This window comes from Pseudopipra pipra, chromosome Z (assembly GCF_036250125.1).
Source record: "Pseudopipra pipra isolate bDixPip1 chromosome Z, bDixPip1.hap1, whole genome shotgun sequence".
Taxonomy (NCBI): Eukaryota; Metazoa; Chordata; class Aves; order Passeriformes; family Pipridae; genus Pseudopipra; species Pseudopipra pipra.
The window spans coordinates 52,229,110-52,647,710 of NC_087581.1; the positions used below are offsets into that span (position 1 = coordinate 52,229,110).

Here is a 418,601-nt window from a genome sequence, read left to right on the forward strand (position 1 = left end):
CAAACAGACCAAAATGAGAACCTTGGAAAAAGTTAATAAAGTTTAGATAGATTATAGAAAATATTATATTACAAAGATGTAAAGTATGCATTTTATTTGAGAATTGTCTTGCTGAAGAAACATGCTATTCGGAGTTTCCTGGAAAACCAGTCTCAATTTGATTGAATATTGACCTAGTGAAATTTTGTAAATACAGAAAACCACATTGCATATATATTCAGAACTATGCAATTTGGCAGTCAACATTTTCCTGATAAAACTTTTCTTACATAACATATGAGGAACAAGAGAAGAGTATAATTTCAAAGGAAAATAATTTGTTCCTGCAGAGTTCAAAGACACTGAAGCAAAAGAAATCCACTATCTTCTGTCTGTTTACTAGGATTTTTTTCACTGGAGATAGTATGAATATGTCAATTACAGGATCATCTCTCAGTCTTACATTGAAAGAAGCTGTTTGTTACAAGACCTGACAACATACAATCCATTTTTTTTCTGGTTGCACAGATTTCTGAATATTGAGGACCACCCTTGAAAGGGACACACAGGAATTACCATAATAGTAATAACAATAATAACCTTTTACTGGTTTACTTTTCCCAAACGTTTCTAGAAAATTCTGTCCCCAAACAGTGTTGAAGATACATTTTGCACAGTAAATACAAAAAAAAAACCAAACAAACAAACAACAAAAATTAAAATCAGCAAATAGCAACATCTGAACTACCTCAATTCAGCAACCTTAACATGGCCCCCCATGGGGCACCATATTGTAACAAGCAATTACAACAGTTTGTAATGCAATTTCTCAAACTAGTAGGAAATACAACGTCTTCTGTACTACTATTCATAAAACAAATTTTAAATGATTCTATGTGTGCCAGAAAAGGCCCATCAAATACAGCATCTAACGACTAAAACTACTGATTAGTTCTTAAAGAGGAACTCACATTTCTACCTTTTTTCCATTATGTTATATCTAACATCCAGTGTTATTTAAACTGCAAGAGACTGGAGAAAAAACATATTCCTCCTTCCCCTACCCCTTTTTTCTAATAGGTTTTCTTTGTGGTTTTGACATCTCCCTGTGTTATGCATAATTCTTTTCTCTGACTCCCTTCATAAATGTTCAAGTATGTACAAATGTAACAGGTATGTAGGCAAATGTATAACTTTATACACAAAACCACGTGCAGAGAAATCATACCGCATTCATATGTTTGCGTGACCAGATTCACTGAGATTTTGAAGAGAGGGAAAAAAATCACATTTATTAGAAAATATGACTACAAAGCCACTAAAACTAGTGAGCAGAGTCTGCCGATTTCTACAAGCATCTAAACATTTTTTTGTAAATCAACAATAGTCCAAGCTGGCACTCTCCCTTTAAATAAAACAAGAGTGAAAATTACACTAGCCACTTACATGTGCAGCTTCATTAACTTCATAGCTACCTTAGTTACCTGTCCCTTTCCCCAAATTACACCTAAGAAAAACTGCACTGCACATCCGTGCAGTTAAATTAACTTCAGAATCAGCTATTGCATCTTCCAAAATGCCCTAAAGGAATATTGTTCCAGCTGGAAAAAATGCCTGCATACTGCATGTTCTCAATCCCCCTGTTGAAATTGTCGTGGTTTTTTTTTTTTTTTAATCTTCAGCAATATAAATCACAAAGTTATGAGACATAAATTCCTTTTTAATTATTTGCCTCCTTTTTTAGTCCAGGATTTAACAAACTTGTTTCCCCTTTACTCCTCCTGCAGCATAGTTAAAATCATCTATTTTACCCAGATAGAATTGCAAGAAGCTATTCGGCATATAAAGGCTTCATTTGCTATGTTACTACTACTAGTTAGGTACTAACTCGAAAATAGGTGTAAATGTTAGATACTTTTTTTCTGCCTACAGCAAACTCCAGCTGTGGCGCAGCCTCACAGGCTGCAAGCACACTAAACTGTGCAAGGACACCAGCTCAAGCTCTGGTATATCGCCACATCCTCTACCTCACCATCAACCCATGCTCTCCTAACAGGGCGAAGGCATCCACAGCAGGATCTCAGACCATTCCCAGCAGGCAGCACAGAGAAGGCAGCATCTCTTTATTATGGAGAACAGTAGAGAGAAGGACCAAGTTTACCTGCATGCATGAGATTCATAGCATGTCATTTGCCCTCAGAGTCAGAGAATATGCTCTGGCTGCCTTTACTTTAAGCGTATAGAGTATGTCAAAGAACATCAAGCTCAGAGAAAGCCAGGAGCACGACTCACACAGGCAGACTGCTTCGTGAAACACAGACTGGTCATGCATTGTCCGAGCAGTTGTGCGAAGGAAAGCCTGGACCTGTTTTAGGGTGCTACACCCAAAAGTTGGGTATCTCAGAGGAGGTTTCTTCCTCCACCACTGTAGCTGTACATGTGCTTGCCTGCAAGCACAGGAAAGTAGAAGCTAGTCTGATGCAGACTCATACCAGTGCCTGACAGATGACACAAGCTTACCCTGAAACTGTACTTTTGAGACATTACTTAGAAAAACAGAAGGCAAACTGTCGCTGACCAAAGACCTGACTAGCTTTGGCCTCAGTATTTTCTCAAGCACACAGAAGACTGAAATGTCCCGTTCCTCTTTATGTAAAAGGTCATGGTTTTAAGATAGTGTACTGTTAAAATCTGGTTTGGAGTTCTGTAACAGTAAGTTCATGGCAACACCAACATGAGCGCAGCAAGCATAACGATCAGGCCATGTGGAAAAGATGGGTAGTTCTCCCCAAGAAGAGATAATCAGCAAAAATCGTAATAGTGGAGAAATATTTAAATACTGTGCTCTCACTCCTAAAGTTGCTATGAAAATTCAGAAACTTTCCTTGGATTCCTTCAGGAAATCTGCATTTTTGCCATGTGAAACATTAATGCATTTATGTTATCAATGAAGAGTTTCAATACTTTCAACAACACATTTATTATGAGGCTCTATGCTGCTGGTTTGCAATAAAAAAAGTAAATTGAAAAGGAAAACTAAGACAGGGAGAAGATATTAAATGCAGCATATGTTCTCCTTCAGTTTATGTACAAGTTTAATACAATATTCTTCTACACTGCAATTTTAACTGTATCAAGAATTATAAATTTTGTTAAGAAATAACTAATAGGCTGGTAACTACATTTGAAATTTATCATTTTTGAGCTCTCCTTAAAGATACCGTAATTGCAGTTCTGAACTGAACTTTTAGCATAGCAAGAACAGTAACTTTACCAGATTTGCTACACAAATGTTTTAGTAATTTCCTGCTTGGCAATCTATATTCCACACCACTAATAATAGTAGATAATCTCTGATTTTTTTGCCTTTCATCACTGACTCCTTTTACTGATAAATACAACTTTTTTTAAAATGTTCTTCCAGAGCCTGCTCTGGCATTTACAGATATCTGTATCTACTTTAGCACAGCTATGTCCACTTCTTGCCAGGTGAGATTCAATGAAGTCGACAAAGCTAACAAACCACAGACACACCACAGAACTAGTTATGTGAAGAGGGTTCTCGTCAGCCAGTTGACAGTAGCAACTAGCACAGTTTAATGCCAGGGCTTTGTAGAGCAAAACTGACGATGCTGAGGATATAACATCCACCATGCTACACAAATTCAAGTGAATTGTACCTTCTGGCTAGGTTTCATATGCAAGAAATCCACTTTGTACCCTTAGGCTGTTCTGAGATGATAGTGAAAGGATGGTGAGGACAGCTGGGAGATTCTCTCCTGAAGCACGCTACTGAACCAACTTAAAACACCCATTAGGTGCACTTATCAGCTTTGCCTCTCAAGATATAATTCAGATCCCAAAGAGCTAATGCCCTAAACAGATTTCCACAAACTGATGAGAACCATTAGAATAAATGAAAATGCTGGAGACGATTATTTGACCTCGCTATCAAGGTCATGGATGCTATTTGCCCTTGGATGCCCAGGGCTCTGCAGTGACGAAGAAGGGAGACAAATAGGGATGTAAAAAACACCCCAAGCTGGACAACATGGAACAGCAAGAGATGAAAAAGGCAAGGCATAAAGTAATCAAAAAGGACAGAGATAAGGAAGAACAGACAGTGAACATCAAGTTCAAGAGAGAAATAAACAACAACAACGCTGCAGAACATGTTTTTGAAGATTCGAAAATAAAAAAAGCCTTCACGTACTCATTCATAAGTGAATTTTGCTGTTCCTTTTAAAGAAATGTTCAGCTCAGGACAGTCTGGATTTGATTCTCTTTCAAACTATGAAGAAAACAATTCTAAATTATTTTGAAAGGATTTGTGAACACTCTACACCTATCAAAAACAGACCCAACGTACAAATACCAGCATTCTCAAACACAGAACCTCTGAACCAACAGCGACTTTGATAAAATTTTACCTTTACCTGTGTACCAGAGGTCAGAGCCTCTAAAAACCAAGGTAATATTTTACTACACAATAAAAGAATCGCGTGAATAACTGTACTGAAACTTGCAACGATAGCTGTGATATATATATACTTTGGCACTGAGGACAGTCAGCAGGTCAAGAGTAAAAGCAATAATAATTATGCACTGGCATTGCAGCACAATGCTTACAGGTCATTGCATGCTGTTTTCAACCTCATGAAGACAATGATCAGCTAAAGGCAGCACCCTGATGCTTTCATTTCAAAAAATCAACTAAACTTACACTTCTTACAGAAATCCTACCTTGCTGACATGCAATCAACAGACAGAAAAAAGCAATATAATTTACACTTTTCTGTTACTCCATGAAATCGCAATCATGTAAACGTTTCATTATTTAAGATAATATTTATGAACTGATAAATAAAGTTGGAGGTACATTTTAAGGTAAAAAACAAAAATAATTCCTGTTTGAATTAAATTTACAAACCAACAGCTATTACAAAACTAAAGCATGCAGAGAAAGGGTTTTACTGAGGAATACCTTAACTTCTCCATACCTTATTGTAAAAGATTTGCATTTTTCCTTCCCACCATTCTGAATCAAGTTAGGCAGCAAAAAGAGATATATAACGATCAATAGTCTTGAAAATGTGGATTATTGCATGCTTTGAATTTTTGGTAAATTATGTATAGAAATATCAAAGAACACTTTAGATGCAAGGAAACTTACTATCTGAGAATAGAGACACCCAGAATAAGTAATGTGAAAACATGCCTGAAAAGTCTTTTTAGTGTGGGCACACTTCATTTTAGAGATCTTTAACTGCTGGCAAGTATTCACCAGAAGATAATCCTTTGTGAAGGATGGGCACTACTTCCTCGGGAACCTGTGTTCTCTGACGGAGACCAAGATTTGAGGAAATGAAGTCAGGATGAACTCTATTTAGAGTTCAGGTATCTCAGCACCACCAAGGTACCATACCACAAACCTGTGGTGAACCATTTTCAACACAACTCTGCAGGTTCAAGCTGGTGGAGAAGTACAGGAGATATTAGAATCATAATAAAATATGGAGTAGAATTATGAAAAATAACAAACAAATAAATAAACACAATAAATACAGGGAAAAATTCTCAGCTGAATTTCAGTATAGACAACATCTTATAATACCATACTGTAAAAAATAAATTTGTTGACAAAGTCATGATTTAACATTGTTACGACCTGAAAGAGGGTAAATCACCACGGTAAATCACTGTTTGATTCATTAACAGAATCAAAGATGGAAAATCCTGAACTGACCTTAGATGTAAATACTGAAGAGAATAGAATAATAGTACAAAAGAATCTACAGGGCTTTCAGATTCCGATCTCTATACAGAAAAATGTAAAAAAAAGAAGATATTATCATCATAAAAATGACACTGGATGAAACAGGGAAAATAGTTCAAAGATCATACATTTAATAAGAGAAACAAATGTAAAAGGCAATAAGTGACCTTGAAATCATATCAGTTGCTGAAAGTATATCAGTTGCTAAAATTATATTAAGTTTGTTGAATAATAGCATATATTTGCAGAATAACAATGTTAGAAGTGGTGCAGAAAAAAAGCTTGGGAAATCACAGGTTATAGACCCTTTTTATATTTAGGTCTGCAATTTTCCCTATAATTTTCAATATCAAGATACTGAAATAACAAAGGATTAGAAGAAAAACACACAAAAAAATTTTAAATGCTGATTACCAACATAACTTAGTCTCAGCTAAGGTACTACTCAGCAGGTAGCCATGCAGGAAAGCTTATAAAATCTAAGTACACAGTAAGAAAGAGAAATATTGGAATCATAGGAAAATATGACTACAAATAGTCAGATTAAATGAAAAAAGGGAAATTGCATGCTGCATATCAGGAAAATCTTCCTGACAGTGAAACTGTGGAATAATTTCTCAACAAGCTAGAAGAAACACTCAGTGGCATAATGAAGGGAACAATGCTGGACTAGCAGGGGGGCAGACCAAAAGATCTGAAATGTATTTTCTTTATCTAATTCTAACGGACTATTAAAGGAGACAATCAATAGTCAGGGAGGTAAGTTATTTTGATAAGATCCATGGTTTTCATTCTTTCAGAGGAAAGACCATGGTTGAAGTTGGGAGGGGAAAAAAAAAAGGAAAAACCAAGCTGTGTGCTTTCTTACAGCTACTGTTTCCCATTGTGGATGTTACCATTATCTTTACATATGAAGAGAGATTGAAATAATCTAGAGAGATCTCCCACACTACAACACTGAGATAAAGAAGAACTTAAAAGAAACACCACACGGTCTGGCATCAAATTAAATGGGGAAGAACAGAGTCATGTTTCCCGGGGGAAACAGACAGAACATTATAGGGTTAGTCACACTATTAGTGAGGCCAATAATGCCACTTAGAAGAAAACTAAGTGTGATATACACCTAAAGTTTTCATATCATTTCAGTTTGGCAGAGAGACATACTGCTGTACTGAAGTTATACAGCAACAGCACAATTCTAACAGATAAAAACAGTGAAAAAGGAATTCAGCCATTTGGGCAGCTTTTTTCCACAATTCAGCAAAACAGCTGAATATGAAATTTGAGCCTGAAACGTAACTGTTGTAATTAAAATTATATGCAAACTCAGTATGTGATACTTATTTTAAAGTACAACATAATGTCAGAATATACTTATATTTGAATATTGTCATATTCCCATTATATTCCACTCATTTTTACCCACAGTCAGAGCACTAACAATTTAGAGAGAATGGCTCAGAAAACAGCAGGTTTTTAATTACAGATGCTCCTAGTGCAGTTAATATAATCAGCTGCCTCAGGAACAGTGTTAAGGTGCAAGAGCTACTGGTAAATTGCTTAGAAATAAACTGGTTTAAAATATTGCCTACCGAAAGATACAGGAAAACAAGCGTGGTCAAATGGCTTATTCACATAAAAAACTCCTAAATTGTAAACCAGCTGTGCTGCTGAATTAACATCTGTTTTTCAGTCAGGTCACAAGTCTGTTGTGTCTCAATATCTGGAGCTGTGAAACGAAAATAAATAATATTTATCTTTTTACTTTATGAAGGTTTGGCTGCAAACCCTTTGGGGCAGGTAATGGGTCTCTCATCCTACTCTTCTAAAGACTGAGCAAGTGACAACACAAAAATATACTACTATTTAGGATGACGCAAGAAGAAAAAAATATTTGGGCAATACATTAAGTTTTAGTTACATGTCATCTAACACTAATACATTGTATTGTCCGATTTCCTCTATTGTTTTTTTACAATTTACCAGACCAGAAATTAATGAAAGAACATACCGGGTTCCTGAACTTTTCTAAATTCTTTATAATGGCTAAGTTTGTTCTATGTAGACTAATAAAGAGCGGGAGGCTGAATATTAAGTGAGCAGACAGACTTAAGAAGTATTTTCTTAAAAATCAGCAATGAAATGAGTCTGGGGGACAGGAAGGGCAGTACAGTTTTCAATGAGTCTGCAGAAGGGGGAAAAGCAAAACAAAACAAATAAAACAGAATGAAACAAAACAAACAAAAAAAAATGGAGGGAGGGAGGCACTGCGAAACAGCTTCACAGTTCACACAGGAAATTGTCCTCTTCCTTCCTTCCTTCCTTCCTTCCTGATAAATAAACTGATAAATAAAGTTGGAGGTACGTTTTAAGGTAAAAAACCGAAATAATTCCTATCTGAATTAAATTTACAAATCAACATACATTACAAAATTAAAGCACGCAGAGAAAGGTTTTTACTGAGGGTACTTTAACTTCCCCGTACCTTATTGTAAAAGATTTGCATTTTTCCTTCGAAGGAGGGAGGGAGGGAGGAAGGGAGAGAGGGAGAGAAGAAGGGAGGAAGGAAGGAAGGAAGCAAGCAAGCAAGCAATGAAGCAAGGAAGGAAGGAAGAAAGCAAGGAAGAAAGGAAGGAAGGAAGCAAGGAAGCACAGAAGCAAGGAAGGAAGGAAGGAAGGAAGCGAGGAAGGAAGGAAGGAAGCAAGCAAGCAAGGAAGGAAGGAAGGAAGGAAGGGGACAATTTCCCGTGTGAACTGTGAAGCTGTTTCACAATGCCTTCCAAATCACCTCAGCTAGGATGAATTTTGCTCTATGTCTGAATGGACTACAGGTCCAGTACCCTTGAAATGGTGGCACATATCACAGTCATACAGATGCTTAAGGCCTCCTTGTCCTCCCCTGTAATGGTAGGAAAGGAAATATCCCTCTCTTGATTCCTTGTTGAACTGCTTTACAGTTCAACACTAGTTTTGGAAAGGCACAGGAGAAGGGCTGTTTTGCAGACTGCAGTCCCTTTAAAGTCTTTAAGACCACAGTTGCAGCATGCAACTTTCTACTCTGTGCACAGATTAAACAAATTCCACTTGGTAAGTGCCCCTGGGCAACATCTGTATTTTTCACACAATTAGATCCTAGCCTGAACTTGGAATCAGAAGCAGCCCTCCTATCACAGGCGCAACATTTCATAAAAGTCTGAAGCTTGCTTTTTGTGCTTCACAGACTTCCTATTTTGGCATGTTTCTGAAGAAAGCCAAAGACAATGCATTTTGGAATATACCTTGATGTTTGGATGGAAAGGTTCACCTTCAAATTCATAACAAATGGAGACATAATCCATAACCCACTCCATGATTCATTTAAAGACTCTCTCTTACTAGGCAACTTAGCATTTCAACAATCAAACTAGACTCTCAGAGAGCTGGGGAGGGTATGAAGGGTTGGCTCCTTCCTACATAACAGTGTCAGAGTCCACAAACAAGGTCAGCAAATTGGAAAGAATACCAATAAGTTAATTAACTGATTCAGATAAAACTCTGAGCTCATCCTAGGAATGAACTTAAGCTGCCAAGCATCAAGAAGGAAAAACACTCTGATGTGTTTTGTGTTTAGCTACCATTCCCAAGAACCTCCAGAACTCAAAAGATCTACCACTGTTTCGACAGAATGCTTGGATGAAGTGTACATAAGACATCAACTATAAAGCCACACACAAATTTTGACAAATGATATCACACACATGCACAACATTTACATAGCAGCTGTAGACACATGTACACCACTGATACTGGGTTCAGGTCTTTGTCAATAACTGAAGGTAGCAAAGTCTGTCTTTTGGCAGGCAGGGGCTGATCAAAGTTTCTAGGAGCGCTGCCATCTGATATGCTGTTAGAGATAACTTCTTTGCCCATAAGAAATTCAAACTGAGAGGGAAAGGAGTGGGTAGTCCACAGAAAGACAGACTGACAAATACTTCCTTTGTTGGTACACACTTTACCAGTAGTATCCTCAATTTTGTGAATATTCCCAGTGATGCAGGAGTGCTGAAAGGTCATAACCTGTATAAGCAGGACTGTATTGCAACTTCTCCAGTACTTCTTGTGGGTTAGACATATTCAAATGTTAAGTCAAAACCAAAGAAATAGCTGAGTACATGGAATGGTGGAGGCAAACACAGTAATCTCAATGGGTTAGATATTGCAGAATTCAGGTCTAGGACACAATGAAGATTTGCTTTTGTCTAAATAGTCTAAACAAAGCAACAAGGCCAGTTCTCTAGTAAAAGGCTCTCATAAGTGTCCTTCAAGAGGAAGACAGGTGGATTAGGGGTAAAAACTGGATTTACATAGTGTAACAATGGATAATGAACATTAACGACATCAAATAAATGGGGAGATGTGCCTTTGAAGGCTGTGCCTTTCTCCAGAAAATCTCATGAAAAAGCACATGTGTGTCACTCAAGGAGGAAGAAAGCCGGTAACTTCTGTTGTACTTTGGCTTTTCTGAAGCAATTTACCTGGAGACACAATAACATTCTCTACTTCAGCTGGAGTCTTACTTCTCGATCTGTAGGTACCCCTTTGTTTATATCACAAACAAGCCTCTGTAATCCCTCACGGTTCTCAAAGCCTGACCATGGCATCCACTTCCCTGGGGATGTCATTATGTCATATGCACAACCAGCTAGCAACCTGAAAGCAGTGAAAGCATCTGAAAGTGGTGGTCTCCCTTGCCAGTTCTATGACCATCTTCACTACCAACTGTTCCCCTTCATTTCCCAATGTTTCTCCCTGATGCCACAAAAAATCCAACAGCAAAGTGCCACTTAGTCCCAGACTAAAAAGGAGAATTTGGCAGAGAAATTGCCTAAGAAAAGGAAAGGAATACAACTTCTTTGAAAGTATCTCCAGCTCTGTATGGTTTCTGCAGTTTAGATACTGCAGAATGTTTTCTCCCGTTCTCTTATCTGCTACGCAGCCTTCAACCTGATACTGAGATAGAAAACTGATCTTGGCACTTGTGAAAAATTATAGCTTCAATGACAGAAAATAAATTCTTATACACATATAGATGCATCTGAATTACACACTCAGAGAAACTATGTGGCTGGAGATATTAATCCAACTGTATTTGTCTCTTACTTTTTTACAAAATATAAAAATTTTTCAGTTATGGATTTGAGCTTTACAAGCCTACATCTTCCCAAAAATAGACACATTTCAAATTCTACTAATAAACTTAGAGGAAAATACCTATAACTACATTATTATTGCAGTCTAAGATGAACCTTAATGCACAGTTAAGAAGTGACATAGGATAAAAACTGTTATACTTGTTGCTTGTCTAGTCAGAAATCCCACCATCTTTATCTCTTTAAAAAGATATACTTTCATGTAAAAAGACATATACCTCTTTAATAAAGAAGAGATGTTATTAAAAGTAAGCCCTTGTCAGCAGAGCTTATAGTCTATGTGATAAACCTTAAATGCAGTAGTAACTCTTTCAGAAAGAATACAAAAGCCAGATCAAAATAATACAAGACTGAGACTCACAAACCTAAGGAAATTATTTCCAACTGCCCACAGAATATGAAATTATCTTTCTATACAACTCACTACATTTTACCTAGGTAATGTGGTCCACATGGCAAAGTACAGTTCTAAAATAATTCATTGTTCAAAGATCCTTATCAGCTGCAAAGCCAAAGCTGGAGCAGGGCCATATCAGCTGCAGAGCCGACACGACACGTAACAGAGTGAAGAGTAGAAAGGACAGATTGCAGTGTCTCCCCATTCTACTGCTGCTGTTGCAAAATACCAACCTCTGAATTTCCATCCTGTTTGTTATGTGAAAGTTTATTATTCAAAGGGAACTACTGCATTTTAGTATGAAAAAGAGCGATACAGAAAACAAATTTTAGATATTCTGCTGCAGATTTTTTTATCCTTTTTGGAAAGTTCATTTTTGAACAATTCAAAGTCACCTTGCACATAAGATTTCTAATATTACACAAAGACAGGAGAACACAGTCTTCAAATCTGCAGAGCCTGATGAGATTCATCCAAGAAGCCTCAAAGAGCTGGCTGATGCCATCGCAAAACCTCTGTTATACGTCAGAAATCCGAGAGGGGGAATTTTTTTCTTCCCCCTGCCCCCCACTGTAGGAAAGATAGAGTTTGAATGGAAAGGGGGAAGGGAGTCAATTAGCCTTACAAAAGAACTAGCTGGCCAGGCCGCATTCCTATCTGATGGCCCGCCAGAGGCTGGGGGGAGAGGGGAGGAGTTTTGGGAGGGGGTGGCTGGCTCTGCTCGGAGGGGAGAGAGCTGACTGCGGAGTTTGCTCTCTAGAACAGAGACAGAGTCTGTGTGCGGGCAGTCTGGGAGAGGGGAGCCTTGAGTCAGTTTTCTTTCGCTGGCCTCGACTTCCTCGTAGGCTGCCTTTGCCTCCGGGCCGAGTTTTGGTGTGTTTTCATCGGAGAGGTCTTTGTGCTCACTGGGAGAAAAAGGAGGAGCCGTGAGACACCGCCATCTGAGGACAACACACCCCCTGCAGGGCAACACCGAGCACTGCAGGCTCTGCACCTCCAGTGACCCAACAGCGCCCCTGCCGGCCGGGATTAGAACTGCGCTAAAGACAGAGAAGTGTTCAGACCTTTTCTTTTGTTTGAAGGGAACTTCTGGGTACAGGACTATTGTTTAGTTTTTATGTTCTGTTACTGTTCTTGCCAACATACATATATCTTTTAATAAAGGGTTGTTATTTCTTTTTTTTTTTCACACTTCCTCGATTAAAGTGCCCTTAATATTTGAATTTCCAGTTGCTGAGACAGAGGAGTATGGTCTGTCTCATAACTCATCCTCTTTAGCAAACATTCCAGTCTCTTCAAACTGAGACAACCTCTCTCAATGATTTTTGAGTGGTCTTGGGAATCCCACAAGGTCTCAGCTGACTGGAAGCTGGTCAATGTTGTCTCGATTTTCAAGAAGGGCAAGAAGGAGGAGCCTAGAAACTACAGGCCTGTCAGTCTCACTTCAGTGCATGGCAAAGTTATGGAGAAGATTATTCTGGGAAGCATTGAAAAATACCTGGAAGACAACACTGTCATTGTTCACAGCCAGCACAGATTCAGGAGACAAAAGTCCTGCTAATCAAACCTGATTTTCTTCTGTGACAAGGCAACCCATCTAGCTGATCAAGAGAAGCCAGTAGATGTAATCTTTTTGGACTTCAGTAAAGCTTTTGATACTGTCTCTCACAGGATCCTTCTGGACAAACTGTCCAGCACACAGCTGGATAAACACATCATGTGATGGGTGAGCATTGGCTCATGGGTCAAGCACAGAGGGTTACAGCGAATGGGGTAACATCAGACTGGTGAGCTGTCACTAGTGGGGTTCCACAGGGCTCCATCTCAGGCCCTGTGCTCTTCAACATCTTCATAAACAAGGACACAGAACTGGAAGCGATACTATGCAAGTCCGCAGACAATACGAAACTGGGAAGAGCTGTCAGCTCCCTCAAAGGTGCAGAGACCCTGCAGAGAGATCTTGACAAATAAGAGGACTGGGCAATCACCAACCATATGAAGGTCAACAAGGGAAAGTGGCATATTCTGCATCTGGGTTGAGGCAACCCTGGATGTATATACAGAGTGGGGAATGAGATGCTGGTAAGCAGTGCCATGGAAAGGGACCTGGGGGTCCTGGTCAATGGCCAGCTGAATATGAGTCAGCAGTGCCCTGGCAGCCAGGAGGATCAACCATGTCCTGGGGGGCATCAGGCAAAGCATGGGCAGCCCGTGCGAGGGAGGGGATTGTCCCGCTCTGCTCTGCACTGGTGCGGCCTCACCTTGAATATTGTGGCAGTTTTCGGCATCACAATATAAGAAAGATATTAAACCATTAGAGAGTGTCCAAAGGAGGGCAGCGAAGATGGTGAAGGGCCTTGAGGGGAAACCGTATGAGGAGTGGCTGATGTCATTTGGTGTGTTCAGCCTGCAGAAGACTGAGGGGAGACCTCATTGCAGTCTACAATGAGGTGAGGGGAAGAAGAGGGGTAGACACCCATTTCTTCTCTGTGGTGACCAGTGACAGACCTTAGGGAATGGCCTGAAGCTGTGTCAGGGGAAGTTTAGATTGGATATTAGAAAAAGGTTCTTCACCCAGAGGGTGGTTGGGCACTGGAACAGGCTCCCCAGGGAAGTGGTCACAGCATTAAGCCTGACAGAGTTCAAGAAGCATTTGGATGATACTCTCAGGCACATGGTGTGGCTCTTGGGGATGTCCTGTGCAGGGCTAAGATTTGGAGTAGATGATCCTTGTGGGTTCCTTCCAACTCAGCATATTCTGTGATTCTGAGAAGAATGGTTCTCCTGTAAGGAGATCCTTATTATCTGCTGCTCTTTTTTGAAGTTTATGAGATTTAAGGAAGTAATGTATTAATGTGGATTTGGTGTCTAAGTTCACCATATGCATCTGAAAATGCTGATGTAATTATATACAATGAGGTATTAAAAAACACTGCCTAAAAAAATCCACTAGGTCATTCTGCATTTATTTCACTCATCTAAATTATAATTCAAGCTGCATATAGTAAAAAGCAGATATGTGCATGACTGGCAAATTCCAGTATATTTATTTTTAAATAATAGGCTTTAAATGTAGAACTTGCTAAAAGCAGAAAATAAAAACATTGAGAATCACTAAGTTGCTTCAGATGTTCAGTGTGTCTCAGACATGCATTTTCAGAGGAGCTTATGTCAAAAGGCAGCTACAACTCCACTACAAAATGGGGAATCCAGAAAACACTGGCAACCTCCTGGCAAAAGCAGAGCTTTTAACATGAAGTGTCTCCTCTGCTGTGGGATCCAGCTCTCCTTCCTCAGCACCACTGCCAAACAGGACTGCCACCTGCTGACCACCTTCCTTGCTAGGTCTGCAACTGCAGCAGTAATTAATACGCCAGATGATTTAGATGCACTTTGGACTAGATGCAGTTTGGAAACAATGTATAAGGTTCCTGTTCAAAGAAGAAAACTTTCAAAATGTGTTTCAAAGAACAGGGAAAATTAGGAATTTTACTCTGTCCCAATGCATCATGCCTGAATAATGGCTCTGTTATTGGTACTGAGCAATCTTGCGAATTTACCTGTAGATGACTGTAAGATATAAACCTAAGTTATGAGGAAATTTATATATTAAGGAGGAAAAAAGTAATCCTCCTTACATTAAAATTTTTTATAAGCATTAAAATAATCCACAAATCAAAATATCCTATAAATGCACCCTCAAAAGACAAAGCACATTACTTTATTATTTTACCAAATTAATGTTAACCTGAATTAAAAAAAAAATTCTGATTTGTAGAAATGGCCATAGTACATTTCAGCCCCATATTCAGAAATAATGCACACAAGAATTCACTATAAAATTTAAAATATACATTACCAATATGATCTAAACCACAAAGGTAAATCCAAATAAACATTATAAAAATAAATTATTGAAGCATATTCTGAAATATATACACACTCTCTACTTTTAAGTTACTCTTTATTACTCACTCTCTGTAACAGTACATTTCCCACAGGGATCGATTATGTAAATCTGTAACATATAAAAAAAATGTATGAAGTACAGCTGAAACAAAAGACCAGAATTCAGACTCAACTTTAATACAACTGAAAGTATGTTATACCAACTACCATTTTCCCTGCTAACTTTCTTCAGTCTCTAATTACATGACAACAGCAAAACCTACGAATATAATTTTTGAAACTGTCTACACTTTAAGACTCTTAATAGAATTGTAAATTGAAAGAGCAAACAAATTCTCCTGCAATGAGTCATACTTTGCAGTAATATTTTAGGAAGAAATATTTCATGGTAACAGATATAGATTCTGATATTCTCTTTGGAGTCTCATTCATCACATACCTCTGAATATTTAATATGCTGACAAGCAGTCATGACAACTTCCTTGTTCCTATCACATAAAATTTTTGAAGACAATGGTCTTAGCATTCAACTAAGAAAGTGAAAATAATAAACACTATCTCACAGCTTGTGTTCTTACCAAAATTCTCTCTAGTTTTATGACTGAGGAAATATCAATCAAGTACTCCTAAAGTGTGTTTCCACCCTCCGCATATCTCGAACTTGATAAATATGCTAATATTGATCTGCACTGTGAATACACACATTCAAAAAGACCCATCAGAAGTTAATACATCTGCTATTTGATTATTTTTTTGTGTAGTACAGTGTATCCATTTTCGACTCTTTAACATCATTTAGGTTCTTTGGAGCCTGAATATCATTTTTATATATGGGATGGAAGCAGGGACTCACTGCTGGAGGTGATATAAAGAACAAAAAATTACTTCTTTCACTCAAAAGATTTTATCTCCTTCACAGGGCATTCAGAAGCAAGAACTTATTCAGTAAGTTGCTATCACTGTTTCTTACTCTGGAGGTAAGGTTGCTTAAAGTATTAATCCGATGATCTGAGGAGTAAAATCCATAAGCTTATACACATAATGCAGGAACTAGGCTACTTTTCTTTTATACCTCAAATAAAAAGCAACTTCTGTTTGTCTTGAGAGATCTGATAGATTTTCTTGTCTGGAATATCTCCTGTGTACCTTATGCGTTTTGATATATAAGCTGGTACAAAAATATTTCCCAGCATCAATCTGATCTCAAATGAAGCAACATCAAAACATATACAAACTGATGCTTTTAACTTCTCATCAGATTAACTTCTCATCCCTCTTTTTAGGGAAGACCTCTCATCATTTCAATATATATTACACACCCTGAAGTGGATTCTATAAGGAAAGAAAGAGATAGCAACGCACTAGCCACATGCACGTGGAATCTGCTGCAATTTTCCTTTTCATTGAAAAGGCAGTATGAATTACAAGCAGAAGATCTGACAAATTATTATCTCATTTTCTGCTGCTGAGATTTTGTTATGATCCTTGTGAAGCAGCTTGCCTCAGCCTCACAATTTACTGATTTGGCTGTAGCACCAGTGTTCCCCCATCAAGACTGTTTCCATACTCCCACTTCACTGCTCTTCCCTACCATTGATCCTGACTGGTATGCATCTGACTCTGACTACCCTGGGTGGTCTTATGTCAGATCCCAGCGATCAGTGTCTTTCTCTACCCATTGCCTTCTGGGGGGACTCCTATCAGCTGTGCTCTTACATTCATCTGACAACTTTATTAGCTGGCTCTGATAGCACTTCAGAACATCTTCATGGTGCGCACAACCTTCCTCAAACAATCCCACCTTTTAGTTGACTTAAAACAAATAATTCTATGAACATGTCAGCTTTTATACTCAATAATAAGGTTGAAACAAAGAGAAATTTCACATTATGTGCAAGCCGAGGGTTACTTTTCATGTTTGGGCTCAAAAAATCAATCCAGGATTGATTTTTGTGTATATATTGTTATTGTCAGAGGATTAATTGATGAATTTTTCATTTGATGAGTCAAGTGAAACAGGTTCCAAGACATACAGTGAGGAGAATTTTAATTTACTGTCCTTCTTTGTGCTAAGCAGCAACATTATCAATACTTTCTTAGATTTTTCCTACTCAAAACCAATGTTTAGAGTATGTTTGAGTGCAAAGCTGAATTTCTGAGTATATGCACATCCCACATTAAAACTTGCCTAAATTAGAAGTTTCTGAATAGATTTGCATTTTGGGTTTTTTTGGAAGCACCCTTTAGTTTCAGAAGTGCTATGCAGATTTTTCTACTTACTATCATTACAACATATTTGAAATTCAGACTTTGGAAAAAAAAATCTAGATTAACACAAGAAATCCCAATTCAATTGAAAGTATAACCTCACATTTCACTAATCCTATACTAGATTTTTTTTTTTACCACAGCTTTCAAATACAAAAAATGCAAACCCTCATATTTTAAGTTTACCTTTTTTTTCCCTAAACTCTACATTAGAAGTCCATCTTTTAATCTCTGATGCACTGTGGTGTTTTGGTATATAAACACGGAAATGATGAAACTGTTTACGCTTGGAGTCCCTCCAGCTTATCTGCTGAACACAACAGGGCAGAAGTGTTGTGTACAGGTAAAAACCCATAGTTTCTGCTTGTAAATTGGTGCAAAGGTGTCACTATACATTAAACTCCCCCAGTCCTGGTTGGCTCCACGTGAAATACTGGTTTTGAAGCAGCAGAAGGGCTCACTGCTTGCTCTGGTTTCCAGACAAGTCTGCAAGGCTTTATTCAATACCCTGGCATGTCTGGAGTATAGGAGGTGAAACTGCCTTTTCCCAGGCCCGGAAAGGACGGATATAAAATAGCAAAGCAGGGTCCCTTATAACCCAGCATAAGCCTCCTGCAAAGTTTAGGTAGGTTTCCTTGAGCATTAGAAAGCAAATCCAGTGCAGGACAGGCTGCAATCACAGACAAACACCAGCAAGACAAGGGTGTTCAGTTATGTGGACGAAATGATAACCAGAAGCAAGGATTATCTCATAGCTAAGACAGAAAGCACATAAATATACAGATTTTTCCTAAACCATCACAAATTGTCCTGGACTGTGTTCTTCCAGCAGCCTTCTACAGAAAGATCTACATACCTTAGGGACAGCAGATAGCAATTCTTGATTGCTATTTAATTTGAGTATTTCAGTAACATTCGGGAAGCCCCACAAGAAACAATGTGGCTCTGTATACAGTGCTGTAGAAACACATCAGAAGTTTTCTCTCCCACAAAATCAACATCCAAATTTGTGCTGAGATCCACCAAGAAAGTATCACTAAATAAGACAAAATAAGAATGAGGCAACAAAAGAAGAAAAAAAAGAGGCATCAAACACAAAAGAGATGCTCTAAAAGTACAGAGTTTAAAGATAAGCCAAGAGACTGCAAGTCAGTATAACCACTCTCTGTGGTATTTGAAAAGTCATGGCAGTCAGGGTAAGTTCCAGGTGACTGGAAAATGGGAAACATTGTACCCATTGTTAAAAAGGGTAGAAAGGAGGACCCTGGGAACTACAAACCTGTCAGCTTCACCTCTGTGCCTGGGAAGATCACAGAACAGATCCTCCTAGAAGCAATGCTAAGGCACATGCAGGACAGGGAGGTGATTCAGGACAGACACTATGGCTTTACCAAGGGAAAGTCCTGCCGGACCAACCCAGTGGCCTTACATGATGGGGTGGCTACATCAGTGGACAAGGGAAGGGCTACAGATGTCACCTATCTGGACTTCCGTAAAGCCTTTTGCCTGGTCCCCCCCCATGCAGTTTAGTCCCTAAACTACAGAGAGAGTGATTTGATGAGTGAACTGTTGGACAGATGGAGAAAGCAGTTGGACAGTCACATCCACAGGATAGTGGTCAATGGCTCAGAGTCCCAATGGACATCAGTAACAAGTGGTGTTCCTCAGGGGTCTGTATTCAAACCAGTGTTATTTAATATCTTCATTATAAGACAGATGAGGGGATCAAGTGCACCCTCAGCAAATCTGCAGATGACACTGAGCTGAGTGGTGCTGTTGACATATCTGAAGGACAGGATGCCATCCAGAGGGACCTGGACAAGCTCAAGAAGCAGACCCAAGAGAATCTCATGAGGTTTAATATGACCAAGTGCAAGGTGCTGCATCTGGGTTGAGGCAGATACCAGTATCAATGCAGGCTGGAGGATGAACAGATTGAGAGCAGCCTTGCCAAAAACAGCTTGGGGCTGCTGGTGGATAAGAAGCTGGACATGAGCCATCAATGTGCACTCACAGCCCAGAAAGACAAACACGTCCTGGGCTGCATCAAAAGCAGCGTGGCCAGGAGGTAAAAGGAAGTGATTCTGCCCCTCTACTCTGTGCTGGTGACACCCCACCTGGAGCTCTACATCCAGTTCTGGGGTCCCCAGCAGAGGAAGGACATCAACATGTTGGAGTGAGTCCAGAGGAGGCCAGTAAGATGACCAGAGGGATGGAGCACCTCTCCTATGAAGAAAGGTTCCTCTGAGAGAATTGGGATTGTTCAGCATGAAAAAGAGAAGGCTGACTGTGGCCTTCAAGTACCTGAAGGCAGCTGACAAGAAGGATGGAGATGGGCTTTTTACAACAGCATGTACTGACAGAACAAGGGAAAATGGATTCAAACTGACAGAGTAGGTTTGGTTTAGATTAGATATTAGGAAAAAATTCTTTACTGTGAGGGTGGTGAGATACCTGGAACAGGTTGTCTAGAGAAGTTGTGGATGCCCTAACTGGAGGTTATTCAACGCCAAGCTCTGAGCAACCTGGTCTAGTGAAAGGTGTCCCTACCCATGGCAGGGATGAAGGAACAAGATGATTTTTAAGGTCCCTTTCAAACCAACCCATTCTATGATTCGGTGGAGAGAAAGCCATTAATGGAGATGACAAAAAAACCAAAGTACTTGGTGCCTTCTTTCACTGATTACTGACAAGGCTTTTTCCACAGCATTTCACCTCTGCAACACATTTAAATAATCACTCATTTCCCTCCAACAAAAATGTGCTCATCTCAGTCCTGCTGTTACTCCTCATACATGTTGAATATGAAACTGATGCTAATGTGGAATCTCTGAGTGCTCTTTTTGACCATTTTACTATCTGGCTTCTTTTCTTCCACTGAAATTCAACTTCTCACTGAACTGTTTTCTCACTAAAGTTACTCAAACAATAACATATTGCCATGGCAAATCTCAGCCCTTGTCTGTACTTCTGCTGTGCATGACAGTCATGAAATGAGACACTACTCTTACAGTTCTTCTTTCACACCCCTAGCAACCACCTTCATGGCCACTTTTTGGGTTATAATCCCCTCCTCTGCAATGTCTCACTATTTGATTGGGTTTATCATCCTCACCCACCATCACCCAGCCCCACTCATTCTCATATTACTACTACACTCAACACTGATGACACTCACCTCTGTTTTCCTTGACCTCAGTGTCACACAATACAAGAATTTATGACTACTCTGGTAAAAACTCCACCAAGGATTCACACTACAGTACCTAAATGGAATAGCCTAAGTTCTTCCCAAAATCTAAAGGAATTTTCAGAAACAAGTTTAAATCCAAAAAGTTATAAAGTGAAAAATCTTACCCTATGTCCTAATTCATACTCCAATGATTTATTGTCCAGATGCCACCTTTATTGGTATAAGCCAAGCTTAAAAAGTAATGCGTACCTTAGTTTTGGCTTCTGGCATAGTCTGGTTTAAGCATTATCATAACCAGTTGATTAGTTAATGCACTCTTCAAGAACAAATGAAGACAAAATCACTAAATTTGCAGCATCGGCTTCAGATGATGATGACAATGTGTTCAGTCCTTTTATCTACCCTCTGAAAGACTTTGACTACCTACAAGCTCCTATTTTAGGCCATCCCATCAATCCAAAATACCATTCTTCTATCTCTCTATCGCCATAGAAATCAACCTGACACAATTCACTCCTGCTTTTAATACCTGAATAACAGCTTCCCATTTTCTAACTTCTCTCTTCCAAGGTCTCCTACAATACTGTCCTCATGTTGCTTATTTTGAAGCCTCCCCTCACTGCACTCTGACACCCAGGTTATTTTACCGTTTTCATATACTCCTAATTACAACAAACTTCTGTCATATGTCCACTTCAGTAAGAAAATCACATAATATATCACAATCAAATAATGAACATACTAGCTAATCAGATCTATGTATGAAGCCAACACACATTCTTCTAATCCTTTCCATTACTTCCCACGCCCAAAATCACTTCTCTAGACTGTTCCCATTGCACAGGACATTCCCACCACATAGAGATACTGCCCAGATCCAGGATTTAGTAGTAAAATATTCACTGATAACATGTTCCTTATTTCCTCACTTTCTTCTAATCCTTCACAAGAGAATTTTCAAATGTCACCTAGCTGATCTCATTTACTATTTATTGCCTATCAAAATAGGTGAGAAAAGGTGTAACTATTCCTATTGGCTATAGGTATATCTTCCCGTTAACAGGGTTTATTAAAATACTGTAAAGGCTTGTTTTTTAACTATATTTATAGAATCATAAAATCACTTAGGTTGGAAAAGACCCCTAAGATTATCAAGTCCAACTGTTAACCAAACACTGCCAAGCCCACCACTAAATTATGTCCCAAAATGCCACATCTATATATCTTTTATCTCCCTCCAGGGATGATGACTCCACTGCTGCCCTGGGCAGCTTGTGCTGGGGCTTGATAACATTTTTGGTCAAGACTTTTTTTCCCAATATCCAAACTAAACCTACCTGGGCACAACTTGAGGCTATTTTGTTTCGTCTTATCGCTTATTACCTGGGAGAAGAGAACAACCCCCACCTGGTTACAACCTCCTTTCAGGCGGTTGTAGAGAGTGATAAAGTCCCCTGTGAGCCTCCTTTTCACCAGGTTGAACACCCCAGCTCCATCAGCCACTCTTCATCAGATTTGTGCTCCGGACCCTTCCCTAGCTCTGCTGCCCTTCTCTGGACTTGCCCCAGCACCTCACCTTTCTTGTCATGAGGGGTCCTCCAAAACTAAACACAGGATTTGAGGTACGGCCTCATCAGTGTGCACTGATTCTGCTGGCCACACTATTTTTGCTGAAGGCCAGAATGCCACTGGCCTTTTGGCCACCTGCTCACACTGCTGGCTTATGTTCAGTCCCTGTTGACCTGCACTCCCACGTCCTTTTCTGCTTTGTTCCCAGCCTGCAGCACTGCATAGGATTTTTGTGACCTGAGTGCAGGACCCAGCACTTCACCTTATTGAACCTCATACTGTTGGCCTCAGTTCACTGATCCAGATGTGAATTTACTTCCTTACTCACTGCCTTTTCAAAAAGCTGGTTTCTCCCACCTCTTTCTTGTCTTTGTAATGGCCAATGAAAAAATATTTTACTGCTATTATAGATTTAGTTTTCCTTTCTTTGCTATTTAATACACTGCTTTAACAGAGTTGTTTTAATTTACTAGTAAGAAGCTAGGTCCCTTCCCTCCCATAGGCTTCTGGAAAAATATATTTGAATATGATGTGTGATTATAATCATTGTTCACTTATGCATTACATCATATTCATACTCAATAGCTAATCTGAAGCCCAAACATACACAATTCCAAACACACTGTAGCTAATCAGTTAAAAGTTTCGTTTACATCCTGGAATAAGCTTTTTTCTCCTCAAACTTGCATCCACTCCTTCTCTCCAAAAGTGAGAACAGTGAGAAAATCCATGGCCATCAAAGCAGAAATGTTTTGCCAAATTATTTCTCTTGACTTCCTATACAATCCCTTGAAAATTGTTTAGGACATCTCCTCAGTGCAAAGTCTACACAGGCAGTTTTCTCCTAAGACTGCCATAATAACTTTCAAAATTGCTAGCAGGTACCTTTTTCCTTTCTCATCTACTACATCTCCAAGTCAAAACATTTTTACATACAATCAATATTATTTTATTATATAACTAAACATCCAGTAAATAACAGGGAATAGAGGAGAGATGAAAAACAGAATTTTCTTCCTTGGGTTTGGGTTCTCTCTCATTTCTGCTCATGCCTTGCACAAACTCCTACAAAATTTGCAGATTTGGGCTTTTCATTTTCTTGCAGAAGCTGCACTAAACTATTCTTTAAATTCAGTTTGGAATTTCTTATAAATAGTTGCAGAAAAGCAAAATAGGCTTTTTAAGCTGTAAGAATAAAGCTCCTAATCATCCGAATTTTTTACTAGTCTTTGTTTACCTGGACTTTCAACAAAATATAACTTCCTTTACTCACTGTGAGCAGTATCTTTCTATGAAAATGGCTGCTGATTACATCATTTCTTAAACAACATTTGGTATGAGGTTTGAGATTGATGTCCAGGAACAGAATATAGCAGCAATTTTTGCAGTAATTTTTAAACCATAGAAGCATACAGCACCAAGTCAGTGAAATGCAAACAATGGCAACTGCTGATCTAGCTTGTCATCTACACAGAACACAAAAACTGAATTACAGTCCTGTACTAAACAGAACTTAAAGGGATACTGTACATTTGATTTCAATGATCCCTGTAGTCTGGTTATAGATTTGTAAGAGATATAGCTACAGTCCAAATTATTATAAGTTTTTTGCTCTAAAAATATTATTAAATGTTTATAGGGACTACAAACATATATATCTTCTAATTGTTTTTTAAAAACCCATTTTTTATAATTACTAGAAATAATCACAGCTCAAAAAGAAAACTCAGAACTTTATGGGAAGGAAACATAAAATACATGGATTAAGAAAAAAAACAGACAACAAGCACATATATTTTTAATGATTTTTTTAGGTTAGAGGCACAATACATTGAAAATGTGAAAACAAATTCTATCTGAATTTTGCTAAATTTATAAGACAAATTGGACTTAGTAATTTAAAAAGCAAAATACTTGAATCCTATATAAAATGTTAAAAAAGGAAAATGATGGATGCAAAAGGTGAGACTCTTCTCTCAACTGCAACAAGATACAAATAGCAGCATTGTGTGAACAGTCTTTTGTCTGTTTGACTTTCCAGCATTTTTGACAAACTTTACTGAACTTTCGAGCTGTTTTGGCTCTGCCGACAGCAATATCAAGCAAACTAGCTCCATTCCATTTCACACAGAGAATCCATACAACTGTCTAGAACTAATTTTAGCTACTAAATGCAACAATATTAAAAAAAAGATAATAAAATGAAGTGACTCCCAAATAGCTATTGAAGAATGGAATTTGATGAACAATGGTCCAGTGTTCACTTGTTAACAGGATGAATATTCCAAAATTCATTTATTTAGTTTAAATATACATATGTATACAAGTAGTTGCACTGCAGGGGTGGGCTAATATTTGGGAAAAAATTATACACAAATGTTACCTCACCAACAATGATGAGATTTTAAAAGAAAGAACACTTTACACTTCACAGTTAAAATGGAAAAAGCACAGTATTATGATTAATTTAGTACAATGAACTGCCGACATGCATTGCAAGTCGGCATTGGATGGATAACTTCCAATAACTGGAAACATTATCACCAGTATGCAAAATCAGAAAATCCTCAGGCCAGATATGCAATCACCTACATTTATGATGAAGTATCACTGCCACAGTCAAGTCAGCCACACTGAGACCTCTATGACTAGAGCACGCATAAGAGCAGTCTAAGAGCATCATGCCTGACACAGTACTACTTTTGAGAAGAATTTTCAAAGTTCCATTTCAAGCCTGTTTCTCAGCACTGAATGCTCTCTTCTAGCTATGGGTTCCAAAGGGGAAAGATGCAGAAAAGGCAGGGTCCATACAAAATCTTTAGCTACTTCTATAAATACTACATTGTAACAGTGAAAAATTTTAAGACACAAAGAAAGACAAATGTTCAAAACAAAGTGGTAAAGTGCTTATACAAGAATTAGAACAATAAATAATAATAATATGATTTTAACCCTCACCTGATTCCTTAAACTGCAAGAAAATTATTTTGGTACAGCAAGAATTTGAGCACTCTTTCTCATCCTTTTTACTGCCAGTACTTTTTCCGTTTGTTGTTTGTTTTTTTTTTACTGGTACATTTGTACTAGGAGAAATCATCTATATCTATTTTCAGACAAATCTGATGTTGCTGTCTAAGGTTCTAAGTGAAGTATCAAAAGCTAACATTTGTAAAAGAAGTTAATTTTACCACACTTGGTGGTAAACAACAAACAAACAAACAAACAAAACCAACAATAACAAAAAGTAAGCAAAAAGAGTAGTGGTACAAAGCATTCTGGGAATCCTAACAAGACAAAAGCTGCCTCTGTAATTGGAAAGCAACAGCCCTACAACCCTTCAAGGTGACATGTTGTAGAGGGAAAGGGGAAGCACCATATCTGTGGCAGGTGCAGAATGTTTAATCTAATGTTAAAAGGCCACCATTCCCAGCACATGGCAATTGGGCTAACAGGATTGACACTGGGGAACTCGCTCAGCAAGTACACCAACCTCTGAATGGTGGGGGTTTCTTCCAGCAGCTGTCTGAATGTCAATCAGTTGAAGGGGAATGTTATAGGGGTCACAGTTTGGGGCTGGTTCTCTATGCCTGACATTTCTATCCCTTAGTCAGAAAGACAATGAGAAAGACACAAAGCCCAAGCATTACCATAGTCCCATTCAGTGGTACAACAAAATTGAGTGGAGTGGGAAAGGCCTCCAAACACAAAATGATCAACAGAACAACTCAACCTACCCTCCTCAAGGGAAGAACGAGGAGAGTGCCACAGCACTGAGCAGTCCGAGGCTATGGGGACAGCGACAGTTTCACAAGGGAAGATTAATCTCACACAAAGACATTATTTTTCAGTTCAGCACGAAAGTTTAGTACAGCTTCTTTCTAAGCAAAACTGAACATCCATGTTTGCCCTCGTGAGCAATGCCCTTTCAGTGCAAAAAGCCCAGATTTTAAAAACTCTAATAGGATATTGCAAGTCACAGGAACAGTGGTAGAACATTATAAATTAAGAGATTCATAATTTGGTTATAAAAATAATTAATGTGATTAGAATATCTATTAACCTGTAAATCCATGAGATAGAGGCTAATCTAGGAAATAAACTCTAATAATCAGGGAATAAGTTTCTGAAAAAACCACAGCTAGAGCAGCCTTACCACATAGGTTGACAGTCTTCACCATTGTACAGCAGGTAAGTTAAAAACAGTGAAATTTTGCCAACAAACAAAATATGCAAGATATCAGCATTTAGATGGGGAACTTGGTTTAAGTAAGCTAAACAGAGCAAAATGACTTGAAATCTATCTTTGGCTTTGATACTTCTTCAGGGTCAAACAAATTGCTTAACTTACTTTGCCTCTACATTTTACCTTCAAGAAAGGATTTGTAATTTCTACTAAAATACTCTTTGATACAAAAAGATGAAGCATCATGCATGGTACATGTTAGCATAAACCCCATGGTTAATACAGGCTAACTAAATATAACTATAACTATAAATATAAATAAAATTTCATGCTGAATAACTCAGCATGAAAAAAACTGAGTACAAATTGACATCACAAGTTTAATAACCTACAGAGATAGGCAATCAGGATCTAAAAATAATGAGGAGATACTCAAGAGAAATTGAACACTGTATGGCAATATAGTTTGTCAGGAGTTGGAATTCCAGTAACAACTCCAGCCCTTTCCTTAAAGGAAAACGGGACCATGCAGGTCAGTGCCACTTGAGAATATTCATCACCAGGTCTTCACACATAAACAAGCTGCAAACTAACAAAACTGCACATTCACCTGAAAGAACTGAGTCTCGAGATCCACGTCTCCTTGAAAAAAATGAATATAGCATACACTTGTAAACAATGGTTTATTTCTGTAACTACGCTTTATAGGTTTTGTTCAACACTGTCCCTCACTAGTGATCTCTACCCTTCAACCTCTCTTTGCATTACAAAAGGGCACTGAAACTCATGGTACACCAACAGGTTTTCAGCCAGTCTGGAAGTTCAATTAAGCAAAAATGTTCATAAACCAAACACAAGAGATGCTACATGCCAGAGTGTGAACATTCTGTGGGAACATTTCTCACAGAAACTAAAATTGGATTTCTCAACCTTTTAATCTAACTCAGAACAAATAGCTTACAACTCAAATAGGTGAAAGAAAAATCTCTTTCATTTCTACACAGTTCATCGACACAAACTAACACAAATAGCAAATTCTGGCTGAACAAACGTGAGAAAAAAACCCAGAGCTGTTCAGTTGCTGCAAATTTATCCCTCTGAAAGATTTCTGCCTGTGCAATGGCAAACAAACCTTTAAAGGTCTGTGTGCATGGCACAAGTGACATGCTAGAAAAGCAGTATCTTCACAGGATTTGAAAGGTGGAGAATACCACGCTTGGTTGCGTGGTCAGATCTTTTTTCCAGGAGGGAATATTTTTCTAGTTTTTCAAGAAATGTAAGGAAAGCAGATGTTTGCATACCCCCATAAGTCAGGGCTATGGACTTTGAAGGTCAAAAAAGTTTCCTCAAAACTTTCAATATTTTGTATTAGTATCCACCATATATTAATTAATGCTAAGTTTTATACATGTTAGAAGGTGTTTTTTCATCTGTGATATAGGAGGAGAAAAGTCAAAGAGTTAAAATAAAACACTGAAGTGAAGGAAATAAAACCAAGGCTTATATTACACATATTTGGTGCACCACACATTTACAAGAATATATACAAGTTCCATTTGTGTACCCCTATAGTCTGTAACCATTCAGTACTTAGAAATATGGTTAAAAAAAAGAGGGAGAGATCCAGTTATATTGTAATGAATCTCATCTCTGAATGCTATAAATGTTACTCAGAACTGGTATATTAGTTATTATTAATACCTATCATTCACTAGGAATTTTCAAGCAGTAACTTAAAATGATGCAGGTCAAACAGCAATGCAAAAGTAAGCACTATAAATGCATACCTTCCTAGTGCATGAAGTGAATAGCCTGGATATGAAAGAAAGTAGGACTAGACTCTTCCTTTGCACAGTTCATTTTTTACAGCTGATCTAACAGTTTGCTCAAATATATAACATCACCATAGTCTATTCATTTCCCTGTAAAGCAGATTTCTCAAGAACAAGATATTATATCTCTAAGAAAAAGTAAATCTTCTTTAACTAAGTACCAGGCAATGGAAAAAAAAATATTTAAGAATCACTCATAAGGGATGAAATGAAAGCATGAAAAAATGAATGGCTACAAACTAAAGCAAATCTGTATCCAGAAACTGTGCATATAAAAATGTACTGAAGAAATCAGAACTTCAGTCCTCGTCTTTGGTAACTTTTGAATAGTATGGCTGTTTCCCTGACCCTCTTTCACAAAACTGGTCACAGCAAATCTTCAAGCCATTTCAGAGCTACCCTATTTCACCAAAATGGCAGATAGTCAATGGCACAAAGATTGTTCCACTTTCACTGCTGACCCATTTCAGTGTCCCTTGAATGTTTAGGGCTACCTAGACAAAAAGATGGATGTTGTTCTTCGGGGATGGAAAGCTGTTTTCAAAGTTTTATCCAAAGAAACTCAAAAAAGTATATTATTTCTAAACAATCCTGTCTCTTTATAAGATTAATATCCCACGACACATGACTTCCCACTGGAAATTTTTTTTTTTCAGATTCTGCATAACAAAAAATATATTTTCATAATGGACTCTAGAAACTTCAGCTTCTGCTTTAATATGAGTAGAAGAAATAAAAAAGAGAAACAGACCTTTTCAGATATCATTAGTATTCAGTGTTCTTTTCCATGGGACAAAGCAAACTGCGTAACACTACAGATGGGTGAACTACAGATTCCTGAGAGGAAAATGAAAAAAAAAACCAACAACAAAAAGTGCATGTTTTCCTGTTAACACCTACAGTTTTTGTTTAACTAAATTGGTATACTGAAAATATTATAACCATTGAGACACTGGCCAGGGTGTTAGGAGAAAGGACTATAATTTTTGGGCTTGTCACAGATTTTTTTGAATAGCTGGTGTAAGAGGATTAAATTCCCTGCACCTGTTACTACATCTCAGTGACCATTACATGTGAAATGTGTTTAATTCCTTTTTTCTTCCCTTTGAGAGTCTTCTCAGAAGTGCACTGAGCACAGTGAATTGTCCCACCTTGGCTGTAATCTCCCCAAAAACGTTAACATCATGCAGGAAAATAATTTTAAAAATGCACTTTGAAATAAGAATCTGATTCAGTTTCAGATTCACAATCATTATATCAAAATGGTCGAAGCACTGTCATTTTTCAGAGCTAGTCAGAAAGACAGACTCTAGCCAAAGAACATTTCTCTTTCATCTCAACATTTTAAAAGATTTTTCTGCAGTCAAAAATTCAAAAATCTAAACAGCCTTGCCAAAAGTCAAAGTATTTTGATTCAGAAACAATGACCATGGGAAGAGCAGGTTACCTAGATGGCAGCATCCTAACAATAGAAAACTTTGTCTTTACAGACTATGACCCCTGCTAGTTTCAACATCTACAGTTTGGATGCCATCCATAAAAGACACTACCAAGCACAGCAAAGGCTTTCTAAATGTAATCCCTTGCTGGGTCTGCAGGAGTCTGAAGGGTCTGTTGATGTAACCCAGCCAAGTGGCCACAGCTCTCTTAGCTCCCATTTTGTCTCTCCAGAGCTCTGTCTTTCTTCCTGCTCCTTCCAATAAGCAATGCCAGCGATTGGGCAGCAACACCCAAAGTCACCTGAGAAGACAGCACAGCTTTCAACGCTGTTTATTTTGGTCAATCAAGGACCATACTTCTTAACTCTATTTCTGTCTGCATTGACAGGTTACAACTGCATCCGGACAGGTTGCATTAAATTCCCCCTGAAATGTAAGGATTTCTTGGTTTCCCACAGTGATCTTTCCCTAGGCTCTGCTGTTCTATCACCCTTCATCATCATTTCCTCTTTCTTCTGGTTTTATATTGCTATCACCTGACAAAGTGAGTTCCTATCTTTTCCACGTACAAGGGATAGAAGCCATGCCCATTCATGAACTCTCTCATGAGCGAAAAATATACTCTTTAGTTCCAAACTTTTTAAACTTGCCCTTTATTTGAGCAACCTGATATTTATAACCTCTGGAGAAGCAACTTTATTCACAATCTGATTCCTTATGTCTCCTTGTATCCCACAATTGCTACGAGGTATTACATGAGGCTGTCTGCTTTCCTACTAATCTTTATTACAATATCCTCACTATCCTTCTCTGTGAGTACTCATTCAGCACCTTGCATGTGATAGCTAGTGAAGTTTGTAAATCCCATTATTCTTGAGAGGTTCAGAGGCATGTACTGCCCTCCCGTTAGCACACCACAATCACTTAATGTAATAGCTATAATTGCCCCTCAAACAAGAGACTTGCTTTTTTTTAAGTTCTTTCCTTAAAAGTCATTCCTATGAATCTTTTGGTTTTACAGAATTATTACCCATTCCTAAGGAGTTCTTTACTTTGAAGTCATTCACCAGGGATGTCCAGAGGAAAAAAAAGCAACGCACAACAAGCTACTGCAAGTTAAATCACAACGCAAGTCCACCTGTATAACATTGGAAGTATTATTATCTTTGAGAAATAGTCAATAGTCCTTTTTAATATCTCATAAATTATCAGGTTAAAAGAAAACAGGAACATGAAACAGTACTTTTTCAGTGCTGAAAAACATAATCAGCATTTCCAAAAAATGAAAAGTCACATGCAGCTTCCAAACCCAAAAGACATAAGAAATTAACTATGATTTTACCCGGATGCCCCACATCTTATATTAACATTTAAAAAATTGAAAAGTTACAACCAACTAGACAATTAAGATGCACTAACCTTTATCTACATGCACATGTATATACCTGCATACCTATACACACACAGAGACACTTCAGACAGCAACAGTTTTAAACTGAAAAATGTAAACTAGAAAAAAAAGGCTAAAAAGGAAGCTGCAAATGTAAAATGATCACACTATGAAAATATTAGCAAAAGAAGTAGAAATAAGGTAAAAATATTGCTGGTTACATTTTCAATTAACCTCTCAAAGAGGAAAAAAAAGGACTTGAGACAGGAATAACATTTTCAAAATCTTACAAGATGAAACTGGCAAGAAGTCAAAGTAGCAAATACTTATTTTGAATGTCTTACAGATGATTTCATATTGGAGTTCTTGTCAAATCCTAATAAACTCCCCCCCCAACTGATACATATAAGGCTAGAAGTAAGCCCTTCATTTTCGCCAGAAAAACACTAAAGTACTTATTTATTTGAGATGGAAAGTATTTGAACAGCTCAGTCAATTGTACGTACATTTTATTTAAAGCTCCCACTACTCTCCTGTCCTGAAACGTTTCATACCTGTAGGAAACTACATTTAGAAAAATAAATTAAATGTACAGAAAATTTCACAGGACAACATAGGTAGAGAAGGTCGACACGTGGTATGGGATGGGGGGGATTAATCTGAACCAAAAATAGCTGGATTGTGTTATTTTAAGATCTGTTTCAAAATGAGGCAAAAAGAAATACTGATCTAACACAGTGAATATAAATACCATGAATAAAATATGAAAAATGTCAATATTAATTAAAAAATCAGATTAATGACACTCTTTTGACACTGCTTATATAATCAAAGCCAGTAAATATTTGATTCAATATGAGGTCTTAATTAATAAATGTTATTTTAATCAGTTGTTAGAAATAACTGTTTTCAGTATTTGACAATAACAACATTGTATCATTAGAATGGACTCTCAGAATCACTTATTTTTATCATCAGCTGGTATCAGTTGAATATTAGCACTACGACAGTCCTAAATTCAGTAAAAATATCACTGTCCATGAACCAGGCTGTCAAGTCTCAAAAATACTGTATCTGATCTCAACCATGCGTGATGTGGAAGGTGCATATTCCACATGAGTAGTTTTTGTACTTCATGGAAAAGCCTCCTGTTATCAGCATTCAGGAACTCATTCCAGAAGACTCACTCACATTACTCCCAATGCTGGAGGAACAGCTGGGATTCAAAACACAGGCTCAGCTACCGAGGGTCAGCAGAAACTCAATCACCTGTGCACTGGAGCACCATGAATGTTTTCTGCCTATACTTTTCAAATGATTTTTAGGGTAAAAAGAACTTTTACTTATTAGCTAAGTATATCTGCTCTCAAGAAAAGCTTGTATTTGCAGTGGGTAACTCCTAGGAAGAAAACTTTACAATAAATGATAATATTCAATAAAGTCACATTTCTTTGGATTAAGCATTCAGAAGCAAGAAATGGTCTAAGACCATGGCACTATTAAGTATGACTTTGTCTTTCACAGCTAAAAGAAACAATTAAAATTAATCACTACCAAAAAAAAGAAAAAAAAAAAGGAACAAATATAAAGTTGTTTTTCTTCATGTACCAGCAATTATTTACACCCAAGTTTCATTATCTGTTCTACCCTCCAAAGCAATCTGAAATCTCACTGCCTTTGGCACAACAGAGATGGAGGCTGCATGTAGTACACAATATAACAAGCTAAGATATCTTTTCCAATCTCTCCTTTTCCTAAGAGGATTAGCACTGCAATATGCTACAACAAATGGTTGTGAATAAGCAAGTTGGTACACCTGGCCTTCCCCAGAAATAATCATCCAGCTAAATAGCCTCAAAACAGGTTTACTCCTTAAGTGTTGCTGAGATGAAAGGAAACTGAATTCATAAGCCCAGAATTATAAAAAAACATACATAAAAATCACCTATACTTTCAAAAGCTTAAAAATTCTTAATAACTTCTAGGTTTGAAAAGGTTAAATCAACATAAGGTATTTTCACCATTCCATTTTTTTTCTCTAAAGAAATCACCGAAAATTGAAAAATTCCATTTTCCTAATGACATATTTCCCCATATTATGTGTAATTTGACTGTTTAATTCTACACAAAAACGTAATTTTTTTAAAATAAACATATTCTGTGCAACTCAGCTCTTCTGAAGAGGGAACACAAAGTGAATTGCCTGGGATGGGTGATAAAAAGAAAAGTAACACCATTTATTAATTTTGTATATGTTATCTACCACCCTACAGATTCCTTGGAGGAGAAGAACGTCTGAATTTAACCACAGAGCGCCACAGGCACGAAGTGAGAGAAACTAAACAAGCACATCCTGAAGGGAGAGAAAATGCCTGCAGCAGCAAATGACCTACTACATACCTCACTCTCAGGTTTTTTGATGTTATAATTTGTTAATTTCCGGGGGAAAAAAGACAATCACCCACAGTTTCAACTTGTTCTAACAGAATTATTAAACTTTTAAAAGTTTTTGATCAAAAGGGACATATATCATTCTAAAGATCAATGTATTTTCAGAAGGTTACCATCCTGAGCAAATCTGCATAATGAAGTCTTTGTCATACCCATTTTCTTATTACCTGAAGCAGCAATGTGCATTTTTAGAACACTACTAAACTACTCAAGGATGAAGCATATTAATTTTCCTTTGAATTCCTATGGATTAAAGTTAATATTTTCCAGCTCAATACACAGTAAGCGAAGGATAATTTCATTTGAATATGCATTTCATGGTATGAATAAGGAAGTGTTTATCTCCCCATTGAATTTTAAGTATTCTAAGTACTGATTCATTTGAAAAATCAACAGGGTATTGGCAATTCAGTGTAATACTGAACACATACATATTCCATACCTATACTGACACACATGTAACACTGTTTCTATGACATATATTATAAAGAATAAAATTTACACATTACCATGCATAGGCAATAATTTAACCACTGGTACATACAATAAATAAGACAAAGGTCAATTTTAATATTTTTCAATAGGCATTAAATATTTTTAAATTATAGTGACTAAATTTCTTTAAAGAATATAAAAACCAGGCATCCTGAATTAATGTGCTCCTGAAAGAACAGAACAAAGGTGCTGGCCACTGATACTTTTCATAAGTGAAATTAAGCTAATGACTTAATATTAATATGTCAACCAGTAAAAATTAACAGGTCATTCTGTACTATATGAAAGTAATTTTAATAAGTAAAGATTATTCCTCTTAAAATTGCATTTCACAAAAGTTCAGGTGCATAGTGCCCAAACAAGGGCAACAGAGCTTGGGAAGGGTCTGGAGCACAAATCTTATGAGCAACTGAGGGAGGTAGGGGTGTTTAACCTGGAGAAAAAGGAGGCTCAGGGGACACCATATCACCCTCTACAACTACCTGAAAGGAGGCTGTAGTCAGGTGGGGGGTCAGCCTCTTCTCCCAGGCAACAAACGATTAGATGAGAGTAAATGGCCTCAAGTTGTGCCAGGGACAGCTTAGATTGGATATTGTGAAAAATTTCTTCATAGGAAGGGTTGTCAAACCCTGGTACAGGCTGCCCAGGACAGTGGTGGTGTCACCATCAGTGGAGGCATTTAAAGGACATGGAGATGTGGCACTTAGGAACATGGTTCAGCAGCAAACTTGGCAGTGCTGGGTTAACAGTTGGACTCGATGATCTTAGAGGTCTTTCCCAACCTTAATGATTCTATGATTTGACTTAGCTTGGTGCCACTCTCAAAAATCTGTATTCACACAATCATTGACAATATCACCGAAACAGGAAATGTTGCCAGAAAGAACTATGAAAGGTATTTTAAAACCTTTATTCTGCGATCACATAAGTACACTTATATGCATAATTTCTTATACACGAAAATAAAACCCAGCAAAGTTTCCATCCTGTGGAATGTGCATTGTTTGAGCTCAGGTACTACCCTACCACAACTTTACTGGATGATGCCACATTGAAATGAGAAATACAATTGCTTTAGGAAATCAGCCAAAATAAAATGTTACTCGTAGGTACTGTACTCAGGGATAAATAATCACAAAGCTATGACACTTTCACAAACCCAAATTCTCTGAATAATAACAAGATTACAACTTTCTTTTCTTCTAAACAAGATTCTTGTAGAGCAGCCTGTATAGAGCAAAATCCAAGCCACAAATATTTGTATTTCCAACTACATTCATTCTAGTATGTATTTACCCATTGATCTTACAAATACTACATATATCACGAATTTAAAATAAACAATAAATTGAAGACACATACCACAACAGAAGAAGTCTCATTACAATTTCTGAGCAATTAAAAAGTCATGGTTCCACAACCAACTTGCATAGGCAGATCCACAAAACTCCACACAGAAACAGTAGTAGGTTGCTAGGACCTGAGAGTACTGTATACTTTCTTGCTATAGTCTGGTAACTGTATGTACTTATGCAGAATGCTCCTGACCAAATAAACTCGGCTATGCCATTCATATGTGCTGGTTAAAAAGTAAACTGGTTAGAGAAATGAACCTAACTCAAAAGAGATTATAAGTCAAAGTTACAATTTACTAAAAAGATCACAGTAAATACAATGATACAGAAAAAAACTGGTTTTAACCCCTCCAAAGATAGATGTATATGCTAGCACCCTGGAACAAGAACAGAACTGCATTTGTTAGCCCCTGTGCTGAGCACCACGATGTACTGAATGTTCACATAACTCTTCAGACCTAAATTTTAAAATTACTTAATGTATACTACCATTTAACCTTATTTAGTAAGGTTCAGTTGCAAGTGTCTTCTGTCAGCTAAAATGACTATTTGCAGAATAAATCTCTGAGAAGGAAATGAGAAAGCTAGTAAATCTAAAGTTATATTTTTATGTAGAATTTAATCTCTATTCTTACAATTACTGGACCACAAGGACAACAAGATTCAAAATTGAAGCACTGTTTTAAGCAAATGACATTCTTTTTGAAGCAGATCGATTTTGTAATACCGCACGCATTTAAACAAAAGCTCACAGTTTAAAAAACAAAAGGGAGGGAAATACAATAGAAGTGCAAACCTGACTTATCTCTAATATTTTCTTTTCAAACCTACGCTACTCGAGTATCTTCAACTAATTATTCCATTTTATTGATAGCATTTTTCCCAAGAGAAGTTATTTAAAAAGTTTAACCCCTGAGCAAGTCATGGTTTCTCCTGCCTTTGAAAGTGTCAAGTGCATTGATTATAACTGCAGGAAGTGTTACCTTCTACCCAGAGAATCTCACCCTGCACAATCTTAAACACTGTCTCTCTCCCAAAACGGCTTTGATTCAGCAATTCAGACTGCTTCAGCTGATATTAAAGGCAGAAGCACCACAGAAAAGGGATCAGCAGTTAAAATGAAATACAAAGAGGAAAAAGCCCAGATCTTGGATATAGTACCACAAAGCCTGAGAAAAGCAGATTTGAAAAAGACATCAGAGTGACTAAAAAAAGAACAACATGACAGAAATTAAATAAGATTTTTATGTTCTCCTTCTATGCATTTAAACTCATCTCAACCTCTATTGAAATTCTGATCATACCCAAACCCCAAGGCTTTTGACATACTTTCAAAAATCCACACCCCTTCTTACTCTTTTTTAAGTCTCAAGAATCTCTGTTGGGTATCCAACAAGTTGAACGGGGGAGAAAGGGTGGTAGTGGTGGAAAGGGAGAATATCCATATACACATGATAAAAAGGCTATTTAAACTCATATTAAACTTTTTTCTTAAAATGATGGTGACTATTTCAAATAGTCACTGTGTGTTCTTAACCCCATACTTAGCCAATTAAAAACTGCTGAAATAGTCTGGGGGGAGAAAAAAGTATTTTCCAGCCATATTTATCCAAATACCTGTATCCTGAACAGTGATTTTCTTAGGTCAGTGACAAAGTAAGAATAAACTAACACAAGGTGCTACAAGGCTCTAAAACATGACAGCCAGGACAATAAAGGAAGACAAAGCTATCTGTAAGTATCTCTACATTATCAAATTATGTAGCACAGAAAACTGTAAGAATGTAATACACACAATTAATACAACAATGGTAACATGTATCTTTGCACTAATTCCAAAGGGATTTTCAGAACTGCAAGTGGGGTTTTTTTCCAGTTCAGTCATGACAGGGCCAGAAGGTAATGATACATCTGCCATGATGCAACAAGCAGACCTGTCTTCTGTCAAGAGTTGAAATCATAAAGGAATAAGCTGTCGTTAGCAACCCCTCTCCAAACAGTAGAGCTGTCATCTCATTGTTTTCCTCTGCTGGTATGGGGGCTGGTGTGGGCTTATATACCCTGTCAGTTCAGTATTAGTCTAAGCTTTTAACCTTTTCTTGAATTTCTGACAATATTTTAACTCCTACACATCTTATCACATATTGCTATGTATTTTGTGATCAATTAATATTGTTTTCAACTATGTAAATTTTCCTTCTATCTGCTTGGTGATTAGTATGTTAGAGATTATCAATTCCTCATAAAATGCTATTGAAGGAATCAAATATACTGCTTTTAAAATTTTCTGTCTGGAGTATGGTGGATTTTAAGCCAATTATATGAGACAAATTATTTATAATACACTGTAATTTGTGTTTATGTTTTTAGAAAGATCTCAAAAGGTCATCCAATCACTTATAACTTTTCTTAGTATAATCACCACAAAAGTAGGACTTCTAAATACAAGTTTCCCCTGCTAAGAAGGACTTTACAAGCAGTGTTAGTTCTGTGGTTTAACAGAATGAATAAAACCAAATACATATACCAGAGTCAGAAAAGCAGTATTTGAAAACATACAATATACAATAAAACAATATAGCAAATTATTGCCCATTTCAGTGAAAGTCCATGGTTCAGTAATATATTAGAATACCCAAATAAGATTGTGATTGCTCTGGCACTGTAGTTGACTATTAATAAATAAATGAGGTATTTTAACATCTTTCTGCAACAATATACTTACAAGACATAAAAGGTGTATAAATAGTAGTATTCTATGGCAGAACAGTAATTGCAGTGAAATGTCAGCTATTCTTTTTTTTCCAGAAAGCGTCACTTACCCATCTTATTGAAACTATGCTAAGTATGTGCAAACTATAAGAGAGAACAAAGAGGATGCTTGTCTAACAAGATATTCTGTGAGTAAAAGTGAGATTGAAAAGTTTTTTAGCAAGAATTTTTGTTAGTGTAGTTTAAACAAAGCATAATTTCTGGGCAATGATATGTAAATATCCACTGTTGAAACTGACTGATTTTTACAAAATAGAAAGACAAAATACATAATAGTATGTGTACTATTTTGACTACTAAAGTAGTAGTCTACTAAGACTACTAAATTACACAAAAGTTATTACTTTTGTGTAATTTAAGACTACTAAATCACACAGAAGTTATGGTGGGGAAATTTACTGCTGTTACACTGAATGACTTTGTTGTTTCATTCAACTGGCTAACACAACTAATGACATCTTACTGTATGCTGAGGAAAGTAATAACCCTCACCAACTCTTAGTAAATATTGCCAACCTGACAGTTTTGTACAAATTAATAATATCAAGTGTTTAAATCCAATATTATCATCAAAAATCTTTTTAAGAACAGAAATTGTAAAAAAAAAATTAAGAGTAAGATAAACACAACAGAAAACTGAAGCCGAAAATCATATTTTATCAGTCATTAAAGAAATATTCCACAGCAAATATCCATCTAATGCAAACCTTCTGTTTGTTTGTTTGTTCATGCAAAGCCAGGTTTTCAGGTGCTGCTGAATTCCTTCTGAAAAACTAGCCCAGGTTCTTTGAAGAACCTATTTGCCTGGCCTGTGTCAAATATTAATTCTCCTTTAAATAATAATAAAAATATCTAAGACACCTTAATATTCTTGGAAGGTTTTTAAAATTTTATTGTTTTTTAAATCAATAAGTGACAGTTGCTGTGGTTGAATTTTATTAGCATCCCTGGGACCACAGCTGTCTTAGGTAACAAATGTACTGTATTTACAAAGACACAGAAAACATCCAACAGTTTCTTTTTAGTCGTGCAGTAAGTTGATGTCTTCTTTAATCCCTAGAGGAGAGGTATCAAAGATAAAAGTACTCCACAATTCTTCACAATGTCCAAACCAAGATAAGCTCAGCTCCTGTTTCCCCAAGGAACAAATTTCCTCTATAAGTACATCAACTCCAACTTATCCTTCTCCAACACAGGGAACATGGCAGCCCCTCAACTGCCACTATGAAACCAGGAATGTAAATCCTTAATTCTCAACTCCTCAAGTAAATGTCCTCATCACTGAATTGAAGAATTTACCTCTGTCTCACCATATTCTCCTGGTGCTGCTTCTGTTATTGGATGTATGAGTGATCTGATAAGAGTCTGATTGTACCGACAGTGGACAAACCATTTAGGCAAAATATAAAAGAGACAGACTAAAATTACTCTTCCAATCTACACTTTATTTATTCATTTGTTTACTTCATTTACTTTTTAAATAATAAAAAAAGAAGTGCAATGTCTTCAGTGCAGAATTCTCATCATCAGTGGAATACTCCCTCATTCCCAGAGGAGGGACTTGAAGTGCAGTCTCTCACACATCAGACTAGTGCTTCTGTCAAAAATCAGTATTTTCCACCGCAGAAAGTTTCAGCAGAAAATTTCTATTTTAACACAATAACAAATCTATGCAATTGTTTTGTACTGTATTATAGGAAATTGCCAGCTTTTCAGCTTAAAAACATCTTTATAATAAGTATTTATTTTATTTTAATTAAGCTTTTGTTAGTCTTACTGCTTTATTATTAGATTTGTCTTTTTCATACTTGTTTTTCTAAAATAGGCTTTGTCTTACAATGTTTTAATGTAGTTACACAGATCTGCTTCTCAATTGTATACACTTTTCTCCCTCCGCCATTTCCTACAATCTGTTCTCTGTCTAGTTGTTTATTTGTTCTCTTCTTTCATATTTCAACAGCTCTTCTACACTACCAAGTTTGAATATTCAGATTAACACAATAACATTACGTCTTCAGATGAACCCTTGTCAACTTCTCCCAACACCTCTTTCATAAAAGATCGAATCTACACGACAGAGCTTGATGTAAAACACGGAAGCAGAAGCACTACCCACAGGAAACACAGAGATTAAAATCAGAAGTACATTTCTAGCTACTTGAATTTTCACCAGGATATTTCTCCTTGAATCTTTTCTTTACAATTTGTAACAGCCCCAAAATAATAGAAGCATGATAAATTTTAAGCCTGTACATTGCTCCCTTATTCCATACATGCTCTAAGAGAAAAGCAGGATTTCTTCATTCTTTTTTCCTCAAGCATTGTATCATAGAGAAATAGTTTCTACTCCTTCCTTAACTTCCTGCTTAGAAGTATCAGTTCATCCTGCTCAATCCACTGCTCATTGATTACTTCAGCTGTTGCATCTCTGTTTTCAGTTTTTCCAAGAAATTGACTGAAAAGAGAAGTGAGAGAAAAGCAGTAGAGAAAAAGATATGGTTTTGGCCTTCTTAAAGGTTTTTTTTTTTGTTTGTCTGTTTGGTTCATTTTAAGAAAAGCAGATATTTCTGAACTAGTTCCTGCACAAAAGACATTTAAACACTACTTTTCCGATTTTTAATTTTCATTTCTCAAACTAAAACCTAGTCTTCAGCAAACGTTTTAAGATGCCTAAAAGGCTGCATGTATTTAAAACTCACAACAGATCAGTGGAATTTTCAAATCCTAGATACCATTATCCACTTGAAATTCACATAATTCTATTAGAAAAAAAATTCCAATGTTCTCTTGTCATCAGCACTGTAATCTTATGCTTTGATAAGGTCTGCTGGTTTCATCCAAGGATGAGACCTCTCCTTAGAAGAAACACAGAAAGATCAAGGAAATTAATTCCTTACTTCAAACTGGCTATGTTGCATGAGGAGTTACCACAGTTTTTATTCAGGCTGTTTATCGTCTAGGCTACCTAATTTCATTTCATTAGAGACAGAAATTGACATGATATCAGCATGTATATCTGTATTCTCTTTTTAGTCATAACCTAATGATTCTATATACCCTCAGTGAGATCCAACTTCCATAAAATAGCCTTATCTTGTCAGAAATACAACCGATTCCCACTACAGTGATTACAGGATACAAAAAAATAGCAACACACTTAATGGTGTAATTGATCAAAACACAATTGAATACAATTTAATCTTCATTTTGCATGAAAAAAAATCATTGCAAATAGTATGTGTTCTAAACATGTAGTATATTTACCAGAATTTTAAGATGCACAAAAAGAGAGAGTGTGTTTTATAGCACAGCTGAAATTACTGAACTAAAGAAAGTTAATAATTTAAAAACCATATTAAGAGAAAAAACTCAAAGATAAGAACACAAAGTTGGATGCCCCAATGTGATCTAGTGACTACATTTCTTTAAAGATACTTTCTCATAAAATGTTTGTGGCTTTCTTCCAGTGTTTTTCTTAAGAAGCATTAAAAATGCAGAAATAAATAATCTGGTTTTAAGTATAATAACCATTTGAGAGAACAGAGGTCTGGTATCTGTCACCCTAGCACAATCACTGCACAAAATAAATAAAAATACAAAAACAGCAAAAGGAAGTATAACTCTCCTGTACTAGAAATACCCTTAAAAGTTAGCTGTTAATTTAGGGTTAGGATCTCAGTTTTAAATACTCAGTCTCTCGAGTTACCCAAGACAGTAACAATCTCTAGGAAAGAACAAAAATGCAAGCATGTAAGCTCTGCTACAAAAATTTAAGTAGCTATAGCTATTTGGATTTTTTGGGAAAGGTTTTGGAACCTATACTGGACCTACCATAGACTTATACTCTCCTTAGTAATCTTAAACTACTTTTTGTTCTGTCTCTGAGTCTTGATTTAAAATTAATAAAAACCTTTATGTTAGAAGAAGGTAAGCCTCACTTCCACAAGTCTACATTTCTTTTTCACACAGTGTCCTCTGGTACTTTGATAATGGGTAATACAAACAAAAAATAACGTAGTGGCCCCTAATATTTTATACGTTTTCTTCCTTCCCGTCATTGAAAAAAAAGAAAAAAAAAAAGAGCCATTTTCTAGACTGTATACTTTAAAGACAGCTGCAAAAAAATTAAACTTCATTTAGCAAAATGTGAAACAATTACAGTGACAACACTGATATTTAGAGTAGTACATTAGCTTAACTTGGTAAATATAATAGAAATAATGAGTCTTAAATAGGCTCTTCTAACGTTTACTACAGGAAATATCACTTAGGTGGGAGGGTGTAAGTGATGAATCACATCTACAAAGTTCCAATGTTAAAAACATAACACTAATTGTCCATTGTCTCTCAAACCGATGTAAATGTAACAAAATACTGTCCATAAAACATGTAAATGTTTTCTACTGTCAAGTATTGATAAGTAGTACTGAATCAGAATGAAACAGCATTCAGAACAAAACTGAAGATTGTGCCTCTAATAAATTCAGTACGAGCCTAGCAAAAAAACCTGCTGTTATCATGAAAGCTCATGTTATCATGAGATTACAACAGACATTAAGTGAGAATATGTAGAAACTTAATGAATTATGAAAGAAAACACTTCATAAATTTCTGTAGTGCCTCCTATTGCATCTCATCAACTGCTAAGGGCTCTTGTCACATTATCTGCCATATTAAACTATATGGCAGTGCCACCAGTGTAAGACAGAAACTTGGTTCCACTAGAAAACACTTCCAATAAAAACCAAACAAGTATTCCCATCAAAAATAAAATTATCAGATAGTAAAATACAAAATACTGATTAAAAAGTTGAAACGTCACAGATTTACAGTTCTTCATACACAGGTATGCAGACACATCCACATGCACACACAACCTTACATATACATTCACTTTTACTTACCCCAATAGCTCTCTTTATATACGGTATCTGTGTGCCACTGTCCAGATCTTCATTAATTATAAGTCTCCTAGCCCACTGACCGGCTCTGACAACACCATTACCATGAATTAGGACCAGGAGCTTGTCAGGATTTATTAGTGCATCTTCACTCATAAAGATAAAGCTCTTTGGTTCACTCTCAGTTGCATCAACCTGCAAATACAGACAATAAGAATTTTAATGCATTAACAAAAAATCTTTAAAAGGACATCTGCAGTTATAAAGTTATCTAACACATTGATATAAAAACATTCACAGTTTAACAACTATTTGAATGCATGTTACAAGGACTAATGTCTGCCCAGTACTAAATAAAAATAAAGCAACAGCTAGTATTTGTGCAATATAACTTTGAAACATAAAAACATACAGCATTTTAGAACAGCAACCCAAGATAAAATTAAAACAAAAACAGGGTAAAAAGTGTGCTGAAGTTTTGAAACATCAGTTGTGTACAGAAATTTACTGGAAAGAAAGGAAGTTCGTAAATGAACAATTGAGAGTGGGTAGGGGAAGGGATCAAGTAATTTCTCACTTCTGATATGCCTGAAGCAACAATAAAATTCTTACATAATAATAAAAAAAAAAATCCCAGAGAGTTCCAAATCAGCCACCTCAATATAAATACCCAATCACCCAAGTAGGACCCAGTATTGTAAATTTGTCTACTATAAATCTAATAGGATAGGCCTAATAAAATATAGAAATCCAATTTGGGTCTAATAATAGCTTCATTAAGAGTCCTGCACCTGGGTCAATGCTTAGCTACTTTGCCATAGGAACAGACCAACAATCAGCTTCGATATTCAGTAAATCATAACCTAATACCACATTTTGTCTTTAAGAGAGTAAAGCAACCTTTTGTTCAATAAATACTGAAGTTTTTACACTTAGTTTAGCAAGCCTGTCTCAAGACAAAAGAACTGTGTTGGTGTGAATATCATAAGGGCAAAAAAAATCTCATGTCTACTCATTCTTCCCTTTCTACCATAAGAATACATGGAAAAGGAAGAACAAAACAGGCAAATCTCCCCATCCTACTGTACTCCACACCCCTCCACCCCTAACTGTACAGCTAACTGTACATCTGCTAGAACCATGCTCCGCCAAAGTGAAGTAAGGTAGATCAGGATATGATCTTTATGTTGAGAAAGAAGGAATGGCTAATTGGATTATGTTAATTTTTTCTCATACATGGGTACATACTCCTAACCACCCTGAACATCAGAAAAATTAATTCTGCATGAATCTCCAGACTTTTTTTTAAAGCAAGTCCTACCAAATACTTTTTTAATGAAGTCAATGAGTCTTCTTGAACAAAAGGAATTTCCAAGAAGAATATCTCTCTTCAGTAGCTGCCATACCACCGAAGACCTTATTCCCCGCTCAAAAATGAAGTAACATCTCACGTGCGTCAGTTTGCACTTTCTGCACTGGGAAATAAGACTCACTTTCTCTCACACGTTGTGTGAACACAGAAAATATGGTAAAGAATATGTTCTATTGAAAAACGTTTAGAATATGTAAGTACAACAAGTGCTATACTTGGGGCCACAGTCAGATCATGCTCCTGCTTCTGAAATAGCAGTACTGATATCCTAAAAGGTAACACGGATTAGGTAAAAAATCAGCCAACACAATCTCAGACAGTACTTGGCAAGGTGTAATTGACTTTTACACATAAACTCAATACTTGCAACACCATAATTAGGGAAAAACACTGTGAATTTGCATTTCAGACAAACGTATAACTAGGGTGTATGTTTTAGTATTTATAAAATAAATTCTTGTGCAGTATATAGGAAATACTAGCACTTAGTAATCATATGCATATGACTGCATATATAGATATATAGACATATATAGATGATATAACTAGTTCACACTTCTGCAAGTAAGTTAATTTTAACAGCTAAGAATATCTACCAAGCTCATAAAAAAATAACTCTTCATTATTTTCCCCAAATTAATCACATTTGGAAACTTTTTGTCAAGCTAATTTATGTTCAAACACTACTAATTTAGTAGATCCAGCTTTCAGTAAACAATGCACATAATGGTCACTCCTGTGCACCATCTTATTTTATTAACAAATCAACACAGAATACCATTTAAAGCTGAACATACTGAGACCGCATAAAATAATTTCTATTTATTAGCCACTTGCTCTTCCAGACCTACTCAAGGACACTGATTTCCAGTTCTTTATTTAAATTCAAATTGAATAAATCCAATAAAATGTTTTTTTAGTTTAATTTAACAATTTCTTTCAACTGTTATTCACATGTAAGAACAATCTTCCAATAATCTGTACCTAGGCATGTCAAACCAAAGTTATGCTGATAATTTACTGCTTGAAATGACTGTTTAAAGTTTAATTTTCTTCTTCTTGGATTTTTTTACCAATGCACAACACTACCTTAAGGTTCATGAACGTAGTGTGAGCTCTCTACAGATATTATGACATTCTTAAGATTTTCAAACACTAAATTTCTTTTTCCATATGACTTCTGTCTCAAATGAATTATCACCTAATAAAGAAGTACCAGTCTAGAGAGTATTTCAGAAGCATACCAGTTAGTATTTTGCACAGCTGCTTTCAATATATAGAGTAAAAACAAACTACACTTGAAGTCTAATCTTATTGACATCCTCAATAATACACTGACATTGACTCAGTTTTTCAGTTCTTAGCCATTACTAACCCAAGACGTATGAGACCTGATTAGGCTCTAGGAGTCTTTTATTTTGTATACTGAAAGTTTTTAAGATTGAACACTAAAAAGGAAAAAAAAAATCTACTAATATTTTTCTTATTCCAGTTAAGAAACACAATAAAAATTACAAGCCTACAGCCTATAAAGAAGTGAAATAGGTATAAACTGTAACTGGAGGAAACAACATGGCAAATAAATGGAATTGAAACCGAAAAGACTCAGTAAGATTGTGAGAATTGTGAGCAGCTGTTGGAGAGAGAAAACTGCTCATTTGCTTCACAAGATGAGAAAGTCTTCTGTTGTGTGTTTCTACATAAAGCTGGTTAACTCACTTCTGTTACAGTCTTCATAATACTGAAAATCCTGATTTAGTATTTTTCAAAACTATAAAACGGAGTTGATAAATATTACAGGCAGCTAATTAACACATGACCATTACCCGCTAACTTTACAAACCCAAAATCAGTGGAAATTTTATAAACAAGTACCGACTTTACTTGGGTAACAAAACTGACAAAAGGAATAGTTCTTGGCTGTCAAGTAGATGGAGAGAACTACTGAATGAAGTTTTACCTATTGAAGTGAAAGAAGAAAGCATTGATGACTTAGAATATTCTGCGAAGTGAGACCTTTCAGTGCCCTTGTCAATAAAATGTGTCCTGGTTTCAGCTATGATAGAGTTAATTTCTTCTCAGTAGCTGTTACAGTGCTGTGCTTTGGATTCAGAATTCATATTGTTGTTGATAACACACTGATGTTTCGTTTTTTGCTAAGTCATGTTTACCCTATGTCAAGGACTTCTTTTCTTGTCTCATGCTCTGCCAAGGAGGAGGTTCTGAAAAGAAACTGGGAGGGAGAACAGCTGGGTCAGGTGACCCAAACTGGCCAAAGGGATATTCCACACCATATAAAGTCATGCCCAGTATATAAATAGGGGGGGAGTTACCCAGAAGGGGGGCTGATCTGGGTTTGGGAAGGGGGGGAGGTGTGTCAGAGGGTGGTGAGCAATGGTATTGCGCATCACTTGTTTTTTTCTTTTTATTATCATTATTATAATTTACCATTATGAATGTATTTTACCTTTTTTCCAATTATTGAACTGTTCTTATCTCAACCTGGATTCTCCTCCCCATTCCACCATGATGGGGGGGAAAAAGGGAGGCTGAGCGAGCAGCTGTGTGGGGCCTAATTTCTAGCTGGGCTTAAACGAAGACAACATGTTAGTAATTATTTAAACTTCCATCTCAGGCTTTTCCAGAAGCCATTAGAGGTGCATTTAGTTCAGAAGCACACTCTATTTGTCATCGATAGCTGAAGAAGAGTAAAGATCAATCACTTGATGCCATTAAAACTAAAGAAATACAAATACTTCATCTGGATAAAAAAACTGCAGTCTTCTTTATAATCTTAACATAACCTTCAATGGAGCACAAAATGAAAAATTTAAAAGTAGTAGCTGAATGGCTTCTCTCTGAACATGCGACTCTTCGTTAAAATTTTCAAGTCCAGTAGTATATGTTGAACAATAACAGAAGTATAATATTTTACAGTAACAATAATGCAATACGGATCTCAGCCTTCCTGTGTAGGAAAAAATATTCAGAATCATGTTTTGTCAAAGATGCTGGAATAATAAAATAACAGGCAAGCTTTCCTGACTTGCCAACTGGTCTGATTTTCATATCTGAACAGAATTTATTAATTTTTTGTATCCAAAACTTCAAGTGCCACCTGAGAGAGCAAAATAAAGACAGTAAGTTGGACTTTGCACACAAGGTTGAAATTTAGAAAGATGAGAGAACATGAAATGCCATCATGCGAAATCTTTGAAGCATAGTGTTTGCACTCCCTATTAGAATCATACTGAAAAAAGGGCACTGCCCCTAACACAGTCCTGAAACACATTTCAAACATTCAAACATCATTACATTACCAAATTCATTATCAATTGGCAAAAAAAGGAAAGCCAATACACCAACTTACTGATGACGAGGTTAAAGAAGAAAATGTTTTTGTATTCACCTTTAAAATATTCATATAATAAGGTCATATATGTAAGAGCCATCTTGATCAGATCAAGGGTCCTGTTTCTGACAACTGTGTCCTAGTTAGAACAGCTGGGACCAGTCCATCACTGGATTGGTGTAACCCAAAACTGTGCATTCTATAGCCTTCCATGCCATTTCCCAGACACTGTTGTCAATAGACCATTTACACCCTCTGCCCAGAGCAGCCTGACTCCTCAGGCTACAAACTGGGTGTTAAGAGGCCTGTGAGATAGGAGGGTGTTCCTGTCCCCATATCCATTGTGGAACCCCCCGCCCTGAGGGAGGTACTGAGCATTCCTGCCTGAACTGGAGGATAGATAATCTTGGAGTCTTGGGACTTTTTTTAATCACTCGTGGGATCCAGAGGAAGACTGCAGATCACCGCTCTCAACCAGACTGCAACCACCACTCTCGACTGGACTGCAACAGCACTCTCACCAACAGGTTTTTCCCTCTCCTTTTACTTTGGACTCAGGGGGCCCAAACAGCGGCCCACTCTGTTCATGCCCCAGGGTGCTGGGTTATACATTTGGGTTTTGTGGGTTAAAACCAATTGTTTGTCTGTATGATCGTACTTACTGTATTATTTTATTAAATTGTTCTTCTGATTTATAATCTCTCTTTTGAGTTGGGTTCATTTCCCCTGCCGGTTTACCTTTAAACCAGCACAAACTGGCAGATTGCTTAGGGGAACAGTAAGACAACAAGGTGGTTACAGAGTGATTCTTCCCTGGTTTTGATAACCAGTAACTCTGGGATCTTGCGAGACAGAGTTTATATAACTGGACAAGTATGTACAATACTTCAAGGCACTTATCCCACCTTAATATTTTCAAATGGGTTTTTTTAATGCATTTATACTTTTCTCCATGATAGTATTCCATGACAGTGAGTTCCTCAATATAATGGGACATGTATGAAATAGTACTGTCTTTCTTTCTGCAGAGATCTCCTGCCTGATAATTTAAACTTGATGCCCCTTAGGTTCTCTATTATGAAAAAAAGCAAAAACCCATTCCCTATTCACCATCTCTATACCTTCCACAATTTTATAGATTTGTCATCTTCTTTCCTTGGTCATCTATTCTGCAAGCTGAAGAATCTTTATTTAATCTTTCTTTGCCCGAAAAGTATTTCATGCCTGTGATCAGCCTTGCAACCCTCCTCTGTATTTTTCTTTTTAATTCTTCATATCCTTTTTCATATGGTGTCCAGACCCCATGCAGTGTTCAAGATGAAGGCCCACGTAACAAGTGGAATGACTATGTTTTTCTGTTTTGTTCTTGATACCTCATAATTTCTAACATTCTATTTGCTTTGAGAGTTTTTGCCATTGACTGCCATTGAGCACTAACTGATGTTCTCAGAGAACTATTCACAATAAATCCAAGCTCTTTCCTGAGTTGTAATAGCTCATTTAGAGGTCAATGTTGTGTTTACAGAGTGAGTTATCTTTCCCATAATTTCACATCTACCAGAATTGAATCTCATGTCGTTTAATCATCTATTTATTTTGCATCATGAAATAATTCCCTAACTCATCATACTCAGCTTTAGTTTTAACTATCTCAAATAATTTTAGAAAAAAAATAGAAAAGTTTGTTAGCTTGTGTTAATTCCTTTTTTGCCCTTTTATTTACAACTATGTCAGACCTATGTCAGTAACAGATTAATTCATCTGTAAAATATGAACATTTTTTCCTCTTTTAACCAATTATTAACTCATAAGGGGACTCCCTTCACATATCCTTTTTTAAAAGCATTTGGTAAGTTTGTTGAAAGCTCATTGGTAATACATGTACTCTTTTATTGACAAGATTTTTCTTCTTCATGTGATCTCCAACTCCTTCAATGAATTCCAGTAGTTCTTTTAAAAAGAAACCTGTACTCGTTTTCCCCAATATATTATCATCATCATCATTATTATTATTACTATTATCTGATTTCAGCAGTAAGTTAAATACAAGTTGGTTATTCTGCAGCTTTATTTTTTGACTATTTGTAGAACTCTGGGCCAAAAAAAACCCCCTCATCCTGGAATTTCATTATTGTATGATATATTAATTTGTCCTAAGGTCTCCTCTATCGATATATCAAATTTTAGACAGTTGCTCAGAACTGTTTTAAAAAAAAAAAAAAAAAAGTTAAGTGTGGAAATTGGACACAGAATATTGGAAATAATCATGTTCATTTTTCTTGTTTGAGCTGAGCTTTCATTCTACCTGCAGTTCATTAGTATCAGCCTTATCATCTCTTTTTTATTATTAGCCTTTACAACTGTAACAAGCTCCTCAAATTTGGGTTTTGGTGAGCTTACTGTGATTTTATATGTAACTTGCCAACATTTTTAAACTCATCTATTTTCATGCTAAAAGTTGTCTTATTACTTCTATTAGTCTCCTTTATTAGTTTAAACTACGGGATTGTGTTGTTATTTGGAAACGTGTCAGTAGGGACTTAAAGCTAGCCTTTAGAGAGCTTTAATTTTTCAGCTTCTATACACATTGTCTAATTTTTCTCATTTTTGTACGTGTTGTCACAACTTGGTTTTGACTGTGTTGAGGGCTCACTATGCCATTAGTGAGGACCGGTGCTCACACCTTGTGCCAATTTTTCCACAATGCTCATAATCAGACATCTGAGATCTTACTTTGCTCCAAAATGCACTTAAACTATGACGCTTAACAGAAGTTAGAACTAATACACTTGAGAATAGCTTAAATGTACTACTGACAAGCTGTATCAGTGCTTACTACATAATTTATGAATATGAGTAAATTACAGATTAATTTGACAGCGGGAGCTAGACAGGGCCATTCCTCTCCCAAGACAAGAGGCAGATCTCCCAAGGCAGAGCCAGAGAGATGAGTCCCCACATATGTGACAAAGGTAATCGAAGTGTTGTAATACTTATTCCAAGTTTCTTCATCTTTATTTTCTGTAGCTAGTTGATCAGCCTTAGTACTGCATTACTTATACGCATATTCCTTATAATCCTTTTTAAAAAACAAAGGAAGTCCTATGGCCACAAAATTTAGGTACTTTTAAGCTTAGAAATGATAGCTTCCTGGTTTCACAGACAGAGTGTGACACGGCTTGAGGAAGTCTTTGGATACATTACCTGTCTGGTACATGGAAGTACTCCTTGAACCAAAACTTCCCCAACGACGAAAAGTACTTGTGCAAGGAAGCTGGAGATCATGACTAGCAGTGCACCAGGCAGACTGCCATGATGAACACAATCCTCTTGTCTGTCTACAGGGAAATGCTTTCTCAGACAGTCTTGGGTCTTGAGGCAGTCATGCAACGAGCAGGCTGCTTCCTCTTCAACTGCTACGCAAACCTCTTAGCTCGGCTCCTTCTGCCATGACCAGAAGACACTGAAAAAGCCCTTCTGGGTTTGGGCAGGTTACCAAAACGTTCCCTAAACAACACTTAGGGAATGGAAATGGGAATGGTGAAATGTTACTGAACTGCTGAAGCAAAGGACCTTTTCCTTTCTTTGCCTAAGTGGGTTTTCCTTGTCTGAATATGAAGGACTGGCGGAGAACAGTAATGCAAGAGGTTGTCAAGAGCATAAGAATCCTTTATGATGATGGAAAACTTACATAGTGTTGTCACACTACAGTCTCCCCTCTGCACTCTCCAGTACAGAATATAAAAATACCTGAACATCATAATATTGCTTCACATGTATTTACAAACACTCTGATATGCGGGGGAACAACACTTCATCTCTTCCAGGGATTGATCAAATATTTTTATTAAACAACATAATCATTTTATATTACATACTACAAGTTACTGAAAAAGTGTGTTTTAAATAACAACTTTGAGTAGTTTACTGAAATTAGTGTGAGTGTATTCCTGTGAAAAGACACGTTTGCTCTCTACATCCAGCTGCAGAGGTCTCAAAACATGCGCAAATACTTTTCAGAAAGCTTATGGCTCCCCTATCAAAACGACAATTTGAAAATTCTGGTATCCGGTAAGGCAAGGAAGGCTCAGCTGGAGAAATCAAACACATGAGAAGTGAGATGGAACCGTATCTCCAGATGCATGCACATGCAGAATGCGAAGGCAGTATCCTGAGACAATGCACTGCACAGAGCCCTGGCACAGCCTGTCTTTATCCGAATGCAGGGATTGCAGGCTATGCTGTGTACAAATCCAAACAAACAATGCCTTTGGAAAAATAAATTATACTTACTGGGAGAGTTACTTTCTTCAAGTGGCATTCCTTCTGCAGTAGTTCATAAACATATTTAGTAATGATCTGGAAGAAAAAAAAAGTGCCAAGAGATACTAAACCACTTACAATAATGACACATCCAAGCAGACAACTTAAAGGCTAGTTGGTTAAACTTCTAAGCACTTGTATATGTTTTGCCACTTTTCTGAATCCTTTATTTTATAACTAATTATAGAACTTGAAACTTTAGACAAAAAAATTCTCTCTGTCTCTCAGAAAAGGCTGCTCGCTAGTACAATGGAATTGTAACTCTACCTGTGAATCCATCACGGCTGTATGAATAATTAGGTGCCTCAAAACTAAGGTTTATAACCAATTAATATACATTCAGTAGTATAAGAAAGGCTCTCTTTTGTAAAGAAATACTTTTAAAGAATATTTTTCCATAAGCAGACTCTTGAAACCCTCTCCCCTGCAGGTTCACTTCATGAGTTATGTGGAGAGCAGATCTGTAGCCACCCTCAGCATAAATTACCTTGCCATTTGTACCCAGTGAACAGGGGAGGGATGGGTCAAAGGTTTCTAAACAGAAGAAAAACCCTGACTGATTCCCCACCATGGGAGAGTTTAAGTCTCTTGTCTCTGTGTAGGAATAAAATTGAAATTTAAGACCTGAAACATAAGAAATCTTTTCAAAGAGCAACCACTAAAAAAAAAGAAAAAATCAACCTAGTTGCAACAAAAGACTTGCCATCTCAAATATAACAAAGTTGTCCACAGTTCAATGTCTTGCCTAGAATCCAGGGAATTTTTTTTCTGTCTTTATGTAGTCCAAGAAAAATGGAGTTCCAGATGTAAGAACTTTCCAATTATTATTAATTTGGGAATTAAACCGAGGAACAAGCTAAAGTGCCTTGTCCATATGGGGCTGTAAAAATGGTTTGTAAGTAACTGCCTGGATTCTATTGGCTAAAAGAGTTTAAAAAAAAAAAAGAAAAAAAAAGGCAAATGAAAGAAGAAAAAAAAGGACTCATTAAGAGGGTCAAATGGTGCTTGCCTTCTCTTTAAAGCTTGGGAAACTGTATTTAAATTCCAGACAAGACAAGATCTAAGCCTCAAAATATTAATCTAGGAATATCTGGGTACAAACTCAGATGGTATTCTTTAGTCTAATCCCTCAAGGCCATCCATCTGAACCCATAGTACATTAGGCCCCAACAGAAACATCACTGTAACAAAGCTCTTAAGTGATGGCATCTTAAAAACACACTATGAACTAAGCAAGTAGGAGCCAAGGTACTATAAACTTCAATTTTAATTTTCCAAATGCACAATTACCAAAAAAAGTTTCAATGAAGTCCAAAAGTTTTTAGTCTGTAAATGTGAGCAAACACAGTGTGCAAACGTTCGGAACACGTTTGAACAAATCAGAGGTACTGATGAAAGCTAATTAAAAATGTTGGTATATGCCCCTACCTTCCTTTCACTAAACCCCAAAATCGATTATGATTATATGAATTCTTTGCCACCCTGCTCAAATATGTTTATTGATAAAATTATGTTCAAAAAACTTTATGGTTTTAAAGAACATCAGTCTTTCTGAACATTTTTATCTACAAGGAAACTACATTTGGAGAAGGAATTTAGCTGTGAGCGATGAGTTGATTTAAGACATGTTTATCCCCAAAGCAGTATGCTAGGATCATGCATAGAGTGTAATTTCACCTTCAGGGGCAAATTTTTTATGGTTCACCGAAATCAACTTCAGTGTAACGCCAACAAGTAAAGCAGTTAAGTTCCTGCAGTCTCAGATGCTGATGTTGTACAGACTTTAAAATGAGTATAATGAAAATATGGCCTCAAACATAGAAATTTTATTTTTTACTCCTAATTCAGGCATCTACTAACCCTTTGAATCACTAAAAGAACATTTGGAAGAGGAAAAAGTTGCTATGGAGAAAACATATTTTAGACACCTCTTGCCAAAATCTACCCTTTTTGCAGCTAAATGTATCTGTTTCTTCTCTCTCATCTATTTACACTGAGTGTCTTCAGGGCATAAGTAAACCTTTACTTGTTTTTTCCCACCGCCTGTCTCCATGGGGCTCTGATACTAACTGACTCTTTATGCACTACTCTAATATAATAAATAGTAATATCAGCCTTAAAAATGGGACTGTTAAATCAGCATAGCACCCTGGTGTAGCAAAGACTTGACCTAATGAATGTTTTAAATAGAAGCAAACATGAAGTAAGTAAAATATAGTAGGTTGGAGGCTCAAATACTAAGTCTGAGATTATAATCCTCAGGCAGCTCAGCACCTGCATGGCCTCCGTGGCCCAGATAAATGTGAGGAAAAACTGCCATGAAAAAAAAACCTCAAACAAAAAGATCTTTGTGTTCAGGAACTTAAAACAAGTAAGTCTTCTGATTTATGTTAGATATAACTAAGTAAATACCTCCAGAGGTACCTTTTCAAAGTGCTACTGGACCCAAATAAGTCATCTGCAAAGTTCAACAGCTTTATGTCATGACTAGTGATCCTTCATATGGATCCAGAAAATAGCCTATTTTAATCACTGAGAAATTAAATTAAATTACTTGGACAGAAAGCAAAAAGGATACAGAAAATCATAGAAAGAAAAAGGAAGTACATTATCTTACAACAGAGCTAAGGTTTTACCCTTGCATTGCTAAATATTCTGCTCAATGGTGGCAAGACAATAATGTGGCATGAAGATTGAAGAACAAAACTGAAACTCCAGGTGGAAACCTAGTTCTGGTACACAAAACTGCAGGACACATTACACAGTAAGGTCCTGGCTTCATACAACATGTGTTCCTTTAAGACTGTATTGTTCATTGTGGTAGTTTGGCCTAGGCCTTCCTTGGTGACCAGTTTGTAAACAAGGAAGTGCCCAGATTTACCCAGTATTCCCTACGATTTTTACGTAAGCCAGACTATAAGAAGAAAGGAGGAGAGGCCTTCGCTCTCTTTCCTTCCGGCAGCTTGGAGGTGCAGGTTCCCTGCTGTTGGGTCTGTCGTGTTGGGGAGCCAGGCCTGGTAAGGCCTTGCTGACCTTGGGAGACAGAGGTTGCCGGCGATCGGTCCAGAGCAACTCTCGGTTGTCCCAAGGAGAGTAGTGAGATATTTCTTTGCTAAATTAGGATATATATATATATATTTATTTTATTTTGCTAATTGGGATATAGATACATATATATTTTATTTTTTGGTTTTGTTCCTTTTCCCTTCCCCCTTCCCTTTCCCTTGTGAAATTGTATATATTTCAATTGTATATAACTGTAACATAAGTATAAATATATTTATATATATTTATATATATCACTTTAGCTGTCTCTCTCTCATTTCGGGTTTTTTTGGTTGTTTTTTCTCCCTCTTCTCCCTGAGGTTGGGGGGGGGGGGGGGAACACTTCCTTGTGGTAAGGTTTGGAGACTTGGCAGGGAGCCAGCTTCAAACCATATCATTCATATAGAGGGCTTTCTTCAGGATTATTTTCAATTACCAAAAAGCATTGAAAAATTCTGTTAGCAGCACACTTTGTGAAATCTTTGCAATACAACATCCTGAAGGTATATGATCAAGAGATCAATAACTGCATAGAAGTATGTGAAAAGAGAAATTAAAGGCTAAGAGCCAGCAACACCAACATGTTTAAAATTACAAAGATCACAAAAGTACTGAAGCCTAAACATGATTGCAAGTGGAGACAAATACCAAAGAGACTCTTTAATATACAAAGTATTGGAGTCTTTAAATAGAGTCTGGAGAAGAGTAGAGTGCTAAAAAAACGCATATCCGCAAAGCAAAAAGGCAATTCCAGAATAACTCAGTTTAAAATAATATCCCTCCATTTTAAGTGTGTAAGAAACTGAAGGAAGCCTTGTACCACATACCACAAACATCAAGAACCAGCCTGGCGCACATGAGGAAGAGTAATTGCAGCTGACCCACTGGTGAACTTTTTCATAACAGAGATAGCCAGTTATACAGACAACAGATCAGAATTTGATGACTTGATTCATAACACCTACATCCTAAACTTGATGACTTGATTCATAACACCTACATCCTAATCCACAGGAGCTGCTTCAGCACATACCACACCAAAACCCATGCTGGGATGCAGCGAAGTGCACTAAGCCTTGCACATCAAGTTCCCCTCCCCTGCTGTGCTTTACAACCCAAGTCTTCTGAATTCTCTTTTCTCCCCTTCGATGTGTTTCCACTTTCAAAATGAACCATGGATAACTCCACCCACCATCAGATTATATATACAAACAGCAAGCTGCTGCAGAGGGAAAAAAAAATTGACAACGTAAATTGCTCAAACATTCAAAATGTTTTCTTGAGTGAATTCTCAGAAACATACTAAACAATGATAGCCTGTGTGATTTGCGGCCTTTGACTCCTAACCTGGCACCTATCAGGAGTCACTGGAAATCATCACCATGCAACAAACATTCATGGATTGACGACAGATGTGAGGAACCCTTAGGTCAGTGCAAACCTCGAAGTCTCTTTGAAGACAATCAAATGCCACATATCCCTCTCTTCTCCCATATGTGCATCCCCCATAACCAAAATGCCAACAACCCTGACAAATGGTTGGTGTATGGCTAACACATGATAAAGAATAAAGCGCACGTGACATGACAAAGGATAAAGTGCATGCGAGCAGTTGACATTACAACCACTCGCATGATAGACGACAGATCACAAGCCCTTGGAGCACAAAGCTGCCCACACCATTGCCTGCTCCTACACACTTGCGGCAGATTTCTGGGAAAAAAGGAAATGGAGAAAACTACGGATTAAATGTATTCTTCTGGTGGACCAGATCCAGTCACTCCTGCATCATCTTCCTCATTTACAAATACTCAAAACACAAGCAGAACTCCACCATCACCATTACTACTCTTGCTATGACTTTTCACTACTCCAGAAGTTAAAAGAGGCTACTTCCCTTTATGATTGAGGTGTGCTGGCAATGATACACTCATTCAGTGGATAGGAGGCATGTGCCTCTAAAGATGTTAGCTTCTGAAAAAACACTCCTTAAACACTTTATCAGATGACTTTTCATTAATTTCTAAACACAACTCTCAAAATACATGAAAGTATAGAGAGTAAGAGAATCTACTGGCAATAATTTTCATTGCACGTTTTTATGAGTGGCCAGACTTTTTACAATAATATAGATAGTACATTTAAGTAGACTTTAAAGTCTACATTAAGTAGACTTTAGCTAATAAAACATAGCTGAAATGCCATTTTACTTCTTGATTGACTTCTTGGATTTTCTTAAGTCATACCATAAAAAGGATTAGTACATTATTAGTGTCATTAGTAGTTTATTATTCCTTCATTAACCTTATGAGTTAACCATATTTTAACCTCAGTTTAATCTCCTACATGAACATATATTACAGGGAAAAAAAAGAGAAAAAAAGGGAAAAAACTAGAATTGAAATCAATTAGCTCAGAAACCACTGTAGTCTGACCATCTCTACCCTCTACAATAAGTCACTCTGGCACAACTTGCTATATTTTGAGCTGAAGTGAAGAAAAATGCAAAGTTTTTCATTTTTCTTTAGAGATGCAAAACCAAATTAACCTTAGGTTTACTTGTCCCATTCTGTGACAGCTGAATGTTACTACTTCACCTGAGAAATTCACATATAGATCAAAATCAACCTCATTTGCCTATGTGTTCTTTTTATCGTAAAGTAGTATGTTTGACCTGACTTCACAAAGTACAGCAAGAGATTCACGTCAGCTCATCAGACCCCTAAAATTACTTCAACTATTAACTGACATAACAAGTTACAATCTCTTGAACCTAAGTTTCTCAAAAAATGGACCTTTCATGGCAATAGAAAGGATACTATTTTCAAATTATTTATATTCAGCCTAAGAGATTAGGCCACTCAGCACTACTATTTTCTAAGAACATAAAGGCAGAGTGCACAGGTTGGATGTTTTGTAACTTATCTTAAAAATCAACAAGTACAAACACTAGAAGTGATGTCATTACGAGTAATGGATTTTTGTGTTTTATAGGATTTGTCTCTTCATTGGTAATATGCGCTTTAATGCAAAAAGAGAAAATAAGCACAAGAGGGAAACAATCCTTATAACATATATATAGTAGTCTACCAATAACATTTTCCTCTTTGCAGTGTAAGAGCAATAATGTTCAGTGAAATAAATGCAAAATGAATTCCAAATGACTACCCTGCAGCAAATCTCAAGTGGTGGGACTGACTTGAGGCTTGCTACTGTGGCTACCATAGCGTTGGTTGAATGAGATTTATTTTGACCCTTAGGTGACAAACCTGCCAATGTGTACCAATAAGAGATGCAAGGAACTTTGTGACATACTGCTCTTGGACACAGACTTAGCTAAGAACTGGAACAAACAAACAAACGAACCAAAAAAAACCCCACCATCACCATTCTAGAAGAAATAATCCTAAAAGCTGAGTGGACTTTCTAAAGGCTCAGGTCAATGCAAGCTAAAAAAAAAAAAAGAGAGAGAGAAAGAAAAACAAAATCAATGGCATTTTAAAACAATCCACAAAAGAGCTCACTTGGATTATAGTGTGGGAGAACAGCTCATTCAGATGGAATTGACATTATCTCTACAGGATTTCTTGTGTTTTCTACTGAAAGAAATTCAACTGAACCTTAATACACAGTTTTGATATTCTGGATTTTGGGTTGACGTATCACGATTAGCTTCTCAAGATCATTTGAGAGAATTAAATGATAGACAGCAAGGATTTGTTATGAATGCAGCATATACTGTTGACGTGATTTGACCCAATGTTTTGTTACATGGTCTTTGCTGACACCTGTTGGTTTATTTTTTGTTTTCCTTTTCTTTCCTTTTTAAGAAAACTATCTCTAATTTCAGAAATCACTTGACAACTATTTGGCTTTAGAAATGGCTTAATTACAAAGTTCATCTTATGGAAATTCTCAACTCTTTTTAAATATACATACATATACATATATATGTGTCCTAGTTAGGACAGCTAAGACCAGTCCATCACTGGATGGGTGTAACCCAAAACTGTGTATTCTATAGCCTTCCATGCCATTTCCCAGAAACTGTTTTCAATAGACTATTTACAAATTTAAGTGAGGCTTATAAATACATTTTAATATTCTGATTCAAGAACTATCATCCCTAAATTTCATAGTAGAGATGAGATATGAAAAAGGATCTAGAAGTAAGAGCAGCAGCAGTTTTGATTATTCCAACTATTAAGGAAAAAAATGTTGTTAGGTGGTGAGGTAGTGCTATTAGTTTTGAAAGGTTAAAAATCCATGTCAAACCTAACTGACATATAGATTAACATAGTTAAAGCATACCAGCTTTTGTGGTCACACACAAAAAAATCAGTGATGTGTTAAGCATCTAATTTTTCCACCTTTGATCCCTCAGCAGAAATGACCAGACAAATATTCACAGATGGACTAAAGGCTTAATTTTATGTAAACTCCAGAGTAGAATTCAAATTAACATCTTCTTTACAGAGCAAGATGACTTCACCCTTTTGCCACCGTGTTCCAGAACACTAGTGGGTCCAAATAATTAGGATTTACTTAATTTTACCTGAAAAGGACCCTGGTGCTGACCATTAGCAGCATTTCATTTTTCTTTTACTGGCACAAACAGTAGTTGATAACCTCCGAAGACAAATCACAGAAATGTTTACAGTTTTGTTATAAAATAATACCTGCACCTCTTTTCATTTGGTCAAGTAAACCAAATAGACCATTAGGTGAGTTAATAGGTCATTAACACCGCACACTTAAGCAGTAGGAGCCTCGCTTGCTTTGGGTAACTGACAAAAACCAGCAGTTAATTTCTAAGAGAAATGGCTAGCTTGCTTCCTGCTTTTCCAGTCTACAGTTATGATACTTAGTACTCTGAAAGAAACTTCCCCTTAAGGAGAAAAAAATCTGTCCTGAAGACACTGTCCCTTCCAGGGTTGTCAAGGTGAAGTTAAATAAAACACCTTGGACACTGATGAACTTGATTTTTCTTCTACCTCACTGCTTCTCAAGAAAAGATTTCCTTTTCCTATTCCATACACTTGAGACCACCTAACCCACCTAACCCAACCTTGTGTTCTGTTGGCTGGCAAACCCAAAGACCTGGCAAATGCTGGGAGAACTTTTGGACCAAGAGGTAAGTAAGACTGCTTCATATGTGGCAAGTAAGCTTTTGTATAAAATACAGGAAACCATGTAATCATTTTATTTACCAATGAAATAAATTATTATTTAAAATGTCATCATTAAATAAATTTTTGAAAGGCTAATTCATGTGGTTGTTTCTACTTTATTTTGAAAATAATCTTATGAGAAAGAAATATTCTTGGTAACAGGTTTATAAAATAAATTTCATAGCCTTCTACTTCACTTAGAGTAAGGGAACAGTGTGTAAGAATATTGTCAGTTGCTCAAGAATATTTATGCTGATCCTATGAAAAAATCACAGCAGATCCTTTCTTCCTATGAAATTATGACTGAAAAACTAATGTAACTAATCATGCAGCACTCACATGTTCAAAGAAGCACATCAGTGCAGTAGTTCTCATTATGGTGTGTGGGCACAAGTAGTAGAACAGCTAATAATGAAGCTCTGTACACTAGAATGTACTGCATTTAAATGAATTTTACCTATATACTTTGTTTGGGAAGGAATCACATTTTTCTCAGTCCAACCATCAACTCTCATCCTGTCGCTACTTGCCTGGGAGAAGAGGCCAACCCCCTCCTCGCTACAACCTCCTTTCAGGCAGCTATAGAGAGCAATAGTCTCCTGCAGTCTTCTCCAGGCTAAACAAACCCAGCTCCCTCACAGGACATTCCAGCCACTTCCCCAGCTTCATTTACCTTCTCTGGACTCACTCCAGCACCTCAATGTCTTTCCTGAATTGAAGGACTCAGAACTGGACACAGTACTCAAGATGTGACCTCACCAGCGCTGAGTACAGGGGAAGAATCACGGCTCTAGTCCTGATGGCCACAATACTTTTGATGCAAGCCAGGATGCCACTGGCCTTCTTAGGCACCTGGGCACACTGCCAGCTCACACTAAGTTGACCAGCTTGCACCCCCAGCTGTTAACACCTTGCACCTCCAGGGTCTTTTCTGCTGAGCCACTTTCTAGCCAGTTTTCCCCCAGCCTGTAGTGCTGTATGGGGTTATTGTGGCCAAAGTGCAGAACTCGGCACTTGGTCTTGTTGAACATCATACTGTTGGTCTCAGCCCATCTAACCCACCTGGTCCAGGTCCCTCTGCAGAGCTCTCCTACTCTCCAGCAGATTGAGACTTCAACCCAACTTGGTGTCATCCACAAATTTACTAATGGTAAACTCCAGCCCCTCATCCAGATCATCAATAAAGATATTAAACATGACTGGGCCCAACACTGATCCCTGGGGGACACCACTAGTGCCCGGCCGCCAACTGGATGCAGCCCCGTCCACCCCAACTCTCTGGGCCCGGCCCTCCAGCCAGTTCTTAACCATCAGAGAGTGTCCCTGTCCAAGCTGTGGGCTGCCAGTTTTTTCAGGGGAATGCTACGGGAGATGGTGTCAAAGGCTTTGCTGAAGTCCAGGTAGACAATATCCACAGTTTTTCCCTTATCCACTAGGCAGGTCTTAAAAGGAGATTAGGCAGGATCTGCCTTTCCTAAACTGCGTCTGAACCCTTGGCCATCCTGTATGAGCCACGTGATCACATTCAAGATGATCTGCTCCACAACCCTGCCTGACACCAAGGTTAGGCTGACAGGACTGTAGTTCCCCAGATCCTCCTTCATGCCCTTCTTGTGGATGGGCATCACATTGTCCAACCTCCAGTCATTTGGGACCCCCCAGTTAGCCAGGACTGATGATAAATGATGGAGAGTGGATTGGTGAGTTCATCTGCAAGATCCCTCATCACTTGAGGATGAATCCATCTGGTCCCATAGACTTGTGAGTATCTAAGTGGCACAACAGGTCACTAAATTCTTCCTCTAGGATTAAAGGGGGGTCCATTCTTCTCCCCATCCCTGTCTACCAGCTTAGGAGACCAGTTGTCCTGAGGATAACCAGTCCTACTGGTTGAAGACTGAGGCAAAGAAAGAGTTAAAGTACATCAGCCTTTCCTCATCTTTGGTGACTATACTTCCCCCTGCATCTGATAAAGAATAGAGGTTTTCTTTGGCCCTCCTTTCGTTATTAAAGTATTTATAAAAACACTATTTATTATCCTTTGCAAAAGTGGAAATTTTCAATTCTAACTGAGCTTTTGCCTCTCTAATTTTCTTTCTGCGTGACCTAACAACACCCTTAAACACTTCCTGAGTTGCCCACCCCTATTTCCGACTCTCTTTTTTTTCCCTGAGTTCCTACAAAAGCTCCCTGTTCAGCCAGGCGGGTCTTCTTCCCTGCTGGTTCATCTTTCAGCACACACGGACAGCCTGCTCCTGCACCTTCAAGATTTCCTTCTTACAGTATGTCCAGCCTTCCTGGGCCCCTTTGTTTTTAAGGGCTGCTTCCCATGGGACTTCCTGAATCAGCGTCCTGAACAGACCCAAGTCCACCCTCCAGAAGTCCAGGGTAGAGGCTTTGTTGACCACTGGCTTGTTGCCACCCCTAGGCGCATCTCTAGAGAGGCTGGTGTCATACCCTTCCCCCTTCAAACCTAGTTTAAAGCCCTCTCAATCAAACCTGCCAACTCTTAGCCTAGAATCCTTTTCCTCCTTTTAGACAGGTGAACCACATCTGCTGCCAGTAAGCTGGGTGCCGTATAAACTGCCCCATGATCAAAAATGCCAAAATTCTACTGATGACACCAATCTTTTAGCTACTTACTGATCATGAGTTTTCCTGTTCCTTTCACCATTCATCTCTGCTACCGAAGGAATCCAGAACAGTATCTGTTCTCACGTCCTTCCAACCAGATAATCCAGTGCCTTGAAGTCCTTTTTGATTACCCCGGTACTTCTCTCCACAGCCTCATTGCTGCCAACCTGGACAACCAGCAGTGGGTAGTAATCAGCAGGCCAAATTAGTCCAGGGAGTCTCCTGGTAATACCCCTTAGCCAGGTCCCAGGGAGGCAGCAGACTTCCCTGTGAGATAGGTGCAGTTGCCATCAGAAGTGAGTCACCCAATACAACTACCCTTCTTTTTTTAATAATACTAGAAGTTGTGATACATCTGGTTGACTGTGTTGATTTGGGGGACCCCCCCAAGAAAGACCTTCTCCACTGTCATCTGCCTGACCCTCAAGATCCAGGGCCTTACACCTATTTTGTAAGGGCATCTAGGAAGGCTAGGGAAGGGATCCTTCTACCTCCCTGAGCAGGGGTCTGTTTCCATCCTCCCTCATCCCTAGGTCCTCTCCTGCCTGATGGAGAGGGTGGGGCTTCTTCAACTCTTGCTGAGCTTCCAGCATTTCTCAGGAATGGAAGGGTGTGACTTCACCAGTCTATTTCTCTCTCACACTCCCTGATACTCTCCAGCCTCTCCACATACTGTTTAAGCTCTACCACCAAGCCGAGCAAATCATCCACCTGTTCACCCTGCACACAGGTGTCTTTTCCATTGTCCTCCGGTACTAACACTTGTGTCTTTGACCTTCTGCTGAATTCAAATGTGGTGAGAAGAAAAACCTTTTTTTCATTAAATGGGACATTTCACAAGCCGTAATGGAAATTTTGCACTAAACCAGTAAAATATTTAGCATGCATTAAGCAGCTATTTCCAAAAAGTCTGTGAAGTTATGGAACAGCCCTAAGGCAGTGAAAGTATGTCCTGGTGCCCATTTATAATCCATGTGACCAAGACTGGTTCAAATTGGTGTTTGTTAATTCCCCAAAAAGAAGTTTGCATGATGGGATCTTTTGTCCTTTTGGAGAGGTGGGACATGCAGAAAAATGGCCATGTTTCACTAAATAGTTAAATACAGCAGTTGTCAATAACAAATATATTAGTATGAAATAATGACAATTTCTACTGAACAAGATACCAATATAATGTCTGAAAAGGAAACTTTTCCAAACATCCAGTTTCTGTAATTTTTATACCATTTCATGGAAAAATGAAGTGGGCAATATTACTACCCAGATTTAGATTAAAAAAAATTGGATACCAACAACAGTGAGCAGCATGCTTGTATGCAATTTAAAATTATACTACAACTGCTAGCCTGCAAAGTCCTGTGTTTGGTGAAGAGTATTATATAATAGACACATGAAAGACATTTCAAATCCATCATTTTTCAGACAAAGTAAAATGAACACAAGTAACAGTCAGGAGAATAAAATGAAAATGTGAGAATAGGAATCAAAACAGATTTTTGCCTACAAGCAACTTGTTCTATGACAATTTGGTACAATGAGAAGGAGAGAACCTGCACTGAGGATGGCCTGCCCTCCATCAAAGACAAAACTGTATTTACTGCTCTATATGACATGCAGTGCTGTGATCACATACTAACAGGGCATCTTTACCGCCACTGTCAGTCAATAATCTGGGCAATGGGGACAAAGGCCAATGGGTGCTCCCACTTTGCTCTGCTCAAGGCCTGATACACACAGAAGAGGCAGGAGGAGACCAGTACATCACCACAATTTGGCAGCAAGCAGGTTGACAAATGGCAAGTTATTGCATTAACATCAACAGTTTGCCTATAACCCTGTTTTCCATGCTTCTTCTTTTCCATTTTTCTCTGCTGCAAACTGAGACTGAGTTGCAAACCTGGGCTACCTGTTGGTCACTGTTCACAAGGTGGTTCTATTTTGACTGAGCTTCTTCTTCACCATATACAACAGCAAGCCCTACCACATTCATGACCCAGGCTTGGGAAGATGCTCTTGTTGACTGCATCCAGGTGAAGTGGCACCTGCAGAAGACAAGCAGTTGCTACACAGGCAGTAGAAGCTCCCAGCAGCACCTGCAGCAACTCACGGGCAACAGCAAGGCAGAAGCAGGCAGCAATCTACAACTTCCCATGAGAATCCCATTTTTGTCCCCTGACTGATGCCAGAGACCATGCCTTGAGTTAATGAAACAGAAGCTTTGGATTTTTTAAATGTCAAAATGCCTCCAACTGATACTGGAAATAATTACTGCTGCTCCTTTTCACAGTCAGCCAAATAATCTGGATTTTGCTGGGTTGAGAAGTGAACATTATGGCTTCTTCTGCCATTTGTGCTGCTGGCTAATGTGCCTTATTTTCCTAGCACAGTATCTTAAAATTACGAGTTGTAATGAGGAATCAAGAACATTTGCATTCCTGAATATTGCAAATTATCCCAAAAATATGTTCCTATGATCTAAGTTAGGACTTTTACTGAATGTAGCCTGTCCAACAAAATCTTTATTAAAAGGTACTAAAAACATTCATCAACCTCCATTTCCCATTTGTATTCACCTCATGATTTACTTCATTTCTGTTCATTTTACCCATATTATCTCTAGGGTTATGGACTATTTTATGTCAGAAATTATTAGTAGGTGTCATGGGTTGAGATGGCTCGGTTTTTTGGTAGCGGAGGGGGCTACATAGGGTGGCTTCAGTTAGAAGCTGCTAGAAGTTTCCCCCCCAGTGAAGCCAATGATAGCTGGCTATAGGAGGGACTTCCTGCTGCTGGCCAAGGGAGAGCCAATAATTATGCCTCTGTGATAACATATTAAGAACAAGCTTGTTGTGCAGAAGAATTCCAGCCAGAGGAGAGCTGACCGAAGCTCCCAGGCCCCAGCCTGGGCCTCTTGGCACCTAGCCCAGAGCAGGCAGCAACACCCTGGCCGAGCCGCCCGTGCTGCTCTTGGCAGTGCCGGCCGAGTCGAGTGGCGGCCCCTGCGAAGGAGTCGCCAGGGCCGGGACATGCGGCCCCATGGAGAGCAGCCCCACAGCCCCTGTGCCCACCCTGCGAGCAGCCTGTGCTGGAGCCCGTCCTGCCCGAGGAGCCGAACAGCACCGCGAGCACCAAAGCCCCCAAGGTGAACTGTGAGGAGGGGTGGAGTGGGTGCCCTGCAGGCTAGGCCAGGGTGGCAGAGTGGCCCCTGCCGGCGGGCATTGCCCTCCCTTTCCCTCCCCAGGTGAGTCGAGCTGGACTGGGCTGGGGTGGCCTGCCGCAGTGCAGCCAAGCCCAAGCGAGAGCAGATGGATGCATGGAAGAAGGCTGTTTTACCCCCCGTGGAAGGCCCAGGATGGAGCAGAGTCCTTCAAGAGACTTGTGGCCCATGGAGAGGAAAATCCATGCTGAAGCAGGTTATTCCTGGGTAGGACTCGTAGCCCTGTGGGGGATCTACAACAGTACAGCACATCCTATGAAGGACTGCATCCTATGAAGGACCATGGGGATGCAGAGACCCTCCCCTGCATCCCATGGAGAAGTGACCCTCGGGACAGTAGATGCGGAAGAACTACTGCCTGAGGGATGGACCCACGTTGGAGAGGTCCATCAAGGACTGTTACCTGTGGGAGGGACCCCACGGAGCAGGGGAAGGACTCAGAGCTGTGGCCCCTCCCTGTAACCTGTGGTGAGGACCATGGTGAAACAGGCTGTCCCCCTGCAGCCCATGGAAGACTGACCTACGGGACAGCAGATTTGGAAGACTTGTTGCCCGAGGAGTGGACTTGTCTCCCCGCCCCGCTGCAGGGGGAGGAGGGAGAACATGGAAGGAAGGAGGGGTAGATGGAAAGTGCGTTTAAGACTGTTTTATTTCTCACTTTTTAGATCTTATCCTGTTAGTAATAAATTTTAGTATTAACCCCACACTGAGTCTGTTTTGCCTGTGTGACCTCTCCCAGCTCAGAGTGACTTTAGTGGGTGCCTAGAATCTGGCCAAGGTCAACCCACAACAGCCAAATTAATTCTGCTTTCTCATCTATCTGGCAATATCCTCAATTGATTTCCTGTGAAGGTGGAAAGGTAAACCCAAGAAAATTAAAAACATAAGATTATATTGAGCATTTCACCAAAGAGACTAACTTTCTAAAAGAAAATTGAAGAAAAAATATTTTTTAATTCTTAGGCAGACTGTGAACCAAAATCAGATTTGTCTTACAGAACAGTCAATGAGCACTATCTTACAGATTTACTTGGAAATTATCCAATTATACAGCACCTGTATAAAAAAAGTTTTGTTCCAGTAGGAAATATTAATGATATATTTTATTAATTTGCAGTTTTACTGCATTTTACTGATGTAGAACCGTAAAACCTGGAACCATATACTTACAACTCAATACGCACCTTGATAATCTTCACAAGCCGAATTCCATGTATCTCCTCTGAAAATAATTTGAATTTTATCTACCTACAACCATCTACCTTTCCATATATATCTGGAAATATTTTTTGCATACTAGACACCACTGTGACCAAGAGCACTGAATTATGCTGGTATCTGGAAGAACTTATCAGATATCTCACTTCATGTTTAATCCTTGCCTAGTCATGGCAAAGTAGCATCCAATGGTCTCTGAGATTCCTAAAATACTTCAGTGAGAAGAGATATGACACCGTAAGCTAAACAGTAGATCAGAAACCAAGACAAACAAGAGCTCTGTTCCTGGCTGGTAGCTTTGGGTATACGCTTATGGTATCAAACAAGCTGTTTCCTCTTCTACTATAAATTGTTCTCAAGGCACACACCCTCTTAAAGTGCACTTTTGCTAAACACAATGAAGTTGAATAGGGGTATACATACTACGAGGTAATACCATTTCGAGTGCATCATGACATGTCTTGAAAAATCAGTTGGTGGAAGGCAACATGCATTCTGAAACTGAAATCTTCACAGAATCACAGAATATGCTGAGTTGGAAGGAACCCACAAGGATCATCAAGTCCAATTCCTGGTCCTGCACAGGACACCCCAAGAATCACACCACGTGCCTGAGAGCGTTGTCCAAATGTTTCTTCAATGCAGACAGGCTTAGTGATGTGACCGCTTCCCTGGGGAGCCTGTTCCAATGCTCAATCACCTTCTGGGCAAAGAATCTTTTCCTGATATCCAACCTAAACCTCCCCTGATTCAGCTTCATGACATTTCTTTGAGTCCTGTCACTGGTCACAAGAGTGAAGAGATCTCTGCCTGCCCCTCTGCTTTCCCTTGTGAGGATGTTGAAGACTGCAGTAAGGTCTCCCCTCAGGCTTCTCTTCTCCTGAACACTCGAAGTGACCTCAGCCATTCCTCAAAAGGCTTCCCCTCCAGACCCTTCACTAGCCTCATGGCCCTCCTTTGGATGCTCCCTAATAACTTTATGTGTTTTTTATATTGTGGTACCCAAAACTGCCACAATATTTAAGGTGAGGCTGCACCAGTGCAGAGCAGAGCAGGACAATCCCCTCCCTCGACCGGCTGCCGATGCTTTGCCTGATGCCCCCCAGGACATGGTTGGCCCTCCTGGCTGCCAGGGCACTGCTGACTCATATTCAACTTGCCATCAAGCAGAACCCCCAGGTCCCTTTCCACAGTGATGCTTTCCAGTGTCTTGTTCCCCAGTCTGTAAACCCAATCAGCATGGTCCCGTCAACCTTGAATAATAGAGGAAACTGGGAGCAAGTGACAGGACCCATACTAGCAGCAGCACCTGAAAGAACTACAGCTTTGATATTTAAAGTAGATATACTTTTAATGAAACAAGCTCTCAATGAAGGATGAGCTTACTCTGATTTTTTAAAGATCTGTATTTCTGAACCTAAAGTGTGCAGACCTTTACACATTTTTCTGGTAAAGACATGGTGCTAAGTAGTGGTGGATTTGCTTTTCTAGATGCTTTCTCTGGTGTGCTTACCCTCAGGTTAGAAACCACTATTCTAATGGACATATACTGAAAGCTTGATAAGAAGACTAGTCCTAGTCAAACTTACAAATTCCCTATAGAGTTTTAGAGATAGGTGTTGAGACATCCAGTTTTAAGTCCTTCTTAATGTTTACTTCACTCAGAGCAGGAGCTTGAAACTACTTCTCCCATAGTATGGCTAAGATGAAAACCTGACAGAGTGCAGCTGTTTTGGTACCAAAGCTATTTGGTACCAAAAATGGAAAGGAGAAGACAGTCACATATGAAGAGCTTGCAAGCTTTTCCCAGCATCTAAATATTATCCTGAACTGGCATAAACATAGGCAAACATTGCACAAGCAATTAATTCTTTCGGATTTAAGTATGCAGCAAGAAACTAAAGCACCTGTTCTTTCCTCTCTATGTCACATTCCTACTGTAACAGTCTTGACATTCAGGACAGTTTCTGAACAATTGGTTAACAGCTGCATAAGATTTGTGGTTCTGCTTCTGAAGTTTTCATACATAACTTCACAAAACTTCAGTGAATCATTACATCTGACCACCTTACAAAACTTGGAAACCAGCAAATTTTCTCCCTCAGAAGTGAGGTTCTATAAGCCTAGTATGAGCCTAACTCCATCTACTATGGTCAGTTTTCTCACACCCCACAGGAGTAAGCTTCATCTAGGGTCTCCGGTTTACCAGGAAGCTCTGCCACAGGAATATATGCAGACAGATCTGTAGCAATCATTCACGGTTGGGATGTTCCTGCTTAAAGGCATTCTGCATGTTTTTAACTGATCAGCCAGATATAACTTTGAAGCTGTCCATGCTTACAGCAAGGGAGCTGGTTGCAAAATCCCATGCAGCACCAAGGCCTTTTCTGCTCCTCAGCAGAGGAGCTTTTCTGACCCACTAGCAAGTACACTGGAAGCGCACACGAAGCTGGGAGGGAGCACAGTTTGGACAGTTGAACACAACTGACTAAAGGGACATTCACAGAATCACAGAATCATCAAGGTTGGAAGAGACCTTCAAGACTGAGTCCAACTATCAACCTAGCACCACCATAATCACTCCTAAACCATATCCTCAAGTGCCACATCCAGATGCTTCTTGAACACTTCTGGACACTGACTCCACCACCCCCACAGGCAACTTACTCCAATGCTTAACCACTCTTCCAGTGAAAAAAACATGTTTGTAATATCTAATCTAAACCTGCCCTGGCGCAACTTAAGGCCATTTCCTCTCATCCTCTCATTTGAGACATAGCAGAAGAGACCGACCCTCACCTCATTAGAATCTCCTTTCAAAGAGCAATGACATCTCCCTTTATCCTCCAGCTCCTCAGGCTATAAAGCAACCCCAGTTCCCTCAGCTGCTTCTAATAGGACATGTTTTCTAGACTTTTCACTAGCTTCGTTGCCCTTCTTTGGACACAAGGCCTATATATATTAAAAGTACATCCTATGCCATATGGTGCCACGCTTAGCAATAAAAGCTGAGAGAAGATGGAGGAAGGGGAGACATTTGGAAGTATCTTTTGATAAGGCATTTGTTTTCCAAAGTCACCATTACATGTGATAGAGCCCTGCTTTCCTGCAGGTATATCTAATTGTCCTGAACTTTAATTTTTGACTGCTGGGGAGACAGTGCCTAAAGATGAACCAAGTAGGTTTCTCCATTCTTCACAAAGATCTCTCTCATAAAACATATCAATATATAAATGGAAAAAAAATTGTTCCTTTCCACACTAACAGGCTTAGCTACAAGGTAAATTCTTGTAGCCCTTTGTTGGGAAAACAACAAGAAAGTGTTATACCCACATGGATACCTAGAAGAGAAAACACAGTCCTCAGCCATTTCTATAATAGTGTATGCTAGCATGAGTTTCGTGAGTACAAGTGAGTTTGGATCACAATGATCCACCCTGCCAATACACTTTATACATATGACATAGACTTGCTTCTGTTCTTCTGCATTTGATTAGAGTAGGCAATATATGTGATATTAACTGTATTTATATTTTAGTCATGCATGTGACAGTTATCAGACATTTGCTGGCAGAACCCCCCAAAAGGTGCATTCACTACACTGACCACTTAATCCTCAACTTATCATCAAACATAATGACAAGTTGCTGTAATACTGGAAAAGGATTCATGAGTTCTGCTGGGACTCGACCACTTATTTAAATGATATTTTGGTCATTCACATCTTTTAGGTGTTTTGAATTTGAAAGTAGCTGCTTTAACAGAAATAGCAAAATTTGCCCACCTGGGTATTTATTTATTTATGGACAAACACATGCTGAAGGAGCTCGGTTTGCACCTCTTGAGTTTTGGCTATGCTGGGTACATTATTTTCCAGTGAAAAGTTTGACTTATGTGAAAAGCACATCCTTTTTGCAAAAAAAAAGGTAAAAAAAAAGCCAAATCCCTCCTTCAATGAAAGACCTGTGAAATTTTAAGCAAAAGAAAAACCACTAAGTGCAACTTTTACAACTATCAGCATTGTGTCCTGACATCTTTGACACTTCACTCTGCCTCAACAAGAACAATTCCTATCCTAGAGTTTCTATTTTGCTGACAGCTATTTCAGCATTCCTCCCCATCTCCCCTGCTACCTGCAGTTGCATACAGGTTTTTACCTCATACATGGAGCAACATTTGTTTTAGAACTTGGAAGTTAAAAGCTTCCATATAAGTCAGCAGTAGCAGAAAACTACAATTAAAAAATCTAATGTGAATTTTCAAAGTATAAAACAAAGAAAGATTAAAAAGATGTTTCAACAAAAACTATAAAAAACCCCACATTTTTTTAAAAGTAGAGATCAACTATATAACAATCAATCTCCATTTATTTAATGCCATAGAGGAAATTTAGTATTAAGCCCTGTGTGATCAGACAGTAAGAATGCTCAGTACTTTCCAAGTACTTCCATTAAAAAAATTCTTCTGGTTACCTGTCCTAATTTTTCTTCTTTTTCTTGAATCTTCTGTCTTCCTAGAATCATCATAAACTATGAGTAATTTATGTTTCTACCTTCAGATGGTGCAACCAACTACAGTAACACTTCCTTTGTGCCTGTTGTATCAATATCATAAGAAAGTAAAATATTTAGCTTCCACTTACATTTTCTTGTATTTTTCTAACCAACTTAACATAAACAGAAGTACATACAACATCGAAAAAGGTATCTCACCTAGAATTGCAGCTTACATGGAACAACCACCCCTCTTCTCATGTTTAGTATTTTCCCCTCTTGCTTCAATATCAGCTTTAAGGTCTACTGTTCATATCAGCATGTGACGAAGGTACATGTCTAAAGCACGAAAACAGTGTTGTGTCTAAAAACAAGGTCAAGTTAAAAGACTTAACAAACCCACTTTTAAATATATTTCACACATTTATTTGTACTTTTATGTGAAACTCTCAAAAGAATTCTGACTGGGATGGTCACATTTTACCTTATAAAATCCACTTAGAGCCATACATAGTGGAAAAGAGGACAGAAAATGAATTCCTGAATCTAGAAGTTAAAAACATTTTTACATACTTCTACATACTTTTTCCATCCTATGTGTCAGATCTACAGTGAAATAAGACAAAGTTACCATAATATCTACATAATTTACACTGCTGGAATGAAGGCAAAAACATATGCACACCTGCCTCCCACCCCAAGTTAATTTAATAAAGAAAGAAAAATTCTTTGTTTTTCTCCTCAAAGATCTTTCATATCTTATTACCAACAACATACTTAGGGTATCAATCAAGAGAGGAAGTAAATAATCTGGCAGAGATATTGAAAAGAGCTAGGAGGTGGAACTATCCAAAAAGCACAAGAGGCAAATCTGGAAACCCTGAAGGCAAGGAACTGACACTATCTGTGGAGGAGCATGATGCTTTCCCGAATCTTTACCGACAGGACAGTGCAAGAGTTAAGATAAATAATCTCAAAGTCCTAAGTAGCCAACCCATCACACTGATCTTCTTTCTTTAACAGTCATAACTGCATCTAACAGATTCAGGCACACTAACTCAGTATTTCTGCTGTAGTGATCAACAGAAGATAAGAGATACCAAAATTCAGTTGTCATTGAGTTAATGAATTGAGCAGCTGGAGCATCTTAAAATAATTTTAGGCTGTTTGCACATACAGAAATACAATACTCTATTGATTTATAATTGAATTTACTTCCTTTCAAATTATTCCTATAAAGGACTGACACAGCTGATACAACTTCATTAAAAAATATCACTATTCTGTTAAATTTAATTAAAAGTATTCCCAGAAAACTGAAATGTATAGGTCTCTTGTTGAAAACACAGAAAATGTTAAATTCTTCCTCATGGAAAAGCTGAAAACCCTGTGAAAGAGAACAAACTCCTCTGAAGTTCTGCAACTGAGGTAAACTAAACATATTTTAAAAGAGCTGGTTTACGAAAGCAGTAATCTACGTATCTGTTTGTCAAAATACTCATGCTGAAATGGTAGGAAAATACTTTGCCTTTCATGGAAACTTTTAACATCACTGATGGAAACAAGACCTGAACATTCCCAAGACAAAGGTGCACCAACTGGTTTCACTGCATATACTGATTCGCATTCTGCCTAAGCACTACTTAAAATATATCTTTATTCTAGACACCCAGTTGGCAAAAAAGGGTTCTTTCATCACTCCTTTAACAAAAAGTAAGTCAGCTATCTCCCATTTTATTTCCTTGCTGCAAACTCAGAGGATTTTGGAGTTCACTCCTATGTTCATTGTTTTTTTCCTAAAAGGAAAGAAAGGAATGGATACATACAGGTAGATTAGTTCCATTAGTTCCATTAGCTACATGAAAATGGTTGGTACAAAAGTTTATTAAGAACTGAGAGTCTCAACTTCTGCATGCAAACCAAGAATGGCAAGAATGGTTCTAATTGAACTAAAGCTGCTGAAGGTTTTATTTTTAAAAAGCTCATGATTAACTCATTGAAACATTCCCCCTACTCCAATTTTTGTCTTCTTTTTAACAATTAGTACCATTCTTTGAATTGCAGCAACTTGCAACTGCTTTATAAACAACCATCTGCCTTATTGTATCTTCTCTGCCTTTCACTGTTTATCAATTTAAAAATGTAAAACACATTTATCAACACATTTATCAACAATGTAACAAATTCCCATCTGGGCTTATGAGATGCTCATCATTTCTTTCAAGAATTATGCTAACAATAATTATGAAACTATCTCTGAACCTTTCGAGTACTGTCATGTTACTGTGATGAACCAACCTACTGCCAATTGCTGCTGCCTGCAGACTAGAAGAGTTCACTGAAGCACATCTGACATAATCATTCCAGTAAAAAGTCTTCACAAACACCAGATTTTGAAGGCCGATTAAGCATATGCAAATGAATATATTGCATGCAATAAAGATTCATATTTAAATTTCCTTAGGTACCATTAAGTAGTCTTCAGTCCTCACTGTCTGTCCATCTACTTCACTCAGCAAAAAGAAATGCTGACAATAAATAGATTGTTAAAAGCTGAAATATTTCTAAAATTCTAAAGACAGTACACATATACATTAAATTTTTTTTTGTGCTCCCTCCACTGGCTTTCTTGCTATTACCAAAGGCATTGGTTCAAAAATGAGAAAAGTAAAAGAACTGTAACTTTCTGGAAATCTATAACTTACAGCTTAGGAAGTACTATTAGAGAGAAATTCAATATCATGCCCCATTTTCAGCTGCTTTATTTATTTTGCTTAAAGTCTTGTGTGTCAGTTTCATATTTCACACTTACCTAACAAAAGCTGAAAATAATCAAGGCAGTAAAAAAAAAATCCTGTAACAAATAAGGGACAGATCTCTGAAGAACTGCATTTATGATTGAACTTGCTGTCCATAAAGTGATAGGTGTCATTCAAGCTCTTTCTTCAACTGGTACACTCAAAAATCTCTATTCCACATAGATTCTCCTTCTTAATAAGAAATAAGATCACACTTTCATAAGATTCTGGCTAATCTCTCTCTTCTGCCTGTCTATTTTTGTCCAAATCCTGCAACTCTAAATATTTTTTGTGACATTTACGCCATGGAAAGATTTTGCTAAAGCAAAAAACCTTCTGCAACGTTCATTAGTAGATGGGTGCTCTGGTTCCAGCCAGGACAGGGTTAGTTTTTGCAGTACCCAGGAGGGTGCATGGCTAGGACACAACGGTTATTCTAACATCATTGCTGGGGGCAGGGGGAAGGAAGTCTCTTCCAGGGAGAAGAGGTCTCTTCCAGTTGGGGTGCTGTGGCTGCTGTGGGATTGGGTTGGGCTCTGAGGTGAGCATTTTGCATGCAAATCACTCTCTCTGTTTTGTACACTTGTGTTATTAATATTGTTGCTGATATTGTTTGTTTTCTTATCTCATTGCTCTTTTCAGTAAATTGTTATTATCTCAACCCATGATTCTTACCCTTTGTGCCTCCAATTCTCCTCCCCAGAACATCACAGGGGTAGAGAAGAGGAAATGGAAGGGAGCAAACGAACAGCACACGGTTTGGAGAGTCTCAGTAGGAGCAATAAGCTGGGGAACACCATTCCTAAACCACAACAGCCTTATTTGACACTTAGTGTCGGGCACAAAGGGTTGAGATAAGGATTTGTTGTATTAGGTACAGAGCCACTTGCCATGGTCCGAGGGGGAAGGGGAATGGGGCTGTGACACAGCACGGATGGGTTCGGGGACAAGGTAGAGGTGCAAAATGGATGCTTTATTGAAGTGTGTTGGGGTTTTACAAGTTTTAGGTGGGGAAAGGGCCAGGACATGGGGTGGAGCATGAGACAGACAAACGGGGGAGCAAATCAGGGTAGGGACACAGGCAAAAGGGGAGGAAAAGGGCAAACGGCAACTGTCTCCTGTCTGCATCTTCTTCAGCCTATCAGAGAAGGGAGCAGTGGAGCAGGGAGCAGGCAAACTCCTGGGGAGCCAGAGCATGCCCAGGCTGTGCCCTTTGTAGTGTGGATACAATGAAACCACATAATAACAGTAAAGCCTATATATTAACTGTAAGGTCCATATAATAAAGTCCTGCCAATTGCTGTATGCTTTTCTCCATGCCTGTAACTGTTCCCATCCTGAATCTTCCTCCTTCACATCCACTGGTCACAATATTTCTTGGTCTGTTCATGTAGGATACCTACTTCGATATATATTCATTTACGTGCAATATGTGCTGCTCACGATGATATTTTTCGGAGTAGGGAGAGGTATTAGGATTGCTTATTGATGTACTGTGTGGTGCCAGCTTATGACATGACAATATCAAGGGCAATGAGGGTCATTTGGGATGTGTATTCAGTGCTGCTCTCCTGCCTCTACCTCGGGCACTACCTTTGGGAGTCCATTAATAACTGTACCCAGTCTGCGGGGGGAACAGGGAAGGATGATTTTCTCCAGCTCTTCATCCCCTTTTCCTCCTCCAGGCCTGTTACAGCTTTTGAGAATTCTGAATTTCCCTTGGATGTTAACGAAAGTGTGCTCTTGTTGCTAAGTCTGCCAGGTCTCCTCAGTGCAGACCACATCACATTTAGAGTCAAGAAAGCTATTTCTAGGATCATCTTCTAAAGATCTGCCCCAAGGGTGGATAGTTGTGAGTGGCATATAAGATGGGACAAAATGGGCCAACTTTTGAGGAAACTCTCTGCTCCAATGGTTTGGAAATTCATTCCTGAACAACTATAGGACCCTGACAAAGTGACAGAATATTTGCAAGGAGAATACTATGGCAACTCCAGAGAGGAGCAACTCCAGAGTGTTGGGCCCTGGCTACTCCTTACTGGACACAGTTAAATACTAGACAGCACCTTCAGCGAGAGGAGGAGAAAAGCAGACCAACAGACACAGTGGTCACTTAAGCTGCAGCTGAACCAGAGGAACTGCTCAGTAGCAGTCACTCCTGTACAGAAGAAGAAATCCAAGACCAAATCAGTTCACTTAGGGAGGGATGAAGAGGAAGTAGGGCACTCACAACAGGAGGAAGAGGCAGGGCCAGAGACAATCACCCAATGCCTATCTCCGGGAGAACTGCAAAATACGTGAAAAGATTTCAGCTGCCAGTCGGGAGACCCCCTGGTGACCTGGGTTGCTTCAATGCTGAGATAGTGCACCCCACAATATGAAACTAGATGGTAGTGAAGCCAAACAACTGGGATGTCTGTCCCAGGACACAGGCATTGACAGGGGGATTGGAAAGAGGACAGAAACTCTCAGCCTCCTGCCAAGTGCGAGGGAAAGGTACCTTTTCAAGGGTGACCTAGTAGTTCGCCCACACAGATAGAACACCATGGAGAAAGGTATCCAGTACCTGAGAGAACTAGCTGTGCTGAAGGTAATATATAAGAAGGGACAATTGGATCTACTGGACTGTGTGGATCCAATGGCCTGGCACATCAGACCCACAGGAATATAAGGCTGGCACACAATGTCCCCTGATGCCATCAAGATCCATAGGGGTAGAATCTATCTCTATTTCTGGGGTGCAGCTGACTGTACTGGAAGCTGAAGTGAGTCTGATCATGCACGAACTGCAAAAACACCCCATTGTGACAGGCCCAGAAGCCCCATGTATGCTTGGCACAGATCACCTGTGGAGAGGGTACTGTAAGGACCCAAAAGGGCATCTTTGGGCTTTTTGGGATAACTGCTGTGGAGACAGAGGAAATTAGACAGCTGAATACCTTGCTTGGTCTCTCAGAGGACCCTTCTGCTGAGGCACTGCTGAGGGCCAAAGAACGACAGATAGCGATCGCTACCACAGCAGGGCACTGTCGACAACACTGCACCAACCACGACTCCATGACCCCCATCCATGAGATGATTGGTGAATTGGAGAGCCAGGGAGAGGTCAGCAAGACTTGCTCACCCTTTAATAGTCCCATATGCCCAGTACATAAGTCCAGTGAAGAGTGGAGACTAACAGTAGACTATCGTGGCCTGAAGGAAGTCACATCACCACTCAGTGCTGCCATGCCGGACATGGTAGAACTTCAGCAGGAACTGGAGTCCAAGGCAGCAAAGTGGTGCCACCATCAACATTGCTAATGCATTTTTCTCCATTCCTTTAGCAGCAGAGTGCAGGCCACAGTTTGCCTTCACCTGCAGGGGTGTCCAGTACACCTGGAACTGACTGCCCCAGGGATGGAAACATAGCTCCATCATCTGCTATTGACTGATCCAGACCGCACTGGAAAAGGGTGAAGCTCCAGAACACTTGCAATACATTGATGACATCATCATGTGGGGCAACACTGCAGAGGAAATTTTTTAGAAAGGGGAGAAGATAATTCAGATGCTCCTGAAGGTTGGTTTTGCCATAAAGCAAAGTAAGGTCACGGGACCTGCCCAGGAAATTCAGTTTTCAGGAGTAAAATGGCAAGATGGATGTCATCAGATTCCAATGGATGTGGTCAACCAAAGAGCAGCTACATTCCAATCAACCAGCAAGAAGGACACAGGCTTTTCTAGGCACTATATATATTTGGGAGTATGAATATTTCAGATTACAGTCAGAGATTGTAAATCCTCTCTATCACGTGACATGGAAGAAGAGCTATTCCAAGTGGGGTGGTTCCTGAACAACAACAAGCTTTTAAACAAATCAGAAGTTGTTCATGCAGTTGCCCTTGGGTCAGTCAGGACAGGATAAAGTGAAAAATGTGCTCTACGTTGCAGCCAGAGAGAATTGCCCTTCCTGAAGCCTCTGGCAAAATTACCTGGGAGACTCTAGATGACCCCTGGGGTTCTGGAGGTGGGGATGCAAAGGATCTGAGGCCTGTTACACTCCAACTGAAAAAGAGATACTGGAAGCTTATGAAGGGATTCGAGCTGCTTCAGAAATGATTAGCACTGAAGCACAGCTCCTCCTGGCATCCCACCTGCCAGTGCTAGGCTGGATGTTCAAAGGGAAATTCCCTTCCATACAACACGCCACTGATGCTACGTGGAATAAGTGGGTCATGCTGATCACAAAGCAAGCTCAGATAGGAAACCTCAATCACTCAGGGATCTTGGAAGTCACCACAAACTGGCCTGAAGGTGAAAATTTTGGATTATTATCATCAGGAAAGGAGAAGGAGGAGAAGGAGAAGGTGACACGTGCTGAGAAGGCACCACCACATAATCAGCTACCAGAAAATGGAAAGTAATATGGTTTCTTTACTGATGGTTCCTGCTATATCATAGGGATACACTGAAAAGGGAAAGCTGCTGTATGGCATCCTACGTGGTGAGCTGCAGAGGGTACTGAGGGACAAGACAGATCAAGTCAGGTTGCAGAGCTGAAAGCCATCCAGCTGGCTTTAGATATTGTTGAATGAGAGAAATGGCCAGTGCTCTACCTCTACACTGACTCATGGATGGTAGAAAATGCCCTGGGAGGATGGCTGGACTGATGGAGAAAGACCAGTTGGCAGCACAGAGTGAAACACAGCTGGGCTGCTGAACTGTGGCAAGACATCACTGCCAGAGTAGAGAAGTTGGCTGCAAAAGTACGTCGTGTAGATGCACACGTACTGAAGAGTCAGGCTACTGAAGAACATCACAACAATGGACAGGTGGATTGGCTGCCAAGATTAAAGTGTCTCAGGTGGATCTGGACTGGCAACATAAGGGTGAATTATTTCTGGCTCAGTGGGCCCATGATGCCTTCACATCATCAGGGAAGAGATGCAAGAGACAGTTGGGCTCATGATCGAGGGGAGGACACTATCTCCAAAGTTATCTGTAACTGTGAAATATGCGTCAAGCAGGCCAAGCACCTCTGTGGAATGGTAGACGATATGACTGAAATATAAATATGGGGAGGCCTGGCAGACTGATTACATCACACTCCTGCAAACCCTCCAAGGCAAGTGCTACCTGCTGGCAATGGTGGAAACAACCACTGGATGGGTGGAGATGTACCCTGTGCGTCACACCACTGCCCAGAACACCTTCTTGGGCTTTAGAAAGCAAGTTCTGTGGTGACATGACACCTCAGAAAGAACTGTGTCAGACAACGGACTCATTTCAAAAACAGCCTCATAGACACCTGGGCCAGAGGGCATGGGATTGAGTGGGTATATCATACTACCTACCATGCACCAGTCTCTGGGAAAATTTAATGCTACAATGGACTGTTAAAAACAACTTTGAAAGCAATGGGTGGGGAAACCTCCAAATATTGTAATCTACGTTTAGCAAAGGGCATCTGCTTAGGTAACACTGGAGGCTCTATCAGTCAAGCTGGCCTTGCCCAGTCAAAACTTCCCCATACTGTGGAAGAGGATAAAGTTCCTGTGGTGTGTAATGAGGGACCTGTTAGAGACGACAGTTTGGATTAGTCCTGCCTCAAGCAAAGGCAGACCCGTGTGTGGGACTGCTTTTGCTCAAGGACCTGGGTGTACTTGGTAAGTAATGCAGAGGGGCAGGGAAACACATCGTGGGGGAATTTGATCTTTTGGTGAGAACAGTCTGTAATTTTGAATTCTATACTATTGGTTGTTGAATGACACTTCCACTGTATGCCATAACTACCATGTACAAGGAGGATGGATTGCTCCAGATTTACCAGTTGTAAGCTCCTGATGCAGCTTGCAAACAGCCAACAGTACACCAGCTGCCCTGAAGGCATTGAGGACGGAGAGAACCCATTTAGTTCTGGACTAAATAAACTCAGCATACATCTTGGAGGGACAGCCACTGACTATGGAAATGATACCTGTGCTTGTCTATATATATATACATATGTATACAGTCAGAAGGTGTAGGATTTTGCATGACACAGATCTACAGAATAAGGAGTGTATAATGTTTTGGTTCAGGACAGAGTTAATTTTTTCTCAGTAGCCAGGAGGAGGCAGGGCTAGGACACAGAAGTTATTCTATACCACCTCACCTCATTTTCCTGGGAATAGAGAAAGTGCTCGTTTCCAGGGTCAGAGGAGCATGGCTGGGGTGGGGTCAAGTACCACAGCAAGCATTTTGTGGGTGAACCACTCTCCCTCTTTTGTATACTTTTGTTATCAACATTGTTGTGTTACTGTTCGTTTTATCTCACTGCTGTTTCCAATAAATCGTTCTTATCTCAAACCCTGATCTTTACCTTTTTTGCCCCCAATTCTTGCCACAGTGGAAGAAGGAGGAGGATGGGGAAGCAAGTGAGCAGCACATGGTTTGGAAAGTTTCAGCAGGAGCATATAAGTGGCAAGTAACATCACTAAACCACAACCTACCCAGAAATGGCTTTATAAAAGGAGACCACACAAAATGGCATTTAATCACTTTCAAAAATAAGGATAGGGGAGATACTTCAATTCACTTTCACTTCACCTCTGAAACAGGAGCTAGGAAAAATTTGTTAGGTTTTCAAGTGAGAGTTTTTGCTATCTCCATCAAAGTTCACCTTTATTTGACTATAATACAAGACACTGAAAAAATTCAATTCACACATGCACATATTAAGTATTTGGCATCTCATCTCTGAACAGAACAACCTCTTCAATAGTCCAAGCAAGCAGGCATTCCATGAAAAGAAATGCCAATGAATCTGCCTATACATTACATCACTATGAATTTATTTTGTCCACTCAGTAAGACAAATTTTTCCAATCACTAAATAACTAACAGCAAATACGTTATAATAAGTCACGGTACACAAACATAATTCTGCTTAATCCACAGTATGCAGCATGTACTTTATTATAATAAAGTCTCACTAGCCAGAGAAAATCTGGAATGTTCAATGATAAACTGCAAAGAAACTGAAACTAGAGTGTAAGGATTTCAACTAATCATCTGCAAATTTTATTTGAAACTTGATCCTGCAGCCCTTATTCATAAGATCAGACCTATTGAGTTTATTCACATGAGCTTTGGCTGCAAGATTGGACCTTAAGTACTATCAGGTGCGCTTGTAGCCTATCATCAGATTTTGGGTTATTCATGCAAGAAGCTACCCTTTCAAATGCAGACTACTTAATGCTTCCTTCTTCATTAACTTACATGTCCTCTTCTGCTTCTCTATGCTTTCATTTGTGCTATGTAAATAGCCTCTCTCTTCTCAGTCATCGAAACAAATAATGCTCTTTGCAACCAAGGAGGAAATTAGTAGCAGGTGAACGCTTATTTTTTAAATTATGTTGAGACCAAGCTGTTCTTTAACTTAAAGGAGATCTGGAAAAAAAAATTCCCATTTTGCTACTTAGCCATCTTAATTATGGGTTGTCACTGTCATAATTCTACATACTTATCCCCCTCAGCCCCCTCAAATATCAAACTTGATGCTTAATCTACTTTATGATGAGCTGGACCTAACATTGTACACATACTTTAAAGTAGTTTATTTAACAGGACTTCTCTGATGACATAAAATTAACTGTATCTTATCATACATGAAACATGAAAGAAATTTCTGACTTAAATGTTCTATTTCTTTGGTTTACATACGTGTTCTACATAAATACAAGGTATTGTGCCATGGGGTGACTGTAGAAAACAAGAACAATTCTTCTGCTACCTGCTTATAGACTTCTGCAGGTCAGATAGGCTACAATTATAGTAAACAGCATAAACTTGAACAGGATCACAGCAGAGACATTTACGTCATGGTCCATATTATAATCTACATATTTACAAATCCTCTCTGAGTTTTGCAAGATATGGGTAGACAAGCAAATTGTCATTACAGTAAAAGTCTCTTGATTAGTAATAGAACTCTCGAAAATATTAATGCCAATATTAAATGGCCTCCAAGTAATCAACAAATTATAACAATATCTGCCTTCTGATGCTAGGGATACTGTGGTACTATACGACTGAGGAAGAAGAAAGTCAACATGCACTTTTTCGTACAAAATCTCATTATCAGCACAACCTATGTAACTGGCAAAATTTAAATGAAATCCCAGCAACAGATATTTTCTTTATAATTCCAGCTAATTTCAATGTAATGATCAGCCAGGGGCTGAAGCTGACTGCTGGCAATTTCAGTAGTTATGCTATCAACCAAAACTGCAGTACAAATAATAAGCACACATATCTACTTAAAATGCAAGAAAGCATACATCATATCAGTCTAATCTGGAGCTTAACCTTGAATCCAAATCTCCATAACTTGAAGCTAGAAAAAAATCTAAAAATTCAGCCTTGAACTGAAGTGGTATGTCTGCAACAACTGTACTGTTGTCACAAAATTGTTCTCAGTCGTACTTCAAACTTGCCACACGGATTAATCGGCAGTTCGAAGCAGCTGCAACACTATGTTCTATGCACTTCTGTTGCCATTTTAATTTTTAAAAAGCAAATGGAGAGGCTCTCCACAAAATTCAATGCTGCAATACCAATGACTGAACCAGAATCACAAAATTATGAACAGTTCACTAAATTGTCTATTAGCAACACATATCAAGAAGCCACAATACAAACTGTGTGCCTGAAATAACCGATCAGTGAATGACGAATAAAGAGATGTAAGGAGTGGAGACGTTGATGAATCATTTTAATTTTTGAAGAATCAATTTCCATACAGCCAGAAAAACGGCAGAACATCACAGATAGTGTATTTACGACTTCTAACAGCAAATAAAGCATGGAAACCAAATGGAAATTAATGCTCCAAGAAAGACAGAATTAGGCCAGTAACATAAGGCCAGAGAGCACACTCACTTCTTAAAAACAGTAAAACACAGTAAAAGCAGCCCATAGCACATATATGTACAGTAAAACAAGGTTCCTTGTGCATAATGTATATAACTTTTAAAAATTACAAAATCAGTATGCAACAACTGAGTTAACAATGGAAACACTTAATACATAAAACACTTCTGTTCAATAGTACCAATCTAGCTACTTCATCATCACATCGTATGTCCAGCTACATAAATCTTGAGCCAAAAATGTACACAGAGAACTCCTAAAGCGAAAGGATGATGTTTCAAAGCAAAGGCCTAAGGCAAGATTTTACTACATCACCTTACAAATCATATGAGTTGCTGCTTCTTAAGCTATCACAGTTTGCTAAACATGTCTTTCCCCTAGACTACAAAATGGCTAATCAGAGGGTAATATACTACTTCTGTACGATTCAACCACTGCATCACTGATCCCCTAATTTATTGCACAAAAGAAGGTTTTACATATGTGAATAAATGCCAGGGATCATCGTCCTCTGTGCTCTCAGGTAACTGTGCCAGAAATAGACAACGAAGCACTTATAAATTTGTGTTGGAAGAACAGTGTAGTACCTAGCACCGAACAGACAATGGACTGAAAGACAAATTACTTTCTTTTCTCCTAAAAACACAAAACAAACAACTTAGAACAATTCTCTCTGTCAATAGCTGACCTCAAGCCTTCCTTGTCTTTTACCTACCAATATAAACAAAACAAATTTCCAAAGATCATTCAAACCTTCAAAATGCACAGGACAGATCACAGATGTAAGACACCCACTCCATGAACACATATACCTACTGGTTAGCCAAAAATCACAAAAAGTCCTTCATACTACTAATTGAAACTGTGCACACACCATTGATATACAGAGAAACAGAAATTTGATTAAGTTTCAAAACACACATAGGAAGGTGTGGTGGCATAGGAACATACATGGAAACATACTAATCTTTATAGCTATGTCTTGTCCAACTTACTTATTCGCAAAATAGGGATATTTGAACAATGCAGTCATAAACATAGACCATGGAAGCGTGTTTCCTCTTGGAAGAAATGTGTAGGCAATGTAACAGACAATGCAACAGAACAATCCCTTTTTGGGAAAAATATACAAATTGAAAAGATGTGAGAAGCAGCTGCAGCAGCCCCATCCACTGTCTCCTTCCACAATCAAATGGGATTCCTGCCACAGTTCCTGCAGGAATGAGGAGGAGGAGGTAAAAAGCAAGCCAATCCTTGGTAACAAAGTTCTGGTAGGACAAAACCATGCTGAACAGCTGGGCAGCTCCAGCACATTCAGCAGAGTGCCCAGGCTGACATATAAATAAAACAGAGGGGCTGAGCAAGCAAGTATAGAGCACCAGATCCCCAGAGGGCTGAAACACCTCTCCTGTGAAGACAGGCTGAGAGAGCTGGGGTTGTTCATGCTGGAGAAGAGAAGGCTCTGGGGAAACCTTAGAGTACCTTCCAGAGTAATGGGCTACAAGGGAGCTGGAGAGGGACTTTTGGCAAGAACATGGAGTAATAGGATGAGAGACAATAACTTTAAACCAAAAGGGAGTAGGTTTAGACTAGATGCTAGAAAAAAACTCTTGATTGTAAAGGTGAGGAGGCGCTGGAACAGTTTGCTCAGAGAAGCTGGGGATGCCCCATCCCTGAAAGTGTCTAAGGTCAGATTGGACAAGGCTTTAAGTAACCTGGTGTAGTATAAAGTGTCGCTGTCCATGGCGGGGGGTTGGAAGTACATGATCTCTAAGGTGCCTTCTGTAACAACCAGGTAATACAGACATGCCAAAAATAATATTTCACCATTGTTTCTGCATGTCAAAACTTCCTACCAAAAGTTCTCTGTCAGCTTTCCTGCCAGAAGTCCTCACCAGAGTTTCTTGCTGGAGTTTTCCTGCCAAAAGATCCTGCTATTGTTTACGGTTTTCATAAATCTTCTAACATCTGAACAGGGCTATGTGCCAAGAAACCACATACAATCTCCTTTGAACACTATAAGAGTTGAGGAAAAATTTTGGAAAATCAGGGAGAGGAGAGAGAGAGAGAGAATTGGTTACCCTAGCCAAGAATCTCTCCCCACCTCCCCCTCACCTTTTCTCTGCCACCACATGCTGCCTGCCTGCCACTGCAGACTAAAACTCTGCCAGCCGGAGAAGAACTGATATCCACCGTGCCACATGTGTGAGTTACACCTTATCCTTCTACCCTCACTGAGGGCCGAAAGGTGCCGCTGATCAAGGATCAGAACCCTGCACAGCCTGGGGCATGGTCAAAGGTAAGCGGCCAAGCCACAAATCCCAGCTGCATTCCAGAGAATTAAGCTGCTAAGACACCCCAAACGATTCCAGGATTCTATGAATAAGGCATTTTTCTTCCCAAGGCACCATTATACGTGAACAAGCCTTGCTTTACTGGAGATGGCTAAACATCTGCTATTCATGGAAAGAAGCGAATTGATTTCTTATTTTGCTTGTACACACAGCTTTTGCTTTACCTATTAAACTCTAACTCAGCTTGCGAATTTTTTCACTTTTAGCCTTCGGACTCTCTCCCTCATCCCACAGTGCGGAGCGAGCAAGCAGCTGTGTGGGGCTGAACTGCCCACAAGGGTAAGCTATGAAAACTAGAAAATCTAAAAGACAAAATGGCTAAACATGCATAATCAAGTATATCTTTAAGTAGTCTGAATTACTGCAACAGAAAGACTAAGAGGGAAATAAGTGTGTTTAATTCTTACTGAAACAATAGCACTAATGAAAGTAGACAAGTGTGAGGCAAAGGCAGTTCTTGAGTGATAATTCTAGCAGAAATCAGTGGGCAATATCACATAGTCTCTAAGAAAAAGACTCCAGTTTGTGAACAGAACTCTGTACCTTCTTTCTCCAAAAGCCACTCTGACATAAGCAGCATTATTACCTCAAGGTCAGTGTGCTGAGACTGTTCTTTCTGTAAGGCGGGGAGGTTGTGACAGTGCAAGAAAGATCTCAGCACACAGTTCTGCATCCACTGAGATTAGCTGCCTTTTTTAACAAGTCAGTGCCCTGACTTCTAAAGCAATACAAAAAGCTTAGCATTGAAAAAGTACATTTCACATAGAAAAGTAACTATGGTCAGTTGCTTTTACACCTCCAAAAAGCCAGGAAATACTAGTAGCATCCAAATATCTAATTCACCAACAAATATTTAATCAATTAATCATTAGATATCTACTTAATCTATCTAGTGGTTCCTGGTACCTCCTAGCAACATGAGAAAATCAACCAACACATTTATCTTCACCTAGAAAGTAAAATGCCACTGTTTTGTACTCCGTTCTTCACCCTGAGGGGACTAAAGTTAAATACTGCACCGTATAATATTATCTAATTTATGTAATCTAGATGATATTCTATTCTGAAGATATACTGAAGCCAAGTAGTCTAAATCACATATTAAGCTCTATAACAAACAACAGAAATTACTGTTAAAGCATTAATATTCAATAATCCTGAAATACCTTTCTGTTAAATGACTGAAGCCTCACTAAATCTTCATTAACATAAAAGAATCACTCCTACAGGGAAAAAAAACAAAGCCCACAGCACACACACACACACACATACACACACACACACACACACACACATACATACACACACAAATTATATACCTCCCCAAGAGCTTCATAGCGCTTTTGGTTCCATCTATGCAAATCTTCCCGATAATTAAACACGAATGGCTCCCCAGTTTTTATGTGTCTTAATTGTCCTTCTGTAAAAGAAACAAAACCATTACATTTAGGATACGTCTTCATTAAAAGTAGGACACATTTCATTGCTGAAAATTTTAAAAGAAGTCTACATCTAAAAATTGGGCTATTATGAATTTATCCACATTTTTGGTTATAGGATTTTTGAAGGAAAACAATTGTATCCTAAAAACAAAATGCATTTCCCTTGTATGGTATATATTGCTAGATAAAGCTAAACAGAAATTATGACAGTGAAATGACACGCATATATCAAATGCAAAACTGCTTTCCAAGAAATATTTATGTCTCAACTGCTACGGATTAACAGTGAAATGTAAACATTAGCAGTTAATATTTGATCTGCAGTACTAATTAGGTGATCAAATTGCAGCTACAAATACACTATTTCAAAACCAACTCCATTATGACAAAATTTGAGTACAAAAGGGCTAGAAGCTGAAAGAAAAGGAAACGTTTACTTTCAAGCTTAACAACTTTCTAAAGTAAACTGAAAAAAAAACATGTCCACAGTTAGGGTAAACATCTTAACTCCTAGGCATAGTGAAATCAAGTAAGAGCTTCTAGATTCAGGGTACACTGAGACTACAACAGCAGAATGAAGCAGAGTGCTTGATCAGAGCAAAACCCCATGCTATTCTTACATTCCAGTGTAACTTCCCAGAGTTGGCCTTTTTTATAGTCAAAGTTAATAGCTCACACAACCACTGATGAAGACATAGACTGCGTTAAAACAACAATAAAATGGCAACCATGAGGCAGCAAACTGAGGAAAAGAGATATCTTACCAGTAATGTTTCACCTTATCAGACAAAACACAGATTATGATCTCAGATCATCATAAAATTGCAGTTCATCAGAGAAATATTAAAAACAGGGATAGGTACAAGTAAACTCCTTCGAACACTGAAATGTCTGCATGATGAAACTAAGGTTTCTCAGCAATGTTTCCTCTTGAATAGAGAAAAGTTGCTTAGTTCACATCCTTTCAGAACGTTTACACTTTGATTTTGATGTTTTGAGTAAAATATTTAAGATCTGATATCTATAATAGTTATGCTTGTCTGCTGATCTAACTTTTTTCCCAGATCTGCCTTACCTCACGTACTAGACACCGAGTAAGTATTTCTTCACAGCTTCCTGTCCCTGTGTCAGGTCCAAATATCCTCCTTCTCATATTTTCATCATAACTTTACTTTCAGCTGTTCCTTCTCAGCTAGTTACTCTTCAAATACGCCATTCAATAGTACACGAATTGCCTCTCTCAGCAAGTAAAGTGGAACAACTATCTGGCATATTTTTTCTTTGGCTTTCTGGAACCCTGGTCTTCTTCAGATTTAAATAATCTGATAAAAATCTTCTGTACTTTTCCATCATAAAAAGAAGCATGATTATGACATAAGAGTACATGACTGAATATTTGAATTAAACGTATAAAGGCAAAATTAAGACCTTTTTGCTTTGCTGACCTGTAGCATATATAATAGGTTTTCCTCCATTCTATGGAAATCACTCAGGCTGTGAGGTTAGTGATGAAATATTCAGTAACATAATTCATTCCCCAAAATTCAAATTTCAGCCCTTTTTATCAACCACATATGAACCACTAATTCTGAAGTCAGTAAGAAAGACAGTAGACACTGTGCAGATCTAAAAATAAGGAGCTGAAAAGTGACAGAGCTGAACCTCTTCCATCAAAGAAAGAGCATCACTTTCATGACACTTTTAGTCTCTAAGTACGTTCCTGTGAAAGCCATCAGGGTATTAAAAAGCTAAGTGTTGCATAAATGACTATCATTTAAAGGAAAGCTCTTTTTTTTTTTTCTTTGAAAGTGGAAGATGTAAGGCAGATTTAGAAACTAAAGTTCCTCTGTTCACAGAACAGGCACTGAAAAGAAGTAGAATTGTAAACATTCCCACTTGTCCTACGGGTTTTAAACAATCTTGAAAGAGCCATTTTCCGGAGTCTAGTTTTACTTTAGCTTAGGATTTTAAAATGCGTACACCAATTTATAAATACTAGTAATTCATTTAACATACAGACTGAGCTAGCTGGAAGTACTTGTAGTCATCACACACTTGGCTGCAATGCAAAATCATGACCACACCAGAAGAGATAGTCTATCACATTACTCATCCTTCCATCAATATAAATAGGCATTTTTCTATCGATATTAATGAAACAGCCAGGACAAATTATTGTCTTAATAGCAACTTCGCATCCATAAAAATAAATAAAACATTTCTTAAATGAGTGACCATTCTTTAATTTTGCTTTTCAAATGCTGATGCTACGTGAATTACTTTCAGAATTTTTGTATCAACACTTCTGTAACAGAATACAGAAACTCATAAAGTAGGCACAGTACAAATCTACAACACTGTATAAAATGATGGATTTTTGTGATAATTTTATGAATTAAAAATTTAGTACTTAGCTAGATTTACAAGTCTATCAGCCCTAAAGTTTAAAATTTTATTCTTAACAGAAAAGTGTGAAATTCTAATAGAGACTTATAAGGTAAAATTCAAGTTCTGATAACCTCTCAACATTATTCTAAGTATAATCTTTACAAAGTATATATGACTTACTTTCATTAAAAATGTACTCAAATCCTTCCAGAGTATCAGGGAATTCAAGTGGTGGCTCATCTTTTTTCATCAGTTCATCCAAGTCTATTCTAGACAATAAATCTAAAAAAGGAAAAAAATTATATAATGCATGCTATGCTTTTTTTGTTTCACTATTAACACAGACAAAACGTGTTTGTTCAGATTTGTAGAAGGGCAGAACAATATTCCAATATTACTTAACATAGGACACTGTTATGAGAAATCCTGCTCCAGATTCAGAAGCTGAACCTCATTGGCAGTATATGCCATTATTTATTTATTTATTTACCCACCTATCTATTTGTGATGTTGATCAAAAATGTTTAGAGACATAAAAGTCACCAAAGATATAGTGATTTGTTTCAATGATTCATTACCTCAATGTTAGAAATCTCTGGTATGCATGTACATAAATTCATAAAACCATATAATCATAAAATCATACCTCATTTATGTTTTAACCTAAACTTATCTAGCTTCAATATCAAACCATTGATAAAGTTCTGTTTGCCTTCTTGAGGAGGTCAGATTATCTGATGTACACCATCTCATGGGCATTTACCAGCTGTGTGACCATACCAGTTCTTACCCTTTCCTCTGATACCCAAATAGACTATTATATCTGAATCCTTCTCTCAACCACCCTCCTTAAATAGCTCTCAAGGTAGAGAAAACTCTCATCCATGTCATTGCAAACCATGACATACACATCCTTTTCAGATCAGGATTGTATAATCTAGTTCAGCCTGCAGTCACTAATGCAAGAACACTAAAGTAATCATAATCTACATTCTTTACCCTAGAATTAAGGATTTTCATTTAACCACAGGTAAGCATATTGGGACATGTTTTGCTCATGTCACTACCAAACAATTACTGCATACACACATAATAGTGTACAATCATCTCTCTTCTCATCGCTTATCACCCACACAGCCCAGCACTACCCTATCTCACTTTCTGATTAATAATCAAAAAATCATTAAGAAACAATTCTGCAGGATCCCACCAAAATATAGTTTCCTACTTCCTCGTAGATGAATTTGAAGACCACACACATTCTGTTCAGGAGTGCTACACTGGCTTTGAACCATTACTGTTTCATAAATCAAGATACCATGTATTACCAAGAAAATGCATTAAGTATTTTAAGTATACTGAGCTATTATCTTTACCATCCAAAGCTGTAGCTAAAAGAAAAGAAAACAGTTTGAAAAGGTTCATTTTCTTTAAGCTTGGTTTGGCATTAACTGTTTCCACCCTTTCATTAATTAAAATAATTATTTTTGTAGGTTAGTACCATTATTTTTGCTTACTCTTATTGTTTGTAGGTTACCCACATTATCTAAGCTTAATATTGATACGTTTAGCCCTTTGAAATTTCTATTGTTCAAAATGTTTGAAGTGTACTGAAAATTGTCTTCAATATTCTTGAAGTTCCTTGACCTTCTCTTTTTATAACTCTTCAGTTCACCTGACAGTCATTCCAGTGTCTATATGATTGTCTCCAGCTCTTTCTTCTGCAAGTGATTTCAGTGGGCAAAGCTGGAGGACCAAAGGCCATCTGGTATGGTCGCTGGAATTCAACATCTCTCCAAAAAATATTATGCTGTCTGAGCATCTCTGTGGTATCTAAATGTCCATATAACATCAGATGTTGACTGGATGATTTCTGAATCTGTCTTTCTCCACCACAGCTCACTTTTACATCACATCTATTTAACAGCAAGTCCCATGAAATTCAATTTACATAACCAATCACAGGTTTGTTCTCATGCATTGTCCTTTGAAAGTTCTGTGGGAACTGCTCTGGTTCTCAACCAAATGATAGGAGAAAGAAAATAATTTTGTCAAAGAAGTCTTTCACAACAGGATGTAAAAAGCATGCCCTTTCTTCTTCTGTACTTTCACAATACCAAGGCAGCAAATAGTCTTTCTCTCCTTGGTGAAGAGAATCCTGTCACACCACACCTCTAGAATTTAGTTTCACTGAAGTTTTCATGTCTTCTTACTGTGACTTTATTTGGAAATGTGTTTACACAGAAGTGTCACTTACTATATAATAAAATAGCCATCTCCTGAGTAGCAAGGACAATAGTATATGAAAGCTTATCTGCAGTATGCACAGCTTGTCATGATTTACAGCTTCCATCAGAGTCACTGAGGAAGACTGCACTTGGTCTGTCCCACAACCACTGACACAGTCACTTTCTTCCTATGCAACTTTTCAATTAGCTAAAGTGTTCTAACAACTTCGAGATTCTTTCAAGACCTGATCCATCACTCTCACTTAAGATCTTAGACTTTACAACTCAATTTGAGACAGTTCAACAGAGCTGAAAATTGAGTGATCTGCAGGAGACCTTCACAGCCCAATGGGAGATCACTGGATCACATCAATGACACTAATCCTTAATGAAGATCAAATCAATGACAAGTATAAGATGGGAGTTTTACTTTTCCAAATATGAACTATAACTTCCTCAAAATATACTAATCTGACAGAATTAGTACAAGGTTTTATAAAAGTACTACATAGGTTTTCATCAAACATTTCACAAAAACGCAGTAACTGAAGAAACATCATCTATCATCACACAGAATATAAATTTCTAACAATGCTTTGGCAGAAATCCAGGATGAACACTGGAGTTGCAAACTATATTCTTTTTTCTCCTTTGAAAGACAATTTAGAGTCCAAATGTGTGATGCAAGCACTTCAAACCCAATGTTTGGTTAGCTTACTTGAAGGTCTAACCAACTCCATGGTACTTCCGAAATTGAAAACCACTATTTAAATTATCATTTATGTAAGTTTTTTTTCCCCTAAGTCACTTAGGTCCATTCATTTTTTAAAACATAAAATACAAAGGGAAGTGTATAAAACCAATATGGAAATCAATGTCCTGAGAACCTTTTTGCTGTTAACATTCCAGTCCAAAAGACTTTTAAAAGCTGTAATATGATTGTATAACTATAAAACAAAAGCGTCATATAAATTAAACGAAAACTCCCAAAAACTAAGAACACAAAAGCACTAGACAACTTTCTCAAAGGATGATTATGTAAATTTAAAAAATTAATGGATATTGTATTCTGTTAACTCCTTACCACAGATAATTACATTTTATATCATATGAAAATACTGATAATGGACATACCATTAGATAATAAGCATTAGCACACGTGGACTAATAGTCTCTTCCAGTACTGTAATTCCCAAGCTCTAACCCATACCTATAACAAATTATTTTCCTTTCCTTAATAATCATTTCTGAAATGTCAATATATGTAAAAAAGAGATTCATACCCTTTAATGCAGTGGTCTTCTCTTTTTCATCTGGGCCTCCTTGCTGGAGCTGAGCCATCACTACCCAAAATGTCAACAGATTTAAAATACTGAAGTAAATGCAGCTAATCCTCAAAAGACAATCTGAAAAAAAACAAGATTTGGATATTAAATTTACTGAGTCCTCCTTTAACAGATCTCATCCTCTACTGTTTACATCACAAAAACCCCCAGAATTTGCTCTGAAAGCAAAATCTGTCAGAGTATTATAAATATTATAAACCCTAGGTTTGGTCAAAGATTCAAGTTCACAAGAATGAACAATAACCTCTCCCTAATCCTAAAGGTACTTCTACCTAACCTATCTTTCTTCTTGATTCTAATGTAGCGTCAGTGAAGGAGAAGTCTCTAGAAAAGCACAACACTTTTAAGTCCAAAGTAGAAGATACAAGAAAAACCACAACATAATCAATAGAACTTTCACAATCTTTACAGATTTTCTTCATCAATTAACTCCACTTTGATGTTCTTATTGTACTATAGTTTTGTTTAAAACTGACACAGTTTTAAACCACTGCAATTTCTACAATACTTCATTGGCATTGGTATCGAAAATCAGGACTGAAATGTATAGAGCTGTAGAACAAACTTCAGTGTATTCAAGATAAGAATTTACATACAAAATCCGATTCTAAATTTCTCCTGTCGCACAGAGGGCAACGCAGACATTCAAGTCCATAGTCTCTTTCATCTCGAAACTGACACCAAGGGAGTGAACTACCACATCACAATTACTGCTTTTTCCTTCTCAATAAAAAGACCTCTGTGCACTGAATTCTTTTTCCCTTCATCTTTTTTTGGTTCTTTATCTGTCAGTCATTACCAATTTGTTTTATTCTTCTTCCCCATATTCTTTTCATAGATGAGCTTGCATGAACTCTATCTCTGTAGCAATTTGCCAAAAAAAAGAGTAATAGCATTCACCAACTCTGCTACTGGCTTCCTAATACCCATAAGAAAGAACCTCAAAATGGTTTCTTTAAAGTAACAGCAGTTCATTGTAAGGAGAGTAGAAAAAAAAATAAATTTAGCATAATAAAGACTATTTTTCTACCATCTTTAGAGAAAACCTGTTACATTAAAAATTTTATTGTAGATTAAGGAATAATATAGCAATTTAAGAGGGGGATATATATTAACTAAGGAGACAGTTTGAGGGGTTCTTTTGGTTTGGTTTTTTTTTTTTTTTTAAACTTGGGGGCCTAGAAAGTCCAATAATCAATTGATTTTACAAGTCAGAACTATGGCAGACTTTGACATCTTCCTTTGTAGAAGGCTGTTCAGACTAATACGATGGGAAATGGTAGTATATTACTAAAGCCTTTTAAAGACACAAGTCTATAAGGAAAGATCTGTTTAGATTGCGTACTTTGCAAATTATGACAGCACTTAACATGATTTAGTTAAAATGTTCATCTTTTGGCTAAGGCTTTAATCATGTTAGCACTCATTACAAAGGCAATCACAAAAATAACAGCAAAACCACTGAGATTTTATTGTACATTTTCTAACATATAATGTTGTCAATATAAATAGTAAAATGACTCGAATGTTAATTCACAGTGGATGGTATTGAACACTCTTCTCAGATGCTTCCAAACAGTCCACTGACAAAAGATTACCAAACACAAAATCTTGTCCATCGTGTTTGTACATTTGCAGCACAAACCCCTGTACGTTCCAGTAAATCATACAGAAAAGAAACTGACTTCAGTTAAAATTACTAGAAGTGCTAGAAAATGGTGACAGTGTTTTGTGACAGTCTAGATTACAATTATTCTAGTCATAGAAATTGTGCGGTTCTCCCCACACAAGATTTGAAAATTCATTATTTGGAATACGTAACTTAATGCAGTTAACAAAATACATACAGGTGCTCAAAGATTTGATGTTACCCAAGGGAAGAAACATAAAATCTATCTGAACAGATTTACCTTGGAAAATTAGACCCCAGATAAATCAGATAAATCAATGCAGAGACCAGGAATCCTTGGCATTCTTGTCTCTACCATGATACCCTTCTTCTTCCTTTAACAGACGAAGACCCTGCCACTGAGTAGATAACTGAACAGGTTTAGTTGCCAAGCTAGAAGCACCAAAATAAATAAATCTGATTTTAGCTTTGAGAGGGAGAATTTACAGTTCTTTTTGACAAAGTAAAAAAACTGTTACTTAGTATCATAATGAGGATGGAATTAGCATACAGTATGTTATGCATAGTTTCTGTGAACACAGCGTTTTTTTTAATCCCTCACTGATATTTGTTTAAATGAAAAACAGAAGAAATTAGATGAGAGGGTTGGACTTTTATTCTTTGACAGAGAGATGCCAAATCCTCTATAGTCTGACGGTACAAAAACTAACAGTAGGAAAATCACAAAGCTCTCTGAATGGCTGCATACAGGCAAATGCAGGAACAGTAGTTTATTCTAGGCATCAATTTCTACCCCCAGTGATCTTCAACTGCATATATTGACCATTCTGCGTAATTCCCAAATTCCATCATCAAGTTTCTTATAATAAATACTGACTTTAAATGTGTTATTCTGTACAATTACTTAGATAATTCTTTTAAAAAGATGATTTATTTTGCATTAGCTACACATAGCAAGCATACTTCCTCAAACACAAATTACTATTTCACCTGAAGAAATACTTACAGTAAATAAGTTCCCATATCTTGTTAGATCTTTGCATTCTACTAAATGGTGGTGGAAGTGGCTGATTAAGTACATGACTGCAGTCTACACTAAAGGTTGTTTTATTTACACAGCAACTACCTTCCACTGTTATCTACCCCATAAGTTCAAATAGCAGAGGAGTTATATGCATTAGCAATATGTGCCAGCGACTCAGTTATTTACATAAGGCAGAGTCAACATAATTCCACACAGTGAAATTTTAATTGTTTCAGTTTAACTTCCTTGAAATGCTGGAAATGACCTTCATAAACCTACTCACGTATACACAAGCAAAAAAAAATTTCAAAATAATAGAAAAAGAGGCAGCAGAACCTCAACACAGCCTCTGTGAAGTTTAAAATATGACATATCAACCAAACACAAGGTTCAAAATGGTCATCAAGAATTCTTCTGCAGTAGCTACAGCTTTGAATATTCCTACTGTTCTTCTCTGGGATAGAATTAGTTTTCTTCATAGTAGCTTGTATGGGGCTAGGGTTTGGATTTGTACTGAAAACAGCATCAATAACACTGCTGAACAGCATTCACACAGCATCAAGGCTTTTTGTGTTTCACATACTGCCCTGCCAGCCAGCAGGCTGGGGAAGCACAAGAAGGTGGGAAGGGACACATCCAGGACAGCTGAACCATATGACATCACACTCAGTAATAAAAACTTGGAAAAGAAGAAACGGGGGACGTGCAAATTGGTGGTTTTTGTCTTCCCAAGTTGCTGTTACACATGATGAAGCTGTGCTTTCATGGAGATGGCTGAATATCTGCAATTCCTTATTTTGCTTTGCTTGTGTGCACAGCTTTTGCTTTTCTTATAAAGCTGTCTTTATCTCAAACCACAAGCTTTCTCACTTTTACCCTCTAGTTCTTTCTCCGATCCCACTGTGTGGAGAGTGAGATAAGTGGCTGGGGGAAGGACCTGACTGCCTACATTGGCTAATCAACAACAACACATAATACAATACTTCCTTAAATATGTATGGAGGACCCTACTTCTGCTGAGGCAGATGGATAGTTATCTAACGAATCAGGCCATCAACTCTGGGGACACAAAAAGACATCCTGCAATGAAGGCAGGAGAATGCTGCCCAGAGAATTCTGTTCAGAGAAGGAATTTGCAGGTGAATATTACCCAACCCCTAAAAAATAAAATGTTTTCAGATAACCTCTTTTTGTGTATTTCTCATTTTCTGGGCATTCAGCTCAACTGATTTCCTTCAATGCTCAGAACTACGGACTGGTTTCCTGTTTTAAGAACTCTGAAGAAATTCCCTAGCTTTCCCAATCTCAGCATCCAATGTATGTACACTGAAGAGTAGGACATTTATTTCAAGATGCCTTCACCTCTAAAAGGTCAAAAAGAATCCTTCATAAACAGAAGATACTAGGGAAAATACAAGGAATTAATGTTTATGGAGAACTAACACCCTGCAATTGAAGCCTCAGGAAAAACCCATCTAACATGTAATAGTGCTATATTCAGTGGACGATTTACTTTCCATTAGTGCATGGTGTTATATCTCAGCTAACGAGCACAAAAAGAAATGTCGAAGCAATAAAATCATTCAGAAAACAGTGGTGTGAAATGCTCTTTAATTACAGAGTCAGATTTTCCTGTCAGTCTACATTACAAGGATAAGTCACGAGGACTTGGTACAATATTACTTCTTAACATAAGTGAAATTTCCCTGTGACAGTTTATAAGAAAACTTGATTTGGATGAAACGAAGATGGTTGCAATAGACTGCTGGTTTCAATAGGATTTTGACTTGAAAGATGGAGTGGAAAAGACCTACTCTCACTGACCTCATCTGTGTACATATTAAGCAGTTACAGGATAAAGACGGAATTTCTACTCTTTTTTAACATCATCTTCTCTTAAGCAAACCCTGAGTCAGCTGTGAGAGAAAAATGCCTCTGAACACAGAAAAACCAGAAGACTATTTAAAAGAGTCTTCTCTTAGGAGAAACACCAAAGTAATTTTCCAGAGAGTCACGAGACAGAGAGAGAGAGAGAGAGAGAGGGAGAGAGAGATTGAGAGAGAGACAGAACCGTCTGCTTAATTGAAGATTCCTGGAAAGAACACACACATATCAGCTGGAAATGTAGCAAACCCAGGTCTGTAGCCTAGATGCTCACACACAGCGAGGTATTTCTGATTCTACTCAGACCCCATGCTGAGTAGGTGCACAAAAAGAGACTAAAGAAAGGTAAGAGGTGCACTCAAGTTTCTACAACACACCTGTTTCCTCCAACACCTTCCAGAATGTGCACATGCAAATAAATATCACCACCCCACTTGACTACTCTGCATCTAATGCAGATAACTGCAGATGACACAAAAATATATAGAACAGATGGATGCTATGAAAAATTGAATCACACACAACTGAAAAGAGCATCCAGAGCTACCAGTTCATCATCTAGATACCTTATTTCAGAATCAGACTAAAATACCCCAAATTCCCATAGTATACATACCTCTTCTTTGCAGTCATGTCTGCCTCAAGAAATCCCCTCACAGCTCTGCCCACAGCTTTTCTTGGTGTAGAACACCTGCTTCGTCAATTTTTGTAATTCCTCACAGCTTTACTAATATAGTATCTCAAGGTCTTTGCTCTGCCCTCTGCCTGAGGCAGAACCTGCTATCTGGCCAGCTGAACCGAGCACTGCTTCATTTCAGCTATCTGGCAAGCAAAGCAAATAGCCCTGTGAAACACATGCAATCCACAGATTTGCTTCTGCTTCATCGTCATAAAGCAGTACAACATTATAATATATATATAAAAACAATGTGAATAATATAAACATATTATTCATTTTAGCTCTGTATTTAAATAAACCTGATATTAAAATTCTGAGTGCATCACACTTGCATTTTTAATTTTTTTTCCACATAAGTAGATATTTTATTCTCTTTTACAAAACAATAAAAAGAACAAAGATAAAAAAGCAACACAAGTAAATTTCATTTTCCTTACTGGTTCCGCTTTAAAAACTGAAAATCCAATATTTATCTAAAAATATTCCATTAAGTGCCTGCCAGTAATTGTAATCACACTGCTTCACACAGTTTTGCTACTGCCAAATCTACAACCTTGCTATCTCTGCCCAGAGCCAACACTGCCAAGCAGCTCTAACCACACCAGCCCAGGCTGAAAAAGAGCTCTAGAAATTATCTTGTCTCCAACCTCCCCTTGGATCCTATTTCATTAGGTTTTAACAGGGCCTTACATCAGGTAAGCTAAGGTGCTGCCAAGATGAGCCTTCAATATATTTCAGTGAGGAAGATTCTAGTATGCTTTTGAAGAACTTACTCCAATGTTTAGTTCCTTTTTCTAATACTGAAATGAAATTTCTTCTCTCACTATGCATCCTTCTGAACAGAAAACAACTACTTCTTCATAGCTACCTTCTACGTATTGGATGTTTAATTTCTCCAAGCCTTCTCTCCTTTGAGGTGCTGGAGCATGTCCAAAGAAAGGCAATGAAGCTGGTGAAGGGCCTGGAGCACAAGTCTTATGAGGATTAGCTGAGGGAGCTGAGAGTGCTTAGCTTGAAGAAAAGGCTCATGGGGGATCTTATTGTTGTCTGTAGCAGGGTGGGGGTTGGTCTTTTCTCCCAAATAACATGAGAAAATTACCTCAAGTTGCACAACGGGAGGTTTAGATTGGATATCAGAAAAATTTCTTCACTGAAAGGGTTGTCAAGCATTGGAACAGGGTGCCCACGGCAGTGTTGGAATCACCATCCCTGGAGGTATGTAAAGGATGTGTAGATGTGGCATTTAGGAACATGGTTTAGAGGTAGACTTGGCAATGCTGGGTAAGCAGTTGACCTCTATTACCTTGAGAGGTCTTTTCTAACCTAAACAATTCTATGATTCCAACACAAACTTCCCTGAATCTTTTTCCAGATATTGTTAGTTAGTTGTATGTTAGTTCTCTAACATACTGATCATCCTTCTAACATACAAATCATCCTGGTGGCCACCTTTTCCAATTTTTAAATCTCTCTCTTCAAATCAGGGGACAAATCAGATCTACCGTCCTAGGTAGGCTCTTACAAAATAGGACTCAGTTTGCCTTCATTGCCACAAGGGCACAGTGCTGGCACTGTTAAGCTTGACACCCAACAGCTCCCCCAGCTCCTTTTTAGCAGAGCTACATCCCAGTCAGGCATACCCCAGTGTGCACTGCTGTTTGGCAATGATACCATGTCAGTGCACAACTTTACACATCTTCGTTAAGCCTTAGGTACTTCCTCCTGGCCTAGTCTTCCACCCTTCATGACAGATTACCACTGTGCACAAATACAGATGATAATTATGACAATGAATCTGGCAGTTTAATTTGCACCTGTGATTTGAACTCCAGAAGAAAAAACTGTGGAGCAACTGTTCTCTTTTTATTCTCAAGCCTTTTGCCATATGCAGTTCCAGCTTTTTTTTTTTTTTGCCATGCTTATTAAGCAAAGTCCTTGGAAAAAAATTAAATTCTACCTGTTTCATGAACTACTTCAACAAGGCTGAATAGATGTTTCTATGGGGTTCATTTAGCCTCAAGCCTAAACACTCTGTCCTAGCAGTAACCACTCAAAGGCAGGGGCTAAGGAAACTTCAATCATTCTAAACCAATCTTGTAAAATTCTTTGTCCATTTTGTTGAAAATATCGAATTTCCTACCAGTTTGAAGGAATCCCTACTAAAGAGGAGAACTGTCTTAAATTTTTGTAGGTGCAGAATGTGTGATTGAGATCAGCCAACTAACACTAAACTCAAAGGTGCAGATAAAAGCAGGAGGAGGAGGAGATTGGAGATGCAACCTAGTTTAACAAAAAACAAAACCAACAAAAAAACAACAACCCACTGTAAATTCCTGATTTTTCCTTGAAAGGTTCACCATTTCAGGGTAGACAGGCTCACAAAATCAGAATTATGTCCCCTTAAACAGAGGCCTTTTATTTCCTTCAGCTTCCAACCTCTAAGACCACTAACTTGTGTTTAACCTCAACAGTTCTTCCAGAAAGGCATCCACACCAAAATTCAAGTTATTAAGAGCTAAAGAGTCCATCACTTGCTGTGACAGTCTGAAGGCTAGTCACTGCCCTTTGTACTTTATGTCCAGTTTGAACTACTTTGGCTTCAGTCACTAGTTATTAGTTATTACTACACTTTTGCATGTTAAGTTTTGACTCTCTATTTCCCTTACGTAGATACCACAGTTAAGCCCTATCTCTTTCTTCTGTAAACTGTTATTGTTGGGATTGAATCACTCTCTTGTACTGAGACATCATCAGCAATTTTCTCATTTTCTAGGACTTGGCTTATCATTCCAAATATTATTTAAAATGAGTAAAAAAAGGACTTCCCTTAAAGCCTCTTTTTATCATTCTTTGGGTTGATGTTTATAAATAATCACTCTCAGAAATGATGATTAACCATTAAGTCACAGGAACTAGTGGACTCTTCATACATTCTTCAGACTGTGATTAGATGCCCTCTAGGAGAGAACTTTGCTGTTAAAAACAACTTACTGATTTGAATATTGTGGTAGCTACGAAAGAGTAACAGCTACAACAGAGTTTATAGATAAATGAACTGTAATTACAGGAAAAAGGTACATAATCCATTGAATTATTTTACCTTTACATCATCTTATGATCAGATAGATGTTTAACCATGAAAAGTCATGTAAACAAGACACATATGTACTAGGGACTATCTATCTTAAAATTCTTACTTTATGACAACCTCTACAGCAGCTGATCATATTGCTTCCCAACACAAAAATTAATACAAGAAAAGAAGGGATATATTATACAGCGTGCTGCATGGGAAAAATATGAACCAGCATCAGCCCCACTCAGGGTAACAGACTCCTGAAAAACACCTTATAGGCAATACAAACATTTTCTCACAAAACTGACAATTTTCAACAAAATATGCACTAAAACATCATCTCTGAAGTATTATTATGTATACGAGAATTCTTTTTCTCTGTAATTAAATGAATGCTGTACTGAGCATTATATGGTCACATAAGCAGTACAAAAATGAATCTGCAAAGTACTAAATCAACTACCAAAACCAGCTACAACAAGCAAAAAAATGTTGCAAGCATCTACACAATAATGTAGCTAGTCCTCCAATTCTTTACATTTTTAACCTACTCCCAGATAAAAGCAGAAGAAACATTTCAGTTTCAGGAGCTTAAAGATGTGACATAATCCAAAATAGCAAAAATCTTTTGTGCTGGAGAAGGATGAAAAGGTCTTAGATAAAAAGTCTTAGAAAAAAAGTCTTAGAAAAAGCAAAACTTTCAGACTCACCATGTTTTGTTACTAAGTTCTACTGTACATATGAAGGTGGAAAGCAGATGGAAAGTAATTTCACAAAAAAAAAAAAAAAAAAAAAACAAAAAACCCACACAAAACAACAACAAAAATCCAAACCTTGTTAGTAAAAGATCAGCAGTGCTAGACAAAATATATGCTTCCTTGACGTAAATGAAGTTTAGCAGACTTTGTACAAATTTCGAAGGTGGCACAAAAAATCTGAAAAGACCTAAAAAAATAAAATAATGGGAAAAAGACAGGAGATAGAACACTGTCCTTGGAGACAAAACTAAAAGAACCCAAAATCTTAAGCAGCATGAACTCAACATGGAAAGTTATTCGAAATTAGGACTCAAGTGCTTTAAAACCAAGACTACTACAGCAGAGAAATACCACTTTTAACCACTTTTGGGTTTTTTAACTACTATGAGAATGGGAAACTACTATGAGAAATGGAAAGCAAATACCAAATTAAATTGATACCTAAAAATTACTCAGCCTCAAAATATTCCTTAATCTAGCAAGAATCAGCTGAAGCAAATATCTCCATTTCAATGAATATACCTTTTCTATCACTGTTTCTGAAATGTCACAAAATATAATTAATATTATATCAAGCTAATATAGCTTGGAAATGGAAAAATCCAGAATTTAGAACAAAGCAGGAAATATTTCCCAGACTATATATCTAATATAGTGAAATCAGTGAAGAGGATCCTTTCAATTACATCCTGGGCTGCTTTAGGAAAGGTATTGCCTGCAGATTGAGGGACACGATCCTTCTCTACTCTGCACTGCTGAAACACATCTGAAATGCTGCACTAGTTCCACACTCCCCCGTACAACACAGACACACTGGAGTGAGACCAGCAAAGTGCTGCAAAGACATTTAAGGGCTTGGAGCATCTGACATCTGAGCAGAGGCTGAGAGAGCTGGGACTATTGATCATGGAGAAGACTCAGGGTATGGTGGCAGGAGTCTTATCATTATATTAAATGCCTGAGGGGAAGAAAGACATTGAGCCAGTCTTCCCACTTCTGTCCAGTGATAAGATAACATACAACAGGCACAAACTGGACATCTGAACTTAAGGAAAAACTTCCTTACTCCAATGGGGGGGTCAAACACTGGAACAGGTCCCAGAGAGGATACTGTATCTCCAAGTCTCTGTCCTTGGAGATACTCAAAACTTACTGAACATTGCCACAAAGTAATCTGCTGTAGGTAATACTGAGCACTGGTGTTGGACACTTCTAGAGGTCCCCGCCAATCTCAACCACCCCGCCATTTTGTGAAGATAAATCAAAAGTACACAACAAATGAATATGCAGAAAGTGTATGTGTATATATTTACACGTTAGTTACCTCCCACAATAGCAATGAACAGCTTATAACACGAGATGTGAGAAATCACTATGAGCAGCGTGTGGTTGAGCAAGAATTAAGAGCTCATGGTCTCAGGGGGTTCAGTTTTGTGTTCTTAGGAATTCCTTTCTGATTCAATTTGCATGAAACAGCCAAAATTTATCATCATGAAACTGTCAAAACCATCAGGGCCACAGCCATGACAAATTTGTGAAGGCTGACAACACACGATATTACTCATTCTATTGACAACCACTCAAAATTTTGAGCACACTTCAACACCTTCAAGCTGGTTAAAATCCCCCTGCAGATGAATAAAATCTTATATGTTTCCATTCATGATCGCATACACTTAATATGTGGCCTTCCTTATGCAAAGACACAACACTAAAACAATGTCAAATCAACAGGTATCAGAAAATATATCACTTGTGCACCAAACTCTAGTCTCATATAAAACCCAATGTGGAGAAAATAAAGAGGAAACAGGTTACCTTACTCTCTCCTACTTCTCCAAGGTAGTGTCATCTATATCTAAGTTTCTGTCCAGTGTTGTCTTGGCTAAATTCTTAAAAAAAACAAAAACAAAAAACCCACGATGAATACTTCACAACCTTCCTAAAGATAAATGCAATTTATTAGCAAAATTGACCCCTGAACCTCATTTAGTGTCCTAGTGGACATCCACACTGTCAGACCTCCTGCCTTTTGCTCAGCTTCCCCCAGCTGCGGTTGATAGCCCTGAGGAATGGAAGGCAAGGAAGGGGAAGTCTCCCACATCAAAGCTGATGTTCTCCTCTCTGTGCAAGGGAACCCATTAGAGCACTCTCTCCAGCAACTACAGAGAAACCACATCCCCCAGTATTACTGACAACAAAACAACCCTGGTTGCCATTATGAGTATTTTGGCCATAAACAGAAATCAAATCCAATGTCAAACTACCCCTCCCAGAAGTTCTGCCACAGCCCTTTACTTTCCAACACAATACAAAGTTTATGCCCTTTCATTCTGTGACATCTCTTCCCACACCCAGAGACTGCTTCCACATCTTTCCTGGTCTGTTCTAGTCTGAGCAAACTACTTTTTCCACCTGTCCACACTGACACATTTTCTTCCAGACTTCTGAACATTCTTCTGTTATTTTGCCCTGGAAGATTTTCCCATGCGCTCAAACCATTTCTTACATCTAATGCACAAAATAGATGAAGACCAAATAAACTGGAGTGGAATTATTATGTGACAGGTGAAATATGTCTCTTCTAACCATATACCCCAGGAGAATGATTATCCTTATTGCAACTGCGCAGCACTACTGACGCATGTTCAGGTTAAGATTCACCTAAAAATTTGGGATTCTTTTTTCTGTAATTATTGCTATTTTGTATTTATATAGAGAAGGATTTAATCAAAGCACAATACTTTTCATTTTTCATCCTAAATGGCATTATCCCTTTTACGTTATTTCTTTAATTTTTCTAAGCCATTTTAAATTGTAAATTTATTCTTCACAGAACATAAATCACCCCCCAGCCTGGTACTCTCTGTAAAATTAATAAATGTACTTTCTATGCCACTGGTATCATCCTTGACCTTAACAAAACAAAGATGTGGTGAGCTGACCCTGGGCGGATCCCAGGTACTCACCACAACTACTGTATCGCTACCATTCTCGAATGGACAAAGGAGAGGAAATATAATTAAAGACTCGACACTAAAGTACAGGGAGAAATCACTCAGCAATTACAGTCATGGGCAAAAGAGACTCAATCTGGGGAGATTAATTTAATATATTGCCAATCAGAAGTCAGAGTAGGATATTTAGAAATACAACGAAATCTTAAAACACTTTCCCTCAACCCTTCCGTTCTCCCCAGGTTCAACTTCTCTCCCAAATTCCCTACCTCCTTCTCCCAGCAGTGCAGGGAAATGGGGAACGGGGCCTGTGGTTAGTTCAAGATTCGCTGCTTCTGCCACTCCTTTCTGCTCTGGGAAAGGACTTCTCACCTTCTTGCACTAGCATGGGGTGATCCCCACGGGAGACAGTGCTTCACAAACTTCCCAAACACAGGTCCTTCCCACAGACTGCAGTTCTTCATGAACTGCTCCAGCATGGGTCCCTTCAATGGGATGCACTCCTTCACAAACAGACTGCTTCCCTGTGGGTCCCCCACAGGGTCACAAGTCCTGCCAGCAAACCTGCTCCAGCATGGGCTTCTCTCTCCACAGGTGCTGCCAGAAGCCTCTTTCAGTGCAGGCTTCCCTCAGTATCACAGCCTCCTTTGGGCACTCTCCTGCTCCACTGTGAACCTTCATGGGTTATAAGGGTACATACAGCCTTGGACAGCAGCAAGTCAACCTTGGAGCTGGCTGGCATTGGCTCTACTGGACACATAGGAAGCTTCTGCCAGATTCTCACAGAAGCCACACCTGCAGCCCCCAAAACCTTGACACAAAAACCCAATATAGAAGGTATAATCACATCTGGGTTTCTTTGAATGCACTTCTGCCTTTGTCAATGCATTGAATGACGGTGCTCACTTAAGGAGCAGATCAGTATTTTGTCTAACCTTCCTCCCTTGAGCTTTAAGTATTACCCCAAAGTTTCTCCCAGTCTCAGTTCTCCTCCCCCATACTTTAGTGCCTCTCAATCATCCTCTCCTATTTCCTTCACAAGCTTCCAGTTTCACCTGACCTCATTTGACCCTGAGAGCTTCTAGTGCCATTCCACTCCCTCCCCAAGCTGTCCTCATTCATCCCTTCATTCCAAGAGCTTTCGCAGAGACGCTGCCAACTCAACTCCTTGTTCTCAACTTCCTCTTGTCCACACTGCCCCAGTCCTCTGGTTTCATCCATCCTGCCATTATAGAACAAGTATGGAAATAACAAAGCCCTTGAGCGCCTTCCTTAGACCACACCCCCTGCTGTCCACTGCCACTGGTCATTCTAACCACAGTCCTGTGGTGGAACAAGCAGAGTTAGCTGTTCTGTGGTGCTGGCAGGCGTGTCCAAACAACAAAAAGAGCACAGCATGTCTTGTACAGGTAGAATCACTTGAGATTCTTACATACTAAAACTGAAGTTGATACCTGACCCAAAAGTAGACTTTACGAACTATCCTGTTTCTTATCCAAAACACAGAGACATCATATCATATGTGTACGAGACAATATAGATCTATCTATACCTTTGGAGAACAACTGAAAAAGGTGTTACCAGAACGAGCTGCTTTGGCACTTGTCAAATTTTGAAGATGTGCAACAAGGGTTATTCCACAATTTCTGTAGGCCCCACTCTCACATTTGACCACCTCCACTAAATTTCTCACGGGGAGGTATATCTACCACCATTTGCCATAAAGTAAAACTTAAAATTTATTTATCTCGTGTCCTAGAACAGCAAATAAATGCAATTAAGAACAATCAAAGAAAAAATACTATATTATCTGCACCATGCCTCTTTTCTAGAAAGCTAGATTGCTTTATCTGTGTGGGAATGGTAAACCTTCTTGGTATTCCTGTCAGTAGCAATCTCTAAAAATCATGATTCTCTGCAATTTTCTGAACTTTGTTCTTAAAAATGTTTCCTCTGGACATCACTAGGTAGGCAAAATCTCAGCTTCTCAAAAGGAATGCACTACTAGCTTTGAAAAATTCAGCGTCTGTCTGAAACAAACCAGGTAATAGTTTTATCTTTCATCACAAGAAAATGCAGGTATAGGTTGATATCCTTAAGGAACTGGACTTCCCATCTCAACATATTTCTATTCCTCCCCTCCTCCTTCAACCAATTACCTCATATAGGTAAAAATTCAAGTTTCTGGTTATTTTGGTGTAGTCCTCTCACAGTTATTCCTTAGGGAGATATCCTAATTTTTATGACTACTTAAACACTCATCAGAAAGAAAGACAAGGAAAATAGAACTAATAGAATAAAGAATGAAAAGACAAAAATTTAAAAAAAATCTTTAATTGCCCAGAGAATTATGTTGGGAAGATAATGAAGAACTTACAGCCCTTCTGCAGGAATGTACATTCAAACTATTTGATATTACTGAAGTTGGTGGGATGATTCACTTGAATGTAATGCTAGAATTCAAGAGATATAACCTATTTAGAAATAGAAACAATGGAGAAACAATGAAGAACAAATGGTACTGTGTGCCAAAAAAGTCACTGTCTGTTTCTGACTCATTGACAACACAAAATCATGTCTTAATAAAGAAAGTACAAGTCAGGATACTAGCCGGGGTTTGCTACAGATACAAAATCTCACACAGCAAGGTGGTTAAGCATCTATTGCTTCTTTTTGGAAATAAAGGTTTCATTATCACAGTGGACAAAACACGAAGTGAAATAACCTGGAGCTTTCATGCTGCCATTATCAAAACTTGCTCAAAGTTTCTAAAAATTGAGGACAATTTCTAACACTGAGAAATGTTAAATCCAAGCGAAGGGAATGCTATATTCGACTTCATCCAGACAGATAACAAGTATCCCACTGTTTCATAGAGAACTAACACAGAACAAATACCATTCCTGCCCCCAGGTCTTAGAATCAAAGGACATATTCCCAAACACATCTTTGCAAAACAACTTTAGCAGTCCCACCCCCTACCCAGGCTGTCCCTTCAGCTAACAGAACTGTTTGTCACAATGCATGGCGAACCAGTTCAGGGAATCATATCTGAGTTAAACCAAAATGGGGACCTAATCTGAGTTAAAATTACCTTCCTTTCTTTCTTTCCCCTCACCACCCCATTTGTTTTTGTTTTTTTGTTAAAAGTATACTTTTAACTTATCAATTCTCATATCTGGTTCATTACCTGGTACAACCAAGGTGACAGAACAGGGACTCTTAAGTCCTGGCTGCTCTTAAGTAGTGCTCACTCTAAGCCCAGAGCTTTCCTGTATCTGATGCTCTGTTAGCAAGGAGCTGCACAAAAAGGTGGAAGGGAGCATGGTCAGGAAAGCTGACCCAAACTGGCCTAAGTGACATTCCATACTACAGAATGTCATGTCCAGCATATGTCCTCTTTTGGGGGAGCTACCAGGAGGAGGAGTCAATGGCTGTTAAAGCACAGGCTGGGTATTGGTAGCAGGTGGTAAGCAGTTGTACTGAGCATCGCTTCTCTCTTCATTAAAATTATTATTATCATTAGTATTATTATATTTTGCTTTCTTTCAATTATCAAACTGTTCTTACGTCAACCCACAAGTTGGACATTTTTTTTTCTGATTCACTCCCCATCCCACTGAGGCAGGGGGAAAGTGGAAGGGAATGAGCAATCAGCTGCATGGTACTTAGCTGCCAACCAGTGTTAAACCATGACACTGAGAATAAACTCTGTCTGCTGACAGAAGAGTTTCCTAAATTAACCACACACTAAATATTATTCAGCTAATACTAGGTTGCTAAGACAATACTTATTTCACCTAAGTATTAAAAATCAATACCTAGAATACTCAAATGTTGTATACAGCAGACTTGGCACAGAATTGGTCCCCTTCAATTTCTGCTGGCCAATGGGAACCTGGAAATGTACAGAAACTACAGTAGCAGAAACACCTAAAATTAGCCTGATGAGCTGTGCAGAGTTTATCTTTCTCCTTGGGATACACACTCAATAGAATACAAACTGCAGTACCAGAGAGGTTTCACCAAGCTGGAGGCAGATACCCTCCAGGACAGTGTAACAAGAATAAAAGCAGTTATACGAAGACTTCACTAAACCACAGAGCAGGACACCATACTCACCAGCAGTATCATTATTAATTAACTCATTAACGGTGCAGATTTCTCAGGAGACTGGTAGAGAGGTTTCATCAGTCAGTTCAAGTACAGGGTGACTCAGGCTGCAGATTTGCTGAAGTCCATATGATACAACACTTTCAGCCCTTCTCCTGTTTCTAGATTCTCCACTAACCCCCTCCAGTCCCACATCATTTCTTACAGAACCATTTGGGTTTTGAAGGAGGTTAAAGTTCATCTAGTCCAATGCCCCTGCCATGGACAGCAACACCTTCCACTACACCAGTCTGCCCAAAACACCATCCAGCCTAGCCTTCCACTTCCAGGGATGGAGCACTCATAGCTTCTCTGATCAACCTGATCTCATGTCTTAGCATCTCCACTGTAAAAAATTTTTTTCCTAATATCTAATCTAAACATGTCTTCTTTCAGTTTAGAACTATTACTCTTTGTCCTATCACTACTACTCACGATGGCACTCCTGACAGTGAGTCTGTAGTTGGAAGCAACTTGTGGTCCCAGTCTAATTCCTACAATTGGTCAGCTATCAAACAAAAATCATTACCAAAACTGGTACTAATAAGTATCTGATGGTAAGCTCCGTCTTTTCACCCTCCAATGAAACTCAGTCACATTACAAGAACAGTGTAAGGAATGCTGTGAGTAGTTAAACATTAAGTTCTTAAAGTCCTCACTCCAGAGCCTTCCTTTCAAAAGCATTCCTTTCAATGCACATTCTACCTACAGCACATAACACACTGAAAAATAACCATGAAAAATAACCATTTTTAATCCATTAAATTATAAAGTGGAATTGTGGAATTCCACTCAGTGCAAATCTCTGAAACTGATCTATAGGCTAAGTAGATATCTGTACAATTAGACTTATAGAGAGAAAAAAAAATTCCTTCTGAGGCACCAAAAAATTAATAGGGCAGCCTTAAATTTTTTAAGAGGATGTTTTCATGCCCACTGTTAAGCAACTTGTTTCAGTAAGCGAGTGGAAAAAAATTTAAAAAAAGATATCCATTCATTCTTTGAATGGATGCTTTACTTCAAAGAATTCCAGCAATCTATTGTAAATCTAAAAAACTCCTCAGTCACAACAGCACATTGCTCCCCAAAGGAACAGTGGGTCAAATTCAAAGTACCAGCAACAGAGTTGTATTCAGAACTTTTTCTATAGAGCCTGGAATGGGCAAAACCTCCAAAGTCAGTGCTGAGTCTTCAGGGGGAAAAAAAATAAGGTTGTGAACTTAAAAGAAGAGAGATTAAAAGATAAATCCCCACTGAGTAATTATAAGGAGAAGCTCTCCCAAACGTTTGCTAACTAGAACATAAAAGGCAATTCAGTAAAGACCATGGTCAAGTCAACTTGCAGATTTAAATATAGCCATAATTGGCTACAATCACTGAGAAGACCATCTCAAGAAAACAGACAAAATCCAGGCACTGGTGAGAAAACTCCAATAATTAAAGGTATTTCACTAAGGCAGAAAGCACTCTGTGCGCTGTGCTTCTGAAATGATGATGCCCTTGTCCACCTCCAGCTGCTCTGTACTATTGGCCTGCTGGAAGTTTTCATCTTATTCCTACGCCTACCCACATCTGCTAACCTATTTCAGACAAAAAGTCAGGTCAACTTGAACACAATAAATATTACATCTGTCTTAACCCACCATGTTTTGACAGAGGTGGGCTGGGGAGTGCCCAGACTGACATCAAGGGTGGCAGGCATATCAGACCTCCAGCAGACAGGCAGGCAGTAAGTACTGGTAGTGGCTTCAGCCACAGAAACAGCCATCACCTGGAGGCTCTATCTGGAGCTTTCCATGTGAAGATCACTACTCTTGCGAGCAAAGAATCTTTTTTTTTTTTTTGAAAGAAAGTGTAATAATACCTGAAACGCTCAGAAGACCAAATCTGTTCAATTCCAAACCCAGAGGACCATACAAAAAGACGTGATGTATTTTAACACTAGTAGCATTCTATGACACACCCCAAGCTGCTGACTATCTCCAATTGTTAAGATTTTAGTTTTCCCTACACAAGAGCTCTTTTACTTTTTCCTACATTTAACCAACATGCTATCATAAGGCTGCTTTGCCACTGGTAGCATAACATGCTGCCACTCTCTTTAACCCACAGTCTCAATTAAGGATTCCAAGAAAATACAAGCGATTACTAAAAGAACACCTTTTTGCTGTACTACTGGTATTATGTTTCTTTAAAGGCAAATATTGTCAACACCCCACTCTTTACTGTCACCAAATCACTGCACTGTTAAGATCAAAGACATCCAGTTAGCTTTATAATTGCTGTCGATTTTATAATACTTCTTTTGCCAATTATGGTATTGTCCTGTGACCTGCTCACTCAAGCTTACTGCCCTAGCAAAAACTTCACGCAGAATTAGTGTAAAGTGGAAGACACAATTCGTGAAGACTTGACAAGCTGGCTTACATGGTTCTGAGCAGTTTGGGTCATGTAACAACACAGTTAAAAGTTAGCTATCTGGGAAAAAAAGTGGTTCATTCTCTCTCAAAAGAAGGTAACAATTCATTAAAAAGCAAAATGAGCCGGTTCTGAAAAGGAACTATAGATGCCTAGCATCTCCTGTTTTAGAACTACAGATTTTGAGTTATCTCATTGCAAACCAAAAACATATAAAAGTAACAATTTAAACTGGAAAATTATTTGCCTGTATCTGGACAACTCAGAAATGACAAATATTTCATGCAGCTTTTTAAACTGCCAGGACAACTACAAGAAACTTAAGTCAAAAAAAGTTTTCAATCTCATCTGATTAGGAGAGCAAAATTAGGAGACAAAATTACTACTCAAACCGAGATATAAAAAGTCAGGAGTCAAGTAGTGACCTTTTCACATTTATGACTGTACAGGAAGCTCGGGTTAGGTACCAGAGAAAACTGCCAAGTCTTGTTTCGCAAAAGCAGCTGAAAGCACCAAAAACTGCAGCAAGGACTGTTTGAGAATACATTCCGAAGAACAAAAGCTTTAGATTCTTTAGAAAACTAGAAATGCTAACTGCTATTCCCTGTTTCTGGTTCATGCGACACCCGTGACACTGGGAAGCAGTTGAGAAGGTGCCAACACGTGGAGCAACGGCGGGCAGAGCGCGGTGACAGCCGGAGCCTGTAGGGCCCGTCCTGGGCGGTGACACTGCGGCCGTGTTGCCCCTGCGCTGATATGGGCACCCGGATGCTCCTCACTCCCGGCTACTTACTCCTCACACCCGCTCCTGCGGCTCTCCGGAGCCCGGCCACAGGCAGCCGCCACCGCCCCGCTCCGGCCCGGCCGCCGCTCCGGGCTTGACGCCGCGCACACCGGAGGCCCGCGGGCCTGGCGTCTCCATCCCTGGGCAGGGCTGCGAGAGGCGACCGGGCGCCACCGCCCCAACTCCCCCGCCACGGCGCCGCTGGCGGCTCGAAGGCCGGGCGGCCGCCCCCTCCCGCCGCCGCCCGTCCCGGCGCTGGGGGCCCGCACGTACCTGCGCCCGTGGCCGGCGGGAGGGGCGCGCGCGGCCGCTCCGGGCCCAGCGCCGCGCGCGGCGCCGCCCGCCCCCCGCTGCCGCTACTTCCGGGGTCCGCGCGCGGTGACGTCACGCCCGCGGGCGCGGCGGGGAACCCGGAAGCGGAGTGGTCCCGCCGCCCCCGGCCCGGGCCCCAACCGCGTCGAGCCGACCGAGCTCGTCGGGGCGCTGCCCACACAACGGGGCTCTCCTGGGAAGTGTTTTTGAGTAGTTCTGTTGGAATAAAGCCTCGGGAGAAGCGGCGAGCTCCTGGCAGCGCCGACACAGACCGGGCGGGTGCCGGCATCGAGATCTGGGCCGGTTGCTTGGGGCTGGTGGATCTCGCGGGGAAAGTGGCGCTTCCACTCCGAGCTCTCCGTTTTGATCACTCAGGAATGTGGAAATAGAAAAGACTTTCAATATAATTTTTCATGTCGGATGTTTCAATCTTCTTCAGAAATAGATGAGAACTGTCTTGCACTGGCCCACAGTAAAACACCGACCACCACAAGCAGTCCCAACACCCTTGCACTGTCACAGAAAGAAACACCTTGAGTTTCATTTCAAGGATGCAGCACCTTGCTCCCTTGAAGACCTTTCCAGATTTCTCATGGTTTGGTCTGCACAGGATGGCTGTGAGATGTTCCTGTCCCAAGGATAACTGAAATATGCCACATACCATGTGTGCAACTGAAACGTCTCATCCCCTCTTAGTTCCCAGTCATGACTAATGGCCAAATCCAGTAAACTAGAGCCATGGACAGGCCTACATGGGAGAAACATTTTTCATCATTGTTGCTGTCAGCTGTTCACTATGACCCAAAGCAGCAATCATGTACTTTTGCTCTCAATGGATTTCATGGAATAGTTTGGGTAGGAAGGGACCTTTAAAGGCCTGCAACAAGCAGGGACATCTTCCAACAGATCAAGTTGCTCAGAGACCCATTCAACCTGACCTTGAATGTTTTCAGGGATGGGACATCTACCACCTCTGGGCAACTTGTTCAGTGTTTTCTGCAAAACCTAAGGAAGAAATAAGTGAAATAGTTTTATTCTTCAATGCAGAAGGTGAGAGAGAACTAGTCTGTTTACATTTTAGAACTTATGTTTGATTGTTTTAAGCCTCTTTTCCCTGTATTTCCCATGTTAGAAAAAAGTAGCACTTAGATGTCTGTCTTTTGATGAGACATTTGGGATGCCATATAACAATGCTATGATTATGGTCTAGCCTATCAGCTCTATTATCTGTAGCAGAGAAGTCAGGGTTAGGAATCATTTTATGAACATTTTTTGATACTGTATTGACGTAAGCAGTCCTATCCTCTTATTTCAAAGTCATGCCATCTCTCTTTGCAAGTACTGTTAAGTTGCAAAGTGAACCTGGTTAGGACTGACTTATGTTAAAAGTAGTCAGTGTTTTTTGTTGGGGTCTTCATTTGGTTCACTATCATTCTTCATATCTTGCAGTATCCACCAAACTCCCTACCCAAAAAAAAACCCCAAACCAAACAACAACAAAAATAAATCAGTAGAATGTGGGAGCCTGAAAAAGTTTAATGACAGCTTGTGTGAGCAGTACAGCTAAAAAGTGCTGTGTCTGTGATCTTGATACAGCCCTTTGTAATTACAGGTCCATAGAAGGATTCAAGGAGGGAGAGTTTATCAAAACAAGGGGTGAGGATATAGTGGTTTCGGAGATGCTTGACCCACAAAGAATTACTGACTATAGATTTGAAGCTCTTCCTGTTACCTTACAAAGGTAGCAGTTTGAAAGGGTAAGTCTCTAAGTCTCATTAGAGAACTGACCCCAAAATTCCAAATATCAGCAGTGAAGAGGAACCAGAGGTAGTGTGTGGTAAATGGCCTTTTGGTGGAAGTTGGGCTTTTATCTTCTGTTTGCATGCAGAACTGTGGAGTTCTGTTGTCTTTAAAGGCTTCTGTGATCTACAATAATGCCAATAATAGGCTAATACTTGCAAAAATACTCATATGCATGCTTGTTGAATGGCCAGATTGGACAAGGCTTTGAGCAGCCTGGTCTAGTGGAAGGTTCCCTTCCCATGGCAGAGGGATTGAAATGAGATCATCTTTAAGATCCCTTCCAACCCAAACCATGTTATGATTCTATGACTCTATGAATGTCCAGCAAAGTTCTTCAATTCAGTTTTCAGAAATATGAAGTGTGAATAGTTACATCTGAAATAGATGGAAACTTTGCCTTCACAAGGTGCTGAAGAATGTCAGATGTGTTAAAAGGCAGGTCTTTATTATTTTCAATTGTGCATCCAAGATTACTAAAACTGCTTTCACTTAATTTCAGTTCACAATTTAGGCAAAAACATTATTTACTTACGTGTGTTAAGTGAAGCCAAGTTTGAAAGACTTGCAGTAGAAATTAGTTTCATAAAATATCTTCAAAAACTAGGACTTTACCCATGTCTGGTAAATGGAGCTGCATTTGTAGAGAAAAGAATGTGGTTTATGAAATAACACTCCTCTGCAAAAAGAGTACATGGTCATGTAACTAAAACTGTCTTGGACTGCATGTTGTTAATGACAGCCAATGTGTCAGAGTCTGTAAGAGGGTACAGACCAAGTGATGGGTGGATTCAGCATTTGTTACACTGTCCTTCAAATCTAGGTGGCCTCTGAGACTGTAAAGGAAGGGTAGGAATGTCCTACTCATAGGAAAATGAGGTGGAGTTTAGCATTAGGTGGTTGCAACCAATTATGTATCTATCCCGTTTCCTCATTTTTAATGGCCTGTCTCTTTAAGCACAGGAGGCAGAACTGTTTTTTCCTTGCTGGAGTTGTAGAAGGGAATCAGAGATCACAGAATCACAGAATCAACTAGGCTGGAGAAGACCTCTGAGATCATTGAGTCCAACCTGTGACACACCCACCTTGTCAACTAGACCATGGCACTAAGTACCTCATCCAGTCTTTTCTTAAACACTTTGGGGGACAGTGACTTCACCATCTCCCTGTGGAGCCCATTCCAATGCCCAATTACTCTTTCTGTGTAGAACTTCCTAATTCCAATCCAAAGCTCCCCTGGAGCAGTTTAAGACTGTGCCCTCTCATCCTGTCAGTAGTTGCCTGGGAGAAAAATCTGACCCCCACCTCGCTACACCCTCCTTTCAGGTAGTTGTAAAGAGTGATAAGGTCTCCCCTGAGCCTCCTCCAGGCTAAACAACCCCAGCTCCATCAGCTGTTTTTCATAGGACTTGTGCTCCAGATCCTTCAACAGCCTCATTGTCCTTCTTTAGACACATCCTAACACCTCAATGTCCTTCCTAAACTGAGGGGCCCAGAACTGGACACAGTGCTCGAGATGTAGCCTAACTAGTGCCAAGTACAGGGGAAGAATCACCTCCCTGGTCCTGATGGCCACACTGTTCCTGATCCAGGCCAGGATGCCATTGGCCTTCTTGGCCACTTGGGCACACTGCCGGCTCATGTTCAGCCACTGGCAGACAGTACCCTCAGGTCCCTTTTTACCTGGCCACTGTCCAGGCACTCTGTCCCCAGCCTGTAGTTCTGCAGGGAGTTGTTGTGGCCGGAGTGCAGGACCTAGAATAGGTGGGCCCCCTTTTAAAGCCACAGGGCAGAAGCGGAAGTGCCACCATTGCCGTTTCTCCGGCCCTCGGGAGACGCGGCTGTGTCCAGGACTGCACCTTGTCACGGGAGGCGACAGAGACTGCTGACACCACCGCCGCTGCTGCCACAGCAGAGTGAAAGCCCTGCTCGGGACCCCCCGCCTCAGCCGCTGTCAGGGGCAGGAGTCGCTGCTCAACCATCACTAGTCACTGCCACTGTCACTGTCACTGCCACTGTCGCTGTCACTGCCACTGTCACTACCACTGCCACTGTCACTGTCACTGCCACTGTCACTGTCACTGCCACTGCACTGTCACTGCCACTGTCACTGCCACTGTCACTGCACTGCCACTGTCACTGCACTGCCACTGCCACTGTCACTGTCACTGTCACTGCCACTGTCACTGCCACTGTCACTGCCACTGCACTGCCACTGCCACTGCCACTGTCACTGTCACTGTCACTGTCACTGCCACTGCACTGCCTCTGCTGCTGCCGCCGACCAAGAGAGTGGAGGGGCCGCCCCAGCCGCAGCCATTTCAGGGGTTTCGCAATTCCCCCCCCGCCGCCCCCCGCCACAAGCCGCTTTGAGGTGTTTTTTCTTGCTAAGCACTTTTTACCAGCCGCTGTCGTGTATCGGCACCGTTACCTTTTGCCCTTTGCTGCCCGAGCGAGAGGCTGTAATCTGGTACCGTTTTGCTGTTCTCCTTAGGACAAGCGTTTGCCACGTTGTTTTTCTTTGCTTTTTCCTGACGACGTGGTCTGGGGGGGAGGGAATGGAGAACTTTCTCTGCCGTTTTGTCTTTGTCCTGGGGGCGGGGGGGAGGGACAGGTAACACTTTTTCCCTTTTTTTTCGTTTAAACTGTTTTCCTCTGTGTCTTTGCAGTTACGGCTATTTCCTTTAGTAAATTGTTATTTTTAGTTATATTTCTCCATATTGCCCCTTCATTATTGGAGGAGTCAGGGGGAGGAAAAATCAAAAGGGGAGTGACTTCATTTGGAGTTCTAGTTCTCCAGTGGTTGTCCAAAACCACCACAAGGGAACATGACAAGGTTAAATCTCAATAAAACATCCTTTTTGTATAAATTCTTTCTGTGTTTTGGATGTAATATGAGAATAATGTGGGTAACACACTGGTGTTTTAGTTATTGCTCAGTAGTTCTCACCCTAAGTCTGGGACTTTTGAGTTTCTCATGCTCTACCAGCAAGGACGTGCACAAGAAACCAGGAGGGAGCATGGCCAGGACATAATTTTCGTATCGACTAGACATCTATCATTTGTTCACCTGGACTTGTTCCCTAAGGCCCTTTCTGTTACCATGCCTTTGTTTCTTAATTCCCAAAATAAAAGTACTAAAACAAAGGCCAGAGACTGTGTTCCTTTCCCACAATCAGAAAATTGAATTTGAAAGAGAAGGGGTTTCAAAGAGAAAAATTGTTAACTGCCAGTCACGTGAAATAGTGGCAACACTGCACTGAAAACAGCACAGAGGGAAAAAAAAATCAAACTCAGAAACAAGATCCAGAGATTGTCAAGAAAGCCACTAAACTAATAATACCTTGAAAGAAGGGTCATGGGATGCACTGGGAAAGTGATATAGGCAAGCCAGCCAACTGATGAAGGAGGTACTGACCTGGCTGGGGTTCTGCCAGTGTCTGTCTGCATCATGGACGTAAGAACAGCTGTTTACTGAGAGTTGCAGTCTGTGTGACAGAGCATGCAGTTTTCAGTGCTGTCAGAATTAAAGTATTTTTTTGTAGTTTAGAGGAAAAAATGTAACTCAAATCATATCAAAGATGGGAGAAGTTATTTTAGGACTTGATCATCATATCTAAAGAGAAGCACACCAAGGGACCCAGATATTAGTCATGTCGATGACAAGTGATCATGGTCTGTAGACAGTCCTTACAGTAACAAATACTGCTTTAACAAGGATTATTTCAAATGGCTGAAAAAAATGTCGTCTAATCAACTCAAAAGAAATGAACAGAAAAGCTAAATGAAAATGTTATGAATTAAACCATTTTTAACCCCAAAATGTGAGCTTCTGATGTTTAATACTGCAGTTTTGCGGAAACAGGGAAGAAGATCTTAAGGTCATAAATATATGCAGGATAAACAGAGAAACAGGGAATTTGGTAATGGACACTAAGAAAACTAGGAATTATTTGAAACTTAGGTGAGTTAAGAGTCAAAGCATAAAAGGGAAAAAGCTGCAATATGCAGTATTTTTTATTCCCATTCTGCAATGCACTTTATGGTGTGCTCTTTCTTGTCCTAGATTTTATTTGTTTCAATTGATTTTATTTATATTTTTTGTCTTCTTAAAAACTATCTGAAGAACTTCAAGTTCCACAAAAACACTGAAACAGAAAGCAAGATCAAATGAAAAATTTGGAATGATAGAAGGTGCCTTTCCTTTTTTTTTTTTTTTCTCTTACACCACCTGCTCACAATTAAAACTTTATCTCCTCCAGATCACACAGCAAAGGTAGGCAGGATCTTAGAAGCACCTAGTACATGATTATAACAAGTAGGATGTCTGAATTTAACTGCTATCCTGCAATGCAACTTTCATAAACAATTGTTAAATCCTCCTGTAGTTCAGTGCTGGTAGAACACCATGGTCCTTTCCTCAGAAGTACCAATGTTTCTGCTTTCAGCACCTGGCACTGTTAGTTATTAACATCTTTAGTTCTCAGTCAGATTACTGCTGGTAAAGGACACACTGAACCTGGCAAACTGTTCTCAACAGGGTGTACTGAAAGTGGTCAGTTTTGGTTTACATGGGTTGGATTTATATTTGCAATAAATGTGGTCTGTTCATTCGACTTTGCTCTGCATCCTAAAATTGAAGGATGTGATCCACTTTAGGAATACTTTTTGTGACAAAAGGATGCAAAGGGTATCAGGCTAGAGCAGAATCACATGAATCATATGAAGAACTGCATTGTCTTTTGATGACCATGTTATGTCACCTACTTCATGAAAATCACAAGATACTATTTAAAGCTGAGCAATGTGTTTGTACAATATAGGTCTCCCTACTGAGCAATTTCAACACAGCTCTTGTCAAACCCAGGTCTGGAAAACAAATAAATTTGTTTTAGTCTTAATTTTGTTCTTGTTGTTAATGACAGCTATTTCTAGAGATTAATTAAAAAAAAAAAAAACAACAAAAAAACGAAAGAAGGAAAAAAAAGGCATAGTCTTGTCATCAACCAGTTGCAACTAGAATAGTAACCTTTAGGATGTGTGATTCTTGGCAAAAGTTATCCTCTGTCTTTTGGGACAAAAAGTTCCTTCTGAGGCTAAGCCCAAAAGAAAAGAGAATGGGAAAAAAAAACAATTCTCTTTAGAATTTCCTTTGCAGTTTCTTTTCATTTGCTCTTTTGGCTTGACACCGATGGAGTAGGCTTTTTGTGCACTACTTATAGTGCATAAATAGAGAGAATGTATTTAATGAAAAATAAAAATAGGTTAGCTTTTCTGACAAAGATGATGTATTAACTTTTGAGAAACACTTTTCCTTAAATTAGGTACTTTAAAAAAAAGTGAAATACTGAAAACTCATGAAAAAAACAACACTGTTCTTAAGTGCTCTTGCAGGGCTGAAAAACCTCTCTTTTGGCTTGAAAGGTTTTTCTTTAATTCAGAATTCTTATTTGGCTTGTTATTTACTCCCTGAATCTGTTTCTTATGTCTCATTCATGGATAATTTATTTTGGTTCCTGCTATTGTGCCAAAAGTATGATACACAAATATTCTCAAATTCGTCTTCAGCACTTTTTGCTGAAACTTGAACATACATAGATCTGTCGCGACATTCATTCTTATGCTTCATTGTATGTTCTCAAGAGTTCTTACAGTCTTTTATGTCTTTGTTTTTTCACTTACTGGTTTTGCATTTGTTTTAAAGATTAAATATATATGATCTATATTTCAAGTTTCCACTCCTAATTCTTTGGTCCTGTATATAGTTGTTCAAAAAATGCCAGACTGATATGAAAAGTTTTGGTGGAATAAAACAAAAATTTAAAGCAACAGTATTGACAGAACGTCATGGTCCATGTTCTACTATTTACTCTGTAGATATATGGGTTTACAACATAAACCGTGCAAAGTTATTTCACTGCTGTTACGTGTGCAAAGAATTTAACTGTACTTTGAATTTTGAAATATTGCATCTCAATACATGATTATATGATTTATTTTTGCAAGAATGTACTTAGCATACCTACAATTTTTCCATTGCAAACTATCAATCCCTCAGCTCCACAAATGATTTTTTAATAAATTATGCACGTTAGAGCAGATGACTGTTTCAGAGTATTATATAACTTCCAAAAAAAATAAATCTAAACAATTCGTACCTTTTCTGTTATGTAGTTAAATGCACCTTTTGGTGGAGATATCTGATACCAAAATCTGGTGGAGGTACAGTCAGTAATGACAAGGACCTTGCATAGCTTTTGGAAATAAAGAACAGCCTGCCATGTTCTGGTTAATTATTTATCTGGAGAGGAGGCAGATGATTAACATTACACATTTGCATTGCATTAATGCAACAACCTCTATCGGTCTGTTCATTTATAAAGTGGAAGGACATATGTGAAATTAGAGAGCCTTAACTAGAATAGAAACTGTAGCTGTTTGAGGACACCTAATCCATTTGTCTCTGAAAAAAGTCTTCATAGCACTTGTTCAGCCATCAATTTCCTGAATTTAATCCATCCCTGCAGGTAGGATTCCTGCCAACATAATTTCTTTCCCAAAGCCACATCTGGCTTATCCTAGAAAGTAATCTGTTTACTACTCATATGCCAGAACAAAACCCACCAGCCATTTCAACCTCTTACGAGCTCAATGTTTTTTCCATTATCTAGAGGGGAAGGATAACCTTTATCTAAGTAATAAAATCCACTTAAGACATGTTTATTATATAGAATATATACATATTTACATACCAATAAAGTTTCCTGTACATTAGCAAACAACTCCTTAAACATCAAATTTCTGGATTTTACAGAGAGGTGAAAATTCAAGTGAAAACAACTACTGCACTTCTTGAATTACAACCTTGCAAGTGGTTGGTTTGAATTTTACATTTATTGAATTCTTGGTTCTCTAAGACTCTCTATCAGGTTTGAGAAGGCATAGGCTTTACTGATAAGTGTTTAGGTGTTTGTAGGTTGTCAAAACAGATGTGCTATGGATTTCCAAGTGTAAATTAAAAGTTCAGAGAAATCAAAGAAAATAAAACCTGGGGCAAAATACATCCGTTTATGTAAAAAACATAACTCACTAGCAGCATAGCTTCCACTATGCCAGGTAACAAAGGTACCTTAGAACAATGGAAGAACATAGATACTACGGAATTCATGTGGAACATTAGGAACAGAAGTGTTCAGATCCTAAACCTGAAATTATTGCCCATAGGACCTACACTGCTTTAAGTCTGTGTAACAGTTACTCTAGAAGATTAATTATTTACCCATGTATAACTGAGAGGAATAGTATCACATTCTAAATTACAGCAAATATTAATAAAACAGTAAGTTTGTCAAGGATGCCTGAAAGGCATTCCTGAGGTGGAAAACAAATCAGAGTCACCTGACCCATGAAGAACTATATGACCCTACTTCTTTATGGACACCAAATACTCAAAAGTTATCAGATTTTTTTACATCAAAACAACAAATTATGGGAAAAAAAGGATAAAATAGTTGAATATCAGGCAATTACAAATTTACCAAAGTTGCTTATATAACCACATTTCCATCCTCTGGTGAATTAAACTTGGGACAGAATGTACATAACAATGTCATTCACAGTTACCGACTGTAAGGAACACTCATGGATGCATTGCTAATTATTCGTCAGGCTTTTTAATGACTGTTTTATGGAAGTGATTTTAGTCAATGTATTTATTTATTGGGAGAACTGAAAATATATTATTTTTCTAAAAGGTTGTCCTAAAAAGAAAAAGTTACGTGCTATTGCAGCAAACCTCCACCATTAATGAAGTTTGAAACCTGAGTTTGGCAAGGCAAGACATAGCATTCTGTTTGACCTAGTAAATGGAAAAGATCAAACCTGTTGAATATGATCCTGGTTATATAGTTCTTTGCCTCATTTTTAGATAGAGTACGGATGTGACTCAGGGCAGCGCAGACACTTTGGCTGTTGTCTGTTGGAGCCTGGATCGCTTTACTGCAGAAACTGTATAATGGTGGTGGAGTCACCATCCCTAGATGGTTTGAAAAGATGCCTTCCTCCTATTTAAGTGATCTGAGTTATATCCATAATAACATCTGTGTGAAAATGTGCTGGGAACAGGAATAGCTGCTGCACAGGTTGCAGCCTTAGCAAGATCTTGTGAGGGTGCTTCATCAAGCAGATAAAATAGTTCCATTTGAATTCCAGTGCAAGAAACAAACTGAAAAATTATGGATTATTTCTGTACAGATAAAGAAATACTAACCACAACATCTGTATAAAAAATATTGTCACGCTGATAGTTTTTACAAGTGTATAGGAAAAAGATTTAATATTTAGAAAAATTTTAATATCAAATCTGGATTATTTTGAAAATAAAATTTTACTGTATTTATCAGAAATAGATATTATTTATAATTCTCTCAGTTCACTGCTAAGATAATCCTCTGAGCAGTGCCTGTGAATAATTCTTTTAAATAAAAAGATGCTTCTCAAAACTTCTAGTTGCTCTATAATGTGTCTTTTAAACCATAACATACACTGGATGTTCAGTTAGGATCTGTGAGGGTAATAAGGCTGATGCATTTTTGATTGGGAATAATGGCCAAGTGCACCCATTCTAGAGCAACTCACAAAGGACTGCAGATTTATGGTCTATAACTGTCCCTTTTCATGTGTTTTAGGGGATCTAATAAACAAGGAGAGAAAAGGTCCTTGAGTGACACTAGCTGGGGACAGTCTCTGGGGACAGAGACTCCAACTCCAAAGTGGTGGATGGAAGCCAGGAGTATTTGCTTAGCATGTGTCTAAATTTGCATTATTTTCAGAGTGAGTTTTATACTTTTAAAACAATTCTTGATTTGTCACTCAGGTGTATTCTGCAGAGTATTGAGTTACACTCTCCTTGTTTTGTGACATTAACATTGTCATATATTGTTGCTTGCCTTACGCATGAATGAACAGTTGCTGCCTGGATGGGGTGACTATACAATAACAGGGGAATACTCTTTACTTTAAAACTCCTATTATCTCCTACAGGAAATACATATTCCTGAGCTTTCTAGTCCTGTCAATTATAACTAAGCCATTAAATTAATCATGTTGAATTCAGAAAAAAGCTGCTACCCAAAATCTGTCAAGGTAATTGTTCTTCTTTATTCTCTGAGATAGGAATGCTCGGTATCAAATAAACATTTTTTAAATGTTCCACCATAACTTTCTCCTCATCTTCAAGATCTGCATCTTCTTTCATCTCCCATCTGAAAGAAAAATAACTTTTTATTAATTTTTTATGTGTTTTAAACCAGTCTTTAGAATAAGCAAATAAATACAGAACTTGTTACTATCAATTCACTGCCCTCCCTAGCAGTGGGTTACACCAGTTGAAATTACTGAATCATTCAAAATACAACCCCCAAAAATCTTGCTACACGGACCTTGTCATGGCCACGTGGATATTGACACAAATTGTCAAAGCTACCACATAATCTTACTTATATTCATTGAAATAGTGCTCTTTTTTTTTCTGTTTTATATCAAACATGCAGGTAGAGGTGGAAGCCTAGTCAAACTAGGAGAGAATTAGTGGAAAAGCTAACATATGCTTTGGAAGTTAAGCAGATGCTCTCAATACTCTCTAAGTTTGCAGTGAAAGGTGACCACGTGATGTCCAACCAAATATTTAACGTGATTGTCATAATTCTCTGGCAGTGATGGTACCATATTACAAAATACCACAAAAGTGACAGGCTCTTTGTTTCTTAAACCATCAGGTACACCTATCACAACCAGAAATAAATGACATCAGATTCTTCTTTCCCCATGTGAATACTCATTTCTAGTTTAGGATTAAGTCCTAATACCATTACAACTGAAAAAGTGAAAGAATATAAATTTTTTCCTTTTTTTCAGTAATTAAATATAGAACCTTAAAAATAATGCAGTGTTCCCTTGAAGAAAATCAGGATAATAAACTCAGAATTAGTGCTGCTATGTAGTCAGTTGAAGAGGTCAATAACTAACGATCCCAGGTTTGAGGGTGAAAACTGGAATCTTTATTGAACATGTGAAAAGCAATATAAGGGTCTTGGTGGCAGGACATGTTAATGAGGAGGATGGGTTATGCTAACTAGGGGATGGATTATGCCAACTAAAAGATTACACAATTTTCTGCTAGTTACACAGTTGGTTAATATTTTCCCTTCGCTAGGACCGCATGGCGGGAAAAGAACAAAGGGGTTTCTACATGTTCTGATAACATCATCACAAAGTCTTTCCATATCTTGCTGCAGGAGACAGGCCAATCAACATAGTTAAATATCAATAGGTCTTGTGAGGAAGGTCCTCAGAGTAAGGAGTTTCTCCCAGCTCCTGCTGTCCTTGGCCTGCTACATAATCTCATCAGCTCCTTTTCTGCTGATAGCTGAGCCCCAGATCCCAACAGTCAGCTAAACTTTGTAACACTCAAATTATGCCTACACAATGCTCAGTTATGTGGCTCTATCTCTTCTACAAGTTTTGTGGAAATTTAAGAATTTGACATCCCTTTAATATTAATCTCTTTCTGTTCTAAGTAGACAATGAAGTGTAGCCTCACGGTTCAGACCAGCTAAAGACAAAAGGTAAAGCATGAATACTAGATACAGAAATCAGATTTTCAAGTATTAAATACAATAGGTTATGAATGAGCCATAAGATACTGCTGAAAAGTAGGAGACACGGAGAGAAGCAGCAGAACAAAGACTACTTTTAGGAAACTATTGTCAGGAGCAATACTTTAATTCTGTCCTCACAATTCTTAGGTTCTCATTCAGACTGCAAAAACCAGAACCTAAACTATACAAGTTTAGATTGGTGAATAAATGAAATATAATACAGAATGGTGGGAAAACGGCATTCCTCATATTTGCAAGAGGAGAACAGTCATTATTGGCAGTAGAGCATGGTGTACACTTTTTGTAACTATGTGACCAATACATCTGTTCTAGAGCAAGCAGCAGTCACAAGTATTGAGGCCATGTTGCTGAGAACACAGCTGCACTGGGCAGGACACGTCTCCAGGATGAAGGACCACCACCTCCCTAAGATCTTGCTTTATGGTGAACTTGCCACTGGCTGCCGCAAGAGAGGAGCCCCGAAGAAAAGATACAAGGACTCCCTGAAACAACATCTCGGCCTTGGCCATATTGATCAACATAACTGGTCTACTCTGGCCTCCAATCAGGAGGCCTGGAGACACACCATCTATAACACAGCTGTCTCCTTTGAGAACACACGCAGGGTCACTCTTGAGGAGAAAAGACAACACAGAAAGAATCGTGTCTTGCAGAATTTACCACCTAAGGAGTCTTTCTGCTGTGCCTTTTGCAATCGGACATGTCTATCTCGTATTGGCCTTATTAGCCACCAGCGTGCTTGTGACAAATGTGGGTAGAGACCTTTCCCTAATCTTAGTTCGCGAAGCCTAGCCATGATGAAAAGCTTACTAAAGCGAGAAAGAGAACAAGTGCTCTGTAGTGCAATCTCATTGTTAAAAAACAGCTGGGAAAAAATATGTTCAATGAACATGTATAAATTAACATATATACATCACACCTTTACCTTAAAAATTGAATCTGATAACCCATATTACTGCCTGAAGTGAAGAAGTATCAGAACAAGCAAAGCATACTATGAATAAAATTGAAGCAATGAATGCTTCAATTATTGCAAAGTTTTGCAATAATTAACTTCCTATTACTCCACTCATATGTAACTCCTACTGTATTTAACCTTATGTGAATATTAAAATTACGTACAATTAATTGCTATGTCTGTCTGCTTCAGTCTCCAGTTTATGATATATTTATAGAATGAACAAACCTTCAGTTCAGTTAGTTTTGCAAGCATCCCCAGTGAATGCTGTTTAAAAGGGTGACTAGTTTACTTTTCTACTTTTGCTAATGTACCTCGTCTTCAAACCTAGGAAGAAGTTCTGCAAGCCTTAGTCTGAATTTGTGGTCATCAGAGTCATTCAGAAACACCACTATACCAATAGAATTGATTAATTTTAATTTATTTGATTTGTTGCGTAGTTTTTTGTAGAGGAGCTATTTGCTTAAAAGGACAATATCTGAAAATGCTAGATGGAAAAAATTCTAAACAGTTAATGCTGGAGATACAACACAGAAATCTAGAAGTTTTGGCTAATGGAAGCTTAACAGTAAATCAGCAGATTACTTTTAAAGATAGTGACTTCATACTTGTCAGCACATTTAATTGAACCTTAAACATTAGTGTTGGTAAAAATCTTCAGTGTCATCCAGTTTGACCTTTCTTTAGTGTTAACTTTATAGCATGTTATTCTAATACATTACATTATCATTTTGTCCAAAAGTAGTCTATTTTTAAAGCATTTAAGCGGGTCCAATGAAGATAGACTGTTATGCATTTGCTTAACAGTATCCATGAATTAAAGAACTGTGAAATCAGCTTGACAAACACCTGGTCCCTCATCTAATTTAGAACCTTTTTCTTCACTTTCATGCTTAAAGTCTGGGGACAATATAGTTTTTTAAAAGACTACTGGACAGTAAGGAAGAAGGCCACAACACATCTTTATTATTCCAAACGGGATGAGAAATTAACTGTTAGTTTTGTGTTTAAGTGGAAAAAGCCAGCATTTACTAGTCAAAAATTTCCAAAATAGATGTTTTTACTAGCATATCAAAAATGTGTCACAATTGTTTTGGCAATAGTAATTGGCATAAATCCAACTAGCCAGTTCAAGTAATGTGAATATGAATAAAATTACCATCATGAATTACTTTCAAAATGCCAGATTCATCAGTTTAACAGCCAACTTCTGTCGTTTCAAATCATTAGCTCATTTCAAACATAGCTCTTAGAAAAAATTCCCAAATTCATAGGTAACATATGTTTTCTTTCAGTCTGGCTATATCTTGGAACATCAAATAAAATCAGCATTTCAAAAGGATACTGGAGATATTTGAACAAATCCATCATATCATCACCTCCCTTTTGCTTAGATTTCATATAAACATAAAGAGATGAGTTCAAGTGTCCAGAAAGCCCAACTTTCAGTATGTTCTTCATATTTTAAAGAAAGCATGTTAAGAAGAAAATGCCATCACCTTTGTAATCTTTAGGGTAGCACCAAAAGCTTTCAAGCCAATAATACTCGTGTACTTAGGAGAATTAAAAATTTTAAATGTTTTCAAAATATGCTGAAATATGAAATAATGCAGATGACACACTGTATGCACCTGATGTGAATCACTGAAACACTTTGCTGTTCTTTTCTGTGTTGCATGTGGCTAATCAAGGGGGGATGGAGGGGGAAGTAGTATATTTTTTTCAGACAGATACAGCAAAACACATTGGCACAGATAAGTACAGGAATTACTGAAGTTTTCTGCTGGTCAGCTTAGACCTTAGACTATGAGGTCAAAGAGTATGACTAGCACTGGGAGGGCTTTTGTTTCTCCTGATAAATAAGAAGCAAGAGAGGAAGAAGTCTTGACTGGCACATTTATAAGCTAACAAAATAGTGCACTGGGTAACTGTTCAGTAACCCAGGAAGATCCAGTGATACCAGCTCAGGTTTATTTAGCGATGTATCCATGTGCTATCCTTGCATATAAATAGCATCAATGTATCTATTTATATAAATGGCTATCCAGGACTATATTTTGTGATACTTTTGTTTCTCCACTTAGTAAATGATAGGAAATAAAGAAACAGTAAATACATTTGCAGAGATGCAGAGGAAAATCTTCTGTGCACCTGTTAGGCATGCTGGACATTGCAGTAGGGCTGGACACATGGTGATATATTTGCTGCTTTGATTTTCTGTTGCAATATTGCATATATTTTGTAAATTGTAGATATATTCCTATGAAGGCACTTTATAAAAACCATAACAGGGACTATATATTACATTTAGGTGCTTGTTACAGATCAAGACTACATACATGCAGTTGATAGCAAAGCAGTAGTATATGAAATCAGAAATAAAACATATGAAGTAGTATGCAACAGGGATTACCAAAGGTGACAGAGATTTTACCCGCAGTAAATTGCAACATTTGAAGAAGTTGTGCTACAAATTTTACATTAATAAATACTCTTTGATTAGTTCCGAGGTTTGTTTATAGCAGTTGATTAGTTATAACAAGTGTGTAAATATTAGAGGGAAAATATGTAAAATGTTAAAAACGAGAATAAACATGAACAAAATTTAAATGAAACGTAAGAATACTTTTCAGCAGAGATGTATTTTCAACTTTGAAAAATGTCCTTATTTGTATCAGAGTATATAACCATGTTATTTTCTAAAGCTTATACAAGCCAATGGCTAAAAAATGAACAATTTATAGAAAGGGTCACATTAATATAAATTTATAGTGGCATTTTATGCATTGCTAACAAGACTTATCTAGTATTTTGCTATCTACTGCATTTCTTAACATCTTGGAAAATGTTACATCACATAATTCTACAGAAGGAATTATAATTAAAAAAAAACCACCAACCAACACTGTTATTTCCTATGCAAAACCTAATATCTCCTCTTGTAGGGAATTGTTGGCAAATGTAGAAACACTAAATAGCTGAAAATACGGATCTCTATATTAAATAATAGCTATGCCTAATAGTTACTATGTATCAAAAAAGAGAAATGAGCTAAAAATATTACATAATTGACATCTAATCTAAATCAGACACAAACGGTGCCACGCAAGCATCCTAACATGAGTAAATATTCAGACTTCAAGCACCACAAGCTCTTAAGCTTATCTTTTGTTAATGTCGTGGATTACAAATAGAATCAGGGAGCACAAGTAGAGAAGGTCTTTTTGTGCCAAGTACTATGTAAGAAGGCAAGAGTGGAGAGCAAAAAAACCAAACCAAAAAATATGCCTAAAGTTAACTTACATTCCCTTTTATCTTTGTGATATAAGAGTAATTCCATGTAATCCACGTGAAAATATTTTCCACATATTCACCTTCAATTTCTTCAACAAGCTGTTTTGCTGTAATTTTCAGACTTTTGTCTAAATGCATTTATTTACAAATAACACTATAAATGGAAGGAGGCAAAAGAAAGCAATAGTTTGTCCATAAACATCTAATTGATGCAATTTTGTGAAATTGATATGAAGCTCTTCTTATTGTTTAAAAGGTGCAGATTTTCTGCAAGTGACTTAGCCTTATGATGCTGCCAGCTGTGGCAAATTCTCTTACATCGTGTGCATGCAGCTGTGGAGCCTTCCCAGTTCAGTTGGTCCTCTGGTCCTTTTCTGTTTAAAGAATATTTTTCATGTGCAAGTACTCCTGTAGCCTTTTAAACTTGAACAGATGTGAAATGATTAATTGTATTTTCTCCAAAAGGGATTTTCATAATTGTCCTTACACTTATTCCTTATAAAATATAATTATGATAGATATTATTAGCAGCTTGCTGAAGATGAGACTGACCATTTTTTTTGTCAGCTGTTGACAAAGAAGGAGGAAAGTGACAAAGCAGGCATGAAGCAGAGACAGGTGTTTTGGTGTTTTGTTTTGCCTTTTACAATTTCCATACTACTTATAAGCCATCACCACATATCCTACTCTTATAGCTGTGCAGGACCTTTACTGAATTCAATCACCTTTCATTGAAACAATCATTTATCCCTTTGTACCTTATTATACTGGTGAAGTCATACCTGACATGGAAAGTATCTGGCATTTTTGTACAATTCATGAGATTTCTTACGACAAATCAAGACATTTAAATTTAAATTGTTTATTTTAATCAAAAAAAAAGTATATATTTAAATTTGTTAGAATACTGCCAGTATTCTAAAATTCAGTAGTGTTCTCTACATTGAGCTGGAATGGGTAGAAAAATTCTACACTTAGTTAAAATATAAAGACTTGCTACCAGCTCATGGAGCATTTTAATGAATAACCCTTTTGCTTCCTGAAGTTTGTAAGAGGCACGGCTGTGGATTAAGTTTTTGTAGGCTGTGAAACAATTGTTTTATCAGTCTCTAGCATGTTATACCTCACCACAAGATAAGAAATTTTAGCAGATGGTATACTGTTTGCCATTTTTAAGTAATAGAAGAATATAAATCTCTGTAAGTTTCTTTTCAGTATTTCACCTGTAAACATCCTTTTTGTAACATGAGAAATCATAGACCATGAAATACATTTTACATCAATTTAGCAGCCAACTAAATCCAGTGAATGTTCATAATCTCAGTTCCTGAAAAGTCTTTCAGTTTCCATGTGGTTCAATGTTTTATTTTTCTAATGGTAGTATTAAATTAAAAGGGAAGCCTCTGGATTGCATTTAGTTAAAATAATTTATTTAAGACTGTTACTAACATTTAAATTCCTAAACATTACCCATTCAAAAAAATGTCTGCTTTGTTTCAGCCATTTATGTAGTACTTTTCTCATATTTCTCAATATCAGGGGAGGGGAGGGGAGGAGCTTTGATGAAGCTGTCACCATCTTATTCTGAAAATATATATTCTGTTTGTTAGATTTCTGTGGCAGCAGAATGTCTTTTTATTTTCTGTTTTTTGAGATTTCCCTTTTTATACACAATGTTTTAGAAATAAATTATTTAAGTTTTTATTTAAAAAGAATATTTCAATATGGTTTGGGGTTTTAATTTCAAATATTTATTTTTTTTAGCCCAAACTGTTATTTTCAGCTTTTCAGGTAACCAAGTATAGAATCACAGAATGATAGGATGGTTTGGGTTGGAAGGGACCTTGGAGATCATCTTGTTCTAAGCCCTCTGCCATGGGCACCTTCCACTAGACCAGGCTGTTAAAAGCTCCATTCAGCCTGGCCTTGAAATACTTGTAAAGTACTTTATATTTAAAACAAAGCACTTTGGTTTTTTTGCTGTTTCTTTTAAAATAAGTTCAATTAAAAGAAAATAAACCAAAAAAATGAAACAACTCTAATAATAGCAATTTACACAGCTTCAGTTTGCTGGATTTGTGCCTTACGCAGGCTTGGACCAAAACACATTCTCTCACTGCTTAGAATCTTAAGCAAAGTTTATTCACTAAGGATGATTTCTTATAATGACATTACAGAAATAATTGTGCTATGATCACATGTGCTTATTGCTTGCAGGTTGTATCATGTCCCCATTATTTTATTTCTTCTATAGACTATTCCCAAAACCTCTAGAGCATGCATGAAGTTGCTTATCTGAATCTCTAAACTAAGAACACTGTGTGCTTGTGTAAATGCATATAGTTCGAATATGTATGTATAGAGCATACCTTTGTATATATACATACAGGTACTCATGCAAGTAACAGAGTAATGATACAAGCATTCAAGAGGGCCAATTTTATGGAAGAATGTGATCAATAACACTATGTCTAAGCTAAGTGCTTGGAGATGACTACTCAAAAGATTATATATTTTAAATAATTTAAAATAATTTCGCAATCATCACATGAAATGAATTGAAGTATTTTTAGCATTACTATAAATTTTTAAGAAAATCAAGAGGCCCAAGGAAGTATCTTATGATCACAGTGCTAGCAATATTTTCATTCAGCAAATACATATGATTTACCTGCATATAATTACATGATAGAAATGCATCTAGTAAAATTATCTTGCTCTTCACATCATGTTCTGCTTGTTCCCTCTCTTCACCCTCCCTTTTTAAATTTCAATTTAAAAAGGCTTTCCATAATGAATGCTGAAAACCCAATGTAAATACTTTAAAGGATCAAACTTTGAAATGTGGTTACTGTGGCATATGTGTGTTCTGTAAATACAAACACAAGATATATCTGCTGAGAAATTATATTTGATAATTTGACAGCTTTGTGCCTTAAGAGTATAAAAAATTCATATTTTGTCAACAAGAAACTTCTTCCATTTGGTAAGAAGGGGCTACTATGATAGCATAAAAAGATTAATATTTTGAAAACATAAGATTATTATGGCAGTAGTATAATCCCCTTCTTAATGCATTGAAATTGTTAAAAATACTCATTTTTTTTCTTTTACAAGAATTCCACTCAGTTCATAACTTGAAATATAAGCTTAGGGGAACCGGGAAGCTGACTTTTATTGGCAGGTTTTCTTCAAATTTAAGCAAACAATGATCTGCTAAAAAATCTTGTTGATTCATGTTCATAACAAATTAAAACCACTGCTCTCTGGCCTGTAGCTAGAATACCCCAGTTTTCTGTGAGGACCAAAGAAAAAGTGAATTCAACAATCCCAGAAGCCTAGCACCTGCTTCATATTCTATTTTCAAAAGTTGGTACCTGGTTGTTTAACCTGGTCTCCTGGTAATCCCTGAGGATTACGAGGAACAGACTGAAAATGGAACAACCAATCGGAGCAGAGATACCATCTGAAAGAAGAACAAAATAATCTGTATATAAAAATTTCTATGACCCAACAAATCAATTTCAGACTAGCAAAGAGGTGAATAAAAAAACAGAGAGGGGATAAAGACACATGTACAGGATCTCTGTTAACAGTATGCTTCATTGTTAGTCATTCAGGTCTTTCACTGCTGTATTGCAACTCTGTACAGAAAGGTTAGTGTGAAATAAATAAATAAATAATTTGTTTATGCTTGGAACAGAAAAACTAGTAATTTGCCCTCATTCATTCCAAACAAGGTAATATTACCTACAGCAGTGTAACTAATATTTATATCCAGAAATGATAAAGCCACAAATACTGAGACAGGTAAGTGAAATGAGGACTGAGAATACTGGAAATCAGTCATGCAGCCCAACATCTTGCAGCCAAGGTTAAGAGGTAAAAGAAATTCCCTGATAGCACTCCTGAATAAATTGGAAAAAGCTTTACTCTCTCTGCTTAGCTCAAATTCACTCTTTAAACTGTTAGCTGAAAAAAGATAATAAACAAAGGCAAATTTCGTCTGGTTTTGGCCCACTACAAAGACTGGTGGCTCTACAGAACAGCTTGCTGAGCTCTGGAATGTAAAACTGAAGGAAATATCTATAAAAAGTTAACTTCAAAAAGCTGTGCATTAAATACATTTTAAAATTTATTAATTTACTCAACATGCATACACATGGAAAACTGTAAACTGTATTTCAAGATACATTATTAGAGTAGTTTCTAAATAGGGGGTTGATTAAGCAGAAATATGACATGATGAAATGTCTTAATATACCTCATATTTATGGTAGATTTTTTCCACTCCTTTTTGCTTTGGGAAGTTAAATTCTACAGTGCAAATATTGTTTTAAAAATTATGAGGCTTTAGTTTTCAAACTAACTCAGTAGAATAATGTAAATTGTAATTTATGTAATGCAAGGAAAGAATTGAGGAATTTTCTTCTACATAGTATATTTACAAAAGGAATTGGCCTATTACATTATTTTTCATTAATCTGTTAGTCTGGCAATAGACAAAAGCTTATGGTATGGAAAGAAAAAAACAAACAGACACAAAAGCTGTGTGAAAAAACTTACATGATCTGAGCACAATCTATATAGTATCAACTTTGTGGATCCTCCAGTGATAATTTAGTCAAATCCTTAGCAGGCTAGTGAAAATAATATTTGGCAAATTATTTGCCCAACTTCCTGCTGACATTGTTTTGTAGGGTACATAAGCTAAGGATGGCACTAATCAAGAGATAAAGCAAAAAGACCGCTATAAAGCTTGTTGTGTACACATGATGTCTGAAGTGGAAGTAACAAAGCAGGGAGGATATGGATGCAAAAAAAGACATGTAAGAAAACAGTAACACATGGAAATACTTGGCTGTGACATGTATATTCAACTGAACTGCACATTTTTGTTGCTGCTGTAATCTAAACAGTATTTATTCGTACTGGGAACTTCCTTGGGATTATGCGCATATATATCTGCAACCAGGAAACTCATGAAGACGTGTTCACAACTTTTAGTGGAATAGAAAACACCAATTTTGTGAACACTTTTTATGCATGTATACCTGCTCTTACTAATTTTCAAAAGCAAAACACATTTCAAAGCTAAAAATCAAGAAAATGCCTTCAGAAAGTTTAACTGGTTGGCCTTTGCCAGTCATGACCAAGTCCTACATTGTAGCTTTGGTCAGAGATGTGAGGAGGACAAGGGAAGATGTACAGCACTCTGTGATGCTGCAATACAGTGATTCAGGGAGGATTTGATTAATTCCTTAAGACAGGAGAAAAAAAGTGTCACTGTAGGATGGTCTGTATCTTTCTAATTCAAATGACTCACAGAAGACATAAGAGTGACAGAGGAAGGTTCTCCCATGTAATGATGAAATTCACACCTGCCAGACTTGTGACTTTGTGTCTCTGCATGATGAACTTCAAAAGTTTCGATTTCATCTTGGTCCAGGTTGGGAGAATTTTTCTTAATCTCAGAATTCTCATGACAGAAATATAATTTATCTGGCAAGTATATAAAAATCATAGAATCACTGAGGTTGGAAAAGACTTCCTAGATCATAGAGTCCAATCTTTGACCGAACTCTAAGTGCCATGTCCAGTCCTTCCTTGAACTCTTCCAGGGATGATGACTCCACCGCTTCCCTGAGCAGCCTGTTCCAATGCCTGACCACCCTTTCAGTGAAGAAATTCCTCCTCATGTCCAACCTGAAGTTACCCTGGTGCAACTTGAGGCTCTTTCCTCTTGTTTTGTCACTAGCTGCCTTGGAGAAGAGATCCCCACCTTGCTATAACCTTCTTTCAGGTAGTTACAGAGAGCAATGGGGTCTCCCATGAGCCTCCTTTTCTCCAGGCTAAACAGTTCCAGCTCCTTCAGCTGCTCCTCATAGGACATGCAATCCAGACCCTTCCCCAGCTCCACTGCTCTTCTCTAGACTTGCTCTGGCACCTCAAGTCTTTCTTGAAGTGAAGGGCCCAGAACTGGACACAGGGTTTGAGGTGCAGCCAGTGCCGAGTACAAGGGGAATAGTCACTGCCCTGATCCTGCCCCACCATTTTGATGCAGGCCAAGATTCATACTGCTGGCTCATGTTCACCTGGCTGTCAACCACCACACCCAGGTCCTCTTCTGCTGGGCTGCCTTCCAGCCACTCTTCCCCAGCCTGTAGCACTGCAATGGGGTTGATGGGATCCAAGTGCAGGAACAAGCACTTTGTCTTACTGAATCTCATACAGCTGACCTTGGCCCAGTGATCTAACCTGTCCAAGTGCCTCTACAGAGGCATCTGCTTCCGACATCCAGCAGATCAACACTCTGCCCAATTTAGTGCTGTCTGCAAACTTACGGAGGGTAGACTTGATCCCCTTGTCCACACCATCAATAAAGATATTAAACAGGATTGGGGCCCACAACCGAGCCTTGGGGAATCCTGCTAGCAACCAGCTGCCAACTGGATGCAACATATTTGCTACCACTCTCTGGGCCCGGCCATCCAGCCAGTTTTCAATCCAGTGGAGAGTGCACCTGTCCAAGCTGGGGGCTGCCAGCTTCTCCAGCAGAATGTCACAGGAGACAGTGTCAAAGGCTTTGCTGAAATCCAGGTAGACACATCCACAGCCTTTCCCTCATTTACCAGGTAGGTCATAAAAGGCGATCAGCTTGGTCAAGCAGGACCTGCCTTTTCTAAAATCCATACTGGCTGGGCCTGATTCCCTGGTCGTCCTTTATGTGCTGCGTGACGACACTCAAGATGATCTTTCCATAACCTTGCCAGACACTGAGGTCAGGCTGAGAGGCCTGTAGTTCCACAGATCCTGCTTCCGCCTCTTCTTGTGGATATCACCTTGTCCAACCTCCACTCATCTGGGACCTCCCCAGTTAGCCAGGACGGATGATAAACGATGGAGAATGGCTTGGAGTCCACTCTCTGGAAGCCCAAAGTAGAGGTTTTGCTGACCATCCAAATGCTACATACGAAATTTTGGAAGATGCCCAAAAAAACATAGATACAGTGGAGCCTACAGTATCTGGAAAATTACTATTACTCAATACCATTTTCAGCATTTGAAACAGGAATCTGTAGGCTATTAACTTCTTTGCAGCTGCTTGCACATTTCAGAGAACATGCTGCTATGCAACAGCATTAGATCAATGCTGATTAGGACAGATCTGAGAGAGATAAAAAATGTAAAAATTCATTGCTATATTTGAACTTCTGAACTTCATATTTCTAAAGATCAGAAATCAGCACAAAGTTCAGGGCTTTCAGAAAAAGCTTAATTCCTTCACAAACAGCCACCAAATAAATAAATAAACAAATGAGACCATGAAGCTAAAGTTAGTGCAATGTTTCTCTTTTTTTTTTTTAAATTCTAATTTTCTCTATATTTCTCCTCAAGGTAAAGAGCATTCTTACTACATAATTGTGGAGCATCATGTGGATAAAAATATTAAAAGAATAAACTGTCAAAAATGTATTGAAATTGTTTGAATTATTCAGTATTTAACAAGCATGACAAATTCAGAAATGACAGAGAGCCTTAGGATCATAAAACCTAATGTATCTGCTGCAGCTGGCACTTGCAATGTCTATTTCATCATAAACAGCAGTTTTTCTGATTCTGAAGTATCTGAAACAGCCACAGATATGGCTGAAACCATGAAGATAGAAGTGGGCACTGTGTAAAAGTATTATTTTTTGTCTACTTACACCATTTTTTAGTGACTGGGTCACTTCACAGGAAGAGATGAAGTGCTTGTAATGGCTAAATAAAGATTCTTATGAGCATAAGAACCTTTGATAGGTGGCAGGATCCCAGAAGATAAGAGGCTCAAGTACTAATAGCCGGATGGCCGTGGAGCCAACCAAGGACTGTTGGTCATAACATGCCATGAGAAAGAATAAGATATGGCTGGAGATGGGTCCATGCAAAGAGTCTTTATCTTGAAGGAATATATTAAATCCATGGAAATATAAGTAAATTGAAAAAGTAAGTTATGCAATTATTTCAAAGATGAAAATATTTTTAAGACTAAAGGCATTTTGCTTCATGAAACCAGCTGAAATAAAAAAAAAGAAGGCATGAGGATAAAAGGAACAAGACATATGTGCACAGAAAGTTGGATGAAACAAAAACATAAAAAGAGTAAATGAGTTCCCAGGAAAGTTTAAGAAGGTGTTAAGGCTGTTTAAAAGCTTGTTTTGTCAGTAATAAAAAAACCCTCAAACATATGAAAGAAAATAAAGGATGGAATTATCAGTTTCTGATAATCCAATTTTAAGTATATTCATAGAAGCTTTGTAGCAATGATATTAATCAGCACAGATTTATTTGTTTATGGCAGAAGAAAATTATGTGCTATTTCTAGATTAGTATTCTCAGTATCCATAAATGGTATTGCAGATCATAAAGCTGTTAAGTATGTAAAAATCAGTGTTTACTAGACAGACATATCAACTGTGGAAATTATTAAACTCAACAATTTTTCACAAAGGGAATATTAAGTACAAGAGAGCCATAATTAAAAAGGTTTGTGGAAATATCATATTAAAATATTTAAGTGTGCCTCAATGTAAAGAAAACAAATTAAAAAAAAACCAAACACCAGAAAAAGTTGTAGGAACACAGCTAGAACTCTATTTGGTACTATTAAGTTACACATCGGTGCATGGCAAAATGGAACTGGCACCCGCTGGAAAGTTGTGTAGAAATCTGAGGCTACTTGACTTTGTAATAAATTATGTTCAAAATAAGAGGTTAAATATTTAGAAGAAAAGTTCAATAGACATATTCTATGACAGAAATTAAAATAACTTGAGCCTTCCCATATGACAGTACACATGTAAGATATGAAGAAGACAGTACATCTATGCTATTATACAAGTATCTACTTGCAAAGCACATAGATACACTTAAAGGTGGACAATGAATGACATAAAAGTAATTTAATAGAACAGAATAAATTTTCATATTCTTTTGCCAAGAGGAGGAGGGAAATTTCTGAGCCTATCATTGCTGATACAAAAGAGGGTTTGTATTAACTGCTGGTGAATGCTGCAAGGTGGAAATACATGCACAGATCCATACAAAGCTTGGAACTATGACCTCAATTTGCTGGATGTAGGCCAATATTTCAAGCAAGCATCATTTTTACCCTTCTTTTATATTCTTTCCTGGGTAAAATTCTAAAACATTTTGCTGATGGGGAACGGCTACCTCATGGCCAGCAATTTGCATGCCAAATGAGATCAAATCAGAGCATGGGAATTGTTGACACATGTTGTGCTATAACCAAGTATTTTTTACCTGAAGTACTCATTCAGTTAGCAAATATAAAGATCTGTGGACCATGGGGAAAGGTGAACCTCCTGCAGCATTTCAGGAGAATTTGACATTGGTCCTGAGAAATAATATTCTTGTTCACTGTTTTCTTTAGGCTCGTTGTACTAATTTTAGTTTATCTATTCTGTATTCAAGACTCAACTTACTATGAGCTCAGTTTTCATTAACAAAAAACTTACCTAAACACATGCAAAAAGAAAAATATCAAAGTAACAATTAACTAGGAGCCAATGTGTACTGCTTCTGAACAACAAATTGTAAGGCTCAGCATGTGACAGTTAATGGTCTTCATGTAGGTTGTGTGATACAGCATACAATGCAACGACAAGCCCAGTTTTTCCCTTTTAACTGCTATTTCTATAACATCCTTATCTGTCTAAATTTGCTGAGTCTCTCTTTCTTTATGTTGTGGTAGTGAAGCAGATTGCTGATATTACGAGAAATAAAATACGGTTTTTATTATAAAACAAAATTATAGGCGCATCGTGAAGTTGTAAGGTATGCAGTTCCAAACTGGACTGGGTACCAGGGTTCTTTTGTGGCCAGGATAAGGGAAATATAAAGTTCCTAAAAATGAAAATCTTTCTGGGCCATTTGGCAAATTTTGTACACAGGGGTTTCTTTTCTCTCTTTGGGCTAAGAACAAGGGAAGATCCATCATTTTTGACAGAGGATGCCTCGCAGCTAATTGGAAGGAAGGGAAAGCCCCTTTTCAGAGAAAAGAAACCTTTTTAGGCAAAAATGAATATATTAAACTTATCTGAAAAAGGGTGGGATTTTGTAAAACTATAAAATGCATGAAATTAAACTCAAGGGGTCTTTCTTCCCGGAAACTTGGTGTGAGGAAGACCCAGTGCACTGAATAAATTCTTCCTTGTTGATATTTGTTTCATGAGTTTATGCCATCTTTCTAAATTCAAAGGAGGAATTTTTTCCCACAGTAGCGTAGTACCTAGTGCAACGTCTTCTGCAGAAATTTTGCAGGTAATTTCAAGCACAACAGAGGCAACACATATAGGACAGAGCTACTCTGTAATTTACTTCTGGATAACAAATCATCAATTTTGTCACTTCTCTAACAAAATCAAAATAATTTTCATCTCCTGGATAGATTTTTAACTGTGCTATTACAATATTATCCAATAATACTAGTATCATGCATATTTAATTTTATTTCAGAGATAAAACATTTTCTGGAAGGAAGAGGAAGATAAACTGACACAAAATGAAACAATTCTTCATGTTAAAAATACCCAGCATGAAAACTCAGTTGTGAGGAAGGTAAATTAAAACGTATGCATTTATCCAATCATTTTAAATACCATAATTACACTGACTGCTCATCAAAAGACTTTTAAGACTCATTAAAACTGTAAAACATTTCTCATTAAATATATATTTAAATGAAGATTCTGTAATGTATCTACATGGTACTTTAAATCATACAAAAAAAATTCTGGTGAAAAATCTAGTTGAAGTTTAGGTAAGAATTACAGCTTAATGATGGGGGCACAGTGGTTGCCTTTTAGTTAAAATTGAATATTACCATGATGTATCCATCTTTAGCCTGAACTTGTGCATAAAATAGTCAATCTTCATGAAATTACACGTGCCAAATATTCTTTCGGATCACACAGTCTCAAGTTCTCCAGGATTTACATTAGTCCCTATATTCTGATCTGGCTTTAATGTTTCTCAGTTTTACTAGCCGCATTGCTTTTCTCAATCTTACTAATAAAATTGCTCCTTTTATTCTTCCAAGTGGTGTCACTCTGGTGTGAGGTTAACTCATTTTGAGCACTGGACCAATAGACTTTCACAAGTCTCCCAACCTGGTCTTCAACCAGGTTCCATAGGTTAAAGCTGCTCAATACCGTATGCAAACATTCTCCATTAGAATCTGAACACATTCACTGCTATTCATCATTAAAGTTGGAAGGGATCTCTAGAAGTCATCTAGCCCAACCCTGCACTAAAACCAAGCGTAACTATATCAGTTTGCTCAGGTCCATGTCCAGTGAAGTCTTGACTTTCTAAGGACAGAAAGTCCGCAGCATCTTTGGGCAACTGCTCCAGTGTTTGATGTCCCCCAAATCCAGCATAAATATATGTAGCTATCTGCAGCCTTTGTTGGACTGTATATCATTGCTAACTATATATAGATTTGTTAAGTATTTTTTTCAGACTGTAGATCTAGTTCTAGCAAACTAGGCAATATGAAGCTATGGAAGAGCTTTCTATGAGTAAAAAAGAAAGACATATCAAAGTCTGGCTTTTTTTAATATATTTTTGATGAACACGAGCAATTAAATCTGTAGCTTTGTTTAAGGATGCAGAAATCCAGTGTGGAAGTCTTCACTGGCATTTGACTCCCTCCTGCGATCTGATGAAACAAGGGAAGACCCAGGAAGCAAATATAAACAAGGAGAAGCTTCCTTGCTGTGTCTCACTTGCAGGAAAGTAAGGGAACACCACCTACAGGACAGGTAAGGATATCCTTTTGCGAAAAGAACCTATTCAAAAGAGGCTGAAACTTCTAGAGTTTCAGGGATATAGGAATAAACCATGTGGATATGATGGTAAAAGAAGACAGACATGCCAACATGGAAAAGGAAGAAAGTTTGTACATAGGTAGAGGCAACACTACATTGATCTGTGACAATGGGATGAGGAAACATATGTCTTTCTGTCTTTGAGGTGCTCAGAAGAAGGAGATATGGTTAAAGGACTTCTAACTGCCTCTTTATAAGAGAATTGGCAATGCAGTTCTTCAGCTTTCTGTATGGAGATTTCCAGTGGCACAATAAATGCATACATTTGATTTTTTAATATAATCTTCTCAAAACAGCAACATAGGGAAATGTATCTCTATTTAATAGATTGCAAAAACAAGATAGAGAAAGATTACTGAGGCCCAGAGTTCATAGTCTTCTTAACTGGTGCACTCTAGTTTTCACTGAAGAAGCAAAGGAACAAAATAATCTTTCAGCTCAGTTTTTTTCCCTGTGCTCTACCTGTTCTCTTTGCTGCAAGTGATTTCATTAGAAATACACAGACATTAAATTAATAAAGATCACTGTGGACAGTTCTACTTTGTTTTAAAAGGGGTGACTAACAAGATTTTTCCTCTGGCTTCCCCATCCTTCCTGGTCATAGTCTCAGGTGAGCTTCTCTAAAACTGCACAATACCGGAGGGGAAGCTGGTGTGGCAGAGATTAATTTCCAGAACTCAATTTCAAAAGAAGGATTTTCAATGAGGAGTCTCAGCACATGGATACTGTGAGAGGCCAGAAGTTTTTTCCACCTTTCCTGGCTCTTGAGTGCCTGTATTCCAGCAGTAAGAGCTCTCCATCCAGCCTGAACAAAAGGAGGGATACCACCAAACATATCTCACTAAATGGGCACTGTTAGAAGCTTCTGACATTTTTGACAAAATAAGATAGCCATACAAGGTAAGTCTTGAACTATTTTGTAGGATTTTCACTCCACACTGTTTGCCAACTATGTGATTCTCAGTTTCACATGGGGTGTTTGTTATTTTCCTCTCCTCAATGATCTATGTTTGAAATTCACAGACTCATAGAGTGGTTTGGGTTGGAAGGGACCTTAAAGATCATCTCACTCCAACCTCCCATCATGGGCAGGGACACTTTCCACTAGACTAGGTTGCTCAAAGCCCCAGCCATCAAACTGCTGCCCTTGACACTCCTTTTTTTCTTCTCTTCCCTCTCTTTCTCATCAGTCTTTTCTCCAAATGCTCAAGGAGCAAGCAAGTTAGACCTGTCTCCCTCTATATACACCTTCTGTGTGTCCTTCCAAACAGAAGGGTAAAAATGGTACAAAAAGAGCTACAGATCTGAAGAAATAAAAATGAGCTGGAGTTTTAGCAATCAGCACTTGTAATAGACTACATAAATTCTAATGTTCACAGAAATAACAAAACCTTCTTGAACACCACCAATGATTAATTAGAAAGTCTGTCTCACAGATTTTTCTCTCAGGTGTAGCAATCTTGCGGACCTTATCATTAAGGCTTAGTTAAGCTCCAATGGGTTGATAGGCAGTGAAAAAGAGTGATGATCTTGGGTTTTATGCAAGACAGTTATCCTGTCATGTTACCTTAGAGTACAAAACAATGCCAAATAAAAGTAAATTTTTCAAGTGCCAGTATAATGAATTATTTTTAAAAATTCATTACTATATTTTCAATATTAGTGCAACTTCCAGGAAGTATAGAGCTGCATACTCTATACTTCATACAGGGTACCCTGTTTTCACACTATTTTTGGATTAGCTGCACTAAAAATCTGAAACATAAACATACAGAAAATCTACAGAAACTATTACCTAGTGTAAATAAACCACATATATTTTGTCATAATATGTCTGTATATTGAAAGATAATGTTATTTTTTTGCCTTTCAACCATTGTATTTTCAGTGTGCTTCTAAGGACCACTGTGTGATACCTTAAAGAAGTAGGAATGGCATATGTCCCTTTAGAAGAAGCTCAGCAAAATATAAAATTTACTGAGATAATTATTGCTTCTCACAGATTCCCTGGCACATTAAATGTTATTTACTTGCCTCTGTATTGCACACAATATGATAATAAACCATCATAAAACTTAACTTTTTTGTACACAAACCGGGAAGCCAAAATTACCTAAAAGACATAATAACTCTAGTTCTGCTCCCTTTGTTTTATATTTTCTCAAATAAGTTATAATTTAACATGATTAGAAGACAAACAAATACAATGTGTAGATAGTTACACTGTCAAATATGTATTTGCTCATTACATTTGAGATCACTTAAACCGTATTACCAGATGAGAGCCTTTGACTAGTTCTGAGTAAATAAAAAGATGGTCTTAATAGTTTAAATAGAACAATTTTCTAGAAGTGTAGCACAGTAAACCATAATTCTGACATTTACATGTCTTGCCATATACAATCCTTGCTTGTATAAGCACAAATTATTTCTTCTATATTTAGGCAAAGGATGGGGCTACCACGAAAGATGTTGTTCCAGCACAAGCCAGACAGGAGAGACGCTTACTCTATAGCTTTTCGGAAGGTAAAAGAAACTTTGCCCCTCTGGTTGTTTCTTCCCTCCAAGGCAATGGGCAATATGAAAAGAAAGTGCAAACCCCCACAACATGTGAAGCAATGCTTAGCTTCCATTCAGAGGATTCAAGGATCTCTCCTTAAGAGAATATCTGACTTCAAGTAACAACAGCAGAATTTTCTAGGAACAAAAATCATACTTAAAAAGAAAAGTATGCAAACCCCTTAGAGCCAGACCTCTAAATAAAGTACTGAATAGTACTTTAATTTTTTTCTATAGAGATAAAAAAAAATATAGTTGATAAATTAACAGGGCAGGCTTTTCATATTCATCTGCATTCTGAAACAGCATGAGATGTCAGATGATAAGCACATCAGAGGACCTTGGCAAAAGTAAGTTTAAATAAGATATGTATTGTGTTATGCACTGGTAGGAAGCATATAAATAAATTTGACCTGTCAGCTGAAAGTTGGAGGGGGTGTGCCGAAGCTTAAATAAAACCTCACTCTGCTCTTATTAGCTAAAATATGTACTGACCTACTCCTACTGAAAGCACCCTTAATATTTCACTTAATTCTTCTTCCAATCTCTTTTCTATACCTGGATTCATGTGATGGAAATTTTATCCTTTATTTTCTCACGTGACTGCATTTTAATCCTTTTTGTGTTCCAATCCACATTTTGACAGCGCACAAATTTTGTGGGAAAATGCCTGGGCTGGTACTTTGAACCGATTCATCACCCACGTGGGCTAAATGAGCTGTGAAGAGCCTCCTCTAGGGCCATCACCATCTTCAGTCATGTAGCCCCACAGTAGGCAGCCACGGCTCCAAAAAGTGATATGTCACCACCCATCAATAGAAAATAAATTATTGCCATTCTCACTTGTCATTGGGCTTGTCTTCACTTTGGCTAACCTACTGATTGGCAGCTCAAGGGGAACATCTCCAGCCTTTGTGGAGCATGATTATGACTGAGCACACTACTCCCCTATGCATCCTGGCCAGGAAAAACATGCAGGGAAAGCAAATTATTTCAATGTTTTGCACCAGTGATTAGAGCATTAGCCATGAATGCTAGAGAAGCTTACAGTTGACAGTCAAGACTTGTTCAGTTCTGACATTTATTCACTCATTTTAATGCCATAAGTAAGTGGCATTGAAGGTACAGCATTCATGTATGTGCAAAGAATGAATCATAGAGTGCAACAAGATGAATGAGGAGAATGACCTTGGAAAGATTACAAATCTTAAAGGTAAAGAGGCAAACTATATGTAAAACTGAAAAAGTTAATTTAAAATTGTTTTCATGGTTATTATTTTCTCAGACATGGAAATATATCTGAATGAATATAGCTGCAAAATTGTTCAAATGGCATCTTATTTAGAATATTTCTGCCAAATTTTAACAAGAAGATGTAGCTGACCTCTTTGAATGAATATTGTAGCAATGCATCAGCTTTTAAAAATCATTTTGTTTTCCTTAGGCCATAGAAAAGAGAATTAAATAGCTTAAACAGATGGTATTAATTTGGATTTTGAAATGCAAAGACACTGTAGGTCACAAGGTAACTGCTCTAGGATGTAGGCAACAGCATAGATAGCATGTTCTCCATAATGGATACATCTGGATCAGAGTGGCAAAAAGCCCAAAATGGTCTGTTCTAATCTGTAGTACATAAATAATGAGACCATACTCAATATTATTTTACATTCAGAATATTTTTTGTAAGAGATTGACTGTTAGCAGTATGAAGAAGAGCAGGAAAATTTTTTCCAGTTAATTTTAAAAAGGACACTCAAGTACATTCAATAAGGATGAATTAGACAAAACAATTCTAAAAAAAAAATTGTAAGTGTATTTTCAGCAATGAGCACCTAACCTGTAGTTTAAAAAAGGGTGAGCATTCAATGGTCAGTTAAGGGATCAACCTTTCCTAATCCAGAATTTGGAACTGTTAAGGGGAAATCGTTGTGTAAATTAACGCACTTAATTGTTACTCGGGGTATTTCAAAAAATGGATGGGGTTTTGTTTCTTCTAAAGGAAGCAATTCAGCTGAATGTTATCTCTTGACAGTACAATCACAAAATATTTACTATTTTTGTTAAAACAATGGTGCCAGCCTACCACCCATCAGCCAACAAGTACCATAGAAGTAGAGCACAGAGCGGATGCAAGGCTTGTCAAATGACTTGATCTTTAACAAGGTATATGCACCTCCCTAGCCCTTGCAACACCTGAGATATACTGGATCAGAGTCATGACTGTCATCCACAACAAACCACATTAACTACCTGTTGTAGTTTAGGAATGGCATTCCCCACTTTACTGTTCCCACTGAAACACTCCAAATCAAGCACCAGTTGCTCACTTCCCTGTCCTCCTCTCCTTCCTGCTGCAGTAGGATGGAGAGGAAAATTGGAGGCACAAAAGGTAAAGATTACATGTTGAAATAAAAACAATTAAATGGAAACATCAATGAAATAAGAAAATGAACAGTGACAGCAACAATATTAATAGCACAGTGTATAAGAGAAGCGAATTATTCACATGTGAGCATCCTGTTTTCAGTTCATCCTACAAAAGGCTAACTCATTTACAAGTGCTTTCTCCCCTTATCTCTTATGATAATGCTACAGCATAAACAGACGTAAAAATTCTCTCACAGATAGAAAAATTTTCTTAAAATTTTTAAAGCTAAGTATGTAAGAAGTTCAAAACCACTGGTATTAATATTAACAATGAATTTTAACTATTAAGCTTCATATACCATTTTTCAACCTCCCTGTCTTTTTGGGGTACAGAATAGAGATAAACCTCTTATTTCAATATTGTATCTATTACTGGATGACCTTATATCTAACTTACAACACACTTCAAATCTTGTATTATTGCTTCACAAACATTAAGACAATATTTTAAATGTTATTTAAATAATTTAAATACTTAAAACAATATTAAAACACTTTAAATACTTAAAACATTTTAGAAAATATTTAGCTGACATACTTTGATGAATAGATACTACCCTATTTAATGTATCATCAAACCGGGACAGGGATTAAAAACAAATTTGAGTTCCCAGTTTGAAATGCCTTTAATACACTATTGCAGAATACGTACCACCACACAGTCATTTCTCCCTTCTGAAAGAACCTCTCCCAGTGATTCAATCTACTGATGAATGCTCACATATCAATGCTCGTGTCTACTCCAAGTAGTACATCATATTCTCTGCTTCCAGTAACCTAATCTGCACCCTGCACAAACTCCATCCAAGAGTGGAAGAATTCACCACACCGTTCAAGTGCTAGAATACCATCTCCTTCTGCAGCAGCCTAACCCTTCACGCATTCCAACCCCACTAGTAAGGAAGCAGAGATAATTCGTATAGACCTCTGTTCATTGTACAATTACAGTCCGGCATAACCCAAGCTCTTCACAGAGTGAAGGTGTAGTTATATGAATAGAAGGAGAAAGTACTGAACCCTGTAATTACAGCTTTGCTGTACTGTAAGCAGAAAATGCTCAGGTGTCAGAGTAACAGCTTTGCAATACTCTGGACAGACGTGTGCATCTGAGGACAATACATTTTTCTTATGAGGATATCAAGGATATACCAAATATCTAATTGTATAGTCAAGGGAGCATTTAACTTTAGAAGGTAATCAGATGAAGCTGAATTGAAAATTTATGGCTTCATATAGCAGAAATTTGTAAAACTTATCCAATACAATAGTTCTTACGTCTCTTGACATAACAAAACGTTAGATATCCTCTTCCCATTATAGATTCTTAATACCTGCTATTGTCATCAGAAGCATAATAGAAAGACTTTACTGTGCACACATTATTTTCTTTTTATTAAACAGGTGCACCGGAATTTAAATAATTTTAAATCGTAATTAAATGCCCCATTTTTTCGTTGCTTTTTATAAGCACATTTTGGCAATTAAATTCTGAAAGGAGACTTTTTTCCTCCTTCTTTTTTAAAGTTAGATTTCTAAACAATGAGAATAGACAGACTTATTCATTCTGGAAAGTTGGAAGACCTTACCCAGAGTGATCTGGTTGCATTGTTCCTAAAGGGAATTACTCTTCTACATTATCCTTAGTTTTACTTTACTCCCTCACAATACTTTTGAATTGCTTAAAGTTACTCATAATTTATAGGCATCTAGATCAAATAAGAATGAAATTTCTAAAACACTGAGGTGAAATGACAGCAGATCAGACTAATTAATATTAGCATTATAAGGAAAGGTTTTTCATGATAATAATGTGAGGAAAAAACTGATAAAGCATGGCTAAATACTATTCAGGTAAGAAGTTGCTACAGTAGTTTAAAACAATTTAATATGAGAACAACCCAACATCCTGTATATTTAGAATGTATTGCAGATTTTAGAAATTCTAAATGATCTTCCAGAAGGTCTACATTCTGTAGTTAGATGCTCCACATCATTTTTCCACAGGTTCAAGGTCAAGCCTTTTAGAAACATCTGGAAGGTAACACCAAAAAAAATCAACAGAAAGTATTATTCACATTTAAAGGACAGGCCAACGCGACAGTAGTTAACCACAAACAAAAGATGGGAGCACTCTCACTTTTTGCATTAGGATAATACACATTGGCTCTACAGTGAGTTAATGCAACTAATGCTCAGATACTGTGTTCATAGGGATGCAGAGTTTAAACACTTGAACAGTCTCTGGCTGGCTTTTTAGTGCTCCAACTTGTGCTATAAAAAGATAAGAAGTTAAAAATGTAATAAATACCATTGAAGAAGTACATATCATAGTCTCATTGCAATTGTTTCAGTTAATAATAAATATCTTATATTTTATCACAAAAAATATGATCCACCTCCACCAAGAAATAGTTTTGGCTTTGAACTTTAGAGGAAGGCCATCATCTTAGCTTCTCTGACAGCAAATGTTACTATTTCTGTGTGTCTGACTACATGTCACAAGTTTCATTCACCTGCCTTTGGGCAGAAGTCACTACTACCTTTTTCTAAAGCCCACTAGTTAGGCAAAAATGAAAGAGAAGATTAAACTGGAAAAAAACGGAATTACTTGTACTGGCAACAAAACAAAACAACAGGGTTTTTTGTAGAACTGGCATGACAATTATAACAGGGATAAATACTCAAGTGAACTTTTCCTCCTATAACCAGCCTTCAACAACACATTATAGGCTAGTAATGTGCATAAGCAATATCATATGATGAATATATGCCAATAAAATTAATTGGAAAGAAAGTACAGCAGGTTATTTAGGCATGAAAAAATCACATTGAGAATGGCATTTACAGAAGCACCAAAAATCATCAATTCACTGTAAGATTTAAGTCTTTTGTTGAAAATTTCAAGTTATGAAAGGTACAAGCACGTGTCCATGCAACAAAAACCTAAATTGTGAGTAAGTAGTTAAAAAAAATTACATTGCAAGGATTTCTTCTTGCAGTATTCAGGTGATTTTCAAATAAATGAGTCCTTGAAAAACAGTACACAACCTTAGACTATTCAGCCTATCTGTGTTTTCCTAAGTATGATTTTTAAAAAGAAACTGTTAAAATATTCTTTTCAATTTAATGGTATATGGATGCCAAATTCCTTACACCTTAAACAGAAGACAACTATGTTGCCTAGTTATACATCTCTTTACATGTAATACAAACATATGTTTGAAACTACACTATATAATATTTACCTGGGAGAATACCTTGAGCAAGCAAGATCAACGATTTTATGATTTGAAAAGGTATCTATAGTGTTCTCATTAGTTCCGAGCAAAAGCTCAGATATTAAGACAAGACTTAATCACAAGTCTCTTTTAAAAGATAAAACTACCTTCTTTAATTATTACACTGAGGAATTAGTAATTCAACAATATAGTTCAACTAATAATTCTGTCTAGAAGAAATTTGCATGTTTGAAATTGGAGACATTTTAAAACACCACAGTTAAATTCTGACTGTAAGAGAAAGTTCTTTTTTAGATTTATTTCAGCTTCTATCAGGTGGCATTATTTTTTCAATAGTCACTAACTCCATATATCTCATTTGAAGCAGCTATGTCCAACCTATAATTATTTTCTTCATAGTAGAGTAATTCATGGTTAATTATTTGAAATGATTCTTCTTCAAAATCAAAGCCATTTCTTGCCATGGCAATTTTAAAATGCATATTACAAATAAAATATTCCTCAATGCAAATTTTTGCAATAAGGAGTGTCTATTTTGCCTTCTTAAAATAGCATTAAGATCTCTGTACAGAAGTAAGGACTCCGAGAACACCAAAATCATAGACAAAATTATTTGCTGCCACATAAGAACATATATTCCATGCATACAGGGTCCTGCACAGGATCAGTGTCACCTGTAGTGACCAGGACAGAGTGTTTTTCTGTGCATAAGACAGCTCCAACAGTGGAAAGGAATATCCTGAGACCTCAAAAGCACTGCAAGAACCCAGACTTTCCTACAGTCTTATGTAAGATTTAATCAAATCTCACTTAACTATAGCTTTGCTTATTCATAGTTCGTGTAAACTTAATGCTATGTAATACAGCCACACCTCACATGTTTCAGGCTTGAGAGAGACGTTATTGAACATTAATGAAATATTGAAAGGGGACTTATAAGAATGATGGAGAGTTTTTATCACCATCTATAGTAACAGGACAAGGAGCAATGGCTTGAAACTGACAAAAAATAGATTTAGATTAGATACTAGGAAGAAATTCTTCACTGTGAGGGTGGTGAGGCACTGGAACAAGTTGCCCAGAGAAGCTGTGGATGCCCCATCCCTGGAAGTGTTCAAGGCCAGGCTGGACGGGGCTCTGAGTAACCTCTCTAGTGGAGGTGCCCCTTCCCATGGAAGGGGGGTTGGAATGAGACGAACCTTAAGGTCCCTTCCAACACAGACTGTTCTATGACTCTGATTCTCTGTTTGCATTTTGAAGTGTTACTGGAAGATCCAAATAGTTATTCACTGTCTATATAAGGATTCTCTTCTGACCACCCTTAAGAATGAATTGGTGAATGCGCTGGTGAATGCACTGAAATTATTCCTTCATTTGGCTGTCCCAGTTGGTGAGTGATGCTTGTCCTCCTCGCTTGATGTGCAAAATGAATACTCCTGTTTTTCATGGCTAAGTCCACCAGATGAATTTGATTAAAACTAGCCAAGAGCTTTGGGAGCTCTGTCCTGCAGGTTTTGGTAATTAAATTATCGGCTCAAATTTTTTACTGTACCCCAGTGCATAGTCATATCTAAATTTACAAGGATCTCACCACTTATATCAAAAGATAAAATTAAGCACTGATTTAATAATCATGCTTTGAAAACCAATTGCATGCTACATTTCTGCAAATTACTTTTGGACTGTGTGTTGCAAAACAGTGTAATCTGCATGACCAAGGCTAAATTTGTTGAACACAGTTTAAAAAATGGATTACATGAAGCAGAAGATAAAAACTGCAAAACTATATCATGTTGCATTTAGTAAAATAACTTTTCTAACTGATTTTTTCTCAGACTGAATTTTTTATCACCAGTTCCAAAATCCAGAAGCAGCATGCTCTGAGGCCCTTTTGATATTGCATTTCTGCTTGTTTTACATTTCATTTCAGCTACATCTCTCAAAAGAGATCAAATTAGACATCAAGATGGAAGATCCAAATTTCAGTGCATTATTACATGGATGTATTTCTAAAGGGACTCAGTAATTTAGATAGAAAATAAGATTATTTTTATCTTTTCAGCTTTTCCTCTGTAAAGAGAATGCTACAGAAAAACTACTTGTAGTAACTTGTTAGTGCAGTGACAACTGAGCATAAAGAGCCATGGCTTGGTTTTTCTGAAAATGTTAATGGTGTTTATAGTCTCACTGACCAAACCTAATATAATCACATAAAACTCCACACTCACAAGCACATACAACAAACCAAAGCACTACATTAACAAAAGATATGTAAGAAAAACAGTGTGTATTATTATCTAGTCAGAAAGCTCCTGAATTTTCTGAGTTTATTTAAGGCTGCACAATAAAGCACTGTGATAAAGCAGTTCCACACATTTTCAAGAAAAACAGTCAACTTCTTGTCCCAGAATTCAGGTAAACTTGTGCTGGTGTGTTTTTTTTTTTTAACATGCATGTGAGTTATCTGGCATATAAAAATATTACTAAGTCCCATAAGAACCTGCTGCAGAACAGAGTTCACTGTATCTTTTTTGTTGGAGAAAACAGTAATTTTAACACTCTTAGTGGCAAAAATACAGTTAATTTCGAGACACCAGACACACTGCAGCACACCATTTTAAACTTCAACTTGACACAAGAAATTATTTCTTGGCCCATTCGAGAACCTACCCAAAAATAAGAGCAAAACATACAGAAAGCTGTCAGAAATTACCACAGTAATTACACTGGTAATCAGTATAATGTTTTCCTCACAATGATGAAGCACAGAAAAAACAGGGCTTGTAAGTCCCATATCCTATCTTAAAAATATTTCTTCTTAATTGTGCACACACAAATGATACATGCACCTGCCTTCAAATCTGGCCCTAAATCCCTAGAAAAACCTAGTATACTTTTAGTAGCTGTTGTAGAGTAGCTATTTAGTTTACCCAAATAAGAGGACTTGCTAGTGTCTGCCACTTCTTTCTGTGAGTTGCAGAGCCTCACAGTTTTCTTCCAGCCCCCAAAATGCTTGTCTTAGGCTTTTTCCAGTAAAAGATTCACAGTAACATAGCTTTTCCACAAAGATGGCCTTACATAAGCAGCATATTTTAAATGAAGTTGTTTGACTTTTTGTTACTACGGATCAACTACTGTGGGAAAATAAAAATCACTTTGTAGAGTTTGTTTGCTTTCACCTCATGGCCCAATTCTTATCTATGTAACATATGAAACCCTTTCACTACTATGCTGTATATGTCATTGTTTCACATTTAGACTCTCTGAGCAACACCTGTGGCCCCCATCCAGCTGGCTAGACCCCTTCAGGAGCTCTAGACTGGGTCAGCCTTTAGAAATGTCTATGATCTTTATCCAAATAACATACTATGATACTAAAATGAAGGAAATTACCTGTGTCACTGATGAATCAAAATAAAGAAGCAACACCAGGTATTTTCAAGGACAAGACACCAAGAGAAAATCTCCCAGAACTGTTGCTGTCAGATCATATTAAATCCTGCCTGGAAAGAAAGCTCTGCAACCAAACACCTGGCCATGTTCTGTACTGCTGGAGACTAGGCAATCGTTTCAACTAGTGAGCTAACAAAATCCAGGTATACAAGAGCTGGTTATTTTCTGGTACTCATCATGGCATGAGGTTGAAGTAGCATTTCTGTTTAACAAAATGTCCCTTTACTTCCACTGATCGACCCAAAGTTCTGTCCTAATCAGTCTTTCTCCAGTCCTGAAATCTTCTTCTCCCACTGTAGCACATATGACCAGGGATATCCTGCTTTACACTGGCCTCTGATAAAAATTTTCTATCTTATCTTTCTGTTTAATATGCCCTTTGGCTTCTCCAGCCTCCTCAGTTTTGACTTTCACATTGGCACCCCAGTGGTGGTCTCCTTAGTGAAAGAAATATCAGTAGAATCATATGTTCAGGCCTGCAATGAATCATTATATGTAATTAGTAATATTCACAGACTCACAAGAGCGCTTTCAGCCTTGCTTTGTGCCACTAATTGTCAAGAGCACTGATGTTACAGGTTTGGTAGTCAAAGGTGGTCAGGAAGACAACCCAGATGACTTCTGTCTTCTTTGCTATGAGTTAATCATTACTTCTCACACTCTCTTTCATATCCACAGGTAGAAATGTTATTTATCATTTTCAGCTACCTGAAAATATCTCTGCAAAGATGTTTTGTAAGGCTTAGACTAGTCATTTGAAAAGAGGCAAACGCATACTGATGAAATAGAATCATAGGATCGCTATGATTGGAAAAGATCTCTAAGATCATCAAGCCCAACTGTTACCCAGCTCCACTGTGTTCAGTACTAAACCATGTCTCCAAGTGCTACATCCATACACCTTTTGAACACTTTTGGGGATTATGATTACACTATTTCCCTGGGCAACATGTTCCATTGCTTTTATTCCATATTAGAGAGTTTGGTATATGAGTTTATCAGCAAAATGGAAAAATCATGGCAAAAGGTTTTGGTTACAAACCAAGAAAAAGCACAGATGCCTGAAAGGGAGTGGGCACAAGTTTGTCCCTTGCAGAATATAACAAGCCATACTCCATATTTAGAGATTGTTGACTACAAAAGCAGTTTTAAAGAGAGCTGGAGTTTAAAATTGGACCTTCAACAGTTTAAATATAAAATAAGGGAGAGATTAACATAACACAACACAGGCATATATATCACAAAATGTATGTTTTATAAGTATACTGAATATTTTCTAGGACCTCCTAATTTAAGATTTATATTGCTGGATATAAAATTTCAGTCCTTCTCAAACTACCATCACTTTGTATTTGCTACAACAATCCTTGATGGTGTGTCCAAATTTTACAACCAACCATAACAAACATCATCACTAGATTTATATTTAAATCTACCAAATCAGTTGGCTGCTAGCAGTCAGGGTAGAAAGTTTTGACTAGAAAAGTTGACAAATAAGGAAATACACACTGACTTTGCAACACAGCAGCTTCTGGAAAATCGCACATTTCAGCAACATGGTTTTCATCTACCTCATATTCCATTGGCATGGGTAATCCCACTAGTCCTGAATTATTGCTTGTCTTTGCTTAGCTGAACAAATCCAGAAGCTGTGGTTCATCAAATAAATTTACTCTGCACTTCTTCCCACTCCAACTTAGCCACAAAGGTGAAGGAAACATGGAGCCAAACCCATCTGCCTATCTGCCATCCTAAGGCACATCCATGACTGCTGCATTCATCAATGAGACCAATAACACCTCCCAGAACACCTGTAGGGTTTGGTAAGTATCTTTCACTGCATCATGGGAAAAAATCACTGGCAATACTGTTAAGGAAAGAAATGCTGCAGCAGGAACTATCTGCTCTCTATAGTACTAGATGGCTAATAATGCAATTGCTCACCTGATGGATCCAATGATTAATTGATACAATTTTGCTTATACAATAAAGTGGAATGGAAACAGTTCTCTTTGAAATGCTGCATTTTAAGCAAAAAAAATCCCAACAGATGAATGATAACATGAGCTCAGCTCCACATAGGTGACAAATGGTGGTCTCTTATGTATTTGAGATTTTGTCCAGCTATAAATCTGAAACACAGCTTTACTTGGTTCTGAAAGACGAATAGGAATCAACAAAATCTGCATAAAATTCTCAGTATCTTATTTTCACTGTCTATGTACCTAAATTGATGGACTATGACTTTTAGTAATACTTGAAATCCTTGTGTTACTCCATTGTATTACTCCTATACCTGTAAAGTTAGATGGTACATAACACATCTGGAAGAAACAAAAATCTCAGTCTAAATCAAGCTGCTCTTCTGTTTTCACAGCACCTGGTAATGCTATACTGTGGTCATTAGAAGCAGAGAGGCTCTGCACTCTCCATGCCAAGGGGTTTTCAGGACCGGATTGGATAAAGCCCTGGTCTGACCCCACAGTTAACCTCCAGAGCTCCCTTCCATCCTGAATTATTCCACCAGTCTATGAGCACTCCAAGTGCATCATTAATTATTGATGGCTTATACTAAATATATAGCTTGCTTTTTGGCATTGCTTATTTTTCCTCTTCCCAGAAGTCTATATTTGACTCATTCTTGCCTTGGTAAGTACTTTTACCAAACAGAAGACGTTTTTCTATGTTAGCAACATTCATTGTCAAGTATTTGACAATCATTTGACAATGATCTTAAAATTTCTTCTATGCTAATTAGCCCACATAATCCAGATCCCAATTCCATGTGGTGGGCGTGGGAGATAATGGAATCACCATCAAAGGTTAAGACTATTTTCTCAGATAATTTGGCTTGCTCCTTTTAAAAGAAAGTTAATGCACAACTATAATGTAGTCTCCAAATTGAATTTTAGGCTAGCAATAAACTACTGAAGAAAGATGTATTATTCAATAGAGTGTTGTGTCCAAAAATTTATTGCTTTTTCATGTCATGGTCCATGTTCAACTATTGCTTACTGGAACAGATTATGTCCAACAATAGGTAATTCTAGAGATTCTGCCTATTTTGGTGAATTCATATGTTAGGCACCTTTTAAATTTCTCAACTGAAATGGATAGCCAGTCAATTTACACCTTTAGTTTCTCTCTTAAAAATAATGTGTACCACTGAGGTGGAATTTACTGTAAGTTTAGTTTTATATTTAAACAAAATTAAAGCATCAACAGGCTGTATTATGTGTCACTTTTAAAACACTATGTCATTTTAGCTGTTTCAGCAATACTAGAATAAGGTTCTCAGGTTTGTAAAGGTATGATATTTTAACATGTATTTTGACCATTATGACTGTTTTGACCATTATGACCATTTGACCAAAGACTATTAGTGTTTCAAACACAGTTCCAAATCCTGCAAATTTTTAGAAAGCTACTGCAATTTCTGTTTCTTACTGAAAATCACTCTGTATGAACTAATTTCACATATTGGTTTAGAGAAAGAAAACAAAGAGGCAGACATATCCCCCCTTCCTTTTTATGAAAGATAGTAATATAGATAACTGGTACAATTTCTATGACTTTCTAATCAATAGAATCAATATACCTATATCTTAAGAATATAACTTAAATTGCTCTTTATATTTACCACTACTTAATTATTTCACTTTGCTAAGAATAAAGGTCATAAAAATCATCTTGAATCTTGACCTGCATTTCATGACTAACCTGTACATTGTAAAACCTTTAACTATGTTCCATTTAATGCACTTAATAGATGTAAAAGCTCACAAGTAGTGATATGAAGGATAATTTACGCTTGCAATGCATTTTTGTCCAATTAATAGATTGCCTGTGTGTTGCACACTTTGCATGACAAAAGAGCAGAATATTAAACTGCCATTTATGAATGCATGAAAATGCACTTTGCAAATTAGAAGTGCCGAAACAGAAATTTTTCACCCTGTTTAGGAAATAAACAGTCCTTAACCAATTAAACTGCATTGTAATAATTCTATGATTTATTGCAAGTTGTTTAACTTTCAAAACTTGGCTAGCCCATATTAAGGTCACAATCCATCATGTCTTGCTTGGAAAGTCAGCAAATAATGGCTGTTGTATTAGCTGCTTTTGATGACAGTATGAAAGAAGTATTAGCACTTGTCAACAAAACTGCTTACAACTTAACATTAGCATGCATAGGCTGCTGTACCTATTTATTATTCTGGCAGCTTCACACATATTGTTACAAGCTTATAAAACATTTTGTCGGGTGGAAACTGAATGTACACTGTTTGGTTTTCTGATAGCCTGGCAGCATAAATGTCTGGGCTGACTTAGTTTAGTTTAAGTGTAAATAGAGACAAAATTCTTCAGCCTGCTCTCTTATTGATACTGAAAAGTACTGAATTATTCAGCATCCAACTCTTCTGTTTGTGTCTATCTCAGTTATCAATTACCCATCAGTCTTCTTGTCAAAACAGAATAGATTAATCTGGCTGAAAACAAGACAAGTAAGTGGATACTATAACAGAGATGCAGGGTTGCCAAACTGTAACAGGGAAATCCAGGCAGTGCCATTTGCCATCAAAAGTCAGATATCTGGCCTAACTGAGGAAATTATTTCCCTTTATGAGCAAAGAATGCACTTAGCTTACTATAAGTAAAATAAGTTGCCTATTTTGACTACTAATGCATTATCGACATTGACAATCACAGTGATTTTGTACTTACTGCTCAGATGCCTTTATAGGCCAATGCTTTGTGCAGAAGTTGATAAGTGAATATGAATATACACTAAATATTTTTTTAAAAATTAAAAGAGAATTACTTGAATATGTGAACATTTTAGTGTGGTTAGTTGTGTTAGTTTGATCCACTGTACACATCAGTCTTTAAAAGACCAAGTAAATCTTTGAACAGTAAGCCTGTGGAATACACTCCACTTCTATCAAGTCTAACCTTTCAATTTCCTCCCAAGCTTTAAACTTAGATATCGTACTTGGCAAACTCTTTAGGCCCATCTATTACTCTTGAAAAAGCATGCAGATGCATGGCACGTGTTTTCATTTGCACTATTAAGGTAAAATGTTAGTAAAACAGCACCCGATTTGGAACAAAGGTTTGGCACCCACTGAGTCATGTCTGGGATTCATAGCAGAGGTTTCTGGTTTGTTTGCCCTCTTTTTTCCCCCCACTCTGCTTTGATACTATGAGAAAAGACTCTTCTAAACTATTTTAGTAATCATCATTCATGTCTGGAGCCTTGCAATCACGGCAGCAGACATCAAGAACTTTCTGTAAGCCAAAATTCTCTACTGTATACTGCATTAAAAGCTTTTGTATTTAATATATTTTACACTTATTTTGGAGACTTATCTGTTACCCAATTTTAATTCTTACATAGACATGTATCTTCAAGTATTATGTTCCGGGTTTTTAAATGCACATTATAAGTTGCCAGTATTTCCCCTATGTACAAAATTATACCAAGAAAGCAGATTATTCATAAAATCTTGGGACAAAACCTGCACTGTCAGTTAAACAGTTTGACAGACCAAATAATTTACATCCATACATTTCTACATCAATCATTGTAATTCCTTAAAAGTCAAAATATGGTCAAGAGTACCATAAGGTTAATAAATTTGCAAAAAAAACCCCAAACCAAAACCAAACGAAAAAATCCCCAAAACAACAACAAAAACCACCAATAAAACTCCATACAAATAAACAAAACAAAACCACAAAAACCCCAAAACACCCAAAAAGCAACACCAAACAGACACAATCAATCACCCAACAACAAACTAACAAAAAAACCCCAATACAACAAACCCACAGAAATTAGCAAGGGTATTTGGTAATCAGTTCTCCAACAGGCTTGACCCACTGTGGATCTCTCTGAATATTCACTTTAAATACAATTAAAACCAATATATGTCACATTATTTCAGTAAAGCAGTGAAATTTAGTTGTTATATGTTAATCTTCAATTTTTTTTCATTTCTATTAAGCATGAACAGTACACAGCTGGCTCTGTTAATCACTCGATATTAAGCATAAGGATTTACTGACAGACATTTAACAGTCAAAAAAAGATTGCACTGGATCTGCTAGTTATTCAGACTATATAATACAGCACTGCTAGACATCTGCTCAGTTCTTGTGACTTTTAATAACTCAACGACTATACTGTCAGAATTGATAAATAATATATATATTCTAATATTTCTTGTTCTTCTTTCAGACATGTGCTCATTGTGATCTGTGAAATATTTTCTGAAATTAGTGTCTGGTCCACATCTGATTTAACTCTTTTGATCAGTTCTAAATGAAACAGTCTGAACAGACCTCAGGGCATCTTTCGGAAAGACCTAACCAGTTCCAACAAGGAAACAAAATAAACTTATTTGTTACTTAATTCTTGACAAAACTATTCTGTTCTCTAGCAAATTAAGAAAATGTTTTTTCCCTGTAACTAGCGAGAGCAACTATTATTATTATAAAAGATACAAAATAATTTAAACAGAAGAAATTGGTTGCTTCATGTCAGAAGTTTTAAAAACTAGTGACAGAGATCAATCACTACAATGGAAAGAAAATTAAATCAGAAACACTGCTTCTCCACTTTGGATATGTCAGAGAAGAATTTTCATTTTAATATAAGTTTCTCTGTCTTGATTTTAAGATCTGTGTATTTGTTTGCCCCAAAAGTTATTAATTATGGCTATTAGATCTATCTGAATCCTTGAAACATGCCTAATTTTTTTCATACGATGCCCACTGGACTTCAAGCTAAAAGAACACAAAAGTTTCATTACCATCTGTCATATGAGAAAGTAACGAGAACAATAATGCTCACTTTATCAATCTATTGAAACACCAGCCAAGATTTAACATTCTTTTAATGCAAAATGGCATTAGTTGACATCGCTCTGATAACTTCCAAAGATTGTTCTCTATGGTAAACATCTTTCAATTCTAATTTCAATCTGTTTTTCTCCAAAGAAAGGCACATATCTTATGACTAAAAGGGTTAATTTTTTCTTCTAATACCTAATTATATGAAGATTGCTGCTCGTGGGGCATTATCTAGCTGTGAGTATGAGGCAACAAAATGGCTGCATCTGTTTAGCTTTTATTCTGCAATTCAGAAAAAATAGTTAAAACTAAAAGTAAGGGCTGAATGTCTGTCACTATTGTGCTTCTGCTATGGAAGCAGAAAATGCAGAATCAAGAGGTCCCTTCAGTGGCAGGGACTTCTGGACAACAAGGCTGTCAGAATTTCCTTTGAGACAGTCAATAAACATGGCCTTAGCATCTAAACTGAGGATGAAGAGACCTGACCAACTCTGAATACCACCATGAAAACACGCAAGTGGTAAATATGTATCAGAGCAGTTGATGGCATATTAACATGCAATAAAGCACATCTCACTTGATGGTTTCTTCCATGGATTGTCAAAACGTAGGGTGAATTAAAGCACACTTCATACTAGCTACAAAAGTAAAATCTAGCATATGTGTTATCAAACAGCATTTGAGATCATCAAACTTTTTATATAGACACTGCAAAATCATATTTTGACAGTTTAAGTAAGATTTTGCAAAAATAAAGAAGAGCATTTGTACTGTTCATCATGAGGTTTCAGAGGAATTTTCTGAGCGTGAAAGACAAAACAAAACAGGAAACTAAGGTAATCCCAAACCTACCTACATAACTAAAAAGGCTAAGATGCTGGTAAAGAATATTTTCAGAATTCTTAGGAACTTTTTTAATCCCATTTTCAAAAACTAGGCAAAATGCAATTTTGGCAAATTGTATTATCTTTCCACAGCTTGAAGTTTCAGTTAAGGGCGAGCTTCTCCAAAGAATTAAATTAAGTAGTGGTTGTAATGTTAAGAAAAATTCTACAATGATGATAATTCCCCAATATGAAAGATGTCACGGTGCATAGACTTTATACTATTACTTGATACTATTGCTACTTCAGATGTAGTGGGTTAAGAAAGTGTTGGATTTACTCAACTGCCAATCATACCTGGTCCTGTTACTAACCTGCTTGTTTCAATGTGGTAGAATCTGTCTTGTTTAAAGCATTATGCTAAACAGAGTTAGTATCAACTAGTTGGCATTTGACAACATTTATGGACTGCCAAGGCCAGAAGACTTTTGAAAAAATTTTTAAAGTACTTTACAGTTGTCTAATGTGTCACTTCAAGTGATGCATTTATATGCAACTATATGCATTTTCTGAGGAAAAAAAAAATCAGTAAGTTAAAGAAAATAGAAAATAAATTATCATGGATTGGTACATTTCAATGGTGCTTTACTGAAATGTAGTCTGTGTACTTCAGCCAAACCTTCAGACAGGTGATTTCCATTCTGAACCATCCATAAAAAGAGGACAAGGATGGGAACTCTCTGAGCATAGTTTATTCCAATTTTCATCCTAAAACACTCATCTCTCACTCTTCAAAGTTTGTATGACAGATAATTGCAAGGGTGGTCTAAAGAACCCCTTCCCAGATATACAACCTGTTATAAATGACAAAACCAAGATCCTGGCTAAGAAAGTGACATTCATAATTGCAGTAATAATGACATACATGAACTAAAGCAACTTCTGAAAAATCAAACTGATTAACTGATCACAGCACTTTTATTTCAAGTCAAGGTATGCTTTAAGGAAATGGTGGTAAGGAAAATTTCTCCTTCAACCCATAACAATATCTACTCAAAGAATAACTTTTCTGCTGGGTATTGGAACTTTTGATTTCTTTTTATCAGGAGCCCACATGGCTGTTAATAGTGTGGGTTGCATTGAGTCCGTCACTAGTCTTTGGAACCACATCTTTCTCAAACTCAATAGGAAGGTATGTTTTCTCCTACTCATTCTTTTGACTTTAAATGTTTTATTTTGAGATGTTTTCTTGGCCAAGAGGGGAAACAAACACCAGTCCTTCTAGTTAGCTCTAACTCTTTGAAACTGAAGTGTCTGAGATAACATCATCATTATGAGTAACTTGCTTACAGAACACACATATGGGTACTCAGTAGTACAAGACGTCTACTTTTGCTAACATAGTTACGAGTAAATGTTCCATTTACTCACAGAAATATGCCAAATTTCTCTCAAAATGTCACAAAGAGCTGCTTAGAAAAATATCACTGAAATTAATAACAAGCTAAAAATTACAATCATTTATCAAAATAAAAAACACTGATAAAATTAACCATAATTAATGAGCAGAGCTGACATGAAACTTCATATATTGATGGAAAATGTTGTTTAAGCAAAAGCTAAGTCCTCTACAGAAAATGTTTTTCACTGAAATTTCTTATTTTTAAAGCGAAGAACAGAACAAGAAAAAGCCCATCCTATTTCTGTCCATAATTTTGATTAAATCAAACTTTCATCTTACATCAGCTCAGCAATAATGTAAGCTTATTTGAACTGCTCCTACACCTTAGATGGACTGTATATTTATTGAATGCCTCCTATCTCTCATTATTTCTTATGGGGTTGATTTTAATGCTGAATGTGAATCTTTGCATCAGTGAGCAGGAGATTGAAATGCAATACAGCTAAAATGAACCAAATGAAACATTTCTATTTAATTCAAAATAGAACAGGAGCCATGCAAAGGTCAGCTCGGAGATGTTCCATACTAAATTGTGCTTGAAAATACTTCAAAATCCTCTGGTTTGGAAAAATGAGTTTTATTTCTCATTGTTGATAAAAATTGTCTAAATATAGACTATCGCAGATCAGAAAGATTAAGCAGGCACTTAAAAAAAAGTATAAAAACTCAAATTTTTTTGCCCTATGTGAACTGAACTTTTTTCTCAATAGCTCATAGGCTGATAAAAACAGTCACATTGAATTTAGTAATATTATTACATTTATGACTATATATTAAAATTTTGAAGTCTAATAGAGCTTTTCATTTGTTCTATTTACTTAGCATTTAACAACTGTTTTTTCTTATCTTAAGTTTGTTCTTATGAAGGAGAGACTATCAGGCAACAGCTAAAACCTATTACTTAGATAAACTAGGGTAGGGTTATTCTGAATCGAAGCAGTATCATGATAGATTAGTCATAGGTGAACTAGATTTCAAACAGTAAGTATCAATAAAAACACAGTTATATCATTCTGGGCCCTAGCAAGAAAGAAAAAAACAACTAGGAGAACATCAACAAGGACAACAACCCTGGTCACAGTCTGCTGCTAGTTTAAAATGGCTTAGAGTATGGATGGTATGCAAAATATTTTGGGAGTAAAAAGTAAAATTAACAAAATTATATGTATGAAATATATATGATCATTTGCATAAAAACCAAATGCTTTTCAGTTTTGGAGAGGAGAAGAAAACAGATAGCAAGAGGTATGGAGAGAGCACTGGACTAATCAGCCACAGGCAACAGGCATGGTACAAAGTTCTGCTTGGCAGGAACATATTTTAGAAGTTACAAGAAAGAGGAGGTTTTTTTGCAAAAAGTTTTTTGAAAACATTTTAAGAAGGAAAATTTAGAAAGTGGGCACACAAAACCAAATGTAGGATATTGGCATCCCTTTCCACAAAATACTTTTCCCAGTCATTCCTACGTAAAGAATGGTGCAAGGCTACTTTTTATTTGGCCCAGTTTGTGTCTTCCTTAACAGTACCTATTAAAATGCATAGTTCTGAAGAAGAAACTTTCTCTCCTTACAAGACTTAACTTGCTTACTAGAAGCATTCTGTGGCAATTACCTTCAGGCTACTTTTATGTTGTATGATAATATATTTTATACCTTTTAAGAATTTGCTATCTTTCCATTTACCTTGTGTTCTTTTCTAATAGGAAAACAGAAGCTCTGTGTATGACCTACACATTAGCTGCACACACATTTCACTGTTTTCAGGTGTAATATAAACTTTCTAACTTTGCACTACTCCTTCTGAGCTCTTCCCAGCCTGCCACATCCATCATGAGAGGGGTATCCAACCATGGGAAATATCATTCAAAATGAAACAGAGCTTCTGTAATGATACTTCTGTATTATTCTCTGGTCTATTCTTTTCACATACCCTAATTTCTTTTCAACAGTAACCTCACTTTAAACAGAAAATTCCATTCTTCTTCTAAATTAATATCACTAATACAGTAAGAATTAAAGAAAGTATATAAATGCTTCAAATTTTTCTCCTCCTTTACTCTGCACGTAATCTGGTACTGTTCCTACCATTCATTTAACTTGGTCATGATTCTTCTCTAGACTTGATTAACTCGGAAAAAAACCCCAAAAAATCTCCCACAAGACTAGTTCCTCACAAACAAAACAAGACAAAAGCAAGATCATCAATATCAGGTTTAAAACTTATCATCCAAGATCTGAATAACAGGTTTATTTGAAAGTGTCAGCTGAACTATTTTGTGATCACACGTTCTTCTACAGTTGGAGATGCACGACATAGGAAACAGCTGTTAATATCTAGTTTAGGAGTAAGCTGCAATACTGTACCACTTCAGTAGTGCATAACTCATACATAGGCACAACAGGACTAATCCTGCTCTTGTGATATCATCACTGGAACTGGGCCAGGCCCACCATCAGTGCAAATCATTAGAATAGCTGCCCAAACTTCAAGGTACGATTTAGGCAACAATCCCTTTGGATTATCTCTTTCTCAAGTCCCCTGCTCAACAAGTAGCACTCTCTATTTAACATGACATAAAAGCCTGAAATCTCATTCTTAACTTAAAAACAAGACCTTCTTTATTCCCAAAGGCAGCACACACATATGTATATGTATATGTATATGTATATGTATATGTATATGTATATGTATATGTATATGTATATGTATATGTATATGTATATGTATATGTATATGTATATGTATATGTATATGTATATGTATATGTATATGTATATGTATATGTATATGTATATGTATATGTATATGTATATGTATATGTATATGTATATGTATATGTATATGTATATGTATATGTATATGTATATGTATATGTATATGTATATGTATATGTATATGTATATCTATATGTATATGTATATGTATATGTATATGTATATCTATATGTATATGTATATGTATATGTATATGTATATCTATATGTATATGTATATGTATATGTATATGTATATGTATATGTATATGTATATTTAAAAAGCAATAGGATCTAGTGCCAAGACCACTTCATCTGCTGCGAATTGGCACTAGGTATCTTTAAATACCTAGTTTTAAAATAATGAAAAATCATACAGGTGGATATTTCCTGCCATTATTTCATGTAGTATAATTCAAGTTATAATCTTCCTCACCACGCTAGAATTAACACTGATGTAGAATCTGATTCATCACAGTTGTTGCTCTGTACGAATTATGAAGTGTAACTGATAAAAGAAAAATTGCAAGTTTTATTTGAGAACACACAGTTCTTTTCATATTGTAATAATCTGCTTAATCTGAGATACGATGTGCATCAGCTTTGACTAATTAAATAACGCAAAATTAAAATAATCATAGAATGGCAGAAAAGGTAAGAGATCTGCTCCCCACTGCCACTACAAAGGTGATAGTGTTTAATTGTGAATTAACTTATGGATCATTTCAATACATAAAATCCTTTTCAATTTAAAAAATTGTTGCAGAAAATGAACATCTTCCCTTCAGTTCTTTCAAACTCTCATATTCTGACTGTTTCAATAGTTTATTTATACCAACTCTAAGCCAATGAGTTCCCAGGTCCATTTAATAACTGGAATTAACAAGATAAACATAAACACCAACTGCACGAAGAAAGTCAAGATACCAAATATGATATTCTATGTGAACTAAACAGGAATGTATTTGCAATTTAAAATATAACTCATCATAATGAAAATGTAAAGCAGTAGTTCTGCTTTATTTGGTATGGCAGGCTAGGGATCCCTGTGAAGCTACATTGAAGCAAAGAGTGGATTAATAATTTAATTTGGTTCAGAACTGTGCAAGTGGGGCACTGCAAGCCATTATTCTGTAACCAGCTGCTGACCCTAATATGGATCAACCAATTAGACATCTCTATTTAATTGTTGAGTGACCCATCTGAAACTGACTAGAAATTTTCATTACAAACAAAACTCAGTGGCTTATAAGAATCTCACCTATCCCCCTGGTGGAGAGCGTGGGTTTGATAGAGGCACACAAAGGAGCTAGCAAATGAAAAAAATTGCTAGATCATTTTAGGCTGTGTTCTGTGAAATAACATCTTAATATAATGAACCTTGGTGAAGCAATCTATCCCTTGGCGAAGCAACAGCCCTCTCAGATAACACCACACAAAGCAAATACCACTCATCTAAAGTTACATTTGCTCCTTGTTATCACAACTTATGCCACTTAATTCATTATTCAATGAATTCACTTTCTTGTTTATTAGATGCAAGGTAGTCACTCATCCCTAAAGGCCATGTATGCAAAAGACTGCTTGTAATGCTGTCACTTCAAACCTCTCCAGGCTTTCACGTTGCTTCAAGAATTAGGAATAAAGAAGCAAACAATTTAGATTTATTCATGATGATATTAAATCTGTATATGGTAAAGGAAATGAAAGAAATGTTACACAGCTAACTTAAAATCTATTGATACACATGAACAGAATATGTTATTCTCTGTATTTGTGAAAGCTGGCACATTGACACCTGCAGTATAAAACCCCCTAGACTGTATCTTATGTCTTTAAAAGATCTGATTAAAAAATAAAAAAGTAATTGTTTGTCACATTCCTCCCTCCCATTGAAAGGCATCTCAGTCTCGTTCTTCAAGTGCATTTGATATATTCAGTCCACCATCACTACCAGAATTATCTACTCAAGTGCATAATCCCTGTAGTGAACACACTAAAATCAGCAATCAAATGCCACAGGTATCCAAATCCAAAACACTTAAAATATCCTTTTGTTATATAATGAACTTCTGTTATATAATGGACTTTAAGATATACAGCAGCTGATTTTTGTAACTCACAAATGTGTGTTCTCTGATGTTTTTAAATGCGAATTTTGCTAATTACATATTTAATAGATTTTACAAGCGCAAAATAAGAGCTTCGACTCTTTTCACACTGCAGTAGCACTCAACGAGATGTTTCAATTTTACTCTGTAACCTTATGCTGTTAGAATCATTAAAATGCAAATGAATTACTGAATTAAACAGACTTTCAGTACACTCTTAGCACAATTAATATTGTATAAAATTATCTGCGTAATTATACATACCAACATTTATATAAGGCATTGTAAAAAGTCACAAATTAGAAACTGAATGTAAAACTGGTAAGTACTGGAGAACAGGCTTCTACATGAAAACATAATTGGTATTTTACAGTTATTACTCTATGTGACTACAATTAGACAGTACATTTCACATTTCAGTCATTGAATCATTTTAAAAATAATTATTTTTTTAGGACATTGATCTAATGATGCACAATAACACACTACTCACCAAAGTTCAGAGCAATTACTATCCTGATATTAATTTTACTTTTAAAATTGTAATTAGTGACCTGTTAAGTAGTTAAAACCAGAAGAAAAAAAACCACCACCAAATAATAATTGCAGGTATACACCTCAAGAAGTGATTGAATGACTCAGAATAAAATAACATTTTAATTATAGTAATTTATAGCTAAAGTTGCTACATAAAAATTGCTTTTTAAGACACTATTTTATACTTTCTAAAATCTGATTTATATAGATTTTACCTTTTAAAAAATATGTATGATTCTCAGTAATCTTGCTGTTATAACAGCAGTTACACTTTGACCATCACAATTCAGGAACTTACTCATCTGAATAATTAACCTTTCACTCCTGCAATATGCAAGTACAAGATGTATGCCTTTCATTGAACTAAAGGCAAGTTGAATAAGGCAAGTATAGAAACTGTCTTCATAAAATATAATGCAAAACCCAACTGTTTTCTCTATATCATCTAACAGTGTCAGTAGCTGGGTTGTGTGGAGATCAGCATTCACATTTATGTGATGTTCTGAAATAATTCTGAAAAATTAGGAGGGAATAATAATGAATGAAAACTTTTCTGTTAATATACAGAGAGTCCTAACTTTACCCTTTATTGTGCAATGTTTGCATTTTTGCACGTGGGAGATTTTAAAAGTCACACAGCGATTTTTGTAGTGCAACCGTATGCTAGATAAAGACATTTAAACTGTCAGTATAAACTGCTTCTGTTTTCATTTTGCATTTAATTTCAATGCCAGACTCAAGGCATAAATTTTTCATTACCTGCAATGCTATGAATAAAAGATTAAAAAAAGAACTGAGAAGAAATTCTAACACATGCAGTGCATGCAGCACATTGTGCAGACACACTGCGCATAACTAGATGTTTAATTTCCACCACTTTTTCCTGTGTCAGAAACACTATTATTTAGTTCATACATCATGCAGCTAATTTCCAGCATTTCAGCTCTGGGGAATTCAAATTTATCTAGCTCTGGACAATAATCCATTCAACACTCTCAAAATCTGAAGATGACACACATATTGGTAAATTCACATGGTACTTTCTTAACATTAGATAGAGTATGTCTCTTGCCATCTAGTGTTGGTAAGTTAAGCACTATTAAAGTATTTCAACAGCATATATTTTTGCCTTACTTCTTGAACTAGCAAATGAGTAACTTTTTTCCTAGGTTCAAAGAAGTAAGAATTACTAAAAATTTCCAAGCTAATTTCAATTTCTCATTAAGCCTCACTTCATAATTTAAGCCGAAGGATGTTATCAATCCCAAGAGGTGAAGTCATGGGCTTACTCTGACAGAATTTTTTATTTAGCACTTGAGTGTTTCCAGTAGCACTATACATCTTTGGTTTTACTGTATAAACACTCAGAGGGCCTTGGATGAAATTCTGTTTATCTCTCTTCAACAGCCTCTGCTGGACAAAGAAAAGCGCTGTGGAATACATCTTGTTTAGCATTAATAGTAGCCTTTTATTTATTAGAAAATATCTCAGATTCCTACTTTGACTTCTGCCTAGCAGCAAGCTCTCAGGCACACTATATATTCAGTCCAGTCTAAAGTAAAAAAATCTTTTACTTTTACAGTATGTCTAACAACGTACATCTGTACAGTAATCTCCAAACACTGAAAGTAATTTAAGGGGGGAAAAATGACATGCACAATACTTAATTTTAATATAGTAATGTGTCAATTTTTTCCCCAAAACTTTTGAAAATAACTTCGAACTGTGGTTTTTAGTGCTTTACCACTAAGAAGGACTGAAATATCTCTGCAAAGGCAATATGGTACTACTCTAGTTCCTGGTCTTTTCAGTCTGGGATGAGCATTTTTAACTGGAAAGATTTACTTAATGGAAGGCAGCTGGATTAATGTGATTTATAGCTGCCAGGACAGGTAGGGGTATAGCATTTTACTAGTTGCTTCTGTGACTTGTAGCAAAGCTGGTTCAAGTCACCGCCACTGATGAACTTCTGGAAGGATTGTGTATAAGTTGTCATAAACTATTTGTAATGCTTCTACTAAGAGTTCAAGCACATAAAAAGAGGTAGAATGTGAAAAATTGACTATTTTCACATTCACCGAAAAGCTGTCAATTCGTAATGGACTGTAGTACACTGCTGGAGCTGCATGACACCTGCACCTGCACTCACTGCACTCATTTGCACTCACTCTAAACAAACAAAATTACTTTCAGCATTTCAAATTGTCAAGGCACAAAAGCAAAATTATGTATTTGTTTTTAATGGAGCAACACCAATGGCAGCAACGTACTTATTGCCAAATTGCTTGTCAGTCCCTGGCATCAGCTCTGCAAGGTGATAAGTACTTTAGCCTTGATCCAGCCCAGACCTTTACTTTACATTACACTGGATGAGAAGCCATTTCCTTTGAGGATCTGAGCTCTCTTTTAATCAAATTTAACAAATTACAGTCTGCAGTGACCTTACCACACAAGTAAGCAAGTAAAGACCAAATGTGAAAATTTGGTCACTGGCAATAGCTGTTTGAGTTTGGAGAGTTCCATACATTTTACTTGTTTTGATTTAATATGTGATGATGACAAGATACATGAAAATCTCATTTTATAACTCTGTCGAAGTGTATGTGTAACCTGGGCATCTGGGCATGGTGGTTGTGAGCTTATATACATACATACAACTATATGTATACACAGATATAAAAAAAAAATGCAAACACAGAAGTGTTGAACTTTAAACATCCTTAGGAGTGTAGGTTTCAAGGAATTAAAGTGAGAGTGGAAAGAAGAATACCAAAATATCCAGTAAAGAATATCTAAAACTATCTTTAGTTATTTACACCAATGTTTTAAATCAATAGTGAAAATTGAAAATTATTTGGCAGTTAGGAGGTAATGGTTTTTCCATGCTACACGCATAGAAAAAACAACTTCAACACATACTTTTGGACTGTACGTTCTTTCATAAATTCACAGAAAATACTGCAATTTGAAAATGGGAGGGAGAAGAGAAAGGCATTATGAAATGTTTAGGAAGAGGGATGTGAGCAGTCAAACAAAAGAGCCCATTAGACTCAAGGTACTTTCTGTTTCTTGTAATTTTTTCCACCAACATGACATTATTTTTCCCAAACCAAGAAAATGTGGTGTAATTTTTATAGCTGTATCTATGGATGAAGTCACTGCAGGTAGTGCTGCACAAGATAGAGTGATGTAGAAGTTTGTCTTATTTTCTGTTTTGGATGGGGAGATTATCTTAATCTTGCTTAAACTATATTCAGTTCTAAATTTTCTAAAATATAAAATTGGGGAAGTTCGAAATTTTAGCCATCTTCTGAGTCATACTGTGTAAGGATTCATTTTAGATTTAGATATTACAGATTTATCTGACTATAACTTTGGAATGATACTGAATTTTAGTGTGCATATAATTACGTTATCGTTTAATTACAACATGAGCTCTTAATTCCAGAACTGCAAAACAGAGAAAGTCCTTTGCTGAATTTGTATTACATCAGCTGGGTACTCATTTTAAAATAACTGGCGAATATCTGTCTTAAAGTTTCTAGGGTAATTGGTATGAATTTAGGAGCTAATTGGTAATCTCATTACGAAGTACAGCCACAGAACTTCACGGCTTCTGTCATTTTGAAATTATTGTTTATGGAGTTTCCTTTAGTTTACATTTCTTTTTGTTATTTTATTTATTCTTGACATAAGTTCAGGAGACTTCCAAGCTTTGTCTAGTAGTAATTTCAGAAGAACAATTTCATTTCTAAAGCTCCACTCTATCTCATTGTTAAGTTTTACTTAAAACCACTATATAGTGACAGTTTATCATACACTTTAATATATAATACTAATTTAATTTGATGACATGAAAGTGCAACACGAAGTGCTAAGAAGTTGATAAAAATCATTTTACAGTATTCTAAATCTGCTTACCTACCTACAACCCAAGGATTTTCTTCTTTTCATAATACACCATAATATGGTTACAAGTGCATTGAAATTCATCTTGTTAGAATGGTAGTAATATATCCCACCAGGACTACTGTTCCTAGTAGCAATTTAAAATAATTATTGTGAGACTTGATGCTAGACATCAGGTTTGCAATAGAATTACAATGAGGGAAGTGTATTAGAGACAAAACATTGCTGGAAGAAAACTTCATAATGGTGCAATTTGGAACTAAGCCTCAATTTTACAGTAATAGATTCTCTTTATGATGGCACAAAGGAGTAAATGCACTTAGCAAATTTAAATCTATTATTAATCACACTTTGTGGATTGCAGTGCAGAAAGGAGAAAAGAAATTAGCTTTTTAGGTATATTTCTTATATAAAACAAGTTCTGAAATGAAGAACACTTTACAAAAATCTCCTTGTTATAGCTCAGAAATACAGCAAGTCTTCAAAACTGCAGATAATTAGAGAGGTTCAAAATCTTTCTCAAATAGTTTTGCATGTCTTCATTTCAGGTTAGAAGTTACTAGACGGTGTTCTCTATGTCATCAAAACACTTTCACTTCTAGAAACAAAATATCCAACAAGAAAGTTGAGTTAAATCTCATATTCACACTTGTTTTCTCTAACCACTCTTCTTAAATTGGGGGAGGTTTGCACTACTATTGCTTTAATTATGACACAGTTATAGCAAAATGAAGTATACTCATTTAAGTATATATACACTGGTTTGCCCTTTAACAGACCACTGTATACTTTTAAAAAGATATTTCAAAGAAAATAACAGAAAGTGACTCAATATGGATTTTAGGAAGTTGTCATACAGCAGTGCAAAACAACATTTCTTATGCCATCATTGTGAAAAACTCCGATTTTTATGGCCTACATTGTAATTTTACATCTAAAATTAAAATAACACATAGATTTGGTGCCTCTTTTATTTAAGGAATTGCATTTTTTAATAAAAATTGATATAGTAATATATTAGGCTGGCAGATGCAGAGTTGTCTGTGCTTTGGGTTTTCTTTTTTTTTTTTCTATCACTGATCCTTTCAATAAACAGAAGTCTGGCATAGACAGTTCAGATGAAAATAAAACTTCTAATTCCAGCACAAACCACCAGCATATGAAAGCAAATAGTTACTGTAAATGCATGTTTTAAACAATATATTTCAAATTAATTGGACATTTATGTCATGGTTACTAAATAAACATGTAAATATCTCATCTTTGAGAGGGGGGATTATATTCATCTACATTTTATCTTGGTCATTCAAACTGTGTCTAAAATTACTGACAGGCAGAGGATCTTCTGATCTTTAACTGTTTCTGTTCCACACATGCCCCAGCCATCATCAGATAATAAATGTATGCCCACACTGCAGTTTGCAAAGAATAGAGAATTTCCAAACCTATTCTTAGATGAACAAACTTGGATACCAGAAGCACTCTAAGCAGCACAAGCTCGTGTGGGCTAATTTACTCTGCTTCAGCAAAGAAAATTAGCCTGTGAGGAGCTCCAGACTGCTTAAGTTTTTTGTACCTGAAGTACCTCGTGTATAATATCCCTACACTATTTTTGCTGTCTTGCAGTCTGTAGCATAGGCAAGGCTGGAGGAATACACTCAGTGGGTCTGATACAAAAATCAAGAAATGGTTCCATGTCAATGGCTTAATGTGAATGAACATGTGTTACCCCATACTTCTCACATCGTTTTCTTGGCGATGCTGCACATTCATAGAACCAGATGATCACAGTAAGGTCGGCAGAAAATCACATGCTATGACATTACAACCCAAAAGTTCAATTACTCAAAACAGTTTTCTAAAAGAGAAGAGCTGAAGACAAGCAAGCCTATTCTTTTTCTACTTCCTTCTGAAGAAGACATCACTTAAAGGAAAAAGGGGACAGATGGAACTACCCAATCTTTATGCAACACCTAGAACACCTTCTTCCATAACTACTTGTCAAGTGTCCAGATAGTTCATTCTAACAAAGCGAGGAAGAGCAACTTTCATTTTTCTTAAAAATAAAATTTTAAACTAACAGGAAAATGTGACTCATGCACATTCACACAGTTAAAACTAATCATACAAACAAAAGGAGGAAAAAACCTCCATACATTAACATTTTCCTTAGATAAATACAGGACTTTGTAGAGTCTGACTCAAACTGTGAATGCTTTTTTATTGTCCTTACAACTTTCCAGAGCACAACTTAGTTTAAAACAAACTATACAGCCAAAATTTTGGAGGAGTGTTAGAAATTCCAAGTTGTATCTTCACTGTCTTTTCCCTTTTTAGGTGTCATGGTTTCAGCTGCCCTTCCCCCCTATCTCAGGTTCATAGGGGCCCTGAGTTAAAGTTGATTGGTCCCGGGACAGTCTTCCCTCAGGAACCAGTCAGCGCTGGTTTTGTTCGCTCCTGTGAAAATTAGATATACACAACAACTGGAAATTGTTGGCAGAGTTGGCAGAGTTGGGAGTCAGTCTGCTGTTCTGTCTGAGTATGTGTGTGTGAGGGCCCAGGGGTGGCAGGGTTCCCTTCCCCCCAGGGAAAGAGGGGCCCTGGGCCCCATAGCTCTGGCTAAGCCAGGGCTGGAGGCAGCATTGGAGTGTGTATGTGTTGTGAGGGAAGAGACTCACAACCACTGAGGTAAGAGGAAGAGAGGCAGGCTTTCAGCCAAGCCCTCTTGCCCCTCCTTCGCAGCGAGGCTGTGGGCAGCTCGGGACAGTTATAACCGAACCAAACACCTGTAGCGAAAGCTGAGTGGGGGCTTTTCCCCCTCACTGTAGCTGGGAGTGGATGTAAGGCTTAGTATCTTGAAGCTGAGCCAGAGAGGACGGGCTGAGAAGGCAGCTTGGTGCCAGGAGAAAAAACTCCAGGCGAAATTGGAGACGGGCCAGAGAGAGGCTTGGAGGGTGCCCTGCAGAAGTTTGGCTGGGGACAGCCGAAAACTGATGGAGGAGGAATGATTCCCAGGACACATGCATGTGACAAGCCGAGCTGAACTTCAGCAGCTACAGAATAGAGGGAGAGAGAGAGTCACATAGCAGAGATTGGCACAGAACCAAGGAGGATGGACTCAGAGTTATCTTCTTGGACTTCCTGAGGAAGAAAAGACCTCAGCAAAGAGCTGGAGGTTGGTGGGGGGTGATCAGTGAAACCCTTTTCCCTGACACCCCAACGAAAGAAAGACTGTTTACCTATCAGCCTGAGGGTTTCTCCTGAACTGATTGAGGGAGGGGCTCGAAGGGATGATAGAAGTGTGTTAATATTGTATATATATAGTTGCTTTTAGTTTTACAGTATTTATTTTGTATAGGAATAAATGTATATACTTCCCTTCCCCCATACAGAGGTGTGCCTGCCTGAAAATTTCTCTTTGGTGTTGAGGTAAATTGTGGGAAGGTGGGGGAAGCTGGGAGACTGGATTTTTCTGGGGGTTCAAACCACCACATTAGGCAAGCATGTCAATGTCAAACGACCATTTTCTTAACAGAAACAAACACTTCTTATAAGTAACTGTTTAACATTCTTAAAAAAAACCAAAAACAAAACAAAACAAAAACAAAAACAAAAACAAAACAACAAAAAACCAACCAAACAAAAACAACCAACCAAACAAAAAACCTGAAAATTTCCTAAAACCTTACAATACAAAACTATACACAGCAAATCTTCATGATAGTGAGATATAATGCATCTGATACAGCTTGCTCAAAAAGACTCATAGTTCTGTAAAAGTAAATAAAAAACAGTTTCAGGTTTCTATTTTCAGGGATTCCATAAGAATACTGCTACAATCCTATAATAATAATTCATTTTCTTTGACTGGTCCATATACAGTCATCAGTACAGTTTTACAGCACAGGTGATGATTATAAAGCCACGCCTTATGGATACTAAATAGAATTTAAGAAGGTCCACATCTTGCAATAGTCTTTACATCATTAAAAAGTCCAGCCCCAAAGCACCATTAAAAATGAAGGGCTGACCACAGCTGAGTTATGATATTTTAAAGTCAGCCTGTAGTCAAGGATTAAACCCCTACTGTGTTTCATACTAACTGCATGAAGCATCCCTTCATCACAGACATGGCATTTTTTACAGACTTTCATTCTTATCTCCTCTGAAATATTCTGCCCAGTGATCAGAGGTCACCAAACTAAAATACTTATTAGAGAGAAAACAAAAGCATGTCAGTTTTTCAAGATAGTTTATAAATTACAGAATGCTATGCTAAAGAAAAGAAAAATAAAAATAGAAACCGAAAATAAAATATACTGCAGTAGCAGTTCTCAAGAGTGATGAAAAAAATTCTGATAGCATGCAATGCTTTTAAAGCCCGACAGCACAATCTTGCATAACACAACAGAAGAATGCTCCAATAGTGTTCACCTGACAAAATCTATTAAAACCTGGGTATATCCTTAGAAGACCATCTTACACAAGATTAAGGGTACTGGTGCACTCACATACTTTTAGTAGGTGGTTCAGAAATCATATTTTCTGTCTTCTGACTCTGTATTATTTTCAAAACAAGTAAATAAAAATTATTTCTATTTATAGAATAGCTACTCCAGGACAGGAGCAGTTGCTCTGACTATATGTTCTAGACTAGACATGTAGTCATCCACAATGTCTAAAAGGGAAAATTTAGGTTAAGTCTGATTTAATAATTTATGTAAACTTAGCAATTGTTGGTTTCACTTGAAACCTCTGGTGTTAGTTCAATGACAGCACAAATTTCTTTTCCATAATTAAATAATCTCGGGGCAAGTCTAAACTATGTGAAGCAGAGAACCCCATAGAGCAATTTCTGCAGCAAATGTCAGAGGTATTAGACTCTATATCACCTAGACAAAGGGATGAAATACATACAGATTATTAATTTCTAACTGGGCTAAGAGCAAGACATTTTTTGTCTCACATTATCATAGTTTTCTATTCTTAATGTGAAAGTGGATATACATATAAATACACACACACACACACATATATATATATGAAAGTTGCAAGCATCAAAAACAGGCACTAAAATTAGTTTTACTTTCAGGTGAACCAGAGTATAAAGCTTGTTTAAACAAACTTTATATTTGCAAGGTTGCAATGAAGAAAGATGAGAGTTTTGCCCCTAAATGAACAAGACTGAAGAATGGATCCATGAAGAATTATTGGCTACCTATTCAATATTAGCAGACAACTTCATTTCTTATAATTCAAAAACATGTACATCGCAAAATAAGTAATCCCAAACTTTGCAAGTCTGTAATAGAGTAACGGTTGTAAATGCAGATTATTTTATCATCCTGAATAGATGAATGAAAAGGCACACAATGACTCCAACTGGCAATCACTTTAAAACTTTAAAAGGAAAATCACTGAGTAGTTACCTTAAAGCTCAAGATCATAAGATAACTGACAGTAATAGATCAGTAAAATTTAAAAACAATAGATATTGCATGAATAAAACACCTGTAATTTAAAATCAAAAATATTCTACACAGGGCTATTGTGCTGTGGGTCTAAATGAACCACACTCTTTATACACAGAAAGATACTTCCTATAAAATCAGATTGTCTTTCAATGTCTCTCTTCAATGAGGTAAAAACCCACATCGCATTTGCTTTTGCTAAACACAGGCTCTTTGCCATGGCAGATCACTAACCTCTTCCCTTTGCACTGTTAAAAAATTTCTAAAATATTCCCATTATGTGTTCCTGCATCTCTTAGGCTATATAACATAACAACATCCCTAAATATATCCACTGTATTCCTCCTACTCTCATCTTCAGTACTGTGATCTGCTTATTCTTCTTCAGCACCTTTCTCACCTCCGCTGCCGTGACTATCTCACATGTCCCTTCTACTATCGAATGATCTTCTCTGGTATCTATATCTGTAACCTCTTGTCTCTTCATGTCTTCTACTTATTTCTTTCACAGTTGCACCTCTAATTTAGAATTTTATTACTCTCAGCATCATTCCCCTGTTCCTCCTCTCAGTCCTAGCACTGAATTTTGCTCACTGCCTCAAAAAAAACCCAACCCATCCCTATTTTGTTTTGTGTCTCTTCTCCATTTGTCCCTTTACTACATTCTCTGGAATGTCATCTTATTATCTTAATATTTAGGTTAAAAATCTTTCTAATCCCTGAAAAAAATCTCTTTCTACTTTCAAACCCACCATTCTGTCAGTTGAGGGACTGCCCAACACACTCTAAATGACACTTAGCATTTTGCTAATTTTCATCCACACAGTTTCTGACATATACCATTTGTATAATCACAAAAAACCTTTCTTTTTCACGGCCACAACTGAAAAAAAGCACAGATTTTAGTGCACAACTCTCCGTAAGAGGACATGAAGTGATGCGTCCACTGACCACTTTCTTGCAGACAGGGATGATCCTTTTTCACTCCAATGGCACCTTCCAAATTAGTGTGTTGCTGGTTCTCCTAGCCAGAAAGGCCACTCTTTCAGCTTTGGATCCAAAAAATGGTGTCTCCTTCCATCCAGCTACCTTTGTTTGATCCTTATTCATCTGCTATAAAGAGGCATCTCAACAAAATAATAGCATCAGTAGTGTATTAATCCCTTGGCTAATCCCTTTCTTGCCATGTCCATAAGAAGGCCACATTTAAACCTTTTTAATGCATTTTTAAATGCATTTTAAAACACAGTTATTTGTAAGGCATTTACTGAATTTTACTGAAAGTCTATTCTTGTCTTGTAAAGTGTCATGTACTCTGCAAACAAGCAGTAAGAGGTCAAGCTTCAGAACAACTTCATATTGTAATGATGTTGCTGACTGCCTGACCAGAACTGGTGACACTCCTGTGATATGCCAAGGGAGAGCAGACGCTGTGAGACGCAGTGGTAATAAGAGACATGGGTCATTATCTCACATGTGGATTGGAAAAATATCATTTTGTGACCTGATATGGCTACATTTATAGACTTTGTCAGTAACTGAGTGATGGAGCACAGACTGTTTTGCAGTCTGTGAGAGACCTTTGCTTTGGTTTTGAGCAGAACAACAGATTTAATTTGAAATGTCAAAAATCTACTTTGTAACAGCAGCTACAATACACTGGATTTTAATGTTGGGCAAACTCCCTAAATACCACACAACTGTGCCTTTCCTCAAAAAACTGCACTCAACTTCAGCAAAACTGTAGCTCTCTACATATGAAGATGGAAAGCTTTACACACTGAAGAGAGGTAGCATTTAATCCTTAGAGGCAGTGTAAAGACAATGGGCATCTTGCAGGAGGCAGAGAGCAAATCATCATTTCAGGGAACAGATATGCCAAGAAGAACTCAAAGTAAAACAACAGGAGGGGAAACGAAGTTATTAAAAGCAAGAAGGTATCATTCTCAAAGTTGAAAGCAGTATCATAAACTGTGGCAAGTTGGTTATAAAACCACAGCAAGGCAGTCCAGAAGAGAGTTTGAGTAAAAATCCATGTTGACATTAAAAGTTTACAATAGAATAATGTGTTTTCAAACATATCAGGAGCAGGGAATCTGCTTGAATGTTCACCTGGCTAGAAGACCATCACTGTGCCAGTGTTACAAGCTCTTTGTTGGTTTTTTTGTTAGTTTTTCTTTCTTCTGCTGAGTAAACTGTGGGAAACATGAGAAAGTTCCTACTCTTGAAGCTTTCTTAATAAAGCTCTATTAAGAAGGTCTCAGCAGAAAATCTATGTCAAAATGAATGTCAGTAGAAAACGTTATGTGAGAAATAGAGAGGGGAAAAAAGAGGAGTAGCAAACTGCCAGGACCAAACAGTATCTGTGTTTCAAAGGAATGTAATAGCTGAACCACTAATTGTAGTGTCATCATGGCTAGGTTTTGCAAACGAAGATTTGGGAAGGGCTCTACCCACGTTTGTTATAAGCGCATTGGTGGCTAAAAAGGCCAATACAAGATAGGCATGTCCGATTGCAAAAGGCACAGCAGAAAGACTCCTTAGGTGGTATATTCTGCAAGGCACGATTCTTTCTGTGTTGTCTTTTCTCCTCAAGAGTGATCCTGCGTGCTTTCTCAAAAGCATCAGCAGTGTTAAAGATAGTGTGTCTCCAGACCTCCTGATTGGAGGACAGAGTAGACCAGTTATGTTGATCAATATGGCCAAGGCTGAGATGTTGTTTCAGGGAGTCCTTGTATCTTCTCTTTGGGGCTCCTCTTATGCAGCAGCCGGTGGCAAGTTCACCATAAAGCAAGATCTTAGGGAGGTGGTGGTCCTTCATCCTGGAGACGTGTCCTGCCCAGTGCAGCTGTGTTCTCAGCAACATGGCCTCAATGCTTGTGACTGCTGCTTGTTCTAGAACAGATGTATTTGTCACATAATCTGACCAGTGGATGTTTAGGATTGTACGGAGGCAGCGTTGATGGAAGCGTTCTAAGCGTTGCAAGTGGTGACGGTAGATGACCCATGATTCAGAACCATATAAAAGAGTAGACAGCACAATGGCTCTGTAAACACTGATCGTAGTACTTTTCTTCAAGTGTTTATTTCGCCAAACTCTTTTATGAAGCTTTCCAAAAGCACTGTATATGCCTTTGCTAACCTGTTGTCTGTCTCCCCATCAATCTTACCATCCGAGGAGATGAGGCTACCTAGGTAATTAAACTGCTGGACTGATTTGAGTTCTGATTGGCCAATGGTGATATAGGGATGATGGGGGACTTCCTGAGGTGTGGGTTGATAGAGAACCTCTGTCTTCTTTAAGCTGACTTCCAACCCAAAGAGCTCAGCAGCCTCTGCAAAGCAGGATGTTAAATGCTGCAGAGCTGCTTCTGTGTGGGCGACAAGGGCAGCGTCATCAGCATAAAGCAGCTCCCAGACAAGATAATCACTAGCCTTCTGGCAATCATCCTAGGAGAAGGACAACTCTAATTCCAAACCTGAGCAGATGGAGCTCACTTAGCCCTGTAAGGCCATCCATCTAAGAGAAGGACACTCTAATTAAACCTGCGTCCTGAGGACCTCGCTGCCACCGTCCAATTGCAGTGTGCAACCTACTACTTAAACCCACTTAGTTAAGGACTGGAGAGTGGTAAATGTACCATCCACCTTTGAAACGTGTTCCAGAGAGTACCTGCAAACTGGTAAGCCTCTAGAGTGTACCAGGCCAGTTAGTGGATACTACAACAAAGAACAGAACTTGTAAACAGATTGATAAATTGCTTATACCAGGTAAGAGTCAGCCCATCCCTGCTAAAGGGAAGTAGTTTGTGAAAAACTTATCAACAATTCAGTTTGTAAAGGAGATCTGCTCAGTATAGTCTGCTCAGATTTTCAAAGCTTCTAACAAAGTCTTTCACCAAAGCCTTGCAAAGAAACTAAGTAGTCATGGTGGAAAAGAAGGGGTCATGACATGGATAAATCTAGATAAAGCACGGGAGTCAGCTAGCATGGTGCATGCCAGAGAAATTCCACAAGGACCCGCACTGTTTAACTTACTCATAAATGATGAAAAAAGGGTGAGTCAAATGCGAAATGACAAATTTTGCTGATCATACAACAAGTGGTAAAGCCAAGAACGGATGATGCAAACTTCCTGAAAGGCCGCATGAGTGATCTCCTGGGTGTTAGGATGGTAAGTGAAACTGAAAATACAAAAGTGAAGTTATGTACTCAGGAATTTCAGTCCTAATTGTATTGGTAAAATGATGGGCTCTGAGCTCATTATTGCCAATCATGCATGAAATCTTGAGGACTTAAAAAGTTCTGGGAAAATGTAAGTTCAATGAGGAGTAGAAATGTGGAAAAAAGAAAAACAAAACCAAAGCAAAAAAAACCCCAAACCTTGGCATTTAAGGATTTGTATTTAGCAGGAAAATAAGAGTAACATACTAAGCAATGGATATAAATTCATGACTCATTCACATGAGTGCATTTCTTGTTTCACCATTCCTCCAGCTTAAGAGAAAAAAAGGTATAATAAAATTGAACAAGGTACAAAAAAAGGTGGGATTAGCAAAGGCTGGGAGATGGCAGAGCAGGATAAAAAGAAGTCCAAAAAACCTGAAGCAGCACAGGATTAGAGACAAGGAACCCACTCTACACCACCTTTTCCAACTTAAGAGTTGGTGGGCCTCAAGCACACAAAACAGCATCACATTAAAACCAAAAAAAATTGCTTCATGTAATGTGCAGTAGAGTTAGGCATTGCAGGAGATGCTTAGAGTTTATGGGGATTCAGGTGGAGAATGGACAAGTTCATGGAAGAAAAATCCTTCATTATCTATTAAATGTAAGGACCGTTCCTCCGTTTAAAGGAAGCACGTGCCAAAAGTTGTTGGAAACTGAGTGAATACCCAGGAATATTTTGATATTTCAATTGGCTTTTGTAAAGCATGCTATATCTGAACATTTTTCATTGTAGTAATCAAGGACAAAGTTGAATAAACAGACTCAGTTTTTAAAAAGTCTGTTCATACGGTAAACTACATATGAGATACTTTATGTAATCAGATTTCACAATAGAAATGTATCACTGAAGTTTATTATGCAATATTCAGGACGGCATCTATGAATGTCTTCATTATTTTAATACCTGGAGAGGTATTAGTACCATCTACTTTGTCTGCTTGAGGTATCTAATTGAGACTGAGTCAGAATACCTAAAATTAGTGCTACATACATAAAAAGGAGCAGAAGTGTTTCCAGATGGACCTAAATTAAACACATGAAGACAAAATCCATAAATATTCCTTCAAGTGTTACTTCTGCTTTACCTAGTATTTGCCAGATACAATCGTGGTCACAGAGAATAAAAAAGATTTGACTGCTTCCCACATACACACCTACTCAATTACTAATAAAAAAATCTTAGGATCAAGCACTGGCATTTTTTAATGCTTTCTGTTGACATTTCCATTACAGATCTATCTCAAGGCTAAATGGATTCTGACAATGGCATTTTATGAGAGAAACAAATTGCACTTCTGTAATGCTTTGACTTCCAATATATTTTCTCATAAGCGAACTAAATTATCAGAGTACTTAAAACATCAGTTTAAACAAAATCTTTACTTCAAAAATACACTCCCCCACACGTTTTACATAGTCTTTTCTTTTTCAATAATTTCACAAATAGAATAATCTACACCCTTCAAATTGTTCTGAAGCATATCAATGGCATTGTTTACATGGGAGGTAGTACATGAAATTACAGGAATGATGCTCTTGGCATCTCCCATAATTTCAGTTTAAAACACAGTGCAGCTTCTTCCACATAGCATCCTGATTAAACAAATTAACTATGGCGCTGACTGCAAATGTACACACCAGAGTGTAAAAAATTAACAGATACAATGGCCAAGTCTGTATTTAATTTTAATTAAATTTCATTCTGTAGCTCAATTAATCCACAACTCCAAATGTCAGCAGGACTTAGGCAAATGGAATGACATCTGCTGCACTGCACACTGACTATAAAACCTTCACTGCGTGCTAGAGCTCTGGAAATGTACCAGCACAAAAAAATAAATTAATTTTTAAAATTCTTATTAAATATATATATCAATTTATAGTAGTCTAATTTCAAAGAACATAGGAGAGGTATTTGATACAAAACTTGAAAACTTGGGAAAATTTCTTTATTTCACAACTCTGCCTAATAATACTGCCTATCTGAAACAGTGGTGTGCATTAGTAACAACATATTTACAATGGGATTGTGTTATTTTTAAGTAATCTGTTAAGAGATAACTTGTGACATATAGTGTAACTTAAAAAAAAATCATATTGTAACCACTCTACATTATTATTAATACAACTATGTATCTGCATAGAAGTATTATCCAGAAGTTTCTGCTCATGCTTGAAAGCTGTAGGAAGACATTATTCTGTCACAGAGAAACTTATCCACACTTTTAACAGCATTAAGGTATTTCAGTGGTAATCTGACATCTAAATATGTTTACATTGCCAGCCACATGACAGGTGGATCAGAAGAGGAGCTGAGGAATTTGAGGAAGGGGAATAAAAAGACACTAACAGTGAAAGGAAGTTCACAGATTTTCTGAGTCACATTGCCATACCGATAGTTGTGTTACTCCTTAATTTCTTTAATCTTTTTTATTCTAAAAGAATGGCCCCATCTTAGCCATTATTTTTATTGACTTTTTTGACAAATGACAGACAAAGCAGGTATAGCTAAGGAAGCTGGGAATGAGGCCTGTGCATCTGAGATTAGGGAGAGGTTTCCATAGTAAGGGTTGTGAGGTAAACAACTGAATTTTTAATAAAATATTAATACCCATTTCAAATGGTTATTACCTTTTTTAAAATACACGACCAAGGCAAAAACCAAAAATGAAAGGAAAAGCCTGTATGTATTTCACAGTCCTTTACACATAAAAATGTACTAAGATGTCTCAATTTTCCAAATACTGTCTGTAGCTTTGATCAAAAAGTATAAAATAATGCTGAACTGAAGGATAATGGATGTTCTGTCATAAGATCTTGATTTTCCAAATACTTGAGTCAGTCAGATACTGTGTTTACAGGACAGAGGCTGTCATTTATCTTTCAGTTTAATGATCTTTATAATTGTTTCTTTCCCATATTGGTAACCAAGTCACTGAAAATGAAAAAAGTGAAATAGAAGCTTCCACGTTTTTCCAAATTATCACTACAAGTCCTTCCAGCACTACTAACTGTATTTTGTGCAGCTCTTGCGCATTTTGGATGGTTGTAAAATTATCAATTGAAGCAAGGAATATTTAAAATCATGTATTGAAAACTGAACTCCATTCTTCAAACACCTATTTTTTATTCAGGTGGATAGATTATATTTAATAAAAGTATTTAATAAAAGTGCTTACCTATAATAAGAATAAAAATTAAAGCAGAAGATACAGACAGTTTCCAGGACTACATTTCTATCAAAGAATACAACTATTTCTATTCCTCCCCTCACCCCCCTTAATTTGGAGCTTATTTTATGCCACATGCATTCAACATTTATATTTAAATTATATTTAAATTTCAATCATTAAACTAAGTAAATCTAAATATGATTATACTTAATTATTATTATCACAATTATATAATTAACTAAAGCATTGTCTAAAGTTCCTTAATTTATTTTTTCTTTCCTTTATCATTGCTTTCTCAAAGGCTGCTCTCATGTTTAGAGAAAGCATTTCACTGCACTACACTATGCATAAATAAACATGTTCAGTCATTCAGCCTCCTCTATGACAGTCAGCACAGATTGCTGATTAGTACTACACACCAAGTACAACCTTCAGATGTGTGCCTAGTTGTTCTCTTAGGTACAAAAATTGCAAGCTATCTGAATGACGGAAAAACCTGGATGATACCACCCACATTGATCCAGCCATCCGCAGTCAAGAAGGAAGATCCTATTAAAGGTTACAAGAACTGCAGTGTCTATTCAAGTGAATACTCCCAGAGCTTCTACTTTTGATATCCAAAAAGCTGCTCCACCACATCCCCTGCTGTTGGTGTCACTGTAAAATTTCAGGTAATGAGGTAAGGGGCACACTTGGGTTCTTTATATGCAAAGATGAGGAAAATTAATTTTAATGCTAAAAGGATGGGAGTACTGGTACAGACAGTCACTAAATATTTCCAGCTGCTCTGCTGTACTGGAATCTGGATTAGGAATCCTGTTATAAACACCACAAGTACAGAGAAGTTTCTTATATTCCATTGGTGCAAAAGGGGCATGGGGTACAGCATAAAGATGGATAGAGGAACAATAAAATATAAATGAAAACAAGATATTTCTCTGTAATAGCTGCAACAAATAAAATGGCTTAGGGGGAAAAAAGTGAAATAAAAATGTTTCTGAAAGAAGTGTGGTAGGTTCAATATCATCATCATTATGATATACTGTGCTATCAAGGTCAAACCCTCAGAGTTTTCTAGTTTTACAGTATAACTCTACTTTCTAGTTCATAGTTGATTGAGAAGATGCAATTTGTGAAAAAATACTAATGCTTAATTGTTCTTTTTGTTCACCCATTGACTAGTACGTGGGGACAGTGGACCTCACTTAAAACTAGACAATAAAAACTATTTCAAAATTATTGAATCCATTAAAAAACCTTCAGAAAGGCTGGGACATATATGTTCATGAATTCAAGCTTTAAAAATTGTAATAATGAAAATGTAAAGATCTTTTCAGAATCACGCTGCTATTAAGTTTTATAATTTTGGAAGGTAATTATTAAAAGAAAGGTCTTACACCACACCTCTCTAGATTTGTTCTTCTAGAGAACACTTCTCTAGATGTAAAAAACAACTGATCTGTAAAACAAAAGCATATATTTTTCAAGTACTAATACTAACATATCCGGACTGGTTAAAAGTCACCATATCTACAGTCTAAAAACTACACACTAAAAAGCTGTTATTTGCCTTTTCTCCAGTTCCATCCTTGTCAGTAGTAAAATTATTAATACAATTGTAGCATCTAAAATTTAGCAGGAAAGATACAAATCTTGACACAATGTAAAAAAAAAAAAAAAGGTATAAATCTAAGAAAATTTGGATTTTTGTTTTTTAGATACAATTTTCTCCAAAGTTCAACGGAGAGAGGAGTGGTTTGGATTTTACTCTATGAGTCACGCTCTAACACAACGAACTGTGCATATTTCTAAACAGACAACAGCACTTTACTGATCTGCCTGCCATTGACTGTCAAGCTTCTGCCACTCTCACTGCGCAACTCACAAGGAATATCACAGACTGATGCGCAGACAGATAAAATAAACACCCAATTTCAGTTTCAAACTCACCATGTAGCTGCCATTATGCATTTTCTCAAACAAATTTTTACACTAAATGTACATATTTAAAAAAAAAAGGAAAAACTATTTCAATGCACTATGTGAAAACTGAACCTATTCATAATAGGACAAAAACATACAACTCTCGTTTTGACTCCTCAAATCATCAACTCTTAACTCAGGACACTATTTTATTATAGTAAGACCTCTAAAAGATACTGGGAAAGGCAAAAAAAAACAAAAACAAAAGGGAAAGTTTGAAAGTATCTGTGCTCTGGAGACAAAAACGTTCATTGCTGTTTTAAGGTCAAATATTACCCTTCATTGGTCCAATCTCCATATCTTGTAGATTCTGCTAATTTTACTCTTTTCTCCCCATCCAGAATTAATGTTTCTTCTTGATTTTTGAAAAGAATATCAGATTCAAGTGAATTTTCACACTGGAATCATGTAAAGAGATGCAGTTTTAAAGCAGCACATTTGGTCTTTGAATAACATAACTTTTACAACAGCTGTCCTTCTTCAAATATATATGTGTGTATATATGTGTGTATTCATATACATATATACATACATATATATGTGTGTATTCACACATATATATAGTTTGAAGTCAGTAGAAAGGTATTAAGTCTGAAGATACTAGTAAAATGAGACTGTAAAGCACAGTGCTGCAAGAAGATTGTCAGTCTGAAGGAAACTGAAACTGACAGAACTCAGGGCAGAGTGAACTGATACCAAAAAAGGCTTCAAATTCTGTTTCCCTCTATGACTTCTATGACTTTCTTAGTTTTTATTGCTACTATCCACTTTCATATTTTTGCTCTGATTTTAAGCAAGCTCCTTATCATTAAAAAATCTGGTTAATTTTATACCCTGGATGTGTACTGGAACAGTTACCTATTTCTACTCATGGTAGATCATTATGCAGTTTATCCCAATAACTGAATGTGAAGATGTTAAATGTTGTCGTGTCATAATTGTTCTACTCACAAGAAATTCTTATTCTCACCTAAGTGAGTGTAACAACATTAGTGGAAATGGTATCTACAGACTGTTAGGAGAAGTTAGTTATACAGAGCTCAAACTGAGGTGAAACTAGTAAAACAATGCAAAAGCAAGGAATGGTCACACTAGCATTTTGGTCTGATATTACAGACTTCTAAGTAAAATATTTCCCCAGCATGTTAGAGCTGTGGCCTATACAAAAAAACCTGCCATAATAAGACCACCAGTTCAACTCTAGCAAAGCTTTTTTTTCTGTGAAGAAGGCAATATAAGGGAATTTATGAAACAATCCATTTTTATGCACATGTTCTGACGATGAAGAACTTACCAAAACCCCTGTGACCCAAAATTTGCTATCAAAACTACGCAATCAGACCTGTCCTGTCCACATATGGAATTTGTTTGGTTATGAGGATGCTCTACATGCAGGAAATGGTCAGTGTGAATATAGCTAACAGATAAAGAGTTCTTTCCAGTATTAAGACTCATATACTGGACTACTATGCCTTTTTTTCACCTGTTTCTTCTTAATAGCTGTAAATAACACTTAAATTTTAAACTTGAAACTGTTGTATAACTATATAGAGGAAGCACAAGAGATTGCACTCCTGTGCAACTTCTGCGCAACTTCATTGCACTTTTGTGTAACTGGAGTGACCTCAGAAGAAAACATTTTATACGGAACAGTTATCTTGCTTTACAGATGCTATCGCTTGTCCTTATCCCTAGTTGTGATAATAAAAAATTGTTCTGTTTCCAGAGGTGAATTGTCTAAAGAACCTTTCCAACAAAACCAGATCCAAACAAAAGGTTGGATACAATTAAATGCAAATGTATGTCTTGTAATATAGTCCTTGAGTTGGGCATGCTATGTAGCATTCACATGCTCTTCTACATCAGAAAGCAAGACCCGCTTAAAGACTTACTAAGGTCTTCTTAGAACTACCTCAAGTTCTTCCTATTGAGGATCAAATATGAATCATACACCATCAATACTTCTTGTTGGACAATAACTGAAAAGTAAAATACTAATGTTTCTTGAAATATATTTTTTAATTATACTAAAAGCAAAATATACAGAAATACAGACTTCTTGAGGGCTCTTCTAGAGATTTAGTTCTTTGTGCCATTGCAGATAAGGACATCATCAAAAAAAATTCCCCTCAAGTTAATAAATAGCCTATGAAGGTGAACCTTGAATTCAAGAACAAAAATATACTACATTAATAAAAATTATGCAAGGAAAAATTAGTTCTAATTGCATTCTCAATGTGACAAAGAATGTCTTAACTGTAAAATTTTTATTAAAACAATGAAGTAAAATTAAATAAATTTTAAAGTACATTCAAACCTTGTTTATATTATTTGATAGTACCATGAAAATAATACCATTAAACACTGCATTTTCTAAAACACATTTAAATGTCTGAGGTATAGAAGTTATTCCACATTTATACCTTATTAGATGCTTCCTTTTTTCCATAACAGTGTTCATCTGGCTTACGCTTCATGCTCAAGTCATGCAGATTGGAGCTGACTCTCAATTACACAAAGTCCTTCTCCAAAAATGACAGACCAAATACAGTAGAGATAAAATACATCAAGGTTTAAAATAGGTCCGTTCAGCCCCACTGCCACTTCATCATGAAGTGATATAATTCACTGATGCCTCTGCCCAGCCTAACATATGTTCTAGTCACAGCCTGCGTCACTCTTCATTTGTAATTATTTCCCTTTTTTCCCCCTTATCTTGTAATACTTTGCTTGGTTGAAGACAAATACTGAAAGAAAAAAAGAGTATTATCATATGATGACCTGTTCCAGGGTGTTAAGTCCCTGTCAAGGTTTGATTTTAACATGGGGTATTGATGACAGTACATCAAATCAGGCATCATGTTCGGAATTAGACTATATTAATTATCACTTGAGTGCAGTATGCATGAAAGTGCTGTTTCACTGACTAAAAGGATTTGACGGAATAAAAATCCATTTCTCATCTGGTTGCTTATGGATAAAGACGTTTTTCTCTTTGCTGTGGATTTTTCTTTATTAAATATGATATTTATAAGATTGAACAGACTGTCTCATTCAACAACAAATATGAATATTTTTAAACAAAAATATTGATGACATGATCTCATGCTTAACAATGTTTCAAAGTTTACTGCTTAGTCATTACATAGAAATATATAAAATGTATATACAAGATGTACATATATGTAATATTATTTTAAAACACAAAGTTATGAAAAATTATTATATTATGTAAAAAAAGTTTCTTATAATGACATGCAGGTGAAAAATATAATTTCATTTTCTCTTAGTAAGAAAGTGTATTTTTATGCTGAGAATTGCTTCTTGTTTTTCATTTAATAAAAAACTGAAATTCAAATCACTGAAAAAACTGTCATTTACACAGAAAAATTCCACTTTATAGCCTGTACAATGACTTAGCTGCAGAGCAACTGAGAGGAGATTTGAACTTTCAACTGAAAATATCCACAGAGATAATTAAACCAGCATAGGGTAATATAATTACTGCAAAAAAATCTACCAACATAATTTTTTAAAATTTATCATTTTCAATTACTATCCAGAAATATGAGTCTCTCACTTTATGTTAGGTGTTAGCTGTCTCATACATTTGCATTGATATAGTGAAGTGCCAGAAAACATCACCACATTAGGGCCATTGCACAGATGTTGCTCCTGGTATATGAATTTTATGTAGCATACCAGAGATTCTTCCACGCTCTTTTTACCATCCAGCTGTGCTAGGAGATGATGCTGGGACAAACAGAAGCTAAAAGAGTTGGACTTACTGGTGAACATTGTACTTAACTGCTAACACCAGCTATGGATATGTAACATAATTAGAATTATGAATATTTTTATTAGTTATGTCCAATTAGTCACGCACCTTGTATCTATCTACTGATCTTTCTATACCTGTACTTAAGAGTTTTCCTTAGAAACTCTTAACTGAAGAGAATCATATCATCCTGTTAATTTGTAAATCCCATGGTATAAGATTAGAGATCTGAGGAAATGGAAGAAACTAATTCTTAGATTAGTAGGTACCAATGCTGTATGGGTAGACCCACCAATTGACAGCATAATAAATATCTTGAAAATAAACAACATACATTCCCAACATTTTAAATCCTGCTTAATCACAGTACTCAACTACAATCAGAGATCAGCTTTAGCTAGTTCTAAAGAATCATAAGGATTAAAAATTATAGACCATTGAAAGAAGTACACTAAATTATACCTTATCAGATGTTTCTATGAGCAATAAGTCGATGACTTTCACTAAAGGGATAAGTTAGAAGATGATGCTGATCATTAAGGTGGCATCAGAAAAGGCATTCATGAATCACAATGATTTTCCCATCAGATAAGAGATAGTAACTTGTTCTGCCATAGCAGAAGATGGAGAGATTTTTGCTTGTAAATTAGGTAAATTTTATGGACCATATTAAAACTTCAAACAAAGACCCCGTGGGATCAACACTTAGTGTTCTTCTGTGTTTGGCAGGAAGGAGGAATCAGCCCATTTCACACTCTTCTCCTTTCTAGTACTTAATTCCCCTTCCCTTTCCAGGCCACAAATACCAGCATGCAGAAATTCTTTGCTTAATCTTCACTAGTGCTTGTGATTAGTCCCTCTGGTCCCACAATCCTTTCCTAGAAGCCCTGGTCCTCTATCACTCTTACTTCCTTTACCTGAGGAAGTAAGGTAATGCCTTGCCCTAAAGGAATTCTAGACTGTGACTGTACCTGAGCTATGCTGAGCATGGCATACAGCAGCTGATAACAGCTGATAACAGCTGATAACAGCTGTAGCAAGGATAACAGTATCCAAGAATTAAAAAAAATTACTAGAGGTAAAAACTTAAATCTTAGTCTCCTTCAGAAGAATGCAAAAAAAATGAAACATGTAAATGTGTAGGGCAATGTTTTCATAACTTCTGAATACCTGAAAGACAAAACAGTCAAGACTGTTCTCCTTGATAGAGAAGCATGACAAGTAGCAGATCAGTACGATTACACTTACTTTGATTTCTCCATTGCATGCTCCTGACTAAAAATTTTATTGTCTCCTCCCTTCTTCACCTCCACTTACTTGGCTTGCATGCATACTAAATTGTTTGTCTTACAGTTCTTGTGCATGAGAAGCCAACTCCTTGATCCTTGCTTTAGAACAGTATCCACATAAAAGTATGATGTGAATGAATGGCACTATTCACTCAAGTAAAAGGAAAGCTGGAGAGTGTGCTGTACAAAATGGAGGTTGATTGACAACAGAATGCTGCACAGGTTATGCAAAATCAAGGAGGCTACAAAGTGGGAACAAATGAATGGGAGCTGCGTGCTGAATGAGTGATTCAACAAAACTACACCCTGAAGTGAGGTGCTTGCAAATATCTTAAGAACAGCCTCAGTTAAACATCATTATGCCAATGCTTAAGCTCCATCAAACTCCAGGAAACTACAGAGATTATTTTAATACCTTAAAGTGTTATTATGGGCATTATTTTTAAATACTTCTCTTTAAATACCAGCTGCAATCTGCTACCTCAGAAAAACCGCCAATAGAAGCTCCATGCTTATTTGGATGACTCAGTGATCAAATTAAATCACATTATCTTTGATCTTTTTTTTACAGTGATGTAATTAAAAAACTTATGACTTGGGAACAATATCTTCTAGCTTGCAGCTGTCTTCTATGAATATTTGCTATATATCCATCTTTGTATGGATAATATAGTTATTGCTTCCTGACCAGAAGTAACACATTTTCATATCTTGCATGGCTTAAAAGACATATGGTATTCCAACAGTTCTACAGAGGCTTGGTTTGGGTTAAGAAACAAAAGAAAGTATCCACCAAGGCTAAGAGGAAACATACTCTGACTGCTTCAAAATCCCTGAACCCTGCACCATTACAGTTGTAGAAACATTGGAGAAAAAAGAAACATCAAACCAGGAATAAACAAGACAGCTCACAATTCCTCCTCACAGGACCTGCCCTGACCTAGAAATAAATCTGGATATGGTATGTAAACACATCAGAACTTTAGGGCTCACACAAGATCATGCACTTGAGATGTTAATAACCTAGACTGTATTAAATATACTAATGTTGTTATTAATATTGCTATTAAATAAACAATATAAACCCAAAGGACTGCTTACCAGACATATAATGAAAGGGAAAACATGCCACCACTGTCACACCTGCAGCACAGACCATAGGACACTTCTATTTGCAAGGAAAAGTGTAGCACAGCCCACATAATTAAATTTTCTTCTGATTTGTTCTCCTTGATTCAAAAGATATTGCCGCTTATGTTCCAACATTTTACACTATAGGTGAACATTTGAAATTAATGAACCCATAACTGTGTAGAAAGGTTTGTGGGAGGGTCACCACAGAACAATTTAAGACATTGACTACCACACTCAAACAAAAACTGCTGTGTATACAGGTCTTTTGTCCACAGTATATTACACATTTCATGTGTAGTATGCAAGATAGAGAAGTGTTATGCTTTTATGAAATTCAGGTTCATGGCATGTTTCCTCTCTCATACTAAAATTACGCTTATTTAAAGCTGCTAACTTCTGTAGAGGCTGTTTGAACTTTTTATTATGATTCAAGACAGTCTCATCCACTTGAAAATACTTCTGCAGCGTGCAGGCAGGTGCATAATGGCAGTTTGCAGGCAACTGTTCCTCTGATACTTCTGACTTGATTAGTATAACAACATAAAACTTGACGAACAATTAAATTATCTGAAACCTGCTCCATAAGGCATTAGGACAGTATTAATTACTTTACTGGTTAATGACAGGAATGTGGGGATTATTCTTAAAACAAGATTGACTGGTAACATTGTGGGTAGAAAAAGATTATTATTTCTGGACCTGACATACTTACATCTGTAGTGAAGAGGCAACATCACAAGTCTTAACAGAAATCTGGATACGTATGGAGCCTACATTAGCAACGTTTCAAATTCCAAAACATAATCTGAGATTCTATGAAATGTGTGTGTTAACCATTTCACAATCCCAACCAAAATATTTGTCCTAATTGAAATTTCTATGACAAAATTATTTGCAAGTTGATACAATTACTCTAACTTTTCCTTAGGTAGTTCTAACAAAAATACACTATTTTACTGCTTCGCTACTAAGACCTTCAAAGTTTCTTCAGTTAAAGCAAAAAAAATGGTTGAAACCACAACAATTCTTCAGTAAGTGTGAAGACAGAGCAATCGTATAGGAAAAGCAAGCACAAAAATTGGTCTGGTTATTCAAGTACTTATTGCATGCCTTTGCACGGTTAGGACTTGCAAACCTGGGAAATAACTGACCTCACACTGAGACAACCAAGGTAAAATTGCTACATCAAGATCAGGTTGATGCATCAGATACTTTTACCTAAACTATTCCTATGAAGATTTTAAAAAACAAACAAACAAACAAACAAATATACAAACAAAAACAAAGAGGGATTTCTAACATGCTCTATACAGTTCAAATACTTCCACACTTTGTTATTTACATGACAGCATGCACCCTATATATTCAAATTCTTTATATTAAATTATTGATCAAATCACATATACCTTTAGCTCATGCTAATGAGCTATCTGATTTTGCAAACAAACAGTACTTCTCAAGAAGTTTATGCAGTTGCCTTCTTAGTTCCATGCTTGGCACCCTACAATTTACACTAACTTCTGACTCAAACCAAGCAGACAGCTGAATCTAGATAAAATGCTAATTCTAGAGATCAAGATTCAGAAAAGTCCAGTTCAGCCTATCTTTTAAAGAGATTATTTTCATATTAAAATAATGGCCAATGATTATTCTCCATTATAAGAAAATCAATTAGTGATTCAGGCTTGACCAGAAATCTTATTCCAATACATTCATTTGCTTGCTAAACAGTATTAAGGACATAAACTAAGGAGCAAGAACCTACTGAGCTCTTGTACACTGGCCTCAACCATGACTCTAATAGTAATTTTGTAAACACTCTGTATATTGTGGCATTTCATAAGCAGATTTTTTTTTATTTATTGCTATTCTACATTGAAGAGAAATTGTGACAAATTTGTGCATAAACAGGAGAATGTTAAAGCAAGGATTTTCTCAAAGGCTACACTAAAACTTTATTACAGGGCAAGATTACTTTTTATCAGCCTACGTTGCATCTAGGAAGGTCTACATCAAGGAGCCATTAATAATTTTTTTTTTTAATTAATCCTGACAACTTTCAGCTTACACCATAGACAAACATTCACCATTATGTGAAACTGCCATTCTGTTCTAGGTAAAACAGTAAAAGAGTATTAAGGAAATTGAAATTGAGTATTTTCACTAACATTTTCACAGTTCCTTACGTTCCCTCTTCAGGCAGTATTGTGCTATTGTGCAACAAAACTGTTTCAGTCCAATATTTGTCTCTCTCACTAGTGTCTTTCTGCTTTACATATGGGTAGTAAGTAATATTTGTAAGTACTGAATGGAATAGTGAACATATCACTTCAGGGAAAAAAGCTTTCCTTTCTGTTTCAAAAATGAAGGAATGACAAAATGAAAGTTCGGCAAAAATGCACTGAGAATATGTTAATTCAAGCGAACTGTGACTCACCATTTACCTTCCCCTTTTCAAACAAACTCCTGAAAAGCTTATTGAAAAGCCAAAAGAAAGGGATGTAATGAATAACGTTACAGGCTCAGTGCAAATGGGACAGGCCAGTGGCACTGCCATGTAATTTTCTCTACCTGTGGAAAGGGGTTGACATTCATATTAATCGTTGCATGTTTCCACAGAATTGGTGCTATTGTCATAATCCATAATTGGCTATACTATTGACTATAAGTAATAGCTATCCTTCTTAAGAGAGATGCATGAATTTCCAGTTAACTTACTAAAACAGAGTAAGTAATTTCTCAATGTGCCTCCTCTATTACCAGACAATACAGTAAGTTCCAGAACTTTCTATGCCTTCTCATTTCTGCATGTACCCACTGAATGACTTGGAAAAAATATCACAGAAGGAAGGATCAGCAGCATATTGATGATGGTGCAGTGCTACGTATCCTTCACCACCTATATCTATGTCAATGTCACCTACCAGTCAATGGATGAAATCAGATCAGAAATAGAGAGAAAGCAATCTGCATGAAGGGAAATGAAGAGCCTGACAGATGTGCAGAGAAAAAACATTTCAAAGGATTCACACTGAATGTACAGTTTCCTTTCCTTTAAGAGAGACATACATAGTATTGGTCAAATCAATTCACAGATTAGAACTCCTGAATTTTTTCCTGACACTAAGTTTCATCCATTACCGATGCCTTCAGTTGCTTGTTGCTAAGAAACTTCTTCCAATTCTGGTGGACGATCATAAGATCACAGGAAAATTCAGGTTGGAAGGGACTTTAGGAGGTCTTTAGCTCAACCTCCTGCTTAAAGCAGGGTCAGCCACAAGGTCAGACCACGGTTATCCAAAAATGGCTGAATGAGTGATGTCCTAGCCTCATTACATCCACAACTTGGCTAGGCTATATGCAGTAATTGGACACATTTTCATTCTAAAAACTGGCTAGTATAGTGCATTTTTCCTTAACAAGATGTGCATTCTTATCATTAGGGCTCTTAGCTGGTGTATTTTTAAATCTGAGCATCTCCATGGGCCACAGTGGTTTCCCCTAGAGTTTAAGTGATGTTCAAAGTCTGTTAAAATATTAAAACTGTGTAATCCGCTTACCTAAAAGACTGACTAAAGCAAGACAGTAGTCCTCTGACCAAAAGAAATCCTCAAAAAAGGGGAAAAAAGTCTTTCTTGCGGTTAGTCTGAGACTGCAAAATGTCTTCCCACAGGAGCTACAGATCATCAGAAATCCCATCCTCCAAGTATAAAGTTCTATTCTGTGATACCATATTAATTTAATTAATATGTATACTTATATTTATTTCTATATGTAACCAACAGTATCTATATTTATTGGTACATACATCTTGCTCCATAAATCTGCAGAATTTATAATCTTTTTAAACAAAAAATCCCAAGAACATTAATTTAGGTATTCCATTCAATACACATTTACATTTGTAAAAGAGTGAGTGAAGAAGCACACTTACTAGCTTCATAGACTAATACAGTACTAAAATGCTTTGTTTTGGGTTTCAAAGCCATGACTTTCATCATATAACTTGACTCGAACTTCCAGATGAAAGCCCATATTTATTGGGAAATAAAGATTTCATAACAAACTTAGAAATACCTTGGCAGAAATGAGGCAAATTTCCAAAGATAAGCATCAGATAATAAGGATATTTAGAAATAGCATAACTGAAACAGAAATGCTGACTTAAATACTAGCTTTGTCCAACACTAGAATCACTCAGAGAAAGAAAAAACTGTTACTATGAAGAACCAAACTGTAGTGGCTTAACTTTTCTTTACATATTTCATTTCTGCAGTCATGTGTTCCAGATAAGGAACAAAATAATGTGAAAAATTAATTTAATCCTTAAGTACTGAGAATACACGTACTATGAAACTGAGAGTCAAATTAACCTAAATGTTATCTGTACAGCTGGTTTATTCACATATTGATTTAAACTATCAGTAAAACATCTTTGATGCAACTAGCTGTCAAACCCAATACACAATGATGGTGAATTTTTCTTCATATTTAATTTCTTTGTATTTTCATGTGTCTAATAACACCACAGAGACTGGGTAATAAGTAAATTCACTTCCACCACTATTAAACATTTCTGTTATCTCCTCCTTGTGACCTTCTTCATTCAGGAAAACTTTATTTCAACATCTGCAATTTATTACTGAAGTTTCTCACATGTTAAATTCATTGTCTAGTGCCATTCTATTGTAAGAGAGTTATTGTCTACTCACATAATTTTTACTTCCAATTATGACAATTAATCACCAAGGAAAATTTAATTTAATTTGTGGATTATAAAGACTGAAAATAACACAAATATTTGCAAAGGGCTTTTCATGTTAGCATGCAGAGAGAACTCAGAATAAGTTAAAATGGATTTTATGTCATCCATGGCTTTTTAACGTGCTATGTATCATAACAGGACAAGTAACATAAAAAACACATAACACATCCCTTAAATTTTTATTTCTCTTCATTATCATAAAGCCCCAAAACTGATATTGATCTAATTACAAGATTCTGATTATTTTCCAGGGATGCAATGATTCTTATTTATAAAGATATGATGAGCATCTCAGAACCTTTTTCAGGATGAGAGATTATATGGTCACAGACTATAAATATTCTGTATGCTTTTTCTGGAAATCTACAACAATTTAACTCTGAATTGTTTTCAAATACTATGGTTACACTAGTGGTTCCTCCACTTGTCTAATTTTTATCAATTGTTTATATCTGTTGTCTCTTCTGAGTGAGAACACATACGAACTGTATGTCAGTTTATTTAACTTCTTACAGATTTCACTCTGATTTTAGATACGACATCACATTTCGTGTTGTCAATAACTATGCTGTTTTAAAGAAATTATGGATTAAAAATTTTACTACTAGATTATTTAAATTCATACATTTCTACAGAGCTCATGAATTCTCACTTTCAGGAAGCATTCTGTTATGGGACTTTTATGTTTGTTTAAGTCAAGAAAAAAAACAGCCTAGGACTCTTGTGAAGAAACAGTTTGAACTGTGAATACCTACACTGGGTCACTACTTGGTTTTGCAAAGGAAATGGACTGGACTGCTTTAATTGGTAGCTAGAAAGCATGATGCTAGAATATTAAAAAAAGTCCTTGTTTGAGGTACTGTGGGGAAAACTGCATTCTTGTTTCTCAGTTAATAACAAATTCTCCTTCTATCTTCCACCTCTTCATTATCAGTTTAGGTAAAACTACTGGAAAGGCATCTTCTACTAACTGATGATGGTAATACTACACAACATTTACAGGCCTCCTTCAGAATTGTGACGTTATTGTTCCATCTCAAGAGAATAAACTCCTAGTAAAATTTTACCTTGTTAGCGCAGCCACATTTACAGCAGCACATCAGCTACCAATCGGGATCAATTTTATCCTGGTCTAAAAAATCATATTTTACTGAAGACTAACCAAATTGCGGTGACGTAGCAGAATGGGAAAAAAAAGACAACATTTTCCTTATACTGCTTGCATACTGACAGTTACAGGTTATGGATTACAAGTTTTAAATAAAGTCATTTTGTTGTACTCTTGAGGTCTCTGCTACAACTCCAGGTTTCTTCTACTTTCTAGCTCCTGGCTAAGTGTGTTGACGGGGGCTGGGCACATTATTTTCCTGAGTTACTTCAGACTATTCTGTCCTTGTCGTTCTGTCCAGCAGTGATGTTTTTTCCTCCTGGATACTAGTGGCTCCAGGATTCCAGGTATGTATTTGAGACTTGAAGCTCACTTCTCAGGAAGGATTCAGATTTGCTACTCAGGAAAGTGGTTCAGCGACCATTCCTAGTGATACCTAGAAGATGTGTAGGGACATGGTTTAGTGATGGACTTGGCAATGCTGGTTTAAGGGTTGAACCTAATAATCTTAAACCTGAACAATTCTCTGATTCTGTGACTCTTAATACATAAGCTAGATCTTTAGAGTTTAGCACTGCTATCCATAAGCAACAAGATTAAATAAGTAGTAAAACACTACCTTAATTTGTCAGAGAAAAGTGCTGTGATGAGAAAACACAATTCAAACTTTTAAATAATTGTTTCAGAAACTGTAAGACACAGGACCATACACCAGAAATTGCATTTTGGCAAGTGACGTAAGAAAAACAGTTTGAAATACACAGTAGTGGGTAACGGGTATCGGGAAGGCCTTTACTGCTATAATAATTACCCAATATATGGGGAAATTCGTGTTCTGCACTCCTGTGTAGATTTTTAGACAGCATGGTTTAAAGTAACGGTTTCAACTTTTGCAAATAAAGAGCAAATCAATATTTTGGGTGGACTTTGATCCCTTGGCATGCTTTTCTCTATGTGGCCTTCCAAGTGATGATCCCATCTAGGATTCACCCAGTAGTAAGAGCACAAAACTGGGATAGTCATCTCCTAGAGACGTCCCTTCACACAGACTTTTATGGGTTTGGATGTGACAAACGAACAGTGAATATTTTGTTTCTGGCTAACCCTTCCAGAAATCCAGGAAAAGTTGGTAGAGACTATAGTCTGTTCTCTCTGAGACTTAAAAACCCTGGAGAGGAATGGTGCTACACAGCACTCAGAGGAGCCATCACACTATAGGCATTGGGGGAGCTACTAAATTGCTAGGGTAGGAAAGAGCATTTAATTCTTTAAATGCATCCAGTCAAATCTGATATTTTGGGGGAATGCAAGGCAACAGTGTCTTCTAACAATGAAACCAAAACTTAGATGATTTTATTTAAAAATCACAAGATTTTCCAGTAAAGTGTATTTCCCAGTATTAACTAGCAATACATTTGCAAAATATCTTTTATTATGACAATAATTTTTCCCTGAAAAATTAATTCTAGGTATGAAAAAGAACTTGGAGAGCCACAGATGGCTTCCTGAACATGAACAGGCCAGTAAACTTCAAAACTTGCATCGTAATCTTGAACATCACAATGGTTAAATCACAATTAGCTTATTAGAAAGTATATCACAGCTTCCTCTGAAGTCACTGGAATGAGCTTTTGTTAAAGATACTGGTACCAGGTAGACAAATTCTGATTCAGTAAATCAGCTGCTATGTTGTATGGCCAGGCAAGTTTCCCATCTTGTACTATATATTTACTTTCAGCTAACAGGTTGCAAAGTCAGATTGTGAAGGAATCTGACTACGTCTTAGCCCAAATTTGGGCACCTCTCTTTCTAAAGTGCCACATAATACTGAATAATTTCACAGAGTTTTACAGGATTATGTGAATTAATACTTGTTAAGTGTTGTATCTCCTCTAATGGAACATACTACTCAATGTTTTAGCAGGAAATATTTGTATTAGATTTGCTAGAAATGAGTAAGATGGACTTCCAATGATTTTAGATTTTTCTGTGAGAAACCTCTCATATGACTGAAAAAAGAGAATATTTTGCCTTTTTTTTTTTTTTCTTTTTGGTTCAACTCCAGTACAATGTAGATTCTTAGCTTAAGACCTTGCCTTTCTGCAGACTGAAGAACATGCCAATTGCATCCTGATCTATCAGAAGGATTTCTGACATGGAAAAGACTGAAAATATAAGGACACTGACTTAATTTTAAACTTCTCCTTTGAGATTCCTACGTCTTGTCCTAGTTAGAACAGCTGGGACCAGCTCATCACTGTGTGGGTGTAACCCAAACTGTGTATTCTATACCCTTCCATGCCATTTTCCAGAAACTGTTATCAATAGGCCATTTGCAGTAGCTGCCCAGAGCACACCTGACCCCTCAGGCTATAAGCTGGGTGTTAAGAGGCCTGTAAGATAGGAGGGTGTTCCTGTCCTCACACCCTTTGTAGAACTCCCCGCCCTGGGCATTCCTGCCTGAACCTGAGGATGTGTAATCTTGGGGTCTTGGGACTTCTGGTACCTCTCGTGGGATCCAGAGAAGGACCAGAACTTGGACTGGATTGCGACCACCACTCTCAACCAGGCTGAGACCACCACTCTCAACTGGACTGCGACCACCACTCTCAACCAGACAGCAATCACCACTCTCGATCAGACTGCACCAGCACTCCCAACAGGACCGTGATCACCACCCTCGACAGGACTACAGCCAGCACTCTCACCAACAGGTTTTCCCTCTCCTTTTACATTTTGGACTCGGGGGACCACGTGGGGCGCAGCACGGGGAGGGGGACCCAACAAACACCACTCTGTTCATGCCCCAGGGTGCTGGATTATACATCTGGTTTTTGTGGGTTAAAAACAATTGTTTGTCTGTGTAATTGTATTTATTGTATTATTTTTATTAAATTGTTATTCTGACTCATAATCTTTTTTGAGTTGGGTTCATTTCCCCTCCCAATTTACCTTTAAACCAGCACACAGCTGCAGTGGACAGATTTTCACAAGACCTTCCGGCTCTGTTCTTATGCTAATCAACAGTAAAACTTACATGGTTGCTCATCAGCTGAATAGAACATTTAATTGTACTTATCTAAGGGCATAACAGTTATTTTGATGGTAATACAATACTTCTATACAGCTGTGGATCGGTCCTCAAGGTAATCTAGCAAGGTAATCACAGTTTAGGTAGCTGTGCTAGAACCAGCTTCTAAACAAACCCTGAACTAACTTTCCTGGAGAGCGATAAAAGAAGTTGCTTGCAGCAGAGGTTGCAATGCAGACTATAGAATCCTCACAAGACTTTAGACAAACACACACCCCAAAAAGTTTTTGCAAAGATCTATACATATACTACCTACTGCTTAAACAATTAAAGAGCTAACACAATAATGAACGTGTACTTGCTTTATTGCTTTTATTGCTGGAACTATTTTGAAAAGCTTAGCATGCATATTAAAAGATACACACGCTGCTTGCTTTTTTTTTGTTGTTGTGGTTAGAAAAATATTAAAAAATTTGGAGTATCAAGGGTGACCTCCAGTGTGCACAAATTAAGTTTCTGTCATTACATCTTAGGTGTAACAAAATATTTTCTTGGCCTACTATTAATTTCAATCATCCTACACCAACTTTTTTTCTTGTGCACAACACAGAAATTCAAAACACTGCCTTCTGCTTTGAACTGTGATTTTCTGAAAACATTCTGAGCTTCTCCATATTATAGGGAACAGTATAAAAAATAAATGGCTAAACAGAAAAACTAGAAAATTTGTTTCTTGCTCCTGTCCAAATGCAGATTATCAGTCTAAATTTTTCTTCTAGAATAAGAGTAATAATTAATAATTAATGTATTACAGAAGCTTTTGTATTTTAATAATACAAGAGCATTACAGAATAATAGTGCTACAACTGAGTGTACTAAATACCTCAGCTCATAGTTCAACTTACATGTTTCACCCCAAAAATCCAATTTCTAAGCTCCCCCACAATTTGCCTCAATGTAGAAAAGAAGTTTTCAGACAGGCACAACTTGACATGGGGAAATTATATCAAAATTTATTACTAACACAATAAATACTATAGAAACTAAAAAGCAAATAAATACACAGTATTAATACAATCTCTATCACCCCTGGGGTCCTTCCATATCAATCCAGAAGAAAATCCTTCAGGATGATAGCTAAAGTCTCTCTCTCATTGGGGTATCAAGGAAGGGGTCTTTGCACCCCCACCAGCTCCTCGGCCTCTGCTGAGATCTCTTCCTGGACTGCAAAGGAACATTTGCTTTACCAGGTCTCCATCATGATTTTACAGGGAGTCAGCTTTTGAGTTCTTTCTCTCTGTTTCGTGAAGGTTCCTCCCAGAGAGTAAGATGTTCACTCTTCCTCTCCAGGTTGCAGGGTTTCTGGATTTTGCTCAGTTTTTATACCCCAATAATTTTCATCAAAAGTCCTTACCCAGAAAAAGCCTGCTTGGTTTGGCTTCTCTCTATGCCAGCTGCTGCATCACCTCAGCTTCCACGTGTTACAGGGAAGGCATTCCTCCCCCTGCATTCCTCATCCATCAGTTTTCGGCTGCCCTTGTCCAAACCCACGTAGGGCCCCTCTGAGCCTCTCGGCCCGTCTCCCATTTTGCTTCAGCCTCAGCTCAGAGTCGCTCCCTCCCCCGCCATTGTGGTCTCCCTCCTCTGTCTGGAATTCTTCCAGCTCTGCACGATCTCCACTGCTTCTGCAGCTCCCGGGCCACCCCTCGGCCCGTCTCTGGCTCGGCTCCAACGCTGTGCCTGCCTGCCGGGGGGGAGCTAGCTCCAACCCCCTGGCTGGCCTCTCAAGTCCACGCCACCACCTCTCCTGAGCAGTGGGGGGGAATAACCCCCCTAGCTTTTGGCCACGCACCCAGTCCAGTCATAATACTGTTCTGGGCTCCCCGCAGCCCGGCCGGGGGTGGGAAGAGGGCCTGACCCCCCACCAGGGGCCCACAGGCCTCTCTCCTCTCACCTCATGGCTTCCATTCTCTCTCTGTCACTGCCAACAACTTCCTTCCGGCTGTTGTAATATCCTAATTTCACAGGGGTGAAACACAGCTCTGATTGGCCCCTGATTGGAAACTCACCTGGGACCAACCCCTTCCAGCACCCCCGGGGCGGGGGGCAGCTCAAACCACAACAATGCCCTTCATGCAAACCTGAGCAAATCTGAAAATATTCAGAAATTTCTGGTTTCTTTACTTTAACAGTGGCCATACATATACATACGTTCACAACACGAAAAAGAAAAGAACTTCATTCAGTATGTCACGTAATACTAAAAAAATACATAATACAGAAAATAATACTGAAATAATACATAATACAGATAAAATCAAGGATTGGTTCAAGTCATGAATTGGAGTAGAGTAATAGTTATAAGACTAGGGAGTTTTACTTTAATTACATTGTAATTACAATTACATTAGAAAATGCAGATTTCTTACTGCATTATAATTAACACATGCAAAAATTAATGAAAATCATAAGGTTGCTCAAAAAATTTAGTTAGAGTGGTAGAAAAAAAAGTCCTATCAACTTTAAACTATCACATTAAATTTAGCCATATTAAGTACTCATGTTATCAGCATATAAATACGCACAGCAATTTTTGTGCATCCATTTTTCAGACACAAAATATTTTTTTTTCTGAAGTAAGTTTATGTCTACTCATTGACTTTAACACAAGGTTTTAGCAATCTGCAGGTTTTTGTAAGTCAAGACCTTTTCCCATCCTCTATCTGTGTATTAGGAGACCATTTTAATTCACTTACCAAGAAATTCCCAAAGGGGCTGATATATATGGTACCATAGGAGCCAATACTGCAGCTATCAGTTTTCATACAGACTGGCTAGACCTTTACATTACTGCTGCCCCACATTTATTGTTCTTTCATTGCAGCTGTCAGCATTGCATGACAGCATATTATGGAGCACATGGCTACAAAGTCAGTATCAATCAGGCCATGATCATGCAGATAAAAGTAGCAGACTATTTATAATAGACCTTAAATCAAATCTTCCTGGCGTAAGTATGAGATTCTTAAAAGCAGTAGCCTTGTGGGACTTCCTGCTTACTTCAATCTGCTATAAAACTAACTTATGTAACACCTAAAAACTTCATAGGAACGTGTAAATAGCAACACTAAAAATAAGTAACAAAGCTCTATTACTTTCTGCAAGTCAAGATGAGAATTAGCAGAGGTTTTCTTTAACTGTCTTTTAAATTATGTATGGCAGAAATAGTACACAATACCTGCCATTACACTAACGCTCTTTTACTCTCTGTTGGAAATAGCAGTTTTGTTGTGCTTTGAAACTCACTCACTACAAAAGCACTTCAACTTGATATGGCCATTTAACAAGGAGAATTGGAGAATGTGTATAGTTTAGTGGCACTCTTCACCAAACTGAAAGCACCCTGTTAAAAACAAAAGCATCTAATTTGTCCTAGACATAAATAATAAAACAAAACATGAGTTGCATGCAAATTCAATAACAAAATTCTAGGTGATAAACAGAATGAAGCCTGGCTTCTTGTTTAGTATTCCTTAGTTATCACCATAATTGCTGCATGTCTGTCATCACTAGGAAAAGAAAAAAGTGTCTCTCTCAGCTGCTCCCCTGCTTGTTTTGTTCACTACATTCTTGTAAAGTGGGAGAAAATAAGTGTCATTTAATGAATAGTGCTATTCTTTGTCTGACAGCTTCATATCTGTTAGGTGTAGGAGGCCTAGTACTTTCCTTTCTGGTAATGTTTTTGACAGTGTGCTAAATTCCTCCCCAAAAAGGCCAGTGTATATATTCTGCTAAAAGAGGCTTCATCTATGCTGAATGACTGCCCTCTTTTAACCCCCTTCAGCTTCTGTTCTTACATTAATTGAGCTGATCAGATTGAGCATATGAATTTGTCTTTGATGTATTCGTATGTTTAGTTGACGCTGCTCGCACTCCCATTGGCAATCGGGCAGAGCTCTCAGACAAATAGGGCCGTTTCCATAGTAACAAACGATAGCTAGGGATCTCTTGAAAAATATTTTTATTTTAAAATTCAAACTGGAAAATTCTCACTGGATATGGTTCTCAGTTCTAAACGTGTCATATCTAATGATGGATGCAATTAGGAATCCCACCAGTGTTTTAAATAATAAATTAGACTAATTTTCTAGGCCTAGCATTATGACATACAAATACTAAAAAGGAATCTCTATTTTTTTATCCATGACAAAAGATTTACTAATGATTTTTGTTTTTAGGATTTCAAAACTAATTGAATGGTGAAATAGTGATAAAGCTGTCTATGTGCTAGAGATGAGAAGCCTAGAGGTGAACTTTTTTTGAAAAATACTTCAAGCTGCTTCGGTATTTGGTTATTCCACGAAAAGCAGGTGAAGAAATCATTCTACAAATGCTATAGCAGTTGGTAAACCTCAAAGGGTGAAAAATGCCCACAGCCATTTTTAATTACTGAGCACAAAAAAAGGAGAGATGTTGAACATAAGTTTTGTAGGCCCTTACAATCTGAGAATGCCATGATTTTAGCTCTAACTATAAAACCTCATTTGAAATACAAGGAAACAAAAAAAAAATACCAGTTAGGGAAAAAAAAAGAGAAAGGGAAAAAAAAAGAGAAAGGGAAAAAAAAAGGAGGTTGACGGTTAGACTATGATGGCTTGTAATTAAAATACATATTTCGTACTAATCTGTCTACTATTATTTTCCCTGGAAATTAGGTTCCTGACTTTGGCTTTTACGATTCTGCCTGTCAATGTGCAGTAATAGAGTTCCAGGGTTCTGCTTCAACATATAATTATACTACATTGAAATCCATTGATATTATCATCTTTTATGCTACTTCCAATTAGACATGTTCCATCTTGAGAGGTCAGTCCTTTATATCTCAGCGTTCAGGAAAATTCAGTTAAATGATAGAATTTAACAATTCCCTGAAAAACAAGATTATGTTCTAAGTACTTCACTTGAAATCTACAGTATATCTGCAGTTGTCATACGGGAAAGATAGTTTTAAGGAGTCTAAGGGTCATAATCACATAGAACTAGTCACAATGTGGTGAAAAAAACTTAAAATCCTCTTGCACTATATTAATTCTGTGAGTTTTGTGTATGGATTTGCATTCTTAAGATGCTCCTTATGAGAAAGAAAAAGAAGCAAAAAACCCACTTCCATTATTTTCTAAATTGTCACTCTTCTCTCCTCTGCTAATTTACAAGTAAGGAATTTTGTACATTTTAAACGTGTACTACATTTTCAAATACAATTTCTACACTACTTCAAATGTTAAGAAGAAAAAAACCATCTCAGTCATATCTAGTCACCCAAGAGCAAATCAGAGCCCTACTGAAATTTGATCATTGTCTTCATTAGACTCACACTTTCAGTCTGGGAATGTCTCAAATTAAATGAAGGGAAAACAAAGTCCGAGGCCATTGTGAAAGTCCATTTAAGAGCAAAGCATACTGCTTCAACAGTTTGTTGCCTTCTAATGGTGAGATTACAAAATTGGGCTCTGGATTTACTTCAGATAATGCATTTTCAGTTCTTAAGACAGATTTCTAATGTAGCTATTTTTTATTTTATTCCCTTAAAAAGAGACACAAATGACACGATAAATCACTTTGTTCAATTTAATAAAGTGGTGCCTGCATTAGAAATTCCAAGCATTATACTTTTGAGCATGGTCAATTTAATCTTTTTAACTTTTATACACAGAAATACCTAGTCTGTTGATAGTTTTCATCTATAGAGTCTACATTTTTTATAAAGTAGGGCTTGCTTTATCTCAGCAAAAAATGTTTTGCACAAGATAGTGCACAGTGCACTGTGAGGCAACAGCTCATGAGCTTGTGATCTTTCCAAGCATCACTTATCAGAGAGAATCCAGTAAGACAACTAATTTTTGGTTAATGTATACATTAATAATAGTTAACAAAATAGAAGAGAAAATGTAATTTATTTCATCATTAATAGCATTCATCAAACTGCAGGTATAGTCACCCGACTGGATAATGATCAGAGCCATTACTAGGCTGGAGGCAGCCTTGATTTTGACTATAGAGATGTGCAGACCTGTGTGTCATCGGACTGGGGCACACATCCCACCAGGTAAACCCAAGGGGTCCACATTACCCCCCAAGCCTCGTTCTAAACATGTCGTGGTTAAGGAACGGTAGTCCCCAATTCAGTGTCCCCACCCAGACTCTCCAAACCACACTGGTCTCTTGTTTTCCCCTTCACATCACTGCTGTGGCAGGATGGAGAGGAGAATTGGAGGCATATTAGGTAAAGATCATGGGTTTAGATAAGAACAATTTACTGGAAACAGCAATGAGATAAGAAAACAAACAGTAACAGCAACAGTACTAATGATGGAGGGTACAAGAAAAGAAAGGATTCACACTGAAAAAAACTCCTCGATAATAAACAATAGCCATGTTTTCTCCACCAGAAGGAACCCCTGCAATGATGTGAGGTGGTACAGAATAACCTCCGTGTCCTAGCCATGCTGCCTCCCAGCTACTGCAAAAATTAATCTGGTCCTGGCCAGAACCAGGACATCATAGCATCACTGTCCTTAACAATCTTAGTTTGAAATCAGGTAAATTTATCTTGTCATGTTACAAAACAGTAACATTGCTATCACATGAGATTGGATCTGAAAAGGCACAGAAAGCCATAAGTTATTTCATGAATATAGGACTGCATATGTATTTAGTAAGTCTGAGTCAGATACTCCTCAGTTAGAAGAAAATGCATCTCTCAGTAGGGGAAGAGATACCTTACAGCAGTCAAAAAGAACTGTTCAAAAATATAGCTATGTTAACTATTAACAGCAACAGTTCATTATAATTGAAAGATACTTTAAATAGGATGGAAGATTAGGGATTGATTCTGTATCAATGAAATCAACGTGTATCCAACCAAAAATATGTGGATGCTAAATTAAATAAGGCTATTCAGAAACCAAAAACATTTGGTTTAATTTTGTGGATATAGATATTTAAATCATAGTAAAAGTCAAAATAAAGTCAATATGTACAGAACACTGGATCAGATGTTTTGAAAAAAATATTAGGCACCAGATAGATAGAGAAATTTAGATTTATAGATAGTAAAAGATTATGAGACGTGTGGTGATGATTCTGTTTTCTGGATTTAATTTCTCTAGTTTTATATTGGTTCTGTTTTAAATCAGTTCCTTTTTGAACTTTCCAACTGAAAATATCCATAAGTATTAAAAATAGTAGAACATATTGATGTAACTATTCATCATGAAATCCAACTACATAATTAAGATAAAAGCACTGCAATTTACTTATTTCCAAGATGATTTTGTGAAGACTAGAATGTATTTTAAAAGCTGCTGTAACTTTTGCCTTAAACATGACCTTGTACTAACACTACATAGACCATCCTATTTTCAGAAAAATCATCTAATCCAGAGATAAATGGCTTTAGTGAGAGGGACTTTGGACTAGAGAAGGGGTGATAATCTTGTTACAATGGAATAAAAGATCCATTCACTATTAAAATGAATCTAAATCAATATTCAGTACTATAATCAAAACGAATTGAAAGAATTACTCTTCACAAAGAGTGATCAGTGGAGAACTTAAATCCATAACTTAATTTCACTTAAACAACCTTCCAGAATTCACACAATTAGGAAAGAAATAAAATGACATTGAGTGCAGATTGCTGACAACACAGTCTGTTTAAGGCCCTTTTAAACAGCATAGGTTTTAAAAAGTAAAAATTAAAGTTCATGGGTAAAACAGTATAGTACAAGGCTGAAGGTACCCCAGTAAGCCACGGATTTCTGATGACGCATAGTGAAAATAATCAATTAATTAATTCTTTGATGTCATATTAAAGAGATACTAAATTGCAATATTTATTGGAAGACCACAGAAGTACAGGAGATACCATACTGAGATGGCAACTCTGTAAACTGCTAATCTGGGGAGAATAACAGTGAGGTTTTTTCAGGACACAATTACACTCAATTATTACGTTTCAAAATAGGAAAAAGTACTCAAAAGTGCATTCCAACTCTTCTTAACCTACACTGAAACTTGGACATTGCTGCGTATTCCAAGCATAGTTAAAATTTGTTGGAATGAAGAAACAAAAGGGATGGACATCACAGAAAATTCTTGGAAAATATAAAAATATACTTTGTTGCATGGTATTTTCAGTTCACTGTAATTACACTTTCCCACAACTTACTTTACCTTTTTATGATAATCTTAATTTTCTTGGGGTAAAAAGTTTGTGTAAGCCAGTCAGCTAGCTCTAGATATCTCTCTTAAACAATGACACAGAGTTAAACACAGTGAAGTTACATGCCTGAACTCTAATCCAGAAAATATATCAACGTAATTAAATACATATTTTAGGCTAACTATCTGCTTATAGCTTTTTGGAATTCTCTTGCTCAAGCCCTCAGCACAGGGGTCACTAAGTTTTTCCCTACTTTTCTTGAACTTTCATCCATTTTATAACATAAATTCATATAAATTACAATGTAGCATTTTAAAATCTTAGCCTATAAATTAGTCAAGATGTGTTCAATATTTTAAAAATACACCATGTAGCAAATGTATGTCTTTATCTTTACATCAAATATTTACTTCCTTGGAAATATTTAAAGACAACGGTAATTTTCATTCTAGTACACTATGCAATAACCTCTAGAGTGTATAGGCATACTTTGCACTACAGCTGTAGCAGTAAAATTACTGAAACTATTATTGTCTTAATATTTAAGTAATACATTAAAATTTAATTTTCAGCACCTGGAAGAATCTGCTTGTGTGCCAACAATTGAGGTAGTCGGGCCTGAAGCTGCTATACATATGAGACTCAAAAACAACCTATCACAAGTAATTACTAAGGGCAGCTGTACTCACTACACTAGCCATTAAAAATCAGGTCAAAGTTGCCTCAATTCTATTTCCATTTTCAGGGATTTCTGCAAAAAAGTTCTATGATCTTTATATTTTTTTTCCTTTTTGTTTTTTACATGTTAAAATTATTTTAATCGTTGATTAATCCAAGGGAAATATCAGATTTCTTGATATTCCAGACATTAAACAGTTGTAGATTTTATGACAGATATTAAAAAATGCAATGTTCATTTTCCAGTAAATCTTTCAAAATTTTAATAAGACTAAAATCAAATACTGTAATGTGAAAATGCATTTTCTGCTTTATAACATACATACATTACACGCATATGCACATGGTACTACAGTACAATTCAACACACAGGGTGAAAATACATATATATATTTTTTTTAAGAACAAGACATGTCATGTGGCTTGTACAGGCTTTCCTTTATTTTTAAGTTGGCAGTTTTCAGGTGGAAAGTATTTCTTCTAAAAGCATTTTCCAAATTATCTGCTTTCAGACACACTTTCAACCGATTTCCAGAAGTTGCTTTCTAGCAACCACTATCAACTTTATTATCATTTGTGAAGAAGAGGCCTATGTACCATCTTTTTTATCTCATACCTTTTCAAAATTTATTTAGAATAACATAATATGGGATCACATTTTTCACCTCTTACATAGAATTTATAATGTTTGCACTGAATCTCAAAATCTTAAAAAGTTCAAAAAGATTCAGCTAGAAGTCTTTCTTTTATGATTTTAAAATATTCCAACCTGCATTCCTATACATAGAAATAAAAAGACTCATAATGAAAACCATGTATTTTATAATGACATACATAGAAATAAAACTCCATTAAACTCCAGAGGGAGAGAACCAAGCATTTATACACTACTACCTTCAATCACTTGAATGCAAGTCATTCATACCACCACTATTGCTAACAAGGCATCCAATTTACAAAACAATGAATATTGAAATTACGTTAAAAGGTACAAATGACTGTCCAAAGAAAAATATTAAGTAACAGCTCTACCTCAAGATAAGCCTCACAATTAAAGAGTTTTAATGAAGAGAGCCTTCAAAGGCTAAATCAGGAGGCATTGATTAGATTGCCTCTAACTTTTGTGTTTTGACACCTTCGTCTTTCATGGCATTATATTGTCTCTGTGCATCTTACAAAGGAAGCATTTTACTAAGCCCACACATGAACAGGAGACAGCAGTGCTTATAATAGAGACTGTCAAGGGTGTGAGCCAAAATGGGTCTCATTTGGATTTCAAGTGAAGAAAACTCCTAATGCATTTCATTACAATGTATGTGAACCTCTGAAAAGAAGGATGGATTGGTATTCTCATCCCTATTAATTTATTGAAATGGATTCAGTTTTTTCTTGTATATCAAGAGGGACCATGTGTTTCAAGTAAGGTAACAATATTATAGTGCCAAATAACCAAATATGCCATGATGCAGTATACTCTTCCGCAAGACAAAACGGATGCAATTTTCTTGATAATTAGGATCTAAGCCCAGGAATAAAACCTACAATAGCTTGGCAACAAATAAACATTCTTTGTCACTATCAGGTTTAAAGATATGATCAGGAAGCTATACAACATAGGGATGGATTCCATCTTTGTTACGACTGCAGGTTTTTACCATTTGAAATTCCATGCACTGAGTTTTCCCCGCCAAACTGCCATTCAAGTATTGACTTTTTATTTCATTGAGGAATAGCGTGTGTGATTTAATTAGGATAACACCTACATAAGTCATATTTTACTAAAAGATAGCATAACAGGATGCAAAAACGTAAAAAATTTCCAAAAAATTCTAATACATTCCAGATCAACTTAGCTTTAGAAAGATGGCACAGCTACCACATAACTGATTATCTTACTCATAGTAAAAAAAATTTATATAATTACTTATTTGTCTTTTTCCCCCTTCAAATTTGCTAACAAAACCTATAAACTGCTATTTGAAAACTGTAAATACTGATTTAATACAGAGAACAGGGTACAAATTCCTTATCTATGCTAAATGATTTTATTAATATAACTATTAAAAATAAGACATATGTCTTGGTTTTAACCCCATAAATCTTAGAAGTGATCAATTGAGCTACAGCAATAACATTCAGTGAGTTCAAAGTTCATCTACCTTTTATGGAAATCTTACAACTTGCTAGTTAAATTAAAGGTTAAATATACATAAAGTTTTAAAAAAGACACAAAGTATTCCATATGTATGTAGCTCATAAGCAGAATATACAAACACAAACATACATAAATCTGTTCGTGTTTAAAAGCCCAGGACCTTAAGAAACCCTCCATTGTCATACAAAGACTTCAAAGGTAAAGTTAAAGAGTTTGATATCTATGGAATATTAAGCAACTATGCCTATTAAGTTAGGAATTGCCTATTAAGTTCAGAACTCCACTGGCATCAGAATTACAAAAGAAAAATATCATAAAAATCATAATCAGAGATAAAGATCTGCTTGCTTTCATACATCAGTTCTCAACAAGTATTTTATTTGAAGGAATAGTTCATGGAAATTGGACTTTAATTCAAGTTTATTTGAGAAAAGTTCAGGGCCTAAATTTAATTTAATAAAAATTAGGGAAATGCATATATGCATAACTATATTACTAATTCATCTTTTTATGTATAACATGTAAAAGCAAAAATGTATGTTACATATACATATATGCACTCAGTATAAATTAAATTGACATTCTGAACATCTTCAACATTTGAATCAACACAATTTTTATACTTATATGTTATGTTTATTTGGTGTAGCACATATGCCCAACCAACAGAGAAATCAGCAAAAATCATACAAAAAAACCCCAAATTCAATCTTAGTAATAAAGATAGCACATTCCTACATACAACACAACACCTCATGGACACAATTTCATTTTATTTTTTAAGAATAATCATAATTAAATTAGAATGATGCATGTTCTATATTTTCTCTTGACAGTTTCTGTACACTCAGGCAGAGCCCATTAAACACAAGCATACAGCAGCTTACTTGTTGAATAATGTATTTCAAGTACTTAAAATTACTAGGGATTTGACTAAGATCTGCACATGAATACATATCTTGGACCTAATTTTCTGCACTGGCATTTCTTCTGCTGAAAATAATTTAAATTCTACAATGAACTCACTTAACATTAGGCTTTTCCAGGACATAACAAAGGTAATAACACTATCCTTTAAATATAAACTTTATGACATTATGAATAAAACTGACAAGTGTAAAATTTGATCCACAAACTAAGTGATATACTTATGTTAATTTACCTTTTAAAAGACATTATGTGTTACTCATTTTTTTTGACAGGGCTTCCATTCATACTGAAGACATGTTGAAAAACGCTATATTTTCTCTCAATAAGGAGAATAGCTTTATCCATTATCATTCTCATTCTGTCTCAATAAAAAATCAATCATGAAATACTTGTTTCCAAGTTCAACTTGTTTTACTCCCAATTATGCATGCTGTTCAACCCAGTTCAAATTCTTTCAATTCTACTTGTTATTCTTGGTAATATATTTAATGGTATTTGACATTTTAGAAGAATAAGCAGAAAATAAAACTATATCTATTATAATAATTTTACACTTATAAGTTTGTGATCTGGTGATATTCAGAACTTTAATTTTTTTACAAGAAAAAAACCCACCAAAATTAATTCTGTCATGGGTTTGAAAGTAATAAAGATCTGATTGAGCCCACCGACTAAGGCAATTGCATCGGTTATCTAAATGGTAGCAATGTCAACGTCAGATATGTGTCTATCTTTTCATCTTGGCCTATTCTTAAGTGTAAAAATCAAATGATTGAAGGACATTTCACTGACCTGTTATGGCCTCTGCAACTCTCCAACACAATACTTCTGTTCCTCATATAAGTGCCACATTTTGGATAAAAAAACACTCCATCAATGATGCCTTTGCGACATCTGGCGGTCCTTATTATACATAAACTTTAGGTTTGTTTCTTTGTTTGGTGTTTTCAGTCACTCTTCAGTACTTTTAGTATATTAATTTTATTCTATTTATTTATTTATTTGCAAACCTACCAGTAAAATTTTAGTCCAAAAGGCTTTGATACCCCCTAGTAGAGGGACAAAAGCAATCTAGTTTGCAAAAATACAACAAGGTCTACCATGAATCCATATGGAACAAAAGGTCACAGATGTTGAAATGTAGTGACATCATGACAGTAAGACACTTTTGAGACAGAAGCTAATTTTGAATATAAAAAGGACACTGATCAAATTCTCCCATGTATTTAAAACTATGGAGAAGAATAAGCATGTGAGACCCTGATACAGACGTGTAATTGAGGAGAGTTAAACTACGCCCCTTAGTTTTCACAATTATAAGATGCCACTGAGAACCTGACATGTCTGTTTTGGAAGATTTAAAAGTATTATTTTTATGCCATTATCAGATGCTGAGAAAGTGTCATTAAAGAAAAAACCACTCAGTTCACAAGGTTTGCACTCCTTGTAACAACCCAGCTCTTTTAAAATTAATTCAGTTATACCAAAGCTTGTTCTACATCTTTCAGTGTGATTATTTATCATTTCAATAAACTATGAAAAAAGTATTATAAGAAACAGAAAAATTATCTTTCTTTCTTCATCCTTCTTCCTAAGCTATTTCATCGCAGTAGGAAAAACTCATTCTAATTTTTTTATTACATTAACTGCAGGAATATTTGACATCAACTTCGTGAAACCATGACTTTGCCATTTGTTAGCCCAGCAGGAGGAACTAGTATGTTGTTTATACTATTTTTCACTTGTTCTAACAATTACCATTACAAACCAATAAATGATAAAATAACCAAAGTTCAACTACATATTACTTGAGATATAAGGCTTCTCTTCTTTAAATTCTACTTTGCTGCATCATGGTAAATATTCATTTAAACATTTTATTGTTTTGAAATGCATAATACAGTGTATTGTTTGGACATTGGTTTGTCCTCATATGGGCAGATACTTAGCACATGTTACTGACCTTCAAGGAATATTCCTAATAAATCATAACCGAAACAAGTTGAAAAAAAATCTCTCAAAACAGCTCTTGGCACAGAATAGATTTAATGGACAATATAATGGTATAGTTCACTATTGTCTTATTTTACAGAACAAAAGATTTCTGCATCCTCAGAATACCTAGAAGGCCCCCATAACAGCTACCATTCGAATTTTAATTAAAATTTCAATGGTGTGTTATTTTCAACGTACTTACATGGAAAAGATACAAACACTGTACTGTGGGGGAAGCACATCATTGTTTGCAGACCACAGATACATAACCAAACATATGACAAATAGATGGCCAAAGAAACACTGCTATTTCTAAGTAGGCTTCTCCTTACACCCCAGAACGGCAAATATTTAATCTAGTCTAACATGTTGAGTTCATGTTATTGTACTGAATTCACAGAGACAAGTCATTAGAATAAGGACACAAATAAGCAGATTCAGGATTATGTTTTAGGATGGGATAAAAATATTAATTACCATGTAGAAAAATTCAGCATGTGATAGCACAGATAGATTAAAACAAGAAAACAAAATTTAACAAAGTTAAGAAAACACATTAGGAAATGTCAAAAATTGGTAGAAGAATTAAAATATCATGGTATAAGATGCATAGTTGCTGCAAAGGAAACTCAAGCCTTACTGATCTAAATGCCAGTAAGTAAACAACAAACTGACAGCACATACTTCTAAAAGTATTAGAGCAACTCCTTTATGTTGCTGTAAAGGAAACTAAAAGATGGTCTCTACCTTCAGACTGTTAACTTTCTACCAAAAATGTTTACCAATAGTGAAGACACTATGAAAGCCTCATCACACAAACCTTGCTCTAGGCTCACTACCTCTCCTGGTGGAAAAGTAACAGAGCAAAGGAGCACTCTTTGCCAGATGAGCATCTCCGAACCTTTCTTGCTCAGAAAGTTATAGACTGAACTATAACGCAGAGCAGTTAGCATCAAAACATTCTGGTTTGGGCATGATGGTGGAGAATGATCTGTGAATCTAACCTCATAATATCAGAATGCACAGGTCCCTTTGATCGATGACAATTTGGTGGTGAAGTTTAGATAGACAGAGATCAATGATCTCTTTCAAACACACAGAGAAGTGTTCAGAGAATTGCTGCTCTATCTGCAACCTATGTCTCACTCCTCATTTGTTAGGTTGTTTGGCAAAAGCGAATAGAATTGTTTTCTATAAGACTAACAGATTCAATTTTTAGAGTATGTTTAATATTTCATTGTCTGATAGCAATTGTAATTACTTCTTTCCTGGAAAGGTCTCATGTTTGGAATCCCATAAAATGCCATTCTGTCATTGCTACTTTTCAAGGCACACATGGAAATTTTTAGGAGGTTATTGGAAAGAGGAGAAAGACGTTTGCTGTTGGCACTGGCTGTTTATATTTGAAACACATATGATCACATGTCTCTTGCTTGTCTTTGCTTAATATAGGTTGATGCTTCAACTAATCTTGAGTAGAGTTGGGGCTGGATCTAAAAAAATGAGTCTGACCTTAGCCTGAGTTATCTGTATGATTTATTCTGAACAGAGAGCTTCTGCTTGTTTCTCTGAGACCACATTCAGGAGTTGTGGAAAGAGGTGGCAAACACATTTCAGCTTGTGGAACTTGTGTCTATAATATAAAACAACAAAAAATGACACTTGCAGCAAGCTTCAATTGACTTAATGAAAAGAGAATACGCTTATCAAATGTTCTCCGATCATCATCAAAGCCCATTGGTCTCTGGATGAGTTTAAGGTGCTTATTACGACCTAATAAACGTAACAAATAACCCGTGCCTGGCCTACTGGAGAACTACATTTCTCTCTATGGATTGCAGTTGCATCAGTGCAGCACAGACATGCCAGAGAAGAATCACTTTCCCCACAAAAAAGGAAAAAAGAATAAAAAAAAAATCAAGGACCATCTCCCAGATTAGACTAATTTCTGTACATAAGGCAAACACAGCATCTGATTGGCAGCATGCAAGGAGTCAACAAGGTACCATAGATCTGCAATACCATAAAAGCATATTAATGGAAAGTCAGCTCACATTTGAAATTGTGGCTTACTTCTTTTGATACCGAATGTCTATAAGGTCACTGTTATATATTTCTTCTCCAAATTCATGTATTTACAATTCAAACACCATTAATTTTTATTTCTAAAATTCTGAAACTATGGTATCAAAATTTCTTATTCAACAACCATCTTTCCACTGAACTATATAAGAGAACACCCAATTGTCTATGTATTCATTTTGAGACTAGTAAGTCCACTAGCTATTTCTATAGCATGATCTGACAGTGACTCCTGTTTCACCTATGAAACAATAAATAATGCAATACTGAAAACAAGAGAAAAATGAAAGATAAAGTTACTTTTAAAGAGTTACTGCTTCACATTTTTAATAAGAAACCCTTTTATTTTCTACATATAATTTACAGAGGTTTAACTGTATACCACATAAATGCTCTCAGATTCTATCCAAATGTGCTGTTAAATTACCCATGTAATTATCCCAAGTGAAATCATTATACTTACTTTATTGATAATTTCATTAACACTTTCGTGGGAAGAGTTTGGTGGTATTTAAATTCAGCTATCACAGTCTTTACTAGTAGAATCAAAGGGATCATTTATATATTATTCTAGAGGGTGGGTCTTTTTGCAGAGGTGTTTAATTACTGAGTTAAAGTAACAACAGAAACTGAACAAGAAAAAATATAGGCATTAATCTATGTTCAAACTTGAAACAAAAATAAAATTCTCCCTCATCCCAATAGTGAAATCTATTTAAAATACAAATAACTGTTGTTAAAGTGAAAATACAACAGTTCTTTCTAAGATCGGTGACACAACATGACAGCTGTATATGCCTCAGAAAACCCTCCAATAACAAGTACTAGCACTACACTGAGTAAACAGATAAAATCTGTTACAAATATATCTTAAAGACAGGTATATTCAAATATCTGCTTACAGAGCCTTGCAAGGACAAAGCAGATATCACTTTTCATATATGACTATATAAGACCTTATTACTGCAATAAATGCAGCACCATTGCTTCCTTCTCTTTTGCGTGCATTACAGTGCTGCTGAGCCAGCAGGCATTGTAATTACATACAGTTTGATTGACTTAAATTGAATAAGAGCAAAATAACTTTGCAACTGGCAATCCAGGCAGAAAACAGTGAAAATATGGATTGCAAATTAAAATTAATTTCTAGATATGCAGATCAAACCTGATACAGATGTTCTAAAGAGGGAAACATAAGATCAGACTATGACTATTAAGAAATTCCTCACCCCAGATGAAGGTGGGAGATTATTCTCATCCGCTTAAGATTTTAAAAAAATTTTATTATATTGACCATCCATATTTGGAAAAATATGAGAATTAGGGAGACCAAGGAATTAGCAAATACAAAAATTCTAGCAAATTCATACTCATTGCTCTTTGACAGAGCAAAATTAATTTTGATCTACAGGGAGTACATCAATTTAAGGATAATCTGGGGGAAAAAATTAGTGAGAGGTATAAGACTCTCCTTCATTTCAGGGGATCCACAGAGTTTAAGGAAGAATTATGTGGAAAAATTGTATGGAGATTTCATTTGGCTTCTTATATGGGTTTTTCCCATCAGTGCAGGTGAAAAATTCAGTGCAGGTTGATTAAATAATAAAATCTTCTAAGTCATTTCACTTTAAACATTTTATGACTGTCTACATTGTAGCATGACAACATAATTGAATCTTTGATCCAGGTAATTTTTGTACTAAGGGAAAGTACTGGAAAATCATGAAGAAAATAGCCAGCCATTTACATGCAGAAAAACCTTGTAATAATTTTTTTCTGTCAAAGCTTCTGTGCACATTTTCTGCACACAAAAATTTATAATATTAAAACTATTTACTTTGATAACTGCAATTGAAACTGTGTGTCCGTTCAAGTGAATCTGTTAACATATTAAAATGAACAAAAGTTGAAAACAGTATCTGCTTTTTCTTTTGTTTCCTAAACTGAATAGTATTCCTTGGAAAACAAACAAATACTTTTCTTTTAAAAGAAGGAAGTCAAAAATGAAAACATGCAAGGGTTGTGTTTTTCAACTAAAATAGAAACACAAAAGTTTGAAAATGTTTATAGATGTGCCTTTTTTAACAGTTTGGCATGTTGGATATGACTTTCACAGTCTGTTGGCAGCTTGCAGGAAGCCATCACACCTGTGACTTGGCTGTTGATTAATGAGTCTTTCAATTCACAGCTACCATCTGAAGAAGGGCTGTGGCCTCTCTAAGCTTCACTGGTTTATTCGCCTTCAGCTGTAGTCCTACCAAAGTATCTTCCATAAAGAAAATCACACCTGGTTAAGGCTTGTGAAAACCTCAATATGTCATTTTCTAGACAAGTCAAAAAGCATATAAAACCAGACAAAAGATGTATTCAAGCAACATGAATGCAGTTTTGTCATAACCTGTCAATCTAAAGACTAACATAAAAAAGCTTTCTTCAATGACATTTTACAGTGTCAACTGTTAGAATGACAATTCTGAATTTCCTTTTTGCTACATGAGGCAGGATGCATAATGGTTCCCTGCTCTTCACAAAGACTAAGTTTTGTTGTTAGACTCTAGAGAGAAGTTTACGGAGAAAAAAAACCAACAATCAAACAGTTTTCCTAGGTCAAATTACCAGTCAGCATCAGAAACCTCCAAATCACAGTGTCCAGGCAAATTTTAAACTTACTACTCACTTCATACCTTTAAAGAACTAATGCAAAACCGACCAAATCTGCTGTATCTGCATCATGATTTTAGGACTTTGAAGATCAGTTTCACCCTAACAACTGGACTTGGGGAAGAAGCAAAAAGGTCTTTGGGACTTATCCTTTCTGAAGCAATCAGCAGTTGAATCAAGGTGAGCCTGGCAGGACAGAGGAAGTTCATCCAGGAAAGCCATGTGAGAATCCAATAACTTTGGGAAAGATATAGTTCTGAAAGATATCAGTTACAGCTATGAAGGTCTGGGAGGTCTGGAAGGTCTGTAGCAACCACTCGTCCTTAATACTTGTTTCGTTGTGGCAACAGTAAATGTTTCAAAGTCAGTTCTTCCTCATCTAATTCAGAAGAAAACTAATAGGACTACCAACTCCTAAGAAGAATGCAAGTTAATTCAAATTAACTACTCAATTAAGTGTCACTAACCCTTTGTTGCCACTTCAGACAGTGCACATCATCAGCTACCACAGATCAGTTACTACATGGTAGCTTTGTACCTTAAACTTAGTCAAAAAAACTAGGTTCTGCTCTTTGCTTTGCTACAGACTAATTTTACAGTGCAGAAGAAACCTCAAATGTGACTCGTATGACCAGATTTTCCATCTGTTTAACTTTAATATTAATACTTCCCCTCTACCTTACCGGGGCTTAGCATATCTCACCTCATTACTGCTTGCAAAGAAATTCAGATCCCTGTATGGAAATTGAATTACTGTATGTTACTTCAGCACACTGCTGAAAAATCCCTTATCTAAAAGAAGCAGAAGGAAGAAACAACATGTAGATGGACAAAACAGACTTTTAGCTTTTTGCCTTGTGTCCTGTAGCACCTTCCTTTGCAGATGTAGCAAGAAAGACTATAGATGAGATGAGTAGCTAAGCCAATATGTACAGTTAGGGTAGTCAGTACTTTGAATGCATCAATATACATTTACACATTTAACAATTACACATTTGTATACACTTACAGTCACTTTATATATATATATATATATATATACACACACACCTATTAAAAATGAAAATTTAGATCATAAAGGCTCTGAAAGAGGAAAAAGAAAAGAACAGATAAGAAAAAAAATACGACTATCTCCACTTTAAAATCCTTAGTGAGAACAGGATGTAAGACAGAGGTGAAAAGAGGGCAGACGAAAGGAAATATCTGTTTTTAAGGAAAGTCAGTCAAGTAACAGAATGCCAATCACAAGGTTAATTAGTAGCATAAAATGTCAAAAGTGCCATATTTCCAAATAATGATTTGTGGTTGCAGTATACAAAAATATCTAGTTATGAAGAAAAGATACAAACTTCTAAAGAAACCAATAAAATTTGAATGCTAACAATAAATACATGCATGTATTACTAACACAACACATGGCATATACTTAGCAGTATTCTCATCACAGCTGTCCTGATTCTGGCCAGGACAGAGTTAATTTTTGGATACCCAAGAGGGGGCATGGCTGAAACATGGAGGTTATTCTATACCACCCCACAGTCATTTTCCATGGACAGGGGGAAGGGCTCTATTCTGGCATGACATAGTGGAGGGAGCAGTTAGGATTTTCTGTTGTCAGGGGGGTTCCACAGGAATTGTTTGCCTCTTTCTTGTACCCTCTCTCATTAGCATTGCTGCTCTTAATGTTTGTTTTCTTATCTCACTACTGTTTCCAGTAAATTGTTCTTATCTTTACCTGAGATCTTTACCTTTCATGCCTCCAAATCTCTCCATCCCACCCCAGAGAGAAAGGGAGGGGAGGAGAGAGCAACCCAGAGGCCTTGCTTTGGAGAGTCTAAGAGGGAGTCTTACATTGGGGAGTACCATTCCTAAACCATGACTGCCTTATTTGGCATGCAGCAGGAGGCACAAACGCTTGCAACACAAAAGATCTGACCAGAGAGGGTTGGAAACAATTTTTATCTAAGCATTTTTTGTATCAGATATGGAGCCAGCGGTCACAATGTTGCTTGGTCGGTTCATGTGGGTATGGTACCTAACACTGTATATCTTCAGATATATGCAATACATGCTTGTCATGATGCTGTTTTTAAGAGCTGGCAGAGGGATCAGAATCCTTTTATTGCTGTACTATTTTGAAAGCAGTTTCCTTATGATATGATAACATCAAGGGCAAGGGGGGCCTTTTGTGATGTGTGTTCAGTGTTGTTTCTCCTGTCCTGGCTCTGGGTGCTACCTCTGGAAGTCTATTAATAATCATACCCAGTCTTTGGTAGAGGATGATTTTCCCCAGCTTTTCATCCTCTCTTCCTCTACTAGGCCTCAACAGCTTTTGAGAATTTTGAATTTCCTTTGCATGCTAAGAAAAGCAAACTCTTGTTGCTAACTCTCCCAGGTCTCCTCAGTGTAGTCTACATACATTTAGAGTAAAGAAAGAGATTTCTAAGAAGGTCATTCAGAGATTTACACTGAGAGTGGATAGTCACGAGTGGAATGGAATATAGGACAAAATGGGCCAGGTTTTGGGGAAATTCTCTGCTCCAATGGTTTGGAAGTTCACTCCTGAACAAGTCCTACAGGACTCTGATGAAGTGACAGAATATTTGCAAGGAGAATGCTCCAGAGAGGAGCAACTTACTGCAGTGTGGTGGGTTCTGGCTGCTATTTACCAGACACTGCTTGTTATTAAACAGCACCCTCAGTGAGAGGAGGAGGAAAGCAAACCAACAGGCATGGCATCCACTCAAACTGCACCTGAACCAGAGGAACACCCTGCGCTCAGTAGCAGTCACCCTGTATAGAATAAGAAATCCAAGACCAAATCAGTTCACTTAGTGAGGGATGAAGAGGAAGTAGGGCCCTCATAACAGGAGGAAGAGGAAGTGCCAGAGATAATCACCCAATCTCTATCCCTAGGGGAGCTGGGAGATATGGAAAAAGATTTCAGCTGCCAGTCAGGAAAGTCCCTGGCGACCCGGGCTGCTCCAATGCTGGGATAGTGTGGCCTTCGATATGAAACTAGACAGTAGTGAAGCCAAACAACTGGGATCTCTGTCCCAGGATGTGGGCACTGACAAGGGGATTGGGAAGAGGACAGAAACTCTCAGCCTCTGGAGGTGACTCCTATCAAGCGCGAGGGAAAGGTTCTCTCAAGGATGACGTAGTAGTGTGCCCAAGCAGGTGGAACACCATGGAGAAAGGTATCCAGTACCTGAGAGAATTAGCTGTGCTGCAGGTAATCTATAGGGATTCAAATAATGAACAGTCTCTGTAGATCCAGATGAAGTCCAGTGTACACAACCCATGTGGCAGAAATTTGTATGGAGCATGCCATCACTGGATGCAACTCATTGGCACTGATGTCAATCAATGAAAGGAGAACAAACAGTGCTTCAGAAAACTATGTGACTGACAATATGAAGACCATCTTTTTTACTCCCTACCAACCTGCACTCCAGCTGAAGAAAGTCCAACCAAGACTACGGAAAGACTCAAAAGACTCCAGTGAGTTAGAGAGGAAATGTCCCATGCCCTGCCAGTATGGACGAGTCTCTGCTACTGGGAGCAAGTGCCACTCTGAGACAGAGGGTAACGTATTTTTTCCTGTGTGACCGGGGAGAGGACACAAGGAAGTGGGATGGAAAACCCACCTCTGCCCTAGCAAAATGGGTATATAATTAAGAGGAAGAACACCTACCCACAGGAAATTCTTCAAGGATAAATGCTGCTGCAGTTTCAAGTGGCCAAGTCCTCACACAGAATAGGAGGGCTGATGTTACTTCTGATCCTTTTGAATGGACCTCCAGTTCATATTTATAGGAAGTGAGCAACGAGTACCATGACCAGAACTGGACAAGCCCTGCCTCCAGCAGCAAAGGGGCAAATTGGATCTACTGGACTATGTGGATACAATAGCCTGGCACATCAGACCCACAAGAGTATAAGGCTTTAGTTGACACCATGTCCCCTGATGCCATCAAGACATGTAGGGGGCTAAATCCATCTCTATTTCTGGGGTGAGAGGGGTATCCCAACAGCTGATTGCAGTGGAAGCTGAAGTGAGCCTGACCATGAACAAATCGCAAAATCACCCCATTGTGCCATCCCAGAAGCTCTGTGTATCCTTGGCACAGATTACCTGAGAGAAGGATATTGTAAGGACCCAAAAGGCCATCTTTGGGCTTTTGGGATAGCTGCTGTGGAGACAGAAGAAATTAGACAGCTGAATACCTTGCCTGGTCTCTCAGAGGACCCTTCTGCTGTGGCACTGCTGAGGGCCAAAGAACGACAGGATTGAGTGGGTATATCATATTCCTTAACATGCACCAGCCTCCAGGAAAATTAAAAGGTACAATGGACTGTTAAAAACCACTTTGAAAGCGAAGGGTGGTGGGACCTTCAAACATTGGAATCTACATTTAGTGAAGGCCACCTGCTTAGGTAGTACTGGAGGCTCTACCAGTCAAGCTGGCCCTGCCCATTTAAAACTTCCACATACTGTGGAAGGGAATAAAGTCCCCGTGGTGCATATGAGGAACCTGTTAGAGAAGACAGTTTGGATTAATCCTGCCTCAAGCAAAGGCAAACCCATCCACTGGATTGTTTTTGCTCAAGGACCTGAGTGTACTTGGTGGGTAATGCAGAACGACAGGGAAACACGATGTCTACCTCAATGGGAGTTTGATTTTTGGGTCAGAAGAGTTTGTAATGTTGAACTGTATAATACTGGTTGCTGAATGACACTGCCACTGTATGCCATAACTGCCATGGACAGTGAGGATGAATTGCTCTAGATTCAACAGTTGTAAGCTCCTGATGCAGCTTGTAACCAGCTGACAGCACACCAGCCCTCCTGCCCTGGAAGATATCTAGGACAGATAGAACCCACAGTCATGGACTAAATGAACTCAACAGACATCTTGGAGGGATGGCCCATATATACATACGTATATGTATATGTATACTTGGAAGATATAGGATTTGGGCGTGTTGTAGATAGTACAGAATAAGGAGTGGATTATGTCCTGGTTCCAGCCAGGACAGGGTAATTTTTGAATAGCCAGGAGGGAGCATGGCTAAAACACAGAGATTATTCTATACAATATAACATCATTTTTCATGGATGAGGAAAGGCTCTTTTCAAGATTGGCATAGCATGGTGGAGGGAGTGGTTAGCTGTAGGAGCTGTGTCCAGGGGTGCAGGGGAAGCACCCAGGGCAGGGAAGCCCAGGGGACATGCATGGAAATATGTACTCTCATTGGTCACAAGGTCACATGATTTTAAGGGATAAAAACAGCGCCAGGTTTGAATAAAAGCCTTTTTGATTACCATCTCATCAGGGAGCTGATTCCATTTCTTTATTATATAAAGACCCCACGCGACATGTGGCGCCCAACGTGGGGCTTAAAACCTACATTAGGCCAGAATAGAAATCCCTGAATCAGGGGAATATCAGTAAATTCTGGTTATCGTATTAATTTTTAGAATATGGGAATTTTTCACTGAAAAAAACTCAGACATCTTTAAGCCATTGTCTTAGCCGATCCTGAGAAATGCAGTTAGTATAGAGAGCTCAAAAAATATTAGGGAAAGTGCATAGGAACAGAGAAGGAGAAAAAAGAAGAAAAGAAGAAGAAGCCGAGAAACCAGGACAGCAGTGGAGAGAGGAGAGCGGGGTCAACCAACCATCTCAGCTGTGAGTGAGCTGAAAAGCAGTGCCAGCAACCAACACCACGGCCAGGTCTGCTCCCTGAGTGGCTGTGAGCCCACAGCTCGGAAACACGAGCGGCGGAGCACACCAAACCCCGCCGGAACCTCTGCTGCCCGCTGCTGCCATGTGCTAAGCACCGAGCGCGGAAAGAGGTGCCACTGCTGCTCGAACACCCCCAACCCAACCGCGAGACCCTGCGAACCCCGCACTGGCGCACCTTTCCGTCAAGCGGAGAAGCGCCACAGCTCCATGCAGCCGCTGCCTGCCCGCATTCGCTTGCCGCCTCTGCAAGCCCCGCGCCCATGCTAGAAGGAGTGCGGGACCCATAGAAGCTGCACCGTGAAACCCTGCCACAGCACCTGAGCCCCCACCCACCCAGCAGACCGTGAGAGCTCGCAGCCGCCTTCTGCCAGTCTGAGCGTGCCTGTAGCCACCACGTACGGCCTCCACACCACTGAACCAGCTGCCAGGAGCACTGCAGACCGTAAGGGAACCTCATGCGCTGCCACGACCACTGCCGCTGCTGCCGCGACTGCCGCTGCTGTGGGACCTACCGCTCCGGGAGATCCCCCCGCCATCTGCCACTACCCCCAAGCCACCGGAGCAGCAGTCGACACCCGGACAGCACTGGACGCTGACGGGGACACTGTGCGAGAACAGCCAATCCAGAAACCAAAAGTAAAACTCAGCAGCCGCAAAACAAAGGACCCCTCCGCACACGTGTGTCCACAGCGGCAATAGTAAGGTAAAAAACATGGGAAGCTTTTTCTCCACCGAGATATCACAAGACACTGAAACATTAACTCTACCGCTAAGATCTTTCCACATCCAAACTACAAAGGCAGAATTATCAGAATTAGTAATGTTTATTAGGTCTGTATATCCCACATTGCCACTAATGGAAGTGCTACATATAGACATATGGGAAAGACAGGGGCACATCCTGAACCAAAGGACCAAGGCAGGAGATCGCTGAGCCGATAATATAATTCCAGCTTACACAGTGATAATGTCTGCCCTCCATAAAGTACATGAGTGAACGGAACAATTATCCCACACTTACACACAACCCCCCACCCACACTGCTAGTCGCAGCCTGAAACCTATGTGTAGAAACACAAATGCACAGGGTTTACTGGGAGGGGAGGGATACATTTGTGAGTTAAGTTATGGATCGGGTGCCGATAGCCATGGGAGTACGGGTCACTGGGAGGGAACGGAGTCTGTAATGCGGGATCCCAGCCCATGGGCCCCGTTGCAGCGATTAGGGGGGGAACCAAGCCTATTTGCCACCCCACGCTGTAGATGATCAGTGACCACTTGCGCCAGCATCGGCGCAGACATCTTGCCCTCCAAACAGACTGGAAGTTGATTGTTCTTTTCCAGCCCCAGCGCCGCCCCGCTCCAGCCATAGGCATGAGGGGGAAGGGCTCCTCCCCCACACCACGTCCATCACCCACCACCACCCCCCCACAGGGTTTACTGGGGCCAGGGTGGGGAGGAATGGGGGGATGAGGAGGAGGGACCAGGGATGGTTCCACCGGGAGGGAGCGAGGGGGCAAACGAGGAAAGGTCAGTTGACAAGGGGGAACAGTGTCGGGAGGAGGCATTTCAAGTGGGAGACTTGCAGGTTATCCATGCATGCCCAGTCATTTTTAACCAACGTCAGCCCCCTCAATCCCAGCCTCTGCCATATGAGGTGACAAAGGAATTGAGGCAACTGGTAAGAGATACTGGCATGTCCTTAACCAATACTTTCACGTATTTGGAGACATTGAGTTCCATCTATTTTTTCACCCCACATGACCGGAAGAATCTAATGAAATTAGTTCTTAACAACACTCAGTATACAGTCTGGTTAACTGACTACCAAGAGAATTGTGCTACATATGCAACCAACACCCAAGCAGGCATAACTGCAAACCAATTAACCAGGGAAGGAAATTACAGCACAGTAGATGCCTAGTCAACCTATCCCCGGGAGGTGTACGAAGTAATAGCCAAACAAGCCCTGAAAGCCATGAGAAGCTTCCCACTACAGACCGAGATAGCAACCTGTCATCCACAAAAGTGTTACAAGGTTCTACTGAACCATATTCACAATTCCTAGATCGGCTGCAATCTGCTTTAAAAAAGCAAGCTGAGTACAATGAAGCCAGAGAGACACTTTATAAGCATCTGGCTTTTGAGAAGGTGAACCCAGACTGTAAAAGAGCTTTGCAGGCCCTTCCTAAAAGAGAGAGTTGTAGCATTGCTGAGCTGGTTCGACTCTACCAAGGAGTTGGCTCTGTGGAGCACCAGTCTGCCTCTTTAGCCACAGCTTTAAGCACTCAGCTAAGAGTGCAGGAAGGGGCCAGACCCAGAGCGAGTTGCTTTTGATGTGGGGCCCCTGACCACTTTCAGAGGGATTGCCCTTGGAGACCCTTAGCAGCAACATCCCACAAGTACCTAAGCAGCAGGGAATGGGCTGAGTTGTACCAAGGGTGCCATGGGCAGGGCCAGGGCCACGCCCTGGGCACCACACTGCTTGCCGCCGTGCTGCTCGCCATCCTCCTCTTCTTTGCCACCCACTTTCATGAGCAGGAGAGGAAGCAGCTTGAGGCAAGTCATAATGTGCCAACAACCAGTCCCTGGAATACCTCTGTATTCTGCGTCCCCAAGAGGAGTGGGAGGTGGAGAACACTGAAAGACTTACAGGCAGTAAACACAGTCATAGAACCTATGGGAGCATTGCAGCCTGGACTTCCCTCACCTGCTATGTGCTTCCAGCAAAGTGGCCACTAATGGTAATTGACTTAAAGGACTGCTTTTTTACCATCTTCCTACACCCTGAGGATGCAGCAAGGTTTGCTTTTTCCATCCCCGCCTTGAACAATGCTCAGCCCATGCAGAGGTATCGCTGGGTTGTCCTTCCTCAGGGGATGCAAAATAGATATCAAACAGCCATCATACACCATTATATAGACGACATATTAATAACCAAGGCCACAGAACATGAACTGCAATTTGTTGTTACTGCTCTAATCAAAGTTGTCCAAGATGCAGGGTTACAGGTTGCTCCAGAAAAAATGCAGCAATCGCAACACTGGACATACCTTGGATGGAAAATCACTCAGCAGGAAATTTCTCCACAGCCACTGCAGCTCGAGGTAAAAAACACTTTAACTTTACACGAGCTTCAAAAACTTCTGGGAGCCATCAACTGGTTAAGGCCTATTTTAGGCATAACCACAGAGGAGCTACACCCTCTAATTGAGCTGCTTAAGAGGGACTCAGACCTAATGTCTAGCAGGTCTCTGACAGCAGAGGCAAAGTAGGCGTTAGACACTTGTGCCAAGGCAATAGAAAGCAGACAAGGCAGAAGGAGAAATCCTGAACTACAAATCTGCCTTGCTCTCGCACCCAGCAGGTACCAGCCATCTACAGTTTTGTTTCAGTGGGATCAGACTGAAAAAGACCCACTGCAAATTTTAGAGTGGCTATTTCTGCCCCACACACCACCTAAAACTGTGTGGACTACTAATGAAATGTTCACCAAGCTTGTCATTAAAGGCAGAGGACAACTAAAGGAGCTGGACGGGAGAGATCCTGCAACCATCTACATCCCAGCTACAAAGGACAACCTTGATGGGATGCTAGCTGAGGATGCAGGATTCCAGGCTGCCTTGGCAGGCTTTGACGGTGACATTTCAATTCATCTCCCTAAACACAGATTGTGGGCAGAAGTCAGTAATCTACCCTTAAAAGCCACAACCAGATGCAAACATGAACCAGTGAAAGGCCTTATGGTCTTCACAGATGCATCTGGGCAGACCCCAAAAGCTGCAGTGGCATGGGTAAACTCTGACACAGGACAATGGGAAGGAGAGGTACAAACCATGAACCAGGGCTCTGTGCAGGTTCTGGAACTGGCTACCATACGTATTGCCTTGGGAAAGTTTTCTGAACAACCTGTTAATGTTGTTACCGATTCCTGTTATGCTGCAGGGTTAGTGTCCCATCTTGAAAGTTCATTTCTTCGAGATGTTGCTAACCCTCACCTGTTGTTTGAAATGCATTCTGTATGGTTTCTTGTCAATCACAGAAAGTTTGATTTTTACATAATGCACACAAGGTCACACACTGAAATGCCAGGACCAACAGCTGACAGGAACCGAGAGGCTGACAAAGCAGCAATGTTTAACACCGTACCTAGAGTCTTAGAGCAAGCAAAATTGTCTCATTCATTTTTCCACCAGAACGCATGTTCACTGAAGAGACAATTTCAAATAACACTCAATCAAGCTTGAGACATAATCATGTCATGCCCAGACTGTCAGCAAATCACACCCATGCCATCTCAGGAAGGCATTAACCCCAGAGGGTTAATGGCAAATGAGATTTGGCAAACGATACCACACATATAGCCGACTTTGGCACATTAAAATATGTACACGTTACAGTAGATACCCATTCACAATACATAACCACCATTGCACACACTGGAGAAAAGGCCAAGGATGTAATAAGACACTGGCTCAGTTGTTTTGCAACCCTTGATACCCCAAAATAGATTAAGACCGACAATGGGCCAGCTTTCATTTCAGAAAAGGTAAGAAACTTCCTGTCAGATTGGGGAATTTCTCACCCCACAGGTATTCCACACTCACCCACTGGACAAGCAATTGCTGAAAGGGTACATCGCACACTGAAAGACATGTTAACTAAACAGAAAAGGGGGGAATCAGTCTGTAGTCCGCAAGAGCGTCTGTGGAAAGCCACATATGTCCTAAATTTTTTAAATTGTGACAGTGTTGAAAAAAGCAGGCACGAAAGGCAGCACAGGCCTCAGGCTTTTGCCTGTCCCAAACCACCAGTCATGGTGAGAGATCTGATTTCAGGGCAGTGGACGGGACCGGTGGACCTCATGACTTGGGGGCGAGGCTATGCCTGTGTGGCTACAGGAAACGAGCTGAAATGGATTCCCTTCAGGTGTGTTAGACCCTACCTAGGTACACAACCACAGCAGTAAGAACCAGAGTAACGCAGAAGTTATAAAAAAGTTATGTTTCCGTTTCAGGTTTACATTTGAGGATGACCAGTGTGGCAAAATGCAGAGTCTATACAAAATCCATGAGTGTGTGTATGATGAATGGAATGACGGCCGTCAGTGAATGTGTGTGTGAATGAATAAGAGAGTTGTTTGACTGGACAAGTGCCTTAAACACCAAACACCTCACAAAATAACACTACCTCCGCCACACGGTCACTTTAAGAGAATTTAGTTTGGTAAGCTTATCCTGTTTTTGAAATAAAGTTGATTTCCCAGTTATTTAAACCCTCAGATTAATAAAGGTTATAAGTCTATGCATGGTTGGGCTAAGGCCCCTAGGTTAATAAAGTTATTTTTCCAAGTTGCACTACCCCTGAGAAATATAAGACAGTTTTAAAAGGTTTACAATAGATGTATAAGGAGCCAAAGCAAGCAATGTGCTGGGTCATTGCAAAGCTATGGTAGATTATAATATACTGTTCTGTTGTTTGCACTGTTGTTTTTGCACTGTTTTCATGACCGTCTTAAATAATTGAGAAGGGGGTGATGTAGGAGGCGTGTCCAGGGGTGCAGGGGAAGCACCCAGGGCAGGGAAGCCCAGGGGACATGCGTGGAAATATGTACCCTCATTGGTCACAAGGTCACATGGTTTTAAGGGATAAAAACAGCGCCGGGTTTGAATAAAAGCCTCTTTGATTACCATCTCATCGGGGAGCTGACTTAATTTCTTTATTATATAAAGACCCTGCGCGACAGTTAGCTATTGTCTATTTTCAGGGGCTTTTCTTGTGAATTGTTAGCCTCTTTCTTGTACGCTTTGTCATTAGTATTGTTGCTGTTACTGTTCATTTTCTTATTTCATTGCTGTTTCCAGTAAATTGTTCTTCTCTCAATCCATGATCTTGACCTCTTCTGCCCCCAATTCTCTTCTCCATCCCGCTGCAGGGGGAGAGAAAGGGAGAGGGGAAACAAGCGAGTGGCATATGGTTTGGAGAGCCTCAATGGGAGCACTAAACTGGGCTGTACCACTCCTAAACCAAGATAAAAGGACATCAAAGCACATACAAATGTGGACAAATGTGATCTAATTTTAAATGGGAATTAAATTACTGTGATACACTATTAGAAGAAAGAGGTTTAGATCACAGACCTATGCTCTAGCCAATAAGCTGTGATGAATACACTTCTGAATGCAAAAGATGTATTACCAATACTTCCTTCCTTTTTTTGGTTTTATTTTCACTTATTCTAGGGGCCAGGTTTGAGCAATGAAAAAAGGATCAAATTAGCATGAAACGTTATTTAAGGAATTTTATATTTTTAATTAAAAGAGAGCTGGTAAATGTATACTTCGATATCCTAAGCTGGCAAAGGCCTCATAATAAAGGACTGCCAAGTATTAAAGTTAATATGAGCTTATTAACTAATATTAATATTAATATTAACTAAGTTTACTGGGATATGGCAATCCTTTCGTTTTTAGCACTTTTTGTTGGAGATAGTCATTGGAGAATATTGTTTTATTCATAGGATTCGTCAACATGTCTGCAGGAAAGAGAGACTGCTAACAATCAGAAAAGCCTCAAGTGTACTGTGTATGGGAAGCCTCACCTTTAGCCTCACTTACTTGTGAAATTCATGCTATAACTGTATACATAATAGTGGCTTGAGTGGCAGTCAAACTATGTAATACTGTTCCCTTTTGCTTACCGACCTACATTCTGCCACCAGTGCTTTAAAAGTGCCAGGCAGGGAACTAAGCCTACTTCTGACAGATTCTTTCAGGTTAGAGTACAGTTTCATTAGCTACATCAGAAGAGGATAAGCAGACAAATGATAATCCTTATGGTGACAGATGTGACAAATACCTTGTTATTGACCAACTCGTTTATGGAAAAGGATTGCTGCTTATCCAGAAAGGTCAAAGTCAGATTTTCCTCAAAATCTCAGCGGCTTTTTTTTCGTACTAGGGTCTATACCTGACTTTGTGATCAACCAAGAGACATGAAATAATGGATTAATACCTTTCACCTGCTTCTTTTGACACAGAAACAATGAGATACTGCCTTTCATAGTCTCCCATGCATTTTAGAAAGCCTGTTCTCATATGCATTATAAGGGATCAATTATAATCTCACCAAGCAGGTGGTGATTACTGTAGTATTAATGGCATCCTAGTTCTTCATCAACTCATCGTTAATAGTCGACTTGTAGTCGCAACAACAATATGAATTTCCAATATCCAGCAATTTGGATACAAAAGGTCTAGGAGCACCTGCAGTTTAGAAGAACAACTAACACATCCAGAAGTACACTAGACTTAATACTGACATCCTCTGCCATGCAGATAAGCTCTCTTCTTGGCATCGTGTCAAGAACTGCTCTTCCACTATTTCTTTCTTCTACCAAAAAAATTTTTAGAGAACTTCCTACCATTTTCACTCATTTTTTTTTTTCACTCATTTCTCAGATTGAGGCTTTTGTAAAGTTGTATAGAAAGTCTTTCACAGACAACAAACACACGCAGTTTGCTGGCACTCTTTTCAATTTCAAAACCACATAATAAATTTTTCCATGTGTTGATATACTGGATTTTAAAAGAGCATTTTCTGGATATCTAGATAATCAACAATACAATGAATATAAACATTTTCTATAAATAGTTCACCATATGGCTACCACTCTCAACAGATGGTGTCTGTGTATTCACTGGAATATACAAGAGCCATGCAAATTTTGCCCTGCAATCATTCAGAATTCGAAACAAGAGCTTTTGACTTAATTTCAGTTCTACTAAACTTAATCAATGGTAAAACATACAATTTTATCACCTAGCTCTAATGTGGGGACAAATGCCACAACTATATCAACAAATGTATTTGCAAAATGCAATACAGTGAAAAGGATTTCAAAACAGAGACACTACATACATATTTTACCCAGTTTTAGTAGAAAATAAGCATTATTTTTTTTTAATTTCCTTAAAGTCAATATATAAACAACTCCAAGTTTCCTACTTGCTTTCAGAAGCTGCTTTCAGAATATCTATCAAAGGAACGCATGACTGAAACTTGACTAGACACTATCTCAACCTAAAACTCTTTAAGGTCAATTCACTGTGTAAACACTTTCTGGAAAACTCTTCTTGAGCTACACTGGTATATCTATTGGAAATCATATTCTGCTTTTCAGTCTAGACATTTTTCATGGCATTTCTTATCCACTTGAACAAATATTACTTTTAATTTCTATAGTTTTTCTAACTTGGTATTCTCACCTGATGCACTTATGGCAAAATGTGTTAGCATTCCCTTCTCAGTTATTAAGTTGTTACATTTTCTGTTCTGAAGAACTTGTACCTGACTGTCATTGGCTTTGCCAGTCATGAGTTCTTCTCTGTCTATTCCTATTTTCCTCAGAGTTCTCCTGTAGCAGGATCCACACCATTCCAACCAAATCACTACTTATTTTCCTGCACTGGCACCAGTGCTCTGTGAAACTTGCCTAAGTGCAGAGGAAGAAAACCCAGCCATTGCTTTTCAGAACAGCAAATTATTGCAATTGGATAATGGTTTCACATGTTACAAAAATGCCTAATTTTTTTTCTCATCATTATAGCTGAGCAGAATGTAATTATTCTTCATAGTAAAGTATTCAGTGCATCTGAAAGTTCTGTAGAACTGCAGAAGGAAGGTGAAGGTCACATCTCAAAGCCCAGCAAAATAATAATATCTTATAACCATGTACAAGTTGCTGAGATACTTTAAAAATAAATGATCACAAGTTTAACTTATATATCGGTATAAAGGAGAGTACATAAACAAGAAGGGTAATGTATGGTACTGTGCTCTGGATTTGTAGCTCAGTGTTGACGACTCACCAGCATTTTGCCTGTTGCTGAGTACTGCTTGCACAGCACCAAGGCCATTTCTTTGTCCCACTTTGCTCTACCACGTTATGGGCTGGAGGTGTGCAGAAAGCTGGGAGAGGGCACAGCTGACCCAAAATGACTAAGGGGATATTCCATGCCATATAAATGTACTCAGCAATAAAAACTAGGGAATGGAGGAGGAATGGGGGATGTTTGGGGCTATGGCGTTTCCCTAGCCCTGTAACCACTACGTGTGTGGTGCCTGGCTTTCCAGGAAGCAGTTGGACACCTGCCTGTGCATGGGAAGCACTGAATGAATTCCTTGTTTTGCTTTGCTTACTTGTGCTGCTTCATTTATTAAAATGTCTTTAGCTGAACCCAGGAGTTTTCTCACTTTGCTCTTCCAGTTCCCTCCCCAACTCCACTGAAGGCAGAGCAAGCCACCAGCTATACAGACATTGGCCAGGAACAACTCACCACAGTCACTAACATAATAATAGGCAGAGAGACAGTGGCCAGACAGTTAAAAAGAAGAGATCTGCTAACTAAGAGTTGCTACACTAAACTGCAGAAACATTTTCAACATGCTGATTTAGCCAGACAATAACAACTTTTGCTTTATGAGCAGATCAGTAACTAAAAGTTGAGATACAGGTGAATTAAAAAATAATTGCTCTTTTCACTTTAATACATGTATTAGACGGAAAGAACTCCCATTTGGTATTGAAATGTCTCAGGATGTACAACTGAGATCCGAGATCCAACAAAGCAGCATGCATCTGTGTAAGCATGCAGGATATTTTCCAAAACTTGGGTAAGACAAGTTCATAAGTTAGTTGAATGTTAACAGACAATATTAAAAGGTATTATTGAAAGGTATGTTTTAACTTTTACTCTTGTACTTCAAACTACCTATATATATGTTTGTAAAAAAAAAGCAAACCAGAAGTAAAACTAGAAAGGAAAGAAATCCCTTATATTTCCCTTTTCTTCCTGTAGGAAAAGTTTCTTACATAATCTAAAGGTATTAATTGTGAACACAGATGAACATTAAGTTTTCCATATTACTCTTTACTGCTTCTGATAGCATTCTATATTTTATAACCTTGAAATAAAATAATATCATTAACCATCTACATCTTTAATTTGAAAAATCTACCTGAATGCTTTTACTTTGAGGATTATAAGAATGTGTGGATTAGATCCACACAGTAGTGTGGAGGCAGCAATGAGTAGTAGACAACAATTCATTCCCTTTTTAACCAGTCCTAAAATGCTTTTACTTTCCCCTAACCACCAACCAATTAATTTGCTTAACACTTGCTGGCTCTGGGACAATGCTCTCATAACCTCCTCTCACCTAACTCAGTCATTAACTAGGTTAGGGGAGCATTTCCACTGTAAATGAGTCCCCTAAGCATTTTCACTTTTTTTTCTGCCGGAGTAGACAGTATTTATTTTATTTCATATGCAACTGACAGTATTTTCTCTTTAACATGAAAAAAGGAAATATATCTCTCCAGTATCACTGTGAATTGATAAAAAATATTTTTGCCTGAAGAGAAGTAACTGATCAGGGAAAGCTTTAGCATGTGTCAAAGAAGGAATAATTAAAATATTATGGCACTCCAATTTATAAACTTATGGTTCTGACACAGTTCAAGTACTACCCTTGGTTTTGTTTAACTCCTCTCAGGAGGCAAATAGTAGAAATGAAATGGGTCCACCGTAAATGGGAGGTCAAAATAATCACACACTCATTCAGCTTGAACCTTAACTCCTGAGCACAAGATGGCTGAAATTTATGCAATTCTAGGAAGGATCATGGAGCATCACCAAAAGATAGTGCTCACCTGAGTCTCACTGCAAAAGGTTGCTTGAGTAGTCACAAGATCAGCTAGAACTGTCCTAGTCAGCAAGAAAATATGTGCAGACATACATTAACTATGCTAAAAATTGGGTCACGTAAAGACAAGTTGTGTTGGAGATACTGGTCACTATGGCAGATACTGGATCAGCAATTCTAGTTAATCATCACAATGGATTTAAACAATCTGTTGGTCTGTAAAGTAGAGTGGTTAAAATAATAAATCCATGAGCTAATCATTAATGGCTCGCATAATGTCACTTCTAGATGAGAATTTCCATATCATGCAGAAAGGCAATGAATGGAGACATTTTTGAATTAGGAAGGATGACAACAATTAGGGCACTTATTAAATTAAAAAAAAAAAGCAACAGTAGATGATATGACAAAGGCGTGAAATAGAGAGAAGGACAGAGAAGGCATATACATGACTTCTTTCTAAACTCTATAAAGAGACCAAAAGAAAAATAAAATGTGTTTCAAGAGAACAGAGCAGATGAAATGTTCATGTAAAATGTTCCCTCTACAAATCACAGCAACCCTCTGCTCCATTTGGCTTATATTGATGACATCAAGATGAAGGGAAGTTCAAGAACCAGTCTGATTCTAAGACCTTCTATGACAATGTTAAAAAGACAAACTACTTCACTTTCAATGAAGAAATAGCAATCAGGAGGAGAACCATCAAAGAAAAAAAAATAATACTGAATTGTCTCTGTCATTTAACATAAAAATAAGACTACTGGGTACAGATCAAAAAGTCTGTGAAGTCTCACATTCTGCCTGGTAGTGGGTAACAGAGGACATTGAGAGGAGAACTGAATAGCAAATTTCTGCCAGCAGGATTTTTTTGGGCAATTGCATTAAAATTTTGGAAAGAACAATTTGTGTGGGAAAAAAATTAAACTTAACAAAATTAAGAAAGAAGATTAGAAATAGACTCTACAAATATTTTATATATGAAATGAAGGAAGAAGTAAATGTTTAAGACTAACTGCTAGTAATAAATTGAGAAAATGGTATAAAAAAACTAAAACATTTTTAACATGCAAATTGACACACTTTTGAAATTGTTACTCTGGTTTCTAGATAGAGAAACAATTCAGTTTAAAAGATGAATTGTAGGACCATATTAGGTATCATCAGGAGGGTTCAGAATTAAGAAGGGAATGTCTAGTTTGCAACATGAAAATTTTCCAGTTTTCGTAAGTTGGAAATATTTTAGAAAAATACCCAGTTTTTCCACCTAAAATTTTCTGAACTTAATAAGTTGCTGTTTCTGAATTTAACAAGTGTTAATTTTGCAGTAAATATATCTGCCTAAAAATTAAGTAGTTAAATTTTACAGGTAAAAAAGCAATAAAATATTAAAATAATTTTCATTAATTAAAAACTACTAAGGAAACACTTTCTAGCTACACTTGTCATGCCCCCAAACAAATTTAAGATACCTTGAAACTTGAGTAAACATGCTTTAAATTTTGTGCTGAAATCTCACTGAGCAGAACAGATTTGCAAAAGTTACTAATTTCTTTTTAAAGCATTATTTAAGTGTAATATCAACACACATTCATATCCTTCTGTCTCAGACAGGAAGAACATATTAGATTCCTCAAAATAGGAATCAAAAACCATCTGAGTATGGATTACATACACTAGAAAAAAAGTAGCTCCATTTTAATATTGTATATTTAAAAAGAATTGCAAAATATATTTTACAAATTTCACCAATAAAACCCGTGTGTACTGGCTATCATAAGTAAAAAAACATAAGAGGAAAGCATGATTGTTTGCCAAAATCCCATTACCTGTGTGTCAGCAGCACCCTGAAGGTCATCTGATTCAATCCCAAGCAACTTGGCAGCAAGTTTGACCAGTCCCAGTTCCCTTCAGTACTGGCTGACTGTTGATACACAGAAAGAAGCTAGTTAGTTATTAATCAGCATTAATGTGATCAGTACATTAAAGCTCCAGCTGTGATATACTAACCAAGAAGGAAGGGGTGTCTAGAACCAGGACTTAGAAAGAGGACATCAATCATGTCCACAGAAGAGAAGTTTTATTTCAGTAAGATGGCAATTAGTTTATAAATCATTTAGGGATGTAGCCATTGTTTATAAAAAGATAAATCATTTTTTTGAACTTTTATTCTTTCAACTGTTAATGGCATTGTGCCCAACCACTTTGTCTGAGAGCTGACTCTTTGTCCGAAAAGCAAAATAGTTTTGTAACAGCAATTTGTATTTTCTGCTGTCAGTGAAGAGTTTGTCATTAAAAACTCAGTATAGCTGGAATTCAAGATGTAACCTGTACCATAATTAGCGTGAAGGTTTAGTTGCCTATTGTTTTGTAAGGCACTCCAGTCACCAGATAGTTATTATAAACAGCAGTACACCTACACAGTATGAACAAATGTAACTCCATATTGTTTACTTAATAATAAAAGCAATTTAGAATAATTGTGGGCAGCCAAAAGACCACGCATAACATTATTTTGTTTACAAAACAGTAAGTCCTGTTGAATAATATTACTTTTCATTGTCAGCAATAGTTTAGTAGCAACTAGAATTCAACATTCGTGGGAGGAAATAATTAAAAAATTACTGTTGTGATGTTGCAAATGACATAACTTTCCTAAACTTTAACTAATGGTAGCAAGTGGTTACATTTCTTTTTACGGACTCTTGGTGGTTTGATCTTGAAATCAGCAAAGATTTGAGTTTCTCTGGACTAGTTCTGATAAGCTTCAATAAACAAAGCTTAAGGGAACTGAGGATTGGACATCCAGGGTGTTACAATTTTTGGTCCTTCAAAGACATGTTGGAGTAACCAGAAGATACAGAGAGGATAACAAAGACATTACAGCCTGAAAGTTGGAGACTCTCTGTCTAAGGAAGAACGATAACAGGACCAAAGAATGCAGACCAAATTAGCCAATAAAGGAGAGAATATTAATTAAGTGAAGAGAATTGTGTAACTCAGAACCAAGGATTGTTAATTTCTTTGTTTGCCAAAATGTATAAATACGTGAAAAGTCTTGAAAGGGACGTAAGTAGCTGGAATGATTCACTACCTATCTCTGGCCAGAATAAAGCAACACCTGGTTCACTAACACTTAAAAAGTAGTGTTAGAGGGTTTCATCTTTTCATGATGATTTTTCAAAACAGTGAAAATAAACCTAAATATAGTAAAGTATAACTTGCAGTGCATCTTTGCCTTCTTACAGACAGCACTTAGATCTTCTGGGAGAACAGAATCAGTGCAATCCTCCCTATTCCTTCCATCTTTATTTTATTACTTTCCTTCTCCTTACCTAATTTACTCCCTAACCCTCATCTCGGACATGGACTTTAAAGTAAAGTAGAAAAAAAAAGCGTGAAATACAGAGTACAAATGGAAAAAAAGGGTAGCTAAAGAAAGAACAAAAGAGTGTGAAAGTAGAAAGTGAATGAAGAAGAAATGGTGAACACCTGATAAACCAGAAATAAGGGTAAAAGAGTCCACTAAGAGAACAGTACAAGAAGAACACAGGAGAAAACAGGACACTGTTCTACACACTACACTGAATTAAAAGCAGATAAATAAACATGGAGGAAATACTTGTAAAATCAAGAGGGATAAAAAGGAGAAGCTAAACACCCAGTAGCAACAATCATGGAAACAAAGACAAAAATTTATAGGTAAACCTGATAAAAATTCAGTCCATCAGACTGATCGGTTCTGTGGAAAAAATAAAGGATCAGTTTTGAAAAAGTCACTTCAAGAAAGGAAAATAGTTCCTTTGTAACATATGTTGATACTGTTGAGGAGTTGCATATCCTAGCTTATTAGACAATAGAGGAGCAGTAGCACTGACAGAGATTAAGGTGTCAGGACAAATAGATAAAACCAAGAGCAACAAAGTGACGAGAACCAGATGGTGATTATTCAAGATTTTTACAGAAATGTAAGAATGATGTGGTTAAATTGTTAACAGAAATTACACACTTCCTAGAATCAGCTACTGAACTAGAGTGTTGGAGGTAAGAAATTTACATATCATTAACAAAAATGCTAGAGTTGATCTCAAAATAGTGGTTCGGTGATCCTTGTTTGGGATGATATTGTGGGACAATATCACAAAACTTTAGAACAAAGCTAAGGAAGCTTTCCTGTATGATCATTCAGGGCCACTCTGTCAGTTACTCCACCACCAGGAGAGACTTTAACAGCTGGGACCAAGACCACTTTGCAGCAGGCAGTTTCAGAGAGTTGATGGGTTCCCCACTTGACTCCCTGCACACCCCACTCTCATGCAGTCAAACAAAGTATTCCACAGCAGTCTCAGACATCTGGGTCCTTTAAATAATTTTATCACAGTGCAACAACAAAATAACAGCTTCAGCTGGGTTCCTCCAAGGAGGGACTTTGAATAAAGGACTACCCAGGATTTTATACTTTCACAGTCTAAGCGCTGGATAGCCCAGTGTATTCCAGTTGAGTGGAATGGCTCCTGTTGTCTCTGAGTGTCCAGTCACCTGGCTGGTGCCACAGGTCCCCATGCCCTTTGTTATGCAAAGATACTCGGCCAGTTCAAGGCCTCTTGATTCCGGTTCCCACCATTTCTCTCACCCAGAGGTCAATCTGCAGCTCCCACTGAAGCTCTACACTGAGTTACCTTCACTAAATGTATTCCTCAACCAAAAAAGTCAATCACCCTGCTGTACAGTGATTTTTACATATACTAACAAACAATACATAAAATGTTTACTAATAATTATCTTTTGGAAAGCTTTTGAATTAACTTATTTTAAGAAATCATCTACTGAGGAAGCTAAGAGTATATCTACACTGCACAGTGTAGACATGCTCCTATATAGTTATGTAATATATTTGGTGTAATACATTTTACATGTTATGATAGGCCACATACATAGTGTAACATACATTCTCTGTTTAGAGCTGAAGCACTAGGCAGTATTGCCAAGTGTATTCCAAATGGCCCTTCTAAGAGAAAACTTTTAAAAAGCAATACATAATTAATTAATTGACAAAATGTGTTGTGAAACTACTAGCTTGTTTTGCTCTAGAACAAGAGGATATATCCTCTATATAAAAGGATAAAATGCAGATTGATGTATTAAAAACATATCCACTTAACAACAAAGAAAACAAAAAATTAATCATGGATTATAAACTCCTAAGCTTCATGGCAGTTGCCAATCAGTAACAAATGAATTTAAGAACAAATACATCTATTGAGAAGAATAATTGTTCCTTGCCAGTACTCTGGCATCTTCTAAAGGCACTGGTAAGAGTCTTCACAGGAAACCAGACTCTCAGCTATACTGATCACTGCTATAAAAATCGACATTTCCACGCTACTTAATAAATCCGCAATTTTATGGTAAAGGGAATTAAGCTATTTAATAATATCATTATTATCAATATCATTATCAATATCAATATCATTGGGAAATAGAATCATAGAATGGTTGGGGCTGGAAGGGATGGACCTTAAAGATCATCTTGGTACAATCCCCTGCCATGGGCAGGGATACCTTTCACTGGACCAGGTTGTTCAGAGCTCCAACCAGCCTGGCCTTGAACACTTCCATGATAGAACATCCACAACCTCTCTGAGCAATCTATTCCAGTGCCTCATCACCCTCAGTGCAGAATTTCTTCCTAACACCTAATCTAAACCCACTCTATTTGAAGCCATTCCCCCTTCTCCTGTCACTACATGCCCTTGTAAAAAGTCCCTCTCCATCTTTCTTGTAGGCTCCCTTCAGATACTGGAAGGCTGCAATTAGTCATCTTGAAGCCTTCTCTATACCAATTCTCTCACCTTTTCTTCATAGGAGAGGTGCTCCATCCCTCTAAAAATTTTGGTGGTCCTCCTCTGGACTTGCTCCAACAGGTCAATGTCCTTACTGTGTTGAGGACCCCAGAGCTGGATGCAGCACTTCAGGTGGGGTCTCACTGAAGCAGAGTAGAGGGGCAGAATCACCACCATTGACTTGTTGGGCACACTTCATTCGATGCAGCCCAGGATACAGTTGGCTTTCTAGGTTGAATATGAGGAAGAAATTCCTTACTGTGTGAGTAATCACGCCCTGGAACAGATTTCTTAGAGAGGTTGTGGAGTCTCCCTCACTGAAGATATTCAAAAGCTGTCTGGATGCAATCCTGTGCAATGTGCTCTAGGATGAGCCTGCTTGAGCAGGGAGGTGGGACCAGAAGACCCACTGTGGTCCTTTCCAACCCTACCCATTCTGTGATTCTGTGTTTCTTTCTGGTCCCTTCCAACTCAAACCACTGTATGATTCTGTTGATTCTATGATTCTATAAACCATGTTTCTCTGGAGTGAGAAGCCTTATAGAGTTAGTATTCATCTTTTTCAGGATATTGGAACACGACAATGATTAAGCATTCATTAAACAAGTAAGAGAAAACAGTATATTTTACCACAATATAACTGGTGAAATAATCCAAAATAGTCAGACTTGGGAAAGGAGATTACACCGTGTATAAGCACACCTGTGCTGAAAAAAGGATGTCTTTCTACCACAAGTCTGTAAAGTGAATTTCACACCACTGTAATACCATCTCTTTTCAAATATTTGAATTGAGGGCCAGAATCAAAATGACAGATCATGTATTAAGAACATATGAGAAATAATGGTATAAGATTTTTTAAGTATTATCAGAAACTATATACCATTTTGTGTAATGAATTGGTCATGAGGTACTTCAGCAGAGATTTAGGCAACCAGATCTCTTTTCTGTTACATTGTCAGAAAACTAAATTCTATAAATAAATTATAATCCTTTACATATTACAACCATGACTTAAGGAAAAATGGAGAAATGGATGCTTTCATGCTTTTGTGTTTTACCTCTGCTTAGTTTCACTGTTTTGTAAAATCTTTGTATTTCCAAAGTATCCTTTACTTAACTGACAATCCTGCAAAAGACCCATCAGGAAAATTCTAAATGGGCATTTGGAGTTTTGCCATGACTTTAAAAGGATTAATACTAACCCTGTGTACCATTGCACACATGTAATAAATGTCATTGCTACTTATGGGCTTTCCTTCACTATACTGGACACGGAAGGTATAAGTAAATGCAAATTGGTCCTACGTGCAATAATTCTGATAAAAGAAAAGGACAATAATGGCTTTTTGAAGATCATGCTGTTGTAGAGGGTACCCTCATTAGATTCCCGAGTAATAATATTCCTTCGCACTTCATCACATGCATGCATGTAATTAATTCCATTTTCATAAATTCAGTATCTGTCATTATCACAATAAGACTGACAAGTAAAAATTATGCTATAACCAAGGTTTCAGATTTTCACAAACCTGATTGAACACTTTTGCACAAGATTGTCTGTACACCTGGAAAGGGTTGAAGACAGGCTGCTCTTCTCTGCCCTTCAGCGTCAAAGGCAGGCATTGACTGGACATAACACCATCTTCAGAAGAATTCTCACAAGACAGTTGGTCTTTCAAATATTCCTTTTGGAACAAAAAGCAACCACAGAACACTATAGGTGACCTAGCTTTCTAAGCGAAATTTACCTACCTTTCAAGCATAACTTTACAGTATGCTTGATAAAAGTTCCTTATAATACAGTAGGGAATAGGCAATCTCTTAGAAATAGAAACCTTTTTAAGAGTATCACCATTTTACAGCAAACAAGAAATAACCTCCAAGAACATCCAACTGAAGCAAATTGGAATAATCTAAGCTATTGTTTGGAAATTGTCATCAAATTCTGCATATAAGTTCTCATTTAATATATATATGTTAGTGGAAGTGAACAACAAAGGTTTTTTATTACTTTCTATTAAAGTTCTTGAACAACATTCAATAGTTACTACATGACTGCAAATCAATTGTTTGATGAACATGCTCTAACCAGTTATTTAAACACAGGAAATAAATACTCTCTCACTTCACTTTTCAAAGGTATTTTTAACTATTTAAGCATTCAAAGACTAGAAGTAATTTATTATTTACATGGCAATTTTAGAAACTATAGTGTAACAGATGCATGATTATTTTGGACACAATCTTTCCTGTTTTCACTTCTTCAACTACTATGTAAATAAATCCTCACTGCATGCCAATGAAGTGTTTTGATTAAATAGAACCATTTTATGAAGAGCTAGATAATGAAACATTTACACATCTATGTGCTGGAAGAACTACAGTGATTTAGCAGTTTATTGTTATTAAAATGAAGTCCATAATGATAGGATTGCCATAACACCGAGCATATACTCCAGGTGAGTGTTCATTAAGATGGGAGCAAATGCTCCTCTTATTTTCAGTGCTACTGAGGCAAAAGAACATGTAAACTACCTGCCAAGGCACCCTGTGTCCCTCAGTGGGTCTTTCTAAAAGAAGAATTTGATCATTCTTTTACACTTATCCAGCTGTGGCCTGGCCTGAAAGGTACAAGTTCCCTTTCAATCCCCACAGACTGTTTCTCTCTTGTGTTGGCACTAAGACATGTTGTGAAACTAGCCAGAAGAAAAGAAAGGTTTCATGCAGATAAATAAGCCTCACAATTTCTAATATGAATACAAAGGGGGGCCTAGGAGTGGAAAAGCTCAAAGGCAAGAGCTGCCTCTCTCTGCTGATTGCAGTCAAAAGTCAGGACTGACCAAGACAATCCCAAAATCATCCTAGTGTATTTTAAACAAACAAACAAACCCCAAAACAAAAACAAATAAACAAACAACAAAAGGGGAAAAAATTAGCTTTTTTCACTTAAAACAACATCACAAACCAGTTGTGAAAACACATGCTAAATCTCTTACCTATATTTTTTCAGCCTTCCAAAATATCTGGGTTTTCCCCATTCATCCATGACTTGATGTCATAAAAAAGGTCTTAGAATTATTGTGAAGGATGTTATTTAAAAGCTATTTCTATAAATTTATCAAATTTTCATAAACTTACTGGCTTCCATGTACACATTTTCACAAAATCTGTAGACAGTACTAAAGCAACCCAGCCCTCTGGATGCCACAGAGCCAGCAGAAGCACATTGTGTCAGTTTTTCAGAGGCAATACTGGAAATATCTGTCCATGCTTGCTAGGGTTTGAACAATTCAAGTGGTATACAGCTCACCTCCTACTACAGGTTTTTTCTGTCTTTGGGATACTATGGATTTATATTTTCAGGAAGAGACTTATTCAACAATGGTAAATATATTATTTTAAGATCTCCTTAGTATAGTACATATTGTATGCACTGAAAGGTCATGTTTCAAAAATGTGAAAATATTAAATCACATGTGTAAACATGTGAACTATATCCTCACTGCACTGACTGGGCATGAAACCAAGAGGACAGAATGTTATTAAGCTTGACACCTCAAAAGAATTTTCTCTTTGGCTGCCATTAGTAAAAAATGCTTTTAAAAATTATTATTTTTAATAAATACATGAAGGACTGTAGGCTGTTTTGAGTACTACAGTACTTTATAACATCATATCTCTATTTTCAAATACAGTTTCCAAGAATCCATATCCCTTTTCACCTGCTTTTCTAAGGAATATTATTAAGAAGACAATTTTCTGTCTCGACAATTTGTTCTCATACACAATTACTAAGCAGTGGAGCATAAAGATCTCTAAACTAATTTTAAGAACACAATCCCTTTACAGTTCAAGGAGTCTCTAAACAAAAGGGTGAATCTTTGAACAGACAGTCAAGGCTATTTCTTCGTAGTCAGGCATATTAAACATAATTTCAGCATTAAAATGTTTTGTAATGGTTTCAAAGGCAATTCAAACACAGTTAAGTCCTTCTGTGAGTCAATCTGGTCAGGATCTCTTATTTTTTTTTTTTTAAAAATACATTTTTTTCCACTAAGAAATGTTCTATAATTAACAAAGCTCTTGCTTCAGAAATTCAAAGAGAGACACCTGGGATGTGGAAAGTCAGGCTGACGTCCCTCTTCCACCAAATTCTCTCAGCTTTTTACCTCCTATTAGAGCTGCTCCACTTTGTATAAATAACTGAATACTCACAGGAGTTGGATCTTGGATCAGGTCTCCAAAACCCAGTATGTGCATCCTATTCCTTCAACTAGAGTATGATTCTATTTTTGACCCTAAAAGTTACAGAATGCATTTTTACAGCAATTTCTACATGGTAAAACAACTCCAACAGGGGAAAAAGAAGGAGTTCCATGCTGGTAGCTAATGGTCTAGAGGTTTGGGGACTTAGTTTGGATGTGGGAGATGCAGATTCAATTCCCTGATCTAAACCAGGAAGAAAAAAGATCTGAGCCTGCATATCCTGTCCCTAGGTGACTGCCCTAACTACTGGACTACATGCTATTTTTGGAGGTCTTGCTCATCATCTTTTCCTCATTGTTATACCTAAGAGTAATCCTGAATGTGCTCCAGGTGAAAAGGTTTTGTTTATTACAGTAATAATTTTCACTTCACTTCCCAAACTAGTTAATTGTTTGACATGAAACTTGAAAAGATTCTGTACTGTATTAATGTTATGTTGCTATTTCTACATACATGCTTCTAATGCTTCCAAATGCAGATGCATAACGATTGTTTTTAAGCCTATAGTCAGGAACTAAACAGTTGATCTCATTTTCAGCAGCACAGTGACAGTACTAAGATGTTCTGTATGGCATTCATATAGACATAACTGTCTAATTGGGTTTTTATGCTATCATTTTTTTATAAAAGAAAAATCCTAGTCTCTGCCTATATTTGCATTTTTTTGCATTTTATTACAAACGCTTCTGTACACCTGCAGTGGTCTTAACAGGACCTGCTTATGCATTCAAGGAATACTAATTTAGTAATTAAAGCTAATAAACAGAACTTTCTGAATTAAGCTGGGTAGATCTGTGTTATCATACAATTTAGGCAAACATGTGCTTATTTCAGTGAATAAAATCAGAATATTTTTGGTAACTTGGGGCGATTTAATACAGCCTTAGAAATAATGACATAATTCTTTTACGCTGTTAAAATTCCATGTTCAGAAAACAAAACTGAATTTCTTGACTGTAACTTCAAAAGCACTTCAGCTGAATAGAGTTGTCTAGATGAAGTAAGATTTCATGTGGATGCATTTACTTCCTCAGCAGAACCACAGTGTTTGTTTGTTTTTTAAATTAGAAGAGTTAATTTACCACATTTAATTTTACTTTTCATAACAGTCAATTTTTCAACAATTGCTTCCTTTTTTCAATTTTTAGTGGTTTTACTGTGCTCGAACTCCGAAAATGTGTCTGTGGTCTACAATACGAAACTGAAGGAAGTTTATGAGCCATACTACTGTCTAAGTACCTAAATAAAATCCATAGTGTTTCCTATAAAGTAATCTTTTCTATAGAAACACAGAAAAGTCTAAACTGAATGGATTTTATTACAATACAATATAGGATTTCATATCGAGTTTAAGAACCATTATCACCTCCTTGACTAACCCTTAACTGCCAGCAGACGCTGCCCCAGGCCAGTACACACCTAATTGCTCGGTGAAAAGGCCATTTCCCTACCTCATTGAGCTGGATGATGTGATAAATTTGCCTCAGGTACTCGCTGCCACCTGGTTTGTGGCAGATATCCAGGACCATCATGTTTATTTTCTGCTCAGTGAATCCAAATGCAATACCTCCTTCCTCTAACGTTGCACCTTCTACTGTGTCTGAGGCACTAGAATACAGAAAAGATAGGAACAGTCCTAAGTTAAATTTCTAAAAATCAAAATATTAATACAAACTCAGCTAAAACTACATGCTAAGAAAAACTTAGAAATATTTGGCTTCCAGAAATGTTCCACATATATCTCATATACATACATAATACATGCCAAATCACACTATTATTCTAATTTTAATCACTTTGATTGGAAAAATGAACACATGAAACATTCTTTACTCTAAAGATATACAAGCAGCAAATATTTTTTAGTTTTCTTTTCCACTAGAGAAGTATCTTTGCTACTAGAAATGGCATTTGCATTCGATCTTTTGTGCATTTTTCTTTGCCTGTCGCTGCACATATTAAAGCCTAATTAACATGTCAGAAAGGTAGCCATTACTCTAAGTATAGGTTAGAAGTTTTAAAGTGAAGTCTTTTTCTTCCCACTGGTATGTTGTTAACCATTTAAAAGGTACCTATTTGCCACTTGTTGAACTTTTTGCCCTGTACTGTTCCTTATTTTTCTTGTATTTGTGTGAAACTGACACCAAATAAAATCTGAAGATGACATTCCTAAGTGCCTTCAAAATTGTGCATTCAAATTTCTGATCATTCCCAGACTGCTCTCTCTGCATACAAGCATAAAATACCAGCACAGTATTGTTATTGACCAAGTCTAAGAAAAGTATGAAAACTATTTTTTCCTCAAATACTAGAGCTGCAACACAGGTATTTGTTTGCACCTTGACACATATGTGTCATGAACTCGAAAGACCAACAGGAATATATTATTCTTTCTACAGTTGTTATTAGAATAATTGAAAATATAAAAAAAAAATTGGAATTAAAAAAAAATCAATATTTTATTGTTTTAGAAGTAAAAAAAACCAAGAAAAACCCCACACCCCGAAATACTGTGGTTGCAGTATATCGTTGGAAGTGTGCCATAATTACAAAGTCAGTTCTGCTGAAAGTTGCTGTTTGACCTGCAGGGTCTCTGAAATGCTGCACAGCTGCTGGACATTAAAGTTGGTATTGTTTCTACATGCAGTTTCAGAATGTCGTACAGAGCAAAGAGTTTCAAAATATAAACTATAATTTTGTTCTCTGCTGAATGGAAGTAAATGATACTCTGTTATTATGGTGTATTTTACAGAAAAGCTTAAAAGAAATTGATCTTTAAAATTAAAGCACACTTAAGGCTGATATTTGATGCTATGTACAGATACAACTTGAATTTCTTGTCCAAATTCTTAGCTGAGGACCTCTGACAAAGGAGTGTATCAGTGCTAGCACCCAAATGGTATCCTTTACTGCCCATCACTGTGCAGGTGAAGCAGATGATTGGATTCAGCCAGCACTATGATTAATGACTTCCTCTCTGGATTTGGGAATGCCTATCAATCATGTCATTAGGAAGAATGTGCCCTGAAAGAGGCAGACCTCAGCCAAGGAATAACTGCATTCATCTTAATCTGTATATTCACCCAGACAGCAAGGTCAGGGTCATCATGATGAAAAACAATAATCTTCAATTCAACAAATTACTTTGCAAAGATAGACATTTCTTTTCTTCTCAGGACATGTGTTCTTCAGAATCTAATATGACTGTTTACAGCTCTGGTGCTACCATAAAATGAAGGCTATTTTAATAAATAGTAATGCTTTCAGGCAATACATAAAACAGGACATGCGCGCAACTACCACTTTCTGAACCTTTCAATTAGGACTATTATTTTTAAAATTTTCTTAAAAATTAAGTTAAATTTTTACACCACAATGGAAGAACCCACACATAACTTAGACTTTTTATGTAAGTAGCAGTCCTGATAACAATAACACAACACAAAATCAAGTAAGAATTTTGCTTATAAAAACTCGGTGCACTTTGTTTCCACACCTATGTAGGTGAATCTCAAATAAATTTTTGAAATTTATAGTTTTTGTTTTCTTTCACACACTGTATCTATTAGAAGTCCATAAACATTTAAAACCACAAATGTATATATGCATGTGCATACATCTACACCAAAAAATCCTTTCATTAAGAAAGGGTTATATAACACCAACGTAGATTTTCCAATACAGTCATTCTGTTCCAAAGAAGTCACAAGAACATTATCAGTCTCCCCTTGATTGTTTTTAGTTTAATGATTATGTGACCGTTACTTACTTTAACTGACTATTTGAATTTCAGCTTTAATATATTAGCTTTATAATAAGCATTCATAATAATATTTAACTCTACATTGCATATCTCATCTTTTTATAAACTGGATCCTTTTTTTCCCCCAGATATTGACTAATAATATTTGAATAAAAAATGGAAAAATAATGTTTACATTAGAATTCTATTGCAGAAATGCAACTGAAGTCAGAGGACTCAATTTCAACTACTCACTTAAAGAACAGGTAATGCATTCTTCATTATCTTAAGCTTAAAATTAGCAGCCCTAGTCACAAGCTAGTTCTCTCTTTGGTTGACACTGTACACATATAGGAAACATTTTCCCCCATTCCTTTTCCACAGACTGATACCTAATATATAATACAACATTTCTGCAGTCTGTAAGAAAATAAGAGTAGTATATTAACTTAAAATTCTCAGCTTCAGAAGAAGTGCTACATATTAAAATTTTAGTTTTTAAAGGTTATCCACAAAATTGTCTTATCCTCCATTTGTATTTTTTAAGAACTACCTATTCTCTCAGTGACATTAAAAATTGTGTTATGGAACCTTTCTGTTAACTATCAATTTACATATTATCATTATGGGTTTTTTATTGTACACTTCTTTCAGTCACTGGCATCTGGTTTCAATCTTAATCGCTGGATTAGAGTATGTAAATTAGAATTAAATAGAAAAGTAAATATTACAAAGGTCAATGTCAATGAGCATTTGTGTGACACTGTTACTGGTTAGTGCTACTCACATTAACTGACTACTCATAGAAATAGGATACTGCCCTTTAAAGCACTGAATGAAAGGCTGCAATCACTATATCTTTTGTTTATAAGCACAAATCCAAACGTTACTGTCAGGATAGCAATGACCACAACCTTCAAGAATATTCATTGAGAAAAGCAGCAATCTTACTTTCAGTAGCTACAACTTAATTCAGTAAGTCATGTAACTCAAATAAATCTCATACTGGAAAATTGATGAACGGTATTTTTACAGAATGATACATGACTACAATATTAAAGCAGACTGGACTAGGAACACATTGACATGTACACAACTCCTTGAAAAATCCCTGTAAGGATTAAAAGCACTCAGACCTTAATGTTAAACCAGAAGGAAAGACTGGTATTTTCTCAGAAAGCCACAGCAGGGTATTCTCTGTTTTGATATAATCTACTTGCCCTGAGGGCTTGATAAGATTTTAGAATGAAGTATGCTTACTTTTTTTTTCACAAATGAACACTGACAGCTTTTCATAGTCCCTCTTAATTTATTCACCATAGTAAAATTGAATTACAAATATATTTAGCACTTGTTCACATTTTGAAAGATACAAGAATTGTATCTTTCTATACAAGAATTGTCCAAATTTTTGGATCACCACGAAAATATGAAATTTTGTAGTACTAGAAGACACTGTTTTGACGAAACAACCATGGTTTACTGTTTCAACAATACAATTAAGTTACAAACACATGGTATAAAGCCATCAATATTAAGAACTAATCTGCTTCATATAAGATCACTGCTCATCTCTTATTTTTTTAAATTAAACAATAGCCATAAATGTGCCTATAATCTAGTAAAATAAAGAGCAACCAGCATTTGGAAAGTACTATGTTCTTACCAGTCTGTGCTCAATTTTCTTGCCTTCAGCAACTGGCTTTCAATCCAGTTTGGTCTCTGCTGTTCAATGTTTTGTATAATCTTCTGGGTCACTTGCTTAGGACCACTTTTCTGTTTTCCCATAATACTTTCTAAGCACACACGAACTAAACTGAGTTTTTCTTTGCTCCATCTGTCAAGTGTTGCACCTGTTAAAAGTTCTGCAGTATTTCCATCCTCAAATATCCGACATATAATTAGAATCAAGTTCCAGACAAGCAGACCAGCTTTCTTCAATTCAGCAAAGTTTCTTGACATTTTTCTCTCAGCCAGAAAAAAGAAGTACTTAATTGGGGGAGGCAAACATGCAATCACTGTAGGTAACTTGCTGATTACAATAGATACTGCCTGAGCTGCAAGCCTTGTGAAGCCTTAAAAATAGAAAAGATATGATTAACATTAACATTACCGTTCTATCACAGCATGCTTCTGAATGTTGTATGATAATTTCTAACTTCCTTTTGTACTGAAAATGGGTAAAAAGCTTAAGAACTCAACAGTGTAGCTTGACTTCTATTATAGTTTCTGCACGTAAATCCCACAAAACCTAAACAATTACACAAATTAAAAGCAGAGAACCTAGAAAATTTAGAATTCAGACTGTGACCCTCTCAACAATTAGTCTTGCTGTACACAGTCATTGCAGGATAAATGATAAAGACAACACCCAGGTATTCTGAATGGTAAAAAGTTGTCTTCAGAATTGTAATAGTTTTGCAACTTCATGACTGGAACATTGCATTTAGTGTATCAGGATATTACTTACATTTATAATCTTTTGTTTTCTATCAATACTTCCTACGTTCAGACCTGAACGATTTCAGTTTATCAGCTTTCATATAAGCATCTACACTAGATAGCACTCCATTTTAACGATTCCAGATATTAAAAGTAGCTACAGAAGTAACTACAGAAAATATGCTACTCAAAACCCAAGGTATATCTAAAATGAAAAAATATAGTAAAAGGTGATCCACAACACGGAGTTAAGTCAAGATTTTAAAAAACACCAAAACAAAACCCAAACAATCCAAGAAAACCCCAACTCATTGCACCTGCATTCTGAATACTTTTTTAATTAAAAAAAGCCATATCTGTTCTACACATCACACAGAAAAATTAATTTGCTTGTAAGCCTAAGCCTTATGTCTCAGTTTGTATATCCATTCATGCTTAGCAATAACCTGAAATAGCCATACAAGTTCTAAACTAAGGTGAGAGTGCAGTGAAATGAACACGCATGGAAAGAAAGAATGCATTGATGCCCTGGCTCGGCCACAATCTACATATTCAAAAATTCATGCCAAGCTATACTACAGTGATACTGAAGTATTGAAAATAACCAGGTAATATTTTGGTGGCAATAATTTATGACCAAATGTTTCCAAAAGTTAACCTTCTGAAATGACAGATGCTTTAGGCACTCTAGACTATAAAAATATATACCAGAAATCAACTTTATATCTAATCACCTTCCAAATATCTCCTCTTGTGCATATTATTTCTTTCTTCACTAACTGTTTCAACAACCAGGCAGTAGCATATTTTATAACAGTTTCAGTGGTTTTTTTTATTCAAACATAAATTGCTATGTTGTAAAGTTGGGATGAATAACAATCGTGACTGAGGAGATGATAATGAAAAAGAAAACTGGTTATAGCCATTGAGACCAAAGTATAGACACTATTTTTACTTTGCCTTGAATCCCACCCTATTACTGCCAGATGCTAAAAACATCTTCAGTATTATTATTATCAGTACTACAATACTGATTATTTTCAAAACCTTGTTTGTGTATGCATGGTGTAAGCCTCAAGAAGGAATAACTGAATTTTAACAAGAAGTACTAAAAAAACCCCCAACCACCACAGGATGTTTGGAAATTGTTTTGTTCACTGTCAAACTACAACACTCACAAAATCTAACTGTCCAGTTTAGGTATTAAAGGTGTAACAAGTTCTTATGACAAACTTATAAAACAGTATAAATGTCACATACATTTCCCAGATTCTTTTCTCTTCATTTCCCGAGGAGTGTAATTCCATTCCTTTGGAACTGTTTTCAGTAAACTTTCAGGTACTATTTGCTTGTGCTGGTAAGTTCCATAGTTTTCTGTTGCCTCCCATGAATGCATCAAAGAAATAATCTGTTTCACTACACCCTTGACTGAATTAATCAAAGTCAACTTCAAGCATCTGATAACTTCTGGCTCTGACTCACCACAACTGGAAACTTTAGAAGGAATAATTATTAAATATTCAGTAAGTGTAGTCATTTGTGTAAATCTGTTTCAGAAAAAAGTGTTTCAGAATTCTTATGGAAAGAAAAGTAACAACATTATGATTCATAATAAATTAGACCTTTTGGTGTGTTACAAATTAAAGAAAGAGTATAAAGCAAAATAATATAGCCATCTTGTACCATCTTAACACAGTACTAACAAAAAATATTTCAATTTATTTTCTTCATCCTCATTTCTCCATCGATAGATTTATAAAAATTCAACTTAAACTGATTAATGTCTTCCTTTTTAATATGGAAAACATTTAATTACTTGTTAGGCATCAATGAGACAAACAGATATACCTTTTTTTCCTATTTCCTTGTTTTGAAGGATTAATAAAATTGCATTTATTAGATACCCAAACTGTTGCACTAGAGAACTGCAAAGAAACAAAAGGTATCTCGGAAACAAAAATACATACAAATAATAGTCATCAACAGAAACACAGCATGTCATCAGTGATTGCATGTTGAAAACAGACCATGGTAAGTACAGCTATTGACATCACAAGTATCAATCTTCTCCACATTCTCAATACCACAGCAAACTGTAGTTTCTCCATTGCTATGGAGCTGCAGTTGTCAGGAAGAGTGTTGCAGAGCATATCAGAGATGTGTTTTGACATGTTAGATCCTTCACTCATACTTTTGTTTCTCTGTGGTTTTTGCTGATCTAATCATGGCCTTTCTGGAAGCTCCCATGCAACATTTCTGTTTTTCTTCAGCTTACACCTTAAACTTCTATTTTTTGCAGTCCTGTTTTGCTCTGAGAAATACCTGAGCACTTTTATCACCATTGTTTTCTATTTTGTGATACTCATAGTCCTATTTCTCCTTTTACATCTTCCCATTTTCTTCCTTTCTTTTCCTGTGAACCTTCCTATTTTTAATGCATAATTTGCAATATCACCCTTCTAAATCTCACCCCTCTTTTCTGGTTGAATACTACTTTTCCTTGGGGACACTTTTAGTTGCTTTAATTGTTAAGGCAGCTCTCTCTCTTCACTGAAAATCAAGAGGCTCTCTGCCTGTTGACAGCAGAGTCTATATCCCCATCAGGGTATTTCTCCCTCAATAGAAAGAGTGCTTCCTTCTCTTTTTCCGCTCTCCTTCCAAGCTGTCTTATTTTTAAATCATGGCAAAGGTCTGGAATCCTTAATGCATAGAGACAAAGAATCTTTACTGGTAGAGACCTATAGACATGTTCTGCAGACAGCCTGCTGGTAAGACAGACACTTAAGGTAATCAGACTCCTCGCTGACTACACTGCTCCTAAACCTCTGTGTTCTTCAAAATTTTAATCACTCCTACCATGGCCCGATTGCATAGAACACTTCAATTATACTATAATTTTAAAATAAACTACCATAATTTTACGTGATTTATCAAGGTAAAAAAAAAATACTCACTACATGTCTGAAAACCAACAGGGTTTAATGTCAGATTTTAAGTGCTTATTAATAAATTAAATACCTGTCATACTGTATAAGCAATTCCACAACTGCTCTTTTTCCATGTAGGTCTCAAAAGCAATACCAAGAGATTTGGGCGATAAAGTGCAGTAAGACAATACAGTGAAGATTGTTTCAATCAGAGTAGGCTCTTTGTTATTTATCTGTTCTAAGAGAGAACTTTGTTCATCACGATTCAATGCTTCATGTCCTTCAAAATAAACAAAAACATGGTTCAAATAATTTCCAAGTAATTCAAGTTCTCAGTAATAGATAGCATTAATTAAAACAAACTGCAAACTAAATCTGAATAATGTTTTAAACAACAATAACATTACAGATACTAAAATCTGGTCTTCCTCTGCATAATGACAGTTGACTGTCTTCCTGAATTATGTGTAGCCATTAAAAAAAGACTCAGGCATGTTTTCAAATTATGGAATATGCCTATTTAATTCAAAATTAACTCAGTATATAATTAGAAATTATTTACTAAATATTAATCAGAATTAAACTGTACTACTTCTGTAGAATCACAGTCCAAAAGCTATTACTGCTTAACTCCTCTTACTGGTATTATGGTCATAGGAAACAATGGAACTCTAGTTATATAACATTTAAAAAAGCAGCAGCTGCACAGTTCCCCAAATGTGTTGGCTTTGTTTCTCAGAATAAAACAGTTCTGCAAAACAAAATCGCAGCCCTGCTAAGGTAGACATTTTAAAGACAACTAGTGATTTTCATAGAGTTGACTGTAATGGCTTATAAAACATGTATTTCCAGATGTTTCTGAGAATCACTACAAAGTAATCTCCCAACTAAAAGATAATGATGTGTTTAAAGCTCTTGAAGTCAATGTGACTCAATGGCTTTGACTTGTGCTAATGTCAAAGACCTCAGCTTCCCACATATTTGTAGAATATCATTGTGATGTTAACAATCGTAACAAATGACAGAGCCAGAATCCATTAAGTACTTTTAATTTAAAGTTCTAGTTTGCAAAACTGGAGGTTTCTGTAAAAATTATTTAAATAAAATGCTTCACAATGTCTTTGCTTTCTGCCAGTCTGGCTGTCCTTACTTGTAGCAACCTGTGCAGGAGAAAGATAGGAGAGACTAAATTTCTAGACTGTGTTTTTTCTAGCAATTCAAACAGCCTTCAAAATCTATCACAGTGGGGCACTGTTGCTTTCCACCTATCTTTGAATGAATGCCTTGAGAATGTTGTAAAATTTAAAAATCTCATTTTACTCTCCTCTGAATTCCAACAACCTAATTCACACATTATTGTAAAGCAGTCAATTTGGATAGTGTGCAACCTTAATGGAAACAGCCCAGAGTATGTAAAAATCTAAAAAACATGATCAGTGATTTCATAACCAACAAGATGTGGGGTTTTTTTCCCAAGGCAGCAGATAGGTCAGCAATAAGATTTTTTTAATCAGGTTTTTTTTTTTCTATGAGTTGAGTGAGCTGGCATATATTGCTTCCAATGCCTGATGCTTCTGAATGAAGAATTAAATGGATTCCTCACAATTCACTCACAACCAGGTGTTGTAGTTTTAGTTAAATGGGACGAATTTTCAGCGATGAATACTTCATACCACCAGGTAATTTGGAGCATGGGGGACAGCTCTTCATCCGAGCTGTCCCTAGTGTCTTGGAACCCACCGGAAAATTGGGTCCCTGGAGTGGAGCATCCCGGGAACTTAGAAGACAGGAGATAAAAGGGGGGCAGGGGCCAAAACTGCCTTCTCTTTGTACCTGGTTTTTGCCCACTGGAGCACCGCAGACTCTCAGAGTCTTTGCAGGGGGCCACCGTGCCTCAGCTGTGGCTGCTTTTTGCCTCAGCTCAGAGCTGGTTTTGCATCAGACCGGGGACACCCTGGCCCCAGCCGAGCCGTCCCAGTGTGCCCAGCCCCGTACGGAGTCGCTGCCGCCTCAGCAGCTATCTCGCAACAGGCAGAGAGCTGCCATCACTGCCAGCGCAGGGATTCCCCTCCTGGGAGTCGCCACTGTCTCAGCTGCAGCCGTTTCGCTCTCTTGCCTGCTGAGAGCCCCCCGGGCCGCAGCACCACGCCGGGTCAGCCCTGGCCCACCACTGACACTCAACATGCTTTGCCACGCCACAACCCACACCGCCGCCTCAGCAGCATAGGGCCTTCTTTGGGCAAAATAGCCTTCCAGGTTTTGTTTTAACCTAGGGGGAAGGCAGATGGCTAGATAATATTTTCTAATCTTGTGGGGTTTTGTTTCTTTCCCTTTTTGGTAAAATTGTTATTTTCCCTTCTTCGTTCAGACTCCTCATAAGTTTTACCTTCTCTATACTGAGAGGAGGGAAATAAAAAAAAAAAAAAAAAAAAAAAAAGGAGGGCTCATCTCATTAGAGGTCTAACCTCCTGAATAGATTGTCATTAAACCAAGACACCAGGGATATGTCTTCTAATATGAATATGACAAAGAAATAACCAACAAAGCAGAAAAAGTTGTTCAAAAAAGAAAACCCAAAGGTATTCAAACTGTGAGATGAAATTTGAATTGAACTTCAATTATACTACCATAAGTATTTATTTTTTAAATTAATTTAACTGAATTCTAGGGAGGAGGGCTAGCTGAGATTTTAAATATTATGTAAACTGTCTTCGCAGAACATGGGAAATTGATGTGTATAAAGGAGTTTATGACTTGAAATTAAGCCTAAATTTGTTCTATGACCATGCCATAAGGAAAGTTTGAGTCACAACTTATTACTAACTTTTCTAATCAACTCAGTGCTACCAATAGATTTAGATAAAGGCAAAGGAGTATAAAAGAATTCTGTAGAGGGTGTTATACACACATCTTGAATAACTAGTGTGTAATACAAGCCTTATGCTTTTAAGCAAAGATCTTCATTAATCCATTGGTAAACTATTCTGTGGCTAAACACAATGCGAGCATTCATCAGCTTTTTCCTGTTTTACACTGAAGTAAAGGCTGCCCTTGTTGTAAGAATAGCTGACTTTTGAAAGCTAAGGTTAAAATGAGATTTCTGACTGATAAGCAGGCATGGACCATAGAATCACAGAGTCATAGAATCCCTTGGGTTAGAAAAGATCTTAAAGGATAATGTCAGTTGACAACTTCAGCTAGCTGATCAGTATAGCTGATTAAATATTATGAATAAGGAGTCTAGAGAAAGATATATAGAAAGATATATTCTCTTGCCTTAGATTTTTTTCTTTTACGTTTATTAGCTCACCTGTCATAACATTAAATATTCCTCTTCGTTTGAACTCCAAAGCAGCCTCCTTGTTAATTATCACATAAGAACAGAATTTATATGATAGGCATCATACTTACTGCCCACTGATGTTTTTCTCTATACATTTATCTTTTTTCACTGACTACATTTGTATAGCAAAAGCTAGTCTGTGAAGGGAATCTAAATCTGCTAAATCTGTTCTTTGTTATTTCCATATAGCATAATGTTCCACAGGCACAGACAGTATCAAAATATATTCAAATACTTTGTAAGAAATATATGTATCTACTGAATAATAGCTATACCATTCACAGTGAATCATTCTTCCTATGACAAAATAATGCACTAAACCTCTTGGGATACTACCATGTATTTTAAAAACCTATTTTCAGAAAGGCAGAGTTACAAGTGCTATTTCTCCATATTTCTTTCTTACTGATAGAAATACCTCCCAGTAACTTGCTAACATTATCACTCATCCAGCACTTATCTGCTACTACTTTGTCAAGAGAAGGTATGTGATTTGCAGCAGGGCTCTACTATAGTCCAAACAGTAATTCCTATTCAAATTTTCAGAAATTCCATAAAATCTGTTTACTGTTTTCTTTAGCTTATCACTGGAAAGTCATCAAACAGAGCAGGATATCCGATTAAGGTCCCTTTCTTACCTATCTTCCAGCTAGAAGTACATCAGTAAACCCTTCATTGGTTATGGAGGTACAGAATCCAGTAAGCTTATTGGTCAGATGGACATTTTGAGGAGATGCCATGTTTAAAGTAACCTTTTAATCATTTGTTAGGCTACCATGACACAGATTCCTATCATGAAGAGGCTAAGAAGACTTTCAGGTGTACTCACAAATTTCTCACTGAGTGATCCACAAATAGGTGGAGGAATGATCTATCTCTCCACAAGCATATAAATTCCTGTAAGAGAGTTACTCCTGCTCTCCTAATGAGGACAGGGTTGCAGATTAACACTGAAGTTTTGTGAAAAAATCTGCAAGATTGTATTTTGGGGAAATACAATAGTGTGTGGTTGAACCACAGGACTAGCACAGTTGCTAGTTTTTTCACTTGTCTGATAAACAGATTATTAAATCCAATAAGTCGTTAGAAGAAAGTACAAAAATAATGACCTCCACGTACTTGAAATAAAAGTGTCAAATTGTTACATATTTAGCCAAAGCCAGAATTTTAATGGAGTTGGTGATTTATGCAAGGCATGTGCATTTTCTTTTGTAATAACTCAGTACTGTCACTAACAGTTCAGCCTAATTTCTAAGTGAGGCCAATTGGTAAAGTTACCACCTTTCACTGCTCTTTTAGGGTAACTTACAAAAAATCAATGCTATTTACCCGTAAGTGTAATTAAATTTGATTAAAATTTAGTTAGTACTTACAATTTATCTTAAGATGGCACATCGTGGCAGTTAGAGAACTGTTTCACAGAGGGCAAAGAATTAGAGGGGGGAAAAAATCTCTTTCCAGAAATTGGTTAATAAAAGCACAGTCTCAGAAAACTCTTTATATCTATTAGTGTCTAGTGAATTGGCTGATAGTGCACCACACAACTTTATTTTCTCGGTGGAAATCCTCTCTTCCCCAACCTGCTTATGTGTGCAAGGTAAATGATCTCTTTTTGAAGTAATTCACATTTCTTTGGGTTCAACTTCAGACTTGCAACTTTAAACTTACCACAGAATACTTGCAAACATTACTATCAGTTCTCATTTCAAAGTTTTAGTGGGGACCAGAATGTCATTAATATACAGACTACACAATACCTTCTTCTATTAGTCTCACAAGTATGTATTGTGCAAGCCAAAAAACATTAGATGCAACTGCCAGTGGTCTGGTCCTGTTGTGAAAGCAGTTTTCTTCCAGTTTATCTGCACATGGCAGTATTCACTTTAAAGTTGTGTGTAGAAAGTGAAATTAAATCTTTGTAACAACTGGAGTCTCATGTATTCGGGGTAATGAATAAGATTATTTCTAAAACTAAAAAGGAATACATTGCATTTAGTATTGTTCATCAGATCCTTGAGACTACCATCTCTTCTTAAACAAAAGTATGTTTGAGGCCCAAGGACTGACTGAAGGCCTTGCTGATTTCTCAGTGACTTCTTTATCTTCTGTTCATATGTGGTGAGGTGTCTGTTGACTGATGAGGTCCCCTCTGGTAATAATCCTGTGTTGGGCCAAGGTAATTCAACAAAGCTACTGCTTTTTGTTTCATCATGCTAAGAATACCTCCTGGTTCCTGGAAATAACAACTCTATTTCTCTCCACAAAGCCACAGTAAAGACCTTAAACCCTTCACTCACTCAACATGTCTTAGAAAGAAATTTTCTGAATGTTTGACCTATAAAAAACAACTCTAGGATTATATGACTGTAATTAACTGTACTTCAACCCATCTGGGTTATTTAGACTTGCAGCCTAAGTTATAGAGGTCAAATATGCAAATCTAATTTTTCAACTATTTTTTTCAAAGTTGCCTTTACCCAGTGGACATACTCAGTGGAGACAAGTAAGCGGTTTGGTTTGGCATAACCTGATTTATTGCCTTTAGTATTTTTGATGCAATAACTTCTTATTTTCATATTTTACTTTTTATATACATTTCAGCTTTCGCTACCTGCTGGTCACCCAACCCACAGCCCCCTGACCCCCTCTGTGCTTTCGCTGCTGGCCTCCTGACGTACAGCACCTGGGGTTGCTGTCCCCACGGCTTCATTGCTGGTACATGAGCCAAGGCACCCCAGCACCAGCAATGCTCCTCATACCAGCGCTTCCCCTGCCAGTGCATCTTCTGCCCTCGGACCACCAGTGTGGCCACTGCTCCTGACCGCAGCTGCCTTTTTGACCAACTGCTGAAGCTACTTTTTGACCCAGGCCAGCTCCCTGCCACTCTGACCGGCACCACCGCCGCCTTTTGACCTCCACCGCGTCAGTCCCACGTGGCACTGGCTGGACCCACACCGTCTCTGCTCACCACCAGCCGCCAGGGGTGAAAACAGCCACTGCAGCAGCTGCACCAGGTTGAAAGCTCACACCTCACCACCCCTGCGCCGCAAGCTGCAGGCGCTTGGAGGGGAGCCCTGTATCAGACACAGCTCACCATCGGAGCCAAATTCACACAACCAGCAGGAACAAAATAACTACCCAGGTTTTGGGGTTTTTTTAGTGGCGTGGAATCAGCGGGGGAAAAAGCTCTTTGCCATACTCCTTGTAGTCCCTTTGCTTGCCTGGGGGAGAGCCACGCGGCCAGGCGGTCTCCAGTCTTTCCAGGGAAGGGGGTGGAGAGACAGACCATTTTCTCCATGTACCCCTGTGGTTACTGTGTTTTGTTCTCCATTTTTAGTAAAAACTCTTATTTGTTTCTACGCTTTACTCGAACATCTCATAATTTTAAATTCTCGTAATTTGGAGGGAGGGGTTTCTATTCCGTTGGAGGTCCCGCCTCCAACGTTGTCTATAAACCAAGACAAATGCATTCTCCCAAAATACTCTTTCTACTGAAAAAAAGTTGTCAATCCCAACAATACTCCCTACTATGATGGGGAACATACATTATTTTTGAACCTCACCATAGTACAACCATGAGAACAATGGGACTGCAATTAAATTAAAATTTCTACTTTAACTATCCCGAAGTATTAGTACAATACAGAAAAAAATTATCAATACCTTAAAGCATCCACATATACACACCTCTTTATAGAGAATTTTTGCCTTCTGGACTGTTTTCTGAGTGTTAAAAATGTGAGAAGGGTTTTCCTATTAAAAAAATCCTTATGTAGTTAAATACCAGGGAGTTTTGTTATCACTAGGGCAAATCACTCAAAAACTATGGTATACTTACTTCTCCTTAAGAGAAGGAATAAAGAATACAAACATTTTGTCATTAGACAATTAACCCTGTTGAAATTAATTTAGATGTGGATCATCACAGATATCAACTTTATCTAAACTGAAAGTTTATTCATACCAATATTGTAGTTACATTAATAAAGCCTGTGTAAATAGCACATTTTGTAATTCAAAGGAACAGATTTCCCTAAAGCTTAAGAGGTTGCTCAGTCAATAGATTAATACATTATGTCACTTATTACCTCTAATAATTTAAACAGATAGTAAAATTCAATACTGGTTAACATTAGGGTAAGAATATGACCCTGATTAAACATTTGCCAGTCTTTGTAAAAGTAGACAGGTGTTTGAGTAGGCAAATGTATGCACTGCAGCTCTCAATAAGATGCATGACAGCAGTGAAAGCTATATTGTACCTCTGACAAATATTAGATGAGTTTAAAATAACAGAACTAAATTACGTTATATCTAATATTATGTGGACATAATGGTTTTTTTTATAAGTAGGAAGAATTCTTTTGCCAAGAAATATAGAAACCAAGACCCTCATTCACTATTCCTGCAAGATTACATCAAACAGGTGATTATACCATTAGCTTTTCAACAATATCTGAAAGATATTAAAGGACAGATGTGATAAAGTTTGTTGCTTCAAACACAAGACCAATACAGAAAAAACCTGTAGAACCATTCTTTTATTTGTTCTACTTTCAAAATGGCATTAATGGATTAACAAGAGGAAGCATATAAGTGCAATTCTAAAATGCCTACAGTGAAAAACATATAATAAGTTTAACAATATCTAAGAAGCTTTTCACTACTGAAATATAATTTTGAAAGTATAATCCAGACTTTTAAAAATCTCTGTAAAGTAGTTGAGGTATCACATAGCTCTGTTAAGCTCAAATTCATTTTGACTCCTTTGCATTTATGATAGCAGCCTGTTTTATCAAACTGTAGTCTGCTTTGAAACTATTAATACACAGATTGAGCACAAAACATTCTCATTAAAAAAACAAAGACTTTTTCTATCTTTTAACCCATTTAAGAATTGTACTACTCATAATGGAAAGGCTACCTAAACCCTTCCAGCATGGTTGACAGCCTTCCTTCAGCACTTAAGTAGTTAAAAATGAATATGTGTTTTTCACTGATATTCTTATATGGATTGACAGTATAAATACCTACCTGAGCTCCTCAGCAAAATTTTCACTAAGAGACAATCATGATGTAGCAATGTGTCCAAAAGCAAGTTCAAATTACAATATGGCTGGGATAAGAGCAGTTTCAGCTGACCCTGGGCTGCCATTTCTCTGGCTGATGGAATCCTTTCAAAATGCAAGATAAAGAATAATGTAGTTAATTTATCTATGAAATTAATAACCTTAAATTGCAGAGGTAATGCTAACTCCCTTAAATGTCAATTCCTCCCAGATTACTCTGAAAATGCTTTCATGCTTGCTTACTTTAAGGCAGCTCAGGGAAGGAATTACATTTAATCTCAACTAGCTAAAAGCAAATTAACATCTGGTAGTCTGCCAAAGTTATAACTGATACAAAGCCACTTATCTCTCTCATGGAACCATGTTTGTCTTGTTCTTCTAAGTAAAAAGGAGATTTTTTTTTTCTGTGCTTGAATATATTTAAGGCTATTACTTTTTAGTTCAGTATTACATTGATTGTTCAATAAGAAACTGTCTTAATGAAGTATAGGAAGCTCTTAACTAAAACAGAGAAAATGCTCAAAAGGGTTGCAAAATTCCAGATTCAGTTGACCAATTCTTATATGTCCTAAAAAATCCACATGAAATATTAAACTGGTTAAGTTAGTGCTTTGCCAGCAGGGAGAAACGAGAAAGTGTAGTACAAACTTATTAGCTTTTGAAGAGATTGCAGATTATTTCCTGTTTGTGGTTTCCATGTTTGAGGTTTCCAAATAAAAATATTGCACAGCTTCCTCTGAACTCAGCCAGCAACACAACACCAATCACTGAATTCACATTACACTTTAAAAAAAAAAAAATCTGTCCTGCAAGATATTTATTACCTACTGTATTTAGTATTTTCTTCTTCTTGAAATATTTTTTAAAAGAAGTTTTCAAAATTGGATTGTAGATTTTTTCTTGCAAGTTTATTTTTTTATTAATCTGAAGGTATTTAAATTAAATTTCAACTGATACTTAGCCACTGTATTTATTTATTTTTGCTACAAGTTTATACAATAGTTGCTAACATTGAAACTTTATGCACCTCCTATGTAAACTTCTATGCACATAAATTTTACATGCACCAGTGTAAAAACTACATATGGACTAGCGTATTAACTGTGCAGGCATAAATATTATCTGCCAGTACGCACATAACACCTTCAGCATCAGCTGAAACCTTCATCAGGACGTTTTCAGTATGACACTTTCCTGTCAGACTAGAAAAGGATTTATATGCTTCTGCTCAAAACACTTTATGTGCCATTTACACATTGGGACAGAATTAAAATGTGTTCATGTGGTTGTTCTAATAGAGGGAATGTCTCCATTACATTGAACACTTCTACAGCCATCTAACTCAGTCAAGTGTGTCACCACCCAACTCTGCTTGAATGCACACAAGAAAAAAACCAGAGATGACTGCACAAATACTCTGCTGTTCAGTCAAGGTTACTGTATATATAATATACTCAATACAAACCTACAACACCTGGAAATGAAAATGTCATCTGATACACTCCTCTAATTTAGTTCCCCCTCACATGTCTCTATGTTTCTGTTACCAAAAAAGCAGAAATACACATATCTTGCAGGCAATCTTGCAGTAACCTAAGGAAACCAAGCTTCCATAACACCATTTCCCACCAGGACCCTTACATCACACTGTTATGTCAAAACTTCACTGTAACAGTAATTTTAGTAAAGCAAGATTTTATACATGCCAGCCTTTGCAATTTTAACAGTACAGCAAATACCTCTGAGTTGATAAGCAACGTATAGGCCAGGAAAACTTATGTACAGCTTTTTTGATTTTCAATTGGTATTTTATATATAATTACTGACAATGTAGCACTGGCTCTACTATTTACATAGTAGCACATACTGCATTCTAGTAATATTTACCAAAAATATATACACATATACATTTAAATATTGATAGAACTTGCAGTCAATATAACTTTTCCATATTTAAACATATATTGCATTCAAACTGTCAACCTTAGGGCTTTGCATTCTTAATAAAATTATCTTAATTTCTGTATGTTCAACATTAGTTATATATCTATATAATCTAATGCATGTTAAGAACTAATTAGCAGTTAGTAATCAAAGTTAAAATTACAACAATTACTGTATTCTCACTAGAGTTAATGCTGTGGCTGACAGCAAACTCAACACTTGACTAATTCAGTTAAAATATATGGGCCAGTGTAATATTTTTTTCTCCCTTGAATGTCATGTTACCATATCTAATAGAATCACTCATTGCCTTCAAACTACAAAATAAGGGACAAATTTGGTCAATTACATTTACGAAGGATATTATTTCAAATTACAATAGAAATAAATTACATTTCTAGAGTATTTGAAATGAATAAAAACTTGTCTGTCATTGACCAGATGGGAAATTATCATGTTGTAATATACACCAGTTCTTGGCTCTTTAAGCATCTTGCAAATTGAAGTGTACAATGGTGTGATTCACTTGGAGGAAAAATAAAATATAGCAGACATTCCCTACAGCCATGAAGCTAGCACCAACAAATGCACTGAGAAGTTCTGTAACGTGCATATGGAGAGGCATATGTTCTCCTATCTTCGTAGCTCAGTTCTAGTGAAAATAAGACTAGCCTCATAAAAAGTGACAAAAGGTGAAGTACATATAAATATCACACATATAAATGTTCAGTTTTGTACACTAATAGAAAAAAAAACCAACTTTGATTTGCAAATGGTATGATTATAAGCCCCAAAAAAGAAAAAAAGGATGAATCACAATTGCCACTAAAAGAATCACAATTACTTCTAAAGGAACTGTAATATAAATGATCAGTAATTATTTAGTTTGATAACCAGCTACATTATTCTGGTTAGTATCCAACACAGAAAGAAAGAAAACCTCAAGTGGTAAGTGCAGGATTTTATAAGGCAAATAAACATGCTAATTCATGGTAACAACCTTGACAAAATGTTGGAGTCAAATTGATAAAACAGACTGTAGTCATTTTCAGTTATCAAAAGTAATGTAGTAAATCAGGTTACATAGTAAACAAAATAATTTCAGGAACTAGTGAAACTTTCTTTTGAAATATCAAGCCTAGGAAGAGTAAATACTTAATAGTTGGATGTATGACAGGTTAGAGTATTTAGTTAAAGATTGGGTGGCTACAGTTGAGAGGTGTACAATGGCCTGTGCTCTCAGTTTTGTTACGGACAATGAATATGTATTTTTATTAGATGTAAGATGTAAAACCACAAAACAATCCATGAATAGTTAGCATGCTCTAAAATACAGTTTACTGCAGTACTTAAACATGTCTTGTTAATGCTCAAAATTGCAATTATTTCAAGAAAAAAAGTTTCCTTGACATAGAGTATAAAACCAATGAAAAAACTAGACCATCTTAGAATGTGTCGCACAAATTACTTCATTACATATAGAGCCCTTCACTGTTCCTTTTTTCTGAGCAGCTGAAAAGTGTGTTGTTAAAAGAAAACATTAAATATTTTACCAATGTAGTTCATTCATTATCACCAGGACAGTACAGAAGACTCTCTATATATGGACTGTCCTCACATAGGTATACCAGCTGTATCTTCTCAGATATGTGCTTTCTTTTGAGCTCCTCATTTTTCCACTTGGTGATCAAGAGGATGTATATTTTATCTCCTGTCATCTAGGGGAAAAAGTGCATACTGCATAGCTCTGGAATAGTTTGCTATTTATTCAAGACAAATTTATCCTAATTCCACCTCGGAAAAGATAATTATATCAGACTGAAATGGTAGCAGCATTTCCTTTACATACTTTTACACAGCATAGGGTACTCACTTTTCAAGTCATCTTCCGAAACTCATAATTCACAGTATAATTTAAATTTTGAGTACTGGCCTTGGATGAGGGTATCAAAAAGCTTATTGTCTTTTCTACAATGAACACTTAATGAAGCATAAATTTTCCCAGAAATGGAGTAGATCCCTTTCTAATGGATCATGCAGTCATTCTCTTTCCTATATCCACCTTCTCCTCTCCTTTCTCTCCAACCATGCATAACTTAAAAAGCCACCAACAAATTTCCTTGAAGCTTGATAGAGGTAAACACATGTGATGCTTCAAGCTTTTAAAGAACTTAAATTACTGTTTCTAGCAGGTAAAAAGACACATTCTGAATTCACCAGTTACTCAACTCTGTTTGGCTCTTACTTAGCCAACTGCATGACTTCGATGCAGTCAAAACATATGTTGCCTCTGGTTCAGCAGATATCAGAGGCCCCTGGGAAGGAGATAACAGTACTGATGACATGTAGTTAGGAGTGAAGGCTACGGAGAGAAATCACTAAGTTTTGTGTAGCATGGGGCAAAATTACAGGGAAAATATTTTTATGTACATAGTACAAGATACTGTGTGTACAAGGTAAGAGATAATAAATCCACAGCACACTGGTCACAAAAAAGTCATCATTAGGTCACCAATCATATGATAATGTATTTCTACAAAATGTAAAAATACCTTCTCAGAAAACACATAGTAAGAACTCCCAGAAGCAGCCCTTCATGAAAATGGAGAGTGAAAATCTCTCAAGAAATAACTTTGAAGAGGAGGAAGAGGAGGTGAAGGGGTTAGGAGAGGATCTACACTGGTGTGGGAGTGCTTCAGCTTCAAAACTAGAAATGGAATGACAGCACAGCTGGTAGCATATATCTTATATGTAATTTGTCATTACATTTCTGTGACACAGAAAAAGAAATTAAGCTTTTGCCTTTAATCATTCAATAATCTCAAAAAAAATTAACTATGATCAAGCAACATTATTTTTCAAGGAGTCATGTATATATCAAATCATTTTTTTAACCACCAATCATACACAGAAAGGCATACATTCTTTATCGCCCCTTTAATTATAAGTCCTTCAAAACAGCAACTGTGGTGAACTACATTATTGTCAAAAGCTATATACCCTTTAATTAAAGCCAGAAAAGCTTAGAGACAATTCAAATATCGAACATAATGACTAGACTAGCAAAACACAGTGCACTGCTTTCAGTGTGACCTTTCTTATAGGCTCTCAAAGATTAGAGAAATCTGTAATGAATTAAAAAATGCTTCTATGCCTTTTTAACATCAGAATATTAGTTAAACATTTATTCATATACACTCTTTCCAAAATGTTGTCATAGTATTTGACTAATACTGACAATCCACTGATGCCTTTACAACCATCAACTTATGATACTCACTTCAGTAAGAAAAAACAGGATGATGGTATGCAAAATAACCAATGTGATGGATGATAAAAGACTTCTGAAAACTCTTGAGGAAGATGTTCACCACAACTATTCAGTAATGTCCTGAAAGAAACCAGATATTTCTGAATCACACAAGAGACTGAAAATCCCTTTGGACCACTAGTACCAAATGAATAGTACTAATATACATAATATAAAATAGTACTAATATACATATGCATACCCATAATTGCAAATCTATTTATATTAATAGATGTATTTATATTAATAGATATTAATCTATTAATACTGTTAAAAGTATCATTTTATATTTTATATACTTTCACTCTGAAACTTGTTATATTGTTTAGGAAGTTTTCTGCATATTTTTACTCATACATAGCATGTTTTCAAACTGCATTTGAAAATGCATTCAATAAGCAAATTGCTCTTCTGTCATTCATTTCTACTGCTCTTTTCTTTCTGCATAACAAATGCATTGTATTATAAATACCTTTATAACAATGATAAACAAAATATTTTTTGAAGTGATAATAATTGACATACAAGTACCTATAGACTTTAGATTAAACTGGACAAGAATTTCAACCAGAAGCTTTAGACCTCCACTAGCTTATGAGAACTGGCATACTGGTTGCTTTCAAATACAAGAATCTAGTGAGGAACTAGATAAGCTAGTTTGATGTCACTACTGCAGTACTTCACTTACTCAAAGGATGTGAGTGGCAAAAACCAAGATGTGTCCAATCCACTGACACTAAAAATTAACTAAAAATTTATTCATTATATGATAGGATTATAAGTATATGTAAGAACAGGATTCCATAATTTAGTATTTGCTTTTAATTACTGTTTAGCAATAATATTGGTACAATTCTGTAGCAACCACTAGGATGTAATAATGTGTCATAGGAATAGATGCCCCTTGGCCTCTTCCCTTTTTATTCTCATTTACACTGAATACAATTCCAGCAGAGAGGATATAATTTGTTACATCCATCCTCCATTAACTATAAACAATTGTCACTTCCCAAGCACCTTACTTTTCATCTTACTTGGCTGTGAATTTTTCATCATAATAACTTTCCTTCTCTGAAGTTTGTTTTTTTATGTATCATGGTTGTGATTTTCTAAGTTATATAAAGAAGGTATAAAAATGCCACTGTATATTTGCTTTATTTTCTGAAGTGAATCAATGTAATTCCCACTTTCAAGTCAGTATTCTTTCTATTGCACTGAGAGAAAACCATCAGGAAAAGATGTGAGGACTTTCTCAGGACAAGAGAATTTTTTATATGACCAGAGAAAGCTACTGCCATGAAATGGAAGCAGTGAGAGTGGATCTAAACACTTAGAACAGGAGATAGGCTGGAAACCCTTTGGAATACAGCCTTCAGGAATTCCTAACCTAAAAGCCAGAATCTTGTGCTTTGTCACCATGGCATTAATAGAACTTGTGTTTTGTCATTTACTTATTTAAAGTTACTTTTTAGCTTTCTTTCACTCCTCCATGTAAGTAATTTAGAACTGCAGCTACATGTCTATTAGGTCACTGTCTGCCTAAAAGACCCCAGATAAAAGAAGAGAGAGAATTACACTTGTTCAACAAGAAAGGCAGGTCTAAAAGTTTCTGAACTTCTCCAAAAGAGAGGGTGATGTATTTGGAAATTAATTTTACTAATAACAAAAAATTAGTAGAAAGAATTTACTACGGACATCTAAATGATCTTAGGTAAGCAATATTCAAGCAGAAGGACTAGCACAGTGCTCTTTGTGAATTCATGAAAACCTGAAGATTAAAAATAAAGCTGAGATTCTAATGTAGATAAAGGTAGAACTTAAAGTAGAAAAATAATTATTTTAAAGACATTAATGTCAATTTTATGAGAGAATTAAAACAAAAAAGAAATCATGTTGTCTGTCATATCACTGAAATATTTTTCTGAATATAGCAAAGCATAGAGCAAAAATCCTAAAAGAAAGCACGATAGATACATTTGGGGTAGCAATCTAGTAAAGAAAGACCACATGTTGTTTATTGATTGATTAGGGACTATTTGAGAGAATTCTGGGATTAGCTGTATCCTAAGAAGAAGCACACAACAGACTTTTGGATTCTGAGGCTTATAACAAAATCTCTACAGAAATTTTTAAAGTGAGATGAAGATAATCTGAGGCTTTAAAGATTGTTTAAATATTAGAATAACTTCAAATACTACTAAAAAAAATCAAGTGTCTAATGATAATATAGTAATTCTCATGCCAGCATTTCTTAATGTCCACTGTTGGCTATGTACCTCTGTGCCAGACTGTTTAATTCAACTACTCTTCTGACAGAAGTAACAATAATAGCTAGTAGGAAATTTGTTTTTGCTTCAAGATATCTTAATGCAGCTGCCTATAGTCTCAAAACAGCAGATAGCATCTGTGAAAGCATTTAATACCACAGCAAGAAGTTTTATTCTCAGTAGAGAATAAAAAACAGAAGTTTTATTCTCAGTTTTACACTCAGTAGAGTGTAACAAGGTGAGAATTGATCCTGTAAGCCTCAGTGTAGGTGTGAAGAAATGAGATGCCAACAAAATGCATCTTGACGGTATTTCCTGGTACTGTTTGAAGGATTTAACTCTGTATAAGGAATACACAGGAGTAAAAAGCAATTTCACGAGTTATAACTCATATATTAAAGAGAAATACTTTCAGTTTTTCAAATTGAATAGCAGGGTCAATTAACCTAATGGCAGTCTACAAATAGCCGAAGAGTAATTACAAAGACAACACCGACAAACTTTTCTCAGTGGGGGCTGATGTGATACAGCAAGTCATAGCCAACAGCTTTGAAGGTTTACACTAGATATTAGGCAATACTTTGCAGTAAAGCAGTGCAGCTGTGGAACATGCTTCATGGAGAGGCTGTAAAACTTCAGTTCCTGGAGGCTGACACAGGGCAGCTAACACAGTCATGTCTGACTGCTCTTAGTGACTATTCTGCTTTAAGCAGGAGGCTGGACTAGATATCTCCAGCAGTCCTTTCCAACCAACATATCTGTTATACTAAAGGTGCTTCAGGAAGGCTGGAGGAAAATAAAGCACAGAAAAATGAGCACTAAAAACCCAAGATTCATAGGTGAATTTTGGACCAGGTCTAAGTAACTTTGCCATACAGAAAAGAAACTCTTAAGTGATAGCTGAACACATACTTGATCACAAAATTAGGAATGAGAAAGCATATGCCAGAATCACCTTATTCGAAGTTAAGGATATTATTAATTTTTCAGCATCACTACTATCTTGTCCCATTTCAACAACATAATAAAGAAATTTGAATAATTTTAGTTTTGAAATATATAAAGCCAAGCTAACATAATAACAATAAATTGTGATCATACAACTATAATTGAACAGAATTGATGAAAGGTAAGTATTCCTTTAAAATCAGACATAACTTCTAAATTTGTTATCTTAATCTGATGAACTATGCACACCTCAGTAAACAATGGACCTAGGTATTCCACATAAAATTTGGTGTTTGCAAATTTGATTCAGTGTTTCCAGTTGGATATAGTCATTCAAGAAGCTAATTTGCTATACCTCTTTTTTCTTTGTATTTTGGACACTGGATTAGGTTACCTGACAAATCCTGGCTGTAATGAAATATACAATATAAAGGAACTTGTTTTGATAATGCACCCCCACAGATTTTGAAAAGACAAATTGTGAATACAAGTTCACAAAAAAATCCTTTTTTACTTATGAAAACATGCATCATCTATATAGCAATGTTCTTCAGTGTTAATATTATTTTTGTAACTATATAACAAAATATGACAATTCTTTTTATTCTTTCTAAACAAAGCTGTCAGATTTTGGTTGTGATTTGCGGAGTACTTTGTAGTAAATTAAATGAGCTGCTACAGCAAATTACAATAGTGAAATTCATATGCCTAAATATGAAAGCTATATGACCAAGTCATTTATCTGTAGCATTTTACATAAAATGCAAGACAGGCTGCCTCTTCATTGGCACTTTGTTCTGAAACTCAGTGACTGCTCAAGTTAGCACATATTTTTGTCATTACAGGTATAGATAAATGTGTAAACAACGTTGCTTAGTGGAGGAGACTAGAATAGCTAAAAGAAACAAATTTTACTACATATTTATTTTGTACCATCATTCTGTCTTTCATAAAAGAAAGATGAAATGTAAAAATTGACAGTAGAAGCAGTTACAGCTACCACAATGTCCATTCCTCCTCCATTACTACTGCCACAGCCACACCTAATCAGTCACCTTCTTAATTGCTATTTTTTCATAAGCCTGCACTGTGTAAGATCAAACATCCAGTTACAATCTACTTTTGCATGTTCATTAGAGCTCACAAATATTAAAAAGACCCCAGACATGAGAAAAAAATTTTAGCTGAAGAAGCTTAAATTCAGGAGGTCTCCACCCGAGTAGTACCTAAAATATTCCTACTTAGAATAATAAGAGAGTTGAATAGGATGTGTCTTTGTTACTTTGCAGTTCTGTTGTCCTTGTTTTTTTAACTTGTGATCTCACTTTGTATTGTCTCATACATGAAATTTACAGCAGAATTTTAGCAATGAAAGACTCAGACCCAATTTCAGTGCAAGTAATGTTTCCCTTTGTTTATAGCTGTGACTTGAGAAGACATGATTTCATAAATATGGCAATTCTATATTCTTTATCTTTTAAACTATATTAATATTTGTTGAAGCATACCAATTATCTAAACAGATGATCATTCCAGTAAATTATCTTTACATTTCCGTACTTATGAAAAATGTTATGGGATGAAAGCAGAACATTCTAATGTACTTGGAAGCTGAAGGCAGATGTATTTTAACTAGTAAAATGATTTTTTTTCAATTGAGGAATAACGAAGTCCTTGAAAACCTTACCAAAGTCTTTGGTACATATTAGTAAATGTTTTTAGATGGACAAGACTGAATTTCAAAAAAAAAAAATATGCTAACTGAAAAGCAAATTACAAATCTGGCACAGTAATTATTATGAAATTCTACTGTTTGTGTTACAGAGGAAATCAATCCATTCACTATGGTCTGTGTTATCAACAGCCAAAAATTGTACAGCATAGGAGTTTGATCCAAGGCTAATAAAATATCAGCAGATATAATTGGGCTTTAGGCAAGATCATAAAGGTAAGTTCAAGACAAAACTGAGAAATAGTCAAAGATTATAAAAATGCATCAACACTATGCATTTCATTTGATTTCAACACAAATATTCACCCTCTAGACCTATCCATGTAAGGTCAAGAACCAATTTTATCTCAAATGGAATGTTTATTTCATACTTACTCATACAAATTCTTCAGTGGTGAAGTTAAAATAGCCAGCACAGAGATCAGATTATTGCAGTGGCTGTGTATTTTATAGATCTTGAGATCTCTGTCTTCATGGGGATTCAGAAACTCCTGTACAGAACTACAACTTGACCAGAGCATATCTTCAGTGGACATCAAAATTGCTGCAATATCAATTCTTTAGGCAAAAAAAAAGCAAAAATAAGATTACTTAGGACATCTGGATAGTAGTAAATTTCAATTAAATAGACGTTTCCTCTGACAAGTATAAATCACAGCATGGATTTGAAATTTCCTCTTCAGTGATGTAGGAAGTCTGAATCCACTACTCTGTAAGAATTCAACACTTCCACAGAAAAGTCATTCCTGAGACTACTAAAAAAAAGAAGTTAAAAAACTTGGAAATATCCTTTTCCAAATGACATTGTGCAAGTTTTGAGCTGGCTTCCCGCCAAGTCTCCAAAACTTGACAACAAGGCCTGCTTCCCAGAGAGGGAAGAAAAAAAGGAACCACAGGAAAAAAACTGAAAGAAGTTTGAACGAAACCGCATTCTATCAAAAAGACCCTCCTTTCTGGCAAAACATAAGAATCCCAATCAGAAGAACTTCAGCTTCTTATTTCCAAAAATGACAGAAGAAGGAATAGCCTCTTTATCCTCTCTCCTTCTGCACCACTGGTGTCATTCTGGCAAATCTTTTGATGTGACCTACTAACTCTTTTACTTGAAAAGCCCTATAAAAATACAAATTCTATTGGAACACATGAAGTTTTCTTGATGAATCAACAGCTGGATTTCTAATACTGATGTTGCCAATTCTGCTCACATTTTTGGTTGCATCACCATTTCTCAATGCATTTTCACTGTGAGGCTTTCAAACCAATCAAGCAGTTTATGGAACAATTTCACCAACAGTTGAAAGAGGTCTTTGATTCTGCCCAGCTCATGGTATGACTACCTATATACCTAAATATACAGAATATATTGAATTAAAATTAATATCAAAATGTACAAATTTGGTCTATCCCCTCTGCTGTGTTCATTAATATTTAAATCTGAATCAAAGCAGTGCATAACAGAAAACTGACATTTATTTATTTTATCCATTACAACTGTGCATTAAATATACAACCATTACCTGATTTGAGGTGTTCTCTTGTAACTGGGATGCACCTGACAATATCTGGAGGACAGAATATCCAAAGATTGCTCTAGTACATCTGTAAGAATTTCCTGGGCTGTCTTTGGAGGTAGAATAGTCCATAGATCATGACGAATAGCACAGCAGAAGTAATGCCACATCTGGACAGAGAATGAGCATCTTTCCCCCTAGCAAAATCACAACACATTAAATAATAAAACCACACCTTTGAAAATGTCAGTTTAATTCCTGTAAGTATAATTAAATCCATCTGAAGGGAAATAGCTGAAGAGCTTCAGGAATATGATGACCAAGAAATGGTCCTTGACAAGATGTGAGACATCATTATTAGAAAGGCAACACATGCTGCATTTCAGTCACAAAATTACAGGTCTGCCACATAATCAAACCACATCATTTGACCTCTTATATCCTCAGTTAACCTATTCTCAAGACCCAGAGTGTTGTAAGTTTAGTTTTAAAACATATACAGTATTCTCTACTCACTACAAAAGTCAGACAAATTTAATGTAACAGCTTGTCTGCAAAGAAAATAATTATTTAAATTACTTAAGCATATGTATTTATCCAGATTAATAAATGCTATGCATAACCATGATTATAAAACTTTGTTTATGTATAATAGATATGCAATAAGAGCAGAAAAAAAGAAAAACTGAACTATTAAACTGATAATAACAGATGTCCAGAATTTTTTAGTAAGGTATTTTTTATCTTATAATGGTAATTCATTGAAACCAAACATTTTCTGGGAAGGAATCAGCATTGGCACTAATATTTCATTGTCTGTACAGAACTACCCCATTAAGATACAGAAATAAACAAAGAGGAGTAAAAATCACAGCAGTTAATCCACAAAATCTCTAAGAAGTAGATAGTATAACTTACATTTAAATATTTCAACTCATACCTAGTCAGAAAATAGCATGATGAAGCCGTATGAGAACAGAGACTGCAATCTCCACTTCCCATATTCCAAAGGAACAGAGAAATATTTTAAGAATTTTTTGATATTTTAGCATTATCAGAAATATAAAATAACTCCACAATTTTCAAAACACTTTCAGAGTTTAATAGGCATTCTTTAACAATAAAAATCTAAAATAATCTGGCTTCTTTTTAAATACAGGGCATTAGCAGATATTTGGAAATTGTCATTATTTGGTCTTTCTCTGCCATAATATTTGAAGTGCATTTTATATTAAAAAGTGACAAAGAACGAAAGTACCAAATTTATGACCACCACTCTGGTCCTTAAGATTATGAGTGGTGTAGGCATCTCTGAAATTTAATTTAGGAAAAAAAAAAACCAACATCTAAATCATTAGGGCATCCAATTTTCAGGTTTCACTAATGCAGAAGAGAAAAAATATCTACAGCTGAGTTTCAAAAGAAAATCATATGACTAATTTTCCTTCTACATACAACTATAAACACTGTATTTCAATAGGAAAACAAACAAAAAGCCCACTAGTATTTTGAATAACCAAGCACTTGACAAGTGTTTTCATACCGATAAAACAGGATTGTCTTACGCTGACCAGAATTTTATGTAATAAAATAATGGATATATTAAAATAATTTCCTATTTTTCTTATATGAAATACAATTACAATCTTATTGCATGACACATGGAAATATAATAAAAAAGTACAAGTTTACTTCATGACACAACTCATAACTTCATAAGTTTGCATAACTTCAATGTTAATACATTTCTAGATGCCTGGGCTTTTAGATGCATTATCATGATTACTCTTGAGGTACATTTAAGTAGAACCTATGCAGAAATAAGTCCCTAACCTTACCTTACATTTTACTGAGATTTCCATTTCTTTGCAAAAATATTTCAACTGTTACAGAATAAACTTTACAGTTAAAACATAATTAGTTTGAATGCCAGATGGAAGCAAAATTATTTTGGTCCTATCTTTAACTTCAAAAACAAATTTAAAAATTTTCCAAACCCATGCAGACTTGAAAACCAAATATATAATTCTAAATTGACTTTTTGAAACAGGACATTTACTTTTTTAAGTAACTGAATGTTGGTGAGTTTTACTTTTTAACTGTAACAATAAACACAAATTGTTTTCACTTTCTCTGCGCTAATTTAAGTAATACCCTTTCCCCCCTTTCTTAGCATTGTACCTCCATTGCAGAAGCAACAGTGTCACTAAAGATTTAAATAAGATGCATTCCCCTTTTCTGACCTATTTTTCTACTTGCTGCCATTTCTAGACAATTCAACTGATAAATATCTGCTATTTTTGCAGGCTCCATATAATACAAACAGATGTGAGCTTTTATTTAGCTTATATATCAGGCAACAACCAGGTGTGCTTTATTGTATAAGCCACTCAATATTATCTCTGAACAGACAATTCTTTATTTTTTGACTATTAGAAAACAGAAGTTTCCACGGCTACAGCAGATGTCTGCTACACTAACTGCTAGAGGTTCAGTAGGATGTTGCCTCTGTAACAAGCAATAGGTCTTAATCCAATCTCTTTCATTTGGGATGCCTACAAGAGGCCAATGGAAGTAACAACTGCTAAGCATTGTGCCTCATGAAGGCGCTCCATGCAGATCATGGTCCACCTTTGGGCCATCTCCCATGACCCAGTAAAAGGAGCAGAGTGATGATGTAAAATTACATACTTCCCACCTCAAGTCCTGCAAATCTTAAAGAGCTGAGACATTGGCTTTCCTCATCCCTTCCTACACACATCAGTTCTGCTCAGCAGTGATAAAACTGTTCAGCTACTCCATATTCTTTTGTCTTTGGACAACTATTTCTCACAATTAGGTTTCCTCCATGGTGAAGCTACTGGGTCACTAACAAACAGCACACAGCACCATATGGACTATGGACAATCAAGACTGTATCATGATTTATCAGTTGCCAAAAGCCACAACATTTCTTACTTCATCATCTGGGCCAATATTCAAACAAAGTAAAATGTTTATTTACTTTACTTTGAGGGATGGACATTTTGATAGATTACTTGTATTAAGGTCTGCATGCCCTGTCCAGTACACATTTTTGTCACTGCTTAGCTGTTTTTTATACTACATCTGTAGAATACATGTATCACAGAGAATTTTCTCTCATGTAAGAATTCTAGAAAATGCGTAAAAAACCCACACTAATTGCCTTACAGAAAAAGTGATAAAAGGAAGGACAGGACTTTGTCTCTAGGAGACCTCAGATATTATTGATAAAAAACATACAATACTTCATCCTGCAATCAAGTGAAAATAATTTCAAACAGTGTCAATCTGTGTTTGCATTTAACAGCAATGAAGGAAAAAACCCAATAAACAAAAGTAATTATCTTTTTTTTTTCATAGAATCATTAGGATTACAGCTATACATCAGACCTGTGACTTCAAAATGCAGGTGAAATGGCATTGTTTACTTCAGAAATCTACTGCTGAATCCTTAAGGTAACTATTTTGACCATCTTTCTTTGTTACATCTTTCACTCCCAAAAAATAAAAGGGGAACCACTTGAAAATAAAAACTAAATAATGAGATGAAAAAATTCCCAGAAGATTTTCAATGTTACATTTTCTTACAACTTTACAACTGTAAAGTTCTTAGATATTAAGATGATGACGTCTTCTTTACTGAATTCTATATAAATGTCTTAACACACAATATTTTACAAAGCAAATGACACAAACACTTCATGGTAACCATCTATCTCATTTTTAAATGATTATGTTTTTCTATGTCATTTCTAGAGAGACATTTGCCTGCAATGACAGATATTTCAAAAGAGTAAATCCCAACAACTGTTATGTAAAAAGAATGCTGATCCTATGTTTCTAATTAGTCAGAGAATTGGCAACCAGTAAACACATTTTGTAAAAGGGAGGCACAGTAAACTTAACCTCACACCTCATAAAAAGCTTTGTAGTCATCCCAGTGGTGGCTCTCAGCATCCTGTAATATGCTTGTAGCACAAACTCTGATGCAGTAGTTCGTAACTTGAAACTGGAGAACACTGATGAATTCCTGGTATTGTTGGACAAGCACTAGGAACAGGGGGCTGTTCAGAGAGAATGATGAAAGAGACAGTGATTGAAAGGCTGTGCAGTAGGAGGTAACAATCCCCAGTACTGCAAATAGTCTTGATTAGTAGATATTAATCATTCATTTCCTCTTGATTCTGAAGTCTGAACCTAGCACTCACTTTTGAAATTCTTTGTTTCAAAAATTCTTTAAATATGTCTCCTTGTCTATAAATTCGCGTTTACCTAAGTCAGAGAAATAAATTACTTCATCCTATTTGCTGAGACAAAAGTATATTTGTCATTCCCATATTTGAAGATTATGTGTTGCAGCATACTTGCATCAGCAATTATTACATCAGCACTGAGTGTGATAAAGAAAACATAAGCACAGAGTACAGAGATTGCTTTTGGTAGGTATGTACTAAAACTCTTTGATAATACACCTAAATAGAATTACTGAGCAGTATTTTGGCTCAGACTTCCCATTCACAAAGATATACTTCATGCAGAAGAGAGTAAAACATCAGACGGAAAGTAGCTCAACAGTGCATAAAACTACTCAGAAATCATACATTCCTTGAAAATCATGCTAATTCAGCATCCCTCCCAAAAGGTACAGCTTCTACTTTTCAATTACATATGGCCAGAAACATATGGACCAATAAAGAAATTCCTAATATCTTAAGTCAAAATCTCTAGAAGCACAGCAAATGAAATTATACTGCCCCCCAGGTCAAACACTGTCTTTGACTTTACACTCCTACTTCATATCTCCCCTAATTTTTATTCTGCATGCAAGAAAAAAAAAATTCTAAAACTACACTGGATGTATTTGTTTACATGCCTGAATACAGGTGGTGTAAGGAAAAAGCACAGAAATGTATTTGTATGTTGTCCTCTAAGATTTGCTATGGGCTAAATTAGATTTTATGAAAATTCAGCTATTACAGAGGTGAGAAAAGGCCTTAGCCCTTTATTTATATGAGAGCAGAGTACATTCAGTTCACTGGACAATTCTATTTTCTCAAGCTTAATAAATAAAAAATATTGACCTGCAAATAGAATGTAGATCTTGAATATAATTAATTTGTTTTGTAAAGGCAGCTTTAGACTATCAATAATTTTGATTCAGGTCTTTCCATAAATAGTACACACACTGAGTGTGCTAAAAATATAATGCAATTTGGAAAACTACCACCATACTGTATCACCAAAATGGAATGAAGTCACATGTGTTTGAATTAAGTATTATAAATAAAAAGGACCTACTTTTTGCTTGTTTCTCTCATTAAATTGCTATACATTGTAAAATGCTGAAAGACATATATCGCTGTGGAAAGGGCAGCACATAAGTCTTGCAGGGGAGCCTTGGAGGGAATGTCTTTGCTCTTCTCCTCGAGTCTTGCCAGCACAGCTGTTGCCACTTTGCTGCAGGCCTCTACAAAGTTTGCTCTAATTTCCTGAAGAGAATCATCTCTGCACGCCAGAGCCAATGGAAGCAATGTGTCCAGTTCTTCCATGATGTCAGAACAAAACTGAGAAAATAAACAGGGCATCAAATTATTTGTATTCTGACAGCACTGTTTAATTTATATACATTAGGGTCAGATTCTTGAAGAATAAAATTGGCACAAAACATAAATATATTGAATGAGCTTTACAAATATTTCAATCTATTTGATGCCTAAAATGCTGCTAAAGAAAAAAAACTCTGAAGCAGTTAATTGAGGGTGAGATAAGGAAAGGGTTTAATTTATGCCTAGGCATAGATGTTACAAGACGCGCACGCAGGCCATGCCTGAGATCTTACATTTTATAATACTGCCCAACCAATCCAAGTTTTGTCCATCCCGTTGCTTTTGCCCTGGTCCACCCCCTGGCCCACCCCTTGGGAATTGCGTCTGGGGCTTTTGGGACCACTTCTTCATCATCTTCACCATCTTCAGAGCACAAAGGGTACATGGTCACCTAGTTCTTGACTGTGTTCTGTTGTTCAGGCCAAGATATGAGTGTTCTCTAAACAGCATAGGACTGCCTTGACAAAAGACTAAACATTTCTACTGAATTCGGGGCTAGAATTGAAATGGGGAGCATGGAATAGGGTAAGAGGGCTGAGGAATGTGTAAACTAAAGGGTGCTAAAGGGTGAGGAGTAAGGGCTGCTGTTTCTAAAATCTACTTCTACTTCTTATAAAACTTATAAAGTTTACAAGATTAGAAAAATAAGAAACTAAAAGAGTCTTAAGGCATCATATTAAACAGGAGAGAAACATTTATCTACAGTAAATGAATTATTCTTTTATTCCTTCTTGCTTTAAAGCTGCACAGTGTATATTGGGGGAAAGAATTAAAATCACCTTGTGCTAGTAATGTCTTCATTTTGGTTTTAATTTCACTAAATGTACATTCATAGCAAAATTAATTCCTTGTAAAAAAAGATAATTTTCTAAACTAATTTATTTTGAAAAATATACAAACAAATTTCTTAACACTGAATTTGGATACAAACTTGTAATGTCTTAATAAATTCATATATTGGACTCCCTAAAATTATCTCCCAAAAGCTTTTGTCTTATTTTAAGCAAACATTTATTAACAGCATTCCAAATCTGCTAGAATAGTTGTAAAGCTTACTCAAAATAAACTTTCAAACACACATTCCCTCAGAAAACAATTTAATTAATAAGTGACCTTTCGGCCAAATCAAAGAACTCTAAATTGGCCATAATTGAATGGCATGTCTAATGATATGAATACAAGAAATCCCTTTATAGCCACATTTCAAAGCTTTCAGCATTTTCCCATTGAAACATTTGGTAACAGAGCAGAATGTTAGAATGAATGTTAGAATAAATCAGAAAGTTTTAGAACTTTTTGGCTGAAAGAAATAATGCCAGTGAAGTTTAAAAGTCAATTCTTTCAAGTAAACACTACGGGCTATTGTATAAAGCTCTGTTCAGCTTCACATTGTAATGCCTCTCACTTTCTTTTTAATTCCATTTATATCAGAAATAGAATATTAATACTACTGTAAGTACTTCAAAGTGTAGATGGCAAACAGCCTTGGCATTCTGTCTCCCCTCAAACTTCAGATCTTTTGATACCTGCCTTAGCAATTCGTTTTGGTTGCTCCTCCTCTTGGACTGCTCTGCAGGACTCCCTCATTTGCTGGTTGTTTACAAGACTCATTGCACAGCCTGCAGCTGAAAACTCTTCTTTCTGCTCATGTTGAAGAATTTTAGATGAAAAATCCTCGATTGCTATTGTTATACAGTGAGCCACAGAAGAAGACAGGTCTTTAAATGCATTTCTCCAGCCAAAATTCAGTAAAATAGGCTGAAATACATATTAATACTAAATCAATCCAAAGTCATTATTGAGTATTATTGTCTGAAAATTAAATGCACATCCATAATTAAATCAGAGGACACCAAGAACTTAAAATATAGTCTTCTGGCCCTGAAATTGTATTAAAAGCAGTATTTACACTCAAGAAAAATGAACATGCATAACAATATTAAATTTGTCATTAAATTTTAAAGAAAAAATATTCCTGTTTAAACAAGACAGCTTTTAAAATATATGCTTCATCTTTACTTGATTTATAACCTTTAACAGAATCTATTTAACAAAGTCAAAAGAATTTACAACCATTTTCCACAGTATAAAAAGTAACGTAACGTAACAGCCAGTCTTCGCGAGCGAAGATTTGGGAAAGGTCATAAACCCTTCGAGCCTGCGCAGTGGATTTTTTAGGTGAGACACAGAGTATAAAAAGTAATCTAGCAGTATATACCTTGTAACAATTTTCACCACAAGATAGCAAATGGAAGTTACTAACTATGAATCTTAATGGAAACCTCTTCGGAGAAGCTGGTTTTAACACAGCCACACTGTATTTCTCTTCTCTAGAGCTGGATTTAGCAAAGAGCAAAATTATTAAATTGAGATTTGTAGTTTTTAGCCAGTGCTGACTTTTACTATGGTTTACATCAGTTCCCCGCCTTCTTTAAACAGACTTCTGAAGTCATCTGAAGTGTAACAGTTAACAGAAGTAGATATAGTAAGACATCATCACTTTTCAACTTATCTGACTTTGCATTGCTCTTATGACATACATCAGACTTAAACCTTACCAGAAGTGGCCAATTGGGAATTGCACCACTGTAAGAGACATATTTTAATTACACAAGATGATGTTCAGTAAATACTGGATCTCCACCATGAGGGCATAATGGGAGAAAAGAAGGATTCCCAGTAAGCTGCAACTATAATACTAAATCGAAAGAAAATGAAGGGCTACAAAGTGAAAGCCTTCCACCTTACTTCAATTGAAAAGTTGTATCCTCCTTCCTTTCCCTTTCTCCACTCCAAGCATTCAGCTCCAGTCAGCACAGAGACAGCCCCCATGGACACACAGTTTTGAACTCCTCCTTTTTGGGTGGGGAAAGGCGGGGGGGCTGAAATTGTTGCACGCTGGTCCAGAAGCTCCATGCTTTTACAGGCTGTACACTTCAATTTTAGACTTAAAGAGATTTCGCCCACAAACCCTTGCAAAGTCTTTTATTCTTTGATACCTTGAGTTCATGTCCAGAGAAAAACTACACATTTTTGTCTAAGAGATTTTTTTAATTTGGTGAGAAAACAGGTGTTTTGGCAAAAAGGGTTTTACAGAAATAACATGCAACTTCCCAAAAGCATTACAACAGATTACTGAGACTAGCAAGCATTGCTGTAGTAAGGGAACCTGTGTTACACTCAGCAAACACAAGGTCCATACAACTTAAATGAAATTCCCACAAATTAAGTGAAACACAGAAAAAAGGTGTTTAAGTTGCCCACAAGAGGAAAGGAAGAGATATTAAGAGAAGAAAGAATAAGAGAAGAGAGGGACATATTTACCACTCTGGAGGTCACATGTGGACAGGTCAGCAGGGCAGAGGCCAAGGCAAGATGAAGACCACGTGTGTGTCTGTTTATAGACTCTGGCTATTGTGGCCACCCCTTCTAGGCAGGACCTTTGGCTCACTGCCACTCACTGTCCCCCTAACCAAAGTGAGGGGTGCCACACCGCTCCAGGGGGTGTGGTGTGATTGACAGCCCAGCCACATGGCCTTCCCTGCCGTGTGCTCTGCATGGGCACAGCCGTGTTGGCTGCAGGCCTAGGCTTAGCCCTTCCCCCACCTCCACAACAACAGACAACATGGTTTATTTGACCCATCAATCAAACAATCCAGTGAGATATGAATCCAGTCTCTGACAGGGATCAATCTACTCAAGATATTCTTCTTTGTAATCTGTAAGAACATTAGTCTCACAAACTGATTCAAAGCACATTTAAAAAGTTTTCCACCATTAAAATTGAACCATTAAAAAATTAAATTGCACTATCACAAAGTATCAGACTTGTTAGAGCATTTAGGTCCCATAAAATCAACAACATAAATGTGTTTAGTAGTAAATTGGAGCCAGACAAAAACTTAATCTTGTACATACATTCTACAAAACATACTGCTTACTACACAATAGTTTGTTGGCATCAAAGAAACTACACATTGTGTGAGTACCTATCCCTATAGGAAGAATCATTATTATCAAATTCTAAGAATTTCATAGATTTTTTTAAGATTCTGCTGTATTTGATAATATATATATAATACTAAGAAAGTTATGATATTTTAGCAATTTTTTGTTTTGAGGTATCTTATGTGAAATTCTGTTATTAAATACCAACCACTTCTTCATGAATGCCAGAAGATTTTATTCCATCTTAACTGAGACTTTGCACCTAAAATAAATCAAAGTAGCTAAAGTAATGAAACTATGGCAATATGTGTTTATAATGAACACAATGACAGACTACACTGGAGACACACACAAAAGAAAATCCCATAAAAAGTGTAAGACTCTTTTCATACTCACCTCTTCTACCTGAAGTAACTGTTCAGGAAGCACGCTGGTTTCATTTGCTCTAGTTTCTCCTATTAAAAGCTCCCCACTAGCTCTCTTCAGAACTCCTGCACAGTATGGTAAAAGAGATCAAAGTTAGGATTAATTCTGTAGAAAAGTCAGCAGCCTACAACACCTTCTGGTATATCAATATGAAGCATAAAAAAACCCTCAACAAGATGTAGGGCAACACTAATGATATGATAAAGTCAAATTCAAGTAATACATAGTTCCTTTTGTATAACATGATGAAATCTACATCCCATTGTAATCATATTTTATACAAACACACACATAATGTATAAAATATGGTTTCTTTTGTCATTAATTCATTTTTATACTGATTGTGCAGTCACCTATTCTTAGGGAGAACAGATAGCATTAGATCAGCTGTACAGAAATTTATTTCTATTCTTTGTTCAATAAATTATATGAATTGAACACTAATGTATTTCTACAGTTTTTACTATTTGGAAATGCCAATATCATAAAAATAAAAAGATACTTAATCAGTACAGTTATTATAAGCAAAATAATGGCAACAGGAACCAGTGAAGCTGCTTAAGAAGGGCTGGTACAAAGCTTGCTCATAAACCTCGGAGTAATGGAAATATTGCCCCAGTTTTGACAAGGACAAACCAGAATCTGGGGTAGGTATCACTTTCACCAGTTTTTGCAAGCAATCCAGGTTCCTGAAGTGCATTGATGATAACTTCTTCTTCCAAGGGATACAGGCACAAATGGAGAGGGGCTTGTTGGGGAGGTGAAAGGCAAAGGCAGCCTCTGCTGCAGTGACCATGAGGTAGTGGAGTTCCAGATCCTGAGGGCAGGAAGGAGAGTAAAAAGCAAGCTCACAACCCTGGCCTTCAGAAGTGCAGACTCTGGCCTCTGCTTGGAAGAGTCCCATGGGATTAGGCCCTAGGTAATGGGACACAATAAAGCTGGTTAATATTTAAGGAGCTCTGCCAAGCTCAAAAGAGTTAAAAAAAAAAATGCCAGGAGGCCTGCATGGATGAACATAATGGTCCTAGCCAAACTCAAATGAAGCATACAGAGGCTGGAAGTAAGGACGGGTAAGCTGGGAGGGACACACAAATAGCATCTGAGCATGGACAAAGTCAGGGAAGCTAAAGCTCAAATGGAACTAAATTTGGCCAAGGATGTCAAAGACAAGAAGGGCTTCTATAAGTACACAGGTGACAAACAGAAGACTAGGGAAAATGTGAGCACATTGCTCAATGAGATGGGGGACCTGGTTACACAGACATGGAAAAGGCTGAGGTACTGAATGTCTTCTTTGACTCAGTATTTACTAGCAAGAGCAGCCTTCAGGAATCCCAGGCCCCAGAGACCAGGAGACAAGGTTGGAGAAAGGAAGATGTACCCTTGGCGAAAGAGGATCAGGTCTGAGGAAACCTGATAAGCTAAGCAAACAAGACATATGGATGTCTTGGGCCCTTACAGGATGCCCACAAATGCCAAGGGAGCTGGCAGATGTCATTGCAGGCCATTCTTAATTATTTTTGATCAATCATGGCAACTGGGATAATATCCCAAAGGCTGGAAAAAGCAAATATCACTCCTATCTTCAAGAAGTGGAAGGAGGAGGACTCAGAGAATCAGAGTCTTGTCAACCTCACCTCAATCCCTGAGAAGGTGATGGAGGAATTTCCAGGAACATTATGGACAAAAAAAATCATCAGGAGTACTCAGCATGGCTTCAGTAAAGGGAAGTCATGCTTGACCAACTTGATAAACATTTATGAAAAAATAATTGGCCTGGTAGATGAGGAGAGAGTAGTGGATATTGTCTACCTGGACTTTAGTAAAGCCTTTGACACTGTCTCCCATAAGATCCTGTTATAAAACAAGCTGTAGACAAGCTCTTGATATGTGGGCTGGATAAACAGTCAGTGAGGTGAGTTGAAAACTGGCTGAATAGCTAGGCCACCAAACATGGTGATCTGTGGCACAAACTCCAGATTGCGGCTATTAATTAGCGATCTATCTCAGGGATCAACACTAGGTCCAATCCTGTTTAACACCTTCATTAATGATCTGCATGGTAGGCCAGAGTGTACCCTCAGCAAGTTTGCAGCTGACATCAGACTGGCTGGCAGAGGGTCATGGTGCCATCCAGAGGTATGTGCAAACTCATGCACCTGGGAAGGAGCAAATCCAGGCATCAATATATGCTGGAGGCCTCCCAGCTGTAGAGAATCACAAATATGCTGAGTTTGAAAGACCATCAAGGATCATCGAGTCCAACTTTTAGCCCTGCAAAGAACCATACCCAAGAGCCACACCATGTGCCTGGGAATATCATCCAAATGCTTCTTGAACTCTGGCAGACTTGGTGCTGTGACCACTGCCCTAGAGAGCTTATTCTACAATCCAACCACCCTCTGGATGAAGAACCTCTTCCTAAGATCTAACCTACACCTCCCCTGACACAACTTCAGCCCATTCCCTCAGGTCCTGTCACTGGTCACCACAGAGAAGAGATCTCTCCTCTTTTTCACCTCACGAGGAAGTTGTAGACTGCAATTGAGGTCTCCCCTCAGTCTCCTCTTCTCCAGGTGAACACACCAAATGACTTCAGCCGCTCCTCAGATGGCTTCCCTTCAAGGCTCTTCACCATCTTCGTTGCTCTTCATTAGACACTCTCTAACAGCTTAATATCTTTCTTATATTGTGGTGCCCAAACCTGCCATAATATTCAAGGTGAGGCCTCACCAGAGCAGAGCAGAGCGGGACAATCCCCTCCCTCGCCTCGCTGGTGATGCTTTCCCTGATGCCCCCCAGGACACAGTTGGCCCTCCTGGCTGCCAGGGCACTGCTGGCCACTGACCAGGAACTCCTAGGTCACTTTCCTTGGCACTGCTTTTCCATATCTCATTCCCAAGTCTGTCTGTACATCCAGAGTTGCCCCATCCCAGGCACAGAATCAGCCACTTTCCCTTGCTGAACTTCATATGGTTGGTGATTGTCCAGTCCTCTCATTTATTGAGGTCTCTCTGCAGGGCCTCTGCGCCTTTGAGGGAGTGAACAGCTCCACCGAGTTTTGTGTCATCTGCAAACTTGCTTGGTATCCCCTCCAGTCCTGCATCCAAGTCATTTATAGAGATGTTGAAGAGCACAGGGCCTAAGATGGAGTCCTGTGGAACACCACTAGTGACAGCTCACCAGTCTGATGTTACCCCACTCACTGTAACCCTCTGTGCTTGACTCGTGAGCCAATTGCTCACCTACTATATGATGTGTTTATCCAGCTGTGTGCTGAACAGTTTGTCCAGAAGGATCCTGTGAGAGACAGTATGAAAAGCTTTACTGAAATTCAAAAGCTTTGCATAAAAGGACCTGAGGGTCCAGGAGGACACAATGTTGAACGTGAGCCAGTAATGTGCCCTTGTTGCAAAGAAGGCTCATGGTATCTGGGCTGCATCAGGCAAAACATTGCCAGCAGGTCAAGGGAAATGATTCTTCCTGTCTGCTCAATGCTGGTGAGGCCACACCTGGAGTGGTGTGTAAAGTTCTGGGCTACTCAGTACAAGACAGACATGAACATACTGGAGGGTGTCTAACAAAGGGCCATGAAGACTACAAAAGGCAATGAAGTATCTCTCCCATGAGGACAGGCTGAGAGCACTGGGACTATTATTCAAGACAAGATAAGGCTCAGGGTGGCATATCATTAATGTATATAAATATCTGAAAGGAGAGTGCAAAGAAGACAGAATCAGAGTGTTCTCAGTGGTGCCCAGTGACAGCGCCAGTGGCCACAAGCACAGACACAAACACAGGAGATTGCCTCTGAACATCAGGAAACAGTTTTTTTATTGTGAGGGTGACCAAGCATTGTAAGAGGTTGTCCTGAGCGACTATGGAATCTCCATCCTTTGAGATACTCAAAAGCTGTCTGGACATGATGGTGAGCAACTGGCTGTAAGGGTCCTGCTTGAACAGGAGTTTGGATCTCCATATGTCCCTTACAACCTCAATTATTTTGCAATTCTTTGAGTCGGTATTTCAAAAGAAATATAAGAATAAAAGCAAACTATATGGTATTTTTAAAATCTGTCTTGTAGCATAAAGCTGGTAAACAACAGTGGTCCAGATATTTCTAATGTAATGTACTTCATGTGAAATTAAAACCAAGAGGTTTTAAATAACCAGGAGCTGCCAAAGCATTGTTAAACATTATGTTCTAAGCATAAATTTATAGATCTTCAGTGATCTGAAGCTACTGATAGTACATGGCCAAATTTTAAGGAGATTTTCTATAAAATTTCCAGTATTTGTACATACATAGGATTACTCTAGAATTAAAAAAACCTAAGTGACCGGACTTTTTCCATCTTTTCTGTTCTGTGCTTTCTATTTTATATTTGCCTTTCTTTTCCCATTGCAATTCCCCTTTATATATACATATATATATACACACATCATCAGATTCTAACTATAAGTACAAGTGAATATTTATATATTCACATTCCACTATTATTGTCACTACTTAGAACAACTATTCATAACTTTTTATATAAAGAATTTAAAGAAAACCTTTAACATTTAACCTAAAGTCCTTGCATATTCATGACACTGCCGCCTTACTTGTTAAGAAGTCATAGCTGAGAAAAATAAGTATCTAGCTGATGGTAGATTTGTAACTGCAGGATCAGAGTCAAATAGCCAAATGATGCTTCTATCGGCACTGGTCATTTAAAAGGCTCCTTCATTATTGAAATACCATGTTCTATTAGATTGCCCTACCTCCTTTTCTAACTAACAGCTTGGGCACTCCTGCTTTATACTCATACATAACTATCTATGTGCATCTAGGCTCACAGACATACAAAAACCGTTCTGGTCTTCTCAAAGAAGCCCCAAGTTCAAGTCTATCATATTTTACTGAGTTCCTTTGGTTTCTCAAATTTTTGCTTTCCCCAAATCTCCTCTGGGTAAAGTCAGCCTTAATCTTCTTCAATTTAACCACCAGCTAGCAAGGGCTCCCTTCACGCTTTTCATTGATCATTGTACACTTAGCCAGACTCCCTATAAAGACTCCGCACTTCAGATGCTACTAACCTTCCTCTCAAACATTGTTTCCAAAAGACATATATCAAATTATACCCTTCCTGTCCTGTACCTTCACTTGTTTTCTGACTGTCCTGCCCTAATCAGCAAACTCTCCTGGGAAATAGAATTGCAGCTTTATTCGAGGTACAGCTGTTACTCAGCCCAAATTAGTCTGCCACTGTAGACAGGAAGGCAGGTAATGGGATGGGGGAAGCATCCCTATCTAAGCAGCCAGTTTTGTACACAAATTCTTTGACTCCTCTCTTCTCCCAGATTTCAGACATCAAACTCCATTTGCACAGATAGACAGAAATGTATGTGATCCTTCTCATATAGCTGCTCAGAGGAGAGAATTTGCAGAAAGAGAGCAGAAAAACTGAATGTTGTGAAAGAAGATGGGGGCTGAAGGAAAACTTCTCATTCTTTCAGATTTGCTCCCTTTCCAGAGCATATTCTACACCTCCACCTCTCTTGATTATTATGGAAGATTGGATTAACTACAAACTCTTGCTATATCTCTCTTGAAACTTACATTCTACAAACTTGATAGACTGCTCCACTTTGTGTAGTTCCTGGAGTTTACCAGCCAGGCAGCTTGTAAATTACAAGATTATATTGAAATCTTGAAATCAAAAACTCTTCAGCCAAGAGTTTCCTTATGTGTATTAAAATTTGTCTGGGATTATTCTTCTTTTCAAAACAAATCTAATTGCAAAGGTCCCCTTTGCCTACAATGTATTTAATTATTTCTCCAGTTCATTATTTTGCTGGTTTAGTAATGATGATTATAAAGACAGAAGAGTTACAGTGACACCTCTTACACTGTTAATATATATTTTTTTATTTCTTATAAGAAGCTCCATTAAATTATTTTTTCTACAGACTTGCACAGCTTTCCTATTTTTATAGCATTTAGGGTCATAAGACGAGGCATTGTGGTGCCATCTTGCATGCAGCATAGAATGGTAAAATATCAAGGAAAGCTTTTGTATGATACCTCACTGCCTGTGCATAAGCTAAGTATCAGTGCCATCAAAGTGGCTTACTTTAGCCGGCTCAGACAGAACTTTTATTGAAACTGTACTGGAAATAATATGTCTTGCAGAAGTGGGAAATACCACTCCCCCAGAAATATAAACAAACGGAAGAAAAAAAATTGACTAGCTATAGATCAAAAACCCATTCTGCTTTCTATCTTCAATAATGGACTTTTTATCTGTTGTACTATACTGAGCAAACTGTCATAACACAAATACAGAAAATGTATCCTAGTGTAAATTCCATCTTCACTTTCGATTGATCCATTGCAGCTATGTATTTCTTAAAGAAGCTACTTGAACATCTTGCTTTGAGATTAAAGCAAAAAAATCACAACTTTCTTCAATCTTTGCAACTTTTGCAATACTGCAACTTGGCAATAAAAGAGGATGCACCTATTAAGAGGATGCACCTCATAAATTTAATTTCACACTACTTTTACTACACTTTCCAGAAATGAATATAGAATTAAGGATTTCTTCTTACAGTGTGAAGGAAAGACCTTTGCAAACCTTCCAGTCCTGTGAGGCAAAGCTTATAAATCTAAGGGCTTGACAACTTTGCCTACAGTATTTTCAAAGCGCTCCATCAGAAAAAGCCTTTCTTGATACTTGTTATCTGATCTGTCCAAAGTTCACCTTTCTCACTGGAATAGAAAAAAAAAAATAGTGAGACAGATGAAAGTACATTAGTACTTTAGATTTTTTAAAAATCTCAATAAGAGGCTTCTGAAAACCCAGAGGAAAGACAAATCTACCTTAAAGATGGGAAGAGAATGCGATTTGGCAGGATTCTAAACCAAAATCTTCCTAACCCTTGACTGCAGCTGAACATGTTCCAGATTACTTCAAAGAGAATAACCCCCGTGATGCTGCAAGCACTAGGTATGTCAGAACAACTCAGAATTCAACTGAATGTAAATAGAGAAGCAGACTGTCTCATCACAGTAGGGATGACCAGATACCTGCAGAAGAAAGGGTTAAATGTCTAGTCAAGAAAAAATAGAAGGCGGTTACTCCTTTAATTTTATGAAATCTAATGCTCGTAGTGGAACAAAGTTATGCAACACTGAGAATATATGCTGGAAAAATACAGATACCTTTCCTCTGAAAGGCAGAGTAGCAGTCTTGTCCAGATGCCAAGCTAAAGTTCAGGGATGGAACAAAACCACATCATCATTTGTTTGTCCAAGAACTTTTCATTATTTCCTCCTTTTATATGATTTAAGGCATAACTTGAACAATACACTAGCAGTAGATAAAATGTGTATTTATACTACATTTCTTTAAAATTGTGCTTAAATAACGCAAATGCAACTTGAAATCAAGCTCAAAACTTGGCAAGTACATACTGGTCATTGAGGGATAGAAGCTAAGATAGCTCTGGTAAAGTGAAGTCAAAAATATAAAATCAGGAAGAACTAGATGGAGAACAGTGAAAAGAAGAGTAGAAAATGCAATTCAGAGAATTTTTTTGCAATCTATAAAAGACAATTTGTGAAAATGAGGATTCTGAATATATTCCAGAAGATGCCAGATACAGAACTCTCAAACTGAACTCAGAGACATATCCGTATCACCTAAAAAAACTCTCTACATCCATCTCCCTACAGAGTTCACTCTGGTTCACTGCTTCCTTTGGTGCTATTGTCTGCCATGGGGTTACCATCAGAGAACACTGGTAGGCAGTACTTCCCTCTAATATCTATTTTCAACCGCCTAAATTGGTCTTCATAGGATTCCATTGTGCACACTGCAAAGAAACTTGTCTTGTTGCCAGCTAGAACTCTGAACTACATGTCTTTCTTTTCTTCACTGTTCTTTTTTTGGTTCACAAGCAACCTCCTACCAAAAGCAGAATCTGCAGAAGAGACTACATCCAAGCGATAATGCAATGAAAAAGTATGAAGAGAAGCCCAGGTGGCCACCTTGCAAATTTCCAATGTGGAAGCCTTCGACCTCTCCGCCCAAGAAGCAGCTATAGTCCTAGTGTAATGAGCTTTACAAACCCTGGGAGTCTCTTTACCCTTAACTACATACGCCTCCCTAATACAATCCCTTAACCATCTAGCTAAGCAACTCTTAGAAGCCATTTGACCCCTCTTAAGACCCCCTAAGAGTACAAACAATCTGTCAGAAGATATGAAATCTTTGATTCTTCTGTGATAAACCCTAAGTGTTCTTCTTACATCCAATTTATGCAGCCATTCCTCTTTGTCATTGCTGGGTTTAGGGAAAAATGAGGGCCAAGAAACTGTCTAGTTTAGATAAAACTCAGATGCCATCTTTGGGACAAAAAAAAATTTAAAAAGAGGAACCATCCAAAGAACTACTTTGTTTCTGATGGAACTTGACACATGTTCTAAATATCAAGATTGAAGTACTATGGGATATAAAGCAAAAAAAACAATTAAAACTGCCCATGAAACAGCTATAGACATAAATGCAACACTTGACACAAGCACATGAAAAAACATGCTATTTTTGTTGCATCTCTGCATGAGTTATATAGATAAAAGACTCCTGTGAATACTAAAAGCAACCAAAAAAAAGAAAGCAAGTGCAAGGTTCCCATCTATGTGATGTCTAGGGAAACTTTAGTTCACTTGGACATTAGCCTACCTTTTATGAACAGGCCAGTTTCCCCTAATTTGCCAGCAGTACTACTTGCAGAGGACTGACACTTCAGATATCCCTCACTGCACTGACTGAAGCGTAGACTGGATACACCCAACCTAGCTTTAACCCACTGAGAGTACAGGTAACTGTCTAGTACCAGCAGCACATGGTTGAATCTGGGCTAATTTGCTCTGCTTCTTAGGTTGGTTCTGAAGTCTGTGCTGCACTGTAAACTTGATACTGGTACTCCAGTTAATTTAAAGCTGCTTTGGACATATCTACATTCTAGATTTTGTTAAATTAAACAAGATTTCTAGTAATAAGGCTTCTAAATAAGTACAGAAGATGGCAATTATATTTTCTAGTCACATATTATAATGTGTTCTGATGAAATAAAACAAGGATTCTAATCTATCCTTCTTATCAAAACTCAGTCTTCATCAGTGACAAAAATAAGATTATCAGTCTTATATAGGACATTAACAGAGAAAATCTTAAATCCCTTTTGGTACTTAACAGAGCCTGTAACTACTGGAAATATAGCTCTCATTCTCCCACATTAAATAATTTTTCATTTCATCACTACAACTGAGATTTCTGACAATATGAAGTGAAAATAACACAAATAAACCCTTCTTCTAGTCAGACATCTTATTAAAAATTTCTCTGGACATGTCTTCTTTTTACATACTACCTGTAAACATAAAACTTAGCAAAGTTTTGTGAATAGAACCACCTGATCAGAACCGCAACACTAAATACAAAGCTATGTCTGAAGACTTCACTAAAAGCACCTGTAAAATATTTACCTTCATTTGTTTTTCAGGGTAAAAGTAATTTTATGGTTTTTTTATAGAATGCAGCTTCTACCCAAAGACTCCCTCCTCCAATAAGATTTAATAATATTTCCCATTCAGATTTTATTAAGTAGAGGTACCAATTAAGAACTGACTTGTCACAGACAGAATTACCCTTAAAGAATATTCCTCAAAGAAGGAGGTTTAACATACTTTAGAGAAATAGTTCTGAATGTAATTAAGCTTGGAAAAATGCCTATAGGATAAAGTCCTAAATACACTTCCTGGAAAGTAAATTATTTCTTATTAATGTTGAGTTCTTTAAGTTCTCTGAATTACTGGAGATCACGTCTTATAGAGTGTAGTTATTTAAATGTCAAATAAATTTCCCACTCAAGAGTTTTTCAACTTCTTTACACTTTATCACAGAATATACTAATAAAAAGACTTACAATCACTCTTACTGAATGTGTACCCTGTCCTACACATGAGGAGGACTGCACAATATGAGAAGTTTACTCTAAGACCTCTTTGTAGGATCAAGGCCATAAAACGTAAATCATAATGTATAACAGCTTAATATTTCTTGAGAATTAGTAAAACAGAGAGATTAAAGGAGGGAGAAATACACTGAAACCAATAGCAAAAATGGAACTTGAATGCAAATTTTATTAGAGCTTTGACGTATAGTCTAAAAATACATAGATTAACCTGTACTTCTTTATTTCAGAATGTCAGGATTACAGAGGAAGAATCCGTCAACAAAATGCGTGCCTCATTTAATATTTTTATTTTCATCAATTAAGTATTCTAAGACTATATTCCCAAAACACCTCTCTCCTCAGCTTGCAGCTTGACTAGACAGAGAGTAAATATTTGACTCCACCTATCCTCTCTCCCTGAGCAGCCTGGACTCATTTCTGGTCTGATCTTTTCCTGCAATAGAATCAAAGCTCTTGAAACAACTTGGTCTCTGGGGACTTGGAGTTTTTCTACTGGCAGAAGCAGTAGAGTAGAAGAACATTTATGAGCTTACTGTGACCTGAAAGGTGTTATTCACCTCCATTTTCATATCAGATTCTCCTGAATAAAATTAGATGAAAAAGAGAGTGAACTTGGAATCTATAGCAAATGCAAACGAGGCCTGATCACTTTACTGATGTAGAGCCCACTTCTATAAAACACCCACTGAAGCCAGTGGGATAAGCATATTAGTAAACATAGTACATATTTGTAAATGTTTGTGAGAACTACAGGTTAAACCCCTGTAGTTTAGTTTAGTTCTTAAACATTTAGTTGCATGTATACTAAGATCAACTAAACTGTTGTTCAAGTCAGTGCTTTTCTCTCTTGAAAAAGGCATCTTTCAAGGGTAAGTTCAGAAACAGTCAATTTCAAAGAATTCAGACTCCATGTATTGTTGCGTCCTATATGAAGCATAAGATTTTACAGATAATTCAGTAGGAAATGTCAAGTTACAGTGTTTGATAGTTTTTCATTATGATTCATTATCTACAGTCAGTACATCACATCTTTACATACAGCTATGAGTTCTTTTCCTCAAGTCATTGTGCTCAAATATAAATCCGCGTATTACAAAGATTTCTTCAGTGGATATGGTAACAAAGTTATTTTCAAAATATGATGACATAATTTAGGTAATGTTGAAAATCATAAAAAATTATATTTTGCGCAAAGTAAATCAATACATTATTTGATTGATTACCTTGAACGTTCTTATTCCGCTCCATAAATGAAGGCAGCAACAGAATTTCTGCACAGAGCTCTTCAATTTTTTCCTCCATTAATAAGAAGAGTTTGATAAGTTGAGAAAGACATTTGAGTTGATACAATGTTAAGCAGAAGTTCCTTCCTTTTTTGGGGTATTCTTGGGAGGCTGTTAAAGTAAAATAATAAAATAACATTATTATAGCCTAAAAAATGATCCTGCAAAATTGATTAGGTAAAACAATATAATATATCACATAATTTCATTTTTCTTACAGTATAATGTATCTTTTTCTCCTTATAAAATACTGTTACATTAGTTCTTCCTAAGTCTTCAGCATTACTTAATTATCTCGGAAGTTACAATTGAATTCCAGGTTTTGTTATTCATTAACTAGGATATTTTTCCAAGCAGTGGATCTACTCAGAAACTTTTTCACCTGTGTTTTACAGAAAGCCCACTGTGTTGCAAAAGCCGAAAAGGAAAAAACCACGTCATTACTGTATTCTAATGGTTTGGGACATCACATCAGTTGTCACTCTGCAAGTCACCTTGTCTGTTTAACAATCTGCTAGCACAATACAGTTGATGAATATGACATTTGAGTGAAAAGAAACATCAATCTAACACTCCACAACTTTAAATATGTGGGGTTTGAAAACAAGTGAGACTGTCAGTGAGCAAATATCAGCAAGTATTATAACTATAAGCATTTGGTATTTAAAAGAAGAAACTGAACATTTTATTTTGAAAGGTTAACACATGTAATCATAACATATAATCATGTCACATCAACCAGGGAACTCTGATTTGAGCAAAGTCAGACTATAAATGACTGTGAGATGTTTCCAATTCAGTATTACCTAACCACATGGGTTTAAGTATTTTAATTTTATAATTTCTTTAAATGCAACAGATTTGCACTTCTATGCAAATTGTGGCAAGCTGATACCACGTTTCTATGCAGTTCTGTTGCAGATGTAACATCAGCAGAACAGTTTATCTAGAAAGTGTCACAGTGAGAGTCAGAGTAGTTTGAAAGGGAAGCTCTGAAAGACGAAAACAAATAGAAATTGATTGAGATGTATTTTCATGTGTCAGATCTCTCTTACCTTTGCAAATTTGAAATACTCTGTACTGTCCTTTTCTCTTCAAGTTCCTAGATATTTTTTTAAGCATTCACAAATCACTTCTAAATAGACATAGATCTAAGAAGCAGAGCTGAGCTCTGAATACTAATTCCCTAATTTACTATTCCAGTTTTGCAGCCTTAGAGATTAAAATGCGAGTTTTGCATCCACATCTGAATTTCCTCAAAATTCCAAACAGATGTATTCATGCTAGACCCTTGCATTTCAAAGAATGGAAAAAGAGTTATGCATAATTGCCTCTGTTAGTGCCTTTCATCTCTGAATAACAAGTAAATAATATCTTTATCACTGGATTTCTTATTTTAAGTCCTAAACTTACAAAAAACCACATTCTGCTATTCAGAGATCCTGACTGCTTACCTGAAAACTAGAGAATATAATCTGAGTTTAACTGATATGAAATGACTGCATGAGTCTGTGGTGTAAGAACACAAAACATATCATAAAAATGAACGAAAGATTAGTTCTATCTCCTATAATTTGAAAACCTTGTGATGCTCTTGCCTCCTCTCTTGAGGAACACAGAAACCTTGCAATTATTTGATTGCCACAAATGAAAGGAAAGTGGACCTAGAAGACAAAGGTATACCACAGTAATACTATTTTTAGAATATAATACTAAACTCAGAAAAAAGTAAAAACTTTAACTTTTACTTTCAATGATCATTCAAAGTATATTTCAGTTTTATTGTTTCTCAGAACTGACAACTCATTTATTCAGTGCTTCATGATCAAATAGTGTGCCACACCTGGATATCCAAAGTTTAACTGAGAGGTCTTATATACATCCAGACTGTTAGGTTTAAAATACTGATGGCAGCATTTAACTTTGAAGACCACTGACCAGGCTGCTTGAACGAGCATATCATAATCCATTTTATAGCAGAGGAGAAGGCACTTCTTTTCTGACATTGTTCTGATTGGACAACTTACAGGACAGAAACCTTTACAAACTGTGTAACAGCCAGGAGCTAAGCAGATAATGCTATGACATAGAGAAAATATCAAAACAGGTTTGTAAATCTTATAGGAAATCGTCATTAAGAGAACATGTCTCCATGTGGACAGATGTGAAATAGACATGGGGACTGACTGTGATGTATGTTTAACCAAACCTTAGTGCCATCAACCTGTTAGGAAGAAAATCAGCCATATTCACAGAGTGGAATATGGTTACTCTGGAAAAAGTTGGAAATGGCTCATGACTTATGGTTAGTCAGAGAACTAACATAACCCACTTGCTCAGGTAATACTGTATGGCAAGAGAAGCACCCTTCTGTGATGTAAACAGTCTGAAGTTGTCGTTAGCACCCTATTCAATTCACAGAGAACTGCACACAGGGTGACTGAAAGCACATGAAGCTTATCTCAGCCAGCCATGAAGCAATGGTACTCCAGTCTACCTACAGAATAGAAGGGAGCATGGAGAAAGTTACATGATACAAACCAACTTCCTTTCTGAACCACTTGCAGTTTGCTATCATTCATCAAAATTTGATTTTTTCTGCATGTCTGACTTCAATTCATGTAGTCCTTGCACAAGGAAATAGCTGCAGCAGGATCTTTGGGTATAGGCAAATATTAACAGGACTTCCATAGTGTCTCCTAACAACATGTTGACGTCCTATTAAAAAACTACTTTGCGAGAAGAATTTCTGAAAAGAGACAGAAAGGCTGGTACAGAGGCTACAGAGAGGTAAAGTGGACCATATACCCTTTGTCTATGTGCCAATGGGCCAATTTTTAAATATTGCTCTAAATAGAGGTGAGATTGGGACCTAAACAAACACAGAGGAGTAAAAAACGGTTCTGAGCTTCTGAACACAGGGTCAGGCTTCAATTTCTGCAGAACAAGAATCACAAAAATACTGCTATACAAAACCATTCCTTATACTGATGATTTGCTCTGGAGGCTGGATCTTGCAGCAGACATAGCCTAAGTCAGTACAATGAGGTATGCTGCAGTGTAGGCCTCTGAAGTGGCTGGTTAGGGCCATTAAGGCCCACTAGTGCATGCAGGGCTTTTCTTGCATAGCCCTAGAAGGAATTTCAGTTTTCAGACTAAAACCATAGAACAACAGCTAATTTTTAGAAAACTGTCTTTCTGCTTGAGCAAGGACAGCACAATTATTTTGCTAAGAGGAAAGAAGAGAAAGTAGTTTGAGATTTCTGCTAAATACACTGTAGTCCTTTCTAGGGGGTAAGAGGGAGAAGAAGTGGTAAAGACAAAAAATTTACTTGAATTAACTTGAAAGTACATTATTTATTTGTAGCAAGTAAAAAAAATCTTTATGGGTCACTACACAAAACTAGAAGGAAGCAAAGGAATAAGCTCAAAACTTTCATGCAATTAACAACTCTACATTTAGATAATCCTGTCACATGGACACAAAGGAGACCTAAAGGGCACTTAATTTCTTCAGGTATGCTGATTTCCCACCACAACGATGAAATGACAGGCAGCAGAAGTCATCCCAAACAAGGTTACTCTTAAAAAGCTTTTCTTATAGAAGAAGGTGGCCCAGGTAAAACTAATATTGAATATCTATCAATTTGTTTGTGTGCTGGTGCCAAAGCAGCCAATGCAGTCATACAGCATCAGAGAAACTAGAGGCATTAATTTTTATGTTTGGCCTTTCATTTTAGCAGAATGGATTGAAGCTGAAGAAATTTTCCTAAGATCTAAAGCACATGCTACTTCTGTTGAAGAATACAGCAGTCCATTTTGTGAGACCATTTGGCTGGCTGTAGCTGGACCATGCATGTTGGTCTTCAGGAGGTAGGAGTGAGCACTCTGACATAGCTGATCAACCATCCTGCTAAACTGAGGGTAACAGACAGACTACAGTGGATCTCAAGTGTCTGCTCAGATCTCATCCAAGCCTCATGACATCAAAAAAGTAGCAAATGCAGAGCAGAACACTAGAAAGCTAATTCTACTCAATATTATTCTAACAAAAAATCAGCATGTGATTCAAACAGCAAGGTTAAATTCGGTGTGGATACCCTGTATCTTGAACACCAAAACTCAGTTTTTCTATATTTGCAAATAAAGTTATTTTCTGAAAACCAACACGACCACTTGAGAGATCTTAGGAATTAAAAAGATGGTATCAGAGAATTTCACATAGCCAGTGATGAAGTTCAGAGGTGTCCATATGAATTCTAAGACTAGTTAGAACTAACTAGTCTTAGAATTTAGATTAACTAACTAATCAACTAGTAAGTTAATTAAAGCATTTTTCAAGCAACATAGAGTGAAAAGACACACATTCTATAAAGCACTTGATCATAGTACCTGAGCTTCTCCTAAGTACTTAAATTCAGAAGCAAGGTATCTGACTTGATCTTATCACTTTTAGAGATCTTCCATCGCCTCTAAAAATGAAGAAACACGAGAAAAAAGGCTGAGCTAGATCTAAACGACCTGTGTATACCTGCTAACTTGTGATTTTATAGCAAGTTTCAAAAGTGATATTTTCCCCAAAGCTGCAGCTCCTAAAACGATTAAAAAAATGTTCCAACTTCCTTAGTTATAGCCTGGAGGCATTTAAAATCTCAAAACGTGTATGAAAATGTGTATGAATGAGTCCCATAAGTTTAATGTAACTTTTGTGATTATTTTTCTTTCTTTTCTTTTTTTTCTTTTTAGTGAGCATGGCACCTTAAATATTTTAAACAATTTTGAATTCACAACATCTCAAAAACTGAATGGCTAATTCCGATTATTTCAAGTCATCCAAGCATGTGACACAGTAAAGTGTGATGCAGAAATCCCTGCAATAGAGGTGAGCTCGCTGTGGATGTTCAAGAATAGCTACACTATGACAGCACTGCTCTCAGATTAATTAGCCTTTACTACTCACTGTACAGAGCCACATGGCTAAACTGCTTCTGAGAGTCATGATGGAATCCTTGGAAAGCAACCTGATGACTGTTTTCTTCAGTGATTACAGTGGGGATTTCTCCCTCAGCAGGAACCAAGGGTCTTTAAAATCAATTATACTATAAATTACCTTCCCAATACATTAAATATCATTCCCCTGCCCCATTTATAAGGTTCAATTTCATATAAGATAGATCTACAATATTGTTCTACAAGGGACACAAGAAGGCAACGTCAGGGATTTCATCCAATAAAGCTACATGAGGAAGAAAATAAAATATAAAAAGTTCAATATTAAACTTAAAATCTATCTACAACCTGCATACATAATAAATGGAACTATCACATTATTAAAATCTGAAAAGAAATAGCCTAATAAAGCAACAAAAACACAGCTGCTGATAATCATTGTGTATAGCGGTATTTCAATGGGTAAATTTTCAAAGCAGTGCACAGGGAGTTACATACATAAATTCCATTAACAAGAATGTGTTCCTCAGCTCTCAATGATATTAACTTTTAAGTGACACTATAACTATTGTAACAATCTTACATTTATGACTGCATTAATCTGCACACTATCTCCTAAACAGAACTTTTATGTAAGCTTTATTATTTTGTTTGCATTTATTAATGATATTTTCAATTTTTATGGACATCTGCTCACAGTTTTCTCAAACTGCATGTTGGCGTACCTTATTTAATGCAACTGCTAGGTTTAAATAATTAGTATTGTTGGATACAATCACTAATTTCCTCATACTGTAAGAAGCAACTGAGTATTTCGGCAAAGCAGATGTAATACATGGTACTACACAGACCTAAATTATTACAAACAGTGCCAGCAGTTTTCTATACACAGTATTTAAGATAATTATAAAAAATCATCTTCATTATTGCATGCTAGTTTTTTTTAACAGTTTAATTTGGATAGGTTACAAGATACATTCAAGTCACACAGATACAATTACTGCAAACCCAAGAAGCTACAAAATGTTCCTAAACAAATATCTTTGACCCTGTTAATGTCTGTTTCTTATTAATATAAGGCTACGTTGTTTGTAGCATGAATTTTTTATGAAATATGAAAAAAAGGAAAGAAAATCCCTTAACAGTTGTTATTGATTCCACCACTTACTGACTGAAAGATAAGCACCATTTACAATGCAGAACAGATGCAGATGCTGACAGAAATGTAAACAATTGTTGCTTGGCTTACTGCCAGATTCTAAGCTGATACATTAAATTCCAAGTGAAGCACATTTCCCCTATAGATTGCATTTACTGCCCGTTCATTTCCTATGTGCTCTGTCTCTCTGTTGCTGTGCCTGGCACTAAGCTATTTTCAGTTCTTTGGTGACCCCTGAGGCCTACTGCTACCTCACATAGCCATTAGAGAAGGGAATTGCATGTGTCTGACATGGCCTGAAACCAATTATTTGATATTTTCTTCAGAATGATGCCCAGGTCTATTGGGAATGAGCAATCATGAAATAATTTACCTCCTGATTTAATTTTTTTCTGCACAAATTAGTTGTAGCCTGAGCTAGCTATACACAGCTGCCTGCAACGTATCTCTGTCATTTCAAGATTCTACTTGAAATGATGAAAAAGGAAAGGAGAGAGTAGAATTGAATAGAATAGGTTGGGGAATCCTGCTTTTAAAAGGCATTGACAAGTTTATCAGATATACTGTATACTGATCACATGTGCTCTCTGCTGATTGAAACTGACAGATTCAGAAAGAACTATTAGTGCAGCAAAGGAAACCACATGGATGCAAACTGTTACCCAAGTGCTTAAGGTTTTTTAAACACCTGTCTTGCTTTGCAGCTCACTGTTTGCAGCGAAACCTAGGAGTTCCAGCATAATCTGATAAAGCATCGAAGTAAGGGATCTCCACTTAAGTATAAACATGATAAGCATGTATAAATTTGCATATATTTAATCAAGAGAGTATTTCTGTCATAGAAAGAGGTATGTCACTGCCAGCTATTAAACAACCTCAGTGAAGACTACACTAATCTTTTGAAAGAGATTCACTATATATAAAATTTTAACCAAATCTGTTCCATAAAATGAGATCAGTTTCCACCTTATAGTGAAGGTTGATTCCATATCAGGTTGCTAGATGTTTGTTACTAAACGTTAAGGTCCTCTGTTGAAGTTGAGTGTATAGGTTCGCCAAAATTAAACATTTACTTGCAAATCATGTTCACTGACCAACTGATGAAGGAAAGGATAGACCAGTGCTGGAAACACAGGCTGAAGAACAAGAACATCTAATCACACTCTGACATCAAATTCATGTTGTAATCTCAAGTGCATCATCTCACCCATCTGACTCCATGACAGCATACAACTACAGCTCTGATGAACAAATTACAGACTTCCTCAAGTGCTCTGAGGATGAAGTGCCCTGTAATCATGTTTAATAGAATTACTTTATACACCGATACCTATCTCAGCTTGCCCTGAAACCAGAGACTCAACCTGCTCAATTATCGAAAGCACACCTATCCTCTAATAAATTACAAGACATTCTGATTATGCAATCCCTGATAGACGATGACATTTTAAACAATTCAAATGTAAACAAAACAATGAGTCTCTAAATTAAAATTAATTAATGATGGGTCCATTTAAGGAATTTAGCAGTTGGTATCCAATAATTTTCTGATAATTCTCATAATATTAAAATAGATGACATTCTTTAAACTTCCCTTTAATAAAAATTATTTTAAAACTTATAGAAAGACTACATGTGCAGTTGTTTATAGCAGTTATGGGCAGTTTTTTAGGCACTATTCTATAATTGGCAATTTGTTCTGAAGCAGCAACTATAAGCAAACAGTCCTTTGGAAAACTCCAAGAACTATCCTATGACAAAATGCTACTTTTGGTAATATTTCTCAATAGAACTGAAACCATATTCTGGCCTTACCAATGACATAAACTGGTTCCACATGCATCTTTTTATTTTTCTTGTCTACTCTGTGGGCTGAGGGAGTCATTGCATTTCCTGAAGTCTTCACACTCACACACAGAAAACACCAAAATAGTGTTTGAAGAGAGCATAAAAACTGAAAGTCTGCAGCAAACTGTAAATAGACCTATATTGAAACAGTAGTCTTTGAAGAACTCTAAAAGTTGATCTTCCTCAGTCTTTGCTGAAAGAGAAATTAGGCACTGCCAGGTCTCTCAAACTTTCTCATTACTTGTAACTTTGATAGGACTTGCTTGTATTTTCCTGTAAACCATTTTAAAATACTTGGCTGATAAAAGACAATTCTAATTTGTATTTGAAAACACAATAATTTACATATTTATTTTAATCTGATGTAAATTTCTTTAATGTTTGCAAATATAAAAATATCTGCTATCTTAATTACTATCCTTCTGCATCCACATTCACAGAGGAATTGTTGGGTCTCTCACAGATTGGTTCATTACATCAGACTCACTCTATTTAAATTAGATTGCTAGGAACTTTCAACCAATGAGGAGTTTCTATCAAGTGTTCATCATTCCTTTGTGTAGTCTATGTATGATTTTATGTTTTTTCCTTAAATAATAGATTAAAGTGCCTGTGTTACTTTTGTTTCTCTTATTCCTTGGAATTTCCAAGATATAACAGAGCCAGTTCAACTCTATTCTAATAAGAGAAAAAAAAACAAACTACTTATAAAGCTGGAGTCAATATTCATATTTCTGCTTCCTACCTCTTTATATTTCAAAACCCTTGTTAGGCTAAGTCACCACAAAGTTCTAATGAGTACTTTTACAAGGAATATAAACATCAGAAATAAATCTAGGCATACAGAAAAAAGGGCAGACACTGCCATTTCAAAACTTCTAGAGAAATGTTTGGAAATTCATAATCTTTTAACAAATATGTTGTAGAAAGACTAATATACAAAAGAAGGATTAATCACATCTGTCAGCACAGATATAAGTTCCCACTCACTGAGCTGAGACTACACAATTAAAACACCTCCTTATAGATGAGCTGCTAGTATGGTGTGTGACAGAACACCTAATAATGTCACAGAAAGTGCTGGTCTTTTCCAGCACATGAACAGAAAATCAGTGCACTGATTCGTAGCCAGAGGATGATCAGTGCATGAATTCTATTGAGGAAAACAAAGCTCTTCTTGAAAGTCTGAGACCAGTAACTGATCTAATTTCAGACAGTCCCAAACATTCGTGGGCACTGGGACTGGGTTATAACCACACTTATTCTTTCTACGTCAGACAGACAGAAATATCCCTATTGCCTTGCTCTATTCAGTAAATGTAGTGAAAAGTAATATAAAATGACTGAAAGCTTTGCTTTTCAAAAACTCAGTAGATACAGCAGTCCCTTGATTGAAGATGGAGGGGTTTTAAAAACTTCTAAGCCTAAGCCACAGTGAAAAGAACATGCATATTCTAATTTGGCATGTAACATCCATCTTGTGGATGTGACCCCCACCAATTTAACCACTTTTTTTTTCCAAAAAATTATTGTGACTAATTTTGACTTTTTCCTATACAATTTTGTGACAGAAGAAATTCTCTGTCTTGACAAAAATCAGTCAAGACCACCTAACAAACTTGTGATTAAATGATGGCAGATGCATGTATTGAAAGCTCTTGTAACAACCTTCTTTGAATCAATACTGCAGGAGACTCTTAAAGACATTTTTTAAGTATTCTCCTATCTGCCATAGTTCTACACACTTGTCTTCACAAAAGCCCATGTTCTTAAGTAAAAGAGAGACTATTATAATTCTCTCTCAGATTGTGTCACTTTTTACTATTAAACAGAAAACTACAGTACATAAATCTCAAAATGAACTCTGACCACTCTCCAAGTATCAGACTAGAGAGTCAATCTGTTTCATCTTTTAAATCTGGGATGATAATGCAACAATTAGAGAGCATAGTGAGTTAAAGGCTTTTTTCATGTTGTGGAAGAAAATGCAGGTATGCTGTGAAAGCACAAAGGAAGATAATTAGTTGGTGTTTGCTAATTGTGGACATTTTGAAAGAAAAAAAAAACAAACCAACAAACCAAGAGTGAAACTATGCCCCTTTCAACCTCTACAGAATTCTGAAAACAGATTCGAATTCTGGTTGGAAAAGATAAAGTGGAAGGAATTCATTAGGACACAACAGTTTAAAACATATAACCCAAAATATAATTGAGAATTTCATGTTTAAAAATATTTAAATAATTTCAAAAGTAAAGTTAGGATTTACCTATTTTATTAAATAAACTAGATAATAAAATCCCAGAATAGACATATTTTTAATGAGATATCAATAATGAGATATCACTGGCCATCTTCATATTACGGGCTTAATAAGTAATTTGAAGCAACTGCTCTGAAAAGATGGAAGGTGTTCAGGCACACTACCAGCTTTGAAATTCTGTCAGTTCAACTGACATTTCAGTAACTGAGATACTGTTATCTTACCCCCTACTATATACTTAAAAAGTAACAAGCTTAATGCTTTTGTAATCTTCAAGAAAATGTCATTCTCCCACTAGAAACACATTTGTGGTCCTAGGATATTGTGTTCATATGGCCTTTAAAAGAGTACCTCTTTTCTATTAAAACTTCAACTATGCATGTTCAAACAGATGGTTTTATTTTTTTCTCAGTACTAACGATATTTCTGTTTAATATAATTGTGTAGAAGAAATCAAATGCAATATTTGCAAGAATAAGAAATAATATGTGACAAACAAGCTATAAAACACATTATTTCCTATATTATATTCAAAAATGTTTATTTTGTTTCCCCTGAGTAACAGGATCTTGCTATGGCTGTCAAAGTTTTATAGGCTTCCCAAGGAACAAAGACAACTTCAGAAATCTGCATCATATCTGTATGTCCACTGATTTTCAACTCTAACTTCCTATATAAATTCCCACTAACACTATTTGCTCCATTATTTGAAATCAGTGACAATTAAATCTATTGAATATCTCAATATTGATTGGCTCATAAAAAAATTAGCAATCTTTGGTGATTATATCTGCACTTTTACTCAATCCCTATGTAATAACCATGTAATTTTCACTCTTGTCCTCATGTTTTCTGTGAAGTTTATATACGCACAACAGAAAAGTGCTATAGTTTTACTTGATACCTGTTACTTCCCCATTTGTCATGGATGGAAACTGTACAGTTTTTCACTCCACCTGTGTAAGATATGGTGAAGATTCTGCCATAGATCACCATGTATGAAGACAGGCTGAGAGAGGGGTTATAAGCATGGAGAAGAGAAAGCTCTGGAGACAGCTTAGAGCCTGTTCCAGTACCTAAGGACATACAGGAGAGTTGAGGAGGCACTTTTGACAAGCCCATTGAGTGACAAAACAAGCAGGAATGGTTTCCAATTGAAAGAGGATAGCTTTAAATTCCATGCTGGAAGTATTTATGTCTTTATAAAGTCTAAAAGTCACTACCATATTTATGTGGGTTTTGAAACACCTTAAAGTTTAAATTAATGAAAAAAACCTTTCAAATAATTTCCACAGTTAAATTTTAAAATTTTATATTTCTAAACATTTGGTCTTTAACAACACATTATAGATATAAATACCTGAAAACTTGCTTGTACTAATCCAAGGACCTGGGCAATAGAATTAATTTGATCTGCAAAAGCAGGAAGTGATACTGGATATTATCATCTATAATCCATCCATGGTCTACTTTATACTAGCATGCCTTACAACCACTTCAGAAAGATGCAACAGGACTTTCCAGGACAGAACAGTAGTAAGTCAAGTGACTGAAACACTTTCCCCTTCATCCTCATACTTCTAAAAAAACAGATTTCAACAGTGGACTATTGAAATGAGAAAACATGATGGAAAACCAATTGTAACTAAAACATAAATATTGTAAATTATCTGCTATAATTCATAATCTATACAGAAGTATCAAAAAAGGTCAAAGATACATATATTAATGACCTGAATCCAAATTTGGAACTCTTTAATTTCCAGATAGTAAAGGGAGAATAAATTATACTGAAGTTATTCATCCTAATTATTTCCAGACATGAATAATCAGGTTTTTTCATTACACAGTCACTAAACCAGAAGGTATCAATGTTATTGTAACCATATTTTTGATAGATAAGACAAAGATCATAGAAGATCATATGGCCTCATGTAGGCCATAATGATGGCTTAAGAGATCACAAAGCAACTGAATTTAAATAAAATGGAAGGATAAAAGCAAGTCTGAAATTGAAGTTCTTTATTTCGAAGGAAGGAAATTATAAACTAGGGGAAATAAAGCCATATGCACATGAATGTAGTGGAGAAATCAAATATAAGTTAAATGTGTGTCCTGGTTACAGAGAAGGGGGTGGAGTTTAGCATGGTGTGGGTGTGACCAAGTTACTCTATACACCCACCTCATCGCTGCGGGGCATGGTTTCAGCAGGAAAAGACCAGGTGCCCTCACCAGAAGTTGGCCATTTTGCTGCCCTCTGGGAAGGTATCAGCATCAATCCCTTTGGACTCAGGACAACTCTGCTGGTGCCCCCTTCAATTTTCTCTGGAGCACAACTATGGACCTTTGGTGCTGAAAGGAACAGCGGCAAAAACACAGTTGACTATAGTGTTCAATCGACAGTGCCAGTGGGGAAGCTGCCAGCAGGGAACACACTAGCAGCAGGGGCGAACCCCAACTAGTGCAGCTCATCAGGCTGGGAGGAAAGGCACCCAGGCAAACCCAGCCAAACCAAGCTGGAAGCAGTGTAGCTAAGTGGTAGGAAAAAAGCAGCAGTGGCCTGCGGGATCGACCTATGGTGCAGCGAAGCAGTAGAAATGGCAGGGCAGGCACCTGCGCAGAACTGAGTCCCAGTGGAGAGGCTGAGCAACCCCTACTCGGACAACCTCGCTTCTGGGCGGTTGTCTGTCCTTCTTTTTTGTTGTTTTCGGTTGAGGGGTAGGATACATTAGCTGCGGGAGCTTCCCTGTCATATTGCCTTTGTTCCTGAATACCACATGGTGCTGGGCGCAGGCATGGTCACCATGTTGCCCTTGTCTGGGGAAACCATATTGGTTTTTTTCCTGGTATTACCTTTCTGTGGGTAAAACACCTTCTCTTTTTTGTATACTTTTGCTATTAATATTGCTGTTGTCATTGTCTGTGTCTTATTCCACTGCTTTGTGCTTTTAATGAATTATTATCTTAACCAATAATCTCTCCTTTTTTTGTCCCTCCCTTACCAGAAAGGCATAGGGGAAGGAGAGTGGCTTATTTGGAGTTTAATTTCCTAATGGTGTTAAAAGCAGCCCAATATGCAAAACCCAAAACTTGCATTTCAAGTTAGCTCAACAAATTGCTGGGAATATGTAAGGTTAAGTGAGCTCAAAATAGATTTTTCTAACCAAGTACTTAAATTTAACATCCTAAAGTTGTCTTCATTTCAACAAGTTACTCCAGAGCCTGTTTCTCTTCTTGCTCTCAATTCCACTGCCCAAATGCAGCTAAACAATACCAAGTCCTTCTATTCAAGTTTAGATATACGCCATATTCATACTAGGTGTTCCACAACCACAGTATCTTCTGTTGGAACTCAAGAACAGTTAAAGATAAAAAATTTATAATATCACAATTTAAATCACAGTTTGCATTTGAATATATCTTTAGAATACAAAGGAAGTTGATTATATTCTGGAGAAGGAAAAGAGAAAGGAGGCCTGCTAGACACATAAGTAACAGGATGATATAGTGCAGTAAAAGTGTAATATATGAATATTAAAATACATCTCTGAAGGTGGTTTAATTACTTTGTAGCTAAAAATATACCTCCACTTTGCAATAATATTTCCTTAAAAATAATCAACTAGTGATATTTAAGAGCACACTATGTATTGCCTCAGATCTTAAAACCAAGTTTCATTTGGGATTTTAAATGTTTAAGGGTCTCTGGAAAGTTTGTGACTATTTGAAAATATTAAGCCAATGAATTTGAATATGTCAGAAAAGATGAAACTCAGAGCTCTAATGTCTGCTTAGTCTTAATCACAGGAAAGTAAAAATAAAAAGATCCAAGTAGTCTACATATGTATTTACACTATCTGTTTATGTATAAAATTATATCAATAAACCAAAGAAAACCTTCCACTAATACATAAATTGTGCATAATTTCATGGGTTTTAAGTTTCTTTGGCAGATGTCTTATCACTCATAAGAGTAGCTGTTTTTTCATCTAACAGATGAAGAATTAAGATAGGTTAGTAATGCCTGATTAAACTAGCTTAACATTTTGGTAAACAGAGGAGCATAATAAAGGTTCAAAAGGTAAAAGTACAGTACACATTTAATACACTTACTTCAAATAATTTCTGAGAAATATCACATTGGAAATTGAAGCAAAAAACCATAAGAGATAAGCTGAAAACCAACTGTGATTCTTTCCATGCTGAGTATGTTAACAGATGTTACATTTTTAAATACCATAACATTACATAAACTTCTGAAAGACATATGATTAAAATGATGAACAACAAAATCCCCTAAAAGCTCCAAAATATTTTTAGGGGGGTGTTGAGAAACACTCCTTGGATATTAGTTTAGCAGATTGGAAACATCGATTATGTGCTGAAAATATACAAAGAAATTATAATTCATGTTACATAAAACCCTTCTAGAATAACTTAGCTCAAATACTTATGGCTGAATCCTGCACTGTTAAAGGTAATAAGAGTCACAGATATAATAGGGAACAGGAGCAAGTTATAACATAAAAACACCTGCCTCCAGTATAGTTGGCAATTGAAGATGCCAAATTCCAAAAAATCTGCCTCTTTTCACATACCATTTTGACAGCTTCTCTCCCAAACCATGCTCTTCCTCAATCCTGATAAATGGATACAATCTTTTTACAGTACTTGACAAATAACTGTTCTAATACAATACGAAAAGAAAAACATTATTTCCTTACTTCACAAATAGATTGTTATATATGAAATATTCTAAGGATTCATAACTCTGTTAAAGCTTTTTATAGACTACCTGTATTTTCCCAATGGAAGAAGGTTGTCTATAGAAAGTTTTCTGAGGTTCTGGCACTGTTTCATTATTTTCTGTTATTTTTGTCCTCTGCTACATAGTAAGACGGATTACAGCAAGTCTTAACGAAAAAAAAACCACAACAAAAAACAATCAGCCAAAAACCACATTACCCTGAGGGTGGACTGAGCAAACACAAGCCTTTTTATCACCTCTGGGAAAACAGTCCCAATTGAATGCACTAGATTAAATTATTTTGCTGTTCTGAAATGTGCTGGTTTGGTGGTTTCCAGAGGGCAGAGACCTCTAATCAAAAAATAAGAAACACATTGGTATAACTGTCTATCAGCTAAGAAAGAAACCTCTTTTCTTTTTCTCCATCCCTCCATACTACAGCATGAGGTTTTTTTCATACTTGGCAAACTGGGTATCACTGTCAAGGCAATCTATTAAAGCTGTCTTTTAACTTGAACTATGTAAAAATACAGACTTCCACTCATTTCTGTGAGAGTAGAAAAGGTATCAGAACTTAATACAAGTTCCAAGTAGGAAAAGCTACTTGACATTAAGAACTTGTCTACCATTACAAAAACCTCCTAAAACAGTTAGTCTGTAGAATTTTTTTTTTTCCCAAAGAGTTATTTCAGTGTGAACTGCCTTGTGAACACTTTAGTTCTAAAGGAAAAATACCCTTTTCTGACATGGTACAAACACAGTATATTCAAAAACGTAGAGAAATCTCTTTCCAGAAAAGACTCTTCACATATGAGCTCATAGAGAATAAACTATTCAATAATAACTGTTTTAGCAATGATACAATGAAAATCTTTTGCTTGAGTTGGTTAATAATACCAAATAATAGGCTATGACATGTCCACAAAATGAAAAAAACAAACCATACCCAAAACTACATAACTCTGACCCCCTATTTTGCTCTAGCCTGCTGACTTCACTAGTTTGGCTTATGGTTTGGCTGCCTGCAGTCTATAATCACAGATCATCTAGAGCAGTTCGATTCTGCAGAAAACTAGTGAGAAACTGTAGGCAAATCAATGCCTGTCTCCCGTACTAACTTCTTGAAGTAAAATACATGAAGACATGAGCACGACAGGCCCTGTGAAGAAAGTAACTTGGAGTATTAAATGATATTAATGAACAGCACTTCCAAGCACATTTTATAGGTGCTAAGAGGACAGGTTTTGCATGTGCAAATCTGACATTTACTGCATTTTCAACAAAAATTAAAATCTGCTCTAATACTTATGAAATACTGAAGTTTTTTTAATTCGAATTAATTACAGAAAATGTTTTAAAGTTGTAAGCAGATTCCTAAGATTTACTTTGTTTATTTTCACCTACCTCTGCTTTTCTGAATATACAAAAGAAATGTGCAATGGAAATCTGTACTGATAGATATGCTGGCACAACAAAATGTTAAAGCACATCTTTTGGCAAAAAAAATCAAGCAGACAAAGTATTGTATTAATAGATTTGAAGGACTGTTCTCTTCCTTCTTGTAATACAGAAAGAGTTAATGTGTGAGCGTTTTAGAGACACCCTTGGTATCACTTTAAACTCCATGTTTTAGATGTAAAATGAAGATACCTGAACTTACCCATCTTTGAGAGCTGTTTTGAGACTGAAATTAAAATTTAGTTACAGATTTCCCGTTCCCTACAGGTCTTTTTTTTTCTGTCAGTGAGTCCTTTCATTGACTCCCATCTCACTACATAATTCAAAGGTACATTTCTTCTTGTTTATTCCATACCTCAACAGTACTCTGACACTACACTCTATCCCACTAATATGTCAACTTTACAGTGAACTTGTCCTTTCAACTTATATGTCTGCATGCCTTTTCCCTTACCTTGTCCTTCATGTTCCACATACTCCTCCATATTTCATCTCTTGTTGAAAAATTAACTCTGCATTTCTTCCACTATAATTTCTATTTGACTTACAGTAACATATATGATGATTTTAAAACTCACAAGAGTGCAATTTTCTTCTGCATCAACCTGACAAATCATCACCTCATTTATCCCTTTTGTATGTTGCACAACCCGAAGATCTTCTGTTTCTGTATTTTTCACATGATTCTAAGCTTTTAATATTTTCTGTCTGGAAATCACTTCACCTTTATGGAAAGCTATGCTTTAAACAAACAGCTTCAGCACAGAGGAGTGATCAAAACTCTGCATTGAAAAAGCAATTACATACAATCACGTAATTATGTCATGAAAGTTTCCATTTCGTATGATTTTTTCTGAAGTGCTGATTCTTCCCTTTGGAAATTAGCACATCAGATTTACAAACTGAAGAAGAAAAAGTACAAAATATACTACATCAGTAACAGATTCCTCTCCTGCTTTACATTCCTTGGAACAAGAAGAAGTTACCTGGTGGTATTAACTGTAACTTACTGTACTTTCACACAATTAGAAAGCATAAATGTTTGTTTGTGTGTTTGTTAGTTTTACAATTAAAATCTGCATAGTAATCTTTTGTGTTAGCTCTGATGTATGAATCTGTGTCTGTTTCATGGACACATCAAAATAATCTCCTTTAAATGTCTGACATTTTGAAATAAGTAGGGATAAAAGACTGAGGAGTTTGTGTTTATTTAAACCTGGAGTAAATAGTTGTTATTTAATTATATATTTCAGCAGTAGGAATAAGTTAGGCTAAAAAAAAAATACTATGACATGACAGTGTTATCCAATGAATTATAATGGGGTTTTTGTAAGCTACATAAGTTACTTTCTTGTACTTTAAAACATTTTTCATCACAATTCTGACACAGACTAGAATTCAACTACAGTAGCATGGTTAAAACATAAAGCTGTAATTCATAATTTTAGGTCTCTCTCTCCATAGAAAATAATCAAGTATATTGGAAAAAAAAAAAGTAACATAATTAAAATAATATCTAACTACAAAGAACATAAAATAAAACTACTAACCCACAGCGTGAACTGTTCCTCTACACTTCTTTGAAATCTTGTTTGCTTTAACTATATGTAGAGCATTTTCTTTGAACTGCAGCTCACAAAGTCTTTCAAGAAGAACTGTCATTTCTTCTGTGATGGTATCCAGATAAGTTTCATTAATAAACTTCAATGATGAAGAAGGATCAATAGTTCCACTTAGTATATACAAATCTTCTTTTATCATTGTGCACAATGTGGGTATGGAACTTTGGTAACCATGAACCACCTTATCAAAATTTGTTTCACCACAACTAGATAAAATACAGTTCTGTAGAAGATCACTAACCAGTTTATTCTGCATATTTTGATACTTCGTTAAGACTTCTGATTCAGGATAAAGAAACAAAAGTTGCTGTATGCACTGAGTTTTAAACTCCATTTGTTGTTGCAAAGCAGTAGCGTTTGCTTCTTCTTGACTTTGCAGTCTATTTATTAAAAATTGTCGAAGATGCAATCTCACATCATCCCAAAGAGACTTCACATCCATAGCTGAATCATCTTCAATGGTATGAAGGGAAGACGTTAACTCAAAAGATGTCCCAGTTGGAGTGCAGGGAAATGAGACACCACACTGACTAGAGAGATCCAGAAGGAAGTGAAGTACCATTTCTTCTTGATTTTGCTCATTCTTCAGCAAGCTTTGCTAAAAAAGGTAAATCAGACAGTATTTTAATAATGTTTTATTAATCCTGGTTCATTAAATGAACAGCTTCATGCCAGAGCAAAAACTGTGTTTCCAATACTAATTGCCTTACAAGCAAATAAAATAAACTGCTATATAAACAACAGAAGTTATAAAACCTATGGAAAACAGTATTTATGTGCCAATTAATTTCCTTGTCTACCTCTACCAATAACTCAAACTCCTCTTTCCATCTTTCTTATATCCCCAATCTCTTTTCTCAATCAATTCTAGACCACAGTTCAAGGGAAACCCTTGGCACCCTGTTTATTCTGGTCACACAAACATCTTTGAAGGAAAATTTTATGAAAAATTATTTAATATTTACACAGATAATGACAGGTCCCTTTCTATAGCTCAGTAGGCAACCGTCAAAAAGGCCATTCCAAAGATAAAATAGTCTTCCCAGGATCTCCTTAAAGAACTAAAACTGAAAACTTGTTAAGAATTAAAGAGGCTTAGATCACACAGGACAGAAGAATAAGAAGCTGTGTATCCCATCAAACCAAGATGCAGACTGATACATAAACAATACAGCAATATCCATGTACATCTCCACTATATGGGGTGGAGAAGGAAGTCAGTTAACAAAGCAGGTGAAATCACATGGATGCGTATGCTGTTCCTACTTCATTCAAGTCTGAAGAGCTCTCTCTCTCTTGGTCCAGGGCCAGAATCTCTAACCTTAGAGCTGCTTCAGACTCAAAAAGTTATGCAGCACATAGCAGGTCCTCTTGTCACAGCTCAGTGTTGCTGTCACAGTAACAAGAAAAGTGAGTGAAATTGCTGCTACTCTTAATTTTCAGTTGGCAAGCCCTGAGTAAATAAGGATCTAGAAGCCCTCTCACTTGCTCCCTCACCTTCCATTGCTTCTCTCCAACAGAGAAAAGCACTGTGGTAAACCACCACAGGTGAATTATTTCCATTCGTATCCTTTATCTGGGTCTCCTAGCTGTACTCCATGCTATAATGCAAGGCTGGTATAGAAACTGTTGGCAATCTCCCACCTTCAGAATTATTGATTTATTTAATTTGTAGTATTTGAGGAAATGATTAGTTTTATTTCTGTTGTCCTTTTGAAAGAGAGATAGATAATTCAAATTTGAATGTTGAATAAATACAACTATTTCCAAATAAAAATCTTCAGGTTTTCCACTGTAGCAAGCTTTTCTCCATAGATAACTATGCTTTTGAGTCACAGAAATTTTCAAAATCAGAACTTGTATTCTTTGTTCTGGATGTTACAAAACTGTTACACTCTTATGCAGGAAAAGAAGAGTTTAATCTTTCTACTGCCCTCTATTCTGAAGTGTTTCATGATAAAAATTAAAAAATAAGACACTTCCACCACAGTACCTAATTCTGAACATTAGACAGGAAGCACGATTCCTCTTATAAAGGAAAAGTCTTAAAATTAATAGACTACCTATTTTCTTCCATGTTAGATCTTTATTTCAGAATTAACCTTATTAATTTTTTTACTTACAAGCAGAAAAGACGTGGAAGACAGAATAATAACGGAAATTAGCAGTCAAATATCCTATAAAAGCATGTGCACGTAATAGAAATATATGCAACTAGTTAAAATCTTAAATCATACATATCAATAGGCATATACATAACACTGATCTGATTCTCTTTTATTATCTACTGAAGTATTCTATAAAGTTTTCTGGCCCTAAAGGAAACATGTCTCAGAGGGTAAACCAAAACTCTGATCACTAACCACCGTGTTGAAGAGTTGAGTCTTCACAGGTAGACTTCTGGAATTTAAATATTACTTTTTTTTAATGAATTATGCCCAAATATTATATTCTGAAATGTACAAAACAAGAGAAGCTGTGAAAACAGTGAATGTAACTGATGTCATTGGAAGATTAATCCAAATGATCTTCTAAGCAAACCCCCACTGCTGTTTTTGAAGGCAAAGCAGAAATATTTTTATATATCTAAGGATTGTTCCAAGGCCTTTGCAATTTAAACTACAGCATTAAAAATAGGGAGCTTGCAGATGCCATTTTAGATGTAGTATTACTCAGAAAAAGAGCTCTGAAAACAGTGTCATCAAGTCTCTTAAACCACTGACTATATTGATGTAAGTTTTTCTATTTAAAAATTAACCTGTAAAAATACTTCAACAGATAATGCCAAAACTGTTCCAGAGAAAAAGATCCAAATTAGTATCCTCCAATGGTTTGGAGAAAAATGAAAAGTTCCCTTTATAAGCACAGAAAGTTAGTGACAATAATATACAGAAAACCAGTTGCAGTCTACCAACTGGACTACTAGCTACTATAGACCTACCATATCAATATACAAATACAATAAGATTAAGACTTTGTTAAAAAAAGAATTTGTCATTATTTTAACAGGAACAGAATTTAATAAAGATGTGCTTGTGCTCATATTCAGCTTTTAAATCTTTAGCATTACAAGACAATACACAGAAGGACAAAATTTCACATAATTAACATTTTCAGCTTTCATGAAGAAACTCAGTATTTTCCTAAGAGTTCACAAATGCATGAGAATAACAATAAACCTAAATACAGCACCCCAGTCAAAACACAGAAAGAAGTTTGCACTGTTCCAGCAGCTTAAAAGATAAATAAAATTCTTAACAAACAAAACACACACAATAAGAGATAACAATGAATAGGGATATTGTCCTGAATTGAAGGAAGGTTGATGTTATTGAAGATGTATTATATATATTTAATTAAAAGCATGCAAGAAGAAATTAACTGAGTAATTAATTCAATGTGTGGAGAGATACCTTTAAGAAACGTTAGATCATAATAATCTCATTAATGCTGAATATTATTGAAAATAATTTACTGCTTAAGGAACTAAAGATTATCTACTGTGAATATAACTTCTTACAGATGGACTGTCTCTGATAATACAGACACACTTTTCATCTGTATTCTCATCTGTACAACAGGCTGGATTATCTAAGAAGCCATGAGCCTGGAAGTAGTGATGTCCAACTTCCCGAGCTCCAAAAATGTTTTCCTGATAAACTGTGCAGAATCAAAACTTTAAGGCTCCTCACACTTTGCTGCCTGTTTAGCAGCCTGCCACAGATCCATTCTCAAGGCTTAACTGGATTCTACAGCTCACAGCAAGACTGTCATGCAGTTAGTAAGCTCCTGGGCATATGAAGAGCTAGAAAGCATGTTTCGTGCAGGATATTTCAGAGATGGGGACATTTCAGTGTTTCCCAAACAAATGCCGCCATCTGGTGTTCAGGTATATGGCTTGAATAGACCCTGCAGAAGGAAGAAAGCAGGGAATGGACACAAGTAAGTCATCATTGCCATGCCACCTGCTGAGGGATTTAAGTAAGGATCTAACTGGACTAAGAGGAGTGACAAAAGACTTCCTAAGTCAAAAACTTCATGGGTCAGCATTTTCTGGGATTCTCTAGTTTCATCTAGATCAAGTATGACATGTTGCAGTCTCTGAAACTTTCGAGTGGAGTGATTAATTAACAGCAACATTCCTTTGATCAGCTGTGTCAGAAAGCAACAAAATCACTTCTTCACCACATGAACATTAAAGACCTGGTGTTTCTAGAGATTACTTCCTCATTTGGCACAGCTCAATATCCAGTGGATTCAAAGGTGACTGAAAGAGCAACAAACAGTTCTAAGTGTTAAAAAAACAGGAGGTGATTTGATGAAGCTTGCACTCTAGCCAGAGAAAACACTCCTCTACAGCAATTTTCCTCTGCCATTACAGCTAATCTTAGCCTAAAGGTGTTCATGGTCTAAATCACATGGAAGTGACAAAGAATAATCCCCTGATTAATGTCTACTTGTTTTGACACTTCGACATATTTACATCATATCACACACTCACATATATATAGATTATATATAAACTTGCGGGCTTTCATTTACTGAGGTATCATCCTTCACTTATCTAGCCAATTCAATTTTCCAGACTTCCATGTTCACTCGTATATTCAGATGTAAATTTTTAATAAAAATTTTGGAAAAAAACATCCTCTAAAATAATGGAATTTTTCATTGAAGTGAAATCTAATTTCTGGCTACATCCAATTGTACGACCTGCCAGGACAATGGATGTAGCTCCAACATTTCTAATTAAAAAGAGCTGAATCACAGAATCATTTTGATTGGAAGTGACTTTTCAGAGGTCATCTAGTACAATCCTCCTGCAATAAGCAGCAACATCTTCAAACTGATCAGGCTGCTCAGAAGCCAGTACGACCTGGCCTTCAATGTCTCCAGGGATGGGGCATCTACTCCCTATGCCTCCAGCCACATAGAAAGTTGGAAGTTTATGCTTAAATAATGCATAAAGGATAATAACATACACTAGATGAGTTAAATTCATACCAAAACAAGTGAAGAACAGGCAGAAACACTAACAGCCTCAGTACAGACAGTAACTTCCAGTGTTTATTTACCAACATGTGTTTTATGAAACAATCCTAGCAGTGCTGAACATATGGCAGCATCTGTGAGAAGATTTTGTCCCAAGATTGTTTATTTAAGGCATGATCAAAAGGAAACATAACACCCTGCTGCAGACATGAAAACAACACTAAGCCTTATAATACAATTTCTGAACTATCATCACCACAGTGAAGACCAAAATGAGAAAACTAATTGAACCATCCACACTCCCCCCTCCAATCATACAACCAACTTTCTAAACGTAAAAGTCTTTAATAAAATTTTTTTACCAGGGTCCTAAGGAACTCCATCAGCTCTCCATGGTCTGTAGAAGAAGATCTGAGAGAACTAAAATTGCAGTTATTTAGCCACTGAATGCAGTCAGTTGTGCTTTGTAGAATTTCATCAGTACATATTTCATTTACTTCTTTTTGCAGGTCTTTAAGACACTTTTCTATGCTAAAAAAAAAAGTGAAGAAAAAGAAAAAACACAGGATTTTTCTTCATTATTTGGAGATAAAAGCATTTTTATTTAAAATTTAAAATTTTATAATTTTGTGTGTTTAAAAAATAAAAACTACTTAAAAGCAATGTAACACTAGCCTTTCTTATTTATAATTAAATTACTCTCACAAAATAAGGCCTGAATTTGCAGGATAACATTTAGGTACAGTTGAGCTAGAGCTAAAATAAATTTCCTTCAGACAAGACTGTACCATCCTCAGCAAGTCTAAGTACAGCTTCCCTTCTCAAACAATCTTATTCTGTTTAACAAAGTAGTTAATGAATAAGACACCATCCAACTTAAGATCTGGTCCTTGGTGCTTTATTAGCTAAAGCAGAGACTATAAACTGAATTCTGCTTCTTTAGCAATCAGCAGCTGTTTTATAAAACCTAACATATATTAAAAACTTCCTAAAGACCCACTGACATCACAGAAAATGTCAAAATGAATTTTAGAGTCAGTTGTGCTGAGAAAGCAGATCTTTTCTTTCCTGTTTTGTCATTAGAATATTTGAAAGAGAACAGCGTTTGTTTCAAGGAGCTGATCCACTCCTTAACATTCATCTAGAATCATGTTTATGAAACCCTGTTTATGAAACCAGATGTGTTTGGTAGGTTATTACAGCAATTTCAGTTGCAAAGATCACAAGAACAACTGAATATCCAGAGTTATTTTATTTCTATTTGTGTGGACACTTACGTGAAAACCAAACAAAGCAAAAAAATCCATGAACAATCTAACTCTATATATTTTCTACAAAACCAACTTTTCAGTAGTTCATAACTACATATTTTTTCAAAAGCAATGCTTAACATAGTTTCAGTTATGAAAACAGTATTGACTAGATCTAGGCAGAACTAGGTTTAATTACCTAGCCAAGAATATCAATTCTAAACTTGACAAATGGTTAGCAAAGTATCTTTTTAACTTGTAAAATCTGTTCTCAGGACTATGAAACTAAACACCTTCTTCATACACCTTGACTCCTGGGACACTATCAAAGGCTTTTACTGTGGTGTGCTGATGTGTCTCATTCAAACATACCCAAATAGATTACAACATTGTGCAACATAAAAGTCACCATGTTGGTAAATCTGTGCCAATCTGCTACAACTACAAGCCAGTTTTTACACTGATCTTTGACATATGAATCTGTGTGCAAGATAATAAACTACAAGCTATGAATAGGCTACAGCCTTTTCAAGACCAGACATTTTGGTTATTTGCCCCAATACTGATAAGGGGATTAAATGGATAGATTTCAGTGCCTCCCCTCCACTTCACTGCCCCCTGCCCCCCAAAAAAGCATAAATCACATTAAGTGTGTCCATTTTATTTAATCTTTTTATCCCAAAAATTTAAACATTTAATTAGGACTAGAACTGGTTTTGACTGAATATTTTCATCGTGTTTACTTACAGCAAACAGCATAGTGTATGTAAACAAGATATCAAAGCCACTGCTATATCCTTTTAAGATTTTTGTCAACATTTAGTAATACAAGAACATGGTTAGCTATACATACTTAGTGCTTCACGTGAATTACACGAATTAAATATTTAGAAACTCATTACTTCTCAAAAAATAAAAATAATGTGTATTATTTGGGTTTAGAAGACGAGCATTTTAAGTAAAACATTTCTGCTAAATATGATTAAAATTATTCACACTACTTAGGTTAGTATTTAAAACTTTATAATTTTATATCACTGTAGAGAGAACAAGACTTTGATTTCTTTGGTTTAGAAAAGAAATTTGCTGAAGTTTTAGTAACTTTAGTAAAAAATATGTAATTTCGATGTGAAAAAATATGCTTAATGTATTTCATTATTTTTAGTCTTAAAAGTACAATTTTAAAAAATTAATGTAAATTGCTAAATTCCTTTTTTCCCAATAACCCTTTTTCTATCCACGCTTGCTACAAGCACACTGATGTCTAAGAAGGCCAGTGTGAGATAGACAAGTCCGGTTGCAAAGGCACAGCGGAAAGTCTCCTTAGGTGGTATTGGCAAGAGACGGTTCTTTCTGCGTCTCTTCTCCTCAAGAATGATTCTGCGTGTGTTCTCAAAAGAAGCAGCAGCATTTTAGGTAGTGTTTCTGCATGTCTCCTGACTGGAGGCCAGAGGAGACCGATGATGATGATCAGTATGGCCAAAGCTGAGATCTTGTTTCAGGGAGTCCTTGTATCTCCTCTTCGGGGCTCCTCTCTTGCAGCAGCCAATGGCAAGTTCGCCACAGAGCACGATCTTAGGGAGGCGGTGGTCCTTCATCCTTGAGAGGTGTCCTGCCCAGCGCAGCTGTGTTCTCATCAACATGGCCTCAATACTCATAACTGCTGCCTGTTCAAGAACAGATGCATTAGTCACATAATCAGTCCAGTGGATATTTAGGATTGTACGGAGACAGTGTTGATGGAAGGGTCACAAGTGGTGGTGGTAAATGACCCATGATTCAGACCCATATAAAAGAGTAGACAGCACAATGGCTCTGTAAACACTGATCTTTCTACTTTTCTTCAGGTGTTTATTTTGCCAGACTCTTTTATGGAGTTTTCCGAAGGCACTGTATGCCTTTGCTAACCTGTTGTCTATCTGTCCGTCAATCTTACCATCCGAGGAGATGAGGCTACTGCTGGACTGACTTGAGTTCCAATTCGCCAATGGTGATCTGGGGATAATGGAAGACTTCCTGAAGTGCAGGTTGATAGAAAACTTCTGTCTTCTTTAAGCTGACTTCCAGCCCAAAAAGCTCAGCAGCGTCTGCAAAGCAGGATGTTAAACGCTGCAGAGCTGCTTCTGTGTGGGCAACAAGGGCGGCGTCATCAGCGTAAAACAGCTCCCGGACAAGATGATTTAAGGTCTTAGTATGGGCCTTCAGTCACCTTAGGTTGAAAAGGCTTCCATCAGTACGATATTGAATGTAGATACCGTCCTGATCATCGAGGTCTGCCGTGGCCCTTTGGAGCACCGTGCGGAAGAAGACTGTGAATAGAGTTGGTGCAAGAACGCAACCTTGTTTCACACCATTAGTTATTAGAAAGGGCTCAGAAAGTGCGTCGCCATATGTGACTTGGCCGTGCTGATCCATGAAGCAAAATGATCATCTTGAGGAACTTGGGGGGACATCATAAACGTTCCAAAATCTGCCACAGACCTTTTCTCCTCAAAGTATCAAAAGCTTTGGTAAAATCAACAAAGGTTACTTAGAGGTCTTTGTTCTGTTCCCTACACTTCTCTTGCAGTTGTCTGAGAACAAATACCATGTCTGTGGTGCTCCTGTTGGCTCTGAAACCACATTGGCTTTCAGGTAGAAGTTCTTCTGCTATAGTCTGTTCAAAAGTATTCTTGCCAGGATTTTGCCAGCAATGGAGAGCAGAGTAATACCTCAATGATTTGAACAGTCTGATTTATCTCCTTTCTTCTTATACAAGATGATGATGACTGCATCACAAAGATCTGACGGTAGTTTGCCTAGTTCCCAACAACGCACCACAAACTCGTGAAATTTAGCATGGAGTGCAAGGCCCCCATGCTTCCAGACTTCAAGTGGAATTCCATCAACCCCAGCTGCCTTGCCAGTTTTCACCTGCTGTATGCCTTAAGAGTTTCTCCCATAGTAGAGGCAATATCTAATTCATTTTTCACCAGTTGTTGTAATGTACTGAATGTAATGTACTGAGTTGCTGAGCCTTGAACTACACGGCTAGTACTGAAAAGAGTCTGAAAATGTTCAGACCATCGATTCAGAATGGAAATTTTATCTGTCAGAAGCATTTGACCATCTGCACTGAGTAAAGGGCTTTGAGCCTGCACAGTGGATTTTTTAGTGAGGCACAGCGTGCGCAGAACTGGTCCCATCCTTTACTCCTAAGGTTCATCTGTCAGGGCCTAGAGAGCTTGGATGGTGACAGTGAAGTCCTCAGGATGTAGGTTTAATTAGAGTATCCTTCTCTTGGCTCACTTGCAGCTTCTGCCCAGGAATGGTTTGTTTTGGAATTATAGCATCTTGGAAGGGTGTCTAGGACAAAGGAATGTCCTTGGGTTTGACTGTAGGGGGCTGGGGGGGTAAAAGTAGGGATAGAAAGGCTCATCCAAATCATTTTAGTGGGGAAGAAGCTTGTGTGCCCTCACGAGGTTGCAAGCTGTGCTGGCGGTGGTATATGCCTCCAGTAGGGTCTCCCATGCAAGACAGGTCAAAAGTGAAGGGTCAGATAAAATGTGTCCCTGGGTAGGATGGGCTCGCCAGCCTTCCGGCAGTCATCCTAGGAGAAGGACAACTCTAATTCCAAACCCGGGTAGACAGAGCTCGCTTGGCCCTGTAAGACCATCCATCCAAGAGGAGGATACTCTAAAAAAAATATACAAAGGGAGTGCAAATTTAACAGCCTTTGATTAATTTTTCTTCAACAGATGATTCAACCTTTTTTTTTGAACTTGAGGAACTGTTCTGACACAAACAGAAAATAAACAGTGGCCAAACTACTAAACAAGAGGTGGAATATAAAAGCTCAAAGAAAAAAAAATACCTTTCTCTGTAGCAAAGAAATCTGATTGTTACGCTTCTATGGTTCTTTTTTAGACTGAATGATTTTTTAAGAATTAAACTTTTAGTCACACACAAGGAGTACCTTGACTGCATCATTATTTGTGGCTAGTACTATTAGCATACCACTATGCAAATGGAAATGATATCACTTAAATACCTTCTTTTTGTAGGTGAGGGTCTGATGTGTTTTTTTTTTACAAACTAAAGCAAAGTTCTTTTATGTTATCTGTGTCCACAATGAAAGTGTTTTTCTGAAGTAGCATTTGGTAAGGACTCACACTGCAGAGAGACAGTCTCAATATGAGAACCCCTAGGAACTCTTAATTATTAAGTTGTGACAATTTTTACAAATAACTTAATCATGTGGAGAGACTGCTTTTTAAGTGGCTGCATCTATGGACAAACAGCTACAATATAAGTACTATAATGTAACTGACAGTGTAAGCACTGTCATATTGATACATCTTTTTTTTGAAAAGTACAGTATCAAAATGAGGGTTGCTCTCTCTAGATACCATCTTCCATTGCCTAAGATTACTATGTGAATAAGCTGAAGTATGATCTCCTAACTCCTTTCAATTTCTAACAAGCCATTTCAATTTACTTCACATAGCATATGGAGCAGCTATAAAATGACAATGACATTGGTTAAATTAAACTGCGAAGCTATAAAGTGAAATTATCTTTAAACCTCATGTTCCTTATGCTTAAGATCCTCATATTCATGGATATCTAGCTTTAGAATCAGTTTACATGCCTTTTATTAAGAACAGACAGTTTTAAAATAAATGAAAATTGTTTCCATTGGTTTTGAAGATATAAGCTCTAACATAATACTACTTCATACTACTCATTAAAAAGCTTGACTGCTAAAGGTACAGGACATTTGGTATAAAAAACAGTCATGTCATTTGGAAACCTGTGTCTCTGAGGACCTGCTATATACTTCGAGTAGTAAAAAATTTGGAGAAAGACATTCACCAGTATAATTCCAACAGGCATTTTCATTGTTACACTTTCTCCCATGATGAAACAAATATTTTACTTTATTTCTCAAAAACGTACCTGTCAGAAGGTAAATATTAAGGAAATTTCCCAGGAGGTCATTGCTGATGCCTCAGCACTACTGTGTGTTAATAAGAGCAACTTATGAAAAAATATAAATAACTTATTTTCTAGCAAAAACTGTTAGATACAATCTAACTGAAAAGAATATCATAAAGAGTCATGCAGAGCATGTTTTGTTCACCATACCTTGAAGAAAAAAAGAGGTTGTTCAACAAATGGCTATTTACCATCTTGTATGTTCCTGCAATGCTTATGACAATCTAAAGTAACAGTCATGGTACAATGTATATCTTAAGATTCATAACATTCTGAAAAAAACATATTATTATAGTTCCAGGCCTATAAGGTTTACGCTGTTCCATTTTACTCTATCTCACCAGCTTATTCTTTTTGGCATGTCCATTTTCTTACTCACATTAACCCAATTGCATAAATAGATGCAATTACTTTTCATGTTTTATGTTCTTTACAATAGTAACCTCAACAGCAGAGGAGGAAGCAAGAAAGTAAAGCTCCTATTGGTAATAATATAGGCTACGCTATCACCTCATATTTGTTAACTTTTTTTTCATAGTTTGACTAAATTCTTATTTATATTTTGTCTCCGAGTTCTATTCAAAATAAGACGAGTAAGAATTGTAAGCAGTAATAAAAAACTGATGACAATAATGACTACAAACAGTACTTGTTCAGAAACATTCTGCTAAGACAAGTATGTCTTGATGCTTGTTTTTAAAACCATTAATTCTTTAAAATATGAGTCTGAAAGTTACAGGCTAAAAGCCTTGAAAAAATTTGCTTTCTCAAATCTTATTTTAGTCTTGGACTTTAGGATGTAAACCAAAGACGCATATGGTTAAAGGACTTTACAAACTACTCCATATCTCTCTAATTTAGCTGTATTGTAAAGTAAGTATTAAGAAATAGAATGGTGATAACTTTGCTGCACCTTAGAAATGTAGTCAACAGCTTAACCATATAAGAACAGCCAGTTCTAACCAAACTACTGCCTTGTTTTAAAGGCTTGAGATATTTCAGTCCACAAGATATAAGCTTAGTCTTGATAAATTCTTTCAGAAGAATGGCAGTAAATTGTGTCTTTTAGCTCCATTGACCAAAACAAAATAGTGACAAATAACGGTTAAGAAGCCATCATCTCATATATGCTCATATGAAATTAAATGAAATGGGATACTTTATAGTGCAGTCAAAGATTTGTTTCTGCAGATATATGTGGCAGCTAACTAACCTAAGATACTGACACAGTTATAATCACTGAATATTGGAGTAAAGAAACTTAACGTCAATAAAATAGCCAATTTCTGAGAAATTCTGAGGTGTCCAGCTAGCAAGTTGGTAAGGAACAACTATACTAAGCTCAGTTATTATGCACAAAGACAACACAGCCTGAACAGGAAAAAAATTACATTCCTTTCTCAGTTTAATTATTTCTTCCTAGCAATTAGTCCAGTGAAGTGATTAGACAGCTACTATTTTGAGAAAGATTTTAGTAACGTTACTCTAATATCTTCATAAGCACTAAATTCTCAGGTGTCATAGGTTTGAAAAGAGATGTTGGAATTCTTTCCCCAGTGTCCCGTCCTCTCCCCCCATGGTTTCTTCCCGGATGGGGGGAGTCAGGAGTGGGGGGACTGAGCGAAGCCGCACGCGCCGGGCAGCGGTGGGAGGGGGAGGTGCCCTCGAAAGAGGGGCCGGGACCACGGCTCGGGAATCCTTTGTCTGGTGGATGGGTTTCTCCACCGACAGACAGAGCAGGAGCTACTTTCGGTTGGGTTTTTTTGGGGGTTGGTTGGTTTTTTTTTTCCGGCCCCCTCCTTTTTCCTGAGGGGAAGTTTCTTCCCCACCGGACACCTCATGGAGGACAACTGAGAGAGAGAGAAAGCGATTGATCTCGGAGCGAGGCTGCATTATCAGAGCTGCCTGACCTGAAACTGTGCCTGTGGAAAAAAGGACTCTCTCATTGCTGGCTGCGAAGCCACCGGCCGCTCACGTGGCTGCGAGCAGCTGTTGAGCTGCCGGGAACACTTCTGCTTTCAGCCCTTCAACCCCCCCCCCCCCACACCCCTGGGGAACTGGGACTTTGTTTTGTTTCTTTTTTGAAAGTTTTGATTGCACCATTTGTTGTTTATTCGGATTTTGTTAATAAAGACCTGTCTTCTTCCTTTTCCACACTTTCACCTGAAGTTTCTTAATTTCAAAGTTGCAACTTTGTTAAACTGAGACATCAGGTAAACACCAAAGTAATAGGTTTGTACAGCGAGCAGGTTACATTCACTCAAAAGCGTCAAATTCTTTTCAAGAGCTGTGATAAATAGTAGATCTGAGTACAGCTGATTAAATCATGGGGTTTATTACTCTACAATTAGTTCTAGTTAAAAATTCTGGACCACTCTTGGGATTTTGGTTGGAGGTTCCAAGACTTTGCTAAATTTCTTGAATAACAGGAATGTGTGGTAAGCTGCTTCCTGAAAACTCTAGAGGAGATCAAGCCTCAAATTTCTTCAAAATAAAAGAGAACGGTAACTCTTGCAGCACATCTCAGTTTAAAAACACATAAGGCCATGCACACTCCAGTTCTGATACAGGAAAATGGAATGAGATGGTTTGACTTAACATCCTCTTTGAAACTTCTCTATCCCTTATTTGTAATGTAAATGGGAAGCATTTCTTGGCAAATCAGCAAAGTTATGATCAACAGCTGGACCATGTCATACTTTCCAGATAGTCTCTAATTCTTGTTAATTCTCAAATAATTATTACAATTTATATTAAACAGTTACAGAAAAAGATGCAATGCAGTGCAGTCAAAGATCTGATTCTGCAGATGTATGTGGCAGCTAAGTAAGCACTTATTAGTAGTGACCTCACTGAAGGTGGATCAAGGGTTGGACTTGATGATCTTGGAGGTCCCTTCCAACCCAGCTGATTCTATGATTCTATGATTCTATGAAAAGGCTATCCTGATGAATACAACTTCGTGCTTGAGAATAACCTGAGACTATCACTCTACATAAAACTGGCCAGCAATGACAATAGTTTTGAGAGTTCGTATTTACCTACTTCTAAAAACTGCTGTAAAAATAAAGTTAACATTCAAGTGTAGTAAGGGTTCTGTTGCCTTCTGGAATTTTGATGCTGAAAAAATCTCCAGAGGAGTTAATTAGGGGTGAGATAAGAAAGGGTTTATTTTGCCAAGGCTCAGATGTTACAAGACGCGCACGGGCCCTGCCTGAGAGGTTACATTTTATAATACCATCCATCCAATCCCAGATGTGTCCACCCTGTGGTCTTTACTCTGGTCCGCCCTGGGGTCCACCCCCTGAGAAATGGGTCTGGGGGTTTTGGGACCCCATGTTCATCCCATCTTCACCATCATCAGAGCACAAAGGGAACACAGTTACCTAATTCTTGACCGTATTCTGTGGTTTAGGCCCTGATATGCTGTTCTGCCAACAATCTAGGCCTTGCCTTGACAAAAGACTAAACATTTCTGCTATATTCAGGGGTAGGATTGATATAGGGAGCATAGAATGGGGTAAGAGGGTTAAGGAATGTGTAAACAAGGGTGCTAGAGAAAGGGAAAGGGACAAGGGACAAAGGAGGGGGGGGGTTTGCTGCTTTTAAAATCTACTTCCACTACTTATGAAACTTACAAGCCTTACAAATATTAGAAAAATAAAAAAACATTAGTGGCTTAAGGCATCAGTTCTGTTATATAATCATCATGGCTAGGCTTCACAAATGAAGATTTGGGAAGGACTCTACCCACATTTGCTGCAAGCATGCTGGTGGCTAAAGAGGCCAATGCGGGATAGACAAAGTCCAGTAGCAAAAGGCACAGCAGAAAGACTCCTTAGGTGGTATCGACAAGACACGGTTCTTTCTGCATTGTCATTTCTCCTTGAGAGTGAACCTGTGTGCATTCTCAAAAGAAGCAGCAGCATTATAGATAGTGTGTCCTCAGGCCTTCCGATTTGAGGCCAGAGTAGACCGATCAGGAAGATCAATGTAGCCAAGGCTGAGATGTTGTTTCAGGGAGTCTTTTTGTATCTTTTCTTCGGGGCTCCTCTCTTGCAGCAGCCGGTGGCAAGTTCACCATAAAGCACGATCTTAGGGAGGCGGTGGTCCTTCATCCTTGAGACGTGTCCTGCCCAGCACAGCTGTGTTCTCATCAACATGGCCTCAATACTCATAACTGCTGCCTGTTCAAGAACAGATGTAATAGTCACGTAATCAGTCCAGCAGATATTTAGGATTGTACGGAGACAGTGTTGATGGAAGGGTCACAAGTGGTGGTGGTAAATGACCCATGAAATAAGATGAAATAAGATGATCATCCTGAGGAACTTGGGGGGACAACTTAAACATTCCAAAATCTGCCACAGACCTTTTCTGCTCAAAGCATCAAAAGCTTTGGTGAAATCACAAAGGTTACTTAGAGGCCTTTGTTCTGTTCCCTACATTTCTCTTTCAGTTGTCTGAGAACAAATACCATGTCTGTGGTGCTCCTGTTGGCTCTGAAACCACATTGGCTTTCAGGTAGAAGTTCTTCTGCTATAGTCTGTTCAAAAGTATTCTTGCCAGGATTTTGCCAGCAATGGAGAGCAGAGTAATACCTCAATGATTTGAACAGTCTTTATCTCCTTTCTTCTTATACAAGATGATGATGACTGCATCATGAAGGTCTGATGGTAGTTTGCCTAGTTCCCAACAGCGCACCACAAACTCATGAAATTTAGCATGGAGTGCTTGGCCTCCATACTTCCAGACTTCAGGTGGAATTTCATCAACCCCAGCTGCCTTGCCAGTTTTCACCTGCTGTATGGCCTTAAGTGTTTCTCCCATAGTAAAGGTAATATCCAATTCATTCTTCAGCGGTTGTTGTGAGATGGACTGAATTGCTGAGCCTTGAACTACATGGTTGGTACTGAAAAGAGTCTGTAAGTGTTCAGACCATCAATTCAGAATGGAGATTTTATCTGTCAGAAGCATTTTACTATCTGCACTGAATAGAGGGCTCTGGACCTGGTATGTAGGCCCGTGTGCTGTTTTCAAGGCTTCATAGAATCCTCTGTAATCACTCGTATCTGCACATAATTGAGTTTTTTCTGCTAGATCGATCCACCACTTGTTCTGTATGTCACTAAGTTTCTGTTGGAGCTTGCTGCATGCAAGATGAAACGCTGCTTTTCTTACATGACAAGATGGGTGAGCAAGGTGTGCTTGGTGAGCAGTTCTCTTCTTTACAACAGTTCCTGGATCTCTTGATTGTTTTCATCAAACCAGTCCTTGTTCTTCTTGAAGGAGAACCCTAAGGATTCTTCAGAGGACTGCAGGATGCTATTTTTAATATGTTGCCAAAGTGTTTCAGGAGAGGGATCTATGGAATGATCTTCGATCCTAGTTTGAAGGTTTGCTTCTAATCTGTCTCTCACTGTAGCTGTTTGAAGACCATTAACTTGGAGTCTCCTCCTTGGAATACTGCCCCTTTTAGGTTTGAACTTAAGGTGGAAGTTAAGTTTACGGCATGAACATCTCTCTGTCACACCAAGACATAATCGATGAAGTGCCAATGCTTAGATCTGTGGTGCATCCAGGTTGTCTTCAAACTATCTTTCTGCTGAAAGATAGCATTGGTAATGGTGAGCTGCTGCTCCGCACAAAACTCTAGCAGAAGGCGACCATTATCGTTGCAGTTTCCAACACCATGCTTGCCTAATACTCCTTTCCAGGCTTCAAATTTCTTTCCTACTCTGGCATTGAAATCACCAAGGATAATGATCTTATCATCTGCAGGCACCTTTTGGGTAAGGCGGCGCAGGATGGTGTAAAATTTATCTTTTTTGGCAGGGTCAGCTTGGAGAGTTGGGGCACATATACTAAAGAGGACAACTTGTTGTTTGTTGTGTAGTGGAAGGCGTAGGGAGATAATGTGATAAGAATGACCTGCCGGCAGAACTTCAAGTTTAGGGACAACAGAGTTTTTAATCATGAAGCCAAATCCTGAGAGATGCCTTTCAGTTCTGGGTTTACCTGACCAATAATAGAGTGTGTAACCGGCACCATGCTCTCTAAGGCTGCCTTCCTCATGGAGACGATCTTCACTGAGAGCAGCTATGCCGATATTGAGACGTGACAGTTTGTGGGCAATTAGGGCAGAATGACACTCAGGACAACCACTATCCACAGTATCAAGCATGGTTCTGATGTTCCAGCATGTGAGTGTCAGTTTGGGTACACCTTTGGAGGCAAGTGTATGCCTTTGTTTCTTAGACTTTGTTTGACCGCATCAGAAGATGCCCGTTGGCCGTGGTTAATCAACTGGGTGAAGGGTGGAGATGAGCTTTGGTTAGGTCATCTTTTCTAGGCCCCTCTCCGTGTGGAGCAAGCAGTGCTTTCCTTGAAAAAGGCTGCTTGGTCATTCAGGATGCTGCCCCAAGAGACTGTCATCTCTGGGAGCAGTCTCAGGTGACCAATGTCCCAAACCTCCTGCATGCAGGGTTGGGTCTGCGGCTTCCAGTGCACCTTTCACCTGCCGTTTCGTCCCTCGCCCGTCGCTACAGGGCTTTACAAATGTGGACATATCCTTCGAGCCTGCGCAATGGATTTTTTAGGTGAGACGCAGCATGAGCAGAACTGGACCTACCCTTTACTCCTAAGGTTCATCTGCCAGGACCTAGTGAGCTTGGATGGTGACAGCAAGGTCCTCAGGACATAGGTTTAATTAGAGTATCCTTCTCTTGGATGGATGGCCTTACAGGGCCAAGCGAGCTCTGTCTACCCGGGTTTGGAATTAGAGTTGTCCTTCTCCTAGGATGACTGCCAGAAGGCTAGCGAGCCCATCCTGCCCATGGACATATTTTACTACAGGTCTCTCTCGCACTGCCCACTCACAACCCTCCAAGCAGGACTGCTCTGTCCACCCTCCCGCCTGTCTGGGGACCCCATGGCCCATCGGACCCCCTCCCCCTCCCACAAATTGGACTGGCAAACCTCTGTGCACTCTGAAGTTCCTCCTCTCCTGTCCTCCGGGGCTGCAGCCCCCATGGCCGCCAGGAGAAGCCCCCTTGGCATGGTGGGGCCAGCTGGGGAGAAAGCCCCTCAGTGTGGCCAGGGCCGGCCGGGGAGAAAACTGTTATATAATAGTGAATGAATGAACCACTTACTACCTTCAAATTTACAAATAAAACAATTTCACACAGACAGCCTTTGTTTTGTTACAGCACCAAATAGAATTGGTATAATAGAAAAACAAGGAAGGAAATTCAACTGCTGAAAAGCATTTCTGATTTGCCATGTCACACAATTTAATAAAATCTATTCAGTAGGAAAGCAATAAATGACCATTCAAGTGATTTACAAACTTTTGCCTCACAATTTTTTACACAATGTTTCATTTTTAAAAATATATATATGCTATATACAATTGTGTTCATTCTTGGTGGTCTAATAAAAGCATAAATCTATCTGATGAAAAATGGATTGTATTTCAACTATATCACCATAGCACAACGATCTGCTCTTATCATACCACTCACAAAGATCAATGATAACTTGAAAATTATTTAATTCCATTATACCTCTAAGATATTTGCAATAAAAGGACTCTTTTTAATTTAAAAGTCACATCAGCTGCTGTCACCATCTCCTTTTAAACTCTTCTCGATTTCTGAAACTGACATATTAGAGAAGCAAAATATCAGCTGGTAACTACAGAGCTACTTTTTGGGTTTCCTTGTGAAAATTAGATTAAAAACCAGTTTAGGTGTCAATTCAGCAAAAATACAAAACTTTTCCTGGCAATCCAGTTTCATGCTCTCCTTTGATAAAATATCTTTAGGATCTTACAAAACTTACAATGAAAGGTCCTTCTAATTTGTAGGACTAGGTACAAGTCACAATCAGCCTTCTTCAGAACAGTTCCACTGTGATGATGTTAATGTAAAATGTAACACAAAACGGTGACATAAAGTACCACTAAAAGGAATGGACAGCTGGCTTGCTTTCCCACAGCTAAAAGCTTTCTCCACAAGCAGCATACATTTTACACACACTGAAACCAAAAACAGTAGTAAAGCATTAATTCTAAACGTTCATCTTGATAATAATCTTGCTAACTCTAAGGCTGTCTCTGCATAATGACAACAAAATCACTTTTATTTGGTAGCTGAAGAGGTGACAACGGTTCTGCAAAAAATGCTGTTTCTGTTTTTTCCAGATACATAAGACCATAGACACTCAAAACTTAATTACCTGTGTAATTAACTGCGTTATGACATCAACTAAACTCTATCTACGTTTCACTCATGTCAACTGCTGAAAAACTGTAACATGAAATTGTACTATGCAGTAGTCCTCAACAGCATACTTCCCAGATCTTCAATATCATTATTACCCTGGGATTATTAATATTGTAAATACTTTAGTAAACACTAAGTTTTTAAATGAAAATATGAGATGAGAGTGATATAAATAACCCCCTCTCCCTGGAAAATCTCTCAGCCTGGCATAACCAATATAACAATAACTCAGAGATGATCTAAGACAGTTTTCAGCAAGATAAGGCAATGGTTTACTTCCATTCTTCAGAAAGCTGCTTGGGAACAGCAAAGACCTCCTCTCACAAATGTGAGCGACATTAAAATTATACAATCTTAAAATAGATGTCATGAAGAGAGTTCTTTGAAATCATAAAACTGTGTAAGATGCACTGTTATCCAAGGGCAAGGATTTTCAAAATTCAGTATTAAATTATGTCATATGTTTTATCTCTGAATGTACACTTATTTTTTTTTAATGGACAATAAGTCTATTTACTTAAGAGCATCTTTCACAATGAAAGTATTAAAAAGGTACTAAAGAATTAAGCCACAAATAAGGCACAGAACCTTGAGCTAATTATGTTGTAGTCATGCAAAAAATTGCATCAACAATGAATTCTTTCAGAAGTCTTGGAAATCAGTATGTTACAAAGAAGTGGGCAAAGAAATATATTTCAAATTCTACTTAGAAAACTTTCTATTGCAGCACAAGAATTTTAACTGAAATAGGTAATACAACAGATTACATAAGAAATTCTACATATATTAACTTACTTCCTTGTTCTACTTCCATTACAAATGCTTAAAGAACATACCGAGTTCAAATGTTGCTTTTTGTCAAATTCTGTAGCTCTTTTATAGAATAAAAATTCCATCTAATAGTTGTAGGAAACACAACTGTCATGTGAATTCACATTTTCTTCCTTCACTATCACACCTACTGCAATAAAACCTAAGATTAAGATGATTCAGCTGTTAAAAGTACCATAAAGAGAAAGACTATAGCACAATAATTATATGGCATTAAAAATCTGTTAAATGCTCAGGTGGTTTAGATAGAATTACTGTTGAAATATTTATCAGAATTTTAATCTACAACTAGAAAAGGTAAGCCACATTTCTTTGTAATGACTTTCATTAATATTTTGGATACAAATAAAATACTCTTTACCTGGAAGAGTTGTTCTTTATTTTCTCATCAACATCACTCAGGATTTGTTGAAATTCCAATTCTCCAGGAAGGACATTTAACAAACAGTCTAAATTGGAAGAATCAAGTGAATACTCTCCTCCCCATTCCATTTTTAGAATCTGTAAACCAGATACAGCAAAATGGTTAAATAATGAAAAAAGGTAGACTAGAAGTACCAAAATGTACAACATTTTGTTCCCTGGAAGTATTAGATTAACAAGGGAATCATTTATGTATGGAATTATAAAATTAGTGTTGAATAGTACACCTTATGCATGCTTCTGAGTAGAGTGCTACAGAGGGAAACCAGTAAAATAAATGCTGAGATAAATTTCATAGTATCTTGCATTTCTTCAGTTTAAAGAAATCAGTTCTTTTACCTTAATCACAGTAGTAGCTTTCTTAATTTTTTTTGATTTAGACAAGTAATTCTCACTATTATAAATGGAAACTAAAAATACATACATTAGAGGGTAAAATTACTTTCTGTGTACTTATAATTTCTGTCCATAACTACTTTCTGGAAGTTCCACACATCATCGCAAATATTTAGAACACAAAAATCCAGAGTAAAACACTATAACATATCATAAACCCAGTGTCATCTTGCTTTGTACTCATTTTACTCAACAACTGTGTCGCTAAAACACAGGTTAAATCCACTGCCCTATTCAAACTAATACACTAAATCCCATGAGTCTTTATAACGGAAGCAAAGCATTAGTGGAGTTATTTTTACCTGTTTTAGGTCGTTCTTACAAGCAGTGATGACTTATTACCAAAACTAAAGAAAAAAATTACATAAAAAGTGGAAACTTATTAGTCAGTATATCTAATGTCTACTATTTAGTATTTAATAATACTATTCATACTGCAGCAACTATATGTGGAACAAACATAATATTCAGATGCACATAATGTTTCGGCAACAAAATAAATTAGTAAATCCATTATTTTTCTTGCAAGCAATATTTTTCTATAAAGCAACTACAGTGTTCATTGGCAATTTATCAAGAGGCACTACTAGAAAAACAGATTGAAGTTTTTTGATAGTTTTTGGTCATATAGGAGTGTAGACCTACAGGTAGCAGAACTGCACATTTCTGATTTTGCTCTTCCAAAACAAACATGAAGGTCCTTTAAAGTCTAATATCTTGCACTTCTCAATTAACAGCACAACACCATGAAATATTTCATGGAAATACTGTTTTCTTAAATTCTTAGAAGCTACAGAATACCCCTTTGCAAATAACAATTCAAAGACTTTTGACATTTTGGGACGTAGCTGAAACTCAGTCATCTTGCTGGTGAAAAAGCTTGGATGTAAACCAAATACATCTTATAAAATATCAAGAAAAGATCAGCCTTTGAATATAAGACTTAACAGATGTTACTGCAATAAAAGACACCATAATTAAAAGTAGAAGTTAAATGGAAAACATTAAACAGTGCTTTAGAGAACTGAGACAAAAGGAATACTGAAAATAAAGCTCTTACTTTATGTATGATACTACTTATTATAGACATGGTAACACATCCCTCTTCTCTTCAGAAGGATCTTGAAGAGTTTCTACAGAATGTGATGCTAACTCCATTCAATACCTATAGCTCAAATCCGTCCTTTATTTGACTATTCTTGCAGAACACTATGACTGGTGTAAAAGGAACTGTATAACAGACATATGTTAATGCAAAAATAGTAACAGATCGGAACAATTTAGAGTTTTCATAAAATAGCTGCACAATCAAAATTGTGTATTTATATTTATTCCTAGCTCTTCTCCTTAAAGGATAGCCAAAAGAAGTTTGTGCTCCTCAGAAAAATATCAGTATAGTTTACTATCTGAAAAATTCACCATACAAAAAAAATCATTTTGTAAACATGACAGCCTTGTTTTCATGCATGCATTCCTGCAAGACTTCTATGTCATACTTCTTTGGTTCACTTGTCAAAATAGAGCAATTATTTCTTTCAGTCTTGGTTTATGGAAAAAAAGCAACATTTGATTATTCAGTCTTTAAGTACTGTTTTAGATGGTTAATATTAATTTCTTCTTAAGAAATCTAAGAATTTATCTAATACAAGACTTTCTCTAATCATAGGAAGAAGTAAAATATAAAAATGTTTCAGAAGAAAAAAAGAACATCAAGATAAAAAAATTAGCACAATTGATCAGAAATTTTGCTGTTACTTAGCAGAACCAGTGTCAGGGCCTTCAGTACGCTAATAGAGTTTAACTCTCTGATGACCTGGACTCTAAGCAGAACTAGGCTACCACTCTGGTGCCTGCCCCACTCGCCTCCCTTGGAGGCAGCAGGATGGGCATCAGCAAGGTCCCTTCCCTGCCATTTGGCTTTTCCCTCTTCACTCCCAGTGCTCGAAAGAGCAGTCAGTCATTGCTGCTCTCTGACAGTTAGTATGACACAGCCCTCCTCTGATGGCAAAAAAGCCAATCTTCGTTAAGAAAGAATTCCATTTCTTAGAATTTTTATTATTAGGAATAATATGGGAAAAGAACTCTGTTCTGAAACTCCAAATTCTGTCAAAGTATTTAAAATACTAATAACCCATTTTTTTCTATAAAGAAGATTAAACACTTGTTATTAAGCTGCATAAAAAGTATCATTCTGTCATATTTCTGTTTACCATTACAGCGAAATATTGTATATTTTGAGACAAATGGTCCTAGAGAACCTGATTCCGGTGCAAATCTGTAAGTCCCTATCTTAATAGGCCCAGTTCTTTTCAAAACATATTAGGAGTACCATTCATCAACATGAAAGTGATGTAGCTGTCAATTTCTTCGGTAGCTACTCAAGAAATTTAACCTATGTACAATTTAGCTTAAAATGAAATATTTTTCAGGTCTCTTATTTTAACCCATGGTATCACTGTAACAATTTTCCACTTCTAGTAAGTGTAATGTTAAAAAACTATTTTTACCAAAAAACATTAGGCCTATTAGAAAAAATATTATAGAACAGCCAGGCTGATACAACAGATACTTCTTGCTTTTCCAATTCATATAATGTTTACAACTGAAGAGCACTTTTGCGTGTGTGTATGTTTTCTTTTTCAATGTCAATCAAAAGGAAGAAGTGCACTCACAGAAGTCCTATATAAAATTATACTTAGTTCCAATTGGATATTTCTTCTTTCTGATAAAACAATTCACCTTCCAGTACAAACATACACGGGAAACTCCATGGGATTTCTAAGATTACTTTGTAATGTTTATATTTACTGTAATAAGCATTTGTTCTCAGACCTACAGTTTGTAAAAGCAATGTGTACCTAACTCTTGAATAGATTTTTTTATGAGCACTTTTGTTGAATATGCACATCTACACTATATCTCTATCTACGTATAAATCACGATGTTTAATTATGGATTCATAGACATACTGTAGAAATGCAGCTAATAGACATATCCCACTTTTTGACACACATGCTATTGTTTTAAATACAAGCTATGAGTCCTTCCTTAGTCTGGATAAACATTAATAGGTCATATTTATAACATACAAACTCATTCCAGCATTTTTAGAATCATTGTGTTGACAGAGTCTGTTATTGGTAAATACTCATCACTCTTACTCTTTTACTTCCCTATGCACTTCAGCCAGTTAAGATTCTTGCTATGACTTCAGTGAGTTTCAGATATGACAGGACAGCATCAATCATAGAGAATGTCAGGCAAATTTTGTATTATAGTTGCACAGAACACCTTGCGGGGCAAAAAAAAAAATCCAAATACTTCAGTCTACCTGGAGTTTTCTCTGAATCAATTGCTTAGCTCTAGAGGAAAATTAATCAGCTGGGCTGTTGGGCCCTTTGAAAAAAATCATAGTACTTATGTGTTTAAGAAAATCATAGCAGAACTAAAGCAGAAAGTGTAAAGTTAGATATGGTTTCTCATAATGATTGATAGCACTTTGGTAAGCTTAAAACTAAACGTTAGACTTTCATGTGTTTCCAAATGCCCTGTATACATTAATGCAAATGCTAAGTAAAATATGAAGTGTTAGGCAGTATAACATTTCATATGATGCAGATCTGAGAAGACCTGTCTTTTTGAGCACTATAGTACCTATTGAATAAAATACACAGTAAGTTTTCAGAAAAAAAAAAAAAAACAAACAAAAGAAACCATTAATGTTTCAATAAAATCCAAAGGTAGACTTTTATACCGACATTACTGTGTATGGAATAATCTGAAGAAATTATCTAATCCTAAACAGAATCTACTTCTTATGCACTGGCAGATATTTAACAGAACCCACAACCTGTGGCATGTAACATTAAGTAAACAAGACTCTTCAGTGGATAAAAAACTAGCAGACTGGTATTTTTTGTTCAATTTGATTTCTAAATGAGGATTTGTAAAAACTAATCTCATTATTTTACAACTTCACAATTCAGTCTTTAAAGTCATTCTAGATTTAAAGAACTCATGACCTATTATTAATTTCAGTTAATGCCAATGTACTATTTTAATTCTTGCATGAGACCCTTATTTTCAAATACTTCAAATATTACCTTTAGCATGTTTCTAGATAACTTTTAAATAACCATTTTAATTTTTAAGTTAAACAGTAACTTGCACATATAAAACATCTAGAAACTATAACCTAACACATTTCTTAATTTAACAACATTTTTTCCATATATAATATTCCACACTTCAGCACAAAATGCTTTGACTAGGTACAATCAAAGCACCATGGCTATCAAATTTTCTGGATTATTTTACAGCCAATCTAAATATTTGAGAATGTCCTCTAGCATTATACAAGTTTTACCTCTAGAGCTCCCATTCCATCCATATGCAGGACAATAAAAGAAAATTGTTGCCACTAGGCACTATCTTAAAAAAAGGATGTCAATGTATCCACAATTTGAAAACAGGGATATGTCAAACTGCAGCACCATAAGTACAGAAAATTAGCCAAATCATTGAAGCTTTTTTCTGATACTACTTCTTATCTTACAGAATATATCTCTTTATTGCCCTAGCAAAGCTAAAAGGGGATAAGAGAATTGGTAAGATTTTTCATAACTCAGCTTACACTTTCAAACCATCACCTTAACAATCATTTCCTTTATCTATCTTTAGTTGCATAACTGTTTCCAGCTGCTTTACAGCACAGAAGATGTCATCTGTAATCACACAGCAGGCAGCAGCAGTGATGGCAGTGGCCTGAGATACTACTATTCAATCTGAAATTCCTACTGTTTTGAATGTATAAGTAGGCTGAATATTTAATTTTTTTTTGAAAACTATGTAGAGCTTACACAAGAAATCCATTTAAAAACTATAATTTCTTGAGCTCTACTCTGACACAGTAAAAGTTTTTTGCCCAATTTTCTGCGGTAAAAATCCTTTAAAATTGTATTACTGTTTAAAATAAAGACTTGTAAAAGAAAAGGAAGAAATCAAAAATTCTTTCTATAAAAGAACATAATCCATATTTGTTTCTTTTAATATGTATTCAAGATCTCTATTTAAATTTTCCAAGTTACCTTTCACCTACTTCCCATACTTTGCTGAAGCATACACAGCATTTACAAAAAGAATACCATATTCTTCCAGTAAAAAAAGACATTTATTGCATATAAAAAAAAAACCAAAACCAAAACAGTCTTCATGATGGTTTTACTTACTAAATATTTTGAATGCCACAAAGAACTTTGAAACAAGTTTTAATAAAATCATCTTGCATTGTTCCCCCTGCAGAATTTCCACATTTGATGTTGTCATAAACTTACATTTAAATGTTACTTTTATAGTCATCAATTATTATCCACCACACACTTAAGATACGTTCTTTATATTTTTCAAAGAGAGATTCTAAGTATCTCTAATTAAATTTGTAACCCTATTGAAAATAGTTTTTCTCCCAAATTCTGACATTATAACAGTCACCAATAAGAGAGTGGGAATTAAATATAACTGAAGAAACACAGTCCTCACTGTGGATGAAAGAGAAAGTTGTGCCTTCCATCCAAGGCTGTAATATGAGAATGCAGTGCTCTAAGGCAGCTATAGCAGCCATTGAATCATAATATTGTCAAAAGCCTTGAAAAAGGACTGTGAAAATGCACATTTTTGACAAATAACATATACTACTATTTTTAATATCTACGGGTTTTTCAAACAATGCAGCTTAGTCCTGTTTTCTAGGCATTTCTAGGCCTACAATTTATAGGCCAAGAATTTAAAACTAAAATCATGTGTTCTGCCTATTGTCTCTCCCTAGTTCTTTGAGCCGCAGAAAGCAAAATGTTGAGAATAGAAAGCAAAGGAATCAGCACTGCTTTTTTGGATTTGCTGGTATTTGGGACTGGTAAGAGATGTTCAAAAACAAGAAGAGAATTCTCATTTATATAAACTTAATCAAACACTACTGGTCAAAGGCAGTGACTTCAAAAGAGGAACACGCCATCTGGAGTTGCAATGAAACTCCTAAGTAGTTATGGCAGAAGAAAGGAACAAAGGATAATGTGATTTCATAACCTTAAGTAAAGAAGAAATGGCCATTTTCTGAGTAGCTCTTGAGTGAAATGGTCCCGTATCATCTTTGTCTCAGTTATCCTGCAGCAGGAATTCTAAAGTGATCCCAACATCCAAGATTCAACATTTATAAACAAACCACTCTTAGACAAGAAGTCCACAAACATTCGGAATCTATCCACTAAATCTAGTGGCTCTCCTTATCTCCTTATTAGTCGAACAGTTACTAAACACATAAATCTGACAACTGTCTGTATACAAGTGCAAGTTTTTTTTTTCCTTTTCTGGTTTTCCAGATTCAAGATGCCTCTTCTCAGAATTTTTTTTTGTGCCTGCAGTTCTATTATATTTAATAAGTTTTTTTAAGAAAAGGATAAACCTGGTGCAATTATGTCTTCTTTAGGTATGGTTTAAGGCCTTACCAAAAAAATTCATTAATCAACTTTTCTGCCATTGCCATACACAAACACAGGACAGAATTAGTCTGGCATTGTCCCCAATTAAGACTACATCAATCAATATAATTGTTAAATGAATATGTTTTATGAATGATGGATGTTTTAGAAATACTTTTCAATTACAACAATAATTACCAACCAGTAGACTAAAGTAATCACTAAAGCACAGAAAAGAGATTCTTAGAAGCCTAATTAAAATATCTACTGTATGTTTTCTTAGAATCTTCTTAGCCAAGAAAATATAAAATATATATAAAATATAAAAGAATAATTTCAAAATAGACTATAGTATCTAATTTATTTTCAACTGCTTTAGATGAGGATCATATGTATTGAGACAAATTTGCATAGTGGTGTGGGAAAATGTGTGAGAACAACAATTACTTTCCCCAGAAAGACTGCATGGTATTGTGGTTTTTTTCCGGAATAACAGGAACATAAGGTATGTATGGTGCATCCTCTGCAGAGCTGCCTTTTTAATTGTGGCAATAAGAAATGTTATTTAGGCATAATATTTGAGCTTTCTCACTTTGTGTCACTTTAGAAACTCAGAAAGAAGAGGCAAATCCTTCACAGAACTATGCTCGAAAAAGCAGCTGCTACAGAACTCCTGTCTTGTTTGACATTAATGTCTAAAACTGCACAGATTTATAAAAACTGTACTGAAAGAACTTATCTTTTAACACACTGGTAAAGAACCAAAAGTATATAATTTTCAACTAAAAACCTTACAAATCCATACTAGCTACTTCTATACTAGACCATAAAAGCCTTTTCTTTTCTTGTTTATTGGAAAAATTCTCCATCCTGAGACAATACTCTTTAACGACTATGGTATTTAAAAAAGAGAAATATCAAGACCTTTAAGGTCTTGTAGCTCAGAATATCAGACACAGAGTCGTTAGAATTTGAACAGGAAATAGCCTTCCAATGAAACTATTATATTTAAAAAGAAACACAAAAAAGGTCTGTGACCACAGCTTTTAAAAGGTAGGCCGTATCAGTCCCTTCATTGCCACACATTCTATTTTCTTTCATTACTACTCAATTTAAAGCTAAGACTTTTAAAGATGTCCATTATAAAAAAATTAAATACAAAAGCCCTCCACAGAGATGTCTCTTAAGTTGTTCCACGTTTATAGTCACAGTCCTAAAAGCTTATTCAGTACTATAAATGTAATGGATTTGGTTTTTTTCCCCAAATACTATTATTATATTATTACTAAATTCTACATAGGGTCATATGAAAAATTTCATTGGTAATTGTAAATGTCCATTACAGATAATTCTTTTTTTCATTGTTCATTTGTTAAACAAAATGTTTAATTTTTTTTTTTTTTGCTGGCATAACTCACCTTGTAAAGTTTCATGCAATATTACCTATTGCCCAACACATCCCTTAGACTCTAAAGCATAGTGCAGTCATATAATGCTGTTTCTTCAGTTTTTCACCTTCAAAAGCACTGTTAAGCTTCTTTTTCTCTCTCCTTGAAAAAAACCCACCCCGTAAGTAAAATTATAATACTGAATGCTTTTACCATGTTGTCATGGTTTAGGAATGGTGTTCCCAATCTAGTGTTTCCACTGAAACCACTCCAAACCATGAAACACAAGATCACTCCCATCTCCCCCTGCAGCAGGATGGAGAGGAGAATTGGAGGTACAAAAGGTAGAGATTATGGTTTCAGATAAGAAAAATTTACTGGAAACAGCAATGAGATAAGAAAAATGAACGGTAACAGGAACAACAGTAAAAAAAGGGTGTACAAGAAAGGCGAATAATTCACACATGAGAAAGCTCACCACACGAGAACTTGCAATATGCAAACCACCGCCGCACTACACCTGACCAGAAGACTCCCTTTGCTCCACCCCTGGCATTGAGGTGAGGTGGTATAGGATAATATCTAGGCCTTAGCCAGACCCCTCCCAGCTACTGTAAAAAATTAATCCTGTCCCAGCCAGAACAAGGACACAGTTGTACAGCTTTCTGGTTTGTTTCTGTCATTTTCCTTTTTTTCCCCTTTTAAGTTAACAAAATTCTTAAAGCCTAGTTAAAAATCATAGCATAAAGGCTACCTTTTGTCATCTTCAATTATATTAAATGCATTGATTATACTGGGTATGTTTCATCTAGAAGTTTGCATATCAAATTATTTTAACTATTCAAATTTTGTTTTCTACCACTTTTTTTCTTGAATTTTCACTTTTTCCAGAAAAGTGAGGCACTGAGAGTAATTCTTCACATAGGGGATTTTCTTCTTTGCAACTCCTATATTACATAAGAAATAGTTCACTTCTATAAAAAAAAAATCACTGTAATAAAAACTTAGCAAATAAACATTTTGTACATGTTTATTAACTTCTTTTTAAAAAATAAACATTTTAGAAATAAAATGTCGTTGCTTTCTCTCTTCATAACCAAATGCTGCCACACTAACATAATTATCAATTATACTCGTTGTTAACATTCCCTAAGGTTACAGAGTCTTTTAAATTATACCATGTTTTTCACTGGCTGTGTTCCTCACATCCAGCTGCCACTCTATTGAATACAGCAGGCTAAATGGGCAAGCAAATCCTCAAATACAGAGTTTTCTTGCCTAGCATTTTATTCCCAACTACCACAAAACATGACTGCCTAGGCTTATGTGTTAGCCAAAGTATAGATAGTATGACAACAGACTATGATTCCTACGGTATAAAAGATGGCAAGTTTCATAGATCATGAGACCTAAGGCCAGATGTTTCTGTGCTGGACTTCCAAATACCAAAAGTTCAATCAGACATAATCTGGGTACAATACTCATTAGGAAAGAAGTAAGAATAAAGAAAAATTAGATAAATTATAACTTTAAAGAACCATAGTTTTTAGGAAGGCAACAGAGTAAACATTAATAGTTTACAAATAAACACTTCCTTAATCTTACACATTTACCCTTCCTTAAACTGGGTAAGTTATAGATCCAAAGAAATTAATTTTTGCAGCACTGATTTGGTTTAAATTATTTTATAAAAGCATCAGTGTCATGTCCATGTTCTTGTTCATGTTCTTGTCAGATTATTTCAAACAGATGACTAAAAGAAAACAGAGTGTAAGTTCTTAGCAAACCTGTGGATTTATTAGCTCTCGAAACATCCAGATGGTATTTCTACCTTGCAGTAGCTGCTGTATGACTGAATCTCAAGATTTTTCATAGACAATCACATACTTTTATGCTCAATCAAAAATAACTAGAATAATTGTTCAAAAGGAAGACAATGCTATTCCACATGTAACTTATCTTTGATGCAGGCCAAGATGCCATTTGCCTTCTTGGTCACCTACTCATACTGCTGGCTCATGTTCACCTGGCTGTCAACCACCACACCCAGGTCCTCTTCTGCTGGGCTGCCTTCCAGCCACTCTTCCCCCAGCCTGTAGCACTGCAATGGGGTTGATGGGATCCAAGTGCAGGAACAAGCATTTTGTCTTACTGAATCTCATACAGCTGACCTTGGCCCAGTGATCTAACCTGTCCAAGTGCCTCTACAGAGGCATCTGCTTCCGACATCCAGCAGATCAACACTCTGCCCAGTTTAGTGCTGTCTGCAAACTTACGGAGGGTAGACTTGATCCCCTTGTCCACACCATCAATAAAGATATTAAACAGGACTGGGGCCCACAACCGAGCCTTGGGGAATCCTGCTAGCAACCAGCTGCCAACTGGATGCAACATATTTGCTACCACTCTCTGGGCCCGGCCATCCAGCCAGTTTTCAATCCAGTGGAGAGTGCACCTGTCCAAGCTGGGGGCTGCCAGCTTCTCCAGCAGAATGTCACAGGAGACAGTGTCAAAGGCTTTGCTGAAGTCCAGGTAGACACATCCACAGCCTTTCCCTCATTTACCAGGAAGGTCATAAAAGGCGATCAGCTTGGTCAAGCAGGACCTGCCTTTTCTAAAACCCATACTGGCTGGGCCTGATTCCCTGGTTGTTCTGTATGTGTCACATGATAACACTCAATATAATCTGTTCCATAACCTACCCTGGCACTGAGGTCATGCTGACAGGACTTTATTTCCCCAGTTTCTCCTTCCAACTCTTCTTGTAGACGTGTGTTTTATTGGCCAATCTCCAGTTGTCTGGGGCCTCCCTCCTTAACCAGGACTAATGGTAAATGACAGAGAGTGGCTTGGCAAGCTCTTCTGCCAGTTCCCTTAGGTGAATCCCATCTGGCCCCATAGACTTGTTTTGTCTAAGTGGCACCCCCTGTCACCAACTACTGTCTCCTGAACTGCAGCGGGCCTATTCTGCTCCACATCCTTATCTACCACTTCAACGGACTCACTGCCCTAAGGATAACAGTTCTTTCTGCTGAAGACAGAGGCAAAGAAGGCATTAAGTACCTCAGCCTTTTCCTCATCCTTGGTGACAATGTTTCCTCCCCTTGTCCAATAAAGGATGGAGATTTTCCTTGGACTTCCTTCTGTCGTTAATGTATTTATAAAAAGGTTTTTTATTATCTCTCACAGCAGTTGCCAGATTTTGTTCTAGCTGAGCTTTTCCCTCTCCTTCTCTTTACATGACCTAATGACATCCTTGTACTCTTCCTGAGTTGCCTGCCCCTTCTTCCAAATAAACTCTCCTTCCCCCCCACCAAGTTCCAGCAAAATCTCCTTGTTCAGCCAGGCCAATCTTCTTCCCCAGTGGCTTGGTTTTCAGCACACAGGGATGGCCTGCTCCTGCACCTTTAAGATTACTGTCTTTCCAGCCTTCCTGGATCCCTTTGTTATTAAGGGCTGTATCCCAAGGGACTCTCCAAACCAGTGTCCTGAACAGGTCAAAGTCTGCCCTCCAGAAGTTCAAGATAGAGGCTTTGTCGACCCCCTTCCTTACTTCATCAAGAGTCAAAAACTCTATAATTTTGTGATTGCTACGCCCAAGATGGCTTCTGACCACCACATCTCTCTTCACAAACAGCAGGTCTAGCAGAGCACTACCCCAAGAGGCTCTCTTACCACTGTGTTATCTTCCACATGCTCCAGGAACCTCCTAGACTGCCTCCTCTCTGTGCTGAGTTTCCAGTAGACATCCAGCAGGCTAAAATTTCCCACAAGAACAAGGTCTGGAAGTCATGAAACATCAGCCAGCTGCTTATAGAATACTTAATATGCCTGTTCAACCTGGTTGAGCGGTCTGTAACAGTCTCACCAGAAAGCCTTGTTAGCCTTCCTCCTGATTCTTACCCATAGGCACTCAACCTTATCATCACTATCCTTGAGCTCTATATGGTCAAAACACTCCTTTAATGTAGAGAGCCCCCTCACTGCCTCTCCTTCCTCACCTGTCCCTTCTGAAGAGCTCCTGACCATCCACTGCACTCCAGTTATGCAGTCATTTCACCACGTTTCTGTGATGGTCACTATGGCACAGCTTTCCTGCTGCACAATGGCTTCCAGCTCCTTCTGTTTGTTACCCTTATTGTGTGCATTGGTATAGACGCACTTCAGCTGGGCTACTGATTTCATCCCCAGCGCTGGCATACTGCCTCCAGGCTCATGTCTAGTGAGCCCAGTCTTATCCCCTTCCCCCTTCAAACCTAGTTTAAAGGCCTCTCAATCAACGTTGTCAACTCATGGGCTAGAATCCTCTTCCCCCTTCTAGACAGGTCAACACCACCTGTCTCTAGTGAGCTGGGTGCTGTATAAACTGCCCCATGACCAAAAAAGCCAAAATTCCCCTGATGGCACTAGTCTTTAAGCCATGTGTTGATTCAGGTGGGTTCTCCTGTTCCTTTCAACATTCTTCCCTGCTACCAAACGGATTGAGGAAAACACCACCTGAGTTCCTGTCTCTTCAACCAGTCACCAGTGTCCTAAAGTCCTTTTAATTGCCCTAGGACTTCTCAATCTTTTCCTACTGACCTGGACAACCCAAAGTGGGTAATAACCAAAGGGCTGAATAAGTCCTGGGAGTCTTCCAGTAATATTTCTTACCCGAACCCCAGGGAGGCTGCAAAATTCCCTGTGGGATGGGTCCAGTCAGCATATAGGCCCTCAGTTCCTCTCAAAAGGGAGTCACCTACAACAACTATCCTTCTTTCCTTCCTAACAGGTGTAGTTGTAATGCATCTGGTTGACTGACTTGCTCTGGGCAACCCCCAGGATAGACCTTCTAGACCTTCATCTTCACTATCATTTGCCCAACTCTCAAGTTTCAGAGCCTTATACCTATTCCGTAAGTGCAACTTGGAAAGGCAAGTGAGGCTGGGAGCAGATTATTCTGCTGACCTCATTAGGGACCTGCTTCCATTCTCCTCCTTCTGCCTGATGGAGAGAGCATCGGGTTTCCTCTGACTCTTGCCAAGCTTCCACCTGCAGCATTTCTCTCAGGGATGGAAGCATGTGACTCCACCAGCATATTTCTCTCTCACGCTCCCTGATACTCTTCAGCCTCTCCACTTCCTCTTCAAGCTCTGCCACTAGGCTGAGCAGACCATCCACCTGGTCACAGACAAACAAGCCAGGCTCAAACACTCCTTGCAGCTGGAGACCTGGACAGCTGCATGCTTCTGAGGTCACCACTCTCCTAGCAACAGCTTTCAACTACGTGGAATCCATTACCTGCTCTAGCTAGGTAAGCAAAAACCACTAGGGGAGCTTGCCTCAGGAGCTGGGAGGGTGACTGTGCCTTCTTACATGCCCTGCTTAAGTGAACTGTCACATGAACTGCTGCACCTCACCTTGACTGATGGGAACATCCTCATTTGAAGCAACCGTACTTCTCAATACGACATATTCATTGTCTTTTCTCACGAATTCTACTGTTGATCTTGACTAAATTTTTTGTCATTTATTTCTCAGATATAACTTCAATCATCCATAGTTCCAGGCTGCAACTTCAGACCCCTTCTTAATATGCAAGTAAGTCATCAGGCTTGCATCATTATAATGGATACCAGAATAGGTGCCAGAAAATAACTCTCTCTCATTTAACTTGTTAAAAAGATATAGCTAGTGAATCTGGATGTTATTTGTGCTACTGAAGATGAACATAATTTAGTAACAGAATCCCTTTCTTCAAGTATTAATTTCAAGAGCTTCTCAGTGTTAAAAAATTCTCAGTTCAAAACTACTAAGAGATCTCAGTATTTTCTCAAAACCCTTGTAACAGATACAGGAGTCTATGCTAGATAAATAAGATGATGATCCTCTATGCTATAAAAATAATTATGATGGGAGAGTAACATTTAATAGAGAAACATACAAAATGCTTTTGTTTTTCATGTACTTTTTATTCAACTTCATTTCACTTACTTGACTTCTGAAATGTGGAAATTTACTTCACTTTGACATCCTACCAAGAAGTTTTAAAACTACTGAAAATGCTTATTTAGTATAATGTCCTCACTTTACAATTTTTCTTCTGCTTACATTATTTTACTATTCCAACAAGCTATTAACAGCTAGTATTAGAAAAAGGCAGGAGACTAATATTTTACCAAAATATAGCACTATTTTCTAACTCTAGTGGTTCTAGGAACAAAAGCCACTACATACTACCAAAACAAATCATCCCTTTACACAAAACACTGGCAGAAATGTAAAGGGGAGAGTATCCCTTAGAAATCAACAAGTGTTTAATCACTGTGTGGAGTAGATTCTGCTGACCGTGGCCTCTGTAGAGGCCCACCAAAAGCCTTTGGTATCCTCATCTCCATTTCTCCATAAAAGATTCCAAGCCCTTTCCCTTACATTTGTATAAATTAATCTTTGCAGGGAGGAAGAACTGGGAAGAGGACTTCTGCTAATTACAAATACTGGTGTACATTAAATTCTTTAAAGAAAAAATCATAAAAACACACCTTCGCCACAACTGAAAGCTCTGTGCTAAAAATTAATTATACAAGGAAAGGAATGTAAGCTGAATTACACATCTCAGTAGGAACTGAAATATTAAATTACATCTTCACAGACTACCTTATGCCAAAATGTAAATGTGTATTACACTTGCAGTAAAAATACTACATTGTATGAATTGTGAAATGCATTTCCATTGTTTATATTACAAATAAAACAGTACAACTATTACATGCTAACATGGACAAGCAATGAGGAATCTGACATTAACTCTGGAAGTTTACAAAATAATTCATATTCACTGCCAGGAGCATCTCCTCTGATCTGGTGTGTTCTGAACCTCTAAACAATTATCTTACTTTTTATACTTGAAAACACTGCAAATACTGAAATGGTAGTTTTTGAGTTTATTATTTCCCTGTCCTTGCCCTTAAGACTCATTCCACAGACAATAGACAGTAGAAAATATAGCTTGATTCAACTAATCTCCCCTTTGATGTATACTAGACACCAGGAAACAAGAGATGGATTCCAAAAGAATAGGGATATTTTCAAACTTACAGGCATTTGGCTGAGTAACATGGTAAAATCTGCATATTCAGGAAAGGCAGCTCTCCCATAACCCTAATTAGCCTAGAGTAAGTTAATACCAACTGTAAGCTGAATTTTAAATGCTCTTCTACTTAAGAATACTATAATTTGGGATAATTGTTTATTTATGCACTTCAAAGCACTTGTGAACACAAAGCATCTAAAGAATACCACCACTGAATCATAGAATCATAAATATTCTGAGGGGACACATCAGGACCATCGAGTCCAACTCCTGTCCTGCACAGGACACTGCAAGAACCACACCATGTGCCTGAGGGCATTGCCCAAATACTTTTGGAACTCCGTCAGGCTTGCTGCTGTGACCACTTCCCCAGAGAGTTTGTTCCAGTGCTAAACCACCTTCTAGCTTTTTCCTGGTATCTAAACTAAACAACTAAACCTCCACTTCACGCCATTTCCTTGAGTCCTTTCTCTGGTCTCCAGAGAGATAAGACCAGTGCCTGTCCCTTCATTTCCCCTTGTGAAGAAGTTGTAGAATACCATGAGGTCTCCCCTCAGTCTCTTCCAGGCTGAACAGACCAAGTGACCTCAGCTGTTCCTCAGACGGCTTCCCCTCCTGACCCTCTACCATCTTTGTAGCCCTCCTCTGGACACTCTCTAATAGCTTTATGTCTTTCTTTTATCGTGGTGCCCAAAACTGCCACAATATTCAAGGCGAGGCTGCACCAGTGCAGAGCAGTGCGGGACAATCACCTCCCTCGACTGGCTGGTGATGCTGTGCCTGATGCCCTTCTGGCTGCCAGGGCACTGCTGACTCATATTCAACTTGCCAGGGCCCCCAGGTCCCTTTCCACAGAGCTGCTCTCCAGCCTCTCACTTCCCAGTATGTACGCACATCCAAGGTTTCCCCATCCCAGGTGCATATGGTTGGTGATTGCCCATCTCTCTAATTTGTCAAGGTCTCTCTGCAGGTCCTCTCTGTCCACAAGAGAGTTGACAGCTCCTCCCAGTTTAGTGTCATTGGCAAATTTCCTTAGTATTCCTTTGAATTTTGCATCCAAGTCATTAATTAAGATGTTGAAGAGGACAGGGCCTAAGGGAGCCCTGTGGAACCCCACTAGCAACCGTTTGCCAGCCTGATGTCACTGTAACTCTTTGTGACCAATCTGTGAGCCAGTTGCTCACCCACTGTATAACACGGTTATCCAGTTGTATACCGGACATTTTGCCCAGAAGGATACTGTGAGAGACAGTATGAAAAGCTTTGCTGAAGTCCAAAAGGATTACACCTGCTGGGTTTCCTAGATCAAGCAGGTAGGTTAACATGCAGTGACATGGATACAGAAGTAAATGTGAAGGTATGTAGACGGATATGTACCTCTCTCTAAGTTGGCCCTTACAAACATTTTCAATCCTCTCTTATTTTAGCATGGTTGTCTGTGTTTCCCATTTCCCCATCCAGCCCACATCACAGTCCAGCACCCTCCTGTCACATCTCAAGTTCTGTGTGCTCTGCTACCAGAGCTCCTCCTTTACCACTGTCCCCACTGTGTTTTCAATACCACCATCTCTTCTCATGACAGCCTTTATTTTGCAAGTCTGCAACTCTACGTAACCTCTTTTCTCTCAGTCATTCTGCTCCCCATAATCCTTTTGTTCTGCTAGATGAATCACTATGGATGCTAATATGCTTCTCTTTAATGTGAATATAGGTGAAGATGAGATGCTGGCATGGTTTAACTGTTCAAATGTTGCATGACATTGTTTGAAAGATATGAAGTTATGGCTATGCTAAATAACAGCAAAGGCTTTCATGTGTCACCTCTTTTCCTTTGAGTTCCCTAATTTCCTATAAAATCTACACTACACTAAAAATCTACTCTACACTAAAAACTGTCCCAAAATACAATTTTTTGCAAAGTTTCCATATTGGAAAACAGAAAAGGAAACCACACAGAAATGACAGCACTCTTCAAACTTCACTAATCAGATGTCTTACTTCTGCACTAACTTGCCTATTCAGAATTGAAAGTTTACCTATACAACTAAGAGATTAAACAAAGGACTAAAATTAAATAATACATTGTATATTCATTAGACACCAAAAGATGCATACAGTTGGCAGTTAATGTATCTTCAGCAATTAAAAATTCAGCTATATGAATATTGCAATAATTTGAGATTTTAAATTATTTATCTTGAAGTGGCAGAGAAGATCACTATTTAAAAATAGCATGCAAGATGCAAGTCATGAAAAATTGATGTGAAACAGCAATCTAAGACTTCAGCTCACTTTAAGCAAAACTATTAATGCTAAAAAATTCCTACCAAATTCAAGTCAATGCAAAAAGAAATTTTATGACCTGTTCCATCAGTTCTTAATTCTCAGTTTTATTCTCTCTGAAGTACACTAGCAAGCTGTATGAACTAAAAAAAAAAAAAAAAATAAAAAGAGAGATAAATCAAATCACAAAGGAGAAAATTAAATTCTTTCTGAACCACTCCCTTTTTCCTTCTGTTTGCCCCCTCTAATATTTCATTTTCTTCTACACTTCTCCTCCCAAATTTCCCAATGAAAATAAATGCCGGATGGCTTTCTGTTAAGTCAGAAAAATCATCTATAACTGCACTTTACTGTATTTGCTGCTTAACACATCCCCACAGTGAACCTAACATTTAGAACCTATCATATCAACATAGTCATCGTGATCCAAGCTGCAAGTAATAGAGAGTGTCACTGTCAATTTTGCTTTCTTACACTTCCTTCCCTTCACTTCATCTGATTTTAATAATCCCTGTCAAACCACAAACAGTCCAAATTATTTTCTTGACACAGATGCTTTCAAGGAAGAGACAGAATCTCAACTTTCATTTAGTGACTACAAAAGCAAGCTGTCCAACTGGACAAATATTAGTTCCACTCTTGACAATCTCTACTGTAAAGCATCCTTTCGAATTTTCACTGAAGCTGCCAAGGGTTTGAGATAAGATTCTTATTTAGTGTAGATTGACTCACAGGATTAGCTCACCAACAACTGTCATGTTTAAAGAAGCCAGCAGTTTCAAGTAAAAAAAAAAAATTGCTTTTAAAAGATCACAATTGCTTCCCATCAGAAGCCTCATGGGAAACATTTGTTTAAATACCTCAAATTACTGTCTCATGCATGGGGCTAATTCAAGACTAACCAAAGCCAGTTCAAAAGATTCTTTGGTAACTAGTCAGCATATACCAAAACAACCTTTGATGAATTTATAAAATCACAACAAAATGTAGAGGTATATGCATAGATGGTGTTTAGAGTTCCACAGCAAGAGAATTATACTTGCTACTAATACAGCAGCCTTTTAGTGCTCTTTTAACAGTTTGGGCTGACAACTGGCTCTTCATGATCACTCACTAATCTCCATGGCCAGACATCCTCCTGCTTGCCTTCTATTTCTCTTTTCCTTCCTAGTGAAGAGTAAGAGTTTTAAGAGCTTACCGTACTCTTCTCCTTTAGTATGGCTAGTCAAAGAACAATCTTGATACTCAGCAGAATATTGATTCTACCACAGGTCTGCATCAGATCAGATCTGTATGTTCTTTTATTCTAAAAAAAAGTATCTGATCAAATATCACTTAAAGGAGAAAAAAAAATGTAAGTAACACACAGACCAATGGTATTGTCAGTTTTAATCAAAAGGACATTGATTTAAGCCTCTTTAGGTGCAGTTCTTAGTCTTGACTATGTCTTGATATCTAGTTAACTAACAGTTTGTATTCAGAGCAGAACTCATAACTGCTACGAGCTAGCTTTATGCATTAAAAAAGCACAGGTTATATATCATTTCAGGTTTAAGCACTACCAAACAGAATAGAAATAGGAGATAGGAAAGGCATCTGTAGAACAGTATATTAAAGTACAAATATACTGACTGATATGAAAGTAGGTCTGCACCACATCTAGTTAATGGTAACCAAAATAACTGTGCAAAACTAAATCTTGTGTCTAACTGGCTTGGAGTTCTGTAACTATCATGGAAGATAAAAAAAAATAAATCTTAAGACAGGACCTTCTTACTAATTCACAATTCATATATAAATGATTTTTTTATCTAGTTTCTCAGAGGTAGCCTTTATATTCCCAGAGCACCCTCTCTATATTTTTACCCAGTTTTGTCTTACCTGATAACTTTTAAGATTTTATATCTTTATTTCTTGGCAGGAAGTGCAAGTCATCTCAACTACAATGCTACAAAAGTAAAAAAAAAAAAAAGCATAACCAAGAAGCAATTTTAAAGAATACTTATCCACAATATCTTTCCATTGCTGTTGAAGAAGAAAGAAAGGAAAATAAAGGAATAGTTACTGTGAAAGGAATTTCCTTCTTCTCAAAGACATCTTAAACTATACTTTCACACTCCAGCTTTATCATAGGGCAACTAAGAGTCCTGCAGCTGTCAGCTCACAAAAGAAACATCCTGTATTCATGGCTAAGTTTGTTTACCTCTACACTATTGATCTATATATGCCATGGAAATGCCATGTGGGTACTCAGCTTTAATACATTCAGCTATCTCTTCTGGGAAGATGCTGTATCAAGAATACTATTTCAAAACATGATAAAGGCAAGAGTGTAAAAAGGTGAGAGAATGAATCATTACTTAATGCATTCACACAGGGGAAAAGAAATCATTCTTTGGAACAAGACCAGGTCATAAATTACTGTGCAAGAAGGAAAGACAATCAGCTGATTTGTGATGCAGAAAGGGGTTCCTCCTGCCTACCTTAAACGACTGCTGTAAAATTTATATTAAATTCTCTGGTGCAGAAAGCGCTTAGCCTTTGGTTTCACGATTAAGAGAGCAAGTGTTCATAAATATCTTATAAGTGAACACCATGCACTGTATTATTTCTTACATAATTACAAGACTTAAATGAGTTGTGCAACCAGCCACAAAGTGAAACTACAGTGTAAACAATGTGCACTACTTGCCTATATACTTCAGAACAAAACCTGGTTGAAAACTAAAGATCGATTTTTGGTTGTTTTGAAGGAAGACCACATTTCAAGTTTCTAGAAAGAGAGGGGAACATCACAAACTAAAGGAGTAAAATTTTTTTCCTAGGGTCATATTAATATATTAGCAAATTTCTTTTCCCTTATATTAATTTTAAAGAATTTTACAACTGTTCTTAAAAAATAAAAAATTAATAAGCCATGTAATATTCAAGTTATTACAATCAAATTTTTAAGTTTTAATCTATATATTTTTGGTTTAACTGCCTAAAACCGAGTATAGTAATAACTCCAGCAAAATATCCTTCAGAAGTAAATTATTTTTATATAAGAGCCCAACAGTGAACCTTAGAGTTTCAACTCTATTCTATTAATCTGTAAGATAAATTGTGTTTTTTGTGACCCAGCCAACAAGATTCCTGAGCCAAGATTCCTTTCACTTGTATACCTTCGTGAAACAGTTTTGAGGGTGTTACAAGCACAAACAAAATATCCAATGAGAAAGGTAGTTAAAGGCACATATTCTGAATAAGGAAGAAAGTGTTCAAGGATGCAAAAGGGGTGAAGCATTTATTGAAACAACATATTTTTTCTAGGTAAGCAGTAATATCACAACACTCTTATGCTAATCTTTGGAGCTAAAAATTATTCAGAAACTTTAAGTTTGTTCCAAATAAGTGAATCAAAAGTCAATAGCTTTGCAAGTGGGTATCATGTAATGGCATTGAACGAATCCTTTGATTTTTAGTAGCAAGGCAGACTGGAATGATTTTTCCACTTTCTTTCTCCATTGCAGTGTGCACCAGAGATAAGTTTATTACAGGAAAAGAACAAAGCGAACTGTATTCCTCATTACTCCCTATATCTGCATTACCTGACATAACTTACATGTTCCCAGTCAAATGGCATCTTAAGAATTAAAAACATTATGGAGACCACTATTCTTATTTCAAACAATCCACTTCTTTATCTGTACCAGTGGATGATACAGCTTGCTAAACCAATTCTTTTTTAAATGATCACAATTTTTTTTTAAAGTTAGGTTTTTGTGCTATTATGCATTCATGGCAACACAATAAAAAGAAATTAAGAGAAATTGATTGACTGTACTAAGAAAAGAGATTCAGACTACTTGAAAGAGAGGCCACATTTTCTGACCCTTTTTCCACAGGATCCTACCAACCTTCTGTAGCAGCCACTTGGCCAGTGCAAGACTATTTATCTCTATTTACCAGGCAGCTGAATAAGCACTGATGGTGGCATGGGGCAGGTGACTGAAGTGAGTGACTGGTGCAGGCCTGACCACTTGGCAGCAGTGCCAGTCTACGCCAGATGAAGTTGACAAAACCATGATGAAAATAATGGATTGCCTTCACTATACTTACAGACCTTGAGAAATCATCTCTACAGAGGGACTGAGAGGATTGTGTTTACACGCACATGCTAACTTACCTGAACAGAAAGTTCCATTACATTTAACAGCAACAAAACGAGAAATCATATGTAAAAAATAACAGAAACTGTTCACCTGCTTTTATTTCACATTATTTTAGGTAATTAAAATTCCTTTAACAAGTCTTTCTACATACTCTACATCCTCTTGGTTTATTCAGTACTGGTCACTAAAAAGAAAGTGGTTATTTACATGGAAAAGAATTGGGAACTCTTAGTACTTTCTGGGGGTTTAGCTAAAGTAACCCAGGACTAAGGTTCCTGTAACTCATAAGTTCCATAGAAGTATCAGCAAAGAAAAAAGCAAAGGAAGTTTAAAAGAACATGTACATACTTATGCATGTAAGTTTGGTAACAAGATAGCCCCTGCTCTTTAACCAATACTCTCTCATCTGTGTTTAAAATTAAAAACAAAGCCAATAAAGCCCTTATTGTTTCCACTGCTTTTATTATTTTTCTGAAAACAGAATACAAAAAAAACCTGTATAAAAAATGACAGAAAGGTTGTAACTCCAGCCCACAAAAGGCAAGAAATTTAAAGTTAGTCTGACATTCAATCCTTAAATCATGCAATTGTGCTTATTTTTTAAGAAATGACAGTGCAAGGTAATGACAAGTTGTCAGCCCTAACTTTGAATTGCCTGAAGTTTGTCATTTGGTGTTTGTGTCACAACCTTAATGCTATTTAAATGTAGTTTTTAGTATCTATTATTTAAAAAGGTCTACTTTACGACAGCAAAAAGCTTTGATGGAATAATCCTCAAAGTACACTGCAGTGCTGGTATGCCACTTCATTAGAAGTAGTGCATAAAATATATGCTGTTGACAAATCTAATTCATTAAAGGTGAGGTAGAAGAACTTTAAAGCAAGTGGATGGCATCATTAGCTACAGTTCCTTTTATAAATTATTCTTCTTTTCCCTTTTGAATGACTTTGTCAGTGTTCCCTTTCCAGACAGTGTTTTTGCCTTAAAATTCAATACCTTCAACATGTTTGCACAAGTTAAACAAGTAGTTTATTCACTAAAACTGAAACTGTAAGCAGAAACAATCGCACTGATTATTTCACCAATATTAACTAATGAAAAATACATTTAAGTAATAATACAGATAAATAGAATCAACCAGGTTGGAAAAGACCTCTGAGAGCATCAAGTCCAACCCTTGATCCAACACCACTGTGGTTACTAGACCATGGCACTAAGTGCCACATCCAGTCTCATCTTAAAAACCTCCAGGGATGGTGAATCCCTGGGCAGCCCATTCCAACGTCTGATTACTCTTCTCCATAAAAAATTTATTCCTAATATCCAACCTAAACCTCCCCTGGCACAGTTTAAGCCCGTGCCCTCTTGTCCTACTGCTGGTTGCCCGGGAGAAGAGACCAACCCCCACCTGGCTACAACCTCCTTTCAGGGAGTTGTAGCATGTGATGAGGTCTCCCCTGAGCCTCCTCCTCTCCAAGCTAAACAACCCCAGCTCCCTCAGCCTCTCCTCATAGGACTTGTGCTCGAGTCCCTTCACCAATGTTGTTGCTCTTCTCTGGATCTGCTCCAGCACCTCAATATCCTTCCTGAACTGAGGGGCCCAGAACTGGACACAGTACTCCAGGTGTGGCCTCACCAGCGCTGAGTACAGGGGAAGAATCACTTCCCTGGTCCTGCTGGCCATACTGTTCCTGATCCAGGCCAGGATGCCCTTGGCCTTCTTGGCCACCTGGGCACACTGTTGGCTCATGTTCAGCTTCCTGTCAATCCAAACTCCCAGGTCCCTTTCTGCCTGGCTGCTCTCCAGCCACTCTGTGCCCAGCCTGTAGCGCTGCAGGGGGTTGTTGTGGCCAAAGGGCAGGATCTGGCACTTGGCCTTGTTGAACCTCATCCCGTTGGAATCACACCATCTCTCCAGCTTGTCCAGGTCCCTCTGCAGAGCCCTCCTGCCTTCCAGCAGACCAACACAGCCCCCAACTTGGTGTCATCTGCAAATTTGCTAATGGTACACTACATTGATCCCTGGGGGACACCACTAGTGACTGGCTGCCAACTGGATGCAGCCCCGTTCACCACCACCCTCTGGGCCCGGCCCTCTACCCAGTTCCTAACCCAGCAGAGAGTGCCCCTGTCCAAGCCGTGGGCTGCCAGCTTTTCCAGGAGTATGCTGTGGGTGACAGTGTCAAAGGCTTTGCTGAAGTCCAGACAGACCATATCCACAGATCTCATCCACCAGGCGGGTCACCTGATCATAAAAGGAGATCGGGTTGGTCAGACAGGACCTGCCCTTCCTAAACCTGTGCTGGCTGGGTCTGATCCCTTGTCCATCCTGTAGCTGTTGTGTGATTGCACTGAGGATGATCTGCTCCATAACCTTGACAGGCACTGAGGTCAGGCTGACAGGCCTGACCTGTAGTTTCCCAGGTCCTCCTTGCAGCCCCTTTTGTGGATCAGCTTGACGATTTGCCAACTTCCAATCATCTGTGACCTCCCCAGTGAGCCAGGACTGTTGGTAAATGATGAGAGTGGCTTGGTGAGCTCTTCCACCAGCTCCCTCATCACACTAGGATGGATCCCATCTGGTCCCATTGTGAGACTTGTGAGGATCCAAGTGGCTCAGTAGGTCACCAACTGTTTCCTCCTGGATTACAGGGGGGCTACTCAGCTTCCTGTCTCTGTCTACAAGCTCCAGAAGCCAGCTGTCCTGAGGACAACATGTCTTACTGTTGAAAACTAAGGCAAAGAAGGTGTTAAGTACCTCAGCCTTTTCCTCATCTTTGGTGACTATTTTCCCCCCTATGTCCAACAAAGAATGGAGGTTTTCCTTCCCCTCCTTTTGCTATTGATGTATTTGTTGAAGCACTTCTTGTTATCCCTAACAGAAGTGGCTAGATTGAATTCAAACTGTGCCTTTGTCTTTCTAATTTTCTTTCTACATGACCTAACTATATTCCTAAACTCTTCATGAGTAATCAGCCCTTTTTTCCATAGTCGGTAAACTCTCTTTTTTCCCCTAGTTTCCTTTAAAATCTCCCCATTCAGCCAGGCTAGCCGTCTTCCCTGTTGGCTCGCCTTTCGGTACACTGGGACTTTCAGGTTTATCAAACATAAAATTTAAAGATGAAGAGGAAATTACACAGTACAACAGAGTAACATTCTGGCAGCATTTTACATTGCTATTCAGATAACTTGGATTTGATATTGAATTGAATTCTGCAAGAGAGAAGATCAGGCACATCAGAGAGCTGAAGGCTAGCTGACATATTTATTTATAAAAGGAATTATAGTACTCAGATTTTTAGGTAAAGATCAATATTTGTATAGGAACTAAAGACTACAGAATGATCCATAAATAAAGTTAAGCTGGTATTTGAAGTACAGCCCATCAGAGCAGCCTTCCAACAGCTAAAACAGATACCAAGTCAAAACCTGATCAAATTTCATCTTAGAATATCTTTGCCTGTGAGAACATTTAAATTCTTATCTTCAGATAAGATGAGATAAGATCAGAAAGAATTAAGTACTTCGGTCTTTAAAACCCAAACAGTGCAGGAACTGAATCACTAAAAAATAAAGTGAAAAAGGATACTTTTGAGGACTAAACATACACAAGTTATGATTAAATTCCACTAACCACATATTCAACAAAATTCTAAACTACACTGTACACACAGAAACTGAAAACAAAAAAATCAAAGTTTCTTAATCAAGGATTCTTATAAAGGGACCTAAATCTATTCACTCAGAAAAAACAAATAAACAAACAAGCAAATAAACAAAACAAAAAAATCCAGAAATTTTTGCATAGAACACATAATCATACTTCAATATGTCACTACCCTGTACAAATATTTTCTAATGAACTAGCTGGATTAGCAAAGAATTTTTCCAGAAAAGCCCATGAATAGCAGATTATACCATCCTACATACTTCTAGACAGACACATGTACACGTACACATTTTTAACTAGATACTGTCTCAGATTAGTGCTTTACTATCTCTTGCAAAGACAAAGTCATTCCAATACAACACTTACTGTGAAAATTTAAGAGATGAATGTCTTACTATGGAAAAAACAGTTTATAAGTAACTTAAATATGGAAACATTTCCAAATATAATTCTTCAAGGCCTATTTTATGCCCCCAGGGATTGCAGCAAATCAGTATTTGGAAGTAACTCTAAATGTTTAGAATAAAACCCAACAGAATAATTTACTGTAAAAGTTCCATGAGAATTGACATACTGTCAATTTCTAGTCTTCTATGTTTGAATACACAAATTTCCTTCTAAAGGTCCTAGCCAAACCTCAATGTGCCTGATTAGAGCATCCTGTCAACTATGCCAGCTTAGTAGAGTAGCAGAGAGAAAACTCTCGGTCAGGTGCAAGAAATATGACACTGATTATGTGGATGACTATGATTATGTTTATTGCTAATACACTATCTAAATATTGTCAATACAGTATTGACAATAAAGGGTTATAATATCAGGAGGCTCACCTAGAAACATACAGGTTTACCATCTTTGTCCTCACAGAATGCACAACTACAACTCCATGTGTGACTGCATCTTCGTGTTTTTATAATCACACACCAAAAAGTGAGTGTTCCCTGCTTTTGGGGCTTGATGTAGCTGGTAGGCATCCCTGCTGGGAGCTGTGGGGAGCTGTCTGCAAGTCTGGGAGACTAGTTTGCCCACTCTCCAGCAGGACACCAAAGTCAATCACAGTCATCAGAGCTCCCCCATCTCTGGAATACATCAATTATGTAAGCATCCAGACAGTTCCTCCTGCAATTCCCACCTGCTGTTCTTACCTTAGGACAATTCCCACCAGTGTTCTTATCTTAAGACAAATCATATTGTCTATCAGAGACAATCACAAAGAAGGAGGTCTGTATGTTGGACGGGAAAAGGGAGGGGAACCGCACACAAAAACCCGACTATTTTTCATTGGGTCACATTTATATTTCAATCAGCATCTAACATTTACCTCAGAAAATTAACATCATGTATCTCCAAAATGTTGTTACACATATAATTCTCCTAATTAGTTTACCCATTAATCCTCATCCTGCTCTTTTTCCATTTTGTTCTCTCTCCTGCCATACAGTCTTTACATTTCTTATATGAAACATATATGTCATTTTTGTTTAAGCCTTCCACCAGCGATACATGGGAAGAGTTACCTGCAGATGGACAAATGTACTGTGGTGTCTCCACTCCCAGAGACACATCTCAAAGGCTATCTCTGCCCAGAATCCCTTTGTGAACTGAATTCAAAATCATTCCACTTACAACATACTTATTACTGAAAAGATTCATATCCTATTCACTGCTGGTACAAGCAACTCTTCCTTCAAAGGCATTTCTTAGGCCCTGTAAAGGGGGCTTCCGTTTACATGCAAGCAATTGGGAAGTAGGACTTAAGGTACCTAAATTTAACTCTGCTAATAAATCTTTTGAAGATGCTGCTGGGAATGGGGAGGCAGGAAAAGGAGAAGAAAAGGACTGGCATCCTTAGAGAGTTTACTCTTATACAGAAGAGCCCATAATGCCTTCCCAGAGAAAGTTTTCATCCTACTAACAATTGCTGAAGGATTCAGTGTTCCCAGTCAGGGATTTCAGTCCTACTCTTACTTCAACCCTTTCTGATGATATTTATAAGCAATAATGTTGCTAAACACACAACTCTTCTGTCAATACTGGCATTCCAGATGGGAGAAATCATTGACAGCAAAAACCTTCTACACTAATAGATGTCATTACTTCATTTGGGAAAGTGGAAGAAAAGAGGTAGAGTCCTTATCTATGTCATTGCTTCAAAGGAAGCACCCCTTCTGCAAAAGGTCTAGACACTTTTTCTGCAATCCTCAGATTCTTGAGGTAGCTGGTATTTGGAGAAACTCAACAATTCTCAAAAAGCTCTTTGGACTACAGACCAGAAAAGGACATTGCTGTCTCTTTATGAGGGGAAACATTTTCCTCATAGCATAGAGTGGTATGGGAGGACAACTTATATGTTATATCTGCATATGCCAAAGCCAAGTTGAATCATAGAGTAATGCTTGCAATAACCAAACTCCACTTAACTCAGTCTGCAAGTGTGATGAAAACCAGTCAGTCATTATGCAAAATTTCCAAATTCAACAAGGTCCAGTGAGAAAAATTAAAATTATTGATGTTCAATTTATTTTGCGTGAAAAGCCTATCTGAAGAGAAACCCACTTTCTTATGGCAATAGATTACTACATTAAGAAGACCTATTTTTTATGATTAACAGTCAATTTTGGATTTATTCTTTAGTAAATGCTGTCTGCTTTTTGAGTCTAGTAGACAGTGATTTCTGGTAAGATTAAAAAAAAACCAAAAAACCACAACAATCAAACAAACCAAAAAACACTAATCATGTTAATTCTGAATGCTTCTACTACAAAATTCATGAGACACTGATTGATTACTCAGAGTAAGTTGTCTTTGAGTGGTAGCCTGGAAATCTTAGGGATGGATGACTAAGTGGTAAGAATACAATAGTTATTTGCAAGATCTGCTGATAACAGGGGTTCCATCTTAAGGGACAACTAAACAGTTACAAGGAACCTCTACAGATACTCTGTTAAATGCTCAAGCTTCTGCTCTGCTCTGGTGAGAGTCCACCTGGAGCATTGCCCAGCTCTGGGGTCCCCAACATAAGAAGGGTGTGGACCTGCTGGAACAATTCTAGAGGAGGGTGGCCAAGATGATCACACATCCATGCTATGGATACATTGGGGCTACTCAGTGTGGAGAAGAGAAGGCTCTGGGGAAATCCTACCATAGCCTTTCAGAACTTAAAAGGGGGCTTACAGAGGGTTGAAATGAGGTGATCTTTAAGGTCTCTCCCAACCCAATCCATTCTATGAACCTCACCTTAAGTAGCAAATTTTTGTCTGACACCTATATGTCACAACTATATATAACCTTCCAGTTACATATTGATAAAATACACATAGGGTAGGGTATTTCATACTTTCTTGCACTTATTGCACCTTCATTATCTTCCCTATAATAATTTACATCACACTTTCTCCTAAATTCTTTTAACTATTTTTTTCTCCTTCCATCCACAATATCTTTTCCCTACCCTCTGTACTGAGCTCAAGTACAGTGAACTACAGAGAAGGTAGAAAGTGTACACGCAACACATTACTGCACTGGTTATACTGATTTGATTTTCTAATGTCTGTGAGCCAGGGTTCATGTTTATCTGCATTCTGGGCTTGATCATGCTGTTGGCAGTTGCCTAGTCAGAAATAAAACTGCAGGGAGAGAGGTGTTATTGCAGAGCAAAAACCATTCTAGAATATTCACAGTATATATACTGCTATTTAACAACACACAATTATTAAGAAAAAATTACAGTATCTGCTAGCATTACCTACATTCACCATTTTAACTGCAGTTACTTAGAGAAGAAAAAATAATCAAAAGACAAAGAAAATGCATTTTACAACACACTCAAAAAATAAGAAATCAGCAGCAAACACAATCTGAACAAGTTCACGGGCATTCTCAAAAAAAAAAAAAAGGAAGGTGAAAGGACTTTGATGAATGAAAAATTGCCGATCATATCAGAATGGATCTGCTATGTAGGAAAAAATACTAGAAAGTCAATGTGGGAATTAGGTCAATTAAGTATTCCGGGCAGGTACGGAGGATTTAGAACAGGGCAGAAGAACAGTAATAAGATTAAGAAGGTCCAAGCAGCAAGGGACTAACTCATGTCAGGCAAAGAAAAGAAATTTGAACTTCATGTGAACTTTATGTGGTAGGAAAATTAAATGCAAAATTAAACCATTCCATTACCTGTATTTTAAAAGAAAGAAACAAACAAAGCCTTAGTCCAAGTTATGAGCGACTGAAAGCACACTAATAAAATACAGGTCACTATGTCATTAACAAGTGAACTAATACACATAAAGTATATAGATTGGCCTCATGTACAGAAAAATTATTGAACAAGTTGCTGAACACTGTGCTCTCTTCATTTGTCCATCAACATTGATTCACTGACCTACATTAATGGAATGTGAGTTGGCAGAAGGGCAGATGAATGCAAGGAAATGAGAAGACACACTGAGCTTTAATAATGATCAGAAAAATAAACATTCTTTGGAACCAAAACAGTTACATGAAAGAAATACAAATGATACATCCTGAAAAGAACATGAAGATGTTTTTAAAAATAAGTACAAAGTTATGATAACTGAGAATTTATATAATCAATAAAGCTTGAAGAAAACCATCAAATTTCACAATGCTTGTTCCGCCTTTCCTATATTCATGAAATAAAGTACAGATACATTTATAGAAAGATTATTATTATTATTATTATTATTATTATTATTATTAAGAAGCTATTCTAGCTTCTGTGGACTTATATTATATTATTTCTAATTCTTGTAATCCCTTACCACTGTAGAAGAAAATTGAAATTCCTTCAGTTTCAACAAAGCCAGAGGCAGTGCTTCATACTGAAGATGGACTTATAAAGTGGACTTAAAGGGGCACAAAGTTAGACTTTTCTCCACATGAAGGCAGTGTGGAGACACTTCATACTGTTCTAGCTTCTATGATTGATTTTTCAGTATAATTTCAGGGTTGGTTTTTTTACAAAGCTATGATTACTAAAGGTTTGACCAAAATTTGCCTATGGCATTGTGAGTTTTGTTTTGTCAAATGATACTGTTTTTAAAAGTATACACATTATGTTTAGACAACAGAAGGAAAAAAGCTCCAATTAATAATTTTATTAACCTCTGAAATTGTAATCAGTCAACTGATAAACTTGTTTACAGGATGGAAAATATTTTAAGCACATAATGCAAAATATCTTACACTAGATAAAAAATCTGACAGATTATATTTCACAATGGAAGAGATGCTTATGCATGGACTATCACTATCACAATTGCTGCAAGTAATTACATAAAATTTTCAACACAGAAGGTCAAAAGTTTTGTGAGGGACAAAAAACAGACACACACACACACAAAACAAAAAAAGCCAAACAAAAAACAAAGAAACAAACAAACAAAAAACAACACCAAAAAAACCCCCAAACACAAAACATTAACTTGCAAAATTAAGGAAAAAGTGGAAGAGGCTTGCAGAAAGAGGCTGTGAGACTAATAGACAAGAATCAACAATGATCCCATTAACAGCAGCAGCACCAGTGAGGCCTGGAGAAAGGTAACTGCACATATTATGTGAAGTAAACTAGCTATCTCTGGGAATTGTAAGAAGTGAAATTTCAAGGCAAAAGACATAATGGTAATACAATTATATGTAGAATATATAGGAAGCAAAAACTATAAGGTAGAAAGCTAGAACAGCGCAATGAAAATGGAATTTCTCCTTTGTCTCCCTAGGTAATAAAAATTAGATAGAAAGTCTGAAAGAGATGGGCACCTGATACACTGTAAGTAAACTCTTTTTGTGAAAGAGTAAAAGGAATATTTATTTCTCTGATCATGGCTTCTTAATGAACTGAGGACATAAGAGCTGTACGGCCATTCTTGCTAGTCCTTAAAATGCAATTAGAAGTTTTAGAAGTGACATACCTTTTGTGTAGCACTGAAAATCACTTCTCCATTTTTATAAAAGATGTCACATGCAGTGTAGAAGAGAATGTGTAGAAGTGAATACCATCTAAAACCCAGAGATAAACTGCTCAAATTCAATGTATAATACTGAGCAATTGAACCATATATTTGACAAACACATTAAAAGAACAAAGGAACACAGAGGTACTTAAAAGTACATCAGTTAAAAAGCCTACTCCCTAGAACCTATGCAACATAATATTAAGAGATACTTGGCTACTATAATGAGATCACAACAAGGATGGAAACGAAGAAAATATTTTAGGCTTTTTATGAAAAAAATAATAGAATCGGAGAGTAAGTGAAATCTAAACTTATCAGACATCCCTAAAATGAAAATTAAAAAATGTAATTGCTTAAAGCTACACTTTAGTAACAATGTATTTTAAAGTGAAATTAGATGTGAAATGCTTGAGGCCTTGGTTATTTTTATTCCACACACCTGTGCCAGAGACAAGGAAAAAATACCTAATTCTTATAGGTAACAAACGGTCATCATTATAGAATCATAGAATATCCTGAGTTTGAAGGGATCTGCAAAGATCATTGAAGTCCAACTCCTAGCCCTGCACAGGACCATCTCCAAGAATCACACCATGTGCCTAAGAGCGTTGTCCAAACACTTCTTGAACTGTGTCAGGCTTGGTGCTGTGACCACTTCCCTGGGGAGCCTCTTCCAGTGCCCAACCACCCTCTGGGAGAAGAACCTTTTCTTAGTGTCTAACCTAAACCTCCCCCGACATAGCTTCACAGTTTTATGCAACTTCTTCACCAGGAATTAGTTTACAGTATTATATGCTGAAGACTCCTCCAGTCCTTAACACTCCAGCCCCAGAGCTGCAGGCTCATGGGCTTAGCCAGGAGTTTTACTTTTGTGTGCGTGTGTATATATATATATATGTATATATATATATGTATATATATATAAGGTTCTTTAATACCTCAAGATAGCATTAAGAGAATAATCCATGGACTTGTTCCCAAGAGCTATCTTTATTAATTTAGGGGAGAGAATAAGGGAACTTGGCAAAAAGTTCAAAAGTGTACCACACAAGCTAGACAAAAATGTTCCACCACAATACTGACCCAGCAAATACTATTCTACAACATGTAACTCAGAATCCAATCCCTCCACATGGAATCCAATCCTTCCAGCTCCAAGTCGCCCAAAACAGCAAGAAAGGAACAAAGAAAGAGAAGCAGAGGAAGCAAGAAGAGACAAGGTGAAAGAGGAAGAGACAGCTACCACTGGAACCCTGTGGAAGACCAGCTCTCGCATGTCCCAGTGACAGGGCCATGACACGAGGCAAATACATGCCTTTGGTTTTATCTGCTCTGGTGTCTATGGCCAACCCCTCCAGACCCACCAACCACTCTGGGGTTCCAGACCAGGGTGAGGGGCAGTGTTCTCACTGTCCCTGCCAATCTGAGCTGGGTTAGGAGCTCCAGGAGGTGTGGTGTGTTATAGTTTTCCCGGGCTATTGTGACTGACAGCTACTCCGGAGTTTCCCCATGTGCGTTCCAGGGGCCTGCCATGAGGGATACAACACTACTCCACCTCTGTGAGGTTTGACCCATCCCTTTCCCCTCTACACACGCCCCCCCCCCCCCCCCCCCATAAAGAGGTTCTGACCCAATAATTGCTGGTGTCTAACACAGTCCTGTGGCAAAAAACTAACAGTTTTTGGTTCAGTAATGATTAGTAGCTAGTCCCAGTTAGTAAGAATTAAACTGTTTAAAATAAAATTTAAAAGAATTAAATTAATACCTTTACAGTCTTGACAAACCAATAGCGAAGGTACAAAGATGCAAGAGATACAAAATAGAAAATCCAACTAATCTTCATTGTCAATCAAGAAGCGCAAACAATAAATGCAGTCATTTAACTCTGAATCCTTAAGATTTTTTTTCAGTGTCATTTATATAAATAAACTAATGACAAAGGTTGTTGATGGTCATTTCTTCATGCTTGCATACAAAAATACAACTGCAATGTTAAAGAAACAAAAGATAGGAAAAACTTGAGTAAGCATTCAGTGTACCAGAATACTTCATAAACAGCAACACAGGACTCATGTGAGGCCTGGAAAAACTGTTCTTCTGTTGTGATATTTGGGAAATTCAGATTTAAAATCAAGTGTCCAACCTGCTCTCAAATTTTAGATGTCTTCAGCTAGGTGGGTTTGGCTTTTCTTTCCAAAGGAATACATATGGTACCTACGCTTTATAGCAATGGTGAGTTCAATGGTCATTGCACCCATTGATCTAAGCTGCAGTGACAAAAACTCAGCAGTTGTGACAGTTTTGCTTTCAGGAAAGTTTTTTCCTGATTCCATTTGAATCAGGATGTGTGCCTTCTAGTCTCAAGTTATAGAAAAAAGGAATAAAAGTGTTCTAAAAAGCTACTTTTATTCACTACAAAGCATTGACAGATTTCTTGTGCACTATCCATTCAGTGCACTGCATGACACAGGAATAGTCAAAAGTCATCTCTTAAACACAGAAAGGACCAAAATAAAGCGTGGAACACCAAAACAAAATCTGACGAACAATCACCATCTTGGCATTTCTACATTTCTAAATTCTAAACTGAGTGCTTGAGATACAAGCTGAATATTATTTTGAGCTCTTCGTATTGCTTTGTAATTTTAAAAAAACAAACCCTGACTCTCATAATGAAGAGTCTGCACCCACTTGATCAGTGGGGCAGGAATCCCTTCACTAACGGGGCAGAAATCCCGGTACGTGGTTTGATTATCTGGCTGTAGCAGTGTCTGGTCACTTGCCCTGAAGACCAATCATTATGAGGCACGAGGCACTTCCAAAGTTTCTCAGAGATACTGAGAAAATGGTATTGAGGGTCAGAAATCCCTGGTCCCTTTCCTGACTTTCACAGTCAGTCTGTTCCAGAAGAAACACTTCAGCTTGCATCTACATAGAATTCCACCTGGTTCATCTGTCAGCTTCCTCTACTCTGTGAGGTCTCTTCCGTCATCCAGCACACCCCTATCAGACCGCCTTCCACAATTTTAATTCTGCCGAGCAACAGACATGGTGATTTTCAGACTCCGAGGCAGCGCCGACGCGTTTCCCAGCTCGCCCTCCGCCACTCGCCCCCAGCCTGTCCCCGCCTCCCCCAGCCCTGGGGGGACCCGCTCCTCTCGGTCTGAGGGCAGACCGCCCCATCCCGCTCCGCGGTGAGGTGCAAAGCCGGGCCCGCAGCGCCGCGCCGCCAGGGCCGCCTCAGAGGGACACCACCGCCGCCTTCCCGCAGCAGGGGCGGGCACCCACCGGCGCCTCGGCTGCCCGAGGAGCCTGGGAACTGCGCAGCGCCCGGCCAGGCCGCGGAGGAGAGAAGGCGGCCGCGGGGAACCCCGGAGCTTTGCGGGCGGCCGCAGCGGATCCCAGCCCTGTCCCGCTCGGGTCGCACGGTAAGGGCAGGGGAAGGGCAGCCCCGCCGGAGCCACTTACCGAGCGGCTCCGCGCCGACAGCCCCGGCGACAGCGGAGCGTCCGTGACAACGTCCCGGAACGGCCGCTCCGCCACATCCGGGGGCGGGGCGGGGGAAGGCGGGATCGCGCCGGGGTTTGAACGAGGGGCGCAGCGTCCAGCGGGGACCGGGCCGGGCCGGATCGAGGAGCCGTAGGGCTCCAGCACAGCGCCTGTTCCCCACGCCCATGGCCTGTGTACGTGATCGCCGGGGGGCTCCCCCGCCGCAGCGATGGGGGCTCGCTCCTCAGATCTTGTCCGGGAGCGTCGCCAGCCCGCCGCACCTCGGTGGCGGTTTCGTGAGAGGGGGCGGCGGGTTTCCCCCCCGGCGGGCGGTAAAGAACCTCCCCGCACCTGCGGGGTCCGCGCAGCAGCGGAGCAAGGGTTTGAAAGGCGGAGCCTACGGGCATCCCGGTGCAGAGCCAAGATGCCAGACCCGGGGGGCTCGGCCCATTGCAGGCCGCAGTTTGGGCGTCTCAGGACTACCGCGTTACCGCCTTTGAGATATCTCAACAGTGGCAGGCAGTGAGAGCTTAAAATGTGGTATACCGCCTCAGGCAGCTTTCTTTTTTCTCGGTGTGTTTTCCCATTTCAACGGAAGAGAAGTAGGAAATGCTAGTCAGACTTTGCAAGCAACTTTTCGTGGTGTATATTTTGTGTGTTAATGTTTCCTTTTCGTTCTTCTTTCTTTCAACAGATGGGAAGTGGCAGCCAGAAACGGATAATCCAAATAACTGGATTTAAAGAAAAAGAGAAAAAGGCCCTGCTCAAATGTCTGCTTAAACTGAACTGTGTTTTTATAGATAGTAAGGTATTGTTCACCAAAGCACAGAAAAGAGGGTTAGAGCAGAAAGTAGAAATGCAAGCCTTAAAAGAAATGACTGTGCTGTAGTTTAGTTGTGTATAAATAGCCATGGAATTTAAACTGTTTCCAGTGATACAAGTGTGTTATTTTGTTTTTGTTTTGTTAGAAATACAGAAATTGTACACATCTTGTAGCAAAAAAGCTGTGCAAGAGTGAAAAGATCTTAGCTGCCTGTGCTGCTGGTGAGTAAAAGGTTTCCTGTTAAATTTTGTAGCATCACAGCTGGGTCTGGAAAGGAGACTTAAAAGGGTTATCTGTTTTCATTTTGTGAGTGAACTGTCTTACAAACACTCATTCTCCTTCCATTGACCTCGATTTTTAATGTAGTATTATGTTCAAGTTATGATTTACTTCTTTTTGTTTAGATTTTTTTCCTAAATTGTATTCCTGCTCTCTCCCTTTGTTGGATCTGCACCTGTTACCAAACAGAAAATGTTGTTGTATATTAGATCCCGCAGTCATAAGTAAATTACATGGACACTTAAAAATGAATTGCTTAAAAGGAGGCAGAGAGAATATGGACACCCATAGTTGGAGTGGATTTTTGACACCAAATTCGTATGCAACATTCACTGGTAAAGCTCAGTCTCTAATTTCCTGTTTATGCAGCAAGAAAAAATTCCAGACTTCTGCCATTCTGACACAAGCCTCTGGTCTTTCCTCTTGCTTCCTGTTTAACTGTGGCCTGATGCTGCAGTCCCATACATAAGCAACTCAAATGCTTTCGGAATGAGAATTCTGTATTTTAAGATTTCATTATAGACTGATTATAGGTAAGGATTCTATGATGAGTTTACACTATCTTGTAGTTATGAGATATCACAATACCAATTTTAAGATGATCTGTATTTTCCCTATTTAATACTATAACAAAGTGGTAAAGCAATTTTTAGAATGGCTAATCTTAAATTAAGAGATAATAGACAGAAATAATTAAACATGTATTTGGATTTAAAGATATATATATAAATTTCTTGATCTCATGCTTGTATGCAGGGGTGTGTATATATATATATATATATATATGGATGATTCCTTGTACTTATGTAAAATTCTCATCTCACTCTTATCAAAAAGGAAATAACTAAAAGTTTCCATGAGGGAAACAATATTAAAATGCCTATAAATTTCTGGCATAACACTTTGTTTTAACAATTCTAAACCTTTGAGTTAATGTTTTCTTACTTTTTGGAATTTAAAACATGTGGAGATGTTTTCTTGAACAGAGTGGAAGTGGTATATGTAATGTCCACATGGCAATACAAAACTCTATCATGCTTCTCTACTTACAAATCTTCCACAATAACATCTAGCAGTTTTTAATCTTGAAGAGGTGCCATTTTTGCATAATCATTGGTCTTACTCTTGATGGCAGAGACAGTGTATTCATTCCTACTGCAAGTAATGAAGAAAGATAATGTTTAAATACATTTAGAACTCTGTAGGGTTGAACAGTAATACTAAAGGATGCCAGTTGTTGTGCTGACAGAAGTTTTGACATGGAAATTTCAAGGAGAAATGGTTTTAACATGCAGGTTGTGCACAACATACCTTTTCCAGTCATAAGTCTACTGGTACCTATGCTAGGTTTTGTAAAAGTACCATCTGTGCTCCGGCACTGAGAAATTTTGCCAGTCAACCCTGCTGTTCTGTGAAACCAATTAGGTTCTCGCAATTCAAGTCAATTTCTCTTACAGTGTCTTCTGTAGGTAGTGTTTCAATACAAGAGCAGGATACTAACCACTGCTCTTGACCTGAACCTGTAAGAAGAGAGAGACAGAGAAAAGGGGAAGATCATTACATACTGTATCAAAAGCATACATGCAGAAGATGAAAGAGGAGAGGCGGAGGAGGTGGAGCCAAGGGATGAGAGAAAAGGATGTGAAAAGAAGAAAGGGAAAAGAAAAAAGTCTAAAACTGTGTCCCCCGAATATTGATGTTCACTACACTAGCAGTGCAAGTAATTTTGAGAATATATGTGAGAAAGAGCTTACATGCTAAAAGTTTATTTCTTCTTTTAAATCATTGGTAGTAAAATATTTCTTCATTTTAGTATATTTGTGTAAGTGTCAAATGGTATTAAAAATAAAGGTTATTAAAAGCCAAGGTTCTGTGGAATTCATAAGAACAAAATCTGGGAAGCTGAAAAGATGTATCTGGAGATTTTTGAGGAGATAGACAATTATTTTATCTAGGAAGGGTAAAAAGGCACTTCATCGGTAAAAGAAAACAGAATGATCATTTTCAGTGGCATTGTGAGACTTTTGATTCGAAAGTCTGAAGTGGAGAACTCTTGTAACAGGAAGAAGTTTTTAAAATGGTACTTATAATTTCAGCTTTTATTTGCACAAGAAAGGTTTAAGTTAATTTTATATTAGTTCTTCAGCTGATTGCCATTTGTCTGCACAAAAAAAATCTCTTGTGGTTGACAGTTCATTTGCTTTTTAGGAAAGTGGGTACTAACTAAGGAGTACATAATTAATAGTGCTGAAAGTGGCAGATGGCTTGATGAAACAACGTACGAATGGGGATATGAAATTGAAAAAGACACCCATTATTCACCTCAAATGCAATCTGCACCTAAAAGATGGCGCGAAGAACTGACTTTCTCTAGTGCTCCAGGGGCCTTCCACAGATGGAAAGTTGTCCTTCCTGCTAAGGAAGGTGATAAACGAATGGCATCTATTAGAAGGTAGGAGTATATGTCTTAAAGCTTAAGTAATGCACAGTAGAGCACTTATTGTATGGTTGAACATATTTTTGTTCTTCCATCCCAGTTAATTTGGTCCATAATAACCTCAGCTCTCCAAACTCTGAATTATTTTCATTAATATATTTCCATATTTTTATAATGACTTTAAATCTGTAACATCACTGCTTTTCTTGCTTTCTTTTAGTATAGTGTCAAAAATAATGTGCATTTTTGTATGTTTTTATCAAGTAAGCTGCTAAGAGAAACTTCTTCATGAGGCAAGAAATACAGACTTACAGTTTTTATGAGTGTTTATTTTGTGTGGGTGTTAGATTCAAATAGTAGCTGGAATAGGACACCTTATTTCACTTGGCTGGGTGACCCGAGACCGTGTCTTAAGCATCTGGGCCACACTGTTACTGACCTGATTGATCTTTGTGTCACATCTGTGTAACAGCTTCTTGTAGTTCTGAAGATCTAATTTGTGCTTATCAGATGTTTCTGATATGTTGTAAATACATATAGTTTGGAAGGGAAGGACAAAAGTATAAATGAAAAGCAGAGGAAAGGGAAACGATTGAAGTGCAAGAATTCTAGGGCTGTGTTTTTCTTTTCCATACTCTTCTTACACATTTGGATTCATTCATTTAAATACCGCACAGAAGTACAAGTAGAGCATATTTAAGTAATATTTATATCTGGTGCAGTAAAAGAAACGTCTCCTGACACTGTTTTAGAGCTTTCCATTCAATCAAAAACTGTCCTGCTCTCTCTTGACATCCCAGTTAGTTAGGAATGCTCAGGTCTAGGCATGCCACAGATGCACAGGCAAAAAGGGAAGTGCAGTTTGGTGAATCATAGTACAGGGCTGTATGCTACGTCACAGGTGCCTGTCTCTTTCTAGTTCATAGAGACGAAGTGAGGTGTAGCTGAAGTTACCATCTTTTGATTTTGCCAACAGAATGCATTCTATGTGTGCTATTTTCCTGGCTGAGTGGAAGAGTTTATTATGTCCTGCCACGCTTGTGAAAAATGCTTCTTCTTTTTCCATAAAAACTGCTTATGCAGATCTTCACGATAACACTGTTGAAATGGTGTCTTGCACAACTGTCTGTTTGCAATAGAAATAACCTTTTATGGGAACTACATCAGCAAGAGAGGTGAACAAGCAGTTTTGTGGAAGATGTCTTTTTTTTCCAGGCTGTTTCCCATACACTCAACATGGGAATCCTTTTACTCAGTCAGGAAAAACTGACAGGTGGATGTTTTTTGTCTTCAGCAAATATTCTTTTCAGTCATAAAGGCCACTATAGCTTTGGGGAAAGACCAATTTTTCTCTAATATTTAACAATACTGTGCCTTTTTTTCCTCTTTCTATGCTCTTCTTGCTTTTAGTGCCTAGCTGTTGGATGGGTAAGTGTGTGAGATCAGCAGCCTTTCCTTTTACATACCTGGATTATAAAAAATGAAACATATATCCAGAATGTCACGAGACCTTATTTTTTGCAGCATTTTTTTTTGTCTGGCATCTTTTCTAAAACATTGGAGTACTTGCAGTAGTACAGCTCTGGAAATTGTCCCTGGGAAAATTCTATGTAATGGTGTCACAAAAACAAACAAATCTCTTCTCTATATATGATACTGGACAGCGCCAATGCTGTAAATGTGTTATGGAAATGTGTTATTTGTATTATGAAAATATCATATTACAGTTCAGAAAAGCAGTGTTCATTTTTTTGTAAACTGCTTAATTTATAGGAAGATTTAATTGAAAGACTGTATCATTTTGGGGGAGATAATGCAAAAAAGTATAGCTGCTATCATCAAATTTGATATCTGAAAAAGTGCACAGGTAAAGCTTTCTATCAGATAGGTAGGAGGTGTATATTGATTTTAATTAATAGTATTAAATTGTGAGGAGAAAGATGTCTTGTTAAGTGGGTTATTTAGTTTTCTGAAGGCTATTAAGTGCCCTTTTATCTTTCTAATAAAGTTTGTGGAGTGCCATACATACATACATGCCTTATTCAGTTGCACTTACATGCTTGTAGTTTGTAAACTGTATTGTAGCTTTAGGCAGTATTAATATAATGGAGTAAATACATCTTTCCAAATATGTTTCTTTAGAGTTCTTCAAGCTGGAAAGGCAACCATATGTTCATCTCGTGATGCAGAGCACAGTGTAACTCATATATTCATCAATAATGACGTTTGTCCTATGCAAAACAAAAAATGTCTCTCAGAAGCTCAGTACTACCCTTTGCAATATCTAGGACATTACCTTTTTGAGGTGAGTAAATTATTTTACTGATTACTGTAAACAATGCAGTGTTAATAATAGAGAGGTATATGATCAACCTGGAAGTTTTGTAATTTGATTAAAGGTAAGACAACTTTCTGATGCTGAAACTGTGTATCCAAGAGGCATGAAAGCTTATGAATGTATACAAATACCTGAGGGGAGGGTGCAAAGTAGACAGAGCTTGGCTGTGGTGCCCTTTGAGAGGACAAGAGGCAATGAGTATAAACAGAAGCACCAGAGGTTCTGTCTGAAAGTCAGGAACCACTTGTTACTGTAAGGGTGATGGAACACTGTAATAGGATGCTATCTGGACATGGTCCTGGGCCAGTGCGGAATTCAGCAGAATTTTTTGTTACTATTTCCTTTAAGAGAGATGCCCAATGATTCATAATTGTTTGCTTACCAGGTGCACCGTTCAGAACTTCCTAGTATTTTGATCTGGAACTACTCAAAGGCCTCAGAATATTCTTTTAGTATGGTAGTTCCTCAGACTCTGGGGTGACTTTATTCAACTGCTAATTGAAAATATTACCTTTGCAAGCAAGTGGGAGCTAAAACTATGTTTGTTACTATTTGAAAACCCTTTGGATTCCTCAGATCAAAATACTTTGTGCTCCCTGTAATAAAGCTGTTACAGAAGGGCAAGAAGAAGGTTGGAAGGTCTTAATGTTTACACCTTGAATAAAACACATCAATATGGGCTCTTACTCTAGTCCTTACTCTCTTAATGAAACTTGTTCAGGGAAACTGTTCTCATTTAAACCTTTCAGCTAAGATAGTCATTTACATTAACAGATGAATGAGTGTCAGGTTTTTATGGCTACTTCACCTTTTATTGATTTCTATCAAAATCAAGTGTTTCTTGCTATGCACCCTGAATTCCTCCCACATCTGATGACAGCTTTCCATCTTAACCAGTCTGTTAATTTGCACATAACTTTTTTTTCCTGAATTTTGTAAAAATAACTCACCTCAGAGGCCAAGAGAACATTGGTTTTCTATTTAAGTGAATCTGAAGAACTGAGAAAACTGCTAAGCCTCCTAGTCTCTTAAAAGGAAAAGAATAAAACATAGGCAGTCAAATCACAGCAGTTGTCCAAATGTATTAGGCTTTATCAAAGAACATTATGGACACACTCTTTTCTCTTTGTCCCAGAAGTACTTGGCATATAATTCATTTGATTTTTCCAGCTTTGTAAATTTGTATTCGTGCTTTTTGACTGCTACTTCTAGCAAATATAAATCCTCTTCCTCCCCTAAACATCCATATATGTGTCCAGATGATGAATTCAGCAAAATAGCATTATTATTTTCTTCTTTTCAGGGGAACTGCACTGTTGTTCAGATATTCTCAGTGTGAATTTTTTTTATCCAAGTCTTTTCTTCATGTTTATATTTCAGTATCTATTCTTATTATCTCAGCCTAGTAACTACTGTTAAAATACTCTGTGGGATTGTCATTGATGATTTGATTCTGCAAGGTGTCATATTTATTGGTTTAGGATATTAGAACACATGCATGATTTTAGGGAGCTAGTCTCAAACAGTGACTTTAATTGCTTTGTTGGATGCATGCTGGAGTTCATAAATTTTTACCATGATTGTACATAAATTGTTTGAATGTAAGTATTTTTATGAGCACGTTGAAAATAATGTGCTTGAAGTGTCATAAGAAGTAAAGACTAGTTAATGCATCAGAGTTCAGTTATCCCAGGCTCATCGAAAGCTGTTTATACTCTTTACCAAAAATACTTCATCTTCTAAATGTGCAACCAACTCAGTGTTTGTTTAGAAATGCAGTTATGCACATGCCAAATACGTTTGTTTTGAACTATACATTTAAGGGAAAATCTGAAAATAGGATGAAATATGTAACTTTTGAAACTTTAGTTTTAAAACTTAGAAGTATAAACTGCTTGGATCTTGTCATTGCATGCACTTCTGTGGGTTTTTGCATACTGTTATTTCCCATGTTTCCCATACTTGATTTGTCCATCGGATTTAGGTGTTTGGATCAGTGGGCAAGCTACACCAAGCTTTCCACACCTGCTCACAGTAAAAAATGGCCATCATTGTATTACCAAGGGAACACTTCATCTATATCTTAACTCATCATGCTGCAAGAGGTGTCTGGTTTTGTAGTTGCATGTGTATTAACTTAAAATAAAAATGGTGTTGTAATCCTAATCTCTGTCTCTTTGAAGGAAAGCATACATTGACACTCTTACTGAAATGTATTGTTCTTAATCCATGAAGTAAATTTTAAATATTTTTGTAGCTATTTTTTAGTAACAAAAATTATCTTGTGGTGTCACTAGGAGTCTTTTCAGAATGAGTTGGAAACCAATTTGAGAAATATTTTCTCATTTTATGTACTGAAGAAATACCTGGAAATGATAGCTGGACTCAGAGAGTAAATTATTTAAACAAACAAAATTACAAAAAACCCCCAATCAAACAACAACCACCCAAAAAAAAGAAAAAAAAAACCTTTTAAATTTTAAATTACTATTTTATTTCAGGTTTATGGCAAGAACTGAAAAGATTTCATTATAGTGGTCTATATAAAATAAATAGACTAGTTGCAGAAAAAATGTCTTTAAAAATCCTTACTACATTTTTGACTAGCTGAAAATGGACTTTAGTTTTTGAAAAGTCCTGAGAGAATCCATTATGGAAACACAGCTCTCGCTTCAGACACAGGGATTGTGACTGAGTTAAAAGTCAGTCAGGAAAAATAAATATGGGGAAGGTTACAATGATAGTTCTTATCTACAGCTTCCTACAGCATCAGTGGTTGGTTTCCAAACCCCCCGCTGTTTATCTGGCACATGATGTAGACCCTTAAACAATTGTATAAACATACATAGGCACAGAAGGGTTTACAATTCAACATATAGATAGACTTTGCACATAAAAGTCGGTTAGACGATTAGCTTTGAAACAAAGAAAGTATTTTTTTTTTGCTCTGCACAGAATGAAATACAGAATACTGAAGATATCCAAATGAACTATTTGCTGTCTGCACAAGAAACAGACCAAGTCATGTCTAAAATGCAACTTACTAAAATGAAAAACGCCATTATAAAACATATGTATTTTGCAGTGGTAAGTAACAGTTAATGCTTTCTTAGCATAAAATGGATATTATTGACTATATCTTTCATTATAATACTGAGCTAATAAAGCAGGTAGTTTAAAACCTTTGAAATAGTAATACTGCCTTTCAACCTGCAATGTTTAATAATGCTATATTTACTATATCTACCATTAGTTAAATTATAATTTAGTAATGGTAATTGGTTGACATGGCTGTGTAGAAGACAAGGTGAACTACTTGAAATCTTGGTGTAATATATGAGATAAATAGTAGCAAGTGTTCAACAAAATTGAGTTATGGTGTTTCTGTGACTTTCCTGTTATTTTTTCAAACCAATCATATCGCAGAGCTGGTATTTTGTTGATTTATATGAATGTTTTTTATCATAAGTAAAAAATAGAGCTAATGCACTGCTTTGGTTCTATATTGTCACATATCTAATCCTGATAAGAGTGCTACATTAGTAATTAAAACCACTATTTCATATCTAGAAAAAACCAACTAATTACTCTGAGTTAGGATATATTATCTTGGTAAGTGACAGTGATGCAGATAGTGGTGTGTAAGTACTTTTGTAGGAGCTTGTTTACATGAAGTACTGTACATTCTTAGTAGCAAAAGAATTAGAATTTTTAAGTCCTCAAGGTATGCAATTTTTAAACAGAAAATCAGCAAATAGAACACTCATGCTACTTAAATCTGTGCAGCTTCAAATGCTACATCTTCTATAGGTGACGTTTTACCAAGGCTATACCCTCCCAGACATTTAAAAAATAAATTTTTTGTTGACTTTTCATGTATATTACACATAGCAACTGCACTTGTTCAAATTCTTATATAGTACATATGTACTACACATTATGTAGCAATGTGCAGATGAAGTAATGGTAATCCCAAAGATAGTCTCTCCTAAAGACTGTTTTGTAACATCTTTTGGTAAGGTTGTAACACTAGATGATAACTAAATATAGCAATAATAGTAACATACTCTTGCATCTACTGCCCTATCTTTACATTATAGGTTACCTGCAAGCGGAATCCAAACACTCAGTGTTTAAGGTCTAATCTAGGAACAATGTCATTTCATAGCAACCACATAACAACAAATAGGCAATAACAGGGAAAATATGGAAGAAAAAACTGCCATATTTTACTCCTTTTGGGTCACTAACCCTCTATTTTGTAATTTTACCATCCAAATATTAAAAAGACAAATATAAATAGATTACTATGTTAAATGCTGTGCTTGAATGATGCTTAATAAAAGTTGTTGTTTAGGGAGTTTTATGTGGTATTTATTGAATATGTTGACTGATATCCAGTGTGTAGATTGACTTTATTCTGTTTTACAGACTGTTATCCACAGGTTTGCTCAAACAGACCAGCTGAACAAATGCAATCCACAGGTAAGAATTCTGACAAGGAGGGCATGTTGCATATATAGAATTTTGTTATGAAGTTAGGCAAACATACTTTCATTGTAAAATTAGCTATCAAAGAAACATTTTAAATTTTTTTTTTGTTATCCAAAACTCTAATAAAAGTATTGAAGCATTAAAGAGCAGCATTGGATGTTGAATGTTGTTTGTTCTTGCAATACTTTCAGTACTGTCCACGTTAATTTAGCCCTTTAATTCTGCTAGTTAAGAGAACTTTACCTATTAATGTAGAAAAAAAAGAAGCAAAGATGCCCTACTGTGATTTAGAGCATCTTAAATTATCCAAGCATGGTATTTATGCAGTGGCAATAAAGTGAAAGTGTACACAACTTTTAGCAGTGCTCACCACAGTTTTTGCTAGCAGGGACAGATTTTAGCCAAAGGTTGTTTCACTGTAGAAAGAAGCAGTAGTTGTTCTTTCAGCACGTGCCTGAAGCACCATCATGTGGGTTTCAGGGTTAACTGAAGCACAGATTGCAAGTAGAATACTTTGTTTTTCAATCTTGTTTCATAATTACTTTGACTTAATTTCTTTTTTTGTACTATTTAATTTCTCTTTTTTATTTCCAGTAAGCCAAATATATGCCATAAATCAGGTACAAATCAGCAATAGGTTTTGTTAAGTCTTTGTTATATAGATTTGAAGAAAATAAATTTTACCTTTTCTATCTCTAATACTAAGAATAAATCTTTAAACATGTTGAAACATTGCTTCTTAGTACTCAAAAAGCATTTTACATAGTAACCATGAGCTAGTAGCAGTGTACTTTTTATGGTAACTTCTATTAGTTAAAAATGGAAACACTTGAAGCATCTATTAGCTTCCTGTATTTCTTGGTAGCTGCAAATTCGATATCTTTGTGAGCGTTTCTACATAAATAGTTACTGCAAATATCTTTTTTTTTCTGATTTCTTTTTATTGACACAATAAGGAAGGGAGGAGAAAAATACTTTTAAAAAATGAGCACTCCAATACTTTGTCATGGTCCAACATGGAACATTTTTGGAAGCTATCTAATAGCAGTATAGTAGACTTCAAATCCACAACTGGACTCAAAGTCCATGTTAATTTAAAAATTTAACCAGTTTTAAAACAATTGGCAGGATGTTTAGATTGGATAATAGGAAAATTTCTCCCCCAAAAGTGTTGTCAAGCACTGGAACAGGATGTCCAGGACAGTAATGGAGTAATCATCCCTGGAGGGATTTAGAAAATGTGTAGATGTGGCACTTGGGAACATGGTTTGCTGGTGGAATTGGTGGTGCTGCATTAATGATTGGACTCAATGCGTTAGAGTTCTTTCCCAATTTAAACTATGATTCTGTGATTTTATGTCTTGAGTAACTTTATCTAATGTACATTAAAAGACAGAATTTTTGGCAGAGATCCTAAAGTCTACAAGTTGTCAGGGACTAAAGCAACAATACATTTATGTAACTATTTAATTCCCAGCAGTCCAATCAGTCATCTTAGTCAGATTCTTCAGTTTTCACTCCTTATCCAAGTTCCTTTGAATTTACCAGAGCCTCAGGCTGTGTGGTCAAATGAAAAAGCAGGATTTCAAAAGAGAAGTTATTTGGTATAGGGAAGCTGTGCTTTGATTGGTAATATCTCTGCAACTAATTTGTGTGTCAGCTTTGGCTTGAACCTGGACTAGAGGAAAGGTATAAATAGGAATGTAGCTGAGGTCTTCAATAGCATTATTTGTGGGTTTTGGAAAGCTGAAAGTACAGACGGTAACAGGGAAATTGCAGAGCAGATACAGCATCTCATGAAAGCCATTATATCTGTGTGGGTTCTTTGAAAGCCTGCAAAGTTAAGTGCTTTGCTGTCGTGACTGGCAGAAAACAAGCAGGAAGCCCTGTGCCATTAAAATCTTCAGAGTTTTGAAATCCACTGGGGTTACTACCTGTGCAATCTGTAGTGTTAGATGCTTCTCTGACGTTCTATATGGGCATAGAAGAACTAGGGAGATAAAACAGTTATATTGTTTATGGGTTTATAATGTGTACACTTAAATTATGTATCTCATGGTTTTACACTTTTCTCAGACTTTCTTAGCTGTTCCATGGTACTCACTATCTTACTGCTTCAGCCATATGTTGTGGGATGTACTGTGCACTTTTGGAAATACTAAAACTCCTTTTCATACCTTTCCAGAATAAATTATACACAATTTATCGAATGTGTGGACTATAATTTGTTTTTTAAAAGCGTAGATGCAATCTGATCTAAGAAGAGAAGCACATTCTGAAACTTACTGTATTTTCAATGAAAGCCTGGTTCAGGAAGAGGGAAGGCCTTTCTAGAACAAAATGATCTAGATTGGACCAGACAATAAGTAATTTTTCTAGTTTAGTTTGTAATCATTCCTGTTTAGTTTTTGTGGTTTAGGAATTATATTCTCCAATTTAGTACACCCACTAAAATCATGTGCCACTTCCTCTCCCTCCTCACCAGCTGGAGACACAAAAGGCAAAGATCATGGGTTGAGATAAGAACAATTTACTGGAAACAGCAATGATGTAAGAAAATGAACAGTAAGAGCAACAATATTAATAACAAAAGGTATAAGAAAAAAGGATTCATATGGAAAGCCCGCAACAAGAAACTACTGGACAGCTCCCCCTGCTGCATTTTCTCGGAACAACCTTCTTCTCAGAAGCAAAAGTCCCTTACCCCTGCCCCTGGCAGTAACATGAGAATAACTTCCAGAATAACCTCTGTGTCTTAGCCATGCCTGCTCCTGGCTACTGCAGAAATGAAAAAATTACCCTTGTCCTGACCAGAACCAGGACATATATTACCAACATTTTACTTAGAAATTTCCTGTTGGTTGATGCATTGATGCATTTCGTGTTAGTTAGTTAAGGGGTGTTTTTTATTTAAGCTGTTATTTTATTTACAAAGATGTCTCATTTCTAGGTTAAAAGTACTGATTTGTCCAGACACAGTTGGTATATACTTCAAGGATTAGTGGAAGAGCATTTATTTGCTGATGTAATCACAGAACTTGCTGCTGGTCAGAAGTACCGTATACCTCCTGTGCAACTTCTTCATTCTCTTCTAGAATATTTCCTATTGGTGAGAGCTGAAAACTAAAGTATTTTCAAAATTAAAGCAATAAATGAAAGTATTATGATCTTTGCTCCTGACATTGTGTTTAGTAGTTTTTAGCGATGTATTCTGTCTTCTCTTTGTGTTCATCAATGTGCTTGTGTTACCAAAAAACAAAAAAAAGAATTTAATACTTAAAGATTGTTTTTTTTTAGTAGTATTTATTTGCAAGCCATATGAATGTAGTGCTCTAAGGCTTGGCCACAAATATTTTTTGTTACATTTAGAAAGAACACTATGCTAGTAGGCCACAGGTAGAGACATCAATTGAGAAGGTTTGTTCTAACAGTGCATTCAGCTGGAATATCACTCTAAAGCAAGTTCTTTTTCCTTCATTTTTTTTTTAAACTATGAGTTTTTCTGCTTATAGTTATGCATTAAATTACATGTTGCTTCAGTGATTAAATACAGTCTTTTGGTATTGTAAAGAATAAAGAAAATACATAAACTCGTAGTGAATATGGATCTTTGGCTGGTATGGAGCCATTGTTATTTTCTCATTTTATTACAGGGAAATACCGATGCAGTATTTTTTGCCAAACTTTGTCACATTTTGTACCTTATTCTCCAACATGATCCTCCCTGGAAGTCCCTGTCTATGTTAAAGTATTATCTGGATCTTCTTCAGTGTCCTATCTGTAAGAAAGGTACATGGTCTTTCATAGAGATGCTTGTAAGGTAAGAAAGTTTAATGAGATGCTGGATGCAATAGTTGTTATGTTACTCCAAACTTGGGGACAGTGGAGGAGAAATGGCATTCTGTTTCCTCAAAGTCACGTTTTCAACAGAACAAGTTAACTGCACGTGAAAGTCTAGAATTGTAACAGATTTGGACATTTCACTTAATATTTCACAAAGTGTTAGCTCACAGTCAGATAGATTTTTTTTTTTTTGAAAGAAAAAGATGTACATTTTCTTAGCCTTCTTCCTTTTTAAAAAATATTTTATTTTTTATGCTCTCCACAGGTTATAATAATCTATGTATTGTTGCTAACGTGGAATGTATGTGTATAGATACACACACATATCTGCAGTTACAAAGAAAATTCAAGCTTTATCTTACCAAACATGAAGTTTCATGTTGTATTTTCATTTTAATTATAACCTCCACCATCTTATTGAGAAGCCAGGCAGAAAGGGACCTGGGGGTACTAATTGACAGGAAGCTCAACATGAGCCAACAGTGTGCCCAGGTGGCCAAGAAGGCCAATGGGATCTTGTCCTGTATCAAAAACAGCGTGGCCAGCAGGAGCAGGGAAGTGATCCTTCCCCTGTACTCTGCGTTGGTGAGGCCACACCTTGAGTATTGTGTTCAGTTCTGGGCCCCTCAGTTCAGAAAGGATATTGAGGTGCTGGAGCGGGTCCAGAGAAGAGCAACAAGGCTGGTGAAGGGACTGGAGCATAAGTCCTATGGGGAGAGGCTGAGGGAGCTGGGGTTGTTTAGCCTGGAGAAGAGGAGGCTCAGAGGTGACCTCATCACCGTCTATAACTACCTGAAGGGAAGTTCTAGCCAGGTGGGGGTTGGTCTCTTCTCTCAGGCACTCAACAATAGGACAAGGGGACACGGGCTTAAGCTCCGCCAGGGGAAATTTAAGTTGGATATCAGGAGAAAATTCTTTACAGAGAGAGTAATCAGGCATTGGAATGGGCTGCCCAGAGAGGTGGTGGATTCACCATCCCTGGAGATTTTTAAATGCAGATTGGACATGGCACTGAGTGCCATGATCTAGTAAATGGACTGGATTTGGGCCAAGGGTTGGACTCGATGATCTCGGAGGTCTTTTCCAACCCAATCGATTCTATGATTCTATGATTCTAAGTCTGATTATATCTTATACCTCTACAAATGCAAGACAGTACATAGGAGTTGTTTGGGTAGTTAGTATCTGCTTTATCTTAAGAACTCATTTTTTTAAATTTGGACCAATAGAATTTAATTATTCTGTTCATTTGGAAGAGAAACTATACCTCTTTTTATTGCTGTCATAAAATCTTAACTAACATTTAAATACATTGATCCAACTGTGATTACACATATATGAACGTATATGATTGTAAGCATGTCTTGAAGGGCATTGAATCACTATAATTAGACATTTAATAGTTTTTATTAGGAACACGTCACATGTAATGGAAGAGAATATGTCTTTTAGATGAAGTATTTTGTCTTTTAGTACTTACTGCTGAATGCCAAGACCCAGCAGTTGTATACCTGGTGGTGCTAGTACTCAAAATTCTAGCTAAAAAATGTGTTTGCATGTTACTGAAGAATTATCTCCATCATACTTGACAGTCTGTAGTCCTGTTAAATGGTATGTGTGAACTGTTATCTGAACTAAAGTTTGTAGGATGTTGCAAATGTTACAATGGCTATAGAATATTACAAGATTATCTTGTATTTAAAGGATTTTAAAGATGTTCTGTTAAACATAGTAATTGTACAATAACTCGAGTAGAGACAGAAAAATGAAATACAGTGGAAATTATTTAGTTTACACTATAATACAAAATCTTAATCTGGAACACAGAAACTCAGTCATAAAGATGTTTTTTGTTTTGTTTTGTTTTTCTGAAAAGAGCTTTTAAACCAAAAAATTAGGCTTTAAAATGTTGAATGTTGCTGGCGAGCAAGCTATTTCCTTGTCAAAACAGTCAAAATTCAAAGCTGACTTTTTTACCACTAGATCAGACTATGATTGCTGTCATACAAATGGATTTTTTGGGTTTTATTTTTCAGGTCTTGCCTTTACTGCAAAACCATTTGTCATGTTGAACCAGTTTCAGGGAGAGAAGATGAACAGAAGATAGTTCACAAAACATTATTGAAGTTTTTCTTTGATTTAGTAAAAGCTGAAGTAGAGTTTCTGAAAAAAAGGTGAGGTTTGTAGGATAATACTTTCTTATTTTTCACAATTTCACATGCGTTTCCTTACCTACAGCAGCTTATATCCTGATTTTTGTATATCCCTAATAAGATACTGTTCTACAGAGATGGCAGGTTAGCATTTCCTTTTATATTTCTCAGTTCTTAGTTTGTTTATTGTAATTTGTATAGATATTTTCTAATCATATTTTAAGGCCTCTTACTTTTCTGAGCCTGTTATTTCACTATATTACAAGTTTCTGTAAGCACTTAATGTTGCTCATGTTGTATTTTTAGCTTTGCAGTGCTTCAGTATTCATCCTTTAAGGTAGACAAGCAGCATTTTGAACATACTGATTTTTATGTGTTTTTTTTTTTTTACATTCAATTAACTTATCTTCCTATTATCTTAGGGAGACAATTGTCTTTCCTTGGTTTATGAAGTATAAAAGAAGTCTTGGTTTTTCTCTGCCTTTATATAGTAAAGGTGCCCTTTACTTTATGTAAATATTGGCACAATATTCCCCCAATCTAACAGTAATAGTCGTCATTATGGTACTTATTATTCAGAAACTGTGTCTGATCTTTCCATATTTAAAAATTGCCAAACCTGTGTGTGTTTTGACAGAAGACAAGGTTTCTGTCTGGCAACTGTAGTAAAAAAGCAGCATAAAGCTTCAGTTTTTTTCCCTTTTTTTTTTTTACAGTTTGGTTGAAGGGATCAATTCACAGCATCAGCAAGTCATGCCACAGACAGTTCTTTTGAAGATATTTTGGCTGGGAAGCGAAGCCTCAGTGCTTTTTACCAAACACATAAATATTCTAGCAGATTGGGTCATACTTTCCCACAGAGAATTGAACAGAAAAAATGATGTGAGTATGAATTTTATACTTTAAAATAATGAAGACTGACATTTTTTTTTAAAGACATTCTTTGTTCATTCTTTTGTGAGGAATTATATGTAAGTATCACAGCTGCTTGTTATAGCTGCCTTTTGTTGTGAAGCATGCTGGTTTTTGCTCCACTAAAGGAAATGAATTGATCCGTAAGATTCTCATATAGATGTGTAGAGAAGAAACGAGTCATGAGTAGTTTGTTGGCTACATTCAGATGTTCACATGCCCTTACCAGCAGGTATTACTGTAGTTATTAGGGACACCAGCTTAACACATCCTGTCAAACAATATGGTGTAACGAAAGAGGTGATTATCTTATTTTACAGTGGTAGGATTCAGGAAATGTTTGAAAGAGAAACCTAACAAAACTAATACCTTTTTGCTATTTTCTACAGACATACATTATTTTACTCTAATAAATGCCCTTTTTCTTCCCAGTTTTTTTCTTCCCAAGTCTTTTAGTTTCATTTTGTATCTTCCCTAGGACTTTTCATAAAAATGGAATTGAAGGCAACTTAATTGCTGTTCTGTGACCTGCTGACCAGCAGGACATTGACCTGAAAGATACTGAGTGTCCTCTATACCACCTCTTTCTTTTCAGAAGCAAGAGGCCTTGTAAAACATCTTTGACTTCTAGATTCTCACATAAAATAAAAACTTAACTGCTGTCTCTGCATTCTCTTTTAAATTATTGTGAAAGCACAGAATAAATAGATACTTCATTCACTTTTTCAATACCATAACAGAACAATAGAAAATCAAGTATTCTGGAGAAAAAAAGCACTTTCAATATAATACCTAGTAGTTCTTCATTATGTTATGAAGGCAAAAAGATTAAACGTAATGAAAGCTTCACGCATCTTACCTAGACAGACCTCCTACCTTTTTTGAGGGCTATCAAAGCAAAACATTTTTAAACAGTTCTCCTTTTTATCCTTGGTCAGGATATTTTAAAAGTGCCTAAAATTAGGCTTCTGTACTCATATTTATATTTAAACAACCTACCTTTTCGAAGTTACTGAGCACCAAGCAGGCGTACGTGCAATTGGTGTCAGCGGCCATTCTGTTTCTTTGGAAAATGAGAGTGCTTTCATATTTTTCCTGGTGTTGAATCCACACTTTAGGTGTAGGCACCATTTGCTTTTTTTCTGCTATTCCTTCTTTTGACAAGTTCCAGCACTGTAAGTCATACCTTTTTCATAAACCTTTCTTTGCATTGTCAGAGTAATCACTTGTGTCAGACTGTATATACGAAAAATAAGCTTAAAGGAAAGAATAAAACATAGCATAAAACACAGACACCTACCTCTTGTTTAGATTGTTTGCTTTATATACATATGTAAGAACTGTGGTTTCAGCACAAAACCCAGATGCCTGTTGCTTTCTCACTTTGATCTTATGCACTGTAATGTACAATATCCCTGCAGATATGAAGTCTAGCTTTAAAAAGAAGCTTGTTGCCTCATAATATCTTTAGAGGTTTTATGTTATTTCTAAGAGCCTTATTTATATATTGCACTGCAGTTTCTTTTCCATTACATTTTTTGGCAAAGATAAACTCTAAACCAAAATACCATATTTTTATAATCCAACTTGTCATTATCTCTTCCTTAACTCTCAGTCTTATTATACTGGTTTTCTGTATACTCAGAGACTCCTTTTAAAATTCCATTACATAGTTTGAAAGGTCATTTGGAAAGCCAAAAGAGCAGATCCTTCCCAGCTGTGCAGGCAGAATTATGTTTTCTCCTTCCTTTTTTTATCATTTTAGAGATGCATAAATAAATCCACAGTATTTCTGTGTCATTAAATGTAGCTTACAGAGTGCAAAATTTTCCTTCAGTTTGAGAGTGTGAGTCATTGTTACCAGTTTTGGTTTTTAAAAGCTGTGCCTTTAAGAGGCAACACCTTGACTTAGGGCCATTCAGAAAGCTAATTAAAAGGAATGTGAATATTGTTACTATCTGCATGGTCACCGAAATTATGTGGTTTGTAGCAAAGTTTAAAGGGGTAACCATGTTTCCCAGTATGTTAGCTTGTGAGAAGAAACAACCATGCCAATTGTGGTATACCAGACTTAGATGCAGTTCTTCAGTGAAAATACCTGTAAATAGAAACAGATGAATAATTTAACTAAATTCTTTCTTGGGACATATCTAACATAATCTTTTCTAAGTGTTAAAAGTGGGCAATTATTAATTTTTTTAGTTTTTTAGAATCTGATTCTCTCTTTTGTGATTCAAAGAGATTGCAACAAATAAGCACTTGAGTGCAGGGAAAATATTTGTTTCTTCTAGTGCTGATTTGTGGCAAAATTATGTTTTATGTATGTGTGTATGTAAACACACCTTGTGAAAAGAGCAATCAAAAAAAAAAAGGAAAACAAAGAATGAGGGACTGTAAAGAGTTACGTATATGAATGTGTTTACTTTCCAATGTTAGACAGAATTTGCAGTATCATAAAAGTACCAGAATAAAATTTGTGACAGGAAATTGGATGCCCTTATGATCGCTGGATTAATCTGTTGGTACAACTTGGAGGAATTAAGCTGAAACACTATTTTTATAGTTTAAAGTGCATTGCTGAAGAACATGGAAGTTTTTCCATCACTTGAGCTTTTCAAATCAATTATTGAATATAATTTTAATATACATAATGTTTATTATTTGCTGTATTATTTAAACAGGCTTGATGCAGGAATTCCTGGTCAAAGTTCCTTGAATCAAATTTGTCAGTTCAGTTTTAGAATTTAGAAGGGAATGTGTATATTGCTTATAGCACTTGGAGTAGCATTGCATGGCTTTTCACAATGTCACAGATGGTATCAGAAGTGCTTTTCATCCCTGAAAATGCTGTTTTGTTTTTTTTTAAAGAACTGTCTTATGTAGCCTGACAAAGAAGTGAAAAAGGCATTCATTTTGGTTTTTAGTTGCATATTATGAATTTGTGTGGTGTAAATTTGCAGACGTAAATGTCTTTCTAGTCTGATCACTTCCGGTGGCTTTTATGGAAGTATGGCATTTTTGGAGTACTGCATTTACATCACATGAAAAAGAACACAAAGAACAGTTCTAAAATAACTCTGTAATTCAAAATAAAAAAGTTAATATTAATTTTCCTCTAACTTAAAAGCTTTCCTATTAGCACTTTTATGTGTACTAAAAGAAATGGTGAAACTTCTGCCACTGTAGCACTGTACTTGACTTGGCAAACCATTAAATGGAACAGCAATGTAGTTATTGGGAAAGACAAACACTATAACTTCGAACGTGCTCTCTTCCTCCTCCTCATCCTTCCACCAGCTTTTATTGCTGAGCACAATGTTTAGAAGGCCTTTGGTCATTTTGGGTCAGCTGTGCCAGCTGTGGCCTCTCCTAGTTTCTTGTTGGAGGGGCAGAGTGAGAAAAAGGCCTTGTCACTGTCATACATGGTAGCAAATTTCATGTTTAATGGAAATGCTCTGGTTTTTTTCCTTTTTAATATTGAATGTGTTTTCATTGCTATTTTGGTATTGTTTTGTGGTTGAAAATATTTTTAATATGTCAATATTTAAATATTTTTAGAACATATGATCCTTTCAGTAAATTAGAGCAATTTCCCCCTCATTTGTAGCATAGGACCATTTATTTCAAAATATTAAGAAACTCTTGGTTTGTCCTACTTTTTTTTTACCAAAATCAGTCAACCAAGCCTACAGTTGGCAGTATCTGGTTTGTCTCATTAGCATGCAGACATACTTATCTAGGCACATATAGCTGCAACTAGTATATCAACTACATTTTATATGCAGCTATATATCTGACTGAGAAAAATTATTAATACTTGCAGTATTAACAGACATTATTTCAGTATTCTGCCTCAAGGTCTACTTTCACCCCACTATTTTCTTGAAAGTATTTAATAAAGGAATTAATTAAGACTGTGATTTAGAAACAAGAAAGAGAATGTAAATACTTGTGCATTACATCTGTATCTACCTCAGATTATATCTCTATCTCATTGATCCTGTCACTTAACCTCTGTTAAAATTGTGCTTATTTGCTGCATTTGTGAAATTTATTTCCTACAGAGAACTATTGATGGAATTAAATTATTCACCTAGTATTTTGCTTTGGGGTCCAGTGATAAGAGGTATGGATACTTAAGGAAAATTTAAATGCACTTCGGATATTTTAAATTGTTCTTCAGTTTCTGTTCCTGAATCCTTAGAAGATAGGGAGTAATGTACCCTTCTAAATATCTAAATTTTAGTTGAAAAAAGCTATTTTCAGATTTTTAACGTCCATATCAGTGTTCTAAGGGATTTTTAATTGTGAGATTGCACAGTTCATCTAGAATAAAGTATTATGACACAGTAAAGCAAGGGGCAAACCAAATCAAGTAGAGCTTAACAGAGTAAGAGGAAGTATGACTGGAAGCAATCTGGGAGATCACATTTCTAACCGATTTTGTCTGGCCACTTCTTAAAAACCTTCAGTGATGGAGGTTATGCTGCCACCCCACACCATGTTTATTTGTAGTTGTGTTTCTTCCTTTTCTTTTGAATAACTACTAACTATAGGGACAGTATTTATGTAGGTTTTTTGACAAATTACTTTATAATCTTTTTATTATAAAACTCATTTATGTCAGAGTCTCTGTTGCTCTTACATGTGTCTGTTTGACTTGCATTCAGACTGATTTTGGTGCTTTTCAGCTCCTGAGGGAGTCCTATTAAATTATTTTAAACCAACCTTGAACATACTTTTCTTCTTAAAGGAGTATCAGAACAAACCATTGACTCAGTTGTGTGTACCTATTCAGTTCAATTTCCCTCTTAACCAAAATTGTCTAGTTTCAACTACTCATTCTGTTTCACTAGATGCCATATGTCAGCTGGTGCTCTAGTATAGCAGCAGTGATTTTTTTGGTAGAGCCTTAGGCAGGTGTCTCTGGTCAAATGAATTTTGTGTATTCCTACTATGGTGCATGTATTCTTCCAAGTTGTGCTTTCATAAATAACTAAGTTTTCTGTGTTTGTACATGTGGTCAGAGGAATAACTTACTTCAGAGTCATTGCATAAAGTATTTCTGCATGGCACAGAAAAGTATTCAGTAGACAGATATGACTTCACTTTGCACAGACTAACTCAGACACTAGAAACACTGCTTTACCTAAGCAGTACTGATTAAGTTCTCACATGGGTGAACAAATGCTTCATCTATCTCATAGTAGTGTCTGGATAGCATACTAAATTCCTGTATATTATCTTGATGCCTCCTTAAGAAAATACACTTAGGCTTTTTATTTACACATGACCATTTTATGCCATGGGGAGAAAATGGTGAGGCTAATACCCAAGGGGAGAAAATGGTGAGGCTAATACCCAAAGGTATGTGTTTTTTTCAAAATTCGCACCTGCTAGTCTCTTTGGAAAGAAGAGTTTCCTTTTGCAGAGTGGCTGCCAAAGATTTTTCTGTGCAGGACACTAACACCTTGCACCGTTTTCCCTTTCGGCACAGACATACATAGTTAGGCACAAAAGGAGCTTTAATTTCATGGTGAAATCTTTAGGAAAAGAGAATCGTAATAGAGCAGGGAAAAGAAGATCCTCGTATTGTCAAATACTAGGTTAACTGGAATAAGTCCAGTACCTGAAATCTTACGGTTAAACAAAACCTAACTTAAAAAGAAATCACATAATTGTACTGGTAAGCTTTGATCCCATTTTGCATATTGTTTTAGACAGGATGTTTTCAAATAACTTGTTTCTCTCCAGTGCGAAATCTTAATTAGTGTGGCATCCGTGACGTTAATTGTGTTGACCTGGCTGCAACAGCTAGCTTTTGAGCAGAAAAAGAAAGGCCAGTGAAGGAATGACATGGCAACAGAGTAGGCTTTTATCTAAAGATATCCTCTTTATCATAGACCATGTTATTGCTGGTACATTATCAGTGTGAATTTGTTATACAGTACAGGTCTATAGATACTCTCTGTTTTTTTCCATTTAGGCTTTCAGATGTGAAATTGCTGGTCTATTAACTGCCATTCTTGGAACTGTAGTGGAGTACTGGATCATCTCAGGTTTTCTTATGGACAGAAACGTGTTTCATCAAATAGCTGATGATTTGGCAGAGTACCTTGCCATTTCGTGTGATGGTGAGTGTAGCAAAGTCTCTCAAAAGTCTTCTAACCAGGTACACTAAATCCTAACTAAAAGCCTTGGTTTACCTTCACGTTATTTTTTACGTCCTGTTGCAGCTGTGTACTGTGATAGTGTGTGCATATGCAGGAAAGTGTTTTATTGTCTGTCTCTTGGTGTCAAGCGAAGACCAAAGAGAACAGGCTTTCGTATTAAAATCCCTCTAAATAAATCTCATTAAGTATTAATGTGAAAGCAAAACTGCACAGTGTGAGGAAGAAAAAAAATCTTTGGAGCTCTCTTGTCAGTGTAGGAAAAGCTTTAAGCATATCATAGTAAAACTTAAATACAGAGAAGCACTTGGAGACACCTTACTTAACTCAGGCCAGTTTTGTCACTTCAGAAAACCAATAGTTTGCTAAAGACACTTCAGGTTTAAGTACGAAAGCTACCCTGAACTCTGTGACTCCTACAGGCTGGAAGTGAAACATTTCAATGTCTCATTCCAAATCCTTAGAATTAATAGACTTTATCTGGGGAGTGGGGGAAAATTCCATTGAGTCCTATGAATGACTGTTGTTCCCCCTCATTAAATATACTGGTTAAAAAGAAATGTCACGACTCAAGTAACTGTTATCATCTAATATGTAATGTTGGTTGAGGTGTCTGTAATTTTAGCAACTAGGGGTTGCAGAACTCAAAAGACAAAAAAAATAATTTCAAGAAAAATACTTAATTATTTTAGTTTCATTTTCAAACTTAATTCCCACCCCCACTCCCTCTACTGTCTCCATTGAAGAAATATGGATATTGTGGTTTCAGTCATCATTTTCTGTAGTAACAGGTGTATGTAGGCTTCATATAAGTGTATCTGCCTTCTACCTGGGTACTTGAGAACTATCCTGAAAAAAAATTAAACTAAAATCTTAGTCTTGGGACAAATATTTCCACTCCACTCTTACAGAAAGCAAATTATCAGAACTGTTATAGCCTGCCTTGCATCTTAGAAGGCCAAATCAGATGGAACTTTGTAGTATTTAAATCAATGGAGCTTTTAGTTTGTACTGCTATTGCCACCTCTCCAACAGATTTTCTAGCTGTCCTAGCATAAGGAGAATCTTAGTTATATATTTCTTACTTTCCTATACACAAATGGAAAACAAGAACAGCATTCACAGTCTATTTATAAAGAATAAAGATTCTTTGACCTCTGCTACTTGGTACAATGCACAGCACTTAAAGCAAAATTGTTGCAGAGTTCTTCTAAATTCAGTTGCTCCTACAGTAGAAAACATCTGTACTCTCAAAACTTATGTTTTGATTGAGTCTACAGATCACTTAATTTATGAGCACTTCTTAGCAGAACAGAATATTTCCTCAATGCAGTAAAGACTTCCTTCCTCATAGCAGATATTCATCTCCACCTGTTTCACTTGTTATTTTGACAAAATTATTTTGCTAGAATCAAAATAGAAATTCATATCACCATAAGAAAAATCAGTCATTCTCTCTTGTTTTCCAAAAAAAAGAGAGGTAGGCCAGACATATGCCAGATATATATTAAGAAATATAAAGATATATAATTTCTTCCTCCACTGAGTGGTTTTATTTTTTTAAACAGTGTAAGCTATTTGATACATCTGAATGGGGTTGCAATTTGCTTACAGTCACTTCTAATGTAGAACTTGTAGGTCACCCTGCATTACTTGGAGACTTACTGTTATTGTGTTGCAACTCTTATCTGAACTTGTGTCACTTAAATATTTAGAAGGTGATCACTTGCATAATTTCACAAATAAATAATTTTATTCTCAAAATAAAGGTGTAACTTTTATAAGAGTATATTGAGAGCATTTTAAAAACTGATGCATAAAAACTGATGCTTTGTCTTCTAACACACAGTAAATGTAGTAGCTGGTCATTATCTTAGATGATGGATAAAATGTTTTTTAATGTGATTATTTTTAGTAATTCTTCTGGAGAATAGCTTCTAAATCTGGAGGAAAAAAGTCTGGAAGAGCTATATTTCTAGATAACTAGATGTTTTAGATTTTTGCATTCTCATTTAAATATTCACTTTATGTTTCCCCTCCCCATTGCTTTTATCCAGATTTTTCTATATGTGAATTAAAAATGTTTATTTGTGCCATACCATCCCTCTGGCTTCAAATGTTTGTCGCAGAAGCAATTTTAAAACACATGTGTTTACAGAGGAATATAGCTGTTCCTACAGAACCTCTTTCTCTTCAGAAAATAGTAAGTAACTCTTCTACTCCTTAATAACTTTTCAGACTTCAAAATTTGACAAGTAATTGGATTCATAAAAGTCTCAAAAATATTTTTTCTTTGTGGTCTAAGGTCATGCTTTTTGCATGCATTGTCTTCCATGTGTTCCACTGCATATAAATTTCTCTTTGCCTAAGATCTAGGTCTGGAACAATGGTAAGATTTTTCTTGCCAGAGAATTTGTCACACCTGATTAATTTGTTTACATGCAGTTAACTTGAAAGTCAAACAATGAAACAACAGTGAACACAATAAAAGCTTTTAAAAATAATCTCTGATGTAAATAGTTTATTGCAATGCTACATTTATAATTAAGGAAAATGCCAAATAGTGTGATTTTTCTGGGCTACCTTTTCCTTCTGGTTTTTTTAAGAGGTGACAGTCTATTATTCTGCTGTGTCCAGGCATTTGTTACATACAAGATTTTATGATTTTGAACCACATTGTATTCCTGTGAATTTTTCCTCTTAAAAATTTTCTTCTACTTACAAACCTTTGCCTGCCTTCAAATCACAATTTGTGATAGTTTGTAAGGACATAAATGATGAAAACTGTGAAAGAAATTCTTAAAACCATGACAGCTGGCAGGTTGCAGGCAAATCAGGGTGATCACACGATAATGACATGCCCTAACTTAGAGCGTCATTTCAGTAATCTTAGTACCAATGCCTAAACAGAATATGGAATCCGTAACTGTTTCACTCTTTCTCTATGTCCTAAAATTCTACAGTTAGAGTCACAGAAAAACAAATTTACATCTTCATACATACACCATACATAAGTTTTCTTGAATTTTACTGGAGTTTATTGTCAACAGAGGTCACTGTTTATTAATACAGTATGTTTAAACAGAGCTCAAACAAAAGACTCAGAATTTTAAAAATAAACCAACTGTATATCTAATATTTAAGTATATAGCCAACACATATGCAGCAGGATTGCTATTTTTAGTATTGCCATGACTACTGATCACTCTCTACAACTACTGAAATGTAAATTTTTATAGTGCTTGAAACAAGTTCATGTGCTTTTTGTGGCTTTCCTTAGTATTACTATGTCTCCTTTCTTATTCCATACAATAAAAATTAGCTATCATCCAGTTCTGTGAGTTCTTCTCATACAGCATCTTATCAGCTGGGCTTTTCTATGGGTTCAATGAGTGACATCCTACTCTCTGGTGGTAAGTGTGCAGTGAAGGCACAAGTGAGGTGTCCCTCACCCACAGCACATTGCCTGCAGAATCTAGAGTGATCTTAAGTAATCTAAATACTAAAAGCCTTCCATAATGCCTTTTTTCAGATATAGTCATTATGTTTTCATTTAATGAATCCCCTCACTGGACTTTTTCCTATGTTTCTGTCAAACTGCAGAAACTTAGATGAATTTTTTAAATGAGCTATATAAGTAAGTTTGAAGCTCTGTGTTACTGGAAAGAAGCTAACATATCTAGAACACCCAACACTATCTTAATAATGAAAGAGCACTAAGAGATCACTAGCTTATTTTCTTTAATTGCTCAAAGACTTAGTCCAACCCTTCATCTTAGAAGAGGTGAAGGAGCGGAATGAGTATTTCTTTAGCAAATTGTTCCCTGGGTTGGGAGCAGGAAGTTTATAAATTCTTTCATTAAATACATGAAAATCAATTAATTGTACTCCACTCTTATGTCCAGCTAAAGTGATCCAAATTTTCTCAGCTACCAGAAGCCCAACAGAGAGGTCTAGAATTTCCCAGTTTCTGTCTCAGACACAAGCCACTCACCTCTGAGGCCAGTGTAAAGAGTGAATTACAAGAATATCAAAAGGGATTGCAAAAGACAGCTTTAAACTATCTATATGTACAATCATTTAGTGATCAGATTTTTTAAAACTTAGATGCAGCAAGCTGTGGGTCATAGATGACTGCTTTGCATCAAGAACAACAAAAGAAAATTACTTCGTTCTAAAAATACTACTTCTGCAACAGGTCTGTTCCTATTTGCCTGCTTTGAGAGAGATAGCATTGCATGAGACAAAGATACACAAAGCAAAGAAAAAGAAAATAGGGCAACAGCCATGCCCTGAGTCTCAAAGGGCATTACAGATGCTAAATGGCGATAAGCAGAACCAAGTCAAAGTGCTGCCTGATCTACCGTAAGTAATACCTATAACATCACCAGTTTTATTCTGCTTTGGGGGACAGCTTCTGACCTGACACATTTCTTGAACTTTATATGACCTGTTTTGTTGTCTACAAATTACTGCAACTGACAGAAAACTCCATTGTAAACCTGTAACACCTCTGGGCTGGGGTTTCCCCCTTTCCCTTTGATCGTCAGTTTCAGTGTATATGCAGACTGATGTAGTTGTATTTGCCCAATATTAAATTTATAGGGTACATAGAGAAGTTGAACTGTTCATACAATTACCTTTAAAGAAAGTTTAATTATGGGCAATGGAATTTTATTACTGTTTTAAATAGTTATAATTAAAGGACATAGAAATTATGTAATTAAGACATTTTAGAAATTACACTGAAGTGGATAGATCTAAGTATGCTATATATAAAAATTTAAAAACATTAAGTATATGTACATTATCTTAAAACATGAAATAGCGATTTTAAACCTGTCCCTTTTGCTCTCTTTTCAGAAACCTAACCTTTAAGAAGCTTACAGCAAAAGCAGAAGCTCAGACTGCACACACCAAGGAGAATTGCTATCTTTTGGCTGAAGAGGTATACAAGAGAAATATTAAAGGTATTCTATATATCTAATATATGTTAAGAACTTTAAAATGGTTAGAATTGACAGTTTCAGGTTTAAAAACTTATCCTGATGAATGCTGAACTAAAGTGATGGCTTATGCCCAAGAATTATTTTCTTATAGTTCATGTTTGGAATTATATATATGGTGCAATAAAGTTGCCTTCTTCATTACCCTCCTCCCAGATATTAAATAAAATGTACAGCTTGTGTGAGCATATTCCAGTCTTGCCTGCCTTACTTTGCTAATCCACCTCAACCTGTGCTTGGTAGGATCAACGTCTTCTGATTTGAAAGTATAATTCAGTCTTCATCTCTGAGTCTTAGACATTTTGTGAACAAAGACTGAGGAGTATGCTATGTTACATAGCTGTGTTAAGCATATGGACCGTTTTCTTCCAGGCATTCAGCCCAGACTGTGAAAGGCATTTGGCTTTTGTCTTAGCTATACTGGAACTCAAGTACCTAAGGAATAAAACAGCATTGCAGTAATTCATTTGTTTCCTCCTTATTACACAATTGCTTGAACAGAATTACTTTCTGGAACTACTTTTTGTCATCTTCATCATAAGAAATTTACCTGTGACTATATTAATATGACACCAAAGAGAAGGGTCAGAAAAAAACCTGGCAAAAGCAAGCTGGGATTGTTCAAACAATAAAAACAGAATTGTAGCAAAACACTGAAGGATAAAAGGAAACCTCACGTCCTTTTGTTATATAAGAGAGCTTCAGTAACAGAGCCAGACCATACATTTTAAAAATTGGTTCCCTTTCTCTTTATTGCTTTTGCAAGTAAAATTGGTGTGAATTATTATGTGCTGACTTCTACAAAGAGAAGTGAGCTGAAGGACTGGGAGGGGGGAACAAACCCTGCTTGTTTTCTGTTCTTCGTCTGCCAAAATTGTAAGTAGTGTCTTCTGCTGAAAGAATGAGTATGGAGCTGACAGATTTACATAGTGAAGGTATTAATATAACAAAATGTTCCATGTAAATCTTATCACAAAGGTTGAGAGATTTAGCCTGAGATATTTTGAATTTCTCAGATGTTTGGTGCATCATCTTTCACCTAGCATCAGGATTTTCTTCTTGCTCTTAGTCAAACCTAATCAATTATTGAAAGCAAAAGAGCATTTAGAACGGGTCTGAAGTTTTTATTATGCAGAAACTAATGGTGTCTTTATGTATAAGCATCAGCTCTCAGTTGCTTGTTGTTTAATTTTTCACACTTATTTCAGCTTATTACTAGTGCTAGAGATTTTTTCCAGAGGATTTTCTTATTTTTATTATTATTACTATTTCTCTCTTTTTTCCCTCCCTCACTGCTGTAGCCAAGTCAGACAGCCTATTGAGAAACAGCAAACCATCTGTTAACGGATTTGAAGTTCTGAATTATACTTGAGTGTGTAGAGGCACTCGTGCTTAGCCAGAAACATTCATTTTGAATTAAGCTATAAATGCTGTGTAAAAAGAACCATACATTTTAATGTAGGTTCATGAATAAATTTAAGGGAGGGCAACTGCACTCTAAAGTTTTATTGCTTCAAAACCTGGTATTTTTTGGTGTTCTATGATCACTTGGTGCTTTTATAGTGTGATTGAAGCTTTAAACCTTGAACTGGAGGGGAGATAATTCTTGTGTTAAACCGTTTGCAATACAATTTCATTGCTAGATCTCTGGTGGAACAGAAGCTCTGTGGGTTTTTTTTCTTAAAGGATGGTTAAAAAGGATAAAGGAAAATCTTAGTTATTATTGAGTTTTCTGGTACACAGCCAGGTCTCCTAGTTCCAGGCACTTTGATTATTTTCTTTAGTTGCTATCTTGCCTAGCCTAGTGTAATCTATTAATTTTTCATGGTAGGAGAGACAGCCCTGCATAAAGCTTGCATAAGTAACAACGTGGAGAGATTGATTCAGCTTCTCTCTTTCCCTGGAACAGACATTAATGTTAAAGGTAAGTTATTCATTTTCTCTAGAGAACTAAGAAATAAAGCCAGATAAAGAACTCTATTAATATCTGTTTGGTAATAAAGTTTGTATTTATACTACTAAAACTGTCTTTATTATTTTAAACAACACCAAATGAGGACTTTTTAGCAAACATTGAGGTAAGATGAATTTGTAACTGAAGCAAGTTTTACCATCACATTTTCTGCTGATTTTTAAAAATGCTATTTAATTTTTTTCAGATTTTTTCAGTACAATGTCTTGTTTTGAAATCACAAACTGCCACTCTAGCCATAATGAACACTAAATATTAAAGTATTTTGCTGTGTAACAAATTACGTTATTAACATTTCAGTACTACTTCTGCTGTTTTAAAACTTCCCTTGATTTATAATGCAGACTATGCTGGCTGGACGCCTTTGCATGAAGCCTGTAACCATGGCAGCACAGTGTGTGTCCGTGAAATTTTGCAGCGTTGTCCAGAGGTAGACCTGCTCAGTCAAGTGGATGGGGTGACTCCTTTGCATGATGCGCTGTCAAATGGACATGTAGAAATTGGCAAGCTCCTACTTCAGCATGGGGGTGAGTGCATTTATGCTAAACTGGTTTAGGGAAATTATCTAACTGTTCTAAATCCATGTGAAGTTCACAGCGTTTTTCTTAATAGTTGTTTTAAAATACAATGTTATTATGAAAGATTTATTTTAAAACATTTTTAAGCTGAGCTGATTTGGTTACAATAAAAATAATACTGTTTTCACAGTTATCTTGATCAGCTGAACATGAAATTAACCAGGATTTTCACATTTTTTTCCAGTATGTTGATGTTTTTATTCTGCATTTTACACCGTATGCATTGTAACTATATTCTCCATAGTCATTAATGAAGGTGCAGATTACCTAGTCGGCAAGCAAGGCTAAGGATTTTCTTTTGTTTTGATTGATTTTTACCACAATGCAAATATAATCATGTATTTCAACATAAATTTGTTCAGGATTTATGAAAATTAATGTGATGGTCTTTGAAGAACACAATTAGTTTGGTAATTAGTTTAAGAAAGGAATTTATATTGTAATCATGATAACTGCTGTTTAGGGATAATAGTGGGAGGGATGCCTTAGTTTCTAAAAAAAGATACATTGCCCCTTAGGCAGGCACACGATAATGTTTTAAACAATATTTTTTGTTCAGTGACAGGGTATTTGTATCTTGGTTTGAAGTATGTATTGTATCAATATATTTAACTTACTATATTTTTTAAAAAAACAACCAAATAAAACAACCAAAACCAAACAACTACATAGAATGGTCTTGGGTATCAACTCTTCCTTCTTTTAATTAGTTTATTAAAATGTGTGGTTTTCAGTATCTGTACCACTGAACTACTGTGTCAGCATAAACTGTGTTTTATATGCCTAGTCGATTTTTTCAATAAAAATCATTCTGTGTGTAGTCATGAGGCAGAAGAGTGCACTGTGTTGAGATGGCCTATTACTTAATTAAGGTAGAGAAACAAAATTTTGTTTCATTCTTGGCATACAACCAATATTTACAGTCTTCTCCTGCCCCCTAAAGGCTATGTCTGTTGTGCAAGTACTGGATCATAATCAGTACATTCCTCTGCAGTTCTGCCTCTGTGTTGGAGGAGCCTCAGTTCTGTGATTCCCAGGTGTTTTATATATTTACTCAACCATGTATCTGACATGCTAAGCCAATACCTGGGCTCAGTTCCATCAGTCTAAGTGATGCAACAGCCAATATTATAGTAAGCCCAGCTCCTCAATTGGAAATGGCATTGCACTGGCAGATGTACATTTTTCCTAGGCTATTGTGAAAAATTGGTAGTGGATGATCTTGTTGTCTTAGGGGAAGAGGTCTACTTGCACTTGCATTTTTCAAGGTTTTTCTGGCAGCTCTAAGGCTGCAAATATATATTATATTTGCCTTTGTCACTCTCTGAGTTATGGCCTGGTAAGTAACTAAAAAGACTGTGGTAGAAAGAATCTTACCCATTCAGTGTGAATTTACTCAGCTTAATAATTTAGAACACATCTCTTTAAAAACTTACTCCATTTTCTGTCTTTAAAAACCTTCAGCTTGCAGAAGATTTAATGATACTAAATAATCAGTAATAATACTAAAGCTTAAATCAGGGCAAAGTTAAAATTTCTACTATGGATATGTAATGCGAGGCTTTACCTTTTGTCAATGAAATGTATTTCTGAAGAAGTATTCAAGTTAAAGTGACATTACAAGTAACCCAAATTTATGTAAGTAGATTCCTGATGTGTTCATCTTTAAAAAACACCTGTAGTGTCTTAACAGCCTTCCTTTTTTCTTACTGAGGCAGCCTTTCTTAAACTTATCAGGAGATGTGTAAGCTGTTCAAATATTAATAGGTCCACTGTACTAATAAACAGGAAATACTGAAAGAATGCAGTGTAGTCTGAAAAGTAAACATGTCCCATTTACTCACTTTAATTCTATTTATTAGAGCAATTATGTTTTGCATTTCAGAAGTCTGTTAAGACCAAATTTTGAAACTCAGTTGTTGGGGAAGACTTGGATTCCCACCTCAATAGTTTATCTTGCTGCATAGCCTAAGGCAAGATTGGCCACACCATCCTGAAAAGGAAAATAAAGATCATCACAGTAACATGCCTTTAATTTGAAGTCAGTGTCAGCAAATAACCTGGTCTGTAAAGTACTTAACAGAATTTTGCAACAGTAATAACATTACATTTTTACATACTCTATGGAAGTTAACACAAAAGCTTAAACAAAATTTTACAAAGGATCTCTCTACATGTTCTAGATTGTATTGCAAATATGTAACTCATCAGCTACATCAACGTAACTTAGTATGAAAAGGAACTTAAACAGACTCCTAGCTTCTAGCAAAAACCAATCCAAAATCTTGTTTGGCTGCCAAATCAAATCTGCTGTTGTTATTAATGTTTATATTTTCCCTGCAGGACCAGTCCTTCTACAGCAAAGGAACTCCAATGGAATATTGCCACTGGATTGTGTTGAGTCAGCAGCAGTAAAGGAAGAACTTTTGAATCTTGTTCACCCAGAAGAGAGCATTGAAAGCTTTTATGAATGCATAGAACAAGAGTTTTGCAGTCAACAGAGAGAACTGTGTTTGATTTTATTTAGTAAGCTGCTGCTGAATTATTGTTCAGTTTATAATCTCTCTTCACCCTTGACTTTAACTCTCAGAGAGGTAGCTTGTTCAAATGTACTTCCAGTAATGGTTTATGGTAACTCTGAGATGAAAAACACATTTTCTGAAGATTGGTTAGTAGATACATATTTTAGAGAGCTAGAAACTTTTCAAAAGCTACCACAATTTCTTCAAGAAATATCTGGAAACATGTTTTTCTTCCCTGGAGAACAGATGAAAGTCTTGTTAGCAACTGTGGAAACTATGGTAGAAGCATATCAGCTCTTAAATCTTTATAGCAGTTAAGTTCTAAACAAGCCACATTGGCTGAATCTTGATTGCTAACCCTTGGTATTGGCCTAGCTTTTTTTCTGACAAATTTCACAGCCCTACACATGTTGGTATCTCCCACAGTGTTACTATCTTCCTCTAGCAGATCCTGGAAGTCAGAAACACTGATTCAGCACAGTTTTTTGGCAAAATTTTTCCATACTTGCCTGACAGATCTAGATGTCTGTGATCTTAGGAGGGTGCTATATCATCTGCAATGAGTTAAGCTTTGTATTTTCTGTCTTGAAAGTCTTTGTTACCTGTCTCATGCCATAGGTCACTTTGGTTTTCAGAGGTAGTGACCCTAAATTTAAACCTAGTAATTGATTGTTTCAATCCTTGAGAAAGGCTTGTGCCTACATCTTTTAATATCCTTTAATAAAGCTAATGTTATAAATATCTGTCATGAAATAAAAACATATGGAAAAGCAAATTTCTTTCATCAATTTTTGTCTTATTTATCCTTGTCTTATAAAAATTAAAATTATGTTATGTATATTAATTATGTCTTGTAAAATTCAAAACAGAAGGTACTATATCTATATTTACAGAATCAATATAGTATCATTTCCCATGTCTTTGTTTGATAGAAATGGTCACACAAAGAGGTGTGGAAAATCTTCTCACTCATCAGCACTGTGTCGCTTGTGGTCACGTTCATTTGTGCAGTGACTGCCTTAAGAAGACTGGCCCAGATACCCAGGTGATTTACAAAACTGTCAGCACTTTATGGAGTTCTTGGAATCTGGTGTTATCCTGGTGTAAGAGTGTGGCAGTTTGAGCCACATTAGAAATCCAAAATCCAATTTTCCAGGCTCCCCCCACCCCTTCCCAACAATTTATCCTAACACTGGAGAGAAACTTTCAGGCTAGAGGCTTCTGTAGGGGAAGGGGGAAGTATATACATTTATTTACACAAATAAATATACTGTACAAACTAAAAGCAACTATATATATATATATATTTACATTTTTGTCAGTCAGTCCTTTCAAGCCCCTCCTTTTAACTACTTTAGTCCAGGAGCAGCTTTTCAAGGCTGATATGTAACACAGTCTTTGCCGTGGGAGAGTTCTGGGCTCCTGAACACTCCCCCCTCACCAAGTTCCAGTTGTTTGTTGCAGTCTCTCCTCCTCATGAAGTCCAAGAAGATAGCTTTGAGTCTTTGCTCTTCTGCTGCTGTGTGATTTCTCTCTCTCATACCTCGGTTCAGAGGCTGCTGCAGTGTAGTTTAGCTTATCAAGCATCCACGTCCTGGAATCTTGATTTCTCCTCGGGTTTTCGGCTGTCTTGCATTCAGATCACGGCAAAGACATCCTCCGGGCCCCTCTCTATCGGGGTCCATCTCCAGTTCTTGCCTAGGATCCTTCTCCCTAGCAACCAAGCCCCTCCGGCCCATCCACTTGGCTCTGCTCCAGTGCTGAGCCTCGCATCCCCTCTCACTAAACAGCAAGAGGGAAAAACAGCCCTCCTCTGCAGCTTGGCTGCAAAGGCGGGGGGGGGGGGAAGAGGAAGAAGGCCTGGCTGCAGGGCCTGCCTCTCACTCTCCCACTTACCAGTTGTTTGTGAGTCGCATCCCTCACAAACATGCACTCTAACTGTCTCTAACTCTGGCCTAGGCAGAGTTAGGGGGGCCACAGGGCTCCCCTCCTCCCCCCGGAGGGAGAGAGAGGGAGCCCAGCCACACCCTGGCCTTCAACACCTACACGCAGCAGACACCCACAGCAAAACAACCAAGACAGAACTGCCAACAGCTTCCAGTGCTGTGATATATGATTTTGAGCAGAAGCGAACAACATGGATGGTGATTGGCTCTCCAGGGAACACTGCCCTGGCACCAAATCACCTCTGAGCCCCTTGAATTCTCAAGGGGGCCAATTTCAAACTATGACAAACTAAAAACAAACTTTAGGTGATGCTAGAAAGTTTAGGTCCCTGGTTTCTGGGTGGCAGTGTGTGTGGAAGGATTTGGGCAGGTTCTTATGGCATTTGACACCTCCTGTTACCTGGGACTTCACACCTGAACAGATATTCGACCCTAGCAAACTGACATGTCACTTGATGGAAGCGTGCCTTGCCTACCCCAATCAAAACCAGCAGCTTCTTGCCCTGTACTGGGATCTGGCCTATGCTTATCGAGCCACAGTTCAATACTCTCAGAAGGCTGTAGTGGAAGCAGGGACACAAACTGCAATGGAGGACACTATGGCTGAGGTAGGGACTCAAACCACAACAACTACAGTCATTGCCCCAGTAGTGAAAAAGAAGAAATGGATAAGGCAAGCTACAGGTCCATATCTGTGCCAGACATGTTAGAACTTCAATATGAGCTGGAGTCAAAGGCAGCCAAGTGGTGCCACAATTGATATTGCCAATGCGTTTTTCTCCATTCCTCTGGCAGCAGAGTGCAGGCCACAGTTTGCCTTCACCTGAAGGAGCATCCAGTATACCTGGAATCAACTGCCCCAGGGGTGGAAGCACAGCCCGATCACCTGCCATGGACTGATCCAGACTGTACTGGAACAGGGGGGAAGCTCCAGAACACCTGCAATATATTGATGATATTATTGTGTGGGGCAAAACAGCAGAAGAAGGTTTTGAGAAAGGGAGGAAAATAATCCAAAGCAAGGTAAATGGACCTGCACGAGAGATCCAGTTGTTGGGGAAAAAATGGCAGAATGGACACTGTCATGTGCCCATGGATGTAGTAAACAAAATAACATCTATAACAAGAAGGAAACACGAGCTTTCCTAGGCCTTGTGGGTTTCTGGAGGATGCACATTCCAGGTTACAGTCAGCTTGTGAGCCCCCTCTATCAAGTGACTTGGAAGAAGAACCATTTTGAGTGGGGCCTTGAGCAACAACAGGCCTTTGAGCAGATCAGACAGGAAGCAGCCCATGCAGTAGCTCTGGGGCCTGTATGAACAGGACCAGCTGTGCAAAATATCCTCTACATGGCAGCTGGGGAGCCTGGTCTCACCTGGTGCATCTGGCAGAAAACAGCAGAAGAAACCCAAAGTCGACCATTAGGGTTTTGGAGCTGGGGTTATCAAGGATCAGAAGCCCACCACACACCAACTGAAAAGGAGATATTAGCAGCCTATGAGGGGGTTCAAGGCACTTCAGAAGTTGTTAGAACAGAAGCATGACTCCTCCTGGCACCACATTTGCTCGAGCTGCACTAGATGTTCAAAGGGAATGTCCCCTCAACACATCATGCAATCAGTGCTACATGGAGCAAGTGGGTAGCTTTGATCACACAATGAGCCCAAATGGCAAAACCTAATTTCCAGGAATCCTGGAAGAGATTATGGACTGGTCAGAAGGCAGAGATTTTGGAGCATTGCCTGAAGAGGTGACTCGAGCTCAAGAAACACCACCATATAATGAGTTACCAGAAAACTAGTCAGGCTATGCTCTATTTACTGATGGATGTTGTCGTGTAGTAGGAAACCATCAGAAGTGGAAAGCTGCTGTGTGGAGTCCCACACGGCGGGTTGTCGAAGCTGCTGAAGAGAGGGTAAGTCAAGCCAGTTTGCAGAAGTGAAAGCCATCCAACTAGCCCTAAAAATTGCTGAATGAGAAAATTGGCCTGTGCTATACCTGTGTACTGACTCCTGGACAGTGGCTAACACCCTATGGGAGTGACTATAGCAATGGAAGAAGGCCAAGTGGCAACGCAGGGTAAACCCATCTATGCTGCTGCATTGTGGCAGGACATTGCTGCACAGGTGGAAGACATGACTCTGAAGGTGCGTCATGTCGATGCTCACATACCCAAAGGTTGTGCCACTGAAGAACACCAGAACAATGAGCAGGTGGATAAGGCTGCCAAGACTGGAATAGTCCAGGTAGACTTGGACTGGGAGTGGAAGCGCGAGCTATTTATAGCCCAATGGGCCCATGAAACATCAGGACACCTAGGAAGAGATGCAACATACAGATGGGCTTGTGATCGAGTGGTGGACCTGACCATGGAGGCCATCGCACAGGTTATTCATGAATGTGAAATGTGTGCGGCCATTAAGCGAGCCATGCGAGTAAAACCCTTCCAATTCCAGTCCTTCTGTAAAAGCGATTTATAATATTTTAAAAAAGAACCCTAAAAGAAAGGGTGTGGATTAATAGCTGCTTCTGAAATTGATGTTCCTTGACTAGAGGGAATAATTCCATTGATGCATCTGGCTTGCAGCACATTAAAATTTACATTTAGCCTTTCTGCAGTTATGATATATAATCTTATAGCAATCCATGGAAGATGCACAGACTGAGTTGACCTTGTAACCAGACCTTCATTACAAATGTTCTGTGTTTATTAATGACTGGTCAGTAGATTTATTTCTGTCTGTGCACTTTTAATTTTTCTCTAGTAAGAAAGCAACACCAAAAAAACCTTTGTCATATATGAAATGGACTAATAAATGTCAGTATTTCCTGTTGGAGGATGCAATGAAAGACAAGCTACATGTGTACTTTGTAAAGAATGCAAAATATACATTTAAGTTGGCAATATTGACATTTTCTTTAGTCAAGAATTAAGAATTTAAAATAATTGGGACTCAGAGAACCACCAAAAAAGAAATTCTGGTGGATCTGGAAAAGCAAATGCTTCAGAATATTCGTATATACTCATACTCCTACCATAATACACGAGTGACTGAAATGAAAGCAGGAAAATCATTATTTTGTTCTGATAAAGATAGTGATTTTGTTTATATAGCCAAAATATTCCCACAATTGTTATCATATATGTCATTTAGAAAGGGAAAAAAGAACATCAATCATTTTTAAGTTCTACTTACCCATTTAAACTAATTTCAAGTACCTCTCTCCAAGATATTGTGAAGAAAATTAGATAACATACTCTAAAAGAACATTATTAACATTGCAAAATGAAACAGTCAGAAGTTAGCAAATATGTGAATTAATATTCCACATGTAGTCCCAATTCAAATATTGTCTGTGTGCATCATCAGCCTTTAATTATATAGTGACACTGTTCTCTTCTCTAATGTTCTCTTGGTTTAAGGATCAAATACTGAAAATTTTCCTGTTATTTCCCAGTTATCACCATTTTATATGAGTTTATACATGAGTTTGATATATATTCAGTTTTATATATACTCAAGTTTGCAAACTCCATACCCTTAAAAATCTTAAGAATATCTCAGTCATATTTAACATAAAATTATGTTTCATCCAGTTTATTAGAGAGTACCTGTTCTCTTTCAGTATAGCACAACTTTCCTGTTAAATCATGATTGCAGTAAAGTGAGATCTATTAATAAGTGATTAAACTGTTTGCTTTCTAAAAATTCCTCATACCATGTAGGGCATGTCCCACTTCCTAGCTTAGTTAAAAGAACAAAATCAGCCTGCCAGGACCCCTCCCCTTTTTCTCTCTATGTCCATGTTTCACACACTGACATGCTTCACAAGCACAAAGGTATACCTTCATCCTCAATCCTTTTGCACATGTACCGGATCATGCTGCTGCAATGGTGCTTCCCAGTCAGGTGAGTAACTGTGGTCATCAGCACAAGAATTGAGAGCAGTAAAATAGAAGGTAGAGCACACTGAGATACGCAGTCAGGAATTTTAGTAGCATACAAAGATATCAATTAAGCTTCAAAAGTTCCCAAAAAAGTTGCATTAAGCCAAATTTCAGTGCTGTATTTTCTCTGTCATATATTCTTTGTTTCCATTACAAGATACGAAGCACATCAGTTCATGTGCAAAAATCTCAGTGTTATTTTGTAGGAAGTTTTATGAAGTCTTGACTTCAAAATGGTCACATTGGCAAATAAATCACTACTGAGTCTGGGCACAGAAGTTTTGCTGTTGAATTGTATTATTTTTATTTAGGAGCAAAATTTAGCATATAACATTTAAATGTCTTTGTAGCTTCAATAACCATATGAGGAGCAGCTGAGGGAGCTGTGTGTGTTTAGCCTGAAGAAAAGGAGGCTTATCACTCTCTACAACTACCTGAAAGGAAGCTGTAGTCAAGTAAGGGTCGATCTCTTTTCCCAGGTGACAGAACAAGAAGAAATGGCCTCAGGTTGCACCAGGTGAGGTTTAGCTTGGATATTAGGGAAAATTTCCTCACAGAAAGGGGTTGTCAAGCCCTGGCATAAGCTGTCCAGGGCAGTGGTAGAGTCACCATTCCTGAAGGGATTTAAAATATATGTAGATGTTGCACTTATGACATGGTTTAGTGGTGAGCTTGGCAGTGCTCAGTTAAGGGCTGGACTTGATGTACTTAAAGATTTTTTCCAACCTAAACTATTCTATGACAGACAGCCCCTTTGTCCATACATTTGAGGACCACACAGAACCTTTTTGCTTTAGCACTGTGCCATGTGGTCAAGTGTCCACAGTAAATTGAAAAGATTCATCTCCAGTTTATTTTCACATAAGTACAGCCTTCATTGTGAGGTCCTACATTTCATGCTCAGTGATTATTCCCAAATGAATACAGTTTAAAATTTGTCAAATAACTCCTTTTCTATTCTGCAAAATGAACATAAAGTAATTACAGTCATCAAACTATAATATATAAAGATCCTTAGAAATTCATAAATTTATCATACTTACCAGGATATGAAATTATGCTTTTTCAGGAAAACACCTCTAAAATTAACTTCGGAAAATATTCACCTCTGTGCTCATATTCAGATAAAGACAGAGAAATGCACATAATTTATCAATCAAACTTGTAATCTTGGAGGAAAAAAAAAGAAAAAAGGATTCTGGTTTGCCTAAGAAGTTGGTTTAAGTCAGGATATCAGTAAATACTACTATAATAGCATACTTTAGGCATCTGAGTAAATGCAAAATGCCTTCTTTTAAAAAAGGAAGAGCTGAGCAGACTGTCCATCAGGCAGGCACTGAACCCCAAGCAGAAGAGATGAAACAGTAAAGCTGCAGAGTTCCAGTGACACTGTCTACACAGACATCTGTGAAACAGGTGTTTGTAGACCACAAGTAAATTGCTCCAAAAATAATTAGAACTATTAAGAAACAATATTTTTATCTCCCTATAGCTGATGACAATATACATTAAAAAAAGTGAAATTAGACTATTTTGATGGTTTTCAACAACATCAGGAAGTTTTGCTACCACCCGCATTCAAAGAGACTGCTAGCTGGAGAGGGAAGGAAAGAAGAAAGAGCAGTACAAAAAATACTGTGCTCAAATCCAATTAAGAAACTGAGATCCAGTTACAAAGTTCTTTCAATGCAAGTTTCATTAGTCTTTCAGAAGAGCTATCTTGTTGATGCTGGAATTTTGTCATTAGCCTTGAATGTAGCAGAAGTGAAAATAAAACAGTCGAAGAGTGAGCATTCAGTTTATACCAATTGTTAATAGTGCTGACACAGACAAGTTTACCTGTTTTGGTTTGTCACTTATACACAGCTGAAGTTTAACTAATCCAATTCTTGTCATACCTAAATGAGCTTGTACACATTTGCTACATGTCAGAGTTTTTCCAGAGAGTCATGTAAAGAGATTCTCATTTTTGTTTAACTCCCAGTGTACATAAATAATCTTTCTTTTTCATTTAAAGCTAGTGGATGTTTTGCCAAGATATGTAACTGTCATGCTTTGGAAAATTTAGGGAAGGCAAAGCTAAGTTTAAAAAAAATAAACCAAACTGGAGAAATCTATATTAAAAATCATAGAACTGCAGTGTGAATAACTCAGCGTGTTGGTTTGCTTTTTGCCTTGCTTACCCATTTAGTCCTACAATTTCACATTTGCTACTTCTCAATAATGCTCCAACTCTGATTATCTTTAATGATGTTATGCTATCTGCATACCTGCTGAAATTTTGCTCTGAGAACATATATGATCTGGCAGTTTGGGGCGGTCAACCAGCCACCACTTTTAGCTGTTCAAAGCACACCCTCCCTGTATAGGGTACATGCTATTTATAGTGGCTCTTGAACTACCAAAGATTGAACTTCATATGGATACCATGTGGACCGATGATAACAGATCTTCTCTGTTGTAACACTCCTTCTCATTTCAGGAGCGTTCACAGAATTTGTTCCCTGATGGGCCTTTGCAAACTCCACACAAAAAAGCAGTGAGGGAAATTATATCATTAAATGATGGCTAAAATAATCAAAGGCTCTAGCATAGTTGTATTTATAGAGACTTCACTACCCTTATTAAACTAATGTTCAGGTTGGAGTGTGTTGTAGTTTAGGAAAGGTATTCTCCCATTCAATGCCCCCTCCAAGACTCTCCAAGTGCCAATCTCTCACTTCCCCACTCTTCCCCCCTCTTCCTCCTCACTCCAGTGCAATGGAGACCAGAATTGGAGGTACAAAAGGCAAAGATTACGGGCTAAGATAAGAACAGTTTATTGGAAACAGCAAGGAGATAAGAAAAAATGAACAGTAGCAGCAACAATATTAAGGAAAGAGAGAACAAGAAAAATTATTCACATGGAAACTCCCTCGACAATAGACATTACCCTCTGCCATGTTTTCTCAATCGAAAGAAACCCTTCGACCCTGGAAGAAAGTCCCTATCCCCTGCCCCAAGCAATGATGCGAGATGTCCTAACCATGCCTCCTTCTGGCTACTGCAAAAATTAACCCTGTCTAGGATGGAACTTTTTCTATACCATCAACATCATGCTGAGATCCTACATCTTCCAACTATATACATATATATATGTGTGTGTGTGTGTATGTAAGTATATATCTATATACACACACACACATACACCTATATATATACACAAAAGCACAGGTATCACTTTCATAGTCAAGGGCTGTCCCTCCAAGATGTCTGTTGCATTCATTCAGTCCATGAGTGGGGGTTCTATTCATCCCAGATGTCTTTCAGGGCAGGAGGGCTGGTGTGCTGTTGGCTGGTTGCAAGCTGCATCAGGAGCTCACGACTGGTGTATCTGGAGCAGTCCATCCTCATTGTCCATGGTAGTTATGGCATACTGTGGCAGTGTCATTCAGCAACCAATAGTACAGAATTCAACATTACAGGCTGTTCTCACCCAGCAAAAAACAAATTCCCTTGAGGAGAATATCATGTTTCCCAGTCCCTCTGCATTACCTACCAAGTGTACCCTGGTCCTTGAGCAAAAACAATGCCACAGATGGGTTTCCTTGTCTTGAGGCAGGACTAATTCAAACTGTCTTCCTTGACATATTCCTCATACACATCATGGGGACTTTATCCTCTTCCACAGTACGTGGAGGTTTTGACTGGGCAGGGCCAGCTTGACTGGCAGAGCCTCCAGTGTTACCTAAGCGGGTGGCCTTTGCTAAATGTAGATGACAATGTTTGAACGTTCCACCACCCTTTGCTTTCAGTAGTGTTTTTAATAGTTCATTGTAGAGTTCAATTTTCCCAGAGGCTGGTGCATGGTAGGTAGTATGATATACCCACTCAATCCCGTGCCCTCTGTCCCAGATGTTTATGAGTCTGCTTTTGAAATGAGTCCTGTTGTCCGACTCAATTCTTTCTGAGGTGTCATGTCACCACAAGACTTGCTTCCCAAGGCCCAAGAAGGTGTTCTGGGCAGTGATGTGAAGCACAGGGTACATCTCCACCCATCCAGTGGTTGTTTCCACCATTGCCAGCAGGTAGCACTTGCCTTGGAGGGTTTGCAGGAGTGTGATGTTATCAGTCTGCCAGGCCTCCCCATATTTATATTTCAATCATCATCCACCATTTCACAGAGGCTTTACCTGCTTGGCCTGCTTGACTGCAGTGCATATTTCACAGTTATGGATAACTTTAGAGACAGCGTCCTCCCCTTGATCATGAACTCAACTGCCTCTTGCATCTCTTCCCTGATGACCTGAGGTGTCCTGGGCCCACTGCGCCAGAAATAATTCACCTTTAAATTGCCAGTCCAGACCCACCTGAGACATTTTAGTTTTGGCAGCCAATCCACCTGTCCATTGTTGTGATGTTCTTCACTAGCCTGACTCTTGGGTATGTGGGCATCTACATGACGTACTTTTACAGGCCACTTTTTTGCATGACATACTTCTTTTTACCCAGGCAGTGATGTCTTGCCAGAGGTCAGCAGCCCACATGGGTTTCCCTCTGTACTGCCAACTGGTCTTTTTCCATCAGTCCAGCCACCCTCCTAGAGCATTTTCTACCATCCATGAGTCAGTGTAGAGGTAGAGCACTGGCCATTTCTCTCATTCAACCCTATCTAAAGCCAGCTCGATGGCTTTCAGCTCTGCAACCTGACTTGATCCACCTTGTCCCTCAATAGCTTATAGGACTCCATATGGAGGACCCAAGCTGCAGTGTAGAGCACATTTTTTACATCTTGTCCTGTCCTGACTGGCCCAAAGGCTACTGCAAGAACAATCTCCTGTTTGATTTGTTCAAAAGCTTGTTGTTATTCAGGACCCCATTTGAAATAATTTTTCTTTAATGTGACATGATAGAGTTTATAATCTGACTGTAATCTGGAATATGCATCCTCCAAAAACCCACAGAACCTGGGAAAGTTCAAGCATCTTTCTTGTTGATTAGTGGGGATGCAGCTACTATTTTGTTGACCACATCAACTGGAATCTGGTAACATCCATCTTGCCATTTTACTCCTAAAAACTGAATTTTCTGGGCAGGTCCCTCAACCTTACTTTACTTTACAGCAAAACCAGGCTTCAGGAGCATTTGTTTTATCTTCTCCCCCTTCTCAAAAACTTCCTCTGCTGTGTTGCCCCACATGATGATGTCATCAATGTATTGCAAGTGTTCTGGAGCCTCATCCTTTTCCAGTGCAGTCTGGATCAATCCATAGGAAATAATGGGGCTGTGTTTGCAGAGGTACTTGATGTCCCTCCAGGTGAAGGGAAACTCTGGCCTGCACTCTACTGTTAAAGGAATGGAGAAAAATGCATCAGCAATGTTGATGGTGGCACCACTTTGCTGCCTTGGACTCCAGTTCCTACTGAAGTTCCACCACGGCAGCACTGAGTGGTGATGTGACTTCCTTCAGGCCATAACAGTCTACTGTTAGTCTCCACTCTCCACTGGACTAACGCACTGGCCATATGGGACTATTAAAGAGTAAGTGAGTCTTGCTGACCTCTCCCTGGCTCTCCAATTCACCAATCATCTCATGGATGGGGGTCATGGAGTCGTGGTTGGTGCAGTGTTGTCGACAGTGCCCTGCTGTGGTAGCGATTGCTACCTGTTGTTCTTTGGCCCTCAGCAGTGCCTCAGCAGAAGGGTCCTCTGAGAGACCAAGCAAGGTATTCAGCTGTCTAATTTCCTCTATCACCACAGCAACTATCCCAAAAGGCCAATGAAATACCTTCCCCCCAGGTAATCTGTGCCAAGGATGCATGAGGCTTCTGGGCCAGTCACCATGGGGTGTTTTTGCAATTCGTACCACGTCAGGCTCACTTCAGCTTCCACTACAATCAGCTGTTGGGATCGCCTTCTCACCTCACAAGTAGAAATGGATTCTGTCCCTATATATCTTGATGGCATCAGAGGGCATTGTGCCAGTGTCTGATGTGCCAGGCCATTGGATCCACACAGTCCAGTAGATCCCAGTTGTTTGGCTTCACTACCATCTAATTTCATATCATGGGATGTACTGTCTCAGCATCAGAGCAGCCCAGGTCACCAGGGGCTCTCCTGAGTGGCAGCTGAAATTTTTTCTCATATCTCACAGTTCACCTGGGGATAGGGATTGGGTGATTATTTCTGGCCCTGCTCTTCTTGCTGTCATGTCATGGTTAAAGAAGGCATTTGTTTTTTATTCCCTTTTCCAACACTGTTTTGGAATCCTGTTGTTTTAAGAGTGAACACCTCACTGCAGTCACGGATGGGCAGTGGGGTTGGGGTGGGGAGAGGAAGATGCCACCAGGATGGAACCACAAATCCCTCTCTCCAACTCACCACATTTTTGGTTGGATGAGCAGAAAGAGAGACACACACACAGACTGCCGGAACCAACCACAGGAGCCACTGCTACACCGGTACCCTCCCCTGCACCCACGCCAGGGACTTCTGAAAAGGGGAGCCACCCAGGGCCACCTCCTCCACAATCTGGGGGAAAATGAAAGTTAAACCAACTCTGCAGCCACTGCAGCTGTTTATCTGCTAGCTGCACTTGGGAACAGCCCTACTACAGTCTCTGCATCAGAACCACCATGGAGCCGAGCCCAGCCATGCTACATGTAGCCCAAACCCCAATGGAGCTGAGCCCAGATGAGCTGTGCAGAGTCCCAGTTGAGTGGAGCCAACTCAGAGTGCAGCTGAGTGGCAAGAAGCCACTTTCTCCAGCAACAACCTGTGAGTTTGAGCTGAACAGAACCTGAGCCTGACCAGGTGATGTGAACTGAGCAGTTTAATACCATAACTTTTTGTGGACAAATGGTTTTTCCAAGGCTTTGCTTTATCCCAACCTCGCAGTGGTTTTTGTCTAGCTGGAGAGGGTGTTAAACTGCAGAAAGTTGTCTGCCACAGTACTTTTATTTTGTTCTCCCAGGAGGAGAGAGGGGAGAGCATGTGTTGCCACCATGTTGTCTGTGTACCAATGGGGAAGATATTAAAGATGATTTCTGTCCCTTACTGGCTTAAACTGTTTTGTTTGTATTTTTACAGTTGTTATATTTTCCTTTCAGTAAACTGTGGGGTTTTTCACTTATATCTGCTCACATTTTGTTTCTCTTTATTGGTGCAAAGGGGAGAGGTTTTAAATAAAGAAGAGAGGGCTCATTTGTTGGATTCTCTGCTCCAGCATTTGTCTTAAACCCAGACATGTTGTGAGGGCCCTAATTCCTCTTCATCTCTCATTAAGTGAACTGTTTTGGTGCTGAATTTCTTATTCTCTACAGGGGCAACTGCTACTGGCATGGATTGTTCTTGTGGGTCATCTGCAGTTTGAGTGGCCTGTTGGTCTGCTTTCCTCCTCCTCCCCCTGAGAGTGCTGTCGAGGATCAAGAAGTGTCCAATAAATAGCAGCCAGGGCCCAGAACGCTGTATAACTTTGCATCTCTCTGGAGCCGCCACAGCATTTTTCTTTCACATATTTTAGCATTTTAACAGTGTCCTGTAGTTGTTCAGGGGTGAATTTCCAAACTACTGGAGGAGGGAAGTCCTCCAAATACTGGCCCATATCCTCCCCACTTCCATGCCACTCATGACTATCCACTGTCAGGGCAAATCTCTGAAAGGCCTTCCTAAAAATGTCTTTTGTAACTCAAACATGGTGTGGATAGCACTGAAGAGACCTGGCAGAGGTAGCAACAAGAATATGCTTTCCTTAACATCCAAAGGGAAATGCAAAATTCTTGAAAGCTGTTTTAACAATCCTGAAACAGAAAAGAAGGTGAAGAGCTAGAGAAAATCATTCTCCCCTGTTTCCCCTACAGACTTAATTTATTCTCAAAGG

The 418,601-nt window shown here is 37.2% G+C and overlaps 3 protein-coding genes and 1 long non-coding RNA gene across 14 annotated transcripts in view; 2 read left to right on the top strand and 2 right to left on the bottom strand.

The window, feature by feature from the left end:
• The window catches only part of ARB2A (ARB2 cotranscriptional regulator A), a 261,570-nt gene extending 157,968 nt beyond the window's left edge, over positions 1–103,602 (bottom strand). The window contains exons 1-6 of the mRNA XM_064643232.1: positions 103,582–103,602; positions 93,315–93,437; positions 89,984–90,085; positions 87,293–87,393; positions 52,119–52,184; positions 43,105–43,296 (exon numbers count right to left, since the gene is read on the bottom strand). Coding sequence (XP_064499302.1) covers positions 43,105–43,296; positions 52,119–52,184; positions 87,293–87,393; positions 89,984–90,085; positions 93,315–93,437; positions 103,582–103,588 — 591 coding nt within the window. The 5' untranslated portion in view covers positions 103,589–103,602. The remainder of the gene's footprint in view (positions 1–43,104; positions 43,297–52,118; positions 52,185–87,292; positions 87,394–89,983; positions 90,086–93,314; positions 93,438–103,581) is intronic.
• Positions 103,603–121,555: 17,953 nt separating this feature from the next.
• KIAA0825 (KIAA0825 ortholog) lies at positions 121,556–371,404 on the bottom strand. 7 transcript variants are annotated; one of them, XM_064643221.1, is made up of 23 exons: positions 371,301–371,347; positions 355,914–355,980; positions 355,231–355,338; positions 354,112–354,175; positions 336,359–336,498; positions 321,017–321,185; positions 315,591–316,260; positions 297,558–297,728; positions 286,276–286,370; positions 283,462–283,689; positions 281,624–281,889; positions 280,239–280,389; positions 276,308–276,498; positions 275,166–275,348; positions 269,814–269,924; positions 264,555–264,694; positions 256,269–256,457; positions 254,511–254,744; positions 252,475–252,883; positions 248,518–248,674; positions 244,330–244,485; positions 238,784–238,878; positions 121,556–124,114 (listed from the first exon to the last, which is right to left on the bottom strand). In XM_064643221.1, exons 4-23 carry the CDS (start codon positions 354,118–354,120, stop codon positions 123,991–123,993), a joined length of 3,888 nt encoding a protein of 1,295 aa, XP_064499291.1. In that variant the 5' UTR covers positions 354,121–354,175; positions 355,231–355,338; positions 355,914–355,980; positions 371,301–371,347; the 3' UTR covers positions 121,556–123,990. The 7 variants fall into 7 exon arrangements, with proteins under 7 accessions (XP_064499291.1, XP_064499290.1, XP_064499289.1 ...); XM_064643225.1 differs by lacking the exon at positions 121,556–124,114 and adding an exon at positions 197,006–199,174 and having other exon boundaries at positions 371,301–371,348; XM_064643223.1 differs by lacking the exon at positions 121,556–124,114 and adding an exon at positions 229,148–232,176 and having other exon boundaries at positions 371,301–371,350.
• On the top strand, positions 352,703–356,104 carry LOC135407839 (uncharacterized). Its single transcript, XR_010427040.1, has 2 exons — positions 352,703–353,062; positions 355,954–356,104. It is a non-coding gene; the product is annotated as an uncharacterized LOC135407839 (long non-coding RNA).
• On the top strand, positions 371,125–405,623 carry SLF1 (SMC5-SMC6 complex localization factor 1). 5 transcript variants are annotated; one of them, XM_064643231.1, is made up of 18 exons: positions 371,125–371,260; positions 372,016–372,129; positions 372,290–372,365; positions 374,632–374,875; positions 377,003–377,165; positions 380,154–380,285; positions 381,630–381,683; positions 384,643–384,801; positions 385,346–385,512; positions 387,572–387,709; positions 388,405–388,570; positions 394,587–394,734; positions 396,828–396,973; positions 398,969–399,135; positions 399,634–399,740; positions 401,608–401,700; positions 402,093–402,275; positions 404,670–405,623. In XM_064643231.1, exons 2-18 carry the CDS (start codon positions 372,016–372,018, stop codon positions 405,164–405,166), a joined length of 2,754 nt encoding a protein of 917 aa, XP_064499301.1. In that variant the 5' UTR covers positions 371,125–371,260; the 3' UTR covers positions 405,167–405,623. The 5 variants fall into 5 exon arrangements, with proteins under 5 accessions (XP_064499301.1, XP_064499297.1, XP_064499298.1 ...); XM_064643227.1 differs by lacking the exon at positions 371,125–371,260 and adding an exon at positions 371,383–371,515; XM_064643228.1 differs by lacking the exon at positions 371,125–371,260 and adding an exon at positions 371,638–371,894.
• Positions 405,624–418,601: the final 12,978 nt, after the last annotated feature.

Bases quoted from the DNA above. Each gene is read 5' to 3' on its own strand.
- KIAA0825 (XM_064643219.1), bottom strand. From the start codon at position 336,489: ATGGAATGGGGAGGAGAGTATTCACTTGATTCTTCCAATTTAGACTGT. The intron at 283,690-286,275 runs GTGAGTATGAAA...TATGTATTTCAG, and splicing joins AGTTACTTCAGGTAGAAGAG to CCTATTTTACTGAATTTTGG. The intron at 244,486-248,517 runs GTAGGGAAATGG...TTGTTCCAAAAG, and splicing joins ACATCATCCAGCTCAATGAG to GAATATTTGAAAGACCAACT.
- SLF1 (XM_064643227.1), top strand. The intron at 387,710-388,404 runs GTGAGGTTTGTA...TTTTTTTTACAG, and splicing joins GTAGAGTTTCTGAAAAAAAG to TTTGGTTGAAGGGATCAATT. The intron at 394,735-396,827 runs GTGAGTGTAGCA...GCTTTTATCCAG, and splicing joins CCTTGCCATTTCGTGTGATG to ATTTTTCTATATGTGAATTA.